A 488,651-nucleotide genomic window follows, 5' to 3' on the forward strand; every position below is an offset into this window, starting at 1 on the left:
ACCCCAAATGGATGTGACTTAATGTGTGTGGGCAAGTCTTCAAAAATCAATTATCATGTCTGGTTTTTCACACCGACAGACCTCTATGGCTGCGCTCTCAATCACTTCTAACTGCTCCCGGCCATACTTCAGGTTTTAATAGCCTCCAATTAGAGGTGAAGAAACGTTGAAGACATCTGGTGTCTGACAAGATACACAGAATTATAAGATGACGTACAATCCGAGTGCACAGGATCCTTAATCGTGAATAACAGACACGCTCAAATACAAAAAAGAAACGCAAAACACCAAATCAGACGATTTGAATATTTTATTAATATGTAGAAAATGTATTAAAAAAGGAACTATATAGTACATGTTTAAGTCAAACTAGAGCTTCATTTGACAGTAATATCCAAGGCTATCCATCAATAAATCCTTAGTTTCAGCATAATGAACTTCTCACAGTCAAGATTTTATCAACAGGTATATTTCATGGCAAGATTTGAAATCAATGCAGTTTCAGTGTCTGACTTATATAACAGATATCCCCATGCAGGCTGGTATATCAGTTCATTTACATTTAAAAGTAAACCCATGAAATAAAGCATTTTCACTTTGATATTACAGGAGACCATGTATCGTTAATTGTATTTCCACACAATGATGCATCAGTAGGAGTAATTGGACAATTAATAACGTAGAATAAATTTGATTAACTAGTTTCCTGTAAGGATTTAAAAAGATGGAGGGGATTCTCCTTTCAGACAATCCCTCCATTGAATAATTAAAATTGTCCATAGCAACTTGAACCAAAAAATTTCCCTTAGTGGGTTTCCCATTGATTGACAGAATAAAGTTTATGAACGAGTAAAGAAAAAAAAAAGTAAAACACTTATAATAAGAGTATCTTATAGTTTGCCATGAGATAAATCCCTTACATTACAAACAACATTCTGTTCTTTTTCTGCAAAGCTTCGTGACCTTTGTCTATTGTTACAAAATGCACAGAGGCAAACTTCATCTAAATAGTTAATGAAATAAGTACTGGGAGAATTCCCTATTCTACTATAAATCACTGTGGGAGATGGATTGCATGAGAGGCTCTGAAACAGTCACCATGACAGTAAACCATAAATCAGACCTGGGAAAGGTCACATGTTTAAACCGCTTTCTTATAGATTACATTTTAGGTCATGTTGGTTTTAGTCTACCCATGCGGGCAATTTGACTGTTTGCACAACAGCTATGATGCTTAATGAATCTCTATTATCTACATACGCTACCGTACAAACTATTTCGAGAGAACCTTTTACCCGGATCAGCAAAAAAAAATATGTCACTAAAATGTTCTCATGACTTGTGTTATTCACTATTAGATTCTCGATTTAGTCAACATGCAGTGGGATCGATTCAACCTTCAACATAACAATGGTTAAAAGAAGTTAAAAGGGGAACGTTTCAGAGGGCAGAACGAATTAGTTTGCATCTAAAGGGGTAACACATTAAAAGTCACGTTATCGTCAACTCTATATCTATGTGAGTATATTAGTAGTTCATAGAGGGCAAAGTTAAAAATATACAGAAACAAGCCAGGTTTTCTGACCAAGGCTCCTTAAGAGTAATCTTTCCAACTATTTAAGTCAGATTATTGAACATTTATATGAAACTAAATGTTGCTTGCAGGATTGGTTACATTGATTTTTAAGGGATGTATCAGACGGGACATTTTCTCTGTGTGACAATGTGAACACTGAATGAAAGAAAACGCTTGGTGCGCATGCTGCAGATTGCGCCCACCCCACTAAAAGGGATACTTCCTCTGCCATATTGGTTGTTTTTGTTGTTTCACTGGGGAGCTTCAGTAGCAAAGCAAAGAGTTCACTCCACGGACCGTTCTGCTGTCTTTGTTAAGTTCATTTCAGCAACCAGTGGGGGATACGGCAGGCTAAAGCCGCTGCACTGTGCCCACCCCACTTTCTTTTGCATAGAGGGCAGTGTTCACATTGCATAAACTAACACCAAAGGACATGGACGTCCCTGGAAAGTGAAGATCTATTAAAAGAGGAAAAACTGCTTTAGTGACGTGGATGACAAAGCAGACCAAATTTTGAGTCCTTACTATGCAGATCTTTGGTTAAAGCTGGGGTATCCGAAATATGTGCGGCATCATTGGGGAAAAACTCCATAATAACAGATACAAGATGTATCCTATGGGCTGTATACGGATGTACGTCAATGTCCCTACGGGGAAATCGTAAAGTGGCCCCTCCTCCAGCAACAGGTGCTCTTCGGACACTGGCAACAACCTACACTCCATAGCAACCCCCCAAAAAGGGAAGATGGACATTTAAAAAAAAAAGAGACGATATTGGTGAAGCAGTTCAGAGATGTAGACACTGTTTCTCTAGCTTTGCAGCTCCAGTAAATTAAAAAAGCAGAAGCTACAGCTGCGGTTAGCAGAAGGCTTTATTATCAGCAGCATCGCCTCTTTATTCTCTGAAACGCTTCGCCGGTATTGACACATTCTAGAGCCGCGAATCACATAAAAAAGATCCAGCGGAATTCGTGCAGAGTTTCTGCTATTGAACAGCTTAAGATCTGCAAGGTGAGCATGGTTTGATGAGCATTTCAAATCATTGTGTTTTTTGGCCTTTTGCAGAAAAAGCCTCAAAGAACTACTTGAATCCCAAAGTATGCTGAAAGGTTATCGTGGAATCTTTTCCCTGTAATGCCGAAATTAAATGGCCTTCCTCAGCTTCAAATGTTCCATCTATCTGCATCATCTCTGCAGGCATCGCAGCATCTAAAAAGTAGGGGCCAAAGATAATAAAGTCAAGGAAATAATATCTTAATGCCCAAGAACAAAAAGAAAAAACGCAAACAACTTTGCTGTGTTCCCACTTGTAGTGCAAATTCTCTCAGTGTTGGTACCAATAATAATAACAGTTTAATATAAAAAAAATCCTTTTGCATTATTAACACAAAGGATACTGTATTCAACAGTAACACAGACAGAGATGAATAAAATAGACTAAATACATGGTAATGAAGCTGTTGCTGGTGCACTGCAAGCTGAATAATAATAATCCTGGAGGTTCAGTTTAGTTTTCGATATTATTTTGATCTCTTATGTCCAGTGTTATCATGTTTTACGATTAGGTTAACTTAATAGAGGCTCAAACACCGATGCATCAAATTATATTAAATAGATGAAGTTTTCACAATATCAGCTATAAAAATATATATATATCTTACACTTAAGGGTTTTAAGGGCATTTACAGTATCTTTTTGTTAAAAGTGTTGTTGTTTTTTCAAAAGGGTTAAAATAATAGCTCTCTCAGTATTAAGGGCATTTCCTTGCATTCCAGGAAAGGCAAAAATCACAGACTTAAAGAAAAGCAAAAGCTTCTTGCTTTGCCTTTCCTATTTTTTTTCTCTCTTTTTTTTACGGCAAATAGAACCATTGTCATTCAAAGTATTTCATAAATTACATACATTGTCCTCTATCATCAGGGTAGAAGTACAGCAGGAAAAGACAGCTAAAGCCTGGCTGAGGCGGCGATAAACAGAGTTCGGACACGGTTTCGCCCTCTCTCATATTTCATGATCACGTCAAGGGTTATAACGGTTTCTGCGTGTTGGTAGTACATCAATAGTTATAGAGATTTCCTTTTTTCTTTCCAACCGAATATTAATAAAATATTAGTAGCTTTTTCTTATGACCTCACGTTTTCTTCCACCAAAAGGCATCAAAGAGCACTTCAGTGGTGCACACAGTGAGCAGAGACATCAGTAAACACAGTCCGAACTCCATTTATCCAAGAGTCTGGGGTGGGAGGAGGCCGTTTGTTTACACAGGGGCGGACCGCCTCCTCTTGCTGCTGATGCTACGGAAGTTGAATGGCCTCATCTTCATCTCCACAAAAGGAATAGAGAATTCGTGGCCTTTCCAGTGGTACCAGTTGATACCCTGTGAGAGTGAAACGTGTCATGTCAGAAGCTGTCTTCTAAGGCAAGGAAAGGGCATCAAAGACAGACAATATAAAGGCAATGAAGAGACTGATAATAGAAATGTTGTTATTCAGCTAAGCACGTTTTAATTACAACCGAGGGAATCGTGAGGGACAAATACCTGACTTGAGAGCGAGCACAATCATGAATTTAGTGTCATTATAGTCTCACTCCATCCCTGCTAATCCCGGTCACTGCCAAAATTCCTCCCATTTGCAGCTTTAAACTGAGAGGCAATTTCTCCCAGCGTGTCATTATGCCTCCATCTCTGCTCGCGCCCGTTCTCATTTCATGTCGTCAAACAACAAAGGAGTGAAGCTCCCAGGCCTGTGCCGAGCCGCCTAATCACGGCTCCGCACAACACCTCGCTTTCTCAATCGGGCCGTTGCAGCAGCGGAGAAGCCGCGAGAGAGGCTGGGAGAGAGCAGGGGAAAAGGGGCCGGACAAGCCCTCAGCACTCCTCGCTCCCACCTTTACGTGGGGTGTGCAAAAAGAAACACACCCGTCAGCGCGAGCGTGGCACAGCAGGATGGTTTATGGTGGGACACGAGTGCACCTGTCTGTCAAATGGGTGCGAGTACGAGTGTGCTTGGATCGGAGTGTCATTAACAACAGATGATAGAGGCACTTTTTATCAGTCAAGACTGAGATGCATCGTCTCTTCAAGTTTGATTAAAAGTGATGAAGTGGTGCCCTTATTTTCAACCTTTCAGGCTAATCAGTGTAACGAGCACGGAGCTGGATGTCTGAGGCATGTTTCAGGCAGTTTAATTCATAGTTGATTAACCTTTCAGAGGAGCATTAATAAACTTTAATTACGCTGCCAAAAATCATAATGTGTTTGAGTTTTAGTAAATGCCAAAATGCCACCGTTCAATTGACAGCACAGAGTCAAAGGCCACGCCTTTGCATTATAACATCTAAAAAAATTGAACTCAATGTGTCTTTTTTCAAAAAGAGCTGCTGTGCCGGAATAATCCGCAGAAATAGTTGTCAGCAATTTTCATTGCAACTACTTTCTATCAATGAATTCATTCCTGTGAAAGATTCAGCGTGAGGTGACTTGACAACACCGTTTTTGGAAAAACACATTGCTGTTGAATAATGTGAAAACCAAAGATTAATTTTTCTGAAGGGGTGGTGGCTGGAATTTAAGATGACAATATATCACAACCGTGACAAATGAAACCAAATATATCGGCTTGGCCTGTAGACTGGGAGACCTATTGATCCTCCTTCCTTCCTTCCACTTTATGTGCCTTGTTTACAGTAAAAAAAACGTTTTTTTGACACAGGAACTTTGTAGTTTTGAAGTTTAGGTCCCAGATTCAGGGCCACAAGAAGTTGGTTATAATGATATTGTGTAATTAGATAAACAAACGCCTTCATACTTTTGGGTTATCAACCCGTCCACTCCTTTCTTTTGAACGAGCTAATCCCGACAATTGATAAAATTAAAATGATTAAGTGATGACTTTATACCACGGAGTTATTTTACTTTCTAGCTAGCACCCCAAATGACCAGTACGGTCCTATCCTGACGTCTGGTGTGTCCATCCGGTGACTGACCTGACTGTGTCTGGACTCTCCGTATTTGCCGTTGAGGTTGGCCCTGTGGCAGTTCTTGTACCACCACGCTCCTTTGTAAGACGAGGCGCAGTTGGTGACGGCGATGTCGTTGTCTCTGTCTTTGGTGGAGAAGGGCCGGCCCTGGTGGTAGCTCAGAGAGTCACCTGCAATCAAGAGGGCAGACAGATGCAGGGCCTTAAACGTCGGCATATGCAGGGGGTTGGGGCGTCCACATATGGTGAATAACGGCGTGACGAGGGGACATAAACGGCCATGCAGGCGGGAGGGTAATGGGAAAGATATCACAGGGGGCAGGGGGAGAGGGAAGGACTCCTGCTACAGGCTCTCTGGATTTATTTGGACGGAGAAAATTACAATTACAAACATGAGGGGATGACAGGTGATTCTGGCATATGGTCATGTTGACAGACGGAGGGGACAGAAGTGGACACGTGGAGGAGTGATGAGGCAGGCTTCAGACGCCAGAGAAAGTAAAAGATGGAGGAGATGGGAGAGGACACCCTTTGCCATATTAAATCATATAGTGCAATATGTATTGTCTTTTTCAGAAAAAAATTAATTTATATTGCGAAAGGCTTTTAACGTTGATGTCCTTGGGTTTATCACAAGGACATCGTCCCCAAAGCGAAATACAAAACACAAAGTATGTTACCTCAAAATTCAACCCAATGCATTCACACACGTACCTGCGGTGCCGTTGTACTCTCCGAGTCGGAGCTTGTAGTGATTTTTCGCATCTCCAATGGAGAATTTGTCATAATTGGCGTAGACCGACTCTTGTCCGTCCTTCATGTCGATTCTCAGCTCATAACGGCCCTGAGCAGCAATCCTCTGGATGTTGTCCAGACCTGGGGAGATAAAAACACACTTTGATTTGCTGCTGTTTCAAAGAACCAAGTATATTAAATATGAAATATGAAAGACTTTACACTCCTTGACGAGTCTCAAACTTGACCAATTCCACACTGAGAGACAGTGTCCCCCCCCCCCCCCCCCGGGTTCTTTGTAGGTTAAAGGTTTGTATCCTGATAAGCTCTTGGTTGGACGTCTTTGTCAGCCAGTTGTTGTGGATGACCATGACTGAAATCGTCAAGAGCAGTGGCCGCTGTCACCACCGGCCCTTCTGCAAATGCCACATGTTTCAATTTTCCGAGATACGCGGCTTTGCTCTCTATCTCCAAGGTAGCAGATGTGAGGCCGGTTTGAACAACGGCAGGCGATAAGACCCCACGCCGACCTGAGAGATTGGAACTGCCGTCGCTATCAGATTGCAACGAGCCCCCGTTTGGAAAAAGAGTCTCTCTCCCTGCTTGACCCCCAACAGAAGCCTCACATGTACAAAACAGAAGAAAAAAAAAAACAACTAAATCCTCCTCCGCACTGATAAGGAGTAGGAAGTGAAATCCGAGGGAGCGGGGAAGCTTCAAGTCGGCTGAAATACGTCAATGGATAATACATCAAATCTACCTAACAACCTAAAGGCACTTAAGGTGACAGAGGAAAAGCAATGCTTGTAATAAAATGGTGTTTCACACTCAGTCTTCTCTAATTACTGTTGTATAATATCGCGGTTTTATCAGCACATAATGTTGCACTCGTCTGTTTCATTTTTTTTTCCCCACCAACAGTTTTATGGGACCAGACTGCTCTATTCCAAACTGCAGCGATTAAAAATGCATTTCGACACACTATTGCACTCTTTTACTATTAACAACCATCTCATCACATTTTATAACTAGCCTTTCTCTCTCACCTACACAGAAGCAAAAATCAAAAAAAAGTATTGGCCGATGAGCGCATATTCCCACACAGACACCCTGGTTTCTCTCTGTTATTACATCATCAAACTGACATTGTGTTCAGCCGGAAAACTGGCCGAGGTCAGTGAGTATAGAGAATAGATTGCCCTTGAGCTGCAATAAAAACGTCCGTTTTCAAACTATAACACATAATAATGAAAGCTTAATTTCCATATTCTTTAGTGCTGACCAGTCAAGTGCCTCTTCTTTTCAGTTTGAGTGGATTTAATGTCCGTGTTTATGGTTCCACACTCCAATATACTGCCGTTATGTGTGTGCAGGCAGTGATTAGCTGAATGTTCACTCTAATAGTTCTCCATGGGCTATGACCTAATCCATGGGAAGAGGATTGAAGGACAAATGGCCTCAAACTGCAGCAACCATCTGATGCCACGATAACTGGATTTACTTTATTTTGGAAAAATACATTCTTAAAATGCAGAGAAAATATTATTGGTGACAGGACAAAACTCAAATAAAAACTGTACTGAAAGAGTCTGAGAGCCATTTGAAGTGACGACACATTCAAAACAGTGATAGTATTATATTTAAGATTTACAAACTGTTCAGGGGTCTGCCAGTAACATGTCATTATACAGATGTAATGTCCGGGGATAATACATTTTTGGGGGATTGTGCATGCCAGTGTACTGAAAGTTGCAGTGATGCTGCTGCTTTCTTTACCAACAATGCTTCTGTGGCACATTTTGCAGAGCATAGTAATCTGTTCCAAATCTGCTCTCCTGAAACAAAACCACTTAAAGGAGGAAAGACCTGCAGTTATTTTTCTTTTTTTAGATGAAATATTTTCTGTTGCAAGCAACTACAAACTAAAAAAAGAATGGGTGCAGGATAATAATAGTGACATGTTCCGTTATCCTAAACCTTTTTTCATGGTCGACCATAAATATTCTTTGTTTCATGATGTGCTCGAAACTGGTTTCTTTGTATCAGTGATTCCGGTGATCATAAACTTGTCATCACAGGATGTCATGACATTACATGACATTACATGTCATTTAGCTGACGCTTTTATCCAAAGCATCTCAACCATAAGGATACAAACAAGAAACAAGAAAGTGCAATTTCATTAAATAAGCCGATTTACAACTTGCTATAAAAATGAGACATTATAAGTACAATTTAAGTGCTACAATGTGTACGTGTTTTTAGTCAAGGTCCGACTGTGCTGAGTGGAAATAGAACTGCAGTGTTAAAATGAGGGAAGCGATTGTATTAGTTGTCTTGCACAACCTCCTCTTCCCTTCGGCTACTGTTGAACCAGAAGGATGTGCCTGTGTGAATGACCTCTTAACATCACCTTTTTTTGTGTGAAAAAGACACATAATTAAATATGCTTCTGCCACACTCCGATGAAATCAGGCAATTAATGGAAAGTATTTTTAACAGAAGACATTTTGACACGTAATCGCAAAAGCACAGGCGTAAATAATAAAATGAAACTCCATTTAGCTGCTTCAGCTTCGTGGAATTAGCGGGCTACAACCTCAGAGGTAATGTAGCAGTTGTTAATGTCATAAGTAACTTCCTGCTCCGTGAAAAGCAGCTCTATGTACAAGCACTAGACCCCACGGACTGACATGTCAGTTTGCTACACGTTGTGCCGTACTCTGAGACTACCGTGGACCCCGTTGGCGTGTCATCTATGATCTGGCATCACGGCGAGAGGCTTTCACAGAGGCAGAGAGCAGCTTGTGATGCTCCATACCCTGAGGTCACATTAACCTGCTTTCATGCACTGAGAGGACAGAGTACTGTACAGGATAGAAGAAAGACGAGGTGGTGAGTGCACCCTAGGAGACCCTGAATAGTAAAGAAAGACCCTAGAGACAGAAGGAGGGGCCCCCGACTGGTACGCATCGAGGACAGTGAGGGGGCAGATTATCGCTGATTCAGCTGCGATGGAAATGGGTCAGATGAAAAGTCGTACTCGCTGAACCAGATATGCTTCGAAACAGAAATATAAATCTACAACGCATGGAGCAAATCGGTGTCAAGATGCTGACCCATGTGCCTCACTAAAATACTGCTGTCAATGTATAGCTCACTATATACAGAATATACTTTCTCCTGTATGATCTGTGTAGTGTTATCACACATAGAGCTGCCCTGTGGTGATGAACACAAGTAAACAAACAGATGACATTCTCATTTATTCCATGAGTCTGAAGAATGGCAGGCTTTAGTTTCCGGTTTCTTCATATTGGAACTTTGGCTTCGTAAGGTGTTGGATCTAAAATCTCTTTAAGCTTTTACTTATTACTGTGAGCTTATTCACTAATGGACGAGAGCGTGCACAGCGATCTTGTGTTATGATCTAATATGTGTCAGATGCAAAGTAAGAGCCTTGGCTCTGTTATGATGTGGTGATAATACAATGCCATAAAATCCCCCCCCCTGTGTTGTTCTTTAATTTCTCTAATCAAAATGTTGAAAAATCAGTCTTCTCAAGGTCCTGATGCACTTAATGAAATATTCATGTCATGGTTTCCTTGATTCATCTGCGCCGACACATTAACTCCGAAACTGGCCCATGAAGAAACATGACTCATTTGCACATTTTCTAATGAATATAATTATTTTTTCATAATGAGATTTTGGAGAGGGGAAACAGATATCAAAACAGTGAGATTGTTATGTTCTTTTGTCTTTGAATCAGAGCGACACAAGAAACAATTACCAAGTCATTCCAGGGAGAGATGATCTTTCACAGAATACCGCAATAAATCGGATAGCCTATTTGAAGTCTGGGGTTGAAAGGAGAAATGAGTGAAAATAGAGAAATAGAGACCCAGTAGCACGCTTCTCTGTCCTCATAAAGAGTACAAGAAAGGCTCTGCTGCTCATATTGGAAACATCTTGTCTCTCCATAAAAAAAAGATATACCAATTGAAACCAAGTGAAAGCTATGACCCTCTATCGAATGTGACTACTAAATCCTCTTCAGTCGTGGTGAAGGTGCGAGGGTAAAAAGGGAGAAACAGCCTTCACAAAACGCAACAAATTGGGTACCAGGTTGAGGCTTAATATCAGCCTGCAGCCCATGAAATGCAGCTGAAACAAACAGATTAATAAGCATCATATTTGGATCAGAAGAGAAACAACCTTCATAACAGTAGTATCTTAATTAACTGATTCATTCGTCCTTACCGAGCCAGAATTCATCCTCCAGGTTTCCAAAGCCGACCCGATAGTCACTCCACTTCCTGGAAAAGTCTGTGAGGCCGTTCTGACGACGCTGAAATACCTGGGCACCAAAACGATGGCTCAAGATCATGAAAATGCAACACAGATATGGACTAAATCCGCTCAGAAAATCCAGTACAGTGATTAAAAGAACATTTGGTACGGTTTGAAGTTTGAACAGACAAAGTTGCAAGGACTTACAATCCAGCCTCCTTCGTCCGTGGTCATGTCACAATACACCTGCACGCCCTGGCTCGGGTCTCTGTTGATGTAAACGGTGTAGACGCCGCTCAGCGTCTCTCCGTTCAGCAGGTGCTGGGCACAATTCTGAGGTGTTGCAAACAGACGACTCCCTGGTGGAGGTGGGAGAAGGACCAGTCGTGAGTTATTTTTATTCTTTTGTTTTTGACGCAAACGGGGAGATTTCTGTCAAATGTGTGGATACAGTTGGAATTTAAATGGTGTCAATTGTAACATATTTTTTTTATATTTACACATAAAGATGTGTTTCCGGTGTTGGGCAAAAGTGTTGAAGTGCAGAGTTGAAATCACACGCAAAAGATTCAACTCTTAGAGAGTCAACTGTACGAAAGAGCTGGAGTCATTTTCCAGTGTCAAGATCAGATCAAATGTAAACACCATGTGTTAAAGATGCAACGTAAGTTGCTTTTGATAAACGCATCAGCTAAATGACGTCGTATTCAACACTGAGCGGATATATTTTGACACTTATTCAGAGTTAAATTGTTAACACTTCGTTGAGTGTTGATTTAACACTGATATGATTGGGACAATATAAACACCAGCTTAAAATGTGAATCTCACAGAGTCAATTTAACTCTCTGAAATTTGCTGTGTATGTGTGATGTAAAATGGGGTCCATGTAGCAGTGGACACGCAGCTTTCAATTATAGAAGATATAAACTACTTCAAATCTTGAATCAAGTTCAACTCAGCATTTCATCAGCGGAAGGGGGGGGCAGAGAGAAGGGACGGAGTATCTCGGTCTGCTTTGGACAATACACAGCTTGGGAATCCAAGACAACATTGAAAAGTGTCTTCTAATAGAATTCAGAGGGAAGCAGCCACCTCCCCCCACAAGCCCCTTGATTGTCAGAAAATTCCTTTTCTTGATCTCCCTCTCAGGAGTTTCCCCTCGTAAAGAACCATTGATCCGCAGGCTCATTTCCTGCATCCACGCTAGTGAGCTGCTGTGCTTTGGCCGCGTAATGTGGGCTTGAGACTGATCCATGTGGGCACATCTCTTTTTTGTATTTATACAATCCTTTGCGATGTTTTATAGATGAGACCCCAGGTGATTAGCATCTTCCCGACGCCCCCTAACCCTGGTGTGAGTGACGTATCCCGCATCTAATTACACACTTGGCTCACTGGAGATTGGAGCAGCCTGTGGACGGCCACGCCGCAGGTACTGCTTAATGAGAAGTCTCCCTCAATACGCTACAGGGAAGGGAGATGAAAATTGTGCTCGGCTTTGGGGACCCATTATTGTGCACCTTTTGTTGTGTTGTCAGTAATGTGAAACTGGGTAGGAGAAGGGTGGAGGGGGGCCGAGGCTGAGGAAACTGACCCAGTAAGAATCTCTCCGGACATAAATGAAAGGATACAAATGTGGTGTGTGTTTGAATGGGAGTGCATGTCTTTGTACTGTACCTGTGGTGAAGGTGGTGGAGACCACAGCGCTGGTGTCAAGGCCTCTCGCAGCCTGTAGGTTGACAGTGAACTCCGCGGTCTCTGCCAGTCCCTCCAGGCGAATCCATGTGTCCTCCGCATCCAGGATCAGCTCCTTGGTGCACACGCACATCGACAACTTCACACCCATACCTCTCACAAGATCGCTCTTATAAAATGTCATTTTTTTTAAATTGAATTTAATGTGTAACCAGCAGGAACCTCAGGAGAGAAAAAAGTAATTATATTCTAGTCCCCACCAGTCGCTGATAAAACATAGTGAGCTGGTGAGTTTTCAAAAGACCTGCGGCAACAAAGCAACCTTCAAGCTACTGTTGCTCAGGAAATCCACGACAGCTGGCTTTGTGTTCCCGTAGCACAACGTCCTATCAGGCTGAGGTGGATGTAGAGGGGCTGGGAAAATGACTTAAATTCATCTTAAAACTGTATTGATGCATTTGTGGAGTATAAAATATACCTCTACACATTAAATATATATGTGAACAAAAGTAACACATCTAAATGCCGCACAGTTCATTCATTTCAAATAAACCAGACTAAAGGTTTCTTTACTAATACGAATTAAATACATCTTCAGTTCAGTTAAAAACATTTACAACACAATCATTTTAAGTATTAGACATTATTAATTATTTAATTCTAATTCCTTTTAATCAATGTATCTGTTGTGCAAAGACTTAATGAGGAACTTCTCGGTGTATTCTGTGGATCCGATGTGCGTTCGTGCCGTTTGAATCGTGGTGTCTTCTGCTGCTGTGTGTTTGGCACAGAGAGAGAAATAAAAAGAGTTTCTCTTCCGAGGTCTGCAGAGCAAGTCTGGGGCCTACGTTTTCACATCCGACAGCCAAGCCGAGACGCTGCTAAGCAAAAAGGAAACAAACATTTCTATTTGTGGTTCTTAAGTCACAGATACCCTCCTTTTTCTAATGTCCCGTTCTCTGACCCTGTCTTGGGAAGCCGAGACGTTGGACCGAGTATTTCCTGTGACCTCAGTTTTTAGATGAGACATGAATCCACAGAAGATAAACGCACAAATAGGAACTTGCCCATTTGTGTGTTTTAGTGCACGTGCATTACTCCTTAAATTGGAAAGACATTCAAATGTAAAAAGTAAATATTCAGCCAGTGAAAACTACACATTTCTAGGCAATGTATTTATGTGAATTAAGCGTGGCAGCAGCTGGTAACTTGTGTCTCTCTGCCTCAGAGGATCTTACATATTCCCACCAGATTTTTAGGGTCAAGACAGGGTCCATATTGCAAAAGTGAAAGGACCGTGTTTTATAATGCATATCTTTATGCGCTTTCCGGTGATTGGGTATTTGAGGGTGAGTGGTTGGATGTTTGCTGGATGTGCATTCATCCTTGTGAGTATTGGGATGGAGACATCTTTATTGCTCCAGGCGCAGACATAACTAACAGTGATACATGCATTTACGAACTGGTAAGTAAATGTTGCTCAGTCAGGAAATTAATCTCGCAGCTAATGTGTGTAATTTACAAAAGTCTATTATCTCTGTAAGAGGCGAAGCTGGCTGAACATCTGTGAAGATCACCCGTATGTGGATAGATTAGAGCAGAGTTAACTCTGCATATTGTCGCCGACGACAGACCTCAAATGAGGAAAACCAGCGGAAAATGAGCACCTCAATCTTCCACTGAAGCAATCATGTTTGCTCTGAGCAATAATGAGGAATATGACTAATTACTTCTGCAGCAACATTATTCAAATATGAGGCAGCTCACAGTAATGAGATTTGGAGATTGAAATGCAAAAGAACATGATCAAAGAGAAATTATTGTGTTTCCAATTCCAACTGGATTTGCGAGATCTTCCCTGATTTCCAGGCATTCATTCATTAGAAGCACTGAAATGGAATCTCAATCAATTTAGTATTAAAAAATGTTTGAAACTCTTAGTTCATATTTCTAGTATATAAATTATAAATTGAAAACGTATCTTAGAAGATGTACCCAAAGGCCCAGATGCAGGGTGAACACACAGCTGTGAGCTAACAGCACTTTATGTTTGCAGGACTGATATCATATTTCTGGTGAACTCTTCATGCGGCTCAATGTGCTTCACTTGTTGCAGTTTGTTGGTCGCTCAGTAACCAAAGACCTCCGTCCTTGTTTGTTTGAAGTTGGATAACAAGGATATGTGACCAACACAAGCTAATGAGTGTGGATGTGTAGAGCCTGTGGCTCTTCTTTGTGTCTGCACTATTAGTCAGTATGACAACCACCCAATGATGGAAAAGTGGAGTTACTGCTCATATGGTTTGAAATGAAGCCTTTGGATTAGCTGTATGAAGACAACATGTTGTTGTAATTGCTAAAAAGGGCCAAATGAAACCAAACAGTATCAAATGCAAATTATTATTATATTAAATTCTGCATCTACATGAGTTTTGCAGATATGTCTGCTGAAGGAGAGAAAAAACATTTCTGTTTCACTTAAGTCCTAGAAATGATACATAAAAGGCTGATTGAATATTACTCTTAGATAAAGGCCATATTACTTTTAGACAACTGTTTCTTCAGAAAATAAACTATTTTTTTTATTTTGGAAAAAGTCATAACCTGGAATGAACACAGAGACAGTGGATATTTAAGAACCGTGTTGATGGCAGTGTGTTTGCACTTGGATCACTTGAAATGAAAAAGGGACGATCAGACACGTAACTGCAGTATTCTCTGTGCATGAGTGACACCCAATGGTCAACCACACAGCCGTTTGTGTGCGTGGGGCACAGCATGTAGATAGATTATTACATCGTGACTCAACATTTAAGGAAACAGTATGTGTGCATCGATAAAGAGTCTTTTGCAATGGCTCATGGGAAATGGTGACCGTCAACTTGTTCAAAAGGCATGATGCGGGCCTCATTGCTGAGTCACATCAAACAGTAGAGTCTCTTCTGAGACACATTAAGTAATACCTCTATCACACGGGCTGTTTCGCTGCGCAGTTCCCTTATATGTGTGTGTGTGTGTATTTAAATCTGTGGGTTTGTGTGTCCAAAACTGCTTGTGCCCTCCACATTAACTGATCACTTGACGAAATGAGAACACATTGAGTGTTTGTCATGAATTTGTGTTTCCGTATTAATGTTCTTTTCTTGAATTCAACTCAACTAAAAAGTTGATTACATTATGAACATTTATTTTTTTTGGCAGAAATCAAGAAGAGGTTTCAGTATGTGCCTCAGGTCTGCGGAAAAGTGCATCTTATCTCCCTGACTCACATTGTTAGCCCGAGTTTTCAACAAGATCTGGAGAGATAGCTAGAGTAGATGGGGAAACACATCATCATGGAATTACCGCACACACACACACACACACACACACGTATACATATAGGACAGAGTTGAGACACAGGCCTTTGTGGGCTGCATACCTTCCGGCTGCCGTCAGTGGACCTGTAGGTCAGCATGTAGTTGTCGATTTCGGCGATGGGCGGTTGCCAGGAAATGAGAGCACTGCGGTGATTCACTTCACTGGCCGTCAGGTTGAGGGGCGAGTCCATGGCTGCCACCAAGAGAGACAAATACAAACTTACTTTAAAACAAGCTGTGTTCCCGACACAAAGAGGGAACCTTAGTTCTCAAATAACAACGAAGGTGCTGAATGGCAACAGGATCATTGTTATTTATAGCCTTTTTACATTAATATGGTAGTTTTTAAATCCCCACACCAGTAATCCTTAAGGACTGAGTGAGAGGAGCAGTGGGACACTTATCCATGTTTAGTCACAGTGAATCACAGCCTCCAAAGCGTTCAAGCCCTTGATCAGCAAGACCACCCAGGTTTTGCTGCACATTACATCACACCATCCAAGTCCTGCACAGCGTTAAACAAGGCTTGATTATAGTTCCTGCCTTGATACAGCAGCACAAGGAGACTCACACAAATTTCCACACCTTTCATCACCCTTTTTTGAGTCAATATCTGATCCTCTGACATGGTAGCAGAAGCATTGACACGATGTAACCTCATTTCAGTGCATAATAGAAAATAGATGACCTTCTATTCGGAAAATCAGTTTCCTTGAGTTACATCATGACTCGGGGGCACGTCGTCAGGTAGTCACCCACAGTCCGCTGAAGGAGATATCTACTCCACTTTCTGTCGTTTCCGCCTCTGGACTCGTTTTCTCTTTCGTTTGTGGGGAAACTAACACTTTTACCTTCTCACCATGACTTCTCTTTAACTTTTAGCTGAACATCCAAACCCAAAACTGAACCAAGACCTTACAGGTGGCTGCCGCATGCACATAAACCACACACACACACACACACTCCTTTAAATCATTATCTCTGAGCACATATTAGATCATTGACAGCTCAGTAATTAAGCATTTACCCTCCTTGATAACCTCCTGATAAAAAGAGGTGGGCCTTATCTTGTAGAAAGGTCCACAGCGTGCGACGGGGATTTGGAGAGAAAGTTGCAGTGCGAGCCGGAGGGAAAAAAGAGGGGGCCAAAGAGAATTGTACCTTGAGATGAACGTGCCAATATCCTCCTTTCCTGCACCTTCACGTCTTTGTTGACCACGTGTGCGTCTCATTTCTGCTTTTCCCCTTCCTCTTCCTTTCGTCTGTTTCCCTCATCAACCTGCCATCTTCCTCTCATGAACTCTCCTTCTTATCTCTTACTGGTGCTTGTGTTTTCGCTCTCTCTGTGACTCTGGCCTACCCATTCTTTGTCCACAACCTTCTTCCTTCTTATCTGACAGGCCGCCATTTTTAACTCAATGTGCCAGAGAATGAGCCGAGTTTATCTTTTTGTTCTCGTCTTCCCTTTTGATGAACGCTGTTTCCGCATTATGTGTGCGACAGGGGGGGGGGGGGTAGATGAGAGAAGAAGGAGGCGTCATTCTCTACATTCACCAATTAAAACATCTGTCTCCTCGTCGTGTTCTCAATCGCGCACTCCCACCAATTAAACCTTTGCATGAAGAGTGACCAAGTAGGTGAGCAGGTGTCCGCTGAGTTCCTGGCAGCTCAGAAGCTCCGTCTTCAGACGTTGGGCTTTGAACAACAGGATTGAGATGAATAGGTTTGGCTTCATCTCGTGTCTCATTAACACACAGTGCAAACAAACAATACAAAAGGAAAACACACACACACACACACACACAGTGCAGCAGATGGGAAGGGCAGCATGGCCAGCAGTAATTTGTTGCAGGAGGATAAGAAAGAGGGACATTTAATTATTTTTCTTCTTACTTTTGACATATGCTGTTTGTGAGTGAATGATTCTGCCTGAATGATGTGTGGGTGACTTCTCTTAAAATGCAAATATACATTTACGTTTACTGAATCAAAACATATGGATCTTGAAATACTTTTACAAATGATGTTATACATTTACTTGTTCATAGTTAAAATACTACTTTTACCAGAAGCACAGTTCTAAAGTACTCCAAGGTACTTAAAGGTACATTAAACAGCCAAACCAATATGTCCGTAATAGTGTCCCTCTCAGTACTAGATGAACAGCTATTTGCTATCCCTCAGTGACGCTGCCCGCAGCGAGGATCTCTGCCGATTGCCGAGCACTTTCTAGCAAGTGGGCTCAGCAGCATCTGAGGGGAGAGAAGCTCCGGTGCTGCAGCCTACAGGCTCATTGGGACACCCGTAGCAAAATCCCCTATTTTCCGGTCTTATAGATTGAATATGAACTGATGGGGAGCCAAGCTGTTTTACTCCCTGTTGAACTCTCGAGGCATTGAGGCCAGACAACACAACAACTTTCAGCTGTGGTTAAGAGGCTCGGAAATCTAAAAAGGAACTCCACCCTAAAAAAAAAAAGCAATCTCGGCCACATTTTGCTTTTCCATTTTCCTTCCCTCTTTGTGCCGTCAGCAGTGAACGTGTGGATTGAACATCCTGACAGCGAAGCACACGGCGAGCTCTTTTAACGTTACATCAGCACGATGTAATAGCATATCATATATTGACCATTGTATTTAAGTCATCTCCAATCACTCTCTTATAGTTACAATTCTGTGTAAATGTAAGTTACAATTGCAATCAATAATAGAATAAGTAATAAATGGAATGTTGATATGAAGAAATTAAAAATAAATGTTTTGATAACTACAATTTCTTTAAGTGCTAATTCAAAGTGCCTGCTATTAAAAGAACCTTCACTGACCCTTCACCTCTTTTACATCACCCCTTTGCATCTGCACTGCTGTTATACTCAAAACATGGAGACATTTTCCTCTAACTAACAACTAACGATTGAGAGAACTAAAAGCTTATCTTAAAATCCCTATCCTCGATTCAAATGTTGAATTCCATGTGTAACTGTGTTTGAGTCCCCTTATTTATTAATGACCATTTGATTCAATTTTTCATCAATTTAAATCATAAAATAATTTAATTTCCCAGGCTAGATTTTTTTGGTGTCATTTTTATTATTTTGTCTAGTGTAGCTTCTACACTTGACTTAACTATCAGTCAGAAGTGAGTTCCTCCCCCCCCTGCATGCTCTGCAGTGCAGGCCAGTAATCCTTCAGCGGGAGCCTCAGTAGACGGACTGAGACCTCAGAGCGACGGGCCGATGACAGCAGACAGAAGCAGAGCACCAGACGTGGGGAGACGCTAACAGAGCCACAGCTGAGACACTTGACCAAACCAATCAATGGTCTCATCTTCATTTACGGACTGTTCACAATGGGGCGTTTTCCACTGGAGTGAAACAGCTTGAGGACACAAGCTGTGGGAGCGGAGCTGGAACCGGCTTTACAGTTTCAATTAGGAGGTTTAATTAACCACACTAGAAGCTCCCTGTGATGTTGGGGTGAACTAAGACGTCCCTTGGGGAGACATGTCCTCATCATTCCTGCAAAAAGAAAAAAGACTCCACTGGTCGTCTTTATATCTGTAGACTCAATGAAAGTGGCACTTTCAATCAGAACAGAGTTATTAATTTTAATATTTGACCGAGAGTAGTATTGTGGCCTTATTGATTTTCATTTCAATTCAATTATGCCAAAGAGCAGTTTTGAATTTTACAACATGAATGCCATCCTTCTACAGGTGTGGACTGAAAAGTATCAAAGAAAGCACCCATTCCTTCGGTGACATGGTATTAACACTCTGAATGAGCTCTTCTTGAAGCTACTTGTCTCTTCTCTACCCATCATATTTCCCCCGTAATGGTGGGGCAACAATGAATTGAGGAGGAGAGCGAAAAGTCAAAGACTCGACTGCTTTCTTTCAGAAGTCCATCCAGGGTAGAAACGCATGTTGCTTGTGTTCTCTGCAGAAGCCACCAGGCGGAGCGGCTGTTTCCCGAATTTGTTCATGCACGAGTCACTATATGCATGTGGAGCACTGACACTGTTGTGGGTACACACAACTTTTCCGAGCCCCAATTATGTTTCGGAGTCTCTGCAGCCCTGCCCCTGTGCTGTGTGTTGTCAGAGTTTGTTTCTGTTTGGAGCGCTTCGTCTCGGCTGCAGTGCAGGACAGGCGGCTCTGGTACTCCTCGGGGGAGATCAACTCCTCTGCCGCCTGAAACGCCTTTTATTTCTCCTGCAAGAACTCTAAAACAAAGTTTGCCGAGCTGCAACTCAGCAAACCTGGGTGGAGCAGCGGATGGAGGTGAAGAGCATCGTAGAGGTGGGTCACCCCAAGGTGAAGCCGGCAAAGGTTTAACGCAGAGTTCCCAAATCTAATCCTCACGGCTCGTGCCTTTGACTGTGTCAAAGTCTCTTGCGCGGTTCTCCTGACCCCTCTGCAGCAAGTGTTAAGCTCACAGGATCAAAACCTACCGCGAAAACGACCCCGGATATGAATAATACTGTAGCTCCTTTTTAATCACTTGGTTTTTTTTGGTCTCCTTTCTGGAGAAACAGATCCATCTTTGTTGTGTGTGTGCAGAGAGCAGCTGGATGAAAGGTGCACATACGCGTCTGGATGTTGGTGATGACGGTGCCGCTGGTGAGGGGTCCTTTGGTGGCGTAGAGGGCTACAGAGTAGGTGGTGCTTGGCTTGAGGTTGGACAGCTGGTGCTCCTGCCGGTTTCCCTCCACAAGGAAAGTGTCAGCTGTCACTGAAAAACACACACGGTTTGTGTAGTCATCAAACGTGTTGTGTAGGTAGACTACATTCTGTTGTAACTGTTAGAGAGAAAACTGGCAAAATAAAAAAGTCAGATGTAAAGCCTGGACTTTTTGGCCACCCTTGTGATCTATTTCAAGTCGAAGGATTTCAAACCTAGTTATGCTTTTGGTGAAATATGCCTTTAGGGACAACTGCAAAAATGCTGGACACTTTCCTTATGTCGTAAATAATCTAGTTCAAGATTTCAAATTTTCACAGAAAAACATTACCTATAACTGCTGTTGTGTTGGTGGCTCCTTGACAGGATTTTGATCCGTTAAAAGGTTTTAATTAAATTACCACTATACCCTTACAATGGATTTCTTTTGCTTTCACTGTGTGAAGTGTGTAATATTTACAGTGATGTTGCTGAACAACCCCTATTATGTCCGAGCTACACTATAAATCAAGTGTTATATGATGTTTGACTGATGTCACTAATGGTTCGAAGTGTGTGTGGGTGTTCCTGGTTGTCAAATAAAATCTATTTCCTAATACCTTAAAGTACTCGATCGAAATATGAGATGCAATGACCTTGAGTTGATACACCGACACTCCTGGTATTTGTCCACAACTTTATAACCGCTTCTGTAAAACCTGTGTGGGGCTGCTTTGCGAATATGTGTCCAGCATATAGATACGATCTGTGTATCTGATCGGGCTGTCACATGCACATTGACTCTGGGAGCCGAGTGATACAGATTCCCCTTGTTGACTCCAGGCATGAATTCGGCAGAGAAATATTCTTTCCATAACATTTTCTCCAGCAGAGTTATAAAGTCAGGAGAGGAAAAAAAAGTCTTGGGTTACACATTTGACTGAGCTTAAACATATATACTGTATGTATAATATGCAAAGGCTGATGACTGAGTGCACACAGCGTTTAATAACAATACTTGTTTTAGTTTAATATTTCCTCCCTCTCGTTGTGTTTGTATCTTCGTCTGTGGCCGGCCAACACACTGCAGGCTTGGCCGTCATCCACATGGTTCAGGGAGCAAATTATAAACTCACTCTCAGGGGCCAAGCAATAAGGCTTTCTGTTACTTATCTGGATATTGCTGTCAGACGGTGAATACATGGGCTGCATCAGGAACATACGCTGTGTGAAAACGACACTGCTTGTTTCAAGGCTCAGTAGTTCAAGGGAGCCTAATGGACATCTCTAAAAGCAAGACGAATGGATGGACATTTGCTCTAAGCATCACGTTGATCTCACTTCTTGTTGGAAAAACCTTGATGGAACCTGACAAAAAAAATGACGCTCAGCACACTCCCGTCACTTTAAGATTCAAGTGACTCCATTGTCCCGGGAGTTCTTCATAACAGCAAGTTAGTAAGTAAACATGGACTTAAAACAGTGACTTCCCAATCAAGGTCACAAAGAGGCTTGGCTAAACACGCATGACGCATATAGAGAACATCATCAATAAAAAAGAAAAACTGATGTGTGAAAATGTGATTCATGTCTCTGTAACATTTGCTGGTAACTACTGGTGATGTGAGACAAAAATAAATAAATGGAGAAATTAAAAAACGGTTGTTGATGATTCAAACCAAATCCTTTAATTAGTGCCATTATTGCCTTTTGTTGGTGCTCCAATTACTCCTCCATTCATTACCCAATGAACAGCAAACCCCTCTGAATGACTCACCCTGGTTGTATGTGAGGGTCAGCACGTAGTTGTCCACACTGGAAACAGGTGGATTCCACCTCAGCAAGGTTCCTCGAGGGGTGATGTTGAGTGCTGTCAATTCAGATGGCATGTCCATTGCTGCAACAGAGTAGAACAATACGAGCCCTTTTTATTCACAAAAACAAACATGCTCATTCCAAGAGAAGAGACAAATTACCGTCCACACATTACCGCTAATAGGAGCATTGGGTCAACCATAAAGGTCCATTCAGTGCAGGACGTTCATTAAGTCAACATGCATGCTTTTTCTTAACAGAATCATTTTTGCTCAATAATAATGAATCAATCACCCATCATCTCATGGTGATGGACTAAAATATTGATAAACCGATCGATTGAGCTCAAATGCTGATATTCATTAAAGGAGTAAATCTTATTACAATACTCTTGACTTGCCTTTAGTGGCCACAGCATCTCCTTTCCAAGGTATTTTTCAAAACTACTCTGAAATTAATTTGCATGCAAACAATGAAGCTGTGTTGTAGTTGCTTTCCTATGCAAATATTTCAGATTTGTTTTTTGACCCAGTGTGTCGTGAGAGAATTGCAAAGATAAATATACTATCAATTACACCCTGAACATTTTGAATGGACTACTAATTAAATTGAAAAACCGTGATTCAATCCACAGCTCAGTTGTATTTATTGAAGCCCGGACAGAGGAGGGCTTTGCATTCAGATTGATTAATAATGACTCTCATTGCCTTTTTGGATCACTGTTTCCTCAATTCTAACACACATCAAAGAGAAATTATGCAGTCAAAAAGGCTGCAGAGAGCCTCAGATGTCCTCCTGAGTCTCCTGCTACCCCGCCCTCTCCCTGATTTCATCCTCACACTGCTGGACATGCCACAATTGAGTTTGAATGTAATTATACCTTTAACCTCAGTGTTTCCACCCCAATTTCTCCTCAGGCGCGTTATTGCAGCGCGGAGGAGAGCGTGGCAGGAGAACACAGAACGCGGCATGGGCTCCGAAGCTCGGCCCCCGACGAGGTAATTAATGTTGCCCTGCCCTCTTCAGAAGGAAAAGAAGAACTGTGCTCATTAGCACAAGCAAGTGAGTTTGGGTCTTTCTTATCTCTACACTAGATGGACAAACCTGATTAAAATCATTACTTTAATTGCAAAAAGGTTTAAGTGAATTTAATGGAGGTTTGCCAAATCAATTAGACTGGCAATGGAGATGGAGTAGCAAAGTCCGATAAAGCAAAAAAATAAATAAACAGGTCATCCACTCTCATCAGTCGCAGTGATAATCCAATCATCACTCTCCATCTCCTGATTGCACCGGTGAATACTACATCACGCTCACCCTCGGATCCGTGGCTGCGAGTCACGCCCCCCGTGTGCGCCACATTCAGGGCGAGAGGAAAGGATTCGAAAGAAGAAACAAAGCCGCTGCAGTCACATGCTGTTCTCTGCAGTTCTGGTACTTCTACAGGTCCAATTTCCATGCCTGAGGGAATACACTTCCTACTAACTGAGGCTAAAAATGTGACATTGATGTTCTGCGGCGCAATCAGCTATAATTCATACTAATACACAATGAAGGTTATCCAGTCCAAACAATTCATAATATTTTCAGAAGTCTTTTTTTCTCTTTAGAGAATTTGCTATTTGAGGTATTCATCTTATCTCTCAGACTGTCAACCTTTTCAATAAAGGGATCGTTGTGGTTAGCAATTTCAATCTAATGAATCCACCATTTGATTTTATATAGCAAGGATTTTTTCCTTTTACTTGAAGTATTTCAATAACATCACAACGCTTCACTTGAACGGTTTACTTGATGAATCTTGTTTGGATCACAGCGCAATGTTTGATTTAAATCTACACTTTTTTGAGATCTTGTTAATTATTTCCACCGCCTTGATTCTATTGAATAAAGTCTCTTGATCATGAGCCGCTGCACGTGTGGTGGCAGACAGTAACTTTTCTTAGCATGTTCCATATGCACACCTTTGTCTTTCATTGAACACACAATCATTGCCACGCAATCCTTTGCCCAGCCTTTGGTACTCTTAGTTTTCCTGGCTGAATTATGTTAACACAAAACCGACAGTGATGGATAGCGGCCCGCAGAAGAGAACATGGTCAATGCATGAGGCGGCTATTGGTGGGCTGGGGCATCATCGGAGTCAAATACATACATTGATCACAACGAGTAATCTCTTTTTCTTTTTGAGCGCGGGTCAAAGAAAGATATTCAATGCATAGATCCATTTAAAAGTGTGTCTCCATCAGCATGAGTGACTTGCTGAAGCACGGCACATACATCATCACAGCATTGTATATTAACGCCTCAGGGTCTACAGCAAGGACGAATAAATACCAATTTGATGTGGTGTAGGTGAATTTAAAGCTGAAGGGCTTTTATAACTGGATTCATCAGATTTATGATCTTAGCTGGAATGTGGCAGCTATGGCTAAAGCAGAGTCATTACCAGTTTCTGAAATATCAATCACATTATATAATCATTTCTGACTAGAGTTCCCCCACTGTGTGCATTACACTACACATATTTGAGTGTGCAGTAACTATACAATATACATATAGACATTGTAATTGTGTCCAGTTTCTTTGAGGTTCAGCTGACGGGGAGTAAAAGTGTTTTTTTCAAAGCACTACAATCCTGACTCAGGGTAAACGTAAGTATATTTAGTTTAAAAATAGATGTACTGTATTGAAAAATCTGTGTTAGTTTGTTCTCTGCTCTTAGCTTCCCTGGATCCGTTTCTGGCTCAATCCTCATACGGATGAGCCAGATTCTATCTGGAGCTCTACACAACTTTTCAATGCGGACTTTAATTTGTGAATGTACAGTACCGTAATTGCTGAATAAATTGGTTAAAAGTTATTCAGGAAGGATTTGTTGAATTAGAAAAGGTTTTTGTTGAGCAATATGTTTACGTAAATTGATTCATGAGGAGGATCTTAACACAGTAAAATAAAGCATTCTTTCCTTTATCTTTAAATAGCCTGTAGGAAAAAAATCTTGGGACAGGTAACACTTTATTGGTTGTCCTGATACTTTATTAATGAACACCATTATTACCCCTCCATTAAATTGACCTTCGCATAGTCTATTTATTGTCAACCCTCCGAAATTCATCTTGGATTACCAGCACCTGCTGTTCAAGCACGATAAAATATGGCTCCCTGTTTTTTTTTTTTTTATCCCCTCTGACAATAATTGATTACGTCAAGTAAGTAGCAATTGCGGCATTATTCAAGTCATTGTATACTTGGCCAAGCAGCGCTGGATTACTCTCCCAAATCCCCTGTTCATGTATTGTTGTTGAAAGCGGCATTAAAAAGTCCCGGTTGGGCAATGTGCAATGTGAGAAAAATGTTATGTTGCATTCCTAACAAGCTTGACTTTGGAGTTAATGTTCTTTTCAGACTCTAACTGCCCCAATGGCTCTGCTCATTGTATGGAAACAGGGATTGTTAAAAAAAAAAAAAAAGAAGCCAACAATCAAGAATTGGGAAAGAGCGAGACAAACGTGCAAAGGTGAGACACTGTTTGGATGCTTTCATTTCTCACCGTATTGCCGGTGAATTGGGTCTCATTGGCATGCGAACACACCTCTTGCTCTTCTCCCTCGTATCGTGGGCTCGCCTTAGCATTTTTTGGCTTTTGTCACACGCAACGGAGATTACTATGCGTAGCACCGGGAGAGTGTGTTCATCTTTAGTTAGCGGAAGGACGGCATCCCATTCCAAACGGTGTTTACATGCATAACTTGTGATTTAGTGCTAGATAATGAGTCTGGAGGGAATGCAGCTTAAGGTTTCTTATGTATAATGACAAATTGTGAAGTGAGTATAAGTGAGGAGTGACCACCCCGACAGAGAGGAGATCAAAGAAAAGACGGGATGAAGATGAGAAGAAATGGAATAAAGGGGCAGAAAGAAGGAGGATAGAGATGAGAAGGTGTAACGATGCAGTGGGATGGAGGTGAGGCTTGAGTATAAAGAGATAGGAAGGGGAGGAAAGTAGAGAGATAGAGGAGAGTGAGATGGAGCTCGGAGTAAGTTACCAATTACTGGCTCCTGGAGTGGACAGTTTCATCTATTGCAGCAGTAAGGATTGCGCCTCCTGCACTGTCAGCTTCGCTCTTTAGATTACGTCTGTATCTGTGTGTGTGTTGCTCTTTCTAGACATACAGTGACTCCCAGCGTACAGCTATTCTCGTTGTGAGAAGATTGTTGGTCTAAAAGTCAAAACAGATCAAAGGAGGATTCTTCATCCTTTTTGAATAAACATTTTCTCGCTCTCACAGCGTGACGTTATTAAGGTGCAGCGCATTACATAAGCACATCGAAAGCAGATCCCAGGGTTTAGCTTGAGAATAAAACAAAATATACAAAAAGTTAAGGAGTCAATTTCGACAGTAATTACTTAGAGCCCTCATGGAGATCATCTGTGACTATATATAGTTTTTTTCTCCCTGCTCTGTGGTCCACGCTAGTCGACATTAGGCGGCATCCTCCGGTACGGACGAGTGAAGCGCCCGTATACTTGCGTTCTCTCTAGTTGGCAGCCGGGGGCAACTCCACTGGTTGCAAACATAAATCAGATTGTTTGGAAGTCCATGAGACACGAGCCTACTTTCACACACAATCTGTTCACTCACTACACATTGCAAATATGATTTCATGGTCTTAGCATGGTCGCTACTTTAAAGTCGTCTTCAAAGAAACACGTTCATTTTGTCATGGCGCCATTTAGAGCAACCATCGGGCGACATTACAACCACTGCATCCACTTCTTACATTCTACCTGTATACATAATATATAGAACCTTTAAATGAACAATTCTTTGGTCTTCGTAAAAATCAAAGACGATAAAAGTTAACGTCTGCTGCAGCTTTGACTGAACACTGAGGCGGCGAAACAAAAGGCGTAGTTGGTTAGGTCCCGAGGCCGCTGCGTTCTCCTCTATCCTACTCCATGTGGCCCGAGCATGTTTCCTTCCTACCTGTGAAGACGGAGGTGCTGACCACTTTGCTCTCCTGACTCGCCCGGACGGCGTTGAGGCTGATCTCGTACTCTGTGGCAGGGAACAAGCTGGACAAGGTGTAGTTGTTCACATCGCTGTCAATCACCACGCTGTCCACGCGGCCTGCAGGAGACATCACACCTGCTGCCATCACTCAGATAGTACATGTTCTTCAGCTAAAAAGGTACACAGTGCTGGTGAAGGGTTTGCATCACAACGTTTCCGTCAAATGTGTGTTTGTTATTGTTAAAATACAATTATATTTCCCAGATGTGTTATCAATTAATGAGGTTCAACATTGTGTGCAAAGTGGTTCCCCTCTAAAAAAATATGTTACATTAGACTACAGCGTGCTGGCGTATGTTAATGTAATGAAGACCATGTTATCGTAATGCAAAAAAGACAGGCGTCAAAAATCCATTTAAAAAAATGGCAACGCTACCTCTGGCCGATTGGTAGGACAGCTTATAATATTCAAATGGAGCCAGCGGTTTGATCCAAGAAATAGTCACCGCATCTTCCGTCACATCTGACACGGTCATCTCTTTTGGCGGGTCCATGCCTGCAGGAGAGATGACGCGTTAGCGTTGAATCAAAAGGGCCCACGACGGAAAACATGGGAGAATTTATTCGGATTCTAGGAGCACAACACGAAGCAAGTTCAGGAATTTACATACAAATCTGTGCTCTTGAATACCAAAATATCTATAAGCAACGCATTTATAAATAAATAAACACCATCAAATGACACTCCAGTAGAAATATAGCTTGCAAACAGCGTTATCATTGAGACTGAGGCTTACTTAGAGGAGATCTACCCCCTAGCAGACAATTTGTGTCTCCTGAGACTATCGAGCGACCACGGAAAAGGTTAGGCCCAAAACAATGTGAGCAAACAATTAAATTGGTGACAGGTCTTTTAGCAGAGAGAGAGATAAATAACAGGAAACAAGGTAATAGAAAAAGGCAAAAAAGGGTGATCAAAAGATTCCTTCCATCTTTCGTTGTGGACAAGAGGTGAAACAGGCAGCGCTTGTACACAAACTGCGTTGCTCTTTTTGGAAAAAAATACCTTGACCTCTTATTCACAAGCTGAGGGGGCTTTTTATAACAAATTCAACCTGTTTACATACAGCAGTAGCATTTATATTCCGGGGTGATTAGTTATGCATACATATCTAATAATGATTGGCTTGGCCAAAATAGCAATAAACATTTTCTTATTTCTCACACCAGTTCAGTCCAACAACCCAACTCAATTAGCACTTTGTGAGCTAATGAACAAACGTGAAACCCCTCGGGCTGAGCGACACGGCGGAGCGGTGGTGGAGCAACAAAACCACCTGACCTACCCGGCAAAACAAAAAAACTTGAGCCGCATAGTATTTCAAAGGCAGGAAATGCAACGGTAAAAGCACGCCTAATTACACACAGAGAGGCAGAGTGGGGTCTCTCCTCTGCGCTCGCATTCAAACATGCGAGATCAAAGCACCGGCGCAGTCTAGAGACGTACATCTGTTTTTTATAATCCCCGTCCAAATCCGCCCCTCGAAATCTGCTCATCACCGCGTGGGTGCATGTAAAGAGAGAGAGAGAGAGAGAGAGAGAGAGAGAGAGAGAGAGAGAGATAGAGAGTGCTCAAAGCTGCCCCGGTGTTACGTGAACCCAGCAGGCAGGTGTCTCTGTGCGCAGACGCAAAGCTCATATCTCTGCTTTTGTCCCTCCTCTGCACTTGTCTTCAGTCCCGGCTCTGTTTCTCTCTTGATGATTTTACTCGTTTCTCATTCCTTTTCCTTTTTCCAAACGTGATTGACACGCTCAGAATCCCCCAAAGCTATTTGTGAGAGCTTCTTCTGACAAGAAGCCAATTAGCAGAATAAAAATATTAATATGTTAACAAAAAAAGAGGAAGGTGTAAAGGATTATTTCAGCACAGTTGGAGGAAAGTATTCTAATCAAAAGGCATTAAGAGAAACAAGAAACTGTGACCGAGCGAGAGGAGAATAAAGCCCAACTCAAAAAGGAAAATAATAAATTCAAAGCAAAAAACAAATTGCATTTTTAAAATCACTTTGTGTATTCCAATTTATATCTTTTTAGTTTCCTACTTTACCACACACTCCCAGTGTTTCCCCACCCTCTTTTTCTCCTCCATCCTAAATAGGATTCAAGGACACCCCAGTTACTTCTGTCTCAATTAAGCCCCCAAAAATACAGCAACTCATTTATACATGCGCTGAACACGATTACAGCACAAACAGTTACCAAAATGTAATTAATTCATTGTTGTACCTTAAAAGAAAAAAAATAACCTTGTGCAGTTAAAGTGTCTCGATTTGCTGCATCTCTAGTCATGTGTAAAACTAAATCGATTATTTTGGCTTCAAGTGCTTGTGATGGACACATTTGGACTATTGTCGGACATTTTTTTGACCAAATATTTGTACATCAATTGATGAGGGAGAGTGACTATTAGTTGCGGCCTTAAAGGAGTTAATTAAGTTCAGAAGTACAGAAAAGGTCAGCCCTGCAGAGCCAAACAGTACGATGCAGTGCTGCACAACTACTAAACCAGATCTAATGAACAAAGCCGTGGACCAGTACAGGGGACGCCGGGGAAATCCATCACCACCCGCCCCCACTGATACCATGACGTTCAGACCACACTGTTCTCTCTCTGCTGACATTCATCCCTTAAGGCTGTTCATCTAGCAAACTATACCTACCTTGGAGTGTTACAATAGCCAGTACCATGTGTCCATCCAGGCGAATTCGGTGGATCCACAAGAAACATAAATGGTATTGTATGATGTGATTTCTTTGGAATCATCCCAAAATAACTTTAGGTGTATTGGTCATTCTCCACGATGTATTGAATGGGCCCGTCTGACAGTAACCGGGCGACAGTCCGACCCCGCTTGTGCGTCTTCCCCGAGTTACCTCTAAAAGCGCTCACACGTGAAATGAGGCAGCTCACCTGTGGTGAGCGATGCTGTAATGGGCTCAGAGGTAACATCCCCCTGTATCGTGATTAGACTGACGGTGTACTGGGTGGAGGGAAGCAGCCCCAGGACCTGTGACCTCATCTTGGAGCCGTCCAGCGTCACCTTAGAGGTGTCGGTCCCATCTGCGGAGCTGTAGCTCAGGATGAAGAGGTCAGCGGGCGGTGCCGGAGCGCTCCACGCCACTAACACTGAGTCTGAGGTCACCTCTGACAAGTAGAGGTGGGTTACAGGCCTGATTCCTGGAGAAAAAGGGGGGGGGGGGGGGGGTTTAAAGGTCACCGGAGAGTTTTCAAGGACAGGTAAGAGGGCCGGCCACGAGCAAGAGGCGGCAAAGGAAAAAAAAAAAAGGAAAAGACAGCTGCATAACATCTGCCATCATTACGGAGATGACAGACATGTCAGTGATGGATGGGAGCAGTCCTGGTTGATGTAATAGATATAATGAAGATGATAAAATTAGCCATGGGCTTAATCTTTATGAAGCAGGTGAGAGTCACAGAAGACCACATTCAGGTATAAGTGATGATTTAATTGGTTGGAGAAAAAAAGAGAAAAAAATGAGGTTATCCGCCGTAAAGATGAAGATATGATGGGACTGTTTACAATAAAAAAAAAAGGAGAAATGAGGATGATAGCAGATGCCGTTGTCAGAATGTATGATCTGTGCAGGAGATGATGTAATGAATACGCACCAGCGTAGCAGCTGACGAGGCAACACATGCAACATGTTTTGAATTGAATTAGCCATGTGAAAGTATAAATAGTAAGTGAGTGACATTGATTTGGCCAGATTAAACTGGAGTTTTTTTTGTAATTAATAATCGTTTAAAACAAGTGCTCTTAAAACTGGTTCGCATTTAAGTTTGTTCAATTTTATTGGTGAATAAACACATTATCTTGGTGCATTCCCTTCAGCAACCGTCGACACCCTTTACAGCAGTCAGCAGAGAATGTGTACTCATTGTGGTGATGTGCCACCCTGTGTGGAAGCAAGTAGAAGATGTGGTACGAGTAATCCAAGAAAACCTCATCATCCAAACAAGGCTTCATGGCAACGAAGGCGACCACAAGGAAACATTGATTGGCTTTGATCATCATGTGATGGCCGCGCCGGTGGTGGTTATGATCAAGATGTGATTGATCGAGATGACAGTGGGTTATTCGTTCCAGAGGCAAGGAAGAGGAGGTAACGTATTGATCAGAGCTCAAGAATAAACTCTCCTCCCCCTGGGGAAGGGCTCACCTGAGCGCAGGCGGACAGATGTTGCAACTATGGCCAAGTGAACAGTGGATGAGTAGATGACAGGTGATTCATTATTTTGCCTCTGCTCTCCAGATGGTTAGAGAGGTGTTACTTAAGAAACGACAGCGATCCGATAATGATGAAGACAATGGCGGTTACGACGTTCACAGTGGAGATGAGAGGTGAAGTAAAGCATGACGGATCTGCCACCAGGTGAGCCCGTGCCTATCAATCTGACATCGTCCTTTGAGCAACTGCTAATCACATCGACCTCTCTGTGGAAATAACAACGAACCAACAGCAGTGGGTGGATTGACAGCTACACACAAGTTGTTGTGATGGATATTGTCAGGGAAACATCAGGCTGAGAGGAGAAGAAGCCAACAGCATCGAGTGTGACTGAGAGAATGAGGTGTTTGAAAGAAATCAGAACAAACGGAGACACAAACACATTCGGAGGCAAAACATAGGCGCAGTTGGGTAACACTTGTAAAAGCTCATTAGCTGACGTGAATACTTTACCTCTCCTAATTGTATTGCTTGTATTTTTTTTTTCCGTTTGTGTGACTCACCTTACCTCCTGCCACACTTTAGTTCATTATCGTCAATGTTGAACTTCATCACGCGCCAGGCGTTAAAACTGTTCCCCAGCGTTGTGCGCTAAGATGCAGATCTTTAATGTCTCCATGTGAGAAAAGGGCCCTTTGATAATTGAGTGGATTGCCACGGCGGCTGTACCGCAACCCCAGAGCCTCCAGAAAGGTTCACACAGAGCCCGGTGACACAGACGGGGGAGACAGAAATAACAGCGCGTACCTGTTTTTTTTAGTGCGTAACACGCCACTAGACTCTACCTGTGAACGCGTCTATGGTAGCTGCAGTGCTCTGCTGCCTTCCTCTCCTCGCTGCCACGGTGACGGTGTACTCAGTCCCGGGCTCAAGGTCAATCAGAGTGGTGGTGGTAACATCTTTAGGCACATTCAGCTGGAAAAAGGAAGACACAGTTGAAGGAAAAGGGAAACGGGGTCGTTGTGACCTCTGAGAACGAAATCAGAAATTCAATAATCTGGACACGACCTTATAATAAAAAGTCATAGCCTTGATTAGATGAGTATTGGGCGTCTGTGTACAGGACGAGAATCAATTGGTTCCATTCTTTACCTCAGCAGTGATGCCGGAGGAGGATGTGTAGGTGACCTTGTAATGGTCGATGGGGCCCTGCACCACGCCCCACACCAGAGTGATGGTGTTGTCTGTCGAAGCCATCACAGTCAGATCCATGGGCACATCCAGGCCTGATTCAAAGGAGACAACCTTTAAGTGTTGCACACACCCTTCAGTTTTTTTAGCACACTGACACATTAGTAGTGTTACTTACCAACCTGTTTCAGAGTGCAGCAACACGGGGAGGTGTTTCAGTAACCTTCCAAATCATCCATAACAAATGACTAATTTCAGTGTAGACAGTGGATGAGATCTTTCCTTCTGATATTACACGGGACAATACTGTGTGTATATATATGTGTGTATATAATAGTAAACGCTTGTTCTGATTTCCAACTTTTCCAGTTGCAAAGAAAACCACTTCGCCAAAAAGGATTATTTTAATTATTAATTCATTTAATTATTTTAATTCAATTTAAGCTTTAATTTGTTATTTACTTTGAAGATGTATCATGTCCTCCCTGTCATTGGTCTACCCCAAATGTTCAGAAAGCTTTTCCTTTATCTTTAACTAAAGTAATAATCTCATGTTTTGTTTCGGTATGATTTCTGCTTGCAGTTATATTGGCTGTCTTATAGATTGGCTATATTGTAAACTGGGTCAATGGAAACATTTTAGTTTATTGAAATGTCAGAGATCTGATCGAGCATTGTGCCCATTTTAGCAGAAAATATACATTCTTCTGTATATCGGCTGTATAGCCTCGTCTTTCATGGCGCAGTGACATCAAAAGCAGAAACGCCACTGAAATTAAGAGTCAGCTTCTTCCTCGGTATTTACATAATGATCCAACATCCTCTGCTTATTCTTTTTGAATTAGTTTTGTTCTCATGATTCTGTTTTTCTTTCCTGCAGCAATGACCCAACTTGCCTCAGCAGCATCATCCATGTTTAATTCACATTTGGTCCTCTACTGCAACCCTCAGTGCTCGCAGAGATTCTTGTCAAACAGACTTTTGGGCTGAAAAGTTAGACCGAAAGAAGTTCAGTTGAAATTAAGCTTTCAGAAACTCACCCTTAGCACCCTTAGAGGAGATGATGTCATGTTTAAGCTATTTGAGAATGATGTTTTCGCTGTTTTGCATTTTTAAAAGTCTAAAGAGAGTGTGAAAAATAGTGGGACAGAAAGCGCTTAAACGAATAGAGCCATAATTTGGTGCAAAATACTCTCAGCCAATTAAAATGATTGCAACAGGAGGAAGGATGCACTTGACAGTCAACATTACGGGAAAGATTAACACCTCCAGCACTAACATTTTAAACAGAAGGTTAAATCGGATTTTCTTTCTACCTCCGCCAAATTACAATCCAAATGAAAATGGCCGATGAAGTGCTAAGAGGTAAGGAGAGGACCATTAGCAATTAATAGTATTCATTATCAGCTGTAAATTAGAAATGAAAACAGCTGTGAAGCGGCTGTGATTCACTTGGGGGGGGGGGCGGTACGGTGGAGTCTAAACAGTAATCCACTCACCCGTCCTGGCGTTCATGGTTGCCGGTGCGCTCTGGTTGCTCCCCTTCATGGCAGAAATGCCGATGCCGTATTCCGTGGCGGGCAGCAGGTCTGAGGCACAAAGACGCAGTGATTTAACAGTGATTTAACACCTGGTATAGCAAAGAAAGAGAACATGGCACCGACTCGTTTCACACCGGCCTTCTGAAGCAGAGTGCATGTCAATAACAGCTCAAATTACCACTACATCGCGGATGAGGTCCAGGCAAATTTACATGTACGTGACTGTGATTTCTGAAGAAACATTTGCCAACAGCATAATTGATCAGTTTCCAATAACTTCAGCAAATCTCCGGACAATCTCAAGCTACAGAAACGAGGTAATGAGGGATAGAAATGAGCGAAGGGGTGCCCGAGATTATTAGTAGAGAGAAAGTGAGAGTGACAGAGAAGGAATGAGGGTGGTGACAGCATTGATTGCCGAGGCCCAACAGAATAACACCAGGACCTTTTGCTTCTATTCTTTTGCCGGCCGTGCCCTTTTCCAGCACCGTGGCCTTTCAGGAAAAAAATAAATAAAAAAACCTCCCAGCTGACCCCTCCTTTCTGACAGGCTTTCAATACGCCCGCAGGACAACAAGCATTTAAATAGATACAATCAGTAGCCCCGTCAGCCAATTGTTAGCTACCATGTAAAACACAAGTACACATTCAATGCACTATACTGAAGGCAAAGGCAAAAAAAAAGTAAAATCCCCTTATTTAATAAAAATAACACCCATTACTTCTCCTTGATTACCTGTGAGAGAGGTCTTTGTGGTGGTTCCCTCGTTGCGTGGCACAATGACTTTATCGTACAGGTCTCCTGCTAAAGTGCTGTACACCACCTGGTAGCCCTCCACCTACATTTAAACATATACATATAAACGCTTATTAAAAGCGAATGACCAGTTGAACCGAGTCCATTCTCTGTATTTGCATTTACCAAGCTGACCAAATGCAGACTGACCCGTGTATGATGATGAAGCGCTAAAAAAGACTGGACAAGAGTTTAAATAATTGATAGTAATAAAACCCACATAGGTGATTCAGGAAGGGTCATGGAGGACTGGAGAATGTCCTTGGATGTAGGGCAACTCAGATGTTATTTGTACAAAAGAGACATAATTATGATATTCTCCGTGATAAAAAGGGCACACAAAGTTGTGCTGGGATACCGTGGAGGCTTTGAAGTATTTTAGGATACTCCACTGAATGTATTAGAATAATAAACACAGTAACCTTCTGTGTGCCACAATATAAAAAAAAGCTTCATTAGTCCTGCAATAAAAATGTACTTTGTCAAAAATATTATGGCCTATTTAGCAATTTCACTTAAAAGAACAAAAAGTTGAAGTACTAATTTTGCACAATATTTCATATGTCCTTCAAATGCTCTTCATGTAAAACTAATTTATAAAATAATTCAAATTGTCAGTAGAATTTAAAATGCATATGAGTACAAAACTGTACATGCATATAAATCTACTCTTCACCATCAATGTAGTTATCTTGAAATCTTATTTTCGCCAGATAGAGATCATAAACTGCATCAGAAAAAGCAGTTTCACAAAGGATGTATCTAAAGACGACACAAAAAACCTCGTGTTCCCACCATTCTTACCAGAAGTGTTCATTACTCTAATGGGTTAAAACAACGGGTCGGATTACCTCGGCCTCGCTGTTGTCCCATTCGATCTCCAGGCTGGTCGAGGTCTTGGACACGAGTCTCAGATTCTTGGGGGCATCGATCTCTGAGAAGAACGATAAAGCTGACAATGTTGGGGAAACTGAGACCAATTCTCAGGGATTGCAAACAAGCAATAGTTCATCTGTATGCACAATGATATCATTTGCTGTACATTGCATTACAGTTGCTAAACTTTGACATCATTTGCATACATACTGCAAATTGTTTACTCAAGATGTAGCTGGAAGAGTGTCGTTTTGATGACGTTCACTTGTTGTTGACACAAAATTACCATCAGGATTCCAGTGTGTAATTACCTTGAACAGATGCTCACCTCCATATATTTTTCCCAATATAAAAGACCCTAAAACCGTTGCAATATTATTTCATCCAGTTACAGTGGATTCTTGTTACTTTTTATTACTGCTTATGTATGATAGCTTTTGATCTTGTTTGGAGCTATATGTCTATGTTTGCCCTTTAACCTTTGCCGGTGTAATCCTGTGAATTTCCCCGCTGAGGGACTAATAAACGAGTATCTTCCTTTATCTTATGAATGGACTCTTGGCCTGCTCTCTGTCGGACCTCACCGGTAGTAAATTCAGTGGAAATAGAGCCGCTCTCGTTTCCCTTCCTCACTCCACTCACGGACACCTCGTAACGGGAGCCGGGGCGCAGAACCTGTGGAACAAAAGGACAACCACAACACCGTTTACACACACACACACACACACATCATATTTACAATGTAAAAACTCCTAACGGTTTAAGTTTCCTGTCCCCACGGAGGTACGGGTGAGTCCACACATTTGTGTCCGTACGATCCGACCTGCTTAATTGCACCCGTGCCACCACCCACCTGCAGGGAGTACTGGCTGAGTGTGGGCTGGAGGCGGAAGGTGGTCCGCGGGCCCTCTCCTCCCACCAGGCCGTAACGTAGCACAATCTGATCAATCTTTGCTTTCGGCGGTGTCCACTCAACAAACGCTACGGTGTCGGACACGTCGCGCACAATCAGCAGAGTAGGGCCATCAATCACTGCGGCAAAAAAAAATAAGGAAAGAGGAGAAGACTTATCTAGAGTCCTGTTGCGATGTGTTTTTAGCCTCCCCTTCTTTTGCTGTGTTTAACTGGTATAGACATGTCTGTACACAGTCTAACACTAGATTTCTGATTGGATAATAAGTGGTAAGTTTATCAAACAATTTTGGATAATAATCGTTTTGTCCAACACTCCAAAACCTTGATATATTCCATTTAATGTCACATGAGACAGTGTTTCGCATCTTTCTGGTTTGTGATCGCTTAAAACAATGTTTCCTTGTGACCCTTCCAACCAAAAAAACTAAAAGTTTGACGTCTAATCTTATGAGATATATTTTTCTGATATTTTACAAGGCACTAAGATTCATACAGACAATTCAGGTAATCCAGATATCTTTTGTGACCAATTGCATTGACAATTAAAAGCCTCTCTCAAAAAATGCTCTTATTTCAACAACAGAAGCAAAACTATTACATTTTTATCTCACTATAACATTATAGCTCTATACTATAACAGCGTGGCAGGAATAAAATACAGCCCAGGAAAAATTGTGATAGAAATGAAACAACATCTAAAGAATACGTTACAATATTGCTCATGTGACAGAACGCTTGGTGCATACTTTGGGTTCGGACACATCATTTCAGTCCGTGTGACATTTTAGAGGGAAGCTAAAATGAAAAGCTTCAAGCGGGCGCAGTGGTAGACTAGTTATCTGAAAAATCTGTCCACTGACAGCCAAGCATGTAAAAGCTTATCAGACCTCCTACACACAGAGACAACACACCTTATCAGTGAAAAATATGAAAGCCCCTCTTTACAGATTGCTGAAAAACAACATTCTTTAGTCCTGAAGACCTGAAAGCATCGCACGTGATCCGTGACATCACAGCTCCGGGGTCAACCACAGGACCGAGTCGCCGCGGGGTTAAAGGAGTAAATGCAGTGCGCGATCCGCAGGCCGATTGGAGCGGCTGTAACGGGCCATTGTGTTCTCTATAAATCAGGACTTTTCTTGATGTTTTTACTGGAGTTTAATGGGGCTCAAAGCTATTTTGAAAGCACAGCTCATGATGATGCATCAGCTTTTGAATAACCCAAATATGTTTTTAAAAAGCTGACGATCATCATTTGGTGTTGAAGAACATTCGTTTTAAATGTTAAAAAGCGGCGTAGTAGGGCAGGATAGCATAACTGTCCTCTACTGATGGCTCAATGGGGAACATGTGTAAATGATGTATTTCACACACTGAGCAAACAAAAACCAGCAAAGTCTTTCTTAAAGCTTTCAAAGATCTAAATAAGTCCCATACTAAGTCTTGACATATTGCCGGTCCACCCCATTCCTTGATGTATTAGAAATTGGTCCCTTGGGTGTCGTCCTAGAAAACATCCTGCGGAAGACAGTGGCGAGAAGCCGCTCCCCCATCGGCTGTCCTCTCCCTGAGGTTTTCCTCCCACTCCTCATCGCTCCGTCTCCGAGGAAGGCTAAATCTCTGTCATGAATAATTGAGTGACTTTAAATTTGTGATTTCCTCTTCCTTTATCCAATAAGGTGTCCTGCAGTGGGCCGCCGTGAAAGATTAATGACAGAGTGCCATAAATAATTAATCAATACTTAATTACAACCGGCAAAATGAACACAGATTTGACAGGGAATTGATGGTGTTTTGACTGTAGACCTCAGAGTATGAACTGTTACGTACAAAGTTTGGATTGGGTCTATTACAGCTGTCTAGTAATAGTGACACAGGGTGAGGAGTGGGGGCAATATCTCAGTGAGCTTCATATCAGGGACATAAACGGTGACAGACCAACAAATATGTCACCATGACTCTCACTGTTTTATGCCCAATGTTATTTAGCTGTCTGTGTGTGTGTCTGTCTGTGTGTGTGAGAAGAAGCAGATAATCAGTTTGGTACTGAAATGTTAATTAATTTACCGATTGACAGAAAATTAATTGCTAATTGTGTTGAATAATTTTAGCTTGTCAACAATGATGACGTTCTCTCGTTTTCACATGGTTTTTTGGACAAAGCGATCAACTAACAGATTCACGACATGAGAAACATGAGTTGCAGCGTGTGTGAGGCACCTTTATGTGGTAACACAATTGGGATTTTATATAGGCAAAACATGTTATTATAATAGTTGAAAGCATTCATGAGAATCGCAGATTTTATTGTGTTGTACAGCATTGATTGGGGGGGGGAACCAGGTAAAGCGGAACCAAAGTGCGAGTGGCGTTGCATCGCGCCGCCTAGAGTGACGGACGCCTTACTTTTCTCTCATATTGAGATTGAGATCTAAAGATGGCGGTTCGTTCATTCTCTCGCTAACAAAGGGATTCTGTTTTCCAGGCGGACATCGAGGTGAGAGTAACGAACCCCATAACGAATCTTTTTGTTACTGCCGTTACTTCCCATTTGAAACCGGTAACACGTGCTCACACACATTACCTTTGTTTGTTATTAAAACTTGGTTTAAAATCTGAGGTTTGCTATATTACATTCAAGATGTTTGACTAAATGATCAACAATGAGTTGTTTGGGAATTCACAGAAGGGTGTATTTCCAGAGGGAAAATGTGACTGTTTTTTGCTTTCATCAGCGACATGCACGACGTCCTGCTGTGACATACGTGTTATGACAGTAGCAGTGACCGGCTGGCTTCGACCCTGGTCTCGGAGCGCCACTAGGTTGACGGTATACTCCTCCCCTGGTCTCAAACCAGTCTGAACAAAGGAAGTGATGGTGCTGGGCAGCTGTGCAGTCATCCCCCCATCATTGTCCTGGGAAAAAAAACACAGAGAGAGACGGAACAGTGTAGAGTGAAATGCCAGATACTGAGGGCTTAAACTTCTCTCAGTAGCGATGAGGGATAACAAACAATCCCCATCAGCATGAATAAAACAGTGTATTATTACAGATTTGAAAATGTTTTGGTTGGTTCAACACATCAAACTCCTGATCTTTTTAGCATACTGTGTACATACAGGGAAATTTTTCAGGCCATATACTGCAGAGGCAGCCTCTTTTTTTTTTTTTAAAGGCCTGTCACTCATCCATATGGAGCGCCTGCTATTCCCAGCTGTTCTCGGGGAGCCGGTGTTGCACATGCACTCCCTGCCAACAGACAAATGTTACACCTACTGCTCTTCCAAGATCCACAGTAGCCTGCGCTTAAAAAAGATCACATGACAGCTTGCTGCTTCAAATGAATCAAAACTCTAATTACAGATGTAATCCATTTAATCACCTCAGCTGAATTACCAGGGTGGGCAGTAACATACGGCGGTAATGTTACAATAAAAATGGGTCTTCAATCTTGATAATAATAGGGATGAGTGCAAAATTATACAACAACAATACATCTACTGCCATCTCGGGTGTCTGTTGATGGGCATTAGCGAGCGGTAACCTCCGGGTCCTATAAGTGAAGACAATGCACAAATGCCCCTAAACTTGCATTCTTTCTAATAGCCATCAGTGACTGTGACTCCTTTGGTTGCGTAAATAAGTAATTAAGAAAAAAGAAAGTCTTAAGAGAAGATGACATGAAAATATAATGAACATAAGTTCATATTCTCAATCTCTAGTGCAAGGTCTTCCTCAATACAGCATGCTGTTCTTTGAATGATTTATGGTCCCATTCAGAGTAAAATGGATGATGAAGCCGGGTATGCTTTAGGGCGTGGTTACCTTGTGATTGACAGGTCATTACCAAAGCTGTGTGGAGTGGGGGTTCACCTGTGTTTCATCGCACATCTTTAAACACTTCAAAGTGGGTATTCAATATAATACGTTGTTTGGAATGCAAGTTATGTCCGTCCCACTTCATCACTTGATTTCTTCAACAAGCTGCAGCATCACAGGCTCAAGTAAGCCATAAAGATTGATTTTTCAGTTAGTCTTCCCAGGAGTCAAGGAGCCCTGAACACTGTTGAAGGGTTTTAACGGCAGGTGGAGTCCATGTAGACATTATGTGAGCACATGCTTCATGTAAAGAGAATACTGCATACTTACTGACCTGTTAGCTTTGCACAGTTGCTTGGCTATTTGAAAACTATAAAAGCTCCTGAGTCACACATGTGATATAAATCATAATATAGAATATTTACTAATGCCAAAATATGGCTCTATATACTACTGGTGTACCACAAGGAGAGTGAATTACATTTCAGCTATAAATTCATTGCAAAAAGTGTAAAATATAACAATAAATGGTGTGGTATAGAGTTGTGCTCGCAGCATGCTTTTTTATTGGAGCGTCAGCTATATAATGGAGCTGTTTCTAACCGTGTTAAGAGCAGGCCCTGCCTCACTCAGCCCCCCCTCCGTCTCCCTTTAACAGAGGAGGGGGGTACGTCTTTGTTTGCATAGACCAATGCTTTCATGCCCACTTCCATTACAAGATTGTCAAAATTCACAATCCCCATTGTTGGATTTAATCCACAGGCGGTGGGAGTGCCAACTCCTAATATGATTTCCGCCACGGCGAGCGAACGGAGGCGTGGAGCGAACAGGGAGGAACATTAACAGATGAGGATGGAGAGGGGAAGGAGAAAGAAAAGGACAGAGGGCACCTCTGGGGTCGGAGACAAAAAAAAAGGTTGGAGATTTGGACCGAGATGTGGAGGATGGAAAGTAGAAACAAGAGATTAGGAGAGGAAAGGTGGAGGGATGGAAAGAGCTATAAGCCAATAGACACAAAAGATTGGGAAGAAAGAGAAAGGAAGGGTAAAAGCACACTGTTTATTTCGTACTTTTTCAGACAGGCTCTATCCTTCAAAAGGATTGAAATAACACAAAAAAACATCTTAACATCAGATTTGAGGTGGGACCAAAGGATATCTCCCCCGAGAACACCTTAAAGGAGAAAACCAATTACTGTGAGAGGGCATGAGATTAGAGTGCCGTGAGTACCTGAGTTTACACGGGGAATTAGAAAGAAAAGGCTTTTCATTGTCTGGCTCTGGACCTGCGATAGTATTACCAACAGTAGTTCTTCAAAATGGTTTAATGGCTCATCCATCTAATAGCCAATAAGCTTAAGACAATCCGCTTGTCTAATTTGGTATGGGCTTCAAGGGGAGCAAAATCCCCAAGAAAACCGGAATCATCCAGTTATTTTTCTTTCTATTTATAGATTGTAACGAGTGAGATTTGAAAAAAAAAAATGCTCGGGATCGTCTCGCACACGAAGCCCGGGCATCTTTCAGCCTGCTGTGGTGAGCTGTCTTACATCGGGACTCACAGCAAACACATACACTGACGGGCAAATGCACAAAGGAGTGGACTTGCAGCAGGCCACGTGTCTGTCCAAAGGTCCACACGCCGTACTCTACCTTGGGGATGAAGCTGATCTCCCATCCATCGAAGGAATAGTAGAAGGGTAACCACTGGACCTCCACTGACGTCTCTGTGATGTATTTGAAGACTAACCCATCCGGATTGGAGAGATCTGGAGAGGCAGCCAGAGACATACTATTGTTCTTGAGTGACCCACACAGACCATAAATCACCACTCTCTACATTTATTTCCCTCTGTCTTCATTCATTTTCCAGGTTTCAATCACACTGAAGTTGCACAAAATGAGTTTTTTGATAACAAGTGTGTTTTTTTTTGTAGAAAATGCTGAACATCTGCATGAACAAAACAAATAATCAACAAGCTGTCATTGTCTGCCTGCTGAGAGAGGGCATGGTACTGATGATAGTTATATGTAAAACTCTTGCAACATTAGTTCATTAGTTCGAAACAAATGAGACACATTGAACAAAATGCTAAAATGAGTTTTTTCTAACCAGCAGCCACATCCTCATAAATCTTCCGAGAAAATTAAATGCTCCATTTCATAATCAAGTTTAGCAAAGACAACCCAACAAATCATAGCGCATTTGAAAAATAGTTGCATCAAACCTAATTGCCCTGAATTGACTTTATAACTCCAAACTCCGGTATCACTGAAATGAAAATCACTTCTTTGTGAAATAGGGAATAATCCAGAAAAGACTAAAGCATCAGCAGTAGTATGTAGCCAGCTGAAGAAGAGTGGATAAAATATTCTGTACAGCATTAAAAATAGGCGTTTATTTATTCAGAGGATGGGTCAGTTTTCCTACCCCTGATGGAGTAGCATGTTTTACCAGCAGATCCAATGACCTGCCATCAACACCAGCCAGAGGGTACACATGCACAAGGTGTTCATATTTGTGTGAGAGTGTTATTTTTGTGACATCAAGCAGGTGTTACAGTTGGCAACGAGGAGCAGGTGCTATTCTCACTCTATTGACAGAGAAACATCTCTGAGAGGATTTAACCAAAAAAAAAAAAGAAAAAAGGTGAGAGACTGGAAGGGGGGGGGGGGAATGCGTGCGCAGCACACATTCGAGTTATTACATTCGTGTACGGTCCGTCATGAACCAAACATGGCCCCGGTGTGGAATACGCTTCAGGCATTTCGTCAAAACGAGCCGAAGGGCTGTACTCACAGGTGGAAACGGTGATGCTGGCAGGGACGCTGATACTGTTGTTAATGACGGCAAACACGTTGATGTTGTACTCCATGCCGGCCTCCAGGCCCGAGATAGTGTAGGCGGTGGTATTGCCTGGAATCCTTATCTCCAGTTGCACACCTGACAGAGAGACAGGTTTAAAAAGATAAAACCGCTAACTTGAAAAAAAAAAAAAAAAAAAAAAGAAGACGCTGCGGATGCTTTCGGGACATTTTGAATTAACCGAAACTTAAATTACTACCTTCCCCGCCTCAAAAGGCCAGTGTGGCTGCGCACGTACCTCCGGGGCTGCTTGGTGTGTAGGTCACTAAGAAGTCTGTCAGCACAACAGACCCCTCCCACTCCACGTCCACCGAGCAATCCGTCACGCCTCGTATCTTCACATTCATGGCCGGAGCCACTGGTGAGACAAAAAGACACAACTCATGACCAAACTCCTGCTGGTTTGTGTGGGTGTGATTTTAAAATGATATTCTAAACTGAAACCACTATATCAGCCTAATGAAGACTTGCTAGTGTATCGCATGCTTCACAGGATTGCACTTAGCAATTGAGATTTTTCATAAATGTTATTCATTATTTCAGTGTATGGTGGGACATTTGAGTCTAGTTATTGGACACATGATCGGTCCATATCACACATCATATCATGTACATATTCCAATTTCCTGCTAAACCAAAGTGAAAGGAACAAATACCCATTGTGATATTGAACCAGAGTAAGCAAAAGTCACCCAGCTCTAGTCTATGGGAATGACTTCACTACACTACAGAAGTAGCAGAGAGATCTGTAATAAAACTGGTTCATTTCCCTACTACTACTGTTCAAGCTAAGTGGGACACAGCAAAAGACTTCAAGTCATTTTCATAAGAAGCCAGTGACAAACTAACAGGCTTGAAATGAGAGCCACGCCGTCACAACACTCCCTTGTGCCGCTGATATGAGCTCAACCTTCTGAAATATCTGTGTTCTGTAAGGCAAGGCCATTTTATTTGTATAGCGCATTTCAACAAGAAGGCAATTCAAAGTGCTTCACATAAAACCATTAAAACAAACATAAAGCAAGAGATTTACAAACAGTTAGTTTCAACATTTGCTTGAAACATACAAGAAAAACAGTCATTAAAAATATTTTTTTTGAAACAAATTAGAATAAAATCTACAGTGTAGTTTAAGCATTTCAATTAAATGCAGCAGCAAACAGAAGTCTTTAATCTGGATTTAAAGGAGCCGAGGGACTCAGCAGACCTTCAGCTTTCTGGGACTTTGTTCCAGATGTGTGGAGCAGAAAAACTGCTTCTCCATGTTTAGTTCTGACTCTGGGAACAGAAAGTAGACCCGTCCCAGACGACCTCAGGGTTCGTGGCGGCACCACCAGATCAGAAAAGTACTTTGGCTCTAAACCATTCGAGGCTTGTAAAAACCCAAAGCAGGATTTTGAAGTCATTGCTTTGTTTGACAGGAAGTCAGTGTGAAGACCTGAGAACTGGAGGGTAGCAAACTCGAAAGTAGCAAACCATATCAAAGCTGGCTGACATCACTCACATTACTCAAAACTAAACAGATGCAGTCCTCTCCTACATAGACACCCCTTTGTGTGAGATGAGGCATCCTTTTCCTACACAGCATCAGGACCGGTAGGAGCCTCATTGTGGAGAGACCACTTTAACGGCGTCATCAGTGTGGGCGGAAAAAGGGCCGACACACCGATGGATATACACGGAGATTAAGTGCCAAATTTCCGTTATGAGTGCCTCTTGTTGTTGGCGGTCAGGCGTGTCCGGCTCTTTGCTGCGTGATTGTGTCGTGCAGAGTCAATCAAACGTGAACCATCAGCACCACAATCAAAGTACTTAAAACTATAGCCAATGCACACAGTTTTTTTTTGCCACATTTGCTTACTAAACAAAAAGCCTGCGCATCAACAATCTGTATAAAGCAACAGCGCGATGAAAGACTCCATTGTGTGGCCGAGTGTTTGCAGGGGAGGGAGAAGCGCTGTCAATCACTCAGGCACGAGTGGAGATCGTCAAGCCATGAGCTCGAGAGGCGGTGATGAATGTCAATGAGGATGCGCAGACAAGAGTGTTTGCAGCCACCGCTGCCAAAAACAACAAGAAGAAGGGGGTGGGGGGGAGGGGTGAAGGACATGAAGGGGAAGACGAGACAGGAAGTGCAAAACAGTTTGCGTCGGAGACAGGGCGAGACGGAGGAGAGAAGAGACAAAGACCAGACAAGTTGAGCCCCGAACCGCTGACGCGGAAAGACGGTGAGTGAGGGTGATGCGGTTAACGAGGAAGGGCGAGCGGAGTAAAAGCGAGTGTGATAGTGTGATGAACAACCCTTCATCCTCCTGTGAGGCCGGATTCTGCAGCACAGCACCGAGATCTTCTCTAGTAGCCGTCCAGGCGGGTTCCTCACACGCTCGACAGATGGGCGAAAGCTGCACCGCGCTTCGCTCATCTCACAAACCGTCAACCGCACTGCACCGGGGACTAATCCTGCAGCATTCAATTAGCTGGGTTTGTTGCGTCAATGGGTGAAGGGAATAACAAATCAAATGAAAGGAACAATAACCTATGGCATCCAAGAAGAGTGATTGAATGAGGTCCGGCGAGGAGGCTGGAAGAAGACGAGCTGCCTGAAAGACTTAAAGACTCCGGTAGAAGGAGAAGGACAAGCAGACCTGACACGCGTCTTTCTGGGCTTCTCTGCAAAGTTAGTCAGAGGAGCCCTAAGAAGCCTGCGGAGAGGAGAGGGAGGCATTGAGCGTCTCACCTTGTTGCTGCTACATAAAAAGGTCGAGCAGTTCTTTTTGAATGCAAATATGCTGTTTACTTTATTGTCGCCTGGGAGCGGTTCAACCTGACGTCCTGTCGGCATTTCTCATCTGCACAGCGTCAACACAGTTTCTGACCTTTGGGAGGGGGACAGTGTCCGACTTCAGCAGCAGGTGTTTAAACAAATCCCCTCAGTTAGAATATGAAAGAAAAGCATGGTGAACAGACCATGTGACGCGTGTATACATGTAGAAGATAAGCAGCCGCTACAGAAACGTGATCGTAGGAATATGCAGGCTCTATTATTTGCAAACTAATTCATGTGCTGAGGGCATGCACCTTTCTCAAGGGTTGTTTCAGGTCAGTGGAGGGGCTAACTTACCTCCTGGCTAATTCCTGTGAATTATCTTGTTCATTTGCTCGTGACTAACTTGCAGTGTGAGGTGTAATATTTTGGCAAGTGAGTGTAGTAGAAAACATCTGAATAACGCAGATGTTTTTTCATCTGGACTGTGCCGTGTGACTTTTTTTCCTTTGATCTACACAGTATTTTGTTTGGGTTAACACAGAAAACAGTCTGTTTCTGCTAATTAAGCATTTACCAAACTGGCTACACGCTTCATTATGTGAAGGCAGTGGTCAAAAACAATGCTTATGCATTTTAGAAGCTAAATTGTGTAAATGTGGGCTTAAGGTATTATTGAACAGTAGACAATAGGAAGTACAGGTTGTGTTGTTTATATCAATGTCCAGTCATCACTTCATCAGTTTATTCTATTCGAGATTCCAAAAACTTGACCAAAAACACTTATTAAATTGAAGAAGTTGCCTCAATGTGTTCCTGAGATATCTTGTGCCCAAGTTTGGGTGAGATGGATGTTCATCTGTACGTGTGGATCGACAACTCGAAGAGTCGGGGCATGCAGAGGCATAACAGATGAAAGAATACCATGAGCAAACATTACAAGAGGTATTCCTATAAAGCATTATCAAAAAATGTAAAAACAAGATTTTAGCTACAATTTTGTGTCTCTTCTGGTATAAAAATCAGTTGTCATGCACTAACCGCCAAGTCACATTCCATGTATGTCTGACATATTATGGCAATAAACGATTCCTGATTCCTGATTGCCTCAAAAGGTCCTTTGTCATACATGGGGGGGGGGGGGGGGAGGAAAAAGAAAATCGATTTCTATTCAGTGGCAGAGAATGGCTCTAGGTATTGACCCACTTTTGTCACAATCTACAACACAATTTCGGGTCAAACCATGATAACAGTGTGTGTTCCTCAAGCTGAAGAGGCAGACTGAATGGCAGAAAGAGAATTCAGCCGCCTTTCGCCTGTAAGTGAAGTTATTCTGTGAGCCTGTGATAAGGCGGACTGTCACATGTCTGTCAAAGCCCTATTCATATCACGGTTACAGAATAGAAGAACACAGCCGACGGACACAAAGCCACGCTGTCAAATATGATTGATGCAATACATCCAAACATTTAAATAGAATAAGGACAACGGGAAGAACTTCTTTGTAGTTTGCATACACAAACCCTGCAGAACATTAAAGCTGCAGCGCCGCTCCGAGACCCGCAGCTAAATGTCAGTTGTCTCGACCGCCGCACTCAGAGGATGTCAACAACCGGAGAATGTCACTGCTACTTTTCACGCGGCGCATCCAAACTCATTAGAGCGATTGGTGAATTCCTCTAGCCTCCGAGATGAAATGCCACTCCTGAGCACCAGTTGATCTCTGCTTTGTGGGTGGATACATTTTTATAGAGAGATTAACTGTATACAACCCTTTACGCCTTGAACATCCCGTATAAATTCAACAGCCTCCATTATTTGTCACGGTGCGGCAATATTGGCCACCGTAATGGAGCAAAAAATACATCCCGCTTTTGATAACGTGGAACACTTACGCCTGTCGCCCTGCAGGTCTCGGGTAATTGAGCGGCTTCGTTTTGTATTCAGCAAACTACCCCCCCGACCAGCGTTGGCTATTTTAGCCTCTGATTGCAAAGACAGAAGCAATTGGTACTCTCTCACTTTTCATACGGTAGCCAAATGCACACTTCCCCGCGTGAGAACGCGTGTCCAAACTTTTGATTGGTGCTGTGGACATTTGATGGGACGGCAGCTCACCTGTCCGTCTTCATCCTTCACCTTGTGGGTGCTAAAAATGACGGGCACCCGCGTGTGAAGTCACGCTCATCTTGGGAGAGAGCGGCTGCTGAGACGAGTCTTGCTCGCCTTTTGTCACAGCGAGCGCTTCAGGCCGAAACATCACATGCAGCCCTGCCGTTTGAGGCAGATGAGGAGAGACAGTCGATGTCGATTCATGTTTAAAACCAGCGTCGATAGTAGATATCGATTCATATTTTAACCAGCGAGCAATAAATGTAATTTCGGCCTTTATTAGCTTTTATTCATGTATTGAAATCCTGACTGTATGTGTTATTGAGACACGCCACGAAGACAGATGAGGCAGCCTCTGTCCATGCAAATGAATTCAAGTCTTAATCTATTTTGTCATCAATTATTTTGCTAATATCTGATGACTCCATCCTTTCTACTCGGGCAGCACACAGCCCCTCGTCACGCTCGCATTGTTCTGAATTGGAGGCTGGTGGCTGTAATGTATAAATGCATGGCAGATCGCAGCTTGTTGATCATAGCTATTTTGTGACAATCAAAATGTAATATGATAAAGTTGATGGATCGACCTTGGTGCCGGGCCGTTAGGACGGCAGCTGGCGCCGATGTCGGGTGGCCTCGTCACTCACAATGAACAACACAGAGCAGCGGGGGACTGGTTTATTAGAAGATAAATAATAATCAGATCTCGATTCACCCAAACAGATGTGTAAAGGGCTGCATTTTGCAGACAATCAAGTTGTTTACATTCTATGAAGCAGGTATCCTGAGTTCTTTGACTGGAGGTCAGGTCATTTAAAGCAGTGCTTCCCGTGCCATTACACATGAAGAAAATCTGGAAATACAATAAAATAAATATATGTATATTTTTTTTCGTGCACAGCCGTTCTGCCCCGACACGTGCATATGTCTGTGTATGCGCGCGCACGTGTCGCTTCCCCCCTCTCGGCCAATCCGTTCGCCTGGATTTCTGCTCTGAGTTACTAGATTCTGAACCACGGTGACGGCGAGTTTGTTCCCCGGGGGGGGCGGATTTGAACCACAAATGTCTAAGAGACGACTTTTAGTGTCAGACAACAGTCAAGAGGTTGAAACCGAGGCGAAAAAAGGCTCAAGAGTAACAGCCTACCGGAATTGCAGTCGTCCCCTGCGAAGCCGTCCTGGCAGACACAGAATCCCTCCCTGCAGACTCCCTTCTTGCTGCAGTTGTTGGCGCAGTAGACCAGCGAGCAGTCCTCCCCCACGTAGCCGGGCCTGCACTGGCACGTCCCGTTGGCGCACAGGCCCTGGTCCGAGCAGTCGTTCAGACACCTCCCGACCGCGCAGTCTTCGCCGGTGAAGGACTCTTCGCACACGCACTCCCCGTCGACGCAGAGCCCGCGGCCCGAGCAGTCCGCCGGGCACCGCGGCTCCGAGCAGTTGTCGCCGCCGAAGTCGCGGTCGCAGATGCACTCGCCTTCCACGCACACACCCTGGCCGGAGCAGTCGTCCACGCAGCGGGCCTCCGAGCAGTTTTTGCCGCCCCAGCCTTCCTCGCAGATGCAGCCGCAAAGGTCGAAGCTGAAGCTGCCGTGGCCGCTGCAGCCTGGGACAAAGTCTAAATGACCTTGGTTTTTTTTTTTTTTGAAAAGGAGAAGATGTATACATCGTTATGTGATGTTTGACCCAAAAGAATGAATGAATCAAACGGGAAGGCGTGGTTTGGATTTAGAGGATTATTACTTCCTTTAAATTAGTATGCACTTGACTTGACACGAACACACACCCAATTCTCTTCACGTTCACATTAAACTCATATTTTTTGCATTTCCATCTAGACACCTTGCTCAAAAGCTGATCACTTCATCCTCATTCTGATTCATGTTGCAACTGTCGGAGATAATCATATCCGAACTGAAGAGATGGACCATTTTCAGAACACATTTGAATGAAATGATGGTGTCAATGGAGCAGATCCTTTAACCATAATGTAGCCATAATGCTATCCGTTTTTGTCTCCTTGTACTGTAACAAAAGTGTTACCAGTGGCAAAGGGTTCTCCACACCTTTAAGCCTGGGACTGCGTGTAAAAAAAACTACTCCGGCATTATCATTCTGCTGCCGTCTGGTTTCTCTTCATTCGCAGTGCAAACAGTTTTTTCTCCATCATTTACGTACAACACCTGTTTTTTCTTTTCTTCTTTTTCCCACCGATGACACTGTTGAATGAATTTCTTGCAGCTTTGTGTATCTTTCCTTTCAGAAGCCTAATAGTTGACTCCAGAGGTACCTCCCGTACAAACATTGGTATTAAAACGGCTTGAATAGACATAAAAACAACATCCTTAAGCCGTATTCGTATACTGTATGCTGTCATTGTTAAACAGCACTCACCCATGGCGGAGCTCTCCCCACAGCATCCAGACCCACACTGAGCTCTGAGGAGGGAAACTTCTCTCTCCAGCATCTCCACCCTGGTGGCAAGTTGCTGGATTGTGGTTGTTGTCGGACAGCCGCATGCAGCTTTTGGGATGTTGATGCGGTGAGTGAATGTTACCTGAAGAAGAACGAGAAGAAGAGAAGAAAAAAAGAAGAAGAAGAAATAGAATTGCATGTTGAAACATAAAGGCACTATTTAAGCTTATAAGGCAATTCTTTCCAATCTGATTGTGTTATACTGTTTAGCTGTATATTGGAAAACTGGGGGGGAAAAGGTTCTAGTTTAGTCCATCACGGTGAACTGAGGCCAGCGACACCATAAAAATATACAAATGTCCAAAGTTCTTCCATCATCCCCCTCTACACTAAAGTAAGAGCAAAGGGTGGCCGCTGTAATGACTGTAAACCCATGTAGGCACCTACAAACAAGCTCAATAGGGTCACGTGTCGGATCTCAGACAGAGGGGATACACCTCAAAAAATCTTTTTTTACGCTTTCATTATTTCTGCGCTCAAGTAGGCGACAAAGTAGGCGTCGGCCTTTAGATGACGCTTTTGTTCTCACGTCCATGCAGCATGAGGTAGTCTGCCTAACTCACTCCCAAAACGCCTCTTCAAACCTCACTCTGGTAGCACCCTAAGAATAGCTTTAGTACAGTTGGTGCCAAATACAAGGCCGACCTGGCTGTCTGCATCCAGCGTCTGCTCCGTGTATTCGGTCGGTCCCCTGTGATCCACTGGCCCCTCCGCCGAGGCTCTTGACCCCAACTCAGTGCGAGCACCTTTTGGGTAAAAAAGAAAAGGTCTTAAAGAGCGTCTAAAAACATGGCATTAGATAAGATGTTGCGGGTTTAAACCCCAAAGACGCGATGGATGAGAAGCCCTCACCGTCCCCCGGGGCAGGTGGCGCGGAGGCGTCCAGGTCCACGGAGCACAGGGACTCCAAGGGGACATTGATGTTGTAGACGTGGTTGAAGACCAGAGGTTGCTCCTGCAGGCTCTCGTTGGCTGAGGGAGCGGAGGGGGGCTGATTCCCCCCCGGGGCCTGACGCCTCACTCTGGTGGTACGAACCAGCTTGTTGTCTCCTGACGGAGCAGCGTGAGCGGCGCCCTGGAGAGAGAGACGTGATCGGAGATATGAGTGAAAGGGAAAAACGCCGCACCGCACATGGTTTGTCATTTATATATTTTCTCTTTACAGAATAGGATCGAGTGAAAACTAAGGTTAAAACCCAGGGAGGACAAAAAACGAGATGACACTGATACACAGCACACAATGGATTTATTTACATAAAGATATTGGTTATTGGCTAAAGAACTGGTGAGTAAGAATTTAAAAATTAGGGTTTATTTTTCTCTTTTGACAACATTAACGGTATCAGCTTCAGATGAAGAACCTGCAGGAACTATTCTGTACTGAGGGTTTTCTAACATTCATTAATGGACAGCTTGAGAGACGGCAACAGCAACTATAAAAAAAAGTGGTGCTTAACAATCAACTATAACAATTGCTTTTTCCCTTATAACAAACAAGCGTACTTTTTAGAGCAATGTACAGGAAAATAACAACAGAAAATCATCACTTCTCTCAGACATTTTACACCGGTCGAATGATTAACATGGCTGCCAAAAACAGAAGATTGAAAATAAATCATTTAGATGGTTAAAAAAAAGGCCTGGGCAGCACAGGGAAAAGTGGGCAAGGTTACTTTACCTGTAGAGCAATAAACAGAGCAAAAGCAAGGATCCAGACTGCTGTGGGCGCAGTGGCCCGGTGATGCTGGCGCGCCAGTGGCATGCTGGGAAGAGACCTCACCTCTCCTGTGAACTCACACCTGCGGACAAATGAGAGGAAGGAGGAGAGAATAAGCAGTCAGAGGTGTTATTTGTGTTGCATTAGTAATACATAATGTAGCCTTTGCAGTGTAGTCAAGATGTGTGATCCCACGGCAACATATCTGTGTATGTGTGTGTGTGTGTGTGTGTGTGTGTTCAGTCCCGATACCACCAGCTTATCCTCTGTAAAATGTAAATAAATGTCTTTGATCTGATGTGAAATAATTGGCTTTAGAAGAAGAAAAAAATGAAACTTCTCAAGGGATTGTGCAACTGGCTTAGAACGTTTGAACGTATTTCCCTGTGCAATACCCAATATTTGATCTTTCCACTTGGGAGGAATAGAGAAATTCTTCTCAGGGAGAGGGTTAATGGAGGGATTTCAGCCGAGAATATGTCGCTGTAATCTGCTCTCCAGTGAGAACAGGGACACCGCTGAAATAAAAGCCGCTCAGAGGAAAAACCGCTGTGGATCCTTCCAGCCGACAGTGACACGTCAGCGCAGATGAAACGGTGCCGAGCGGAGGTTTGACTTCAATGTGGCTACTTCCCTTCCTCAAATCTTGAGCCATCTTCAGGAGCTCAATCAAACATCTCAATCGAGCAGCTGAGATCTACCTTGGAACGTGTGGGGACAGCTTGTGTCCTGAATGTATTTGATTTGATTGAAGCATTATTCCCTAGACTTTTGGCATGATTGTGTGCATGTGGGGGAGAAAACGCACCTCCCAAACGAGCCTGTGTGCTCTGTACTCAACGCATCTCACGTTGCTGAGACTGGCTACTGCTCTCTGCTGGTGCCCGTTGTGACGGCCAGATGGAGGACTTCTCATCACCCACAACCGGCTCTGCCTCCTCATTTCATCGCCGAGGGTGGAAAGGTATGTACACATGACTGAGGAAAGGGGCGGATCCCCGGTGTTCACTTTAGATATATCTGGCGAACCACCTGACGCTCAAAACAAAGTGAAACAAATGTGTTTCGGGTGGTTGTGTTTGCGGGGGAACAGAACCACTCGGATGAAGAATGTTGACACATAGAGAAACATCATGAAAGACAACCGCTGACATGTAACAATCGACGGCACGCAGCGCTTCAGACAGCGACACTGATGCTTCTATTACTGGCTTTGTCCTTGATAGAATAGACTCCCAACCAATGGCGTCACACGGAATAGATGGAACACGCTATATACTTTAAAACCCTCCCCTCAAGCATGTCCGACACGACACGAGCCGTTTAACTGGTGCATTCGCCAAACCAATGAGAAGCGTGCAAATGGCGACGCGGTGAGATGGACAAAGCCAACGGGAAAACATCAACGCGGATGTTGATGGAAAACAGCTATCCTGATCCACCCATGTGAGGTCACCCTTCTTCTCATTGAAAGGGGCTGTTCCAAAAATAACTGTCGTAGTCATTCAGCCCTTTATTACAGTATCTTTGAATGAGCACAAATCCAATCACATAAAGCAATGAAAAAAAGAAAAAAGTAATATAACCTTCTTCCATGAGAAAGAAGTATAACTGTTTTTACCTGAGCAATTCTTTGGAAGAAAAATAATCACACAGTGGCACCACCTCCCTTGAATATGAATGATATTGGAAAGAAAAAGAAAAAAAAACATTGGTAGCCTACTAAGTAAGATGCTCAATAAGCATCACTATCAACCAGCATTATTGTGAGCCAATACAATTCACTCACAATATATCAGTCGACTTGTTTGTCCTCTATACATATTATTTTCAGAAGTTTCAAGCAATATTGATAAATCGTTCAAACCATTAGGTGACATTAACAATTCAAAGCATAACAGGCACTTGGTTCAGCTCACCTTAAGTGAGCCTGAGCCAAAAGCCTGGCTAGCCTGGTGCTAACTATAATCAACAATCAGCAGGTAGTAAGCAAAAATACACACATGGTAGAAACCCAGCTGACAACGCCGAGCTCAACTAGGAGACTTACTGGGAAAGTGTCTGAATGTATCTACTGCTGTGATGCTGCTCAGAAGGCCAAACTTTTTCTCCGTTAATTGTAAATGAAGGTTAAGTGTTAAAGTGTTGGCTTTCGGTCGGAAAAATATAAAAAACAGCATCCGAAGGAGCAAAGAGAGAGAGAGAGAGAGAGGGGGAAAATGAATAAATACATTTGTATAGAAAAGCTCTGTAGCTCGAGTCTGAGAAACAGAGCTAAACATAGAGATACAAGTGTACAACACTCTTAACTCACGCTTTAAGGCATAATGCTTGTGAACGCCTACCAAATATTGACCCACGCAGAACCTTGAGACGACCCTGTGCACAGTTTCACACCGGCAATGACTCGAGTTTGAAGGCGTTTCAAAGTCGCAGGGTTACACTTTGGTCGACGGGTCATTGGTGCAGGCCGATGCCCACCAGCATCCCATCGCTTAACGAGAGAAGGTTCTTCACGGAGGCTCAATTAAGAGAGAGTCCACACGCTGCAGGCGCTCAAAGCGAAACATAATTTAACACAAAACCTGCACTGAAAGTTACGCCTTGCAATCTACAGGACTGCTGCATTCCCTGTCGCATTCAGAGACACACACACACACACGTAGAAGTGCATGCTCCCATTGCCATGTATTAAGTGTTTTGAGCCTTTGACTTTTACACCTCAACCTGTCTTGATGCTAATTAAGTCTGCCAGCAATCAGCCTCTCAATCTGGAGATGGAGGAAAAATGGGGAGCTGCACACAGGGAAACTACAGCGTGGGTGTGTATGCGTATTGCTGCTTATTCAAAGCTGAATGTTGTGTGTGTGTGTGTGTGTGTATTTCAATGACTCCGCTTGAGACTGCTCAAAAACAAAACTGTCCCTTCGTGTATGTTCTGGAGATGAACACAGGGGGTTCAAAAATAATTTAGAAAAAAAACATCAGGACAATTAATTCTGCGTCACAAAGGAGAAGTTAAAATGTTACTTCTATACAAAAAAAGGCCACTCTGTGAAACATCTCAACCGTAAAATGAACCACAGAAACCAGCATGTTTAAAAATTGACGGTAAAAAAAAAGCCACTTTGATCTTGTCTGTAACTTTTTTCATCTTTGTTAGATTACATTTCTCTTTGGGGGGGAGCTTTTGATAATTTCGTCTTGAATCTTCAACGATATCTTTCTCTTTCATCCCAAGGGGCGGGAGTCGATTTCAAAAGAGAATTGAATTTAAAATTCCCAGAGCAATGACAGTGTTATAGTAACCCAATCTTAGTCATGTCTCATGACACGCTTTGGATACAGATGTGCTGCTGGATAGTGCTTCGAGCAAAATGACAATGACGTGTATGTTGGCTGCTATTGTAAAGAATGCTAATGATAAAGAGAAATAAAACAGAAAATGTCAGAATAATTTCTCTATATTCTTCTCAAAATAGTATTACGATCATTTTAATGTAGAATTCTTAGAGTTGTCCGAACACATAGTTCGTAAAGAACAAAGTCAATGCAATGATATTAAAAGAAACATCTTGATGTGAACATTAACAGAGGGAGTAAAATAAACATTTATAGACAAATACCGTCACATTAGCGTCTGATCTTTCACAAATAGCCCCCAGAGGTACACGAACAGGCATTAGTGCCTACGCACTTAAAACGAAAGGCTGCATCAAGCACCCGGACCCTGAGCGCTCTCCCCACGGCCCTTCCCCCTCTCCACCAACAGCTGCACCTCAGGAGACACATCTGTTACACTCCGGAAGATTGCACACGGCCCGGCGGTCATCGGCCTCATCGGCACGGTGATGAGTCTCCGTTCAGAACAGCTGGTCCTGCAGTTTGAGCAACCTGCAGCTGAATAAGCTGTAAGGATTCAGGGGGATGTATCCATATCTAGATATATGATTATAATAATATATATGTGTAGATATATATATATATATAACTTTGAATAAATATTTAGCAATGGATGTATATATCTGAATATTAATGAATATATCTGATACAGAATAAGGTTTGAGTTAGAGATCTGATTTCGATATTTATTATTCTGTATGATCATTGATTTTAGTTTTTCAGGCACACATTCACTTCGCTTCAGTCCTTCAAATCCCAAGTCATGTCTCTGGATGGCTTCATCCAGTGAAGAATCGCGGAGGCCTCACCCGTCGCTAGCTACTCCCCCCTCCTCGGGTTTTCTTTTGACCTCTCTCAGTGACAGCTTTGTTTCTCAACCCACTGCACGCTTTTTGTTTATTAAACATCCGCTTTTGAGTCCGCGTCAGTTACAGCAACTCTGCAAACATCACATGTACTGTATATACTATATATATTCTGAATATATATCAACTGGCACAATAGTTTCAAATTCAATACAATGGTTTCACTTTCAAATTCCTCCCATGCCCCACCATTCAACAACTGAAACATACATTAAGAATCCTTTAATATCTCTATGAACCATTTACCATTTGCTGATTTGAAGCTTTATTCTAGCGACCCCGCCTGCTTACATCATCATCATTGTTTAGGTTTTAGAGGAGATGGTTTGAATTGACTCGTGAGTTTATGTTATAAAGCAGCCACCCACTGTACGTCCCTCAAGCAGAAGAAACGGTTCATTTGCTTTGTTATTTTAACCGTACCAATGTGACTGTGATTCAATAAAGTGTGGGTGCAAAGTGACAGGCGCAGAAGACAAAGTTTTGGTGTTTTTCAATAACGTGGTGATGCACGATTGCAATTCTCCGGTTTCTCATGTTCGGCAAAATGGAGGAATGCGTCCCCCCCGGTGCAACGATGACTGTACGGCTGTATTCATGTTTCGGAGGAAACGGTTGTAATTAAGTCGCACTGACGTTGTTGAGGGAAAAACAGAAACTGCAGCAGGCGGCATGGCGCCGTACAGCTTGATCTTAGCTTTCACTGGAAGTGTCAAGCGTTGGCTTCCGCGGCTCCTCGGCAGGAAGCAACAAAAGGATGACATCTTGTTACTGCCACAACGTTAACATTAACAGCTGCGATGAGCACTGCTCCCTCTTTTGTTCCTAATGATCCTCTCGCTGCGGGTGAGTGAGAGGATCCACGACTTGGGGGGAGTCCATTGTGCCCGCAGCTCTTCAGCGGGGTGGGGGGGCCAAGCGGATGACGCGAGTCACCGGGGGGGCAGAGGGGCGGGGGGGAGGGAATCCGGACGAGCGCCCGCGGGGCTCACTCCCAACACGCAGACTAGCAGCGCATCTTTGAAACAGCCGCATCAGCATGTTTTTTCTTATCCGCTTATGCTTTGTACATATGTATACTAAGTTATCAATAAACAGACCAAAGCTAAGCGGGAAATGACTTGCAAAAGTTTGGCCTACAAAAGACGAACAGGCTAAAGTGCTGAGAGAGAAAATGAAGGGAAATAAAATGATAAGAGGGATTGAGGGATGTACAAAACGGGACAAATGGCGAGAGGCTTCAGGAGAAACAGGAAAGCAGAAAAAAAAGAGCAAACCACTAAATCTGCCCGTCATTTGTTGCTGGTCCATCCATTCCCACCACAGATCCATTGGCCGATCAGCAGGGAAAGCTGTGATTGTGGATTCCTTGTGTGACACCATCATCCGTTTGTCCATCATCATCACTTCAATCCCCGACACCCAATCGGTCTCAAATGTCCCCCCTCACCGACTGCTGCACTATTCCTGCATGTTACAGAGCGGCTGCCACTGATGGACCAAAGGCAAAGTCTTGATTGCAAGTTTCTCAACATGGTCGCCAACGGCAACCTGGTAACCCTCATCATCTGGACTTGCTCAACCATCCAGGCGCTGAATGACCCCCCCCCCCCCCCCCCCCCCTACGCAGTGACCTCTCATCAGTCTTCTTAAATGCGTGTGTAGGTGTGTGTGTCTGTGTGTTTCAGTAGTTAGGGGCTCACAGGAGATTAACATCCCCATTGGATACAGGAAGGGATATGCACTGAAAAGCTTCATTAACTCTCACTGTATGTGTGTGTGTGTGTTTGTGGCCACAAGGATTTTTATACCGCTGCCTCTCCACTAAGTGCTTGCCGTCTGCCCGGGGGACATATGTCTCAATCTGTGTGTGTGTGGTTTCGTCCCTCTCTGCGGCCCCCCCCGGGGGGGGGGGGGGGGGGGGGGGGGGATGAGGAGCGAGAGACGATAAGTCAGCCTTGGGAGCGGCTCATTGTAACTTAGAGGAGGAGGACAGTGGAAACGTTTAATTAGGCAATCGCCTTCTGTAATCCAGCTGCGATGGCAATCTCCGGCTGGGGGGGGGGGGGGGGTGGTTGTGGTGGCACTGGTCTGCAGCGTCATATAACACCACGCAGCTCCATTTCTCCGCCGTAGCCACACTTTGGCTCACCCATGATTTGATTCAGCTCTTTCATAAAACGACCTTCTGTCTTATCTTATTTGCTGCTCTCATTTTTCATCGTCTCTAGTTGTCGTTTCCACCATCTTCTTTTATGTCTCTGAGAGGCTTTTCATTTTCTTTCTTTTCTTTCTTTCGGGGATTTGCTTAATCCCAGAAATGGATTTATTCCCTCTGCAGTGTGAACCTGTCCTCCCACAGATGTGCTGCATAATGTGCTGATTTAACAGTTAAAGCAAACTGTCAATAACCAAGAAGCTTAAGAAGTCAACTGCCTCGATTATTCAAATTTTGAGGTTTTTAAAGCTGAAATTTTGAAAATATACAGTACATATACACAGTCAATCCTATAAACTGTACATATATTATATAAACAGTCAAGTTTGTATTTTGGTGACGTGTTGGTCATTTTATATATATATATATATATATATTATTGATAAAACAAAGCTCCATAATATTTTGCCTGTAATTTATTCCATAGGAACACAGCACAGTTGTAGATATAATTTAAGCCAAACTTATTTAATCACGTTCATACTATGTGAAGAATGAGATGCTTCGGACTTCTGCGATACAAACAATAAACACAGCTTTTCAAAAGCCCAAATATATAGAAAACGCTACACTTACACCGCGGTCAAAAGGCGGCTTCTCGCTCCGGACGGACGGACGGCGCTTTTTTTAACGATTATCGGGCTGAGAACCACCCGTTTCCTCTCCACTACGTTCCACGCTGTCCCTCACTCGCGTTCTGTGGCAGCAGAACCTCGTTACCGGCTCCTTGCTCGACCTCTGGAAGTAAAGCCACAACCTCCATTTGCACAGGTTAATGTGCAGCCACCTCTACATGAACACAAAGCCAATAGCAGGCCTTGTTGCGTGGCTGATCACTCCCCCCCCTCCGCTCTTTCATTCCGCCTCCCGTTTAGCTCCCTCCGTCGCCCTTTCTTTCTCCACCCTGTAAATTGGACTCTGGCACCATTACACTGCTTTTCTCATTATTCCCATCACTCGGACCAAATTGCCTTGTCTTTCAGGACCATTGGGCGCTTTTCATTGGCTGCTCCCACAAACCGGAGGGCTGCACATGTCTTTTTTTCTTCTTTTTTTTTCCTCGTTCAGAGCAAAGATGGGACCATGAAATGGATTCCAGTCTACAGCGGATAGTACAACCTCAGGCCACTGATGACTTGCTGCTCCATGCTGCACACGCAGATCCATTCATCAGGGAAGATGTATACAAATGATCACAGGCAGCACTGAGATAACATGCAGTGAACAAGTGCTCGACACTGTTCAATCTCCTAAAAGCATTTCTGTCTTCAGTTACTTACGGAAATTACAGCATTTCTGCCTTTTTCTAATTAAAGGACTATTGTTTTTACTTCTTTCTGCTGATTAAAAACCTAAATCCCAGCATGGGAGAAAAAGTACACTGAAATACTTCTATTAATGCATTGTCTAGCTAGGGAATTTATTTCATATACACACAATAGTTTGGGTGGAGTAAAATGACATTTTGGTTTTTTTGTTCAACTCATCTTCGATTCGCTCCATTAAATAATCTGTTCCATGGATCTGTTCATAGAAAACATCCTACTTTGAATGGGATTTCATCGTTGTTTTTTATTTGAGGAAATCCTACATTGTCAAAGCCAAGATTAATATTTAGAGCTTCTGCCTATTGTAGTAAATTGTTGAAAAATGAGAATACGTATTTAAAAAATAAAGGTTCATGTGGTTTGTTAATTCCCATTTTGCTTTTTCCCCCCTCAGGTAAGGCTGAAGTTAGGTAATCTGAGCCGTAGACAACTCTGTGTCTGCTGATTTACTATATGCACGCTACTTTTTACTGATGCTGCATGATCAAGTTTAACTATTAACAAAGTTTGTGTTGCAGATACCATTCATCACTCATACAACAATATCATTTAACCACTTTTGGTTACACTGCAGCTCAAGTTCGGTCCAGGGAAGAGAACGATTCGGACTTGTCTTGAGCTCTTTCCTTCATCTAATGGTTTGGCCTGAGCTGAAAGACTTTCCCCCTCATTACACATTTAAAACAAAAGGTATTAAAAGAGACAGAGCAAAGGAAGCATTCGGACGGACACACGGATGAAAGGAAGAAAAGCACCAGAAAGTGGACAAGAGAGACCAGACAAAGGGAGAGACCAGACTAAGGGAGAGGACATACGTAGAGGGTGAAGGTAAATTATCACATCTTTTCGAAGTTCAACCAGCTACGAGTTAGGAAGTGAAAAGATTTATTTTACCTCTCTCTCTCTCTCTCTGTCTCTCTCTCTCATTTCTGCTGCTGAATACCCACTGCTCTTCTATTCTGTCCTGACACAATACATGGCTTTTAGCAAACTCATTTTCCATTTCAGAGCTGCCCGCTGGTTATTTTAGAATAGGCAGAAAGGATAAAATAAAAATATAAAAAGCTAGAAAGTGCTTGCAAACTAAATCAAAGGTCGCTTCGCAACTCAAGCATGAGATTCAAGCAAATGACAACGAATGCAGAACGCATGAAAGAAAAAAAATGTCTTTCTTCCTATTTTCATATTTATATGTATGTGCATATGTGCTGGTTGAGCTCAGCCGTCTTTATGGAACCTGCATAACACACCTGTCCCTGCCCGAGTTTCACAAGCGCTTGTAAGTCCTCCACCTCTCTTGACCTTTTTTTTTACTTCTTCTATCTTCTTGCTCAGGCATGACCTAAACAAAACAAAAAAAAAATGGACCGAGAACCTGAGAATCCTCCTGATTGTCACCTTGTGAGCTGTTGTTGTGTCTTTTCTGTGTCCTTTCATCTTCCCCTTTCAAAGGCTTCTGTTTCCTGCAGCACGCCGATGATCCTCCTGTACCTTTCATATACATGGAAAAGGTGGGGAAAAAAAGTCCCCCCCCCCTCCCTCCCACCCGAGCTATCTGCTTTCTCTCTCTCTCTCTCTTATGATTCGAAGGTGTGCAGCAAGGATCCCATCCCGTAAGCTGTGCGGAGACGATAAAGCAGCCGCGTGGCATCGAGGGCTTTGACGCGTTCTTCTGCCGTCTGCTCCACGCCACGACATCGAGGGGAGAAGAAGAAGTCGGGATTGTATTCAATTACCAAATAAACAGCTCAGTGGCAAAGCCGCTTTAAAGCCGCCGGCGCATCGTGTCTTAGTGACATAATCGCGTCGGCCCGTTTGTGGGTGACGTTGTCCCCTTTGCTTAATGTCGCTTTCTCTTTGGAGGGAAACAAACAAATAAAACACTATGCCAAATGCTAAAAAGGGCTTTTCAATGACTTTGACTAGTTTGTTATTTGTTCATCACATTGAGTTTTCTGAGTTCGCTGTTTTTTGTGGAACGTAAAAGAATACATCTACCTTATTCCTAATAAAACTGAACATCTATACAGACAGATGCATGAATAAATATTTATATCATACGTATATATCGATCAAATCAAGTTTCATTAGGGAAATGTTCATTTCGTTCATTATTTCTTACAAAAACAGATTGCTCCCTAAGTGTTGGATTCATTGGACATCCATTCTGGACTGAGCTCAGCTTGAGAAGTCTCTGCTAAAGTTGAATTGCATTACTAATCAAGCTAAAGAGAGAATGGTCAGACTTCACTGAAGCGTTAGTAAGAGTGTCAGCTATGAAATGTAACACTAACGATGTGGTTGTTCGAGTCCCTTGCCATTCATGTTCACAGGGCACAAACATACAGGTACAGTAAGTGCTCTACTCAGGCATCACGGTCATGATTTAAAGAAAAGGTTTTAAGGAGGTGGGCTCTGCCTGTTAAGACATTCAGTATTGATCGCACTAACACAGGGTCAAATTGGAGGGTGTTTGAGTCCGGTTGAACGGGTTATCTCGGTTCCACTACATCAGACTGTGGGGCCATCGGGTCCAGGAATAGCCTGGTGAGGAGGAGATGCAAAGGTCCAGTTCATTAGCAGAGAGCCTGTCAGAGTAACGGACTGCTCTGGCTGGGTGCAGCAGCATGGTCATAACAGGGCAGAGGTAGGAAAAGAATGAAATCTCAGCAGTGCGGGTAGAGCTATAAATATAAAGAAAGAATCATGTAAGGGACAGCTTCCGTTTCCCAAACGTTAATTAGCCAAGCGTTTATTATTCATTTGCCATGAAACTAGGGCCACAAAATAAGTGAAAAAGTGGATCACGTGGTTTGGTTGTATGTTATTCTTTTTCATTTCCACCAGGTTACTCCTTCATGTTGGTACTTGGGGTAGTAGAATTAAGAAACCTTTTAAACATTCACCCAACCCAAAAAAAACGCTGCTGAACAGATTTGGTCATTGGATCTATTCAGTGTAGCTTTATGTATAATAATCTATATTTTGAGAGTATGCATCTGTTTTTGTGCTACCAGCTGCTGGGCCACTTTCTCTGGGTGGAATCAGTGAAAGTCATCTTGATTCAAAGCAACGTGGAACATGATGAGCAGGACTCAAGTCAAGCGGATTTCAACTAGATCCTTGAGTACAGTATATTTACAGTATACAATATGACCTAGACTTCTAATTGAATGAGATTTTGGATGATTAGAGAGAAAAACTTAAATTGTTTATCATATCAATTCAGAATTTTAGGATTCAGCTAAACTACTGTGATATTGTTTTTGTTCCTAAAAATAAAAAGGTTGGCCACGGTGTGTAATATTACCAAAAATCAGCAACAGAAAAAGCTGATACGTTGCCTTCTTAACTCCCTCGATGTAAAAGCTGAAAACCTGTCAGTGGCAGTTTGAAAGAATTTGCCTTCCTTCAAAGATTTGAAAGTGGTTCTCCAGGATGCGTCTCGCCTTGCGTTGCAGTTCATAGTCTTGTGTTTCATATGATTTCCTGCGTCAGGGTTTGCTGCGATGGCACTCCCACACTGCCAGCACGCAGTCAAAATGGAACACTTTGGCTGACTATGTGTGACAGCTCAGTCTCTGCAGGCCATACATGGCGCAGGTGCGTGACGGAGATCTACATTTACAAACTCCTGATCCGTCTGCGCGCGAATGAACGGGGCTCGGATTGTGTGATCCGATGCGTTCAGGCTCGCGCAGAACCCCTCCCTCTGTCGGCAGCCTCCTAGCGCTGCAGCCGTAATGAGGACTGACACACGGACCATAATCCCCATTGATTAGGAACCTAAAAATCAAAGGCTTCCACCGCTGTCACTGTCACCTCTTGCCTCTGCGCTCTGCTTAAGCTGCTTCCTTCTTTTTCCCCTCTCTTGATCCTCGCCCACTTCTGAACGTCTGTCAGTGTGCACGTGTCTCCAGTGGATTGAAGTTAACTTGTTCTGAGTCCCCGTCCTGCCATCCACATCTGGCGTCTCAGCCTTTGCACTTTTTTTTTTTCCCCCATAGAGACCGCGTGTTGTGAGGAGAGCTGTCTGCCCGCTAATGACCAGGAGCTAAGCTTAATCATACTGAGTGAATCCAAACAGACAGATTTCCTTCTGCATGCTTGACCTCACGGCGCTCAGTAGGATTAGCAGAATCTAAATGGCTGGTGCTAAGGGCGACTCGCCCTCCGCTGCTTAATGGCTCCAGGTGTAATAAAACTGAAATCTGGCGGTCCCCATTTTACTTTCTCAGTTTTGCTTCTTGTCCGTCTCCATCTTCCTCCAATGTGCAATTTACCTTTCACGGAGGTAGTCCATTCAGATAATGAATATGATATATCACCAAACAGCTTACCTTGTTCGTTTCTGCGGGAAACAAATGCAGACACACTGCTGCACGACGATGTGCTCTTCAGCGTTAACCTGATATATCTAAGATCAAGCCACTGACAAGGTGAATCTCTGACCCTCCAGTGCACACACACAGCATTACAGGTAACTACAGAGCTCCAGCTATTGGACTCACATGTAATGATTGGAAATCCCAGTAGCTGCTGTGTTGGTTGCAGTGGGATAATGCATTCAAAAATGAATAAAGAAGAGCCATTAGACCCCAGCTGCATAGACAATAACAGACTATGTGCGACGCAGTGGTCATGGAGCATGAACTTGATCCGTCTCATTATCCAGAGAAAACGGTGATGAGGTTGAGATTTGGAGCTCGGTACGCACCCCGAGTGGAGGGCACATAATCCATGTTCCAAAATGTAAATCTGTGCAGAATATTTAACCAGTCCTGGGTGTAAATAAACAAGCTATAGGTCATGTACCTATTTACTCAAATCCCATGGCTGGAAATTTAATTAAGTGATAAAGATACCCTAGTTGTTTAGACTTGTTGTGCATGATTAGGCAGTGTAGCGTACTCCCAAATCAGCGAGTGCATATTAAATGCACGTGTCATTGTGAAGGCTGTTACATTTTCCAATTGGAATCCAACCGAGTTAAGTGACTTAAAGGTTTATTTGCAATGTTGTTAAAAGAGAAATTATAGACACAAACAGACAAGTCAGAGATGATCTCTAGCGGATCTTGGGTAGCTAATTGATTACATGCTTTCTAATCATGTTTCCAAGGAGGGAAGATGTCAGTTAACTGAAGAAGTCTTTTTCAGTCATGTCCACATTCCTGCATTTAAACTGTACAGCATTGGTTGGCTTATAGTCAGCTGTGTTCGACTTGGTTTGATGCTGAGCTTTAATCCCGCTATCAATAGATCAAGGTGTGTGTGTGAGACAATCCATTTGTGTTCCTATTAGACGAGCAGTTATGGTGACGAGAACATCCATGGAAATGAGCTCAAGATGAGGGCTAATTGTCTGATTAGATGTGCTTCAGGTTGATAGATGCACAATGAGGCCCGTGCACATGAAGCAGTCATTAAGGGACATCAGACCATTAAATTGAACATTACACCATAGCTAGAGGGAAAATATTGATGTTCGTTTATGCGCCTTGTGTGTCTGTAGTGTGTGTGTGTGTGTGTGTGTGTGTGTGTGTGTGTGTGTGTGTGTGTGTGTGTGTGTGTGTGTGTGTGTGTGTGTGTGTGTGTGTGTGTGTGTGTGCGTGCGTGTGTGCGTGCGCCTTTCCGGTGACTTTGTTCTCTCTCTGACTCTGCACCTGTTCTGGAGAGGGGACGGATCAAATTAGCACAACAGCAATTACACATTTGAACTGCTTTCTCACTGACTTAACGATGGCATTCCCTGGGTAAGATTTGACATGCAAATTTAATTGCAATTCCATTCTATTCAATTCAATTCTACTTTATTATTCCAGGCAGGCAATCTGATTTTGGGGAGTCAAAAATGTGGTGGGGTGGTAAAGATACACATAGTGTAACACGGTGTAACAAGTGTTTATTAATTACGCACACAAAACACTACACACTAGCACCAAGATGTTCTTGATAATTAAATTATGTCAGCATTTATAATCGCGGTGACGAAAAAAAGACTCCAATGAATTTCTTATAACCGCAGAGGGACAATGAGGCATCGTAGGGAAGCACACACACACACACACACACACACACACGCTCAGAGTAGGCTAGTCCAGACACATGCCCTGCTGAGAAGGAAAAGAAACACATTGTGGCTCTTCTATCAACATGGAAAGAGGAAAAAGTTCTCATTTGCTCTCCCCCGGGTGTGCTGCAGAGGTAGAGGGGGGGGTTATGTTGTTGCAGAACACCTCCTAAGGCGCGCTCACTCAAACACACACACACACACACACACACACACACACGCAAGCCCTGTTTGCTGTTGAGGGTGTCTCGCTCACCTTCCGAGAGTAAATGACATGCTTTGGTGGCCAGAGGATCAGCTCAGAGAAATTGCAAATCCTCTAAAATGGTGGCTTTCCTCCAGTGAAAAAGGTTGATTGAATAAACAAAGGAACGCGGCTCAACTGTTCGCCTTTTGAACACCGTAGGAGGGAAAGATGCGTATCGCTGTCCTCCTCTTCAGGGAAATCAACATGCAAATTCAAATGTTGTAATTTCCTTCCCAAAAAGTGCATATTACACTGCATGTCAGGAGGCTGCTGGTGCGGGTTGAAGGGAGGACTCGAACGCAGAGTTTTAAAACTGGTGCTCTTTATTCTAACACAAAAACCGAGACGTGCCCCAACACCGGGTAGACTTAGACAATGACGCGACAGGGGCCAACAGACACACAGGGCTTAAACACACTAGGGAGGTGCAGGTGATTGGACACAGGTGGAAACAATCAGGCAATCACAGGACAAGGCAGGAAGTGAAGTTACCCAGGACCACAAGAGACATGACACTACAAAATAAAACAGGAAGGAGAGCCAAACCGTGACGCTGTATTCATTAAACGTTGGTGCACCTCAAAAATCATCAGCTGCACACTTCTGCCGCCACCTCGGACCTACGAGACCCTGTAATCAGTGGAAAGGTGTGCAAGCACAGCGGGACTGGGCACCCTCCCAAACCCGAACCGTATGTCTCTCGCCTCGGGAGAAGGGACCAAGATAACTCAATGGCTCCTCAAGTATTTGCCAAGGTTTCAGAGAAGCAAAGCGCCAACACTGTCTCAAAGCAGCTGACCCTCAATATCAAACACCCACAGAGGTAAACGTTTACACGCGACCGGACTGGCTCGTTGGTCCACCGTATTTTTGTATTTATAGTCGCGCCTATTTTTCCAGTAATTGAATACGTAACAGTCCTGTGTCTTCTGTCCCTTCATCTGTCTAGCTTCGTTGTCCTTGCCCCCTGATGTTATTTCGTGTGAAATAAAACCGATGATTTGATCTATTTGTGGTTATGCCTATGCCAACCAAAACAGGGACATCATACTGTATGAATGTTTTCTCATCTAGAATAGTAGATAGTTGGCTAAAATAAATCCTGGGTTTGGTTAAAAAAAATTGTCTAAACCTGCTTTTTCTACATTCTACCTTTGTGACCTAATGTTCTAACCAACCTGACATGAGCCTTATGGACACCCACATTTCCATCATGCATTAAGCATTTGAATAAATAAAACCACACATTTTTTTGTCCAAACTCTCTGCAAAATAAACACTTTTGCAAGACTCTATAGGGTGAATGCATAAGAACTACTGACTCCGATATGGAGATACAGAGAAATGGATTCACAAATCCATATTCACAGTAACTCCTTCAAAGAAAAATGATTTGCATTAGTATGCGCATATACACAGTTGTTTTTGTGTGTTGCTCATTTGTGCGGCCCCACCAGGGGGGGGAGAAAGGTACCGATGATCCCGTTTCCTTCCTCAGACAAGGCTTGGTGGCCGTGAGAACAACACAGGTATTATGTTCCCGCAGATAATTTGCCAGCCCAGCAGCCACTGAAAAATGCTGACACTGAAAAAAAAACATCGAAGCGTACATAAAAACAGACAACCGAAATGAACGTGCATAAGAAATGATTTGCATACCCCCATGTTGGTTTGAGCCTAACCCAACACCAGCAGTAAGTGTTATAGAGAGTGTAAGAGAAGTCATCATTTTTCTGAAGTCTATTGTTATAGAACAGAGCAGGAATGAAAAGGAGGGATTTAAAGATGCCTTTTTCAGTGCTGATGCCCCCGATACCTCGGCTCTGGACACACAATAACTAATAAATACATAGATATATGTGTATTTATTATGAATATCAATCTTATTAAAATGATACATAAATACCAATAAACATTCGATTATTCAAGATTTTCACAGTAGTTATTATCCCAATGGATAATGTATAAAGTAATACATTATAGAATTGAATAGATCCTTTTTCCTTAAAACCCCACCAGCTATCTAAGTCGGTGTCGGCCTGCTCTTGGATATCAGTAGTGGTCCATCCCCAGTGGAAATGGTATTTTTGGCAAACAGATCAAGTGAAGTGTTTGGATTCTTACAGTTCACACAGTCTGGTGTGCAGGCGGAGGCTGGAGGGATTCAGTGTCCTCGGCATCTCGGCTGGTTTCACAGCTCTCGTATGTTGCACGCAACGGGTTTAGTACGTCGGCCGATTGAAAAAGCTGACGATTAAGGCAATAAAATAAATGCATTTTTGTAATGCAGCTCGCCAAGATTAGTGCAGGCAGTATTGCATTGAGTTTAAGCAGCCGTGGCTTAACATGGCAAACTTACATTTTCCATCCGCCGCCCTAAAATGGAGCCCTTTATTCACTCAGCAATTACATGTTGAAGAAAATAATTTAGTACTGTGCGTACAGACTTTATCTGATAAAGCACAACGTCTCCTACTTTAGAGAAAAGACCTTTATGCGTGGAGTCCAATGTTCGTGTTAATCTCACAGAAGGGGCCTTCTACTGTCAAAATCTGCACACACATCATTTTGCACGTAATTGCGCATAATGGGATTGAATCTCTGAAAGCTAAAAAAAAATCCAAACAGAAAGCGCTTAATGCACATTATTGTCCGTACCCCTGAACCTCATCTTCATTCTACAACAAAGCAGCCCAGGTCACTTCATGAATCACCAGGGCTTATTGAATTGAGAAAGTATGAAATAGCTCAGATGATAGATAGTTGGTATTTAGTCCAGACGGCCCACAGCCATGAGTGGATTCGGGTGTATCCCTGTGTGTGTGTGTGTGTGTGTGTTTATGTGAGAGAGAGAGAGAGAGAAAGAGAGAGAGAGGGGAGAAAAAGGAATTGAGAGACAGAAACAGATTCAAAGGCATCCTCTCTCTTTTTCTCTTCTTCTCTTCTCACAAACACTAGTTTTGGGTTGTGTGGGAATTATGTTTGTCTCTAAATGACCATTCATCACCCGACACACCAACCACTGCCTTGGCCTTGTAGGAAAATAGGCTTTGACAATATTTTTTCTCAAGAAAATAAAAGTCGGTTACTGTGTCATCAAACAGCTCGCATCCCATGGCTGCTTCGGGAGCTTTGGAGCGGCGATAGATATTTTTTTTATTTGGCAAAGCTTTTAATTGTATTCTAGTTTCTTGAAACCAAAATGTGAAAGGGCAACGAGAAACTTAAGAGTTGTGATCATCAACGAGGAAACATTCAAGAGTGGAGAGAAAACGTCTTCATTTTAAAGTTACCTTTGCACATTCAAACCTGCCAGATCAATTATAAGGGATCAAATTAGTCAAATGTTAACCCTAAACTACTTAATTAAATGTGTATAGTAGTCCTACAGAAATACATGTTGTGTATATGTGTTTAGCTTTGCATATTTTTTCTTTAAAGAACACAGAGTCCCCAAATAACCTTTCAACTAAGATGGAGAGGCTCTGCAACATTTGGTTTTCGGCACCATTTCAAAACTTTTGCTGCCCGTTAAATTCCGATGACAACATACTTCAACGTGATCAAAGCGAAGTCATTTGTGGATTTTTTTTTTTTTAACAAATCCTACTTTCTTTCACTGTGGCTCCAATACACCGAGGCCCTCATGTACGCCCACGATGCCTGAAATAAGCATGTGAACACGCACTTGAACACGGCTCCTTCTCTCTTTCTATCACGGATCTGCCCAAGTCAAGGCAACGGAAAAAAACAAAAATTCCCTGACAGCCAAGTTGTTGTGTTATTTGGGCGTATTGACCAGTGCGCCGTAGCAAAGCGTTAAGTACTTGTGCTGCGATATTGCCACTGCTGCTGCTATGACTCATTGAAACGACCCCGATGCCAATAGTTGTAACGCGGCGAGGAGTTTAACTGCTGGAATGGGATGCCAACGCGGGGTCGGAGATGCAATGTCATCTGTGCTTTCTTCCAGTACCTGTAATACCGCATGGCTGCTTCGAATGCCTAATTAGGTGCATTTCACACAGCCCCCTCCCCATCTCTTTATGGGAAACACCCACGTTCCCCTCGACCCTCTCGTGAATGCATGTGCACAACACAAAGATGGGCCATGGGCACACAGATCGTTAGTGCATGAGGTCCTGTAGGTCTTGTGTTTGGTGTTAATCCGTAAATAGTCACTTATATTTTTCTAAACGAGGAAAACAATATTTACAACTTGTGTCAAAAAAAGATGAGGGCAAAAGGACAAACCTATATTCACTACCAAGGTTGTTAGTCCATAGTCGAATGTACGTACCTGTGCATCAAATGCTAGGCTTAATTCATTCATTCATTCATTCAATGGCTCCACCGTTCCAGTAAAATAATGAAGGCGATGCTTTTAGTGACACTGTCAGTTCAATGAGCTCATTTAATGGAGGGAGGGCGGCTAAAAATGAGACGTTTGTCTTCTTTGCAGAGCATGAAATGAAATTGTGAGTTAACTACCGTTATAAGAGGGCTACTGCTGCTGCTCAATGCCTGCGTGGATTAAAAATGTAGGGCTGTGCTGCAAAAACTTGTTTTAACTTCTACCAAGTTCTATTCTATATTTCTACCATTTGAATGCTACAATACAAACTCTGGCTGACAAATAGCAATAAACTAAAAGATCTTAAGATATGAAGACTAATGTGGGGAAAATAACTTAACAGTAAAAGTTGTGCAATTATCATGAAAGAAATGTATGCGCTGCGTCAAATTCATTCTATAAAAATTGTAATTTAAACTGAATATGATCCAATCGAGTGTGTATGTGAGCGTGTACTCGAAGGTTTTCCACAGCACACTTTATGCATGAGTAAAGGAGGCCGGGGAGAAAGGACACCTGGAGAATGGGCGGAACAAGTAAATGATTGGGAGACTTGGCAGTGGCGACCCAAATTCTATCTGATGAATCAGCACGTAAAATAAAAGGACAAATTAAAAGCTCAGGAATCAATCCTTTATCATCTGGGGTTTCAAAGTGGAGCAGAGTGGAGATCAATACAATAAAGCACACAGGTACTGAAGGACTAAGAGATCCATATTAATCGGAATAGTTTAACTATTTTGAAATTCAGATTTAATTTATTTACTGTGTCATGATAAATAACGTTACACAATTAATCAGAATAAACATCAATCATCCGAAAGGATCTAAAACAATTCTCATAAGAATCCCTCAACTGTGACTTGTGTTTAAAAATACTTACTGAGGCTATAGTCAGCATCGTACAGAAAATATCATGACCAATTGGACTGCTGAAGAGTGCTTAGATACGACGCCTCCCATTCAAGTGACATCAAGTCCCTTAACGCTGAATATTCCTCTCGGAGTCCACAAGGGCTACATGAATGAACAACGCATCAAAGGTAATGATGCTGTCGGGCAAAGTGTACAACAGAGAGACCGAGCCTCTGTGAACGGACTTTCTGGATTTCTGTTGGCTCTCTTTTGGTTTCTTACCAGGCTCCGTCATGTCCAGGAAAACGGTGTTAGTCAGGTTGTCTTGTGTCTATGTGTCCCGTGATTTCCTGTTTTATTTTGAAAATGAACCTCCCTCTCGTTTCAGGCAACTTGCTCCATCCCCCTGTGTGCGGATCTGATTGTCTGCCCCTCAGTGTTTCCACCTGTGCCCGAGTCTCCCTTTGTCTTGTGCCAGTTTGTCTTCCATCGCCTTAGTGTTACCACGTTGTTGTTTGATTTCTTTTCTCAGCCTAGTGTTTATGTTCTAGATTCCTTTTCTTGTTCTTAGAGTTAGTGTCGGGTTTTTTTTTTTCCCTCGACCACGGGGGAATTTCACTTCAGCGGCATTGGCCCTTTTGTTAATAAACCTTCATTTTTTGGAACACCATCTGAGGAGTGGTGCACTTGGGTTCAGGGCCATTGTCCGGTCCCGACGGGCTCTTTCCGCTGCTTTTATATCACTCGGAGACAGTAAACCACTTATTCAAGTCGTCCCACCACTCGTAGCCTCACCTTGTGCAGGTAAACACGTCGGATGAAATGACGCATTCACCCTCTCACTGCCACGACAGCAAGAACAGAAGTGTAATGAAAGTAGGTGACATTTGAAGTAGTTTGTGGTTTCTCGGGGCTTTTAAGTTTAGAACTACGACTCCGAGCTGTGTTTCTCCTTCAATGCTTTGCACAACAAGGTCATTAAATAGAATCAACAGCGGAAGTATGACGGCTTAACGCCTCGCATTGAAATATGCCGTTACAATCCCCAATCCGTCTAGTTGGTATCAGCAACCTATCATTCAATGCTGGATCATTTTAACTCACTTAAAAGTGAAGTCCGAGGATGAATATATAACATCAGGACTACGTGTAGGCTGTAACCTCAACCCTTTATATAGTTAAGTGGTAATACATTTACCACTGTTTATCTCCATGGGTCAAACTCCATAACAGTGAAGTTTAGGAAATTAGCATTAGTAAAATGTCCTCTTGTGAGGTCCCACCCACTTGTTTTAACAATGCTATGGCCATTTTTTTACTGCGCACCGAAGGAAACTTCTAACCACCACTTAAATAAAAGAGAGCAGAGAAAAAACAGAATTTGAACAACCGGTCCTAAAATAAAAACACACTCTCTCTCCACACATCTATCCCTCTAGTGGTAACCACCCCCTCCCTCCGCGCACACACACACACACACACACCAGACAGCACGGTGCTAGTCGGGCAGGTTAGTGCCGCGGATATCCCGGAGGATGACTGGGATCGTGGAGGGAGCGTGAGAGAGATGGAGAGAGCGCCGCTCAATCAATTTCTATTGAATCTCTCTCCGGTGGGAACATGAGAGGTGATATGGACGTATGGGATGAAATAAGCCTGTGCATTTCTTCAGATCTGTGGGAAAACAGCCAACTGGGCTCACACTGAATGGAAAAATAGCTTCAGAGTAGTCCTGAATGTGAAGGTTGGGAGCCTCGGCTGAACAAACGCTTCACAGACGCCGATGGAAGCAAACATTTCCCCATGTTGAGATGGTTCGCCCAATTTTCCTAGCCAAAGAGCACTTAGGAGTGGAAGGAGGAACACACGGTGAATTAAGGGCTTCTTTGGTAGTAAAATTGCAGAGGAAAAATTCCTTTTGGTTGATAATGAAACAAGAAGACCCAAAGAGGCTGAGGAGGGAAGGTAGCCCGTATGTAAATGCAGACTCAACCACGGATGCACGCTGCATGCTGAGCAGATACAAATGTAAAAACCCACAGCAATACTTGCATGAAATTAGCGATTCGGGTCCTAGGGAGGTTAATCATATTCTGAATGTTGCACAATTTGAAAAATGTTAGTGTAGCAGAGCAGCATAATAATACTAAACAAAAGCCTTTTTTTAATAATGTGCAAGTGGTAGTTATTCGTGCTTCAGTGATCACATTTAAAATACAGATAAAAAATAAGCTTTAGGGGATATCCAAATTGAAATAAGATTTGATCAAATCAGGTCTCCAGGACAACCAAACCAGATAATTAAATATTTATTTTGATGCATTTATATTTCACATTTTGTTCAGCCAGGTGTATCATTACCATGAAACATGGTTCCATCACTGAGGGGCCTGTTTTAATGAACAAAGAAATGCATATATTTTACACAAAATGTTGGGTAAAGAAAAAGACTGGATTTAAGTGAACTCTTTGTCGAGTACATCAAAGCCTAGAAAACCTAGCGTCAAATGATTGAACACCGATCAAAAATCTAGCAAACAATTAGATAATAATTTGCATCCTTCATGAAGCAGAAATCCCCCTTTAAGGTTTTCTTCTCGTTGCCTTATATGATCGTCAAACACATTTTATGTTTTGGAAGCTTGGCCACTCAAAATAGAAGACGACATCTAAGGCTGCAGGAAGGAAGCTGTAATGAGCACATTTCGTTTTATAGACAAAAATGATGAATTGATTAAGAATCGACTGTCGACTGACAGTGAAAGATGGGACGACTTGTTGGATGTTTCCATAGACCTAAGCCTGAGATCTTTGAAATATATCAATAATCAAGAAGGAATTTGAACATTAGAAATTCATCCAAAGGAAATAATAATAGTAATAGTAATCATAGTTTCTGTTGGTTGTACAGTGAGATCGGTGCCGTTTACTGATGAGGTCGGAAGCAGCACTTATAGCACGGAGGTACCACTTGAATATTTCCTTCCATAGATTGATTGTAAGATACTACAGAAAGAAAAGTGCAGGTGAGAGTTGCTCCTTTTAAATAATCTCAGGAGATGGCTCTGCTTGACAATGAGCATGATTACCCTTGGAGTAAAAAGGAGCTTAGCTAGAAGTTTTTCTATTACCTCACTCATTCGAGCACAGCCGGTAAATCAACATTTCCTGTTTCAATGATTCCCGGAAACCTTTCCCGTTCGTTTAAAAGTCATCCGCTTGAATGAAGATCGTATTTTCAGCCTGAAAAAAAAGTGTGTGTGTCCCACCGCCCTGCTTTGTTCATAGAACAGATTAGAAGAGATTGTGGTCAATATTGATAAAAAATAAAGAGACACAACAACACTGATATTATCGCCTTTAAAATAGGGGGTGTTCACATTTGACTTGCAATGGCGAACAATGCTGCAATGAATCGACCCAACGATTAGGCAATCAACCCAGATCAGATGAAAATACACAAATAATATCCTCCAAAAACTGATATAAATCTGGACTGGCTTCTCTTTTGTCTTTGTTTTCTTTTCTTCTTCTTTTTTTTTTTTTTTAAATCTCTACCTCCCGAGTTGCCTATTTCTGTGCTGTCATCTTGCTTCAGCTGTGTTTGTTATACAGAGAACAGAGATCAAGAGTTCTTCTGCACTGATTCTTCTGCTTTGTTATGACACTAAATTCTGCCTCAGTGCTCGCCGTTAAATGAACAAGCTCCACAAAGGCACACACACACACACACACACACACACACACACACACACACACACACACACAAATGACAGATGGCTGTGAGCACATAACTTGATGCGAGATCATTTGTTATTTTGAGACTATTGATTGGTGAGTAATGCAACGAAACCATTTTCTTTCAGACGCATCCCCTCGGCAATCAATTTTAACATGCTCGCCCATTTATTGCGCTGTAATGATTCAATCTATACATCTTGGAAGATGCTGACTGCACAAAAATACGCACAAAAATATGACAAGAACACTACTCTGAGATGACATAGTTTTATATGGGAGGTTCCTGGGACGGAGAGTGGGGGAGCACGCAGCTTCACTGACTATCATCCATCATCTCAGAAACAGACAAATACCTTCTATTTTTAGGGGAGGTAACAAAAAAAAATGTTCCAGTTGATGCGTAAGGCGGTGGGTTATTTTCTCAGCGGGGAACGTCACACACAGATGAGGTCTGAAGTAATGGAGAGTCGTTTTCACCAGGGGCTGTTTTCCATGTCGGGTAGCTACGCCGCCGCCAGCTATACTGGGACAAATGGCAGCCTCTTACCCAAGGAATTACGTAACCGAAACCCAGTCGCTAAGTAGTCCCAACTCAGGGCTTTGGATGCCTGCACGTTGCCCTCAGCCTGCAGCATGGACAACCTGCACAGGGAAGGTGAACTATTGAAAGAAGCGCGTGGAGCATTTAGTGATGTCATCTTCCTGTGATGAAGCACTGCTCAACCCTTAAATCTGAGGCGACCTCAACGTGCTCCTTCTAATTTGAAATCCACCTTCATGTGAAGAGTGCTGCCCTGGCTTGGCCAATGCACACACCGAATACAATGAGGTCATTATAGTTATTCATTTCATTTATTTCTTTACATCTGCAGTCTGGTCTTCAATGTGATTGGTGTGAAAAAATAGAAGAAAAGGATGCCCGCAAACGATGAGGAATAAATAAAAAGAAACACCCACAAATCACAATTAAGCCGCCCTTTAAAGTAAACCTCTAGAAGCATTAGCAACTGAGTGTTTCATTAAAAGTCATTTAATTGGTTCGAACCAAACAATAAAACTTTATTTTATTGAAATTTATTGAAGACAGATAAATGGTAGCTTTGTTAGAGTAACAAGTTTGAAGAATTTGCAAGTGATGGGAGTGTCATGACTTTACTTCTAACAGAACAATGGTCATGAAGGTGGGGACTGGTGATGCTTTTTGCCCTACTGGGCAGGATAATTAGATACAAGAATGAAATGACTAACCTGAATTCTTTAGACCACAACGTTCATATATACATATATATAAATAAATTCAACATAAAAGCCTAAATTCAAACATATAAATAGAGCAGAAATGATTATTGAGTATTGATCATTTCAGTCTCATATGTCAAAAAGTGTTTCCTCTGCTGCATCCTTTCAATACTTGTGAGACAGAATGAACTCACAGGCAGTAAATAAAGAAAATTAAAGCCTCCTTGGAATGAAATTTTTTAAATGGTTTTAACTAGATAATGGGAGCCTCTTAACAGTTAAGCAGTAAAGCAAGTAATTGCTTTTTCATGGACGTAAGATTTTGAATTTCTATCATGTGGTGAGACTAACAGAATTCAATCACACGGAGAGCAATTAAACTCTTCAGTGAACTTCTGACATGGTTCAGTTCCAAGGTAATCACATAACTTACTGTGATACATACTTAATTTCCTCCCAGGATGTCAACGATGTTTTCTATGTAGCGTTTTGTTCAAGCAATGTGCTTCTGGCATTCACGGCATCAGAGCTTCTAACAAAGCAGCTGGTGGTTTCTGAGACTTCTCCACGGTGCAATAGGAACGCAGAAGCTCGACATCTTCAGGAAAACCATTACTCATATCTAACCTATTCGTCATGTACTCTTGGGAGATCTGTGTGGATTCTAGCTAAGATGATGACAGCTAAATGTGATGTTATTTCATTCTGTTGCTCTTAAACTTAAAAGTTTCGGAATGGGACAATTGTTCATTTAATATATTGTGGCGTTTAGCTTGACCATAACATTTAACATACGTCACGTAATTATCGGAGGAATGTTAAAAGCAACAAATGTTCACATGATGACCGCGTTGTTAAGGCACCGTGTGTCGTATTGTTGTAAATCCCGACCTCAGAGGCACTGCCAGGAAGGACGTGCTGCCTTAACGGGGGCCGAGGAAATGATTGGTTCGTCCCCATTGTGTGACACCACAGCTCAGCTAAATACAGGAGGGATCCCAGCATTGCTTTCTTCCCATTATTCAGAGCGATCCCACATGGTGACGGGTCCAACATCAACAACAGATTGCATGCCTGGACCTGGTCACAGAGCGTGGTTTCTGCTAACAAGTCGCTGCTCCTCTCCCACCCCCGCTTGTGAGTGTGCGTGCGTGCGTGCGTGCGTGTGTGTGTGTTTATCCGCGTGTCGACGCCTGCATGTGCTCGTGTGCGGCGACCCCGAGTGACTTGATTCCCGAGGAGGAAACAAAATCCATTGTGGGATTTCTTTTTACCCACCAGCGAACCATTTTCCTTTTAGTACTTCACCTGCACTTCCTTGAGCCACTCGGTGTGCCCCCACCGCCCCCCCCCCCCCCCCCCACCACCCCCCCACCGCAACCAGCTCCCCGACGAGCATCGGCAGCATCTGTCTTGTGGACAGAAGTGCTGAGTGGCTATTACTTCTCAGCAGACCACATGAAAACCACAGCAATTAAACGCTATTGGGCCATTCGACTTTGTCCTCTTAGAGGAATAAAAGAGGGAATGAGTGAACGAGAGAGTGAAAAAAATGCAGAGAAGAAAGTGGGGCTGAATGGCAGAAAAAGACTGATCTAACTGATTTTTAATGTCAGTCGGCTGAAATGGAGTCGGAGAAATTCAATAGGGCGAAGGCAGCTGTGGAATCCCAGATGATGAAATGCAGTACCTATTCTCAATGAGACGTAAGAGACTCTTTAACTAAGGTACAATGGCAAGAAAAAGCAGAGTGCAGCATGGGAGTTACAGTAAGGTCCCCACTTTTAACTAGATTTACAGTGTAAGTGATTCTGCTGGAGCTCCTTTGTTTTTCTGCCCTCCGGAAGGAAACTTAAATCCTATGCTGTGCTCAGCCGAGAAGCGCTTTGTGAATTATGTCTTTTTAAAATCTACTCTGCAAAACTGATTGAAATTGTTGAGACAGGCGGGAGCCGGCGCTGTGGTGCAAAGTGTACAACGTACTCCTGGCCATCTGTCTGTTGTGAATGCTTCCCGTTGGTGGCACATGTAAAGGAACCGTGAGACTTTGAACCAGGCAAAAAGAAAGTTATACTGGATTTCAACTTAGACTAGAAATGATATTAGACAGTAAAATGAAGGTATGGGGGTCTTTTAATTGAAAAGCAACAACAAAATGTTTGGAAAAACTTTTTTTAAACTAATTAGACCCAGAAACCCAGTACGGGTGTGGAGCTGAGTCAGCATTAATCCTGTGAGCAGTTATTGGCAAAGTGTACGGTAAACACACGGACCAGACAGGATTCAGATATCTGTGTAAACGTCATGTGTCCAACGCAGGCAGCGAGCACCCGAGGCTTGGCCAGTAGAAGAGAAAGGTGCTGCACCTCGAGGTCTCCATCTGCTCCCCTGCGGGCGTCCTACCGCCACAAGTCCACCAGGAGCTAACGTGTCGTGGAAAAATGAGATACAGCATGCCGGAACAGGTCGCCAAATGTGGCTCGGTGGCCAGCCTCGGTGAAGTCCATGTGTGGGAACACCGATTGCGTGCTGTTGCAATTACAAAAATAGAAAACTAGACTAAAAAAGCTCTCCGTTTACAGGGGACGACTACAGCGTGTCCGCCAACACCATAAGCATCAGTAACGGGGATTATTCTACAATACAGATGAATTCATGGACTGAAATGGAAAAGAAATGACACTTTAAAGAGCTAGTAGGCCATTGGTATCTTCTAATTAAAGCCACTTTCACAAAGGATGCCATAGACAGACTGCTCTGTCCATGGAGAGAAGAATAAAGACCTCCCACATTCACACTGAAATAGCAGAAAACGGATTTTGGCTTCGTCTGTTATAATGAATCAAATAGGTTTTTACATTGGAATGCATGTTATTTAGCTTGAGCTCATATTTCACACATGTAGTGTAGAAGAACTAAAGCAGTATAATCATTTCAAGGATAAATAGTGTGCCAAATCTGTGAGAATGTACTCGTGACGAAGGGTTTTTACTTTCCTAAAAGAAGGGATTCCTCCAGTTGGTTTAACACCACTTTCGAAAACTTGTGATTTTCCTGCCAACATTTGGCCAACTGAGCTCATCACGAGCAAACTCAGCGAATCCCCACCGAACTCTGAGCGAACAAAGCTCTGTTCTCCCCCGTGTGATGTAGCGTGGCAGCATCATTGCCGACACTACAGTCAATCTTGGGCCCGTTGTTGCTTCCACAATGGAGGAGCGTCCCCATTCATCACCGTCTGTCGGCCTACTAAAAATAAACCGTCTCCAACCGCTCGCCGGTCGGGACGGGGATGGAGGGGCGCGGTGCAAAGGAAGCACGAGGAGAAGCGAACAAAACCCACGAAAATTACAAATGGCTGCCTGTCTTCTTGCCCATGCATATCACATTTGGGAAGCCTAATATATATATGCTGCACTGTCCTGCCCTCTCCCTCACCATCAGTCTTCCTATCCATCTTTCCCTCTGCCTCTTGATACGTCGCCCACTCTCCTCCCCTCTCAAACTTCCTCGGGTATCGCCTTGCTTTCACTTTTTGTCCCTTTGCCTTTCTCTACTTTTGTCTGCGTCTGAGCCGCTGTGTCTTTGTCACTTTCCCTCTCTGCTGACCAGACAGATATATTCAAATGGCTGCTAAGGGCAGAGTGTTGCATTATTCAAACCCCTCACAGGAACAATGACAGGGGAAAGTCCCATTAAAGCGAGGCCATTTGCTGAGACAACGCATCCTAAGGCCAGGCCACAGCCGGGTTCCAGGCAGCGAGGAATGAACACATCCACACGTGGGACGCCATTGTCATCCCTTTAACTCTCAAACATACCGAAGACATGGTGATAAAAACCAGCACGGCACCAGAAAGCATCACTGTGACTCGCTGGGCCGGTCGAGGGGACGAGATTGACGCTAACGCGCGGGCCGCGGAGTTCAGAGGGCGCCACCGAGGAGCGCCAAAGCATGCCGTGCACCTCTGGAAATACCTGTCACGTCGCAAACTTAATGTGGGAAATCAAGGGAGTGGAACCAATATCCTGGATACAGCCAAGCTGGCTCCCAACACTCTGATGGAGCCCTCGGGGTCACATCCAACCCTGTTTGGGATTCACATAATCAGGTTCCTGCTGGCGCCAATGTCATACTCGGGTGCTCCGGAGAAAGGTAGTGAGCAGCTGGCTGCGTGTTCAAATGTCCTCACTCCATTTAAACTGCCAGGACCATTTCTATATTAAAGATAAGCAAAATAAGGTGTGGCTGGATGATGTACATTAAGCATCTGCTTCAGGGAGCAGTTTTCTGCACAGCACAGCGCTTTAACAGAAAGTGGAGAGACCCTCAGACTTTAATGATTGCACTGTTTTGTCCTGGCTCACAACTTTGCAGGCAGCTCAATGTTAAACATATCAGAGCAAATAAAAGCACTGATAGTATTTGCATTTAATTTCTGTAAGGTTGGATGGGTTGGTTTGTTTACCACAATGCTTTAACACTGTGATTCTACTTAAAATGTTCCTTTTTTAGCCCATCAGAAAATGATTTCCGCTTGCTCTTGATGTGGCGATAAACCAGCAAATCACACTCTGCATTCAATTGAACTTGACATTGCATCATCTCGACAAGCACAACTTAAGCATTCCATTCATAAATAAATACAGTCTGACGACATCATATAACATCTTGCGGCTGATTAATTGTGCCACTCTTTCCGACCTTGTGACACAGTGATGTGTTTAGAGCACAGCGAGGGAAGTCTTGTGATTCCACCCAATGAGAACAAACATTTTGCCAATAGCCTTCGGCTGTCCCCGATGTGCAAGTAAGCACACAGCCAGCCCCCCCCCCCCCCCCCCCCCCTCACCCTCCCCCCTCCCGGCCAGATCAATGCTGCTCGATCCGGCTGCGCGGGCCAAAACGAATGCAGCAACTTTCCCCATTTGTCAGCTGCCCCCCCGGCCCATTTTCATTTAACACGTGCACACATAAATATGCACAAAGACACACATGCGCGCACACACACCTCTGACACAAAAAGACAAAGTGATGTCAGAGACGTCTTGACATGCGGACGCCGTTTGTCTTGTGGCATTTAGCACGAACGTCGAAAAATGTAGAGCCCTGCGAAAAATCGATGGGCCTTTGCAACAATCAATGGTCGGGTTCCACTGAGGACTAATTAGAAAGGCCAATGTGCAGCGTTGCCTCCTTCCTCTTCTCCGCCCGTCACTGTGAAAACTAAACTCAGAGTTTAACACAACAGGGGTATTTGGAAGTAAAGATCTAATAGATTAATATGACGTGTAGTGTTACTACATCGTTGGTGATGAAAATGTGAAAATGGAGTAGAAAAAGAAAAATCGGTCGCACTGGGTCGATCAATAAAACGAGTGACTGTGTTTTCATACATTCTGACCAAACGGAGACGTATGCACGGTGGATGATCTCGTGGAGACTCAGTTGTCTAGTTTTCCATACAATTAGTCCGAATTAATGTACATCTTTCCTTGTCAGACACTGTGAATTAGACAATTTTTTTCAATATTATGAAGTGGATTCATTGGTTTTTTTTTGACGTGCTGGAGAATTACTCAAAATGCGAATAAGACAAAACTTTTTAATTGTCTTGAGAGGAATTTTCCCTCTATCTGGATTCCTCCCGTATCTTTTGACCTATCGGCCTCGTTATTAAATCCTTTTCTCTACGACACACTTGAATCAAATCCCTGAAGACGAGGCCAATCACGCCGGGTGCCGCCGTCACTTCATTCTTTGGTCGCAGGGCTCCTCATTCTGAGGGGTAGGAAAACAATATCACCCTTTGCTTTAAACAGTCACTACCGAATCCCAACAAAATTACCCCAATAAAAACTGAGAGGCACTTGGCATAAAAGTCAGGATATTAGACTTTATTAGGTTACTGTACTGGGGTAAAAGAACTGCACCTCGTGGCCCGCTGAGACACACAAACCTGGTACGGATACTGCTGCGGGAGTCGGGCGTTAATACATTACCTCAATGGAGTCGGCTGCACTGTAAACCGATTGCAAGAGGAGCAATGGAGTCTCTAGATCACTGAGATATGTAGCGCACGGTGATTGGAGCAGGCTCCCAAACTATGCGCCCCAATGCTAATGTGGCTAAAGGGGGTAACCAGGGAAACAGACAGATAGCAAATGGGCCTCGGCTTATCCGGGGGGGAAAAATGCCTATCTGAGCTTCACGCGGGAACCTCGAGCGCCACTAATGTAGACGAGTTTCAGGAGACATTAAAGATCACCAGGGAGAAGGCACGACGCTGCCTCGGTCAAAGGGCCGCCACGAAAGCAAAGCAACTCTTTTCTTGTCTTTTCCCTGTCGTGTGTGGATACATTCTTTTGCAGATTTTGCCTTGCATACACTCTCATACATTGAGGGAAGGAGAGTGCCTTTTAAATTGAGCAAGGAAGTGATCATTATCCTCAGGTACACACACACACACAAACACACACACACGTATGCACAAAGGTGTGCTGAGGCATGCATCTGAATATGCAACAAACCTTGAGGGCTCCAACCGCAGTTGATCCTTTTAGTGTTGGTCTTCTGAGCTGCGGCTGTCAACATAAAGGAGAGAGGGTGTAGATGTTTAAAACATGGCACGGCTTTGATTCGCTACTCCAGATAGTTCCTGGAGACAACAGAGAAACAGGCGTCCTAAATAATCAAATAAAACTACATTTCTGTAAATGTGACAAGAAAAAAAGAAAAAAAGTTTCAAAACTGGGCGTCATCTCTCAGTCCTACAGTGAGCCCGCCCACATGTGCACACTACATGTGTGTGATGACACATTTAGTATCACACGGGATGGATGGTGGATCAAGAGTATTCAACATAAAGCAGCAGGAAGTCTTGATTGGTCCAGAGTGGCTCAGCTCAATCTTAATAAGCTGTGCATTTTACTTGAAGTCCTTGCTAAATTGTGGCCCTGACGCCTGTTCAATTCCAATAATCTAACTCATTGGTACTGAGTAAAAAGACTCAAGGACATTATGATCCACTTTAAGCATATTTAACTCGGAGAAGCAATGCAGTTCTTTGTGACAACACCGCAAGCAAACATGGCTTCGTTAGTATTCTCCGTGGCTTTGAAGGACAACAGAAATGACTCATTTTATACTTGAGACATGAGCCACCACTTGATTAAGATTTTTGATAGAGTCAGTGGATGCAAGCGCATGTGTGTGTGTGTGTGTGTGTGGCAGAATTTTCCTGTGCATAAAGCACTTGTGTTATGAGCTCCTCTCATCATCCTAATTAGGCAGCCATATTGTTGCAGCACTTAGACTTAATATCAGTGTTTGGTCGAGTTCAAGCATTTATTGAACATTGTTTTAAAACGCCTGTGTCACATACTGCATGTGGGCTTTTATATATATACACACACACCGTTATTAATCTCTCTGAGTGGTTTCAACTGAGCCTGAGGTCAAACTGTGTAAAGCTCCACTCTCATGTTCACTCCGTGCCTCCATGTTTCAGAGTGAGATAAAAAAAGCCGTCGTATCCTGGTTCTTTTCAGCCTGGAACGAGAAGCGGCTTGGTTTACTTTGTTAATAACTGTATGCCATTGCTTCAGAATCTCGGCCAGATTCAATTCTGAATTAAACGTTTATCTCTTATCGCCTGTAAAACACAGCTCGCACCAAACACATAAAAGATAAGCTGAAACTGAAGTATTCACAAGGGTAGAGAGTAATGAAATGACTGCAGGGCAAAAGTTTCATTTTTACATTAAAGCAAGAATAATCACCTCGTCTAGCGCAGCGTTTAATGGTTTTCCAACATTCAGAGTGTCTTTAAGGAAGGAACACAGGCATCTTACATCTGCAGGTAACCGGCTACAAATAGGACAAACAAAGACAATTCCACATTGGCCACACCGTCACACCCCAAGGGTGTGAGGCGACGGGTCGATGTCCTCGCCGCGCTACGGCGTCCGATGGAGCGACGGCTCACATTCCAAGAGCCGAGGTGCTGGAAAACAACCGAGGCCGACTCAATCCGTGAGATGAAACCACGGCCAATGGGAAGCAGGGAGGATACGTTGTCGGAAGAATACCTCTCTTCCTCCAAGGTGCTCGGCCTTCTGCTTGCTTGTTTTTTTTTTAAAGATTTCTCAGGCTAAACGCCATCTATTCTTCTGCACTCATTGTGTCACTGCATGCCGAGCAAATCTGTTATTCAATGTCCTTGTCTTTGTTTTGTTGACTTACAAACCGATAAAGAAGAGCCTCTGAAATGACTCTGGGATACAAAATAAATACGGGGAATTTACAGATGGTGAAAATTAATTATAACACAAAGAGATGGAATAAGTGACACTGACGACATGCGTTCAGACACCGCATCTGCTACCCAAGCAGACAGGGCCTTTGGTGAGAGAGAGAGAGGGTGTGTGTGTGTGTGTGTGTGTGAGATGGGGGGCACCATTATTTTCACAGCTATCAATACATTCCCCCAGTTCACTCCCGGGGACATCGGAGAGTTTGAATGAGACGGTGACAGAACGAGAGACGCCGAAGGGAGACACGGCAGCGTGGGAGGTGAGACCACGTCAAAACTCAAAGCTCAAAAGAAGACGGCCGGTCGATTTTCACACCGTACCAAAGGCGAGAATAGGGAAAAGCAGAGCGACGCGTCCCCACCCACAGTCATACGACGGCCCACCAGTTGGCTCCCCACCACCTCTCCAATCTGGCATCGGACGCGGAGAGCAGCTGCCGCATGTGCGGCACTTTACGAGTGTACTCCGGGCCTTTGATGGCTAGCTCACCCACACAAACATGCTCCAAAGCCCGAGCCGGGATTTGTCACCACAGCGAGCGCTCGGAGGAATAGATATGAAGCTAATGAATGACACGATGGGAGACATCTTCAGCAAACATGAATACAGGAGGGGAGGATTCGTCACTTTTGGGTCCTTGCAAAAATCTATTACGCAATGATGATAAAATGAAAGAGCTAATTTGATTATTTTAAATGACCACCATGAGTCAAGCGTATGAAGGGAACCCGTCATTATGGCATTGTATCTATAAAATTGTCAAGTAAACCGTATTTGTCATAGCTACATTTTAAATAATCAAACTATCAAATTTGCCTTCATTTACATTCAATTAATTTTATCATAATTAGACATCATCTTCTCAGGGAAGACGTGGGCTCACACTGTATTAGTTTGAATGAGAAATGGATGGATGGGATCATTACCTCGATCTTTCTCAGAGAAGTGCACTGGCACATACCTTTAATTGCCAATTTTGAAAGGGAGCCAATTGCAAATGATACAAACTTTTGAAATGGAATGTCAAGTATACTTGTCAGAGGTAACACCAACTGTGAGGTTAAGGAATGTATTCCAGGTGAGGAACTATTGCGGAGAAAAAAACCTGTTTCTTCCCACTATAAGTTTAAACTGGATTATCAAAAGGATTTTATATGCAAAGGGCGTATTAGAGCCAATGCAGGTTTACACGGGAGCAGCAAACGAAGCAGGGTATTGAAGATATCCCGAACGACGTTACGAGCACTTTCTGTGATGTCTTCCCTCACCACTGACACACTGACAGTTCTCAGCTGACCTCGAGCTTCGGTGTGTAACCATGGAGACGCATAGCTTCCTCAACGGTTGGTTTTCAGCCAAGCCCTGTGACTTCGACAATAATCAACGGAATCGTGCTCATTAAATATGAAATAAAACATTTATTTTTTGGTGTCGTCATCTCACCCCCTAGCCTCCCCCCTCTCCTAGAGGTGGCATGGTGAAGCTGAAATGTCCCAGGGCCTGAAAGTATGGCACTATGCATATGTCCCTAGCGATTTGTCCTCATTACGGGACAGCCTCCGACTGCCTGCCTTAATTTCCCTCCCTTCTCTCCTTTTGAACCCTGACTGGCACGAGTCATATAAACGGCCGATGCCCCCGTCGGCCTCTGCTTCAAACCCAGCTGGGCGAGGAAATCTGCCAGCAATAATTAAAATAGCTTCTTTTGCAGCCCTCTCTCTGGCGCCGTCCTCTTGTCCCCGGATGACACAATGGTGCGGAGTTAGAAGTGGGAAGTTCCCTCTGTGGAGCTGACTCCAAGAAGATCTGACCCTTTGAAAAATGTGTGTTGCACTATTTTATGATGAGTTAGCAGGAAATACGCCACGTCTCATCTGCTCATCGCCTTTATTCAACCTGGTTTTGGGAGCGAGAAGATAATTGTGAAGGTCGCCGGTGGTCTACTTGAAACAAATTCTGAAATACGCGCCAAAAATCAATGAGCAGAAAACTTCTATCGTGGTTTAATTGTGTGTGGAGTGACAAATATCAACCTCGCCGTCTTTCAAGGTCGGCCTTTCTAGGCGAAAAAACGATTCGTGAGGCTGAATCGATGGAGCTCATTGAAGCCGTTTTCCTACAATATTGTGAGGGGACCAACTTTGGTGCCATTGATTAGCTGATTTATAGCCTGCATCTGTTCTGGGCTCACGGTGAATGTAGAGCAACTCATTATAGGAGAACGGCGGAAAAGACAAGAGTTGAGAAATAGAGCACAAGCAGAGAGAAGTCCAGTGTGAAAACAGAAAGAAGGTCATTTAAGTTATTGAACAGCGCTGGATTATGAGTTGTTGGTGGTGGCAACAGTTGGAATTGCAGGTGGCGCGATGGACAAAATGATGTATCAACACAACGTGATTCATTTAGTCCAAAAAAAGGAAATGAGCTCTGGAACCATAGCATTCATGCGTGAAGGGAGCCGCTGTGTGTGTGAGCTCTATGGCCCAAAACACAGAAGCCTGAGAAACTTGTTTTAACAAACGGCCCACAATGGAAAGAATGAGGCGCCACACAGTCCCTTTCATACCCCCCTGTCAGTCAAGTAGAAATATTAGCCTTTATTTCTTTACATAATCTTTGACTCCCTACTCTCAAGCACAACCGGCCTTCGTTCTAGTCATCGCTCTCCTCTCTTACTCCTTTCTTCTTTCCTATTTTGCCCTCTCTCTTCTTTCTTCCGCTCATAAAACACGGATTAGCTACACCAATACACCCCCCTCCCTCTTCCTTCTTCCCTCTCTCTTACTTCCTCTCCGTTCTTATCGGCACCCCTGAAGCGGTTGTCTGTCTCCTAACCAGCCGAAGCTCGGCTTCCGCTGGTCTGCGCCTGGCCCCTATTATCAGAGCATGACAAGGAGCTGCAGTGTCAACTTGTCAGCCTAATAAACACCCTTTATGGCACCGCCTGGGTGTGTATTGAGGGGAGTAAGCCAACCACCGCGCAGTGGACCATTGATTTCATGGATGGAACAGAGTGCTTACACTTCCACCCGTCTATTATGCAGTGGACAGGCTGCAATTGTTTTTGCATGCACAGCCGTCATTATGAAACTCATACTACTAGAGTCTGTCCATTCAGTTTCAGACGTGGTTGTTGAGAATAAAGGCGGAAAAAGAAAGAGAACAAAAGACGTCTCCAACACAAGTTAGGTACGGCTGAACTCGGGGCCAGCAGTGCATTTAATCATAGACTATTTCAGACCTGAACATGACCTTTTGTAACCTCAGCCTTTGCATGTCAAGGTCATTAAGGCTTTTATATTTTAGTTCTCTCGCTTGCCAAAGCCCTTCTGAATTTTAATGCTTTGAAGGTGACGGGGGTCACACAGAGGTTGGACAATCAATAGTAGCCAAACATTTCTTTTCCTGCAGCACTTTATCTGTGGCTGGTGTAGTTGGAAATGTGAAAGGAGGGAGGAAGAAGAGTGAAGCAGGGAGACAGAGAGAGTCCACCACCGTTGAGATCTGACTGGATCACCAGTTCAGCACCAAGGACAGCGACGTACCTCGACTACCAATCAAAGGGGAGCCAGTGAGAACAAATCCAAATTTGCCTCTTCAACCGTTGTTTAGCAGAAAGATGACGTCTTAGCCAGCAAGCAGGTCGGGAAAATAAAGAAAAATGCATCTAATACTGTAGCCAAAACAAGGCATCAAGCTATGAATCACCCACTGAATGTTTCCAGTGTTCGTAATAAATAAGACAGCCGTTGTACAGCATTTAGTCTTTTTACTGTTATTGCTTCTGACAGCAATAAAAAAAAAAAAGAAGAATATTTGGGCTAAAAGCATTATAAGGCCAGAGCCGGAATCCATCAAACGTTCACAGGGCCTGTGTGCATCGATCTATGATCAGTGGGTCACCTTGGTAATATCCGTTATGGCTAAATGACAAAAGTAATTCTTAATAGACGTCCATCTCCAAGACACTTTGATGAATACACGGGTTGCGTTAGAGAGGCTGTGAGGAGCAGCCTAAGCTTTTTGGACTTATCAGGAGCCAGCGAGCGGGAGGTCACATTCGGTCTAATGCGGCTTTGATTGTATTTGCTATCTTTTGAACTGGCCGTCTGGCACGATACAATACGATCAGCAATGCTGGAATAACGGCATTAAAGAGCTCTGTGAAGCAATGGAAGCGGGGCCAGGCGGCGCTGCCAACCCGTAAAACTGTCAGAGCGACCTTCACTTACCCTCAATATTGATGGTCCAATCATATAGAGAATATGAATTAGTAGCTTTGGTGATTTCTGAAAACGGCGTATAATTCTTGGATATGTCTAAAGAAGGAGGGATAGATCATATTGTGACTTTATGGCGTCGCCCACAGAGCCTGAGAAAATAAATTTAAAAAACGTGTTTCCCTTCACTCCTCTCGATTGTAAAAGATGTCGTGGTCAGAATAGTGATTGTAAAAATCGACTGGACCGACTACAAACAGTCCAGGAATGAAAAACAAATAATCCACTGGGAACAACATTTCAGAATATCGTTTTTGATATTGATGTCAAATCGCTGGGGAGCATCTCAAACATTCATCTAAAAAAAAAAAAAAGGGAAACGCGCAATGTCTCGCAGTCCCCCTTTCAGCTCTTCCCCAACGGCACCAAGCAGAGCTTTGATGTAGTCTCAACGTTTTTGTTGTCCTTCCCAGATCTGCCCAACTGGTAAAATATGTTATGCTTAAAATGTATTCTCAATTAACTGATGGAGATCCTTCGAATTTTTGGAATTTTAGCCAGTTTGGTGGATTTCTCGAAGGTAAAACAGACAGAGGATCTAAGAATTTGAAGATAAAAATGTGAAGGCAATAACAGTGCAATTTATTTGCAGTAGATGTAGATCTGTGTGCTAAAAAGTTTGAAAGCGTTATAAAAACTTTGCCAGTGGCTCTTTGCTCTCTTCCCCTTTGTTCAGCTCTCTATTCACCGTCTGTAGCTGTTCTCTAAATGACCCGCTCGTACTGTCCAAGCTCCCTGTGCCCATCGTTATCTCTGCTTTCAGACACGTGAGGGACTCCAATGTGTTTTATTCCAAATGGGTTCCAAAAGAGGGGCAGCTGGATATGGGTACATTTAAGTTATGTTGTATAAGGAGTACTGTCTAGGGAGGTTTTTTCAAACAAAAAAACAGATATTTCAATCTTGTATCGGTTATAATTATATGTATTTATATTTTGTGGGTGGAATGATTACTGTCTTTTTCGCTATTTGCCATTACAGCATTATAAAAAGAACAGCAAGAAACGAGCCCGCATGCAAAACAATTAGGTTCATCTCCTCCACAAAGGGGATGTCTTCTCACTCATATAATGAGCTTTGAATCCCAACGTAAAAGAAAAGCTCAGGCCAATTGAAATGAAAAAGAGAAAGTAGGACGGCTGAAAAAAATCCGAAAGGCTGCAGTGCACATTTCTCCTGTAATTGAATGATTCTGAATGTGTTGATGCATCATCAATGATCATAGGGTTGAATACAAAAGGGTTGGATACAAAAGACAGAAACTAGTTGCATGCATTGCTTGTGCCAACACAAATGGTCGGTACCTGGGAACAGAACATAGCACGCGCACAAACAAGCATGACGCCAATGTTTTGTGTACAGTAAATGTGTGCTTTGACATTGTCAGAGATACATTTGAGTGTGACAGTTGGGTAATCGCAGGGACGGCCGCAGCATATTGGGTTCAACTGAAATGCATCATTCATGACATACTCATTTATTCAGTGTGCTAGTCTTACTACTCATGCCTTGAATGCATGTGTGACATAGACACACACACACACACTTACATGAACACACGCACATGCACTGCCACGAGGTGCTTTCTGTCAAGAATGAGCACAACACATCTGGATCCTTACATCACTTCTTCATCTTCATCTCAGCCAGTCTTCTGTCGGACCGGCCTCAGGTGTTTGCTCTCATTCCTGATCAAGGCCTTTTCTCGCCTCCTCAGATGTACTTTTACTTTTTATGAAAGTTTTAGTGTTCTTCTGAAATACTTTCGCTTCGCTAACAATTCACAGGTTGTTTTCGTTCTTTTTGGCTTCTTGGTGTAGTTTAAGCTCTGGATCAAATAGATGTTGTATGGAACTATATTTGTGAGTTTTCTGTATTGTATCGTCATGACCTGACTATGATCAAAGGGTAAACAAGTCCAGGAAAATCACCCCATTGGCTCTACGATTATTCTTTTCATGATTCTATATGGACATTTGGACTAAAATAAAGTCTGTTAATTGGGTTCCATGTTTCTTAAAGGATTTTATGAGATTTCTTTGGAGGAAACTGAAGGAGGAAAGTGTTGAAGTTAAAGACAGTGATCGATGCTTAACACTAGATCTATGATGATATTGTGATCTTGAAAACTATGTTGTGCTTTTGTTCTATCACTGGTGGGTGAAAACATAAACTGTAATCATGCACTTAACCCGACTATTTCCAATTAGTGAAACGTTTAACGCTACGCTAGGACATGTATATATTTAATTCTCCTAAATGTACTTGACTGTATCAGTTGGTAGTTGAGTATTAGTTAGGGTCATTTGCAGATTGAGATTGTTAATGCAAAATAGAAATCGACAAATGCACTAAAACCTATTACTAAGTTGAGTATTGCCTAATAAAAAAGTATATAAAGTAACTCAAATTAGCTCCACCTTTGACTGCTGCAACATTAAAAACATTCTGCTTTAACAATAATGATCTAATGACTGTGGCCTAGCAACTTATACTTTATACTAAATTAAAGTATAATTCTACCTTTGGTGCTTTAGGTTTAACTTGATGCCAATCATTATGTGCTTCCACTCAGGTAACATTTAAAATCCAGGATTTTTCCAAGGTTCTCCATGAGTAAATACATTGGATTTGTAAATGACAGCCACAGTGGGAATATCATGGTGAATGACAATATTTGCAGATCACTCTAAAGCAGTGGCAGCCAAAAAAAACTATTTTCCTGATGTGATTTGTGAGAGACTGCATGACAAATGTTTGAGTCATTTCTTTAAAGTTTAGTTCAGCACAAAGTTATTTGGGCACTTTTATGTTTTATTGATCTGAACTATTTATTGATTGATTGACTTTACGACTAACGAACCTCAAGTTTTAATCAAGTTGAAGATTCCTTTCAGCATTTGTTGATGACAATTATACAAATCATGAGATATTTTCCCAAATCGTTTCTCTATTGCTCTTATTTCTAAGCAGAAAATGTGCACACAACCTGAACTTAGCAGATACCGTGGCTTGTTTTGAGTCTGTGCAAGGCATCGCTCTGTGGCGAGATGCCACTTTAATCAAAGCTTGGATATATGAGCCATAAGCTTCATATCCTGAACCCTCTCAGGGCCAAGCATTACATGACTAAACCCTGAAGCTGTTCAATTGGCAGCGATTAAGGGGCCCTCTCTGTGGACATGCGGACAGGGACGTCCATTTTATGGCCAGTGAGCAAATATTCTGTTCGGATTTTAAGTGCTTTGTTTTCAATTCACCGACAAAGAGCAGGCTGAGGGTTTTGGATCACGCCGGTCCGATCCAATTTACCGAATACGAGGCCGATGCTGCCTCAAACTGTGCGGTTCATCCAAACATCGATTCATTCAATTCTATGTTTCTATACTACAAACGTTATATATTACACTTGCAGTTTGGACTATTTTGTAGCTGCATTAAATGGAAACATTGCAGAGCCACATGGCTCGTGTCCTCTGAGAGCAGCACAGGATCAATGGTGGTGTTGTTCAGCCACGGGAAGAAGTGATCTATGTAGATCTCATTACCATTACCATGATGACGGACGTACGACCACATGATTAATGGCCAGCTGGTGAAAGCGGAAGATTATTGACGTGACCTTTAGGGAAGCCTGGCTTTCAGGAGCAAACGAACCGACACGTCTTCAACAGAAATGATCGAGTTTGACATTTCCATCTTTCCATCTCTCTGCCTCCGTCTCTCCCTGCCTCTACATGTCCCCCTCTCTCCCTCCCTCTACATGTCCCCCTCTCTCCCTCCCTCTACATGTCCCTCTCTCTCCCTCCCTCTACATGTCCCTCTCTCTATCTCCCTCCTTCTACATGTCCCTCTCTCTATCTCCATCCTTTTACATGTCCCTCTCTCTATCTCCCTCCCTCTACATGTCCCTCTCTCTATCTCCCTCCCTCTACATGTCCCTCTCTCTATCTCCCTCCCTCTACATGTCCCTCTCTCTATCTCCCTCCTTCTCTTTACCTCTATTGCAGGGTATTGACATTCTGCAGTAAGTAATGACATTATTCGGCCTGTATTACAGTATTTTGTCCGTTGTTTCTTTGTGTTCATAATGTCCACGAAAGGGTTACATTCACCTCTAATGAAATTGCAGTTAAGCGGTCAGCTGCCAATTGGATTTCATACGCACAGCCCGCGTGGGACGAGAAAAGGTGAAAGTCAATAATGGCAGACAGTGTCATCTCAGATGATGAGGATTTAATGACGGGGAGCCATCCAGCCACCTTTACACAACCCTCAGAGATAAAGGACCACCAACGGTGAGCAGGAATTAATTCAACATGTTGTGTGTGCGCATGCATTTGAGTGATTATGGAATGTGAGGAGGAAACGAGGGAAAAAGGGGAAGACACAAGAAGATGATCTATGAACAATCTAATCTGTGCATTTCTGTTATGTACAAGAAATAAATGGTGTGATAATGAAAGAGACATAGAGGTGCAGAGGGTACGAAGGAGTGGACGGGGGAACAGAAAGGGGAACAGGAGGAAGACGGCCTGCTCGGAGGGGAGGAAAGAGACAGATGACGGGTGGAAGGGCCAAAGACCAGCAAAGACGACGATGAAAAAAGATCCCCTGCAGCATTAATGATGGAGGAGTGGAGTGTGGGAAGCCCTCGCAGTTAATTGGTCTGAACAAACACAGATGTTTGCATTTTGCCTCCGGGCCCACGCTTCCCACCGCGCTTTCTTCGCCTGCTCTGACGGTCCACAATCGTGATCGATCGGGAGAGATGCTGCCCGATTAATCTGGCTCACTCAGAAGATCCTGACACAGCCTCACAAGGAGGAATCCAGAGCACCAGGGGCATTCATCCAAATTCTCCTTAGGAGGGTTATAAAGTATTAGAAAGTCAGTGGGCAAAATTCACACTGGAAAACAAATCTTATTTTGTTTTTCAATGCAAAAATATACCTATTCTTTATATTACATATTGTCTTTGTATCGTACTTAATGTTGATATTGACATTTTTCCTCCCCCCCATTCATTGCAAAACCAGTAAAAAGGGTAAACGAAAGCATAGTATAAAGTTCAAAAATATAGTCTCCCCACCTCAGCAGGACAATTCCACCTGTTGATCCCGAGAGGGTCGCCCCGAAGGCCACAGAACCGAGGCTAGACCCGGCGATTCTGCCACTAAAGAGCCGCCCGCAGAAGAGATGCACTCTTACGGAAATCATAAATATTCTTCACCTTTGCAGGTTTAACTTTATTTTTTGTGTGTAATTAAAAACGTTGAGCAGCCATCTTGTCTGACTCACAGAGCTTCTTGATGCTTTTGAGTGACGTTAGAAGGGTTAAGGGGTTGATTTTGATGTGGAATTGAATCCAGCACCTAAAAAAAAACAACTTGCATATATTGGTTAAAGAAGCCTAAATCCATCTCAGCACACATCTTTCCTTTAGTTTTGTTACCATTGGCAACTACGAGTAAGGACAATCATGCGAATAGTTCCATCACATATTGAAAGCCTCGAGTTCAAAGGACTCATTTAATTAAATAAAGCATGAGCCCACTCAAAAGAGCTGTAGATGAATGAGATGCTTACCTGCGTAAGGTATGTATGTAAGTTATCAAGGTAATCTTTAAGAGGCAAAAACAAAGCTTGCAGATCTAAGCATTTCTCTTGGTGTTTTACGGTGATTTATCACAAGGCCGTAAACTTTAGCTGAAGTGCAATCTTTATTGAACAATTCTCCTGTCCGGTCTCCCGGCGACCATCGTCTTTATTGACAAGCCACCCGGGAGTGGTGTGTCTCGCCCCTTCAGAGTAACGCGAGGCCTGGGGCCCACTGGTGCGCTCCGCCGGCTCGGACACGCAGCGTCATAATTCCTGCTGTCGTGAAATTGAGTGTTGGTCCCAGCTGTGCCGAATCAACATCTCTGTCGTTCCATCCATCTTTTTTCCTCCTCTTTTTGTTGGGCTTTCAGCAGACGTGCGTCTGAAGCGGCACTAGGGCAAAGCATGCGGCGCTGTGCTTCTTATGCACAGGCCTCTCTCTTTCAAAAAGGGGGCTCTGAGAGCAAGCCGTTACTGAAAGGAGCAAAGGCAAATTCAGCCGCGCTAGTTAGTCGTGTGCTGTCAGCGGTCCTTTAATCAAAAGCCTCCCTGTATGCCAATGCCTCTTGGAGATGTTGTCTCTTAGATGTCTTTCATCCTTTGGTTTACATTTGTTATGATTCACAAACAGCACAGTGCCTCTGGGGGTTAAGAGCTTCATGAAAGGAAATTATGTTGTTTTACCAACCTGGAATAAAGTCATATGAAAAGGATGGAAGGTGCAAGTGAAAGATCCCTCCTCCACAGACCCAGCGACCAGGGAGAGAAAAAGCAAGACAAACCAGAACAGGCCGGCTCGACCAATGCTTATACGCCCACTTTGAAAGAGAAATACTCAACTTGATGTCCACCTCAGATTTCTATGGTAAGCAGGTTTTTGTTCAAAAATAACAAACACATCAAAAGATTTGTCGAGGCCGTATTATTGGCGCCTTATTCAGCAATATCTTGAAAATCTAATGTTTTTAAGCTGCAGAGTTGTTGAGTTCCCGTGTTCTTATAATTGCCCCCTTAAATCCAAGGGGTGTGTCGATTGATCTTTATTAGCATACGTAAACACCCTGTCAATCGCTATTAAAGGCCATGAGACTGAAGGGGCTTGTGCACACAAAAAAGAGTCTGTCCACATTGCACCTTTTTCCAACGAGGAAGGAGCGTATGTGGAATTATTTATACATTGAAAAAAGTATAGAAAACATGATTGCACTTGGAATCTAGATGTTACACATATGCAGAGCTGAATCCTCTAATGTGTGCAGACTGTAGTTTTACCTCAGAATAAATCATGAATGAGAAAAAATAATTTTTGGAAAAGTGGGTTTAAAGAGAATATTTCTTCTGAATGAACGGTTGTTGAATGTTATTTTGATTTATAACAATTGTAAGTGAGCACTTCTACTGCTAACCATGCATGTTCAACCGTTTTGACAAATACATCACATGCTTACTTTACATTAAAAGGTTTTAAAATACTTTAAAAAGGAAGCAACATCACAAAAAACACATTCAAAACTATGACCAAAATCTTATATAATCTACAGGAGTGGGTATTGGGTTCATGGAGCTAATAAATCCTGCTACTGTGAAAGGTCAAAGCTCTTATTTACGACATGGGGTCTTTGTCATGGCTCAGTGACACTGACCTTGCTCGCGCCCCCACGTCCCACCGTCTGTCTGTTGCTGTGAGTGTATGGCTCTTCATTTCCACTACGCGCTCACCTGCTGCAGCTCCACAACACATGCACAGACACAGACACACACTCATACCGAGCGGGGTAAGCGCAGATGCGGGGGGGGGGGGGGAAAGCATGAAGCCTGTCAATACAGATGATAAAGCAGGGTATGTTTTTGTTTTATGGTCTGGAAGTTATCCTTTTTTTTCATCTTCTAACTTAAACCCTATCAAAGTCCCATCAAAACCCAAGATGGCAACGACCAATTGGTCGATCACCATTGAATAAATAACCACGTCGGGTCGACTCACTGAACACCCGGTTGCTGATTAGCGATTATGCTTACAGACGCAATCTATATAAAAACAACGGGCATTCAAACACAAAAGTAAGAGAGAATGTTATGAATCAAACATGATATTTTAATTTGCTATTAGTGGAAATGGTTTGTTTGTCTGCCTTTAACCAACCTCTAGTCCAAGTTCTATCCAAGTGTTTTAACTTGCATTCTGTCAATGGCCAGCAGGGGCCGACTCTAGGCCTCTCACTTCATTCACGTTGAACATTGTAAACTAAAGGTCATGGTCCTCATAGATAGGATTCATAAACCATGAAGCATGTCAATACAGATGATAAAGCAGGGTATGTTTTTGTTTTATGGTCTGGAAGTTATCCTTTTTTTTCATCTTCTAACTTAAACCCTATCAAAGTCCCATCAAAACCCAAGATGGCAACGGCCATTACAACAAAATCGAGGCTTTCGAGGCGGCTGTCCAGAAAGCAATGGGTGACGTTTAGGTGACTCAGTCCACTTCTCATGAACATTCGGTTCAGCCTCACTTTCACCACGCAATCCTGTCTACCACCTGGTAAAAGCTCCCAACAAAATGAAGGCTCGATCGTGTCACTTTCACTAAAATCAATGTTAAACCAGCAAAGCACGGTACGAATGGTAACGACCCGGTAACAATGCATTACAAGCTTCCTTGCTTGAGGACATGTGAATGTTAATAATAGTTAAGCAACGTGTCTAGTTTATGGAAAGAATTCCACAGATTTTTTAAGCTATAAAACACATCTTATATCTGCAAAGGTTTGGCTCCATTCCCAGTGTACAAATGAGCTGTCAGACAGTTGCTCTCAGAGTATTATGTAAGTGTTTTTTTAAAGGAATTATTCCAGCAAGGATTCCATGTAAGCATTTGTTTATTTAGAATGAAAAAACATAATGTCCGTTATACTCTCCTGTGCTGAATGAACACACCTAATGTGAGACTTCTTTCTTTCTTCTGAACACTTTGTATTTGAAAGAAGGTTTTGGCACTTATTGTGGGACCAAGTACCAAGTTGAAAAGGTCAACTGGAGGATAAACAACACCATATTCTTTCTGACAATTCCCAAGAACAGAGAGGCTTGTATCTATAATTCAATATTGTGCTCAATGACATTGAAGGAAGGCATACTGCAAAGATGAAAAGATGCATTCGACTTGTCGGGTAAAACACTTTAAAACATCCATCAAAACCTATTTTCAGTGAAGTTAAACACCACATATAATTGCCTTTCACTCCGGATACGTTTATTTCCGGGAAAAATAATGGTAGTAATATAGAGATGGTGCAACCTTTACTGGATTCTTCAGGTTCTTTATAAATACAAGGTATCAATCATCCCCGCTGTCCCGGTTTTATGTGCCAGCGCTGACTGCTGCTGATGATTCGAGATAATTTGGGGATTTGTCTAATGATACTGCTGAGACAAGCAATCTCAGCAGACTGATGTTGCACCCTGTCATTACGTACACAAGGCCAGTGCAGTTCGAAAAGCGGCTGAGCCTTCAATGTCAAACCCCTGGGTGGTGTTTTGATTTGGGACAAGACCCGTCGTCGATGAGTTACTGCCCGGCCTGCAGAGGAGCCCTTTTGGATTCATGGGTCGTGTCCAGCTGTCGGTAACACTGAAAAATGGCAAATCAGCATATAAACGACTGCTTTATTGAGAGGGCTAAGAAAACCATCAACCCACAAGTCCATTATATTAATTGGAATCGTCCTCAGAGGGGCAGGCAATGGCTTCGGTTTGGAACGGGGGGGGTCGAGTGGTGACAAATGAAAGGTCGGAGCATGAATACATCCACGGCCAATGATATCGCATCACAATAGAACGACCTTTGTTTATACTGACCTTCTTATTAATCAGAGGGAGGCGGGGCTAGAGGGACATGTGTGGGAGTCAGGAGGAGAGGGACTTAAGCCCCTTAAGGAAAGAAATCCAGAGCAAACCCCAGAATGGTGCTCAGTGATCCCAAAGGATCTCGCTAAAGAGATGGAATATGACGAGGATCGAGTGTTTTGAACTTTAAACCGAGGGTGCCAAGCGACCAGGGAGCTCTGTTTGTGTTTGTTTGTACCCACAGATGGGTGACTGTGTATCTCCAGCTCAGCGCTTAAAGGCCGAGGTGTCAGGCTCCCGGATGTTGCCGAGCAACAGCTGAAAAGTAAAGAGACGTCTTCACCGTTTTCACTGTCAATTTCAGGCATAGAGGACTGAGAGAAAGGTTATTCGGGACCACTTTGATATTCACGGTTTCCATATTTGTAAAGTTCAGGATTTTGTCACTGTTTTCTTAGCTTTAATAGAGCAAACATTTATTGAGTTTAACAAGAGAACAATCGTCTGATCATAAAGTCTCGTCTTTGGTATTTTGGCCTTGTTGGAGTTCAGGACTGAAGAGAACACGTCGGGGTGTTACTGGTACACAGTGTTCATGGGGCCCGATCACAGATGGACACTGTGAAAACCTGCCCAGGAATACGGTTTCAAAAGATAAACACCAGGTTGAAATGGACCCGAGGTCAGAAGAATCCAGCAGAATAAACCCTGCTATGATCACTTGGCAGTAAGGCGATATTCTTTCCTCCTTCATTCTAACGACTATTTATACAGATTACAGCGGCTTTATGGCATTTCAAAATGTCCTTCTCTGAAACACTGAGGTTTTTAATTGTTCTCCAGGCTACCACTTCCATTTTTATCATTTGGTGCTCCAGAGACCGAGGCCGCTGCACCTTCTGCTAAAATATATTATTATATATGAAGAGAATGTTTTTGTTCTGTAATTTCATCCTTTTTAGTCTGCCCACTATCTCACAGAAGGGAGAGTGTTATGACAAAGCTCCAATACTGCCTAGAGGAAATGAAATCTAAAAACATATGTATTTATACAGTGTTTAGCTCTGTGTATTGGAGACATAACTATTCAGGATTGTGAATAAACAGAAAAGCAAGCTTCTGATATATGCACACGAACCCTGAGGCTTGTTTATTTTTACTCCAGCATCGCCAAAAGTCATTAACTTACAAGGTTAAACATGAAAACATAGCTGCTGATCATTTGCATTTGAAACAATTTGATTTACTTTTGCAATTATAAAAATTAATGAGATGTTACGGTGTGACCTGCAGAATAGCAAATGGCCTTAGAAAACCAACAAATGAAAAATAAACAAGTAAAATAATAAAAAATAACTAACTTCAGCTTTACTTTATGCAAACCAATTGTATGGCTGCTTTTTTTTTTTTTAAGGGGGGGGACTGTGCGGAAGGACGGACACAGGTTCATTTAGCAAATACAGGACACATTTATTACAGCGCCACAAACAAACTGAAATATGGCGGTGAATATATTCACGCACAATCTGATGCATTACAGGAATTTATAATCATCCGTGCTGCGCTTTCCATTGATGAATACGCAGCTCTCTGGTTTGCATTTCAACACAGCGTGATGCTCGTGAAGATGAGTAATTGCGCCGGGCGTCACAGCACGCCGTCCTCTGATCGAGAGAGCGTCCGACATCGATGTCATTCTCCAGAGCAAATGATCCCACTTTGACTGCGCTCACTCCTCCATTCTTCAACGCATTTATACATTCATCTCTGGCACACAAGTCAGAAACTTATTAAAGGAACTAATAAATTAGGGGGTGGCGGAGGTGACAGCTGGTAGCTAAGGTTTCCATGGAAACATGCTTGAGATTAACTGTAAATCTGTTTCACCCCTTTAATATTTCAATGTTAGAGAGTTCTTCCATTCTTAAAGAATGTAGAAAGAAAACATGTGCGCAACAATTATGAAACTATAATGTATGTAACACATTGAGACCAAAGGCACTATTGTATGTTTAGTTTTCATCTAGAAGAAACACTATTAATCCCAAATTCCTAATAGCAGGGCCAAAAGTGACCACTCAAAAATAAGCTTTTTTCCCCAGACTGTTTTATGAAACAAACCACCACAATAACACAACTCTTGTCCTGGGGGTTGAAGTCTCCTAACAAGGTGAACTGCTTACATGGGAAACTCCACATATTGACAAGCTGTCAAGGTCCTCGCTGAGACCAGGCTGCTTACCGCTCACTGGCTCTGTGGGTCGGACCCTTCCGTCCACACAGGTCAAACAGTCTCAGTTTGTGTCAGGGACGTGCACAGCTTGGAGGATGGAAGGAAGCCATGACAGAAAAGTATTAGTCCAACCTAATGAGCGCATGCTTTTATTTAGTATTTGTGGCCCCTTCTGAGCTACAAACCCCCCAAAGCACCTGAATATGCTGTGGCAGGAATTCACATTAATTAAACTGCTGCTCGCCTGGAATAAGCAAAGCCTGCCCTAAGAGATCCACACAGGTGTGTGTGTGTGTGTGTGTGTGTGTGTGTGTACCCGAGTGACTTCCACTCCAGCCAGCCAGATTAATGGAGCAACCCCATCTGGACTTCGCACATGGGCCGGACGGCTCAGCCTGTCAGGGGATGGATGTGCTCCTGAGATGGCGTCCGTGTGTGTGTGTGTGTGTGTGTGTGTGTGTGTGTGTGTGTGTGTGTTGCCGGTCCAGCCAGCAGGAGAGGCTGAAACCCTGCGGCTGTTCCTGCGTCCGAGATGGCGCAGAGGGGGGGAGATTGCAGCGAAAAGAGGTGGTGGGCGCGATAAAAACGGGGTCAAAGGTGAACAGAGCTAAACGAAGCGATGCGGGGAGCGAGGGGAGCAGGGAGGAGGGGTGCGCATCGCTGTACTCGCCCCTATCTCTCCGCAGGGCGCTTTGTGGATCGCGACAACGTGATCAAGGCCTGACTTTATTACGGCGGCAGCTTTTGGCCGGCGTTGAAACAGACCGATCCATTTGGCCTCTGCCTCCGACGGCGCCCCGTCCGTCCAAGACCCATGACTCGGCAAAACGGCCTGCTGCCCGGCAGCACGGGGCCGGGCCGGGCCGGGGCTGGCGGGCTCCAAAAGGAATCCACTGTGGCTCCGGGGAAACGAGGCCTCTTCGCTGGCCCGGTGAATGAGCTCATTTTCTGCCCCCTCGCACAGACCTCATTCTGCTTTGGCACAACTGGGCCATAATCCAAATAAATAAATAATCCAAACCGCTCTCCGATGACGATGATTTAAATGTCTGTTCCCAGAATAGGTTTCCTCTGCATTCTTTCGGAGAGCGAGGGCACAAAGCCCGATGGAGAGAGAATATTCGGCCCATTTATCACATTAAGAGCGCGGCTGACAAAGGAAAAAAAAAACATGTGGCACCACCAGCTTGATAGACTTTACAGCCATTAAAATGGTCTCTCGTTAAACGCTGCGAGCACACCAGAGCGATTCAGTCGGCCTTTCCGAATTGAATCATATACACTTTGTCATCTGCAAAAGAGACAACAGCAAGGTAACCGAGTGTCACAGAGCTCCAGGCTCTCTGCTACAAACAATCAAACACACAAATACTTAAACGTATTAAGCCAAAGCCGTTTTCCATTCCTCTCGTCAAACAGCCATCGTGGAGCAGCTCAGGGGGGACGATGAACAGCTGGACAAGAGGACGCACTCATGGAAATAAAAACCTCTTTGGATCTGCATGACTCGAGAGGATGAAACATTTCAAAAAGCAACTAGTTTGCCGGTGTAGATTGGTATTGAGCTCGTTAGCATTAAACGGTGGCCAGTGAACTCAACAAAGACATTTTTCATGCGTTTAATATTTCATCTCAAACGTAGTAGCTTCCCTCAACTTTGAGCAGGGCGCTGATTCCTGACTGCAGCCTCGGCCTCTGAGCTGCACTCAAGTCTCTCACTGGGCTCCACTTAACCCTCCTCTGGTGCTCGGCTTTCTGACCACTGGGCAGCCAAAATGGTCTCTCCTCTGACCCTGCAGTCACAGCACCAGAAGGCTGGGGGAGGGGAGGGGGGGGGGGGGGGGTTCTTGCCCTGCTCCGGTCCCAGAGAGAGAGAGAGAGAGAGAGAGAGAGAGAGAGAGAGAGAGAGAGAGATCTGGGGTCACAGAGCTGAGCTTTAGGAAGGGGCCAGTTGGACTTGTTGAGATGACTTGGCAGTGTCTCAGTTGGGATCTGGCCTCCACGGCTGTAACACAGACTCATTTAAATTCATGTATTTTGGGGGTTTATTTTTTTATCCTTCTTCCCTGTGTGGAGATCACAGAGTGGTTGTGAGTCAGTTCATGGATGCCTCCACACACTGGACTAGTCCTTTTGTAAATACAAATGATCCGATGAATTCATATTCAACGTATACAGAGGTGTACTCTTTAGATATTAGATGTAATTTCCAGTTTGTGTTGCCCATTACCTATTCTACTCATTAGCAGAAACCTCTGACATACGATTCATTAGCTCAACGGCTGGCTGTTTAATGGAAGAAGATATTAAAGCACTTCGCTCGCTACTTTCCAGGGAACAATACGATTTGCTCTTTGACACACGCTGGGGACCATAATGTTGTTTATCTCTAATGTTCCCACTAAGCCCACGAAGCAGAAAAAGAGGTTCAGACCAGACCATCCCCTGGATTTGATAAGATACTGGAGACACTTACTATACTTCCTCTTAGCGATGGAAGAGCTACCAGGACGTTAGCCGGTGCTCTACGGGTGTGTTCGGACAGACGAGGCACAAAGTAAGATATCTCTCTCTCTCTCTCTCTCTCTCTCCAAACGCCCTCCATCTAGGCTGCAACACCTGTTCCCATGGCAACACGACCGGGGTCAGCAAGTCGACCCTCTCCTGTTTGCACCGGTCCCGGCATTCGGAGGTCTTTTTCTCGGCGTACCTGCTCATGTCCTGGTTCTATAATTTCTCATTCTATTGATTTCTCTTTCTCATCCTCTCAGAAAATAATCACACACTAACATAAAAATATGTATTAACTTATTCAAGCTGACATCTTATTGACCAACAGCTCTCTGTAAAAGGGTGGTGTAGCATAGTACAAATTAAGGCTTTAATGTAGAAAACAAAAACAACTTTGAGAAATTAAAATAAGCATTCTCCTGCTTTTTATCGACACAGACCCCATAAATTAAAATGTGCTGTTTCGTAATAGTATTAATCCATACTCATATACCATGAATTCAGTAAATGTCAGCGGAGACATGAGTAATGAATTAAGAGAAACATTCAGGGATTTATTCAACTGGAGCTGGAGCTCGACTGAGCGCATTAGCGGAGATGGGAATAATTATGAAATGAATGCAACAGCATAATGGGCTTTGGCATCGTGGACAATACATGTCTCCTCAATACAGTGCTTTAAATAAAAATAAAGTATGAGACAATAATGGAATGCACTGCCCGTGTTTCTGTATCAATGTGGCGGTACTTTTCCATTGAAATTTTTCAATTAATATTGTAATTGCAAGATGCGTATTTTTGAGCACAAACTGCTGCTAAAAGCTGATGAGGAGTTGCAACAGTTTCCGTTTTGGGAGGAAAGGATTACATGAACTTTAATTTCATGCAAAAATGCACATAGACAATGTCATTACAGAGTAGTTTGCCACAACAAGTGCAGAGTAAATCAATCCTCCTCCACCAGTGACAACCAGCCGAGCACAGCCAGCTTCGCCTCTTTGACATCATTTGACACTCTTTTTAGTTTTTAAGGAATAGGAAAAGGACTTTTTTGGGTTGGCAAAGGAAAAACTCCTCTTTTTCAGACATAATGTGTCGCCTCATATACATTAAGCCCGTTATTCCCAAAGACCGAGTGGGGACCCCCAGGCCAGTGGCAGGAGGTTTTATTTGAGTCAAATAACTTTCTCCCGTAGTATATTTAACATTTACCCCTGCAGTACACGTATGAGCCACACGAGGGAGCCTAGATGTTCACATTGTTCTAATAGGTGTAGCCTACTGATACCAATGGATCCAATGTAAAAGGCTAGTGTACATCGTGTTGGCTTTACTGAAAGAGAAACAACAAGAGCCTGATTTAAACTTCGTAACAAAGAAGTTTACATAAAACAATGGGAGGCTGTGTGGTAACTTCACCTAAATGTATTCGGTCTCATTAATAAAGAATTTAACATGTTTCAAATAAATCCAGAAAACAAAGTGGTGATTCAACAAACGGATATCGCTTCCAAATAGATGGTATACCCATTCAATATCTTATATGGGGATGAGAGATGGCAGTAATAATTGTGAAAAATATTCATTTGTGTAGAAATAAATTGCCATGAAATATATAAATTATCTATTATCAGTTCATGAATAGCAAAACGAGACAACATCACACACAGAGACAGTTGTTTAAAATGTCAAAAAGGGGAAATTAGTTTTCTCAATCTCACAATTGCTATCTAGAATTTGTTGTTAATAACCCTATCTTGAGCCTGTTTTTGTAATTGCATACAAATTAAGTAAAAAGAAGAATGATATCTGGAACCCCTGAAATCTGACAAGTGACGAGGAGCCCCAGGTAGACACAAGAAGGTTGGTGTTTTCTAAGCTCCTGACATCTCAAAAGTAACTACATCTGTCAAGTAGACACAATGGGGCGAAAAATAAAATATTAGTATACTCAAGAAAATAGTGAGCAGATTAATTATATTGTTACAATAGATGCAAGGAGATCAGACGGCATCCAAAACATAAAACGTGACTGAAAAATATGCAAATGAGACATCAGATCAGACGACAGGGGCTTGAATAAAGCTCTTAATAATAAGGGTGCGCTAATTACTGATGCCTGGTGCCTGCAAGGCTCTCCCTGGCAGCAGCCAAGACACCTGTCATGTAATGTCATGCTATGTGTGCCGCTCTGCAGTACATGTTTATTCTCCATCAGTGTGAAGACACAGTTGTTTCATTGACACGGCCGCCCCGCCGCCTGACGTCTGCCAAATGAAAGCAGAACAGTGCCATCCCCGGAGGAGCTTAATGATCCGCAAACACACACATGCAAACACAGAGGGACACACACACACACACGCACGCAGACACACAACAGCTTATTGATCCCAGTCAGATGCGTCTGTGGACTGGAAACAAGCCTCGTAGCAACACAAAAACTAGGACACTGATGATTTGTCGGTTAACACAGTCGGGGCTGACGCCCACCCACACCCCCACAAAACACAATTACCACACAGCCCCACATTTTGGCACACTTGCACACGTTCAGAGAGAATCGCCAACACCCCCCAATCACCCTCTCACACACACACACCAAAGCAGACACAGTAATTGACTGATATGGAACAATGAACAAGGCGTTTTTTGTCCGTTTTATGAACCATGTCTGGCACCGGACAGTCCTGGACGCGTCCCCGACAGAGAGAGACAGTGTGGGCGTCGGAGGGGACAAGGGGAAGAGACAATCAGAAGCATGGCAACGAGAGAAAACATCCAGGCTGAGCGGAGTGAACCGCGTGAACCTCCCCCCCCCACACACACACACACACACACACACACAAACACACCCGCCCCCGCCAGCCTTCCACCGGGCCGCGGGCGAGAGCCGCCACGATGGTCGGACGAAGCCATAAAACAGGAACGCGCGGGGACAGAAGGAGGCGTTTGGTCTCCAAACGACTGGGCAGAGAACGGACCGTGACACTCGGTGTCAAAGAAAAGAGGGAGAGAGAGAGAGGGAGGGGGAGAGAGGGAGAGGGAGGGAGAGACGCGGAGGCCAGGCGTTAAAAGACTCACTGACTATCAGAGAGAGGACAGATGCTGTCGCTGTGACTAACACCGGTTGGAAGTAACTGCCAAATGGCAGAGAGGAGAACAGGAGAATTAGTGTCCACAGTATTAACAGGTTGCGTTGGTTACGTGCAGGAGCAGCGAGCGCCGTTACAGCGAGACATGCAGCAACTACCTCCATGGATCCAACCACACGCAGCTGCAACAAAAACAAACAAAAAAAGCCTTTTTAAAAAGGCGCTGGCTCTACATTAATGTTGTCTCTGGAGCTTTTGCAGCTCGCGGTCATCTTTTTCCACTGTAGCGTTTTCTCCTTCTTGCTTTTAACGTCAGAAGGTGCGCGGTGATGGGAGGACAGAAATATCAGCCGAACACCAACTACACCTCACCAGGCATTGTTTGTGTGCAGACTGTACGCCGAGTCCTTTCTCTTCCACTGTTTTACAATTCCATCCAATCACAATTCACTGCAGTCTCGACACAAAAACATACATTATTGATTCATAGTGAATTCCAGATTAGGATTCTGTAAATCGAAACGATCCCCAATTTAAAATCAACTCCTGATTCAGTACAAAGGCACAGGATGGCGGGGGCTCGCTTAATGCACGATGTGCTTCATACCGCTGCACAGTAAAAGCAGAGTGGCAAATTATGCCGTTACGGCAGAGTTCTCTGTGTTCAACATTATGTTTCAATGTGTGTAAAAAACATTTCCATTCCAAAGATTTTTCTCAATTGCTCAGGTGAATATCAATTTTCATTTCAACGATTTGAATTATTGATGATACCATTTTTGAAAATTTTGAGACATTTTCCCTCCATGCGTGATGTAACGATTTCAAAGGTGAGCCCCAGGCCGAGAGCAGGGATGCACAGGGGTCGCGGCGGGCAGCGAGGAGTGAAACATATCAGAATAAAACAATGACCCTGAAGCTCTGACTCAAACTTCTGATCAGAGAGAATGGAGAAGAAGCACCGACGTCCAAGTCAAAAATGGTTCTTACCGAGAACTGTCCTACTGTGACTCCAGATAACCTCACAGGACCTGGAGATAAATACAAAATGCTCCCAATAAGACGGCGTCAAAAACTAATGCACCAATGCTTTTGATTGCCAAAGTATTATGAAATAGAAATGAATGGGACGTTAGTGAACTAATTCGTTCTTCTTTTCAATTCAACATCTTTCAATCCGGTACTGAAGTCATGCTGAGCCTCTTAGCTTACCCCTTTATTTAAATATGAAAGAAAAATCAAATTGTCCTCACCTGGGCTACAAACTTGAATGAGCTCTTCTCTTTGCAAAGAACTGCGTGGGAGACAATGGCGGGACGGCCCACAGTTGACAAAAGATGAATGCAAAATCTCCCATTTTCCGTTAATGTCTGATTTCACCCAATTTCAAGCATGGCCGCCCCAATAAGATTCCTGCATCCCATTTAATAGTTCCTCCAGAAATAACATTTATCCAATTTGTTTCGTGGCTTCCCGCTCCCGTGCTCTCGTCTCACACATGCCTGTGGCGGCCGACTGGAGGAGTGCGGCTTGTGGAGAGCAAAGCCCGGCTCTGAGGGAAGGGAGTATTTGGTCCACTTTGGGAGTCGTATTTGTGGGTTAATCCAGCATGACACGGTTGGATAATGTAGGAAATGTGTTATCTGTGCAATGTACAGACGGCCTACTGTCCACATGTTGTGTGTAGATGTGCTTCACGCTCACGTGTTCAGCCCCCCCCCCCCCCAAGAACAACAGCACCTGGGCCAAAAAACCCATTCACGCAGCGCTTTGTGGGTCTGCCCGCTGCACCCCTACGAGTGACCTGCTGGATGCACAAGCGGGCGCCGTTTCCAGGCACGGGGCCTATCTCAGAGACAGCACACGGCACAGAGCACGGAGCCCATCCAGCCTGCATCCCGCGCTGCGCTCGCGCCGCTAATTAGGAACAAACCGGGTAATTAACCACCTTGTCTCATTGTTGGAGATGGAATATTTCTGACTCCCACCACGCGACGCTTTTGTTCTCGACTTACAATGACAGCATTTGTGTGCGTGCGCGTGCATCCCTCACTGCAATTAGAATTAGCGACAACTCAAAAGAGTCTACATTCGAAACGCGTCTCAGAGCGTGGATGGATGGAGATGAGGCTGAGGGGGGGAAAAAGAAATAAGGAAAAAGGCAAAGCTCGTTGTGTGTGATGGTTCTGTCTTATCGCAGAGCGCAGCTATCTCTTTTCACGTGACAACTAATCTCTGGTTGCTGCAGCATTTTTCACTTAAATCAAGAAGAAAACAGCCACAGAGTCAGTGTATTGAACCAAATGTAGTGTTCTCCATTTTGCCTGTATTTGGTATTTGTGGGATAACAAGTATAAGCGATTGTTTAGTCACACCCCGAGCCATCGCCTCAGGTTCAGTTTCATGTTAATAAGACAATGCTGTTTGCTTCTTTTGTGTGTTTTAAAAGGATATGAGCAAAGCATGAGTGGGAGTTAAAGAAATCCAATTACCTTCGGGTTCAAAGGACCCAGAGGTAATAAGAGGGATCAACTGCATTAAAGAACATCAACTTAAAAAATAAATACATACTTTTTACATCACCTCCAAGAGATCGAGGCCAAATGTTTTTACTGAAGACCAAATCGGAAAAAAGTTTTATCACGTGGAAAGTAATTATCACAGTCATTTTCCTTCATTTAATGTTTAAAGAAAAGTCTGCAGTGACAATGAGGAGGAATGTCTCTCGATTAAAGGTGTGAAAGCTCGGCTTTGAAATGACTGTGTAGTTTCAAGCCGGATGATCTCTAGAAGGCTTTGACACAATCGGGCGATTTGGATAAGTATGGAAAATACAATACAATAATAATAAAATATAATATCATGTATTGCCAAGAAATATTTTAAATAAACAATGTTGCCACAAAGATGAAAATGCAAGAAGATGCTTTTGAAAGAATTAACTGAAGACATTCCAATGTCTTTAAATGTCTTTAGACATCTTGGAATTGGACGGTAAAAATAAATACTACAATATCTAAAAAAAAAAAATAATGATCAAATTAACAAGATAAACAAAACAATAAATAAAATTGCACAAGAAAAAAAACTATTTACTTGTAGCTAGTTAGCCTCGCTGGATCTTAAATATAATATAATAACAAGAATCAGATTTATAAATGAGGAAGGAAATACTTGTCATAACCTGAAGGAAACACACTGCTTATCTGATTTGCCTTTTGGTGAAAAACTGTATAAACATGAGGTTGAAGGACATGTTGGTTTAGGGACTCATTTCCTCACTCGTATTGGAAAACTGGCTTAATTAAACTGTCTATTTAAATATTCATTTCTATATTCTAGAAATGTTATTGATGAAATCACCCAGACGAAATAAGTTTCATAATGAGAGAAAAGAAAGAAAACAAAACATTGCAGCTTTGCTTTTTAATCAGATTTCTAAGCCTGAGGAAGATCTTTCAATGAGCTCCTCTGCTCGGTGTCCAATAAGCCTGATTGCAAAAATGTTCTTTGCCCATTTTGGGCCGCAGAATAAAAGCCTCAAAAAGTGACTGTAAAGTGTGACAAATAAAGAGAAGCGGGGGGGAATATGTGGGACAGAGAAGAAGAAGCTCATTGTGTGCGCTCTCTCTGGGTGGACGGCCTTGTGTAATGAGAAACATTAACGTTGCCAGAATCAGACTGGGTCTACTTTCTTAAAAAAGAAAACGAGAAAAATCACACACACGCTAAAAGCCACCCGAGCACTGAACGGCCTCCACAAGGAAGCCAGTGCAATGGGGGGGGGGGCACATCAGGTGATCCCATTGAAATGGAATCATTTGACCTGAAACACACACGAGTACAACTAGGCATCCTCCCAAAACAAGAAAGTACTGACACATGTTCTTTTCTAGAACTTCATCCTTCATCAAAGCATTCCGTTACACATGTTTGGGTTGTATAGTGTTGACATAAAGGTGATTTTCTTTAATTTATCTAACTGAGTTAGTGTTGAAAAGTTGACCATGGCTGCACAAAGGTCAAGGCGATGGTTTTAATCGATTCCATTTGTTGTTTGCGACCCCATCAGATAAAAGTAGATACGGACTGATCCATGAAGAACTATTTTACTTCTTGTCAAGTTTGTGAAAAGCCTCCCTGACGCGTTTGGGAAGTTCTTTCTTGGTATTTGACGGATATCCGTATACACGTGACGTGCGTCAGAGCGAGTGTGACAGCTGCAACCCTCGAGGTCGAAAAACTCGGGCAGCGCCCCGAAGACTTTGTTAAATTTCTATTATAATGAGTTAAAAAGGCATTCGCCTCAAAAAGAGCACATCGCCTACTAGGATGGCTATTTTCAGCATCAAAGCTAAAGAAGTGGAGGGACGAAACGCTTCCAATAAAGCGCGCTGCAGTAGTGGCGAGGACGAGGTCTCTCCTCGCAATGCAGCGGAAGTAGAATCTGAGCAAGAGGGTTGAATCCTCTGTGACATGACGCCACAACCCCTCTTCTTCAATAACAAGGATCTGAAAGAGATTAGCTAGCCCCAGAGAAGACAATAATAAAGACAAAAGACATAATACACCTTAAAAGCAAGGTTCTGAAGGCTTGCTTCGGAACCAAAAAATGAAGTGTTTATCAACCTTTAATGTGTCTACAACGTCCAACGCCCCCGTCCTCTGTTACTGACTCATTCAAACTCAATCTCCCCAGGATGAATCATTGAACAATGGAAAGCACTGAAAAAGAGGTTCGGCTGTGAGCGATGAAAACTAAGCGATGATCCATGATGGTTTGATGAAAACCTGTATAGTGAAACATCCAGTTGAACTGTTTAAGTGCAGATTGTGGTTCTCTGCAGGAATATTCTGGCGCCTCAATGGGACATTTTATCAGCGTAGAGGGTACTTCTGAATGATGGACAATGAACACATAAATGAAAATATCATAGGTTATGGTCATTTTTTAAGGTTTTAATTGTTTCAATGTTTTTTCCTTTTGATTTGGCACATCTGCTCCTGCAGAAAACGCAGCTCATTCAAACACATTTGCCAAATTTTAGTTGAGACATTAATACGTAATTACGCTGCTGAATGTTTTCTTTGATTTTAGTGTAATCGTCCACTTCCAGTCCCCAAACACTGGCATATGCGAGAGAATTGTAAGGCCACTGGTTGGATGTTTCCAAACCAGTGCCCCCCCCGGTCAAAGCTCATTTGCTCTTTCTATTGATAGTGATGTGTAATATATCCTCGTTAACTCTCATGAAGTCTCTCCCGACCGAACCGCTGATGTATTGACCCGCCCCTACTTCACTGCATGTAGACTGTGGGTACGAGCCCTCCGTTGGCCACTATTCCAGCCAGCTTTCTCCTGGGCCCCCGCTATCGGTTGACCAAAGGGCGAAGTCCCAGGATCCACTCAGCGCCGCCCGAGGCCAAAGTTATTGATTTAAAGAAATAGTACAGGGTTTCTTTTTTTTCTTCTTTTTCCTCTTCCCCTATGGCCTAGCAGAGATTATAATGGGTTTAGCTCCGTGGAGATCCGTCTATGCAAGACTAACTAACCACGAACTGCACACACGTATCTGTGGGCACCTCGTGTGGAATCGATTCTTTCTGAATCAATACATCTTATCATACGTAATACGTCCAAAGACGCTGATCCCTTTTCATACGCACTGACGCCCTCGCGTGTCCTACACGCGTCCTAAACTTCTCACGCGGTGCGTGACACACACACACACACACACACACACACACACACACACACACACACACACACACACACACACACACACACACACACACACACACACACACACACACACACACACACACACACACACACACACACACACACACACACACACACACACACACACACACACACACACACATTCTCATCCGCTTCGATCGCGCTGCCAATTCCACAGAGGAAGTCAGAGAGGGGGAAAATGAAGGGAGTCAACAACGCGTGGAACATCAATGTGTCCAACCAGCGCAGTCTGTTTAAGTGGAATTGACTTCTGCTCATTTCCTAAATTACGCATATCTGACTGGCCCACCGCTGCAGGGGCCACAGGAAGCACAGGGACACTGGGGGAGTCTCTCGCACACATACTCTCTATTTCTCCATTTCTCAGTGGGAAATCAATGATGTCTGCTTAATTATTGGGTGAATCTAATCAGTGGCACAGCAGTACTTACTGCCTTGTGACCCGGTAGCTGCCAGGAAGTTATTTCAGTTTCCAGCCATTAGTGTTCGAATGGTACCCCAATAACTAAAGTATAAGCATTGCATTGTTCCACACGTGTAGAGGTACATACAGATTGGACTACTGTGGCGGACCACATCGGACTATAGCTGGCTTAGGTTAGGGCTAGTCCAACTCTCTCAAAAGTCAGAAAAGTGAGAAAAAAAAAAACTATAAAAAGCACCTGTCTAGCTCTCGAATTACCACATTGTAGTTTATTTGATCTAAATACACATAGTAAACATTTGCAAAACTACGGCTCGAGACCCCAAAGCAAGAAGGGGCGGCATGCCAAAATGTGTATTAGTTTAATTCTTACAAAGCTATTGTTATGCAACAGTATCTGTACATCCCATACCACACACTCAGACGACATCCTGGATTTATTTATAGCCCGCCATTTAAATTCTCATCCAGAAGAAAAATAATACAATTAACTTCAGCAACTCAATGTTTTCCATCAGGATTTAGATTTTGCTTTCATGAAGCTCCAGTTCCTCAGATCAGATGACAAAACATGGCTAAACTGTGTACAAAGAAAAAAATACTGCATCCAAATCGTGTGTCATGCTGTAACAGTTCTACAGGCCCCACGGCACCTTATTGGATTTCAGATGGTAGCTCTGTCCTACAAAAGTAGGTTGAAAAATGTCTCATCCCTCTCCAAAAGGGATGGGTATTGATTGGGAGGGATCAATGGAAAGTTTGGAGAATATGTGTAATTTCATCTTGGTTTTGGAACCAAACAACAAACAGAATACAGACAAAGTGTGTGTTCTGCGTACTGCATTGACTACTGGCACGGCATTGCAGGTCTCACGATGTGGGGTGTGAACACCTCCACTGCAGCATCGGCAACTGCACATTGGCTAAAATCCATTGGAGACCCCTTGGCAGTGGCAAGGGGGGAGACCCCTCGGCAGTGAACCTCTTGGATTCAAAACGGGTTAAAACTCTACTAGTTGACCAGAGATTAAACCAAAAGGAACAAAATTCCCTTTTTTTCTAAATATATTAAATACCAGCAAAGCAAATATAAATTCAAACTAAAACGTTTTGACTACAACTTCAAACTGCAATATTTGACGGAACGAGTTTGACAGTTATTTCTACTTTGAATATTACACACATCCTCCATCACAGCCGTAACTGCACTCTGCACAGTCCAAGCGTTGTGACGCCATGTGGCCTTTACCTGGAATGACCATGAGGTGCTTTTAGAAATGCTTGCTTCTCGTTGGTCGGCATCCTCTTGCAGCTACGTAACCTGATGATAGAGGAGGAAATGTGACGACAGGACAACGCTGAGACTTTTTGGATAGAAATATATCGGTTTCCACGGCAAAATACGTTTTACTCAGCCAAGCAATTCATTATTAATTATATCTTGAGCAAAGCAAACTATAAACAGCTCCATTTTGCATATTAAGTGGGAAATCTAATCTGTCATAATGCATAGTCTATGGAACTATGCAAATGGGATGACTGGAGCCGTTATAATTACTCAGTGTGTGCTACGAATGAAAATGACTTTTTATATGAGCTAAAGACAAATTAAGTTAATGACACCATTCCAGTAAATGGCAGACAGATGGAAAGTTCACAGGGGCAAAACGCTTTCTTAGTTCTTAACCACATGTGCAATTACCTGGCATATGAAAGTGCTGGTCTGATTGGTTTGTTGCATGCATTTTTTTTTTTTAAAGAGGTCTTTTATTTGGATTTTGGATTAAAATTACAAATGAGTATCCTGGAGCGAGAGAGGTACTGAGAGGAGGCCTCTTCCATCACCAAAATGGAACTGGAAACTGTTGACAGCATGGGGTCAAATGCGCTGATGTGCACTGCAATACTGGGGGAGACTTAGAAGAGGATGGCGTACCAGCTAAGATTAAGAAAACATACAGATCAGTGTGATGCAGTATTTAAATACACAAAGCTCATAGTTAGACGAGAGAATCTGCAACTCTGTCAGGATGCGCATACCATTCATTAGGGTCATGTAGGGGGAAGGCTGTCAAAAATCTGAGAGTAATATATTGTATTTTCCTCAATTGTTCCCAATCAGGAGGGAGCGTATGCAAGCGGCTCCTTTGGAGAAGGCGCTTCACGCAGGGACCTTTTTTTATCCTTTGAATCCCTCCTCTTTGTGCCGTATGCACCTGTTCTCTGGTGTAACGGCATCATACAAAAACACTGTAGCCTGAGTAGATAATACAAATTCATACAATTAGTCTGTTTTAAGGTTGCCAGTCTGTTTTGTGTATTCAAAAGAAGAGTTTGAACCCTCTCAAGTCAAAATGAATGTTTGTATTTTGTGTTAATATAAGATACGGTATACTAATTAATGGGCCAATCTGATCATTTGATTGTTGAAGTAAATACGCAATTATTTTACCTTTGTCCACCATTTATTTTTGACAGAGAAAAGATGGAAAGCTAGATGGAAGGGATTTATTTTATTCTCTTAATATGATTTTTATGGCTAATACTACAGTAATGAGTGGAGTGCTTTCATACAACATTTGTTCCAAAAAGCCCAAATGTCAAGAGTTTTACAGGCAACCAAATTCAGACAACTTCTCTTACTACATTTTCAGGAGAATTATAATGGTTTTAACCTTTTCTGCCATCATTGAGACTTTGCAATTAAAAACTCAAAAAAATTGCAAATGCGACACATTTAACCAGGACACAATGACCCGGTACTTTGAGATAACGTGTGCATTGAGGCCACATTTGGGGAGACCTTTTTTTTTTTCTCCCCCCCTCAGCGTGCAGCCTGACTTCCTTTCCTAAGTAAAGGTTACATGAAGAGAACATTTAGATAAGTATCGAAAGAGGCTCGGCGGCAGCAGAGCGGCCTGTACCGCTCCAGATAATCCCCAGAGAGCCAGGTATCAAACATGGTCGGCCTCTACCTGCTGCATAGCTGTTGTATAAACAGAGCCAGAGCATATTTACCCTTCACCTAAAAGGTGTCTCCTCAGCAGACACGTTAGTACATCTGAACATCCTTGACGGGCTGCCCTCAGGGGCCTCAAGCCTAAACTTTTGACACCACAGCAGGGTGTAAAAAAACAACAAGTGTCGGGGGGGGGGGAACACTTCTTTTTCACAACAAATACATGGAGCAATTGTAAACACACGGGTACACACGGGTACCCAGGGACCTCCACAGTGCAGTAGGTACCTCAGAAACAAAATCAGAGGCCTTTAAAGACTCTTTCCCAGTACGGACACTCAGGTGGGAGAAGGAGAAGAGAGCGAAAGTGAAATTCCTGTTTGGATGCAAGCTCCCTGGATCATCAGGATCGTTAGCATGATCGGGGGGGGGGACGATACAAATAAAACATCTTAGGCACATCATTCATAAGGCTTGTAAAAGAAGATACAGCACGTGGCGGCTGCAGGAGGTGACCCTCAAGGCGTCGCCACGGACGAAGGGGAATACTTACCCAACAAGAAGGCTCGCTTGAGCCGCCAACTCTTTGGATTGCGTTTAAGGCGCGGTGGTCGAAAGACCTACGAAGGTGAATATGTCCCTGCGGCGCTCTACGGTGGGTATAAATCTGATGCGCCGATCAGTCCAACTGCGCCGTCCCATTTGGGAAATTTGCCTTGGTAGGTACGAGATGGAAAGGAGAAGAAATGACTGAAAAGCTCCAATATCTCAGAGACATTTTCTCCATTATTGAAAGCGGGCAGCTCACATTTTATGAGCCCCAGAGCTTCATCATTTCCAATTTCTGCACTGGCTGTTTCACACACGGTAAAAGCAAAGCTCCCAGGAGGCTCGAAAACCACTCCAAGCTCCTGTCCTGCTCCTCTAAATCATTTGTGATATTCAGTACACATCTTTTCTTTGAGCCTTCCGACCGCTGCCTACGACATGATCAACTGAGTGGTTTAACTAGACCGCAGCAAAAAAAAAAGCTTTACAACTGCAATGTCCTTCGCCAATGGTCCAGAACAGAGAAACCTTGCTCTCAGCACCGGGATGGAGGGGGAACTTTGCTGCATCCGTTACTGTACCAATGCTTTTCTTCTTCAGTTACACAAAAAGACTGAAATTGGCACACGCATCAGTCTTTCCTTGTCGATACAGAAAACTTTGTGGGTAGGAGATCAACAGTGCTGTGGTGTCACCTGTTGGCAACTAACAGTGCCTTCATTAGTGTAAGAGTCAAATGACTCAAAAACAAGAAAGTTAACCCAACTAAGCTTCAGTAAATTGTAAACCCAGCATGAAAATGCTGTTGGGAAACCAGACCGGATTACAGTTTTATACCGTGGTCAAACATAATGATGATGATGATCTCACACGCTTTCCTAAATGTCGATCCGGGCTCGACATTGAGCTTTGTCCGCCTCCAGGCAGGAAGCCTCCATGTTTTACTTGCCAAATGGTCTCGCATTTTTTACATGAAAAGTGCAGAACTAGAAGATGAGTACGTAACATTCATGTATCAACAATCTAAAATAACCCCATTGACTGCAGTGTTTTTTATTGTTTTTTTTATCCCAGACATTCTTGGGGATGGGACCCTTGTTCAATAGAAGGTGAAACACTGGACTGAAACTGTCCCCGTCATTGCTGATCAAAAGCATAACACATTTAAACTCGACGGAAAGAACAAAACTCCTTGACGGTGGGTTGGCTCGACGTTCTATTGTCTTCCATGACACCGACCGACTGTGGTTGCCTTCTGCAGAAGTTGTGCATCAGGAGTTTTAATTAATGATGCATCATAAGCTGCTTAGAGCTAGTGCTGGAAAGTTAAACGGCCCATTATTGCTTCTCTAATATCTCTTTCATGTTGCCGGCGGCAACTTCCAAGTTGTTTGACTGCAGCCAAGGCTTAAACCTTGAGTTCTCACTAGCACAATTGACAGATTAGTGCTGATACAATAGCCATTTTTGTTCATTCATTGCTACAACAAAAAACTAGCTAGCGATGTCCTTATCCAAGATGGCAGCAGCAAAATCACCAAAAATACAGGCCGTACACCTGCTGAGTGACATCACGATGACTACATCCTCCTAAAATATGCACCCAATAAAAATGATCACTTGATAGAGTTTGAAATCTAACTCAATAAATCTCCATCAATTCACTTTAATGCTCTGGGAATCAGCCGAGTGGGCTGTTGACACCTGGTGTTAAGCAGCTCTCCCACTGTTGATTGTTGACAACAGATTTGTTGTTCACATTATCCGAAAAACGGACACTAGAAAACCTTGCAGTCGCTCTCCAGACCGCACATTTTTACTGTGACTTATTCATCTCTATAGATTACATTTATTTCTCCCTTGCCCATCAAGACAGCTGCATTTGGAATTCCACTTTCTCACCCCGGCTGATTGCGTCGGGTCAGTTGAAGGGGTCGCTTTCTCCCACTTAAACTTCCATATATTCCATGTATCCGCTTAGTTTTGCATCAGACCCTTCCATACTGTGAATAAGACAGACTAAAAATTGGCATTGGCAGACACCCAATATCAAATGGACTCAGATTGCAATCAGGGCAAAAAAAAACAGTTGGCAGAACAACCGCAGCATGGTGATTAGATGGAGAAAACAGTGGCCATGACTTGTTCAGGTGGAATTAGCTAGTCCACTTAATGGTGACAACGTTTAGGGTGTTTCTGTATAATTGTGCATAGTTTATCCAAAGCTTTTGCAGTGTCTACCAGAGATGCACCATCGGCTTGCGATGCTACAATGACATTTATGGGCACAATAACACTTTGGCACATATCCACACGTCCCAAATACGATATGCCCAAACGTTTGTGTATCATTCATCTAAAAGGAGCGAGGACAGTGGAAATACAAAAAGGGTGGACGGCATAACATGAAGCAGCAGAGGAAGGTAACAGTTCACACATCTGGACAGAAAAATGTCTGGCTCCTATACCTCAAAGACACAAAGCAAAGGAGTCCACTCAGGATTTATCAGACAGACTGATCTGATAGCACAGGAGGCCACTGAGTAGCTTCTTGAAAGAGAAACGCTTTGTTTTCTGGTCTTTCTGAAGCTTTTCAAAGGCCTTGGCAGGCATCCGTAATGAATGAGCAGAGGAAGAAATGTATACACAAAACCACTGAGAGAAATATTTTCACATTAATACAAGTGTGCCCGTAATCTGATCAGCAAACAAGGAAAGAAGGCTCGCCTGTGTGATGGAGAGTAGTGTTTGAACAAAAGAACAACAAACATTAGGATTTTGGTCCTTTTCCTGCAGTTTCTTATCTGCTTCAGAGTTTAAATCTGTGCAGCATCTGATGGATCATGCCGTCGCTAATGAGAGCTGGATATGTCCACATTTACTTGTCGCCCTAACGATAAGTAATGACCGTAGCTTAGCTAACACAATTAACTTCGGCGGCGCGGGGAAAAATAAAATTCCCCTAGAATGAGGTATTATGTAAATTATTAATTACCACATTAGATGATTGCAATCTTGTTCAGCCGCCCATTGGCGGCGAAATAAATGTGAATGATTGCGAAACAGAGAAAGGAAAATAGCGGGGAGATAATCCTGACACAGTGGGAATTAGGGGAAGATTCAGAACTAATACCGCCGGCACCTTAAGCAATTCATAGAAAACATTTGCGTTCGCAGCTCAACCACTAAAACACTGAAACACAAGACGACACAACAAATGCAAACCGGAAACAATGAGAGCTAACGGTCAAATCATTTTTGCATTTCTTCTAGTGCGACAAATGTCATAACACTATTACATTTCCATTTATCCATAAAAACATGATGGTTAGAATATAATATAAAAGAGCCACAGTAAAGCGATCTGTATTCAATTTGAATTTCAATCCCATGAGTTCTGAACACAATCATCCGCATTCAACGGGGGATGCATGCTTTATGAGCTATAGTTCCCACAAATGCAGTGACGCGTACGTGTGCGCGTGCACGTGCGCGACTGGAAGATAGTGAGTAATGAACAGGTAAAAAAATATATATAAATGGGGCGCGAGGGGTAAAGACAGCGAGGCGGAGAGAGTCAGACGTATCCAGGAGCAGGAAGGAGAGTCACAGAGAGAAAGTGATCTCTCAGGTTCGGCGTCCCGGCTTAATGGCACGGCGTCCACGTGGGAGAGAGGGAAAGCCGGGCTGTGTGCGAGATATGATGAATCCAAAGACCGATCACCTCAAGCCTCCCGACACACACACACACACACACAGTCATTAAAAAAAACTCAAATTAACTGCACAGCTTCTCGGTTTACAAGGCAACTGAGCTGGTGGTTTTCTCTCTGCCTCCGATTCAGTAGTTCTGCTTTTTCCTGTCACTCGGTCGCTCTCTCTCTCGGGATATAATCAGCACAACTTCCAATATAATGTCAATGCTTAACACGGAAATCCTCCCCCCTCCCCTCGGCCCCCCAAACTGTTCCCCCTGCTGTGGCCATGAACAATACGTCTGGCTGACTTTGACAAATGAAAGCAACTCGATATATGGAAATAACCTTCAGCGGATGACATGGAGGGAAAGAGGGAGCCGTGGGGGGGTGGGAGGGGGAGGGTTGCTCTGGGAAAGGGAGAGGACCAGAGGATGAAAGAGGGGCAGAAACACATAGATGGATGATGGGATACGTCGAGCGTGGAACGGTATTTCCACACCGTGTACAGCATGAGAATAGATGGAGGGAAAATAGGCCTACTTTTTCAAATGTCAACACAGATAATAATAAGTTGCTACAGCTGAAACACATTTTATAATCTGTGTCGGAAAGACAGTTTATCGGGCTTGAAAAACGCATTGGTCCAGCAGAAGAATAAATATGTTACCATTCTTCCATGTATATGTTGATCCATTAGATTGCATCAACTTTTACAACTGATCTTACCATGTTTTAAATGTCACATCGTCGTCATACTCGACGACGACTATTTGATTTTCCTTCAGCGAGAAGTTTGTTCCTCTCAAACTAGTTAAATATTTGCTTAGAATCCATTCCCTGGATGTTAATTAAGACTAAACAGCAACATGCCAAGAAGAAGAAAATCCCACGGACCCAATACGTTTTCTATTAAAGACGTGCAAGAATTGGAAGACAAATTCCCATGACAGTTTGTCCCATGACGAATTGTCCTATAGCTCACGTATGCACTTTACCTACCAAAGGCACCCGCACACATGCGCACGCACAAACACACAAACCGGCAAGAGCAGGTCGTTAAGCTGCATTGTTGCGTTCCTCTCTGCTCAGCAGGATAACGGCTTGATTGATACCGAGGTTCCCCATTAAATCACCCGGCTACGACTAGAGATGCGTCATGCAAGCGATGTACAAAGTAAAAGATAAAAAAAAGGAGATGAGCCCCGAAAAAATAAAGTAAGCAAAGATACGGGACACACGTGCACACACTTGTCACAAGCAGTAGGCACCTGCCGTCCATCCGTCAGCGTGCCACACGGACACAAGTTTACTCACCGGCTCCAAGTGACCAGATGAAAGCTTTAGAATTGGACCGCGAGGAATCTTCTTCCCTCTCTCCCCCTCGGTGTGTGTGTGTGTGTGTGGCAGCACACGGACGTCCTCCGGGCCAGTCACCCGTCCTGTGAGGCTCGCTGTCGATGTCTCGGCCAAGTGGTATGTGGTCCTGCTGTTTGCACGGGACTCAGATGTGCTCTCACCTCCCTCTCCTCCGCTCACTCTGCCTCACACGGCTGCAGGAGGATCTAAGAGGACCGGCAACGTGGTTGAGCTCCCTTCTCCGTCTCCCTCCCTCCCTGGTTGTTCTATCTCTTCACTCTGCCACTCTGTCTTGCAGGAAACAATGGCATGCAATCTCACCATCTCCTTTTTGCTGTTTTTCCATTGATTCTCTCTCTCTCTCTCGCTCTCTCTCTCTTTTTCGCTCTCTCTCCATTGATCTGGGTGTTTGAGTCTCTGCTAGTGCGGCCTCTAGTGGCTGCTTTCTGTTGTGCTGCTTATTGAGATCGAATCAAAGTTTAATTGCAATGAAAATGAGGCTGTGGTGTAAATTTGCTGGATCGTTGGTTAACTCAAAGTGACGTCTAAAAGTATGTTTGCGTGGTATGAAAAACAGAAAAAAACGAAAAGCTTTATTTGTTGTACTTGATAATCATATGAATAGCTAAAGATGGTATGTTGAGTTGCAAAAACCATTTGACTTCAAATGTTCTGTAGAGAATAGGAAATGTTCATTAATTTCTGAAATACCTCTTTTAACTATCAGTAATATAAATAAAACAGCATCATTCAAAGGACTTGTCTAATGAGGAAAAGTACATCTCAAGCAGAATTACTACGAGACACAGAAGGAATCCTATGAAGCAATACTAATGGAGATTTAAAGGACCAGTGGACACAATTCAAGTTTGAGAGTTAATATTAACCAACGTCACTGATAATGTGCTAAAATTGAACATCACGTATCAAATAATCATTATTGTGACGCTAACTATGATATTTGATCGTCTCGGTTGACAGGCGGCTGCAGGCTAGCTCCGTTAGCCGCAGGTTAGCTAACGCTAGCTAATGTTGGCTTAGTAAAGCTTTTTTTTAATGGACAAAGTTCGGCTTAATAATCAACGTTGGAAAAAATAGGACACATGATACAATTAGATAACTTACAAGTGTTGCAAGGTAATGTTTAGTAACATTAACTTAGTTTGACTAGACACGATGTAGCCGACGCCCTCTAAACTCAGCGCGCAAACAGCGATTCACGTTACTTCCTGGTGGAAGGAATTGAAGGGAAGTCAACTCACCAGAGTCAAAGAAGACAATCTCAGCCAAACGACAAAAAAACGCATCATTCAAATACTGTACGAGTCAGTTGCTTGAACTTCCAAGTTAGGAGTGCGGGGCCCCCCGGCTGCACGATGTGCCCCCTCCCCGGTCACACCTCCAGCTCCTGTAGAGCATAGGAATACGTGAGGATTTTAATATGCCATATTTGGTAATGAACATCAGCTATGAATGGACTCGTGTGGTATATGCATCAAGAACAGAAAGATGGGACTAAGGCACAATAGTTGTATTGTATGATTAGTTGTGTCCCTTACGCCCCTAAAACGTAAACACTATGGTGTTTATTGAATTCTTAACTAATGATTTGTATATTCAGCGCTTGGATACACTTCCACTGGAGCTCTGAGTAGTTTAGGAACTCAAGCATTGTAACCATTTCTGTTTTATTGATATGTAATTTATTAGATAGTGTGTTATATTATTTGTTTAATCAGATCCCCTTTTTAGTAAGCACCTAGTGAATGGTTGCATTAATGGAATTAATCGATTATGACCAAACATATATTTAATTTACTCATTTGTTTTACTGTTTGCGTTCGGATCTGTACACATATAATATTTTCCTGTTCAGGTAGGGAAAGGTTGGTATTATATGCAACACAGGTGCCTGAGTAGTTTAAACACATAGGTATGTTAGTACAACAAACTACTACGCCAATGGTCTTTAGTATTGCAATATGAAATATCAACATTGCACTGTTTCACTAAAAAAAATAACTACGTGTTCCCTTTTTCTTAACTGACCCTTTCCTAATCTGCCTTGCCGAGATGAAGCCTTTTGTGGCGACCCTGGCGGAGGAGGAGTGCGTCCCCTCATGGGTAAAGTGTTTTTTATGCTATGTGAAAACCACAGCAGCTGAAGTGTAGGAGGTGAATCCAGCACGAGGTCATCAGCTGTTGATCATCTAATAGACTATACAAGAAAAACATGTTTTGATGGCCGTTTAAAGAGCAGAAAGGCCATGTCATATTAGTGAAAGAATGTATACTTTGCAGGAAATTGCCCCAAGGAATGAATGTCACAAACTACAACAGATTCAAATTAAATTTAGTTATTTTAATTTTTTTTCTTTCTGAAACACATTAATCGTGGCTAGCAGTTTGTGACATTAAATCATGGCACATTGGACCACCGTCTCATTTAATCAGAGAGATGTTTGCAGAGCTGAAAGGGAATCTTTGTTTGTAAGTGGTCCGTAGAACTTTGGTAAATATTTCAGAATATCACAGAAACATAAAAGACATAGACCTTAGCAACAGCACTCAACAATACTCGACACCATCCTGTGCTCATCTTCACATCACAATATTATGAAACAGTGAAAAACAGGTGATGAGCCTTCAGGAATTTCCCATGAAATAAATATTCACATAAACACGTGATTTGCTGGGGCACTGTAAAATAAATTGACATACATTGTAGTACATTGCTTCTTTTTCCCCTGCTGCAAATAACGGTGATGATTTCTAAACAGCAACAGCAATGTTGATTATTTGAAACAGTCATTTCCATGCAAAACGCAATAAAACAAGCTGTTCTGTTCAGAGCTCAGCACTCGCTGCAGCTCTGGTGAGCTTCCGATTTATTTACCTCTTACAGAAAAAACATTCACGGGGGAATAAATGTGATGCCGACAACATTTCCCATATTGTACTGACGTTCATTGTATCATTGTCATTTATGGGACTGAGAAAGAAAGCAATTTCCCTGACAATTGTATGGTAAAAAAAAAATAGATAACCTCTCCTGGCCTCAGCTGCTCCCAATATGTTTCTTGTCAAACAAGGCTAAACAAGCCTTATTCTTTATTTATACCACTGCAATATCTTCAAGAGCAAAGCCCCAGGCCATGCTGTCTGTATTTACTTGAGATTGGATGAGATGCTGAAATATACAGTGTGAGGCTGTTAATCCTTTTTCTTTTCTTTTTTAAATCAGCAACATGGTCGTCGTTAGCACTGTAAACATTGTTTTGCTTTGCTGTGGGAAAGTGTCTGTCGAGTGAGAAAGTCTGCAAGCAGCATTTGTGGAGAAAGAATGATCATAATACGTCGCTACTGTAAAGCTCGGGAAGCTAATTCCAATCGATCCACAATATGATCCAAGACAGATCAGATTTTTTCCTTTTGGGAAACACAGCGAAAGCAGTAAGCCTGTACTGAGTAGAGACCTTGGGTTGTGGTCAAATATCGGCTCATCTCAAAGGAAAAAGGGTCCAGAATTCCTTCTCCGTTTAGAAACGTCCTGTGTACAAGTTGCTTTTGAGACGATGAGATGTGCACAGTGGCCATGATGTCTTTCACTCTTTCAATGAGGCTTTCCCCGTTGTTTAACGCCCGACTGTGTCAACAAACCAGTTAAGAAATGACGAGTTTATATAAATATTAACGGTGAAAAGGGTGACGATTTAATCAAACTGGCTTCTTTGGTGGGTACATTTTTGTAGGGATGTACGTTTTTGGTTATATTCAGGCATAAAGCCATCGACTCACATGTTTAATTATTCACAACAATGAAAAAAGAACCCCCCCGAAAAGATGGCCATGTAAAACACATTTTTTTAAATTTGCAAAATGAAAGTAAACTTAGGGCTTATATCTTAAATTGAAGCGTGTCACCACAGGATAGAAAGATAAAAGTCTACAACCATTTTAACTGCAATGTGAAGCTGGACTTGAAGCACTGCTTTGAGCTCAATGCTAATATCAGCACACTAACACGCTCACAATGGTAATGCCACAAATCTTTAATAACATGCTCAGCATCTTAGTTTGGCATGTATAATGGGTAATTAGCCCTATACACAAAATGAGATCAGCAAACAGTCATTAGTTTTGACAGTTGTCTGGCCTTGATGGAATGTAACTAAGTACTTTTACTCAAGTATTGTACATTTCAGGACAGACTAATGACCAGGTCTGTCGTCTGAGGGGGCATCAGTTTGTGTTTAAAAAGCGGAGTGCTGAGGATAATAGCGCTTTCAGAGCATTTTTTTCAGAAAAAAGAGCAGTGTCTGAACATCTGTCACCGGGAGTTTAATTGCCGAGGGAAACTATCTTGTCTTTTCTAGACGACAGGATAAGTTCATTTCTATACTTAATTAAACATGAAAACGTTCTTTCTTCTAATTAAAGATTCACGGAGCCGGCTGACTAAAGTAATCTCAGGTGTCTCCACACTTCATTTCACTTCTTTGTAGCACCACGCCAGCACCAGGAGAGGGGTCTGTCACTGACTCTTTATCAAAGCAAAACAAACAGTGGGGGACAACCTCACCAGGGCCCTTGGATGCTGTACATCAAATTCGTCAAATTGAATTCATTTATTTCTGGTCGAGAAAGAAGGTAGAAAAGGGTAGAAAAAAGGAGTACAGATGGGCAGGTGTGGAGATAACAGGAAATGTTCAAAATGAGCTCAGAGGGTGAGACTCAATTTATTTATCAGTTAGAATGACAGCTGACAATAAATGAATGGATCAATTATGTGAAAGGCTGACATTTCCTCTGCATATTAACACCCAGCAGGGTACATTTGAGTGGTAACACTGCAAAAGAGGTCAAAACCTAATATAGTTGACATCAATTTTTAGTTTTACTATATTCACAAAGCTGCCCATTAAGCATTTATGTAGCCACAAATGCATTGTTTGTGAGACACTATAATTTAGTTCTAAATTATTTATTTTGTAAGTGTTTATTAATGCATTGTTGTCCTTCCTGAAACCACAAATGTCGGGGCCGTTAAGTCGAATTTTACAGTGTTTCATAACACATTTATTAATTATCTTGAGCTCACAATTGTTGAGGAATACATTCATCAAATACTATATAGTGTGTTGTTAACATGTATGAAGGCGCTAAAGTAACACATGTTGTTAACATCTGGGATCTGAGGCACGAGGTGTGATCAGAATATAAATCACCACTGATGAAGCAGATTAGGCAGGGAGATTAAGATTTAAAAATAACGACACAGTGGCATGATGATGGAACTCATTTGCATGTTAAATGAATAAATTGAATGCAACCTCAGGAACAGTAATGCTACATTAACAACACATCATGTTCCTCTCTCACTCTCTCTCCTACACATCTACAATCACACGTAGGATGCCATAAATATAAACAGTAATTCAAAACATGAAATCTGTCGGCTGCCTATAGCTCACTCTGGCTACATTGATCGGATGCATACTTTACTGTTCAGAATCACTGCATCATCAAACCTGTTGTTGGTCACAATGTTGGTTATAGAATGAAAGGAAGTAACACAGATAGACAAATAGATGTGGACAAAAAGTGGAAAGAGATACAAACTTGTCACGGCTTGTCTGTTATTGGTTCAGGATGCCAGCGGCAATATAACATTTGATTTTTTACCAAAAAAAGAAACATCTGTGTTCCTTGAAGATCCATTTATTGAAGAGGAATGAGAGCATCAGATTGACAATGAAAGTACAAATGCTTTGTCTGTGTTAAATAGTCTTGGCTCAATACAGCCTCCTCGTGAGCTCTTCAAGTGGTGGCCTTCAACTCCACCTCTATTTTCAACCAACAAAAAGACTGTACGGGTCGCTTCTCATGCTTTTAGTTTGTTCGTGCACGTAACATTTTTGTGTTTTACTAAAACTATGGATACGTTTTATCTGGGATCATAATTTACTTTCTGTTCTGTCAACATCTAATAACTACCAAATACCTGTTGAACCTGTTGCAGTTAATTTGCATCAAAACTGCCGGCGCTGTGTCTCAGAGGAGGATTCAGTCAAATCCAAATGTCATCATCAGACAAGATATTCTTGATAACAGTGTTAAGCAAACTCAATTAATGGTGAGTCATTAGCGTGAAGAATCAAGTATCACCTGTGAAGAAGTAAAAAATATTTCAGATTAGTCTTGTGACATCATCAGCATAGTTCGGATGGCATTATAATACAAATTGGATGCACAGTATTGCACAATGCAACGTGTGAATCGGATCAAACGATGCATTTCCAAGAACAAATTCTTGAAAATACACACCTACTCGCGGTTTTGTCCCTGGTCTGCAAAATGCTCGTGTGAATAGTTTATCTGATCTTTGCTACTTTCCACCTGTTTTGCCATAAGCGGGATGTTAACTAGTCTAGCTCTATTAACAGTATTTTTCAGATATTATACGGTGCATCTTTGAATGAGTGTGCACCTCTAAGTCTGTCCACTACCCAGCTGTTGTAGTTGTGCACTCTATTGTGATCACACTGACCACATTAAAATAAATGAAAAAGTAATCTGGAAATAAAACCCTACTTTATTTATTATAGAAGTCAGACTCACCAGCAGAGTGTAGATAATACAGGTTCAGAGGGTGAAGCAGGGAGCAGAGGAACACTCAGGAGACTCCTAGTGGACTCCTTGTGACCTGTGTCACAATGAAATCAAGTTAAAATCCTGGAAAGTATTCTTTATGCAAAGGACTGCATCTGCAGAAAAAAACATCTTGGCAAAGATTAACTCATTGTCCCCAGGTCAGATGTGTTGGGGATGTGTCTTTTTTTTTTTTTTACTGCCATCATCTAGTGGTAATCACAACTTTCTAATTAGAAATTTTCCGGAAGCTCTGCTGCCTTTTCAAAAGTCGTGGGAGTACATTAAAGGTGGACAGGTTCATAAATTAATTTAAATTTTCTTTATAATATATCCAAGAAAGTTTCTATTACTGAAGGTGTCATCTTCAATTGTGTGCAATTTTTGCTAACAATTAATATCAATATCAAAAGCTCAGGAGAAACACTGTCAATGTCAACATGCCCCCATAGAACAACACTGACTTACATGACATACAGTACAAAGCCATCCATTGAACGTATTTTCAACCTCTATTTCATAGAGCTTCTTGTATTGCTTTTATGTAGCATCAGCATTTACTCATTTTCCTGTTCTCTTATGTGCTTTCCTTTTGACATTCTCAGCGTTGCTTACATAGCTTTTTTCTTTTACTACTACTGTTATTCATTGTGTTCATTTCCTCTTCTACAGAGCACTTCATAACTGTCCTCTGAAAAGTGCTAGCTAAATAAAAAAGATAAATACTCTCAATATTGAAAAAGTCTTGGAGCGGAGGGAATGAAATTGAATCCGACCGTCCTCAGCCAGGACAGTGCACCCGTTATCAGCTCTTCTGAGCTGGCAGCGACTGTCACTGATGGCCTGGCAGCACGGCCCACTCCTGAATGTTTTATCTGGCAGCTGGTTTGATACTCGGAGGCGTGACATTTCCTTTTGTGGCCTTTTTATCAGCTATTGGTTCCCTCTCTCTCTCTCTCTCTCTCTCTAATCTGACATTAATAAATGCTGCAAACGGTCACACTGAGCACCTCAGACTGCATTTATGACGCTGTTCCCTTAAGGTCCTTTTAGCCTAATTCAGAGCAAATCCATTGCATCCACATTGGATCGCAAGTGGGCACACACACACACACACTTTGACTCACGTGCACAAAAAGCATGCCTGGCTATGCTATGTCAAAAAGCAAGGAGAAGCACATAGAGCACCATTACCGGTAAATGATGTTAAAAGATGTTTAGACAGACATTTGAGTTTAAACAACTGGAATATTGCTGAAATTAGCTCAATGGTGGTAAACCTATTGGCCGTGCACACTCAACGTCTGACAAGAGAAAATCCAACGCACTCCATCAGATCCGAGACAAAACAAATTGCAACACTGAAACAGAGGTGAAATTAATATTTTGATCTGGAGCTCTACTCAGAAAACGAGATGATCAATCAGCTCTATTGAAGTGACAGGATTCAGCCTGTAAGTCGGCGTGTGTTTGCCTGACTGCATGTTGGTGTGTGTGTGTGTGTGTGTGTGTGTGTGTACCTGCCTGCAAAGGTTTCCATGCAAATAACTACAGTTTCAGACTGTGTCCAATTAAAGTGATTCCACTGTGCTCCCCTGCTGTGTTTCCCTTGAAGCCCGCTGCGTTGACAGCAGCAGCAGCAGAGAGAGAGTTTTTTCTCAAACAATGACTTTCACAGTCGTTGAGTTTTTGAGAAGATGCCTTTTGAAGTTTCCTTTTTGTCAAGTTTTGTCAACTTTTTCTGCACAGCCACATAAGTACACAAAGCAACCACAGATAGAGCAACGCAATTATTGGAGCAAACGCGTAAAGCACAAAAAGAGGCCCCTTTTCCAGTTGTGTTTTGTGCGCAGGAGAAAGAGAGAAAGAGAGAACGGCAAACGCCTGTGTACTTGAGGAAGGAGGGTGGAGTGACTTCTTCCCTGTCATCTCTCGGTCTGAGGCGGCACAGGACTGTTCCGTCTGAGGAGCAGTGAACTGCACTCAGCGCTGATGGCAAACAGTAGGCAGGCGGCTCGGGGGGAGAAGATGAAATCGCTGACCTTTGAATCCGAGGGTGCAAAATCTCGGCGCCAATAACATGAGATCTTCCGCCTCGCTCACAAGTCGCTGCAGAAGGTTTTACAGCTTGACATGGAACATTCTCAGGAGAGGGCTTGATCCTTGATAACAATCCTGCAAAGTTTTCTCATTTAAGTTCTGCAACCTGTCATGTTGATTCAAAGTTCATAAGACCTTCAAATCAATGTCATCTTTGTAATCGGGCTCCTTTTATGGGCATGTGTAAAACAAGATCTTTGACAGACGCCTCTCGTAGATACAAAATGGCAACGAAAATGAGAAATTGTACAATTAATCATACTTCATCTATCCTTTTAGCAACATTTTCACCTTGTTGCTGTCATATGACGTGAGGGACAGACAGAGGATGTGGTCTTTACAGCACTGACTTATATACAAAGTATTTCTAAATGATCAGGTAGTTGTTTGTGTTTCAAGATAAGCTACTCTGTATATCTCTAATATATATTTGATATATTCGAATAACAAAATAATAGCCGACTAGATCCCTCTTGCGTTACAATATTTTATTAGCAATGTTTTTTTCCTACCAAGATTGTGAGTTCATTAAGTTATGCTGATCAAACCTATAATTTGGCTAAACAAATCCACAGTGAATAGATGGCCTTATGGGTAAATGCCTGACTTTTCTCTATTGACAACCCAAAAGTGAAGATGGCCATCAAACCAAAAAACACGACATTTCCAGTTTCTGCACATCCAACCAAAAAGAGCATATTTATGATTTATTTATTGGCACAATAAATGCCAAAATAAAATGATTGCTATTGCGCTATGAAAAAACAAAAGGTACTCCATGAAGTTGGAGTTACAGTATAACGTAGAAATGTTGGATTACGCAGTTTATTTAAACTGCCCTGTTTAGTACTCAGTTGTGTTGGTCCTTATATGTGAAACAGACTCTCTCTATTCAGCCGACAGGTGAATAAATGAAAACCTTATCAAAGGTAAGTTATTGTCTCTAAACATAATGTTATGCATTTCATCTTATTATTTTCAGTGGGCATTTTATTGTATTTGCTCAAGTCCAAAGCACACGTAGCTTTACTGTAACTTCTAACTAACTATCAGTCCAGCAAACAGAGCTAAATTATGAATGCAACAAAGAGCGGCAGATAAGAATCAAAGTTAAAGTGCATACAATCAAAGTAGAGAGAGAGGAGATGAGAAAACCAAAAAGAAAGGCAAAAAAAGAGAAAAAAGTGAGAATAGCGTAATAGCAGCATAGAGAGGTAGAAGACTACTAGAGGTAGAGGGGAGAAATCAAAGGAGAAGACTGAAAACGCTCGATGAGGGAAAGAGGAGATCATTTGAAGGAAAATAATATAATGAGGAATTATATGAGAGTAAATAATATTTTTTGCAAACACACCAAAACAATCTCAAGAAAATCAAGTCACCGTCGCTGTAGATGAGCCAGAGGGAGAGAGGATATCAGAAGGATGTTTGAAGGGGAAAAGACTGGCGAGCAACATGAATGCCTTTCTCAGCAGCTTAAAGCCATGTGCCAGAGGAGAGGGCTCACAAAAATAATTGGATTTTAGTTTGGCCCGCTGAAGAAAAAAAACGAATCCCCAAAACAGATGCATGCTGTGGCCTCGGCGCTATCATAAAGGCCGAGAAGCTCGCCGAGGAAATCACAATGTACAGGAAGCCCAACCAGAGGAACGGAACAACACTTTCTTTGGATAACAAATGAAATCCCACAGTGCTTCATAATGTGTAGAATCTACTGTCCCAAGGAAGTTTGTGGATGTTTTTTTTGGATGCCTCCATGATCATACGCACGTTGGCACTGGTGATGTAGATACGCCACCGACAATGAGTGAAAGTGAAGTAACTTCTTTATGGTCAGATCCAGCAAACCTCAGCTCTGGTCCCTGATTCATCAGAATAATCTGATATTTGCTCAGTGGCACTTGTTGTTTACTTGGAGAGCAGGACGCGTGCTCGTGTAAAAGATTATTATGCATTGAGAATTGCTGTATTAGCTGGAGCAAGATAATGAGGCCAGTAATGACCACAAGTACAGCATCAGGAGACATTTCCTTTCAAAGCATGCATATTGAGTAATAATTTATTTTGACTCATAAAAAACAGTAAAAAAAAGGATCAGAATTGATGAGGAACTAGAGATTTTTTTATCAATGCATTTTTCTTACGGTTGCCTTTCACTCAGCCAACCATCTGCTAGCTTGTATGTGGTTGCAAATTCAAAAGAGTATTATTTGATTCATTGATAATACCAACATGGATTTATGTACACAGGAGCCTTTATTTGAACCTCAGCTTTTTTCAAGTATTAATCTTCCAAATTCCACTTTTCTGGTAGATAGCACTGGCACAGCATCAATATTATGGTAAATGTCTAATAAACATTAGAGAAAATTCTGCAGAAAAAAATGCCAACAATCTCACAGAGGGTATTTTCCAGTGCAGCTATGAATAAAAATAGCTATTTAGAGTTATAGGACATAAAATGGCCTCCTAGGGACACACACCTTTTTTACAGTCTATTAAACTATGAATAATTAAAGGCTCTCGGTAACCTCACAGGAGAATACCACACTTTGTCTTTCAATACAGTAACCTTTCTATTGCCAGAAGGTTCTGAGCAAAACAATAAATACTTGCAATAAATGTTACAAACAAGCAGAACAAAATAGGTCAAAAAAGAGGCAGCGAAACCCCTCATTTCCGTCTCGTTTAATTGGAAGCGACAAAAAAAATGCAACATCCAACTTCCTCGAACTTGTTATTTGTATTCCAAAGTGACAAGAGATCACCTTCTCTGCGGAAGATTTATGCCTTCATCACTTTTACACAGGACAGTGTCAACATCGTTTGCCTTTTTTCTGTCACCGCCCTAATGCAGCAGGATTGATGAGCCTTTTGAGCAGAGAAGAGAAGTCCAAACAGCAGCTCTCATGGCGGCTTTGCTTGCTTTGAGATTTCCAATGCTCGCTGGTGACAGTAAACAAATGCGTCTGCGTGCAGATGATGGAAACAAATAGTTTGCTATCTCATCAAAGGGCAGGCAAACAGATACGGATACCAAGCTGAGCTCCTGCCAGCGTCAAGTGCTTTGAAAATAAAAGCATTTCTGCATGTTCTCAACATTAATAGGTGTAGATTTAAATCCGCTGGTTCAAATATGGGTTATGGATGATGACGTGGGCTGTAATGATGGTGATAATGATTTTGTTAGTGAAAACAAAACACATTACACTGAATAAAAAAGCAGCATGATAACAAAGAAGGAATGGAATTAAAACCATTAAAACAGACCTGATTAAACCAAAAGAAAAAAGGGACCGATAGATGCTCAGGAAGAAAAAACATGATATACAGCGGCTTGAAAGTTACCCAAAGTCATTTTCAACACATTTTTCAAATTGGGAGACAGTGAAGATGGGAAACTGTGGGTGCAATAACTTCCCTGTCTTCTATACTTATATATAAAGCCTAACGGCAGCTACACATTGCTGCTAGAGGAGGGTGACTGACTCAGGATAAAAGGGATTGTAGTTTCCCAAATGAGATCATAGAAGCCCTTCTAAAAATAAATCACATTGGTTTCTGACGAAAGGGCTTCAGAATGATGACTTATATCATAATGTACTCTGCACATAACCTGACCTCCCCCCCCCCCCCCCACCCCCGCCCCCCCCTCCCCCGGTGGTTTGTCACAAGCACCTGAATATACGCGATCCCCTGAGATCTTGGACATCTGACTGAGGAATCCAGCCGACTACCAAGGTAACTGTAAGGCAGTAGGAATAAAGCATTATAAACTCGTAAATCCTTCTGATGTTAGATAACTGCAGGCAACGTCAAAGGTTCTTTACCGGGGCTTTTGTGTGCACAAATGTGATCAACAAGTTATGTTTAGAGCCACAAAGTGATGAAGAGCCTGCTCATATTCGAAAGAGAGGCTTTTGAGGACAAACTGGATAAAATGTAGGACTACCTTGATGAAAGCGAAGAGGGAGAGAAGCAATTCGGGGACAAAACGTTATAGAAGGCAGACCCTGAGCTGAGGCTTTGAATTATCCAAGAAAGAAGAAGATGACTCTTTTCACTCAGCCAATATCAGTGAGCCAGCAGGAACAATAACAGAGGCCAACTACTGGCACCTACCAACAAAATGGGACAATGGCAATCGATTTGAAATGTCAAAAGTGAGAAAGGTTTATGAAGTGAGAGCTTTCTAACGACATGATCACCATTGACATGAGAAAAATGCTCAGACTGACCGCCTCGTGGAACAAAAGAGATGTATTTAAATTCTTAAAAACATTATCATTTTTTTTAGTATTTGATAATAATTTGACTTTCTGTAATACAAGAATACACTTTGATATAGATATGTACTGTGTATCAGTAGTTGACATCTCCTTTTATAAAGCATTAATGAAATTTTGTCCGGCAGAATACAAGTACCTGTTCATGCATAGTGTATATAAAAAATGACCTCATTTATATTTTGCCATCTTTATCAAATATGCAAAATCACTTTGTTGCAAATTGTGGCATTCAACCCTTCCATGTTCATGAAAAGCTGTGCAGGGAAACACTGTCACAAAGTTACTACTGAGACTTGCATTTCTCTTCACTATTATCGGTCAATTATCGCCTTCCATTCGTCACGCTAGCCCGGCTGTGCAGACACTATCGGAAACAAACACTGTCTCTCACACGTACTACACACACGCCCTCCGATCCCATGCATGCAGGACATTGCGGAGGCACATGCACGTGGTGGTGTGATTGTGGAGGCACATGCACGTGCCTCAGTTCCAAAAGGATTAGCAAGTCTCATAACAGACTAAAGCGGAGACACTGAACGAGAGGAAGACACGTTCCTGTGAATACTTGAGGATCGAAGTATCCTGATGTAACCGTGTGTTAAGAGCTGTCTTTGGAATTAAAATGTTTGCCATCGGTTCACCACTTAAATGGGGGAGGACAATCTCTTGCGGAAAGACTAGTGCCTTCACAGAAGAAGTTTGCTGATTTCACGGAGTGAAGTGAAGTGAGGTGTTGCGGAAGGGGCTTAATGTGATCCCAGCTGCCCATTCTGTGTACCTGCGATTACAGCTGGTTGAGCATGAGCACCGAGGTCGGACCAGCTCCTGCTTATTATGAAACAATAGGAGCCCCAGCAGCAAATGCACACCGACTGCATCATCTATTGAAAATGATTTAGTGTGAAAGGATGGTGGTCCTCAGCTTACACCATAAGACACCATTTGTACAATTAACGGAATTCATAAAAGATTAAATTAAGGACACCACCCAGTTTGAATAATAATTTGCCAGTTTCTTTTTCTGAATACTTGCTGGAACAAATCGTCGGCACGCAGGTGCAGCACATGGGACTTTGGACGGAACATAATGTCCGTAGCCAACGAATCAGAAACACCAGGCCAGAGAAGAGCGTATACCCGCCATGAGCTGCCAGGGGGACAAAGTAACCCAAATGCAAACACAACCAGTGGGATCTTGGTCCCCAAGAAAAAAAGCACTTCATGCAAAGCACAAATTGTAGTTTTTACTTACAAACAACATCCTGAGAGATGATGATAGTTGGATGTATTTCTGGACAGAGCCGTTTCCAGCAGTTTCCACATGAAAGTGTTGTGGATCTTCTGATCAAACTCTTGGCAGGAACATAAATAAAATCCCCAAAACGTTTAACAGTTCTTTTAGGCCTGTCCAGAATCAGTGTGTCCATGTCAGCAATGTAATGCGGCAATGCTTTTGATGAAGGGAAACATATTTTGGAAAAGGCATCATTTCTGAGCAACGTGAGAAGAAAAACTAATTCACTCTTCACATCACAGTATGCAAATAATGGAAAAAATCTGAAAACTCTTCGGCAGGAATGCAAATGGTATCAAGCTGGCACAGTTCTGCTGGAGTGCTGACTAATGAATAATCATCTTCAACGCGGCCATTTATCTGCATGTGTAGACGCTGGAGATCAACAAACGGATGTGCAGCCTAGACAGGAAATCTGCTTGTATTGCTGGTGAGGAATCACGTAAGCAAACAGGAGTCAATGCAGCTTTAATGCAACTGACTACTTTGCATTTATGCAGATGAGCCCCCGACCTGTCGAACGGTATGCTGAGCCGCAGCGAGGTGGATGCCCTTTTTACTGATAATATAATAATAACACAAATCTCACATTCATGCATCGTGGTCTTTAAAAGGTCTCGACAGATCGAAACGTTTTGACTACCCCGGAGCAGGCAGTCTGACTGCTGTCGTGTTGCCTCTCGGTGCATACAGCAGGGATTTCTGCCCCCATCGAGTCATGCCGGTGGCGTTTTCCACTGAGCAATGGCTGACCGCGTGGATGTGTGGGCTGTCTTTGGCCTTGGGTAGCCTTTTTCTAAAAGTGTACACTCCAGACCGGACAAGCTGAACTAGATTCATTTCTACAGACAGGGGCTTGAACACTCAAAAGCTTTCTCTCGCTGCTTTTATTTCATTTTTTCGAATCGTCAACCATAAAGGTGGAGTTGTACATTTCCGAAAATACTAAAAAATAAATGTACTTTTAGTTTTTACTTGCCAGCACCTGGAAGTCACTCACTGTCTAAAACATGAAGGATTCACTCCTTCCGTGGCATTTTCGGTCCAGCAGAGGTGAATAAGTGATTAAAAGCGAGTGTTCACCCCTTTTTCCGCCTGCAAGTGAAGTGTTCAGCGGGCAGTGAGGGAGAATAGAGAAAGAGTTGAGTGGAGGGGAGGAGCGGCAGTCAAGGCCTCTGCCAGCCGCTCTGCTCTCACGTGGGATGACTGTAATTAATTTGGACACTCGGCTGCTGGGTGGCATCAGCAATAATGCGCGTGTGTGCGCGCACGGGCCTTTTATCTGTGATGACATCCATCCGCCCTCCTACTGTATGCTGCTGCCCTTGAGGTGGCTATTTGCATTAGTGTCAGAGCGGGACACGTAAGCTAGCTGACACACAGACTCACACCATCAGTCACACGCACACACACAAGAATTTGAAGTATTCAAGAAAGAGTAAAGAAAGAGTGTTACAAATTTAAAACAAATTCCAACATCATATTTTACCATGGCATTCAGCAGGATTAATGTATCGATGTAGGATTGAAATGGGATTGTTAAAGTATTCATTGATCTGCTAACTCTCCGGACGTACAGTTTGAATTTTAAATCTCAATTATTCAAAATATATTCATTCCTTTTCAGGGCCATAGGGGGCTGTAGGCCCGCAATATGTTACGAAACATCATATTCCTGTAAGACAGAGCTAAAAGGAATAAACAGTTATGAGTGAGAGTGCCTGATGGACTCCTAGAGAGAGAGAACAGAGCAAGGCAATGTTGCTGAAAATGTTATTCAAAGTAACGTCTCTGTCAGGGTCAGGCAAAAAGGACAACATAAATATTCAGTCACAGTAGTTGAAGCAATATTACTGTAGAACGCCATAAAGTCTGTGACCTCCCAGCAGAGAAACCTTGATGTGTATCCGGTGTGTGTGTGTGTGTGTGTGTGTGTTATCTCAACTAGACGGAGACGCACACACATTGGAGAAGCCTTGCTGAATGTCTCCCATGAACATGTCTTACATTCAGAGACTGTGATGTAGATCTTCGGCAGTGAAGCATAACTTGTGCACGTGTCATCTGGATCTCGCAGACCGCCGAGCAGCAACTCGAAGCATGACTTGTTTGAGCTGTCAACTCTGTCTCCTACTTGCAGGATGTATCATTACTTAATTAGTGTCCTGTTTAATAACTTTACACCGGTGTCCAGTTACATTATTGTTCTGTATCCAGTTAATGGAGAAGGATGGAAGTACCCATGACGAGAACAACATTTAATAAGAATATCATTACATAAAAACGATTTGCACAAATGAAATGCCCCGGCGTGTAAAGGCGTTAACTCCTTTAGTAAAACATGTTGTTTGATCCTTTGTTCAAATGAAATTCAAATCAGAGCAGCTTCCACTTCTGCAGGGATTGATGGTGCAGAGCAGACAATCTCTACTGACACGTCATGTAGTATTGATGGCAATCGCTACACCTATACATATGTATATATATACTGTTGTTAAGGAATATGTGCAGCCTCACTGTGAACCACTTAATAATTTTGTAATTATAATACAGCGAGCAGCCACATGGACCCAGTAATTTAAATTCAAATGTCTCTCTAATGCTTAGCTGAGTACAACGTACACTCGCTTCCTTCCGGTGGCATTTTCCTACTGTTGTAAGCAGCGATTGACGCGTCAGCAGCTGGAGGAGTCTTCCCACCAACTATGCAAGTGCAAATAAGAATTTAACACTCGTGACCTCAGTTACTTGAAATCTGAAGTTACTTCTTGCATCAGGCCATCAAAGAGCAGAAAAGTCATTCAGAGCATCTCACGTCTGCCAACACATGGGGAGCGCTGCTTTGAAAGTCATTTTGATGTTCAAAAATGATTTCAACCCGGTCCATTGTGTGAAAAAGTCTTGGCTTCGCTCCCTCGGACAAAATTCTTGACACCACTTATGAACTAGAAAGAAAAGTCCAGTGACAAAACTTCCTGTTCCTGCAGCTACTGAATGTACAATTTCACCCTCCGAACCAAAGGTTTTTTTGTTGCAGAGCAATTTAGTATTACACGTCCTCAAGGGAATCACAAGGTACAGAGGAAAACAGAAATCCAGAAACAGCTGAGGCCAAGATATCCTGACCTCTATCCGCTAGTGGGTCAAGCATCAAAAACACCAAATTGTGTATTTCCCATGAAGCAATTCCAAAACATCTTTGCATTGCCACGTGGACTTGGTTTAAAAAGAAATACCCCTCATTGATTCCCCATAGCCATAATCTTTTGCTAACTTTAACCACAATTCCAAGTGCGGATATTGACAAAAGCAAAATCGTATTCTGTGTTCGGCAGAATTATCCAATATGGAGGTTCTTTACAATCACTGTAAAAAGACTTCTAAATGTCACCTCGACCGTTAACCATGGGGATGCCTTTTTCTCTGCTGTGAAGATAATTTGAAAGAAATGTGCGCCGCGTGGGAAAATGTGAGCGTTCACATGCATATTATGTGGTAATTAAACTGAAAATGTACCCTTATAACACCAATTTCGTTGTGATATGTCTGGCTCTGTCTATTCAGAGTGCGCCCTAATGATCCAGATGGGTTTGACCTGAGCTGCAACTGACTCTGAGTGCTGTCATTTTACAGAATATCATATCCTTAAACAATTGAACATCACAAAAGTAAAAAAAACATAATGGGAATAAAAGCGGTATATAAGCGATATTTAGAAATAAAGATGAATAAAGGAGAGGAAATGTGCCACAGTCCTAATTAGTCAACCTCGGGCTGTCGGATGAAGGTCATCCAATCGACAGAGGGGGCGTTTGTGCCTGCAGGCAGACAGAAAGGGGGACACACAAACACACACGGCCCCCCGTACACACACACACACACACACACAGCTTTAATTAAATTTACAGATGTCAAAGCTCTGATCACGAAAGCACGCCGCCCTCTCGTCTCCTGTCATTCATCCGTCCATCCCGTCTCGCACCCGCCCCCCCCATCCCGGGCCCGTGGGTGACCTGAGGCCACGAGGACAGCGTTAAGGGCGTGACAGGTGACAAAGCGATGCTCATTCTTGTTACCTCTCCCTCCTTCTCACACGCTGGCACACATGCCAGAAAAAGACTCCAGGCGGCTATTGATCCGTCGTGTAGTTGATAGGAAAGTTGATCATGAACTTCCTGTAGAACACAAAAGCAGATCCAAATGTCCTGATTACATCAAGGTATTCTGACTGATGTTTTTTATAGCCTGTGTCTCATTTTGCAGCGCACAACACTGTCAAACAAGGACACACGAGATGGTAGAAATGTTTGAAATGAGATGCCTCTTTCTTGCCTCTGTTTCCCCTAAATGATGGTTGGCTTGTCGAGGCCCCTGAGCATAAACAATAGGTGATAATGAGCTGTGCTTTGCTCTATATCAGTGATTCCAAATTAAAGTTATGAGGACCCCAGGAGGATTGCAGGTGTGTGAAAGGATTTAGAAATATATCAGTGGACTCAGCTGATGTAAAAAGGCATGAATTATGCTTTGTTTTATTCATGAAGATCCACATACTTGGGTTTGGTAGGAAACCCCCCCCCCACACACACACACACACAAATGGGAGTACAAATTAGAAAGGTGTTTTTTTTACACCAACCTAATTCAGCTGTTGAATTTGAAGGACAACTTTGGTTAATGAATTATTTGATATGTTTACAATAACTCTATAGAAACTTAATATTTTATGTACTGTAGTTATCAGCATTTCTCATCTACTCTGTTTGTATGAAAGGATCCTGTTAACTGAAGAAACCAGAAAAACAGGCAACATGTTTTTCACGAGGATCATAGACATTCCTCACAGTGTATCTTCAGTTATTGACTCCCTTATAGAAAAGACTGTCCCATATTAACAGTCTACATTGAGGTCTGCTTGATTCCTTTCTAATCATCCTGATTAAATAATCTCACATTCAGTGGTAACATCAGGTACATGCTGCGACCGAGAGTAAAAGGTTGTTAGTAAGAGAGCAGAGAAATACAAATACAGCTGAAAATAATTTATATTTGAAAGGATGCGTTTTTGTCAAGTGATCCCAAACAATCCAACAATCAAATAGCCCTGAAAAACAGGTAGTATATGTTGATATAATAATACTGATAATGCAATAGTTTGGGCCGATTCAGGAGCTACTGATCAATTTATTAACATCTGCTAAATGAGGACATTCAAATAATTTAGGTGCCTTAAAGCCCTCCAAAAAAAACAAAAGATTAGTATATTAAAATACTGAAATATTGAAACTCACCAACAACAGCATTCATAATGAAATAGTAATAATGTTGACATTCATGTCTACAAGGTTTGTCCCACACTAAAAAGGTCATCCTCATACAGCAGAAGTGTAACTACAGTAAGAAATGATGAAATGACGAGACTCCCGAGTTGCAGTTAAACTCTACTCAGCTTCAGCTTCAAGTTAGCTTCAAGAAGGCACTTAGAAAGATGACCCGGGTGTCGATGAGCTCCATTACGCTCTCTGAAAGAACCCAAGTGATCATGAAACAACATAAGGACCGACCTTGCTTCTCCTCTTTTCGCTGTGCCGAGCCCTTTGTCCGTCACCTCACCCTATTGTCTCCCCTCCTCGGAGCTGTTTCACCATTAAGGTAATGGAGCAGAGTCTTGAGTGTGCATGTGGCAGAGGTACCGAGAGTACGGCCCAGTACCTCCTCTGAATACAGAAAGGAGTCCATCCATCTTAATGTCCAGCCGCAATGACCCCGGAGTACGGTTTCTGTATTTTTGGGGGGTAAGTTTATACTGACAATCTTCCAAAAAGGCTGGCTAATAGGATGCTTGCCTCCCTTTCTTTTATTCTGTCTTCATCCATCCTTCATCCTCACACTTTCTTCACAGCCTCTCCCTACAGGCAGGCTTGCACTGTTTCATTCTCTGACTGACAGACCACTTGCTTCCCAGTTAATGCTGCACCGTGGGCAGCAGCTCAACGGAAATCTTGGATATTCCTGCAGGATGTGCCGCAGCCCGAAGACCGGCTTTAGCGGGACTGCACTTTATTTTCCAGGCCGACGTCATGGGAAAACTGAAGTTGGATTTTAAAATGTATTCATTTTGCCCGTCTGCGCTCTCTTCCTTGACGATGGCAAGCTCTTAATCCACTTAGCGGGTTTATTTCTTGTCAGTTAAAAAAAACAAAAAAAAAACACCGGTAGTTTGAACTTGTCAGAGCTCCTTCACTCCCCCTTCAACAAGATACTTAAAATAAAATGTGAAAAATGTCTACCCTCTGGTGATAGAGAGGAGAAAACAAGCCATGCAGACCGACTCAGATGATGTTGGTTCACAGAAACACACAAGGATGGATCATAAACGAGAATCTATAAATGCAATGTACACGCAGGGTTTCACAGAGAGCTTTAGAGGCTGGTTTAATAGACAGGGGTTTACCTTGGGGATTTATACTAAGAGCCCTGTAATAAGAGAGACGGAGCAGCATTGAGCTCCAGGCGAGAGGAGGCGATGTGCGGGGAGAACTAAATTATCATTTTAAAGCATTGCTTCCATTTCTTGCTCCCTTCTTCCTCCTTCCTTCTCCCTCCTTTCCTCCTCTGCAGGTATCCTCAAACACCACCCCTTCTCTGCTCTGCTCTCAGCTCTCCGGCCTGAAGTGGAATCTGTCATTTTGAGTCGCAAGAATGAGATCTGAGGCTGAGGTTGAGTCGAGCACTCATGTGCCAAATGGGACAGCCGCCTTAGCGTGCCGTCAATTACTGGAGGCGGGATTGTAACTGTGCATGTGTTGTGCGCGCATTGGGCCTTTCAGATTGCAACACAAAGAGTCAAAACAAGGAGCAGGTTTTCTCTTTAAACTAGTTTGCTTGACAAACGGCTCTCAGGGGGAGTAATGGAATATGTAAGTGTATTTAAAAAAAGATTTGCAATCTCAACGTCAGCCATTCGATCCCGATTTGTTTCAAATTGTATTGTATTCCATATACAGGCAACAATTCAAGCAAATGACCATATTTTGACTCTTACATATTTAGATCTTTAGTCAGATTTCACAAGAGAATATTACAATTCATTATGAGGGCGGAGTGAATCTCTAGTAGTTATGGTTCTTCGAATAGTTCAAAATGATCCATTTTACGGTGATGGTGAAAGGAAATGTCAGGGGATCAGTAACAACTGTATGATATTTATCCTTGAAAACCATGAGTACCTGTAAAGAAATGTGAGCCAATTTAGATGTTTTTGTCAGGTTGGGACATGGCTGGACCCAAATGCAGAACGGACAGACACAGCCGTCAGGAGGTGAGTGAATACTTTATTAATCAACACGACTGGAGGTGCAGCAGGAGCGGGCGTGAGGGGTGCAGGTGAAGGAGGGGGTCCCGGGTGATGATCTCCTTGACAGTGCGCGGTGCCCGGTGGTCCTCCCACGTGCAGGAACAGACAGGTGTAACTGAAACCAAGGAGGTGAGACAAGAGGTGAGTAACAGGATTTAAACTGAATGACAAGAGAACTACTTTCGGCTCTCGGCTCGACTGGGTGCTGGTCACTGAGACTCGCGAAGACTGAGGTCGACATACGTGACGTGAGTAACGATCCGACGTCGGCCGGTTGTCAGGCTCTCCCTCTTATCCCCTGGTGATTGTGGCTCCGGTGCAGGTGTGCGATTGCAGAGCTGAGACAGGTGCGTGCGAAGCCAACCTCTCCCAGATCCACCAGAGGGAGACCTAAACCAGCCTTTACCTGGGTCCAGAGGGAGGGACTCTGACAGTACCCCTCCCCCCACGACCGCCACCAGGCGGTCCACCTGGAGCCCCCGGCTTCCGCCGATAAAACTCCCGGATCATGCTGGGGTCCAGGATCAGGCGCCGGGAAACCCAACACCTCTCTTCCGGCCCATAACCCTCCCAGTCTACCAAAAACTGGTAGCCCCTTCCTCGGCGTCGGGAGTCCATAACCCTCTTTACTGTATAGGCTGGGGCCCCGTCAATAATTCGGGGAGGCGGCAGAGGAGGTGGGGGGGGAAGGAGGTGACAAACCGATACCGGTTTAACGCAGGACACATGGAACGCTGGGTGTACCCGAAGGGACCGAGGGAGCTTGAGACGGACCACCGTGGGGTTGATGATGCGTTCGATGGGGAAGGGGCCGATGAACCTTTGCAATAGTTTCCTGGAGTCCGTGCGGAGGGGAAGGTCTTTGGTTGACAGCCATACCTTGTCTCCAACAGAGTATGAGGGTGCCGGGGTGCGTCGGCGGTTAGCCTGTTGCTGGTACTGCTCAGAGGCTCTCAGCAAGGATGCCCGGGCGCGGTGCCAGGTCCGATGGCATCGGCGAAACTGCTGCTGTATCGAAGGTACGGCCAGCTCCTTCTCCTGGGACGGGAACAAGGGAGGTTGATAGCCGTAAACACACTGGAATGGGGACATACCTGTCGCTGTGGTGGGAAGCGTGTTGTGGGCGTACTCCGCCCAAGGGATCTGCTCAGACCAGGTGGAGGGTTCAGAGGAAGCCAGGCATCGTAGGGTAGACTCCATCTTCTGGTTGGCCCTCTCTGCCTGGCCGTTAGTCTGAGGATGGAACCCGGAAGAGAGGCTGGCAGTAGCTCCCACTGCCGTGCAAAAGGCCCTCCACACTGCTGATGCAAACTGAGGGCCGCGGTCCGAAACAATGTCGGTAGGCAGGCCATGAATACGGAATACCTCCCTCACCATAATGTCCGCTGTCTCTTTGGCCGTTGGGAGCTTGGGCAAGGGCAGGAAATGAGCAAATTTACTGAACCTGTCCACGATCGTTAACACCACCGTGTTACCCCTGGACGTGGGAAGTCCAGTGACAAAGTCCATGGCTAGGTGGGACCAGGGACGATGAGGGATGGGCAATGGCCTCAATAGCCCCATGCTTGGCCGGTTAGAGCCCTTGTTCCGTGCGCACACCGGACAAGCCGCCACGTACATCCGAACATCCTCCCCCATAGCAGGCCACCAGAACCGTCGTCGCAGAAAGGACATGGTACGTGCGACGCCCGGGTGACAGGTCAGCTTGGAGGCATGGCCCCACTCCAACACTGCCGGTCGCGTCCCCTCGGGGACAAACAGCCTCCCCGGAGGTCCCTTACCCGGGCCCGGGTCCTTCCTAAGGGCTGCCCGAACCGTTCCTTCAATGCCCCATTGGAGGGCTCCCACTACCCGCCTCAATGGCAGGATGGTCTCTGGTGGCGTCCTCGTCTCCTCCTCCTTTGAGAAGACCCTGGACAGGGCGTCAGGCTTCCCATTCTGGGATCCGGGTCTGTAAGACAGAACAAAATCAAAGCGTCCAAAGAATAGCGCCCACCTAGCCTGTCGGGCATTTAGTCGTTTGGCACTCCGGATATATTCAAGGTTTTTGTGGTCCGTCCACACCACAAACGGTTGGTCCGCCCCCTCCAGCCAATGCCTCCACTCCTCCAGGGCCAGTTTCACCGCGAGCAACTCCCTATTGCCGATGTCATAGTTCCTCTCCGCCGGTGACAGCCGATGGGAGAGGAATGCGCAGGGATGGAGCTTGTTGTCCTCCTTGGCTCTCTGGGAGAGTACTGCCCCAGCTCCGACCTCCGATGCGTCGACCTCTACCACGAACTGTAGAGACGGGTCCGGTTGGGCGAGAATGGGTGCCGACGTGAAACGCTCCCTGAGCTCCTGGAAGGCGGACTCTGCCCCAGGAGACCACCGGAACGCTCTAAGATTGGAGGTAAGGTCTGTTAGGGGGGCTGCAATCTGGCTGTAGTTGCGGATGAACCGCCTATAAAAGTTAGAGAACCCTAGAAACCTCTGTAACTCCTTGCGGGAGTTGGGTCTGGGCCACTCCAGGACGGCCTGCACCTTCTGGGGGTCCATTCTTACCTCTCCCTCGGCGATGACATAACCCAGGAAGCTTGTGCACCTGGTGTTAAATTCACACTTCTCCGCTTTCACAAAGAGTCTGTTCTCCAGCAGCCGCTGAAGAACCTGGCGGACGTGCCTCTGGTGTTCCTCCTGATTCTGTGAAAAGACAAGTATGTCGTCCAGGTATACAAAAACAAAGCGACCCAGCATGTCACGTAGGACGTCATTAACTAGGCATTGGAAAACGGCTGGCGCATTAGTTAACCCGAATGGCATAACTAAGTATTCGAAGTGGCCCAGGGGGGTGTTGAACCCTGTGAGCCACTCATCCCCCTCTTGAATGCGGATCAGGTGGTAGGCGTTGCGGAGGTCGAGTTTGGTGAACACAGTGGCACCCTGTAAAGAATCGAACGCAGTGTTCATCAGAGGTAACGGGTACTTGTTTTTGACAGACACGTTATTCAACCCCCGATAGTCTATGCACGGCCTGAGAGTGCCGTCCTTCTTCTTAACAAAGAAGAACCCTGCGCCCAGCGGAGAGGAAGAGGGGCGAATGATTCCAGCTGCCAATGAGTCCCTGATGTAATTCTCCATGGCCTCTCGCTCTGGTCTGGAGATATTGTAGAGTCTGCCTTTGGGTAGGGAGGCCCCGGGCAGCAGTTCAATGTGACAATCGTAAGGCCGATGAGGAGGTAGTGATAGGGCCCGTTGTTTACTAAATACTTCGCCCAGGTCGTGATAAGCGGGTGGTACCAGAGTGAGGTCGGGACCAGGCGTCGAACTCCCCCGCTGGGCACCCTGGGGACGGGCAGACTGTAAACAATTAGCCAGACAGAAATCACTCCAACTCAGAATACAGCTGGTGGACCAGTCAACTGAAGGATTGTGCTTTGCTAACCAGGGGTAGCCCAGCACAACCGGTACCAGAGGGGACTTAAAAACAAGAAAACTGATCTGCTCAAAATGGTTACCTGAGATTTGCAGCTGGACCGGCTCCGTCCTGTCCGTGATTCTGGCCAGTAGTCTGCCATCTAGGGAGTTAGCCTCAATAACCTCCTCTAACGGAATTCTACGGAGTCCTAATTGGTCTACAAGTTTATGGTCCATAAAATTGTCATCGGCCCCGGAGTCTATGAGTCCCTCCACTGCCATTGCTGCAGTGCCGTTGCTGACTGAAATCTTCAGCGGAGTCCGTGATGTGTGGGGGGAGGGGCATAGACTCTCGCTCGCTAGAATCCTCCTTACTTCTAGTGAGCGGGGCCGTTTCCCCCCTTTAATGGGCAACGAGAGCGAAAGTGACCCGACCTGCCACAATATAGACAGCTGTTAGTTGTTCGTCTGCGCAGAAGCTCCGCCTCCGAAATCTGGTAACGGCCCAGTTGCATGGGTTCGGGGTCTGTAACCGTCTCAGGAGTGTCGACTCTGACGCACGGCGCTCCCCTTGGTGCCGAGCCGTGCTCACGCCTCCGCTCCCTATTACGGTTATTAATCCGTGTGGTGAGACAGATCAGCTCCTCCAGTCCCTGTGGCTCCGGGTAGGAGAGCAGACTGTCCTTAATGCCCTCATTTAATCCGTTGTAGAACACCCCCTGTAGTGCCTCCTCATCCCAACCACTCTCCGCAGCTAGGATACGGAACTCTATGCTGTAATCGGCGACACTGCGTGTCCCTTGCCGCAGTGATAATAATCGCTTTGAAGCGTCTTTTCCCCGAACGGGGTGATCGAATATCTTCCGCATCTCCGCGGTAAATAACTCACATGACTGGGCGAGTGCGCCCTGCTTCTCCCACACGGCAGATGCCCATTCCAAAGCCTCCCCGCGCAATAATCCGATGATGTAGGAGATCTTGGCTCGCTCGCTCCGGTAGGAGCGGGGCTGTTGCTCGAACACAAGTCCTACCTGTATCAGAAACGAGCGGCACCGGCCGCTGTGTCCGTCATATCTCTCCGGCGTGGGGACCTGGGGCTCGTGGTCTGGCATGGACATGACCACAGAAACGGGTTCAGGCGGGCTCTGAACCGGAGGCTGGGGTGGTGCGCTGAGGTGCGCCTGGATCGCGGCGATACTGTTAGACAGGGAGTCCAGGCTGGCCATTATTCCCTGCAGGGAGGACTGGTGCTGCCCCAACATGGCTCCTTGGGACGAGATCGCCTGACGTACCGTGTCGAGGTTTGCTGGGTCCATTGATGGTCGGATCGTTCTGTCAGGTTGGGACATGGCTGGACCCAAATGCAGAACGGACAGACACAGCCGTCAGGAGGTGAGTGAATACTTTATTAATCAACACGACTGGAGGTGCAGCAGGAGCGGGCGTGAGGGGTGCAGGTGAAGGAGGGGGTCCCGGGTGATGATCTCCTTGACAGTGCGCGGTGCCCGGTGGTCCTCCCACGTGCAGGAACAGACAGGTGTAACTGAAACCAAGGAGGTGAGACAAGAGGTGAGTAACAGGATTTAAACTGAATGACAAGAGAACTACTTTCGGCTCTCGGCTCGACTGGGTGCTGGTCACTGAGACTCGCGAAGACTGAGGTCGACATACGTGACGTGAGTAACGATCCGACGTCGGCCGGTTGTCAGGCTCTCCCTCTTATCCCCTGGTGATTGTGGCTCCGGTGCAGGTGTGCGATTGCAGAGCTGAGACAGGTGCGTGCGAAGCCAACCTCTCCCAGATCCACCAGAGGGAGACCTAAACCAGCCTTTACCTGGGTCCAGAGGGAGGGACTCTGACAGTACCCCTCCCCCCACGACCGCCACCAGGCGGTCCACCTGGAGCCCCCGGCTTCCGCCGATAAAACTCCCGGATCATGCTGGGGTCCAGGATCAGGCGCCGGGAAACCCAACACCTCTCTTCCGGCCCATAACCCTCCCAGTCTACCAAAAACTGGTAGCCCCTTCCTCGGCGTCGGGAGTCCATAACCCTCTTTACTGTATAGGCTGGGGCCCCGTCAATAATTCGGGGAGGCGGCAGAGGAGGTGGGGGGGGAAGGAGGTGACAAACCGATACCGGTTTAACGCAGGACACATGGAACGCTGGGTGTACCCGAAGGGACCGAGGGAGCTTGAGACGGACCACCGTGGGGTTGATGATGCGTTCGATGGGGAAGGGGCCGATGAACCTTTGCAATAGTTTCCTGGAGTCCGTGCGGAGGGGAAGGTCTTTGGTTGACAGCCATACCTTGTCTCCAACAGAGTATGAGGGTGCCGGGGTGCGTCGGCGGTTAGCCTGTTGCTGGTACTGCTCAGAGGCTCTCAGCAAGGATGCCCGGGCGCGGTGCCAGGTCCGATGGCATCGGCGAAACTGCTGCTGTATCGAAGGTACGGCCAGCTCCTTCTCCTGGGACGGGAACAAGGGAGGTTGATAGCCGTAAACACACTGGAATGGGGACATACCTGTCGCTGTGGTGGGAAGCGTGTTGTGGGCGTACTCCGCCCAAGGGATCTGCTCAGACCAGGTGGAGGGTTCAGAGGAAGCCAGGCATCGTAGGGTAGACTCCATCTTCTGGTTGGCCCTCTCTGCCTGGCCGTTAGTCTGAGGATGGAACCCGGAAGAGAGGCTGGCAGTAGCTCCCACTGCCGTGCAAAAGGCCCTCCACACTGCTGATGCAAACTGAGGGCCGCGGTCCGAAACAATGTCGGTAGGCAGGCCATGAATACGGAATACCTCCCTCACCATAATGTCCGCTGTCTCTTTGGCCGTTGGGAGCTTGGGCAAGGGCAGGAAATGAGCAAATTTACTGAACCTGTCCACGATCGTTAACACCACCGTGTTACCCCTGGACGTGGGAAGTCCAGTGACAAAGTCCATGGCTAGGTGGGACCAGGGACGATGAGGGATGGGCAATGGCCTCAATAGCCCCATGCTTGGCCGGTTAGAGCCCTTGTTCCGTGCGCACACCGGACAAGCCGCCACGTACATCCGAACATCCTCCCCCATAGCAGGCCACCAGAACCGTCGTCGCAGAAAGGACATGGTACGTGCGACGCCCGGGTGACAGGTCAGCTTGGAGGCATGGCCCCACTCCAACACTGCCGGTCGCGTCCCCTCGGGGACAAACAGCCTCCCCGGAGGTCCCTTACCCGGGCCCGGGTCCTTCCTAAGGGCTGCCCGAACCGTTCCTTCAATGCCCCATTGGAGGGCTCCCACTACCCGCCTCAATGGCAGGATGGTCTCTGGTGGCGTCCTCGTCTCCTCCTCCTTTGAGAAGACCCTGGACAGGGCGTCAGGCTTCCCATTCTGGGATCCGGGTCTGTAAGACAGAACAAAATCAAAGCGTCCAAAGAATAGCGCCCACCTAGCCTGTCGGGCATTTAGTCGTTTGGCACTCCGGATATATTCAAGGTTTTTGTGGTCCGTCCACACCACAAACGGTTGGTCCGCCCCCTCCAGCCAATGCCTCCACTCCTCCAGGGCCAGTTTCACCGCGAGCAACTCCCTATTGCCGATGTCATAGTTCCTCTCCGCCGGTGACAGCCGATGGGAGAGGAATGCGCAGGGATGGAGCTTGTTGTCCTCCTTGGCTCTCTGGGAGAGTACTGCCCCAGCTCCGACCTCCGATGCGTCGACCTCTACCACGAACTGTAGAGACGGGTCCGGTTGGGCGAGAATGGGTGCCGACGTGAAACGCTCCCTGAGCTCCTGGAAGGCGGACTCTGCCCCAGGAGACCACCGGAACGCTCTAAGATTGGAGGTAAGGTCTGTTAGGGGGGCTGCAATCTGGCTGTAGTTGCGGATGAACCGCCTATAAAAGTTAGAGAACCCTAGAAACCTCTGTAACTCCTTGCGGGAGTTGGGTCTGGGCCACTCCAGGACGGCCTGCACCTTCTGGGGGTCCATTCTTACCTCTCCCTCGGCGATGACATAACCCAGGAAGCTTGTGCACCTGGTGTTAAATTCACACTTCTCCGCTTTCACAAAGAGTCTGTTCTCCAGCAGCCGCTGAAGAACCTGGCGGACGTGCCTCTGGTGTTCCTCCTGATTCTGTGAAAAGACAAGTATGTCGTCCAGGTATACAAAAACAAAGCGACCCAGCATGTCACGTAGGACGTCATTAACTAGGCATTGGAAAACGGCTGGCGCATTAGTTAACCCGAATGGCATAACTAAGTATTCGAAGTGGCCCAGGGGGGTGTTGAACCCTGTGAGCCACTCATCCCCCTCTTGAATGCGGATCAGGTGGTAGGCGTTGCGGAGGTCGAGTTTGGTGAACACAGTGGCACCCTGTAAAGAATCGAACGCAGTGTTCATCAGAGGTAACGGGTACTTGTTTTTGACAGACACGTTATTCAACCCCCGATAGTCTATGCACGGCCTGAGAGTGCCGTCCTTCTTCTTAACAAAGAAGAACCCTGCGCCCAGCGGAGAGGAAGAGGGGCGAATGATTCCAGCTGCCAATGAGTCCCTGATGTAATTCTCCATGGCCTCTCGCTCTGGTCTGGAGATATTGTAGAGTCTGCCTTTGGGTAGGGAGGCCCCGGGCAGCAGTTCAATGTGACAATCGTAAGGCCGATGAGGAGGTAGTGATAGGGCCCGTTGTTTACTAAATACTTCGCCCAGGTCGTGATAAGCGGGTGGTACCAGAGTGAGGTCGGGACCAGGCGTCGAACTCCCCCGCTGGGCACCCTGGGGACGGGCAGACTGTAAACAATTAGCCAGACAGAAATCACTCCAACTCAGAATACAGCTGGTGGACCAGTCAACTGAAGGATTGTGCTTTGCTAACCAGGGGTAGCCCAGCACAACCGGTACCAGAGGGGACTTAAAAACAAGAAAACTGATCTGCTCAAAATGGTTACCTGAGATTTGCAGCTGGACCGGCTCCGTCCTGTCCGTGATTCTGGCCAGTAGTCTGCCATCTAGGGAGTTAGCCTCAATAACCTCCTCTAACGGAATTCTACGGAGTCCTAATTGGTCTACAAGTTTATGGTCCATAAAATTGTCATCGGCCCCGGAGTCTATGAGTCCCTCCACTGCCATTGCTGCAGTGCCGTTGCTGACTGAAATCTTCAGCGGAGTCCGTGATGTGTGGGGGGAGGGGCATAGACTCTCGCTCGCTAGAATCCTCCTTACTTCTAGTGAGCGGGGCCGTTTCCCCCCTTTAATGGGCAACGAGAGCGAAAGTGACCCGACCTGCCACAATATAGACAGCTGTTAGTTGTTCGTCTGCGCAGAAGCTCCGCCTCCGAAATCTGGTAACGGCCCAGTTGCATGGGTTCGGGGTCTGTAACCGTCTCAGGAGTGTCGACTCTGACGCACGGCGCTCCCCTTGGTGCCGAGCCGTGCTCACGCCTCCGCTCCCTATTACGGTTATTAATCCGTGTGGTGAGACAGATCAGCTCCTCCAGTCCCTGTGGCTCCGGGTAGGAGAGCAGACTGTCCTTAATGCCCTCATTTAATCCGTTGTAGAACACCCCCTGTAGTGCCTCCTCATCCCAACCACTCTCCGCAGCTAGGATACGGAACTCTATGCTGTAATCGGCGACACTGCGTGTCCCTTGCCGCAGTGATAATAATCGCTTTGAAGCGTCTTTTCCCCGAACGGGGTGATCGAATATCTTCCGCATCTCCGCGGTAAATAACTCACATGACTGGGCGAGTGCGCCCTGCTTCTCCCACACGGCAGATGCCCATTCCAAAGCCTCCCCGCGCAATAATCCGATGATGTAGGAGATCTTGGCTCGCTCGCTCCGGTAGGAGCGGGGCTGTTGCTCGAACACAAGTCCTACCTGTATCAGAAACGAGCGGCACCGGCCGCTGTGTCCGTCATATCTCTCCGGCGTGGGGACCTGGGGCTCGTGGTCTGGCATGGACATGACCACAGAAACGGGTTCAGGCGGGCTCTGAACCGGAGGCTGGGGTGGTGCGCTGAGGTGCGCCTGGATCGCGGCGATACTGTTAGACAGGGAGTCCAGGCTGGCCATTATTCCCTGCAGGGAGGACTGGTGCTGCCCCAACATGGCTCCTTGGGACGAGATCGCCTGACGTACCGTGTCGAGGTTTGCTGGGTCCATTGATGGTCGGATCGTTCTGTCAGGTTGGGACATGGCTGGACCCAAATGCAGAACGGACAGACACAGCCGTCAGGAGGTGAGTGAATACTTTATTAATCAACACGACTGGAGGTGCAGCAGGAGCGGGCGTGAGGGGTGCAGGTGAAGGAGGGGGTCCCGGGTGATGATCTCCTTGACAGTGCGCGGTGCCCGGTGGTCCTCCCACGTGCAGGAACAGACAGGTGTAACTGAAACCAAGGAGGTGAGACAAGAGGTGAGTAACAGGATTTAAACTGAATGACAAGAGAACTACTTTCGGCTCTCGGCTCGACTGGGTGCTGGTCACTGAGACTCGCGAAGACTGAGGTCGACATACGTGACGTGAGTAACGATCCGACGTCGGCCGGTTGTCAGGCTCTCCCTCTTATCCCCTGGTGATTGTGGCTCCGGTGCAGGTGTGCGATTGCAGAGCTGAGACAGGTGCGTGCGAAGCCAACCTCTCCCAGATCCACCAGAGGGAGACCTAAACCAGCCTTTACCTGGGTCCAGAGGGAGGGACTCTGACAGTACCCCTCCCCCCACGACCGCCACCAGGCGGTCCACCTGGAGCCCCCGGCTTCCGCCGATAAAACTCCCGGATCATGCTGGGGTCCAGGATCAGGCGCCGGGAAACCCAACACCTCTCTTCCGGCCCATAACCCTCCCAGTCTACCAAAAACTGGTAGCCCCTTCCTCGGCGTCGGGAGTCCATAACCCTCTTTACTGTATAGGCTGGGGCCCCGTCAATAATTCGGGGAGGCGGCAGAGGAGGTGGGGGGGGAAGGAGGTGACAAACCGATACCGGTTTAACGCAGGACACATGGAACGCTGGGTGTACCCGAAGGGACCGAGGGAGCTTGAGACGGACCACCGTGGGGTTGATGATGCGTTCGATGGGGAAGGGGCCGATGAACCTTTGCAATAGTTTCCTGGAGTCCGTGCGGAGGGGAAGGTCTTTGGTTGACAGCCATACCTTGTCTCCAACAGAGTATGAGGGTGCCGGGGTGCGTCGGCGGTTAGCCTGTTGCTGGTACTGCTCAGAGGCTCTCAGCAAGGATGCCCGGGCGCGGTGCCAGGTCCGATGGCATCGGCGAAACTGCTGCTGTATCGAAGGTACGGCCAGCTCCTTCTCCTGGGACGGGAACAAGGGAGGTTGATAGCCGTAAACACACTGGAATGGGGACATACCTGTCGCTGTGGTGGGAAGCGTGTTGTGGGCGTACTCCGCCCAAGGGATCTGCTCAGACCAGGTGGAGGGTTCAGAGGAAGCCAGGCATCGTAGGGTAGACTCCATCTTCTGGTTGGCCCTCTCTGCCTGGCCGTTAGTCTGAGGATGGAACCCGGAAGAGAGGCTGGCAGTAGCTCCCACTGCCGTGCAAAAGGCCCTCCACACTGCTGATGCAAACTGAGGGCCGCGGTCCGAAACAATGTCGGTAGGCAGGCCATGAATACGGAATACCTCCCTCACCATAATGTCCGCTGTCTCTTTGGCCGTTGGGAGCTTGGGCAAGGGCAGGAAATGAGCAAATTTACTGAACCTGTCCACGATCGTTAACACCACCGTGTTACCCCTGGACGTGGGAAGTCCAGTGACAAAGTCCATGGCTAGGTGGGACCAGGGACGATGAGGGATGGGCAATGGCCTCAATAGCCCCATGCTTGGCCGGTTAGAGCCCTTGTTCCGTGCGCACACCGGACAAGCCGCCACGTACATCCGAACATCCTCCCCCATAGCAGGCCACCAGAACCGTCGTCGCAGAAAGGACATGGTACGTGCGACGCCCGGGTGACAGGTCAGCTTGGAGGCATGGCCCCACTCCAACACTGCCGGTCGCGTCCCCTCGGGGACAAACAGCCTCCCCGGAGGTCCCTTACCCGGGCCCGGGTCCTTCCTAAGGGCTGCCCGAACCGTTCCTTCAATGCCCCATTGGAGGGCTCCCACTACCCGCCTCAATGGCAGGATGGTCTCTGGTGGCGTCCTCGTCTCCTCCTCCTTTGAGAAGACCCTGGACAGGGCGTCAGGCTTCCCATTCTGGGATCCGGGTCTGTAAGACAGAACAAAATCAAAGCGTCCAAAGAATAGCGCCCACCTAGCCTGTCGGGCATTTAGTCGTTTGGCACTCCGGATATATTCAAGGTTTTTGTGGTCCGTCCACACCACAAACGGTTGGTCCGCCCCCTCCAGCCAATGCCTCCACTCCTCCAGGGCCAGTTTCACCGCGAGCAACTCCCTATTGCCGATGTCATAGTTCCTCTCCGCCGGTGACAGCCGATGGGAGAGGAATGCGCAGGGATGGAGCTTGTTGTCCTCCTTGGCTCTCTGGGAGAGTACTGCCCCAGCTCCGACCTCCGATGCGTCGACCTCTACCACGAACTGTAGAGACGGGTCCGGTTGGGCGAGAATGGGTGCCGACGTGAAACGCTCCCTGAGCTCCTGGAAGGCGGACTCTGCCCCAGGAGACCACCGGAACGCTCTAAGATTGGAGGTAAGGTCTGTTAGGGGGGCTGCAATCTGGCTGTAGTTGCGGATGAACCGCCTATAAAAGTTAGAGAACCCTAGAAACCTCTGTAACTCCTTGCGGGAGTTGGGTCTGGGCCACTCCAGGACGGCCTGCACCTTCTGGGGGTCCATTCTTACCTCTCCCTCGGCGATGACATAACCCAGGAAGCTTGTGCACCTGGTGTTAAATTCACACTTCTCCGCTTTCACAAAGAGTCTGTTCTCCAGCAGCCGCTGAAGAACCTGGCGGACGTGCCTCTGGTGTTCCTCCTGATTCTGTGAAAAGACAAGTATGTCGTCCAGGTATACAAAAACAAAGCGACCCAGCATGTCACGTAGGACGTCATTAACTAGGCATTGGAAAACGGCTGGCGCATTAGTTAACCCGAATGGCATAACTAAGTATTCGAAGTGGCCCAGGGGGGTGTTGAACCCTGTGAGCCACTCATCCCCCTCTTGAATGCGGATCAGGTGGTAGGCGTTGCGGAGGTCGAGTTTGGTGAACACAGTGGCACCCTGTAAAGAATCGAACGCAGTGTTCATCAGAGGTAACGGGTACTTGTTTTTGACAGACACGTTATTCAACCCCCGATAGTCTATGCACGGCCTGAGAGTGCCGTCCTTCTTCTTAACAAAGAAGAACCCTGCGCCCAGCGGAGAGGAAGAGGGGCGAATGATTCCAGCTGCCAATGAGTCCCTGATGTAATTCTCCATGGCCTCTCGCTCTGGTCTGGAGATATTGTAGAGTCTGCCTTTGGGTAGGGAGGCCCCGGGCAGCAGTTCAATGTGACAATCGTAAGGCCGATGAGGAGGTAGTGATAGGGCCCGTTGTTTACTAAATACTTCGCCCAGGTCGTGATAAGCGGGTGGTACCAGAGTGAGGTCGGGACCAGGCGTCGAACTCCCCCGCTGGGCACCCTGGGGACGGGCAGACTGTAAACAATTAGCCAGACAGAAATCACTCCAACTCAGAATACAGCTGGTGGACCAGTCAACTGAAGGATTGTGCTTTGCTAACCAGGGGTAGCCCAGCACAACCGGTACCAGAGGGGACTTAAAAACAAGAAAACTGATCTGCTCAAAATGGTTACCTGAGATTTGCAGCTGGACCGGCTCCGTCCTGTCCGTGATTCTGGCCAGTAGTCTGCCATCTAGGGAGTTAGCCTCAATAACCTCCTCTAACGGAATTCTACGGAGTCCTAATTGGTCTACAAGTTTATGGTCCATAAAATTGTCATCGGCCCCGGAGTCTATGAGTCCCTCCACTGCCATTGCTGCAGTGCCGTTGCTGACTGAAATCTTCAGCGGAGTCCGTGATGTGTGGGGGGAGGGGCATAGACTCTCGCTCGCTAGAATCCTCCTTACTTCTAGTGAGCGGGGCCGTTTCCCCCCTTTAATGGGCAACGAGAGCGAAAGTGACCCGACCTGCCACAATATAGACAGCTGTTAGTTGTTCGTCTGCGCAGAAGCTCCGCCTCCGAAATCTGGTAACGGCCCAGTTGCATGGGTTCGGGGTCTGTAACCGTCTCAGGAGTGTCGACTCTGACGCACGGCGCTCCCCTTGGTGCCGAGCCGTGCTCACGCCTCCGCTCCCTATTACGGTTATTAATCCGTGTGGTGAGACAGATCAGCTCCTCCAGTCCCTGTGGCTCCGGGTAGGAGAGCAGACTGTCCTTAATGCCCTCATTTAATCCGTTGTAGAACACCCCCTGTAGTGCCTCCTCATCCCAACCACTCTCCGCAGCTAGGATACGGAACTCTATGCTGTAATCGGCGACACTGCGTGTCCCTTGCCGCAGTGATAATAATCGCTTTGAAGCGTCTTTTCCCCGAACGGGGTGATCGAATATCTTCCGCATCTCCGCGGTAAATAACTCACATGACTGGGCGAGTGCGCCCTGCTTCTCCCACACGGCAGATGCCCATTCCAAAGCCTCCCCGCGCAATAATCCGATGATGTAGGAGATCTTGGCTCGCTCGCTCCGGTAGGAGCGGGGCTGTTGCTCGAACACAAGTCCTACCTGTATCAGAAACGAGCGGCACCGGCCGCTGTGTCCGTCATATCTCTCCGGCGTGGGGACCTGGGGCTCGTGGTCTGGCATGGACATGACCACAGAAACGGGTTCAGGCGGGCTCTGAACCGGAGGCTGGGGTGGTGCGCTGAGGTGCGCCTGGATCGCGGCGATACTGTTAGACAGGGAGTCCAGGCTGGCCATTATTCCCTGCAGGGAGGACTGGTGCTGCCCCAACATGGCTCCTTGGGACGAGATCGCCTGACGTACCGTGTCGAGGTTTGCTGGGTCCATTGATGGTCGGATCGTTCTGTCAGGTTGGGACATGGCTGGACCCAAATGCAGAACGGACAGACACAGCCGTCAGGAGGTGAGTGAATACTTTATTAATCAACACGACTGGAGGTGCAGCAGGAGCGGGCGTGAGGGGTGCAGGTGAAGGAGGGGGTCCCGGGTGATGATCTCCTTGACAGTGCGCGGTGCCCGGTGGTCCTCCCACGTGCAGGAACAGACAGGTGTAACTGAAACCAAGGAGGTGAGACAAGAGGTGAGTAACAGGATTTAAACTGAATGACAAGAGAACTACTTTCGGCTCTCGGCTCGACTGGGTGCTGGTCACTGAGACTCGCGAAGACTGAGGTCGACATACGTGACGTGAGTAACGATCCGACGTCGGCCGGTTGTCAGGCTCTCCCTCTTATCCCCTGGTGATTGTGGCTCCGGTGCAGGTGTGCGATTGCAGAGCTGAGACAGGTGCGTGCGAAGCCAACCTCTCCCAGATCCACCAGAGGGAGACCTAAACCAGCCTTTACCTGGGTCCAGAGGGAGGGACTCTGACAGTTTTAGTAACTAGGCACGTTAACGTATGGCTAAAAAGCACTCATCAGGCATTCTGTGGACATCACCTGCAACAAAAAACAGACGGCTGTGTCATAAATAAATATGACTTGTATTGAGCCTTCAATCTTAACCTTGCTGTCTTTCAACCAAGTCTCTGGGTCTTAAACACTAGTAAATTGACCTTGGCTGAGAATTAGTTGCCTATATTTTAAATAAACAAACTTTCAGTGGAACAGATGCTGTTTTAAGTGCATTTTATGCCACCGGGAGCTGTGTGCTGTTTATGCAGCACACTTAAGCAAAACATTGCATGTGAGGGAATAAAGATGGAGGACAAACCTGAGATTCCTGTGTGATGCCTTATCCTGATATTAACTGTGTAGAGTATACAGAAAAATATGTTCCTGCTTAACCTCTGAACTTTTGTCCGTCAAACATTTCTTTTTAAGGGGACAGTGTTTGTACAAATGTACATTTTGTCATCTCGATACCTATCAACTCACAAACTTGTAAACAAGAAAGGTCAGTTTGTTAGCGGGCAACTTGGATCCGAAAACATGTGATTCAACAAGCCATTTTAATTTTGCTCCCCTCGCTACAGTATGTCTCAGGCAGGCTACTTAGAACACACTATACCGCCCACAGCTTGAGAACTACCTGCACAATAATGTGCACAATATCTTTATAGCGAGCCAATCAGGGCACACGGAGGCTTTTGAGGAGGATGCGCGACATGGCGACGCCCATAATCAGTGATGCAGACCAACGACTTTATAATCGAAGATGTAAATGTGTTGTGTTGTAAAAGGACCCCAAAAAACAAGTCTGAAATGTTAAAAGAGCATGACATGGTCACTTTAAACCAACGTTTGGCGTTCATCCTTCAGCTCAACAATACATGAAAAGCAGTGTTATCCTAACAAGGTCAGGCTGGCTAAATGATAATCGTGTTAGAATGCTTATTAAATGCCATTGCACCCACCATACATCCTTTTATATGATCTGTGAATGGACCTCACTGAGGAGGATGTCCTTTTCGTCCTTGGTTTAATAGCTCTGCAAGTTGATAGAGTCGTTGCCAAAGACACCGTAATATGCCTGATGTCTCCCATTTCTCCCACTTGTTCTCCACACAGTTGAGCAGCACCATGTGTGCTGTAAGCCGTCACCCTCATTGCAAGGGAACGACCCAGGGACCTCAAAGAGGTGTCGCTTGAGAGTAAATAATATTCAAACTCTTCACTCTTAACTTGTACCAACCTTCGGGGACACGGCAAGAAACATTCAAAAGAAAAGGGCAATTTTTACAATAGAATTGCCAACAATTCTTTTACCAGGCCTCAGCCTTACTTATACTGTGGGTAATAGTTTTGAGCAGTGAGATTGCCTCCTTTATACTGTAGACCTTTATTATGAGAATAGGAACGAAAGGGTAGCAGCAGCTCCAGCAGTTAGCATGCACAACATGTATTTGACTCTATAGAGATAACAGGGATACTCTCTTCACTGTTATCTGTACTCAGTGGTGGTATTTAGCCCGGCAACCCCGCTTTTGAAAGCCATTGATATTTTTATACATATTCATTAGTCCCATGGTGTATCCTTCTTCTCATGACCTTGGAATCACTACAGCGGGTATGGTCTCATGCAAGCGCACACAGACACACACACACACAGAGGGCCTTGATGTGAAGAAAAAGTGCAGCCTCAGAGTAGTGCAGCCATCAAATGTCTATTTCTTGAGTCAAATCCAATTACTTCTTGTGTGGCTTTTACAACATGGAGGGGTGACAGTGAGCAGAGATGCGTGAGACAAGGAACGGCGGATGGATAAAAAGATGAAACCATCTCCAGAGAGAGATAATTAGACCATGAATGTTGCAATGGGGAAACTGGAAATGTGTAAAAAGCAGGGAAAATGTGAGATCAAAGGGGATACAGACCATTATACAATGATCACAGAAAGAAATAAAGCAGGGATATATAGTTTCAGTGCTTCAAAGCTGGTCAAAGCACTACTCAAATTGCATTTAGTTATGAGACAAAGATACATGGCAAAAATAAGTAATTCACAACGAGTAACATGACACCTTTTCTGAGGCAGGTAGATTGTTGTGTTGGCTGCCTGTTTTGATCTTTTAAGGTCAGGGCAAACCAGTGAAGTAGGGCAGTGCAGCGTGTCACCAAACGGTAGCTGACTAGGAGGGAAGGGCCCCCCCTGAACAGCATTTTGAGAGATTTGTTTCCGTCAATCATTCATTTTTAAAATCCTCCATTTTCGCATTGACCTTACAAAAAATGGAATTCAAATCACGAATAACTGCAGTTAATACTGAGGTGGGAGTGAAAGGGTGACAAGGGTAGATGTACAGCCAGGTTAGCAGCTCTTTGAGGCTGGAGTAAGACAAAGCGATGCCTTGACCTACACGCTAGTGGCAGCACGCGAACACGCCCACGTTGACAGTGGAGTGATGCAGGAATGAATCCGAAATCGTAGCATTTTGCACTACAATGCAAATTTGATAAAAGTGGTGTTCAAATGTAAAGATAATCATGCTGAACAAGTATCACTAACAAAAATCGTGTGAAAAAAATCCTTTGGGCAATGATAACTTTCTGGGGTTGGCCTTACAAAAACATCCCTGCAGCACTGAGCCAGAAACCTGCTGATTTACAATGTTTGAAATATTAATCTGGCGTGATAGCAGAATTCTAACATTAGGTAATTAGCACTATACACAAAATGCAGCTGAGGCTGATTGGAATGTTGTAAGATTTTTCCAGGTATTCATTCTTGAAATGAAATCATTTTACTCTGATAATTGTGGCAGCTGAGAAGCCACGAGACCACCAAGTGTGTCGCACTCATCCTCGAGTGGGACGCGAGTGTCAGAAACAAGCCGTTAAGATATTTCAGTCTGGACCAAAGTGGTGGAACGACAGACTCACTGCCCTCGTGTCGTGTCGCCCTCGTGGCTAAAACACGCAAATCAACAAGTGACAATAGGCAGCTTCCTCCGAAGTTGCACACAGAGAAGTGGCAGTGTGTCTGTAATGTATATTGCTCCTTGAGGGACAAATTCATTTGCGGCGCGGCGGTGAGTGGAAATGTAACACGCCTGTTTAGATTGGGAGCAACGCGACAGTCTTGCACAGAAACTGCAGCCGTCTCTGTCTCAGGCCGGCAGTGACACGGCCACCCGGGGGTTTGTGTCACCTCGGATTTTATGCCGACTGCCTTTTCGCATGCGTGTACTTGTGATTAAAATCGAAGGGCTCGATTGAAGACCGTGGATCCAGATGACTAACTCGGGGAAAGGAAGGGGAACAGCAAGCAAATGTCAGGTTTTGCAAATATCAACAACCCTCCCTCTCTCTCTTTGCGTGTCTACCTTCCAAATATTCAGACGAGCTTCCCTCTGGTGGGAACACATTGTTTAGCTGCTAACTTGTCACATTTTGTTGCACAGCAAAAAAGGCAACAGTTATTTCAGGTACTTATCTAGTGACAGCATGCCTGTTAAAATATCTCAGACACCTAATAATATTACAAGGAAAAATGCGGTTTAAAATGAGAAATATATAATATATACATGACTCAAAATGCTTGTTTCTCTTACTCTGCGTTTCTCGCCGTCATTAGCATGCAGCCAAAGACCGACAAATCTTATCGCATTATGAAAATTTCCATTCCTGGATTTCTTGTGTCTGCTGTAGTGTCGGAGGGTTTTTATCCCTGCTGAGGAGAGCAACAGAATGCCGAATGAATGCAATACGCTGGAGATCCTGTACGTTGGTATTATCCTTCAGGTGGAAGTCCTTTAACGCTGGAAGCTGGTGGACAACGCTGCCGTGCACGCAGACTTCAAAGACGCAACATACCTTTATCGTGTGTTTAATCTGTGTGCTCTTGGCTAGAAAAAAAAACCTAAATTAACGTTGAATGGGGACGTTCCCATCACTGCAAATTCAAAACCGCTTCCTCGAGTTTGACTTTATTGAATTGCGAGGGAGCTGAATGAACGTTTGAGCTTTCCCACGTGGATTTATATTCAGAACCGATACCGATATGGATTTCTCAGCCCGTCTCCCATCAAACAAATGCTCGGCTCCGACTGACATCCAACACGTACCTCGACCTCAAGGAGAAGACTCGCAGACATCCCCGGCACAGCACTCCAGTCCCTGCTGTTTTGGATTGACGATGCCGCACTGTGACAGAGAGAGCAAACTAGTACTTGCCAGTCAACCGGGCGCGTTGGCAGGAGACAAGTGATTGCACAGTTAGACGCAGGTAATTCTGCACAGGTAGGGGTTGGAAAGTGAGGCGGGTTGGGATACACGTACAGGAGGAAAATGCCGCGTGATTGACGAATGGCCCATGACAGCATCCTGGCTTGCGGTATAAAAAAAAAAAAGATGCCATTCTGAATCCACGAATGACAATGAAAAGCACTGCGGTGAGATTTACAGAGGAATATCTTTGCGAAACAGGAGACGGATAGCACAGCTTCGTCAAAAGGTCACAGATAGATGCCTTCTGTTACATCAAACTATGGGAAGAGGATCCAAGTGATCTGTCTATGAATGCCATGGTAACAAAAATATTGTTGTTTTTCTTCTTCTGTACAGGTATTGGACATAAAACATGTAGGTTGGTGCGTCCTAAGGTGTGCTGTTTGGGTGGATCTGGCACTTTTGGTGGAACCCATAGCCGTTTCTCCCTCTTTCAAATATTGATGCTGGGATAAGCTAACGCGCTGCTGCTGTCTTTACTTTGATATTTAGTTTACGGACATTAAAAATGACACTTTGTTAGATATCAGTTTGGAATCGGTCAAAAAATGTATCACCAAACAAAAAGATCCAAATCATGGACCTTAAAACATGCAGAGCACACGACAGAAAAGGATAACAGTACACCGGTGCTGAGTGAACCTTCCGAACAAACAACCAAGCAGTGTTGTGAGAAAATGGCATTCGGTCCGGGTGGATTCCTATCTGCTGGGCTCATGACATTCAGCAGGCACCCGAGCTCCCATGTGAGAAACACATCCCACAATCTGATTTCTTAAGCTAATACAGACACCGTACAATAGGTTCTAGTGGCTCTAGCTGCTTGTGGATGTACCTCTTACTTTGTAATCTCAGCTCATGTTATTGTAGCGCTCTTCTTTCTACCGATGTTGCCTTCTCTTTGACTCACACTGTGGCAGAAATGAACACGGGTGCGATCTGCACCGCCTCTTAGTAAATTTGATGCTGCCAAACAAATATCATCCTCAGACTAATGGCCCAACAGCAGTTATCTCCCTCCACGATGCACTCTTCAACTCCAGGCTTCTTAAAGCATCGACCTAATCTTCTGTCAACAGCTAGCAGCTCAGATTATCTAACTGACATCTACAAAAGACCAGCTTCAAATCATCAAAGGATCACAGGGAGACTTATGCCAGCGGAAAGAGGTTGGACCAGGTAGAGGAGGGAAATAATATGTATACAGCCACGACCCAATAAAAAAACAAATAGAGGAAATAGATGCCGTTGTGACTGTAGTGAACAACACATCTTTTATAAGCCCCAGCAAGCGGGCTGCGGCATCTTAGCCCCTCTTTAATAAATACCCCTGGAGCGTTGCTTTAGGATACCTGCGACACTGGGTGGCCTTCAGGGTAAAATAAATGGAGAGGGAGAGACGCCGCACTGAAAAAACGGCTTTTCTCCGGGAGAATACACAGACGGGTTCCCAGGCAACAAGAGGACGGAGGGAGGGGGGGGAGTGCGACAAATAGGCAAAGATGTGAGAAGGGAGGGACAGCACATCCCTGACTTGTTCCACAGGCCCGTTCAGACACTGCAGCAGAAATAACATGTTGGAGGGACAGCCATGGTCTCATTTATTTATTTATTTGAAATGATTCAGTAGGTGTGGCACAAGGAGGACATCTAGCGGTGATCCTGAAACCAACAGGACGGCAATCTATTGAATGTTATCATTAGACATTTCTGAATAAAAATATATATAACCACCTAAATAAGCCAAGTTTGGACCAATGTGTGATGATTTCAGGGGTCTGTCTTTTGCATATTTAACTGTGCCGTCTTAAAAAAGATGTAAATCATGACAAAACAGTCTAAAAAAGTTCAAAACCTCTGGGATGGAAAAGGAATCGAGGATGAAATGCAATTAAAGTCTTACATTTCCCAACACATGATAGAGTGATGAGACCAATCAGGGACCTGGCTGTGCATTTGGTCTTGGTATTTTGACCAGCTGGATCAAGAATCTGATTCTTCTGAGAGGCTTTAAAGCAATCTACACCCTGTGCCCATATCCTCATTTGTCGCTCTGAAAATCATCAGTAGAACAAAAAAGAAGCAAACTTTGTAGCTCGTTAGAGCCCAAAAGAAGTCCCTTTGATTTCAGTTCCCCTCGCTTGGAGATGCAAACCATCGGCTCGTCTAATCCCTCATGCACCCTCGGGTTTTCCAGATGAAGATGAAGAAGTTTCAACAACACTGCAAAGAAATGGATGGGCCTTGAAGGTAGCTTAAGCACCGTCTCCCCGCAGAGAAGAGAGGATAAACATGTGAGCAGGGGGGGGGGGGCTTCATTCGGGGCTTTTGGAGCCAAGCGGACACGCAGACATTTGAATTCAAGAAATGGAATGTGGGGGGGGGGGGGGGGGGGGGGAAGTCATCTGTTCAGTCCCTGTTTCTCTTTTGTCACAATACTGAAGCAGCAGCAGAGAGCGGTTTGTCTGGATAAAGTAATCGCTCTACAGCACACTGAAGCTTAATTCCTCTCACAGAACTTTGTGCTGGTTGGTTTCTGTTGCAAAAGACGTTCAGGGACTTGGAACTTACTTAAAGGTATTTAATTTCATGCGTTTTACTTCCCTTTACGCTTGTTTTCCAACATTGCATGGGGGCCCATTGCCAAAGCACGCCTCAGTGGTTCATTGAGGAGAACTCAGAGGTCCTTGAACATGCCACGAGGATGAGTCCATCTGAATATAGGCATCATCGAGTCATGACCGTAACATAACCAACTCCTCTTAGCACTCGATCTCAAATTCCGTGCCTTTCTTATTTGATTTATTTTGTGCTCGCATGTGTGACGCTTCAGAAAAATGAAAAAAAAAAAAAAATCTCCCTCACTCGGTGCACAGCTCGGTAACTTTGAGCCTCTCCAGGGGAATCAAAATCTTCCTCCTCTTCGCCTCCATCTATTGTGTCCTCGTCGGACTCCTTTGTGAGCTCTTGGGCCAATAGAAAATCCTCCGTTGGATTCCAGTCCCCATCTGAGCTTACTTCACCATCATCAACATCCTCTCTTTCATCCAACGGATCGCTCTCTCCCTCACTAAAAGTAACAATCTCAGAGAAAGCTGAGCTGCTGGGGGTTGTCATCCGTAGTGAACAAAACTAATTTAAAAGACTGAGCATGGGCACAACTTTTATAAGTCTACACAGCACACCTTATTGTGGCCAGATTAACAAAAAGAAGGCATGCAGCATAAACACGATGATTTATCTGCAAAAGGTCCAGGCAGTGTGCTAAATGTGAGATAATAATAATAATACAGCTCAAACTTTCTCTATCGGTTTGAGTTTGCAAAACCTAATGCAAAATAATGTCCTTGTTGGAGGGTTGAGTAGGTTATGGCGTCGCTGCCCTACGGTCGGAATGTCTGAGTACGTTGTAGCGCGTCTGACTTGAAGTCCTCCCTGTTGGGTCTTTAGGGGTTTTCTTCTACTACTGCTAGCAGGTATTGATCTTATGCTGCTGGGACTCTGGCATCCACTTGGCTTTTCAATGGCTCCCGTAATCGCACTGAAGGCACCGCTGGTTTAAGATGATGAGCAACCCACAGGTGACCTCCTCCATCTGACGTTTACACCCACACGACGGGCACTTACAAGCTCTAGAAATAGGTTCAAATAAAGATATCTCAGGCCCCACAAATGACAACCCAACAACATATAAGCATAAGAACGGAAAAGTGTAAGTCACTTGAACAATATGAACAATATTCATGTATATAATGTTGCACCTTGTCGGATGAGAACATTACAGCATTTAAAGCACCTAAGCCTGAAATATATAAACATAGTAAATGCTGTGTTAAATTAGGTGTAATTTGGGCATGCAGTGTTTAGTTCAATGAATTGAAAACTTGAACCAGTGAGCAGCAGCGAGGCGTCAGGTCTGTGCAGACTGAGTCCAGCATGGCGTCTGCAGCTGGGCCTTTACAGATTGTGGCTTTTCTTTTGGATGCTTTGTAACAGAAAGTGCTCATTGCATATTTATCTAATGTAGTTTGGAGAGATTATTGTGTTAAAAATGTGTAAATGAACAAGGATAGTTACCGTAGTTTTAACTCTTGTGTATTAAATATGAACCTCTGATGAAATTCAGTTAATTATATGGAATAAAGAGGTATGGTTGGTCTAAACACATGTTTATCCTCAGTGTCATTCAGAAAAGCAAACCGTGCCAAACTCATTTAACCCCTAATGTCCCTACTATGAAAAAAAAGCTCGAGGTGAAATAACAATCCAACACACCAAGTTGTCTGTCTAAAAATCTGGATTTACTATAGCTTTGTTCTGTGGCTCTGGTATGACGTGTGACGATGACGTATCCAAGCCTCTCCCGACACGACTCAAGTGGGTCTGGTTCTGACGCACAAATGTCTGGACCGGCTCTTTTATTAAATTGTTTCGTCCAAATGGTCGTATCAGTACAAGACGATTCTTGAAATTGTATCCCGTTGATTTTAAGAAGCAACTGAACCCACTCGAGCCTCCTCTCCGGTAACACGCGACCTACGCGAGTCAGTCAGAAGCGAGCGGCTAGCCCTCCGCTGGCGGATGGAATGGGCGGGGTTTGATGGTGGGGTTCGCGTGGTTTGATGTCAGGAGTTGCCCGGCTTGTTTCCCATGCTATAGAGAGCGAGTTACTCTCACACATATGCAGTATATCTATGGTTACTCTGACATAGGAAGTGTTTCGCTTGGCCGCGGGAGCACGCGGGATTGGGGAACGTGCACCCACATTACTACGCACCGACTTTACCTGAATAAATGTTCAATGGTAGCATGTGAAATTTTTGATGTATTGTTTTAGTTATATTCTGTTGCCAACAAGACGTTGAACAGTAAAACGTGGCTCATTCTGTGTGACAAAAACATATAATCAACAATGATTACTACTACTTAAGTTCAATTATGTCGCAAATCATCACAAAATACGACCTGTTGGACATCGATTTAATTTAATTCTCCTCTACACAGCATGTGAGCCTGACTTTCAAACTGTTATTAGATCAATCATTATTACATATGACTGTATTTTAAGTATTGGAAGTTTAATATGCTTTTATCCACTGTGACCAGGTAAGTTCTTTAGGCTTTTTAAAGGTAAATAAGCGATAGCTTCTCTAAAAAATAATGGTACAACGTGTAGAATTTATGGGATCAATTTTAAAAATGGGAGTACAATTTTAGTTTTTTATTTTGAGTGCAAAGTACCCTGAGATGTTATGTGTGTATTATCTTATAGGAGCTGTTTGTACATACATAGCGTGTCCTCTTCTTGGCCACCATGTTTCTACAGTAGCCCAGATGGACAAAACCAGAGACATTATTGGTTAGCTTTTTTTTCTGCATTGCAGTAAGTACGTAAGTAAGTACATACGTTGCATGTAGTAAAATGTTGTTTTACTGCATGCTTGCCACATGGAAGAAGTGTCAGTTGTTCGGCATTTCTGCCCCTTTTAACACTAGAAGGTGATCATACTCTAGCCTAGGTGTACATACCGTGGCTTCATGAAATCAGTCTAATATCCACCGGATGTGGCTCCTTCTTTGCATTGTCCTTTAAAACAAATTCATGCATTCACTCAGTTTGTTCTAAGAGTCCTCTTTAAGTTTTTTTTCGTTTCACTGTGCTTTTACCACAGCTGTGACTGCCGCACCGCTTTTTCTTTCTTTTGTCAAAATCACAGTCAATCTCAGATTTGTTTGGCCTTCCCTTTGACTTTGCTGTGTTCTTCATCGCTGCCTTGCTGCTCTCCTCTTTCTCCTCCTCCTCCTCCTCCCCCGCTGCCGAATCACAAGACGTGCCACTGTCAGTAGGCTTGGACTCACTTTCCTCATCTCTGCACCGTGTTCTCTTTGACTCCTGCGCTTGGCGTTTTCCGGACTTGGAGCTTGAACGCCGGCCTTCCACCAAGTCGCCCGATTCATGGCGCTTAGGCCTTCCGATGGGTCTACCCGTGCTTTTCTTCTTAGGTCTACCGGTCATCTCCCTGTGCGCCTCCTCCTCCGTGTCTTGCTCGTCCTCCCCATTGTCGGGCCCCGATTCTGCACCTCTTTTGTTTCCGTTATCCCGAGCGTCACTGGTGTCACTCTCCCTTTGGTTCCCCTTTCCTTTCGTCTGCAGCCGCCCGGAACCTGGCGGGTGGTACCGCTGGACGTGACTCTTCAAGCTCACGTTGTGGTTGAAGCATTTCTCACAATGCGGACACTTAAACGGCCTCTCCCCTGTGTGCAGGCGCATGTGTGACTTGAGGTGGCCTGCCTGCTTGAAGCCCCGTTGGCACACCGAGCACTCGAACGGCCTCTCTCCCGTGTGCACGGACAAGTGTCTCTGGAGGGAAAGCGGCCACAGGAAGTCGAGCCCACAGATGTGACACCTTAACCGTTGGGGGCCTCTGTGATCCTCCAGGTGGATTCTACGTTCCTTATTTGTGGCAAAGGTTTCTGGGCAGTCGGGACATTTATAGGGTTTCCCTTGAATCACGTGGACGTGCTCGTGGGTGATTTTGTCCACCTTTGTTTTGAATGTAAGCTGACAGTATTTGCACTGATACTCATAGTTTTCGTCGTGGATTCTGCTGTGGGTGATCAAGGCTTTCCCGCTAACACATCTCTTCCCACAGATGTTGCAAGGATAGGGTTTAACCTTGTGCTCACACGTGTGAGGCCTCCGTTTGTTGTAAAGCACCCCGCAGTCTGTGCAGAGCCGACTGTGTTTGACCGGAAGTGGAGGATAATCACCATATTCTTCATCATCTTCGTCTTCCTCGTCGTTGTCGTCGTCTTCTTCGTCTTCATCGCCATCTTCGGGTTGCTCTTCAGGTTTGGTTACCAGCCCTCTTGCATGAGCAGAGCCATTGACAGGCTTCCAATCCTCGTCCCCCTGATCACTTGATTCGTCGACTGGCTCACTCTGCTCATCAACAGCAACAACCTCATGGGGCCATGTGACTCCAGAGGGCACGGCCTGTGACACGATGACAGGGAGGGGATCAGGAACATGTCAAGCACATGCATTGTAGCACTTCAATTGTACTTGTAATGCCTCTTATTTATAGCAAATTGTAAATCGGCTTATTTGATGAAATTGCACTTTCTTGTTCTTCTGGGTTTGTTTCCTTATGGTTGAAATGCACTTATTTTAAGTCGCTTTGGATAAAAGCGTTCAGATAAATGACATAATACTTATATAAGACAGAATACTGTCACAGATATCATAGTTAAAGCAAGAGGAAGGTGTTAACAGAGGATGTATTATGATTAAGGATTCAAGTCAAAGCTGGATTAAAAATATTTAGTTGCTCGCATTGCTGACGTCACGCTCTCGACGGATAGTTCCCCACCGGAGAGTCATATCCGGCATGGGTGAGACAGTCGCGCACGTTTAGTGTTGCGACAGCCGATGTACACAGCGAATGCCTCGACAAAGTCATTGAACTTCGCCAGAGCTTCAACAGCAACGCTCTCAACGTTTTGGGGTCACCAAATCGTACCAAACCCTCTCATTGCTAAGAAACCCCATGAGATTCTCAGGCCGTTTGATACGACGTATCTTTGCAAGCAATACTTTTCAAAGATGGTAGACATAAAAACTGCTGCACAAATGATTTTCGAGTGGCACTTGCTAAGGTGAAGCTGTGCATTTCTGAACTTGTATCTGAAAAGCAACAGTAAAAGTTACATTGATTTGCAGTAAAGCTGGAGTTGCTTCTGGCAGGTGTTGATCTTCAGCTGCTGGGACACTGGCATTAACTTGGCTTCTCCACTGGCTCCTGTAATCACACTGAAGGCACCGCTGGTTCAAGACAATGAGCAACCCACAGGTGACCTTCTCCATCTTCACTTGGGACCCACATGACGGGCACGTGTGGCAAAACAACTGGAGGAGACGCGCTTCATTCACCACATACTTCCCTTTCATTTGCAGGAGAGCAGCTCTAAAAATCAACGAAAATGAGTGAGACCTCAACCTGACGTAAAAAAAAAAGGAGCCAAAGTAAGCGGAAAGTTAAGAAACTTACTTTTCTCGGATCAAATCAAAGTCCATATGTTCTGGTTGCATCTGGCTGGATGGAGATGCAGACGTGTTGGAACAGGAGACGCCTCTTGGGGTCGGGCTTATCTGGAAGGCTGCAAATTAAGTTTAAAGTGTTAAAAGAAACCCTTCGCTGCACTTAACTTTCTATGAACACCTTTCTTATAAAGCAAACACGTTTACCCATTGACTCTTCAGAAAAGGCAGTAGGGCCATCACATGTTTTAAGTTGATCACGGAGACAAGCAACTTCTGTGGTTTCCTCAGGCTCCTACACAGAGTAACAAAAGTAGAGCTTGTTGTTGTAACCAAAAGCAACAAAGAAGACATAAAAAAATAGATTTGGAGCATGTTAAAGTGCCATGTGGTTTAAATGACTTTACTTCCACATGGGGAATTACGTTTTTTCTTTTATCGATCACCTGACCGATCAGGCACGAGAGTTGCTTTTACCCGCCTGGTACTTAAGCCTCATTATTGAACTGTGGGAGCACTTTAGGGCTAAATCATTAAGGGCATACAATGCATCCGACATCGGAGGCAACACGCTGGAACCCTAGATGTGCATCAGCACTAACAGTCAGTCTGTCTGCTGTGTCACAGTATATACGGTCAAGGCGTGACACATCTGTTGATATGTGTGATAACGGGGTTGTTACAGTTCCTCAAGTGTTGCAGGACATCATCGCCTGCTGTGCTTTTACCCACTTTACTCAAATGTGAGTCCCTGAGGGAATAAGCCAGATGTGCAAAAAAAACACACTAAGCCACTACAAAGCAAAATGTTTACATTTAAATGACTAACCTGTAAATATCCATGATTTACACTGTCATAAAAAAAGGTATAAAGTATAAACAAGTAAACACCTCCTTCTATCTGGGGGAGGGGGGGGGGTATGTGAACCGTAGGACGCAGAAGTGGGTGACGATCATCCAGATGTTGAAGGATGACAGCTGCCGTGTTTACAGCTGTCAAAGCGGACTCACCGCACATGCAGGGCTCTGCGGATCCGTCTCAGTGTCTCCGGACCGGAGGCACCGGGACGGCACCGCACTGGGGTTCATCACACCTGGCTGCGTCGCGGTCCGGTGGTCAAAGCAGTCCTCTCTAAAGTGTTCGCTACAAATAGTGATGTCCGTCCAGGACGCTTCTTTGAATCGCTGCTTATTGACTGCAGCGAGAAACTGGACCCACAAGAGTCTCATTTCCGGGTCCTCCGGTAACTTGAACCGCGGAGCACCGCGAGGCCCCGAGTCACACCCAAAGACAGAGCACATCCCGGGGGACAAGTTCGCGTTCCGTGCGGCGTTTCCCGGCGGTCGGGACGAGATTTAAATAGTCATAAGGAGACGGGGCGGATTCACTTCCGACTTTGGCCAAAGCGCTTAGCTAGCGTTGTTGCGACTGTAGCGATGGCCACTGGATGGGCGGGGTTTATGGATAGGTGCGCCCGGTTTGATGCGAGGCGTACACCGGCCAAGGTAGTTCCGCTCAACTATGGGAGTTCAAATGTTTTCTCTAAAAACCCTGCAGACCCAAGGTGAAAGTGGCCCAGTTACAGAAATAAAAGTAATTTACACTTTTTGTTAAGTTGTGGGTACAAATTCCCGTGTCACAGGCGACGTACTGGCAGATGGCATTAAATTAACTCCATCTACAGACTAATTAATGACATAAAAGCCATGTAGCAGTTGAATAGAAAAGATGCGGGAAAAAATAAATGTGGTCCTCTAAAAGTTTCTGAATAGGCTGATAAGGAAAAAGTGGCAAGGCCTCCTGTGGGTCTTGACGTGTTCCGGTAGGTGGTGCTGTTGTGCTTTAAACTGTTGCGAGTTTATGATTGTTGTGATATTTAACATTGTTTCAGAATTTTCTTGTAGCTATCTGGAGTTTCTACATGATGTAAAACTGAACATGTTCATTTTGATCAATAAAAATAGATCATTAAACCAGTTTCAAAACACATATTTTACTTAGTTTCAGTCGTATGTCCCCAAAAAGATGACCTGTGTGGGTTTATGTGTGTGTGTGGGTGCATGTGTGTGTGTGTGTGTGTGTGTGTGTGTGTGTGTGTGTGTGTGTGTAGAGAGAGAGATTTGTAAAACAGTTACCAGATCTAATACCCCCCAAGACAACAAACGAAGAACACATGTTTCCCGGGAGGTGGAGCATTCAGTGCTTGCCTCATGTTCGGTGTCTTACAGGATCTGTATGTGTGAATAATCCACAAGAAGTATTGAATCTTTTACTATGTCATGTCTCTAGGGGGCATTTGTCAGTTCAAAACAAATGCACTGCAACACTGTGTATCATGTACATATCCAGTCATATGAGTTTGTCAAATGTTTTCGATGCAGATGCTTTTTCAAGGGATGAACAACTTAAGTATTCTAAAATGTATCATTAGTCCACATATGAATATAGAATAGCACGGCCTTATTTTTTTCTTTCTTTCAGTAGTTATCCTGGCACTAGCGTAACATCTTATCAAACTGACTTTTCAAGGAGGCCCGAAGCAGCAACTTGTGGCTGAAACATGCACTCGGGTTCATGTCTGTGGTTTTAAACATAAGGCCCATTAACAAACAGGAATGCCAACTTCTGTAGCTCGTGGTGACAAGTTACTCTCCTGTGCCTTTCTAGACGTAACACACGTGTAAATAATATCCAAAAGCATACATGGCCTTCTGACCGGAGGGCGAAATGATTGGGCTGAAGGGGATTGACACTCTGAGGTTGTCAAGTTGTTCCAAGTGTCCATTGATCGGTATGTCTGCCCCGAGGAGGCCCGATGATCAATGCCTCATCACACTGACTCTACGTTCATCATTATCCTTGTGTCCGTTAGTGTGTGCGTTCATACTACGGTGTTGGGTATGCAGTGGCTTTTATTTAGTCCACAGAAATCTAAATCCAAGTCTTTGTCCTAAACGAGCGTTTGGCCTCATTCAGAAATGGAAATATTCATTTCCATTTCAACGCGAGTCGCGGAAAGTCCGCATTCCAGTTTGCCTACTTTACTCGCTTTGATATCATCATTCGCGGGCGGCACCCTTGCTCACCGTGGGCAAAACTTCAAAGGCTGATGCTCGCTAGGAATGTGCTGTTAAACTGTAAACATTAGGACCGGGCAATATACCAGTCAGCGCACACAAACAGCCAGTGTGAGAAGACCCTTTACGCGGTTTACACGGCAACAAACCCGTCCCTTTCATGGTGATCACTGTCAACAAGAAGCTTTCCATGTGACGGAGCCCGTGGAGGGAGGGGAATACCGTTCCAAGTGTGGAGAATTGCATATTCTTGGATGCTGGAGCGCAACAGGAATTTGACCGCTGACTCCCAATTACGTTCTATCCTCCTTCATCATATGAATTCTGGGAAAAGGAGCGAGAGCTGCAGTCGAAACATGTTAGCCGCCATTCACATTCACACAGGAATGTTGGCAACTCTTCACAATGTTGTCACTTTTCTTTTCCCAAGATTGATGGCATCCCGCATAGCACCAGTTTCTCTGTCAGGAGATAAACCTGTCACGTTTTAGTGTGTAAACACAATATAAAAAGATCCGTCACGCTGCATCTAAAAGCTCCCTACTGGCAATGTGTCAACCCAACACAGTGTGTTTGTTGAGTTGTGTTGGGTGGAAACATCACCAATGAGGTTCAATTCCAGCATGCAGATAGTGCTGTTGTTGTTTTGCTCTTGTTTAACTGTGTTGCAACGGGTGTAACACAAAGAAATTGTGTAATGTTGACATAGACATTCAGTGTTTGACCTCCTCGCTCCACGGGGGGGGGGTCCCGGCACCGAATCAGCGCCTGCGGAGGTGTTGACGTTCAGTGTCTTGCTCAAGGACACTTAAGCATCAAGGGTGCTTGGCTAAGTTAGTGGATTGTGAAAACACCATTGATGGAAATAAGTGTTTTATTGTTGTGATATGTTTTTTTTACACGGACTCATCAAGGCTGTATTGCTTGAGATGATCCTTAATCCTACAAACATATTCAACATACATGGACTACAGCCTGAGAGGAATAAAGTCATGTAAGTAATGCAATGGAATGGAATGTTCTTCTTAAAACAAGAACAGTTGTGAAAGATAAACATTATTTTAGGGAAAATACAGTTCATTGGTGTATTAAAAGAACAATTGATAGAGCAAATCTGAGGAAATCATGAGGAAATCTGCATCTTTTAAAATGACTGACAGTGTGCCGTACTTTAAAATAGGACCCATTGTCTATACTATATTGTACCTATTGCTCCGTTTGACTTGTTTTCCCAGGACCCCTAATACACTTGTATATTTATACTAATTACAAAATCAATAATTAATCAGCTAATCTGGTTCAAGCATTAATAAGAGTGAATTTGGGTTGAACATTGTAAAAAAAAAAAAGCCATTTCTACTTTCCAATACTTGGCAAGCCAACGTTTCTTTATATTTTTGACTTATAAATAATCTATTTGACATTTGTTTAAGCTAAAGATGCTACTCTGTTACTGATGCATTTTATAAAGCAATTAAACCAAAACCACCGAGAGGTAAGAATCCATTTGAGGACCAAAGCGAGCCAATACTATAAAGTATAGTGAGTCATTTATACATCACAATGTGTGAAACCTTCTCCACCACAGCCAGAGCTTTCACACACCGAGGGACAACTGCTGAATCATTCCAGAGGACCCCGATGACACTAAAGCTTTCATGGTCATTGTCCTTCTGCATTGTGAAGTCTCATTGTCAGCGCTGCACAAACCGCCCCAAACTGGAACAAGTTGACATCTGTGGCGCTTTGTGTGTGTGAGGGAGAAAGATCCATCCTGAAACGGACACCAACAACGGAGCTCTCCATTCTCTCATCCTGGCGCCCCGTGGAACATCCTGAAATAGTTGATAACTGCCTCTGGGCGCGAGTTCGATGGGAGGCGATTAAAAGGGTTTAGGATCCCAGCACATGTTGCGGCAAAGTGTTGATGGAGGCTCAGGGGAATGTCAAAAGGCATTAGCGGGCTAATCTGGGAGAAACCTGTCTTTGTCACTTGCAGGGTTACGTGTCCCCGCGGGAATGTGATCTGTCGAGCGCGCTGTTCGTGGAATGAGAACAAGAGAGCGGGCCACGACCGAGAAAGTTGAGCCCAAAAGAATGCGGCTCTGGCATTCATTAATGAAGAGAGCTCTTCTCTGTGGTGGACCGAGAGCACAAGGATGAGGAGGTGTGGGGACAATGTGAGGGGAAACGTTCACCACAGTCTCTTGAACAACCACCAGCGCATTTGAAAGGGTCAAGAGAAAATAAACATAGACAGTCAACCAACCGGTTCATTTATATTAGAATATTTTATTGCTTTATGAAATGTTGCATGAATTCAACTGTAAGAAACCTTCATATTGTTTGAAGTTCACAGAAATGTCCGTTTTAAGTCAACACTCGGTTGGATGTGTACAGCTTGACATGACCGTGATTGTCGGGCACATAACTTACAACAGACACACATAAAACTCTTTGGCAGTCGGCTCAAAGCACTCGCATCATATCTACAACAAACACAAACATCTGTATAAAATATAATAATAATAATAATGATAATTAAATTTGTTAGTTCAAAGCTCACAGTACACAAACAAACAACAACACGGTGTAGTTTTCAACTTGTAACCCCTGTGGTGACCGGGCCAGCAGAACCACCACAGCAGGGAACACACTCACATACTGTAATCACACATGCAAACATACATGAAGAAGGAAAAAGTCATCAGGAAAACAGTTGATGAAATCATCACCGTGATGCAACACCCTTCCAAAAATGACAAACAGCGGTGCGTCTGCATCTTTTGTCATTTATATATTATGCAGCTCACCATTCCCACGCCTCTGAGCCTTAGCAGAGCCAGCTCCTCCGGCTCAGGGGACTTGGACAGTGAGAGCGTTCGAATCAGCAGTGTTACATGAGTTATAAGCTTAAATTATCGAACAAATAAGTCTTCCGAACAGATAAGATCCATTTGATGGGAATGAGATTCCTCAGATTGAATGTTTTTCGGGAGCGGAGGGGAATTATTGAAGAGCATGGCGCTTAAGATTATATTTGGGGAATGTGGACACCAGGTAGGATGAATATGAAGCTTCTTAATTCACTGGGTTGGGGGACCAAGATGAAGGGGGGAATAAAATGGGGGAGCAGCAATTGTATGTAGCAATTGTTTATATATATATATATATATATATATATAAACATCTACATCTAAAATTATAGAAATAATTTGGCATACACTCTTGGTTGCCCTACTACAATCCACAATAATGTCCAGTACCTCAGAAGATTTGTCTTTCCTCTTCCAGCTGGGCGGACCGCCTGCAGCTGTCCAGCTTGGTGAGAGGGAGTGAGTCGGAGCACAGCTCTTTCTCTAAACATGTGAACACATGTTTTCATTTTCTTTCGTGCTTTGGTCTCTTCCACAATACTCGTGCATCCAATATTTAATCCACTCTCAATTCAAAGACTTGCACTCTTCACAGATTCTCACAATTGTTCTGTTCTTCCCCTCATTTGAAATACACCTCTAGGTTCTTTAAATGAAGATTTCCACTGCCTCGGACTCCAGCTCATCCAGGCCTCTGAAGGGGTTTACGGGCAACTTCTTGGCCACTGCTTTGTCTAGTGGGGAAAAGGAGAGAATGAATTAATCTAGTGTATAAATGCTCTGAGGCCAAACCAGTGGAAGAATGTCCTAGATAGAGCTCAGCTATCAATGACTAAAGGTCAACAGAGATTTCCCTCGCTCAAAGAGAATCGGCCTGGTAAATATGCTCAGTCCACAGATCCACAGTATTTCCTAACCCTGAACATTCCTCAAAGCCCACATTATGACCCATGACCTGCACGGATCTGATTGGCTGGTTAAGAGGAGGCTTGGTTAATCAATCCGGGCATCCGTGAAGCCGAGTGCTCAAACTCCCTTTAGAAAGAAAGAGAGTACCTTTTCTTATCTTTTGAAGGCTTACTCGTGATAATTATTTAGCAATCAAGATTCATACTCATAGCATTATTACATGAATTATTATAGTATCGGCCCTCGTTGACAAACACACTGTATGTTTGATAGATCCCTCACCACTGTTGAGCTTAGTTGTGCTGGCAGCCTCCTCGGCTTTCGTTCCCACCTTCCGCCGCTGCAGAGTTCCAGGTTCAGACGGAGTGGAGAACTGAGCGGTCTGATCATCGGAAAGACGCTTACCTAAAAAGACAACAGCACCTGTCAGCATTGATTTCATCGATAAAGGCAATTCAACTATGGAGTATCTCTATACTAGAATGCTACCAGTAATGTAAGAAGCACAGTGGGCCGCTTAGCTTTAGAGCGCCGAAACGAATTATTCATAGAAAGGCAACGTTATGATCCTCACCGCTACTCCTTGCGTTGGCGCTGACGCTGACGGTGCTGATGGCGGGGTTGGAAGAAGCTGGTCGCAGGTGGCCCACCGCTGTATTCAGGAGGTTTGTGCGGGGACTTTGCTCGTCCTTGCCGCCCTGGTCCTGATGCAGCCGCTGGTTGAGGATCTTAATCACGGCGTCCTTTTCCAAGATCTGAGCGTAGAGAGCCCGAATCCTACTCTCCATCTCCTGATTCCTGTAGTCAGCAGCTGGCAGGTCCTCGTTGAAGCTGTTGTTAGAGGAGTGGCAAGGCGAGTGGTTAATGATTGTGGTGTCCCTGCAAAGGAAAAGACAAGGTCCTGGGCTCAGTTTTCGAAAAAAGGTGGAACAGAAACACGCGTACGTGGGACGTCCTTTCCAGTGTAAAGCAAAAGTCTCTTTTCGCTTACCTCTGTGCGGCGGCTGTGGCAGCTGCCTCCATCGCAAACTGCCTCATGGTGCGCTCTTCCAGGTGCTTCTGCTCCCAGCGCACCATGTCGGCCTCGAGGGCCAGGATTCTCTCCTCGCGCTCACGCAGGCGCTCTTGGAGGGAGCCCATGGTCACTCCGGGCGGCTGGGACTGCCTCTGAGGTGGAGGGAGGGAGGACATTAAACTAAGCCGTTTAAAAATGATACAAAAACCAAAACAGTTCTGGCCGTTTGATAGTCTCCTAGGACAGAATATTTACCTGTTGTGCCCTCAGACTCCTTAGCTCCTGCTCCAGTCGTGTCCTCAGCTTCATCTCCAGGGTCTCCCTCTTCTCACAGGTGGACTGCAGCTGAGCCAATGCACTCTGAAGTCTCTCCACTTTCTCCACGTAAGCCCTCTTCCTCCTTAGCTCCTCCTCAAGCTGGCGACCTCGTCCGCGAGCGGCGTCCAGGGCCTCCTCGAGTCGCTTCGACCTCAGGCTCTGCTCCTCCACTGTGGATCGAAGTCGATCCAGCTCCCGCTCCACGCGCTCCCGTTCAGAGTTCTGCTCTTCGTCTGATGCAAAAGGACAAGTGGAGGTTAGCGGCACGCTTGACCAGTGTGGTCGTGACCATGTGCTATGAGGTGAAATCCTTTTCAAATCTGCCTGAGGTTCACGTGAGCTTTGAGCCCTAATTTCTCCCTCCTGAGTCCAACCACAGTAATAAGCACCAAAGTTCCTACATGGTGGCCAGTGTTCTTCATTTAGCAAAGCACTCCTGGAATGCTGAGAGGAAGGAGGAGGAGGAGGAGGAGGAGGAGGAAGGGGGGAGAAAGCCGCCCTATCCCTTTGACCCACATAGCACAGGCCATTCCTCATCAAGGCCATGCAAACACCAGCACTCTGCTTGAGTCCAGTTGCTTAAACAGACAGCGTAAATTACACCAACAACAGGTGGGGAAACCTCATTTCTATCACTTCCACTGCTGCTGTGTGATTTACAGGCTACTCGTTTCCCTTTGCAAAGCTGTGCGTGGATTGAATTCCCTCTTTTTAAGTCTTCTCACCAAATAAGCTGAGGTTATGCAAGAGAAATTCCTGCATGCAGGACTTCCCTTAGCTACGGAACGGGCCCCATGCTGCGATACGATCCGGTCCAATGAAGCATGTTGATTACAAAGGAGGATGCAGGGGAGGGGAGAGCCAAACAGAGCGAAACACTCACTTTGTTCAAGGAGTTTTGCCATGATATGCTGGTTATGGTCGGCCGCTTCGACTTCTTTTGCGACGTGCGTTCTGGCATTCTCCAAGTTTTCTGTAACGCAGCAAAGAGATTTTTCAGAATAAGACTCCGCTATGAAATACGTTTGGATGTGGTACTATGCTGGGAATACTTGGTTTTATGCCCGTCTGTGTGGGAGGAGCTTATACCTCTAAGGTCTCTGTTGAAGTCCTGCAGCCTCCTGATCTCAGCCACTAGCCTCCCCCTCAGTGTCTTCTCCAGGTTTTCCCTCTTACAGCTGCCCTGCATCAGTGTCTCATAAGCCTCCGAAATACGCTGGATCTCCTGCTCCAACTAAAAAGAAGGGAAGAAAAGAAGAAGAGGGGGACGGGGGAAGGTTTGGAGTGCGGGAGGAGCACAGAAAGGGAGATGGTGGAGAAGAGGATTTTTTGGTTAACCTACTTCACATGCCAGGGAGGAGCTGGAATGTGGATTCATGTTGTTACAGCGCATAAATACGTTATGTACGACAGGGTACATATGCCACTGTGTGTATACAGTACACCCAGCAAATGTGGTGTGTGTGTGTGTGTGTGTGTTATAATTCTGAGAAGGAATTCAAGCCCGCACCACTCCCTGTGAGACTGATTTATATCTAGATTCCTGAGGGCTGATAGCTCTAGTTCCAGGTGTATGAGCGCACAGGAGAGTGCACGTACACAACACACCGCAAAGAACAAGCCTAAATGCACACATCTACTCTCTCACACACACACACACACACACACACACACACAGAGACGTCTGGGATGGCTGCCAGCAGAGGGAAGGTGTGCGTGCCTGTGCCTGGGTTGTGGAAACGGCAAAGAGAAACCCGCCATTATAGCAGTCACACAGGCATGTTTACTCAGGGCTGCGGCCTGACAGGGAAAAACTTTCCAAACCCGGCAATTATAATTCTTTAAGGCTGAGACAAGGCAGTGGCCATGTGACATAACTGCAGAAGAGAGGGCGGTCAAGCTTTTTCGCAAAAGATCGGCTGAGGGGTCAAATGCCTCTGAAGCCGCGTCGGGTCGAGAAGAGACGCTTATCTAAGGCCCGCTGGGTCCCCGAGCAAAGAGGGCAGGAAACCAGAAGGGAGAAGCTGGAAACGTCGCTTGGTGGCAAAAACAAAAGTGACCTTTCCCTTTTCACGCAGCAGCCCACCACCTGCCACGGACCCCCACCCCCATCAGCTGTGTGTGCGGGTCAACTGCTGTCAGACAAGCCCTAGATTAGGGAAAAAATCTATGGCCTCACTGGAACTAAAACACACACACACACACACACACACTCCGGCCTCCACAAGGTCAGCTCCACAATGAAGGGAGTGTGTAAACACAGTAGCGGGCTGTGACCTCTGTTTGTGCCTCTGTGGCATAGAAGGTAGCAGCTGCTGATCTCATCTGTCCCGTCCAGATGAGGGAGCGGGCCCGGAGTTGGACCTCGGTGAGACAACTGTTAACCGGGGTTGGGTTTCGTAGACAGGTGCGGGGGTGGAGGATGACGTCTGGCAGATGAGCGGCTAAATAACTGTATAATTACGTCCCTCTGAAATTTAGGTGCGGATGCTGTGACGACCCCTCCTTTTTGTAATGAGCTTAATGCGTCCAATGAAACTCCCCAGAATGAAATGTGAAGCCAGCTGTTCAACAAAGACGCGTGAGCCGCAACAGACAGCGTTCACACTGTTGGTCATGGACAGCCTCTGCTCACCTTCTGAATACGGCCGGTCTTCTCCCGGTGTGCTTCCAGCTCCTGCCTCAGCCTCTCGTTCTCCATCAGCAGCAGCTCCACCTGGTTGGGCTCCTCCAAGCCGGCGGGTGAAAGGCTGTTGAACGTGCCGTAGCAGGGGACTTCAGCTGGCTGACCCGACTGGACGTACCTACGAGACCATACCGTCGCTGAGTCAAAACAAACTCATCTTAACCGTGCATCGGAATTTGGGGCCGATTCAAAAGGTTTGGGGCGGCTCGCTGGAGCTATTTACACATCTGAAATATCCCTCTATTCCCGTCTGTGAAGGAGTGGACAAGCCGACTCTGGTGGCTGTGAAGAATGTTAAAGCCTATATGAGGAACATACTTTAGTGGAGGCATCTAAAGCAACACAAGCATGTGGACCTATCCTGTTCCACTATGCCAGGCATTACAAAACACCTGCAAGGCTGGACCTGTTCGAAGTATACCAAGAAGCAAATCGGTGACTCGCATTGATAAGTATGTGTTTACGCATGTGAAGCACAATGACGAGTCCCTGGAGGTGAATGCAAGGCGCTGGTACAAAAACTACACCAAGGAATATGATGTCATGTGCACACACACCATCGCACACACACACACACACACACCCTCTCAAGTTGTTTTTGTACCTGAGCTGCTGTGCCTGCGTCGGCTCCTGGACCTGGTGAGGGATAAATCCGTGGCCCTGGATGGGGGCCGAGTACTCTGGAGGCGGGGTGCGCTTGTCCTGGCCCGAGCTCTGGGGGCCTTGCGGCGCGTAGTAAGCGAGCTCTGGGTAGCTGTGAGAGGTGCTCTTGATGGCCTCTGCTTTAGCAGCGAGATCGTTCCTCTCCAGAGATATCTGCATGCAATGCTCACTGAGTGACCGCACGTGACTGCACTTCAGCTCCATCAGATCTGCCTCCTCGTGGAAGGCCCCCTCGTGCAGGGGCCCATCGTGGAGCTGCCTTGTGGGGCTTACTGGGGCCCATTGGGAGGCCAGATACTGAGAGTGCACCTTGGCCTGCTCATACGTGGGCAGCTCCTCCCCGTGCAGCTGGTAGAGCTGGTAGCCGCTTTCCGAATGCTGGTAGTCGCCCTGGTGCTCCTGGCCCTGGGGCTCCTGCCTGGCAGAGAGCTGAGGGAACGGAGGGTCCTCCTGGGTGAGGCTCTCCAAAGAGGACTGTGGGCTCCTGCCCAGGTCGCCTCCGCTGCTGGGTCCACTTCCACTGCCTCCACGCAGGGCCTGCTGCTGGATGGCTAATAAGGTGCGGGTGTCCGTGGGGTTTCCGTAGCGAAGCTGCTCCTGGATGAGCCGGTGCAGGACCGTGCCAGACGGCTCCTCAGTTGACGACATCATGCTTTGTGTACGTTGGTATCTTCTCTACGGAACAGTCCAACTCTTTCTTATTTTTTGAATTTTTTTGTTATCTAAAATCGGAACAGAGCAGAATGCGAGATTAAGTACATGTTTAACGGGAGAAAATTGAATATTGATGAAGTCTCATTTAGATGAGAGGCTATAAAACAACAACAACAACACACTCTATTCTGATTGGAACACAATGCAAGTTTACATGTATTATTTTATTAAGTATGATAGAAAGGTTAAAACATTGTAGCCGTTTGGCTCGCTCACCAACAGCGACAAGACAGAGATGTGGAGACATTTTTTTCCACAGCGAGCAGAAGAAAAAAAATTGCATGCGCCAAGAATTCCGATCTCACGGGGGAGCAAAAGCGCACAAAACCGCAAAATAACTTCATCTCTGGTCTTATGGCGCAAATGGTCGCGATATAAAAAAAACACCGTACATCGCGTTTAATCCCTTAACAGCACACTTGAAGCAGAAGTTACAACGGAGCTACTTTTTTTCGCGTTTGTGCTCCTTTTTTTTTCCTTTTGTGGCGAAAGAAAAAAAAAGAGTCTTTTCTTACCAGCTCACGTTCTCATCGTAACGAAACGTCCCCGGTATCAACGTGAATGGAAAACAAAAAAAGTCAGAATAATCCCTCTATTTCCATGAGTTGTTTTGTGCCCCCCCCCCTCTCTCTCTCTCTCTTTCCTCGCGAGTCCAACGTGTCTCCGTAGTGTGTCCTCGCGGACGGGCTGCGCGCTCCTCTCTCTCGCGGGGAAATGACTGTGGAGAGAAAGGGAGCAGGAGGCGATAATAAGTAACCGAGGAGGGACTCGGGCCGGAATGCCAGGAATGTAAAACGCGAGGTCCCTCTGGGATCAAACGCGTAAAACCACACGGGAGGGAGGGAGGGAGCGAGGGAGGGAGGGAGGCTGCAGTGAAGAGTTAAAACGAGGTTTAAGACGGAGCACATGAGCTTTCTGTCTCGTGTTGTTGCACGCGCGCTGTGCGTCCACTGCTTTCTCGGATGCTCGTTGATGAGTGACTGGAGAAGCATCCAGGAAACGTGCGCGAGAGATCAACGCTTTAGCCTTTCACATGGGACCTTTTCAGCCAAAACAAGAGCTGAATGGAGAGTTGTCTCCTAAATCACAAACACACATTTCATCAAGGTTGATTGCTTTTCGTGTGAGTTGCCCAGGTGTGGAGTTAGAAAGATGCCTCCTATATCTCCATTAAATTAACACTGTGTGGCACTGATCAAATCCCTCAGATGTACATTTGAAAATTGCTCAACGGCGATGTCTCTTGTCCAAGAATTCAATGAAAACGTAACCCAAGATAATCCAACTCTATGATTTAGAGATGAACGATCCCTTAAACGTAAATGTGCCAAATGCACCTGTCAAAGCTATATGATCATATTGCATTGGATATTATTGATACATCTATGATTATCATATAATCATCTAAGTTATCAGCTGACACTGTTCGTTTGAAACGTAGAACGTTCATCTCAAAGTATTTTTAACTATTGAATAAGTTAATTGCACATACAAATGCTGTTGCTGATAATGTTGAAATTAAAGCACATGTTCAATTCAATAAACTGAATAGATATATCATTTTTAATTTATCTCTGAAATGTATTTGTCGTAGTATAAAATAGAATAAAATTGAACTCAAGTAAAGTATTTGAGCAAACTGAGTGTCCCTTTGTTGTCTCCTCTATTGTGTGTTGTTTGTGACTCGTTATGTGACAGATAGAGGAAGGAAAAGCTCCTCAACGCTGACCTTTGAACTTCTAGAATTAGTTTGCTTGAATTTTTGTTGTCTCAGTGGAATTCAAGCTCCTTGCCTTCACTGCAGCACACTATGAGTAGAACTCTTCTCGTTTATGAAACTATATGTTGCTGTGTGTGCCTTGATTGTGTGAGTGTGTGTTTGTGCGTGTGTGTGTGTGTGTGTGTGTGGGTGGGTTTGTTAGTGTGCTTGTGTGTCCTTGTGTGGTGTGTGGCAGCTGTCCTCTGAAATCGGAGGTCTGCGTGTGCCCCATTACTACACACAGTGGCCCTTTGTACCCAACATCACACCACAGGCCCGGCCTGCAGAATGCTACAGATGGGAAGAGATCTCAAACACAGGGCTTGTCCTCCTGCTGCGACGGGGTCACACACGGAGTCACGACATGTAGAGCTAGTAGTTAACCCCTCCTTCATTCTCATATTAAGTCATTTAATTGGGCATTCAATTTATTTCTGTGTCCTCTCCAGCATGGACAACATCAATTTAAGTTTTCTTGAAGAAAAAAAAAACGCCTCAAGGAAGAACCAAATCTTTATGGCAGGCTTTATTTCTGTCGGAGCCAAAAGACAAGACTGAACTATTTATTACCCGCTTGAAGTTGAATGCTGTATGGAGGACTTTAGACGGGAACTCTGACTTTTACTGTGGGCCGTTTTAGTGGCAGAGATTTCAGTCATGTCTGGGACGGGGGGGACAGAAAGTGCCAAACAAATAGGCAGGTTTGAAGAATCCTGCTTCTTCAATAACCACCTTTCCCCTCCAGAAACTTCCATCAGCAAACACATGCAATCAAACGGTCATCGATCGCTTCTACAGGATGTGCCCACTGGCCTCAGGCTGATTATCTCATTAAAATTCAAATCTATAGTCACAATGAGGCCGTATTGAACAGCCGATAGTATGTGTCTACATCCTCTGCCTGGCTCTTTACGCCTTAATTAAACACACACACGCACACACAGACACACCTACACACACACACACACACACATTCCCGTCATGTTTCAGATGCTGCATACTAAAATGGGCCCTTTTTAAAAAAAACACGCAGACACTGCGTCTCTGTGGGCGGCGCTCACACGGAGGCGACTGGTCAGCGAAATAGAAACATGTTTGCATTTCCTCTTCAGATCCAAACCGAGTGGAGAAGCTCAGTCTCCACCTTTTTTTTAAAGGTCTGGTCGTGTCATTTAACACCACCCCACCACTTCCTCTAGCCCTCTGTGTGTGAGTGGGTGTGTGTGTGTGTGTGTGTGTCTCTGCTGGAGGACAACGCCTCTGGCCATTTTGCACTCCATTGTGTGACACTTCCTGTGAACTTCTGTAGGAATGCAAGGCTGACCCGTTTGGAAATTATGGACGCGTTCAAAAAGTCATTACACAGGAGATGAAAATTTAAAATGGCCACAAAATTCCTCAGTGATTGTCTGTCGACGACTCCAGAGCAGACACAAATGACATTTTGTGAGTTAATCCGTGTTGGTGCTGAGAAGAGTGCCTTTGAGGAAAGCGAAACACAATTATCGTGTTGCTTTCCACAGTAAAATCCAATTGCTCTTGAGGTTTTGGTGGAAACAAGAGCACAAATGAGACAACAGTGAGAGTAGTTAAACTACCAGTTACTTCAATTAGAAACAGTCTCACTCTAAATTTACTCATCTGAGCCCTGTGTTGAAGTCACAATAAAAATGTCTTTGAGAAAGGGAGGTAAGGCAGCGTGTGTGTGTGTGTGTGTGTGTGTGTGTGTGTGTCCATGTTGAGCTATTGTTGTGTGTTATTGTGAAAAGGCTCTTTGATCAAACTAACGTTATTGATTTTAATGTGCTTTGAGTACAAATTACTGTGACAATAATGATATGATCACATTACACACAAATAGAAACATCTGTACAGTTGTCCGCTAATTGTAGAAAATAGTTTGCCTGCAATTCTGTGAAAGTTCCACTTTCAGTTTAATATTAAGTACGTTTAAAATTCTGTGACAGTTTTCCACAGGATTACCGGTTCAGCTGTGTGAAAACAGCTAAATTAATGAATTACTCATGTTTGGACTTGCATGAACCGGATTTTCTTCTTTCTCACTTTCCACATGGATCTGTCAGGCCGACCGAACGAGCATGAGCACATCCTGTCTTCACACACAAACTGTCTCCCCTCACATATGAATAAACGGCTTCATAAATGAATTACACTGGCCTTATTAACATACAACTGGTAATAGACATTGCTTTGTTTTACGAAGTCACGAGCCAAAAGTAAGTAGCGCACCCACTGCCTTTATACCTCACAGACTGATCCAGAGAATGAAGGAACGGAAGAGCGACAACGTTCCATTGACTCACCGTGGAACAAAGCCTCTTTGAATATATCAACAATTCAAACACTCTCTCTCTCTCTATTCGACCCATATGTGGTACATAGAAAATAAGCCTCATACTTACAACTCTACCATGAATCAATTCTGTTTGACTTCAACCTAAAGGTGATTTGTGCCTGTCTGCATATATAGACATGAATAGCTCATGAAGAAGAGCTTGATTCATCTGTTTGCCCACATCCAGAAATAAAGAAAAACATCTACCAAACAGTTGAGACAACTCAACAGGCGTGTGGTAACTCACAGCCCATTGTAATTAGGATCTATTATACTGAACCTGTCCTCAGAGCCAAAGGGACAGGATGCAGTGTCGGGCCGTGTGGGAAAGAATGACACAGAGTAGCAGACAAGGTCATCTGATAGCGCAGGATTGGCGAAGAATGCAACTGATAGCGTTGGAAGGAGTGGGATGGATTGCTCTTCTTGGCTCTCACATCCATGGACGGCTTCCTCATTCACGCACACAATAGACGAGGAAGAGGAGCGCTTTGCTCCAGTGGCATCCTGTTCTCGGGGACCCGCTGACAACGAGCTTCCCGATGGCTTCGCGTTTCGCAGCAGCTCGCGCCGCGATTCCACGGTGAAAATGTGTCGAGGGAAGCATAATCTGACCTAATTCTTTTGTCAAGACACCTGTGAAGACGATCATTATTACATTCGTAACATGTTTGTCTAAAGGAAAGAGTTTTTTTTTTTTTTTTACATGTAGCAACAAGTCACGCTGCGTAAAGAGGGAATTTCCAGACGTTCATAGCAAACAGACTTCAGGCGTGACTCACAGGAGATGAATCTGTCCACTGTGCAAAGATGACAAAACAGATGTGTTTGTCAACTTGTTAGTGTTGATGTCGAGTTGTGTAGATTAGTTAAACGAGAAATAAAGCTAAAATTCAGGAGTGCCGGCTGACAGATGTTGTTACGTTTGGACTGAGTCATGGCAGCAGTTTCACCCTCGTTTGCGGCCTTTCATCCGAAATGACCCACCTATACAGACAGGACTGCCTCGTCGATAATGGAAACCATGTTTTCTCCCGGGTTTACATTTGTATTCCCGTTTCAGGTCCACCGAGTCCTGATAGAAAGGAGGACAAGGTGCAGCCGAAAGCACATAGAAAAGTTCAGGTGGACAGGAAGCATCATTTTTACCGGGTTGGGATATTTACACACAGAGAGTGATTTCTACTCATGTAACCCAGCAATAAAGCAAACCAGCTCGTTATCCTAAAACATCAAACCATTCCTTTAACATGACTGAATATATCTTATTTCTGTATTAGATGATACAACAAAATGAATATCTCTTGTCTTTTTATTGCTGCCAAACTGGTATTTTCTGGTGTGTTTTCAAAGAGGCCGAATGCACCAGCACCAGCCCGCGGAACCAGAAAATCAACATATTTCTCCTTGATATCCGAGACGTCTTGCTGCTTGGAAGTCAGTGTTTCCAGCAGAAGAAAACTCAAATAAGATCCAATTGACTAGAACTTCACCAAACAAAGATAAAAGTCTTGTATAACAGCGATAGCTAGCGAGCCAGTTCGATTTTCAGCAGATATTTCAGATGCTACACGATGACAACACTACTTTAACTTCTGCTTTTCAATTGCCTTGTGAAACTGGCTGCACACTCATTGTCCCTTTTGTTGGGGGTTTGTAAATATGACATTTGTTGATGATGTTGTTTTAATGAAAGTAAAGAACACAGATTGTGAGTTTCAAAGCAAGAAATGTTCCCTTGCCTTGATTCATCGACAACCCGGTTCAAAGAGGATATTATTAAGTTGTGTGCTAGCGGGTAATAAAACACTTAGATGTGGCACCTTCACACGTTCTCAGACATAAAAGTCATTACAAACAGCCCTGAAGGCAAATGAGTGTCAATGTAATTATAATTCCTTTTCCATTTTCTCTCCATGCCCTTATTTCTCTCTGCTTCATTTGTGTCAGTTCTCTTTGAGTTAACACAGCGTAGCTTTGCCCAAGTTAATTGTACTTCTGTCATGTATCAGGAATCTTGTCAGGTCAAGTGTCAAGATGGAAAACTACCAACGTTGAACAACAAAAGCTCTCAGCCACAGGGTTAACAGCCAGATGTTTGTTCATTTCACTTATCTAGATCTACGGTAAGTCCCAGTCATCCCACCCTTTGAGAAAAACCCCCACCAAACTGTGCTCTCTTACTCTGAGGCATAGCTTGGAGGCCGATTACGAATACCAGTCCCAAGCTGGCCTTTAGTGAAGTGAAAACATTTAGCAGCCTTTGGCCCCGAAGACAACATGTCTACTGCAGACAAATGACACAGCAACAAGCCGCGACACCCCGTCCTAAAACAGCACTTAGCTCCGTCCCAGCGGTCGGCCGCCGTCCTGGGAGGTCACCAGAATGCCAGTCATTCATTTGGGCCCCAGCATGTGTGCCCCCAGCAAATAGCTGTGCTCCTATGCTGCTGAGGCTGCACATAGCATGTGATCTGATGGCTGGCTTTGCCCAGAGGCACAGTGGAAAGAGAGAGAGAGAGAGAGAGAGAGAGAGAAGAATGTACCAGGGACTTTCCAAGGCCCAGAAACAGTAAATGTGGCCAGTATTGAGTGGGGGGGGGGGGGCTTTCAACAGGTAAGGGATGGATGTGGTAGGCTGGAGGGGGGGGGGGTCCAGATGTGATTGGAGGTTGATTTGAGGCCTCATCTCTACAATAAGCAAGGGATGTGAATTTGATTGATCAGTTTACAGCTGAGTAGTGACTAGAGGTTGAAAGGCATAATATAAAACAGTTCAATGTTTCACCTACGACTTTAAATGTAATGTCATTACAATATAGTTACTCTTGTGACATGTCATTGAGAACATTCCCTGCTGCTGGCAACACAGCTCTAATACATACCAGACTGTGCACTCCTATAACTGTCATTCTGATGTTGTGCAATTCTCCATGGTTACATTGCACAATGTTACACACTAATCCATCAAGTCACTTGTTATACTCTTCATACTTTTAGCCCAACTGAACACATCTGGGAGATCTGGGACCGTAAACCATCATCAAAACAGAAAATCTGGAAAAGGATTTTTGGATGACTTGTCTTTACGTTTTTTTTCTTCTTTCTTTTTGCTTATTTTATTCTTTAATTCTCTTAATTTTAACATTGAGTGTTACTCTATATAGTTAATTTATGTGTCTATACATTTTAAAAACTTTTGAAAATACAGTTGATTATAGATATGATGTGAATTAACGTTACTACTCGATCAGTTGCTGTGTCAAGAATATTATACTGCTTGTATCTTCCTGCGCTATGTGGATAGAAATCACTAAGTATACGCAGATTGTTGATTTCCTCTCAGCATAATACTATTGATTTTTTTTTACTTGTATATTTCTTACTTGTATATTTCAATTTTAGTATTAATTATAGAACAAAACAAAACTACAGCCCGAACAATTCATTGGCATGGACCACATGATCAACTTGTGTTGATTTAGGAGGCGGGACCTCTAATCCATTTAAGAAACCTTTTAAGCTGATTTGTTGTCATAAGATTCTATGTGTCAATATTAGTTTTGATTAGGTATTAGTGCGACTCTTCTTTCATACCTCCTCACATACAATATTTATTGATTTAGGAACGTCAAATCATTATTATCGTTACTATTTTGTATTTTCTATGAAGTCACAAATCTCCACTCGGTCGATGGACACCAGGGAGTAGTTTGTATCTATTATCTTATGGATGACTTCTAGCTTTGGTGTGACTGCCAGTAACTTATGATGATTCAGCTGTGAGATATGTTAGTGGTTGCCACTAAAGGGCTGCATGTTTCTGCTGACACACAGAGACACTATTGTGTCCACTCAAAGAAGGTCATTGTCTTATCATACAGAGACTGTCTATTTTTAATGCTGTGGGGGAACTAGTGGAAAATATCTATTCTGAGACTAATTCAAATAGCCACTAATACCAAATGAGAAAATATAACTGTCTTGCTGTAAAGTTAATGAAAAGTCACATTGTTTAGTGATTCAGAAAGATAAAGCCGCCTGTGGATCAGCTCTCCCTTCTGTATTATCTTCTTGAATAACAGAATATCATTGAATCGTTCTCTCTCTCTACATGTTTACATTCTCTCTCTCTCTGAATTGGCATCATTTAACCCAAACCCTTTCTTTATTTCATCCAAACATAATTCAACCAATTTCCTCAATAATACAATTTTAACTAAAAAAGCAACAGCAGACTAACAGCTGTGATTATTATTCTCGATGACACAGGAGAGGATTTTTTACTCTTCTGAGTTATCTCATCTATTTCTTTAAATGCCCCGCAGCTTCAGCTACTGTTGCAGTAGCTTGAATCTATTTAGAACAAATCCATTCAATGTGCATATAATAACTATGACTTTGCACAGTTTCCAAACACACCATATGACACTGAGGTCAGTTATGTACTAAGATGACCTTCTTTTAACTGAAAAGCAGGGTTTGTGCGATTGGAGTCATTGGATGCAAAAATTAAAAATCAACAGCCATGAAGGAAAATGTAGAAGTTAAACATGTCGCCCAAGTTGTAATTGTGATTCCCCGTCACTTGTCAAATTAACTGGTTAAGCCCCTGAGAACAAATAGTTACTGCTTGTAGTGACAAGTAAGTAATGTATCCAATACAAACATGTAAATAATGTATCCAATACAAACAGGATTGTGCAGGTTTAATGTACGTGGTCATTAGAGATGACCTCCGATCTCCCACTAAACGCAATAATGTTGGAAAGGCCAGGTAACATACTGGGCAACAGGAAAACCACAGTGTCTGCTGGTTTAGATTCACCCTAACTATTTGTTGTTAAGAAAATCTGATTGCTGCAGCTCTACTTTACATTACATGTCATTTAGCTGACGCTTTTATCCTAAGCGACTTACAGTAAGTTGCCAGTACTTGATCTGGCATCCCCAGCAGCTCATGCTGGCTGGTGTTAGCTAACATTAGCTAATTTGAGCTAAATTAAGCAATTTCCATATTGCTCTATAACTCACATCAGTGGGACACTTTGCTGACTTTACGACTCTTCTCCCCTCCTGCTACCAAGGACCAAGGCCTAGCATGTTAGCATAATGCTACAATATGGTTTAGCTGCTGTCCAGTAAAAGTTCATAGTTTTACATAAAAGCTTTGTTTGAGGATTTTACTGTCAAATGTATGAAAATGAATGACTAACATCTGCTCTACTGACATATCTACATGCCGTATCTGCGTCACCACTGTCCAGTCCAGAGGTTGCAGAGGGGCGTTCGACATCTGTTCCTCCCCATATAATTCTTAGCCGGGACAGGGCAGTGATCACAGGAGACGATGTTAGCGCTGCTGTCCCAAAGGAAGAATCCAAACACAGAGAAGCTGTTCCAAGAATTCCCTGTTGAGGACATTTCTGGAATGTCCTAACGAGGTTTCTCCGCTGTGTTTACAGTTCCTGCCCAACGGCAACCCTGCAATCTGGCCTGCCTGCGTATCATTATCTGGCCTCCTCACGGGACAAAGAGAGAGTTAGAGGAGTTTTCTTCTCCCTGAGCAAAGGTTCAGACGTTTGTGTTCAGAGCCGAGCGTGTTGCTCTGAACACGAGGGTAAAGGGAGAGACAAGAGGCAGCCACAGACAGCGACTCCATGAGTTTTAATAAATTGCCTTAAATTACATCAAATTAGTGATGTCTAGACATCACAAATAAATAGATGCTCGGTGGCTCTTGTCATGGGGGATTAATCTGGCTAAATTGCTGTAACTCAGTGTCTTAGTGCTACGCAGGGAAATAGAAAAGCAAAAGGCTGAGAAAAGTTAAGCAAAGTGATCATTGTATTTGACTAATACATCATGTAAGGACACATATTGGGCATGGCAGAATAAGAAAAGCATGTGACACGGCTATGTTGGTGGTTTGTGTGTGTGAGTGTGTGTGCAGCAGTATGAAAGTGTTGACAGTGGGTTCACCCCCAGCTAACATTATGTTCTGATCTAAGTGAGATCAGAAACACAAATAAGAACTCAAGAGAAGCCTCTTATGTAACATGAGTATTTGGGACCTGAACCGTCTCACCAGATCAAAACATTACAAAGGAAACGAGGTAACAACCTCAGTTATATTATGGGGTCACTTCCCAGATGTGAGGAAGGAAAAAAACTTGTATAGTGATAATTTTAGGCGTTTGGTTAACCCGTTGGGTAATAAATAATGTAGTAGTTTAATAACTTTAAAGCTCTTTATTCAACACAATATAGCTGTATGTAATATTATCACATTCGATCAAGCAATTTAACCAGCTCTAAAAGTGGTTTAGACCTTTTAGATCTTTTCAAGCTAATACAAGTGCTATATTCTCTACAAATTGGAGTGTTTTGGATGTTGTATTTTAATAATGAGCACGTGTTGTAAATGTTGAACATATTGGGCAAAAGTAATTACACAGTTGAACTGTGTGGGGCGTGCAAATTTTGATGTAATCAAACTTTGAATATTGCCAAAGAAAATAAACTCTTGAATAAATCCAAATAAAACTAAAATGTCCAAAGTTTGTTTTGGTACCATGTGCTCCTCTTACTCAGAGAGGTTACACATTGTGTTGAGAAACCCGTCGGGGACAATGGAGGGCCTCTGGCAGTTTCCTGCCCACAACAATGATATGAACAAAGAGTTGAGGGCCCTGACTGGAAGGGGAGTGGGCTTCACCTCACTAAGAACCCTCAGCCCATCCGTGGCCCAGCTGGAACACCAACTGGACGGCAGCCTACGCTTATGGGATGCCAAGAAATGTGAGGAGAGGATGCCCAAAGCGTGGGAATTTCACCTATCATAGTTTTCCAAAGAATTCCAGGCCTGTGACCAACAGAGTCGTAACAGGATATGTGTGTGTGTGTGTGTGTGTGTGTTTGCGTTTCAGTGGGTGTGTGCGAGGAATGTAACCTTCACTCTAACACAGAGAAGTGTCCATAAACATCTTAGTTATTTTGTGCTCTTGCTTTCTCATTTCCTGTGATCTGAGAAACACTCACATATGAATTCATCCGCCGGATGAAACAGTGACAAATACACATATTAAGGAATTTTTTTTTTTTATTTCCATGCCAAAATCTACATATAAACCTTTACAATCTTTGCACCTTTTTTTTTCTTGGACCAGTTAATTTCTGAGTATGAAGTGACTGGGCTCGCTTTTGCTATTCCCCCATCCCAGTCTTTATGTAACTGCTGCTAATACAAGTTCATCTCACTCCTGACTCTAGGAAAGAAATCAATAAGCCATATCTCCCAAAATGTCAACCTATGCTTCCTAAGCACAGCCTCAGGCGAGAGGGTGTGCGCATGATCGCTGAGGCCTCGGACAAGACATTACTAATGCTCTTGATAACCTCTATGCCATGTCAGCCTCATTAGACATCATATGGGAATGCAGCACAGCGGGAAATAAGATATGGGAGATAAGAGAGAAGATATGCTGCAACGAATCGAGCAAGAATCAGGCCTACAGCAAACTTTGTAGTTACACCAAATTCCTGTGTGATTACACACAAGATTGTTTGCACTCAGACATCAAAATGTTGGATGAGCTTCGTTTGTGTGTGTAAATGGATGGATGGAGTGACCATGTTACATTTCGGTTTTTTAATCATAGTTTTCAAAAGATTGAATCAAAACCGTCATTTGCTATATTGCAGGTAAAGTCCATGTGAAGACCTTTTACTTAAATTGGTAATATGAGAATGAAATACTCAACTGTAAGTTCCTGCATTCATGATTGTTAAAAAAAAGTACTTGCGCTAAGACAGCAGCAAAGGCCCATTTCAGAGTGTTATTTCTGAACTTTATTACTTTCCGGCACTATTCTGTAAAGATAAGACAAAATATGAGTAATTCCTTCTCCAAGTGTTGTTCGGCAGGAAATACTTCCTCTTATACTATTGTGTGGGTATACTAGAATAAAGGAGTGTTTTGCTAAAACCGTCACACATGGTTTCCATCTAGTGGTGAGAAGATGTTTGCTCAATTCGGACACAATATCAAGACTGTCAGCAATGTTAATTTCCTGATAATTATACACACTTTTATACCAAATAAGGTGATTCAAAATAACATCAGCTTTTTTTTCTCATTGCATCTTCCTTTTGTCTTTGCATAGTCTCTCTGTCAGTGTTGTCGCTTTCCCGTGTGTAGAGAGAGTTCTCAAGTATGCAGGATGTTTCATGAACCATTTTGAACCAAGTGACAACAACACACTTGCATAGAAACACACACAACACACACACACACACACACACACACACACACTGGAACATGTTTCTCATCCTCTGTTTTGTGCTTGCAGGAGCTGAGAGCCATGGCAACCAAATACAGAGGGGAGAAAAATCTGCCTGGCCGAGCTCCATCCCTCTGGCAGTCATGCTAAAACTCTTGAATCCCATGACAAAAACAACATTCCACATCTAAGTGATAGTCTTCAAGGAATTCCTGTTAAACAGAGGCATTTCTCAGTATGCATACCTCATTGTATTACAACCATCTGGTGTAACTGTTATGAATGCAAATTCTTCTGCAGATCCACACAGTCAGTGGGACCATTTTTCTTTGTGCACATGTGGAAGTTTGCATTGTCTCTCCATTACCGGGATGAGACACTGATGTCCTCTGACAGGGTGCAACAGCTTGCGTCCTGATCGCAAACTGTTATTCGGTGAGTATAGCATCGCCCCCAAAAGTTAATAACAGTTAAAAAGAGATGTCCCAGGCTCTCTGCCAGCATCAGTGCTGAGTCCACCTCCTACACAATTAGGTATGATGTTATGCCTCACAGAGCGATAGGACGTGTGGATGCCTTGTGAAATACAAAGGGGAAATTAAAGTTGCTGCACATTCACAATGGCTTTTGGTATAAGTAGTGCAGCCATGGTGGTGAGCCAAAGTTTGACCTGCGTTAGACTATGCAAGACAGGGGGTGTCAAACTCATTTCAGGTTCGGCCAGATACTGCCCAGTTCGACCGAACGTGTGGGCCACTGGTACAGGGGGGGAGGGGGGGGTGCGCGCTGCCACATCTGGCCCGCGGGGCTTGAGTTGGACACATGTGATAAAAGCAGTGAACTCGGCGGACGTGATGTCACCCGGTTGTTTGTGAACTGCTGTTTCAAAGCCTAGGGGTTTGGTATTTTTGGGTGGGGCTGATTGAGTTTGACACCACTGCTCTAGACTACTCAACACTCGCGTCACTCGCTCGCAGATGACGTGAATCCTTTAAAGGTGGAACTAAAAAGCTTTAGGGAGACAAAGAAGAGATGACAGGAGGTTGGAGAATCAAAGTATTTCAAAACTCATTTGGAAAACCACCGACTGGTGACCCAACTTATTGTTTTGTTATGCACCTTCTACACTCCTCCCTACACACACAAACACACACACAATCACACACCCCGCAAGTTAAGACATTACTCAAGGTCTCAGAAGAAGAGCAGCAGACGTTGGTTGTACCGTCTGGTATTTTACTTCATCTTATTTTATTCTTGTATTGCACCAACGCACCAAGTCAAATTCCTCTATGTGTAACATTTGTGCAATAAGTGGCTTCTTGTTTGTATATTAGAAAAAAAAACAATTCAGCCAAAGTGTTATGCCCCACAATTGTATATTTCAGTTGGTTTTAATGTTTTTTGTTACTAATTGAACTCACATTCATTCGAGCACACTTTTAATTCCTAGTTTTTAAAGATTCAATGTAGAATGTTCTCTCTAAAATAAACCACTGCCAGACCTTCCACTTCAGGCAAGGAAGAACACAAGCCAATAATATTTACTATACTCAGTAATCTCTATTTAATTGGCTATGATGCTGTCATGTTTGATACTTTGCAGGGAGATCATTCTTGAGTGCAGATTGTGTGTCTGTCACTTGAAGCATCCTTGAGAGTCTGGATGAGGCCGAGAGATGTTGTGGAAAGCCCACTGCAAGATGTCAATGGAGCACTGGAAACAAACACAGAAACAAACACAGAAGGATCCGTTGTGGAAGATAAAATTGAAACCTGATGACATCATTCGACCTCTGTCGAAATTCAAACCAGACCACAGCTCAAACCCAACCACGACACATCGCTGATCCCCTGTGCATGTGATCTAAGAATGCAGCCCGCCTTTGGTCCGACATGTCATACCCATATCATGTCTACATCAGTGTCATCGACGTGTTACTGAGCCTCACTCACGTCTCCCAGGATGGAGTCCAGTTCATCTTTATGGAGGACGGCCTCAGGGGCAGAAGACTGCTGCTCATGAAGGAGCTGGAGACACACACACACACACATACGAGAGATTACGTGGATTCCACGCCATTGTATTTAGACCATAAAGACAGTGAATACCATCCTTACATGAGCACACACACATGTGCCGATATACCTGTAAGCTCCTGGATGTTTCCGCCTCCCTCTCCGCAAAGCTGCCCCAGGACGAGCAGATGGATCTGCCTCTAAAAACAAGCACACGCACTGTGAGGGAGTCCGGCTGTTTTCATTTGTCATCCGTGTCTCTGGGAGCAATTTGAAGAAACGTACATTTGTGTTTATATTATGCACATGATACCTTAGACAATGCTGCAGCTTTTACAATCCATTAGTCGCCATTAGGCAATCATCACACCCTTAATGCAGATTGTTGATCCATACCAACACAAACAGGAATCCAGAGGAAGGTCTTAGCCAGGACGGACGTATGTGTGTACAAACTGATGCACAATCCCACCGAGCTTGTTGCACAGGACGTCTCATTATGGGAAATAGAACAGCGATAGAGGGAGTGAGGAGTGGATGTCTTACTTGGAGAAGTGGCAGTGAACGTGGAAGCGCTGCAAACACTGGAGGCAGTGAGTCAGCTCTCCGCCTTCTATGCAACAAACACCACACACCTCCCTCGCACCGAGCAGCTCTCCACCCGGGCCCTGGATACACATTTCACTTATGTTGGCAAACAGGACCGTATTTGCAGGTAGCCGTGCAATATGCGCACAGGCGGTAAAAATCAGGGTGTTAGGTGCAACAAAGGAAAAACCACCAGCTGAGGGATTACCTGGCTTCTGAGCTCATTGATAGAGGCTGTGACACAGGTGAGCGGCGAGGATGGAAGCGAGGAGAAGAAGGACACATCCACGATGGAGTCGCTCGAGCTCGTGTTTTTTTGCTGGGCATCGAGCGGCTGTGACATGAAATATGAAGAGGAAATGCAGTGCAAAAGAATAAAAAAACGTTCGTGATCGTGAAGATTTATGGAGGAGAGACGTCCAACATCAAAAGCATGTAGGAAACAAATGAATAACCATTAACGTAAATTAAATAACAGTCCATGTAGACTTCCTTCACACGCTTACTTGAAAAGATACTGGCGCATTCTCCGTTTTCACTGTGTTTCCACAGCAGCGTTCACAACGCCAAGTGCCACTGCACATAACAAATATTCCACATTACAGAGCAAGGGTTAGAAAAAAAGGCAGGCCTCGGTAACGCATTTACACACGTGTTGTGGTTTACATCTTTTGCTTTTTACCTGGGTATGGATGTGAGCGGAGGGTCCAAGCAGGTCAAGTGAAAGGCTCGAGGACAGCCATCGCAGCAGATGAGCTCCCCTCCGTCCTTACACACTGCACACTCATCATCATTACAGTGGACCTAAGCTCTCAGAAATGCACAGCACACAGTCGTGACAATACACACCTTGGAAAGGAAAGACGGAGTGACAGACTTTGAACGAGTGGATGCTCGGCGGGGGCCTGTACCGTGCCTGTGGTGGTCGCCCCCTTGCGGGGAAGCTTGTTGTCAACAGCTTTGGACTCGGGTGGCGGTTTCATCTCCTCTGAGTCAAACTCCCCAACAACTTTTCTGGCACTTCCTGTTGATTAGCAAAGCTTTACAATCCTTCCTTGCAGCGGTAACATGTTATTCAGTGCTCACACTGACGAATGTGACTGTGGTCGCAATCAGGCGTCCATCTTCGTCCATCTAATCAATGTTTGTGCCCAAACGAGACAGTGGCCTACCATCTGAGTCCAGCATCTGTTTGATATGGGTCTTCTCTGTGGCTACGTGGCTGACTGGCGGCTCAGTTAATGAGGAACACAGCGTGACTGGTCTCTGGGCGGAAGACGAAGCCTCCAGAACATCTGTGCCAGAGCGAGGGTTAAATATGTTGGAACATTATATGTTCATGTACATATTTGACTGTATTAATACGTGGAAAATTTGACTTGTAATTACTGTTTGCAGATGTCAGCTTTGGGGCAGCAGCTTCACTTTTCACTCTGTACAGCCTCACTTTGCCGCCTGGGCATATAACATGTATCATGAGGAGCTTCATCATTTTGTTCAGTTTTTTGTAAGAAGGCAGAGTCAGAAGAGATTTATCATCGGAAATAACCTGGTCTATCACTCGTCTCGGCGTGATACTGTGGGTGCAGATTGTTTGTCTCTCTCTCTCTGTGGTTCCTCTTCTTACTGTGAGGAGTTTTGAGGCTTCCGGAGGAGCTTCTCTCTGCTCTGGAACTTGCAGCGTCCTGTCCTGTCAACAAAAGATATTACAGTGTAATAAAGCCTTAGCTTAGTAAAAGAAAATCATTTTTTATTCATAATTGACAAACTCTGTTCTGAGTGGATTAGGACAGGAAATGTACACTTCTACGTCCTACCAAATTACTTTCTGAAAATCTACAAACTCTTAACTTTTCAGAAAATGTAACATGTAAAATATGTGTAGATCTTAATACCAAGTATCAATACGTTTTAATGATCATCAATTAATGAGGAATTTTGTACCGACAAATGAGGAACTTGGGGACAGGAAAAGTGAGTCACAGAATATACGATCACATTTAAATTGTTAAACAGACACACTATATATACTTGACAAATATCATGAATACACACTGGATTGCAGTTTAGTGAGCAACGTCTGCAGCTTGGGGTAGCTGTCCAGGTTGTAGTCTTTGGACAAGTTGCTCCAGAAAGCCTGAATGGTGGATCTTCTCTGTTCCAGGACCCAGGAGAGGAGGGAGTACATGGCCTTATGGATCCCTTCTCTACCTTCCTTCTCCAGCGTGTCCTTTAAAACAACAAGAGGTATGTGACCTCTGCACTCTGAACAAAACCACGTCGTGCTGTGTATCAAGTAGGCGTTTTTAAGGATTATTGTATAAAGAACAACCGGAAAATGTGATTAAAGGTCCTATTCATTAGCCATTACATTGCTTTTGTTGTTCCAGTGTTTGAATAATGAAGAAATACAAAATAGTGAAAACTGCAAACATTCCTCTAAAAAGGAAAATGGACCGAATCAATGTCTTCATATTTGTTCTTACCTTAAATAGTTGGTCAGTGAGGATGTTTTTGTCCACCAAACCGTAAAGGAGAGGGAAAGGGTCATCTACAGCCATGGCAATATCAGTCCGCAGCTCCCTCAGCAGGGAGCGCAGGTTTGTGTCCCGAAAAGCTCCCGTTCTGGACATGATGCGCTTTGTGTGCCAATGAAACTCAAGTTGTTCCCGACGGCACAGGACCCCAGATCATTCAAGAGGTACTGTCAAGTTATTTTTTTGTATTCAATCATGTTTATCGGGCCTAACTGTCTCAGTCCTCCTGATGATCCTCAGGGTGATCGAATGACAGGCCGTCAGTCCAGGGGAATACCTGTCCTCTTACATAAGGAGGGCTGAGTGTGAACCACCTGAAAACGTCACACTGACAGTTTCCTTCTTAAAAGGTTCTTTCCAACACTGCTTCCCCTTAACTATCAGGTTTTCAGACGCTGTCTCACCTCATGACTGTCTCAGCTCAGAATTGGTGCAGTAGTTATTGCAGGAGAAAAGTAACTCTGTAAACAACGAACTGATTGAAAGTTGGATTTTAGGGTTGGTTGAATGCTTCTTTTATCGGCCGATTTGCCTCTGCTGCTGTCGCTCTAAGTGAAGAGAACAAACTAAATAGAAATCAATTCTTCAGCACACACATAGCTTGACTTAAAGTTGTCTCGGGGCGAACGGGAGTGTGAATGGTTGTCCGTCGTTATCTGTCAACCTGTTTAGGGTGAACGCTCCTTTTTGCCCAGTTCCAGCGCGGCCTTGGACAGTACAAGCAGTTCTAAGGGAATGAATGGATGGCTACATATAGACAGTGCTATTGCTAAATGCTAGCACACTCCTAACCCAGTGAGTAATTAGCATAAGTGATTCTCAGGCCAATAGAAAGAGTAAGTGATATCATTAAGGACAATTAGAAACAGTTAAGTCAAATGTTGAATTAAGTCCAGTAGTTTACCCGCTACTTGTTAACAGTTATTAGTTGGACCTATTGACAAAGTTTTGTTTGGGAGAGTGAAGCCCTTTAATCTGTAATTTATTAATCATTTAACATTTTACATTATTCATACTGGTGAACAAGGACCACTTCTACAGAGGGACGTTCACAACATACATATTACATCATTATATACAGTGCAGTGCATTACAGTGGATCGTTATATGTGTGTTACCGGGAGGAAGGGAGGGAGATACTGGGAAGGAGAGAGGGTCTGAAGGGAAACGGGAAAGAGAGAGGAGTGGTTTGGAGGGAGCGGGAGTTGTGATTGCAAGTTGTATTTTATTACTTCCTTTCTTTTTTTAAACCACAGTACAGTTTGTTCTAAAAAAGTTAAACCCATAGAGAGAAAGAGTGCCACATTTTTACAGCTACTGTTAGGTGAACCTACGGAAAGTCGACTCATGTGGGTATATCAAATGAGATACATTTTGTCATGAGATGCTATAGAGAGATGCTATAAAACATTCTAAGATAGTCAACCTCCCTCCAGAGTGCATAGACCCTGAAGGGCAGGCCAAAGGTCAAAGATCAACGTGCATGCGTGCTGCAGACATTCAGACTTGTTCGGCCATCAGGAAAAATGGCCGACCCCCCCACTACTTCTTCCTTCTATGTTTAGGCATCATTTTTGGTGCTTTCCCTTTTTATATATAAAAAATACAAAACATAACAGCGAAAAGAATTACGGCGGTTGTCCCGTTTCCTCCTTTTTCATTCTTCCAAAACAGTTTTTTAGCTCGTTTTCATTTTGACATTTGGTTGTTTTTTTTACCCACCTTTCCTCCTCCAGTCACTTACATATTGACAAAGTATACAATATTGTACAACTGAACAAGAATGAAAGATAACATTTGATTTGTCAAATCAGATACAAGCCTTGCATCCTATATCCAATCAGAGAAGTCAACTGGAAGCTAGCCGGTAGTAAGCAGCACAACAAGCCTATGGTGTGAAGGGAGCTGTCCGATTTCCACTCTGCATTAACATGAGCACCCGGCCTCGGGGACAGTGGCCTCTACTGGTTTGTCCAGCTTGATGTCGATCACTGGGAATTGTCCAGTTAAGGAAAAGGAAAGAGAAAATCAAATATTATAAAATTACACGGGTAATGCATTGAATTATTAGTTACAGTGTAAATGGTTTGTTTTTTCTCTTTTCTTAGTAAAAAGAGAAAACACACGTTACATGGGATCCCTAAACTACATTACTGTTTCACACTATTTCATCATCATTTTAAAGTCATACACAGTCATAGCCTAATGTTTTGTTACTAAGAGTAAAAAAAACCTCACAATATTAATTATATCAACACTGCACTGTATTTCTTTGCAATAACAACGCCGCAATAAGACTGCATTAAGCAGTCTTGTTAAAGGGTAATAATATTCCTGTAATGCGTAACTATTTAATAGATATTTAGTAATGCAAAACATCCCGTACTATAGAGTGGATATTACTTCTGATCGCCAACACCGTAATTGTCTAATGTAATAACTTTTCCATCAGCTATTCATCCTTTATCACACATGGAAATGCCACATCCGAGACACGCAGTACGTGGTGCTCTCCTACGCCTCCCCACCACCTTCCTGGCTCTGTGCATCCTCACTACCAAGCAAAAAGGTTTTAATGGCTGATGCCTCGGTAGACAGTAGGCTGAGCGAGCTGTTTGTTCTCGAGCCAACAACCACTAAGAGATTAAAAATAAGCTGTCTATTTGTTGTCTGCATGGCTCTCTGCGCAGTGAGTCACAGTGGCTGGAAAAGGATACTGCCTTCAGGATTTGCATCGTCCAGGCTTTCCATTCCAGGTAGAGCTGCTGCAACACGACGAAACAGCTAGGAGGAGAGAAAAGGGAGGAGGAGAGGCAGGGTAAGGCATCAGAAAAGATTTAAGAGAAGTAGGGAAATAGGAAATATGGAGGGAGGCATGCGAGAGTATTAGCTAGTAGTAGTAGTTGCAGTGTTCAGCCTTGAGTTCTCTTCTTCCTTTCTTTGCTACGTTTGCCCTGATTCCCATTAGGGTTATATGTAAACACTATTTTATATATGCATGTTGGTGACTTGATCACTTACACACAGCAATGGCAGAAAAGCTGTGAGCAACTGATGCCCAAAAGGCTGTGAAATATGGCGAAAAAGCAAAGATCACCTGTTTGACATTGCAGCCCGTCTTGGCACTGGTCTCGATAAACATGACGTTCAGCTCTTTGGCTCTCTGCTCTCCTTCCTCAATCATGATTTGCCTGCAGGGACATTTTTTCGCTCACATGTTGCTGGAATGATGGCCCTTCTGCAATCTTCTATCTTAGTGTCAAACAGTGCATGAAGTGAAGCTCACCTCTTCTCTTCGAGATCTGTTTTGTTGCCGACTAGCATGATGATGACATCACTTCCTCTCTCTGTCCTGACGTCGTCAATCCATTTGCAGGTCTGCTGGAATGAGTTCACATCTGTGGGGACAAGACTTTAATATTTAATACTATCTTTTTTTTGTGCTAGCTGTGTTGCTGCAAAATGAACCAAATGACCACATGGAGCTTCTTTACTGTGTCAGAAAACATGTAATGTCTACATACGCTCCGGAAAATGAGCACTCTCTTACTTGTAATGTCATAGACAACCACAGCTACTGTAGAGTCCCGAATGTAGCTGGGGATGAGACTCCTGAAACGCTCCTGTCCAGCAGTATCCCACAGCTGCAGCCTTACCTGCATTTACACACACACACACACACTTTAAGAAGCTGCTTCCACATACACACAGACTATACTGATGTAAGGCCTCATAAGTACACATTCGAAGGGTGGGATAAGCCAGTATTAGCGTGTGAGCAGGCTGCCACTCTGCTGACAAAGAAATACTATTACTATTAGCTAAAGAAGATGGTCCATAAGAAAGGCTTTGACTTTTTAGGGCTGGAAAAGATATTTCCAGCAGAAATAACCTTAGGATAATCTTGTTAGTCATGGAAGAGAGAAGTAATTAAGCAAATCAAATCAAAGATTAGTAAAACCAGAATGGAAATTGGGACATTTCTAACGTTGGATGTTGACTGGCTAAAATAAGACAGTAAACAAGCACAAATAAATGAATTAAACATGGAGATACATGTAAATAGTAAATGAGAATCAAGGCTTCCTACTGTTCGGTCTTCGAGGTACATTGTCTTCGATAGGAAGTCTATTCCAATGGTGGCCTGGAGGGGAGGAGGAACAAAAGAAGGGAAGGGAGAGTGTGGGGTAATCGTTATGAACCAGACTTTAAAAGCTCAATGTCCTCGGCCCCATCTGTTGTTCCCTCACAGATTAAACTTTGTTTCATAGAAGAAAAACACGAAAAGCTGTTGAAAAAAGTGGAAAAAAAGGCCAATAAGCACCGAAATTCAATTAGACTAAAAAACTAATTTCGTTTGTATTGCCCACAGGGCTCAATCATCCAAACTCGTTAGGTAGCAAGACTTCTAGGAAAAGCAACAGACAGAACCTTGTGTGTCACTTCTAAGAGCGTAATATTGCCATTATAACATTTCCGTTTTGATAATTGCATGGATAGCATTCATACCTGGTGTCATAGAACCTGGCTTTGAATTGATATCAAGCAGGGATCTTGGGCGACAAACATATATCATTGTAACATTGTTCAGTTGGTAACCTATTATACCACACCAGGCGTTTCACATTGTAGTTCCATTTATTCAAATCTAAAATCAGAGAAGGATTTGTGAAAATCGTTGGAATATTTAGGCAAGAAATATTGAACTAGGGTTGATGCAAAGTTAGCTGCCCCACCATCCCTTCTTCAGTAGAGATATTCACCATTGCAAGTCATCAATTCATGCATTAACTTATGCTCAATAAGTGTATCCGTTTTTTGGGTTCTGTATCCGGTCAAAGTCTCACCTGATACGTGTTGTCGAAACTGTCATACATGAATCTAGTGATGAGGGATGTTTTCCCCACTAGAAGAGAGAAAAGAGGTTGGTTTTCAGAATAGGTGCAGAACAGCTTAAGTCATAAAGAATAAGTCATAAAAAATCATGACTAATAATTCAAAAGTTTTGTATAAAAATAGATGTTGTGTTCCTTGGTGTGACAAATAATTGACCACTGTAATAAGGAGATAAACAACATCAATAATGTAAAATTAACTGATTTGAATGGTGATGTATCCAGAAATAATTTTTTAAAAGTCTGATAAAAACGGTCAAAAAGTATTCTTCGGCCTGATCATATAAAGATTTAAAGAGATGAAACAGACCACCGTGGATAAACCGTGCACTGCAGAAGCGTGACCCAATTTGACTTTAATTACCATTATATTGTATGATTGTTTGTGTTTTGTGTTGTTTTAAATGTATTTTGTTTTGTGCATGTGTATCAAGGCCTCTGTATACAGAGGGGTGTAGAACCTATTTTCTGTTGGGCAACTGATCAGTATACTGGATTAAGTTATTTTTTCAGTTCTTATTGCATTTATTCTCTCTCCTTTGTTTTATTGTGGCGAGGGTAAAATATTAGAGAAAAAAATAGGAAGTGCTGTACCCAAAAATGAACGAGGCCATCCTGAAGCACATAGATCCAAAACACGTACATTTAGCAGCACAAAAGCTGGGACTTCTGAAGATGATCAAGGTGAGTCTGGTTAGCTGGATTCTTATGTTTTATTCTTATGTTTTCTAAAACATCGTTTTACTGCACATAAGTGAGGACTGTAGTTTTCCAGCAGGCCCCAGGCTTTCACGCAGGGTTTGGAGCCAGCGATGGACGGTGGCCACGCAGGGCCTCCACGCACCACCGTGGACAGTAACGTTGCAGCGCAGGCCACACAAACACACAACGACACTACTTCACATGCACAAGACACACACACACACACACACACACACACACTGGAGCACCACAGACACAAACAGCAATCGAGCTGTTGTCATCTCAGGTCTTATTGTCTGTGTGCTGCTGTTGTCATTTATAGGATGTGCGCTCCTCTGGATGTCTGAACACGTACACAGCTTTACGCCGATGAACCATTATCGATCCGCACCTCCCGAATATGTGCCGTCACATGAAATGTCTCTCTCTCACACACACACAGTCATTCCCACCCTGAAAATATGCTTTTTTTTAAACAGAAGGCATACTCTTGTGGCGTTGTTACAAATTGGTTATTTGTGTGACCGAGCCGGAGACTGCGAGGCGGAGAGATGCCACAGACATCGGGAGCCTTGGGTGTGTCCCGGACGGACACATGGGGGGACCGTTTGTTATCAGCTCCGAACAAGACACACAATACAACACCCGAGCTGCAAGTACATGTTACACTCGCCATGTACTGGAATAAAGGATTGTTCGTATTGTAGGACAAATTAAGCAGTTTTGTGAAAACAGGCATTTGTCGGTCACTGCAGCACACATCAAAACATCCCGATTCACATCGCCTGCTCTGATGGAAAATGTGGCGATTTGCGACAACCCGACGAGGGTGTTCAGTGCAATCAGCAATTGTAGTGATCATGATCGATATACTTATTCAAAGAAGAGAACGATTCATATGCATGCGGGGTTTTTCCCCCCGTCTTGTTCGATTAATAAGATCCTCTGCTGGCACAGATTGTGCCTAAAGGTGCATGGGCGTCACGTTGACCAAAAACAAGCCGGCCACATCCTCGAGATTCAGCAAAAACAACTTTCTAAATCCACAAAGATGACATACATGGCCTCCTACGTTTGCGCATGTTTAGCATAAGGGGAGGATAACAGCGAACCTCCCGGAGGTTTAACTCACCGCTCTGCTCCCCCAAAAAGACCAGTTTAAATTTCCTCAGGGGGTTCCCCAAATCTCCTCCAGCGGACATGGCGGCAGATAAAGGGCTCAACTCGGATTATTTGAAATGTTTTTTTATCGCTCGGCGTCTCCTAAGGCTGCGGGTGCGCAAGGGGATCCTCCTCTCCTCACAGAATGATGGGAATGCAGCTCAGCATCCTCCTGTCAGTTCAGGCCGCCAGTGCGCCTGCGCGACCTCACCTATTTCAATCCGTCACCTCTCTATAGGCAACGGAACGACGCGGTGCTTTTATGCAGCTAGAGGACAACTTGTGGTACCTACATGGGGACAGGGCAGAACATATAGAGGCACACCAGTGATCAAATATACTTTTCATTCCACTATATTTGAATTGACAGTATAGTGACTTTACAGATTGAAGAGGTGATGATAAAACATTGCATCATCTTTTAAAACATGAAGCATTGTTAAAGTAGAGTATTTCAATTCAAACCCAAATGATTCCTTTTTAATGGATATGTTGATCTACAGAAACAACTCCTAAATGTTTAGTTATTTCTAAATAAAAACATGTACAAATGTTTCATTAAACACTACAATACATTTTTTTATCATAGCTCATTTAAGAATTCCAGCCCCTGTAGAATAATCTAATGAGGAAGAATTAAATAACGTTAGGTAGAAATGTTAGTCCACAGTTCATTTCTGCACAACACCATGGTACCAAAAACTGAGTGAGGGTCTCAAGGGGTAATCAGGCATTCATTTAGGGGCCATACGGGAGGAATGCAAACCAAGAAAGGTCAAAACTAAAGAAATGGAAATAGACAATGGATGGGAAGGAGAGGCATCAATGGGAAGCATTTTTTTTTTACAGTAACTGCGATGTAAACCACTAATAAATATTTATCACTAAAAGATTCAACAGAATTGTATTTGACTCTCGCAAAAATAAACCCCAACACGTCATTGTTTTGTGAAAAAAATGTCAAATTCAACCTGAAATGCTAGTTTTCAAAATCAAACAGCTCTGCCTCCTTCTCTTTCCAGAAAGCAAAACTGCGGTCAATGTATTTACAAATGTCTGTGTCCCTGCCACGCTCGCCTGGAGGCGCAGTCGGATCCGTCACTACTTTGGGTAAGAGTCTGGAGTCTGACAACATTGACGAGGATGGCGGTAACGGTGATGGACAGCGACACGGCCCGGAGTCCCCGAAGAAGGCCACTTTGATGTCCTCGAAGCCGTCGCTCCATCTCCGCTTGCCGGCACGGATCTCCTGGAGAACGGCCTTGTGGAAGTCCCTCACCACCTCCCAGGAGAAGCTGCCGACGTGATCAAACACCTCGAAGCAGAGCAGATGCCTCATCTTCCTCTCCTCGGGCGACAGCTCTTGCTCAAGGATGTTAAAATATCCCAACATGAAGAGGTCAAGGGTCAAAGTGTCGTGGGTCACTGCAGCACCATCCACGTCGGGAAGGAATTGCTCCGGGGAGAAGGTCACTTGAGGTCGGGGATTTGGGGAGGAGTCGGAGGTCGACAAACAGGACTTCCGTGCACTTTTGAGTTGTAGCTTGTTCCTCCAGCAGCTCAGCATCTTGTCCACAGCCCCTCGTTGTTTGCAGAATTGAAACATGGAGGCGGCTCTCTGTTGGGGCGGTTCTCCTGTCGCTCTCCCCGGCAGTGCTTCTTGTCTGTTTCTCACTGAAATAGCGTACGCAGATTTCTTCCAGTGGCTCAGGAACAGCACCACTATACGCTCTTTCCTTAAGCTTGTGGTCTCCATCACAGGTTGTTTAGGAGGATCACCGTTGCTCACCTTAAAACTCAGGACCGTGTTGTCCTCCTGGTTATTTACTCCGGACGCTCCAAACGCTCCCTGGACTGGACCTCCTTTCCGAACCCCAGCGAAGGGATAAATACCACCAATCTGACCTTCAAAGTTGGATCTCAAGTTTCTCACTGACACCCCGGACTGTTGGATCTCCCTCTCCACCCTTTCCCTCCGTGCTCTGCTGTAGCTGTTGGTCTCCAGACGATGGCTAAAAGCGGACGCCATCCCTATATGAGGAATCCGACATGCGTTGGAGGTCTCCCCGTGTGTCTGCGTGGCCTCGTGGCCCATAGCTCTTATCCCCTGCAAACCCTTCATCTCATCCATCATCCCTTCCACTATCCTCCTCTCCCCCCCGTCCCCTGTGGTTTGAGTCAAATTAGCGACCAGCAGTGACATACTCTTGACGATCTCTGAGACACGACTGCACCACCCGGGCAAGGTCAGGTGCATTTCCCCCTCGGCATCCATCTTTTGTAGGACCTCCCTGTTAATGGAGATGCTTACGATGGGATCAGGTAAGATGGCCCGCAGCTCCTCCGTCAGCCTGGTCAGCTCCAGCTCATAGGCCTGGCAGCGTTTCTGCAGGGAGACAGTCTCGATCTGCTGCTGCAGGTACGCCAGGTCGTCCTCTGTCAGGAGCTCCCCAAAGGGACCCAGGACTGCATTGTGGGCTTGGGAGAACTTCCAACCATCCACTGGTGCGTAGTCATCACTCAAGTCCTGTTAGAGGGATGAAGTGGTTATATACCACATTTCTTTTGTGCATAGTCAAGCACATACTTTAACCCTTGGTTGATTTGCACAGCTGAAAACAATAGTAACAAAATGGTGAGATGCACTTTTTGTCTTGATGTTTTATCATTTGGCTCAGTTGTGCTCATGTGTTTAATCGTTTTGTGGCTTCTCCGCAATTTTTGCTGAATAACAGACACCTGTTTGTTCATGGAAAGTCTGTGCAAACTTGTACTTTACATGTTTTTCTAAATATCCAACACGGAGTATAAAAATAAGTGCACGTGTACCTGTCTCCTCTGGTCCTCCTCATCCTGCAGTCTGACCCGAAGCTGCCGCACCATCACCTGACGTTTCCACTCCGCTATGGGGCGGCCGGCTTCATCGTGAGTCGGCACCAGGGAGTCGATGTCAGCCAGGATCACATCGACAATCGGTATCTCCTCCAACAGCTGCTCTCCGTCAAGCTTCTGTCAGCGTTCAACGATGTAAGACAGTCACAGTGTCAGTGCTAAAGCTGCATTTGTGAAAATAATACGCAATACGTCTATTTTCTCCTGCAGTTCTATTTATCTGTTGGTGTACCATTATCAAGTGTGCACCAGTGGGTCTTAGAGGTCATATAGTAAGTCTGTGCCGTATACTGAAAATAAAAAAGAATTCCTTTAGTTTAGGTGTTTGGCCTCACGCAGAATTAACATTAATAAGCCAGCTTAGGTGACGTAGCATGGGGCCTTTAAAATGGGAGATCGCTAGGATTGTTTTTTTGCTTCATGCCACATCCATGTACAAGACACTTTGTTTTTGTATAACAAATTGTTAATTATTAAAAAACAAATTCCCTAAAGAAAATATCAACACACACTTTTTTGGAAGGTTTTGTTGTCACTGGCTCACCGTTTGTCCCGTGAAGACCGCAGTGAGGCCCGCCTTCCTCAGAGACTTAATAGACTTCATGTGGGACATCAGGGACAGATCCCTGTCTGGAGGCTTTAGATAGCTGAACGATGTAACCACTGAAAACAAACATAACAAAGGCCAAATTGCAGTTTGATTAAAAAATGAAGAAAAAAAATGTTTTTATTAAAAACACTATTTGCTAGATAGTTTGTCAATTGTACAAAATGAAATCCCAACGTGTTCTGAATCTGACCTGAAGAGGCCACTTGTACATTCTGCATGGAGCCGGTGTTCTGTTTCTTTAAGGGGGCAGCAGGGATCAGAGAGGAAGAGGTCACAGGAAGTGGTGAAGGGTGGCGAGGCAGAGGAAGCACCTCCTTCACTGGCTGCTAGGGACACCAACACACTCAAAGGGGTGAGCAATGATTGAAATGGAAGATCATCTCTGTTTTGTTTTTATTCATCCTCAGGATATACCTTTAGAATATAAGTTGTTTTTTTTAAGAGATCAAGTATTTCTTTCACGACTGCATTGCCCATCCTCGGTTATACTATCAGCTCTTTGATGAATGAAAACACAGATCTATCCCACATGTATTTTTATGATATTTACAACACTTTTGTGCAGCAGATGCTTTTGTGTGCACATGAGTGCATGTGTGAGGCATGTGTGCATACATATACATCTCCCACCTTCTCAAAGCACCTTTTACTGCCTGTTTTGCCGCCCGCCATAAAGTGAAGCTGTATTTGACATTCAGAGCAGGACAATAGCATCAAACAACAGTTGGGAAAGGCCAATTGAGTGGTCGATGGTTGTATGTCGGATTTAATCACACAATATGGCTGTGGTCCTTTCAGACATATCAGTGAAACTCTCATGTTACAGTGTGTAACACTGTCCTACTGTTATTTCAGTTCCTGCACTGTTGATTGGTCACCTTGTTGCTCTCCATGTAGGCACTGCTCATTCACAGTCCATACTTTCACAGCAGCAGGAGCTCCTCTTTCTGAAACTGATAACAAGAAGAAAATACAGAAAGAACATCCGCATAAAATGAGAAAAAGAGGACCCCACCTGTAGAGAAATTTGACACAGAGCAGTGAGTATAAAGGATTTCGAAGGAATCATCTAAGAGAATGAGGGCCAATTTATGCTGCACACGCTCAATTCAACAGCTTGTAGTAATTGGAACAAAAACAAAAAGTGGTGAAACGGGACCCCAATCAGTGAAGGTAGCGTAGCCCACACGGAGTGCATGAGAAAGTGTGTTAGACCTGGGAGAGACATGATATCCTGCTTCAGGTAACCTTATTGATTCAAAGGACTTTCTAACAAGCTCCACGCCACTGAATAGAATAAATAGGTTATTGCGTTTATATTGTTTCTCCCAAATAAATGCACAAAGCATTATAAGAAGTCACCTTCCTTGTTATCGGTAGCTTTTTAAATGTTTCATCTTCAAAATATATTAATAGAATTTTGAAATGTTTTGTGTTAAGTAAATTTAACATTTAATATTTTCATTACACCTGTGATTGAGGAAAGCTTGAAATACATTTCATTTAGTGTATTTACCAAACTAATGCTTTTCATTCTGATGGATGGCAATAATTTGCAATATACATAAAACTAAAACATCATGTTATTTGTGTGCATCATACTTAATTTACTATTTTTTTTTAAAGAAAGGCAGAAATAACAAAGGAGGTTCAATCTGAGCTTTAAATTTCTCAATATATTACTTTATTCCCCTGAAGTTTCCGATGTCCACACATTTATGATCTGATTCATGTAATATATAATAATAACACATATCAATATTTAAACATATATCTATCTAGATATATATATATACACATGATATCCTGATAAACATTAGTATGCACGCAGTACTTACAATATGGTGCAGAAACTGCGGAATCACCAACAATGTGACAGCGGATGAATGCTGTAGGTTTCAAAAAACTATGAAAAAATGGAATCAGAAAGTAACAAGGCTTGAATTCCAGAGATTGTTGTCTCTTAACTCTGGAGTAGCCAATGAACAGTCAGACCAAGCGGCAGCATCACCTGGACCCAAACCTCAGACAGGGGGCCTTCTTAGTGTACATAATTAAAGAAGTGGGATAGGATAACCCGCACCTGGAAGTATAGAACAATAGCTCCGTGAATGTATGCAAGAGACAACATACCGTTGGCTGATGGAGCAGGTGCGTGTGCGCACTTCTGGTTGAACACCTTTTCACAGGCTCAGGCGCACGCGTGTGTGTGTGTGTTCACATCAGGTTCACGCTTATGATACAAGATGACTCAACGCTACTTCCACATTTATATTACTAAACCAACCATTTTAGCTACTTTAAGTGTATCATTATTCTGATACCAGCGCTTGGATTCAGTTGCACATTTCGTTACCAACTCCCACTGCCATAGTTTACTGCCCAAGGAAACAACACCATGACAAACAAATATTTACACTCAAACGTGTTTTGTTGCTGACAACACGATGCTGCAGCCACGGCCGTGGACAAGGGCCGTGGCTGCAGCGCGTCATCCGCTCTGCAGGGAGGGCTATCGGCTGCAATCCGCCGTCCCTTTGGGACTTTTAGGGGGGCAGGAAAGGTTGTAGCCGACCCCCCCTCACATAGACCCTTTGAGCCCCTTCCCTCTGGCAGGAAGCTGCGGTCCATCGGGACCAAGACCTCCAGCCACAGAAGCAGCATCTTCCCCTCATCAGTTGGTCTCATGAACCAAGTCCGAGCACTCCATTGACCCACATGCTCCATCCCCGGAACATCTGCACAGTGGTTTCTCTCACCACGGGAACATATGGACATACATACGTGTTTCAATGTACTTATCTTTTTATATTGTTTTAATTTTTCTTGTATAATTTTATCTTATTTTACTCTTGTTTTATTCTATTTAATTCTTAAATCGCACCAATGGTCAAGACACATTCCTCTATGTGTAACATATGTGGCAATAAATGGCTTCTGATTCTGATGCTATCCTGATTCAATGGGCTGACTGCTCTGTAGACCTTTACTGTGCTTTAATCTTTTTTACTTGTGTCGTGGTGGACAATGTATATAATTGCTTAAAAAGAATCAATGCGTCTAATCAAATGTTGGGATTTAATCTTGATCGTTCAGTTGCAATACTTTTCTTTGTTTCTCTTCACGCACATTTTATGTTATGATAATATAATACATTTTTACCAAGTTGACAATTACCAAACCAAAATTTTTGTAAAACAAGTTACCTTGATTAGATAAATGTACCTTTAAAAGGTTTGGATCAACTACCTCATCATATTTTCTTATAATTTCTCACTTTCTACTCTCAACTACTTTTTCCGCAGTTTTTAATGTTGGCTGCTTACTTTCAGACTTTACGTCAGGGTTTAGCTCTCTGCATAGCTGTGTATAGTCCAAACATAGAGAAGGCAGATATATGGATACAGAAGACATGATTAAATATTCAACGTTCAATACATACTGTATAAACTTACCAAGAGTATTGTTCAGCAGTTAGGTGCTGTAACCTCAGTATGTATTGGGAGGCAGGTGACCCTTACTCAGCCTTGGGCCTTTGTGTTGACTCCAGTATTTCTGCCTCTGTTATTAGGAGATTAGTCTGAATGACCCCGCTGCAGCTGAGCACACGGTGAGTAGAACATAATCAATAATGGAAGGCTGCACAAACGCAGAAGAACAGACTCACACAGGCGATCACATGGGTTCCCCCTGAGCACAGTACAGAGACTGTTCTGCAACAGACCTGAGAACAGCAGGATGATATTTTCTCCAATTATTGAGTTTCTCGTGTTCAGGGTCAGGTTTTTGTTTTTTTATTACTCTTACATATCGTACATATTAAACCTGTTGATAATCTCGATCAACATATTACCAGGATCATCTGTGTCTGATGATGAATGTTTTTTTAAAGGAATTCAGAACGCATGGCACTTTAAAAAATAACTTTGAACTTTGAATCTGGTACATCGGCCGTTACATAAAAATAAAAAAAGAAACATTATTAGAATCAGGTTGAAGAATGGAGATGTTCTGGTGGTTGGATTTTGTTAAATTGTTTTGCAGAGCTCATATCCTGTCTTTCTGAAAAGCTAACCAGCTGCCTGTGGCTCCACATTGAATTGACAGAGATGAATGTGATATCAATCTTCTCATCTAACTCTCAGCAGCAAAGCGAATAAGCATATTTCCCTCAAAAGATCCAATTCAGAAGGGTGCAGAGCTAGATAACGTAGGTTGCAGGTTTTTTCATATTTCATGGCCTTTAACAGTCATGTTTTCTCATTGAAAAGGTGGGATGACTGCATGGTCAAGAATGGATTTTCATAATTCTGCCATAGAAGAAGTCAGCCCATTCCTCATATTAAACAAATGCAAAAGGGAAATCTTGCAATTTGGTATTTAAACTACTGGAAAATATTATACTGCAGTTCTTTAAGCAATACCAAAAAGGTATATCCGCAGTTTGGTGGCTCATATGGACAACATCATTCTAAGATTATTTGAATTCCGCTGCAGACTTAATTAGTACTTCAATGCAAACATCTTCTCATCCACCTCCCAGCTATAATGTGCACAATATTGTGTGCTCATACTACAATAAAAAAACGACAACAATCAAACACATAACACTAAGAAGTTGCATCATTTTCAACACTCATTTATTTATTCGCCGTATTTTTTCTTGACAATTTTTGTTACGTGTCCACAGACATGATAAAGAACTCCGGAACACTCAAAAGATAAACGTGAGCACTGAGATTAAGACTTCATCACAGACGTACAGCTGCTTCTGCTTCTGTCAAGCAGCGCAAAGCAAGAGTGGCAGACCTGGGACCATCAACCCGGTCCTCCACGGCCACCTCACCCACACTGAGCGGAAATGTGCAAAACTGATCCCGGATCAGCACTCTTTACTCTGGGGCGAGCCTTGACAAAGCAGCAGGCCAGCTATTCTTATTGATGTTGGTATAGAGGAAGAGAGAGTTAATATCATCTGTGTGACGAGACCCAACACAGAAAATCATTTATATACAAGACAGAGCCGAGAGGAAGGTTTCCAGTTTGTCCAAACAAGGGTCATGGATGACAATACTTTACAAGCAGCACTTCAGGGGAGGGGCGTGAGAGGGAAGGGGGGGGGGGTGTGGTCATTAGCAAGCGGTAAGGCCGGAGAGAGGGACCGGGGACAGCGGAAGATAAGTGGACCTGCATGCTAAGACCCAAAAAGCAGCCAAATGCAAACGCATCAACTCATTTCTCCTTCAACAATTATTGGCCAGTGCATCAAAACTGTCTCACAAAGAGTATTTTTCAAATATTACACTGTCAAACAATAAGGGCTGGAAGCATTGGGAGTCATCTGCACACAAAACCAAACAAAAACCAATGCAGTTTGGTGCAGCGTTGTTGGTTTTTTGATTGCTAAAGCAAAAAAAAACAGAGATTCGTCATTTAATCTTCTTCCTTCAGGACAGGGTTGTATTAAACTCAAATCCAGTACTTTCCATACATTCTTAAACCATCATCATACAAAATCATAATAAATAAGGATGCCTTGTGCATGGGTGCAATATACTTTATGAACATGATCAATCCATTCTTCTAAACTTTATAAATAAAACTCTCCATTTGTCTTCTGTTTCAGCAGACAACATACAGAAAATATATGTGTATATATATATAAGCATAAAAGTTGATTATACCAAAATGACCCAGAAAGGAAAAACGTAATCCCAGTTCATATTTTGCTAACAGACTATATACACATAATGAAAGAAGCCTGATGTAACATCAAAGTTAAATATGAAATGTGACTTTTCTTTTTGTCCGACTTTGATACTCGGCTGCTTTGCTCATCAGGTTGTTTGGCCTGTGGTGTACAGTCCTGAATACGTTCAGTCATCTCATTATAAATCAGGTTTTGCAAAAAGATGTCCGTAACCAAGAGGAAAAGGGGAGAGACAAAATGGTTGGCTGACCATGTCTTTGAGTTACAAAAAAACAGTGTGAAAAACAGATGCAATAGAAAAAAATAATGATGTCCACAGTAAAACTATTTCTTGTTGACCTTTTCCACTAATACTAAAAATCTCAAGCCAACATTTGGGGTCATTTTGGTATAATGTAAAATAACACAGAGCATGTAAAAGCATCTAGAAACCATCCCTGGAGATTGAAGTCATAACAACACCAAGCTAATCATACTGTACCGGTTTCTGACACAAGCATCAAGCTTAAATATCTACATTAGCAGCAACAGTACAACAGCTAAGAGGGGGATTTCTCTTTTAATGCAACATTTACAGGGGATGATTATGAGACACACACTGTACTGTTACAGGCTACACCAACATACTCTAGAGCATCATCGATAATATTCACTCTCCAAAACATTGATCATCAATATAAAAAAAGATTCACAGCATCTACTTTTATTCTACATAAAAGCTTAATTTTGGACAGTGTCGCTAATTTCAGTGTTGATGTTAAAGACAACAATAATAAAGGAGGGAGAGAAGAAAAAGAGGTGAAGAAAGGGAGGCACTATCTGGTGCATGGACAACGCTCCTGCCCACTCAAAGCAACCTTCAACAGGTCCATGTTTGATCACAACTTTCCATGAAGCTACTAGATGAGACCGCGGCGCTCTGCTGGCCCATAACAGACAGAATAAGTGCTTATTTGATTAAGGTTGAAGGGCCAGTGGGTGGGTTTTGGCGGCATCTAGCGGTGAGGTTGCAGATTTCAACCAACTGAAACGTCCCCCGTGTGCCCAGCGTGTGTAACTATGGTAACCACGGCAAAAAAACGCAGAAGACGCTACCTAAAGCCAGTGTTTGGCCCGTCCGCTCCAGGCTACTGTCGAAACGTGGCGGCCCAACAGACTCTATGAAGAGGACCGTCTCTGTATGTGGACATAAATGGCTGACTCTAAGGTAACAAAAACCCAACAGCTCCTATTTTCACTAAAGGAAACCTACTTTTTTATATTATTTGTTGATATCTGACAGCTCCCCCTCATCATTTTGAACTAGCATATAACAGTTGTGCTTCTGGAGAAGCCTATTTACCATGTAAAAAGTCTTGGGTCAACTTAGGTATAACTGACACGTTTTTAGTGCCATAGATATAGGAAATATATTTATTCACTGTCTTGCCAAAAGTTGCAATTGGACATAGCGCTGGCCGATGTGGAGAAATTAAAATACTTTGATCAGGCTACCAGCACCTCTAAAGCTCCCTAATTTGTATCTTTGTTTGTCCTGGAGGTCGCCAAGCACATGATTTCATGTTAAATCTGAGACTGTCATTTTTAGGTGTGGGGTTTGTGTACAGATCAAACAAACGTAATATAACCTGTTATTGGGGGGATTTACTTTTAGACAGGGCCAGCTGTCTACTTCTACCTCCAGTCTCTGCGCTAAGCTAACTGCAAAAACACTACCTGCCTCATTCTGCTGTATCAATCTTCTTATCTGACTCTCGGCAAGAAAATAAACAAGTGTTTTTCCCTATAGCAAACTATATCTTAAATATTTGCTAACACAGTAGGCCATTGGAAAATGATTTACAACAAACAACAAAAAGAAAACGCTTTGGTCAAAATAACTGAGTAAATGATAAAATGCATAAACTCAATACAGACGATAAAGTGCCATGCAACAAAACGGATCAGTGGTCCTGTCACAAATAAATAGCAGTGCAGGAAACTTATAATATCACAATAAATTAACTTTACATCATAGTTCTATGCACAGGGGATTATACATTATTAAAAAAGGCGGTAACAAGAAGGACATGAGTTTTCTCTCCTGGTAATGAATTGTTTCGCCTTAATCTGGCCAACAAACACTTCCAATCCCAATCCCAATCCCTCGTGCTACTTCAATGTGAAAATAACTCATCTGTTTGCTATCTGAAACCTACGCGGAGAAACAAATACTTGATGCTGCAGAGCACCAAGCCAATCCAAACTGAGGTAATGTGCTATATATGATGGTTGTATGGAGCAATCATCCCTGCACTCTACAACACAACTCTACAAAGCAAAACATCCCATTGGATGATGGGAATTTCCCCCTCTCCTGATGGCGTTAATTAAAAAGAAATGAGTGGCTGATTTAAAACTGGGAATTACTTTCAGTTATTATGAATAAAGGAGAGATGGATCACATACTAACTCTCTACAGGGGTCTGGTAGCCTTACAGATTTGTACATGAAAGCTGATAAAAAAACAGGTCTCAACGCTGAGCAGGAGTAAGTTTGTTAACAGGTTTGGGTGCTTAGTTTGTCTTGTGTACCTGCTAAAGGTGAGGAGGGAGCACGCCATGCAGGGGGTCAAGGTGGCGACTTACAAGAGAGAGAAAAGACAGTTTGGTTGCTTTCAGGGACAAGCGATATAGTGATGTTTGCGAGTGGGACAGTTGTCCCAGAGAGGGGTTTTATTTCATGTGGTTTGAGTATAAGTTGTTTATGGGTTGTCTATGTTCATTAGAGCCAGGTTCTGAGTTGAGCCTTTAGATTGTATTGTTTTGTATGTTTGTTTGTTGTTTTCCACCAGGCCTGTTCACCTCTCACATCCTCATGGCAGACGGCACCGACTGGACCGACTGGACCGACTTTCTCCGGGAGAGCTTTGACCTGAGGACAGAGGGGGGGGGGGGGGGTAATTTCCCATGAAGTTTTCAGAAAAGGCAAAATCACTGCAGCATTTGTAGAAAATAATAGATACAATATTCTGTGTTATGAGCTGAACTGTGTGTATTTTTTCTCTCTTTATTTTGTTTTTGTTGATCCAGGTTATGTTGATTAATTGTCATTTACACAGTAATCAGTACCAAACTACATGAATCAGTTCTAAAATATCAACAATGACATCTTGATTTCTTTTTAGGACAATTTAATAAAACCCATTGGAAAGTTTTAGTGCAGTTGAATTGCGTCAGATTGACTGAATAATCTGTGCTAGTGTTTTAGGGGGATTAGGGCTCTCCACCCCTCACCTGATGGTGCCAGCTAGCAGAGGGTTAAAGGCGTACAGCCAGTCGTGCATCTCTTTGTCGTTGGTGGCCTGCAGCAGTATCCCACGATGCTCAGTGCACACAGCAAACGTGTTGGGTGTCTGCAGACATGAGGTTACTTCAGTTCATTCAGCGGCTCACTATTCACTCATTTGTCTACAACTCCGAAGACGAGGCCGTACCCGCAGTAAGGTCTGTTTGTCCTCGCTGTACTCCACCTTCGCAGACGACAGGTTGATGACAGCTCGCTCCACGCTGTCCCTCTCGCTGCGGTACAGGTAGACGTAGGGCCTGCGCACCACCACGAAGCGCTTCACCCAGCCGCTGGTGTGGGGCTCCAGGAAGTGCAGGTAACCCTTTTTTGAAACAATGGGGCTGCACACGACGGAATTAATATTAATATTAAGACAAAATCAATAAAAGTCTTAACTTCTCGAATGATGCTTGTTCACCAAACAGAAACAGTAGTAAGTGATCTACTAATAAAAGGTAAACGTCCTCCACAGAGACTCAGAATCAAGCATTGTGTGTGTGTGTGTGTGTGTGTGTGTGGTCTGACCTGACACGGATCTCCTGTATGTCAGGAACAAAGGTGCATCCTCTGAGGGCTTTCTTTCTGTCCACAGGGCTGTACGGGTCCAGATCAGGTGTGGAAGCACCAGAACTGGGTTCAGTGTGTCTACACCAACATAAACAACATGTTCTTAATGTGACAAAGGAACATCATTTCACTCATTCGGAATGTCTCTATTGTCTTTAAAAAAACACATATTTTAAAATATGACAATTTCTCAGCAATGACTGACTACTTTAGTATTTACACTTATTTTCACGCTCCATTTCAATATTTTCCCTCCACTACCTTTAGTGTACATCTACGTTTGACAGCTATTCTGCTTGAATGACTACTGATAATTCCATGTACATTCGGCTAATCATTCTTTCACTTTAAGTAAGATTTTGAGTGTAGGACCTCAAACCAGGTCTTTATATTTTTAATGAAGTAAATTGTTTGATTACTTCTACCACTAAAATCTTTGTTGCATAATGATATCACCCACTGCAACATTTATCATATGTTTTTAGTTTTGAGAAATTGAAGCTAAATTGCTAAAAGTATTTTGGTGCACAGCAATAAAGAATCACTGGTAACTGGTGAACTACAGCCCCAAAAAAGTCACTGCAATTAAAAGGATCATCTGTCATCACTTGATTATGACTGCAGCTAAATGTTCTTGAAACCCAACCACAGTCTATCAAAGTAGCAACAGGTCAGGGGACTAAAAGTAGTCAAAATTATACTGGGATGAGCCACTTCACGCAGTCACGTACCTGATGTCATAATTTCCTTCAACCAAGGAGGGGCAGGTAGAGGACGGAGTTAGCGTGCTCAGTCCAGACGAGGAGTCGCTCATTAGCGACGCAGACATCTCAGAAAGCTAAAACACACACAGCCACGCACACACACACGCACACACACACACACACACAAACACACACAGCAACACGTTCACAAAAAATCATGCATGGAGAAGCACACATACGCACAAGACAAAAGAGACACACACACAGGTACAGACAAAACATACAAGCAAACAATTAAGCACAAACGACATAGACGAGCATTGAGAAAAAGACTCAATCAGAATATTTGTCACTTTCTTGCAGTGTAATTCATCTCTTTACTATTGCAATCCTCATTATGAAAGAGCCCCTTTGCTGGTTAACATGTTAAAGACGACATGCAGGAGAAACATCAGGTTAGTGGAAGCCTTGCAGCGTCTCGGGGGGGGGGGGGGGGGAGGGGGGCAGCGAGGTATGAGTCCGAGTCGAGAAGGTTGAATCACACGTTGAATCACATGAGAGGCATGGACACATGGCTTTAAATCTGCAGTAAACCTGAGTCCCTTTTTATTTGCTTGTTATTGTGTCCTATCGAAGCTGGAGAAAGTCCTATTGGTAAATCATAGTTGACCCCGGTCTACTAATTGATTTTAAAGACATGAGACACAAGGTTGTGACGACAGATGGAACGAGGAAGAAAGAAAGTCATACACAGGCATCTGCACGGAGAAATGTCCGAAGAATGGACGAATGCAATGGCAGAGGGTGGTTGGAGTGCGGGGCTTGCATATTTCGGTTCGCGCCGAAGGTTCAGAAGGATTAACGGGCCGGGTTAGAGGGCCTAGGCTGGGGCTCACCTTGCTCTCACTGGCACTGCTGCTCACCTGGCTGTACTCCCTGTTGAAGGTGTGCATTAGCAGACGCAGACACTGGAAAGGAACAAGCGAAGGACAGACGGTGTTGAATAAAAAACTGTCACTGGTTGCAAAGAAACACCACAAAGTTGCAGCAGCAGTCACCTTGGCAGCCAGCTCCCTCTGCCTCTGGTTGGGGCTGTCGAAGGCCGGGCTGCTGCCGGGACTGGGGGCCAGGACGGGACTCTTGGCAAAGTCGCTGATGTCGCTGCTTTTGTAAAGCGCATCCTGTCCCGCCAGCAGAGTGGCCTCCAGCTTCTCCCTCAGCAGCAGGTAGTGCCTGGTCTTCTCCACCTAAAGCCACGGGGCACAGACACACTTCAATGGCTGTGGTACGAAAAAAATGGCTCGCGGGGGGTTTGACGGGGGCTGTTGAGAATTCAAGTACTGGAGGTTAATTAAAAGGTCGCGTCACAATGCTCGGAAAGTTTCCACCTAGGAAATGTATGTAGTATATTTGAGATTGGGTGTGCTGCTGCAGAGACATTTTTGGGGTTCAATTAACCTTTAAAGAGACCTTTAGTTCAACTTTGTGAGGCTCAATCTAAATATTAAACTGCACTTGACTGCGAGAGCAGTGCCAAAATACTTTCTTACTTCACTGGGCGTCGTCTTACCAGCAAATCTATTAGCAAACTGACCTCCTGCAGCAAACTAAGTTTCTCCAGCTCCCACTGGTGGTCCAAGATGAGGCTGTCACTGCGAGGCCTCCATCCAGCCAGGTTCTCCTCCCCTCGGACGTACGCCACCGAGGTATCCAGCACGCGCCTGCGACGGCGCTGCATGCCTGAAGAAATAGATTTTTAAACCAAAAGGTTTTGAAAAGGAAATCGCAATCAGAATTCTTCCTGATTATGATTTTTTTTTTTTTTGATTTTGGTCTCACCTGGACTCCCATTGTCCGCCACGTGGCAAAGTGTGACTTCATAGACTCCAGTGACACGGTTACTAAGAAGGAGAAAGATGACGTTAATTCAACTGGAAAATTCACCGAACCGCGTTTTTAGACTGAGGGATGGCGCAGAATGAGATTCCGACTGTACGACTCCATGAAGCGGTACCTCTCCAAGGGCCGGAGGCAGCCGGTGCTGAAGAGGTTCCTGATGGAGCGAGAGGCCGGCAGCTTCGCATCACGGGAATAAAACACCATGCAGAAATCTTTGGTGATCACTGTCGGCTGAGTGCAGTTTTCCATCTTAAAATAAGACAGTCGCACGTTACAATGCAGAATGGTCCCGTTATAATTTGGCTAAATTGTTTTGGGTTCTAAACAAGTATTAATGCTCATCATTGACTGAATGTTTACGGTCTTAGTACCTCCAGATAAGCAGACAGGGTGATGTAGATCTTCTCCCCGTAGGGAGTGACTCTGTTCAGAAGCAGAGAGTTGTGCATGGAGCTGTCCCATGCCGCCTCGAATCGGTAGAAAGTTCTGCAATGTGGAAAACATACAGCTCATACAGATCTAACTGCATTTCTATTTGAAAGAAACGTGTCAATCTCATGAAAAGCCAGTGAGCAATTGACCGTTTTGATATTAGACACAATAATTGATTAATAATATGTTTTAAATGATTGTCATTTATACCTATGGTCAACTCCCAAGGAGACGCTGGCGTTAGCAAAGGATAAAGAGAAACAGGACACGAGTAAGAAACTTTTAACTGCAGCTGTTAAAAGTTTAAACTCAGCAAACCATACTGATCCATGCAAAAAAAAAATGCATCACTGCGTTTGATTATAAAAGGGCACATTGAAGCAACGTTACCAAAAGCTAACAACCAAAGCAACTGATCTGGCTTCATTGTATAGGCTTGTTAAATAATGAATATATGTAACTGTTGTGAAATAGTAGCACAAGACAAAAGAAACATTAAATCATAAATTTAAGATCACTCTAAAAGATATACTTGTCGTTGTGTTTTGGCCAGAAGTATCCAGAAGACAGGAGGTTGAGGGAAAGGATGTTGGGGTCTATGATGGTCTCATCGGCCTCGGGTGTGTTTCGAATACGGCCTGAAGTCAAACAAGTCATGATGGTATCAATCCAGTGTGAACCTATAACGATTTGCACTAGAATCCAACCAACAAGTCCAGTGATGTTTTTGAATTGTCACTCACCAATAACCAGCTCCTTCACCTCTTTCCACTCTATATCATTTCCTGTTTCATGAGCGATGGTGACTGTGATCCTCCTCTGGATGCCCTGTGGAGTCCGGGGAAAAAATACCAGTTTGGTTCTTTGCCATTAAAACAATTTCTCTTCCAGATGTTTGGATGACAGATTCAGGACCAACACAGTCTGGAAAGGGATTTATCCAAAACTAGAGATAACAGCTAATGTCATTAATCCCTCTGTAGAGCGAAGCTGACCTGATGTAAGAGGAACGTGCCGTGGCAGGGCATCCCTCCTCTGTGGTCAACAACAGCTGGGATGTAGCTAAAGAAAAAGAAGTAATCAACGTGCTCAATTTTTTTTTTTTACAGAGATGATACTCATTGCTTAATCCGAAAACAAGTGTTTCTCTTGCATACAACCAGATCTACTATGTTCCAGCTTTACGGTATTGACGTGGAAGCCATGAAGATGCAACTCACTCTCCGTTAGCTTCCAGCTCACAGATCTCAAAGAAGGCCATCAGGTCGTATTTGGCGTGACACGGTCCTGCGGTGGAGCGAGTCAGAGTGCTGAGCTTTGTTGCCGGCACTGCAGGATTGAAGAGGGAAGAGGGCAGAGTAAACCAGCCCGTAACAAAAACCGGACTGCTTTGAGCATCGCTGCATCATATCTGTATCAGCTAGAGGTCAAAATATAGACCATATTGTTAGTAAATAAAAACGTAATAAACCCTGAGGCAGAGCAAATGTCACCGCTAACCTGGTTTGGATAAGGGCATCACCCTGGGGAACTGCCTCCTGGAAGGTCGCAGCGGACTAAAAAGACGAGTCAAAGAAACCAAACATGAAGAAACTTTCTTTCCATCTAAAAATACATTGCCTGTGATGGGTGGAAATGAAACGTTCCTGACCTAATCAGGTCTTTGCAGAGCGGCGGGAAAGGCTGTTTCTGATAATGACCAAACACCTCGAAGACGATGGGCTGAGTCTTGATGTACTCCACGAAGGACTTTGTCACCTCCACTGTGATCTGATTAGAGAAGAGAGAAAGTACAAGTCAGACACAGCCTTCGGAAAACTGCAATCTGAATTGTAATCTGAAAAACTTTGTGATAACAGGCGCGTATGTTAAGTTGACTGTTTACGTTTTGCACATGGTAGAAGCCCAGCGGAGGTCCCCTGCCCGTGTTCTTCAGTGGCTCAGTGGAAAAAGCCTCGTCATGGCGATGGATGAAGCTGAAACAAGTACAAGCCATTATACGAGACTGACTTTCCTTTGCTTTCCCTGCACATTATATTAACCAATCACATACTGGCCATATTGGTAAAAGCCACAAACCACGAATCAATTCTTGAGCATCATTTTTAACTGCAACGTGGTAATTCAAAGATGAAGTGCTGAAGCTGCTTCTTTTTGAGATACTTTTTCTGCAGATTAGTGAGTGCCTGAACAATATAATATTAGCTTTGAAAACAATGTTTGCAAGAGGTGCACATGTACGTGCATTAACATTCTATTGATTGTTTAATGAAGAGACAGAGGAATCCAACAGGAACAGGATGCATGAAGGCGTGTCACAGAAAGACAATGTTAGTGACACACTTTGGTGGAGACGTTCTTCAAACTCACTTGAACTGGCAGAAGATGTCGGCGTACTCGGCTGAAATGCTGGAGGCCTGTAAGACGGTGACTCTGAAGGTGAAGGTGCTGCCGATCTTCAGGTGTGACAGAGCTTTCTCCGGGGAAAGGTCCAAAGGAAGATCCAGACCCAGACCTGAAGTCTTCACCGGGCTGCGGGGAGTCTCTGTGATGGCCACATGAAAACACACGCGTCTGGTGTTGGAACATTTTTCAGACTCGTGTCCCTTTTAAATGAACGTCAGTGGGGTGAACTTCACCTGGACAGGTGTTGTTGTTGACTTCATCAGCAGAGATCCCTATCTCTGCGTTCTGTCCCTCGCCCTCCACAAATCGCAGCTCCTCCTGGGAGGTGTTGGAGTGGGGGAGGCCGCCAGGACACGACTCAGTCTGGAACTGGAACAAGATAGAAGACAACGAGATTGAATTTCAACACTTATAAACATTATAGTTGACTTGACTGAGCAAGGAAGGAGGAAGGAAGGAAGACCAATACCATCACCAGACAACAAGTACCTTCTCAAACTGTTTGTCTTCAAAGGAGATCTTGGCAGTGCCTGACTGCCTCACACCAGAGCCGTAATCAGGGGCCTCTTCATCAGCTGAATGGGAACAAAACAGAGAGATTATATGCTTTATTACAATTTCTTGGGACAAAAAGAACAGCTACGGTTCAACGGCATGCAACTGTGACAAGACAGTGTGATATTCGACCTGTGTTTGTACCTGAGATGGCCTGCACGGCCACTCTGAGGAAGCCTTTCACCTCCCCTTTCTCACTGACGATAGCCACGCGGTGTACCAGGGGCACCGGGTACAGCAGGTTACTCAGGTACACAAAAGCCCTGAGGAAAGGGTACGACGTGACGACTTGTTGTGCAAATTGAGACATGTTTTGACTCAACGCGGCGGGCGGGAGGGAGGGAGGGGGACGTACCTGCCAACCAGACGGAACCAGGGGAAGCGGTCGTAGAAGGGGTCGCCCCCGCTCAGAGCGTGGTCACAGTCCTCCACACCACTGCTGGGGAGCTCCGCGGCACGATCGTACATTTCCCTCATCAGGTCCAGCCTCTGTCTGCAGTGCGAAGCATGAAAAGAAAGGATGTGATGTTGGGGTTGAGATTAGATGGTAGATCAAAGCCACCGATGGAGAGTTGTTGGTATTCTTGTGGTTCTATCAAAGCTTTAATATAATATGCGTGTTATATTCTATGAGTTATATTAGCATGAAGTGAATGATCCAACGTTTCCAATGTAGTGTGGGTGAATAAAAAGAACCAACGAGCTTTTAACCCTGTATTTACTTTTTCTCTAATGACAAAGACACTGCACCTGAGCTTCTCCAGAGTCCAGTAATGTGTGGCTCCGTTCTTCTGATCTTGCACTTCAACAGCAACAATGGTTTGGGGGAAAGGTCGCCTCTCCCTCTCTTTGGCTATGCTCGGGGGCAGCAGGTCGGGGGGCAAGGGAGAGTACAGAGTGTCCGTCAACAAGACAAACTGGAACTGAACCTGTGGACGACACGGGACATGAAACGTGAGACACTGATTTTTGGACTGCGGTTTAGAAGCTCCTGAGTCATATCATTGCGTCATTACGCTTGTAAAATAAATTTCCGATGCATTGTCGTTGCAGCGTCTAGAGCAGTTCCATTATTTTGTCATTACCCTTCAGCTCGGGGCCCTTGGCTATCGCCTGGGTTGCCTGCCCCGTTGCGGCGTCTCTGCTAGTATAATCAGCTGTGGTACCAATACTATTAGTCATAGTAGTATTTGTAGTAACATCACTAGTAGTTATATATATATACATGTTGGTTTAGTGGGATTCATGGATCCTTTACCTGAATAAGGTTTGTGCAGGTTAAATTCCATGGCCCCGAGCTTGGCTCTGAAATATCAGTAGCCCAAATGTGCTGAGATAAATCAATAGTGCTGTCCGTGGTGTTGAAGTAGAAGACGGATTTTTAATGGCAATTTGGTTTCACGCCCTTCTGTCGGTTTCGTCTTGGATCTGTTATATACTCTAAACCATAAAGAAGTTGGCTATCGTCTCCAAGCAGCACGAATTAAAGTGAGGAACTACAGCTGCAAAACGTCTGAAGGGCTTTATTAGCAAAAAAGAGTTTGTTTTCTGGTAATTGACTCGAAGCTGCCATTTCATTTGTGCCAAATGAAAATGCTTTGTCATTGGCACCTTTTAATGGATGGATGACTGGACAGAGTCCCAGATATGCAGCACAGTGTGCCACATTGAGATGATTCACTAGGATGAAGCGCCATCAGACACTTAATAACATGCTGTCTAACTCTAGTCTGGACTGAAGAGCAAACTCTTCATACACCAGCATCACATTAAAGTTATGCAATATTTGCACTTTGACTTGGACAAGAATGATTACTCTCTTTCATGAAAATAAATTGTATATAGAAGATTTGGTAATATAATAGGACAATGGCATGTGACACTTCGTATCTCAGAGTGAGGAATAATGACAATGATTTACAGATAAAAACAACCCACCTTTTTCTTTAGCTCCACACTGATGGCATTGGCCTCTTTAAGGAAGATAGCGTTGCCCCAGAGCAAATCCCGGAGAGAAGTGAACTGGTAAAAACGCCACTTCCGGAAAGCCCACAAAGCCAACTCAGTCTCACGAGGCGTCCACGGCACTGAGGGGGAAAGACGGATGAATAAGGTGTGAACATTCTGTGATCAAATAAAAGACAGATTTAGAGATGGTCAGTTAAAGAGTGACAGTATCACCTTCCTCTTCAGGTTCCTCTTCTTCCTCAGGAGACTCCAGGTACCGAGAGTTCACTTGTTTCTGAAGGGCCTCCAGTTTACTCTCATAGTCCTTGAAAGAAACATGATCCAGTTCAAAAGCAGTCGGAGCCTTTAATGATGAATGTAGAATAACATGTAAACTGAGTGTCAGTTTTTATTATTTCTATTCACTTACCAGTCTCTGTTGTTCCAGCAGGTTGCTGGCTTCTTCTCTTTCTTTACGGTACTGATCTTCAAGCTCTTGAAGTCTGAAAGAGATTTTAAAAAGCTGTACGCTAGAAAAGTGAAATATTTCAATTCAATGCAATCTGTGAGATGTGCTCTCCACATACCTCTGCTCCATCTCCTGCTTCATGTCGATGCCCTGTTTCTCCAGCAACTCTCTCTGAGCGAAGGCCCAGTCGACGGGCTCGACCGGCGTCTCGGCGCACGGCGTCTTCTCTCGCTCCAGGCGAGCTTGCTCCGGGTCGTTGAAGCGGAACACGTGGCTCTTTCCCATGATGATGCGGTTCCCTAAAGAGGGCACACGACACACATAAGTGTTGTGCTCAAGGAGGCGGTGAGTCTGTTGCGTCACTTCCTGTCGACAGCGTGTTTGATGTCTTGAACTTTTTCAGAGCTCTAGCGATACCAAGTTGATTCTGTCGTGATATTGTCAGTACAAGCGGCGAATTATCTACGTGAGACGTTGTTAAACGCCTCGCCGTCCAGCACTTTGTCGTTTAAACGAATAGTTGCTTAGACGTTGTTTAGCGTTAGCGCTACCTCTTTTAGCATTAGCTTAGCAGCTAACATTGTGATGTCTTCCCTCCCTACCTCCCCTGCTCTCTCTTGCTCGGTGTGTCACATGTTTAGCTATTCCTCTGCCTCCCTTACGGATAATGGTACATGTAAGAAGTGCAGTATATTTGATCGCTTGGAGGCGAGGCTTAGTGAGTTAGAAGCACGGCTCCGCACCATGGAGGTAGCCGCTGTTAACCAGCCATCTCCTATAGTCGGTGCGGACCACATAGACGTATCGTTTGCTCCTGCTAACCGTCCCCCGGCAACCCCCGAGCGGCCGGGAGGCTGGGTGACTGTCCGGAATAAGCATAAGTCTAAGTCGAAGCACACGGTTAACCACCAACCACTTCACGTTTCAAACCGCTTCTCCCCACTCAGCGACACACCCGCTGAGAAGCCAACTCTGGTTATAGGTAGCTCCATTCTGAGGAACGTGAAGTTAGCGAAACCAGGGGCCATAGTCACTTGTATCCCCGGGGCCAGAGCGGGCGACATTGAGTCTTATCTTAAACTGCTGGCTAAGGATAAACGTAAATACAGTAAGATTGTAATACATGTCGGCGGTAATGACTCCCGGTTACGCCACTCGGAAGTCACAAAAGTTAACGTGGAATCGGTGTGTACATACGCTAAAACAATGTCGGACACCGTAGTTTTCTCTGGCCCCCTCCCAAACTTGATCAGTGACGACATGTATAGCCGCATGTCGTCATTCCGCCGCTGGTTGTCGAGGTGGTGCCCAGTAAATAATGTGGGCTTCGTTGATCACTGGAAAACGTTTTGGGGAGTGCCTGGTCTGATTAGGAGGGACGGCATCCATCCAACTTTGGATGGAGCTCAACTCATTTCTAAGAACCTGACCCAGTTTCTTAATGGACTTAATCCATGACCCAGAGTTCAGACCAGGAAGCAGAGTCGCAGTCTTACACACTTCTCTGCGCTTCATTCCGAGCAGTCACTCAGCGTAATTAACTCTATAGAAACTGTTTCTGCCCCACGGACACCGTTATTTAAGTTAAAGGTAAACAACCGAGGAGTTATATTTAATAACTTAATCAAAGTTAAATGTAACAATACAACTGTGCAACAAACTAGGAGAATTAAAGGGGGTCTTTTGAATATTAGATCTCTGTGCTCTAGAGCTGTTTTAGTAAATGAACTAATATCTGACAACCATGTTGATATTTTCTGTCTTACTGAAACATGGCTATCGGATGGGGAGTACTTTAGCTTAAATGAAGCGACTCCTCCAAGTCATGTTAATACTCATATCCCCCGAGGCACAGGCCGAGGGGGTGGAGTGGCAGCTATTTATGACTCCTGCCTTTTAATAAACCTTAAACCTAAACTGGATTATAACTCATTTGAAAGTCTGACTTTCAGTCTTTCACAACCAACCTGGAAAATAATCCAGCCGGTTCTCTTTGTAATAGTGTACAGGGCCCCAGGTCCTTATTCTGAATTTTTATGTGAATTTTCACAGTTCTTAACGAGTTTGGTCCTTAAAACGGACAAGGTAATTATAGTGGGTGACTTTAACATTCATGTGGATGTCGATAACGACAGCCTTGGTACTTCATTTCTCTCTTTGCTGGAATCAATTGGTTTCTGTCAGACTGTAAACAAACCAACTCATTGTTTTAACCACACCCTCGACTTGGTTCTTGTGTATGGTATTGTGATAGAACACTTAACAATCTTTCCACAGAACCCTCTCCTGTCCGACCATTGTCTGATAACCTTTGAATTTCTACTGCCAGAATCTCCTCCTCCTGCCAAGGGTTTCTACAGTCGATGTTTATCGGACACCGCTGTAGCCTCATTTAAAGAAACCATTCCCTCTGCTCTAAGTTCAGTGTCCTGTCTCAAGATATCAGAAGACTCCTGTGAAAACTTCAGTCCGTCACAAATCGACCATCTTGTCGATACTGCCACAGGCTCTTTGAGAATGGCGCTGGACGGTATTGCTCCCCTCAAAAGAAGAATGGCAACAAGAAGGAAGTTTGCGCCTTGGTATAACTCTCAAACCCGGAACCTAAAGCAAACTGTGCGGAAACTTGAGCGGTTATGGCGTTCCACCAAATCAGAAGGATCTAGGCTAACTTGGCAAGACAGCGTTAAAACATATAAGAAGGCTCTCCGTAACGCAAGAGCATCTTATTACTCATCATTAATCGAGAAAAATAAAAACAACTCCAGGTTTCTCTTCAGCACTGTAGCCAGACTGACAGAGAGTCACAGCGCTGTCGAGCCGTGTATTCCTGTGGACCTCAGTAGTAACGACTTTATGAACTTCTTCAATAATAAGATTCTGACTATCAAAGAGAAAATTGATGGTCTACTACCCCCAACCGGAGCCAACCCGTCCGCGGATGTAGGATCCTTGGACGCAGCCGTGGGCCCTGATACCTACTTGGATGGTTTCTCTTCCATCAACCTTGATCAACTGACTTCTACAATTTTGAAATCCAACTCTTCCACTTGTCTCCTGGATCCGATTCCAACTAAGCTGCTTAAGGAAGTTTTTCCGTTAATTAGCACATCCCTACTGGATATTATGAATCTGTCTTTGTTGACAGGACATGTACCACAGTCCTTCAAGGTAGCTGTAATTAAACCTCTTCTGAAGAAACCTACCCTAGCTCCAGAGGTGTTGGCTAACTACAGACCCATCTCTAATCTTCCCTTCCTCGCTAAGATCCTGGAGAAATCTGTCGCGAATCAATTATGTGACTTTCTACAAAACAATGCTTTGTTCGAGGATTTCCAGTCAGGATTTCGAATGCATCACAGCACAGAAACGGCACTGGTGAAAATTACAAATGATCTTCTACTTGCATCGGACCAAGGACTTGTATCTTTTCTTGTATTGCTGGACCTCAGTGCTGCATTTGACACCATCGATCACCGTATCCTGCTGCAGAGACTGGAACACTTGATTGGCATCAAAGGAACTGCACTCAGCTGGTTTAAATCTTATTTATCGGATCGATCCCAGTTTGTGTTTGTGAACGGTGAATCATCGAGGACCACGAATGTTGGTCACGGAGTCCCACAAGGTTCTGTGCTTGGACCGATTCTATTTACCCTGTACATGCTTCCTTTGGGCGACGTTATCAGAAAACACCGCATAAACTTCCATTGTTATGCAGACGATACTCAACTGTATCTATCGATCAAGCCAGAAGACACCAACCAACTTGTTAGACTTCAGGACTGTCTTGGAGACATCAAAACCTGGATGACCTGCAACTTCCTGATGTTAAACTCGGAAAAAACGGAAGTTATCATGATAGGCCCAGAGCGCCTTCGAAGTCAGCTGTCACGTGATACAGTCTCTATGGATGGAATTGCTCTGGTATCCAACAGCACCGTCAGAAATCTTGGAGTTCTCTTCGACCAGGATATGTCCTTCAACTCTCATATAAAGAAGACTTCAAGGACTGCCTTTTTTCATCTACGGAATATATCAAAAATCAGGAACTTCCTGTCTCAAAGTGATGCAGAAAAACTAGTTCATGCATTTGTTACTTCTAGACTGGATTACTGTAATTCTTTGTTATCAGGCTGCTCTTGTAAATCGCTTAAACCTCTCCAACTGATTCAGAATGCTGCAGCACGTGTATTAACAAGAACTAAGAAATGGGATCATATAACTCCTGTATTAACTTCTCTGCACTGGCTTCCTGTTAAATCAAGAATAGAATTTAAGGTACTTCTCCTCACCTACAAGGCACTTGCTGGTGAGGCACCGTCTTATCTTAAAGAGCTTGTTACACCGTATTGTCCTACAAGGCATCTACGCTCCATAGATGCTGGGCTACTTGTGGTTCCTAGAGTTTTAAAAAGTAGGATGGGGGCCAGAGCCTTCAGTTATCAAGCTCCTCTTTTGTGGAACCAGCTTCCACTTTCAGTCCGGAGGGCAGACTCGGTCAGTTCATTTAAGATAAAGCTTAAAACGTTCCTCTTTGATATTGCTTATAGTTAGGGCTGGCTCAGGTTAGCCTGGACCAGCCCTTAGTTAAGCTGCTCTAGGCTTAGACTGCCGGGGGACTTCTTAGGACACACCGAGCCCCTCTCTCACTCTCACTCTCTCCTCCCACAATCATCCATGCTTTATTAATGTACATCACTAATTAAGCTTCTTTCCGGGAGTTTTTTGTGCTTTCTCGCCTAGCAGGTCTCCGTGGATCATAGTTTCGTGCGGACCCCGGTTCTAACTCCTGGCTCATGGCTCTGCTGACACCTGCTGCTGCCATCATCATTACTTTAAATATGATTCATATTACTGTCATCAAAAACCAACATCTTTCTGCTCTCCCTCCCCACAGAAGCCTCTGTGGATGGTGGTTCGATCTGATGGAGGTTGTCCCTGCAGTGGTCCTGCCGTACACCTCTTCTGCTACTTGCAATTACTTGTATCATTTCAGTTAGAGAAATTGAATGTATTGTACATCTTTTACATTGTTGATTCTGTACACATGACATCCATTGCAGTCTGTCCATCCCGGGAGAGGGATCCCTCCTCTGACGTTCTCCCTAAGGTTTCTTCCCTTTTTTCCCCATTGAAGGGTTTTTTTTCATATTTTGGGGAGTTTTTCCTGTGCCGATGTGAGGGTTTCGGGACAGAGGATGTTGCATGTGTACAGACTGTAAAGCCCTCTGAGGCAAATTTGTAATTTGCGATTTTGGGCTATACAAAATAAAATGAATTGAATTGAATTGAATAAGTTACGGATTAAAACTCTTCCCTGATTTGCACACACGGACTAATTGATTCCTCCTGATACATTTCCCTGTCTACTCTCCTGGTAAAGTTGACTGTACATCTTATGTAACCAAATCATATGACGCTTCTCGCGTACCAGATCGGAGAACTGTGGGAGAGCTAACTCGCTTCCCGTTGACGTACGTCTCCGACCCCTCACATGGCTCCAGGAGGACACATTCTGTTCAAGAAAAGATTATGGAACGATTACAACAAAGACTTTAAAACATACACAACATGGATGTCTTCATTTTCAATGTGTGTTCTTATCTTACAACATGTATTTAACATTGCAAGCGGAAGAGGGAGCAGCCAGCCTTTACCTTCTCCCAGAGGACCAGTGGTGCTGCTGAAGGTGCAGTGTTCATCTCTGATAAAATGGCCGCTGAGAACAATGTCCTGCCGAGACTTGGCATCTTCGCGGCCAACCCTGAGGGAAGATAAAGTGAAGAATTACGACAAATCCACAGAAACAGCACAGAATCTAGATTAAATATTTAAAAAACCTACTTGGTGAGGCCGTCTTTAATATAATACAGCAGACACTCTGACATCAGTGGGTCCTCGTTCAGGTTCACCAGATGAGGCGTCTACAGAGAAATAATGTCACACAGGTTTTAGTTGGTGTGTGTTTGGACAGATACTGTAAATACATCAAACTGTTCTGTAACAGTGATGAGCCGCGTACCTTTTTTGGGGAGAAAACGCCCAAAGTTCCTCCATCTTCTCTCATGGCAACACCCATTTCAGCTAGCAGGGCCTCCCTACAGGAAGCAATCACACATGCTGCTAAACACATGGCCTGTTCTTATTTTTGTACACAATAATCCTTTTAGGTCATAGGGCCTAAGATATTCAGCCCAATGTTCCATCCATAAAAAGGTCAAAATGGACCATCAGGAATCTCTAAAGCACAATTTGATGAAGCATTAAAAGGCTCCACACTCTTGTATAGTTAAACTTGGATGTAATGTCTGTGTTATGCTGATGAAGGATGGTGTTATTTTGAATGGATGGTAAAGTAGATTTAAAGAAAAGGAACATTTGCATTCAGTCTGTCATTTTAGGGGTTACTGTGTTTCAGAAGCTAAAGCTTTTTTTAGATTACATTAATGATGGAAAAAGGTTTACCATGGAAGAGCGTACATTTATTTAACATCCTTTATAGTTGAGATATACAGTATGTGATATGTTTTTTTTTTAATCAAATAAGGACGTCCTTTCCATTACTTTTAAATATAAGTGCATGTATTAATTATATTTTACGTACCTTTTTCAAACAAGCTTGTATTATTTTAAGCTTAAGTTTTTGTTCATGTGATGACTAGTAAAAAACTTAAATACAAATTTAAATGACAATAAATGGCGGTTTAATTTAAGTTGAATTCAGTGACGAACCTCTCCATGCGGATGGCCTCAGTACGTCGCAGCTTCTCTTCCCAAGTCTCATTGAGCTCTGCGATGATTTTCTCAGTTTCCTGTTGGAAAAATTAAGACATTGATCTAAAAATTACGCAAAACAGAACTATTCCATACTAAGTCAATATTTAACAGGCCATTTCCTGAGCCATTTCAGCATCGTCCTTCTTACCTTGAGCCTCTCGATGGCCTCCTCGCTGGCCGGGCTGAAGATGCGGTCATGGAGGTTGTTGATGGACCCGACGCGACTGGACAGCGCCGAGAGTGAGGGGGAGGGGCTCATTCCTGTCATGGCATTGGACACTGCGGAGAGATCACCCCTTTGATTGACAGCCTGGCGATTATTCACAAAGTTCTTGTAATCGCACAGGTCTGTCAGAGAGAGAGGCGTTGCATGGAAGTGAGCAAGGAAGGAGGAAGGAAGGAAGGAAGGACGGAAAGACGGACGGACGGACGGAAGGACGGAGCATACGCCGGGTAATCACGGAGAGACATCAGGGATTGAGAGGAACACGCAGGTAAAAAGGAAATGAAAAGGGGGAAAAACGGGAAGGAGTACAAAAAAAGAAGAGAAAGCTCAAATAATGAATCAAAGAAGCAGAAGTAATTTCCCCGTAGCCATCGCAGACAAAGAGGAAGGAGAAACTTAAACTGATAGAGCATAAAATGCCAAATCAACTGAAAGTTAGAGACCACAAGCTTATTTTTTTTTTGTCTCTGACACACTCAACAAGCTCGCAAGCATGAGAATGTCATGATAAACCAGAAATATGTACATCACTACGATGGAATAGAATCCAGGCCGAGCTGTTTTCATGTTGTGCATGTCCGAGCTCTCGGAGATGCAGGCCTCTGAGCACCTGACTCGTAGCTTCAATAAGAAAACAGGATCGCAACAAGGAAGTTTGTCAGCAATCTAAAATGGCGTCCTCCCAGGCAGTGCTTTTTTCCATCATCTCTGATCTGGTAAAACAGAATACTTGGTCTCTGCCTGCTTTTCTTTGTTATGTTTTTGCAGAAGCAAAGAGTCCGGCTATTCAGATTCTTATCTAACGGCAACAGGATCACAGAGCAAAGCTTCTCAGTGAAATAGAAAATCCTGGCCGATTTAAAGTTGTACTTTGAAGAATCCCATATCGCCGTGGGGACTACGACAAATGGAAAGAAAAAAGGAGGCCATTTTGCTGAATTCCTGAGAACAGACAAACATCATTTTTGTGTTGCTCCAAACCCCAAGAAGGATTTGAATGTATCTGACTTGATTCATGTTGCATCTGGCTCAACATAAAGTCCCCTGGCCTTATCGGTTGGGTCTCTTGTGTGTGGAGGAGGCTCGGGATTCATTTCTATTAGTCGCAAAGCGCAGGCTCGCTCGAGTTATACACACATTTCAAACCAGCGATGACCGGGCCGTTGCAGTGATATGCTGATAGGGGAGAGAAGAAAACGAGTGGGAGAGACACCCGCACTCCAAGTTTAATTGTCACCCTCGCTCTTGCAAGTACAGTCTGAAAAAAGCTGCACTATTGGTCTAAATTCAAGGTTGCGTGTGCGTGTGTGGGCCTATTTCAGTGCATTTTGAGGGTGGCGACACTCACTCTCTATGATGTCCCCCAGGCCTTGTGAAAACAGCAGGTCTCTGAGGCGGGCCACCTCCTCCTTCAGCTCACGCACCAGACGGTTGTTGGGGTCCTCGTTGATCACGGCATTACAGCGAATCTGTTTGGCACGATCAGCGTACCTAGAGAGGCGTCCACGTCGAGAAGCCATTAAGCCACCAGGTCCACAGGCGCTCGGCACCGAGTTGCAACGATCGCATCAAAACAACTTGTTTCCAGCAAACGCCCTTGAATACGTACCCATCTCATTTGGACATTTTTAGCGGGCGGTGCTAACAGTGCTAATCTACAGGTTTGAACGTGTTGAATAATTGTGGCGTTATATTCCAAAGCAATTTCCAGGAGTGAAAAGAGGAGATGTTGTTCAAACAGAGAGGTGGTGGACATTTTACTCACCTGAGGGTACTGAGAGTCTCGTCGTAGTTGATGTCCGCAGGGCTGAGGGCAGCCACCATGGCTGTACGAGAGTTTCCTCCTGCGAGACACAACGTAAGGAAATATATAAACTGACGGATGAATATGTGTTGGATTTGGGTAGAAAGTAAGGTTGATGATTAACATGAAAATGTACCCAAGTTCTCCCTCAGAAGCCAAGTCAGAACCGAGTCTCTGTAGGGAATGAAATTCTCCACTTTCTTCTTTTTCTTGTTCTGTTCAACAGAAGCACATTAAATCTCTAAAGAACCTTTCAATATGGTGGGCTAAATATTTAAGTTGAAGTTTCCAATGTGTTAGTATTACTGACCTTGTTTGGTACGGAGTCCTAAAGGTTTGAAGAAAAATAAAAGCGTTAAATAATTTTAATAGTATATTCCTATTTGTAGAATTTTTAATGACAAGTTGGGAAAAATCGTACTTGTTCAGCCAGAGCAGAAATAACTTTTCCCAGTGTAGTCAGAGATTTGTTGATGTTTGCTCCTTCCTGCAAAGAAGTCAGTGATGTTATTGAGTATTCTTTCTTCACACAGTGAGTATAAAATTGAAAACAACCTCAAACAGTATCCTCCTCTAACCTTAAGTCTGGTTCCTTTGGCTCCGGTTGAGTCGGCTCTCTCGCTGCCAGCCAAGTCCACCAGGCTGATCTTGCTGACCTGTGAGGATGCAAAAGATCAAACCTCCCCCTCAGCAAACCTATTTTGCCTGAAGGTGCACCGGGAGAACTGGCTATAAAGTGTTATTGATCAATTCCACAACACATTCCTCGGGTCATAAAAGGTAATCAAATATGTTCCGCGTCTCCTCTGGTGCTTCGGTGGTGAAACGCGAATAATAAACTATTCTGCTTGTTGATTTGTTTGTCTGAGAAGCAGAAACAACATCAGTCGGACTGGGTGATTCCTAAATCGAGGGCCCACTGCCCGAACCTTTTCTGAGGTGTTCTCCGAATCCATGTCGTGCTTCTTCTGTGTGAAGATGATGTTGAAGACGGCGTGGGAGCGGCTGCTGGTTTCGTTCATGTTGGTAGCAGCTACAGTCCTGAAAAGAGAGCGAAAAGGGCCGTGTCAGGTGCCCATTGCCGACTCAAACGGGATGCGCTCGATCCATCAGTCGCATTATCTACTAAAACGTGAGAATGCCTCATCAGCACGTCGTCTCCATCTCGTCCCGCTCTGCTTACCTGGCCTTGTTTCCAGACTCCATCAGGTCCTGGATGTCGTTGAACGAGGTGACGGCCAGTTTGGACAGGTCTTCGACGTAGGGTCCCATCAGAGGGTGCTCTCGGACACGCAGGTTTCCTTTGTTCTTGGGATTGAGTAGGTCACGCACGCGCTCACAGTAGATCTCCATGTAACTCACCTGGAGCGGAGACAGAGACGATTGTGTTATGAAATGGTTTTAGTTGTTCAATTCAAATTGAAGATGAAAGAGAAGTAGCCTCAAAATAAAATACCAGCTGCCCCATGGTTGAATTCTTTTCCCTTTAATTTACCTGAAACATTAAAATGAATGTCCCAGACCTTTGCCACTAAGTAGATGTGGGGAAAGTAGTTTTGACGCCACTCACCTCCACTGAGTAAGACATGTTGTTGTCGGTATTGGTGCCATGGATTTTGGTGAAAAGGTCCTCGCACAGCTAAAAAGAAAAAGAGCAGTTTATGTCGTTAATAATGCATTGTTGATCATTTGTATTGTGATAAACAATAATTGGATATGGATCAGAACGTTCTGTTTTACCAGAGGTATAATTCCTTGCTGGTCCTGCTCCTGTCTTCCCATCATAGTGTAGCTTTTGCCCGCTCCCGTTTGCCCGTATGCAAATATGCACACGTTGTAGCCCTCAAAGGCGTGAAGCAGCATCTCCTCCCCAATGTCCCTGTACACCTGCTTCTGAGAAGCAAAGCTGAGGTCCTCGGGCTGCAGAGAGGGAGGGAGGGAGGGCAACAGGGATGAAGAAAAAGGGCCGACACATGACAGAAACTCTTTTTCACAGTTTGGAAATGCTTGACATCAAAAATACAAACACAATTGTTCCACCTTAAGGGTAAATACTAACATTTAGATAGATATCGTATTTTATATAAATGATTACTGACTGGATCTCAGGTAAATTCCATTTTCATTTTTTAACTTGGTTTTCTTATTCATTTTAATTATTAATAAGTGATGCAGTGAAACTCACCGTGGTGTGTGACCAGTAAGAATAGTCAAAGTTGAAACTCTTGTTCTCTTTGGGCTGCTTGGGGTTCAGGATTGCTAAAACAGAGTCAAATAGAGGAATCACAAACGGAGTCCCACCAGTTACCTGCTTCATTCATTTCATTCTACTGTCGGTTTCATAAATGCTGCAGGAGGCCAACTCCATGTGTCATGCTCCCAAAACCAGAATTCATTAAGAGTTAAGTTGGGATCCTTTCGGCGTGCTTTTGGTAGTAATCAAACGTATGCATAGTATGCATCTTAAGACCTCAGCATTAAACCAATATGGCATTGAAATAATGTAATAATACTAAACTTCACCTCTAACTCGAGAGAAGAGAACACGGAGAGGACATATTATGTTACAGTTATGAACAGAGTCAGAGGAGTTGATGAGAAATGTTTCAAATGATTCAAGTTTGAATCTTTGGCTCAAATGAGGTCATAATAAACAGGGAGGGGCACAGCAGTTGGACGGAGTCCTTGTTCCTCTTTCACAAACACACACTCGCATCAGCTGACCCGGCGTCTGGGCCCAGCCAGAACAAGGAGGTCTTTTTGGTCCCTGCAGCGACTGTCGCTAAATGCTACGCACACTGGCAGGCTTCAGGCCTGACAGGCTCTTTTGTTTCCTCCTCTGGCGGCCATGAGCCCCCCACCCCCCCCCCACCCCTTGTTGCTGCAGGGCAAAGCTGACTGACACACAAACAACTGAGCTGAAAGGCCAAATCTAGTCCAACGCCTGTGGCAGGAATGTGCGGCGCTACACACTAACGCCTTTAGAAGATACAGCAACGTACAGCTTCTTAATCGCCCTAATTATTTATGTGCACATGCTGTGATTGAGGTTAGCGAATTTTTCTTTTTTAAGATCTCTGTCAGTAACATAGTGGGTTTGATGTTTCTGGAATCTGTTTTCGGTGTGTTATTGATCTTTTACATTATAAATCAGAAGAAGAAGAATTCCTCCATAAGAACCTTTGTGGTATATTTTGATATATTATAACGTTTTATTTCATTTAAACTTGCTGAATAATCTGCACATTATATTAATAGTGTCAGAGAAACTTTTCCCTTCAGTAGACAAATGTAAAAACAGCCTTTTCGTGTGCATATCTGGACATGTGCCATTCTGCACCACAGCCAGGAGAACCATAACAATAAGCAATACTCTTTTGGGTGTACTTACAGCTCTAGGATGAGTACAAAAAGTCTGAATGATGTTCAAGTGCACAACTTTTAAGATTTAATATAACTTTCAACTCCAAACACACAACGACTTGAGTTCATACTCACTTGTGGTGTTTCCCGACATCTGAATGATGCACTTGCTGTCCTTCCCAATCTCTCTGGAGTTAAAGGGCCGGACCCTTACGGCCACCTTCACCGAAGCCACCGCCATGTCGAAAGGAGGGTGTGCGAGTGAGGAGGGGGGCTGTAGATCTGTGTGGCTGCACACACACACACACCTGGCACCTGCACAGGTAGAAGAAAAGAGGGCTTCGGTCACGCCGGCCGCAGAGAGCATATACGCACGCACAGGTGAGATGGAAACATGGCGTTGTTTCCCGCCATGATACATTGCATTATATTTATGATAAGGATAGATATAAAAAAAAAATAGATTCAAAATGATGATTTGAATCACCAATGTCTTGCTGTTGTTATTATAATTCAATAGCAAACAGTTGTCAAACCCTTTAAGATTGACAGCTCTAGAAACACGCTGACTAAAGAGCCAGGAAATGATTTGGCAGGAGGATCATCAGCATCAGCATCAGTGCTATTCTACAGTAAAATGGCTGCTATATAGTTCTCCGGGCATCATCCCTGTGCCTCAAGTTTCAGGCCGAAGGTCCTGTGATGAAATTGAATCTGCTCACTGCTTCTGCGCGAGGAAAAACAACACACAATCCTGAATGGGTACAACTCGGTGAAGTGTTTCTTATACAGCAAATATACAACAGTAAGCATCACGCTACTCCTGTTTAAAGCATTTAAAGGTGGCGTTCATCTTTTTCTCCCTTCTTGACCAGATGAAAAGGGGGATTATAACAATAGTCTGTCGTGCCTCCAGGGCCACGAGAAAGACAATTCCTCCTTTATGTCTCCTCAGTGAGCCATTCGATGGCTAAAAGATTTAATGCGAGGGTGACGCATGCTCCTGAGACATTTCAGGAGACATTTTACGGTTCAGACGTATCACCCATGTAAATAGTGTCTCCTCCATCTTGCTTTGCCTGCCGCGCCTCAAATACAGTCCGCGTAAACATAAGCGGCACAAACACCCAAATCATCCAACGCTGCGTCACACACCGGGACAGCTTCAAGGGCGTTCACACAACTGACGACAGCATTTATGTAACTGGGTCTGGGTGTCGTGTTGTTTTGTTTTGTCTGGATTTAAGACAATCCGCGGAATCAAGCACCCTGACGCAGCGTCCTGAAGGCCCGAAAACACACACACACACACACACATGTTCACACTGAGACACGACACTCGTCGGCACAGATGATGCGCTGTGGAAAACATCTCCGTCTTACCTCAACTCAGAACTCAACGATCGCAGGGGTTGGATCCTCCGCCCATTCAAAGCAGCGCCAGGATCCTCCGGTGCTTCTTTCTTGAATCCCCTCAGTAGCTTTATTATTACGTGTCTCTCTCTCCGTCGTTGGTCAGCTTACAGCATCCCTTTCCTCGGCGCATCCATACATGGAGAATCCGCTGGGGAGGGGGTATGGGGGGGTGGGGGGGGGGGGGGGCGGAGAGACTGCCTCAGCTTCAGCAGCGGCGGCGGCGGCGCACCGGTGGGGGGGAGGGGGGGTCTGCTGGGGAGTGATGGACGCAGCGGTGCGTCAATTACTAGAGACTGACGAGGGAGACAAGGAGGAGCGGGGGAGCGAGGAGCCGGGTGGATATCAGGAGGATGGGTGAGGGATGCTCCGTCCGTCCGTCAGTCTGAAACTAGGAGAAAATGGCGGCGCTGGCGTTGCATCAGGGATGCTGGTGGGCGGTGATGACATCAGCATCATCAGCGATGCAGCACAGACGCGGGCCACTGTGACCCGGAGAGGCAAATGCGATGGGAAATGCATTCGGGGACTTTGAGGAAATAGTCCATCCTTCTCTGTTTTCTGTGCAAATCATATCGAGGCGTCAGTATTTAATTGAGACTGTTTCATAACTAACTTTAAATATCATTATAATCCAGAATAATCTTCCATACAGACTGCAGCATTTATATATAGTGACCACTTGTCAATGTGAAAACTATTGGAAAGTATTTTGCATTTAATACAATAAAGCCTTAGATCTGTAAAAACTGGACATTATGGATATATTTAAATTTGTCCAATGTATTTTTTATTTACATTTGAGAAAACCAGGATTTGAATCATAAATAAAAGCATTGTTCTCTCATTTAAATAAGAATGACATTAGTTCATCTAGCCTTTGGCTTTGTACATAACATCCCGTTGTGATGTTTGGACTGAATGTTTATGGCGTAACTATTGACACATTGCCTCTATGACGCTCTCTGGTTAATGTGAACATGCAGGGCGGCACCAGCTCCTCCTCCCGTTCTGTTTGGGTAGATTTTGAGTATTCAGTCCGGTGCAAAGGCCAGTAAACACCATGTCCATTTATCTGACTTTGGTGTAATTATTTACAGAGCCAGACTCAGAGAGGGGAACCTTCATCCTGCTGTTATGGGAGATATTCTAATCAGTAAATGACAAATAGCAAATAGTAAAAAGGATATCTTCAAACTTGGCTTTAGTTTCCCGGTCAGATTGTAAAGGTTTTTCCAAATACAAAATAATCCTTGATCAGTATACCTCTTTGTAAATGTAAATGACCTGGCTGGATTCATTTTGACCTCTTTCAATCTGTAACATCTCTAAAAACATGAATTCAATGATTCTGTCTGTACTTTCAATCAATAACTTTTCCTACATTCACAGCACAATCGGATGATAACTTTTGCCTCGACGGTACGTGCATCGTTAGTTTAAGTATGAAATATAGGAAAATAAATTGAATGATTTGGTCACCCAAAATATTTTGCACCTCCAGCAGAAGTCTCCATTGAGAGCGTGACATTCCTTCTCTTCCGTGCTATATTTTGTTTTGAGTTACAAGACACAACAGCATCAACGATATGACATCTCTGCAAAGACATAAAAATACATCTGGAGTGATTTCATCTTGGCAGAGTAGATCAAAATAAAGATGTGTGTCACCCACAACTGAAAGAGGATACCTTGATTTGATCATTTAGATGTTAGAGATTGACAACATGGTGTGTTTTTGACAACACAGCAAACCATGGAAAATAATTTCTTTCACACTTTACACAAATAAAAGTGGAATTTGAGACCGAGTGTGAGCAGTTTGACTCAGCTGCAGCTCAACACAATCTTTCTAAACAATCAATAGGGTAAAAACCATTAAAGAAATACATTTGAAAAATCAATGAGCAAATAGAACAAATAGAAAAGAGCAATATGGACCAAAACTCTACTAAATGCTACTTTACGCTTATGCACACTAGAAAATAAAAAAGTGTGCCTTGATAAGTATTGGTATTAATAAATGCATTGGTGCGTGTGTGTGAGTGTTTGTGCCAACTCCCCTTCCTCCTCTCAGAGAGCAGATTGGCTCTCTGAGAGGAGACTCCTCTTGACAAACGCAATGCTGATGTGTCTGAAGGGAGAGACAAAACCAACAAGCCCCCTGCAAACTGACCTCAACCGGTTCTAAGCTGCCAAGTGTCCTCACTTTTACACAAGAGTCCAGATGTATCCAAACCTTGGATAGCAGGCTCCAAACTGCAACCAAACTAACGACTCTTGGTGTTAGTGATCGTTTTCTTGAGTGTTAAAGATTTTTAGAAATATACCCACACGTGCGGCATTTGAAGGCACTTTTTGGACACTTTTCGCTGGACAATAAAATGATGAACCATAATTTCCATCAAGGCCTGTATGCTCAGAGTGTTTAACTGTTTTTATTTGGAAATGTAGATGTTATCACCATACGTTAACCATTCTAGGTCACAGTTTTGTTATTTCCCATATGATTGGTCATTGTGTCCCATATTTCCAACCCCTGAAGTCAAGGGCGGGTTGGCTGTCAGGCACACCGCCCCGTGGCCAACAGGTCAAAGACCTGTTTGTTTTTAAATAGTCACCAAAAAACTTAGAGGCAGGCTCTCAGGCTGTCGGTGGCGATCCCACCCGGTGCAGGCTTCTCAGGGACTACGAGACCAGGAGTGATGCAGCGGGCTTTGTTCCGCCGGAGCGCGCCGCTCGCCCAGCAGGCAGCAGCGGCCTTCGACAACCAGCTGGCCGCGAGGAGCGCGCCTCTTCTGCAGCGCGTGGACCGCTCGATGTCCTCCCTCACCATCCCGCCGCCAGCATGTATGCTCCGGCCGCTGGAAGCTCCATTGCGTTACCTGTTCGGACCGGGACCCTCAAACGTTCCTCCGCGTATTTTAGCGGCTCAGGGAAGACCGATAATCGGCCACCTGCATCCAGAAATGTACACGGTAAACGTTTCGTTGGATCCTCAGACTACAAACGTTAGATTATGTATGAAATTCCAATTAGGCCTAATTAAAATTGAAAAAAAGCATACAAACTGGAATAAAGAACTTTGAAGTGGCGTGCAACTTTTAGAAATCTCCGAAAGTTTACGCAACAAATATACTTGGCTGGGTATCTGTGAAGACGTGGTTTGGGTGGTTAGTACTGGGAAATACGAGTTATTAGGCTACTTTTGTTACATACGTAATAATTAATACATAATAATACATTTGGTTAAATATTGTTTTCACCACTGAAATGTCAGTATTATCCTATTAAATTCCATCCAAAAATTGGTATTATTAATAATTATTAATGTTTGAGTCAATTGTTTTTCCAGATCCCTTTCAGGATAAACCACATCATGAATCAGAGAACAATATTTTGTGCGTAATTGCGCATACTGTAGTGTACACACTTATTGAAACCACTGAGTGTAATTTTTGACAGCAACCGTTTAACCTTAACATTTTGTTTCTTAGATCATGAATGACATCCAACGAGGAATCCAGTACATCTTCCAGACAGAGAACAACATGACTATAGCTATGAGTGGCTCCGGGCACGCGGCCATGGAATGTGCAGTGTTCAACACGGTGGAGCCCGGAGAGAGCGTGCTCGTTGCCATTAACGGAATCTGGGGAGAGCGCGTAGCAGAAATTGCGGAAAGAATGGGTACGGCCTTACGCAGAGTTTTACGCACGCAAGCATTGGGTCTCCATAGAAGATGCGCGACTATATTTACATTGAACAACAATATCTGCCTGTAGGTGCCAATGTACACAGAATGGTCAAAGCACCTGGAGGATATTTCAGCAATAAGGAAATTGAACAGGTATACACGGCAGAAGCACATAATTTACTGAATCTATTAAACATTCTATCAGCGCATATATGTGATTGAACTCCTTTTTTCAACCTTTTTTTCTAGGCCGTCAAAAAACACAAGCCTGTCCTGTTTTTCCTCACACATGGGGAGTCCTCGGCTGGCCTCTGTCACCCAGTAGATGGCATTGGAGACATATGCAGAAAGTGAGCCTCAAGTGTTTGCCTAGAACGATCGGTGCAAAACCGGATGTGACCAGATATCATGTCACATCTGTCCTTATCTCCTGCAGACATAACTGCCTGTTCCTGGTTGACACGGTCGCATCTCTTGGTGCAGCCCCAATTTTTATGGACAAGCAAAGTAAGGCAATGCGTGACAATGGATTCATTTCTATGTGTTTGTTTGTCTGACATCAATGTCTTTTACTGTCCTCTCAGATATCGACATCTTGTACAGTGGTTCTCAGAAGGCTCTGAACGCGCCTCCCGGCACGGCACCGATCTCCTTCAATGAGAGAGCATGGTGGGGAGGACCTTCTGCATGCCTGTTTCCATATACGAGTCCTGAAGTGTCACAACAAGCATCTCTTTGTTTCCCCTCACAGCCACAAGATGTTTAACAGGAAAACAAAGCCGGTGTCCTACCTCTTTGATATGACACATTTGTCCAACTACTGGGGTTGTGATGGCCAACCGGCCAGACTGTAAGTTCAATGCAGCCAATTGATTACATCATTATTTTCTTTACATCACATAGAATGTGCTCTAACTAGTATGTGAGACCACACGTTTAGATTCATAATCATTATGTTTTAGTTATAGCTTTGGAACTTTTGGGGTGTCATTGTTGGTTAGGTACCACCACACTGGTCCAGTGTCTGGATTCTTTGCCCTGAGAGAGAGTCTGGCAATAATTGCTGAGAAGGTAAAAGTTCATTTCAACACTTGCATATACTTAAATACACGGTAAACTATAATATAACTATAACTGTAACTATATAGAAAAACGATAATATACAAATCATGGGCCGTGCAGAATTGGGATTTTTTACTTCAGTTATGCATATAGCTTTTATTGGCAGTAGATATAAACAATTGTCCAACATATTATTACACCTTTAGACAGGCAGTGTTTTATTTTCTTTGAAAATTGACCCAGCTCTTTGAATTAGCCTTCAATGGTGCTGTAGTTTGGACTTGGTACTGTTGGCAAAGTCCCCTCTTAACTTCTTGTCTGCTTCTCACATAACTCTGTCAACCGTTGTCTCCCTCAAGGGGCTGGAGGAGTCCTGGAGGAAACACAAGGAGGTGGCCGACTACCTGTACAGAGGCCTGGAGGACTTGGGCCTCAAGCTGTTCATTCCTGAAGCGGTACGGTAGATTTAAAACTGCAGACCGGGCTTTTTGTGCTGCAGTACAGGACACTGAAAAATTATTGACATAAAGCAAACAAATAATCACTTTACTGTCTTTAGCCCCGTATACAATATCTGTTATGAACAAAAGTGCTTCTGTTGCACTAGACGTGATCAGGGTTGCTATGGCAGCACTGTGTCGCCTTGTTAACAACAGTCCTTTTGAAATATTCTGCAGGAGTTGAGACTTCCCTCCGTCACCACCATCGCCATTCCCGACGGCTACAACTGGAGGGAGTTGCTGGCCTACATCATGAAACACCACCAGATGGAGATGACTGGAGGCCTGGGCCCTTCCATCGGCATGGTGGGTTGCAGCTAGTCCTCTTTGTACAGAAGAAAAACCAGGGCATTATTATTATTATGGTCAGGGTCGTCAGATGATCTTCAGCTAGATCAGAGCGTCACTCTCAGTATCTTCACACTAAAACTTAAATGAAACACTTGGGATAGAGCAAAGTGTTAACATAAGAAATGTAATCCTCATGTTCATTCCCATATATTATCATACTAATTCACATCTCTCCTTAAATTAACTAACCAATCCAAAGACATTTTAAAATAGATACAATCAAGGGCCATGACGTTGGCGTGGCGTCTTAACAGCTTTCTGCATCTGGCTGCCGAGTCTCTGACGCACTGCACTCTGCGCCTCTCTTTTCATTAGGTGATAAGGATCGGATTGATGGGATACAACTGCGAGAAGTCTAATGTCGACATGGCACTGAACGCCCTGGCAGACGCTCTCACGAACTGCAAAAAGAGCAAGGTTTAAGAAACCAGATTCCCTGGCCTCTCACCACTGCACTCATTCATTTGGGGACACAAAGTAAATATGCAGTGTCCCAATAGGATGGTTTTAAAATCAAAGCAGATATTAAATGTGTTGTATGCTAAAGTATGTCAATAAAGTGTGCCTTGATTTATCAAATACTCCTCTTGCCTCTTTCTGCTTGATAACAGTAAAAAGGGATATCAGAAATGGGTTAAAATGCCTCAACTACATTTCCCAAGATACTCTACTCTTAACAAAGCTACGTCACATCCGCTCAACGCAGACGCAGAAGCAGTGTTCGCTTCCTGTCATTTCATCTCCTGTTTGATTTGATTTGTTCATCCTCGCTCGCCTGCACCTTGGTTTATTAATGGCGTGTCCTTCCAATAACACAGGTAGGATGATGGTTACATTTGACATTACATGTGATTACATACGGTGCATATGTAATCAATGTCAACGGCCGGGGGTTACAACGTCAGTGACCACAGCTCACTGAAATCAGCGTTAAACATCATGTAACATCATTTAATAACTTGTAGCTTTTGGCTAAATAATTTACGGATCGAGAATGCAAATGTGTCCTTAAGTGTGTTCTCACTGTACGGCCATGGTTTCACATCCAACTGAAGCGAAGCCAAGCTCAGTCTGAACATCATCATTCAAATATTTAAAGAATTAGTCGTGTGACCTGTGAGCATTTCAGCTCGCGCGTGAATGAACAAATATCAACCACCAGACATTGATCCGTGTCGATGGCTTTTTTTCATGTCAATGAATGCTGCGTACAATGTTTGTGAGTAATCGATACTGCAGATTGTTCGCACAGCTTCTAACCCTTGTACCCGCGAGGAGGAGCAGTAACCTTCCTATTTACACGCGCAGTCGTCTACTTCCGGTTTCTGACAAATGTCTGACCAAAATGAACATTACCGCCCCCTCCCTGTTCGGAGGGGTGAGGATCGGTAGCGCTCACTGCCATTTCTCCGGTCACCATTGTCCTCCCTCCCTCCGTGTGGACATAGTAGATATAGGAATATATTTAAAAGTATAAACTCTAACTATGCATCACAAAGTGATTTACTTGCTTTAAAAGGAGAGATTAAAATAATACAATATGACATTAAAAAAGGAAGACACATCCATGTTATTAGAAAGGGAATCCGACCCCCACTCCCTCCCAAAAAACAAAAAAAAACAAAGGGAAGTCTAAATTACTTTTTGATTAATTGATTTTGAATTGTTCACCATTGCCCACGTTTAAAAATTAGTTAGAAATTGTTCTGTAAAATTATTCAAGATATATGAATATTTTTTTACCAATATTTATTTCAAATGCTACAAAATGATTTGTTCTTGAACAGTACATTCACACTTGCTATTAATGAGTGATACCAGGATATTTGAACCAAATTATTATCACCCATCATCAGCTCATCAAATTAGTTTCCATATGAACTGTTTGTGTGTTTCAGCGGACCTGAACCCAGCCCTCCTCCCTCTGGACTGGCTGCTGGGTACCTGGGAGTCGGATGAACCCGGGGAGGGCTGTTTTACGACCATCAAACCTTTCCGCTACACAGAGACACTGACCTTCAGCCACGTGGGACAACCAGTCATCAACTTTACGTAAGTTGTTTTGTGAACAATCAGACGTTGAAGAACACCTGGCTTTAAAACAGCCCTCCCTGATTTGAAAATGCCACACCTGTTTTACTGCTGCCGTCCACCGAGCGTCAAAATAACTGGTTGAACCGCCCGTCAATCAGTTGATGCCCCCGCTGTGTTTTACAGGTTCAATGCCTTCCATGCAGAGAACAAGAAGCCTCTGCACAGGGAGTGTGGCTTCATTCGAATGCAGCCGGGATCCAACAGAGTGGCCTTCATGATCGCACAGAACTCGGGTACCTACATACACGTATGCCGGGGGTCTCCTCGTTTCTGTCCACCAGGCTGCTGCTCGGATTTTATCATGAAAAAAAAGGATTTCGGGAAGCAGGGTTAAACGGTTTTTATTTGAATATTCCAAATAGAGTGTGCAGGGTAATTTTGCATTAATTATATCAGACGTTATTCAGGGCCACACTGAAAGTCCAGGCCGGATGCAGAAAAACATGACGGTGTGTGTCCGTGTGCAGGTCTGGTGGAGATCGAGGAGGGGGAGCTGACAGGGCAGCAGCTGAATCTGCAGAGCCAGGCGCTGGCCAGAGTCTCCTTTGCCAGAGAGCCGCATGTACAAAAGGTAAAACTGTAATCTGATAATGCATCAGGGGTACACTGTTGATATTAGCTAGTGCATTCATTTGCTAAAGGTGAATAAGTGTAACAACACTGCCCACCCAGTCCCACCGAGCACAAACCTTTTAGGAATCCACAAAGTGTTGTTTCCTCCTTGTGGTTTCGGTGACCTCGCCTGCTCTCTTTTCCATCTTTCAGGTTTCTAGAGTGATTCAGCTCCGACCAGATGGGAGGCTGGAGCAGACAGTTTCCATGGCAACAGATAACGAGCCACTGATGCAGCACTTGCACATCACCTACCGTCGGCAGGCTTCCTTTACTTAGAATTACGTTCCTCAAAGAAAGGGGACATGATGGATGATCAGGGTTTAGGCAGTTCATCAGTTACACAGTTTGAGTTCTGGCGTACATTAATACAATAGATCCAAAACGGGAAGTTGTATAAGGCACTTCATAGATTTAATGTTAGTGACAGTTTAAAGGGTCCTGTGGGTTTTTTCTTGTAATCAAACAAAAGTTATGTTCACATTAAGCTTTATTTTCCAAAACATGATTATCCACATTTACTAGAAAAATGTCCACCACCTGCAGGTCAAAGGAACGCGCTTTAGTATGGGTACTTGCCTTATCTTAATATGTATTGCCTGGATAGTAAAGCTCATAAAGCACTGATTAATTCGTGTTAAAGTTTCCTCTTATCTTTAACTTTGATTGCACTATTTCAAGGCTGGAAGCTCAAGTAACTACTGGTCGATGAACCCCAAAAACAATAGTGGGTTTTAAAATCCTTTCATCATGTCACAGGATATCCAAGATTATTGTATGTCTTTCAGCAGAGTGGTTCATATACATGTAAGTCCATTGGCAGCAATAAGAGATATTAAAGTTATTTAACCTATGATTCTTATTTTGTCTTCATGAATTGTAATCTTAAATGATTAAGTATGCAGGTTGAAACATGAATGCTCTTTTGCATCAGGTCTATGATTCTGAATGAGGGGGATAGTGTGACATGCAAATGAGTCGGCACTTTAGATCAGTGGGATTGAGTGTAATAAGAATCAAGAGTGCATGTGAAGATTTAAGGTTTATTGAGGATGTAAAAAAAAAAATGTTCAGACACATTTATAAATTAACAATTTTAAAGTGAAAACCATCACACATACCACACAATCATCCTGTAAAGCTGTTGTCTGTATACTGAAGGGGCTTCAATCGTTACTCCTAATCAAAAATATATATACATACCAGAAAAACAATTTCACTAAACCAATGTGGACGCAATAAGTACCGTCTTTGGCCAAAGATGGGACCAAACATTTCTTGGTCAATGGTTTCTCAAAGTGTGGCAGAAAGTTGAATTCTGGTAGAGACGCTGCTTGTGCAGTCATGGTGAAGAACTTGAGCGTAAACCACCATGTGACAGACGTCTTTTCCACACGTAGAATACTCTCGAGCCTCAGCCAGCTGAGGATCCATTTTCATCTCCGATGTGGCTCACACTTTCATTTCTCCTTCAGGCATATTTACTGAGACGAACATCGAATCAAAGCGTAAAAAGAGTTTCTCTCACGGGTGCAACCTGAAAACCGCCACGCACAAAACAGCTACAAAGCCAGCTTCTCTGCAGCAGAGGGAAACACGCCTTTTCCTGGCTCTTGATGCTCTTAAATACCACAGTGACTACTCTTTGGATTTAGGTAATCGCTTATTCAAAACCGAGAGGACGCAAACATACGATGCTGATGAAACATTTGTTGATGGCTATTCAGCGCCGGGCGGCGACCATCTCGACTCCATCCATTGTTAGAAATAAGTCTGAGATACGATATGGTGAGCTCTTTCACGACTCCTTCATGATGTAGACGTACACTGTAGTGAGGAAGTATTTCAGGGAGTCCACTGCAGACGACAGCCAGTGGTGCTCAGGGGTAAGTTCCTTCTTCAACACACATTTCGAGATCTCCACCTGATACAAGGAAATATGGCAAACTGAAATCTTCAACTCTGAGGGGGAATGAATGTATCAATCTTAATGGCAAGTTATTCTTCGCCCACCTTTCTTGGTAAATCAAGTGGTGCACATGAACTGAAAAAGCATTTTTTTTGCACAGAGAGGCCCACGGAAACAAATGTTACTGCTGCAAATATTTGCATCCGATCAGCCAACAGGAAGCGACAGTATTTGAGCTACATATTTCACGCAACTCCCCCCAAACTGACCCGCAGAGCTCAAGAATGAAAAATGACCTCTTATCCATGAAAGCTCTAACCTAAAACAATGTAAACAACAGAAAAATATAGTATAGTAATAGTATGTGGGGAAAGTTCTCTAAAATATAATCACTACATACCCATCCTCCCCGTCTCTTCAGCCAGGGAACCAGAAACTTGCGGACAAACTGTCCCAGACTGTCCACCAAGATGTGAACGGTGGCTGGATGGCCCTGACGGACACAATCCACCGCCAGGGCTCCGGCTACTGCATACATGGAAACCACCTTTCCCCATGTGATACCTACAGCGATGGGGGAAAAAAAAAAAAGTTATCTTTAATCATCTTATCCCACGTCTATCGATAGATCCGTCACAGAGCAGTGGTTACGAAACTCCAACTTTTGATCCTACTTTGTGCAGAAGACCTGACCTACAGAGGTAGGATTTTCTCGACCACAATCAAGAAACAAAGACTTTTTACTCCCACGCCATTTCTCCATTTCACAATCAATGATTCAGTCAGTGGACCTTGGACTGAAATAAACTGTAAATACCAGGTTCAAGTCAGCGAACCAGTGCGTTTGCGTTATTGGAGTTGATAAGAGACCAGTTCTAAACCAAGAAGTGTGAGATCACGGTTGCCTGCAGGTGGGTGGACACGCAGAACCAATCCAGTCTGTTAATTGATCGCATCCAGCCATTTCTAGGTTTAGTTTCCACGGCAGCAGGGACTGTTCTTACAGTCATCAGTGATGCAGCAGGGTCTAATGGCATTAGCCTCTTTAGGCCAGCTCACATTGTTACAGCTGGCATGCATACGTCTGACTGTGGCTATAAGGGGATAGAGAGAGAGAGAGAGAGCGAGAGCTCTGGGCAAGCTTAAACGAGATGAATGTCCGTGGAAGCTGTCAGAACACATCACATCTCACTTCCTGCTGAGAAGCAGGCCGAGAATAGAGACGAGATTGTCAGGGATAAAGCTGGAGAGGAGGAGGGTGTAGAGAGGAGGAACAGAAGTGGGAGGTAGGCAAAGATAGATGGAGGAGAGACAAGTCATGTTGATTGTTTACTGAGCGGTACAGAGGGCTGCTTCAAAAGAAAAGAAAAAAGAAATGCATAGATCCACTGGACTCGTCATCCCTTTTTGGTCATGGAACTTGTGGGCATGATTACAAAAAGCTAAATAGGTTGCGATAGAACAAATTCCGGGCCGAGGGCGAAAACAAACATTTTTGCCTTGTTTTCGCTATTTATACCCAGGTTTCAAAAGGCCCCAGAAGGCCGGGGCAGCCTGGGTTCACCACTTTGTTATTTTTCAGCAGGAATCCCACGCAGTTTCCCCAAATACAGCTTGTGACGTCTAAACCAGCACAAGTTTATTCAGGAAGCAGGCAGGAAAATTACATTAAGCTAATCTATTATTGATCTTCCCTGGAAACATGAAGAGTTTGAGCTCAAATTGTGTACCAACTAGATCTGTCATGGCAACTTTAAAAAGTGCAAGTGGCAACGCAAATAATGCATCTACTTTAATTAGATTGAGAATTACATTATCTTGACACTATTCAGTCAGGACAATAGTGTAAATTAAATAACATTAAAGTTTGGTAAGAAGACATTATAGTTACCTCACTACCATAGAGCCTGATATCAGGACAAATACCATTAGAAATGATTGCTGATCATAGAATTTGCTGCACTTTCTGTCACATTTCACAGGCTGCGGGGATGAATCTTTTACATGCTCACATCTTTATGATGGGATTTTAATCTGCACAACAACAACAAAACAGTGCACCAAGTGACCCAATGTCCCAAGAGTGACAGGCCATCAATGAGGGCCTGACAAAGATTTTAAAGAAACCTACAAGACGCCGTTGAGAAGAACACCTGTTCAATAAAGGCCTCCATCAGAAGACACCGTGAAAGCATGACTCACTTCCTGTGCCGGCCGAAGAAAACAGGTCTACTTATCAGGCAGCAGCAGCGACTGCGTACCTGTTGAGAAGATCTCCGTTGCCACGCCGATGAAGGCATCCGAAACCATGTCAATAGAGATGTTGAGCTGCCGTGCCACGTTCCTGTACAAACTGGGTCGTATGCACTCCAGCTCGTCGCCTAGGTAATAGAGGGAGAGCCCAGCACAGGAACGAAAGAGACAAGATTTAGGTCTGTTCAGAGGACCGCAGTTTAAACTAAAGAATCCAGGTAACACAAACTGTTACACTGTACAATACAACCACTCAACTGGCTCGGTTTACTCTGTTCGGCTAGTAGAAGTCCCTCAGATGTTAAAACTAGAAACACACACACAATGTGAGGATCCGGGTTTTTTTATTATTTATACAATCAAATCTCTCTTTGGGCTGCGTTGAGTCATCTCAGCTTTCAGCACACTAACCCGTAGAAGGAGATTAGCAAATTTGTTTATTTTTTAGAATCAATCAGCGTTCCTTTCCAGAGTGCAGAACTGCTAATTATTTCATTCTGGAGCCTTTATTAACACTGATTGATTTTAATTGATCCTTCGTCCTGATCGTCTAATTTTATTCTATATTATTACATCCACCAATGAGGTATCTTTTCAGTCCCACCTATTTTCATTTATCAAAATATTACAATTATATTATTATAATATTATTATTAAAATAATATTTCAATTTTCTCAAAAAGTTTTGATCTGGCACACATAATCCATCATTTTCCGATTTTAGACGTTCGATCTTAGTCTTTAGTCAGGCGTCCTCTGACTGACAGCTTTACTGTATCCTCTGTCTATACGAGAGATACAAAAATCAAAACATGCATAAAAAATACCCCCAAAATATTTGCATATAAAGTCTGAGGAAGCTGCAGCGTTTGCTGGGGCGTGCCCTTCTGCTCTAGTTAAAATGAAAATGAATGTTGCCTCTTCATCTTATTCGAGCAATCCTTCGACATGTCTCGACAAGCTATAACTTTGTCCCTTGAAGCCAATTGCTCATTAATTTGCCAAGACTGCAGTTCTTTGGTTTTCTCTTACCAAGGCACAGAAGCACCAAAGACACCTCGGCGAGCGCTGCGCCTGAGGGAGACAGGTGGAGCTCGGTCCTGGACCATCCCTGTCCATTCTGGTGGAGTCTAGACAGTATGTAGTCCCTGCACAAGGCTTTAGACTGGGACACCAGCTCCTTCTCCGTCAACGATCGATCGAACACATCCAGGACCTCCGCGGCCAATGCTGAGGGCCGCCGCGGGCCCTCCATGTCCGCCTGCATGGAGCTCAGGGTCAGAGAGCGTCTGGCCTCCTGGGATCAGCTGTGTCACAGGGTGTCCTCTCCTAATTAATCCCACAGGAACAAAGTTTAACGCCGAGGACAATATGGCAGCTGTGGAGGACAGAAAAGCCTTATTCAGAGGCAGCGAGATGGACGTGGTCCAAATCTTTTGGTCTTTAAGTTAAATGTTTCGTTCAGACGGGGCGAGGTATAGAAACTCCTTTAAATCAACCAGCTGGTGAGAACAGGTTTAACATTTTAAAAAGGGCTCTGGGTGAACACGGACACTGATAACCTAAAACACAGCACAGACTTACATAAGAATATGATGGAGGCGTTATAGGCTGAGTCACATGGTGGGATAGTCAAGATATTGCTACACTTCTTGGGTTATGCAACAACAAGCTGATACCACAAGATGGCAAGACAAATGTCATATCCTGATTTGAGATTATTTTTTTTAATGTAAAAAGCAGACTATAATAACCTGGGAAAGAGTAGAACATGTAAGATACATTTATAATCTGAGCGGTTGCACTCAAAGAAACCACCACGCTTACCTTCCACATTGAGATGCCCCCGATGTGATTTAACTAAAAAATAATTCCAAACGACAAGTCAAGAAACGGTCTCTCGGCCAAAAGAAACCGAACCCCACGGGAAACTCAACCCGACGCCTCCCGCAAGGAAACTCACCCAAACGCACCATTGGAAAGTCGGGTCTCAGGTGTCATTCATAAGGGAGCTCCTGCCGTGCGTGGTCCTCATGTTTGCCCGGAAAACAGCCACTAGCCGGAGGGACGCGATTAGAGGACGCCTACCTGTTGTTCCACCTTCCCATTGGCGTTCCGTGGGTGCGTTGGTTTCACACAGAGGCAACGCCCGGAGGGGGAGTTTGACGCCCAACGGAACCGGACAAGCCTCACTACGGGAAACGGAGGGAGGAAAATACGTCGCATCCTCACTTTCATTCAAAAATCAAAAATCTGGACACCTTAACATGGCCCCGTGCCCTGAAAGGATCTCGCCAAGTGTTTATTTTATTCATTAATTTACGTGAAAGTCACACTTATCCCAGAACAGGTGCGAGCTACCTTTAGTCATTTCCGGAGCAGATATTTATACACACGAGTTTACGAACCCACGAATGGCACAATGTCATTGTTCTGTTTCTTTTATTGTCAAGAAAGATCAAATGACAATAAACGTAATGCCACGGGGGCGTCATTTATGTTCACATTTTCAAAGTAAAAGTCAATACGCTCGTGATGTTTGGAAAGATGATGGCGTCAAAATATATTATTATGTGTAAAACAACATTAAACAACAAAAACAAGTTCAGTGAGGGGAGAGACGCTGGTTTCAGGTAACCAATCCAACACTTATTCATTTCTCTTCACCTCATGTTTGTGTAATTGTGTGTTACCTGTCACATAAAGGCAGGCGGATGAAATCATGTTCTTACACTAAACCGATGTACGCACAGCCTTCGGCCGCTCGGTGTCGCTGTTACTCTCTATTGAGGTCAAAGGTAATTCCAGCAATGCTTTCTAAACCGATCAGTTCATTTTTTCAGGACGACTTTGTCTTCTGCTAATTATTCCGAACATTATCAAAATATGAATTCAACACAATTACAGTTGAAGATAGTGCATTCATTGTTAATATTTTTTCGCAATTGGCCAACATCTCATTTATATAATAAAAGTATAGTATAAAAGTAGTATAAAAGAGCGGTGGTTAAACATACAATTTCTATTTTACAGATGGTTCAACAATTTATAGGTTGGCCCAAAATCCCAAACTGTAGGCCAATGCTTTTTAAAGACCAGAATGAATTCATTCATATTGAACTATTAAAATGTTCTTGAACCCGTTCTCTCACCAATTAGCATGTCAATCGGTGAGTTTCTACTGTCAGTGATTCTGTCTAATGAAAAGAGTTTCTAGAAAAGAAAACCTCGCCCCCATTCATTCCATTTGGTAAATCGAGAAAACCTGATCTTTCAAATATGAACCCAATTGACCTTGTGTATTTCAGGTTGAATACAATATAATGAGTAAGTATGAGTTACAGTTTTTGTTTAATGTTTTTGGTGAAGCTTGGTGGAAGTACATCTTAGTTGCAAACCAAACTGCTGAATCATAAACTCAATTCTCGGCACATGGAGGCTTCCCCACATGGTATGTAGGACACAACGAGTGTAACTCTCCTATTTCAAGAATGTCAGCATCACTTGGAATGGAATTTACAAGACTTGGGGTTGGCCACGTTTGCAGCTATTGCATAAATTACCACATTGAATATTTCATTTTAAAACAATCCGTTAACAGAGGACATCCGGTATTCCTGAGGAGGCCGTCTATTCTCTGCTTATACCGTTGGGCAGAATAGCATGGGGCCAATGTTAGGCTGTTTGATGTGATGAACTGCATTACATTACATGAACATACCTCTTACTTAAGTCAATGTGAAATGGTCACTAAACCAAGAAGAACAGGGTCTTTGTGATAGTTTGTACTTATATGGCCGCTACAGAAAACAACTGACTGTGACGTTAGAGACAATAACCCCAAGTCTCACATTCAGTCGGAGTTAAGACATTAAGTGAGCTGAACATATTTCAGTCTTTCTTTCATGTACAGCACATCTCTTGGTGGATAGGCCTAAGGGGATATTTGTAATTATTGGTTTAAACTTCTTCTAAACTTCTAAACTACTGATGAAGTGTCATTGTGGCCACCTGGTTGGACTGACAGTTTCTGTTTAGATCGCCCCAGCCCCCCCCTCTTTTAGGGTGAATGAGTGAAACTATACTGTTGAATAAGTTAACACACTCTTTTCTCTTTCAGGGCTTCTCGGACACAATGTCGGAACACAAAAATCTAAACTGCATGCCACGGATGCATCACGTGCCTTTGAAGATGTTTTCTTTCCCCTGGAAATTCCTTTTGTGACAAAACCCGTCACACGCAGGAATTTGTTTTAGCAGTGAACATGTTAAAAATCACGTCGCTGTGTCATGTTGGACTTTGTCACACGTTAAACCAGTTTTTCACGCCTTCACTTCATTGAGGAACCCCGATGTGCTGGCCAGACGCTAAAAGATCAAAAAGATTCACGCCTCCTACTTTCTCTTGTCCTTTTCCGGCCAGCCGACTGTTGGGTGGGTTTGTGATACGTGTTATACTTCCATCCAGGCTACACGCCTATCGTCCCCGGTGATCAGGAAACAGGTTGGACCAGCAGCACAGGAGAGCTCGTCATGGCAGCAAGGGTTGGACGAGAACCCAGCCTCTGAGCGACAACATGAGAAGGGAAGGGCAGCTCCTAAAGCAACATTATGTTCCTGAACTCAACAACAGCTCATTTCACCTTTAGCCCAAATCATGGTTGATGGACACTCGTGAAGTGGCCTTAAGGAAATAGTTTGCTGAGTGAATCGAAGTCAAATCTTGACCTTTAAACTTTTCAGGTATTTTAAAAACTTCTAACCTGTTAAGTTTGTTTTTTATCTTCATGTGCGTAATTAACTGGTTTTTCGTTGCCCAACAACTGGGCCTCCACCCCTCGCTCTGAGTTTCTTGGACACAGGCATGTCACCCCATGGCCTCATCCCCTTCCTTCACTACCATTGATGAGACAGTCCAATCACAATCAGGCTATGTGGGGATAGGAAGGTGGAGCTAAGCAATGAAACAGGGTGTGGTCCTGAAACCAGCAAGCTCTGTAGTAGTGGCCCGGGGTTTAAATTGACTTGAATGATCCCAGTCCCATAGTTACCACAGCTGGCCTCTCAACTTTTATTCATCTCACTCCTTCTTCCTCTCCTCGTCTCTGAGCTGTGAAACTTCCAGGTCTAGTTTGGTAGCTCACGTTAAAAAAAAGGAATCAAGGCCGCCACCCCCCCCTCCCTCCTGCTCCCCCCCCTCCCCAGGAAAGCCGTGCATGTATGTGGCTCACCTCTCGCTGATTGAGCTGTTTCTCTGGATTGAGCGCTGCCTGCCGTGGCCCTGCAGCTGCTTTCCCCTCACACAGGAGTGAGTGCCGAGGACCTGCGGACTGCCGGTGAGTCGCTTCTTACTTGTGCTTCAGCATGTATATCAGAACCCTTTTCAGTGATCTGAGAAAAAGACAAACACCCCCCCCACCCCAAAAAAAAGTTAATTGTGTTTTTGTTTTGTTTTTAATGTAAGGAGTTTTCTATATTTATTCCGAACAGTGGTACATACACCCTCCGTTTTAAAGCTGAATTGGATTAGGTCATCAAATCAGTACTTTTGAATGAAGTGTGCTCGGCTGGTATCTCTGTGGCTGAGGTTGGCTACGCTGGCTGAAAGGGCCTGGTTCTCTGCCTCACCTGTTTGACTTGCTCTGTTAGTCAGCCGTGTAGTATTTCATTGTTTCTAGACTGCCGTCAGACATCTGATGTTTCACAATCCACCATGAAACATTCAGATTTCTTTTTCATTCACTAAATAAAATGAAGCATTTTCTTTCTTTTTAGAGGAAGTACATTTAGCACAAAAAGGATTTGTTGCTCACATGCTATATTTTTGGATCAGGCAGTGAGATTTTCTTTTTTTTTTTTTATGTTAAAGGTTGTACATGAGGCTACTAGTTTGTTTGAGCCCATGCAGCTGTCCCCTGTTTGTTCAGGCAGCCGGTGGACCGCTTGTCTTGTTGCTCACCGGCCCGATCTCTCACCCTCTCACTCACTCACTCACTCAGATTCGGGTTCATCTCTTTGACTCTTTTGTCATTTCTCTTTCCCCCCCCCCCCCCAGTGGTTTAATAGATAGAAGTAACCAGGAGTCACCATGTTGAGAGACGCTGCATCCATCTATACAAGATTCCAAAAGAATTTGGACTCATGGGTTGGTAAGTGACTGATACAGACTTGCTCTGCTGAATATGAACGAACAGGTTTTGATCTAAGGAATTATTGATAACAAGCTTTGCTGATAGTTTGAGAGGGGCCTTGTCTCTCTTCAATCTAGATTCCAGGGATCTGCCCCAAACTGTGTATGAAGTGAATTTAGTGACGACAGATGTGTCTCTGTATCTGAGCCAACATAATGACAAACGTGTGTTTTCGTCCTCCCCCAAGATGTCCGAGTCAAGGACTACCCACTGATGCAGGGCCCTTTAAAAATGACAGTCCTCCTAATAGCCTACGTCGTCTTCTCAAAGTACATCGGCCCTCGCCTTATGGCGAACCGTAAGCCCTTCCATCTCAACAAGGCCATGATCGTCTACAACCTCAGCATGGTTTTATTGAACGCCTACGTGGTGTACGAGGTAAACAAAATCCGTCACAAATAAGGTTGTAAAAGCCCACGTTCTTCACGTGGCAGCTGCTGATGTGATGTGTGTTTGACGTCTACAGTTCCTGGTGTCTGGATGGGGCACCACTTACACGTGGAGATGTGACCTTGTGGACACGTCGACCAGCCCAGAGACTTTTCGGGTAAGCCAGTGAATTGTTGTCTTTGCGTTCCTGCGAGTGCTCACTAACTGGAGTGTCCTAAAAAGAAACCATGTGCTGACTGATCTTATTCTGAAAGTACTTTTCTTTTCTCACCCCCGCAGATGATTCGAGTGTGTTGGTTGTTTTATTTTTCAAAATTTATCGAACTCCTCGACACAGTAAGGACCCTTCTTTTTCTCTCTTTAATTGTCTGACCTCTTTGCAACGTGAGTATATTTGCATGGATGCTGACTTGAGCTTGTTCCACTCTTTTTTGAGGTGTTCTTTGTGCTGAGGAAAAAGCAAAGCCAGATCACATTCCTCCACGTGTTCCATCACTCCTTCATGCCCTGGACGTGGTGGTGGGGCCTCACTCTGACTCCTGGTGAGGTTTACATGGCATAACCACAATGTAAAATGCATGGCTTAAAATCTCCCCAAAATGTATAGTTTAACCTTACTTTGTATCCAGTGCAATGCCAAGACGATAAATGTGGGTGATCCCTGGACACTTGTCTGATTTTTCATTTATTTTTCCCTTGAAGCTGCAGGAATGGGCTCCCTTCATGCCCTGGTGAATGCAGCCGTCCACGTCGTCATGTACTTCTACTACTTACTATCTGCTGCTGGACCTCGCTTTCAGAAATACCTGTGGTGGAAAAAATACATGACCGCCATTCAGCTTGTAGGTCCTTTTTTATTTTCTGTTTTTATGACATAACAGAATTTCTTTTTAAGTAGATCTATTTGAGCTTTAAAATGACATCCTTTCTTTTCTCTGCTGCTTCACAGGCCCAGTTTATTGTGGTTTCCATTCACATCAGCCAGTACTACTTCATGGAAAGGTGTGACTACCAGATTCCAATGTGGATCCATCTGATTTGGATGTATGGCATCTTCTTCTTCCTCCTCTTCTCCAACTTTTGGATCCAGGCCTACATAAAAGGAAAGCGGCTTCCCGTCGTGGAGCACAAACCCAAACAGAACGGCTCAACCAGCGACGCCATCGCTGTGGTGGCCAACGGGAAACACCTGGAGAACGGGAATGGCCACCACCATACCAACGGCAAAATCCTCCTGGGCAAAGTAAAGGAAATCTGACTCTGTAGAGCTGCCTTGGAAACGTCATTCGTATCTAGCAACATAATGAAACGTCACTGATTTCGCTGTGTCTTCCAAACTAGATAATTTCTCTATAAATATACTTTTTTCTTACGCACACTTGTTTGGGATATGTGTTTTGGTGGTGATCTCCACTGGCCAAATTGTGTTTCTTCAGTCGTTGTGAAAACTGTTAACTGTGATGAACACTTTATGGAAATTGGTGCTCATTTTGTCACGTATAGTATTCCTCAACTCCGGCTTGACCCACATAAGCCCAATACACACTGTTTGTCTGGCATGACCCTTGTTGCACCGTTTCAACTGAAGACCGGCACATATAAACCACTTCTACAGACTTTGTCCAAACAAAGCTTTCATTGTAAATGTCAAATATTTAGTTTTTTTTTTTTTTTTTTTTTTTTAATTTATCTTTTGAAATAAAACTTTTTTTTTTTAGATAAAGGTCTGTCATTTTGAAAGTAGCTATGTGCACTTTCTAAGAAACATACACCTCAATGTTAAAACTTGTGGCGAAAAATGTTATACTGTATATTACAGTATTGATTTTTTTGGTTTGCTAAATTAGGTAGTGATACTGTTATGAGTTCTGCAACACGATGGTCAAATCCCAGCTCACTGGGCGTGAATAGCAAGTCCTTTTTTGAATTCAAATTGAATGAGAAGTGTACTGTTTCTGAATATCACTGCGGTTCATTACAAATGTGCACCGATGACTGTTGAAGGACTGCTTTTAAAACTTGTATTTGCCACAATGAAATAGGAGTGGATGTGTAACCAGGAGCTGTTTTATACATTGCAATTAACTCATTTTTAGATTATTTGGTTTCTGACTTGTGCAGAAATAAAATCTAAATGTTTCACCAAAGTGAAGTCATTGATCGGTTAAATGTTTGACACAAATGTATTGAAAGTTAATGTTTTTAGCCTAGCCACAACTTAAGTTGGAGGAAAAGCAGCACATAAATTGTATTTATATGGCTTGAAGCTATGTAAACACACTGAAATAAGTACCATAAACCGAGACCGTATATTCGCCCTTTACCTAAAAAAATGGTCACGGAGAAACTCTGGCAAACTATCAGTGAGGATAAGTAATGTAGCATGATTTGCTTTATGAAACAATGATTGTGGTTTTTTCACTCAACCCTTACTTTCAATAAATTGACCTGGTTTATAGATCAGTAAGCAGGTTCCTTGTGTTTTTAAAAATTGAGGCACTAGTTTAGTTACTTAAATTTAATCAGGGAAAAATTTCCATTTTAGACTATTCCTAAAGACATGGCAGCTTCAAGGAACAAGGGTTTAAATAATGACGTTCTATTGAGACAGAAACGTGACCTGAAGCTTTGGTAGAGCAAAAGGCCACATTTTTTTTTTTTTTTATAATAGTTTGGAAAGTTGGTGAAATTGCCATCAGTGTGTCAATTGTTATCAAAGAACGCATACACATTACAACATAGCACATTAGGTAATCAAACCATTTATTTATAACCCAGTCCACTGTATACAATGCATCCAAATTATAACAAAAGCTAAGCGAAGGCCATAAATATATTGGCTAAAAAACCCAACACTTTACTTTTGGCAACTCTGTTTAATAAAAATAAGAAAACATTACAGCGCCTATAGGAGCAGTAAATTTCCAGTCACAGCCAAAGAACTGGGCAGACTTCTTTATTGTAGATTAAATAAAACATTTGCACATAAGCATAGACTAAAAGAATTTAAAAAAGGAACGCCTTAGAAAGCACAACAACGCAAGTTATCGGATTGACTGATGGATGACGCCGCTGGTGGATTTGACCAGCCTCTCTTTGGCCTTCTTTACAGGATCTATCTCGAAGCTCTTCCACAGGCGGATAGTCTCATCTCCGGCAACGGTTGCAACAGTAGAGCCGTCGGGGCTCAGAATCAAACTGAGAACTCTGTCCTCGTGGCCTAAAACAAACATTGCACAGTTTAGACAGTCAGCTTCCAGTTTAGACGTTTCCTTAAAAATATATACACACTACAGAGAAACAAACCATTGAGCTCTGCGACCCTGGAGAGCGCCGGATACTTCCAGATGACTACATTGTTGTGGGCATATCCGTGGGCAGAGACCAGCTCCTTATAGTTTGGCGCAAACACAAGGGACGAGATCTGAAAAGAAAGTTGGCACGTGTGATTTGAGCGTATGGTCCAATCGTTGTTTAACTAAACCATTAGAAACCAAGGATCCATTAGCGCGAGGGTACCTGGGATTGGGTGTCAAGCGAACTGATGCAGGAGCCACTGTTTACATTCCAGATGCGGATGTGGCGGTCACTGGTTCCACCTCCAGATGCGAGGATGTTTGGCTGCCATGGACACCAGGCCAGAGCCTAGAGTGGCAAGCACATCAAAAAAAAAGGTAATTATAGTTAATAGTAAAGAAAATGTATTTGCTTCAGACTTCAACCAGCAAAAACATACCCCCTTACCTTAACAGCTCCTTGGTGTTCACTCCAGGCGCGGAGCGACTGGCTGTCGGTGCCCTCCTGCACACGGGGCCACACATACACCATGTTGTCGTTGCCTCCGCTGGCGAGGTATCGCCCATCAGGGGACCACTGCAGCCCACACACCTCTTGTGAGTGACCGAAGATCGTGTGGATGTGGTGGTTTGCCACCCTCACATCGTGATGGTGAATGTGTCCCGATCTTGAGCCGCTGGGAAGGCGAGAAACCGTCCAGTTGAGTAAAAAATGGACACTACAGGAAAGTTTTTGTTCTGATCAGAAAAGAACTTTACCTGGAGAGAACATGGTCATTCCAGCTGAGGCTTGCAACTCGAGACGTATGACTGGCCATGCTGCGGAGACGCTTCTGGTTGTAAACATCCCACAACTAGGAATACAAAAATGTGCCATTAAAACTAAAAACGAAGACAGAAAGCAGTTCTTTAGACCTGAAAGGTGGAACATCAGTTAACAGACCTGGATTTTGCAGTCGCTGGTGCCGATGGCGAGGTACGTTCCCTCTTTGGTCCAGGACAGTGAGGAGATGTAATCCTCCTCGCGCTCCAATGACATGAGAAAAGTGACGTCTCCTTGCGTGGCATCCAACAGGTAAACGCTGTTATGAAGTGCAACAGCAAGAACATTTCGACTGCTCCAGTCAAGCAGATTCAAATCTGGGGGGAAATAAGCAGCCCAAATGAATGCTTCCCATCTGTACATAGGTGCAGTTTAGCATAAAGAGAAAATATGTATATTTAGTATAGCAACTAATGTAGTGACCGATGTCCACCGTGCGTAGTTTGCGGTGAACCCAAAATGTGAAGGGTTATGCATGCATTGCAGTCACAGTAGTAAATGTCACATGCATGAATAATTATAATAAGGCACCCGCCGGCTTTTAGACTCACAGAAATCATTTCGAAGCTCAGGAGCGTCCAAAATCCTGTCCGGAGAGGATGATATGTATCTTGTCTTTTTGACAGAGGCCGGAGTCGCGCCCTGACTGTAGAGCACTTTCAAGTTGTTTTGATAACCTATAAATCAGAAAGTAAAATAGTACCTTCTGCACTCCTGCAATGTGGTGAGTGCCAAGGTCGATACAAACGTCCTTACCTTCTGGAGCATTAAGTGGTTTCCCTCCAAGGTGCAGGATCTTTGCGTCCTCAATGTTGTATCCATTTAGTGACATGGACCAGGCTTTCTGGCTTTCCTGTGACAGACACACGCAACCTTCATTAATTAAAAAAGCCACCATGAAGCAAAGTGTGAGAAAATTGATTGAAACGGTCTCTTACTGATGTGCTCGTTGCATTGTTGGCGTCCACGGGCTCGTTCTCCTTTGACAGAAGGAAACTTGCCACATCCATTTGTTTGCTGTTTCTTGTGGGGATGAAGCGGTCGCCCCCCATCTTCGACGGTGTTACCTTTTTGTTTTTTCCTGTGACACGAAAGCAAAGCCGGGTGGGTTATCGTCGCAGGGATGGAAGGACCGAGAAAGTCACTTGGCATGAATTCAGTGGCCCAGTTACCTGGGGTTTTGCTCGGAGTTTTCGATGAGCTGAGGGACGCGTTGGCAGATTTGCCGGGCGACAGCCCGCTCAAGGCCGATGCGTTGGATGAGCTGGCCTTTCGCTGCCACCTCGCCATGGGAGCGTTTGTGATGGGCATATCCAGCTTCAGGATACTGTGGATGTCGTTCTCAAATCCAAACTGCGCCATTTTTTGCCAGATTTTAACACTACCGGGAGTAGATAAAGGTCAAGGAATGAATAAAGCGCTCGTTTGACGGGCAAAGCTGTGCTAATATTAGCTAGTTTGGAGTCTGCTGGTTTGGTAGAGGACGCACGCAATGCTAACGCTAGCCTCGGAGAGGTAACGTTAACGTAACACTAACGTTTCTTTAGCGATTGGTACGACGAAGGAAACAGCATTTCACTAGAGTGAAGATTATCGTACGCTGTCGTCGTTTAACAGCAGCTGACGTTAAACACGCTTGAATCAACCGAATGGGGGTTATTAATTAAACACACCGTTAACTAATTTAGCTAGCTAGTAAAAATGTTAGCATTCATTTTAATGAATTTAATGTTTTCAAAAATAATGTGACGTCAAAAGGGGGACTTTTACAACCTCATAATAAACCCAATCATCTCACCTCTTTGGGAAAACGTGGAATACTCTCGTTCGACACGGGTCTTTCCCTGATGTCTCTTTCCAGATTTTGAATTTCGTGACGCTGACGCTACACGGTTTAAATCCCAGAATGCGCTGCTGCTATTGGTTCATTCGAGGAGCAGCCGTTGTCGTCAACCATAGCTATGGTAACGCTTTCCAATGCGTTTCTGTGATTGGTGGAGGAAACGTCCTGACAGAAAAACCACCTCCCTAGAAAAAATATATCGCCATCTATTGGCCAAAACATGATATTGGAGTTGTTATTTAGTTGTGTGATATGAAAACAGTAAAAACAGAAAGAAATCCCTTAAATCTAATTTTTTTTAAGAAGGGTTGATTTACTTAACATGTCAGTTATCAAGTGTCTTTTATTTTATTATTCTAAGGTTAGAAAGTTGAAGGAAGATCAGACTAATGTTTGAATTCCAAAGGTTGCTGCAATACAGTTTATCTGTATATCTATACAAGATTATTCATTTCACACAATATCTTTATCTGCAATACAACATTGTTAGACATATTTCAAGAGTTGAAGTAACCTCCCTTAAGGGATAAACTGTCATATTTTGATTGTAAAGTTTTATGATTGGATTAAAAACAATCGCTTCTTGCAATCTTCAGGAGAGCGCCTAACAAATCACGGTCACAATCAAGTCACAGCTAGATTGGTGAATAAAAAAACAATTTTCTAATTCAGATTCTGTTAATACACCTGCATGTTTTTTTTACCATATTCAATTATCACAATATAAATTGATTTGTTGCGTCAAATAGTTGAATGTAGTTAAAACGATGTTATTGAAACTTACATGCAGTACGTTTATTCATGTTTGACTGTATTTTCTGGAGTTTGGGAACAAAAATGATGGAAATGATTACCAAATGTTGAACAATTATTACACCACCAAACTGACTTGTTAGTCAAAGTCTGATCATTGATGAGGTGTAAAGTAAATATTCTACTCTAGAAGTCAAAAGGGCCATTTGAGAATTTACATACCCATACGGCCTTTGGGCCAATGTTCAGGTTTTTGTCACAATGCATAAAAATATTTACACTTGTACAAAAGTTTGTGTATAGGTGATGTAAAAGATGAGTCAGCCAAGCAGATTTTTGTTTGACAGTTGACCAAGTCAAAGAAACAGCCACCCCACCTTCTCAAAAGTACTATATGAGGCAGAAAATAATGTTACCGTTTTTATTAAGGGATTCATTTTTAACATTAATAGTAATTAGATGTGTGCGAGAATGAGGCCCAAACTATTCCATAATCATTTGCAAATAAAAGTGGGAAAAAGTTCACTCAGGATTAAATCAGCATAAGGGTCACCCAACAGTCAAAAGCTGTATCTGACAGTATAAATTAAGCAACAATAAAAGGATCTTTAATCATACATATTAAAATGACACATGCGTAAAACATCTGGACAGTACCACATAGATATATATATACGAGAGTCCTAAGGATGGCATCTCAAACCAAAAAACAGTGCAGTCCAACTCTTTGGATAACTGGACACTGTCGTGTGATCGGTGTCCAGCAGAGTTTAGAGTAATTTGTCCATCTGTGAAGTGGAAGAAAAAGAAACCCCTACTTTCAGCAGGTCTTTATCTACAGACTGTAAGATACATGTGACTTTTTTCATCTCAATGTGCATAGATACTGTACACTCTGGAAATAGAACATTTTATTTATGTTTCCACACACGTTTGTTGGAATAATCCAAGAAAATATTATCCAAGTGCCCTTTAGGTTATTAGTTGTGCAATAAAAATCTTTTACAATGCTGCAGGCACTGAACATTTATTGGTTAAAATTACCTAATTAAAAGTAATGCAATGTGATATATGCATTAAAGTGCATAACAAAATGCAATCTGGAATCCAGACCCAACATGGTACATACGGTGGCTGTTGGTGCTGCAGCAAAAGTTTGGTTACACTCATGGAGAAACACTGCCAATAGGACGTGCTGGTGCTTATCAGTAAGTTGACAGGAGAAAAGGAATAGGAAGCTCAAACGGGACACCGTTTATCAGCTTTGAACTCCAAGCTCCTGTAACCGTTGATTTCTGCAGCTGTTTCAGTCATGTCTTTGGGGTAGTGTATAATGGAGCCAATAACACCTGCAAGGAAATCAGAGGGCACAATTTAGCCTGACACTCACAACTAACAAAATGAAAAGCTACCGAAACATAATGAGCTCGGCACTGTTTCATCCGTGTGACATCCGGTGGTCAAACAATGTCAATCTTCCAAGTGTGTTAAATGAGACTTGTACAGTAACTAATGATTGTTGTTTTCTTACCTCCGGGGTGCCCGGAACCTATGCAGAGTGAGAGGAAAAAAGAAAATCAAAGCACATGACACAGCTTTATATGTCCCTGTGAGCATGAGACCATACCAAAATTCTTGTGACAGGAGTCACAATGTAGCAGTTTATGAGCGTATTCATGAGGTGAATGAGATTTACATTTCAAGCAGAGATTTAACAGCTCCAGCTGTTGATGTTTAACACCCAAGGGCCCCCATTGTACTAAATTCTGTTGTACCATGAATGTTGCTTTTAAGGCTGTAGCCATGTTAAAATCTATGCAACTTGTTTTAATTTGATCCAAATAGACCTCAAACAGACACGCACCTTTCTTTTTGGTGAGGATAAGGGTGATTATGAGCAGTCCTGTAAATGCCAAGAATGCCGAGATTGGGATCAGAAACTGAGGCGAAGAAATCCCTGGAACTAGAAAAAGAAACGCAATTGTAACATTGTAACCTGACTGCAAGCCAGCTAACTGGCCTCTGGATATTGTGACTGTAAATAGGGGTGGACTTTGTTTAGCTTAGTTTTTTCTTTTTAACCACATGGACTAACAACAATTTCCCTTTGTATAACCCTTTCATATTGTAGCATAGAAAGGGCCTCTGGCAGAAATTCCTGTTATTTTTGTTCGTAACCATTGGTTTCTAAAAACTCAATGTTTCCCTCTTTTGCTTTTTTCTTAAGAAATGTAAGAACATTTTACTTTTACAAACGTATGAAAACACATTCTTGTCTTCAGTTTTTTTGTCCAACACATGGTTGGAATTTGAGAACCAATAAATAAAAACGTCAATATCATGTGATCAAATGTAGGTTATCTCATGTTTAAGAGGTATTAACATGATTACTGACTTGGTCCACTTGATCTCCATTAAGTCAAGACCAAAAACGTGGGTTCAGCTACTGAGCGGCTTACACACCGCTCTGATGCTGTCGCCATCCGGACCTCAATTTTCCTGTGAGGTCAGGAAAATCCACTCATTCAATCTATGATCCCAGTGAATTAATGATGTATAACGGGTCCTTTCTGACAACATGATGCTATACTTTTGCACTTGATGAAAAGGTTTTCCCCATAAGGGGGAATCAAATAAGTGTTTGCATCAAAATGCCACTAGGAAACACTGTAGAATATTGTTATTGATAGAATGCATTATCTTCCAGAACACCAGGATAAGTATTGTCAAGTTAAAAAAGGTACAGTTCAAATGTGGCTCATAACACAACTCTACAAAATCCACTTAAAAAAATAAATAATAAATTAAAAGAATATATATATATATATACATATATATATATACATATATATATATATACATATATATATATATATATATATATATATATATATACATACATATATATATATATATACATATATATATACATATATACATATATACATATATACATATACATATATATATATATATATATATACATATATATATATATATATATATACATATATATATATATATATATATACATATATATATATATATATATATACATATATATATATACATATATACATATATATATATATATATATATACATATATATATATACATATATACATATATATATATACATATATATATATATATATATATACATATATATATATATATATATATACATATATATATATATATATATATACATATATATACATATATATATATACATATATATATATATATATATATACATATATATATATACATATATACATATATATATATACATATATATATATATATATATATATATATATATATATATATATATATATATATATATATATATATATATATATATATATATATATTTGTGGGTTAGATGTAGTTTGATAAATGTTAATGTTTGATGATAGGTAAAAAAATGTGCCCTTTTAAAAGCAAGAAAGTAAACAAACCCGACTGCTCCTCTGAAAGCATCAGCTCCCTCATTAGCTTGATGCAGCCCTCTTGAAGGTGGGTCCTCTCTCTCTTTGTGCGCTGCTCCTCCTGGTCCCACGCCACTTTGAAAGCCAGCGCTTCTGGTACGTGGGCGATCCACCCGTCGCTGTGGTCCAGAGTCAGATAGACCTCGCCGTCATAGAACACACGGTCGGCCCAGTGCAGCAGAGACCCCTCCAGGATGCATTCACGAGAACGGAGGACAGTGTGATCTCCTGAGGATAAAAGAAAAAAGGCATTGACATGTAGTCGATATTTACATTCATTATATACCATTGCTAGTTTATGAGGAATTTCTTACTCATGACGGAAGTCTGGTTGAATCTAAGAAGAGTTGGAAGGAGTGAATCAGCTGAAATGGTTTGGATTATGTGGCTTTTGCCAGGAAGAGAGACCCCATTGAAAAGCACCTGCTCCACCACCTGCTGAGCACCCACCACTCCCCGCTGCTGGACCTGCACTAGGATAGTATCTAATGAGGGGCAACCAAAACGGACACATTAACAGCAGAACAGTGAAAAAACAAGGTAGACTCCAAATGTCACAGTGGGCTTTAACTCCCTGTGGGAATGTTTTTATGTAACAAAACCGGAGATGGAAAGATTGGTTAAAATGTAACTGAAGTGTTACAAATTAGTCCCTGCAGCAATACAATTTAAATATATTTAGGATCGCTTTTACATTCCAGACAAATATTTTAAAACGGCTCCAAGTGGCACAAGATCTATGTGTGCAATATGGAGTCATTGTATTGTATTAAAAAGTAATGTACACTATGGCGACACCTTTGTTGTTATAAGTACACGAGTTGTCTGAACTGTGAATTAGTGAACAGTGAATATTATTTCGAATAACATGTGTATATTGTTGGGGTAAAATAAACCGTAAACATAATGTGGCCTCATAAATCACCACACAGGGAAACTAGCACTCCTTTCAGTGTCAACAAAAACAGAGCCATACATTTCATAGACAGAATTTATTGGAGTGACCGTGCAGCTGTCATTACCTTACATCCTCTGAAAAGTAAAAGTAAAAGCATTAAACGAATGAATGTACCAAAATGAATGACTCGTCAGAACAACCAGTCCAGTTTAAGTACTGCGGTCATGCGGACCGCATTTCAAAATGAAATGCACCTCCATTTCAGGAGTTACGGTAAAGGGCTTGAACAGCCCAAACAGCACTAAGCTTCCTAGATATTTGTAATTTACCTATATTTGAACTGTCTCATAAATGGTAACACTATTTTCACTCGATCCATGATCCAGTAGCCCTCCTCTATGCTCATTACCATATTCATCATATATTACTGTACAGAAATTTAAAGATGATATCAGCAAAAATGACATGATATTCGTCAATTCCAATAGTTGAACTGTCTTTAAAGCAGATCCAAAAATGGTAACACTATTTTCACTTTAGTTCATTTTGACCTCCCCTATGCCCATGGACAACACCATGAAATAGTACTTTACAGTTTGAGAAAATGGAAGTCAGTAAAAATGACATGATAGTCATTTCCCTCTCCTCCACACCCATGTATATATTCATAAACCTTTACGGTCCAGTTTTAGAGAGAATTAAAGATTAATTCAGCTCAGTGGGTCCATTGTCCCCCTTCAGTGCAGAGGACAGGATGTCGGGTGCAGGGCCCACTGCCGAAATGTGGTTGGACGTGGGACCGCTTGGCCGGTGCCGCTCAAGGGCCTGTGTCCATCCGATCAAGGCTCAGTCCATAAACGGCGCTCAGTCATGTGATCGCAAACAATTACAGAGAAGCTGTGAAATCAAGGTAAGAAAGGGAATTTCTAGGCTGGGCAGCTCCGTCGCCTCCCCTCTCCCCCGCCACCGGAAACGCGGCCTGACATTAATGAGGGTAGGAGCCTCCTGTAAGGGCAAAGGCCACTACTGCGACAGCGACTGTGGATGACAATCCAGGAAAATTCTGATACAACCTTTGACCTCTGCCTTTAATTTCCTCGCAAGCTGTAAACTAATTATCATGAAAATGCACAGGGGCATAGAGGAGGTCAACCTGAACTGGGATCAAATGAAAATAGTGTGTTACCTTTTTTTGATATGATTTGATGACAGTTCAAAGATTGAGAAATGACACTTCCAAAGACTATTGGTGCCTTTTGGGCTGAATAAGCACATTTGCCGTAAGGCCTCAAATAGAGGTGCATTTCATTTTGAAATGCGGTCCACATGACCGCAGTACGTAAATTACGTTAGTCTGCACGTGATCTGCTTGCGATGGCTAACTAGCTACCGTAAATTAACTGTACATTCAACAGATTTCGGTGAACCATCCGGGTTGTTTTTCTGGGTTTGTGCGAGACTATGATTTCCTGGTGTAATCTAGCAACTACACAGAGAAGTAAAGTAATATTATATAATACAAAGATAAAAGCCTCTTACCTACTGGAACAGGAAGCCCCAGTGATAACTCGCATAACATGAGCACCAAAAAGCCAAGGAGATGCATTTCAGGCGTGAACGTACTCGTTGACGACTCAAACCTCAGCTCGTCCCAGCGCCGGGGGAAAGGACACAAGTCTCCGCGGATATAAATAGACACGAGCGTTTTAACCAATTTATGTGTGACCAGCGCACTAATAATGCATCCTAGATAAGAGAGTAAATTATCACAAAAAACTCGTTAACCCCAGTCATGTACATCAGTACTCCACCCTTCTTCCTACCACTGCGCGCGGCCGTTTTGTTTGTTTAAATGGTCCTTGTTCTCGCTCCTGATTGGTTAATGTAGCTGACATGTGGGCTGGAGGGTTCTCTCCCCCTCAGATCCAGTTCAACAAAGTGGGCCACCCTGAGGTGAGTAGAGCACCTGGGGTCAGAGGTCACAGAGGTCAAACTCATCCGATATCTTAACGGGTGTCTCCAGGCGTTAAAAGTTTCAATATAGCACTAGCCGCTTCTTGGAAACCATGGCAACAAGGAGACATTCACTATGGCAACAGTGGGGCCCAATACTACATTTTGGACTAGTGTATCTTCAAAAAAATATGTTGTATGCCTTTCTCTGTTTCTGCCACTAATTGTATCTGACTGTATGGTTGGAGATTAAAAATAAGCTTTAGCTCATCGTCAGCTGCAAATTTAGGCCTAACATACTTATGCTTCACTCGTAATGATCCAAAGGAATACTACTTCATAAAGTAAGACTGTCAAGAGCAATTCGGCTCCATTACTTCAGAAACTTTCTTCCTTTTATTCAAACTTAGTACAGTCCTTTGAAGGTCTCATTTTACTTCCGCATTGCAGTATTGCTTTTATAAAACATCTGAACACTCAAAACCATACAAAAAATCTGGAAGGAAAGAACCCGAATACAAATGTAAAAGGGGAATTGGAAATAAAGCTTCATCTGCTCTGCTGGTTTCATGGCAATGCTCCTTAAGTACATTCCATGCGTGAAATACTGGCCTTGTAGTATTATTTTATAAATAGTGTTGCTTTTATTTTATTATTTATATGCCGGCTGTAGATAAAATAAAAGATGTTTCTAAAGCCTGTTGATTTTCAAATGGCTGCCAGGATTTTCTGTGTCGACCAGTCTGACTGGATAAGAGGTACTTAGTCTTTATCTAGAGGATCTCTCTGGCCACTCACAAAATCTTCTTAAAGAGACACAAAACTTTGGGTTTTTGAAGTAAATCTCACACTGCGCTGCCTGTGTTTGTATTGTACGTTCATGGTAAATGACCAAGTGGCAAAGTGTTCTTAGTTCCATTCACTCTGTAACACAACAAACCAACTTCTAAAAGGTTGCACAGTATTATCTATCTATGCTCAGTTAAATTGTACTTATAATGGCACTTATCTATAACAAGTTGTGAAATGGCTTGTTTGACGAAGTTGCACTGTCTTGTTTCTTGTTCTTCTGAGTTTGTATCTCTATGGTTGAAATGCACTTATTGTAAGTAGCTTTGTATTAAAGCGTCAGCTAAATGACTTGTAATGTAAACTTGTTGTTATCCTGGATGAAACAGCTGCTGTTTTTATTTGTATAATAATAAGGCACTCTGTTCACCTCAGTCTCCCAGTTTAATTTTAGGTCATGAATTCTGTTTTTGCTTTGTTGTCATGTCATATGCTTAACATGAAAAGGTCAGAGAAAAATGACGCAGGAGCTCAATCTAATGACTAGATAAGTGGTTCCAGTATCCACAGTATCTGTTTGTCTTCTATGTGTGTGGGCTCATGTTATGTTCTGTAATGTTATCCTATAATATCTCATCTGGTCTTATCTTATCTTATGTCAGGATGTGTTCTGCTGTTGTATTTTGTGTGTGGTCGCCAGACCTTTAAATGTCCTCTATAATTTGCATGCCGATCATTACTTAAAATGTACAGTATGCAGGGCAGATGGAAAGACAGGGATGTTATCTGTTGTGTGCAGGGAACTATATGGAGAGAGTAACTTTTGAGGAAAAGTAGGCCTTTGTTTGTCTTACACGAACTGCTATTGTTTTGGTACGTTTGCAGTTACCTATGTAGCTAACATGTGGTCTGTGAATGTGTGGCACCAGCGCCATCTAGTGTGTGACCGCGGCACGAGCCTCAACCGGATTGGCTGAGCAGTCGTCAGGACTGTTTACAGGAAACATGGCTTCCAGGTCTGTGGGAGAGCTCCAAGAGATGGAAGGTCAGTAAATGTGTTCAAAACCAGCCGTCTATGATCATATTAGCTGGGTGAACCGGCAAGGATTTTAACAAATGCATCTGTTTTTGAAAGATCACATACGGGGAATTTTTTATTTAGAAACCACACCTTTATCACAGGCTTGCTAATTTAGCTAGCAGGCAAACAACAACCCCTCGTTAGCTGACGTCACACAGTTCACGTCAACTTACAACTATCCTGCTTGTCATCTCATTTCAGTTCCCATGGCACTTATGTCGATTCTAATGATCTGACGATATATTTATGTTTTACGTAGCTTGTCCGCTCAGTCAACACGCATCCACGTTTTCAACCATTACATCTGCACTCTCTGGTCCAAACCAGCTAACGTTAGCTAACGTGTTCGCACTGCGTCTTGACTGTGAACGTAAGGTCGCCTTGTCTTTGTCCCCCTGGGTGCAGTGGACCGACGGGGTGAGTCTGAGGAGTCTGGCGACGATGAGACCAAGAGGAGGAGCATCAATGGCAACGTGGACGCCAACCAGCCCGCTACCACAAGTAAATCATGACATCTTCTCTGCACAAGCCGAGCTCCATCTGGGCAGTGCTGTGTCAAACTCCGGATGCCTCACGTTTAAATAACACAACGGTTGCCTAACTTGTGTCCAGATTTGGTTTGGCTGTAGGACTGCATTAAATACCACAACTTCATGCAAATATCGATGTTAACCAGTTCATTTTTGCTCTTATTAAAGGTAAAGAAGAGTCTCCTGTTGACATGGATACCATAACTTTGGACCCCGAAGAAGAGGTTAGAGGATGGACTAAATCTTAGCAATCATCCCAAAGTATATCTAGTCATGCTTTTAAGTCAAATGTCCTCCATCTTTAATGACTCCATTTGGTTGGGTGATTTATATATTTTTGGAAGGTTACTTTTTGTGGTTCATTTTATTTGTAGCGCTTCAGAGTGGAAGCAGAGCGTTCTTTTTTGTGTTCACGTGTTTTGTGAACACTTCTCCGACAAACGCTTTACCTCTCAAACCGTATCACTGGTGTATCTCGGTCGACGTTATTTCATCCTTAGCTGTCTGTTTTTTTTTCTAGGACGTTGATCTTGTTCATTGTCGTATTGGAAAGATTGAAGGACTGGAGGTGCTAAAGAAAGTTAAAGTAAGTTTCTAGAAATTTAAGATAGCATAGAAGGATTTTAGGGTCTATGGTAAACTATAGTTCCTTTTTCGTAACTTTGCCTAATTGTTTTGTGTTTTCCCTCTCCGTCTCTTTGTGCAGACACTCTCCTTAAGACAGAATCTCATCAAAAAGATTGAAAACCTTGAAAGTTTGAGCTCACTGCGGGAACTAGATCTCTATGACAATCAGATTCGCAAACTGGAGAACCTGCAGAACCTTACAGAGATCGAGTAAGTGAGGAAAACAGAAGGCCTTATCTCTCTATTTTAAAGATTCCAAAATCAGATTTTCACACACCAACAAGTGCTTAGTTGGGGTGTGGGAATTCACTGTATTATATTTCTCATGTAAGTGACTCAAAACAAAGAACAAGCATCTCAAACACATCACTTGTGATGACACACTCTTTGTCTGATCCATAGGCAGCTTGACATGTCCTTCAATATGCTGAGGAAGGTGGAGGGTCTGGAGCAAATGACTAAGCTGAAGAAACTTTTTCTACTTCACAACAAAATTGGCAGTATTGCCAACCTGGAACACCTCACAGGCCTGGACATGCTGGAACTGGGCTCCAATCGCATCCGGGTACGACTCAAAGGGGCTCCTGGCCAGTGAGACATGAGAAATGAATGCTACACATAACCGACATGCGTACATGAATGATGTATTGAAGGAAGTTGTTTATTTGTGTTTACAGATCATAGAGAACCTGGATACTCTTTCATCTTTGCAAAGTTTGTTTCTTGGCACCAACAAAATAGCTACGCTTCAGAATCTGGAGGGTTTACACAACTTGACGGTTTTAAGTATTCAGGTATTTACAAATTCTGTTGTTTTTTTCAGTGTTTAAAAGAATTCACATGAAATGTTCAAATGAAAACATAGGGTTCTTTTATTCGCAGAGCAACCGGATCACTAAAATTGAAGGTCTACAGAATCTTGTCAACCTAAGAGAGCTCTATCTGAGCCACAATGGCATCGAGGTCATCGAGGGCTTGGAAAATAACGTGAGTTATGGGACTTCTGAAAGGAATGATTGCCAAACAGCCTGTTGTGCAGTCTGCTAACTGTACAAACATGTACAATGAAGTTTCCCCCCCCCCTCATTCAAACACTGTTCATTTTCCCTCACAGAAGAAACTTACAACCCTGGACATCGCAGCCAATCGAGTAAAGAAAATTGAGAACATCAGCCATCTGACCGACCTGCAGGAGTTCTGGGTATGGATAGTCGGCAAAGTTCGACCTGAGTGTCAGTCTGATGGTCTTTTATTTTGCAACCTTACTATAGAACCTCTCCAGACGTACCAGTACACCTTTTGACAGCAGACATGTTGACTTGACATCACAGGAAATAGAACTGAATATATTGTATCAATATTAATAAAGTAGCTAAATTCAAAACTAGTAAAATAACAATGTTCCATTAGGAGCTCTAGAGCGAGCAGGCTTCCCCCAAAGGGAGTGCAGCCACCATCACTTTATCATATACGGAATCTGTGCTTGTCCTTTTATGTGCAATACTACTGATTAAATAAATAGTTATAAATAAAAGACGTAAAAAAATATCTAAATATATAAAATTTGAAATTGCTCAATAGATGGCTAAAATAAATCAATTCATGTATTTATTATATTACATAGTAGCTCACTTTCGGTTAAACAGGTCTATTTGTCTTCACAGGGTTTCAAATGGAAATATGAAACCTGAAAGAAGTTTGTGTTTAATCTGTCAAAACCCGGTCTGTCCTTTTTACTGGCCATGTTGTCCTTGGAATCCTCCACAGATGAACGATAATCAGATAGACAACTGGTCCGATCTCGACGAGTTGAAGAACGCCAAGTCTCTGGAGACGGTCTACCTCGAAAGAAACCCTGTACAGAAGGACCCACAGTACCGGCGAAAGATCATGCTGGCGCTGCCCAGTGTGCGGCAGATCGACGCCACCTTCATCCGCTTCTAAACTGCAGTATAAAATTGACCGGTCCAGCTCCGCAGTGTAGTCCCTCACCGCCCTGTGTGTCCTACCTCCCAAAGAAACTTCATTTTGAAAAAACACACTCCTCACTGAATCATCTAGTCGCTCTGTACACAAACGCACATTCCGACGTTCACTCTCACCCACGGCTTACTCAACACGTACGTGTTTGCATGTATGCACTCATTCACACCGTGATCAGTGCTAGGGGGTTAAAGCTTGTTTTTTTTTTTCTTAAGCAGGATTTGAACTGTGAGAACGATTTCAAAATGTATCTCCATTTCCTGATATTTCTGCTCTGATTTTAGTTTTATTGTTTTGCATGCGCAATGAAGTGTGGAGACATATTTCATCAATTGGCCATCAGGAAAATAAGATATCAGTTGTTCATTACATTTCATGAGATTGCACTGCTATCATATGAGAGGAAAGAGGGGCGTTCCTGCTGTTTGAGGGATTTTGTTGCGCGTTTATTCTATTTGGTTTTGCTCGTGTAAAACCTTTGACACAAGTATCACAGTTGAGTTATCAAACAATTAAACAGACCTACATCTAAAAGGGGAAGTCCCTCAGAAAATAGTGTTAACATATTGTAATCTTTAGAATCAAAGAATTGACTGACATCACTGTTACAGGAACATCTAAAATGAGACTTAACGCGTCGCAGTGACACCGTGTAGTTTTAGGCCAGTTCTGCCCCTGCTTAGATCTGTCATTGGAAGGAAAGCAAGAAATGATTTATCATTTTTAATAAACTGGTATCGTTAGTGATGAAAGGAAAATCTGAATGTCTATGCCGTGTTCACATATTTTACATCTCACTGATTGCAGCTCGTCTTTTGGACTTTGGGGAAATTGTTCATATCTGTTCTGATAACTGTAAAATGTAGATTGTATTTTAAGTGAATTTATAATATATAATGGCAGGACTGGCTTCACTTATGTGTTGATAGCTGATGTAGGATCATTTACATATTGCTGTTTTGAGGTTTTCAGGAGTGACCTGTTCTGATAGTCCCATGTAAATATTGCATTAATAGACTTGATATACTTCCAGGTTACAATGAACAGGTGACGCACCTTACATATGTGAAGAATTTCCCACTTCTGGACTAAAAGGTCCCTTTTGGAAAGAGCACACACACATCAGATTACAATGCATTGTTGGGTATACATTAAGAATGCCAAACTAAGTGCTTTCTGGGCAACACAAGATACCGACTTTATCATTCCTTTCATCTGGGTCTGAAGTGGATCTTCAGTGAGAATTTACCTTATTAATATTACTCTCCCTTCGTAGGCAGGAACGTAACAGCACAATATGCTGGATTATATTGTAGGTGACTTAACCATTTGTGGTCTTTCAAAGGATTCAAAATTATGATACAAAATCTAATTTGAATTTAACTCAACTGCAGAAGGTGTATGAGCATCACATTGACATCAATAGTTATACATTAGTGATGTCAATATGATGCCATTTTTATATTTAGCTTCAATTACAATTGGTCAGTAGGGTCACAAAGTGAATTAAGTATAATTTGGACACCTCATGGTGTAAAAAATGACTTCTATCATCACTTTCCCTTTGTGAAATTCTTTTTTCTTTTCAATGGCAGGCAGCTCAGCAGCTTTATTTGAGAGCAGTGATAACTTAACCGTTTGGTTACTGAATAAACAATTACTGGATTTGCTACTAGCTAATCAATCAACTAAGTTTACAGTTTTTGGACTTGGTTTATGCTGTTTTCAAACTGAATGTATTATGCAAATAATAAAATGTCACGACTTAGAGAAAGTCTATGTCAATTTAATTTTAGAGGCATGAGTTTCGTCATGACAGATGCAGTCCAATTTTGAAATGTTGGTGAACGTGAAATATACTAACAATGATTAGCAACTGAAAGATAGGAATTCACTTTATGCCAGTTATCCCGAGAAACAACATCACCTAAATTCAATGTGCTCTAACACAGATTTTGGATAAAAAATACACTTTCTCTCTTCATTCTTTTTTATATTATAATTATAAATATAGTCAAAACAACAATGCAAAATATGTGACACGTCCGATTAGCCTCCTGAATATTGGAAATAAAAAATATAAAAATAATAAAAAAATAAAAATAAAAATTTTACTATATTATTTTCAAACAGAGAAAGAAAAGTAGGGAATCTACAGGGTCAGCATGACAATATATATATATATATATATATATATATATATATATATATATATTACCCCAAATCGTTTTACTTTTTTAAAATAATGGCATAAAAAGTGACCGGACTACATAACCCACAAAGCAGAACAATCGTAGTGACGTAGGGGCCTCGCGCCGCGCCAGGCAGGCATCAAGGACGGCACAGCGCATGCGCGACATTTATGTTGTTGTTTGTGGCGGTAAGATGGCGGCGCTCGGAGACACCTCAGCTCCGGAGGTGAATGGGTTAATACAACAATTCACAGCAATAACAGGTAAAAATAACATTTTATTTAACGTTGAATTTATAAAGTAGGTTTTTATTATGCAACTGGAATAGCTCCATTCTCCAACAATCCACACAATGAGTGCGTAGATAGAAAAACGGACGTTAAGTCTTCCCCTGGCCCCTACGCTGTCAATGCATGCAGAGGGAAAAAAGCACAGCCAGTTATCTGCTAAAACTAAAATTAATACTCCGTTAGGGACCATTAAACCACCCGCTTTGAATGTGATCTGTCACAACCACTTTAAAATGCCCCTTTTCTGTGTCCTGCTCATAAAGGACACTATCTCGCTCGTCTTGAGATGATTTTCTGGTGCTTTTGCCATTGCATGTTGTTTGATAATGTGGAATGGACGTCGGGCTGTTCAGCGTTTCCCTTCTTCATCATCAGCCGGGCTTTACGTTGTTACTCTTCCCTCTGTCTGGGAGGCTAAACCCACTCGCACAAGCTCACCGCTGGTCTCCGACTACTGTTTCAGGGGGATCTCGGTAGTTTGTGTGTGCTTTAAAATACATCGGCAGTGTTTTTATTTGAACGGTATTTTAAAAGAGTTCGGGGGCTGCTGCTGCTGCTCGAGCTGGAAAGTGAAACGGACATGCGCAGTGGACCCGGAGAGATCAGCAGAGCCCAGCGGGGCTGTTCACTTAAGAAAAGAATGAACTTAACCCTCGGATCTAGTGTTTTCTCACATGCAGAGTACTCTCATAGTTTTATTCATTGTGTTTATTTGAGATCTGAAGTTATTTCAATCAAAATCGTGGTGTGTAGCCTTCCGATAACGTAACGTAAAGTTAGCACACGCTTGAGCTAACTTTACATTACTAGTTCACAAAGCATACCGTAGCTTTTGTTAATACCGGATGTATTTCTAATGACGGACTTTGGGGCAGTTGTTTCGCTTTCATTCATTCCTTTCAGTACAGTGTTTATAGTCTACATACGAAGACCTGCTAGTTATCCATCACAGTGAACAGCATCAGTGGTTACACTGTTTCACAGGGAGGTTGACTTTGGCATTTACACAAAAGAAGGACGTAACTCTGACACAAACAATATTAAACAAGAGTGACATTGATATCGTTTTTGGCGGGAGTGTTTTAAAGGGAGTCAAATTAATGAATGAATGAAAGATGATGGCCCTTTGAGAGGCAAGCAGTCAAAGTCAAAACGTGTTAGCATGTATATTTCATATGTAGTACAATTTAAGGTAGGTGAAAATATAAAACATTCATTAGCGAGAGACTTTGAATGGATTATTTTGATTATACACAAGAAGGGGTGTAATCCTGATGCTTTGTATGTGGTATGTCATCATCTTTACTGTTCGGCTCATTTATTTTTTTAATTTTAATAAATACATTGATTTTCTAATGTTGGCAAATTGACAGATCCGTATAGATGTGTGCAGATGAACAATAAGTATTGCGGGACTCAATTCCTGTGTATACTGCCTTTGCTGCCATTTAGAAACAGTGTCCCTATTGCACAGCCCAGGAGCTCTGAAGAGTTCGTCATGTAAACCGTAACTCGTGTCCGACAACGTTTCAGGGGCCACAGAGAGCATCGGACAACATATGTTGGAAGCATGCAACAACAACCTGGAAATGGCCGTGACCATGTTCCTGGACGGAGGCGCAATCGCAGAGGAGCCCAGCACCAGCTCCAGTTCAGCAGCTTCAAGCAGCAGAGCTCCCCCAGCAGAGTAGGCTGATATTTATCCTCACAAACTTGTGTCAGATAACACTAAAGTAGCATCTTTTATTTCTTAAAGATTCAATCTTTGTTTGTGCTCCATAATTACCTTTGCTGTTTTTTGTTAACAATGAACAGAGAGGGTTCAGAGCACTGCTGTGATTTGTGTAGCTAACAAAATAAGAGTGCCTTTTTATAACGTGGTGGGTACCAGATGTTTTACCCTAGATTGGCATAAGACTAATACTCTATGTGTTACCTCATGTCTCAGTGATGTACGGGCACCCATTCCTCAAAAGCAAGACATATTGGTGGAACCTGAACCATTGTTTGGAGGTATTGTACTTTTTTCATTCAAACAAATGTTAAACTCAATGGTTGTTTCTGGCTGTGCTGTGTCAGTTCAGTCTGCTGAACTTGACTTTTGATGTGTCTGTTGTACATGCAGTGCCAAAGCGAAGAAGACCCGCTCGATCTATATTTGATGGTTTCCGGGACTTCCAAACAGAAACAAGTGAGTAAATTCAGTCTTTCCTAGCTTAAAGGATGTGAATGAGTTTAATGCTACATAGCTCCGACCAATAACACAAAATGTCACTACTCTCTGTCTCAACCTTCTGTGTCTTTACTTCCTGTAATGACTAGGAATGTTTTTCTTTTTCTAGTCCGTCAGGAACAGGAGCTGCGTAACGGTGGAACAGTGGATAAGAAACTGAGCACCCTGGCAGACCTTTTCCGTCCTCCCATTGAGCTCATGCACAAAGGCAGCTTTGAGACGGTGAGGAATCAATCACTGGACACTTTAAACCACACGTCTTTATTCGGTTTGTGTGAACTTTCGGTGAAATTTTAGATGGTGAGAGTCTAGATCACAGTTGGGAAACAAGGTGGTCCTTCTATAGAAGGGCAGGAGTATGCGGCTGGGCATTTAAAGCATGGGGTCCCCTCTGGTTCGATTTGCACTCGCAATATTTGTGAAATCAACTGGTATAATGCGATTAAGCCCCAAAGCTGTTGACCCGGAGGAAACACTGGTCATGATTGCTGAAACTCATGTGTTCTTCATCAAGATGCAGGCAAAACTTCAAGTCCCCAGCCATACTTTCCGATTGTCAGATAAATCGCTCTCTAATCCTCTAAATCCAGCTTGATTTCCTGTGTTGTTTGTGCTGACAGGCAAAAGACTGTGGACAACTGGAGAACAAGTGGCTCATGATCAACATTCAAAATGTTCAGGACTTTGCCTGCCAGTGCCTAAACAGAGATGTTTGGAGTAACGATGCAGTGAAGACCATCATCAGAGAACATTTCATATTCTGGCAGGTTTGTACTTTCAAAGCTCTGTGTTGCTTTCGTAATCCCAAAAACAGTAGACTACACATATAGAATGCACAGTAGTGCATTAACAGTGCAAATGTTCATCCTCCAAATATTCACATCTACATAACTAAATTTTAGTATATGTGGGTAGAGGTTCATGTCTGTCTTTTTATTTCATTACAGGTTTATCATGATAGTGAAGAAGGACAAAGATACATCCAGTTCTATAAACTGAACAAGTTTCCCTATATTTCCATCCTCGATCCCCGCACAGGTGAGTTACTAAGTCACAGCATATTCCACAGTCCTGATGCTGGATCTTCAATTAAACCGCATTTAATGACATTGAATTTAAACACCACTCTCCGACTAAAAAAACATTCAATTCGTATAATAATCTTTATTGACCAGTTAACCTTTTGAAAATAGATTAGATCAAATCTAAAGGAGTCATCACAGCACCTTCTGGAACCTCGGTCTGTGCTTTTACAGCAGGAAGGGTAAAAATATCAGTGAATAATAATTCCAAAAGTACGTCCTAATGTAATGTCCTATTATATATTCTGTGCACACATAACCATCAATTTTGTGTTCATTGATGCTCCTATACTAAGGTAGGTAATTGTAATTGAACGGCATCTGTTTAAGTTAAATTTACTTCTTAGTTGTTATTGATGAGGACACCAGACCCATCTTGCAGATTCAAGAGGGGATACTTTTTTTCAGCATTAAAAAAAAGTCCTTTTAATAGCAGAATTATATAACACCCTTTAACAGTGATTGAGCAAGAGGTCCCTGTGTGATTAGGTGATGGAATAAATCACAACCAACAATAGGTTTTTACAATGAATGTCGCCATATAAATAGAACAATACAGTGTGTGTGCAGAGCTCTCACCCTCGCTGTTAACACCTGCAAAGAACGATCAATTCTGATCAATGCAGGTGAGAACATCTGTTTTTGCTGCTTGAATGCTCTGTCATTGATTTATTAAAATATCTTCTTTTCAGGTCAAAAAATGGTGGAGTGGAATCAGCTGGACGTGGCGTCGTTCCTGGAGCAGACGACTGGCTTCCTGGCAGAGCACGGGCAGCTAGACGGGCCGTCCTGTCAAGCACCTCCTGCCAAACGAGCTCGCTCTGTGAGTCTCTCATTTGTTGCCTCTGATTCTCTTTTCTGCTTTAATAAGAGCTCTCTCTCTCTCTCTCTCCACGTGGTCATCAGTCTCTTTGTTGGTTGTGCCATATTTGGTATTGTCTTACTCGGCTCCTTGATTTGTTTTTTACAGCTGCACACTTTGTTTTCTGTTCTAGGAGAGCCTTATTGATGCCAGCGAAGACAGTCAGCTGGAGGCAGCCATCCGAGCCTCCCTACAGGAGACCCACTACGAGTCCTCAAATGCCCCTGAAGAGCCTGATTCCCCCCCATCCGAAGACGAAGAATCAGATGCAGAGCCTTTCTCTGACAGCGAGGGTCCCATCTCTGTTGATGGCTCAGACAGCGAAATGCCAGTACCAGAAGAGAAAAGTTTTACCAGCAAACACACCTTGCTCCCACCGGCCAATGCGGCTCAGCAGCGTCTACATCCCGATAGTTCCACTTCTTCCCATAGAAAGTCTCCATACAAAGAAAACAACCACAGTCACAAGAAGGAGGAAAGCAAAAAGAACCACCTGGAGCCCTCAGCTACCGGTCCTCGCCATCCTCAGCCTGACGCAGAATCTGGAGGAAACCACTGCCCCTCAGTCGCAGAGAGCGCTGGACCTTCCAAGACCAGCACCAGCAAAACCTGTGACGTGGACTGTCCGGACGACAACGGTACGTCAACGCGTCCTTCTAGACCTCAAACCGCTGTGACGACGGTGAAGGGAGACGGGAGATTGAGAAAATGTAACCACCATCTTGTTTTTTGTTGTTGTTTTTTTTTCAACATAGGGCCCAAAGCCAGATTGATGCTGCGTTACCCCGACGGACAGAGAGAACAAATTTCCTTGTCTTCCAAAGCAAAACTTATGGTGAGAACACAACACAATAACTGCACTTTTTTTGCTTTGTTGCAAAGAGTCAGATGAGAAGAGCGATATAACTCATTTCTGTCCAATAAGTATGGGCCTGAAGCCAAGAGGAAGTGCGCTTAGCGTGAGGACTAGAAGCAAACAGCTTAGCTGGTTCTTTCCAAAGCACCTCTATAGCTCATTAATGAACACATTATTGTGGCGTTGGTTTAATCCATTTCAAACAGCTAATAGCTTTGTAAAATCACCATTTAACTGTTTTTGGGCTGCACCCCTGGCCACTCCAGGAAGCTACCGCTTTACCCCACAGCTCTTTTACAGTTAAAACAAGATATAAGTTGTTGGGCTTCAGCAGTGGCGACAGAACGTAAGTTAATTGTCTTCATTTGGTTGTGCTAAACTAACCAGCTGTTGCCTCCAGCTTTATAAATACTGTCAGGACGTGAGAGTGGTATCAGCATTGTCCTCTTAACTCCAGGCCCCACAGCCAACAAGCATATGTCAACTCTTTATTTGAATAGAATGATTAGCCACGTTAGCCCACTTGTCACTTTAAATGTCTAACTTCTGGTATATTACTCCTTCTCCCGTAGGCCCTGGTAAGACACGTCCAGTTCAAAGGTTACCCTAATGAGCGCTTCGAACTCGTCACCAACTTTCCCAGAAGAAAGCTTGCCCACTTGGACTATGACATCACGCTGCAGGAGGCGGGACTTTGTCCACAGGAGACTGTATTTGTTCAGGAGAGGAACTAGCCTTGTCAGACACAATCACTTTTGCCTGTCTGTACCTCTCTGTGACCGACGTCACCCTTTCACCTACGAGCTGGGACGATGTCACCGGCCTTGATCTCATTACCTTCTGTTCTCCCGGAACTAGGCCCAAGACAGATCTCAGTAGATGGACTACTTTCACCGCCACTCCGCTGATCTGAACACTGACATCTCTACTGACAGCCTAATACCTTTGTACTGCTCTTCAATTGGCCAGTCAGTTGTACGGATGCTGGCACGTCGTCATTTTTGAATTGTGATTTATTCTTTTCTGATACAGGATTCATTTTTGTTCTGAGCTCTTGAGACACATCAGGAAACAATAAATATATATAGTTCATATACAAATAAAAAATAATAATAATCATATTGGATTGCTGATTGATGATGAGGCAACAAGGACTTGTACAAAAACATTTTTAACTCCAAGAGAGGATGTTTAATGTCAGAGTTTATTTTCTTGCTCTTGTCATTTTCTGTACCTTTGGACAAGGGAGGCACATTGTTTATTTGACCCAAATTTGGTCTCACGTGGTCCTTGTTTCAACAATTGTAATTATTTGAAAGGCAGGGGCACCAAGAGAAAAGGTCTGTAAACTACAGGTCGGACATCTGTTACACAAATCTGTGTAAATTTGACAGGATTTGGCCGAATCTGCACATTTTTACTCAAGTTTCTATTTGTTAATTAGATAGTTTTTGGATTTCAACTTTTGATACAGAAGGGAATGAATGAAGGGTGGTACATCTGATCAGTCGGACCTATACTGTACAGAGATGGCCAGAGAGAATGATATTTAGCTGTAGTCACTGTTTCCTTTTTTTATATGCTGCCAAGAAAATATGTTGAAATATAACCACCAAAACCAAGGGAAGTTCTGCTTGGTCTTTTGTCTCAAGTTCAATGAAAGGCTGAACGCGATGAGACGAATGTCATAGTATACGGCACAGACTAATATCAACACAAAGAAAATAAACATGTTATGGAAAGGGAAAAGCAGCTACTCTTAAGAATCAACTGAAGCAACAGATATGCATTACTCTGTATTCTGTAACGAGGAATTGTGTCCGTATTCAACAATCCAATCCTGTGTCCCGGCTTATTTTTATTCATTAAATTATGGTTTCTTGTAAGAAACAAAGTAGAGAAAATGACCTCAGAGTTTGAGACCTTATAGACGTGATCTGGAGTGATGGTGGCTCAACTAACAGGACACTGTGAGGGCTCTATGAAGCTTACCGCTGGGCCATAGATGGCAGTAATGGGCCTTAAAGGGCAGCAGTTGTGCAATAAACTAGGCCAGGATTAGGAAGGACACAAGCCAATGTCAATAATGAAAGTTTTAAAAATGGAGGTGATTTGTGCAGCCAAGTCAATTTAATAACATCAAAACTCGTGTGGTACAATGTCAGCTTGAATCACGCGCTAGTTAATGGGCCAATGAAAAGATTCCTGCAAAATGTTATGATGAACACAAACAGGGCCCCTATTAACTATTAGCAGCAGTGATACAAACTACATTACTGGATGAATACGGTTGATCTAGAAAGAAGGAAATATAAGGAAAATGTGACCTGCGCTCCAGTGTTTTCCAAACAACAGTTCCCTTCCCTTTTTTCACAGTGACACTGTGATGCATAGTGTGGATCACATTTGGTGTCAAGTCTGAAAAATCAAATAAACACATTATTAGTTAGTATCTCCAAATCATATTCCCTTTGAGCGAGGGCTCCCAACTGATGATGGTAACTGTGTCTGTGCGGGACACGGACAGAGGTGAAAGAAAGAGGCTCGCAGCTGTACAAACACATGAGGACGCTGCAGTTTGCATACTACAGTATGCAAAGGTACAGTATGCAAAGGCAATTGCTTCCCTTCAGGTTTATGTTGTACAAATATGTTGGCGCAGCACTAAATTAAGTACCAAAGCCTTTACCACAAAAAACACAACATAACTTGAGGTTTTCTTTGCACTGTGACACAATTTTCACGGATCAAAGTGGCATCTTCAAATTAGTGAACATTGCTTTGGAGGGTTTATATGGAACTTGAGTGTTGATGTTTTTATGTTTTTGGAGCTCTTAGGTTGTAAAAACATCTTCAGACCCAGCTGGAAAAACACCAACAAGCTAAAAAAGCAGAGCAGATCTAGGTCCCTGATGAAGTTGAATGTTGACAAAGTTAAATACTTTCACCCAACAGCAGAAACCTGCACTTTGCTCTCTTGCAAGCTGAATTTATTCATCAGTGCTTATTGAGGTAACTAGTACGGGGGTCCCTTGAAACCTGCTGAGGTTGAGGTTTGGTCTGTTGCATAAGGAGGGTGTTGACCCCAGTCATCCAAGGACATGTCAGTTAGTTCTCAGAAAGAAGTCAATTGAAGTTAATGTGTAACGTGTAACGTTTGTGGGTGGCAGATTTGAATCACCCCAATTGCCCAATAATATCTGCAGTCCTTCCCATCCTGGATAAAAACTGGATGTACCTACAGATAAAATGAGATCATTGAAATCTAATGCAATGGGATCAAGCTAGAGGCAAGACCTGATCAAACTAAACAGATTTCACCCTCCTCTTGTGCTTCAATCTAACTACAGGGGCCCACTGCACTTGAGTGCAACATTGAAGTACTTGCACTGACTCAATTCATTCCTTTTTATCCTTTGATACTTTTGCTCCATAACACTTCCGACTGAATCTTTTTTCATAAGCCTGTAGAATACAACACATCACTAAAGAAGAAACCAGTGATTGACTTTTTTTTATCTTGAGATACTTTACAAATGAAGCTGTGTCTGAGTAATTCCACTAAAGGAAGATCCATAAACTTAATTATAATCATGTTTACGGTCAAACGAGGTAAGCGACACACTTTATAAAAGAATCACACTAACCTACTTAACTAGCTCCAACCACAACAGCTAAGGTAGTATGCTAATTGTGTGCAAATGTATTGATAAAATATTGTTTTATTACATATGACATTTTTTGTTATTTTGTCCGTTACACTTTTAGTGAAATTGGCTGATAATGCATCTGCGATTTAACTCAAGTAGGATTGAGTAGCTTTTCACCCAGAACCCGGACGTCAGACTGAAGGTTTGTGAGTAACGTCCAATCTGCCTTATTAAACCCCCCCCCCCCCCCCCCCCCCCCCACCTCACCCGCCCCCTGCATGGAGAACAATCATTAAGCTTATCCGCTCGGTCATTGAGCAAAGTCAGGACGGCCTACAGGACTGTAATCCCTGACAAACACAAGAATCCCAGTTACTTCAGGTAGATGAGTTAGAAGAAATGTAATATGCATACGTTGGAAGTTGTCCTAAATGTGCATCTGGTTTTCTAAGCCTTGAATCCTTAAATCCATATATAATGAGTTACCTCCGGCATACATTCTGCTCACTTGAACAGAAACAGTACGTAAGTGTGGAATAATACTCTGAGCTTGTGGTGTGGATAAAGCAGGAGTTAGACGTCGACTTGTGCTCAACAGCGCAGTAGTGATGCCATTGACGCGCCGGCTGCGTTATCAAGAGGTGTCATCACAGCGAGGCTGCTGAGTGAAGTGTCAGCACAGAATGACAAAGGCTCAGTCATCTGTGAGGGTTCAAGAAATTGTCTCAGGGACAAAGACTGAAAGCCGGATAACCACGAGGCAGATAACGAGTCTTAAATCTATCAGAGTGCAGACAAAGCCTGCGGCTACCGGGGCGGCATCGAGGCAACATCGACAATCTGGCAAAGAGGCTGGTGGAGGAGGATACTTGTATACTATACTGTGTGATATTTCATTTAACGTGAAGGGGGACGGACAGTCCCATGATGAGCTTTGGTGCGAGACACATCTGGAGGCTGTGATTTACTTAACTTTAATTTCTTTAATCTTCATCCAAAAGGATTTACAATAAGTGCATTCAACCCTGAGGGTGCAAACCCAGAACAACAAGTGATAAAAGCATAGAATAGATAAAAAGGTGTCTGTCAGCGTGTGACTTTTTCCTATTCACTGATATATCTTAATTCATTCTGTACAGATTAATCTCAATTACACTTTTGTCTTGGACTGATTTTTTAAAATCCCATCGAATTTAAATAGTATTGTAATAAGACAGTTAGTTACGTATTAGTTCATCTTAAAAAATAAAGTACAAAGAGAGGGAGAGACAAGTATGTGGTGACCATTCTCTTAAAAAAGAAACTTTAAGAACATCTTTTATTAGTTTCGCTCCTCATGGACGTTCTACCCTAAACGCAGGATTATCAGACTGGACTCTGGTCAATCAATCAATTTTTTTGCTTTCCATCTCAGGCTAAGTTAACGTATTTATTAAGTCCCTTTACTCCAGGCATTTCATTGTTTTTTTTACACCCAACACACAAAACTGTCTCCTTAAAGAGAAGGAATAACAGGGTGAGGATACCATTGTTATAATACAGCACCAATGTGGTCACAGTAAAGAATATCATCCACTCGGCCAGTATCACACCTTGGATTTTCCAAAGTGGCGCCACCAAAGGCTTTTCCTGAAACATGCAATCTGCTGTGAAAGTTATCTAGCTTATTTAAATATTTGATTCACAGGAACAAAGAATAAGGCATCTCTGGTTCAATTTAAAAAAAGAAAAAAAAAGAACCTTTGCTCGTATTGGGTAACATTGATTCTGTAAACACAGCTCTATGTGGGTCACTGCTTTTCTGAGTAAAATACTTATAAATGAACGTTTATCCCAAATTGAGGCTTTTTCTCTTAGATGGTCTAAAAGTGGCTGAGTAACTATTGACAAATATACTATGTATCTATACTATACTTAAGTACAATTCTTCTCCACCACATTTCAGAAAGTAATATTGCTATTTTTACTCATGTGTATATTTGGCAGCTGTAGTTACTGTTTATTTTATGAATTTTGTTAATCTACGAAATATGATGCAACTATGATGTAAGGCAATCAATCATATATGAAGTAAGATTATCTCCACTATGAGTGACACACATAATATAATATAATGCATAACAATACAACACTGTTAGAAATAAACAGGTTATATTGAATAGAACTTCTGAATACATTTTTCATTTCTTTATATTACTACTTTTACTAAAGTAAAGTATCTGAACTACATGAAACAACAAAGCCCTTGAACACACATTCAAAACCATACTTAGAAACAATAAAAGGAAATCATTCATACTCATTATTTCGTTGGATGTATAAATGTTATCATGTTCTGTCTTGGTGTTAAACTATGTTAAACTATTCATTCTAGTTCTTTCTAGAGTACAGATTTAAACCATGGTTGGTGTGGTTTCAAAGGGAAGTCTGTGTCCATTATTACCATTATGTGGACATTTCGGATATCTCGCCTAATCTCTCTGTGTCATGCACCAGCGCATAAAAGTACAACGCACGCACAAAATAGGAAACCTGATTTCATCCCCCCCCCCCAGCCTCCCTCTCCACCCCTCTCTCCCCCTCCCTCCAGCTCGGCCCGGGGTTTGCTATAAAAGCCACAGCTGCCCCCTTGACAGCCAGCCCCGCTGACCTGGAGACCCCAACGAACAACATGCAGACTCTCATCCTCGTGGCGTTGCTCGGATGCCTCGGTAATATCCTTTCCCATCTAAGTCTCTACTTTACTAAACTCAACTCTCAGTGAGCCTGAATTTCTATCTTTTTTCACCCATCTGTATTTGCAGCCACCGCGTTCGCGGCCCCCGCTGACACGGTGAAGTGGTGCGTCACGTCGGACAGAGAACATGACAAATGTAGGGCCCTCGCCGCAAGTGCTCCGGCTTTCTCCTGCGTGAAGAGGGAAAGCGTCCTCAGCTGCATCACTGCGATTAAGGTGAGGAGAGGAACATCATCCAGAGCCTGCACTAAGGGAAATAGGCTTATCACTGTTTACTTATTTACTTCTTCACAGCTCTGTCTTTGGCTGTCTTTGTTATTGCCGATGACTAAATCATTGCCATCTTAATAAAAGTATAGACACCAAAATGTAACTCCATCACAAATACAAATTGTAATCAATGTTGTAATGAGTAAGGGTACTGACGTGTGAATGGCGTAATATACTTAAAGTATGAATAATAAGAATATGCACTCCAGAAGGGTTGTCGACATGTTAGATGTGTTATAGCCTTTTATTGATGAAATAAAAGGCTAAATGAAAGTACCGTTATAGTAGTCAATGGCCAATATTTAATGATGTTATACATGTTTTTCGATGCATTCATACGTAATATGCATATCAATGTATTTGCAGGCTGAGGTGGAGGCAATTGCGTCACTTATTAAACCTTCAAAGCTGCATTTCATTTTAGAAATGTATTCTATGTTTTCCTTGTAAAATGTCGTAGATATAAGAAATACCTGTTCACAGCAGCCATCAAACAAATGTAGGACAGAAAAAAACATACAAATATTCCCCGCTTGAATGTTGTGGAATAAGTATAAAGTACCAAATTATGTATTTTTTCCTTTTTTTCTTTAGCTACAATTGTTGGAAAACTTGAGCATCATGTTGCTGGTGGCTGACACTTTGTGTTTTTTTTCCTGCCCCTTCACCAGGCTGGTGAGGCAGATGCCATCACTCTGGATGGAGGGGATATCTACACAGCTGGACAGGTCAATTATGACCTGCAGCCCATTATTGCTGAGGACTATGGCACCAGTACGTTCAATAATAAGCTGTCTTCACCGCTAAATATTTATATGTATTTACTATTTACTCACAATTGTTCTGCTTACAACCAGCTGCGGACACATGTTACTACGCTGTTGCCGTGGTGAAGAAGGGCACTACATTTGGCATTAGAGATCTCCAGGGGAAGAAATCCTGCCACACTGGGTTGGGGAAATCTGCGGGCTGGAACATCCCCATCGGGACCCTTGTGTCAATGGGTTTGATTCAGTGGACAGGCATTGAAGACCAACCCCTCGAGGAGGGTAAGTTACACAAAACAAAAAAAAGTTGTGTTCACCATTGATTTGTTACAGTGTGAAATGGAGCTGTGTCAAAGGATCTAGAGTTTAAAATTAAAAATGTTGTCAATGAGGACACTGTTCTCTTTTCTTTTAGGGATTTTTATTTTCTTTGTTTAGGCTCAGGCACCTGTCGTTCATGTCATGGGATACCTGTCAGTTTGAAGCTACAGCTGGCTGCCAGTTACTTTAGTTTAGCATTAAGACTAGAAACATGGGAAATCTGTTCACAATTGACATAGCAGCACCACTAAAACTCACTGATTAACACAAAGAGTGTGGCACATTCAGCCCCATTTTGTGATTTCATTTTAAAACATTCTTTCCTGTCGCTGCTGGCTTTAGCTGCACATTGCATCATAGAACCTGTATCTGTGGATTCTGGTTCGAGCTGTCTTAATGGTGTAGGTGGTGAACCTGCTCTCCAAGGACTGGACAAACCTTCCTTATGTTGCTGTTTCTAAAAATTTGCCCCTGCATTTCTTTCTCTTTTTTTGCAGCGGTGAGCACTTTCTTCTCGTCCAGCTGTGTTCCCGGGGCCACAAGGAAAAGTCTGTGTAAGCTGTGCAGTGGAGACTGCTCCAAGAGCCACAGTGAGCGTTACTACGACTACAGCGGAGCCTTCCAGTCAGTATTGGTCCTTCTCAGTTCATCGATGCATACACATTTACTTTCCAAATATGACCACATATCCAACCTGTGAATTCTTCTTAAACCCAGTGGAAATACACTGTACCGTTGGTGTTGATATACCTGTCGACTGGTCTTCTTAATAGGTGTCTGAAGGATGGTGCTGGAGACGTGGCTTTTGTGAAGCACCTCACTGTACCAGGTCAGTATCACAGTCTCTGTTCTAGTGTCAGGTATGGACTTATAGTAATGTAAGCAGTTAGACTTGTCAGTTCCCTCAACTCTGCAGTATTAGACCATTATTTATTATATATTATTATATTATTTACAACAGCAACAGATCTTTTCTTGGGCATCAACACATCTCACATTCGCTGGGTATTATGGGGAGCGACTTGGTTTGCCAATGACATGATTCAGAGGCAAATGAAACAAACCAGTCCCCATTTTTAAACTGATTCTATACTGTATATATACCTGTATATATATATATATATATATATATATATATATATATTCATCTTAAAAACAGACCTGTTGTTATACCGGCTTCTACTACTGCCATTATAATACTTAAATAGCACTTTCTCTAACTTAACAGCTATGATTCTCAATTTTGGTTATAATTGTCACAAGTATTACAAAATTTGTGTCAAGATGAATTATTGACTTTGACCCACCCATATGTGAAAGGCCATTTAAACATTTATTAGAAGTATATTCATTCTTCATTGAGCAGTGGAAGATTGTCCGAGCTTTTGTCTTATTGTTGTGGCAAACTTTCAGAGTCGGAGAAGGACGGCTATGAGCTGCTGTGTAAAGATAACACCAGGGCCCCTATTGACCAATACAAAAGCTGCTACCTGGCCAGAGCACCAGCTCACGCTGTTGTCAGCCGTAAGGACCCACAGCTGGCTGAACTCATCTGGAGTAGCCTCGATGCAGTACAGGTATGACACTAAATATCTGATATTAATAAATAAAATCTTTTTTTAACTTTTGATTTTGGTGATTAAACGAAACTATTGTTATTTATAACTCTAACACGCTACATGTGTGCCCCCCCCCCCCCCCGCCTTTCTTTGAATCCTAGAAACGCCCTCAGGACTTCAGGCTCTTCTCCTCCGAAGCCTTTGCACCTTCCAAAAACCTGATGTTCAAAGACTCAACAGAAAAGCTGGTGAAGCTGCCCCCAAGCATGGATTCCTTCTTGTATTTGGGTGCCGGCTACATGAGTAGCATCAGTTCCCTTACGAAAGGTACTTTTAACAGAAGCAGATAGAAACACACATCTTACTCCTTACTGGACTGCGGACCCCGGGTTCATGGTTGCGCTTCCCTCTCCAGAGTCGACTCCCGCTACGTCCTCTGCCATTAAATGGTGCGCTGTGGGTCACGCCGAGACGAGCAAGTGTGACTCGTGGAGCATCAATATTCTCAACGGTGCCACCATTATATGCCAGAATGCCCCTACAGTTGAAGAGTGCCTGACAAAGATCATGGTAAAAAAAAGAAAGTATTTTGTCACAACCTCTGGGTTTCTGTTTGAGGAGTTTTTGGTCACTTGATGATCCTTCTGTTACTCGGTAGCGTAAAGAGGCTGACGCAATGGCAGTTGATGGAGGACAGGTGTACACCGCTGGGAAGTGTGGTCTGGTTCCTGCGATGGTGGAGCAGTACAGCGAAGGTGGGAGCCTCAGAGAGACGACATGCGATTTATTTACCCGTCTTCAACTTCTATTCTTTAATATTTGAATCTTTTCCTCTCTCCACAGAGCTGTGCGGCACCGCAGGAGGTGAGACAGACTAAATCAAAAGATATATCGTACATTAAAACGAAAACAAAAAAATATATTTACTTAAAAAGGGTGTGATCCGGCTATGAAACAGCCTCGATTGAAAAAGATCTCCGAAATTTGGTGATCATCGAATGAAAAATCTAAATTTTCTGGCAAATAGTTTTGTGATTCACACGCTTTTGTGCTTTCAATCCTGTAGCCAAAGCCTCCTCTTACTATGCTGTCGCTGTGGTGAAGAAGGGCTCAGGGGTGACCTGGGACAAGCTGAAGGGCACAAAGTCTTGCCACACAGGCGTCGGCAGAACTGCTGGTTGGAACATCCCCATGGGTCAAATACACAAAAAGACTGGTGACTGCGACTTCAGTAAGTGTCTGCGGGCCGTAAAATGCTTACACATTTAAGTCCATTTGGAGCAACATCTTTATTTCCTGGTTGCAGTATATTTGAGCAACTTAAAGCCAAGTGAGGTAATATTCCTCCTTGAGCGTAGAATTATATTCTTAGGAGACAGGGTTTCCTTTTCCACACACCGAGTGAAGCACCAACACACCGTATCCCGCTCCTCTCCTCAGCCAAGTTCTTCAGCAGTGGCTGCGCCCCCGGAGCAGAGCCCAGCTCTCCATTCTGTACTCAGTGCATCGGCAGCGGGGAAACGGTGGGAGATCAATTCAAGTGCAAAGCCAGCTCCGAGGAGCGGTACTACGGCTACGCTGGAGCCTTGAGGTAAGATGCATCGCTGAAAGGATTCTTCGCACGTCATTTTACACGCGCGTATGCCCGAAGGATGGTTTGGCATTTTGGGAAATAGGGGCCTTTGCTGTCTCTCTGAGAATTAGAAGAGATTGACACCTCTCTCATGTTTGGGAGATAAGCAAAACAGCATTAACCAACAGGCCTAGCGTAGCACAAAAACAACTAGCAAGGCTCTCTCCAAAGTTCTACCAGCGTTTTTTAAAAATGACTATCTATTTCTGATTAGTTTGATGTAAAAATTTGTGCAATTTGTGGTTTTGGGGTAAATTACATGTAATGGTAATGGTGCAATCTTCCCCTTGGACTTTCAAAGAGTTTTTTACAGTAATATTTTACTATATCAAAACATATTCAATTATTTGGGCGATATTTTTGAAGAAAGCCTATTTAGCTGTCATTCTTTATGCTAAGCTAAGCTAACTGCCTTACAATTCCAGCTCTGCACTTACCACTGAGACATAATGGTGGTATCAATATTCTCATCCGACAAAGCAAATATAATATATTTCCAAAGATGGCAAACTATTCCTTTGATTACTCTTATAGTTCACTGTGTAGAGTCCATCTTCATATGGCCTAAGTTATGTTTTTCATATCATTATAGATGTCTGGCTGAGGGTGCCGGTGATGTTGCTTTCATCAAACACACAACCATTCTAGAATTTGGTAAGAGACTGACGCTGACCCGTCCACATCCAAGCTGCAAATTTGCCGTTTGGTAGAAAACCATAAAATTGCAATTCTTCTCGTTAAAGAGCACAAAAGTGATTACCAGCTGATCTGCCCTGGGAAGGAGCCGGTGGAAGTCGAAGACTATGCCTCTTGTCACCTGGCTATTGTGCCAGCCCATGCCGTGGTCACTCGTCCAGAGATCCGCGAAGATGTTGTTCGTATTCTACTGGCAGAGCAGGTCAGTGATGATGCGGATTTTCCCTTTTTTGGGGGGGGTTGCACACTTGTTTTGAGGGTTTATTTTTACCTTGATACAAATGTTTAAATGACTTGATAAAGGAACTAATTCCACTCTTCCTTTCATGTCCCTTTACAGTCTAGATTAGGTTCCAGCAGCGATGGCCCATTTAGCATGTTTAAATCAGAACCAGGAAAGAACCTTCTCTTCAAGGACTCCACCAAGTGTCTCCAGGAAGTTGAAGCTGGAACAAGCTATGAGAGGTTTTTGGGAGCAGAGTACATGGATGCCATGACTTCGCTCAGACAGTGCACTGCCAGTACTCCAGGTTTGTATTACTGCTGGTTAAATCAAGAGAATTGAATCAGTATGAATATTAACTTTACAATTGTTTTTCTTTATCTACGACACATCACATACAGGATAATTATGTGTTTTGTCTTTTTTTGTTACCAACAGATCTGGAGAAATCCTGCACTTTCCATTCCTGCCAGGAAAAAAACTAGGGACAACCACGGAGCATGCGGTGCCTCACTCGGCCCTCAGTGATTCGGGCACTTCAAACACACTGCATACACTCTACCCAAAAATTTTCATATGTATTTTCTTTGTGATCTTGTTGTAGTTGTATTTTTAGAAAAGCAATCGTGAAACTGATACATTGCACTACCATTACTTACAAATCGACCATCCTGTGATCAATCATGCTACTGCTGTTCGTTCAATACATGATATTTCATTACCTGTGTTATGGGATCAATGGTTTGTGAGCACCCTCCTGAATTTGGTCAAATAAAGCTTTTTAATGCTCTTTTGTGGTGACAGTATGTTTTTTTTGTAATGGTGTAATGGAATTCATCACATATCACTAAAAAAGTGCACTGTTGTATTGCAATTGACAGAGTATTGAACAATCTTACCACTTTTGCTTTCAATGTCAAAAAACAGTTAAGAACCAATGCTGTTGCTACTTGGTTGTATTGTAAATGTTAAAACCCTCCTGGTGTGTAAAAAGATTGATACAATAAGTATATATGCTTGATAAACAATATAACGGGTAGTGTTGGAGATGCAGAACAAAATTCACAAAATAACCACTAAAATCCTTACCGTAATGATTGCACCTGTAAGGGAACACATTGTTCCATTCCAGCAGCCATATCCTTCAGTCTGCATTTCCTCAGACTTCAGAAAAGAATAAATAAATAAACATCTTTTTGGGTGAGGACATGTCCTTTGTGATAATAATATAGGCCATTGTGCTCTTGGCTACTCTGAAAGGCCATTCAAAAATGATGCTATATATATATATATATATATATATATATATAATTTATAAGTAAACACCCATAACATGTTTTTTATCCAGTTTCTCAGAGAAGTGTGTTAAATATACTGTTGAACTGTGGGCTTTGAGAAATTCAATATTAGCTATTTTCTTATAATCATATTTTAAAGGAATTCACAAAGGAAAAGATTAGTCGATAAAAAAATTGTCAAATTAATTGTGATGCCATTATTATATCATATATAAGTTATTCAGATAAATGTAGAGTATAAATATATTTATAATATGAGACATTCTATTAGCTACATTACACTAAAGTCGAAATTAAAGTTGAAAAGGACTTAATTCTTAATATTGTATCAGCTGTGTAATGCTGCGTACCAATACATTCATTTCATTATATGAGTGCGTTTGTTTCAGCTAATATTGTACTTTGAAAATCAGATTGCGAGGCAATGGGTTGATGAATCGAGTTCAGCACCTGTATCACATGACCAAGGAAACGGCATCAAAACGTAATTCTCCCGGAAGTTACCCATGCGACTTGGAGGCGAACCGGCTCCATACACCAGAAACATCGCATTATGGCCTCGCTCTGAGCCTACTGTTGCGACAGTTGTGTAAATACCTCACCGGCAATCCGTCACCATCGACGCCTTGATCATGGACCTCCGGTCCAGAGGCTTTTTTCGGGGCCATCGGAGTTGTCATTAGTACTCCCGAAGTACTATATTATTTGATTTTTAGCACTGTCACTTTTGCACGCCCGGGGATTTAAACCGAAGTGACAGCAGTAGCACTTACCCCATCTGCCGGTAAGCTAGCTAGCCCGCTAAGTCAATAGCCAAGAAGGGCATCACTTTTCTTCTGGAGTAAAGGACAAGCTACAACACCACTACTTTCAGTAACAGAAGACTGATCAGAGGCCGATTTCCCAACATACTCAGTATTGATTCCTGGTAAGAATAAAAACAGCTGACGGTGGAAGTAATAGCTTAAAGTTCACCCAAGCCTGGCTTCATTTTGGTCAAAGGCATACAGGTTAGCTAGCTAACGTTAGCTGGTTGAACAGGCCCTATTGGCTGTCAGTCACCAACTCTAGCTTGCTAACCTTGGCAGAAATGTAACAATATATTAAATCAAAAACATTGTAATGTTTGAACGTTTGTGAAAAGGTAGGTTCTTAAAAGTGCCATAATTAGAGATGCGTGGCTAACGTAAGATGAAATGACAATAGAAATGACAGCCGAAAGCTTGCTGTTTTAAAGCGAGGTAGCCTTGCCGCTCAATGTGGTGTGTTTTACAGACCGTTTTAGATCTGGCTTGTTGATTGGAATGGTTTGACAGAAAACCTAATGTCATTTGTTTTGTGGTCATGGTATTTGCAAGTTTGATGTAAGGGTTGATGGTCTAATCTGCTCAAGGATCTTGCTGGGCCTGTAATTAAATACACATCGGATGACAGGACTGGGCTGGGCTGCTAACGTTATCCGACATTAGCTTAACTGTAACCTTATCAGTTATTGCTAGCACCGGCTTATTTGCTTTTCTCGGGTTTTGATTAGTCCACATGGTATCCTTCGGCACAGTTAAACTATCAAACTGAGCTCGATGTAAGGTTACTTGTGAAGTTAAGCGTGGGCTCAGCGTTCAGCCACGTAGCGTAACCGAGTGAAATGTCTGATAGTGGGACACGTAACGTCAGTGTTAGCCGGCTGTTGGCTAACGGATTTAACCTGCTTCGGTCGGTAGTACTGCCTTGTTAGCGGGCCGGTAAAATGTCCTTTCGTCCTTTAACTTAACTGAGAACACGTGAGGACATTTTGCTAGACTAGCTGTCACGTTTACTGACTCTTCGTAAGCCCGGGAGCCATCTCTGCTGACCGAACCATATGGTAGGTTTTTACATTGATGCCCTGTCTAAAAGAAGCATGGCGTAAGCTAGCAGCTAACGACAGCTCATGTGTCAGCAGGTGGATGACACGTCTGCTAGGGGTTTTTCATCGGATTTTATTATTTCTAGTATGTCTGTTATTCCAGTAAACACATACAACTGTATTATTTATTATTATTGTTATTATTCCTTTTAGAGATTCGAAAACTGCGTTTGTTTCCAAACGGATATCGATTTACCGTTATTTGAGTGGACTATGTGCACATGTAGCTAGCACAACCAGGGGGCATGGAAGCCACTGTTAACAGTCAATGAACTTTGACCTAAGGTATCCATTTTCTTAAATTCACACTATCCGGCCCTGTCGAAATTATTTGGCGACAGTCATGATCTATAAGGAATGTTTTTTTTCTTCTTCTGAGCAGCAAAAAAGTCCGTTTTTGCGATGTTTTAAAAATCGGTATCATGAGCATTTTTCGACTAACAGTTTGGGTGGATCTACGACACAGGAGTCCATTGCTATCTGATTGAGCAAGGAATCTGCAGATCATGATTACAATAATTGCTCGTAAGACTGCATGCGTGAGCCATGCAAGTAACCAGCATTTTGGGAGGTGGTGGTGTTATCATAGGCAAAACCACAGACCACACCCTCCCTGTATGTAAAATGATGCCACACTTAAGGTTCACGTTTTACATTTTTGAGCAATATCCAACCTCTATGACTGCATCATATGAAGATAATAATAGTAGAATGTGTTTATAATAGAATTCTCTGCTCAACTGCTTACTTTAATACCTAACTCCCTAATTTGTTAATTTTTTCTGTTCTTCTTGTTCCTCCCATCCTTAGACAGGCTGGCAACACAAAGCCCCCCTAATGCAGAACCATAAAAGAACGTGAAATGAACAAACCACCACAGCCTATAACGGGACCTACGTCTGTCCCAAACCCTTCCCCATCCCCTGGATTGACACAGGTGAGTGTCCCTGACCTTGTGGAATTTCCGTCTTCAGTAGTTTAAGGTTTGGTGACATGTCTTTTATCTGCCATTCTGTCCTTTCAAGGCCGCTTATGGTCCTGGACAGCCCCCCTCTCTCGTTTTCGCCACCCCTCCACCTCCACAAATGAACTCTGCACCGCAGCCCAGACAGGTAAAGGTCAAACAATGTTGTCTTCCCCCCCCCCCCCCCCCATTTCTGCTTAAGTTTTTGCATTAAGTGTCTCAAGTGTGGTATTTCTTGGCTTGTGCTGGTAAACCATCCCTTTCCTACTCCTTCACAAAGACTTCTAACACAGCTTCTTCTCCTCAAGGCTTTGGCTTAATCTTTGTGTGTGTTTCTCTTTGAATGTCAATCTTGACTTTTCTTCTCTTTTGGTGTCCTCTCAGTTTGTTGCAGGCCCTCGTACTTTACACCAACAGGTACTAACACCTCTCACTTTCCTTTACCCACTGTCTCCTTTGTGCTTCCCGTTCCACAATTTGAAAAATTGGATGGGAAGGTTTATTAGATTAATTTTTCTCAGGTCTCCTAACATTTAGATCTATACTATACTATTTTTCTGCCGGAACTTTATATTTCTCTGCCATTTCTTTCTCAAGTTAATGGCACAATGTTTTAATGCCAGAGGACTGGCCTTATTATTTGTTGTTCCTGTACAACTAGAAAATTGATTTAAGTACCTGCAGCATGCTAAGATGGTTAAATTCCCCACTAGCGATTGCGGCCCTTTTGAAGTCATTCTTAAAAAACATATAGATTTGCATGTGGATGTTTGAGCTTACTGTTCGTGGCTGAGATATTTTTCTGCTGCCTCATACTTTTCCTTCTTAAACCTTTGGACCTTAAGCTTCCACATTGTCTCTTGCTTTCATCTTCACGTTAATCTCACTCCCTCTCTTGCTCTCTGCTCATGTGTTGCGCGGCTGAAGGGTGGATACAGAGCATTACAGGTAACGGCTCTTCACTTTGTTGTCTCCCCACCCCCCTCCGCCTTCCATTAACTTGGCCCAACCCCATTGTTTCAGGGACACATGACAGTTTGTACAATTTAGATTCGGTGTAACCGAAGAACTGAACATACTGCTTTCAGCTCAGGTTAAGCGTGTGTGTCTGACAGGACACACACACACACGGTAGACAATGATTGCACACACAGAGCAACAGGTTGTCTTGTGATAAAATATTCATCCTTCTTCCCCCTCATCTGTTTTCTAGAGCTACTATCAGAACCGACCAGCCATGGCCACCAGTGCTCCAAGGGTACAGACGAGTAGTGGTCCACGACCTGTCGGACCGACTCACGTCTACTCGCCCAACTCCCAGATGATGATGATATCCCAGCAGCAGCTGTCTTTTGCTAGCTCCCCTCAGGGCTACTTTATCTCCCCTGGACAGGTTCGTTGACATTAATAATGACCCATTGTTAACAACACACCTACTGGTATTTCCAAAAACGGCCGACATGATACTGATTGTTTGCTCATCATATTGACGTAGTGGCCAAAATGTAACGGGAATTTTGTATTTTTTGTTCAAAGACTATTTGAAACTGTAGATGTTTTGCTTAAATAGGAGATTGTTCTTGCTCCTCCAAAGTGAGCGATGTTATAAATAGTTAAGGAAGCCTCCCTGGATCATCTAGCTGTTTTTTTAATTTAAATTTGGTAAAAATTGAAAAGCATTTAGCAGATTTGGAGCAAAACAATTCTGGCTGCTCGTTGCTTGGGCACAATGAGTCAGTTTCTTATCTTCCAAAATACGTTTTTAGAAAAGGATTTGTCATCTTGTAGTAGATTTCTGACCGGACACACTACCAAATTTCACATCTTTTGTTGTTGTCTCTGACAATTTATTTTGACTCTGCAGTACCGGACCCCATATATGCCTCCTACTCAGCAGTATCCTGTGACCAGTGGGACAGCGGGCTTCTATCCGGGAACTAGCCCTGCTGAATACCCTGCGTATGGTAAGAGTTTTTGACAAAGACCAGCGGCAGCCAAGAGTAACAACAGACATAGACGCTTGTCAGTTAAAAGGGGACAACAGAGATGCCAGGTTGAAGCATGTCTGTTAAGCCCTAGTCCATTTTTACGCCCCATAAGTTATCGCTGGGCTTGTTGTGGATTTGCGTCGCCGGTTGGTGTTGGTGTTTAATGTCTTTCTGGGTCAAAACACTGCTCTACGTGGTCAACAGCTAGTTGCATGTGGTCTGGCTTGATTCTGCTTTTGCCTGTGTTCTTTCTATCTGCAGTCTCACCGGACACTGCCTTGCGGGTTCCATGAAATGAATTTGAGATCAGGGTTTTGTTCTTTTGCTGGATGCATCAAATTAAAATTTTTAATGAAATATCTGGGGCAAAGACTTTAAACTGGAAGGCCACTGCACTCCTGCGAACATACTTCTGACATGTGTTTCTGCTGCAAGTGATAATTTTTTGTATTGGACAAAAGTTCTCAAGATTCTTGACGCGAGGCATTGAGTGGGTAAAACTAACTGGATCAAATGCACGCGCTCTATCAGAGTAAAATGATTCAGTGAAAATAACCTAAATCTTCCGGGGATAAAATTATGTATCTTTTAAAAAAACAACAACATTTGCATAAGACACAAGAACACGATGCAGCCAGGAACACAGGTGGAATACGCTGTTCATTTCATGGGACCTTTTTAACACCCTGCTTCCTCTGGATCCTCTCATTAACTCATTCTGCATCTGTCTCTTCCTGCCCTCTCTCCTTCCTTCCTCCCTCTCCCTTCCTCTCGTTTGCTGCGTTGGTTCAGAGCCCTCTCTTGCTGCGAGGGAGAGGCGGGGTGGTGGGGGGAGAGGGGGCGGGCGAGAGAACGGCCGTCTCTCTCTCCACGGTGCTCCTCTCACCTCCCAGCGCTACCCTGGTGAGTAGTGTGTGTGCTTGTGTGTTGGTCAGCAGGCTGTAGTGGCAGAAATCTGTGGCACTTCCTTTCTCTGATCGCATTGTAAATATGCTTCTCTTTTTGGTAACGTACATCTTTACTTCAAATGAGATACAAAGTGAAGGTTGCTTACATTTACATTACAATATGTATTCTACTATATGCTATCCTACCTTAGCTTTACAGAAATAATTTCTATATGAAAAAAATAAATTCTGTCTGGTGTGCCGCTGCCAGCCCGCAGATTTCTTGTTAGATGAGCCATAATTTCCACTTAGGCAATTTCATATTCATCCCCATTTTTTATTTCAAAGGGTTACTGTGAAAGAAATGTATTGCAAGTATGTATGCTATTTTATACACTGTACTTACACAGGCTGCTTCTGTGGGACCTTCAGTCTTACTGGGAATGTTGTTACTTCAAAAGTCTTTGGTATTAGCAGTTTCATTGTGTGTTTGAGACCAAATAACTTGAACGTCGTACACACTAGCGGCCGGTAACATCCGTGGTTCCCTTTCCTTGTTTTGGTCATTTGTTCACTTCAAAAGTAGGTTGGTGGCACTACACATAAACCAGCTTCCAGATTAGCCTCTATACTTCTAGAAGTATACATTTCAATCTTTATCCGCACACTACACAAAGTGTGTAGCTGCGTCATGGTAAAATGGAAAGTGGTTTTGTTTTGCTATAGGTGTGTTGTGGCCTAAACCCACAAATGGCCTTACGGTGTATCTGAAAAACATGATAAATCCTTTTGGTCACAGCTACAGGATACAGATGCTGTGACTTCCAGATGCGTCTTAAGTATCTTCATGAATGTTTTCTTTTTATTTTACTGTTTTAGCAGGAGCATACTATCCAGCTCAGACGCCGTACAATGCAGCTGTCCAGCCGGCACCAGTAATGATCAACCCCGCCCAGCAACAGCAACAAGCCTTGCCTCCTCAGCAACCACCGGCACAGCCACCAGGGCCACCAAAGAGGGAACGCAAACCGGTAGTGTGTTGCAACAAAAGGGCAGCGCGCCTCTTGTCTGAGGTCAAAAAAAATATTTGAATGGACAGAGAGTATTGTTTTCAGTGTGGAACTTTCCCTTTTACCTGTAAATAACAATAGTATGTATCATGATGGGTGGCAGCTATAGATCCAAAAAGACTGCATCCTTGCATACTGTCTGTACTCTGATGTCGGATGCATGTTTTTCAGAAACCTAACCAATATTTACCTCGTCTTATAGATAAGGATACGAGATCCCAACCAGGGTGGCCGTGATATCACAGAGGAGATCATGTCAGGTGGAAGGTCCACCACCACACCGACTCCCCCACAGGTAGGAAGCCTTAGGCCTTATTTTATTTTGTATTTCTAACAGAGATTCAAAGGGAACATGTTTGTGACCAAGGTTAAAGGCTGAGTTGACTGTCAGTCTTGAAAAGTTATGGATATTTTATTTTCTTACTTTAGAAATCAAAAATGTCTGTAGCTATTCTGCACTGACACAATTTTTGTGGAAAATACTTTGCTTAAGAAATACTAATGGTCTACATTGGAAGTTTGCTTTAATGAATGTCAAGTATATTTTCCAAACGTGGAACCAAATATTTTTTGGAATTCACATAAGAAAAGATTCTATAGCAGTTCAATATTGAACTCTGATTTAGAAGAGAATAAACTGGCTGGTTCGTATGAACAACCGGTTAAGCTCCCAAATGATGAATTATTCATACAGTGGATTGCGTTTTTTCACGTCTGTGTGTGAATATCTTCTATCAACACAGCATGAATCTAGCAAAGAACAAACTGTTGGTTACATTACAGGTAATTTTCAATCTTCTTAAGTGTAGTGACTTGCCTGCTGGGTTGGTTAAAACACTTAGCAAAATGCAACACAAAACAGAAATGACCATATTGCTCAATCAATGCGTCTTTAAAGCAGTCTTGTTTATTTAATTATTGAATGACTACATTAAACCCATGGATTTAATTAAATGTGTTTTGTGACTGTAGACCTGCGCATCAGATGCAAGTCCCGCACAGACTAATGGTGAAGTTACACAGGCTGCCACTACAGTGACGAGAACAGGTGAGTTCAGTTTGGTTTATATCATAAACGATTCCTGTATTATAAATTTCCCTTATCGTGAACATTTAAATTGTTTCATTTACCAGATGAAAACACTGAGCCCTCTGCTAGCGCTGAAACCCCTCCACCTCCTGCCACAGCAAATATAGAGCCTGAAGAGGAGGCCAAACAGGAAACGGACAGCCAGATGACAACGCCGCCACCGGCTGTGTTAGCCCCACAATTTGTAACCCCAACACCCGCTGCTGATGAGGTGCCATCCCCTTTGATTAAGGACCTGGAGTCTCCGTCTTCCCTCCCAGCAGCAGCAGTAGAACCATCACCATCTACTGCTCCTCCTGCTGAGGCAGAAAATACAGTTGATACTAAAGTTGGTGACACGGTTGACGCTCCAGTCGGCCCTTCAGCATCATTAGCAGCACAGGAGGCGGCTGTCAAAATGGAAGAACCACAGGCTTCCCCAGCTCCAGCTGAGAAAGCACCAGAAAAGGAGGAAAAGCAGACAGAGAAAGTGAAGAAATTGGAAAAAGAGGAGCATGTAGCCAGCGCTAAATTGGAGCCCGCGGTTGAGGCTGCCACAATACTTCCCCTGCATAACGAGACAAAAGCAGAGAAGGCTACAAAGACAGAAATTGAAGCCTCTCCAGGTCCGCCCTCTGCGCCGGAACCTGCTGCTCCACAGACCCACAACGTCGCCCTGAGCTCTGAACCTGAACCCACGCCGACTGAAGCGGTGGAGCCTCTTCTCTCCAACGGCCTCCCTCAGGACACAGAGGAACTGTCTGAGAAACTGTCTGAAGAACTGTCTGAGCAACAGACATGGGGAGTCCACGCGTATGGGGACACTACGCCCCTTGACAAGCCTAACGCTTCTCCGTCTCAGGAACCAGCACCTGTGGCTAAAACGTCAATGCCTACCCAGGAAGTGGAAGAAAAGGAGGAAGAACGGGAGGAAGAGGAGGAGATGGAGGATGAGAAGGAGAAAGTTGAGGATGCTCCTCCTGCCTCAGTTAGCTGCCCAACAGAGGAATCTACTATGCAAGGTTGGTGGAACTTATTCTGGATGCATTTGTGATTGTTATGAATTGTGCCTGTCAATGCAGTCTCCTCTTTTGTTTTAAAGCTGCAACTTCTGTGCCAAAGAAGAGGAAGAACATGAAGGAGTTAAACAAGAAGGAGGCCATCGGAGACCTCCTGGATGCCTTCACAGAAGTGTGTAACAGTCTGAAAGAGCATGAAAGATTGAAATCAACACAGGGTTGTGGTGTTCAAGTGTCTGAGCAGTTTCAGCTGTATCAATATCATTCTTTGGTATCAAAACAACATTCTCTGCCGGGTAACTGGGTCATCAAAATACTTCATCACGTTCCCTATTTTGATTCGTTTGGTTTGTTTTTTGGCTGCAGGAGCAAGAAGCCAAGCCTGCCCCTGAGCCCTTGTCCACTCAGGCCGACCCTGTCCCTGATGCTCCACCTGAGCCCCCTGCTGAGGTTCCAGATGAGACCTGGGAGGAGAAAGAGGACAAGCAGAACCCAGTACCTAAAGCCACACCTGAGCCAACTGACCTGAAATACCAGTACAAAGAAGGTATGTTGTGATTAGGAAAAGCCACCATTGAAGTGAATCCTTTTTCTTTTTTTTCTTGAAAGGCAGCACTTTACTCCCTATTTTGAAACACGTCTGTTACATCTCTCAGAGCAATGGAAGCCCATCGACCCCGAAGACAAGAAGCGGTACGACAGGGAGTTCCTCCTGGGCTTCCAGTTCATCAGTGCCAGTATGAACAAACCCGATGGACTGCCCAGCATCAGTGACGTGGTCCTGGACAAGGTAGGGTCTGCGTGACATCATGAGTGCCATAATGGCCTTCTAATGACTAAAAGGTGGATATTGAAATAGAAGCTGCATAGTGAAACCTGACGCTCGTCAGGGTAATTTTGATTTTTGTATGGACAATTTAATTACTTTCCCGCTTTCTTTAACTTCAGGCAAACAAGACTCCAATGCGGCCTCCTGACCCAGCTCGTATGATGAATGTTGGTCCTGATTTTACCCCTTCGTATTTGGGGAACCTTGGGAGCAGATCGGTGGGAGGACCCCGAGGCCCGGTACGGGACATTTTTCTCTTATGTCTTTCTGGACCCTTTTTATAATGGCAATAATGATCTGTCTCTGTACAGTGCCTTGTGTTCACCCATCTTGTCTGTTTTCCTATGTTGTTGCATTTCAATCTGTCATATGAATGTAATGGGTTTACACAAAATAGTGAAAAAGAAGTAGAAGCCTGTACATAAATAAGATCTCAAATTACCTATTGCCCTCAGGTGTCAAATTATTACAAATTTCGAAAATACAATTAAATTCCAGGTTGTAATCCAAGGAAATATTTTATATAAACAAGGAATATAAGTACTAAGTCATTCTGTTTGGATTTTCAGTATGAGATTTGGTTTCTAACCCCTTTTCTATATTTCCCCCAACTTTTAGCCCCCTGGCCCACGTCGCTCACAGCAGGGTCAGAGGAAAGAGCCAAGGAAAATCATCCTCAGCAGCATGTCCCTCGGCGACGACGTGCAGCTCAACAAGGCTGAGAAGGCCTGGAAGCCCACGGCAAAGAAGTCCACTCGAAGCCGTAACGCAGAGGAAGCCGAAGTCGAAGACGATGATCCCGAACAGGCCCAGACTAAGGAGCTGTTCAAGCGTCTGCGCAGCATCCTCAACAAGCTGACTCCTCAGAAGTTTCAGGAGCTGATGAAACAAGTGATGGAACTGACGATAGACACAGAGGAGAGGCTGAAAGGAACCATTGACCTCATCTTTGAGAAGGCCATCTCAGAGCCCAACTTCTCTGTGGCCTATGCCAACATGTGCCGCTGCCTTTTGGGGGTAAGTCATGTCCTTTTCTGTTCTGGCACAATCGCACACTTGCATTTTTTTTAAAGTATTTTTTTATTATTATCCGCAATATGAAAATGGGTATTCTGTAATATCTGTGCTCAATGTTGTCCTTCTGCAGTTGAAAGTCCCCACCTCAGACAAGCCGGGAGTTTTTGTCAACTTCCGCAAACTGCTGCTCAATCGTTGCCAGAAAGAGTTCGAGAAGGACCAGGATGATGACGAAATCTTTGAGAGAAAGCAGAAGGAATTAGAGGCTGCCAAAGAAGTAAGAAATTAGATCTATTCCCGTCTCTGACCGCCACAGTCTTTTTTTTGTTTTTTGACTAAATTGGTCATAGTGCCACCACTAAGCAAAAAGTCTGCCCTTAGGGAGAGGAGCGTGAGCGCTTGAGGGTGGAGCTACAGGACTCCAGAGACCAGGCCCGCCGCCGTTCATTGGGGAATATTAAGTTCATTGGGGAGCTCTTTAAGCTGAAGATGCTAACTGAGGCCATCATGCACGACTGTGTAGTGAAACTACTGAAGAATCACGATGAAGAGTCTGTGGAGTGTCTCTGCAGGCTCCTCTCCACGATTGGCAAAGACCTGGACTTTGAGAAGGCCAAGGTAAGTAAAGCGTGAACACACACTCACAACTAACTCATTCAGCAATTTCCTTTAATTATTTTTTTAACATCATTCATAAAAGCTGCTTTTATGTCCTTCTCCCTCTTAGCCTCGTATGGATCAGTATTTTACGCAGATGGACAAGATAATCAAAGAGAAGAAGACCTCATCCAGGATCCGCTTCATGCTACAAGACGTCATTGACCTAAGAAGGGTAAATATTAAAGATATACTTCAATAACGAGCCTATAACAGGGATTTATGGAGGTGATTAATGCTAACCAATAGTCCTGAAGAAGAACCGTTTCATACCTTGTATGAGGTAATTCACCGGGAATATAAATCTTATTGGGAACAATGAATGTTGACATTAACATTAATGTGCTGGGGGCTGTTTGACTGTTTGATAACCATATTCCATCTGTGATCTACAGTGTAGCTGGGTACCTCGTAGAGGAGACCAGGGTCCTAAAACCATTGACCAGATTCACAAGGAGGCAGAGATGGAGGAGCACAGGGAACACATCAAAGTCCAGCAGCAGCTTCTGAACAAGAAAGAGGGAGGCGGGGGAGGTGGTAGAATGGGGGGTAACATGGGGGGGCGTGGCTCTCACTCACAAGGAGGCGGCCGGAACAGCCAGCCTCAGGATGAGGGCTGGAACACAGTGCCCATCTCCAAGAACAGACCCATCGACACCACCCGCCTCAGCAAGATCACAAAGGTACCCTTTAACAAGGACGTTTTTATCATGTTATTTATTGAAAGAATTGCAAGTCACAACTAAGCTGTCATAAGTTGGACCTAATGATGTGTGGGGCTTGCCTTTTGTATGCAACCTTTTTGTTCATCTGACTTTTGTGTTGCCCTTCAGCCTGGTTCTCTGGACTTCAACAATCAACTGTTGGCTCCAGGAGGAAAAGGCATGTGGGGCAGCTGGGGGAAAGGCAGCAGTGGAGGAACTGGAGCAAAACCAGCAAGCGGAGAGTCAGGTAAACAATTTACTTTAAGAGTTTTTAAGATGTTCTTGTGTTTGGAGAGTTAATTTTTCCTGGTTGTTTTTAGACTCCGGTCGTCCAGCGACCAGCACCCTCAATCGCTTCTCAGCCCTTCAACAGTCCGGTTCGTTGTCGGCAACAACTGACTCTGATCGCAAAGCTCCTCAGAGGTATTTAGTTGCATATTGTCTCATCTGCTAAGATGTCCTGTGCTTTTGCCCATGTTGTCTACTTCGTCTACTATTTATACAGTAAATACCCTGGATTTGGATTTGTTGGAAAGTGTGAACCTTTTGTGTCAAGCTCCAGCCGTGACCGTGGTGGCGACAGAGAAAAGGGCGATCGTGAGGGCCGTGACGGCAGCAGCACCCCAAACCAAATCACCAAGAGGAGCTTCAGCAGAGAGTCTCAAGAGCGCGGAGGGAGGGCCGGCGACCTCCGGGCCGCCACTGAGCCTGTGCGACGCGTGGCCAGCATGACCGACGATAGGGACCGAGGCAGCAGGGACCGAGGCAGCAGGGACCGAGGCAGCAGGGACCGGGCTCCAAGTAAAGATCTGCCAGGTGAAAAACACACTGACCAAAAGTGAATATTTGATATAGATATGATGGAATAAAGATGGAGGACATGCTGTTCACGCGCAGAGATCGGAATACTTCTAACTTCTAACTCTTACTGTGACGTTTTTCTCTGCAGTTAAGCGGGAGAGCGCTCCAACCCTCCCCCCCGCTCTTCCAAAACCTGCCTTGAGTGAAGAGGAGTTGGAGAAGAAGTCGAACGCCATCATTGAAGAATACCTTCACATTAATGACATGAAGGTACAAATACAGCGCCATGGGAACTCTCATTTGACACGTTGAATTTTATTTAAAAGTGTGGACGTAACCATGCTCTGACAGCTGACCATGTGTGCGTCCTCTTTTGCTGCCGCTGCTGTAGGAGGCATTGCAGTGTGTTACAGAACTCAACAGTGCCTCGCTGCTCTTTGTGTTCGTGCGGAGCGTCGTGGAATCGACGCTCGAGCGCAGCACCATTGCTCGAGAGCGTGCCGGCCTGTTGCTGCACCACCTTGTCAAGGCGGAGGTATTGCCCTCAGAGCAATACTACAAAGGGTGAGCGTTAACAGGTTAAAACATCACACTGCAAGTCCGATGATTGAAACTTTTTTTTAACCTTGGGTGCATTTTTAGTTACTCGTTACAGGAAGAGGAGATTGAGTGCTTTTTTTTTTGTGTAGGCTTCAAGATATGCTCGAGGCTGCAGAAGACACAGCCATAGATATACCTCACATCTGGCTCTACCTGGCTGAACTTATCACCCCCATGCTCCGTGAGGGAGGCATCCCTATGGGCCAGATCTTCAGGTGAGCTGGAAGTCAACAAAAAGCATTCTGCTCAAAAACATCTTTTTTAATTTCTCCCAAACACTACAGAGGTGCTGGTAGTCACACGTGTCTGAAATTCCCCTCTCTTCACTTTTCCTTTGACGACACTAAACTTTTTTTTTTGGCATTGATTACAACGATAGCTTCAGTAATATTGGTAAAGAATAAAACAACTGAATGATAGAATAGTTCATCGAAGGTTGAATGCATGATTTGGTGTGTTGTTTCCAGGGAGATCTCCAAGCCTCTCGTGCCTCTGGGGCAGGCTGGTGTGCTGCTGGTGCAGATCCTCAAGTTGCTCTGCAATGAAATGGTATGATGTTCATTAATCCACCCTCTTGATAAAGCGTGTCCATTTTTAAATGCATACTTTTCACAACCGTTTCATAACAATACTCATTGGATTTATTGTTTTTACCACACTTTAGACCCCGAAGAAGGTTGGGGCAATGTGGGCTGAGGGAGGGTTGAATTGGAGTGATTTCTTGCCAGAGGATGAAGACGTCAACAAGTTTGTCACCGAGCAGGTCAGTAAACCTTAAGTAGTCCAAGACAGTGAAACGACCAACTAAAAACACCGGGAGGTAAAAGGGGGAAACTTTTATTTAAAATATATTTTCCACATCTTGTTTGGGGAAATTAAAGAGACCATATTGAAGAGGGTCCTTAATAATATTCCGTCAGAATATATGATATTTGTTAAATAGGCATAAAAATGATTACTTGCAGCAAATGATTGACATAAATACAATCTAGTGGCTTTACAGATCCCTCCTGTGTGTTATAACATCAAGAATTAAACAGGCTGGTGAATCTATCACTGACATGTCTCTTTTCTGTATGACGTGATTCAGAAAGTGGAGTTCACCACAGGAGAAGAGTTGGAGTCGAAGGAAGTTGATGAGAAGAAGGTCCTGACTGGTGAGGAGCTGAGCAAACAGCTGGACAGACTCATCCAGGACAAGGCCAACAACCAGCGCATCATCGACTGGGCCGAGGTGTGTGTGAAACCTGCTCGTGCTGGAGCTCATGAGGAATCATTGAAGTCTCCACTTAATCTGTGTTGTTCTGTCTTTTTCTCAGGCTAACTTGGACGAGCAGCAAACCGTTTCCTACCAGTTTGTACGAGCGTTGATGACCTCAGTGTGTCAGTCTGCCATTATATGTAAGTGTGACTGAATGAAATGATTCTTGCCCAGCGTTATGAGTTCTTAAAGACTGAAATATGTCAGCGTTGCTGCTGTATTGATGTTCCGTGATGAAAGCTTGTTTGTTGTAATCTCTGAATTCACCTCTCCTTGCTCCAGGTGACAGCCCGTATAAGGTGGACGCAGTGCAGATCAAGGAGCGGGCCGATCTGCTGCAGAGGTACCTGTCCGACGAGCAGAAGGAACTGCAGGCCCTCTACGCCCTCCAGGCTCTCATGGTTCACATGGAGCAGCCGGCGAGTGAGTATTGACGGGAGCAATGTATAACCGATACCTCACCACTAAGTGGCCATGTGAAGAATGCTTTTAGGGCAAGTCGGAGGCTCTCATACCATTCAGGCTTTAACTGTTATTGAAGTTAATATAACAGTCAAATCTGGGCATGTTTTCAGTAGTTTGTTATTTGAAAGGACAGAGTTCATCCATTCACATGTTTGGAAATTATTTAATTACATTAAAATAAGAGGAATACACCTGATTTTAATGTAAGTAGCTTTATTTTAGGCTCACCGGTGCCGTCATTTGTGTTTAGCTACAGTCCATTTGACAATGGCAAGTTCAAAGTGATGTGACTATACTTTATTTTGTGATGCTAATGAAAACTGCACCAACCACCGCCTCAAAAGTGATTCTAGTTTCTAGGTTTATTAACGCCAGCAGACGGCACAAACTGGACTGCATGAACTTTCCCTCTTCCTCCTCCCGCTGCAGCAGCAAACTGCTTCTCATTACATTCAATGCCAGATATTTATTGACCTCTGCCACCCGTTTCTGTAGACCTGCTGCGGATGTTCTTTGACGCCTTGTACGACGAGGACGTCATTAAAGAGGAAGCCTTCTACAACTGGGAATCCAGCAAAGACCCTGCAGAGCAAACGGGCAAAGGTGTGGCCTTGAAGTCAGTCACCGCCTTCTTCACCTGGCTCCGCGAGGCCGAGGAGGAGTCTGACAAGGAATAAAAGACTGAATTGAAAGCTGCTCCCCCTCTTCCCCCCAATCCTTTCTTTTGCAAGGCAGGGGGCTCTACAAAAGGCTGAAGAGTCACAGACAATATTGCCTGAGAGGCAGACTCTAATCAATCCTCAATGAGGATAAATCTTTATTTTTTGTTGTTTTTTGTTTTCTTTGAGGGATGGACTCAGAAAACAATAATTTCTCTCCACCCTCCCTCTCTTGCTTCCTCATTATTTCCCCCACCTGCTTGTCACAGCAAGTGTCCTCCTCAAATAGACTTAAAAACTGATACAGCAGGATTGCTTGTTGTAGAGGTTTGAAGTATCCCACGTCACTACAAAACTTTCTCACAAGAATACAAACCCAACAGGCTGCTTTTTTTTTTTTTTAAAGGTTCTAGATAATTCTAATGCCTGACATCTGATCTGCGAGAATAAAACCACGGGGTGTGTGGTGTAGTGGGTTTTCTGATACGTGGGTATCGCCATGCCATAATGTGTGTTCAATCCAATCTCGGCTCCTATGTCTTTGTCCCTTACTGGAGTGTGCAGCATGACTGAAGTGTTTCTATTGATGATACAGTGGACGAAACGTCGATAGGAGAAATGTACATGACCTAATCTTGATTTGATGGATGGCATTTTTAAAGCAAAGGTTGCCTATTTTCTCTTCCTGTTTCCCCATCATGAATTTACGGAGGGCAGAAACATGAAGGATTGGTTTTGACCTTGACTACTTAGGGTTGGTCTTAATGCTTCCTCTAAGCCATCCTCACCCATCCCCAGTAGTGATTCACACTGACTGACTCTTCATCTTTACCTCTTCTATACTTAACCCTGAGCTGTCATAGAGGACACTTAATGACCCCAATCACCGGTGAAACTTGAAATCTACAGAAATTGACTTGACGAAAATATATAAAGTTACAAAAAAAAAACAGAAACGATCCGCAAGCCTTTTCTACTTTAAGTGGAAACTTATTTCAGGAACGTTCTGTAAATATATAATGAAAAAATACTTTTTTTTTTCCAGTTTTATTTTTCAGAAACAAATTGCTGATGTAATTGCAGTGTATACTTTTCCAACAGAAACGGCAGTCCAGATGCAGAGAGGTGCTTTAGATAATCCATCGATTATTAATTGTGGAATTTTGTAAATATTTTTTTGCTTTCTTTATTTAAGAAATTATTGCTTCTTTTGCATCGGGAACTGGAAAGGTGAGGAAATGGAGCATTGCAAATAAAGGACTTATTAAGTTGCTGAGCAGAGTTTTGCTTTGAACGCTGGTTGTGATTTTCATGTTTCTTATATGCAGCGCTTCACATGCAATCATGAGGGGAGCGCCCTACCTTCCCCTCCTCACTAAGGGCAAGTTGAATTTTGTTTGATTTCATCTTGTATTACAGAGCCTGGGGAAACCCTAATATGGTTTATTCAGTGAAGATTCAGATGTCCAAAAGCAGTTATAACAAATACAGAAAAGGTGGAACCAATATCAAGTGTGACTTATTAATCAAGTCACAATTTCAGCATTAATAATTGGCCTTTTGCTCTAAATACAATTAAGGACTATTATGTTGCATATCTGTTGACTTAAAACCAATCTAAAATGATATTTTGTCCCCGATTTAAGAATTGTTTAATGCCCCTTAAAGAGTAAAATGTATAGGTGAAATAGCCTATTTAGCACGTAGACTCCAATAAACGGTTTAAAGTAGTTGCAAACACCCTTTGTCTGCGTGATAACTACACGAGCAACCAAGGGTATACAAATGAGGTCACAGCGAAACAATTTGAATTTAAATACGTAATTTATTTGAAATGGTTTAAGTCGAAATGCCTCAAACCATCGCTGTGAATTATTTCCAAATATTGGTAAACCTTTTAGGGGGACACATTCCGGACGGACAAGGACAAATTGGTAAAGCTGGCTCTTTTATTTTTACATTATTTTGTATGAATCACAAAAACATTTCTGGATCCTTCCAGGGTCTTGGTGTCAGAATGCGGTCTTTTTTTTCACACACAACCCGCACGCGTCCTCCTTGATCAGCTCAATGTGTGCGGTAACAACGCATTTTTAAAAAGTGCTAATCATCCGCAGTGCTTCCCGGGTCCAAACCTGCAGGTTACCGTGCGTCGATCTTGGCCGCGGAGGGGAGGAGGGGAGGAGAGAGAGAGGGGGGGGGGGGTGAGGATGTGACATATCCACGCGTCGATGACGCTCGCCATCGGGAGACATTTGGACAGCCGATGTAACCCACATACCGCGCAACAAATGGTGCGTCCGTGGCGGAGAGCTGTTGCTGGAGTTTTTGGAGATATGTTTCCTCCGACTGAGTGGCGTTAATGATCCGCTGCGGGGGGAACCACGCGCGCGCTATCATCTGTTGATCGGATTGGAGACCATTGAGCGCATTATCATGAACCGCCGCGGTCCGACTTACAGGTAGGTACCGACAGAGGGACGGGAAGGGGGGGGGGGGGGTGCGGCGTCGTTGCGAGCATCATTGGCGCGGTAGAAGGGCAGAATATATCTTGGCATCTCCGCGTTGTTTATCCGATGCGGCTTTGCAGCTATTGGTATGCAGGTGGAGGCTTCAGACGTTGCCAGGAAACTCGCTGCTGCATCCGCGCCTCTCGTGCGTTTTTTCCCCCCCATGATTGTACGCTACGGGCCTGCACCGATCAATGGCGGGGTGATGTGTTATTCGGTAGTCGGGGTGTCGCGAAAAAACATCATCATCATCATCTGCAGCTCCTTCCATTAAGGCCAGATGTTTGGCTGCAGTCAAACTGGCTCGATCCCACTTGTTGGTCAAACCCTCCCCAGTGGCTGATGTCTTAGTCCATGATAATGTTGGAAAGGGCACACAGCAGTCCGCCTCTGCATCCAAACTGCTCATGGAAACAGGATTTCACGCGACTTGATTACAATTGCAAACGCATGGTACACACATGTTGTCAGGAGGAATGCCAATTAGCAGCTGGCAATCAACGGGTTGAAGTGAGAAGCACAATTAAGTGCTCCACAGAGGCTGAATCATGAGCAGGTGTGGCAGTTTTTTTTTTTTTTAAAGGGAAAATATCTAAAGGGATGATGTCTGGGGGACATTTCTGTATAATACAATCCACACTTCTAACAGTTTGAAGGGATTTAAAATGCTTTAGAGTTGTGGAATGTGTGCCTCAGGAGAGCTGCACATGTTTATCAGTGTTGAGCATGGGAGACGTCTGCAGTGCTCACAGGTTTGTGTTGCAGCTGAAAGCAATGTCAATGTTGCTCGGGCTCCATATCGCTGCCTCGCAGCTCTCTACCCGCCTGCGGGCCTCTGACAAACACTTACTGTCAATTTTCAGACTTCAGTGTAAGCCTTTGGTCACCATCGGGAGCCTCCTCTTCCTCAGCTGCTTTTGGATGGCGTTCAATCAGGTTTCCTGCTCGGTGAAAGCTGCACCTGCCCTAAAAACAAGCCGTATTCCAAGCACCTCCAGCCGATTAAGCTGACCCACTGGGGGAAAGCTGCATAAAAATAGATCCAGGATGTGTCTTAAATATAGTCTTTAAGTCAGTTACAGACACTTAAATGTTGAACAAAGCTAATGCAAGATTGACTTGGATGCTTGTTGCCCTTTTCATCAGGCATGAAATACACTTCAGAACGGAAAAAGCAGCACAATCGGCACATGTTCAGATCTCAAGAATTCAAAATGATTTTGAAAAAAAAGTTGCAATAGTAAGTTAAAAGTAATGGATAAATGGCTAAAATAGTTTGCTAAAATAAACTAAACGTAATGGATAAACACATCAAATAGGTAGTACAAAGGTTTGAATATATATGTTGGAAGTCAAATAATTGGCAACCTGACTGACCTTCTAACAATTTGTTGCCATAGCAACAGAGCTCTTATTGCAGGCTAAGCCAGGGGGGAGAGGGGACTAACCTTTGACCCAGATCTACTGCACGCCGTCATGTGGTATTGGTTTTGAGGTGGAGTAATAGGGGTAGCAATATCACTTTTAATAGGGATCAGCAGCTGGAGGGTGGTGCTGGTCACACTCCATATGTTTGCCCGGTCACATTGGAGACTGTCCCCACTACACTCAACTACCCCAACCATTGTAACCGGCTTACTCTGGCTTTAGCATCTGTGCAGTAAATGTAGGGCAATGCTGTTTGCCTGTCTGTGCGGTGGTTTAAACCATAAACCCGAGCTCTGACTTTAGTTGTGCTGGTTTGCTGCACTGTAACAATATCTCTGCATGCCACGATGACGCTAAGATCCAGGAGTACAGAAAAAAGGGAGAGACGGGAAGAGGTAGGAAAAGAAGTTTTTAAATTATTATTTTAAAAGCGATACAGATCTCCGGTCAGGATGAAGTTTTTTGCCCTGTGATTCATATTTGAGTTTGAGCTTTTCCTTGACTTGCTACTAAGTTTCTCACAGGGTAAATGTGGCCAAAGAAAACATTACCGGTTTTGTGGAATACCCCAAAAAAGTGAAGCATTTGACCCCCCCCCCCCCAAAATGTATTTGCTGCATCTCTGCGTTGGTACAAAACAGCTAAATGTAATGGACTAAAATCTTTTGCAGGTGAAATTCGAGGAGAGTGAAATGATTCCAAAGTCAGGAAAATCTCCAGCAGACTCGCGGAAAAGTGTCGGCATCCATGAGTTTGCAGCGCTTGCCAGATCCTCCTTAAATGGTACCCTTTTTACTTATAATTAGTTTTAACTGCGATTAAATGTCCGGAGTTACAAGTTGAGGCCCTGTGCTCTACCTCCCTGTGTCCAGGTATCTCTCAGGCAGTGAGGGACCATGTGACCAAGCCCACCTCCCTGGCTCAGGGCCGGGTCGCCCACCTCATCGAGTGGAAAGGTTGGCCCAAACCTACCGACCCCCCGCCGGCAGCCGCCTTCAGCTCCTACTGCCACCTGACTGAGGGAGAGAAGGAGGCCCGCTTTGCTGCAGGTATCCATGTTCATGGGCCACATGCATCCTCCCACTTGGCTTGGTTTAGCATCGTCTCCTGGACGCCCCCCCCCCCCCCCCCCCCCTTCTGTCATGCTCCTGATCTCCTAGAAGTCCTGTATGTCAGTGGTCCGCTCCACCCATGGTGCCGTCTCCTGGGCGATGGCTTGTCTTGGTAGCAGATGGTGGCTTATTAGAACCCCCCCCCCCCTTCTCCCAGAGCACTGCCCACCAATCGTACAACAAGAAGTGATGTAGTTCAGCTCTGACTCATCCTCCCGCTCGCTGGTGACATCGGCGAGGTTTGATCTAGCGAGAGGGAGAGAGGGGGTGAAGTACATAGTGACGGAAAACCATGTACATCGTGTCATCGGTGTATTTATTTGTCTTTCTTCCCGTCTTTCTGTTTTTCTGTAGATTAATGAAACAGAGCTTGTGACGTGAGCGGAAGGAATTAGTCGAGATTTTATTGTTTACTATCTTGATAATTAATTATTTAAAAGCACCAATGAAAAACGACGCTTCCAAAGACAAGGTTGCAGTATATGAAGGACTCATTTTGCTGTTCCAAGAGTTGGAGCCAAACCTGGAGAAGCAGCGTTCAGTTTTCTGCTCCACAAATCTGCAGCAAACTGTCAGAAAGCTGCAGGTCTGCTGAGACTCAAACACGCCAATTAGAACTGAAGATGTCTGTTCGCTGATGCCTTTAATTAAACCAGATTTAAGTATGTTGCTTTTTCAAAGCTGTTAGTTATTATTTTAATTAGGGCCGGGAATTACGATTAATTAATTACAATGTGAATTAAGATTAATTAATTACACAAAAAATAACACATTAAACATTTTTTATGCATTTTTACACTTATTTTTTGCACCGCGGAACGTTTCTCACTGGATGAGTTTCGGAGGACCGATTATACTGGAGCACCAACTAGCGTTCATGACTTCAGACAACAACAAACCACAGTGAACATGAACGAAGAAGCTGACGAGACTGTGTCGGTTGGCCCCGTGAATGGGACATTTTATTATAAAAAACACACGGATGGAAGCTTCAACTGTTTCAAAGTTTACAGTTTGAAGCCCTGACTGCAACCAAACCCTCCTTCTGAGAGAGCAGGTTTGAACTGAGGATCCTCCACTCTTCAGCCTTCCTTCTATCTCCCTGCACTGTTCCACTACACACCTGTTGATGCTTTTGAATCCAACCTCAATTCTCATAGATTCTCAGGCTGGAATCCACAACCGTTCCATACCGTTATAATAGAATTGCAGGTCAAGTAAAGTCATATAATGGCATTTCTAATAAAGCCCTAGTTGATTTCACTACTTTTATGCTGTGATCCTTATTTCACTTTTTTCGACATGTGTGCTGATGCCCGCGTGTGAATTGAGAGGATCCATACCGACTCCCCTATGGAGCTAAACCAGTCTGAGGGTCCTCCTCAGCTGAGTGGAGAATAAATCCCAGAAGAAATAAACACGTTTGACACACGGCACCTTGAGGAGAGAGAATCAAATCCCAAATGTGGATCAGGAAGGTCAGCTTTGATTCCACTAGAGACACCAGAACTCACGATGATTCACAGTGTCACTGTTTGTTTAATATAAAATTAGGGCCGGGACTTTAGCGCGTTAATTACGATTAAACCAGATGACTGGTTTAAGGACCAGGGTAACTAAGTCCACGTCTGAAAAAATAACCAATGTTCTGAATGTACTTGAAAGTATTGGTCTACTTAAAAAAACATAGTTTACAGAAGGTCTACTTACCTATAGGCTACCTGAATTTCAGAAAGTACTATATTTCTAAATATGCTATTTTTACACTTGTCTGCTGGAATTGGTTGAACAAAAATAAAAATCCATGTGAAAAAAATTACTTCTCACTGTTCTCAGGTCAAATATTTATGCAATTAAAATGCGATTAATTTCAATTAATTTATACAAAGCTTCTAATTAATTAGATTAATATTTTGAATCGAGTCCCGTTTAAATCAATCAATCAACTATTTTCAAATTTTTCCCTCATGTTTAGATGGTTTTAATGTGAAGCACTTTGAATTGCCTTGTTGTTGAAATAAATTGTTCTTGTCTTGGTCTCGCTCTGATTCCCATTTAAAGAAAAATCTGAATTTCAGAGAATTTCTTTTAGACTAAAACGATAATAAAATATAATAATAATACAAGCAAAACCTAAAGAATATTGCGTTTATAATTTTATTAGAAATGTTTACATTTGAATGTCAAGAAAACCACCCTTTGGTTTATCTAGTCACCCTTAACTGCTTCTTTTTTTTGAATGGTTGTACAAATTTGTGTTTTCCCCACTAGGAGTGGCTGAACAGTTTGCCATCGCTGAGGCTAAACTGCGTGCCTGGGCGTCCGTAGATGAGGACGACGAGGAAGACTCCAACGATGAGGACTCCCCCTCCAACGGAGCAACTCACACCGCGTCCAGCCGCAGCTCAGGTACCCACCGACCCCCACCGACCCCCACCGACCCCTACCGACCCCTACCCGCTTGTTCCTTTCATTGCTCAACGCCTTCCTCGCTGCATCTTCCCATGCTCTATCCATTTCCAGGTGTTCTCACTTTTTGCTTATCCCTCAGACGCCGCCCCGTCCAATCAGGTGGACGGAGCGCAGTGCCAGCCTGATGTCGAAGGCCCGGAGGCGTCCCACCGGCCCCTGTGCTCGAGCAGCAGCAGCAGCAGCAGCAGTGGTGGTGGCAGGCCGGCGTCTCACAGTGACCCACATTCATCGAGGACGAATTCTCCAACTTTACCCAGCGACTGCATGAGTCCCTTCTTAGAGGAGGAGGAGGAGGAGAAGCTGGACTGTGGCAGCGAGAAGCCGGCTCATCTGCGGGAGCGCCACGGTGACGTGTTTATCCACCACAAGCCAGAGTGGAGGCCTCGGGCCAGGAGCAGCAGGTTCGACTCCTGCTACTCCACCTCTCGCTCCGAGTCCCCCGGAGAGGAGGACGAGGAAGACGAGGACGAGGAGGGCAGCGTGTTCCATGAGTTTCGAGCGTGGCATTCCAGCCGGAGGAGCTTCTTCTCCGACCGGGCTTCCTCTGGAGTGGCGTCCTTTGACGAAGAGGAGAGGGATGAAGTGGAGGAGAAGAAAGATCATTCGGTGTGATGTGTTGTTCCATCTTTATGTCTCTTTGAGTCTGTGTTGATTTTGGATGTGACATAATTGGTGCAATCCTCTCTCCACCTATGATGATCATCTTCTGTCTGCTTGTTGCGTTCCGTCTCTCATCCTCCAGGCCTTTCATGTACTGATCTTGCTTCACCGTTAATCACTGCTGTAAAAGGTATAAAAGAGAATATTCGGAGAGTTCGGCCAGAATGTAAAGCTGTTGTTCAAACTGAGTTTTGTACATTTTTGTGAAGAGTCATGTGATGCATTAGTTTTCTATGGATATTTTGCTATTTCTTTTAGGTTTTTTTCTGGGTCTTTGTGTCATGTGGGTCAGGCAACGTTTGATACTGAATGTCTGAATGTCCTGATTGGCTATAAATATCATTCGTTTTTGAAAGAAGATATTGTCCCTATTTCCACACAAAATAAAGACAGTGAAACACAACGCATCCTTTTAAAGGTGTTTTTCAAATCATTTTTAATCATTCACTCATGTACAAAAACAATTTCATGTTCTCTAAAAAATAACAATGGCTGTTTGATTTCAAATGCATAATTCTCCTATGTACAATAGCATGTACCTGGATCTGATTGGTGTATTTTCATATGTACAAAGCATATACAGGCCAGTGCCATATAAAGGGAGATACTACAGACTTATTGCTTAACTATATACGCTGCAAATTAGCTTATACACTCTATATTTAATGCCTTATTTGTTATCTTGTATGGCGAGCACTACTTCACATTCTATGTGCAAACAAAAAATCAAGGCGCTAATAAAACGTTGCACACATGGTTAAACAGACAAAAATGAGCCAGAGTTGGTGCGCTGCAACGATATGACATAAGATAGAGAAGAAAATATGGCTCAAAAGTGCAACAGCATGAAGCTGAAATACAAGGACTCGCACACACACACTTTGCTCCACGACATCGCCGTGGGAACCGATGTCACACAGTAGTTACATTTCTCAACATTGAATTCGGAGGCCAGTTAGGATTAAATGTACTTTACATGATGGATGGAAGATATCTACAGGCCGTATCCAAAAGGCTGTATAATTGTGTGTTTTTATGTGTACTCAATACAACACCCAGTATCTTTCTTTCAATCTGAGACCAAGTGCTCTTCCTTTATCGCGCCCGAAAGGCATTAAACACGCATTAAATTCACATAGCAGAAGATGAAGGGGCAGTTCAAGTGACAAGCCTGACGGTCTACATTTACCTTATTGATCAGCCCCTTTAAAGCCGCACAAGGCTGCACGTGCATTAAATCGTAGTCATGGTAATTACAATGTGCTTCACCATCATCTGGAGTCCTGCGCTAAGCTTGGTGGACCTCTGGAAGCTGCTTCTGAACAGTTGATCCCAGTGCACGAGGGGATTTCACTGGCTGAGATCAACACCAACATTTTGTAGTTAAATGAATAATATATAAATACTGGTAATGCTGTGTGTCGTAAACAATGGAGTCAACTAAAGATGACACTGCTGCTTTTAAACTGCTTTTTACTGCGTGCTGCATATCAGCCAGCACATGAATAAATAAATGAATAAGTATTTCTTGCCACTAATTTAGGCTCTCTGAGGTACTAGTAATAGATGGTGGTTTAGTAGTTTGAATTTATACCATCATGTGCTCTTTAGAACAATTGTCTATGTTTTTTCTGTGCTTTCTTTTATTCTTCCCCCGTCCATTCCTTATGTGCGTCATTGTTATCCTTGAAATGTGATTAAAGTCATGTTTACAGGGCGTTTGCCATGAATATTTCAGGAGTCTGGACCAGATGTGAGCATGGCATGGAAAGTAAAAATAATCTCTCTTGAACAAACAAACACACACACACACACACACACACACACACACACACACACACACACACACACACACACACACACACACACACACACACACACACACACACACACACACACACACACACACACACACACACACACACACACACACACACACACACACACACACACACACACACACACACACACACACACACACACACACACACACACACACACACACACACACACACACACACACACACACACACACACACACACACACACACACACACACACACACACACACACACACACACACACACACACACACACACACACACACACACACACACACACACACACACACACACACACACACACACACACACACACACACACACACACACACACACACACACACACACACACACACACACACACACACACACACACACACACACACACACACACACACACACACACACACACACACACACACACACCCCTCCCTTGCTCCTAAAGGGTGGAACGAGCTCTTTGATGACATCTTCTGCCACAATCTAAAACCTCTTCAGATCATAACTTGACTAAAACACTAACGAATTGTAGCACTTAATAAGTACAATTTAAGTGCTACAATTCGTTAGTGTTTTAGTGGCTCTTATCTATAGCAAGTTGTAAATGGGCTGATTTAATGAAATTGCACTTGTTTCTTGTTTTTTTGAGTTTGTATCCTTATGGTTGAAATGCACTTATTGTAAGCTTTGGATAAAAGCGTCAGCTAAATGACATGTAATGTAATAATATCGGCGGCATCTGCCTTTAAAGCACATGAGCACCCATCCAGGTGTTTTCAGATAATGTGGCTAATTAGACCTTTTCTCAGAACCACAATTGATTGATATGAAGTGACTGTCTCCTGTTAGCCTTGTTACACTTGTTGCAAAGGGGGGGGGGGGTTACCTAATTAAAGTCCCATCCAAACTGCGGCTCAACCTGAGCAGAGGGCTAATCAGACAGAATAACTGGAAGCACTTATGAACACATGCCTCTTCAATAGGAATACGAGAGAATGCGGGGAAGCCAGCAGATGTTGTTTTTGATCTTTTCATGGAACTTGTTGACAATAATTCAAATATAGATTACAACCAGTTTTATCCTTTTGAATGAGGTATTTGCACTGTTCGAAACACAATGATGAATGTCACATTTACACCTGCTTGCACGCTCAATCACGCCACAACAACTTTAGAAACACAAGTATCTAGGCTGGACTCAGAGGTGAGAGTAACCTCTACAAATGTAAGAAACGTCAAAATTCATGAGGCGACAGTGAGAGATTTCCCCCCCCCCCCCCCCCTGATCATTTTGAGTTATCCTCAGTGTGTGCAGGGAGGGCCTCTCTCTCAGGTTCTGATTGGTCCTTGATCAGAGACGAACTCCCCTGTTCTTGCTCTGTGCCGTCCTGCTCTGGAGTGTGGGTGAGGGGGCCATAGTCCAAGGCCAGCTCGGATTCCTCGGTGTGGGAGGGGCTGCAGTCGAAAGTAAACTCTGACGGGTCCTCGGTGAAGGAAGGGCTCTCCTGGAGCACCAACTCCGACGACTGACTGGAGACGTCCCCGGGGCCGGTTTCGAACTGCAAGTTCGATTGGTCCGAGAATGTGACGGGGATCTCTTTGTATGGGAGGTCCGGCTGGTCCTCCACGTCTGGGGGGTTGGGTTCCCGCGGCAACGACAGCCCTCTGTGGCGGATGCACAGCTTGTGCAGCTCCGTTACCTCGGATACGTTCGTGTTGTTCCCATTGTCACGGAAACTGGCCAAAGGAGGGCGCACTTTTACTCCAGTCACTGTCACCGAGCCCTCGATGGCCTTACGCAGCTGGAGGCGCAAAGCCACGGGCGGCAGGGCGAAACGCAAGGAAGCAGAAAGAATAAAGACGTGAGGCGTGTACCCATCTATTATCAGAAGCTTTAACAATGAAGGAAATCATATGTGCACCTCTTTGAGGGAGACCACCCCAACCAGACGTCCCATGCTGGTCACATAGGCGTGATCCAGACCCAGCAGGGAGAAGATAGTGTGGGTCTGTGTGGGAGGAGGGATGGGTCATGAATACAGATTCAGAGAGGGGGAATTATTATAGGAGGATATTTTTGCCCTTTGGAGACAGTCACTGATAAGATAAGTCACACATCGTTGCTGTGAGGTACGGCTTTGGACACCAACCATCACTTCTTGTTTCCTGAAGCATACACATGTATCCACACATTTGATTTTGTTGGTATATTGCTACTAACCTAAAGGGTAATAGTCAAATGCTCACAAGTAGAATAAAAATTCAGAAAATAAAATAGTAAATAAAGTCAGTCACTCTTAACCAGCTGAAACAATGACGTGACCCGTATTTGAGTACTTTTACTATTTAATGTATATTTTTATATTAATTGTTTGTATTATATACTTTAGAATGCATGATATCTACTGCTACTTTTACCTGAATATAATATTAAACCAATGCAGACATCATTTTCCCCCACGTCTGTTGGGTTGGGCCATTATCAGTCTGATCTATTAGTGTAGTGAAAGTACTACAGCAGTTAAGAATTGCATTATAATTAAGTGTCATTATCTCTGTTGGCAATGTTCACTGTTCACCTTATTCCACAGAGGTTGTAGGCATGTTAAGCCTTGAAATAACAGAGGATGTTAAAGCCAGAGGTTAAACTCAACATCAGACTGCATTTCGAAAGCATCAGGTTTGTGTTCCAACGAGTTCTCAAATTAGACCACTTAGTGCAGAAAGAAAATGACTAAATATGATGTCAGAAATGAAAAGAAATGGCAAATATGGCTTGCATATTTGCAGGGCATTTCATTTTGAAATATTAAAATAATTCGTTGAAAATAAGCTACGGTGGACGTGATGTTGATATAGTACCTTATGCAAAGATGTTTGTTCTACCAGCTGAAAAGGAGCGGGATCAATCTTGCAGTTCTTAAAATCCACCGGCTCATCAAGCTGCTGCTCCTCCCACTCCGCTACCTGCAACGAGAAAGATGACGGGACGCTAACACACGTAAACTCCAAATATACTAAGATGTATTCTTTGTGTATTTTGTGTGAAGGTCTCACATCTGATGGGGTCATGCCATCTTCCCCTTCGGGAGAGTCCTAATAGACAAGTCACTGTTAATAAAGATCTACAGACAAACAATAAGATCTCTCAGTGTGTGTGTGTGTGTGTGTGTGTGTGTGTGTGTGTGCGCTTGTGCAAAGCCCCTGCAATTCTTTGACTGGTACACCTTAAATATGTTGGTCGCGCACTCACTACGTCTGTGTCGCAAGGCAACGGTTACTAAGCAACAGTCTCTGGGCGGCAGAAAATCTTACCGCCATGGAGATCCTCACGCGTTTGGGCCTGAGCTCCGGAGGGGTCGGACCAGCCGGACTCTTCCAGCCGGGGAGAGAGGGTGTCAACACAACACAACATTAACAGAGTATCACAAAAATTGGACAGGTTTTTCCATTTTCAATCAGATCCCAGTCCGACTTCTACTGGGAGACGACCCAGTTAGTTAGTATGCTAATATTTGCTAATTAGCACCAATCACTCTATCAACATTCTACCTGCTAAACATGAGCATGTTAAAAGAGCATGCAGATGTTAGCCGTTAGGTCAAAGGGCTGCTGTGTCTCAGTCCAACCACAGAGAGCGGCTAGTATGACTAGACTCAAGATGTCCGTCTGAAATGTCACTACTTCATCATTTTTATCCTATTTGACATTGACAGCAAAAACTGTCATTCTTTATTCATTGCTTTTTCTGTCAGATCACAATGACCTGTGACCGCCAAATTCTTATCCGGTGAACCTTAAATGCAGGTTGAAATTTCTGCCCAATTTGATGAAGGTTGCTGAATAGCGTGCCTGAGATATTGCGTTCAAGAAAATTGGTCGGAAGTGAAGTCACGGAGACCTTAACCTTTGACCACAGTTATTTAAAATGTGTGCAAAAATGCCAACATGTCCCATGTCCCAAAACGTTTTGCCCGGCAGGGAAAGTGTGGAGAAGAGGCGATGACTCACAGAAGTGTTACAGCAAAACTCTGCAGCATGAGATCACAAAGGGAAACCCCTACTGCCTGTGGGTGGATGCTGCCCGTCAGCAGGAGGTTGAGGGTGGACGGCATGTGTGTGGACTCACACACACACACACACACGTACATTTATACAGTGCACCCACACATCTCATGCTCACCTCCAGCACGTCGTTGTCTTGTTGGGCACAGGACAGGCTCTGAGAGGCTCAAAGGGAAAACAAACAGAAATCGTCATTTCATTTGGATTTGAAATATCAATCTGTTTGATCTCGGTTTCCAATTATTCATACACCTTTAGTTTTAAACCTGTTTCATTTTTGCAGAGATGTAAAGTACATACTATTTGGCGTCTCCACGTCGCTGATGGCCGACACGGTTTTCAAGGCAGATTTCAGAGGAAGTTGAGCATTAGAAACCACTGGGCTGAAGGAGGCGGACTCCTCTGTAGAGATCTACATGGAAGAAATATTAACAGAGGGAGCCAGACACCGCAGAAAAGAGCAATGCGAGCACATGCACATCAACAAAGAGAACAGCACAGGTAAGGGCACAGACAGAGACCCAAACTTACCAGAACCCTCTGTGCCTTTACCAACTGCTACAGGCCTCACACATGCTGTGCCTGATCCACATTTAGTCTACTTTTACAACCCAGCCCAGCCCTGGCGCCCCTGCATACGCCTCACACCTGTTGGGTGCTCACCAGGAAGCGGACCGCTTGGCGAGCGTTGGCCGAGGGGTTGGCGTGCGAGCAGGGCGAGCTGGGCGTGCTGTCGGTGGTCAGGCTTGGCAGGTGATCGTGGCCGCCGTTGTCCTGGGCCAACTGCCGCAGGTACTCCAGCCTGCGCAGGCGGCTCAGCTGGAGGGAGAGCAGCGACTGCAGCTGCAGACGCTCTATGGAGCCCAGCAGGATCATGGAGTCTGAAGGAGCGGCCGGGGGGGGGGGGGGGGGGTTTGGTGAGGAGAGGTGAATGGGATCAAAGTGGCGATGCAGACCAAACTCAGCGGTAAAAGTGGAGCATAAAAAAAAAGACTAGAAGTTATTGGGAAAGATGTTTGTGATATTTAGACTTCATGCAGATGATTCCAATATATCTCATCATCTCATCCCCCCCATTAGACTGCTTGATAAATGGGGAGAGGCGGGATAAGAACAAGAAGAAGAAGACATTCATTGGGTAAAATTCTTTTAAAATTCCTATCCTAAGTTATTATAATTTGGGAATATGAACTGTTCCACTTCCGATAATAATAATTTATCCCATTAGATGAACACATACCATATCAAATGATAATGGTTCATTTTGTTCATTTTATATTTTTTCAAGAATATGTATGGAAACATGATTGTATTTCTGTAAGTATTAATTAAGTGACGATTGGTGCACTGAAATGCATGAACCATATCATCACTGATGCCATAACAGTAGCAGCTCTAGTCCTGAACTCTGAGTGCATTGCTGCACTAGCATCAAGCTGATTCACTTACCACGAGACTCAACCAGGGCCAGGGTTTTGAGCTGAGCTGTCAGGAGCATCTCCTGCAGGTCCCGATAGCAAGAGGTAAGCGTGATGTAGCGCACATCCCTAACCATGATGTCCTCCACACGGATATTATACTTCCTGAGACATGGAAGAGGGAGGAGACGAAGCGGTGGGCGGGCAGGGAGACGTGGGGAGGGAATCCAATGCAGGGGAGGGAAAGAGAAATAGAATACTCAGTTTGAGCAACAACCCCCCCTCTCGGGCGTTCATTTAGGACAAACGGGTGGGTAGTGGACAAAGACTCACTCGTGATGTCCCATGCCCAGTTCAGGCAGATACGGGAGTTTCTTGATGCGGATGATGGAGTCGTAGAGTGACGGTTGGAGCGACTGTGCCACAGCGTTGGCCAGGATCACAGCGATCATCACGGGCAGAATGTGAGAGATCTGACCAGTCAGCTCGAACACGATGACTGCTGTGGATACAGTGTGGGTGACGGCTCCAGACAGCGCCGCAGCACCTGTGTGGGAGGGCATTAAATGAAACCACAGACAGTTATTAGACCAGGGTTCTGTGTGTGATCAGGCATCTTTTCAAACAGAAAATTAGAAACCAGGCTGTTTAACAAGCAATCAAATATCAGTGTTTATTAATCAGCCAAGAATGTCCTGGAAGACAGCAAATCCAAACCAGATTTTCATTCTCAGTCTTTATAATTCATATCATTTAGCGCCGCCCCGTCACACTCACCAGTGAGCCGCGACCGAGGCGATTCTGAACGATTTTCTATTTTACTTTGTTCCAAATTGCAGCGTTGGACTAAAGTGGAATCTGATTAAATGGGTCACATTTCATCAGCCGGCATGGGAGGGGAAGAAAAAGTTGGAACGTGGAATTAAGTCGAGTGTGTGAAAGAACTCACCAACCACAGCGTAACCACCGGGAACTATGGGATACACGCTGCCGTCGGCATGTATGCCGTCGGGGAACATAGTGGCCATGATCTCTCCAACAAGTCGGCCGAACGCTGCGCCTGTCCGTCACACACAGAAAGCAGGCGCCATTAAAAGGGGTTTCCCCCTCTTCATTGCAGTAAAAGACATGGGTAAAAAAAACACAAAAGAAAACAGACAGTAAGTAAATTGTCTTCACCGATAAGAAAAACTGGCATGAAGGCCCCGCACGGGACGGGCATGGTGGTGGCCACGGCCGACATCCAGAACTGAGACGGAGAAACGAGTTCCGTTGGAAAGTCACCAGATCAAACGCGTTGACGCGGACGCGCGGCGAAGGCCTACCTTCATGACGATAAAGAGGATGAGCGTGACGAAGACGTTGACCTGCGGGTGTTTCCAGGCGTGGTGGTGGCTGATGTAGTCAAACTCCTCGGCCACGCCTTGGCGGCACCACGTGCGGTTATCGAACAGCGCCACCAGGGACTCGTGCTGCGTCAGCTGACGGGCGGACGAGAGAAAGAGGTCAGAGCGGCGCTGAAGGCCTCGGCGAGTTCAGCAGCGAGGACTGCGTTGAGCTTCACGTTTGCTGGAAACTCCTGTAGCCAAAAAAGCTGCGTTTGATGCTACTGGTTGATACGTTTTATTTGTTTAATTGTACATTTTGTTTTTAAAAGCTCCTTGGACTCACAGTGTCACAGTATAATGATACTGAGCAAATTATCCTGATGAAATAAACATTTTGTTTTTGCAATATCTGCACTGCAAAACACCAGGATTTCCCCCACAGGGGATCAATAAAGGAAAATTAATCCACTCTGTAGTGGCCATTTGCAGAACGCTTGATTCTCTAAGCAATGGTCTAATTGGCTTGAGGACCTACAAAGGGTGTCTAAGTTCCAGGCTGATCGATGTATTAAACCCAGAGACTTTGGAGAACCTGTTACAGCACAACTTCACCACTTCTCCGATGCCAGTCAGGTTGGATATGGATCTGTGTCTTATGTGAGATTGGAAAAGGATCATAAAGTACACGTTGCATTTCTAGTGGGAAAGGCCAGAGTTGCTCCACTAAAACAGACTACAATCCCTCGACTGGAGCTCACAGCTGCCGTTCTTGCTGTTCGTGTTGATAAGATGTTGCGGAAGGAGTTGCAACTTAAACTTGAAAAGTCAATCTTCTGGACAGACAGTACAACAGTCCTTAAATATATCTCCAGTGAAACCAGGCGATTCCATACTTTTGTGGCAAACAGAACCTCTTTCATCAGAGATACAGTAGATGTGGAACAATGGAGATATGTGAGTTCCAAGGAGAATCCGGCAGATGAAGCATCAAGAGGCATGGGAGCTGAGGATTTCCTGAAAGGCAGGAGATGGATAAATGGACCTCAGTTTCTACACATGCCAAAGGAGAAGTGGCCTAAACTGGTCGATAACCTTAACGTTATTGCTGCAGATGACCCAGAGGTCAAAAGGGACTTGATAGTGAATACTATTGTTAATGATTTGCAAAATGCCACTAGCCACCTGATCAATTACTTTTCATCTTGGATCAAACTGAATACATCTGTGGCTTGGATTTTGAAGGTCAAGGAAATTCTCAAGTCATTGGGACAGAAGAGAAAGGAATTTTGGGCTTCTACAATACTCCGGAAGGATCATTTGGAGATACAGAAGCAAGAAGTGGAAAGGAGAGTTCAGAACTTTAAAGCCACACTCAAAGGACAAAGCCTAACACCTGAAGATCTTGCCAAGGCGGAAGAGTCAATTATTCAATTTGTACAAAGCCAGCGGTTCAAAGAGGAAATTGCCTCCCTGAAGGGGCACGTAAACGTCCCCAAAGAAAGTTTACTGTACAAACTGGACCCAATAATGGACGCTGAAATCCTCAGAGTTGGTGGTCGGTTGAATAAAGCAGCGCTGACAGCAGAGTCAAAGCATCCAATAATATTGTCCAAAGACCTGCACGTATCCACACTGATTTTACGCCATATCCATCATCAGTTGGGACATGCAGGAAGAAATCACATGTTGTCTAGGTTACAGCAAAAGTACTGGATCATAAATGCAAACTCAGCTGCCCGGAAAGTCATTTCCGATTGTGTTGTTTGTAGACGCAACAGAGGAAAACTTGGTGAGCAGAAGATGGCAGATTTGCCGGAAGAGAGAGTGTTGCCTGACAAAGCTCCTTTTACAAATATTGGAGTTGACTATTTTGGGCCCATCAATGTTAAAAGGGGAAGAAGTCTTCTTAAAAGATATGGAGTGCTTTTCACCTGTCTTACCAGCCGTGCCGTGCACTTGGAAGTAGCCCATACACTGGATACAGACTCCTGTATAAATGCAATAAGGAGATTCATTTGTAGACGAGGTCCAGTCTCCACCATCAAATCTGACAACGGCACAAACTTTGTTGGCACCAACCGAGAGTTAAAGCAAAGTCTTGCTGCACTGAATCATGGTAAAATTCAAAACGCTTTGGTCCAGGATGGTGGCTCCCCGTCAGGGAATCGAACCCTGGTCTTCTGCGTTCTTTTAACTGGATCGAAGGTGTCAGCATGAGGGTTCAACTGGCTGGTTTGCTTTTTTTGCCTTTCAAAATAAGAGTTCATTCCGTCTGAACACTTTGAGCCATACTGAGATGAACTGACTTCCAAAATATGCAGCTTTGCATTTGCCACTGCCAATTCTGCCTCAAGTTCCAATTGTTCCTTTTCTTTCCTCAACTTTTCCTCCTGTGTTTCTATGAGATGTTTCCTTTTCAGAGCAGAAACACGCTCTACCAAAGCCGCCTTGTCAACTTTAGCTTTAATGCGTGCAGACAAGGTTGATGAACTCTGTGATAGTTGAGAGTTCGCCTTTTTAATTGACACATTAGAAGCGCTATCCTCTGGCTCTATTTCATCTACGACACTTTCGCTGTCATGAGTGTCTTTATTTGGCTGCAAATATGGTTGACCCATTTCAGACAGCCAGTCCTTCACCTTTTCAGTAAAATCATTAAACAGTGTCATTTTTTCTTTGAAGTACGGACTTTGTCTTTTGACCTCATCTTCGGGTAAAGGTAAGTTTACAAAAGAGCCATGCATGTCGTTTGCTTCTTGGCAACACTTAATGAACTTAGTAAGCTCAGCATTCACTGATTTAAGATTTTCACTTGATGCCATTAATACACGCAAATTGCCCATACACTCCTTGGCTTGTTTACATCTTTTACTCCTTTTCCGCTGATACATTTCCATGTGGAAGGCCAAGCCTTTAGGAGTTAATTTACTTTCTCTTTTTGCTGCCATCGTCTCAACGTCGTTTGCCGTTCGTACGTCAGACATCTTGAATGTTTGTTCTTGTTTAGCATGCAGGCAGAGTGCAAGAAAAGCATCAAAACGTGGTTATTTTACAGTCAAGTCCATTTCATCAAACAAACGCACACGTTAGGTTTTAATCAATGAAAGTCGCCGTGGCCGATGCGCCCCGTTGCGCAATACTTATGTGCGCCGTATCGTGGCTTCTGAAACTTCAAACATTTTTGGATCGCTGTGAGTACAGACTTTTGAACTCCACTCGTTCGGCCGTTTTCCTTTACAGCAGTCTTATCACATACCCGTTTTACTCGTCGATGTCTCAGCGCCGTTGTTGATTGGTCAACGTAGTTTTCCAGCTGATGATTACTCCAAAAGAGTGATGAATGGAAACAATCCGTGCAGATCAACCATCCGTTTCCAAAACAATCCAACCCGTCCAATGAAGGGGGATCCGTCTTCCTCGTTCAAGGGTGAAGTTTTTACTTTATGTAGTGGCCATTTGTCCTACGTATCCTTGATCAAAGGCCACTGATGCACCTAGTTTGACGTCTTTAACTCAGAAAAAAGAGTGTTGTCCAGGCGGTGTTTTCTTGTTGCTTGTTGTTTATTTTTAACCAAAATATCACCAAAAAAAACATAACATAAAGTGAGCTGCTTTCCTATGCACTGCCTAACTGTTAACTGTTTCACCTGTTTCACTGCTTTACCTGTAACTGTAACTGGTAACTGTTTAACTGGTAACTGGTAAAAACTTATTTGTCACCCTGGTGCATGCTGGTCCCACCTGGCTATGCCCTTAAGTAACCTCCAGGTGCCCACCGCATTACCCAATTAGTGCTCCAATTACTCAATTAGTGATCCCGCTACCCAAACAATCAAGAAAAATATATTTAAAGAATATATAACTAAATAATAGCTCCTACACACTCCATTTTAACCGGCTGCTTTGAATGTTATCAACCCTAAACTGTCAAATCTAGCAACTTTTTATTTTTTTTATGCCAGTTCAGCAACTTGTATTATTCTGTTTTTTAAATAAATGAGCCCCGCTGCCTGTACATCTTCAAAGGACAAATAAAAGGTATTCTCTCAGTTCTCAGCTGTTTTGACAGTCTGAAAGGCTCAAAATGCTTTCTTAATTGCTTGTTGTAAAGGACGTTTGGTTCACAGGTCTCTAAATAAAAGATCAAACCTCAAACTACATTTCACTTTATTGTCTCAAACGTTTCCACTGGCAGTACAATGAGTCTGCATCCCCTTCATCTGAACCAGGGGCTTTTTCCTTTGTTATTGTTTTGTACAAATACTGCAGTGTCAGATCTTTTTTTATTATTGAGAAGCATGAGTAGAAAACCCAGTCCAAAACATGAACTGATGCTACGACTTTGGCAGTAAACAACAGGTTTTCTATTGATTTAGTGAATATGCAGCCATGTGATGTGCTGTCAGTTACGTGCAGCATAGAAAATTACACACAACCACCACAACTCGTTTTAAATGACCATCAATCATCTAACAACAGTGGAGTCTGCAGTGCATGAACGTATTTTCTCACCTGTCCGGCCATGAACTGCCCGAAGCCCGGAGGGAACGTGAGCGTGGAGATCAGCAGGGTGACGAGTGCGGGATACACCAGACGCCTGACAGGAAGAGATGGACTGCAGGGTCATTAATGGGCGTGCTTGTCACAGTGAATGTGCATAATGTATTTCTGGGTGGGGGGGATGGAGAGACTATAAATAGCTCCATGTGATGCGTGAAACTGAAACTTTCCAAACAAGGGATTTATCTACATCTCTGGATTTGTACCTTTTGGGGTTCAGCTGCAGTTTGCATGGTTCAAAAGTGACTTTTCAAGATGCCATGAAAACATGAATATTCACTTAAAAAATTGATACTGCTTAGGTCCAACATTTCTAAATCCTGCTACTAGTACCTCTAATCTCAAATAAGCTCACTAATTAAAACATATCTTGTTTGGTTGTGCCAGGTCCACCTGGTCTATGCTAAGCTAAGCTAACCGTCAGCTACCTTCACTGCACAGAGACACCAGAGTGTATCCATCCGCTCATCTGACTCACCGCAAGAAAGCAAATAAGTACATTTTGTTAAAATGTCAAACCCCAGAAGGGTAAATGTCACATGTGTCATCAGGACGAGATACTCACTTCCTCAGCAAGAACTTGTTAATAGTCTTCTGTTTCCTCATGCACTCTACAATCAGCCGGTTCAGGTAGACGAACAGAGCGCCGCCAAAACCACAAGCAATCCTTCGGACAGACAAAGACAAATCATTTTATTGTGCCTCGTAAAGCCCCTTTACTCAAAAGGAAGCCAATGTTAATATCTTGTTTTTCTACAGTCAAACATATTTCCATCAAACAAATTGAATTTGACACGTGACAATATGGAAACAGTCCCTACTTGTAATCAGCAGAGCAAAAAGTTAATTTCATGCCTCGTTCATTGATTGCAAATCAACCTTCAGGCCGGAATGTGAATGTGACCGGGACGAGCTCTGGGATCAGTGTTATGTGGCGTCAGTCCAGGGAAACATGCTCACCCAAGGATGGCAAACGCCGGCAGCTCCTGAAGGTCGAACGGGAAGTCGAGACGGAAGCGGGTCTTAAACAGAGCAGTGATGGTCTCTGGGGAGGAAGAGGAGACGGATATACTACACAGACAGACACCAAATGTTTGCGATGTTGTCCTGTATCATTCTGTGATGCACAATGGTAAACAAGGGGGCATGGAGGTTAGGAGTAACCTTGCTTCCATTTAAGTGATTAATAATATGTAAAGGATTCAAAATCTGAACGTTTCAATGGTCTCAAGCCGTGTCACATCTTATTTACTATCAATCCATACAATTGAAAAAACAAAACCACACTCAGGTATGCAAAGCAGAAAAATGTTATTCAAAATGTGGAATTTAGTCTTTGATGAACAAATAATTGGTCCCGAACCTTCCTCCTGGTTCCACACCGCCAGCACTCTGAATATGAAGGCACTGAAGGTGGCGGCAAAGAAGCCCCTCCAGTAGTTCCTCACAGCGAAAAACGTAGAAGTGACCTCAATACTGAACAGCACCCCTGCACCACGCAAACACACACACACACACACACACACACACACACACACACACACACACACACACACACACACACACGTGATATTCTGCTCAAGAAATGGTTGAAACAGCGATCTGAGGACATGAGCCACAGGGAACCCTCAAGCATCGCGCACCGTCACCGACGTTTTCCATGTCACTTTGGAAAATAGTTGCTGCGATACGTTAGACAGACGGAATGACAGAAATTGGCCGCCGGTCTCCTCCTCCCGGGGGTAAGTGCATAATTAGCCCCTGTAATTATCTACCATAATGATATATTATTCAATCACAGGCTTGCAGCCGTGTTGTCTCACCTCCAATAGGGGCAGCGAAGCAGCAGCCAACACCCACTGCACAGGCTGCCGACAGCATCTCCGTGTTCCTCAGCTCGTTCTGTCCAACAGAAGTCAGATATGCACACAGGTAGACGGACAAACACTCATACAGAGCCATGCATTCACGCAAAACAAACACACACACACACACACACACTCAGGTGCAAATGACACAAACACGCAATACACGACAGATGCAGTTCTCATGAAAAAACAAATTCACCAACTGTTACAAATGCAAACAGTTTTGCTCTAAGGCTGCTGCTGTATATTTCGTTGCACATACAATTCAATGACAGAACCCTCAATTCAATGACATCATATATATACATATATATATGTATATATGATCCTTGGGACACGCAAGGCCATAATTGAAAACCCAGGCTTGAGTGATGAAATCATGGGAATGACATGTTTGCGCGGAAGCGAGGGCGGCGCAGATCGATGCCTCGCGGTGACAGTTCACTGAACAGAATCAAACAGCGCAGACAAATGGAAAAGCATCAATCTCTCTCTGCTTCTCAAATGGCCAGCGTGGGTTATTAATGCTGATGGAATGGGCAATAAAAGAAACTATCGGTCTCGTGCATTTCGTACCTTGCTTCCCTCAAAGGGCTCTTCCTATTAAGGGGGAAAGTGGGGGGGGGGGACAAAGAGACAGAAATATGCGTGAGTGCGACACAAGCGAGTGTGGAGATTACCTTTTATTTCGGATACTGGAAGACAGCCAACTTATTATCCAAAGCACACACAAAGCAGCGAATGAGCTTCAGAAAACGCCATCTTGATTCGGCAGTGAACTGAATTAACATTTTCCCAGGCTGATTGTGTTTAATGGTTGCACAGTCGAGGCCCAGGACTATTCCAGTCTATTCTAACTGTGCGGACATGAGGTTCTCTTCCTCCTCATCACGTCTATCTTCCTCCGTACTGATGGTGATGATGATGGTGCTGCTGCCCACTGTCCACTGCAGAAATAGGCAGAAGCCGAGCGTGTGGTCTCACATAAGTGGAGGTGGGAGTGAGTCCTGAGGAACGGTAGAGAGTCAAGTAAAACACCCAGACTGGGAAGAATAACGTTCACTTGTGAGTCTTTTTCGTGCAGCTTCACACGTTGGAGGACGACACAGAATCCCCCATGTGGGGGAATGTTACCCATCCTCATATCTTCTCAGCAGATATTTGAGCCTCTGCTTTACAAATTGTGGAAGGATTAAAGCTTAAAATCAACTTTGCAATACTTCAAATCAGCGAAAAAAATATGTATAATGATAAGTGTAACTGGTTTAACGCAGACAAAGGGATCATCATTCTCATTTAGAAATACTTTCAGCGGAATTGATTTTAACTAAGGTTTTTGACTACTTACATCATCAGTGGTAAAAAATGATTTAAGTAAGATATGGGATTGCGCACACACACACACACACACTCTCTCTCTTGAGTGTAGAGAGCACCACCAACGACTAATATATATATATATACATATATAAATCTCCTTTAAGCTTCTCAATGTTTCAAATCAGTGGATATACATGTTTCAGTTAGTGATGTGAGTTATGAGGGTCCTTGAAGGGTCAATAACTCAAACTGGTTGACCTCTGTGCATCACATCGTCTGCATTTCTTTTGTGGCGGCTGTCCTCACCATGTAAATCCCGCCGAACAGAGGAGCCATAAATTTGCTCAGGAGAGCGGCGCACAGGCTGGCAACGTGAACGAAGGGGCCCTGAGGGAGAGGATGGGGAGAGGTCAGGACGCTGGCATACAGGATGTAACCGAAAGCACATTCTAGTTCAGCGGCATCGCTCATAATCAATTTAAACAAATTTATAACCTCCCAAAAGGGGCAAACACAAGTTTTAATAGCGGTGAATAATTTTTTTATTTTCCCACCAGCAACTTAAATGAGACCAAAATAAGCAAAATCATTAAGTCCCGCCTGAAAGGAAGCTTAAGAAAAATGTCAAGCAGTCTGCCACGTGTAATTTAAATAAGCCAGGAGGAAAAAGAAACCCTCTACCTCCTTTCCCAGAGGCATCCCACTGCCCAGAGCGCAGGTCAGGCCGATGACTTTGGCCACAAACGTCTTAAACGTCAGGTACTCCTTCAGGACCACTCCTCTCAGTATCGTCTTCATCTCAGGAATGCCTGAACCTGGGAAATGAAAGGGAAAGAGACGCCAGGTGGGATGATGGATAGGAGGAAAAGAAGATGGGTTGAAAGGAAGCAATTAGAGAGAAAATGGATGAGGGGAAGAAAAGAAGAGCAAGGGTGAAAAGGGAAGAGCTGATTGATATTCATACAGTTTCCTGTATGCACATTTCATGACATCTATACTAAGTGGGTTTTCTGCAAAAGTGACCACTAATGCACGGCCAGCCGATGTCCTGCAGGACCTTATGCTGCATTGATGTTATTCAAAGGGAAATATGACCATGAATTACATGTGTTTGAGCAGAAATAGTTGATATGTATGCAAGTGTGTGTATGTGTGTCTTACCCACAGCCTGAGGCGCCAGTATCTGTGTGAATCCTGCTGAGAAAGTGATGAGCACCACAGGGTAGGTGACCCAAGCGATGTACTGCAGAAGCATGTTACTGTCCAGTCCCCCATACATCCACTTCTGTGCTGCACACACACGGACGCACAAACACACAAAAACACAACTTCATCTCAGTATGACACGGTACCATTTATCGGCCAGCTTCCCCATCTAACATTTCTTATCCCTACCTGGTTCCTCTGCGCTTCATTACTGGCCTCTGACCTCCCTTCTCAGTCTGATTCATGCATTATTCTGCGCATGAAGCCGCTCTGTAGCCTCTGCCTCCTCGTTGGGGATTTAGCTCTATTTCCATTTAATTTACCATTCCATGAAACTTGTAAGAGGAAGCAGTTCCAGCATCGCTTTTGCCCTCCATAATGACGACATTTACCACAACTACGGTTACAGAGGTTTTGGAAAACACAGGCGTAATCCTGCACATATAAATTCAGGGATTTACATTCAGAAGTGAATGTCAAACGTTGCATTAGATGGTTTGTTATTATTAATGCATGGGTAAAAATTGTATTTATTGATTTGTTAAATATTAGTGAAAGACAAAAGCTCTACCTTGATAAACCCATACAGCAATCTGTATTATCATTTCCCATCTACAGTTTTTTGCCCTAAAGCATAGGTCCTCACTACTTGTGAAGGCGAGCCCATCATCCAATGTCCGCCTCCCCTCTCTCTCCGTGTCTCACCTTCTTGGCAGAAGGCGATGGCGTAGTCCATGACCCAGCTGACCAGAGCCATGAGCAGCCCCAGCAGAATGAGGAAGATCCAGTCCTCCCCCACCCGCGAGATCAGGAACTTCTGGCAGCGGGAGGCACACACTGAGGGCACAGAGATGCAGAGATAAAATCTCTGGAATGAATCGAGAAGGTGTGAAAAGAGACTGAAGGAAAAAATGTTGCTTTGAGATTGAAAGGAACCAGCTGTGTCAGAAGGGAAGGAAAAAAAAAATCAAACATGAATATGTAGTGAAGGAGGAGAATGGGATGAATGGAAGAATTTAGACCACGGAAGCACTTTAAACACTTTGAAAATCTAATGAAAAACAAATTAAAATGATACAGATCATAGGTAATTTCAAAAGAAGTACGCAAAAGTTAACAATACAAGTGCAGGGATAAATTAAGGAAAATACCAACTTAGATATAATCTTGTGATAGCTTATCCTTAAAAATCAACATTTCAATTATTCTAATGTTTTATACGACTAATGCATGGCATGATTTTAAGTATATTTGCCACATATTTAATTCAGCAGATTAGACAAAAACATTTAAATTTAATATTTAAACAATTTAAAACATTACATGTGTTATATGAACTATATATTAGGCTGTATTTCACACAAAATTGCATCATTTGTGCTCAAAGATTAAATCTCTTTTGCCCGGTTTAAATGAACTAATTGATGCATGTGGAAAAACTAAATCAGACTAAGTAGTATAAAAACAATAATGGATAACATATCCAATTATTTTCATGTCCATTACCAGATTAGCGCCTCTAGACTGGAGCTGGAGGACAAGGGTTTATCATCAATTGATCAAAAGAATGAATAAAACATTCATACCAGTTTCCCATGACAAATGAATAATGCCATATAATAAAGACAATGAAAATAGTCATATATATATATATATATGAAAGAACAATAACAAACTAAGGAGCATATTATACAGTTTACCTTGACTCTAATCTGACTAATAAAAAAGGAATAGACACAAAACCAAGCAGGTCACGTTTTATAAATTCTGCCATTACAATAATCTAACTCTGAGCTAGGGCAGCTAAAAGAGGCATCACTGGACTCATTTCCTCTATTTTGTCTGCGGACACGGCCAAAGCCTGGAATTTACTTAAAAATCCAGAGCATTCACATATGTGCCCGTCCCGAGTGATGCTCAAATGTGCTATTAACACCATTTAGTCAGATCCATATTTCATAAAAGTGCAACAGTCGAGATGCATAAAGTATTATTTGTTTACTCTCCACTGCTTTAACTCATATAGCGGCCATTGAGAAAAGGGTCCCATCAGGAGAGACGAAAAGAGCAAAAGATGTGATGATGAAAGTGAATCAAAATAACCCAAACACTTCTGGAAAGTTTAAAAAACAAAATAGCTGTGTAATAGCTATAACAATTTGAGACAATAAACACTATTCTAAACAAAAGAGAAATATATTGCAGCCGTCTATCTGGCGCATGATTCAGGTCACAAACCTCCTGCAGGGGGTGAACCAGTCAGGCCACGTGCTGGACAGTAAGTGGCCGATAGAGGACGTACACATATAAACTCAATCATGTGCAGACAAACCCATCACACAATCGACACGGGAAGAAAAAAAACCCAGAAACTCTTCTTGAGATTAATATTGAAAGATGACCATGGACCACTGGATCTATCATTTCGGTCACAGTTCATTGGTCAAAGCTGGGAAAATTCACATTTGAATAGCTTTTCTTTCTTTATTCCTGTGTCTCTCCATCTCTCACACACACACACACACACACACACACACACACACACACACACACACACACACACACACACACACACACACACACACACACACACACACACACACACACACACACACGCACACGCAAAGACAAACAGACATCTCTGGCACCTGCAAAGCCACGGACTTTCGAGAGCCTATTTGCTCTCCCTCTCAGCCGCACGCTGGAGATCGCAGATGTCTTCTCCTGATCTTGTTATAAAACTGTAAGCCAGCCATTCCTCTCCCTACCTCTGCTTGTCCTGCATACCGTCACCTGAAGTCAACACGCTGTAATCAGGGACAATTCTAAAAAGGGCAAGAGATGCTCCACCTTTAAACAGTATGCAAAAAAACACTGAATGCATAACACAGATAACACATAACACACAATGCCTGTAGTAGAGCGCCAGCGCTGAAATATTCCCACTGTGAGTCAGAATAAAAAAAAGTCAGCACATGTCTTTAGCTCTCCATCGTGAACAGGACACAGAGCCCTTGGCTGCATGTGTAGGCCGCCTTGTTCAAAAGCTGCAGCTGCAGTTACTGATCTGAACCATCATCCACAGAGAGCCTGTTCCCACACAAAAAAGAGAAAAACTCCCACTTACAAATGAGAAGGTTCTCGTACACATAAAACGACAGCGGTACTTGTCCAGCCGAAGCGTCTATCTAGAGACAAGTCTAAAAATACAAACACAGCTTGATCTACAAGCACAGACACACGAACACGCTCAGAGTGATTGTTTTCCATTACGGCGCCGGGAGCCATGCTGGGCTGCTGTAGTGTCGCTTTCGCCTATGTATGGAGCTTTCATCAGATCACTAGACACAAGGGCAAAGAGACATAAAAACAGTTCCTGGAAAACAGCCACGCTGGCTGACTTGTGCAAACACGTGTGAAAACAGACCTTTGCATGCTTTTGCATTTTGGGTAACTGTGTTTTAAGATTTTATTTGTTAATTTGTTTCTATAAATGTTAGTTCAAACAAATCTATTTCATTACTTAAACCCCTAAAACGTCAAGTGCATTTAGTTTGTTAAGAAATCCAGCATATTTCAAAACTAGCAGTTAAGATTTAGGAATATTGCTTTAAGGAAATTTCCGCACTAACCACACACTCACAGACACACTTTTCCCTCTGTAGTACGATCTAACCTGATATGTAATTTTGGTTTTATGCCATTTAGTTTAAGTTTCAGAAGATTTAGAACCATATTTGTGGAAAACCGCATTGAGACATTAAATTGCAACGTGCCTTTCCAAAAGCAATGTCCTTGTTACTGCTCCTCACTACTTGCAGACATCAGCGATAATATTTATTATGTGAACTATTTCCACACCCCAAAGTAGTTCACTGGTTTCAATTTGGGTGAACTGACCCTTAAAGAAATGAAGTGCGGCTCGCATTAATTAAAAAAAAAAATAATGATTTCAGCAACTTGCTATGAAGGTTAAATAAGGGTATATATATAATACACTCCGGATCCATCACTCCTTTATTGTGAAATACATCAGCCTAAAGTGGAGCTGTCTTCTGGTGTCATTCCCTTATCTGTAGTCATCTGGGAAGACTAGATATAAAATAATCTGACAGTTCAGATCAGAGCTTTGTTCGCACAAAGAAAATGAGACACATACACACACACACACACACACGCACACACACACAGCCAAGCAGAGGGCGGTGTCTTTGTGTGACGTTGAGACAGCCCTTGTTGGCTGGAGGTCATTGCTCAGATGGGCCTTGTTTAATCGTGTTCACATCCTCCCCTGCTCCCTTGTGTCAGGTAGCCACTCTGCTGTGCTTTAACAAGTCAATGTTTCACACAACTTTCACACATGCCGGGGTGACACAATGTCCCAAACACACACACACACACACACACACACACACACACACACACACACTTTCTGTGCACACTCCTCTGGTCTGACCTTCACAACACGAGTAATGCACAATCAGCACACCTTCCCCCCGCAATCAAACTCTAAAGGAATAGGGCTTGTTGCATGAGCCCCACTTACAATGGCACTTTGCACAGGGGTCCTTCTCGTACTCCAGCAGATCTGCAGCACGACTGCGAACACTGGTGTTTCTCCGCAGTCCTCCGCCGTCCCGCACTCCGCCGTCCCGTAGGCGGGCCGCTTCCTCCTTGGCATACACACCCAGCTCCTGGGTGTACCGCCCATACATCTGTGGGCACGAAAGGCAGAAAGAAAGACATCTTATTATACCGGAAGCAGTAAGAAATACAGTGTTGGGTCAATGTCTGGATAGTCATCTTGTTTGAAAACACACAGTGGTTCATATTCAGAGTTCAGTTCCTCAAACTCACACCCCCCGCCCCCCAAAAGAATTCACTCAGTTTCGACAGTTTCCATTAAGCAGTAGTTTAATGACTTCTTCTCAGACAAGGAGCTCCACCTGTCAGCTCCCAGCTGATTAACTCTGCAGGGCTGCCACACAATTGACTCCTGACGATGAGAGGCGGACTCCTCGGCGAACAGCGCTCCACCAGTCAGGTATAAGGTCTCAGTCAGAGCTACAGGTGACGTTATGCAGCTTTCGCGCAGTGTTTAGCTACTGATACCACAATGGAGTTTTTCAAGTGCCTCTTTGGTGTGATGGTAGTAGTTGCTGTTCTGGCCTGTGATGTTTCTGCTCAGCATTACTGGTCACTGCCTCTGCCGAATCAGAAAGTTCCTCCTCTGCCACAGAAACAGTTGGTGGTGCCTCCACCTGCAGCTCCCTTTGACGAGTGCCAGGTGGCGCAGGAAGACAAGATCCAGTGTGGGACTCCAGACATCACCGCTGAGCACTGTGACAACATAAACTGCTGCTTTGACGGTCACCAGTGCTTCTACGGGAAAGCAGGTAAGCTTTAAAGTACCCCTCAAATTAAGGCTGCATGGTTGAGTGGCTGAAGTTGTGCCTCAACATGACAATGAATCTGATGTAATATCCCCTCATCCAGTGACCGTGCAGTGTACCAGAGATGGCCAGTTTGTGGTGGTTGTGGCTCGAGATGCTACTTTGCCCAACATAGATATGGAGTCCGTCAGCCTGCTGGACACCGACGACCCTGCGTGCGCACCTGTTGATGTCACTTCAGCTTTTGCCATCTTCCAGTTCTCTGCGACTGCATGTGGTACTACATTCAAGGTAGTGTATGCAGGGCTTTCACTTGACTAGTGAAGTTAATGATATCAAATGGGAACGTATTTGCATGACTATTTGTCCCTGCGTCACCATGTCATCGGTTTATTTTGGCAAATGTTTGCTTTTTTTGATGCAGGAGGAAGATGGCCATGTTGTCTACGAGAACCACATGTCTTCCTCATATGAAGTGGGGGTTGGACCCAGGGGGTCGATCACCAGAGATAGCCATTTTGAGTGAGTTAGTAATCCACCAGTATAGTTTGCTTCACTGACGGTTCCTAAAATAAACTTCTTCTGCTTTCTCCCATCAGATTACTGTTTCAGTGTCGGTATTCTGACACCTCAGTAGAGGCTCTTGTCCTGGAGGTCGATGTGGTTCCTCCACCTGTGTCTGTCGCTGCTGCTGGAATCCTCCGAGTGGAGCTGAGACTTGGAAGTGGACAGTGCCAAACAAAGGGATGTGATGAGGGTGAGGCCCAAAACCGCCTAAAGGCAATGCCGGCTACTGCTAAGGAGTTTGACATACTAAGACTTGAGCCTTAATTTCAGAAACTGCAGCGTACAGCACCTTCTACAGCCACTCCGACTACCCAATCACTAAAGTCCTGAGGGAACCAGTCTACGTTGAGGTGACCATCCTAGAGCGCTCTGATCCAAACCTTGTCCTCAACCTGGAGCACTGCTGGGCGACCGCCAACCCCAATCCTCAGAGCATGCCGCAGTGGGATCTTCTCATTGATGGGTATATAGCTATATGAAATGTTCATTAGTCATATGGTTGCCTAAAGTTCAGTATTTAACATGCGCTCTTGTTCCCTTTAGGTGTCCCTACCATGATGACCGTTACCTGACCACCTTGGTGCATATTGATGGCTCCTCTGGCCTACTTTACCCAACACACCACAAGCGCTTCATCATTAAAATGTTCACCTTTGTGGATCAAAGTGACTTTTCGCCCAAGAAAGACACGGTAACCGTTAATTTCCTCACGCTTGAGTCCTTTAAATTGCATCTAGTTTCATTGGCAAGAAACGTGACTTTAAAGATCTTTCAGGCGTTCATTCATTGTTCCACGGCGGTGTGTTATCCGAGCAGCACTCAATCCTGTGACCAGACCTGCCATCGTCAACGTGAGCAACTCAAAAAACAATAGTACATAAGATTTTTCAAAATGCTTTGACCACGAGTTGCTGCATCAACACAGCAAGATTCATTGAACCTTGACAGGCTGCAACATTGTCAGAATGCCCGGCCTTCAGTTCCACTCTGTATGAATCTTAAATATGCTTGAACTTGACACGTGAGGAATCATAATTGTCATGAACTTGTTGTAAAAACGGATGTGCTTCTTCTGCAGGAAGAGCTGTAGCTCCAGCGGTGAGAGCTTCTACGAGTCGGAGGGCTCTGGTCTCCAGCGGGCAGGTGATCCTGACTGACCAGTGATCATCTGCTCTAAATGCAAAATAAAGACATGATTCTGCTGGCTGTGACTGAATAAAAACTCGTGCTTACAATTGGGTCTTCCTGGAGTTACTAAAAGATGGTCAGCCACAATACTGCCTTTTTTTTGCTGAGGTAGATTTTGTGCAGTGACTCTGCAGACGAGCATGTAATGCAACCGCTCTGCTTTCTGCTGAGTAATCAAAATGTTGCATTCATGAGAACTGGAAGTCTAAATATAACAAGTGTATAGAAATACTGAACTAAGCTCTAGATGATTCAAATGTTTTAAAGCGCAAGGTAAATGCATGAAAAAGTTTACTCCACTGAGAAATCCTACATATAATCCAGTGATACTAGACCGGTTTTGTAGCCGTTTGAGGTCTACGTCACAACTGCAGTACACTGTGGGGGGAAAAACCCATAAGACTCAAATGACTGGCTGCCAACCTTGAACATGACATTTTAGGTGTGTGTACACAATTCCCTCTATTGTGTTTCATCTTGATACTACAGGAAAAATCTAAAATGGGTTCTCTATGTAAAAAAAAAAAAGTGACTTTACATGATTTGAATCTAATTTAAGAATGTTAAATAATCTACAGTATTCTGTAAGAAATCTAATTTGGCATACTTTTACAGTTAGACTTAATTTACAGATATTCTCTAGTTTTATAAATTAACTACTGTCAATGTTTTTTTTCTGTTAAATTAGGATCTTTTTTACAGTAACCTTTCTGGCTATAGCTGAGCCCTGTGTTTAAATTGTTCCCCCATTGCCTCCAAACCATTTTAGTTGCCCAACTCTTGCTTGGGGATTATAGTACCCTGGTAAGCTATGTAGATTTGTGTGGCTGCATACTTGTTTTAAAAGTAACACACAGAAGTAATACAGCAGGAGACCATTACTTTCCATAATCTGAGGTGGTGGAAGAATGTAAATGTTGAATCCCCAGAATTGAACTGTGAAACTGGCTATAAAATGTCTGAACTTGCAATTAGTATTCAAACAAGTTTAGGGCTGTGCCAGAGTCTCACTCAGACTTTTAGTCTCTCCGGTATTTCATTGTTCGTGTTAAAGGCAGCACTGGGAGCTAGTAACAATAAGGCTGGATTTGACCGGTCAAAAAATTACTTAAGCACTATTCCTTGACCTCTGTAGAAAATGATGGGGTCAAGGAAAGACTGTTTTTACCACAGCGGTATTAAGGAAATCACACTCCATTGTTACAGTGCTGAGTCATGCAGATGATGTAAACCCACCAAGTTCAAAGCATTACTTTAACAAGGTTGTACTATTGACGTATGCTAACAGTTACTTAATCTGCGTTTCTTGGTCATGATCGTTATTGTTCTTCACTGGCCAAATGATGCGTCAGAATTTAAATGTTGCAGCCGCAAGGAATTGTGGGACAGATTTCCATTTGTAAAGGATGGTCCACTGGTACCTATGCCAAAGGAGCTAAGTAGTGAAGTGTTGAAGCTCCTGTCCTTAGAAGTAGAGAATTCAAACTGTTCTTATCATGGTGGCCATCTACACTACTTCCGAGTCATTTCACTCAGGTACTAAGCAAACTTGAGATTTTGAATCCAGGCTAAGAGTAGTTCTGCTGCTATATAGACTTACCGGCCACTTTATTAGGTACACCTTGCTAGTAATGGGACCCCCTTCTGGCATCAGATCTGCCTTAAATCTTAATGGCATTACTTTCACAAGGTGTTGGAAACATTTCTCAGAAATTTGGGTCGATATTGACATGACAGCATCACGCAGTTCCTGCTGATTTGTCATTTCTATCTATGATGCAAATCTCCAATTCCACCACATCCCAAAGGTGCTCTATTGATGGGTGTACCGCCCATACATCCGTGGGCACAAAAGAAAGACAGACATCTTTTTATTCCAGTTGGTGCAAGTGGGAGGCAGTGAAAGAAATACAGTGTTGGGTCAATGTCTGGATAGTCATCTTGTTTAAAAACACCTGAAACTCACCCCCCACAAGCAAATTCACTCAGTTTCGACTCAGCAGTAGTTTAACGACTTCTTCTCAGACAATGAGCTCCACCTGTCAGCTCCCAGCTGATTAACTCTGCAGGGCTGCCACACAATTGACTCCTGACGATGAGAGGCGGACTCCTCGGTGAACAGCGCTCCACCAGTCAGGTATAAGGTCTCAGTCAGAGCTACAGGTGACGTTATGCAGCTTTGGTGCAGTGTTTAGCTACTGATACCACAATGGAGTTTTTCAAGTGCCTCTTTGGTGTGATGGTAGTAGTTGCTGTTCTGGCCTGTGATGTTTCTGCTCAGCATTACTGGTCACTGCCTCTGCCGAATCAGAAAGCTCCTCTTCTGCCACAGAACCAGTTAGTGGTGCCTCCACCTGCAGCTCCCTTTGACGAGTGCCAGGTGGCGCAGGAAGACAAGATCCAGTGTGGGACTCCAGACATCACCGCTGAGCACTGTGACAACATAAACTGCTGCTTTGACGGTCACCAGTGCTTCTACGGGAAAGCAGGTAAGCTTTAAAGTACCCCTCAAATTAAGGCTGCATGGTTGAGTGGCTGAAGTTGTGCCTCAACATGACAATGAATCTGATGTAATATCCCCTCATCCAGTGACCGTGCAGTGTACCAGAGATGGCCAGTTTGTGGTGGTTGTGGCTTGAGATGCTACTTTGCCCAACATAGATATGGAGTCCGTCAGCCTGCTGGACACCGACGACCCTGCGTGCGCACCTGTTGATGTCACTTCAGCTTTTGCCATCTTCCAGTTCTCTGCGACTGCATGTGGTACTACATTCAAGGTAGTGTATGCAGGGCTTTCACTTGACTAGTGAAGTTAATGATATCAAATGGGAACGTATTTGCATGACTATTTGTCCCTGCGTCACCATGTCATCGGTTTATTTTGGCAAATGTTTGCTTTTTTTGATGCAGGAGGAAGATGGCCATGTTGTCTACGAGAACCACATGTCTTCCTCATATGAAGTGGGGGTTGGACCCAGGGGGTCGATCACCAGAGATAGCCATTTTGAGTGAGTTAGTAATCCACCAGTATAGTTTGCTTCACTGACGGTTCCTAAAATAAACTTCTTCTGCTTTCTCCCATCAGATTACTGTTTCAGTGTCGGTATTCTGACACCTCAGTAGAGGCTCTTGTCCTGGAGGTCGATGTGGTTCCTCCACCTGTGTCTGTCGCTGCTGCTGGAATCCTCCGAGTGGAGCTGAGACTTGGAAGTGGACAGTGCCAAACAAAGGGATGTGATGAGGGTGAGGCCCAAAACCGCCTAAAGGCAATGCCGGCTACTGCTAAGGAGTTTGACATACTAAGACTTGAGCCTTAATTTCAGAAACTGCAGCGTACAGCACCTTCTACAGCCACTCCGACTACCCAATCACTAAAGTCCTGAGGGAACCAGTCTACGTTGAGGTGACCATCCTAGAGCGCTCTGATCCAAACCTTGTCCTCAACCTGGAGCACTGCTGGGCGACCGCCAACCCCAATCCTCAGAGCATGCCGCAGTGGGATCTTCTCATTGATGGGTATATAGCTATATGAAATGTTCATTAGTCATATGGTTGCCTAAAGTTCAGTATTTAACATGCGCTCTTGTTCCCTTTAGGTGTCCCTACCATGATGACCGTTACCTGACCACCTTGGTGCATATTGATGGCTCCTCTGGCCTACTTTACCCAACACACCACAAGCGCTTCATCATTAAAATGTTCACCTTTGTGGATCAAAGTGACTTTTCGCCCAAGAAAGACACGGTAACCGTTAATTTCCTCACGCTTGAGTCCTTTAAATTGCATCTAGTTTCATTGGCAAGAAACGTGACTTTAAAGATCTTTCAGGCGTTCATTCATTGTTCCACGGCGGTGTGTTATCCGAGCAGCACTCAATCCTGTGACCAGACCTGCCATCGTCAACGTGAGCAACTCAAAAAACAATAGTACATAAGATTTTTCAAAATGCTTTGACCACGAGTTGCTGCATCAACACAGCAAGATTCATTGAACCTTGACAGGCTGCAACATTGTCAGAATGCCCGGCCTTCAGTTCCACTCTGTATGAATCTTAAATATGCTTGAACTTGACACGTGAGGAATCATAATTGTCATGAACTTGTTGTAAAAACGGATGTGCTTCTTCTGCAGGAAGAGCTGTAGCTCCAGCGGTGAGAGCTTCTACGAGTCGGAGGGCTCTGGTCTCCAGCGGGCAGGTGATCCTGACTGACCAGTGATCATCTGCTCTAAATGCAAAATAAAGACATGATTCTGCTGGCTGTGACTGAATAAAAACTCGTGCTTACAATTGGGTCTTCCTGGAGTTACTAAAAGATGGTCAGCCACAATACTGCCTTTTTTTTGCTGAGGTAGATTTTGTGCAGTGACTCTGCAGACGAGCATGTAATGCAACCGCTCTGCTTTCTGCTGAGTAATCAAAATGTTGCATTCATGAGAACTGGAAGTCTAAATATAACAAGTGTATAGAAATACTGAACTAAGCTCTAGATGATTCAAATGTTTTAAAGCGCAAGGTAAATGCATGAAAAAGTTTACTCCACTGAGAAATCCTACATATAATCCAGTGATACTAGACCGGTTTTGTAGCCGTTTGAGGTCTACGTCACAACTGCAGTACACTGTGGGGGGAAAAACCCATAAGACTCAAATGACTGGCTGCCAACCTTGAACATGACATTTTAGGTGTGTGTACACAATTCCCTCTATTGTGTTTCATCTTGATACTACAGGAAAAATCTAAAATGGGTTCTCTATGTAAAAAAAAAAAAGTGACTTTACATGATTTGAATCTAATTTAAGAATGTTAAATAATCTACAGTATTCTGTAAGAAATCTAATTTGGCATACTTTTACAGTTAGACTTAATTTACAGATATTCTCTAGTTTTATAAATTAACTACTGTCAATGTTTTTTTTCTGTTAAATTAGGATCTTTTTTACAGTAACCTTTCTGGCTATAGCTGAGCCCTGTGTTTAAATTGTTCCCCCATTGCCTCCAAACCATTTTAGTTGCCCAACTCTTGCTTGGGGATTATAGTACCCTGGTAAGCTATGTAGATTTGTGTGGCTGCATACTTGTTTTAAAAGTAACACACAGAAGTAATACAGCAGGAGACCATTACTTTCCATAATCTGAGGTGGTGGAAGAATGTAAATGTTGAATCCCCAGAATTGAACTGTGAAACTGGCTATAAAATGTCTGAACTTGCAATTAGTATTCAAACAAGTTTAGGGCTGTGCCAGAGTCTCACTCAGACTTTTAGTCTCTCCGGTATTTCATTGTTCGTGTTAAAGGCAGCACTGGGAGCTAGTAACAATAAGGCTGGATTTGACCGGTCAAAAAATTACTTAAGCACTATTCCTTGACCTCTGTAGAAAATGATGGGGTCAAGGAAAGACTGTTTTTACCACAGCGGTATTAAGGAAATCACACTCCATTGTTACAGTGCTGAGTCATGCAGATGATGTAAACCCACCAAGTTCAAAGCATTACTTTAACAAGGTTGTACTATTGACGTATGCTAACAGTTACTTAATCTGCGTTTCTTGGTCATGATCGTTATTGTTCTTCACTGGCCAAATGATGCGTCAGAATTTAAATGTTGCAGCCGCAAGGAATTGTGGGACAGATTTCCATTTGTAAAGGATGGTCCACTGGTACCTATGCCAAAGGAGCTAAGTAGTGAAGTGTTGAAGCTCCTGTCCTTAGAAGTAGAGAATTCAAACTGTTCTTATCATGGTGGCCATCTACACTACTTCCGAGTCATTTCACTCAGGTACTAAGCAAACTTGAGATTTTGAATCCAGGCTAAGAGTAGTTCTGCTGCTATATAGACTTACCGGCCACTTTATTAGGTACACCTTGCTAGTAATGGGACCCCCTTCTGGCATCAGATCTGCCTTAAATCTTAATGGCATTACTTTCACAAGGTGTTGGAAACATTTCTCAGAAATTTGGGTCGATATTGACATGACAGCATCACGCAGTTCCTGCTGATTTGTCATTTCTATCTATGATGCAAATCTCCAATTCCACCACATCCCAAAGGTGCTCTATTGATGGGTGTACCGCCCATACATCCGTGGGCACAAAAGAAAGACAGACATCTTTTTATTCCAGTTGGTGCAAGTGGGAGGCAGTGAAAGAAATACAGTGTTGGGTCAATGTCTGGATAGTCATCTTGTTTAAAAACACCTGAAACTCACCCCCCACAAGCAAATTCACTCAGTTTCGACTCAGCAGTAGTTTAACGACTTCTTCTCAGACAATGAGCTCCACCTGTCAGCTCCCAGCTGATTAACTCTGCAGGGCTGCCACACAATTGACTCCTGACGATGAGAGGCGGACTCCTCGGTGAACAGCGCTCCACCAGTCAGGTATAAGGTCTCAGTCAGAGCTACAGGTGACGTTATGCAGCTTTGGTGCAGTGTTTAGCTACTGATACCACAATGGAGTTTTTCAAGTGCCTCTTTGGTGTGATGGTAGTAGTTGCTGTTCTGGCCTGTGATGTTTCTGCTCAGCATTACTGGTCACTGCCTCTGCCGAATCAGAAAGCTCCTCTTCTGCCACAGAACCAGTTAGTGGTGCCTCCACCTGCAGCTCCCTTTGACGAGTGCCAGGTGGCGCAGGAAGACAAGATCCAGTGTGGGACTCCAGACATCACCGCTGAGCACTGTGACAACATAAACTGCTGCTTTGACGGTCACCAGTGCTTCTACGGGAAAGCAGGTAAGCTTTAAAGTACCCCTCAAATTAAGGCTGCATGGTTGAGTGGCTGAAGTTGTGCCTCAACATGACAATGAATCTGATGTAATATCCCCTCATCCAGTGACCGTGCAGTGTACCAGAGATGGCCAGTTTGTGGTGGTTGTGGCTCGAGATGCTACTTTGCCCAACATAGATATGGAGTCCGTCAGCCTGCTGGACACCGACGACCCTGCGTGCGCACCTGTTGATGTCACTTCAGCTTTTGCCATCTTCCAGTTCTCTGCGACTGCATGTGGTACTACATTCAAGGTAGTGTATGCAGGGCTTTCACTTGACTAGTGAAGTTAATGATATGAAATGGGAACGTATTTGCATGACTATTTGTCCCTGCGTCACCATGTCATCGGTTTATTTTGGCAAATGTTTGCTTTTTTTGATGCAGGAGGAAGATGGCCATGTTGTCTACGAGAACCACATGTCTTCCTCATATGAAGTTGGGGTTGGACCCAGGGGGTCGATCACCAGAGACAGCCATTTTGAGTGAGTTAGTAATCCACCAGTATAGTTTGCGTCACTGACGGTTCCTAAAAATATAAACTTCCTCTGCTTTCTCCCATCAGATTACTGTTTCAGTGTCGGTATTCTGACACCTCAGTAGAGGCTCTTGTCCTGGCGGTCGATGAGGTTCCTCCACCAGTTTCTGTCGCTGCTGCTGGAATCCTCCGAGTGGAGCTGAGACTTGGAAGTGGACAGTGCCAAACAAAGGGATGTGATGAGGGTGAGGCCCAAAACCGCCTAAAGGCAATGCCGGCTACTGCTAAGGAGTTTGACATACTAAGACTTGAGCCTTAATTTCAGAAACTGCAGCGTACAGCACCTTCTACAGCCACTCCGACTACCCAATCACTAAAGTCCTGAGGGAACCAGTCTACGTTGAGGTGACCATCCTAGAGCGCTCTGATCCAAACCTTGTCCTCAACCTGGAGCACTGCTGGGCGACCGCCAACCCCAATCCTCAGAGCATGCCGCAGTGGGATCTTCTCATTGATGGGTATATAGCTATATGAAATGTTCATTAGTCATATGGTTGCCTAAAGTTCAAAATTTAACATGCGCTCTTGTTCCCTTTAGGTGTCCCTACCATGATGACCGTTACCTGACCACCTTGGTGCATATTGATGGCTCCTCTGGCCTACTTTACCCAACACACCACAAGCGCTTCATCATTAAAATGTTCACCTTTGTGGATCAAAGTGACTTTTCGCCCAAGAAAGACACGGTAACCGTTAATTTCCTCACGCTTGAGTCCTTTAAATTGCATCTAGTTTCATTGGCAAGAAACGTGACTTTAAAGATCTTTCAGGTGTTCATCCATTGTTCCACGGCGGTGTGTTATCCGAGCAGCACTCAATCCTGTGACCAGACCTGCCATCGTCAACGTGAGCAACTCAAAAAACAATAGTATATTTAAGAATTTTCAAAATGCTTTGACCACGAGTTGCTGCATCAAAACAGCTAAGATTCATTGAACTTTGACAGGCTGCAACATTGTCAGAATGCCCGGCCTTCAGTTCCACTCTGTATGAATCTTAAATGTGCTTGAACTTGACACGTGAGGAATCATAATTGTCATGAACTTGTTGTAGAAACGCATGTGCTTCTTCTGCAGGAAGAGCTGTAGCTCCAGCGGTGAGAGCTTCTACGAGTCGGAGGGCTCTGGTCTCCAGCGGGCAGGTGATCCTGACTGACCAGTGATCATCTGCTCTAAATGCAAAATTAAGACGTGATTCTGCTGGCTGTGACTGAATAAAAACTTGTGCTTACAATTGGGTCTTCCTGGAGTTACTTTTTTGCTGAGGTAGACTTGGTGCCGCAGCGCTGCCGATGAGCATGTAATGCAACCGCTCTGCTTTCTGCTGAGGAATCAAAATGTTGCATTCATGAGAATTGAAGTCTAAATATAACGGTGAATCAAAATAATACTCTGGTTGCTTCAAATGTTTTCAAGCGCAAGGTAGATGCATGGACAAAGTTTACGCCACTGAGTGAGCCTTTTGCCTAAACCTTTTTTGGTTACCTAAAGCTTGCCTGGGATTGTAGTACTTTTGCAATAAAGTGTGTGTGGCTCCATTAATTTGTTTTTCCATAATCTGAGCTCATGTAAATGTTGACCCACAGAGGCCCAAGCCGGTGACATTGGCTATACTAACACTTTCAGTCCAGCAATTGGTATTCAAACCAGTTTAGGGCTGTGCCACAGTCCCACTCAGACTTTTAGTCTGGCCAGTATTCCATTGTGTTCAATGCCGCACTAAGACCTAGTCCCAGTAAGGCTCGATTTAACTTGTCAACTTTATCTGCGTTTCTCGGTCATGATCGTTATTGCTCTTCACTGGCCAAATGATCCGTCACAATTTAAAATTGCAAGGAATTTTGGGACTGATATCTTTTTTTGGTCCAAGGAGCTAAGTAGTGAAGTATTGCATGATCCTTTCCTTAGCATTAGAGAATTCAAACTTATGTTGGCCACTTACACTTCTGGGTCATTTAACTCAGGAAATAAGCAATTCAAATCCAGTCTAGTTCTGCTGCTATATACACTTACTGGCCACTTTATTAGGTTCACCTTGCTAGTAAAAGGACTGCCTTCAGATCTGCCTTAATTCTTAATGGCATTACTTTCAACAAGGTGTTTGAAATATTCAATACTCTATTGGATTGAGAACCTATTGTCATGTTCAAGAAAGCTTTTTTAGAAACAAGCTTTACCCTACTGGAAGTAGCCATCAGAATATGGTACTGTGGTCATAAAGGGATGGGCATGGTCAGCAACAATCCTCAGGTGGGCTGCAGCATTTGAACCATCCTCAATTGGTACTAAGGGGCCCAAAGTATCTCCGACACCATTACACCACTACCAGCCTGAACCGTTGATACAAGGCAGGATGGATCCTTGCTTTCATTTTTACACCAAATTCTGACCCGACCATCTGAATGTTAAGTTGAAATCAAGTCTCATCAGACTATAGGCAGTAGTTTCCTGTTCTCAGCTGACCGGAGTGGCCCCTGGTGTGGTCTTCTGCTGCTGGAGCCCATCTTCTTCAATGTTCCACATGTTGTGCGTTCCTATGTTGTAACAAGTGCTTATTTGAGTTACTGGTGACTTTCTATGATCTCAAAACCAGTCTGCCCATTCTCCTCTGAACCTTCACATCAAACTAGGCATTTTCGTCCACATAACTGCCGCTCACTGGATATTTTCTCTTTTTCTGACCATTCTCTGCAAACCCCAGAGATTGCTATGGGTGAAAACCCCAGTAGATCAGCAGTTTGTGACCTACTCAGACCAGCCCGTCTGCACCAACAACCACGCCATGTTCAAAGTCAATTACATTCCTCCCCCCCCCCCCCCCCCCCCCGTGCTGATGCTCTGTTTGAACTACACGCCTAAATGCATTGAATTGCAGCCATGTGATTGGCTGATTAGCAATTTTCGTTAACAAGCAATTGAACAGGTGCACCTGATAAAGTGGCTGCTGACTGCTGAGTGTATATAAACTGTGTACATATAGCAATACATCTATTTTTCTTGGTTTCTCTTGTATGCAAAAATGTTCAACATCTCTCCTCTGCTCTCTGCACCTCCTTCCCGCTTTGTCCCACTCACACCCGCCCCCCTCCCCCTCCCGTCATTGAGATGGGCATCACGACGCTCTCTTTCTGCTCGCATGCACAGGCGATGCGGGAGGAAAGCAGAGCGGCAGTACAGCTTCTGACTGACGAGCACAGAAAGGTCCGTGCTAATCTCCATCCACGTTCACCTCCAACCTGCCGGGAAGAATTTAAGCAAAACATAATCATCCAATGGCAACGCCTCATGTATTGGTGTGAAAACCAAAGAGTATCCAGAACATTCGCCTGCTGACAGATACTTACTACTGCTGTGTGGACTTGCATATTATTGTCAGTTGGGTGAAATGTAAATTGTGTTTTCCCACTGATTACAAATGATGTCAATTAAAAGGAAACAGTGGGGTTTGCATGCTAAATACTAGAATTGAGCAAGTTGGTCAGGGAGAACTAATGTTAACCAGGTAAAACTGCTCTTGAGCACATTTTCTTTTGGGCAAAATCCCCCTGCAGAAAAATCCAGAGTTTGTTTAAGTAAAAAGGGTGTAAAAATATGGTATAAAATAATTCGTAAATAATTAACCTTGCTATGCATTACATTATGGTGGATTCGGTTTTAAATTAAACGTTGTATTTCGAGACTGTATATTCAAAAGCACAACCTACACACCACAGTGGTTAGCATAAACGATGAAACTAAATGAGGAGTTGCAGAGGGAGCTGCAGGTGCAATGATATTTCTTGTAATTAGATATTATTTTGCTTTTTTCCTTTCCTGGAGAGCAACAGCCGCCATGCTCACAGAATCTTGTGTGTTTGCAAACAAATGTTTCATGCACCCCCACATGCGCCACAAAGGCACACAAACCCACCACCAACACTAGACAAACCCACACTGGGAGTTTAAACTGGGCCTGTTAGTGATTCTTTCTTTGGCCTGTGTGAAATAAATCACTGGCCATCTGGCGCACGGCCCCCTGGGAGAGCAGCAGGTGGGACCACGTGGGTTAAATAGGCTGTTATCTGTAACCAGTTCACCTCCCACGTGGTCAACTTCTGTATCTACATTAGTCAGTTTACCTCCCACGTCACAACCCTCTACACCAGTTCAACTCCGGCCTCCCACAGGCTGCTATTGACTGGTTTGTCGTAGACATAAATGCAATGAAAAAACAATTTCACAAATAAACTGGTGTATAAATAGCAAAGTTCATCCAACTCACATTCATCTAACAAATTCAATTTGATCGGATGGGGAATCCAGAAACTTCTAAATGTTGACAAAGAAGGAGAGGAAGTCTGAGTGGAGAAGCAGCTATTGTGGTTGAGTCTGTAATTCAAAACAAATGAGAAAAAGCATTGACTTTGCAGCTGGTGAGAAACTGAAACTGAGAATCTTTAACAGGACCTTTGCTACTCATAGGTGCAGTTTTTGCGCAGTTGAGATATTTTGGAAACACAAGGCGATCATTCTCTACTGTATCTAACGATATTGTGAATTTAGCTGATGACGTCTGCGTATGCCATAAAATATCTAGAACAGTGTTTCCCACTAGTGGGTTCCCACTGTGAGGTGACAGTGACCCCGACCACCAAATACTAATCACTTCATACATGAGTCTGGTGGGACATTCATGCCAGACGAAGTGAAATTCCCTCCTGGTATCACACACTTGCAAAGACTCCTACGTACTCACAAGGCCAGCAGCCTCATCACGACCAGCTCTCCCCGAGCAACGACACGCGCCTCTACAGCACCACTCGCAGCCCGACTCCACCTGCTCGATGAGGACCTTCCAGCAAACCCAATCGAAAAAAAGAGAAGTTTGTTGTTTATTTAGCTACTCCCAAGGCACTGTAGAATAATGTATTCATCGTGTGGGGACGGCAAGGACAAATATTTGACACCACTAAGGAAGAAGGTATGAACATCTGAAACTCCTTTTTACTCATGAATATTTATAAGACATTAATCTATTCGTGTTTAGTGAGAGAGTGAGGTGGGACCCACTTTGTAAAGGGCAAGATGTATGAAACACACACTAAACCACATAGTAAGCGAGTGCTGGGTGTGTATTGATGAGATCAGGGGAGTAACAGGATGACTGAAGCACTCTGAATAATCGGAGCCACAAAGCCTCCAAGGACAACGCGCGAAATTGAATTAGAGGAGCAAGTGACACGTTTGACTCATCCCAAAGTCTACATGTACGGCTGCTTCTAGAAGGGTTACCTGAGTCAGTGCTCTCTCTCACACACACACAGCACAGTGGGTAAGGAGGGGGGGGGGGGGTCGGGAGGGTGTGATGTCAGTGAGAATGAATCTTGTCAGACCCGAAGGAGGGGAGATGGTGTTTTTGCCGACATCATGACGGATCCACAAAGATTACGTTGGCAACAGGTTTAAAGCGAGCCTCGGGGGGTATAAACACACTGCCCCCTTCCATCAGGAGAAATGGATTCGATGGCGTCCGGCTCAAGGGCACGGCGACATTAAAACCATCGACTCTGTGATTAAAGGACACCCTGTTGGTGTTTTCCTTTTGTCAGAACGCATCATGAACTTTTTACTCATTTATTTGATAGAATATCTGAACCAAGAAGATAATCAACAGAAAATGAATTTGTTTCAATTTTAAAAATGGACCATTTGTAATGTTATGGTTTATTTAGCAATCACCAGTTTTATTTGTCTTGTATAAATAGCTTTTGGTTTCAGCTATTTTAAACTCTCAGTAGATGTGATAAGCCTTTTTCAATACTACTTTAGTTTTGTATCAGGAATAAATGATAGTTGTGGTCCTTTCTGTCACTTAAGGAGTTACTTTTTAAGATTGAACAGCTTTCCTTCTGCATAATTATTATTTGTAGTACATACCTTCACACTTTTACTCAATTAAGTGACATCTTTTCCACTTTTGTTTATTTCACCATTATACTGATTCATTTCATTCCGTTTCACTAATGTTTGTTATTTCAGATGATTAGTCCCGACACCTTGTGAAGGTTTTTTTTCAGTACATTGTTTTTGTGAGCACAACCTCAACAGAGGTTGTATCTATGTATTTTCCACTTCATATTTTCTCTGCAGTGGATCGTTCCGTGGTCTGCAGGTGACGGCACTTTTCGGTAATGACAGGAGCTGAAATGGATGGAAGCCAGCTTCTGTGTGTGAGCAACAGACAGAATGCTGACAATGAGGAACTAGAGCCTCTTGAGGAGACAGCACTTTAGTGTGTGTTTGTGTGCTTGTGTGTGTATTTCACAGGGACAGACACAGAGAGATATCAGAGAGATGTGTAAGAATTTTCCATTTTATATCCATTCAGTTTCCATCATGAAGCTCCTCATCACGGCTCCACCAAATGGACAGGAGCTGCTCCGTGCCGACGTTCCATTGCGGAAAAAACACCTAAATTCTTAAAATAAAGTAAACCGCAGGCAGGATGCTGATGTTTACCAACCGCTCTGGTCTGTGGCTCACTACACCAAACCATACAAAGCAGAGGAGGGAGGCAACAGATCTCACAGTCCAGGATGCTCGCTCACTGCTGTTCAGGAGACAATCTGTGTCCTCATGCTGCACAGTGCGAACCAGCAGTATGCAAATGTGCAAGCGTGTGTAGTCTTAATGTGGGGTGTGCAACCGTATCTATCCAGTTTTCTTGTAATGGGAGAGATCATAATTGATACGTTTCATTACCCTCAGTTTTATTGTTGTTGGAACGAGATACTAAGAACTGGATCTTTGCTATGGTGTGTCTTGAAAGTCAGAACAGCAGGTTGCTCAAAAAAAAAAGAAGACATACACACACGCAAACATACAGAAAGACCGACACGCTTGGTGCTGTGCATCGTTTGTGCGGTGGTGCAGTGCCCTGTTGAGGGGTGGGCTGAGGGGGGGGGGGGGGGGGGGGGGGGGGGAAGCTGCTTTTCCTCTTCAATCGGATCATGACTTTGATTCCTGCGGCAGCCAAATCCTCGAGCCTCCCGCAGCCGGAAGGACATGAACAGGCCGTCTCTAACATCTGCTCTGACTGAGATTTAACAGGAGAGCATGTCTGTGTGTAGGCAGGTACAGAGTGCGCATACCCGCCTACACACACACGCCCACACACACACACACACACATAAGACCTACGGAGCAACAAACTTGCCCACGTTTTTTGAAGAGAGAAAACGCATGCCCACACACGCAGACCTCCCACACCTCGCACAGGAGCTCCTGAAAAGCATTCACGTGGAAGGCTGCAACACGTTGACACACCCTGCCTGTCTCTTTACTGCGCTTTTTGGTGATCTGATCTGCGTCTTGTCCACTTTACCTGCTCCATCCCACGGGAGGCCAGGGAGGCAGACAGGCACTGCCTGATGTCCCAGCATGGACAGCAGCTGACAGCAGCTGACAGCAGCTGTAGAAGCCATTGACCCATGCACCAGAACCTGGTTGCTGTCAAACTGCTCAAAGGGTCTCTCCTGGATCTCCACGTGGCATCCCTGAAAATGAACACTTGCTGCCTTTTATTTTCACAAATATCGTTGTGGTTATAAATAGCTCGTTTATTCTCGGTTTCACAGTTCCCCTCGTGATAATGAGTTCAGGGAGGTTAGTGGGAATGCTTTCCAAGAAAAATCTTAGCAATCTGTTTGGTGCAGTGGCTGAAGAAACAACACCACTGCTACTGAGCAGAATATATGAATGGATATTAGTTACTTATTTATTGACTGTTTGCTTTAAGGTTGATTTTGCCTGAAGGGAAATGTGGTCATTTGCGATGTCATTATATCAAGCCGCTCAGCTTGTTTGTGTTAGGAGTTTATGATAGTAACCAAATATTCTAATGGATTGTGAGAGCTCGCATCCTTTAAAGCTCCAACACTTACAGCCCTCTTAGATTGAATGGCTATTTTTTGTTCCCTTGAATTTAACACTCAATCAGCAGTTGATCTATAAAAAAACCATTGCCAGAAAAGTACAAAAACTGGAGGAAATTGCCAATTTTATTTTGTGCAATAGCTGTGAACGAAGAGATGACATTTCTATGCCGAGTCTTTGTGGAGAAGTTATCAGACAGATCTCTATTTTTCTCTATCTGCTTCATGTCATCTGCTTAGTCCTGCTACACTGGTGCTTATGCTGCCAAAAATGCAAGCAACCACATGACTGAAAATCCTCTGAATCTTACTGATTGCAAACAATAAAGCACAGGATCCTTTTGTCAACATTCAAATCCAATTTAAGACTGTAGCTACAGCCAACAGACTGTGAGCTGGCACTTATCAGATGATTTGAGCTTGTAGTTCATATCTATCTGTGAATGTCATTCAATTTTCTAGGAGGAGAACACAGGTGCTTTGTTTAGAGGGAAGGTATTTGATGAAAAGCGCTATCACTGTGTACTCTCACTAAAGTACCAGGACACAAGCTGCACAAACGCTTGCCTGTGCAGGAACATCCATGCATCTTTGAATGGACTGTTACCATTAATTGCCATCAAGCCACTGATCTGAGTGATATCAAAGAGAGGAAAAGGGCCAGACGGCATGTTCCAAACTGACTGCCATTTTACTTTACTATTGATCTTTGCACAGAAACACAGAGCACGGTATCAATCTCCACAGAGAGGGAGGAACGAGGAATAAAATGCCCCTGTAAACATGAGCGTGTGTCTAAATGCATTCGTATCTAGAAACACGTTTTGTTCACAAGTAGGAAGGGGCTGCGCTTAATAACACAGGAAAGGGATAAGGGGACGAAGACACGAGGAGGGACGGGATCGGCAGACATGAGGGAGATATGGGGGACACGTGAGGGAAATACATTGAGAGGCTCTAATCTTAAACTGCAAGGATATTAACATTCCTTGCCCATTGTGCCACACGCAGAGTGATCAGAGATAGCCATACATGCGTATCTTAGAGCTGAAACATTTAATCGGACATGGATTTGGTGAAAATCTGAAGTGATTATAATGAATCATTGCAGGCAGAGGTTGAGAGTGATGCATTACCTGGGGATCAAGGTACTTAATGGAGAGCTCAGGAGCCACAAGAGGGAAAGCACAGTACAAACAAAGTAGTAAAAAATATAAGTATATATAAGTATAAACATTATATATATATATGGAGGAGGAGCAATGCATATATATACATATATGCATGCATTGCTTCTCGTGTCCTCACACGGGACATAGCAGAGCGACCGGCATCCGCGACACGTCCCGACAACCACACCGAGGACATCATCCATGACCTCACCCGAAACTCACCAAAGTTTGCTGGTACTGGAGCGTCCGGTTCTCGGCCTTGTCCTTCACCATTGTCGCAATGTCCCCATAACAGACACCCAGTCCGAAAGAGGCGACCCTCGGGAGCAGCGAGTCCGCCCGCTAATTCATGCGCGGAGGAGGACGTAACAGGTCCCTGATCGTGAGGCGTCCCGCACGATGCAAAGCGCCGCTGCGATGCTGATGTGTGCCTGCGTGTGCCTGCGTGTGGGTGCGTGTGTGTGCGTGCGTGTGATGGACGAGAGAGTATCGCCGGCTGCCGACTTCGCCGCAAAGCTCGCACGGTTCGACTGCGAAACGCCGCCTCTCTCCTGCTCTGTCTGCACCGTGCACTGTTTCTCTGGAGTTACCCTGATGCATGATGTGATGTGTGCGCGTGTGTGTGTGTGTGTGTGTGTGTGTGTGTGTGTGTGTGTGTGTGTGTGTGTGTGTGTGTGTGTGTGTGCGCGCGCGTGTCTGTGTGTGCAGAGGCGTGTGCAGTTGCCCGTTTAATAGAAAGCCCAATTTGAATAGATTAGAATGTGTAGGATACGTTGCTCTTTTTTATTGTTTTGTAGATTTTTTTCAAACTGAGCTTTGCAACCCAGTCTCCAAATTTAAGTGTGATGAGTAACTCACAAGGGTGAGACAGTTTTATGGCTCCATCAATGTCGTCAATAATGCATGTTTACAACTGCCCTTTGGAAAGTGAATGAAGAATAGCATTCTCCTTTGCATCATTGTCATGTTACGGAATAGCTTCAAATGAAGTGACTCCAGTATTTTGTACAATGAGTTTACGATGTATGGATTTGATTCCAGGTCATCTTTTTCTGGCAGTCCCTTTTTGTTGTATGAGTTCTCACAAAAAAACACATTTAATAAAGATCGATGAGCAGACGCACAACAAGAAAATGTCCTGTCTGTGAACGGTCAAGCACCAAAAACGCTTTCTCATCATGTGAGCAAATACATTGATTTACACCCTCCCACACGCTTATAAAACGTTGACGTTTTGAGGACAAGTCTTGTTTAAACAGCAGGGAAATGGCCCTTTAAAAGCCCTTGTGATGATACAATCTGAACTGGAATAACAGCAACACTCACACCATGTTTTTTTTACTGTTTTTTTTTAAGCATGGAGAACAATGAGATCACTTAATGATCTATGCAAAGAACAACAAGTCTACAACTGGCTTGCATTTATTACACAATGCAATGTTGGAATATATCCCTTGCCTTATATTCATGTTTTTAAACCAGTCTTACTGCCCCATAAGGAGCATTTTACAGTAACCACGTGTGCTCATGGGCACAACAACAGTTGCATAAACCTTCTTTGTAAGTGCACTTTCAGAAGCACTTACAGCATTTGTTCGCCTGTGCACTTTATTCGTTTGAATTTCATTTTAATCTTTTTAAATTATTATTCTATCATAGTCTTCTATTTTATACTGTAGATTTAAATTGTAAATTTGTAAATTGAACATGTAGTTTTTCTTGCACTATGTTATCTGTCTTGTTGTCCATTGTCTCCTTGTCTACAAATTCTTTCCGTCTAACATACTTTGGCAATAAATGTTCCTGAAAGCTTACACGTGAAGGATTGCTACACTCTTAGATAGCTTCCCTTCCTCAGATGACACATGTATTACAATAAACCGTGAGCTCATCTCTCTGGGCTTTCACTAAAGGCTTTTCAGAGGTGCTACTCACTGGTAGGGAAATCTATCGCACTGAAAGATGATGTGCCAACAAAGACTTGCACCTGAAAGATAACCACTGGGTTCACTGTCGCTTTGTCAGGAGCCAAGCATCCGTTTGCCAATAAGCCCTCAGTTGTTCTGAGAATCAAGGAGGCTCACGTTTTCACGAGTTCAGAACGTTTTCAGGTCCGATGCAATCTGCTTGCCTCAGCCAGTGGAATTCACTTTAGACCACCAAAACCTCATCTCACATTGAATGTATGCCTCAAATGGATGGCCAATTTGCCTTATCAAAGGCCAGCGTTCATTAGAATGATACCGGTTAAAAGATTAGGGAGTCAATGCTTCTGACTCACAGACAGCTGATTGACTGTTGGCAGGGCAACCAGTTCACAGCGCTGTACCACCGGCACCAGGCCGCTGTAGAGTGATGGCAGGGATTATATCCAAAAGCACGGCACTCAACATTATTTCCCAAGATGTATTCACACCAGTTTCACGCACACCTTCTTCATGTCCTCATCATCTCACCCTCCCTTTCAACTGAGGGTAAAGAGTGTCAGCGACTTGGTTTCATCAGAGAGCTCGCAGCCACAGACAGGCGGAGGGCTACCGTGGCCCCGGCAGCAGAGGAACTGGGTGCTCTGCAGCCCAAAGCACCAGCACACTGACCCACATCTTTCCATCTCCACCAGAAATCTTTAGAAACACACACAACTAGAAACACACACACAGCCCAATTCCTAATACAGCACGTGCCCTGCCCTCTGTGACTGAGTTTAAGAGTACAGAGCTCGATGAGAACATCAAAGTTAATTAAAGTATGCCGCATTTATTGTCGTGATGGTTTTGTGTGAATGTAAATGATTTGTGAGTAATGTGTATCAGATCAGACTTATGTCAAATCATATCTTTTCAACATTTCTTAAGATGCACATTATAATGAATCTAAAATACTAACGTCCATTTTTTACAAATACGGTAAACTGCGATACATCAGCGTTACAAGGACCTTGAGACCTTGATGCGCAACATTACGATGTACAACCACCTGTGCTCCCTTTTTGTACGCCAAGTTTCAGTAATTGCTATTAGCCTCGGCTGATAGAACACATTGAACCCATCGCAATTAACCGCAGAATGACACCAGGATACCAGCAAATAGACCGCATCCCAGTCAGACCTCCAGTTACCATTTGCCCTTGAGCCAGATGTGGGCAAAGTTCAGCAGACACGTGCGTATTTTTTAAAAAAGGAGACAGTGATGCATCTTGTCAGGACCCAGCATACTTACGGTTCCCCCCGGGAGTCTGCTTGCCTCCTCTTTTGATTCTCTCCTCTTCGGGCTACGGATTCAAAACCGTCAGCTGCGTCCCTCCATCGCGCCCTGGCGGAAACAATGACTGATGTGAAGGGGCACACAGCTACAGGTTGCAGCGCACGCTCAATCGATGATGTATGTGATTGGGCAGCGGATGACTACCGGAGAATCACACTGTCCTCCGTCAGAGAGAGAAAAAAAATCTCAGTAGCTCCCAGAAACCGGAACGATGCATTCCCCACAGCGCTGGCGCCAAAGTTGTCAACACGGCGCGTAATTACCGGTTGTGCGCCTCTAGACCAGCAGCGCGCGGCGGGACCGGGACCGGGAGCGACACGCGCCAGCCGTTGGAGAGCGGCGGCATGGGGCTGCGAGGCAAAGAAGACAAGACACGATGCTACAATCTGCTCATCGGCTCCAGCTGAGGTGGGAGGGAGACAGCGGGGAACCGGGTGCCGTGTTCGTGATGCATTGCGGGTAGCGTCGGTGCCATTGCCCGCAACGTTCTCTTCGTGTGCAGAAATCGCGGCGCTCTGGGCATCATCTGCGCAGCCGTGGCGCACATTCGTCTCAATTAACGGCGGTCGGGATTCTTTGCAGAGGTAGAAGTACAAGCTTGGAGGGAGAAGAGGAAAAGCATGTGTTAAATGTTCATGCTCCCCCTCTCTCTGTCTCTCTCTGCACCCCCCCTCATCCATATGTGTCAACATGCACTCCTGGTCTCTAATTAGAAGGCATGCGTCTTAATCATGGCACGCATAAACGGTTTGGGGCGCAAATGGAAGATGGCATGGTCTCAGTCGATGTCCAGAAAAAATGAGGGGGGGTTGAGCAGGTGTGTCTAAAATGATGATGGATGGTGCATTCCCTTTATTGTGTCTCTTATCCGTGTCTTTGACAGCTTTTACACCACCTCATCAGCACCGACATGGCAATTGAATTGGAGCGTCGCCACATCTGCAGCTGAGGCCCCCCTGGGCATTACAACCCAACAGATGATTTGTTTGTATCCGGGGGAGATGCCGCTTGATCTTCTGTGTGAAGGCCATCAAAGAGCCCCGAAAGGGCAATCACATTGGCAGTGACTTCAAAGTGTGTGTATGTCAAAAATCTCGGACCCTTGCAAACCTAAATGGGAAAACGGTCTGGCTGGCAGGTACATTACCAACCTTCATGGGAGTGTGGGTGTCCAAAATCACAGAGGCACTTATCTTCATTACAAACAGTTCAATCATCACAAGCATACACATGCTTGCACACCCACAAGTTATATGGGCTGTGAACAGCTCGGACTGACACTCACTTAGTGAATTATCTGAACCAAAGTGGTGCCGGTATTTGCCGGGGCCAACCTTGAGAAAAAGAAAACGGTTACAAATAGTTTCGATGTCTGGCTTGTAAATGGAGTCTCATAAAAATAAATCATTAACTTTTAAGTCAGTGAGCATCAAACTATAATATCAATTAAGCCATTTTCGGTCTGTAACATTTTGTTATGCATGGCGCAGCAGAGAATTGGAGCGCATCCTGCCGTCAGATAACACTCACACTTCCCACTCCTGAATGAGAAAGGTGGCAAATAGAGTGATGAGAAGACAAAAAGGACACAGTGGACACGGGTCATTTTCCACATTTCTGAATGGAACAAATGTTGATTTCCAGCTAGCGGCCTAGCAGGGGAGAGAGCCTGAAAAGATTAACGGGTGACAATTGAATGCACTAATAAGCTTATAGGCTGGTTTCTGGGGCTTCCCCATGTGTGACACGTGGAGTGTGTGTGTAATAAGGCATCCATGGGCTATGAATATTGTGGCTGAGATGGAAAGAGTGCTGGTTGGTGATATACATTTCCAAAAAATGTCTATGTTGGGGTGATGCACCTGACCCTGACCTGATGTAATGTTGTGTCACCCCAAGTTTAAAAATGGGGCGCCAATGCAATTATAGAGCAATAAAACCTACCAGAGGAAAAACTGACTCCTCACCTTTTTCGGTTTTCTGTAGTGTGATGTGTAGACTCTTACTTACTAATGACCAACACTTCTCTGTTGGCCATTAGTAAGGTATTTTAAATTCAATGAATTAAGAGGAACCACAGGAGTAGAGATAGGATTTGATGAGCATCACACACTAAAGAATGTATAAGAATGTATGACGGAAAGGCAGTATTCATTTCTATATTTAATTAATTTTAATTAATTTAATCTCAATGCACTTTAAGATAAACTGTTTAACTGCTGTATATGTGTAACGTTATATGGTTTCTTTTTAGTCCATATATCTGAGATGTCTTAGTATATTTCTACATGTCGCTATCCAGATCCTGCATTTAAGACACAATATATTGATGTGAACATATGAAAAAATATATGACACACTAAACATTTACTTCATTGTATTTAAATACTTATATTTGTATTAATTTCTTGTATTATGCATATATGTGTATGCATGCATTTATTCGTTTACCGTTAAGCATACACATTTGTTTTCACTTACCACTTATTTGCCGGCGTAATCGACAGGAATAAATGACGCAGCCGGTGGATTGATTAAGGAAACTCACTGATTGGATACTTTGTTTTCATTAACGAGCCGGTTGGCGAACCGCAATCAACGCCAGAAGGTGGTGATCCGCGCTGGGTAAGTGATCCGTGAGCAACACGATGGCGACCAGCTGAACTTTGTCGCCGTATCCAGACCCGAGGCACGTGACCTCTGCGAAGCCCGACGCGCCGACACCGAGCATCGAGCACGTGCGGTCGAAGCCAACCGAGCTGCTGTTTTACCTTTTTTTAATTAAGTCACCGCTAACTCCGCCGCCGCCACCACCATGTCGGAAAAGACTCCTCTTCTACACTACCGGCTCACCAGCAGCGACAGTCCGCCCACGAGAGTCGAGTCCACGCACAGCGGGTGCAAGGACAAGGGCGTCCGGAAGCTCGGCGTGGTGTTCGGCGTGGTCGTTCCCACGCTGCTGTCCATGTTCAGCGTCCTTGTGTTTCTACGGATTGGTGAGTGAAACGGAGAAAAGTTGTAAAAAAAAAACCCCTACAAAATAAAATTGGTCAAATGAAAAAAACTTTTTTGGTTTAATTTGAGCCAAGTCGGCTGTTTAGTTGGTGATGACGCGTATGAAATAGGCTGTTTAAAGGATTGCTTAAACCTTTCCTAAATGTACTTCAGTGTCCCAAGACCCTCCTTTTGACATCTGTCCATTACTGTCCAAAATCATTGTCAACTCACAGAACAGCCAACGCCCTACATATTGACGCGTGTTGCTTCTTCTTGCAGGGTTTGTGGTGGGTCAAGCAGGGCTCTACCAGTCCATTGCCATGTTCCTCGTGGCCTACTTCATCGTCACGCTGACCGTGCTTTCCATCTGTGCCATCTCCACCAACGGGGCTTTAGACACTGGAGGGGCCTACTGTATCCTTTACAGCACGGGTCGCCCACCTTTTTGGAACCCGAGGCTCACTAGTGGTGCTTACAAAGAATCCTAAGGGCCGTCGTTCAATACTAATAAGAAAGAAACGACGTGTAAATACACAGTGCTGTGGATGTGTTCTGCACCTGCAGCTGTAATGACCGAAATTAATATTCTGCAAGCACGAGCCTGCCGCTGTCTGTCGTTTTGAATACAAATTGAATGCATTTGAGGTCATATTTCTTCATCAGACGGTTTGGAACGGATTGTCTGCCACATCACTCCTTCATTTTATAAAAGACTGTTTTATAGAAGATCTGTTTTGTGTCTTTTTAATTCAAAGGGGACAACACAACTGTCAATGTCAACTGCTGATGTGTAGTCATTTGTGTCACTGCCCATTGAACATCTGCTTTGGTTAAGTTACAATGTTTTGTTGATGTGTATGTATAGAAATATATAATGTATTGATTTCTACAACAAAAAAATATGTTAATTTAAATCTAATTACATGGGGAGCACCTAATGGTGATCTAAGTCCTGCCAGTGGTTGAGAGTAGCTGTGTTAGGCTGAGATACTTTGAACGCCTCACTCGTCTCTCTGTGGTTAATTACGTCTGACTAATGATTTAGAAATAATGTCCCTGCTCTGTATTCATGATTTTCATCATCTAGCAACGTCACGGGGTCCTTCTTGTTAACGTGACACTTTGTTTCTCTCCCAAACTGCCTTTTATTAATGGTGGGTCTCCACGCTTACTTTTTACTTGTAAATCCCTCACTTGGATTCCAGACATGATCAGCCGGGCCTTGGGTCCGGAGTTCGGCGGCAGCATTGGGATCATGTTCTTCTTTGCCAACGTGTGCGGCAGTGCTCTCTACGTTTTGGGTCTAGTTGAGGCCATCATGTCCACCTTTGGCATCCCAGAGGGTAAGGCACATGAGCTCATTCCATCTAGTGGGTGTGTTGATGCGTGGATCAACGCGTTTCTGCTGTCCCTCAGAGGCTGTTGCAGGTCCCCATCAGGTGCTGCCCTCGGGGTATTGGTGGTCTCTCCTGTACGGCACTGCCTTGCTCTTCCTGTGTTTCATTGTCTGCTTGGTGAGAATTCATTGTTTTTTTTTTTCCTGTCTGCTATATGCTAAACACATAATCATTTAAAATTTTAATTACTGTTCAAGTCCCACCTTGAAGATTGTAAATGGAGATGGATGGATAGACTTATCCAATATCCTTGTTCAAGGACAATTGGATAGGTAGTGGATTGGCTCCATGTCGACATTTCTTGCTTAATGTATAACTGACCGCTGAATGCATTGATAAACATTGAGTGAGCGGTTTTAATACCTTTTTGAAGCAGCAACAAATTAGTTGGCCCAATACTCTGATGCCAATACCATCTAGTTTGGTGTGCCAAGAGAAAAATGCTAGTCTAGATGTTTCTAATTTCCACTGCTTGAATAATGCCAATATTATCCAAATAGTTTAGTCTAACACAGGTCTTTACTTACTAAATATAACTGGCTTGTCATTACAGGTAGGTACCCACATCTACGCCAAAGCCATCTTTATTATCGTCATCATAGTCGCAGCAGTTTTGGCAACCATCTTCATCAACTTTTTCATTGCGAGGCCAATTGTAGTGGTTCTGCCAAATAGTTCTGGTCTCAACAGCAGCAGCATGAGCACAGCCAATTACACTGGCTTCCAGCTGCACACCTTGGAGGGAAACCTAATGCGTAAGTAAGAAAAACGGCCTTCATAATATCCGCTCTGGATTATTTATTCAAGACTTTAATTATTTAAACGGTGCATAACAAACTACTTAACGTGCAGGTCATCCCGGTTGGTTTTACTAATCTCTGCTATGCAGGCATGAACAGGCCTTTGCTCTCTCTTCCAGCCAACTACACAGTGGACTACTCCACTGGTGCCACAATGACATTTACCACAGTGTTTGCTGTCATGTTCAATGGCTGCACTGGAATCATGGCAGGCTCCAACATGTCAGGTACAATGAAATGGTCACTTTAAGGAGGACTGGAATCCAGAGGTTTATCCCACTTCAGGGGCTGTATAGATGGTCCCAAACCACTACGCCTCGCTAGATAGCCAGTGGTCCCCTAAATCCAATGGTCTGTGACGGAAAAGCTGCATGACTCAGTAATATTTTGAGCCTTTTAATAACCAATGCATGCAGGTCTGCTCTAGTAATAAAGACGTTGGTGGATCCAGCCCCTAATTTGGGATGAAGCTCATTTGTACACATTTTATGAAAGGCTGAATATTTCCTTTTTTTATTTCTTTCAGGCGACTTGAAAAACCCCAGCTATTCCATCCCAAGAGGAACACTTGCAGCTGTTCTCACAACGTTCATTACATACAATCTGCTTAGTCTGCTGGCTGCATGGTCCTGTGACCGGTTAGATACATACATACACCTCTCAAACATCAAATAGTAATGGCACAAATAACAAATGCATGAAACAAATGTTTTTCTATTGAATCGCCAGTACTGCTATAGTGACTTAATTATTCAGTAGTGGATTTTTTAATGAGAATAGAAGTTTTTTTTAAATGATTTAGATTTTAGTCTGTTCACCTTTTTTCAGGAATTTGAAAAACCTTTTACAAACTGTCAATCTGTCATGTGATTATCTGTCCTCAGTCACCTCCTCCAAAAAGACTACAGTTTCCTCGGAGACATCAACATTTGGCCGCCACTGGTAACCATTGGGATTTACTCCTCTGCCATGTCTGCTGCGATGAGTAACCTGATAGGAGCCTCCAGGGTCCTGTATGCGCTGTCTAAAGACGGCCTGTTTGGTGAGATTCGTGCCCTGGTGCCCAGTGCCGGTCACTGGTTCTGCATATTGTCCCGGACATTAAGAGTTTCATATGAAAGAGTAGTAAATTATTGTTCATTGGGAGAGTGGGTTTTAATCTAATGTGGCCCCTGTATAGTTGGTAAATTATTACTCTACTTCTTTAAGATATTATCAGGGCTAAATAGCTGATCCAGAGTATATGAAAGAATATCCAACTGGTCTTCTAAAAAGCTGGGTCAACGTTTATTAACCAGCCATCTGTTGTGAGAATTTGACACTTTTTTTCATGACAATTTCATCATGTCTTGTTATCTAAGTTGAAAGCATCGTTTGCCAACAGATGGCTTGCAGTGTTGACTTTCTTTTGAAGAAGAAAAAAAATCATTGTTTGGCTCGATGACAACCTTAGGATGACTCAGTTGTTGATCTGATTTAGTACCATAACGGAGCGCTTTTTGGTAATGTTTTCCATCTCTGCAGGCGGTGTGCTGGCTCTGGCGAAGAAAACGTCTTTGAGTGGTAACCCCTGGGCCTCAGTGCTGGCCTCTTGGCTGCTTGTACAGGTAGGCTGGTAAACAGGTGACAGGTCACTTTTTGCATTGCACTCTCCCGACGGTCAGTCAGTTTTCATATTGATCTTTAGGTATGTGAGATCATTGATCTGATCCACGGCCTTGCTCTGTGAAGCCTCACTCAAAACAGAATATTTACTCGTAATTACACATTTGAATGACCAATGTTTAGATAACTGTAGTTGCAGGCTGATTGGAATTTTAGCAGCACAAGGATCGAAATATTGACAGACCTTTCTGCTAAGTTCATGTTCTTAATTTCTTCCACTAGGTGGTGCTGTTTGCTGGTAAATTGAACACCATTGCCAGTATTGTCACAATCTTCTTCCTGCTGGTCTATGCTGCTGTGAACCTCGCCTGTTTGGCTCTCGAATGGGCTTCTGCACCAAACTTCAGGTACAGGGCAGGATAGTGGCCTTCAGTGTTGGATTTATTTTGCACGATTGCAGTTTAAAAGTATCAGGTTTAATTTACAGTCTATCTTGTCATTTTATTTTAGACCGTCATTCCGATGCTTTACATGGCATACTTGCGCTCTGGGCATTCTCGGTTGCCTGGTCATGATGTTCCTGATAAATGCCATTCATGCATTTGCCAGCATAGCCTTCATGTTGCTGCTGTTGATGCTTATCCACTACCTAGGGCCCATCAGCAACTGGGGCTACATCAGTCAGGCTCTCATCTTCCACCAGGTATCACAAACAAGCACCTGCCTCATTGATGCATTAATGCAATGGAAGTTTCTACAGATTACAACGTCATCGCATCTTGACTCACTCAGGTGCGCAAGTACCTGTTGATGTTGGATGCGCGTAAGGACCATGTGAAGTTCTGGAGGCCCCAGCTGCTGCTGATGGTGGCAAACCCTCGCAGCTGTACAAATCTCATGACTTTCATCAATGACTTGAAGAAGAGTGGCCTTTTAGTACTGGGACATGTGAAGCTGGGTTTGTTGGGTAAGACTTGTTTTACTGTTAACGGTTATAGCTGCTACTATTCTTATTAAGTATAGCTTGAATATTGGTTCCAATGAAATGTATTGGTTTTTTTTTGTGAGGTTAAATGTAGGTCAATGTACAGTACATGGAAACTTCTTAACCTGCTTTTGCAATGTAAACTCATTCTCCAATTATAATCTAGAGCAGGTTCTTCCAAAAATATTCCCAGACACACTGCAATCTTTTGTTTTAACAGAAATTTGCAAATATTGGTAACTTGCAACAGCCTTTACTAAACATTTGACATTTTGTGTGTGCTTCTGTAGATGGGTTGCCATTCGATCCTCTGCCCAGCTGTTACGACTTGTGGCTTTCTCTCGTGGACCATCTGAACATCAAGGCGTTTGTCAACCTTACCCTGTCTGATTCTGTCAGACACGGCGTTCAGAGCCTGCTTTTCATCACTGGTTTTGGTACGCACGTTACTATTGTTGCAGAATGATTATATGGATTTTTCCATCCGTTAAACTGATTGTGTTGCTTACAAACTTTACAGTTCTTATCTGAAACCAGTGTTTCCAATGTTTGCACCTAGGCGGAATGAGGCCAAACACGCTCGTCTTGGGATTCTATGATGACTGCACGCCTCAAGACGAACTCAAAGGTCAAATCCTCCTGTCTGCAGGACATGACTTGGATGCCGCTTCTCCAAACACAGCCCCCCGAGAGCCATGGTCTCCCTTCTTCCCCTATGTGCGTTGTGCTGAGGAACTCAAAGACCTTCCGGATCATGAATATGTGTCCGTGATTGCTGACGCTGTAAAAATGGGCAAAAATGTGATACTGGCTCGCTACTTCAACCAGTTCAACCGTGTGGAGGTGTTGGAGCCGGGAATAAAGATTGGGCGCTACAGAGGCATGAACGGACCGTTCGTTGACGTGTGGCCTCTGAATCTGCTTCAACCAGACAGCCTCGGGTACGTTGATACCTGCTCGCTGTTCCTACTGCAGTTGGCCTGTGTGCTTAAGGAATCCCGGGCCTGGAGCCAGGCAAGACTCCGCCTGTTCCTGTGTGTGGAGTCTGATCGCAGTCTGAAGGGAAAGGAGGAGGAGGCGAAGAAGCTTGGGGTGATGCTGAAGGAGCTAAGAATTTCCGCTCAGGTGCAGATGGTGGAATGGGACCAGGTGGTGGCGTTGCATTGGCAGAGACGAAGAGAGGGTTGTAATCTGGTCGAGTCTGCTCAGAATGTGGAGAGGAGGGAGAGACCAGATGAAGAATGCCAGGAGGACGGGTTCCAGACGTTCCCCAATAACGATGATCTGCTGACCGATGAGTATATCTGCGCCGTCAACGAGCTGATTCGCAGACACGCTCTCCCTCAGCCTGCTGTGCGCTTCCTGTATCTGCCCCGGCCGCCAGCAGACACCAGCCGGTATCGGGCCTACTTGCACCAGGTGGACGTGTTGAGTCGAGACCTGGGCCCAACTTTGCTCATTCATGGGGTCACTCCTGTGGTCACTACTGTCCTCTAAAACGTTCTTAATCACCCACAACCCTAATTTGGTGTTTCTTTATGGAACTGTGCCACTTCCATTAGATTTATTTTGACCTGTTATTTAAGCAGTCACCCACAACATGGGACTGGACCAAACACTTGTCGCACCCACACTCCGCATTTAAACGGTTGCCCATATGTCATGAAGACGAGCAATCAAGGATTCAACCTAAGGTTATTTTTGTTAGGTATTGAAAATCACAAGTAGTTTTAAGATGATTAATAGTCACTTGGAGATCAGACTTGGTGTCATTAGAAATATGTTTTCACAGTATGTATGAATGTTGGGCCCATGCTTTTGGGACTATCGTCACACGGGGAATGCTCTCGAAGATTTTTTGCATATGTAAATTAAAAACATTAATTCAACGCGAGTTCAATTTCTTCGCTTGATTTCTTTTTTTCTTTTTTTTTTTTTAGAAAATGGAGGGACTACGGTTTTTCACTTGCACTTAACAAAGATGTTCTCAAATCTGCGTGTGTGGCAGATCTTTTGAGCCTTTCAGAAACACTTTACTACTAGAGGTATTCCTAAGGTACCCAATGCATTGTGTGCATATACACAGGTTAACTGAGGGATTGCTGGAGGCCTGAAAGAGTAACAACTGCATATTCAGCATGTTCGATTTAGACAAATATTAAATATAGTAAATTAAATCAGGCAAAAGCATATGGTAAACTGCTGTTTTTACTATCGTGGTAAACCAGTGAAAAGATTTGACATTTGCCTTTCATCTCGAGATTCAAGTATTTTGAATCGCTGAGGAAAAACATCCCCACAGTTGTTAATTACATCTTCTGGCTTCACAGTAACGTGAGTACTACCTGAATGACGCAGTGCAACTTCTAGCATGTGTGGTGGGCGATGGGACTACCTTCTGAGGCAGAGCAGACGCCATCTGCGGCGTATGTCACGTTGGTTAGAGAACATTCCACGAGTTTACAGTACTGACACCGCCTCCACGTCACTGACGACCTGCATGTGGGAAGGAGCGTGTTCACAGATGGAGGCAGATTGGGCTCTAGGAGCTATAAACGGAGACCACGTTGAGACAGGAAACGTGGGCATTAAGATGTAAAGGATGACTGATAATGTTTTGAGGACAAACTACATTGGGAAATCACCCATCTGTGCTCCACCTGTAGATGCATTCAAACGTCGACTCAGATTAAGGGTTGTCGGTCTCCTCTGCCTAAAAAAAGAATTTCCCACCAGGGATTGGCTCAAAGAGCGGGAGAGGAAATGCGTAATAAACAGTATATTGAAACCGGGTGGACTATGTGGTCAATGGTGTACATGTATCATTTGCTCTTTCTGAATATTGATTTTGACATTGCAATTAGTTTAGTATGCAATTCATCCACTAATCAACTAATCATGAAACATCCACTAATCAACAGCAGGAATGTGTTAAAGGACAGCAGAGTGGGGCCAGTGAAAAGATTTTATCAAGCCACAAGATGTGTATAATTAGTCTTTCAGATCACTTGAGAAAAAGGCCCTTAATGACTTTTATGGGCAGCTGAAAATGCCCTAAAATATTGGTATTTAAAAGTGGAAACGTTGGAGAGAATATTTTCTTGAATTAAGGGTGTGTTGATTTGGAGTTTGTCTACTTGATTGGCAACGTGTTGACAAGATGGGAACATGTGAGCAGGCCTCATACTTCCACTTTATACGGTTGAATGTATAATCTGAAGAAAAAAAACCTTGCTAATAGATTTAATGCTTAGCAGCCCGGCGTGGTGGCGTTGGGCAGCAGCTCCAACGTTACCTTCTGACGTAGAGACGCCATCTGCCGCTTACGTCACATTTGAAGCAGAATTCCAGGTCTTTTCATAGAGTCCCGACACCCGCCCACATCTCACTGACAGGCTGCATGGGACGGAGCGTGCCCACAGACGGAGGACACACGGGGAGGTTCAGAGCATCCAGCTCAAACATTCTGCACAGATGTCACAGTCTGAGGACCATCGCTCCGTGCCCACAAGATGAAGGAGCCGAATCGGTGCTTGGTGATCGGCAGCTGGATGGAGAGTTGCTGATGGGTGAAAAGTGTGAGGAACTGTTGGTGGATCTTTTGTTAGACTGGCGCTTGCGTTGAGTAGTGAAACACGGGATTGCCAATTATATTTTAGTCAATGTTGGATGCATCCTGTCATAATGTGGCTCATTAGCTTATTAGTGAAAACACACCTGAGACACACTTAAACCCAAATGATAAATATGAGATTGTAATGCTAATGACCTTTGAATTCCTTTTTGAAAGAACAAATAAATACATATACCTCAGTATGGTGACCTTTACTGTTTTTTCTGGAGGGGGAACACTGGTGTGTTTGAGTCACATAGTCATGCCATTATGACCTATAAACGCTTTGTCTTTAGGTGTTAACAGATCGCCTAAAGAGTGTGTCGGACAGTTTATGAACAGATCAACTAAATGAATCTGAACTGTTTAAATGTTAATCTGTGTCTAATGTGGGATCTGTTCATTTCTTGTTCCTTATGTGTCATCATTCAGGCTCTGAAAATAGACACGTAAAGTTACGCTGTCAGGCCTGATTCTCCTCACCACTAAAATGTACAATAGAAAGAGTGGGAGCTTGTTAATGCTTCTATTATCTGTAGCCCGATGTGAAAGTATCCCACATCCTCTGAAATCAGTCTCTGCATTTCTACTCGTGACGTAGTTCAAATGGTTGTTGCTTTGGAAATAGCAGCACTTCGTGTGAGAGTGGGAAGAGAGAGAGGAGAGAGATAGAGAGTTTATCCAGTGGGAGCGTTCGCCTCTTCCTCCCACCGCAAGCTCAACCTCCATGTGGACTTAGATACACAGATTGTTACCACTGACTTTATTAAAAAAAGCCTTTATTGGCCTCCTCTCACTTTGTCACAGTTCACTGAGCGCATGCGGGTTTCGGTAAACATCAAACTCATAGTTATGATCTTCTGGAAAATAGAAAAATGTGTCAAAAATGCCTTGAAAGTAATGCAACTTAATGAAATTGTTTGTCTCTTTACCAGTTAGAAGGCTGGACGCTTTAATACCAAGGTATTTCAATTATTTTCAGCAGAAAGTTCATTAATGGGCCGATAAAAAAAGGTTTCAAGTTTTAAATAATAATTTGAAAATAATAGTACCTGTCCAACTGGTAATGACTGATAACCTTGGTGTATATTTCCCATTCTGTCTGCATTCTGGTTAATCTGTGTTTTTTAATTTGACAATGATATAGCAAATTGTATTGATTTAATTTCTTAACACAAATTGCCACGCCGCTGGATTATCACATGCCTTCGTGGGTCAGTAGCATTCACACGCTGGGCTGCAGAGCACTGAACAGCATGTTCCACACTTTTACACTCTGAAATCAGTTTGATGTGTATTTAATTGAACAGATTCTATGTTGGACACCACCCCCTTACACCGGGGATGCCTTTGTTTTCATCAAGGCAGTGACAAACGGCTGCTGAGCTGACTTGCGTCACATTTTTCTTTCGGGGCAAAGAGAAACACCTGCGCTTCGTCATCGCGTCTCATCGGATTTTCGAGCCCTTATGATTATCAGCAATATTATTATTCAGAGTCCAGTGACATATTATGGTGTCTGCGTCACTGACTGCGCAAGGGAAAATTAAGTTAAATTGAGACTTCTTTCAGTTGCCACTCAAAACACCACATGTTTATATGAAAACGTCTAAATAAGGCACTGGATGCTGTACATTCGCTTCAGCAGATTATAAATATCAGACATCTGTCAATCTATCATCTTGCGTATACTTATCTCAAAGACAGGAAGTCACTCCAGCGTGTGATTTAAAAACAGTACAATTCATTTCCGGAGCAGCCTTCCCTTCATTACAGGACCCTTACTCCACCAGGGTCAGCCCGCAACATCATCAGGGACAGAACACACCAACGTCACCAACTCTACTTGCAATATATCCAACAACGCATGGTGCACTTTGGCCTCATGCCCAATGCATCTGTATATATTTACATGGCAATAAACGTCTTGATTCTTGGATGTGACCGAGGGGAGGGCGGTTCAGGCCGGCGTGCTGCACATGCTCCACACTTCTCACCTTTCCTCTCAGAGCACGGGGCAACGAGTCATAACAGGCAAGCTCGTCCTGCCACCTGGTGCGGGTCTGTTCCTCGTGTGGAAACGTTGATCACGCTGCAGTACCTGTTCCATCCCTAAGAATCCAGACAACAACCATTTTGGTTTGCTTATCAGTTTGTTTTTTGTTTGGGATTTTATACTCTGCAGTTTGCCCACACACACCTTGCACCTCACATTGCCAGGTGTGTGCGAGTGTTATGTAGCTGTTTGTGCACGCCCAATGATGATGGACAGACCATCTGTTCAAGATGTTCCAAACCTCTCACAATGTGAGCCAGAATACAGGTGGTTAGGAATAGGAAGAGGGATCTTTAGTAATATATATTTTAATTTACGGTGCCAGTTATCATTTGCACCATAGAATTATATTTTGCTTAATACTGACAGATGGTCCTCTGAAGTCGTTTATGTTCATGACTCTTAAAATGTACTATTGAACTTTTAATTAAGATTTTTAATATTCTGTAATTCCAAGGGATCAAGCAGATTGCCAAAAAAAGTTGTACGACAGTCATCATTTGGCATTCATGAATTATACAAATAACTGATCACAAAGTACATTAACTATTCTTATGTAAAAAAATCAACTGTGTAATAACAGCAATACATTGTGAGAATGACAATAAATGAGATCACGGCCCCGTTAAAAACCTTAAAGACATCTACTGTTATATCACTGCATTTTATGCACAGTCAGTTGACTTCTAGGGTAATGCGAACGATTACGCATTGCGCAACAACCAGTTCACCCACATTGGCCGGAGAGAAACAAACACACACACACACACACACACACACACACTTGTATAACCGGGCCAACCTCGGACACCGCTCCGTTCATCGGGCAGTGGCGTGGAGGGGCTTTGCCCTGGCCCCTTGAACGAGGCAGCCGTGGGTTTCCACGTGAAACCGGCGACATCCTTATGTAAAAAGACTAGCAGCGCGGAGGCTGCCTATTGGTCCACAGCTCCGCGGAGGAGAGACGGCTCTCTGCACCAATGGACGAAGAGCCGGAGGAGGCGTGGCTCCAAAAGAGGTCACCAGCCTAAGCTGAAGATCCAGGGCAGAAAAGTGCACCAGGGAGGCTGAAGGGGATCCAGTCAGAGCCGCGGTGGAGCAGCAGAGCATCCCAGGTGCTCGTACTCCTCCTCTAGTCGGGACCACGAACACCTCCACTGACGAGACGTCGTCTCCTCGTTTCCCCTCTGGATCGGTAGTGCTTTTGCTTTTTCCCCGTGCGAGGTTAGTGACATGTTATGACACGTAAATGTTGAATTTTCTGCGTGATTGACCTGTTTTTATCCTTTAAAATGCGTCCGATGGCGGTGACGTAAACCTCCGATCTCCTCGCAGTGGACGTGGAAACTGTAAACGTGAACGCGTGAAAGTTGCACATGTGTGTCAGTGGGAGACGCGATCACCGGGCCAGCGACCGTCTGCCCACAGAGCGACAAAGTGGTTACGAGACAGCTGACCTCGGGAAGCAGGTGACGTGATCTCTGTGGCATCGAAACACGCTGCTTACGTGAATAGTTCACGTGCACCTCTCTTCATGATGCTCGAGCTGGTTATGAGGTCAAGTAGCTTACAACGTTCATTCTCACTATATTTTTACAATTACGTTTAAGCTGTGTAGGGTAGAGGTGGTAAGTGTGTAACTCGGCTGCCACAATAGCCTATTTCAACTTTTTGTGAAAGTAAACTTTTATACTTTTTTTCTGCATAGTTACAACACAGGTTTTTACCTGTAACATGCTGGAGTTTAAATCAAAAATCAGTAAAATACTCTTGACAGTATTGATAATTCAATTCGCTCAAGGGGTTACTGCTGATACTTGACTATTAGACTTTTAATTATTTTCTTGAACTTAAGGTGAACGTTTCAATGAGGACTTTTCAATGAGGATAAATTAAGCTTATGCAAGTTTAAACAGAAGGACTGCACTGATGAATGCAATGTCATGGCCTTGATAGAGGCTACTTTACTTAAAGGATTACAAAGCAATCCAAAAAGAGAAGGCGTTTGTGAAGAACTTGTTGGCAGGAAGGGCTGAACAGGACTTTTAAATGAATGTATTTATTTGTTTGTGTTAGTCAGTCAGTTATAAGCAGTATCTGTGATTATTTTAGTGTGAACGACCATCAGGAAGTGCAGCATCATGCAGAAGGTCTCTCCCCTGGTGACTGGAAGGGGAGGAGGGAGGGTGGCGGACCATGTAACACTGGCGAGGGAGAGGTCAATGAGACGGAAACGGTTGCCGCTGTGCGGGCTACACGTTTCTACAGCATAAGACCTACTTTTCTTATTGTGATGTAAACTACTTTTTGAAAGGCTACTGTTACCATCGAAATCATTGTCTTTTCTTACAATGGAAAAATGATTGCCTTTAAAGGAGATTCATAAAGTGAGCAACATGTTTCCAATATGTTATTTATAAACATTTATTAGAGGATCAACCCCATAAGATGCAGCATCTCGTTTTCATGGGGGTCCTCCAGATCATATCCAATCGACAGAACAACCGAGCAACAGATTAGTTACAATGAAAAAAGATAAACATAATAAAAATAAAAATATGGTTTATTCCATCCCTTTCTAGCCCTGAATGTCTTTTTGATTGCATTGAAATGACTGAAATGGCCCAAGGGATGTTTAATATATACCCTTTTGTTAATGTTATGTTTCTTATCTTGGCTTGTTAGCCAACTATTACATTTCAATGTGTGATGTAACCGCTTTCTGGGCCTGTGAGATAACTCAATGTAAAATTGGAATTGCTCGGCATCCACTCAAGCAGCTCAACAGGATGAATATGATTAAGTTAATGACGGAGGAAAGAAAGTTTCCCCAGGTAACTCCTACTGGGGAGGTGGATACAACATTCATGGGCTATTATTTTACTCACCTCTTGGAAAGCTTCAGTTGTTCTCTCACATGTTGCAGGAACCTATGGTGGCATTCAGATCAATGATGTATAGAGGCTCAAGTGAATGATCCTTTGAAAAGGTTGTAGGCTCAGATGGATCAGACCTACTGTTCTTAAAGTCCACTCCGTCTGTACGAGTGAGCATTTTCACTCACCCTCAGGGGACAGGGGTCTAACCCTGCTGGGCTCTGATGTCACACCATTTGAAAATGCCAATGATTTCATATGTAGTTGTGTTGAAAAGCCATGCCAGTGTTGTGGGATATTTGGATGGGTTTCATTCAAACAATGTATATTTAGCATATTGTTCATTTTGTTCAATTTCAAAGGGTTAAAATGAAGTGTTGTTTTCCTGTTGTCCACACAGCTTCTGATCTCAGTTCATGTCAGTTTAGCGTTAAAATGCAAAAATTATTTGGAAGAGGTGATTTCTTTTAGTCTTTTTTTGCTGAACACAAATTATTTGTGGCAGTGATAGGATTCCACAACATTAAACAATATGCGTAAATTGCAATGCACAACTTAACACTAACACGTATAATCTGCTCCAAACAGATCAATCCGTGAACTCTTTCCTTCTCTGACGACACTCTTGGGAAAATGGGGTGATAGTGTTTCTTTCATCATCCAATTACCACCAACCCAGAACCGAGCCAAAGCAACACTTCCCCCGATGTCGCAAGATTTAGACTCCAAGCCCTATGGCTTCGCGGTGCTGGAGGACCAGGATGGAGACTCGCGCCTCTCCATGCCGAGGAGGGCCTCGGCCTGCAGCTCCATGGCACAGCTCCACAGGATGGGCGGCTACGGTCAAGGTGGGGCCGACTTGGGCCTCCCCTCGGAGGGCAGCGACAGCAGCGGTCAGGACCCTCCCGCCGCACCTCACACGCATCGCAAGAACGCGCGCTCCCGCTCGCTCCCCGAAGAGGACGTGGAGATGAAGAGCAGTGGGTCGAGCGGGAGTGGAACCGAATCGCACGGCAACGAGAGCCACGGCCACGAGTCAGTGGGCAGCTCCAATGGCACCAGTAAAGACTCGGCACTGCTGGAGTCCTCAGAGAGCCACAAGAGGTCAGTGGTGGTGGTGTTGTGTCTCTAAAAGAGGGAGAGGGAGGCTGCTGTTATGAACTATGTCACTTGTTTTGTGTGGTGTCTTTTAACTACTGCCTAGATTAATCCACATGAGTATACACGCTGTACAAAGCATACAAAGGAATTACATGCATTGATTGTTACACAGTGCCCACAACTCTAAGTGTGTTTTAGTCGGGCGTCTACCTCTACTTATCTAGGTCAGCAGGGACGATAAAAAACAATAAATCCAAATCGTAAAATAACTGCTCGCAGAATTATTAAGCTACAAGTGTCGTAGCTGTTGAATTTCTCATCCTTTTGCCCTCCGAGCTAACCATGACACACATAGACTGACGTATGAACACAAATGAACACAGAATCCACCTAATTAGTTAGTTGGAATTGTTTAATTAATAAGAAACATATTTTACGAAACAACAATGTATATTTATATTTTTACGAAACAACGATGTACATTTCCATCTTTATATCATATTTTATTAGTATTACACATCATGATCAATTTGTAGCTCTGACCTGCAACTCCGATTCAAATTTGCTGGCCAAACCCCGAATCCACATGGAAGTGAAAGCTAAGGTGGCATAAATTGTGAGGCTGTACCCAGGGGGGGCAATTAGTGTGTAAGGGTGGCACTTAACACCTTAGCAACAGCCGTAAAAATAGGTATGTTGGGTTTTGTGTGTGTGTGTGTGTGTGTGAGTTTTGATTTGATGAAAGGGGCGTTAGAATCAGTAGATTAGTCCCTCCCTCTGTGTCAGTGCCTCTCTTTCAGGGGATTGAAGTGACATCTATATGTCTCTATCTGGCAGCGAAATATCTAATTGTGCTTCCTTTTCCCCGCAGCTCAAACTCTCACAGTCCGTCCCCTCCCAGCAGCTCCAACGCCTTCAGCCTGCTCAGCTCAGAGCAGGACAACCCGTCCACCAGCGGCTGCAGGTTGGTTCACCGAATGGAAACAGGACAAAGGCCCAATGATTAGCGGCTTGAAATAGGGTTCTCATTGTCCCTTTAAAAAAAATCTGTGCTGATGTACGTGTGATTGTGCGTCTTGCAGTAGTCAGGAGTCGGCCAAAGCCAAGAACCAGAAGGAGATGTTTAAAATCCTGAAGGAGCTGAAGCTTCACCTCCCCTCTGAGAAGAGACACAACTCCAAGTCGTCCACGTTGAACACCCTCAAGTATGCACTGCGCTGCGTCAAACAAGTGGAAGGTAAAGTGCAGCCACGTGTTCCTGTTTGTGGCTCCTCTGCTCTGTCCTCTTTGTCGATGGCCCTCACTACACTGGTCCGTCACTTTTTTGTTGAAAATCCACTAGCCAATAGGGATTATATTCATGAGAGGAACTATTGTTAAGCTATAAATAGAATGTATTTTTTCCTTGGAATATCGGGAAGCATACAGCTAAATGAGATCAAAGAATAAGCAAAGACTTTGCGTAGGAGGGAACATTATGCAGCTCTATGGGTAATGGACTGTAAAGCAGTGATTCTCAACTGGTGGGTCGCGTGTGCCAGGTTGGGTCAAAACATTCTGATATGGGGGAGACTTTGGGTTTTTGGGATAATTAAACATCCTGAATATAAAATCTAAAATTCAGCTTATGAACTTGATTTTGAATAAATTTGAGATGTTGAGAATGTTTCTCAATTTGGGTCGCGGCTTGTCATTAAGGGGTGATGGTGGGTCCCGGAGCCAGACCAGTTGAGAACCACTGCTGTAAAGGCTTGGTTGTGCCATGACTTAATGTTTACAGGAAGTGGGCGGGTAGAGGTTCAACAGAACCAAAGGTCTGGTTGTAAAGAATATTTTGCATTTTAGAGTAGCACTGAGACCTTTGTAATCATTCTAAAATGTATTTTGTTGGTTGCTTTGAACCAGATCAAAATATGTGTTTCCATGTACCATCGATTCCGTATTATATATTGTGTTTCGATCTTGTGACTTTAATTAAATCCCCGTCTGTGTGTTGCAGCCAATGAAGAATATTACCAGCTGCTGATGACCAATGACAGTCAACCCTCAGGCCTGGATGCATCCTCTTATACGATAGCGGAGATAGACAGCATCACTTCTGAATACACCCTGAAAAGCAACGTGAGTCGCTGAAGTACCGTCAAACTAAAACAAAAATGTAAATTTGTTTTGCCGCATTTACTGGTGTAACGATTGTGAACAACCAACTTGGATTGATTTGAGCTCCTCTGCCATTTGGATTTCCCCAACAGGACATTTTCGCAGTAGCAGTTTCTCTCATCACAGGAAGGATAGTCTACATTTCTGATCAGGCTGCCTCCATCCTCAACTGCAAAAGAGAAGTGTTCAAGGACAGCAAGTTTGTGGAGTTCTTGACGCCGCAGGATGTTAGCGTGTTCCACAGCTTCACGACGCCATACCGGCTGCCCTCCTGGAGCATGTGCACTGGAGCGGGTAAATGACGCCAAGGCCCCTCTCTGCTGATGCTGTGGCAAAAAAAAAAAAAAACGCTCTAGGCTCACAGGCTGTTAAATTGACCTGAACTTATTATTCATGTGATGTTTGCCCCTTTATAACCAACCAGAATAGAACAGGCTGAGCTGTCTAACATGCTCAAACAAAAGAAGAATGGGAGGGAGACTAATTAAATTCATGTCATTTAAGTGCAGAGCAACACTGCTCTGCGATGTTTTTTGATGGAATAAATCTCTATTAAGACCCCGATTAGCATTCAGCTGGAACATGATGTTTTTGAATTAAAACGTGTATTTTTTCCTTTCAGAGTCATCGCCGCCTGACTGCATGCAGGAGAAGTCCTTCTTCTGCCGTATCAGGTGGGTGTGTGTTGGTTCAAACACAGTGTCGGGCCATCTGCTGCTCAAACCTGTGTGTAGTTTTTATTCATACTTTTCTTCCACGCTAGATGTTTTTCAATTAGTTAGTGACATCATGTGCTTGTGGACTGTGAATGGGATTGTTTTTCCTGGCCAATGTGATGAGACACACACACACACACCATAATGCACTTGTTAGGACTTTCCATTCGCACATTTTCTCCGAACCTTTCCTCAAGCCCCGCCTCCAATCTCATTATCATTCTGTTAAAAAGATTAAACAAATAATAGCATTTAGAAATTAGGACTCAAACAACTTTTAGGACCAACTGCATTTATCACATGTAGACTTCAGCACAAGCATCTTGGGGTCATGTTCTAATAAACCAAACACGAGGCCATAACATCTAAGGTGCAATGGCCGTTTTTCTAGCTGTTTTAATTTAGATTCATCTTCTCATTCATGTCTAGTGGTGGTAAGGAGTACGAGGGCGACCTGCAGTATTATCCATTCCGCATGACACCCTACCGGATGAAGGTCCAGGACACAGTGCACACGGAAGACCAATTCTGCTGCCTCCTGCTGGCTGAGAGAGTTCACTCTGGTTATGATGGTGAGAGAAAGACTTTTGTTTGCTGGTCTTTAAACTGTGTACGTTTTTTGTCCCGCTGACTTTGAAAGCGATTTAAATTTAAATTTCAACAAAAATGGAAATAATTCATTACACGTTACATTTTTTTATTTTTCTCTAAGCTCCCAGAATTCCAACAGACAAACGCATCTTTACCACCACGCACACTCCGAATTGTCTTTTTCAGGATGTAGATGAGAGGTAAGCCATTGTTGGGTGTTTCTACTGTACTCATTTAAATGTTCTGAGCGTTTAAGCAGAAAACAGCCAACTGTCAGAGGACAAAATCATTTATGCAATTGCTCAACAACTAACAGATGTTTTGTTCGTATCAGGGCGGTTCCTCTCCTCGGATACCTTCCCCAGGACCTGATCGGCACACCGATCCTCCTCCACCTTCATCCGAATGACCGACCGATTATGTTGGCCATCCACAGAAAGAGTGAGTCTGCAGAGTCAAATACATTCCAGAATTTACCAGTGTCTGCACGAGGAGTTTAGTCCCCGTCGTGGCTCGGCTCTGATATTTCGACTTCCTCTGCAGTTCTTCAATTCGCGGGACAACCATTTGACCACTCGTCCATCCGGTTCTGTGCACGAAATGGAGAATACATCATTCTTGACACCAGCTGGTCCAGCTTTGTCAACCCTTGGAGTCGCAAAGTCTCCTTTGTTATCGGAAGACACAAAGTGCGCATGTGAGTGCTGCCCCGATGAGCCTCACTTTGGATTTCGTAGAAACACATTCATGAACCAGGGGCTGTTTGATCTTGAACTTTTCGGCTTTTCTGTTCACCAGGGGTCCCGTGAATGAAGACGTTTTTGTCGGCGCGGTGTCAACTGTCCGTGAGATAAAGACGATGGAGTCCGACATCCAGGAGATTACTGAGCAGATCCATCGGCTCCTACTACAGGTATCAGGGACACATAGTACTGATAATAATACATACTGCTGAGGAATGAGAGCAACATCATATTCAAACGAAACGAAAAGCTGTAGGGTAGAAATTGTAAAAGCAAATTCCTTACCTCTCTACTTCTGTGATCAGCCGATCCATAACAGTGGCTCCAGTGGCTACGGTAGTCTGAACAGAAATGATCTTGTGGGCATGAGCTCCTCTGGCAGGAGCCTTGACAACGGCAGCGGGAGCAAGATCCGACCAGAGGAGGAGGAAGTGAGTGGCAAAGCCAGACCGGTGAGTGAAGCCAAAGTAGCAGTGCAACGTATGCAGCGCAAAATGTCACGCAAACATAATTGAACTCTTGAGTCTTGTGTCTATTTCACAGCGAACGTTTCAAGAAATCTGTCAAGGAATACATCTTCAGAAGAGCCAAGAGCATCAATCAACCAAACACAACTTCAAGAAAAGCATTGGCAGTAAGTCCAGCTGACAACTACCTACACATTTAATTGTAAATTGTTGAAAAAAGAGGGAAAATGTCCCACGTGCTGTAGAATTGACCACATCCCGGAGTAGCCCCTGACTCCTCACCCTTCTCCCAGTAGAGTCTGCACAGAAAAGCTCGGCGGTGGTGCGCTCCAAAGACTCAGCGGCTCCGCTCAACTGGAAGGAGCCCGGGGCCCATATGGAGGACAGCAGGTGCTCTTCACATGGAACGGACTTCAACAATCAGACCGCCTACTCCTACCAGCAGATCAGCTGTCTGGACAGTGTCGTCAGGTACACAGATAAGGACGTGGTCCTGGATGCAGTTTTAAAGCCATCCATGTGCATGTTGTTCCACCAAATCTCCCAGAGAAAATATGACGTAATACATGACATTGTGTTTTGATTTCCAGGCAGTGTTTTGGCGCAAAACTTAATAATTAGATCAACTTGTTAATTCTAATGGATGGTGTGTTCTCGTGATTGCCACAGGTACTTGGAGAGCTGTAATGTTCCCAGCACAATGAAGAGGAAGTGCCAGTCTTCCTCCAACACGACGTCCTCTAACTCGGATGAAGACAAACAGAAAGGACCACACAGAACGCAGGTGCCTGAAGGTACGTGTCCACACTACCGAGAAACTACTCACTGTCATCTTATCATACAAGGCTACGGCCTTGCCTTTAAACGTCTCACTCAGATTCTTCAATGCCAGTTCCTTGTCAGTACCTCTTGTTCTCTGGTCTCTTTGGCAGAACCAGCCTTGTTGAAGGATCAGTCTGTTCTCTCCGCTTTGGACGATCGAGTCAAAAAATCCAGTGACCCGGCCACAGCAGTCGTGGGCACTTCGCTGGCCCTACCTGTACCTAACAAACCAGAAAGCGTGGTGTCCATAACCAGCCAGTGTAGCTACAGTAGCACCATAGTGCATGTTGGGGACAAGAAACCTCTACCAGAGTCAGGTACAGTGCGGTAAAAAAGATATTCGCTACCTGACTTCTTCTATTCTTGCATGTTTATCATGCAAAGATATCAGATCTTCTAACATTCTCCAATTGTTTAATTAACATAGAAGCAAATTTATCTGAAAAGCAGATCAGCTATTGGGTAAGGGATTGGCAACATGAAAGACACTTAGCTGTATTAAGTGTTAAATATTTTGAAATGTTTGATTAACTCCTTTGGAGGACTCTTTGTGGAAATGTTCAGCTCAGACAAAGCTGTAGAAAAAGAAAATGAAGATCTGAAATTACTCAGTGTGACAAATATGCAGACACAGAAGAAGTCAGGACGGTGTAAATGTTTTTTCACAGCACTGTAAATCCAACTTCATGTCTTTTATGTGTGTACGTGTATGTGTTTGTTATCATTGGATAATTTGCAGCTTGTATCTCAAACACAGAAAAAAATCAATTCCTCCCGAATCCAAATTTTTAATTTGACCCACAAAACGTTTTCAGAGTTATTGGGTCCTGTCCAAAATAATAACACTTGTGGGGATAAGGTTATTCTTTTCAATTTAATCCTCAAACTGTCCAACTGTTCCACAGTCTATGGAGAAAAATCTGAATAAAAAAGGGATAATAACGCCAATCTAAGAGCTGCATCTCAATGTTAGTGTGGAGTGGAGGTCTTATCAACTGACCAGACCAACAATAGAGCAAAGATACACTGTTATCACAAATGTGATGAAATGGACAGAATTGGCAAATCCGTAAATATTGTTATAAGTTGAACACAAATATAAACTATGACAATTGTCACTGTAATCATTGTAACCAATAAATGAGCCGGCATAAAGGCCAAATGATCTACCCCATGACGGAGGTATGTAAGTGAATATTATCGGTGGGGTGAGGGTTGCCAGGTTGTTGTTTTTTCATATGCCCCTGGTAATGCCACTACAATGCTCGATCAGGACTACTGTTGTTGTCGTCACTACAAATGCTTGTGTTGCCTTATATTCCCTCTTTCATTGCTTTGTCCGCTGTCACCCTCTGACATACAGAGATCATAGAGGACGTCCAAGGAACGGAGGAGCCGGTAGAAGCCAGCCAGAACTCCAGGGCTCCTCTTTCTGTGGTTTCACCTCCTAGTCAAGAGAGGGAGTCCTACAAGAAATTGGGTTTGACGAAGCAGGTTTTGGCAGCTCACACGCAGAAGGAGGAGCAGACCTTTCTGTATCGCGTCAGAGAGCTCCGAGGACTCACGGCCCTCAAAGAAAACTGCTCTCAGTACCTGGAGCGCCAGAGAGGACAGATCGCCAGCGATGGTACCTACGACCACCACACTCACACACATCATATCAGAAGCCTCTATAACATGGTTACAGCTTAGTGCATCGTGGGTGTTCTGTTTGTAGGTGATGATAAATGTCTGTGATGATAAATTAATTACTAGGATCTGTCTGACTGCCTCTGTTTAAATAGTAGTAGTAGTTTGTTTTTTTTCATCCTCTCCAACCTCTAGCTGTGCATGCTGCTCAACCCTCTAAGATGGTGGAGCCCATCGCACGGCGAGGCACGCGGAATCGGAAGACCAAGTCGAAGCGAGCGAAGCGGATGGAGTCCTCAGATAGCACCGTGTCCCATCACAGACAGCATGTGCGGCCTCGCCTTCTAAACCACGGCCTTAACCCGACCTCTTGGTCCCGCTCTGACACCTCACAGTCCACCTTTCCCATGGCCTACCCCTCAGTGATGCCAGGCTTCCCCCTACAGGTTTACCCCAGAGCCAACTCCATAGCTCCCCGCACCGGCACCACTCCGCAGGGCTTTGGGGACAGTCGGGCCAGCCAGGCCCCTCCCTGTGCCCCGGCCATTCACCCTGCTCCTTACACCGCCCCGATGGTGGCCCCCATTATGGCTCTAATGTTGCCCATGCCCTACACCCCGATGGCCCCCGGACTGCCTCCTCCACAGACAGTGTACCACGCAGTGCCTGGTGGCTTCCCCACCCAGTTGCAACCATTTGGTCAGGTTGCCTTTGGACCCTTCACGCCTCCGCCTCCCTTCGCTGCTCAGAACCAGTTCAGCCCACAGAACCACTTCGCCTCGCAAGCAGACTACCCGAACACGCCGTTCTACTTCCCCCCGCACTCGGAGACCTCGAAGGCCCCCGTGATGAAGGGCCTGTCTTGCTCCTCTACGCCCCAGTCGGGGCGGGGCGGAGGCCCGGCATCACCGCCGCTCTTCCAGTCCCGCTGCAGCTCACCCCTCAACCTGCTGGAGCTGGAGCTGTCTGTGGAGCGCCAGGACTGCGCGGCGCTCTCTTCTGGAGGACAAGGGAGTAACGCTGCTGAAAGGGAGATGGGAGCGAACGGCAACCAAGCCATGGAGAGGGAGCAGGTAAGCACGGACACAGACCTCTTTTCTGTGTACTGTTTTGTTTGTTTTTCGCGGTTATGTTGCCATGCCGTGTTTGAAAGTCTGGACTCCTGTGGGGCCCAGGGTGTTAACACATGACGTCCCTTGTGCCCTTTAGCCGTCTGTCAGTCTCCTCGCTCCACCTGGACCCCTGTATTGCGAGGGCTCCCCCCGTGTCTGTGAGCGTTTGTCCTGGGACAAAGTGTGCTCCAGGCTCAGGGCTTGCAGCAAGGAGGTAGGCAAATAATCCGATAAACGCTTCTTAATGACTTGTGATTAGGTTTTTTCTTATCTTGTAGTTCTTATTCTTACCTTTAGCCAAGGGTGACATTGATTTTAACAAAAGCATGCGACTTGAAAGCTTTAAGAAGGTATAATCTGATGTTGTGAAAATGTTACAAATTACACCAAAAACTTGTTTTAAACTACAGATATACAGTATGACTGCACATACTACATACGTGTCAGAACCAAAGTAAGCTTGACTCTTACGATAAATGTTAGCAGTGCAAACCAGTTTTAGGATAAGAAAAACAGTGTTTTTTGTTGTATGTTTTATCTGTAAAATAATGAAATGTGACCAGGACACATATAAAAAAAGTACTTTAATCATGTCTTGTCCAAACGACTAAACATGTATGTTTAATGTTTTACCCTTCTTTAAACTAGCTGCATAAAAAATGCAAAAGCGGGATCTAACAAACAGAATGATAAATACTGCTGCCTGTATCGTAAAGATGCAGGAGATGGAGGACGTTCTCCTGCAGTCGAGCTCCTCTTTAATAGTATCCCTTTGACGCTTTCATTTTCTCAGGCAAGTTCACGTGGCGACGGGAACAACAGTGACGCAAACTCTTTGTCAAGCGACATGTTGGACATTATTCTCCACGAGGACTCCTGCTCAGGCACCGGCTCGCTCACCTCGGGGTCCATTGGCTCAGGGTCCAACGGCTGCGGAACTTCAGCCAGCGGGACGTCTCAAAGCAGGACGTCAGCCAGTGGGACCTCCGGCAGTGGAACAGGTGTGGACCTTTTTCATCTTAGCGATGTGATGAGGTGCGTTTAGCTTCCCACCTTCTCATGGATGAATGGTGAAAACTGAATACGGGCATCAGTGTGTAGAGGAAACACAATTTTGAGTATATACGTTTCAAAAGTATTAACATTGGGTTACTCGGCCGTCTCAGGGAGCAACAACAGCAGTAAATACTTTGGCAGCGTGGACTCCTCCCAGAACAGCAACAAGGTCAATGGTCACCTGAGCGGCAGCGAGGGAAGGCCTGTGGAGATGGACCAGAGAGAACACTTACCACTGCAGGACCCGCTGTGGATGCTCACTGCCAACACAGATGACAAAGTCATGATGACCTATGAGTTACCTTTGCGGTGAGTAGGACGGGGGCGTTGCCTGGGAGGAGTGGGATAGTTGCCCTGTGTGGAACTTCTGTTTGATAGATATCAAACTTCTCTTTGTTATGGATGACAAGTCTATCTGTGGACATTGTTTGCATTTACAAAAATACCACAACTTGATGTGGGTCAGAGGAAAGGTGGAAAGGAACTTAATCCAGCTCTTTTCCTCACAAGTTCCTGTCACAATCTCTGTGAGATGTATTCATGCCTTGGCTCTAACAAGGACAGATTTACTCCTCATTGGACAAAGGAGCTTATGCATCTCTTGAGGTTTGGTTCTTTACAGTAAACGTCCAAAAAGTGAAGCAAGAGTGAGTCAGATTAGATTTAAACAGACGACCGGTTATGGTGCCATTACTGATGATGTCTGTGAAGACTTCTCAGGGATTGGAAAACTCAACAAGTCACTAGATAGATGCAACTCCTCTCCCTGTAACGTAAGATATTCTGCGTGAAGGGTGGTTCACCATGTGATGTTAATCTGTTGGTGTTGACTTGCAGTAACATTGCCTCATTCGTGAAAGACAGCGTATCTTAAATAGAAACAATAATCAGGAAGGCCAAGCAATATTTGTTGCAGGAACCGTTTTTGACCACTAGACGGCACCGTTAGGTTTACACAGTCAGCAGGTAAGAGGTGCCCAACACTCAATTTGACAGTGACCTTGTATCTAGATCAACTAAAGATTTCAGTAACTTTGATAGCTCAAGATGATTCCAACTCTCTCATTTTCACACACAACCCTTTATGAAGCCTTATCATATACATCTGTTGAGAAGAGTATTTAATGTGGCTGTGTTTGCTGTATCTGCAGTGACATCCAGAGGGTGCTCAGAGAAGACCAAGAGCAGTTGAGGCTTCTGCAGAAGAATCAGCCACGCTTTTCTGAAGAGCAGCAGAAGGAGCTGGTGGCAGTCCACCCCTGGATTGAGAAGGGAGGTCTGCCTAAGGCCATAGACATCAAGGTACACGTTCAAATCAGGATTTTAGCTCTTTTCACTTGTAAGTTATTTCAACATGTGTTCTCTGTGGGGGGGTTTTGCTGTGCATTGACATGTTACTTGAAAAACAAGCATAAACGGTACAACCTCATATCTCTTTTGTCGTTTTTTAAAACATGTTTCCACGTCGCATCTCACCTTGTAATTCCGTCTGTGCCGCTCAGGCGTGCTCCTGTTGTGATGGCGCCTTGGGGAAAGTGGCGGCGGCGGGGGATCGGCCGGACGTGGACATCGGTGATACAGAGACGGGGGAGGTGGGCTGCCAGCAGAGGCCCAGAGAGGAACCTTCCAACGTGCTCTCGGACACAACCAGCTAGACATAAAGTGCCCTGCATTTTTACAGTGACATTCCTCACCTTTCAGCCTGTTGTTCTGTACAACTTTGAAGAAGGACCTATTTTTACATGAAGCACCACACTGGCCCTTTGCTCTTCAATAATGTCTCTGCCATGCTATGTGAATATGTGTGAATAATACGAGTGCTGGACTGTGTGACTATGTGCATGTGCTTGTTTCTGTGTAGCACCCATGGGTAGCACATGCGCTGATAAGGAGAGGCTGAGCCCAGTAGGGGGAACACCTGATGTGCGTATTCGTACACCAGGCAGAAGATTAGAGGTCACACGCCAGGAAGTGGCTCTGTTATGTTCTAACTGCTGCAGTTCATGAGAAATTCAGATGTTGTGCCAGCGTGTGGTTAGGACAGGTGGAGTTACGTTTCAGTCACTCCTGTAATACATAGGCATCAAGCAACAAATTGACACACAAGTGCACTTTGTGGGATGCACTGGAAAAGGAGGAGGGGTAGGGGGGGGGGGGGCGTAAGCGAGACTCTTTTACATCAGTATTTTCCCGAATTACTTGCCGATGTTGCATTTAGTGAAAGGAAAGTGCAAAATACAGACTTGCTCCTGTGTGGAGAAGAGAGCCCGGACTAAGCGTCAATGGCTGGAACTTTCTGTATCATCCATCACCAGTAGTAAACAATCTCAGATTCCACACTAAAGTAAAGGTAGGGATGAAAAGAAAACTTTACTAATGATGCAAAAAGTAGAATATTTCCCGCGGAAATGAAGTGAAGTAGAGGTGGACAATTTACATTTGCTACACATGCTACAGATCCTTAGTTAGGATGGAGGGGACAAAATGTTGGAGGGAAGGACTGAGAGTAGGACAGTGAGCTAGCTAGCAGGCTACATTTACCAACCATAAACTTGAATTGTATCTGAGGATTGCATTAAGCCCATTCTATTCCACACATCTAGATTCCACACTAAAGTAAAGGTAGGGATGAAAAGAAAACTTTACTAATGATGCAAAAAGTAGAATATTTCCCGCGGAAATGAAGTGAAGTAGACATTCACACATTCTATCTAATGCAGCTGTAAGTTTTTTTTCTTTATCCATATTTCTGTGCAGCACTTTCTGTACAAATAGAGGCTGGTTTTATCTGTTTTTTTATTTATATGGGGAAAATCTTTAAGTAAGGACCAATATTTTTCGTACTTATATATAAGTAAATATATCTTTTTTTAATTGGATCGCCGGGACAATACTGGAGAGCTTTGACTCCACAGCTTTAAAAGTGCGCCACGGGACACTCGACGTGTCCTGATGCTGCGCCTCATAAATATGTAAAAGAGCCTCCTGAGCATCCTGTGGAAGTGTCTGAAGCTCATTACCGTTTTGTGTGGTCACCTCAGAAGTCGAGGTTTAGGGTTATTGCACTGGCATAAAGCAGCCCGGGCAGATGTCAGGTGTGGAGAGCTTTGAAGCTCAGGTGACGCCATTGGAGACGAAACGTCTTCACGGCACCGTGGAAAGTTCCCGGAAGTTGCCATTCGTCTTTTATTTGAACAGACGCCGACACCAATGCGTTTTATTCTTCTTGTATTGCATTGGCGAGTGATCCGTTTGTTATATTTTCTAAAATAATAATAAAATATTGCCCAATCTACAGCGTTTGGCGTGTTTGTGGTGGTGGATTATTTACCTGTGAACTGAATGAAAACAAAACTTTCAAAGAATTAATGTTTCTATAGGGCTACAAAAAGACGCGTCTTCTCCATTATAAAGTCGTGACTTTCACCTTCCCAGCGGCGTCTGTGTCTGTCCCGACCACTGAAACAACAGCTGAGATGTGACCTGGTGCAGACACTGTGATCCTGGGATCAAAGAGAAACCCTCTCCGCTCCCTCTGCACTTCACACCTGAACCAAATTAACAAACTGCCCTCCTGCGGCGGTCATTTGCACCTCTGCAGATCCGCAAATCCGGTTTGTTTCCCGCAGACTGACGGACTGTATCTCGAGGTCGTCATCCAGTCACGTTGTTTGCGCAGTACTTCCACAGTGGGCTTATTTATTATCCGGAATGTCTCCATTAAAAGAGGACATTTGTCATATTTTATGTTATGGGATATGTATTATTATTGCTGGTGCATTTCCTCTAAGCAGCATTGTGTCACACGGCTGCTTATAGTTTAATACGTTATTAGTAATTAATGACTTATTGCTGTCCAATAAATGTAGTTAATGAAAAATGTCACCTTCAACTGTGGTGAAGTGAAAGAATGCAGGACACACAACGTACCAGTATAGCGATGCTCTCACATGCTCACTGTATTAATCTTTTTTCTTGTCATCTCAGTATGCGCATGACGTGTGAGAGATGACACTTGGAGCCATCTGACTAGAAATGGGAAATATATTGAAAGAAGGTTCAGGAATGCTGTCTTTTCTTATTCATTTGTAGCAGCTGACTGTGGCCCTCACCAGGGCCGAAGAGGTCGCGTCTGAAAGTGGAGACGGAGGCTTTCAAAGAGCCTCCAAATGGGGCAACAGTTAAGGGATGTTGTATACAGAGTTTGACAGAAAATTATTAGTAATTGTATACATTTCCAAAGCCCACCTGTGTGACATTACACTTAATTGGGAAACTGATAACCTTACAGTGGTGGCTTTGCTAGTCAGGAGTGCCAGTGCCATGTATACGTTATTTGTTACTGCGTCATTTTAAATCCAACATCAAAAAAAGCTGAATTCAAGTGGAGTTATAAAACCCATTTGTCAGCTCCTCAACTAGGCCTATATAAGGAGTGGGTGAATTACTCATTTCACACCTCACAAATGCCTACGATGTGCTAAGGGATCTTGGAGAGGGAGTGCACTGAAATGGCCCACAATTGCAGAGTAATAACTAACATCTTGAAAACAGCTGTGGGTGGGTGTAAAGTGGGATCCTTTGTGCGAAATGCAGCAATTCTTTTCTTGAAGAAGGACAAGTACAATTAAAAAGCAAAAAATACATTTATTAAAAAGTTTTAACTTGATGAGGTAGCCTACTAAAAGTCATTGGACACATATAAATATGAAAGTTAAAGACATTCTAAATGAAGAATAATTTACACACATGACTAACAATGCATTGCTAGGGCGACAGCTTTCTTTTATACAGCCGATTCATATTCAACAAGTAAATATTTACATATGCATTTACCCCTTCACTGAAGGCAGGCCCATATAAGGCCAATACCCTTCGAAATGAAGACCCTACAAGTCTTTGACTTCTGATGAACAGATTTCATTACATACTTTATTTATTAAATACATTTAAGCCTTATTGTAGTTCTGCCACAAATTACACTAAGAGCTCAGATGCCTTTCAACGATCAGCAGTATTATTGTCATTGACTGAGGCCTACCCCGCAAAACATCCTAACGACACGCATTAATTCATCTAGTGTAGTTTAAAACATGCTAATTCTCGCGTTGACATGATCTACCACGGCCTCCACATTGACTTGGAGTAAGCTGGTGAAGGCAAACTCAACACATCGTGGCTGTCGGCCTCCTCCTCTGAAGAAACATGACTTTGCTCCGAGTACGTCTCATCCAGGTCGGAGCAGAGGTCATCGGTGGAGGTGGAGGTTGAGGTGGAGGTGGTGGAGGGGGCCGGGGACACTAGAGTCGCGTACATGCTCTCAGACAGGGACCAGGTGCTGTTATTTCCGGGGGAATCTTCCGCCGTGTCCGGCAGCAACGCCCGGAGGCTGTCTTCATCGTTCAGGGGCATGCTTTCTAGGAGGTGGTTCAACAGCTCGGCGGCTACCGTCGGTTCCATTTCCGGGCAGCTGGACACAAATGTGTGCACGTCATGCATGCACTGGATGTAGCCCGCAGCGAAACGCTCACACGCCTCCCGGCTCGCGGCATCCACTTCTGTGGAAAATATGACGTCAAACAACCGTTAGCTCAGGAGTTAGCCAAGCTAAATTCCCAAAGGACAGTTAGAACCGTCGGCCTTCTGATTGGCTTAGCCGCAGTTAGAGATGCACGCACGCACCTTTGGGCGCAGCCGTTAATTAGGAGATCAATGCGCGTAGCCGTCAAAAAATGAACGGCGGAATGGTGCCATTGTCAATTAAGTTTAATTATTATTTTAATATGCTTGTACCAAAAGGAATATAAAATATATAATGCACTGTTTCATGGTGTACTCTCAAGTAAACACAGATACTAAATGTATACCTTGAGCCCGGTTTAGCAGGCAGCTCTCCACACGTTTCACTGTCATCTCCAGCACTTCGGCATTCTCCATCTTTGATTGTGACTGCAGCGGGTGAAAGAAAGCGTAAGTAAAGAGCTCTGGCGACACAAGCTAGCTAAACTTTCAACGGAGTTCGTTTTGAGGAACAACACAAAGCGTTGTCCTAAAGTATATGCATAGTACCCTAACTTACGTCTGCATCCGCCATGAGAACTCGGAGTTCTTGTAAACTTTCATTGATGCGAGCCCTTCTTTTCTTTTCCACCAGAGGTTTCCTCATCTGCCGAAACATTAACGACAATGGAGTAACTTAGTCAGTTATCAGCCAGGTCAAAACAGACATCTTAGTATTTAGTACCCACTGAAGCCCCTCACCTTTCTGTCAGATTTGATGCCACTGCAGTCATCCCCTCCGTCCGTCTCGTGTGTGTTGTTACGGATGGGGGCCATGTTGTAAAAAGTTTAACCCAGGCGCTGCCAGAAACCAACCGGTTTGGAGGTCGGCGTGAGATTCCAAAGAGCCGTTACGGCTTGTCAATGGGACAGATGGCCGGGCGATCCCCGCGGCCAACAAAGCTTTGCAGAAAGACTGGGCCGCTCACTGCTGCTCCGAGGGGGCACGCACTCGGTGTATATGACGGCTCATTTACATATGAATGGGTCAACGGACTACGAGCGAGACAGATCCAGGGCGCGCGAGGCGCGTTCCCGCTAGTCATTAGTGGTCACGTCAGCTTTTGTCCCCAACTTCAGTTTGAATTTTGCGTTGCATGATCGTTCAAGACGTGAACTCTGAAGTCAATCAGAGACGGGCTAGAAAAAAGCAAAAACTAAATAAAAATGGCCATTCAAAAAACATTTATTTTATATCGAAATGCCATTGTAGATCTGCTCTGAAATCAGAGTATCACATGCTCTTCGCATGTAGGTCACCTCAGTGGATCGAGCGCCTTTTTGCAAAACAACTCACACCATTTACCTCTTAATGTTAATACTTTTAAGCACTCGCTATTAATGTGTGACGCCGCTATCTATCTGCTGATTCTCACTTTGCATCATTAGTCAGCAGGGCGTATGTCATGATTGATTGTCAGCCATTAGTGCATTTGAGGACTACTGCCCCGCTCTCTGCGTAGAAAGAAAGAAATAATGTGAATTGGGACAGAATGAGCCATCTGTGAAGTACCCCTGTGTCCCGAAACACTGTAACAAAAAGAAATAATCCCTGTATTTTAATGTTCTCATTGTCGGTTATGGTGTGATTTAACTTACTAATGCTTTTAAACGCCTATTTATGTTGTGAATCATATGACGCACTCTATTAGCTATTCATATATGGCGAGAAGAGCTGTGTGCATAACTACAAAATACCATGTGTCGTACAAGCGTAGCTTTGTCTACTACAGTTTGGTTTGCAGTCATCTGCTGTTACAGCTTTATTGTTGGACTACCCTGCAAGTAGTCCATCACCTGGGTGATATCTGGCCACCCACCGCAAGGTTATAAAGGTATAATGTATGTATCTGATGATGATGACATTTTTATTCGTGAAATGTGTCTTTATTGATTCATTCGAAATACTCTTTAAATAATTAAATACACTTAGGGTACAAATTGTACTATGGCACACTTTGTACAGTACACAGTGTGTTGAAAAAAAATATATATATATATATATATTTCAACACACTGTATTAATGCATGTTCAGTCCATGTTCAGACAGTTATTATTGATATTTCTTTAGTTGTTTGTTAGAAGATAGAATGATCAGTAGTTGTGACATAGAGCTAATTTCATCGCAGTCTCGTTAGCTGGCGGGGAGTTTGGCATCACCCTACATTTCCGGAGGATATCATTGAGAACAGGAGACGCAGCTTTAAATAAAATACGGAAAGCACTACCATATCGGGCACTTGCCTTCAGAATAAGGGCCCAATGCAGTCTAATATCAACAAAAAGGAGATGAGAATAGTTTATTTTAATCTAGAAACATCTTCAAATATTGGATTATATTTCAGGGTTTACCAGAGAGCCCACACATATTGTACTAGGTATTAAATGTAATAGTGTAGACAGATTGAACTCTTATTTTGACAGCGGCGAGGCGGCTTTTCCTGCAAACCCACACAGCTCGTCAGAGAATACGCTCTTCTGAGGTCATCGATCCCCGGGGGCGACACTGGTCCGCCGCTATATAATCTTCTCAGCTCAGTGGATGAAACCAACGGGCTCCATCCGCTAACGAGAAAAAGCTATCAGAATCTAACCATAAAACATGGTGAAGATTAGTTTCCAGGCCGTTACGGCGCAGAAGCCTGAAAAAGAGATCGATGAAGACAAGATCATTATACCCCAGACTCACGTGAGTTGACACTCTTTGTTGATATTTTATTTTCTTTGTTGTGTATTTCTCTTGTGTAGCGTTAGTATACGTAGGTATGTTAGTATAGTGAACGTAAGTATACTAACGCTACATTAGTTTTAAACTAACATTAAATTAAACTGTATTGCTTAATTTGCCTGTCCATGCATCATCATGTCATGTTTTGGAATTTGATTTTCAACTGATAATTAATTACTTATGTTATTATGCATTCAACCTTGTATTGAAAAACCCGGATTTGCGGATCGCATTAGGTTGCAGTTCTGTTTTTAAATGCTACTAAATGGTTGATAATCCCTAGTGCACATGGTTAAATTACTTTTTTTTCTCGTGCAGATACTGCTAGGACATTATTTCTAACAGCTTAATGTATTGTTAGTTTTTAACAACAAATGCAAAGACCATACATAGCAGACCATCCCAGCTTGGGGATGTTGGCATTGCGTCACCTTGTTTGGCCTCCCCGAGGACACACGCTGCAGATGGCTGTGCTGTATGTGTAATTGTGTAATATAAATGGTTCATTCGACCATTTAATATACATCCGAGCATAGACGGTGGCTGGGCAAATAGACTGTAGCAGAATCACTGCACCAGTCCGCCTGATACAAAACAGGAATCTAGGATTAATGCATGTTTTATACTAACAGTGCATATGATCCAGGAATAAAGTTATTACAAAAATATTTACAAATGCCATTTATCCACAGCGATTCATGTATTTTATGAGTAGAATAACGATCTCAGTTTGAAATGAGAAGAACTGAAAATCAAAAAAACACGTTCTTATCTTCATCATGGATTTCCCCAATCCTTTTCCTTCAGGCTCAAATTCTCAAACGTGGCTAAACAGTATAATAACAGTTCATTCATTTCAAATTACAAACTCCTTTTAAGTAGATATGTAAATATTAGTTTATTGTGTATGATAGCTATATTATTTTACAAAGGTATTGAATTACCTGATCGTGTTATAACCTACATGGAATTGGAAAATTAGTTAAACCTACAGTGAAGTCCAGTTTTTGATTGCATCAATTTCTGGAATTTACCCCAGGAGTTAGAAATAATAAGATATCTGCCTCCAAATGGTTACGCCTATCCAAGCATCCATTTTGCACATCACGCTGTACACAATGAATACCACTTGATGACGCATCGCTTCGGCACACTCAATCTTTCACCTGTCTGTTACGTCAACAGACATCATCTAAAGGGCTGTGTGGATTTTGATTGGCTGCGAGAGTAAGCTAGGCGTCAGATCCGATATGTGTAGATCTATTAATGTTTACCGCCTCTGCTGAGGGACTCCTCCACGCAATTCCTCTTGCGTTGCCTCCCACTGACGCGCTAGGAAACCAACAAATATGGAACGTGGAAGTAGGCCTCCAAAAATAGACCCAGACGGCCACGTGCCATTATCTCCGTCAGAGCCTGGCACAATCTGTTCTCTCTACTTCTGCTCTCCATAGCAACAGTAGTAAGGAGAGGCAGCAGGCTGCGAGTGGGCTCCGGTTTGTCTCAATCCACAATGTCCTATATCAATCGGGTCTCTTTTCCTGACCGACAACATTGCAACGACCTCCTGTCAGAAATGACAACAGTTACATTTTCTTCTTTGTCCAGTTTGAGAGGACATTACGTCCACTGATACTCCAACATAGAATTATTATTCATATGATATGAAGTCAACTACCAAGGCACAATTCAATATTTTGCCTTTTTTACAGCCTCCTTGAGTAGATTTAGGGGGAAATTGCCTTGCTTTATTAAAACTCAAATGCGCTCGTACGGAGGATAAAATAAGTTGCAGCGTCGACAAAAAAAAAAGTTCTTTGCATCATTTTGCACCAAATGCTCCTACAAGACACGATGTAGTACCATCCTGTCAAAAGATAAAGGTTACGTTTACACAGAAATCTCTTGGCACAATCTCAGACTTTTCCTTGTGGATCTCTAACCAAACTGCTAATATCTTCACAGGGGCAGCTGGTTCTTCCTGTCGGGCACAAAAAGCCTTTTCCAACCGGCCTCTGCTGCCTCACCTTTGGCCTGGTGGTCTTCATGTCAGGACTGGTGCTGTCCTCCATCTATGTCTATCGCTACTACTTTATACCTCAGGTCAGTTCACGCTGGATCCCTTTTCTTTGATTATATCATGAACCCAGTGCCACAGAATGTTTAATGAACATTCAAAAAAAAGATTCAACATGTAACTGTCACATGCTAATTATAGCTCTATTGTGTCCCATTAGCAGATCCCAGAAGACAGCTTGTTCCACTGCCGGGTTGTCTACGAGGACTCTGTGTACGCTCCTCTGAGGGGCCGACAGGAACTCGAGGAAAATGTTGGCATTTACCTCGACGATAACTACGAGCAAATCAGTGTACCGGTGCCGCACTTTGGAGGCAGTGACCCCGCTGATATCATTCACGACTTTCACAGGGTAGGTCGATGCCTCCATATGTTCCCTAGTTTGCTCTTATTGCATTTGGCTGTTAGTGCTTCATTATAGCCGAGGTTGTAACCTTTCTTTAATTTGATTTCCAGGGCCTGACAGCTTATTATGACATTGCTTTGGACAAATGCTACATCACAGAGCTGAACACAACCTTGGTGATGCCTCCAAGGAACCTGTGGGAGCTGCTCGTCAATGTCAAGGTGAGGCACACATTACATCCTCTGCATTGTGTCGCTAGCAAAGCTGTTATGGAAGCATCTTCTGGAGATTAATGACAGCATATTCCCATCTTCCGATGTGCAGTGATCTTCGCACAGACCGACTCATTGATTCATTTGTGTTTGTTTTCCACAGAGAGGGACATACCTTCCTCAGACCTACATTATCCAGGAGGAGATGATGGTGACAGGGAGGGTGAGGAACATGAGGCAGCTGGGCCCCTTCATCCACAGACTCTGCTATGGCAAAGAAACCTACCGCCTGAGACGCCGCAATCAGCACAGACGTGAGTGCTCGAACACACTTCCTTTCGGTCACATCCGCCAATGTATCCCCCTCTTTCACACCAACACTAGTAAGTGTTGAGTCATGGGACCAAGCATAGAACAAGAACAACCAAATAGGGACATCCTAGAATACATTACAGACATTCATTCTCTAACACCCTGGCAGCCTGATTATCGTGTCAGTGTGTGTGTGTGTGTGTGTGTGTGGGCGCAGACTGGGAACTTCCTGCTAAGTGAGTCACTTGTAGTGCAGTGGACACTTCCACACACCACGGAGGAGGTAGTGATGCGCTTCAGTGATGTCTCTGGCGCTGCTGCCTGGGATTGGTGGGAGAGATGTGATGCAACAAGCTTCCCCTCACTACATATATGGATGGGATTTGTGGGAATCACATGAAGCCTTTGTAGCACTAGAAATGATATGACTACCGCAAAACTCCACCAGTGAGCGGATTTGTAAATGCCTCTTTTTTTCTGTTGCAGGTATCGAGAGGCGTGAGACGAAGAGGTGCCACAGCATTCGTCACTTTGAGAACACTTTTGTGGTTGAAACCGTGATCTGCGACAGGTTCTAAATCTGAGCCGGAAATAGGCGCCAACTTAGAAAACAGACCTCTTGAATTCATTAGGCTTTTTACTGCACTTTAAGAGCAAGTCTTTGTCCAACAGTTTTCCTTTTTCTTTTTTGTCTCAAGTTGGAAATGCTCTGTCATTGTTTGTGTACAATGTTATTGTCTTTTTTTATTCACAGTCTGTATATTTGTAAAATGTTATACATGTGTTTGGATATTTCTGTAGCTTCTCAAGCACTGCATAAGATGTTATTGTCAGTTTGTTACATTTACATCAGATCAAGACTTGATTTGAATTTATTTTAGAAATAGTGCACTGTGGCTGATGGTATGGATATTTTAATGCTGCTTGCATGGTGCACTAATGTCGGTCTTTGTTACTTGGTCGTTTTTTTATATGTCATGAAATTGCAAAACATACCTCATGTACTTTTCTGTACGTTTCTTTGCTGTTTGTATCATTGATGATGTATATAACTTTGATTGTTCCTAAGCAATATATACTGTAAATTGATTTCTTCTAGATTCCATATTGTTACATTCATAGATTTTTTATCTGAAATCGACTTGTTTTGTCTCTTTATTTCTTTCGGTGTCACACTTTACTACTCCTTGGATATAATGACTTTAGACTGTAATTAGTAGCAGTGCTTTGAAGGACAGAAGGAACCAAAGTCTGTGATCAGAGATGCTATGCTTGGCATTAAGGAAATATGAGATACTTAGAAAATGTGCTTTTTTGTTCAGATCACTTACTGTAGATGATATCAGGCTGAAACGTTGTCCTGCTCTTCCTCCTCTTCACCTGTTTTTTGTCTGTTATCTTTAGCTCTTGCCAGTTCCCGATCCGTCCTGTTCTGGCATTACAATCTTTAAAATGTTGATTTGTCCAACTTAAAAAAATTGGGGCGTCTTTCTAATGTAAATGTGGAGCAAATATGCCTCTGTTGAGAGAGACCTGTGATATTTGCTCTTATTTCACTGTCCTCGATACTTTGTTTCAATGTACAGACGATTTTTCTTGTAATATCTTGCAGCTTTAAGAATAAACTATCAAACTTGTATTGTGTTTTGAATGTTCATGATTAACGGTTTTTACAACAACAAAAACTATAGACTATAAATCCCCTAACCGACACTTCTACTGTGGCTACAAAATCACTCTGTTCAACATGAGTGAAATAAGACAGGGAGCAGCTCAATATACTGCAAGTTGGGTTTGATTGATGACATGTCCTCACAAACATACTAGCATCACAACAGTCTCAATACACAAGTCAGGCTATTAATAGATGGCTAGTAACAATTTTAATGATATTATTACATGTTTCAAGTTACATTTTAAAAGATTTAAAATAAATGGTTAAAACTTCTAATTTAAAAGAAATAATTATATAACAACAAAAGATTATAGGCTATCTTCGGAGGAATGAAACTTGAATGTCACTCTTCTCGTCATCAAAAAAAATAATAATTCGTACCCCACATCAGTTCATTAATCTACAGGATCTCACAATCTCCTGCAATTTGTGTCAGAGGCAGGGCTCCCTGAGAGGTGTCTACTGGCGTTCTGTCACTGGACCAAATCATGTATCTGAGCTCTTTGGTCGTCCTACCTGTCAAACCCTGCGGTTAAAATCAGATTGCCATCAGACCCGTGACTCTCTGGGTGCGGGCCACTCTTGCCTATCAGCTACAGAGAACAACACTGTGTCTTTTTCAGTTTCAATGGCCTGCTCATCTCCACGACGCCAGACCTCCAGTCTGAGTACACATATATATATATATATATATATATATATATATATATACATATATGTACTTTACAAAAAATCCAGTGTGTTAGACCTCTGAAGTGCTGAAGGTGGCTCTTCTTTGGCTGATCCTTGATAACCTGGAGGTATGTTTGGGGCTCCTCACCTCATGAGCAATGAAGTAGTAGCACAGAGCGTCCAGACAGCAGGTGATGTTGGACAGGCACATAGCTGTCTGTAAGAACATGCTGATCCTGGTCATGTTGTCGCAGTCTTGAATAATTTTTTGATGTACCTGGAATCATGTGAAGGGTCACACATAGAGGACAGAGAAACATTAGTTGGCCATTCAGCGTGATCTCACAACGACACAGAGGCAAACCAGCTGCAGCAGCTTCTTCATTTAATTCATCTATTTTTTTGTGACTAAAGTTAATGGGTCTAAGAAGATGGCATGCTCAACAGTCAAATGAAATGATGTAGTGCATAAATTGCCTCGCCATTTTTCACCACGATTGCTGTTTATTGCTTGCTTTTCTTCCATGAAAATGTATTAAAGAAATGACTCTCAAAATCGTAGAATAGTATAACTACGTATAGTATAGTATAGTATAGCCTGTTGGTTATTTCATGTCTGTAACCAAAGCGTGCTGTGCTCTTTATTGCATGTTCATGCATGTGAGTGTGCCCTGCTTTAAACCCCATTTGCTGATGAACATGATGTGTTGTGTCGTTTATTGGCTCCCCTCTTCAACCTGCCTCCCTCTTTTCCCGTTAGAGTTCAGTTTGCCTAAAAACGAACATGCAAATCTCTCTCACCAGGAACTGCAGGAGGATGCCCAGGTGGCTGGGGCTGAACGGAAGCACGAAGGCACTCAGACTGCTGAAAATGATCTTCACACAGGCGCGGCTCTGCGGGCTGCGCTGGCCGGACTGCTTGAGTGCCCAGATGGTCTGAACCGAACAGTAGACCACCACCAACGCAGGCCCCAGGAACCCAAAGGCCAGCACGCAGACGATCAACCGAGGGCTCCAGATTTGATCCGCAAAACTGTGGAAGCAGTGGAAGTCCGTCTGCGTGGTCCCCCTGAAGCGGTGGGTGGTTGAGGAGACCACTGCCAGCACCAGCACCCACACCCCGACGCAGCTCCCCAGCGCCGCTCTGGGGGAACGCAGTTGCTTGGCTCTGAACGGGTGGCAGATGGCCACCCATCGGTCCACGGCTATACACACGATGGTGTAGATGCTGCCGTACGTTCCGGCGAAATACAAGCTTTCCAGCACCGAACAGAGTGGCTGCAGGTAGGAAGGCCAAAAGTGATTGGCGGCGTGCATTTTGAAGGGAAGAGGGATCAGCAAGAGCAGGTCCATCAGAGCCAAGCTGGTCATGTAGATGGTTGACTCGGTCCATTTCCGCAGACAGACACAGAACACTAAGAGCGCCGCAACATTGAGAATCGAGCCAAACAGGAAGATGGGGATGTAGATGAACAGCTCCAGATATCTCATCTGGTGGTCCACCTCTTCAAGCGAACAGTTGCTTGGCATGGTGCTGCTGCTGCTGCTACTGCGAAGCAAAGTGTGATCAGAGTTAGCCGCTCTGCGGGGATTTCAAAGTGAATCTGTCTTCCTGTCGCACGCTTTGAGCCCACACAGAAAAAAATAGATACACCGCTGTGTGAGGCCATCATAACACTCACCCACACGTGTGGGTTCAGAAGCTGCCGACTTGCAAACTTTTAAATCTGTTTTTTACAATGTACGCAAAGAAAGTTGCGTTTCAATCACATAGGTTGTACATTATTTTTAATGAAAGTTGACACAAGAAGTAATGTGCCAAGGTTAGTTTGAAATACATCGATAAACTACTTACACCTTTAATCGAGTTTTTGAGACTTTGATACTTTTCTCGTGCATTTGTACCAGAAGGATTTATTGAACTCAGTGTAAAGTAAAAACCCCAAACCCTACTCTGAGAAGTGAACATGTTTTTTAAAGAGGAAAATATACCCGTACTTCTGAAGTTAGTGGGAGTGTACCTAGAGGTACCTAGAGTCACCCACCAGCTCAACATCTATCACTCACATAGATCATATGTGAGTATTCCCACTGATGTGAGAACAAGACTAAGGTCTTTGTTAGTTAGATCACCGTTGTGTCAAATACTCTTAAGTCTAAAATATTTAGCGATTCCTTAATACATTTTGTTTAGTTATAGACAATCCTTTTGGGGATATTTATAATTACATTCCAGCATGTACTTTAGAAATATTTAAACAAAGGTGCTGTTGCACAGACTTGTAAAGGCAATAATAACCTGCCGCTTGCTCGTATTTATTGTGCTGTGGAAAATGTAGTTGCAGTCTTACCTCATCGGTGCCAGTCTTTCGGAGGTACTTTCTGTCTGGCTGTCTGCAAAGTGTCTGTCACACTTCTGCTTTCTCTGCCTTTGTTGTTTCATCACCACTTCCTGAGTCATGCCAACACCATGTTTTTGCTCTGGATTTGAATTTTAGCCATTTCAAATCCAGGCTGAAGTAAAAACAGTCCGGCTACTTTTCTATATGGGCTTTGTGCGCAGAAATGATCACTGCAACTGACTTTAAAAGGAGATTACATGTGTAAGTTTTCACTGCAGTTTCCTACTTGTTGACCCCGTATGAGTCCAATCACAGATCCTTTGGTGACTTTTCCAATGTCCAGGCTCAAAACTTAAGGTGACTCTGCATTTTGCCATCAGGGCTCCTCGGCTTTGGGACGAAGTAACCGTGGAAATGAAGCTCCCAGAACCAGTGGTCTCCTCTTTAAATTGGCTACTTAAAACCCATCTTTACAGACTGATGTTATCTTTTTTACTGATCTCATTTTATTTGTATTATTTGTAATAATGTCTATTGCTTTTATTGCTTTATTTTGATCCATATTTATTGCATTCATTAGATTGTTTCCTCATTCATTGCACAGTTGTATCTGTGTTGAAATTGTACATTGTTTTTGTCTTTGAATGAAGTTCAAAATACAATAACCAGAAGTGACGAGATGAATTGTTGCTTTTTCTCGGTTTCATTTCATCATTTGGTTTGAACTTCTGCTCGGACTAAACACCTCACTTACAAATGTCATCCTGATTTGCAAAGAGTAATTCATTATTTCATGGTGGTGTAACGTCTACCATGTTCACCATGGTTGTGAACGATCGTATTTCCTCAAAGTGTAGATTGCAAGTCATATTGGTTGTCTTGGCATGCATATGAGCACAGTCTCTTGAAGAACAGGCTCTGGGACTTTGTGTCTTAATATTAAGACCTTTTACCTTTTAGGTTTGAAGACTAGTTAGTTTCCATCTCTTCGTATATTAATCTAGCAGTGATCCCCAATAATTGATGTACCACTATTAATACCGCTGGTATAGCTATGTGTGAGTGTTTCTGTAGAAATAGGTACTTCCTGTTTCAAAGGGAGATTCAGACACTGATTGGCTTTGAGGTTATCCTGTTCAAATGACTTAAACGCATTAACTTTGACAATTAAATGAAAAACTTTTGTTCACATCTGAAATGCAAAGCCTGTTGGCAATGATTGATGAATGCTGATTGGTGAGGACATTTTAACCCTTAACCCCCATGAATCGGAGAGGTTTTGAGTAATTAATGTGAGTTTCCATTTAGAATAAAACCATCCCCTTCTTACTGGCAGTCTTTGCCACTCACTGAGGTCAGGTCAGTGATCTCTGTTAGATTAGGGTACATCTCTTTGAACTTTAAAAGTGCACAATGTGCAGATGCAATGGAGTGTTGTCTAGCTGAGGGGAGAATGAACACCTCTCCTGTATGTCGTAACATTCTCTGCACACGCCTCTCAGTGCCGCTAACTTCTAGCTGCCGGCTCAGTTGTGTTAAGAGCTGTGTGCAGGCAAAAGAATGTCCTCCATTTTCTTTCATTCAAAATGTATATCAGCAGCCCACCTTAAATGTAAAATGAAAGGTTAGTGTATATTCTGCTTTTTTAACTGATGAGAATGAAAAATACAAGCGCGTATATTAATTAATTTGGTCTCATCTAAATATATAACAAATATGTTATTATAGTATAAAATCTGCATTGTTTTCAATAATAATGTGGAATTGCAAGAAAAGGGTTAGGAACGTTTTGTACATAGAAATTCTCTCTATTTGGTCAATTAAAATATCTGGGCCATTTGCGTGGCTTACTTATATATTTTTTTTTACTTGGTGAAATGTGAAACACAATACACTACCTAAACTCTAAATGACAAATTAAGAAGAGAAATACTTTCAATATTTAAGTAGTAAAAAAGAAAGAAAGTAAAAAGTAAAAAACTCACACACACACAGTAGTTGGCATCAGATTTATTGACTTTATTTATTCAACCTAATTCACACAAATTAATTGTAGTGTCACATTATCATGTCTGAGGATGCTGAGGTGCAGTGAAATATAAAAAGTGATGTTACTAAAATAATTTTAAATCTCTGGCAAATAAAATGATAAGAAAAAACTAAACACGCAACTAACTGTTAACACAGATTGAGGAAGACTGTCTTTATCCTCATGTCGATTCTACTAATGTCTGTTAAGTGCACGTGTGACACAAAGGAAGATTTTTTTGGGGGAAAAAAAAATTAGTGTGTATCTTTCTTAAAAAATGACAGATGGATTCAAACAAACAAAAGCACACAGTTCTTTGTACAACTAAAGGCCAACACGTACAGAACACTCAGAAAGGAGCATGCAAGACCAAGACAAATACAGAGTGAATGACTAGACATGCTAACGTTTCCACTGGAAGAGCCAGCCAGTTTCTAACATCATGCCTTCAGAAGCAAGTGGACGTGATGAGAAACTACAGCTGTGTCTGCCGGGGTGGGGGCGGAGGGGGGGGGGGCAGAGGGGGTCCTGCCACAATTTTCAGCATCTACAGCGAAGCGAAAGAGACACGACTCAGATTGAAAGAAGGGAAACAATGACATTCAAACACACACACACAAACACACACACGTACGTACACACACACACACACACACACACACAAGCTCCAGCTAGGTGGGATGCATTCACTCTAGGAGGCGGTGAATTTCCTCAGCGTGATGACGATCAGGGCGAGAAGGACAGATGCTCCCAGGAAGACCGCTATAACAATGGCTGTGATGGCCCCCGGCCCCAGCCCCCCTGCAACGCACACAGCGACTCCACTTCAGCCGTTTGAACACACACTACCGACACACATGTGGTGCGCGACGCGTCGGGCCTTACCCTCCTCCCCGTCCAGGGGGTGAGAGTGTGTGGCGTCCTCGTAGTCGAAGGGCTGCTCCGTCCTGCCCTGGAAGGGGTCTCTGGTGGTGAGGTCACCGGGGGGCTCTCCGGACATGGTGTCCTGGTTGTCTCTGGTTGTCGAGTCTGCGGCTGTCTCTGCAAACCGAGAATACGAACAAAAAATAACACACAGAATTCCTACAGTATGGCGACTTTTGCTGTGTTTGACTTTGTTGGTGAAGCCGGAGGCCTCCAGCTGCAGACATGGCCTCTTCTGTAACAGCTTCTCTCTGTCTCGCTGGGTCAGGCATAAGGATGTCTTTGTAGAGGATGGACATTTCGTCCGTCCGTGCCACAGTTAGCCTCTCGATGTGTTTTAAGGTTTCAGTCAACAATTGTCCTTTCACCAAGGTTTGGTAAATTATTTTTAGTAGAGTATCCTGTATACTTTTTTCCCCCCTTTGTGGCTCGTGCGAGACGCAGGGATTTGCAGTCTGTTTTCATTCCATCCGACATCACCATCTGCCATTGACCCCATCTGAGCATGAAGTGACCCCGAGACCTCGACAGCAGCCTGAGAAACATTCCTGCCTGCTGAGGTAGGTAGACTCTTAAAATGCATCATCATTGACATGCTTTATTAACTCAACGGCACAGTGTTCTTTTCAAACTTGTTTTCCAACCCCTTAAACATAAGAACATTTCACGCCCCCCCTCCGCTGTTATCACAGAAGCCTCTCATGGTCGCTCTCGGCGATTGGGAACGCGTCCACCCAGCACACGGAGCCCTGGAGAAGTGTTTCACCCCAGCACGTTCCCTCGGCTGTCTCCTGAATCCCGATGCGAGTATTTCGATGCTGGCGTGTTGACCGAGGTGGTGCGGCAGCTTCCTGTCCCGTAGCTGGCTGGAGGTTCGGAGCCTCCGGGCCTCCGGCCAGCTCACTCATCAATGAGGCCTTCAGCCCAGCGCACAAAAGGCAGCTTGTGCGGTCGAAGGAGGGCGTCGGGCTGCAACCAGCGACAACCGGCCCGGGGCCCAGAGCAGGCAGCGGCCGGGTGCTGGGTGTCAAACAAACTTGTTTATTAAATAGTCAATGTGTGTAAAAGGCTGTGCCCTCTGGACAGCTTGACTTAATTAAGGGGGGGGTGGCTAAATAACAACATGATGTTTCCATGGGTGTTTGTTTTCCATGAGGAAAAGAGTTGACAGTTCAACAGACACTTTTGTTGTAAGGTGGGCGACCGCGTGGGGTGAGCTGAGAGCGTCACACCACACTGGTAAATCCTGCTGCTTTATTTGGGTTGAGGTAAGTTCAGCTTTGCTTGTGTCACAACGGAACGGGATTACGCCTCAGCGCCTGGGCAGCCCCCGGTTGGGAATGACTCCACCACATGACACTTTTTAGAGACATGACTCCATGTGTCAATCAAGAGCCCCCCGTGTCTTTGCACAGGTCCAGACTAATAAAAGCACGGCGGACTGTAGGGGAGAGTTCCGACTCTAGAAAACACAGAAGGCCATTTGTTGGTACCCGAAGTCTCTCTCTATTTCACACCAAGCAGGGAGATGACCAAACGTGTGTGTGTGTGTAAGGAAAACTGCTTCATTTTAAATTGGAAAGTATTCAACAATTGACCAGCGCGGGTTTCAATTCGATATTTAAATGAGGAACGTGGAAATCTGGTAAGACATGAACTCTGTGAAGAAGTCTGAGCCTCTTTCACTTCAGCTGGTGCTGGCTCAGTCACTCACTGGTTACCAGTTGCTTCACTGGGCTGCAGAGTGGAAATCTTTTTTTGGTTCTTTGTTATTTCCTCTTTCACAGAACAGGGAGGACGTTGTCGGCTTGCCTCAGCCCCGTCGTTCCGTTGCCCTCTTGACCTCTGCGGTGGCCTTTGGACCCGAGAGCTTTCACTGCTTTGTCCAAAGCTCCTTTTCAAGTTGATTTGAGAGATGTCGCAAAGAGGAGCAGACAAATACAAAAAGTCGAAGTGAAAGAAATGTGATTGTGAGATTCTGCCGAGATACGGCCCTCATGCAGAGAACTAGGCGATATCGGGCATAAAATGTTCACTGCTGCAGACGTGGAATCAGAGCTTTTTACCACCACCACTCAACTCTCTCCACCTACATGAAATCATTTCCACACCGGAGAATGTTCTATTACCCTAAAACGACTATACACACAACAGCCTGAACTCTATTAAAGCAACAAAAAGTCACAGTCTCAACAACCGCCTCGTTTACATCGGACTACAGAACCACAAGCAGGCCTGTGAACGTGCATCTGTGTGTGTGTGTTTAGGAGGGCAAACAGTACACGTACACTCACGTCTTTGATTTGATGCTTACAGATGAGCTAATAACTATATGCATTTGGAGTCTATTCTGTCATCTTCCAGAGCACTAAACGTTGGGCTAAAAAACTATTAGCAATGATTGAAAATTACAGTTTTTACTTTTTACAAGAGGCCTTCAGAATTTAATTTTTTTTTGTTCCCATATTTGTTTAAGAACATTTCCCCTTACTTATTGTCTATAAATCACTTATCGCAGCACCACTGAAGTGCAATAAGCGTATTGATCACACTCAAAAGGAGGTTTACCTGTGTGTACAAAGGCCACCAAGACGCTTAGGAGCAGCAGGAGGAGGAACCTACAGGCACTGCGGCTGTGAACCATGGTGTCGGCTGGAGCACAAAGCGGTCCCAAAAACTCCTTGGAACTTCAAACGGGTAGCTGACCATGGAAGAGGAGCAGGAAAGGAGTACAGGGGAGCACAGAAGGGGGAGAGGTAGGCTGCTGAGGGGTGAGTGAAGGGGCGGGACTAAGGTGAGCCCAGGACTGTCTGGACAGTGTGGACTTTGTGAGCACATCGTCGTTGGGCCCACCCACTACACAACTCCTACGGCCACAGTCGGGTGCGAGGGGGAAACACTCGGGAAGCCGCTGACCTTGGCGAGGTCGCATCACGAAGGTCTCCTGCTGGACGTTTCACGCCTTTACTCCAGGAAATATGTGACGGCAGAGGAGTTCATCTTAAAAACCAAAGGTGGCCATGCTGCTATGTAAAATCACAAAATGTAATCATCAAATAAAAGTGGTTTATATCATTTATGTAAACTAAAATTTCCCTCAGAGGGCTTTGGTCAAAAGTGTCGTCTCACAGCCATTGGCCATAAAAAGTAAGGTTTTGGGGGCATTGCTCATGTTTGTTTAGTAACGTAAACGGCTGGAGTCAGCGAGGACATCTCAGGGAGGGGTCACACCGGCTCCCACTTCCTCACTTGCTACTCCTTCCCTCCAGCACACAGCGGTCTTCAAACCGCTGTCACGGTGAGAGGACCTGCAGCGGTTCCTATGATGTCTCCCAGTCTCAAAGTGAAAACAATACCAGCCCGGCTGGTGAACGGTGTCAAAAAAGAAAAAAAGGGTTTCCGTTTCAGTCTAGTGACCAAGTGTCTGTGGGTTTCTTTTCCTCTTTGTGGATATCAATTCACAACTCATTTTGTGTCACATATAACTCTCGCACGCAATTTTACTTCCTGATAAGTTGTCACATTGTTTGTGATTGTGATCCAGTGGGCACCACTCATGTGCGCTTCCAGCTCTCCTGTAAATGAGATCAAAGAAACTTTGCATTTCAGTGTTTTCTGATTTGTTTGGACACAGGTGTGGACAGCCCACAGACAGTTTTATTTAATACCGTCAATAAAAAAACTCCAGATCATTTTCATATATTATAATACAGATGCAGAGTTGAAAGTTTATTCTTCAAACAGCCTAGTATTGTACAACAAATAGATAACTACTTGGAACTTTTGTCATGTCCTTAAAACAGGACATAAATGGGCACGAATCCTTGGGCTCTACCTTGTTATCATTATCCATGAACACCCAGGATAAAAAGAGAAGAGGAACGAGGGGGCGGGATTAAAGTGGAACACTGCCTTCACGCCCCCTGCGACACGGCCACATTCTACGAGTCATTTTTGATGGACGCCGGCGTCATGAAGCTACAAACCGAACGCCAACATATGGAGGCAGAGCTGGCGCCAGAATTTTTCTTTTGCTCTCCAATGACGCCATTAAGCATCAAACAACCCTATGTTTTTGTTTTCTACGTCGACAAACACCTGCGCAATGTCAATTTTGGTTGTAATGTGAACACAGCGTTGGGATGGGGGGGGGACTTCCAATAAATAAAAAACAAAAATGGATATAATTTCTGACCCTTTTCCCATAATACTCCAACCATCCCACCCATTTCTGTCCAGTTACAATTAGAGTCCAAATATGAATAATTTGTTGTCACAGAGTTTCAGGACAGTCGATGGTCGGTGGAAATCAGACCCTCTGCAGATCTCTCCGGACTGTTGAGTTGATTTGGCGATGGCTCTCTCGGATGGTCGGATGTTTCACTGGCCAGTTTGCTTCCGTTCATTTCTCCCGAAGGTCTTCGTCAGAACATTGGTCCGTGAGCAAGAAGAAAACACCCTGCCTCAGAGATCGCAGTTTGTTCGCAATCTGGAATTGATGAGATTACCAGCGTTTGTCTGATCATTTTGAAACTGAGAATATACGTGAACGTCGTGGAAGCGGTCGGGGGCGTGGAGGGGGAGGGGGGTTTGGGTAAAACAGCTGCTGTTCAAATTGGATACAGTCAGTGGAGTTGCTTGGCCGCAATCCCTTTATCAGTCGTCCAAAGTCTCTATCTCTCCCATATTCAATCTCTCAGATGACGCATTCACAGAAAAACCTGAAACAAATAAAACAATCCAATTAGCAGGGAAGATGTAAACAGCAGTGACACGTCGATCCAGATTCTTCCGATGGACTGTTACCAAGAAGGCTGGGGTCCGCGCGGACCATCTTCTGCTTCTTTTTCTTCTTCCCGGAGGTGACCGTCTCAAAGCGCTGCTGCTGGAGGCCACTGGTGTGGTTGGACTGATAGAGTGACGGCGATCCCGTTCCGCCCCATACGGAATCCTGCACAGAATGCCCCCAAACGTCAAATGGTACTATCGACCGAATGTGGTCACATGGGAGGGAAAACACTACACTTCTTTTGCTTTTCCTGATGGCGTTAAAACAAGCGCACAGGGCGCCTCACGCTGAGCCGTTCACTCACTGTTACCATTTCAGCCTTGCTCACCTGCTGCTGCTTGAGGGTTTGCTGTTGGTTCTGCGGCGCCGCTTTCGGTTGGTTAGCGTTCTGTTTGGACCGACGCTCCAGGAACTGCTTGGCAAAGTCCTTGGCCTCGGGAGTGTCCCCCAGGTAGGCCCTGACGTAGTCGTGCACCTCGTATGGGGAGTCCACCTCTTTCAGGAAGGATGCAAACGTAGGAACTGCCGGGTAGACGGATGGAGAAGGTTTGTGAGTTTGGCTCGCAGAAACGCCGATCGTTAGCCGTAGGTGGACTGCGAAGCATATTTTTAAAGTCTCACCATCCAGGTTGTTGGCTGTGTTGAGGGTGTGCAGGGTTTTCTCGCACCATTGCATGAAGGTGTCCTGCTTGCCCTTATTGACTCCTTGGAACAGCTTTAGCAGCTTTTCCTCCTCCTCAGCTTTTTTATTGGCCCGCCCACTCCCAGAGTTGCTGTACACGTACAAAACAATACAGAAAGAGGGCGAAAAGAAGGTGTGTGTATTACTCACACACTTCATATGGCAACTCCTGCTCCTTCCGGAGGTTGTGACAGGACATTTTCCTTAATACCTGAGGTTTGCGTTGCCTTTGTTGTTCTTCTGCGTGCTGCCTTTCTTTGTTGGAGGAGGTTGCTGAACGGCTTCTTTCACTGCCTCATCCCAGAAGCCCATGTTAGCGTTGTGGGTGTCACCCCAGATGCTGCTGGAGTCTGAGCCCCAGTTAGGGCACATGGTGGTGTTCACAGACCCCCACACAGAGCTACTCAGAGACGACGTCTGTGAAGAGAGAGATGCTTTCTAACACTGGTTTCCAAGGATGCAAGTCACAACAGTTAATTTCTGATTAATCTGCCTCTTACTAGCTTGACTAGTCTGTTGTTTGGCCAGAAAAGGCCCATTACTATTTCCTAAAACTCAAGTTGATTTCATTTTGAAACTGATTGATTACATTTCAGCCTCCTTTCTTCTTATCAAAATCACCTGGGTTTGTTAGAATGAAAGAGGTGGCCTTGTTTACATTTTGGTCCATATCTTCAGGCAATTATTCCTAAAGTGTATAAACTGCAAAGAGTTTTAGCGCTTACCAATTTAAATAAAAATCTGCATTGTGTAAAATTCTGGGCATTGAATGGGAAGTTCAGCAAATGTCAAAATGTTGCTAATTCTTAATGAAATCCCTGCAGTTCTACATAGACTGATGTTTTTTAGCCAATAAGACACTGTGTGTGTAGGTCACATACAGTTCTGTTTTGAGAGCAGGCCTGTTGGGTGACGATGGAGTGTGGCTGCTGCTGTGGCTGCGACTGCGGCTGCTGCTGCCTAGGCGGCGGTGGTTGCTGTTGTACTACTTGTTGTTGTTGTTGTTGTTGTAATAGTAGTTGCTGCTGCTGTTGTTGCTGTTGTTGTTGTTGTTGCTGCTGCTGCTGTTGCTGCTGCTGCTGCTGCTGCTGCTGCTGCTCCTTCCGCTGTTTCATCTGCTGGGCTTCCTCCCTTTGAATCTCCAGCAAAGATTTGGTAGCAGTTGGCTGTTTGGCCACACTCCCCCAACCAGACAACTTGGACTGGGGCTGCTGAGACAGATGTAAGGCCTGCTGCTGCTGTACTTTGAGGAGTTCTTGTTGCTGACGTCGCTGCTGTGGGGTTGAAATAAAAAGGGGTACACTGTAGCGTAGGAATACACAGAATATATGATTTTTTTAAAGAATTGCCTGAATGAAAAGACTCAGTCAAGGAGCTTGACTTTGCACTGAGTAGAGGCACTAAAACATTGGTGTGACGTGAACTCGAGGCTCGCTGCATTTACCTCCTCCCGCGTCTGTCGCTCTCTCTCCTCCTCCAGCTTCTGGATCTCAGCCAGTGACAGGGCGCTCTGAGCCTGGTTCACAGCGCTGACCGACTGCTGGCCCCACTTTGAAGAGGACGGCAGCTGCAGAGCAGAAAGGCGTTTTAAAAATGCCAAATACCTTTTGTACGTGCTATTTTCACTGACGTATCCTGCACGCTTACCTTCATTTGTGCAAGTTGCTGCTGCTGCTGCTGTTGAAGTCTCCTGAGAGCCTCTTGTTGCTGCTGCCTCTGTCTCTGTAGCTCCTGCTGCTTTTGGACCTCCTGCTCCCTCTTCTTCTGCTCCTCCAGTTGTTGTTGGGCCATAGCAGCAGCAGCTGCCGCAGCAGCAGCAACAGCTGCTGCCGCCTCTTCCTCCGCTCGCTTTTCCTCCTCCCGCCTCCTTAATGCTTCAAGTTCCTCCTGCTGCTTCCTGCGCTCCTCCGCCTGATGAGGTAGAAAACATTGCACTTTAGGGAGACATTTCACAAATCCAGAAAGGAAGTAGAAAGTATATGACATTTCCATAGCTTGCCTGTTTGCGAAGGAACTCTTCCCGTTTATTTCTCTCCTCCTCTTCCCTCCGCCTCTCCTCTAATCGACGGAGAGCTTCCTCTTGTGCCATTCTCTCCTCTTCCTGTCTGCGCTGAGCCTCTTCTTGCTCTTGCTGCCGTCTTAATGCTGCCTCCTGGAATCGTACAACACTGGGTCAGTCCTCAACAGCCATCAGAGAACCGGGTCTCACAATGAAACAGCAGCTCAACGGTTTGGATGCTTCAGATCGATATAATTTGAATGCTCGACCTGTTTTTCCCGTGCCAGCTCCTCTTCTTCCAAGCGTTTGCGTTCCTCCTCCTGTCGAGCCCTCAGGGCCTCCTCCAGATGTTTCCTTTCCTCTTCCTCCCTTTTGGCTCTCATTTCTGCATCACGCCTCTCCAACTCCAACTGTCACAAGAGACAATCCAAAATCCCCCTTCATTGTATTATCCGAAAAGATGAATTGAGAATGCACTTCTACATCTTATCATCATTGATTCATCAGCCTAATAACTACCGTAAATTCCAGACTATAGAGCGCACCTGAATATAAGCCGCACTACTTAAATTTAGAACAAAAAAAAGATGCGTACATATGTAAGCCGCACCGGTCTATAAGCTGCAGGTGAAAAACGACTGCTGACGCACATTCACATTGTGCATCACATTGCCGCCTCCAACGTCTCACCATTGATTTATTAATGGCAAGTTTACGTGCATCTGCGCGGTTTCCTTCTCCGACAGCCAGATTTGTTGCCCGTAACCTGCACCTGTCTGTTTTGCTCTCGCGCGTTCGCTGGTAAAAAAAAAAATGATACATTAGCCACACCGTTGTATAAGCCATAGGGTTCAAAGTGTGGGAAAAAAGTAGTGGCTTATAGTCCGGAATTTACATTTGAATATTTGAATGCAATTTATTTCATCTTACAAATGACAACATTCTTAGGCTTTCAAAAACACTCATACATGTGTCTTTATACAAAGCGATGAGATGCCTTAACTTTACTAGAAACATTTCCATTGTTTACCTTTGCAGACTTTGACTTCTCTACCTGTTGCATCTGCTCGATGGTCGGCGCCTGAGCCACAGAGTCTATAGGCAAATCCCACACGCTGCTGCCATCCCACGCTGTTGTGTGACATAATATGATGCATTAGACCCGTCATAATAAGACCGGGACCCTTTCTGTTCCGCTCTTGTGTTCCAAGAGAAACAAACGCTGTAGAACATTTAAGGTAGAGCTCACTGTTTGGAGCAGCTTGTTGAACGTTTGATGTGCAGGAAGCCTGAGAGGACGCGTTCTGCATTTCCCACACGGAACCGTTGTCTGGTACAGACAGGGATCGGGTTACAGGAGGTAGTGGGCTTTCAGATGCTCTACAAAAAACCCACAACACACACGTAAATATACATGCAACACAAGATTTCGAAACAACAAAGCACGGATGGATTTAGAGGTGGTATAATCAACCTTAGTTTGAGAGCCTGGTATTGCTGCAGAAGCAAATTGATCTGCTGTTGGTGTTGCTGCTGCTGTTGAAGAGGTGCTGAGCTGAGAGCTGCAGCTTTCTGCTGGGCCAGGGCCTGAGCATACTGCTGTCTGAGTGGTGAAAGACGAAGAGATATCGAAATAAGAAACAAACAGGATTTAGCATTGGAATAATATTAGCGGATGATTCATGTGCATCTCATGTTCATTACCAGATGCGACAGTGACGTTAGTAATGTTTGCAGCTTTTGAGAGTGCGTTTCATCATGTAAAAACATGGTCCTGGAGAGACAGACTGTTGTGGGTACCACCACTGAAGGGCTTTTGAGCATGGATGTAATTGAAATTGCCATCCCTACAGTTAGAGTTGGCACCAAAATGAAGGAGCGTAGGAAGCTCCTGGGTGAATTTGGCAAAGCTAGAAGGTTTCTAAATGTTGGAGATTTTCCATTATGTGGTTGAGGGCCATTTTGAGGTGTGCGGGGCATACGTTAGCTCATTAAGCTATTTCTTCATTGAGTTTAGGAAGTAAGGCATATGGTAAATGACTAGATTTAGATATTTTTCTTTGTCTCACACACACGATGCGACTGCGAAAAAAAAAAAAGAATTAAAAAAAGTGATCTGGAGCCTGGCGTACCTGAGGAGGTATTGATATTGGAGCTGCTGTAACTGGTAGAGATTGAGAGCGGTGAGCTCTTGCTGTCTCTTCAACCTCTCCTGATCACCATCCCCCTGCATTAGACAATTGGAATAAATCATGGAGTCCAAGAGCTCAGGCAAAAGGTAGCTACAAACAAACAATCTCAATGGTATGTGTAAAAAATGGGCAAGATGCCTTTTCTATGTTGCTTTAAAAAGAAACTAGGACAGTCAGCGAAAAGGTTCTTCAAACTATTTTATAAATACATGGATTCCTCTAAAAGATCTAAGGATTAAAAGAGTGGCATAGCACACCACCTGTAGGCCACGGCTAGTACAGATTAAAAGAATAAACTTTGGACACGGGGAATAAAACCGCCAATCATCATTCAGCCTACCTGTAAAGGCGGTGGTGCATGGCCTGGAGTAAACGGTACTCTCCCCCATATCTTCATGATCTCTCCAAGAGCTTGAAATACTTCGTCGCATCCTCTTTTGACCAAGAGAGACATCGTGAAGTAACCAGCCTGGAACCATTCAGTCATCTCGTGGTTGTTGAATGGACCTGAGGGGGAACAAAAAGTTTTAGGGGCGCAGTTTTGAAGATAATAGGACAAAATAGATGCAAAGCAGTCAAGTTACATTTTGAGGGCTCAAAAAACCCCTCTCATCTTACCCTGGATCTCCCCTTGGGGGTCTTTGTAGAACCACTTGAGAGCCGCCTCGTGGGTGAGCGACAGGCCTGCAGGTTTGGGCTTCTCTGAAGTCTTTGCTGTAAGTCTGTCATCATCCACCACACTATCCTGTAGGTAAGCCACCATCTTTTCTGCCTCCTGGGGAAAGGTCGGAGCCAAGATACAGCGATAGAATTTTAGAAAGGTACAGCATGACTCATAAGCGTGTTTAAAATCAAGATTGAAAGGCCTCTTGCTTCCGCTTTGGAAATGAGCCATCAAATTGGTTTCTGGGAGTTAGAGGGGTAAGAAATTGTATGATTGGTTTTATTGTCTTTTATGATAAATTCACTTTGAAATCCAAGGGTTCATTAAGAATGGAAGTTATATCACTGCTTTAATATTCATTAAATGCTCACTTTCCTTTTAGATTCCAAGGTTTTTGATGTGCTATGACGGTTTTGGGAATAAAGGGGTCGCCCTAACTCCTACTAACTTACCTGCTCAAAGTGTTTCAGTCCATCTTCATCTGTATCATGTGACACAGCCGTGGGCCTGCCTATAGGTGCCATTATACTTGAAGGGAAAGGATTGTTCATGGCCACAGGAATCTCCAGAGGCTTTTGCGGTAGCTGGATGCTGGGTGATTGAGCAGATACTTCTGTATAAACAGCATAAAGAAAAAGCAGATTTTGGCAGGTTTACTTATAAAAACAACATGCGAAGAAAATGCCACATTTACTACACAATTGAAGACGCATATCCCACCTGTTCTGGTTGTACTATGGTTCATGGGTAGGGAGTCGAGCATGCTGTTTGACATAGGGATGCGCAGGGGCACTTTGCAAAGCTCTGATTGGAGCTCTAGGGGGGGCTGCCGTTCAGCTGGCCTCTCAGCCTCTTCTGTTCTGTTGGGCTGGGCAGGAACCTGGGGCTCTGAGAGAGGGGTAGGAAGAGGTTAAGTCACAGGTAAAAGACTCCTCGGATGTTCAACAACTCTAATAAATATAACAATAATAGCAAGGACATGTGACGGTACCATAACTTATACAACTGCGACCCTCAATTAAAAAAAAAAAAAAGTTTTCATAATAGTTGATTCTAAAATAATTGACAATGAGAACCTCTTCCATGTCAGCCATCTTTCGCGATTTGAAATTGTTGACAGTAAATTCGTATTACACCATTGTGGTTTGTGGATAAGGCAGCCACCATCTGACTAGCAATCAATTGTGTCTTTCTGTGTCCTTAACAACAAATATGGCCTTGTAAATCGTATTCATTAATAAGTGTAGTGTTATACTTACTGCGTGATTTCTAAAATATAACTGGGACAAATTATAGTAACCAAGGCCAACAAAGATCACAAGCAGAATACAATTGAGCTGTAGACAGAAGGGCTGGCTAAACAAAAGCACTACGCGAGTACTGCATACACAGAGATTAATATTGATTTTGTGTTGCATATCAATGCTGAATATTTGAAACTGTTCCGATAAACATTTACTGCATTATAGGTAATCAAGTACCAGCTCTGCATTCTGCTCCCCCCTCAAACGAACAGCACCATACCCTGTCTCCTCCAACTCACTCAGTATTGTCTTGTTGTTACCCTTCTCAATCATTTTGTTGGAGTAGAAAACTTTTGTTTTGGTTATTTTGGCCTTCCTGAACATTTGGTTATTTAGTTTGCCAGTATAATGATGAAATATCTCCTTTATATCACCTTTAGCTGGAAGATTATTGCATGTTCTTGTTTATGCTTCTCATAAAACTTGAAACATGACTACTATTAAATAATAACAAATTAACTATAGAAAAAAAAGATGAGAAAATCAAACCATCTGACCTTCTTGTTCGGATTCCCTTCTGGCCTCAGCTACCATTTCTTTGGTTTCCCTGGGCTGACAGTCATCTTCCTCCAGGCCCTCTTCACACTCTTCCAAGGGTCTGAAGTCCAGCTCTCCCTCCTCCAGGATCGGCTCCTTGGAGGATTTCTGAAAACACAAAGAAAACATCAACACCACTCTGACTTATTCTATTGACTCCGATTCATATAGAATGCCAATCATGTCAAAGGAATTAGTTGCTCCATATTAGAGCCACAAATTAGTGAAGACAAGCAATTTATATATAATCAGTACTGTGCCCGTTAAACACTTGCAGGTCGCAGATTTCTTGAGTTTGTCTCATTCAAACAAACTTCACATCCTAATTAATACACCTGCCATGGTAGTTGCATCCCCTAACAATGCTAGAGCATCTATTTGGGTACAAAACTCTCACACCAACATGGAGGGAGAGTGAGCTTTATCCAGAATGCCTGGAACAGTTAGCAGGGCCCCCAATAGTGAATATGTCTCAACATCTCACGATTTCAAACTCCCCCTCCAAGTCTATCGATGCTTAATTTCAACTACAACCACAGATTGTATTTAAGCAAAACCGTTCTCTCACCTTGAGTGAGAGGAAGGCCCCCGATGAGTCGAAGGTGCCCGCCTCCTCCTCTGCGTCCTCCAGACACCACTCTGGCAGGCTGTCCCTCTCGTCCTCAAAGCTGCCGCTACCCGACCGCGGCCTCCTGTAGCCGCGCTCATCTTCTCTCGCATCAAATGGGAAACGACGACGCTGCTCCGCGAGTTCCCGCCACCCTGCTGACCGAGGACCCTCTGAGGTAAATATTTCACATTGACAGCCAATAATGATCTAATGATCTGCCTGAACCTAATCAATTCCAGTACTAATAACAACAACTTTGAAATGTTATTTTCAGCAATTCCATTAAGATCCAGTCCAGTTCAAAAGCACAGGGAAGTACCAGGTCACCATTGAATTTTTCCCCTTTAATAAAACATGGACCTGTAATTCGTACCCGTCATTTGTCATATGGTTCTGGAAGCAAAGCTGACAAACCAAGCGCTATAGAGAAAGAAAAAGTGGAGCACTACATAGCTCAAGCAGGTGGTGTGAAATAAAAGTATTTTCCTGTTGCTTCTTGAGATACAACCCATACGGCAAACAGCAGTAAACCATAAATACATCATCAAGAATAGACTTATTGGTAATGCAATCAGTGATGTGTTCCCCGCCCCCGGGCTCAGGGGGCCCCACCAGTCACTGTCCCATTGACACCCTTTCAGGTGCCCGCCCCCACCATCAACCTCCTACTTACCATTCTGAGAAGAACGCCAGTTCTCACTCTCTGAGCGTGTGAAATCATGCTTCCTCGGTAGGCCTGGGACAGCATCCTCATAGTTGCTCCGGACTGCAAAGGGTGGAGAGGTGGTTAATTAGGGTAAGAAAAACTATTTTTTTGTCAAAAATCTGAATTCACTGTTTAATTAAGCTAAGAAGTTCACTTACTGTGATTCATCGGAAAATGCCCTGGGGAAACTTCCACTACGGTAAACAAAAACAAGTAAATAAGCCAGTGCATTTGACATTTCAACTTTGACATGTAATGATTACTTGGTTGTGACACCAACCTGGGTCTTTTCGACCTGGCTTTTCAAACCGCCGCTCTCCCCTGGTGAGAAAAAGAAAGAAAGACACATTTAGTTGGGAAAAAATAAGTTTTATTTCTGTCTGGAAAAAAATAAACCCCCTATTGAACATCTATACATTGTCCAAAGAAGAGCAGGCTTCTTACATCAGGTCAACAAAAGGAAATTTTGATACCTTTCTTCCCAGCTTTGGGAACGATGCATCTCCCTCGCTCCACGACCAAAACCTTCCACGTCATCAAAACTTCTTTGGTAAAAACCTCCATCTCCTCTTCCCCGGCCTGAAAACAATCACGCCACAACTCAATATAACTGGAGGAGGTCGAGTTGCCGTTGACTGCGTGAACTACCAATTTTACATTCTAATCACAGATCTGACTGCAGCAGAGGGTTTCATAAAAAAACAACGTTTTATAATAAAGATGATCAGAGTTTATACCCACCCCCACTGTTAAACACGCATAACCAAAACATACAAAGATAATTGAACTACGGCAGAATTTGCTAAATCTTTGTGCTGTACACCCTTCCCTTTTTAAATCCAAGGATGTCCTTTAACCCACTCGTGGTTAATTCATTTGTCACCTCCAATATTCATAGACCATATTTTCTAACAGTGACATAGCAGTTAGACTATGGTATCCTGATGCACAGTACCGGTCTAAACACACTTTCTCATTCATTTGAGTGAGCCTTTGACTGGTACTGTACATATATTCAGTGTCTGTCAGAGGGCAAAACAATATTGAGCACTATCGACATCTTCTCCACTTATCCATTATAACAATATAACAATACTCTCTATATGACATGGACTGACCTTTAAATTTGGCAGTTTAGAAAAAGTTTTATAAATAACGAACAAATAACAAAGTTAATTGGAAGTACATGAAAGCCGACAGAGATTTTAACAGCTGCTGCTACAGATCCAGTTTGAACTACTGATCTGTCTGCACCTAAAGCTGGGAATGCGAACTGAGAGTTAAGCCCAGAGTCCTCAACAGCAAAGAGAAGGCGACCACCTTTCTCAGGAATAAATTTGCACTGGTTTTACAGTTATGAATAATGATGACCTAGCATAAGAAATATATACAATGAAACCCACATTTGATATTAATGTCATCCAGATCATTGCTGGAACTAATACAAAAGGACTTGGACTGACAGAAATCGTTATTAAATGAAGGAACAAATGGCGAAAGACAACCAAGAATTGAATTGAATAAAAATCATACCGATCTAGCCCTGGTAAAAGCCAATAACTTTGCGACATCATTACTTTACTCAGAGTATAAAGAGTATAAACTCCAAAGTGCCAATATAACATTCCCAGTCTCGGTAGGGGGAATTCTTCAAACTATCTGAAGTTGTTGGGGCCTCTGAAACTGTAAAGCTAAATAGCTTAAATAAAAGCTTGTTTAAATAAAGGACAATTCATCATAGGACCACCACAGCATAACACAACAGGCAGCTACTTATCTTTGAAATTAGAAAGGGAACAAGAGGAAATTCTTACCTCTACCCCTTGAGGTACTTCGGCCTCTTGGTGCCCCTACTATCGGACCGCCTCCTCGTCCTGCCAGCCGAAGTACAGCCGCACTGTTTACAGACATGGAAAAATTTCTCTGCAAGCACAAAAGAGGGAGGGGAGCAACAGGGACAAAACACAAGCTGTTAGCTCTCCTCTTTGCACCTGCTCTTTATTTGGTACCCTTATTGCCAAAAGTACAGTAAATGACATTAAGGCACCAACGGCCCTGAGGTCAATGTGACATTTATTTTAACTATATAAATAGTTCAAATCCAGATAGAGGAGTTTCTGATCTCTTTATTTCTCCCCAAAATAAAAGACCTAATACAAGTATTCCTACCTGTTCTTCCTCTGTAAAAGACACGAGTGCCAGAGGCGGCAAGGGCTCCTCTTGCAATATGGGCAGGAACTCCTTATCGTGTAGGTCTATAGGGATCTAAACAATCATAGACACCACTGTCAAGATGCAAGCAGGTTTCAAAGAACATTTCAGTCAGGTTGCCGTCAAGCATGCAAACAGCTAAGATTAGGACATTATGGGCATCAAACCTTGTTATCCTTTACATAAAGTGCTAGCATTTCTTCTCTCCCGTAGCGATAGTCGGCAAGTTTATACTTTGGCAATGCGGGGGAGAGGGGTGGAGACGCAATCCCGCAGCCACCGCCTCCACCAACACTGCCACCTCCGCTACCACCACCACCTCCAGACAAGGCACGGAGCCTGGATGGGGAGAGAGAGAGAGCAAGAGAGGGGAATTATGGTAAACACATGGTAAGGGACAGAGGAAGGGAACGCAACAGATAAGCTGAGGTGGCACTTGACATGTCTGGACATGTGTAGGAAAGCTGCACTTGGTCCCACCACAAAACCAGTTTGGCTACCTACAAATCCCTTCGGTCAGAAAAGTCGTAAAACTCCACGGCAGTTCATTTACCATTCTGGTCCAAAGTTAAGTGTCTGAGTCTCGTCCATTCTTCCTTGAAGTTCTGCAAATATGAAACAGGAGAAAAATACATACCGGTCAGTAAATACTGCTATGGGGTATTCTACAGCTTGACAGAAAAAAACTACTATATCTTCCAATTTGGATAACTAAAATAAAAGCATGTTTGCTATCAATAGAAACAACCATTCCAAAGTTGTTTAAGCATTTTAGTAGAGATAAATGGTTAATTTAACAAGTCATCTGTCTGAAAGTATTTTGAAAATATTTATGATTTTATCACCTGCTTTAATGTTTTACAACTCCCAAGGATATTCAGCCCATCCACTAGCACACAAGCAGTGTTCAATTTCAGTCTGCTAAAGCTATTTTAGGAAGTCTCTCGGTCTGTAAAGAGTGTAGACCACACACACACACACACACACACACCTGTAATTATCGATGGTGGTTGCACTTATAATACAAATATAAAAAACTCAAAACAACAACTTGTTGATGTGTCCCTTGCACTTAGGCCTGAAAGCATAGACGTATTGAGGGGCTCACCCAAATATGAGGCACAAACGCTAACAGTGGCCAGAGAGCACCGATGACCATATGGAAGCCAGGATAAGCCACGTGTAAGTTGTGGTACTTACAGCAATAAAATCAGCGACTTACGTTAGCAGCATTTACGCCTATTCTCCACTGCGTTTCGCACACTTGCCGGTATCAATACACATTTAACAGAAATAACGTTACGTTTGAAATCATTTGAGAGTCAAAGCTCACATACTCCCACATTTCTAGCTAAAACAACTTTTATTCATAGGGTTCTGTCGACTTTCGATTCATTAACTAAAAAGGCAACTGCTGAATTCAGCTGAAGTATAATGAATGACCACGATGTTCTTGCATAACGTTAGTTGTCGCGATTGTTGACTCCACCGTGTAACATTGATGCTAAGCAAATAGCAAAGCTATGATCAGCGGTTAGTCACTCAGACCCACTCCGATGTTGTAAATTGTAGCGTGACAGAAACAAGAGATGGTTAAGTGACTGATTCAAGTTAATGTCAAAAGCTTGCAAGAGTGATCAATCGGAATGGTTTAACGTTAGTGGAAATCATCCGAATAGGTTAACGATACCAACATGACGTTAGCTTGCAACGTGAGCTAACAAGTCAAATAAATGGCCAACAAGGATCATTAAAGTTAAGCAAAGGTTAAAACACATGACGCTAGTAACTGACACAAACCAACAGGGAGTTCACTACAGTATAACCGTGGGTATGTAAGGTATGACCCGAGTTGTAGTGGAAGTGCCACTTGCTACATGCTGGTGCCACACCAGTGTATTTATGCTAGCGGGTTCGCTATCAGCAGTTGGCCAACTGACGTTAGCTACCTAGCAGTGTTATAACCCATCGTTACTAATGTATGCATGTCATACGTACATATCGACATCCGTTTCTGCTACATTCGGTTAATATGGGAGAGCCCATATTGACATAACGTATGTTATAATGTATAACATACGCAACAATGCTCGGACACATTAGTTAATCTCTATCCTCAACACTTGTAGCTAGCACATGCTAACAGGTTGGCTACCTAGCTACACGCGGCCTTCGAACAAACTGGATCCACAACAACAGTTCCTTGACGAAACGTCCGGCCCTTTACACGGCCCGGAGTGGCACACAGAATCACTCGAGCCCGGTGCTTCAAGGCCAAGTAAACATGGTCGTTAAAGAAGAGTCCCAAGAACACCTGCTCGTCAGAATATGACTCACTGACATGGCACTTTACTTAAATGTAAGAATTTTCTTTGCTAGTGTATTAAACTTTGGCTGTCTTACCTCGGCTTGTTCTGACAGCACAAGGTTTGTATGCGAGTTGTGTGGCTCTCTCTCTCTCTCTCTCTCTCTCTCTCTCGTTTTCCACAAGATGGCTGAGTTTGGGTCACATGACAATTGATAAAACCCGTATGCTGTGGACAGATTTGCTGACTGCTGCGTAATGTCAGACGGCCAATATTACCACTCAAGTTATAAATAGTATATATTATTGTTATACGTGCCTAAATGGAGGACGAAAGGTGTTCATTTAGCAATCAATGCAGGCTTAAATAAACGCATATGTAAAATGTATAAAGGGTGTAAAGAAATACATTAATTTATTGAAAATACGTTTTGCGTGGTTACTTAATGTTATGTAATTGCTTTTGTTCGTGTTGTCATTTTGTCGTTTTGTTTATTACCATGTAAAGGGATTTTGAATAAGTAGAAATACAATGCATTATTATTATGAATATATATCTTTATTTCTACATTTTCTTTCACCTACAGTCATTACGAATGTATTTCTGTATCGGTTTATTAGTGAAGTGGAAGGTCTGGTTTACATAGTTTTGTCTTAACAATAAAAAACTGTTTTGCTTTGTATTTTGTTTAACTTACAAACCAGACCGAGTGGCATCCATGGCTCGTTGGTCTAGGGGTATGATTCTCGCTTAGGGTGCGAGAGGTCCCGGGTTCAAATCCCGGACGAGCCCAAAGAATTTTTTTTAAGTTGCCTTCGCATTTCTCGTTCTGTTCTGCAGTATTATGAATATTTAGTGAATTTCCTAAGGTCAGTAGTTTAGTTTGACAATAAAATGTAATACATATATCCATTGAAATCCATGTCATGTTAATTCAAGAATGTCATCTTTAATTTATTTGAGCGTGTTCCTGCATTGATTTCAGCATTCATTGATATTTCTATGTTTCCTTCAGTCCGTGAAGTTGTGTTTTAAACATTAGTAAAATTATTGACCCCGACGTGATTTGAACACGCAACCTTCTGATCTGGAGTCAGACGCGCTACCGTTGCGCCACGAGGTCTCTGCGGTCCTTGTCCCAGAAAGTAGTAATTGATATTGTTTTGCACCAAAATTGCCGGCAGGAATTTATTCTCATGTTGACACATATAATGGCCATCGGCCGGTTAGCTCAGTTGGTTAGAGCGTGGTGCTAATAACGCCAAGGTCGCGGGTTCGATACCCGTACTGGCCATTAGTTTTGACGCTTCCGTCCTTAAGCATCAGTGATAAAACTATAAACATGTTTCAGCACAAGTGTAAAACATGTGATACCTGCAATAAGTTGTACAACTCAATGTCTCCTTCTGTGTCGTCTATGCTTCAAATACATTGTGTCATACTCATTAAAAAAATTAATACAATTCAGAAATACATGTATAAATAGAGAAATAAAAGGTGTAAATTAGATTTTATAACAATACATGTACATTTCTTGCTCTGTTTAGTGTTCAATTACCACATTCATTGCAGCATTGTGCGACAAACTGTTGTGCATCACATGAGGATACTGACATTACATTTTAAAGTTATGCATTTAATTGTTTAAATTATTTTTGTCATATAGTTCGGTGACGCGGTGTGTGTAGGTGCGCGCATGCGTCTAGTTCGAAATGGACCGCAGCCCGGACATCCTCACTATTCTTGAAAATATCTCACTTGGAGATTCAGTGTGCAGCGTTGGTGGTATAGTGGTGAGCATAGCTGCCTTCCAAGCAGTTGACCCGGGTTCGATTCCCGGCCAACGCAAACTTTATTTTTTTTTTCCGAGCATATTATATCTATGCAAAGGTGCGGAATATTTCCGGTAAATTCATAACGGGGAACTTAAATGTAATTGAAAATGCAAAGGATGTGTTTCTTTTGGCAAACCACAGACCCTTGGACCTTCAGAGTGCACAGTGTTATCAGAGAAATGAGATACATCTGTGTCATTACTTACCATTTGTGGTTATGGCCTCACATAAGCGTGCTCAACCCGGACTGAGCTCATGATTTAATGCAGTCATTAAGGGAACATTAGAGACTGCAAGTCATCATTTAATGCTCATCTAATTGTGTTCCCTTCGCGAGAACATCACTGATTTCTTTTTAGTTTCACAGAAATTCTCTGAACTCCAATTATGCTTTAAGATGAAAATGTGTTACATCTTTTACATTTCTGCAACACCATGTCTTTTTCTGGGGTTCACAAATGATTTTATCATTTATTTATGGAAATATTGACTGGAAAAAATTGATTCACTCTTCAAACATTTTGCTATTTTCCTTTGAAATGCTGTATAGCTTTACCTGGAAAAACAAAACGCGTCGACACATAAAGATATATCCTTTGACAATGTGTTGCCTAGTGTCACAAAGTCATGGGCGGCATATGCACACATGCACAGCCACACACACACACAATTTCACCACTTTAATTGATAATAGATTAAAAAAATGAAAAGATATACATGTACAGACTGGCCAGGTAATGTGTTTCTTTTTCCCCCCGAATAAGTTTGATTATTATCCTGTTCACCAGTGTTAATCCTGCTTACCCTCCTTTTCCCTCTGTTGCCATGGATATTCCTATGGCAACTGCAGGCCTTTGTGGATGGCCTCGGGCTCCCACTGTAGAGGACTCTCTGGACCTTTCATTACGCATTCCCTTCAAGCTCACAGACAAATCACACAAGTAGCGCATACTCTGTCTCTCTAAATGTCGCCCCCCTTCTTTCTCCCTCCATCTCCCCTCCCCTCTTTGTCCCACCCTGCCCTCGTACTCGCATTAAGTCCTTGATGATGTTTGCCCCTTTCACGTTCACGTTTACCAAATTTACGCTCAAGAACTTCATTGCGTGTGTGACACTGGATCCGAGTGCTGGTTGGAAGAGGGCTGTGGTCAGATTTGAGGTACACGTATCGCTGTCATAAGAGTAAGTGGCCCGAGCTTTCTCATTTTTCGGCCGCAACGGAAACCAGAGCTCTGCCTTTAAAGATGCATGAGATGTCTTGAGCTTCGGCGAATACAGATGGAGGCTCTGCCTGAGAAGGTGTTTGTCACAGAGAGGAGGGGTGGGGGGGGTAGGCTGCTGCAAGTTGCAGTGAAGGCCTGAAGCGGAGCATCAGGACTGCTCACTGTGTGAGGAGCAGGTGGGGGGCCTCCACCTGCTGAATGAACCCCGTCAGCATTGGAGAGTACCACGGGCTCCGGGTGGGATCCGCCTTGCTCAGCATTGTGGCGGGCTGCATCCTCATTGGGGTGTCCAGGGAGTGTGACGCTGACGCTGTAGGGGGGATCTTCCTGGGAGCAGGAGGCCTCGGTGAGTGTGAGGGAACATTTTGGTCCAGGTTTTTTGTCATTGGTAAGTGATTTGTTGTCTTTAGCGCTTCTTTTGCTTTGAGCCTCTAAACACACACGAGAACCATTTTCTGCCGTGTCCCAAAATGTTGATGGAAGATTTGCTTAAAAAAAACCATAACCTTATTTTATTACCATGGTACTTACTTTTCTTGACTTTTAATAACAGAGCAGCGTTTACATGAACATAATTTGAACCTTTAAAGAGGCCTCTATGGAAAATGTTGCGTTCAGTCTCAGAGTCCCACATGGGACAAAATAATCGTTACTCTGATACCATTACTCACATCCAAACGTTACCCACCAGCGGCAGGTGGATTTTACCTGTCTATGTGGGAAAACCTGCTTTTCATCAATGATGTATATCAAAGTAAAACATCATTCCCCCTGCATACTCTTTAAAAAAAACATGTCCTTACTTGTTGTAATACTATTTTGTCACCATTAATGAACATGCAGGTTTAAGTTGTGTCAAATGGAAAGTAAAGCATCCTCTCATACACAGTGTAATCTGAGAGATCCCATCAATGAGGAAGTGAAACATATTTTCTTTTTTCTCTTAGTAGAGTATTTTCTGGTTTGCAAAGTTAACTTTCATATCCAATCATTCAAATGTTTAACGTTATTGTTTTAATTGAATTTCTAAGATAGTGAAAGTTTTTTGGCCTGTGACATTTTGGCTCTAACCCTGTTGAAAAAGACACCATGTGTTCACTTGATACAACAATGTAATTGGAACCTATTGAGAGCCGCAGGAGTTTCACTGTCACAATACAGGAGTGAGAAAGGGAAAGAGCAAAGGACGGGACTTTTGATCCGAGTACGACAACATCTGCATGCATAGTTAATGGTAAATATATTCTCACGGTCGATCTGATCAGCCTTCAATAATTCATCTGTGCTTTAATGGGCACAAGAGTTTAGCAAATCCAAACTGGGCACAGCTGCTCGGCGGAGACGTTCACTCTGGCAGCACTTGTGCAGCTACGGAGCATCTAATTATGTGTTTTGGGCCCGATGCCCCTTGATGCCTCCTCCGACAGAGGCTGACTAATGAGTGTGAACAGTGTTCTCGACAGAATCTTTTCACTCCTTCTGCAGTTTCATGACATTCTAAGCACATGAATGCTTGCTACAGATGTCCCCGGGGCCCACCAGGGTTTAACGTCCACTCCTGTGGCTTATAAGGGAGATCAATGAGTGTGGAGTCGGAGCGGAGAGCACACTGGTTCAGATATGTACAGGAAGAAACATCCCTCGCTGGTACACTAAGAATAATCTGAAGGCTATTTCATCAAGGACTCTCATTGTTATGGTGATAAGAGATGTTTTACCCTCTGGCGTGACTCACGTGGTATTAGTCATGTATCTTTTTGTACTGAGATTTTTTTTTTGCCAGTGGTACACAATATTTTGTCCTAAAATGAATGTGATTGATCATCATTTTAATGAATCCAAGATTGGAACAACTATTTACAATAACATGGCAAAGAAAACTGTTCTCACTTCCTATTCCACCTACCGATAGTGTTCAGGACACTAAAATACAAGCAGCCTTTATATCTAATTCATTTAGTTGTGCTGTCTGCGTTCCAGGCCTGCTCATATCCATCTACCCCTTCATAAAAGCCTGGCTCAACATCAACCAAATTCTTCCATGTTTTGGTACGTTGTTTGATTTTAACGTTTCATCTAAACCCTTTTTTTTTTAACCTGTTTAAAGTAACCTATGATTTCGTCTCTGTCTTAACAAACCAGGAAACTTCAGAGTGCATCCAACGCCAGCCAATCCTGCTCCTGACCAGCCTGTCGAGACGCTGAGAAGAGAAGGTGAGGGAGTGTGGAGCCGGCCTTTTTGCTCAGTGCTTCAACAGAAAGGCAGCCAACCGTATACATGTAGCCTCCAAACCATATATAGTTCAGTTTGATACGTGCTGTTTGCGTCCTGCATACATCGAGGCCTGCCTGCACACTGTAGAGCTCATGGTTAACACCAGTGCCGGAGGTGTTGGGTGTACGCGGTAATTGCAGAGCATCAATCATCCTTCTCATGGGGCGCAGTGGAAAGTAAAAAGAGAGAGAGAGAGAGAGGGAGAGCAACATGTTTTCTCCTTTCATAACTAATTATTATTGACCAAGATGCAAAACATTATTAGTTTGGGGAAAGATGGTAAAGAATTCACTGCTGAGAGAACATACAGGTTGGGAAGAAGACCTCCGGCTTGTTCTCCAATGGAAATAAGTAGAATACACACACAGTTTGATTATTCAAAGCAAACAGTGGATGATATTTAGTCCTCCTGTGTTATAGAGGTCATTCGTAAGATGTAAGAGATTCTAGAGGTCTGAGAACCATGTAGAGAATCTCTCCATGAATATTTCTAAATTTCTAGAGCCCAATATATACAGTATATGTGTGTGCGTGTGTGTGTGTGTGTGTGTGTGTGTGTGTTTGTGTTTTACACTTCCTCTCACCTGCCAGCCTTCATAACAGCTCTGACACATCCACAGACAGAAATATGAAAATGTTCATCTAATAGTCACAGCTTGTTGATCTGCTCTCCCGGAGCGAGCTCCTGGGGCCTCAGTAAATGAAAGAGTTGGGTCTATGCTCCGTGTGACAAGTGTCATGAATAAGATGGACTCTGGTGCTATCGGCAGGGACGCAGAGTCAGCTGAATGTGGAGCGTTCTAAGAGTCGAATGGGAACCTTTGTGGAGGGCGGAGCCATGGCTGAGATCAACCCAGATGAGGGGTACGTGGATGCCGATGCTACACTTCACTCAACACTAAAGGACATAACTGTCACCTTAACCGAGTGGTTCCTCATCCTCAGATCACCTCACCGGGATATAAACACATATATCATTGATTTACCCATGATTGTTTCAATGTAAGAACAGTTTGACGCACTGCTTTCCATCTGTCCACCAATACTGTGGGATAGTTTTGGATGCATCACAAATACGTGTCTAAATTCTGCATAATCAATTCACTGAGACTTTGAGACTTTTAGTGACTGTTATTGTAGTCCATAAAGTGAGCGCTGAACTGCCCTTCATGAGGTGGAACAATCACTGTAACTTACAGTAAGACCTTATTTTTGGAGGATAATGTATCCAAAAGCAAAGTTTACTTTGACACGGTTATGTTGTTTCGCTAAATCATGGACCAAATGATTAATAAATAAAAATGAAGGGTCACATGAAATGAGTTTAGATAACAACAAGTCTAGTTTTTTTTACTGGTTACTTCAGTTTCAGATACAACGATGGAAGAATCCTTTTCTATCGTCTAACCTACGTGCTCTGGTGTGTGTTGCAGGACGTCTGCAGACCTGCCCGACGTCTTATCCAGACGGAAACTCTAGCAGAAGGCTAATCAAAGGCGGGACTACACGTAATGATTATTTGTAGAATGGTGGCTGAACTTGAAAACCTAATAAACACAACAACAGTTTGAACTGTGATTGCTAAAAGACTATTTCCAAATGTTCTGCCGACGAGTGAAACACATTACGTCCGGTAATCCCGCTTGTACCATCGAGCAATGTTCTCAGCTGCAAATTACAAATCGGTAATGGCTGTATTATGATGATGGGACTTGGTACAATATTTGCTTCCCTTAGTAATTGTCATGAGCAAACCGAATTGGGACACATGTGTGCAGACAGACCGACACACAGGCAGCTACATCCCGTCGCATGCGCACACTCCACTGCGCCCTAGCTGGCAGTGAAACGTAACACATTGATATTCAGGCCCGCACAGGCCGAATGGCCGCTGCCTGGGGAAGGATGCTGCGCTCTGAAAACACACCTGTGGCGTGCCGGCGAGGATGAATTATGTCAGCAACCGTAGGCAAAGGAGTCTACAGTGGCTCAGCGACTGTGTCTGTGTGAGGTGCAGCAGCCGAGGGTCTCGTAACAAACGTCTAATTGGGATGGGATGGAGTGATTGGCAATCAAAACTTGCCAGAATAAAAAATGAAAAAAACGGAAGGTGCAAACAACCTTCAAACTAGAACTGAGAATATTTAATAGGTCAGTTCACCCAAATCATAACATCCCATTCTCTGAATTACCAACAAGGATGTCTCGCCACATGTGTTCTTTTCATTTAGTATTAGTATTGAGTATTTGAGATATTCATGTCTGAGAATGCAATACATGGGAATTTAATTTCAGCGCTCAGGATGCAAACCATAATGCTCCCAGAGGCAATACTTTAGTAACATGGGTTGTGTTAATCCTCCTCCAGCATCATATTTGCCATATCAGATTAAGCTCTTTAAAAACAATTACAAAGACAATTGGAATTCTGAACCTTTTATTAATGATTTATCTGCATTTATTAATCACAGCTTACTGAAACTGTAAGAAGGTGCAACATTTTCCGATTTGATCTACCACCATTTGTAACTGCAAAAGAATGTTGGCCTAATTATTTATTAATGACTTATTCATTTAATTGACCGAAAAGCGGCGAGATTTTTCCCCATGCTATACCTTAAATTAATCCTTAATTGATTTTTTAAATAACGTTGGATTTCCTAAACTTTAACTAAAACGCATGACTCACCTATAACAAGTCCTATCATTTAAAACACAACAAAGACCCCAACTGTAAACTAAATGAATTTGATTTGAGGCAGACACACACACACACACACACACACACACCAGGTCGAGCACAAAACGATGGATGAGAAGACAGGGAAGCCGCATCCAAAGATCCAGAAGAGAGACAGTGAATTAAATATATATATATATATATATATATATATATATATATATATATTTGCAATAATGATATGACGCGCTTACACCCATCACCGCCACGCCCCCCTCCGTCATCGCAGGATGACCTCCCTGGTGCTGCGTGCGTCTCGGTCCACATCAGGAGCAGCGCGCGGTGCTGTTTCCAGAGGAAATGCCATCTTCCTCACGTAGCGGATCTGTGGCGTCTCCTCCTCGCGGCAGACCCCCGGGCGGCTCGCACCGCGCCGCCTCTGCGTTTCCGTGGACACCGATTTGAAAGGTTGGCATGAGTTGTGCCCTCAGCGGGATGAAATACCCTCGTTCGGTTTTTTTTTGCGTCCTTCCAAGCGCTCGGTAATTACCCCCGGTAATTAGACATGGGAATGTACTGTTTTTTAACAATGGAAACATCTGCATCGAGACACAGGGTAAGATGTTTTTTCGACGGGTTAATTGCACAGAAATGTAAAAAAAAAAAAAAAAAAAAAAAACAGTGCTGTGAGCTTACATTTAATTGTGTCCTAAAAGCCGCTCAAAATTAAATGTACTGTTTGTAATGCATTCGTGATCATAGTGTTACATATAAGCATTTAGAAAAACGATTTCCTTTCCCCACACCCCCTTTTCTTTGCATGGATGCAGGTTAATAAAAGGGCTGATTGGATTGGAACTAAATACCGACATGCTGCTCACACCATGGCCTTATAGCTCTAAAGGAAGCAGCTCCAGTGCCATTACACACATTTTACCACAGAGTAACAATTATCAACAAACGTGTTTAATTATCAAGCAGCACGTGTTAATCTTTTGATGGTGGTGCAAGAGTCACAGGGTGCAGGCATCTCGCTGATACTGTGTGATAATGCAACAGGGTAGATGCTTCAACTCCCCACCGATGGCCTCTATTTCAATGCTTTTTTAAAATAATTTACACAACGTGCTGTGTGCACATGGCAATTCAGCAAAACAAGCAAGATCATCGTGAAAACATGGTCCAGTTGATTTAAATGGATTCCCCTAACATATGTGACAGGCTTCTGCTGTATGATACAAAACGTAAGAGCCAATGTTAATCCTCACCGGCATCGTGGCACATTGTGTTTAGCATTCAGCTGATCAGATTTTCCCTATGATATGTGTAATTTATTGGCTGTAGCTGAACTCATTACTGAGAGTCTCCGGGGAGTATCCAACAACGAGTTTCTTCCGCTGTGTGTGACGACAAAAAGATCCTCTAACATCTGTCTTTTTGCTCCATTTACAGACAAAGATGTTTCCCGGCCTGTGAATGCATTCAAACCTTGCCATGGGGAAAAGTCTGGACTGAAACACGGGGAGATTTGATTACACCGTGGAAGAGAGAGAGGGAGAGCCCGCAGGTGGAAACATGGTCATCACTGATAGAAACACTGGCACCCCTGTACCTAAAAAGGAGCCCCAGAAGAAGACGAGGAGGAAGTCCCGCCCTCACGGCCTGCCTTCTCCGGCGCTCTGCTGTGCGTGCGGCCTGTGCATCATGCTGGCTGGACTCAACATCACCCTGGTGGGAGCGTTCGCCTTCAGCACTCTGGTGCCTTCCGCCAATCCCCCGATCATCATCGGCCCGATCCTTCTGCTGGTGGCCTTCTCCTTCTTCGGGGCCTGCTGCGTGTGCAGCCGCCTGCCCCCTCCCAACAGCTCCCGGAGGTCCAAGTTGGGCGGCAGGGGCGCGGGGCTGATGGGACACGGCGGGCTGGCCGGCGGGGCGGCGTTTGAAATCGAGACCAGCGAGCACACGCTGCAGGACACCACGGCGGTGCAGCTCAGCCCCACGTCATCCGCCGGTTCGTCGAGGGCGTCCAGCCCGGAGAAGGAGGCGCCTGACGCCGCCCTACCCGGACACTGCAAGCTCTTCACCATGGAGACCAATGGCCCCCTTTCGGTTTCCGCCACCGCAGTCTACTCGGCCTCCACAGGAGCAGGAGGGGAGGTGAGGCTCAACCTGCCACGTGAAGGAGCGGTCGCCTAGCAAAGCAGAGACTCTGCGAAGGCCGGAGCTGCCAGTGTAAATATCCTTCTGGGCCGATGGCTTGCTGGATGTTGACTGTGTCCTTTAGTCTAGTGCCACATTTCTGGTTGTGTTCAGAATGCTTCTGGTGTTCTTGCTGTGCAGCCAACGGGTAATTTAGCATGCAGAGTTAATGAAACATTAATACAAGTGTTTGTGGATCATACATTTTGAATGTTCTAGTTTTGCTGTCCACTCACCCCCCATACGTTGTGTTTGTTTTTGTTAACATTACGAAACGATTTGCAAACAGCATTTATCTTCATGAATGGGCTTGAATGAAAAATGCGGTTGTTGGTTTGTTCTGAAAACGTTTGAGATGTGAAAGGTCAACTGTGCCGCTACGTCCGTGCTGACATTTGACTTTTTGTGTGCCGTTCTCGGGGCTTAACTGTTTTTGGGGGGCCTACGATATTAGAAGTCAGAGGGGTCCCGAAGCACTATTCTCTCACCGGAGATTAAATTCTCTGCAGTTATAGTTCTTTCCACAAGGAAGAATACACACTTCTTGTCCACAGCCGATATTTCTCAATTATTAAGCGTGTTGGAGTATAATTACATTTAACAGTTGGATTGGCAACATAAAAAAAACCTTTGTCATGGCGCCAACATCAACCCGTCATCACTTTCATTTACCGATTTCGCCAATCCGTTTTTATTGAAGGTGATCACAACCAGCCGTTTTTACAGTAATTCATTAACAATGCAATGCAGTGATGGTCAGGGTCCAAGTGGAAAGGGAAAGGCCTCTCTGTGAGTCAAGCAATTTGTGCCATAATGAGGATTTTGTCGTTGTGAATTTCTAACGACTCCACGTAGGAACGTTTTACAAATGTGAACATGTGAAGTTCACTTCACTGAATTCTTATTCTGAATGTCTGATATGACAAACCTAGAAGTTAACCGCCATCGAACTCTGTACGCACAACAGAGGCAAGCAAAGGAGTCTGACAGAGCGTGGATATTCAGATTGCATAAAAAGAACGTATTCCCCACCACTGTGATGTCGTCTTGTCAGCTGTGAACTCGACCGGTCAAAAGAGACATTCCCTGATTTCCTTTGAAAGGAAAGTTGCCTTACTGAACTATCAGGATTAATCTAATGAGGGCTACAACAAAAGTGCACAATAGCGTTTCTCTTCAGAAAGCTCTGTGTTTTTATTCCATATTAGTAGGGAAGCCTCAGAGCGTTTTGCTTCGTTTTGCGGGCACAATAAGTGCATGCAAACGGCTTAAATATTCCAAAATGAAATGTATCCAGAGCAGCAGAGTATGTGAACACCTTCATACAGACACAGTGCCGGGGACGGAGCATTCCCTTCGGCGGTGTGAAACGTCTCAAAAGCACCAATTTCTTTGACACGTCGAGCTCAGTTTTGCATGTGCAGAGAACTGCCTCGTGGAAATGCACAACGCCCCGTTGTGAACTATTGGTGTTATCTGTGTCATTTGTGTAGCACTTTGAGAACAATTTTGGAAAATGTATGGATAGAATATTTTTGTCAAGATCATCATTTCTTTATTTTCTAAAGTAACGATCCAAATATGAATCCTTCTAAAGATGTAAATAAAAAGAGGCTCTTTCATTCAAACACAGGGCTGCTCGTTATGTATGCGTGGCACAATGCTGTGTTCCTACTTTTGTGTCATAAAAGTAAAAATGAATAAAAATGACCAACTGTATTTTTTTTTCATGTTCCAAAAAAAAAGAAAACGGTTTCTGCGTGGTCTTTGAGGATATCAGACATTCTTTAGGGGACGTTTAAAGGTTTTTTAATAGCAGTTTGTGGAAAACAACCAGACCAGAAGTATAAATGAACACCCAGATGTGTCAGAAGGAAAAGGCGAAAACAGCTGGTGACTTTATGCTTCAGTTCATCCCTCCATGCCGAGCCCACCTCCTGTTCACCTGAAACAAGGCTCCATTCAGTGGCACATCCAGAGATGCAACTAATGATTATTCAGAACTTCAACTCAATAGACACATAGACAGCAACGTATTAAACGGTTTGTCAAATTTGGGCGTTGAAAACTTCTTCTGAAGAAGAAGCGCAGAAGAAAATCTTGTCTTTTAACACATCACATCAAGATGCCCTCGAGAAAGAACTCAACATGAGCTCCATCTGGCATCTTCTACAAGTGTGTAAGTGTGCTTACATTTTTGATCACTGGAGGGCGCCAGGTCCACGTCCATGAGTCTCACCAAAGTTATATAAGAAACCAGCCACGGCTGTTCTTTTATCACCAATGCAGTAGATGTCAGTAGATCATAACAAAACCTGTCACAAGGACAAATGTACAGCAGCCAATTATATCAAAGTGTCGACAACATAATGAATATTGTTTTGCGCAATCATTGCATATTGATTGCTGACGCCTTGTGATCTCGGCAGACAGCAATAAAGACACCAACGTAAAGCTAGTGTGAGTGACAGTGTGCACCATGCTGTTGAAGCTTCCCTTAGTGCTCATTGAACATGATGGCGCCACAGATCCTACTTTCTTTGGCCTACTTTCTGAAGCGGCCCACGGGTGGAAAAAACGGGGGTCTTCTTTCTTGATATCAGCGAGGCAAAAAAACGACAGCACAGATTTTCAATCTCCGTGTTGAGTTTGGGATGCAAGTTTAACAGTGCGAGTGGTGTGCAGTATGGATTTTACATCCACCGGATTTGATTGACAGTACAAAAGATCGCGTTGATTCATGAAGTGTTGATTCATGAGGCGATGTTTTGTCAATGTAAAAATCCAGTTTGCTTTAGTTTTATTAGCTACAGGATACCAGTCAAAAGGTTTGGACACACTTTCTCAACGAATTGAACTTTTGACAACATTGTGCGCGACCCGTTTATCGGTTCTGCTGCTTAATGATGCATTTCAAACACCCTGGAAGCAAAACTGTCACTGGCACAGAGGCTTTCATACAACTGTGACATATCCAAGTACCGTTCCAACACACATTCTCGCCTTCCACTTTTAATGTTGCATTACTACTGTGAAACATGTTTCCTGCCTGTTGGACTACACTGAAGCCTCATGAAACATATTAAACATTTAGCCAGCTGGAGGTTGGACAATTGAAGGCCTTCTGGTGGTGCGCAGGTTTATCGGTAGGCTGCAGCTAGAGGAGAAGATTCATTGTTTATGCTTGTAGAGCAAAGGTCAGTAGACGGGTAGACATGGTGTTCCGCTGCAGTTGAGTTCACTCGCCCCAAAAAAGGGGAATAAATGGAAGTCACCATTTGCCCTTTGAACCTTCCTTTGTGTCCTTAGTCTTTTTTTAGCAGCACTTTAATTGTAAAAAGCTTGGATTTCCACAAATAGTTGTACCCATTCTCTGTGAACTGTCAAAAGACCACTTTCCTTTGGCCTATTCACCCCTTTTTGTATTGGCCAAATAGTGGTTTTACAGTTTCTGAAATGCAGTTATTGCTTCTTATTTTTTGATAGCTTGTTTGCTGTTGCTGACTGTTTCATGCCAAATTATGGGTAAAATTGAACATTTTCAGCAGACCTGGATTTCTCTTTTATAACAGCAGCAATCAAATGCACCTTTTGACTGCTAAACATTTCTGCTACAAGCAGAGCACTGTGTTGGATTTCTGTCAGAAATTCAAAGAGTAAAATATTTAATATTTGTCACTGATGACACCACTGCATGTTGCATCCATATTGATCAATTGATCATATTTGACGTACCAGCAGCTCGTCTGTGGTTTTAGTCCGACCAGCTGCTGATAGGTCAAATTTTAATGTACACTTAATCTTTGTTGACCAATATACTGCAAATTGAGACGTCTGGTTATCAAGTCATCTTTAGGGATGAGTGACAGATGCGTCTGTGATACGATGTAAACAAGACACGGTGTAAACAACTGGAAAGTTCTGGAGATGACAGAGGCAAACTCACATGGGAAACTTCAGATGTCTTCATGACGAGACCCTATCCGCTCTAAACCGGATCCTGACACACTGTTCGTGTGCTCTTAATGTGAATGTGCAACAATCTCAGTTGAATGAGTCGGCGGAGGAGGGGGATGGAGGGTGTAATCAAGCTGAAAAGATTAGGGGAAGACGGGCTGCAGAGGATCTATGGGAGCAGGCACTGGTTATATAACCATAACCCAGTTCACTCCGCTTCCAAAGACGGACTGGGAGGGAGGAGATTGGGGGATTTGCTGAACTAGGGTGAATCCATGTGGTTCTGTGCGCATGCATTGTTGGTGTTGTATTGTTATATAAAAACAGTTTGTGTCCAAATAAAAGCATATACCGAATAAAGATTAGGAGGAAATGCTTAATTGAATCTCGTTGTTTGTGATGGTCTCTCTCCTGGGAGGGGGTGGGGGGGGGAGTTGGAGGCCGACATGGAGAAGAAAGCTGATCGCAGATAGGGCAGTTTTTGATTGAAACCAACGAGAGGTCTAATACTAATGCTCTGCATACCAATGGCCATTGACAATGGCTTCCTTGCCATTCTTAACTCCTCCATTCACCCTCAGTAAATGGCAGGGCTGTTGCGTAACCTCGCTTTTCACAGGTCTATATGTGTAAACGCACACAGTAGTGCACGGAGAGAGGAGCCCAGTGCAGTTTGGGGAAAGTGTCAAAGCACAGGGAAACGTTGCATGTAACAGTTCACCTCCAGGACACGGCGTGATGGGCATTCATGCAGGGAAGGTCCAATCAATTACTCTTCCACATTCCCGGCCATTATCCAAGCCGATCAGCCTTTCAGCTGCTTCAGTGCTGCTTCAACTGCTTCAACAAGGTCAAAGAAATCCAGTATTCGTGACCTGCTTCAACTGTTGAAGCAGTTGAAGCAGGTCACGAATACTGGATTTCTTTGACCTTGTTCTCCAAAAGATAGTATCTATTTGCATGTGGCCGACTGTTTGACCAAGCATAGATCGATAGACTGAAAATAGGTTGGTGTCATGGGAATATTTTAAGGTGAGAGGTGCTGGATAAATTTGTGAGTCCAACAGCTATTGGAGACACATTGAAAACATTACTGAGGGGAGTTCCACGTGATTTTGAGAGCATTGTGAATAGTACATTCCAGGTGAAATGCCAGGTCCGACAACATGTCCGGCGCAGTGTTTTTTATTGGATAATGTTTATTAAGAGAAAATGAGTCCACTGAATGCTCGGTTCCCTGACGTTGTGGTAAACAACATGTGGTACCAGCGGATTCCAGCAGAGGCCCTCATTTTTCAATGAAGTACAAGGACAATGAATGAATAAGCTTCTCTGCAGTGGACTGCCTCAGACTGGTTTTGGTGCTCCACATTTAAGGGAGACTGTCGCACTCGGAAATTCCACGTTAGACTCATCTGTCAGCTCTTTCTTTGCACTATGGTCCCACTATGACGTTGGCAAGGGAAGCATCTCTGAGTGGTTTCAATGCAGCTGTTGCATAAACTCCCAGTATGTGCTTTTGCAGTAAAATACAAATAGCTTCACCTTGTGCCTTCTTTACTTCTGTCTGCCATGTGAGTCATCACATTGGGGAAAAAGAAGAAAGGTGGTTGAGTTCACCACTCATTGCATGGAATATTAATGATATGACCAGTAAGAGGAGACGACAGAGGGATGACCCTTGATTCAATTAAAAGGCTTCAGCCCAGGAGGCCTCTGATGTGTTGCGTATCAGGTATTCACTTACACAAGTCACCTTTAAATGAATAAAGACAGGCTGATCTTTGGTGCAAATGACAGCGTACTCACCCTCACAATACCTCGTACCAAAGGCCACCAGTTTTGAAGAACATGTGGTGGACTTTGGCCACCTGTGGAGGAGGAGAAGCCCCTCTGGCTCTGCCGTCCCACAGGCCAGTTTCATGGCAGAGAAGCGGTTTGCCATGGCAGCGGGCAGCGGCACACACGGCACTGCGGGGGTGTCCGGTCCGTGTCAGCACTCATTACCATTCACCGCCTCGGTGGACGTCTCTTCCAGGAGTCCCTTAGAAATAGATAAAAGAGAGATGCTTTACACTTTAATGACTTTCCCACAGTGGCTCTCCAGAACAACGGTTCCCCTTAAATTGCCTCTGGAGGAGAGTCCCCACTGGGCAACAGAAGAGAGGAAAGACTGAGTCCACTGTCCGTCCACTCTGCAAGACCAGCCAACAAGGGGAGAGGGAGGGGGGATAATCAGGTCTTTATGTGGCATAGGGCCTACAGGGGACAGCCTTGGCATTGTCCCCACGGCTCCCTCTCTTATCCCGGTTCGATTGTTCCTCTGAATCCAACACGCGGTCATGTTGTAAACCCCCCACCCCCCACACACAAGGATCAGGGATCGTGCACCTTCTTCCACCAGCAAACCCTGAACCATCGTCCAGTGGAGGTCCAGTTTAAAGCAAACAGGCGGCCTTTTTCCAGGTATTTGTTCTTGTTTAGATCCCCTAGTTAGAAAGTGAATACCCGGAGCTGTGATTTAAGTGGCAGAGAAAGAACCCATGACCACTGTCAACTAAAAAAAAATACGTTTTGTTGGAGTAGTCTGTTGACAGAAGAACAAATGGATGATTACAAAAGTGTGTCATAGGACACTATATGAAAACAATTTCTCCAAACAAACAACCCACTTGCCAAATGGGTTTCCTTCGTGAACTTGAATCCCCTCAAGTCTTTTATTAAAATGTTTAGCCGAATACAGTATTTTCAAATCTGTAAACAGGTTGAGCCTGTGGACCTTTTTTTCTGCTGGTGTTTATAAAGACGTTACATGTTTTATCTAAATCAGTCTCAGTGTCTCATTCTGCCAACAAATCAGATGCAAGCCAGTGGTCTGCAGCAAGCAGGCAAAGCTTGAAATGTTCTTCAGGTTGCACACGTGCTGAGTCAGCATTCAAATCCCATTCATTGGCATGCTCATAGTTGACCCACGGTTCAAGGTTTTATGAGTGAACAATACTTACTTTAAGCGTGACATTAAATGAAAACCTCTGTCTGTCGGTTTTGAAGTGTTCGTTCTGCAATGTGTCAGCGAACCAGGACTGTTAAAGTGGATTACAGCCAGTGATGGCATGTGTAATAAAACATAATCCCTGCTGTTACTGCAAATCCTCCCTGAGCCTTCTGTGTGCGCATTATAACCAATCATGAGGGCATGTATATATAGTATGTGCTCTGTACTAAGAGTTTAACCTTTCCATTAAAACTCTGGTGTCATAAATGTGACTGTACAGTTGTACTGACCACAGATCAAATATTGTACGTTGCCGTTACGTCCGCCACTTAATCTCGTGTTCTGTTATCAGGAGACCTGTGTGATAGACAGTTGACCTGACATTGTCCTTTTGTTTCTCCAACGCTGCTTTCACCATCATTAAGAAGGAGCAGGACTGACGGACGGTTTGATGAATTAATGAAATATGTTTTACTTCATTTATAAAAAATGTTATCATAGTTTTTCCTTGGTTGGAGTTTATTGTATCTACGCCATTCAATACGTCGCAAAACTTCACAAACGTGTAACTGAGATTAAAATGAAGGTGAGAAGAAGAACCAGACAATGAAGAAATTAGTTTGTATCTGGACTTGTGATCTTCTTATCTTACCTTTTCTTTAGAGCCGCATGATAAACATTTGTGGATTTCCTTTTGGAACAAAATTTGGCATGGCTCCCATGTCATCTTAAAGCAATGAAATGGCTCAGTGTGACCTCACTGACCTGCCAGCATGGTTATAAAATCTTGTCATCACATTAATGAATGACAGTTGCTGATATTGTTAGCGGCACACAGAGCACGTACAACGTCACCTTGAGAGGCTTGATAAGTTAATCTCTTATCAAAAGGCTGTGAAATAAAAGCACTGGCCGAAGCAATTTTCCTGTTCAGGTTTGAGTAGGACCTAGCCCACTTGATAAAGAATAAAACTCAACTCCTCCTCTCTTTCGGATCTGATTACGTTTATTCACCTGCAGGTGAAGAAAGAAGAAAGAAATTCATGAAACTGGAAACCAGACATTAGGAGGTGTAACTGAGACGTTAAAAAATGTCTAATTCCACACAGAAAACTTAAATAGACTATTGTTATAACACCTGGTCATTCAGGGGTCAAACCAAACATCATTTTCATTTTTTCTGTTGCTAAAACGACACACATATGATCTGAGTCCATGACCAGTCCTGAACACTGTATATTAACCATTTACAGATACAGCTTTACAACTGCTTCAAAAGGCTGCCGGGGTTACTCAGTTGAGATAATAAAAAAAGAACTAGGATGCAGTTGTTTCCTCGTCTGTCCCTGAATCATGTCTTTGACAAAGCTGACTCATGAAGAACAACCTCCTTTGCATCATGTTCAAACACTGCTAACTCAGAAGTATTTCACTGTGGAGACATCTGCATGTTTGTAATCGCCATTACTGCACAAACTTGCCCTCCTGAAATGTACTTTTTGAAAGAGATCTTATGGTCCAGGTTAGTTAGTCAGTTATACTCTATGATGTAACCGTTTTTTCTTTGCCACTAGAGGGCAGAAAAAGTCCACAACAAGCTGCTGGACATCGCCTGTTATTGTTACTGATAGCATTAGCTAGCTTATTAGCACATAGCTACTGATGTAGCAGCAGATACAGAGAAACATCATTATTCACTAGTATGTGTCTTAGCCCCCGACAAAGGCACATATCTAATTTCAATGAATGAACGATGCTAGTTTGGATGGTGAGGGAGTGAACGCTAAAAAATGTAGCCAACAGCAACACACACACACTGTGTTTTATGGATAGGTCATGTTTACCACAAGTTGAGTTCATTTGATATGCACACAACACTTTGAGCCAAAGCGAGTGTCTTTATGTCTTCTATCATGATGTTGATTCAAAGAACAGTGAAACATCACCTTCACTGTGCCTGGTGGGTGGTATGGCTCGAGGTCGCCGCGACAAACTGAGCAAACCGTAGTGTGGTTTCTCTCCAAATCTAGTGCACGTTTAACCAAATGATGTGAATATTAGAAGTTGAACAGATGGTGAAGCTAATTCCAGTGTTGGCGGCCAGTAGACTGCTGCACATGAGAACACCTCAGCTGGCAGGTGACGTCTTGCGTAGAGTTTTTGTGTTATGTTGTGATGTAGTTGAGGGTACGTTCCCTCTCAGCTGAGCTCAAGGGCTTTGTGAGAGACCAGGATAGCTCTGCCCGGTGTCAGTGTGCATAAGTTGGCATGAGGCTTGCCATGTGACACAGCCAGCATGATGGTGAGATCAGCGTAATCAAGAGGCCATAAAGAGAGACTGGTTTCACACCCACCAGGCGATGAATGACTGCTGTCATTTCATCTGCAGATGTTCGGCTCCTGTGGAAACTGATACAACATTAGAGAGAAAACAGCTAATTATATGGTATAAAGCACCAGTAATAATCATAGCATACCGGATAACATCAATGATTTCTATGCGTAGGACTATTGAGCAGATCCGTCTACGTACCATTTGCAGCATTTAGCTAAATGTTTCGGGAACATTGTGTCCATTGTTCACAGTAAAGAGGATGAACGTTGTCAAGTAAGTGGAGTTGTGTTCGATAGGTAGAATAATAGTTGCTTGGTGTGCTAACCCTCCACTGGCTTTCATATCAGTGATTCAGTGACAGGTACGGAACATTTTGTACACAGACCAATAAAGCTGAATATTGATCTGGTTTTGTAATGTTGAGATTTAATTTGATTTCTGTGTAGATCTTATTCTTCCTTAAACCAGGATTTGAAATGTTCTGGCTTTACCGTGCAGAGAGTACAGTCATAGAGGCTTACAGCCGTCCCCTCTTAATGAGGCTTTGAAAATTCTGGACCCCCCCCCCCCTGTCAAGAACAATGACCCAGCTGTGTTTGGACCCTTTTCACTTTGCTGTGGTGGAACATATGGTGAGCGGTCAGTGGAAATGTAAAGGGGTCCTCAGCTGTTTGTCTGTACATTTCGTTGTGGCGATATCAATCGCACCAGGGACACAACATGCGCAGGTGGTTCCCAGTACTGCTCTTCAATGAAAAAGAGCCTAGACATAATGAAGTAAAAGGCCTCCAATTTCGCATTCTCCTTCACATTTCTGCGTGTGCAGAGCGATTACGTTTCAGTTTTTGAAGCTCACCGGGCCACTTGGGCGGCCTCTAATGTTTGAAGTTTGAAAGAGGCTTTAACCACTCGCCTAATAATGGAGCCATTGAGGTCCGATGGGGCTGAACTTGATGTGAATAAACAAGCCCCGATTACATAAGCCGCTAGCAAGGCCAAGTCTAATTATCATACAGCCACAGACAATGGGCTTCAGAGTTGAACTTTTTGGTTGCAGAATTGGTTGGAACATTGTTTTATGATTTAGGAAATTCTGTGACAACAGCCTTTGAAAAGTATGCATGTGTTTCATTTTGTGTTGAAAAACAGTAATTGGATTTAGAAGTTATTGATCAGCTTTCAAAGCATTTCAGGGGATTTTAAGCCTACATTCCGCACTGCAACCCTATTCATCCATACTCTTGATACAGGTCAACGTGGTCATTCCTCCTGGTGGTAATGCTCTGTTCAAGTGCAAAGTTATTCTTTAATAGGTTTACAGCTATTGCTACTGTCTCATTCGATATATGTCAACCCCTTGCCTCTCTTTGACCTAATGAATGGCCACCAAGGGTGCACACAGGACAAAAGTACCTCCTGAAATGGACAAAAGTGGAGTGTTGTATTCTGTCACACAGACATGTGACACATCTTTTTAAAAATAACTGTTGTTTGAGATATTTAAATGCAATACAAATTAGGGTTCGAAATATTATGTTATTAATAGACAAGTCAATCAATAGAAAGCGAAACCGCGACCATTTTTTTGTAATTAAAGTAATTCTTCAAAAAAGCCATCAACGGTTCTCTGGTTCAAACTTCTAAGAATTTGAAGTGAGCCTTGTCTCGTTGTGTCCAATTAGCCCACAACCCAAAAGAACATGATGTAATGTAATCCACATTAGTGAGAAGGTTGTCAAACTCCTGCCCCAGAAAACAAGGTGTCAGAGAGTCATAGTGAGCCTGGACCCCACTCTGGATACATAGAAGGGCCATTTGTTGTCTTTGTGTTCACGTTTTAATTAAGATGGCTCAGCTGAATGTGTGTGCATGCCTTGCACTGTATCATGGATGGTGGAATAATAGTTCCTTCAGTCCGTACACACTGTGGCCCCCGAGAGGAATAATCAGATGCTTCTGCTTGGTTGGGGTCAAGTCAGCTGATGTTACACAAACAGCCTTCTGAACGCCATCTAAACGAATTGAGTCCACGCTGAGGACAATTCCTGTTTTATCCCACTGTCCCTCTTGACAGCTCCGGTGCCACAATGCACTTGTCTCCACAGATACGGTTCCCACGGTAAGGTGGGCATCCTGGGACACACTGTGTGGTTGGAGCTGTAAGAGAGCACCATTGAGCTTTTACCTTTGGGTCTGTTTAGCAGCCTAGTATGCAAGGGAACTGATTAAATCACGCCCAGCAAACAGGAGGAATGGGATCTTAGATACAAAGAAGAAGCAAACAATAACATCCTTTTTACCAATGCCACTTTGACTTTTCAAAGGACTGGTAATGATTTTATAGATAGAATGGCAGGGCTATTGTGAAAACCGTCTTCGGGAACCCAAAATGAAAAAGAAGATGTGAAAATGCTGCAGGGGAAGTTGACCCAGACATGCAAAGAAGAGAAAAGAAAACAGAGCATCTGGATGCACCGTGTGCCTTTTTCCAGACACACGCTTCCATACATATGGGTTTTGAACATAATGAACATGAACAGATATCCATTTAAAACCTTTACATGACATTTGATTCGATTTTGAGTTCCCATCTGAGTAACGTTGACGTGCAAAGGCATTTGCTTTCATGTACCACAGAAGACATCCAGATGTATACAGCAAGTTGTACCTCAGTGGGGTTGTTTACAACAGACCAAGGTTCACACATTTACCGAAGGTTTCCTAATTATTTGTGTTTTTCTGCAAGCCACTGCAGATTAAACATATACTCATGGTGATTAGCCATAGTAACCCCATGTTATCTTTTTGATTTGCTTTGTTGCTAATAGCTACGTTCTTTTGTCAAACAAGTGGTTGTTAGGTACATCATCAATATATAAGAATCATGATTAATGCTGCGTTGAGGTCGCCTGCCTTCCCGCTAAATCCCCGCTCCTCTGGCCACTGGAGGGCAATCCTTAGCTTCAGAGATCACAGTGGTTTCACTGGTTAGGAGTCTAAATTTGAGTAAGAATTAGTTCACGTGTTGGAAAAGGAGTTTTGTTAACTAAATGTAATACGTTTCCTAAGCCTCATCTGTTAATTTGATGAGAAAACCCTTAGGTATGATGAGTATATTTATATTTAAGCAGCTCTTCTCTGTAAACGGCATCCCACTAAGCAGTTAAATTCAGTTCCAGTTCATTCCCTGTCTCACTACCTTGTTCCTAATCGTACAAATATCATGCCTGAGCCTGAAATGAATCAAGACACCGTGAAAGTGTTTACAACATGCAGCCAGGCAGCAGAATCTGTGTTCAGTCGCCATGAGGCCTGTGCTTGTACAGCTAGGGAGAAATTAGCAGGTGTGTTAAAACGGAAAGGAACTCCCCTCCATGGAGTCTGACCGTGCCGACTATTGAGGGTTTGCCCTCTTCCGTCTGCTGACGCACTCAAATATTGACATGAATATGTTTCACCTTTGTTTGCCCGGTTGGTGAACCAAAACCTGTGAAGGCAATATAGACCGGTTAAATGAAGAATGTTGTACTGTTCACATAATGACATGGACTTGGATTGGAGCCTGCCCCTTGGTGTGCGTGTGCGGCGAGAAAGACAAACAAATGCACAACATTTCTAACCTGGTTTAGACAAACCAGTCGCGGAAGTGGCAACCAGTCGGGGTTCGCGAGCTGTAGTGGACCAATAGCATTTCCCCGTAGCTATGCAGGACGTAAACATCCCGCCCACCGTGGAAGTCCTCCGCGGCCCGTTAAGGGTTGGTAGTTTTCCACGGGATTTCACGCTGTCCTTTCGCTGTATGTTCAAATACGGCGAAAATACAAATAATTTCCTTTCACGTCGCCTCACTTTGTCTGAAAATAACATTTTTTCAAAGCATGTAATTAATGCAAATCATTTCCAAAAATATGAGTGTTTGTTTCTCAGTATAATGTTGTGGAGCATTTTTCAGACGCCCTGGTGACAGAACATCTAAACAACAGTTGTAACAACACAACGGCCTGTGGGGAGCCTCTGAACAGTAAAACAAATGAATGAAAGTCCTCATTGGCCTTATGAAGTAAACACAAACACGATCTCCGGGACGTTTAACGAGAAATAACTACAAATGAATTCAGACATGAAAATGGGAGATCAATGACTGCACAATAACACAAATGGACTGATAATCCGACAAGTAGGGCTGCGTGTTCCCGTCCGCTTGTTTGCGCTGGTGAAAGGCAAACATCTGCAGGCCGATTGTGAGGCGTCTATCGAGCCAATAATCTCAGCTATTTCACCTTGCCGCTGACGTAGGTCGTCCCGCAGGAACAGCTGCTCAACTGGCTTTTCACAACAATGATAATCGCGGTGATATGTGCTTTATTTACTTTGCAAAAGTCTAGCCCTGAAGTCCCTACAGCACATTCAGAGGAGCCTTCAAGGTTGGTGCTTTACTAAGAGGCACAGTGAGAGGTGTGAGGACGGGCCCTTTCGTTTGAGGTTGGCAGCCACTTCAATGGGATTCCTGCATTTTGAGAAACATTTGCTGTAGTTTAATGTTGTAATGGACGTTTTCTGGCAAGCCAACCCGCTACATAAAGCAACCAGCCGGGTGTGCAAAGCAGAGAAGGTCTGCTGCGTGTGGACTGCATCTCTTTCCTTTTCCATGTACAATTGAGAGCAGCATGCTCTTCCAAATTCTATGCACAAGAACGTTTAACCCGAGCACCGATGAACTCAAGCGTGGTCGCACAACATTTCTCACCAGCTACTGTAGGACCTGTAGAATTCATGTATTTTACTTTATAACAAGATTTTTTTTGTAGCTTGTATCATATGTATGCATATGTATCATCATCTTTGTGATTATGTAGCTTAAAGTGCTTGTGTTTCCGCTCTGAATGCCACATATATGAATCAACACAATGGTAAAAACATTCTGGATATTGCAGGGAGGTTTATTCCACTTTACACTTGATTATTTGTATTATTACTATGGACAATATTATAAATAAGACAAATAAATAGTAAATAATAATAATAAAAACTCTGTCCTGTGTGTGTTGTGTACATTATGTTTGCTTCCCCTGTTAATTGCATAATTGTAACTCACGGTGTTGAAACGTGGCTTCGGATCATGTTTTCCACACTAAGCTCTTGTTCAATCAGCACACGCTTTGACGTCCGTCCAACCGATAACTCGTGCACTGAAACCTCTGCTCTGCACCACGCTGATCCCATTACTCTGAACACGTCGCAGACGGACACAAAGAACACGGCCTTCTGGTAAAATACGTCATTCCAGTCTGCGTCCGTCGTTGGGTTGTCATTACTGCCCCTGGATTAAGAGACAATTGATTCACCATGATGAAAATCTTTCGAGTAACGCCACAGCAGTTTGGAGTCTTTGCTCCTTCTTCACTCATTTAGTTGTTGTTGTGCTTTAGTTAAGGCTGGCAGCAGTGTGTGTGTGTGTGTGTGTGTGTGTGTGTGTGTGTGTGTGTGTTTGATGTACTGAGGAAAATAAAGGCTTTTCTGGGATTAGATCCGTGCAACAGACTAATGGCAGTAGGGAACTTGCTGTGGCACCATCCGATACGTGATCAGCCCTTAATCTTACACAAGCACAAGCTGGTGTGGAGGGTTGAAAGGGCCACTGCTTTCCTGTAATCACTTTTAGATCCCTGGGTTAGAGGCAGGCCATGAATATTTCCAATTGTGATTTATACACTGTTGAAAGCAGATTACAGGAATTCAACAAATCTGTAGAAAGTTGCACCAGTTCCTTAGCATACCAGTGTGTTAGTGTGTGTGTGTGTGTGTGTGTGTGTGGGGGGGGGGGGAATTCTTCTATACCTTTTTGTTTGACAGTCTCAGTTGAATTGTTGTACTGCATTTTTACTACTGCAAACAATACTCGTATTTGCAAACCCGTCATGCAAAATCTAATCTAACTGTAAACAGAACTTTCTAGGACCTAATCGCACAAAAGACAATATAAAAGTAAAGATTATTCCTCTCACACATCTCACTGCAACAAATCAATTTGTTGTGGATGGCAACCCCAAACCTTGAATCGTCAATGTGCAATACAAATGATAATATAAAAATGTAACATAGAGTACAACATTGTATAACACTGGCTCCAGATAGATCCTTTCACGTTTTTGCTTTGAAGTGGCAGCTTGAATTTAGACGCTTCGATTCGGCTGTTTACAATCTGCAAGCTCATTGCTAGACGCCACTAAATCCCACACACTGATCCCTTAGCAAACGTGGGCCAGAGCCACAGAGGACATTACAACTGTTGTCACAGGCTGAGTAATACTCTCTATGACTGGTAAACTGACCTTTTTGTATAATTGTTTAATTGCTCCTTTAACATGAACTTGGGAACTGGAAACTTGAGTTTTGAGAATAAAATACACAGCACACTGGAAATGAAACAGCGGCTCTAATTGAATGTCTCACAATGCGGCCATTATGTGACCGTCAAATTATTACCGTCATGTGAGCTTTGTCTGTTTTCATCGTTTTACACGACTAAACAGATTTCACATTATGTAAACTTAAATGGGGATGTGAATGGGTGCACAACCCAGTAGCTTGAAACACAAATGGTCAATGTGTTTTGAAAGCGTAATCATGCGTGTAAAGCCTGCTTGAGTGTTGAAGCACGTAGACGCCATACATCCAGGACCCAACGCAATCTCACTGCAGCAGAAAATCTGTCAGAATATCTCATTTATCTGACCTCGTTGTGAGGTTTTAGACCCTCAGCTGTTCTTAAGTTACCTGCGTGCGTCTACCTTGTTGAGCTGAATGACACGACAGACCGGACAGGTGTCTTTTGGTAAATCTTTTGTACCAGCATAATTACATGATCACGCGACTCACAGATTAGATTTTAACAGTAAGAAATGCCTCCTTTATCCAAAACAGGGGCGTGTCTCTACAAATAAAGTACAATCACTTAAGTGAGCTGCCTGAGGACAATTTGGCTGATTTGGACGTGTCGCCATATTAACTTTCAACTGGCCATTCAGGGGGGGGGTCCCTTGACCTTTCAGAGTTGTGAATGATTATGTTAGGTCTTTGATGAAATGAGTCAATTCTACCTACGCAGAGCAAGAAGCCTGTCTGCGTTCATTCATTGGTTCACAGTTCATAGCGTCATCCACACCTTTTCTTTGTCGCACTGCTGTGGTTGAGATGTTGTGCTGTTAATATGTTTTTAATTACAAAATGGAATTGCAAAAAAAATAACAGTAGTTTTACTACAGAAAGAAATCGCACCACTTATTCCACCTCTCATCATTTTAAAATGATGAGAACTCTTCACTACCTAAATATAATAAAACAAATTGAATACATGCAGAAATAAATGATGGGAACTAAAGAAAAAGTAAAGTATTAATGACAAGCCAAACCTAACAAGTATATCAATGACTTTCAAAAGGCCCATAATAATTAATTTATTTAGCTACTCACTTACTGAACATTTCCTTCTCTCATTCTCATTCTCCTGCTCTGCCTCACCCAGACATCTTAAGTAACATTAACCTGAACATTTACATCTTTAAGCCCAAATCATTTTAATTAAGTCATTAATTTAAGTCATAACACATAATGTGTAATGTTATTTAGTAATGAAGAAACACTTTGACATTGTGCTTTGTCCATGCAGTTTTCGAATGACTTTAATGAACACCTACTGTGTGATCTTATGTTCGGGGCCCTCATGTTGACAGAGACACGTGCACTGTAGCACCTGCGTAAGCATATGCTTATGTATGCTTAAAGGGCAGTGAAAATCCGGTAAAGATGAATCCAGGAAGAACACACACTGCATGGACTCACAAACAATAGTGGGAGGTGTTGGGAGTGACAAACGGCATCTCCTGTCTCAGCTGGTCAGGACTAGAAGCGAAGGAAGACAGAACTGTTGTGTTTTTACTCCCCTATTCATAACACTGGACTTTACAATGTTGTTTGGCTCATGTGGAGTGAAGTCCTGTCTTAATACGCTCAGGAGAGGCAGTGGGTTGTTTGTGTAGTGAGTGGGAGACGTGGCAGCAGTGTGTGGAAGTCTCCAGAAAACAAACAAAAGCTACTTATTTTACAACCAAACCAACATGTTGGGAGTAAGATGAAGTTGCACGAGAAGGTCTACCAGCTGCACAAAGAAATTTAAATAAAAATCACTAATCGAGAATTATTGTATTACGTTGGCATCACCGTAGGACTCACAGTGGCCATTTTTCAGGAATACTTTCTCTTTTCATATTTTAAGTTCATTTGGGTGATAGTAATTCTGTTTGTTTACTTAAGGTTTTTGACTGCTGTCTTTTACTTGTAGTTGAGTATTTTTTATTCCATGTGTTGGTACTTTTAGTTGAGTAAAGGACCAGGAGTACTGATGATTCATCTTCCTGTTGATTGTTGATGAACTTATTATTTTAATAATCGAAATGACGCACGTCAAGTGCTGGGTATGTCGTTCTGGGTATGTCGCCTAACTGCTGTTGTGACAATGAGGGGTGTGTGCAGGTGTGACTGACAGTGTGGGTGTAAGCGAGAAGGGCTCTGCCTTCTAGAAGTGTATAGTAGGCATGTAAGGAGATTGAAATCAGGTACCGGGCCGATACTGCCTCACATAGCTACCAGGGAAAATATTTTCAAGTACCTATCCGCCCCCATGATGTGTTGTATGACAAGTTTCACCTGTTGAAATACTCATTTATATTATTCATCTTATGCTCATAAATTCATTCTCTTTTTGAATAGACACATTCAGATTTTTTGAATGAAATGAATCAAGCTTGATTTTCTTTAGGTAAATGCTAGATAGATTAGATGGGTGGATTTTTTATAAATTGCGTGATTTGGGTTGTTTGACATACAGTATCTCCACCACCAGATTACCCAATAAAGTTTCATGTTACATCTTTTTGTTGTTGTTGTTTTTAAACAGATTCCTCAGACAGACCAAATGACAAAGCTTTTCTCCTCTGGGGACTCGGATGTGTTTCGTCTGCGGCATCAGCAAACGGAAAAATACACAGAACGTGTACCTTGGGGGGCTGCTGGTCTGCCATTGTGTTGTGTGTTGAAGCAGGGACAACCCCCGCAGATAAATCAGCAGGAGGCTTTTGCCTTTGGGGGAGGGGAGCACCTCTTAGTTTGGCGTTACCCGAGTGCTGGAATCTGGCCATTCACCCTGCCAACTATTCAAATCAAAGAAGTGGGGACCGTTTGAACGTTTGTGAAGCTAAGCAGAACTGCTTTTGAGCTTAGTTAAATACATCCAAACTCATCATCCTCAATACTTTTGATTATAAAAAGCTGAGCACATGCTTTTCTCCACGTCGACATGTATCTGGCCATCCATGCAGGTATTTTCTACCAAAGAACATTCTAAAGAAAACATTGGCCGATAGCTTGTCTGCTTTGCAGCAGTACACCCAAAAGTGTGTCACTGTGTCACGCATAATGGCGTGACCAATCACAACGCAGGTAAGCACTAGGGGCTTGAGGGGGATATAGCATCAGCCCAATCACACTCTAGCGCTCAGCCAATCAAGAGGCCCCGAGTCAGGGCTACGCATCTGTGTGTGTGGAAACACCGAGCCCTGTGAACGTGAGACCGCACATTGGATGTAAACATGGAGCAGCTTGTTATTCTCTGCCCCTGCAGACGGCGGTGCGTCTCTGCACATGCGCTCCGAGGCTTGGGCACGGCACGTGTGGTGTGCTTCCACTGTTGTCTCAATGCACGTGAGCCTGGACACTTTGTTCATGTGTGGCAGAGGACTCTGCGAGAAAGATTGATCCAAAAAACTGGAATTGGTCATTTATCTAGCTTCTGGCAAAGAAATGAGCCAAGAAACAACGTTGTCCTCCTCTGACATTTCCCCTGTATCTCTTGCAGTTTTTTTTCCCAAAACAAAAAGCTGCAATTTTCCTTTCTAACCTGAGCATTTCATCATTCCTTCACCGTGCATGAATCTGAGAAGGAGCAATAAACATGGCTTTAATGTGGAGTCCCCTTCCCTTGTTGCACATGGTAGAAAAACGAGCCAGTACTGGTTTGAACTAGTATAATGTGTTACACAACGACACAGCACAAGTGAATCTGTAGATTCACGCACAGCAACCCTTTCAAACTGAGAGATGCTCCCTTATTCCTGCAGCTCCGTGTACTAATTTTACGCCGGATTACCTAAACGTCTGTCATTATTTTTAATAATATGTAAAACACTACATAGTCGCAGGGTATTTGCACTGCCTGGTGCCATAGTGTGAGTGCATGCTTACTGACTAGCATCTTAACATTGTGTTTGGCCGGCGGGTGGGAGGGGGGGGGTGTATTGTGCAGCTCCATCTATGAGACCCCATTTCATGTTGTTTTCCCCTCCTTACATAACATGCTGGGTTTTTTTCCCACTCCACACAAGAACCACCACAATCCGGCCTGTACATTCCAGTGGTTGTCATAGCAACAGGGCAGCATCCCTCTCCATCCTTTGTCCAGTGTCTCCCCATCGTCGGAGCTTGCCAGCCGGAAGGCGGCTCGGTTTCTGCATGCAGATCGGAGCCCCCTAAGTTGAGCTTCGAAGCGAGGAAGTAGAGTGAATGTCATTAGGTGCTTTTCACAGATTGAGGCCAGGTAGTAAAGTCCCCACACCATGCAACGGAATTTCACAACCAAGTGTTTTAATGAGTCTGACTACGACAGAGCCATGCAGCTTCCTGTTGAATATACATATATTTAAAATAAAATGATTGGGGCCAAGGGCCTTCTGGTTAGGTTTGGAGAATTCTCATGGTCATTTAATTTGAAAAAGGTTCAGGCGGGATGAGGGTCGGTCGAAGGAAAAGAACATTGTGTCCTCGTTTGAGTCTGAGAACAGAGGATCTTACTGGGAATACTGGGTAGTGTGTTGCCCAATGTTTATTCCTCTCTGATTGTGTGTGGCAGAATGTGGATGGAATCTTGCGGATATGGGTCTGTGTTTTGGGTCCCGTCTTTGGTGCATGGTTAACTGCATTTCCTACATTATATGCTATCTCAACTGCATCATGCTTTCTGAATGAAAAGGCAGAAGCGGCAATTTGGAAAAAGAATATTTATGCCACATTGGCCTCGTGCAGATCACTTTGGAATTACCATTTGTATATATAAAGCAAAAACCCACTCACGGTAGTGAGGGGAGAGTAATTTATCAAGAGTCATTTTAAAGATTAAATATCTTTCTTTAAAATCATAGTTTGCTGATATTTTTGAAACTGCTCTCCAAACTTTGTATTCTGTCCCACAGCTCTGTTCATGACGCCCATACACGCATTCTAGGAACCTGCAAAGTCAGACACAAAATACCACAAAAGTTTATGGAGATTGCAAAGAAAAGAAAATTGAGTACATGTGTTGGCTTGAGGCCAGCCACGGTCCTCTGGAACAGCTCTGAACGTGACTTCACTTCTATGATTGGTTAACTCGTACCTGGCTTATCCAATCAGGGAGCGGATTTACTTAGTCTGGCAAAGCCCGTCTGAATGTGGGGGAAAGGTCTCAAAGCAAACCAACGGTGGAGGGAGGGGAGCAAATGTTTACGTCCCATCAAGTGAGGATGTGGGGCCAGCTTCTGAAGATGTATCGTTGATTTAAAAAGAGAAAGCTAAGGATCCAGTAAAGTCTCAATATGAATGTAGCATGTTAGTCTGGTTTGTGAGATGTGTAGCTCTGTGGAGGTCTGACTCATGTTAGGCCTTAGCTGATACTATAAATTGGCACATTTGTTCTGAGCAGGCTGTAAAGCTTGGTGACATGACAGGAGCCAAAACTTTATGCTGAGCTATACAGGAGATTTGACATTAGCTCCACTTGGTACAAATACACCAGTTTGCCACAAATGTTTTGTTGCTTGAACGTAACTGTTGGAAAGGAAATTTAAATCGTGAAAATCACATACAGTTCCCATACAGCAGCCAAGCATACAATTATTTGCTTAGTCAGCCTGTTGGACTGGTCTGTTTTAGTAGATGCACACAACAGTGTAGGTGGGGCAGTTGGTGACGGCGCCTGTGGGGAAATAAGCTTCAGGCTGCATTTCCAAGGGTAGGATTTCCCACCAGTAAACCCACAGGTTTACCAGCAGACAGACAGCTCTACTTCCTCTTGCATTTGTCAAGGTTTATTAGGAGGAAAATGCTGTTGCCAAATGGTTGTTCAATTTGTATGAGTGTCTAGATGGCATTCGCGTGTCAGGCCATGTTTTCAGCAAAGTTAGCGCCACGATTTCATTTTCAGCGCTGCTCTCCAGACGAGCGGCCGCATAGCGTTGCATTCTATTAGCACGGAGCGGTCTGACTTTATCCAACTCAGTTAATCCCTAAACCGTATTAACGTTTCTCCTCGAGTCCAGTACATATGAAAGCCTTCTATTGATCAAATATAACCGCATTAGCCCTGCACTGTTTGGAAGCAGACCAGCATGAATGTTGAAGTCAAGAGCCAGACAACAGTGTTGTGGTAAAATAAAAGTTTTAAATGCATCAATAAAAAACACCACGTCCAGTAAACATGGTGTTGCCAAATCAGATACATTACAATATCGCTGTTAAAAGGATAAAACTCCTTGAGGAAATCTACAAATGGCATAATGACAAATCCACCACAATTGAACGACATACGTCTGGGTTCAGACATCTACAATGTGTACCGTACAAGTTGACCCAGGGTGCCAAAATCTGAGGACAAACATTGCCATTTAAAAATAGACACTTCATAAAGAATTAGTAAGATTGAAGACTGGGTCATTGACAAGGCAGGTCAACACTTTTTTTTTTTTAAACAGTACATCAACTAGTCAGATTTTTATTAAGTTACACATGCTATCCAGCCTTTAGCAGCATTATTCGCCAGGGTCCTGTGCGCTTTAGTTCATTTTAGTCAAACAAAGGGAAACATCTGGGCTATAAAACATTGTTACAAAAGTTGATCCCTTCTAAAGACATACCCTGCAATTACCAGCATACAACTATCAAGGACATCATTACTGTGTCATGTTTAAGTTGACCAGCCAACTTTAAGCCATTAAAATGCAGGTTAAAAGATCATCTCAGTGGGAGAAAGAAAAAAGAAAAAATACAGTACTAGCTTAAAGAAAAGAAAGGTCAGGATGACAGTGGGAGTTTGTAGTGTTGCCGAGTGGTGGATCTAGTAATCCGTGGGTTCATCTCCCTCCTCGCTCAGCAAACAGGTGCGGATCAGGGCCTCCGTCACGCCGTACGGGTCACAGTTGGCCGACGGACGCCGGTCCTCGAAGTAGCCTTTCTTCTCCTGCCCGACGTTGCGGGGAATGCGGATGCTGGCGCCGCGGTTGGCCACGCCCGCCGAGAACTCGTGGATGTTCGAGGTTTCGTGGTGGCCGGTGAGCCGGCGGGCGTTGTCGAGCCCCCCCTTGGGATCGTACGCGCGGATGTGGTAGCTGTGCCTCTTCCCGAGCTTCTCGATGGAATCCTCGATGGCTCTGGGGGGAGAAATGACACTCATCAGACATCAGTCATGGACGGCAAGGGAATCAAGAGTCGTCGGCTCTACTGGGATGCGTTAGTCACTCACTTTAAGCCGCCATCTTCCCTCATCTCTTTAGTGCTAAAGTTTGTATGGCAGCCAGCACCGTTCCAGTTGCCAGTGATGGGCTTGGGGTCAAATGAAGCAACAACGCCAAAATCTTCACAGACGCGATGGAGGATGAAGCGTGCCACCCAGAGATGATCCCCCATGCTGATCCCTTCACACGGTCCGACCTGGAACTCCCACTGAACACACAAGAAAGCAAAGTTACATTTTCCATCTCACTGCGGCGACGGTCCAAAAGGTCGAGTCACTCCATGGTTACCTGGGCCGGCATCACTTCTGCATTTGTGCCACAGATCTCGACTCCAGCGTACAGACAAGCCCTGTAATGGGCCTCCACTATGTCTCTGCCGTAGGCTTTGTCGGCCCCAACGCCACAGTAGTACGGACCTGAGAGTGAATACATCAATGAACAAACCATCCAGACAGGAATCCATGTTTTCCCATGCACACAAACTTAAAACTCTGCTTACCTTGAGGTCCAGGGAAGCCATTGGATGGCCAGCCAAAGGGGTGGCCGTCTGTGCCCAGAATGGTGTACTCCTGCTCCATGCCAAACCAGGGATGTTGGTCCTCCACCATCTCCATTATCTTGCTGCAGGTGATGCGAAGGTTGGTTTCTGCAATAAAGAGTCAGTCCAGTCAAATTTGAGTACGCGTGACATCGTAAGAAAGTTATGGATGAAAACATTATTTAGGGTTTGCATAATATGGGGAGCTTGACTGAGGTGTCCCATCACGTGCAGCCCAAACACTTTTTACAAGCCTCAACCTCCGTGGGAATGAATGCGCACACGCTAGTAAAGCATGTGCGTGCCCGTTCCTTTGAGTGCAACGTAGCCGGGCTCAGTTCCATATTTGCATAGTTGGAGGGGGACTTGTTTAATCCAACATAAGCACCAGGACACACACACACACCTATTTAATTGTCCACTAAGTGTGGCACCCACCTCGCTCACTCCCCCCCCCCCCCCCATATGAAGGAATTCGCTCCCCTCAGCCATTGCCAGTCGGATTCAAGCAAGCATACGCATTTCACATTCTCCTCTTATAGCGGGGCAGATGGTAAAGACCGTGAGCTGCTTTCTTACCTGCAGGCTTGCGGTTGTACTTGAGCACTTCACACAGGACCAGCTTGTTGGGGTCTTTGCGGAACGGATCCCTAAACATGGCACTAGGAATCAGGTACATGTCGCTGTTGGAGCCCTCCGCCTGGTTGGTACTGGAGCCATCGAAGTTCCACTCGGGGAGATCTAGGAGAGGAGGATGTCCAAATTACCACTTTGGGTATCCTTTTTTGGTAGTTTGAAGATTAAAAAAAAGAAAAGAAAAAAAAGCTGCTTACCTTCGATGCTTTTGGGTTCGGATTCCAGCGTCCTGGTTTTGCATCGGAGCCCCTCCCCGGTTCCGTCAATCCAGATGTACATGGCTTGGACTTTCCCCCCCTGGGGGAGCTCCATGTACTGCTGCTTGACGGTTTTACTCAACGTGGCGCTGTCGGACGTGGCCATCTTATATCCCACTATAAATCACCTGGGGACAAGAGCGAGGAATGAGGACACGGCGCGCTATGGGGCTCACGTTGCGTAACGGAGGGGTTTCTGTTTTGGGGGGGGGGGGGCGGGGGGAGGAGCCCCCATACAGTTAAAAAAGAGCTCCATTGTCTCCCCTTCTAGAACGAGGCAGGGGTGAAAAACGCATTGAGGATGGTAAAGAAGTCACATTTCACCCCCCCCCCCCCCCTATTCTGGGAAACAAAGAGAAACGAAACTTGCCCCCACATGTTCCCGGACAACGGACAGAGGTTCGATTTGTCGCCTCACAGAATGAGCCTCGGGCACATTACAAGGACACAAATGGACACAGTCTTAATATTTCCTGATGACTACACGCGGTCTCCCGTACGTGTGTATCCATGGTTACAACACGATGTAACATTACATCATCTTCTTCCTCGGTGTGGTCCACCGCCCAAGCGACAGACAACTTAAGAGCCGACTTAAAAACAACAACAACAACAACAACCGACGGAGCCTAAAGTCGGAGGCAGTGAATGCCCCGGTAAAAAGAGGTGTACAGCTACATCGTGGGGATCAATGAAACGTCAGTGAGAACGAGCAGCGCTCCCGCGCTAACGAGGAGAAGTTAAACTGTGGCGCGCGACAAACCGGAAACAAAGAAGCACATTTACCTGGAGAATCGAGGAAGTGGAAATATAAAGTAACCGACTGACCGGTCCAATGTCTTGTCGTGTGGTGTATCGTGAGTGTGTCTCTCATTCTGCGGTACCGGATCGGTGAGAAGTGGTCATTTATAATAGCAGGAACTGGGAAGCTGCCGCCCCGATTGGTTGGAAGGCGCGCGCAGAGACTCCCCGCCCCCCCCCCCCCCTCCTCCTCCTCCTCCTCCTCCCCGGGGTTACCTCTGCTGCGTGCTAACCGTGTGCCACTCCACCACGTGTGTGCCATCAGCGTAGCATTTAGAGGCGATGGAAGGAATTATAATCGGAATAAAAGTTTTTTTTAAAACGTGTTATCGATGCTGCGCTAAATCGACCAGGGGTTCACGATGTAACGCTTCGAACACCGCGAGCTCTCGTGCAACACGCCACCTGGCGGCGAAAAGCAGGCACGGCCCGTTCAATGTCGTTGGTTAGTTATGTAATCCCAGAAATATGGTCTGGTCCACTCCGGTTCAGTCCTGAATACACTAACACGCGTGAGCAAATGTGTAGAATGGTGTTTTTATGATGCTCAAAGAGGACAAAACAAACCATCTCCGTGGGCATGAATAAAGGATCTATCTATCGATCGATCTCACACTAACAATGCAGTGTTTAACTCGGATCCTTCTGATGTGAGATGTATGTAACATTAGTGGTTATTACAGGGATTATAATGTTTTGGTTTATTGATTGCAGAATCAACACACTTTTTTTCCTATATAATTGCCCAGTTTGTCTAGTGTAAAGAGGACTTTAGCCTCTATCATATGTATTATATTAGTATTATGTTAGGGGTTCATCTTTCAGCAAGACTATCTGCAGAGTGTCTGTACTTTCTTTTTGCCAGGGTGTGATTTAGTTCAACTAATAAATGACTGCCTTAGGTAAATGTATATTTCATCCAGCTTTTGCTGTCCCACCAGCTTGTTCATCTTGACCAATAATGTTATATTTTAAGTTTGTTTTGTAGCTTTAACAATATAAATCTTAAATGTCTGTTTTATCTGAAAGTAAACATGGTCAGACCAATGACTTATGTCTAAATAAGTGGTAACATTTTTTGGTCAAAAGTCTAATTCTAATATCAACCCATTTTGGACTGGATATGTAATTCAAAGCTGCTGGCCTTTGCTGGGCAGTACAGATCGGCCACAGATGAAACACAAAACATGAAATGTCTTAATAAGGTGTTGGGACGCCACGGACCTCAATGACAGTGTAAGCGCTAAAAGGATGAACACTGTTGTCAAATATACTCTCCCTCATTTTGTCCAAAATCTCCCGTAGGTCTGCAGCTGGGTGGAGATCTGCAGATGGGGGAGGCCATGGTTTATGAATCCCATTAAATCCCATTGACACTGTCATCCTGCAGGAGGACATTACCACCTGGGTTTAAGTGTATTTACCGTCTTCAGACAAACAGGATTGCTGAACTCTTTATGGAGTTTTTTTTGCTGAACTGGTCATAGGCTTCTTTTCCCATAACGCCCTTTGACATTGAGGCAATACGCTGGCTTCCATCCCTTAGATGGATGTAATGCCGGTGCGGCGCGTTGGCATGGCGGTACAGGTCGGTTGCTGCGGTTACCCACGACTAAGATGAGGAGACCGTATAGAAAAACCTCCCAGGACACACTGGCTGAGGCTCTTTAAGAGAACCTTCTTAGTCTAAAACGCCATGCTGCGCCATCTGAGCGTGTGGCAGGAGCTGGACGTGTCTTTGGAACTGCTTCTCAAAACGACAGCGCATGTCCCCACTCGAGCTCTGCAGAAGATTCTGGACAAGGATGTTGTTGCAGTGTATTTTCTTGTGTGTGTATGGTATGAGCCTCCGGCAGTGCCCTAGATTCAAACTAGTGTGCCAAGTGAATTCATCGACAACATTTTAGTCATTTCATTACCTCATTGAACTTCTATGCATGAGAGAAATAGCATTAGAGAATTACATTTAATAACTACGGAATCCAGTGTCCTACATCTGATAAGGTGCCCTTTAAACTTTGTTCTAATGTATTTTGGGTATCAGGTTGACAAAGGCGTAACATACTGTAACTGGTGATGGAAACGGCATCAGTTATACACCAAAAACATTGTATTACATCACAAAGCAATCCTCCCGAGCAGCTCTCTGCTGTTGTTTTGTTTCGTAGTTCGGTGGATGGACAGCACCACCTGATGGACCAGTGTCTCCTGAGCAGCAGATGAAGATGAGGAGGAAGAGGAGGAGGAGGAGGAGGATCAGTTTCAGGCTTGCTGAAGCAAAGCTGGACCATCAGACTAAAACCTCTGGAGGACCTGAGAGGAAGGTTGATTGGCCGTATATGAAGAACAAAAAGTATAGTTTTCAGTTTAATCATATTTAAAAAAATGTCTTCTTGGGCCATATGTTTGAAATCAATATCTTGATGTGGACGTCCAGAAACTCTAAATACCTCGTACGACCTCGCATAAAACGTTTTAATTTATTGTAAACTGACAGCTCTCAATAGAAAGAGGAGAAGGTTGTGTTCCCGATGGATGATGAAATCACAGCCCATGTTAAGTGACTTGTCGCTCGCAGACAGAAACATGTTGAGTTTTCACATCTTGGTCCCGTCACATTTGCCTGAAGACACCACGCAAGCTGCTGCAGCAGCCTGTCGTCGGGAGGGACGTGCCTCGCCATCTTATCCGGAAACGTGCACGCAGCTTGTGGAGAGTTTAGGATCCCTGACATCGAGCACGTCCAGAATGAGGTTATTTGGGGGGATACTTGGGTGCTGACAAAAGAACTGTCTGGTGAAGGCTTGCCCGACCCTTTTGTAGGAGTACACAAGAATCTTTAGATTTATTTCTCAAGGGTATATGTCTATCAAATTGTTCTCACTTTCAGCTTCCAGATGTGATGTCAGATATCTTTCTCATCGAACCGCATCTCAAATAAATGACATTTTTTTTCCTATGGCCTAAATCTTCACTTCATCTGCATTCTAAAAGTTAGCAGTGAATTTAAAAAAGTCCCAGTTGTTTGGATAAAAATAACATCACCAGGATAATTAGTGGTTCGTGTTGTTGAGGCCATTCTTTAACATAAAGCTGTGTCGACTCTCTGACACTGTTGACATTCACTTTGATATGAAGACACAAGTGAAGTGACTTGAAGTAGTCTCTGCATCTTGTTAATCTGCCCCCCTTCCCGCCTCATCATCCTCATTACCCGGACGCTGATAAACGTAGGAAAGCAAAGGAGTCCTCCGCCCCGGGGACAGGGCGCAGAGGATTGATTTCAAGTATCATGCAGCTTTTTCCAACACTGAAAAAAAGGACGACTGGACGAGGGAGGGCCCGCCACATCTACGTGGGCGGTGCCTCGTTCAACCTCTTTTCTGCGACACCCTCTGCAAACAGAGACCTTTTGATAGCATGGGCTAATGCAAAAAAAAATAAAAAATCAAGCAATTGCAAACGAGGATATCTGTTAAACCAGATACATCAAGAGAATGAGTAATGGACAATTGAAGCATTACTATTGTGATTTCAGTTGTGGCTTTTGGTTTTGGATGACATGACTTTAATGCAATTGTGCTGCACTTTTACTGTAATGACTTGAAGAATTCAACCATATATGAAATAAACAATTATATTTAATTACCAATTTATTGAAGTCAAGGATTCAATTCAATTCAGTGACTCAATATAGGCCTCATGTAAGGGAGTCTTCAAAAATATGAAAATCAATATTCAGGATCTTAAAACTTGCTAAAGACACTAACAGTAATGGTGAAAAATCAACCTTTTAAGCAACGTTTACTGTTTTGTGCGTTCATGTTCTCATAGAACCAAAAATTTTATTCCGTCCCCTTGTCACTTGTACACTTGTCACTATGTCGTTGCTTTGTCCCAGCAGTGATCTTCTCCACCCGTTCGGTATCAGCACTGAAACTGAACTGATGACGAGGAACGAGAGACCAAGAGGTGTCTCAACCTCTTCAAGTACAGTTTTTTCATTAATGCCATTATGAAATTCCATGGTTACAGTTTTCAGTCATAGCCATTGGTGCCATTAACAAATCCCTGACTCCATGTTCCCCTACAAAGACATCATTTCAGTTTTTACGTTTAGAAACAGAGAGCACCGTTATTGGTTCGGTACTTTATACTGGCAGAAATATTTAAGTTAAGATATTGGAATCTTTATTAAAAGAGTAAAAACATGGATACATTTGGCAACTGACTTACATGACAATGATTTGCAGGACGGTATAAACCACTGGAACTTAAATGGCCTGAAGGTAAAGTAAAAACACAAGGGTTACTTCTCTATTGTGAGCAGTAGATCGAGTAGAGCCGGGTAGATCAATGCATCGTTAAAAACAAAAGGAGTTTTATTAGTTTTTGTGAAGCACTTTTTTCCAGCAGAGGGCAGCAGCTACCAACACAGGACCTCCCCCGGCATGTTTAATAATGCATGTCCTCTCCTGTGCTACAATGCAAACTGGTTCGTCAAAATATATTACAAGGCCTCCATAGAGAGAGGCTACAGTGAGAGTGCACAGCGATGCTGTGTTTAGCAATGATGTCAATATAATATCTTGCAATATAGGAGATATTTAAAGTGGGAGAGGAAAATGAAGGATGTTTTCCACCATGTGATTCTCTCAGTGGATCTACGGTGGATAGCTGTACAAAATAATTGTATAGGAAAGAAGTTCTCCCCACAGTTAAAACCCCTTGGTTCGCAGCTTGGTTGAGCAGTGAAGCCAATGAACAGCCCTGTGCAGATCTTACGCCTTTCACCCGATCAACCTTCTAACAATTAGGCCCTAACACTTATCATATATCATATATCATCCTGTCCTCCACTAAACCACAGGATAAAACTCTACCTTAAAAACGAATAAGGCTGACGACGTACTTGTCGCTATTTCAATGCTCAGCATGTCCTCTGTGACTCATCGGTTCAGCTGTAAATCAGGCCAGGAGGAGCCTCGAGGGAGCGTGTTCCTCCAAAGCTCCTTCAAAACACTTTGTGCGGAGCATCAATAACCCAACACTTTGCAATAACACTTATTGGCATGGCAGCATGAAACACCATCGATTGTTTAAATGAAACTCAGCAGAAGCACTGAACGTTTCCTTGGTGTGACTCTCGCCTCGATCCTGTCTGCGGTATCGGCGAGGACGGAGGCAGAGCAGCGTGAGGCATCCCGGGTTATATTTAATCCAGCCGTGCTCTTCTTTGGGATAATAACTTTTTTGCTCCATTCCGGGACTTGTCTGTCATCTTGACATGGCAATATCTTCCAACTCCACTATTTCATAGTCAGTTTCATTTACTTCCAAATGCCATTTCACACCCTGCTGGCTTTAACTAGGTATTATACAGCGTGTGGGGAGTGTGCTGCAGATTGAATCGTGACAGAGACAACAACGTTTCTGGTGAAAAATAAGTGAATATTGTAAGTGGCAGACTACATAAAATGATTTTTTTGCTTCATTTTCTGGGAATGAATTGTGTGGTTGTCATCTTGTTCTCTCACATTCATCTGGAACGTCTGCAGCCTTTTTTTTGTTTTACAATTAATGCGCCTGTAAACCCTAGATTTTAAACGGAAATCTTTATGTTATGTTTTATTGTAGTAACTGGTTTACTACATGAATTCAATTTGGTTTATGGACTAATTCAACTCATATTTACCCTTAAATGAGCCCAATTTGTTTTCTTATTTAAGCATGAGGTCCAGTAAACCGTTAAAAATAAAAATCGTTCCCTTGTCATTGTATTGAGATTTATATAGGCTGTTGATGAGATATAATGCAAGCTGTCATCAGCTTTACCGTGTAGGCCAGCAGGATGCTGTGTAATCTGTCCCTCATTTCAGCCCCAGCTCCATATTGAATGGATCAATCTTCTCATCTAACTCTTGGCAAAACAGTTAATGGACATCTTTCCATAAGATGTCACTTCCTTTACGACTTTTTCAAAGCGTTGCGGTGGCTAATGTATTGCGTGTTCTCCTAATTTACAAAAAGTATTTTCACTCAATTAGCACTCAAGTGCAACATTCTGCGTGCTTACTCCGCACAGATACAAACCCGACCACGGAAAACTGGATCCGCGGATGTCATTGAACAGTTTATCGAACATCAAGAGACACGAATGTTATGGGCATTTAGTCATTAGTAGGTGGTCCTGCCCGGGGCTCGGTGGGTGAGCATGGCGTAGCTGCTGCTGCCACTGCCGCTGACATATCAGAGCTGTTTATTAAGAGCATGACAACTCTATCAAGCCCCATAAGCGGGCCCTCGTGCACAGGAGTTCTTTTGTTACTTTCGGGGAGGGTGTCATCAATCTTGCTGCCATGCTACTCTCTTGAGCTGCTGATGGCAAACACGATTCCTCCCTTTCTGCCTGGCCTCTTCCGCCTCGCAGTCTGGGATCAGGCGTGGTGAGGGGGATCGGGGAGATAGGAGGACTTTCCCCGAGAGTGCCTTTTCTTGACAGGCGACAGAGCGGACCGTTTGGACACCAGGGGTGGATATATGGGACTGTGTAATGAAAAGACGTTGACAGGACCTGCTTGCTTTGTAATGAAGGTCCTCTGGAGCTGTGAAGGGACACACACACACACACACACACACACACACACACACACACACACACACACACACACAGACACATCTTTCACGCTTTTGTCTCCTTGCCTTTCCCACAGAATCTATCTCAGCCATTCCAACCACAACAAAAAGGAGTAAGAGAAGCATCCCCGACAACAGCTCACAGTGTTAAACATTTACATGCAACAACGTGTGGTGAATTTCTAATGAAAGAGCAACTAAGTTGATTTACACCTGGGATTCGTAGCCAGGTCCTCTCCAGTTGGACGTTGTGCATCTCTCTCCTCTTCCTCGCCCTCTGTCAGTGCTTCTCAAGACTCACGGATATGGACTATGATGTATGTACTCCACTTTAGCATCGGCTGAGGTCACAGACTCCATAAATGTCTTAGACAAGTCTTATATTTTAATCTCTTTTTAGTGAGGGGATGTTGGACCGTTGCCCAATCAATACACAAGGCGACGGCCTTGCCAAGATATCTCGCGGTAGCGTTTCATTGTTCTGTCTGGGAGCTGGAATGTCAGGCGGAGCAGCGCCGCTCAAACTGCAGCTTAAATAGATCATTTTTTACGATCTAGACGCTTCTGACAATAATGAACGCTGCGAGCTCAGTCTGAAGAAGACTCTTGTCTGAGGAAGAGGGGGCCGACTGGCACCTGCAATCTCGTTTTTTCAACCCTCTCGAATCAAGTTCAATCTGTTTAATTCATCAGTCAACAATAGCACAAGAAAAAGGCGCAGAGAGAGAGGGGGAGCCGTGCTGCAGCCTTTTGTAAGCACACACAGCCAAAAATATCAAGACACTCTCTCACATTAACATTGCTAATTTGTTTGCCAATGGTCTCCAAGGCGCTGAATAACTGGCTGTGAGATATTGTTTGTTCAGGTGTTCCACATAATTGAATTCTGTATTCAAAATACTCTGTGTGAATGTTGAAAGAAAACCGAAAAGAGTCATGTACTCTGTGCTACATTTTCTTTGAAATGGAGCTATTGGTGTAGATTAATTCTGGTCCCCATTGCGCCTGGTGATGATTGCGGCACATTAATTATCTGGCTAATGTATAAAGCAAACGCGTTTGGAATTTCAAAACAAACCCGCTCGTGTTCACCCGTTTCCAATTAATGTCCTGTTGTTGAATTTCTCTTTGCGGACCCTGTTGGAAATGATATGGTTTCTATGCACATTGTAACCTTTTGAAACTCACAGATTGATTTCGGGGAGCCATTATTCTGTCGAAACGCTGCTTTTGTCAGCGCTCTACTTGGCGCTGCGTGCTGATAAGGCGGCTAATGTGTGTTGCGGCGTAGCTCGGCCCATGTGCACATGTGGAAGTGATATAGCGCCCAGCTAGATGCATGTGTTGACGGAGCCGGATGATGTGTTTGATTGTGGTTAGTTGTGAGGAGGCTCTCGCTCGGGTTTGATTCAGCTGCCCGGCGCTGACCTAATGCCTCGGCTCAATCCGTCACCTTGTCCTCCCCTTGACTCCTCACCCCGTGATCCTTCCCTCCCGCCCCAAAGGACTCAAGAAAAACAAACCAAGTGCTTAAAACCCTCCCTTTGCTCAAAGCCCTGTCTGCACGGAAATAACTTTTATTTGGACTGAATGCTGGTTGTTGTTTTAAAGGACTTAAAAAAAAAATATATATATATATCGGCTATATATAATAAACGGTTCAACGGAAATCTCTGCAGGTTAAATTAGCTGCTTGTGAAAAACGGTGTCACTCAACTCCATCTCAAGTTGCTAATCTGACTGTAAACAATGAGCACCACATGGAAAGTGAATAATAATAATAACAACTTTCGTTCTATATATCGCTTTATAGGTACCCAAAGGCGCTTTACAATGACAGACAAGAACAAAACCAGGCCAAAAAGAAAGAGAAACAAGCAGACAAAAAGAAACAGACTGAACACCAAGATAATAAAATAAACAAATAAAAAAGAACTGGAGAAAACTGCGTGGAGTGAACCTTGGCACGGATACCCACGTCCTACATCTGAACCTCAGAGGTGCAGCTCATTGACTCCGGCTGCTTCTCTGTTGCCGGTTTCCAGGCTTCGTCCAGCATGGTCCCACACGAGCACCTGGCAAAGAAGCGCTGAAGTGGTTTTCTCAGTGTCCACGATTTTATAAGGCTCCTCGTTCTATGTTTTTAATCTTCAAATTAATGTCACCCAGTTCCTTTAGTGATGAAGACCCTCACGTGTTTATCACCCTGAGATTGTGTGTGTGTGTGTGTGTGTGTGTGGGTTCAGCTCTCCGGTCTGATAATCAGTGACAGAGATGTTATAGGAGTGTGACAGAGTTCTATTTGCCATAACGGACATCTTCATCCAATCACTCTCCTTGTTTTTTTTTTTTTTTTTTTTTTTTTGCAACTTAGGGCTGGCATCTGTGGTGTTTCCGGGCGGATACACTGCAGCGGAGTGGGAATTCAGAGAATTCAGACAAGGCCACAGCAGCCCAGGCAGGTGGAAAGAACGAAGAGCTGTGCACAGAGGCAGCACAGGAAGAGAGGAGAGGGAAAGGAGGAGAACAAGAGAACAGAAAAGGGAGTCTGTTATTCGAAGTGTCTAGCAGACATGCTGTCGGATCCAGAGGTCAGAGGGCACGATTGTATCGACCGGTTTTATTTGCCAGTTATGAGTAAAAAAGAGACTGAAAGCAGGTTTGAACGGCAAAAATCTTGTGACGAGGAAAGCATTTCTAGTCACTAAATACAGTTTGCGCTAAAAGGAAAAAAAAATCAAGGCGAGAAACTCAATATGGTAAATATCTCAGTAAGAAGCAGATCACTATATAGATAAAATACACTAAACAGGTATGTCTTTAGTTGGCAGGTTTTGTTATTCAGCAGGAATCAACAGCTAATAAAGGCAAAAAGCTCTTCTCCACAGTCCATGCAACACGCTGAACTGCACTCCAGGTGAAAACAAAAAAAACAGCTCCTGTTAACAGATTTATTGAATGATTGAGTAACGTATTCTCGCTGTCCAATGGAAGCCATGCATTTCCATAATGTCAACTTTCCATGAATTCAGAAAAACAGGCTTGTTTTAAACCCTTTTTTTGCCAATCCACTTCATTCTATTTTTGGAGGGGGATTTAAGTCTCAAGAAGAAGAGAGAATCAAATCTGTGTGTTCACCTACACGCAAACAATGAATTGACTGTCTAAGCTTTTCATTATGTCCTCAATCAAAGCACAACCGTCACGCTCTGATAAAGGTCTCCCTGACCCAAAACTAAACATTAATTTGCTGTTTTATTTGCATCCTGAGCTTTTTGATTTTTTGTATTGATGCGTGACAGTCGAAAAAAATAGGAACAATATAATACAAATGTGATGTTGAAATGGGAATTTTTGGTTTTCTCTGACAAGAAATGAAGAATGTGACAGCAACTGTGTTGAGTTGTTGAATGATACATACATTACTTTCCTAAAAATACAGCGGCTCTGCTGCGAAGCGTGACGTGTTTTCAATCAGCACAAGAATATAATGCAGTGTTTTTTAGAGCATTCAGCTTAGGTCGAGTTACTTCAAGCTGGAAACTGCACATATGTTTCTGTCAATTTTGGAGAAGCACTATTTTCCCGAACAAACACTTATCGCTGGATACCGTGCTCCTGTATGCAAGTGACTTGTTAATAACATTCTTTAAATGTAACTGGAAGTGTTTGTGACACAGAGCACAAAGGGTGTCATGTGTTTCGCAGGCCTTTCAGTGGCCACTGGCCCACGACGCCTGACCCCTCCCTTTCTTTGTCACCGCCGGCGTTGCACTCCGTTCTCCCCCCCCCCTCCCCCATCTCCGTGGCAACCGGTGCTGCATGCTATTGTGTTGATGTTTGTCCACAGCTAAGGTGTCGCCCGTGTGTTTAATGGACCTCCCAGTCCGCTTCAGTGTCCGCTTGGGAGTCCCCCCCCGGCATGGAGCTGAGCGGCCGGGCCCTGCCACTGTTTGTCCCCGGGTGTCAGTGAGCGGAGGCGGGGTGGGGATGAGATAGGGCTGATAATGGCCGCTTTGTTCCTTTGCTAGATGTGTTGAGCCTTCGCTCGTGTGGACCAGGAGACGCCTGGTCAAACAGAGGCACACAAAGGCTCTGCAAACGGCCCGGCCGCGGCCCATTCTGCCAGCCCACCCCACCTTCTGCGGCCGCGCTGAGTTACTGCCCTCCCAACCTTTCACACATATAAAAGCACTCTCTCACTCAGTGGGGACACTGACATTTGCCTTTTGTTAGATACAAAGGATTTTTTTTAATTCTAGGATTTTTTTTTTATTCCTTCAGGTGATCACTGCGACGCCATACACACCATTAGAATCAGCATGGGGCCGCTCTTTTGAAGGGCACTCAATTTATTAACTCGTAAAAAGAAAAAGAAGCCACACGGGCATTACTCGATTCAGTCGAGCTTAAGTCACGATTGATGCTTTCCCTGCTGCCTTTGATGTTTAAGTATTGCATTTTGCTTTTAAGTTATTATTTCCCCTTGATGGATTGACAAAGTAGGCACAAAGCGTCCCTGATAGCCTCACCGGTGTTAGACAATGAGGGGAATTACTCTACATTATGGAGCTTTTAACATTTGCAGAAAAGACACATTGCTGCACGGAGAGCAGTCATGTTTTGTAGTTCCGAGGAGATAATGGGGGGAATTTAACAATCAATAACAGTAGGAACCTTTGGAATGCCAAGAATGAATCTCGAGAGCTAATGCGCCACATATTCTCATCTGCCGGCTGGTGTTTTAACCTCTTTAGCATAGCCCCTGGAGGAAATGGGGGATATGATTAGGAATTCGTTAGAGGGCTTCTATTTTTATGCTGATGACACACTTTCCTCTCCCGGGCTCCGCGATGTTGCTGGCTCTTGACTTTCTCGCTGTCTTTTCTAAAGTAGATCAGCTGTTTACCACCGTGTAGGAACGTGACATGAAGTTCACTGACTAAAGCAGCTGCAAGCAGAAGAGGTCTGATACCAGGAAACTCTGCTGTCATCTAAAAGCCATTCGCAGGCTTTTTCATCCCCGAAGACTGGCTTTTTTTTTTTTTTTTGTCATTCTTGCTCAATTTTCGTTTCACCAGTTGGACCTGCAGTCGTGCCACCTGCCTCCACTATTGACTGTGAGATACAGAAAAGGATGCAAAAAAACCCCCAAACGGCACAGTGGTGCCATACAATTTTTGTTGAAATCCGCCTTTTTTTTGTTGGTGGCATCATGTTTGGAGCAGATTACAGTGTGTCCACACATCCGCGCTCCCCAGGGTGCCTCTTCCACGGGTTCAGGTATTGTGACCAGGCTGGCGGGCTGGTGGCCCTGGGCCCTTGGCGCTTTCGGTTAGAAGAGAGGACACTGGCTGCGTTTGTTCCCCCCCTGAAAAGGGATTACAGGTCCTGACGGCCGTGATTAATCACCCGGAGGCAGACATCTGAATACGGCCGGGGAAAGGTTCAACTTTTTAATTCATCCCACACACAATCTATTCAAACCAGCTGTTGGCGCTCCTTTTTCCCTCATCTCCCTGCTCTTTCTTCTCAGTGACCATTGCTTTCCACTGTCTTTTTTTGCCCCATTTATGGCACACACAATTATCTGGGGAGAGTACTTATAATTGTGGGGGGCGCTTGGACGACGCTCGGTGCTCTATTTTTGTTGGAGATGGGCTCCTTTCTTCCTTGCGGGAGAATAGTTAATTGACTTTGTTAATGCTTTTGGGGATCAGTGATTTCTCAACAACAAATGACCTTTATGGAGCTCTGCGTCACACACTGTTTGTGTGTGTCCGTGTGTGTGTGTGTGTCAAAGCAAGTATGTAAGCCAACGTGCATTGCTTCAGTGCATGCGTGTGTGTGTGTGTGTGTGTGTGTTGATCCACTGTGACCTTTTCTTGTGTCAGGTGTGTTTGTGCAGTGGCAGAGAGATATTTCCCTCAAAGCCTCTTTTTCAAAACACTTCAAATTCATAAACATTTCCATGCCGCTAGTACGCTGACAGACAGCTGAATTCCTGTGTTTTGAATAAATTTCACATCTCACCATGTTCATATCCACTCATATGAGCAGGCCTTCTCATTAAGACTCAGCAGGTTATATGATGGTATTGCCGGAATCCCTGGAGCAAAATGAACAGGGACAGCTACACTGCTTAATGCAAGGTAACCTAGCAACAGATAGTGGGATGGCGGTGGAAACATACCCTCATATTTATGTTTACATGAGAGAATGATTTGTCTGTCAGGCTGATGGATCCTAATGTTCTTCTCTCCCCGGGGCTTTTCTTGTGCCGCACGCGGGCCTGACACTTACCCTGAAGGACAGGCACCACCTTCCCCAACACGCATGAATACTTAATACTGTTAGACTGCATTTATGCAAAGAATGGAAGCGGCACAAGACAAAAGAGAGGGGGGCTAAGATGCATCAAGAGCATGACACTGTATGCATCACGGACATGCGTGTGTGTGTGTGTGTGGGGGGGGGGGGGGGGAACGGGGAATCACAGAAGACATGAGGAAAGACACTTTGGCACGTTGTTTGATTTCTGCAGGTTATTCCTCATAATTACATGCAAGTTATCAGATTTTAGTTTAATGGACATCGTGACTGTTGACAACTGTGAAAATATAAACACAAGTCACTTCCAGTAAGTACGCTACATGGGCTGTGTGACTCGAAAGTGCGTCTTTACTGTATGTCCAGCTCCTCCAGGGACAGACTACGTCAACTCAATTAGCCTGGAACAGCCCGAGTAGCAGCACTACGGATTAGATTTCACTCTGCCTTGTTTACAAGGGAGAGCGACCCGCCGAATAATATCTATACGATTTGTGCTTTCAGAAATATGATGATGGTATCATAACGCGGAGCAGCAGATGTAAGCATCTCCCGTGTTGTGGTGTGGGGCAGCTGGCTGGGAGAGATATAAAAAAGCTGTTTTGTCAGTAGATAGGCATAATCCTGTTCATCCTGGGAACTTGTTTCCATAGTTACATCAATGTTGTAAAAGTGAGAAGATCAGGTATTCCAGCGAGTGATCCTTAACACGAGCTTTGCTCCTCTTACATTGATTTTCCTCCCACGTTGAAAGAAACAACAGACCCCTGCACACTGTGGAAGCAATGAAAGCGCAAAATGCATCAGATACGTATATAAAGAAAGGTAAAGGCGGTCTCGGCCGAACCCCCCCCCCCCTCCCCTGATCCTCTGTGGGTCAGGGAATGCTGTCAAAACTACAAACCACAAAGCATGACAGCAGCCGGGCTAAAAACTAATGGCTGTCTCTTAACGGTCGATGATCGTCGCGTTGTTAGCCACATTCTTATGTGTTCAAATGAAACGTCCTCAACAGCGCGCTGCTCGCCGTAATGCTAATGGCTCTGAGAAGAGAGTTAATCACTGCTGCGCTGTTAACCACATGCTCGCCTCTTGCTGCATGCTTGGTGTGTTCCAGGGGTTAGCAAAACACTGGCGTAACACATCATCGCTCTTTATGAGGCTGGGGCCTGCAAGAGAGAGAGGGGGCCCGCAGACGATGCTAAAAAGACGGTAATGACAGCCATTCACCGCAATCCAATTATGCAAAAGGGAGTCTAAACAATTCCATCATCCCCTAAATTAGATTGTCCTAACGAGATAAAGGCACCAATTAATCCTGAATTAATTTCTACAGCTCATTTTCCCCAGAAAACACTCTAATATGCAAATGCCAATGCAAGACAGAGAGGCATCATTCTGCAGCGGTTTACACCACCTCTGCATGTAGCCTTTTCTTTTTCAGTGAACTAATGGACTCAAGGCATATACTGTGAGGTCAAAATGACATATGTAACAGCACAGGTGCAGCACTGAAGAAAGCTTGTTGAAGAATATAGGTGAATTTGGTGTTTAGAGTTTTATTGACCTGATGGAGCACTTCAATAGATTCTTTATTGTGCCGCTAAAGTCAATGCATCTCATTTTAGGCATTTAGGTTTAATTGATTAAATGTAACAAGCTAAAAGGATCTAATTATTTCTGCGTGACTGGATAATTGTGATGGTGTCACAATGGCATATGGAATAAAAATGTGTTTGCTGCAAACTACACAAACCAGTAATACTCCAGATTGAAGAAAAAACTGCACTATTCTCAGCTTTGTCACAAATATATTACAGGCTTAGTTTGTGTTTTTAGAGTATTCATTTCTTTGTCCATTTTTCATCTCTTAGCGGTATTTTTACATCTCCTTGTGGTCATTCCATGTTTCTTTGTGTTCATCTTACATATCTGTCTAGGTGTTTTGCATAATTTGTAGTTGATTTGCATAGATACATGGTTGATTTTGTGACTATTTGAGTCCGTCTTACATTTGAATTTTGACTTTTTTTCTTGTTTATTTGTGTCTTTCATCTTTCTCTGTGTTGTGCGTTTCGTCCTAGCCATTTGGACTCCCTCTGTGGTTCTAAATCCATAAAAGAACAACTAATCTTTGACTTCATCTGAACGATTAGGGGTTTAAAACCTCAGAATTTGGAAAACAATGTTTTGATCATTTCAAAGTTGTTGAAGTTACCGAGAAATTCATGTGGACCACAGACAGACTAGAGGTTGCAAATTAGCCTGTAAACATGTCATTGCTTTGAAAACAAAGCAATTAAAATTTTTGTTCATCATAATCATCATTATCATTTTCGCACTCCTAATTGTCATGCTGCCAGCTGTCTCGAGTTGTTATAATTGAGTGATTTGACACATTTTCATAGTGCCTGAGAAGCAGCATCCACCTCTGGAGCAAACTGTTTAAAGTTGAAGCAGGACTTCTACTGAGTCATTATATGTGATCCATAATAGAATTTCTTTTTTTCTCCATTTTCAAACCATCTTTTAGTACCAAAATGATCCAAACATGCTGAAAAGGCCTCCTGGATCTATAAATTATCGTGGAAAATGTCCCTCTGAACGAGGGCTGGACCTTGAAGCGCAGCATTTCATCGATCGGCAGTGAGCTACTACCACCTGTGCACCCCCCAGTGATGATGACAGAAACAACCAGGCTGTCAGTTGCCAGGCAATATTCACAACCGCTGGCCCACATCAGCTAATTACCAGCAGAAATCACGTATTGACAGACGGGCCCATGCATATCGATCGGCCAGGGCTGCCACCTTCTAAATAACCAAACGCTAATGAATCATTTCCCTTTTGGGAGAGAGAGGGGGGGGGGGGGGGGGAGGGGGAGCATCAGCCTCCTGCTAGACATCATACCTGTATGTTCCCACAGCACATGAGGGGAGTGTACACACAAATCACAGCAAACTCTCCCCAGAACTCGGCTCCAACCTCTCTCTCCCCCTCTCTCTCCCTCCCTTTCTGTCTTATCTGTCTCCCTCCCCATCTTTCCCACCCCAGCCGTCCCTCTCTCTGTGCTGAGTGGCAGTTATTTTTCATCACGGCGAGCTGGTCTGGGCAGTAAATACCCCGCTCCTCAGACTGCGGACCCACGGTGACCCTGCAACCTCCGTGCCTCTGATGCCTCTCCCAAGGTCTCTCGTTCCAAGGCCCCCATGATGCAGCGCTCTGGTTGCAGCGCAGACCCTGTAATTCACCAGCCTGCTAGATCGCCTGCCAGGAGCTATTGATTTTTGTTTCCCCAATCTCCAGGAGAGAGGGAAAGAAAAGATTAAAAACACTTTGTCAGTTTGGTAGGGAATAAGAATTCTGCGCAGGGGGATACCTAGGAGGGCATGAGGTCAGGGCTGAGGTACTGTACGTCTTTATGACTTTAACTGTTTCCGCGCCACGGACGTCTCTGTCGGTGCACCTCGCCGACTCTTCGTCTCTCTGTGTGTGAAGGGGAGATTCGAGAGGGGAAGTGGAGACTTCGCGGGTGTGGTTGCCCGAGGATGAGCTCTCCTGCCTCCGTTGGTGCGCGCGATGCAGTACGACATGAGCAGCAGTGACCGGGGCCGGATTTCTTAAAAACACTCGCAAAAAGTATGATGTGGCTTTGATGTGGTTACCGAGTTAGAGTATATTACTTTAGAGGGTGAACTTTAGCTGGATCCTAATTCAGTGTGTCTTTCTTTTTTTTACCCCTCCGTCAAAATCAAATACTGTAATTTTCCTCCACCTGTCTTCTTTGAATGTGTTTCTGAGTCCCTGTTCTTCTACTTTTACGAAACAACTTTACAATCCAGGGGGGATAGAGTACCCCAACATGTCCTGGTAGCCCACAGTATCGCTACCATGACCCCCCCCCCCACCTTATTAAGAATTAACTTTGATGGTATACTAAGTTCAGTAAGCAAGACTCTACAAGTTGTTTATAAATATATTGTCTAAGTCTCCCATCAGCTGATGTTGGGGGGTTGTCCACGTTCAAGCAACCAACCAACCAAGCAGATGCGGCACTGTGTCTCCAACCAATCATAACGTAAGCAAACTTTTAAAGTGGTTCTCTCCGCTGTTGCTGTCAGGTGTCATTCGAATGCTTTTTTGTATTTTAATAACTATATTTCATGAGGTATCTCCAGCAGGAATCAAACTTTTCCAAATAAAATAAAAAACGACCTCTTTTACTAAAATTGAATCATTACCTAAAAGAGCAGCTTATTTCCCTTCATATTAATGTACTGACCTCTGTGTGAGCTGAGCTTTGAACATTTTTTGATTATTGTTGATAATTGAAAACCTGTTTGACAGTTTCTTATCGGAATCATTTGGAAAAACCTGCACACACACACACACACACACACACACACACACACACACACACACACACACACACACACACACACACACACACACACACACACACACACACGTATGCTGCCATGCAGTAAGATACAGTCACACTAATATTATACCAATGCACAGCCCCATCTGATTGTGCTATGCATGGATGGCTCTTATCATTTCACCCTAACTTCCAGCTAAATGTGGAGAATGTGACGTTTAGGTTTGTTAATGGTGCCTTTCAGGGCCACTCTATTTTCTGAAATGAAATATTCATTCATTGGCGAGGACAGTCGTAGAGGAAGTCTGTCTGAAATAGGAATTCGTGGTTCCAGCAGACATTTCTTCAATATTTGATGGGTCATCAGAGCTCTGTCTAATACTGCACATGTCTTTCAAATATGCATTCTCTCTTCTTTTCTATTTTTTCTTTTTAAAGTCAACTGCCTTGAGATATAAATATGCATAAAAACACCCCGGAGGACATCTCTGGTACATATATTGGTCAAATAAAAAAAATAAACGTTGCTTTTTCTTCGTGACAGTTTTTTCATAACAGGTTAAAATGTCTTTAGTCAAATCCATTATATGAAACCATTAACCATTGCAAACTAAATCCACTTAAATGCATGCGCGTGAGAAGATAAAAGGCTCAGAGGTGGGCACTGTAATCCAAAGAGAGCGGGTGGTCTGCTTGAAGGCATATCGTTTTATTCTCTCATGCATATTCACTTCTATCCTCTGAGTATGCAGATTAGTCTCGTCTGAACAGCAGACTCTCCACTCGCATCCTACTTTTCCTTTTTCCTATTTCCTTCGCTCAAACCTCAAACTGCACCCCGCTGTGCGCAAGTGCTGAAACAATGAATGTACCATGCACGTATGTGTGTAATTGTTAGTACGTGTGTAATGGGGGGGGGGGGGGGGGGAGTGGGGGGGAGGGGTTGCGTGTTTGCAAGTTAAGGGACAGGCGGCTTTGAGTGTGCATGCATGAATGAATGTTTGTGTCTGCATGCGGCTTGTGTGTAGTTCAGTGTTTGCCAGACACATGGCTTTGTCTCATCCTGGCACCGTGCTCGCCTCACCAGATGTTCTCCTTTTTTATCATCCTCCACTTGTGCCACGTTCTTTGAGGTTTAGTGAATCTGTGTCGCTCGCATTCAACTCATTCAAAACACAAGCTTTCAAAGCCTTGAGTAGCTTCTTTTTTTTATTTTTTGGAATTAAAGAATCAGGTTAGAAATACGTGTTTGAGGTCCTCCAGTAGTAGCAGCTAAGTGCACAGCAGTTGTTTGTCTTTTTTGAAGAAGAGAATGATAAAGGGCCCCAAAATTCCTTGTATGGGTCCTTCCTTTCTTCGACATGAGGTCACAGTGCAGGGTTGCATTCAGAACGTCTTCTCCAATGGTGCAGTGGAGCAGCATTTAGCCCATGGACACTTTAGCAGCAGATACCTGAGGGGGATTTGTTAATGAAAAGGATCTAATTGCATGTTTAGGCTCACCTGCTGTTCCGCGTGCGCATCGGCGCTCGATTACAAAGCTAAGAAAAGTCCGAATGGAAAACCACTGCACCACACTGCAGTCACTCCCATGTGGAATTAAATCAAGCTGTCACCTGGTCAGCGCCGCCACCCACACACCACACACACACACACACACACACACACACACACACACACACACACACACACATCAACAGACACAGTCCCATCCACAAACACAGAGAGCTGTCAAATAAAGCAACACTTGTAATTATGGGAGGGGTTGAAATTCAGATTTATTTATTTCAAAATGAAGCCTAGCGATCGACGGAGGGACAGCCCTCCTCCATCTGTCATCGTTGAAGGCACACTCGTCTGACACAGGGATTCATTCATCTTGTCGTCTTTGACAGTCGGATTTTCCCGGCGCACTCCCACCAGGAGTCACACAGGATTTTTGGAGGCGGACTAAAAAAGAAAACACTCTGTGACAAGGAGTAGGCTCTTTATGAATGCAAATGAGTCTGGGAAAATTCACGGAGCAGCTAGCGGGCTCCGAGGCGCCGGCATCCGTCACATCTCCCTCCACCAGGCACAGCCCACGCTTTGCCAAGAGGTCTAAGGGCTTACAGGGGCCCTACAGCAAGAACAGACACACTCGGGGAAAAGGGCATGGAATTCCTGTGGCTGACACAAACTGCGAGCGCCACCGGTGACTATTATTTTCACGGAAATCATAAGCTTACTGTTTTTACATGCCATCCACAGAATGGCTGGTGGGTTTCTGGGTTTTATTATTAAACATTCATCTCCTCAACCCTATGTGTGTGTGTGTGTGTGTGTGTGTGTGTGTGTGTGTGTGTGTGTGTGTGTGAGGATGCATCACTTGTATCACTTGACATTTGGCTCCCCTTTTATCCTGTTCCAAGGATAGTAAGTCAAATGCTATGTGACAGGTCAAGCCCTTCATATCAGTCATCCTTCACCCTGACCCAGCCTCAGCTGCACAAAGGCACATCCAGCTTATCCACGGTAAAAATGATCATTGGCAACTGGATACAGGAAAATCCTGTTGGGCTTAAGGCAGAAATGTGTTTACTCCAACTAACAAGGAAATGCATTTTAAATCTTCCGTCTTAACCCGCCATGTGATTTCCATAAATGAAGACACAGGCGGAGGCGAAATTAGTTCACCTGTTCACCTGCCCAAAAATGTATTTAAAAAAAGATGAAGAAATAATCTCCAGGTTACTCCAGTTACTGGAAAAACCGGCATCATATTTGTGGCCAGAGCTAAATTACAGGGGCTCTACGCCAACTTAACACATGAATAGATCCGACTGTGGAAAATGGTGCAATATGTAGTTTTCTCCTGTTTATAGAAAACATGCCTGATGCTGTGGCGGCTTCATATTTGAAAATACACATTTGTATCAAAAAAGCCTGAAATAATAAATGGTAGATTTAGACTCGCCGGACAATAAAAGAGGCGGTAGACCTTTTTGACAGTCAACATTTTCAGTTGCCACAGTAGGAAAAGCGTTTTACAACATAATAAATAAAAGGTCAAATCTCTTCAAGTGTGCCATGAAGAATAGGTTTTCTTAGCTTCACGAATGATCTTAACTGACCCTCTTCATTATCAGCACTCAATGTCTAAAAGGATCCATCCGTTATTCCATCCATTATCTTCTGCTCATCCCTGCAGCATGCTCCGGGTCCTTTCAATTTCCACTGGGACGTGCTACTGAAGGAAAACGTTCATTTGGCTTCTGGATTAGATGCCTGAACCACCTCAGGTGGCACCTTTCTCCCTCTGAATGTCTGTGGCCCTCACCCTCCCTCTGGGCCTGAGCCCAGACACCTGATGGGAGGGAGCTCATTTTGGTCTCATTGTTTCAGTCACCACTGGAAGGCACTGACCGTCGGTGCGTGTCTATCTCCTGTTCCTCTCTTCTTGTGAACGAGAACCTAACACACTTGAACTCCCTCACTTGGGGCAGTGACTCACTCCCCCGACCGAAGGCTGCAATCTACCATTTACTGGCAGAGAACCATTGCCTCGCACTCGGAGGCCCTGACTCTCATCCACTCCGCTTCCCACTGGTTTGCCGGTCTCCTCACTGCTCGCGGTCAGGGTCTGATGAGTTCAACAGAACCTCATCGTCTGCAAAGAGTGGAGGTACGAGTCCCGAGTCATTGTCCACCCTAGGAGGGAACCTAGGTTTGTTTTTGTTTTGCTATGTGCCAAGTATAGAGACACAAAGGTACTCACTCAGACACCCAATGGCTCTTGGCAACGAGCTCGGCACCTCATTTTCCCGCTGTACCCCTAACAGGACTCCCTGTTGGGCACGTCGTAAGCCTTCTTCAAGTCCTCTGAGACAAACTCCATTGACCACTCAAACAGCCTGGTAAGGGTGAAGAGCCGGTCCACTGTGCCAAGACCAGTAAGGCCCCCACATGCTCCTGAACCCTGAAACTCAAGCATCCGAATGGAATTCAGCCATCTTGGCTTTACTAGTAACTGCCTGTATCCAGCATGTTTATCTGCGACTTACACCAAGGTATAAAAGTATAAAGCATCTCACACTAAAAGGATACG

At 43.7% G+C, this 488,651-nt stretch overlaps 31 protein-coding genes, 2 long non-coding RNA genes, 4 other non-coding genes and 1 pseudogene across 78 annotated transcripts; 19 read left to right on the forward strand and 19 right to left on the reverse strand.

Annotated features, from left to right (window-relative positions):
* Positions 1–295: 295 nt before the first annotated feature.
* Positions 296–122,000, reverse strand: tnr (tenascin R (restrictin, janusin)). 3 transcript variants are annotated; one of them, XM_037458201.2, is made up of 30 exons: positions 121,364–122,000; positions 83,308–83,361; positions 52,416–52,536; positions 51,590–51,812; positions 51,383–51,483; positions 50,657–50,819; positions 49,413–49,880; positions 43,628–43,747; positions 43,324–43,467; positions 42,177–42,292; positions 39,470–39,620; positions 36,643–36,821; positions 36,374–36,464; positions 35,765–35,865; positions 34,854–34,956; positions 34,076–34,165; positions 32,538–32,671; positions 32,231–32,360; positions 30,106–30,372; positions 27,571–27,690; positions 27,108–27,251; positions 22,079–22,198; positions 20,230–20,373; positions 15,704–15,834; positions 12,265–12,397; positions 10,792–10,943; positions 10,555–10,651; positions 6,271–6,432; positions 5,564–5,727; positions 296–3,953 (listed from the first exon to the last, which is right to left on the reverse strand). In XM_037458201.2, exons 3-30 carry the CDS (start codon positions 52,497–52,499, stop codon positions 3,834–3,836), a joined length of 4,152 nt encoding a protein of 1,383 aa, XP_037314098.2. In that variant the 5' UTR covers positions 52,500–52,536; positions 83,308–83,361; positions 121,364–122,000; the 3' UTR covers positions 296–3,833. The 3 variants fall into 3 exon arrangements, with proteins under 3 accessions (XP_037314098.2, XP_037314099.2, XP_037314096.2); XM_037458202.2 differs by having other exon boundaries at positions 35,765–35,847; positions 49,413–49,889; positions 121,364–121,999; XM_037458199.2 differs by having other exon boundaries at positions 49,413–49,889; positions 121,364–121,999.
* Positions 122,001–143,059: 21,059 nt separating this feature from the next.
* Positions 143,060–143,652, reverse strand: LOC134105342 (uncharacterized). Its single transcript, XR_009942493.1, has 2 exons — positions 143,343–143,652; positions 143,060–143,214 (listed from the first exon to the last, which is right to left on the reverse strand). It is a non-coding gene; the product is annotated as an uncharacterized LOC134105342 (long non-coding RNA).
* A 13,879-nt stretch (positions 143,653–157,531) lies between these two features.
* On the reverse strand, positions 157,532–157,998 carry LOC134105250 (uncharacterized). The gene is made up of 2 exons (XR_009942478.1): positions 157,815–157,998; positions 157,532–157,686 (listed from the first exon to the last, which is right to left on the reverse strand). It is a non-coding gene; the product is annotated as an uncharacterized LOC134105250 (long non-coding RNA).
* A 6,897-nt stretch (positions 157,999–164,895) lies between these two features.
* LOC119209807 (zinc finger protein 345-like) lies at positions 164,896–171,796 on the reverse strand. Of its 2 annotated transcripts, XM_037459386.2 has the most exons (5): positions 171,354–171,796; positions 170,550–170,637; positions 170,353–170,461; positions 170,013–170,268; positions 164,896–169,298 (listed from the first exon to the last, which is right to left on the reverse strand). In XM_037459386.2, the coding sequence occupies exons 1-5, from the start codon at positions 171,642–171,644 to the stop codon at positions 167,937–167,939; spliced, it is 2,106 nt and encodes a 701-aa protein (XP_037315283.2). In that variant the 5' UTR covers positions 171,645–171,796; the 3' UTR covers positions 164,896–167,936. The 2 variants fall into 2 exon arrangements, with proteins under 2 accessions (XP_037315283.2, XP_037315284.2); XM_037459387.2 differs by lacking the exon at positions 170,550–170,637 and having other exon boundaries at positions 171,354–171,488.
* A 3,896-nt stretch (positions 171,797–175,692) lies between these two features.
* LOC119209500 (angiomotin-like 2a) lies at positions 175,693–183,556 on the reverse strand. Of its 2 annotated transcripts, none has more exons than XM_037458902.2 (10): positions 183,117–183,556; positions 181,829–182,609; positions 181,174–181,342; positions 179,628–179,772; positions 179,422–179,511; positions 178,476–178,771; positions 178,197–178,372; positions 177,780–178,036; positions 177,488–177,610; positions 175,693–177,030 (listed from the first exon to the last, which is right to left on the reverse strand). In XM_037458902.2, exons 2-10 carry the CDS (start codon positions 182,536–182,538, stop codon positions 176,945–176,947), a joined length of 2,052 nt encoding a protein of 683 aa, XP_037314799.2. In that variant the 5' UTR covers positions 182,539–182,609; positions 183,117–183,556; the 3' UTR covers positions 175,693–176,944. The 2 variants fall into 2 exon arrangements, with proteins under 2 accessions (XP_037314799.2, XP_037314797.2); XM_037458900.2 differs by having other exon boundaries at positions 177,780–178,084.
* An 11,479-nt stretch (positions 183,557–195,035) lies between these two features.
* Positions 195,036–200,324, reverse strand: aire (autoimmune regulator). The gene is made up of 13 exons (XM_062557863.1): positions 200,092–200,324; positions 199,661–199,835; positions 199,155–199,295; positions 198,995–199,060; positions 198,778–198,900; positions 198,517–198,629; positions 198,288–198,409; positions 198,103–198,181; positions 197,814–198,053; positions 197,584–197,685; positions 197,148–197,252; positions 196,955–197,029; positions 195,036–196,715 (listed from the first exon to the last, which is right to left on the reverse strand). Exons 1-13 carry the CDS (start codon positions 200,236–200,238, stop codon positions 196,638–196,640), a joined length of 1,566 nt encoding a protein of 521 aa, XP_062413847.1. The 5' UTR covers positions 200,239–200,324; the 3' UTR covers positions 195,036–196,637.
* Positions 200,325–201,107: 783 nt separating this feature from the next.
* rab6bb (RAB6B, member RAS oncogene family b) lies at positions 201,108–207,094 on the reverse strand. Its single transcript, XM_037459126.2, has 8 exons — positions 206,872–207,094; positions 204,990–205,048; positions 204,233–204,286; positions 203,693–203,798; positions 203,429–203,540; positions 203,240–203,333; positions 202,860–202,926; positions 201,108–202,133 (listed from the first exon to the last, which is right to left on the reverse strand). The coding sequence occupies exons 1-8, from the start codon at positions 206,939–206,941 to the stop codon at positions 202,069–202,071; spliced, it is 627 nt and encodes a 208-aa protein (XP_037315023.1). The 5' UTR covers positions 206,942–207,094; the 3' UTR covers positions 201,108–202,068.
* Positions 207,095–207,570: 476 nt separating this feature from the next.
* Positions 207,571–211,337, reverse strand: espnlb (espin like b). The gene is made up of 6 exons (XM_062557790.1): positions 211,281–211,337; positions 210,593–210,728; positions 210,337–210,455; positions 209,730–209,909; positions 209,044–209,427; positions 207,571–208,962 (listed from the first exon to the last, which is right to left on the reverse strand). Exons 1-6 carry the CDS (start codon positions 211,308–211,310, stop codon positions 207,880–207,882), a joined length of 1,932 nt encoding a protein of 643 aa, XP_062413774.1. The 5' UTR covers positions 211,311–211,337; the 3' UTR covers positions 207,571–207,879.
* A 3,688-nt stretch (positions 211,338–215,025) lies between these two features.
* Positions 215,026–242,157, reverse strand: kif1ab (kinesin family member 1Ab). 7 transcript variants are annotated; one of them, XM_037457739.2, is made up of 49 exons: positions 241,975–242,157; positions 240,727–240,906; positions 239,414–239,487; positions 238,969–239,148; positions 238,799–238,867; positions 238,412–238,590; positions 238,158–238,269; positions 237,807–237,884; positions 237,650–237,715; positions 237,539–237,556; positions 237,365–237,443; positions 237,190–237,268; positions 236,773–236,915; positions 236,562–236,600; positions 235,347–235,546; positions 235,154–235,233; positions 234,444–234,519; positions 234,266–234,345; positions 234,079–234,185; positions 233,853–233,936; positions 228,537–228,717; positions 228,380–228,452; positions 228,184–228,274; positions 227,941–228,089; positions 226,753–226,931; positions 226,358–226,495; positions 226,147–226,265; positions 225,937–226,022; positions 225,681–225,816; positions 225,412–225,586; positions 224,927–225,017; positions 224,693–224,811; positions 224,542–224,597; positions 224,262–224,370; positions 224,037–224,103; positions 223,785–223,869; positions 223,574–223,679; positions 223,252–223,275; positions 222,981–223,095; positions 222,725–222,858; positions 222,550–222,611; positions 222,305–222,450; positions 221,769–221,957; positions 221,607–221,678; positions 220,738–220,844; positions 219,965–220,084; positions 219,588–219,780; positions 219,388–219,506; positions 215,026–219,025 (listed from the first exon to the last, which is right to left on the reverse strand). In XM_037457739.2, exons 2-49 carry the CDS (start codon positions 240,830–240,832, stop codon positions 218,959–218,961), a joined length of 5,157 nt encoding a protein of 1,718 aa, XP_037313636.2. In that variant the 5' UTR covers positions 240,833–240,906; positions 241,975–242,157; the 3' UTR covers positions 215,026–218,958. The 7 variants fall into 7 exon arrangements, with proteins under 7 accessions (XP_037313636.2, XP_062413898.1, XP_037313638.2 ...); XM_062557914.1 differs by having other exon boundaries at positions 226,135–226,265; XM_037457741.2 differs by having other exon boundaries at positions 235,347–235,477; positions 241,975–242,156.
* Positions 242,158–244,608: 2,451 nt separating this feature from the next.
* Positions 244,609–248,195, forward strand: agxtb (alanine--glyoxylate and serine--pyruvate aminotransferase b). Its single transcript, XM_037458368.2, has 11 exons — positions 244,609–244,982; positions 245,502–245,694; positions 245,790–245,854; positions 245,951–246,051; positions 246,138–246,208; positions 246,286–246,370; positions 246,453–246,551; positions 246,703–246,772; positions 247,123–247,218; positions 247,441–247,569; positions 247,930–248,195. The coding sequence occupies exons 1-11, from the start codon at positions 244,710–244,712 to the stop codon at positions 248,035–248,037; spliced, it is 1,290 nt and encodes a 429-aa protein (XP_037314265.1). The 5' UTR covers positions 244,609–244,709; the 3' UTR covers positions 248,038–248,195.
* Positions 248,196–248,287: 92 nt separating this feature from the next.
* On the forward strand, positions 248,288–251,176 carry thap4 (THAP domain containing 4). The gene is made up of 5 exons (XM_037458376.2): positions 248,288–248,432; positions 249,513–249,666; positions 249,832–249,941; positions 250,176–250,279; positions 250,474–251,176. Exons 1-5 carry the CDS (start codon positions 248,408–248,410, stop codon positions 250,597–250,599), a joined length of 519 nt encoding a protein of 172 aa, XP_037314273.1. The 5' UTR covers positions 248,288–248,407; the 3' UTR covers positions 250,600–251,176.
* Positions 251,177–251,349: 173 nt separating this feature from the next.
* On the reverse strand, positions 251,350–256,716 carry bokb (BCL2 family apoptosis regulator BOK b). 6 transcript variants are annotated; one of them, XM_037458375.2, is made up of 5 exons: positions 256,456–256,716; positions 255,515–255,811; positions 254,491–254,610; positions 252,630–252,793; positions 251,350–252,244 (listed from the first exon to the last, which is right to left on the reverse strand). In XM_037458375.2, the coding sequence occupies exons 2-5, from the start codon at positions 255,747–255,749 to the stop codon at positions 252,119–252,121; spliced, it is 645 nt and encodes a 214-aa protein (XP_037314272.2). In that variant the 5' UTR covers positions 255,750–255,811; positions 256,456–256,716; the 3' UTR covers positions 251,350–252,118. The 6 variants fall into 6 exon arrangements, with proteins under 6 accessions (XP_037314272.2, XP_037314271.2, XP_037314269.2 ...); XM_037458374.2 differs by having other exon boundaries at positions 256,446–256,716; XM_037458372.2 differs by having other exon boundaries at positions 255,515–255,860; positions 256,456–256,715.
* Positions 256,717–259,461: 2,745 nt separating this feature from the next.
* Positions 259,462–263,478, forward strand: elovl1a (ELOVL fatty acid elongase 1a). The gene is made up of 8 exons (XM_037458369.2): positions 259,462–259,818; positions 260,538–260,631; positions 260,861–261,051; positions 261,140–261,220; positions 261,343–261,399; positions 261,500–261,605; positions 261,766–261,905; positions 262,013–263,478. The coding sequence occupies exons 2-8, from the start codon at positions 260,571–260,573 to the stop codon at positions 262,319–262,321; spliced, it is 945 nt and encodes a 314-aa protein (XP_037314266.1). The 5' UTR covers positions 259,462–259,818; positions 260,538–260,570; the 3' UTR covers positions 262,322–263,478.
* A 229-nt stretch (positions 263,479–263,707) lies between these two features.
* On the reverse strand, positions 263,708–267,097 carry cdc20 (cell division cycle 20 homolog). Its single transcript, XM_037459579.2, has 11 exons — positions 266,981–267,097; positions 266,355–266,563; positions 266,121–266,263; positions 265,939–266,035; positions 265,734–265,859; positions 265,303–265,499; positions 265,119–265,213; positions 264,808–265,036; positions 264,583–264,708; positions 264,370–264,487; positions 263,708–264,283 (listed from the first exon to the last, which is right to left on the reverse strand). Exons 2-11 carry the CDS (start codon positions 266,542–266,544, stop codon positions 264,108–264,110), a joined length of 1,497 nt encoding a protein of 498 aa, XP_037315476.1. The 5' UTR covers positions 266,545–266,563; positions 266,981–267,097; the 3' UTR covers positions 263,708–264,107.
* A 685-nt stretch (positions 267,098–267,782) lies between these two features.
* LOC119209516 (uncharacterized) lies at positions 267,783–274,066 on the reverse strand. 2 transcript variants are annotated; one of them, XM_037458930.2, is made up of 6 exons: positions 273,711–274,066; positions 271,588–271,758; positions 271,244–271,501; positions 269,643–269,741; positions 269,310–269,327; positions 267,783–269,127 (listed from the first exon to the last, which is right to left on the reverse strand). In XM_037458930.2, exons 1-6 carry the CDS (start codon positions 273,775–273,777, stop codon positions 269,018–269,020), a joined length of 723 nt encoding a protein of 240 aa, XP_037314827.2. In that variant the 5' UTR covers positions 273,778–274,066; the 3' UTR covers positions 267,783–269,017. The 2 variants fall into 2 exon arrangements, with proteins under 2 accessions (XP_037314827.2, XP_062413704.1); XM_062557720.1 differs by having other exon boundaries at positions 271,588–271,638; positions 273,711–274,061.
* A 1,776-nt stretch (positions 274,067–275,842) lies between these two features.
* Positions 275,843–280,331, forward strand: ppp1r7 (protein phosphatase 1, regulatory (inhibitor) subunit 7). Its single transcript, XM_037458929.2, has 10 exons — positions 275,843–275,958; positions 276,400–276,495; positions 276,693–276,748; positions 277,045–277,110; positions 277,231–277,361; positions 277,554–277,716; positions 277,829–277,945; positions 278,034–278,138; positions 278,266–278,352; positions 278,919–280,331. The coding sequence occupies exons 1-10, from the start codon at positions 275,919–275,921 to the stop codon at positions 279,093–279,095; spliced, it is 1,038 nt and encodes a 345-aa protein (XP_037314826.1). The 5' UTR covers positions 275,843–275,918; the 3' UTR covers positions 279,096–280,331.
* A 1,130-nt stretch (positions 280,332–281,461) lies between these two features.
* Positions 281,462–288,619, forward strand: ubxn7 (UBX domain protein 7). The gene is made up of 11 exons (XM_037459150.2): positions 281,462–281,589; positions 283,150–283,303; positions 283,565–283,629; positions 283,742–283,807; positions 283,959–284,071; positions 284,470–284,616; positions 284,797–284,887; positions 285,624–285,754; positions 285,927–286,431; positions 286,549–286,628; positions 287,222–288,619. Exons 1-11 carry the CDS (start codon positions 281,484–281,486, stop codon positions 287,381–287,383), a joined length of 1,620 nt encoding a protein of 539 aa, XP_037315047.2. The 5' UTR covers positions 281,462–281,483; the 3' UTR covers positions 287,384–288,619.
* A 1,608-nt stretch (positions 288,620–290,227) lies between these two features.
* On the forward strand, positions 290,228–299,295 carry tfa (transferrin-a). Its single transcript, XM_037457779.2, has 18 exons — positions 290,228–290,261; positions 292,855–293,010; positions 293,104–293,252; positions 293,978–294,080; positions 294,164–294,355; positions 294,892–295,018; positions 295,168–295,223; positions 295,808–295,971; positions 296,115–296,280; positions 296,369–296,523; positions 296,612–296,708; positions 296,797–296,817; positions 297,020–297,184; positions 297,394–297,544; positions 298,179–298,240; positions 298,330–298,484; positions 298,623–298,812; positions 298,944–299,295. Exons 1-18 carry the CDS (start codon positions 290,243–290,245, stop codon positions 298,988–298,990), a joined length of 2,175 nt encoding a protein of 724 aa, XP_037313676.2. The 5' UTR covers positions 290,228–290,242; the 3' UTR covers positions 298,991–299,295.
* A 997-nt stretch (positions 299,296–300,292) lies between these two features.
* eif4g1a (eukaryotic translation initiation factor 4 gamma, 1a) lies at positions 300,293–316,655 on the forward strand. Of its 10 annotated transcripts, none has more exons than XM_037458615.2 (32): positions 300,293–300,731; positions 302,520–302,646; positions 302,735–302,821; positions 303,058–303,090; positions 303,601–303,621; positions 303,887–304,066; positions 304,538–304,637; positions 306,428–306,621; positions 306,821–306,913; positions 307,591–307,666; positions 307,753–308,709; positions 308,790–308,878; positions 309,073–309,253; positions 309,363–309,496; positions 309,655–309,774; positions 310,154–310,552; positions 310,683–310,829; positions 310,934–311,170; positions 311,280–311,384; positions 311,605–311,892; positions 312,043–312,160; positions 312,234–312,336; positions 312,470–312,729; positions 312,863–312,984; positions 313,106–313,278; positions 313,404–313,529; positions 313,782–313,863; positions 313,979–314,077; positions 314,405–314,548; positions 314,634–314,715; positions 314,858–314,998; positions 315,536–316,655. In XM_037458615.2, exons 2-32 carry the CDS (start codon positions 302,572–302,574, stop codon positions 315,715–315,717), a joined length of 5,148 nt encoding a protein of 1,715 aa, XP_037314512.2. In that variant the 5' UTR covers positions 300,293–300,731; positions 302,520–302,571; the 3' UTR covers positions 315,718–316,655. The 10 variants fall into 10 exon arrangements, with proteins under 10 accessions (XP_037314512.2, XP_037314518.2, XP_037314516.2 ...); XM_037458621.2 differs by having other exon boundaries at positions 306,428–306,579; XM_037458619.2 differs by having other exon boundaries at positions 306,431–306,621.
* Positions 316,656–317,631: 976 nt separating this feature from the next.
* fam131aa (family with sequence similarity 131 member Aa) lies at positions 317,632–324,516 on the forward strand. The gene is made up of 5 exons (XM_037458638.2): positions 317,632–318,161; positions 320,309–320,420; positions 320,510–320,686; positions 323,021–323,158; positions 323,301–324,516. Exons 2-5 carry the CDS (start codon positions 320,330–320,332, stop codon positions 323,831–323,833), a joined length of 939 nt encoding a protein of 312 aa, XP_037314535.2. The 5' UTR covers positions 317,632–318,161; positions 320,309–320,329; the 3' UTR covers positions 323,834–324,516.
* Positions 324,517–326,306: 1,790 nt separating this feature from the next.
* On the reverse strand, positions 326,307–370,865 carry LOC119209353 (chloride channel protein 2-like). Of its 6 annotated transcripts, XM_062557649.1 has the most exons (26): positions 370,767–370,865; positions 368,241–368,333; positions 346,034–346,202; positions 342,193–342,324; positions 341,443–341,571; positions 340,963–341,096; positions 340,588–340,668; positions 339,538–339,561; positions 338,917–338,995; positions 338,457–338,582; positions 338,054–338,138; positions 337,659–337,760; positions 337,046–337,148; positions 332,531–332,686; positions 332,385–332,454; positions 332,155–332,265; positions 331,539–331,752; positions 331,237–331,370; positions 330,436–330,668; positions 330,088–330,199; positions 329,906–329,952; positions 329,038–329,097; positions 328,780–328,818; positions 328,585–328,689; positions 327,645–327,731; positions 326,307–327,524 (listed from the first exon to the last, which is right to left on the reverse strand). In XM_062557649.1, exons 3-26 carry the CDS (start codon positions 346,200–346,202, stop codon positions 327,009–327,011), a joined length of 3,048 nt encoding a protein of 1,015 aa, XP_062413633.1. In that variant the 5' UTR covers positions 368,241–368,333; positions 370,767–370,865; the 3' UTR covers positions 326,307–327,008. The 6 variants fall into 6 exon arrangements, with proteins under 6 accessions (XP_062413633.1, XP_037314528.2, XP_037314526.2 ...); XM_037458631.2 differs by lacking the exon at positions 368,241–368,333 and having other exon boundaries at positions 370,767–370,840; XM_037458629.2 differs by lacking the exons at positions 368,241–368,333; positions 370,767–370,865 and adding an exon at positions 365,244–365,548 and having other exon boundaries at positions 330,451–330,668; positions 337,046–337,130.
* On the forward strand, positions 346,589–348,682 carry LOC119209355 (zona pellucida sperm-binding protein 4-like). The gene is made up of 8 exons (XM_037458636.2): positions 346,589–346,883; positions 346,984–347,171; positions 347,305–347,402; positions 347,480–347,637; positions 347,718–347,910; positions 347,991–348,138; positions 348,223–348,298; positions 348,526–348,682. Exons 1-8 carry the CDS (start codon positions 346,604–346,606, stop codon positions 348,609–348,611), a joined length of 1,227 nt encoding a protein of 408 aa, XP_037314533.2. The 5' UTR covers positions 346,589–346,603; the 3' UTR covers positions 348,612–348,682.
* LOC134105347 (zona pellucida sperm-binding protein 4-like) lies at positions 350,786–352,923 on the forward strand (annotated as a pseudogene).
* Positions 355,030–357,189, forward strand: LOC119209356 (zona pellucida sperm-binding protein 4-like). The gene is made up of 8 exons (XM_037458637.2): positions 355,030–355,365; positions 355,466–355,653; positions 355,787–355,884; positions 355,965–356,122; positions 356,203–356,395; positions 356,476–356,623; positions 356,708–356,783; positions 357,014–357,189. The coding sequence occupies exons 1-8, from the start codon at positions 355,086–355,088 to the stop codon at positions 357,097–357,099; spliced, it is 1,227 nt and encodes a 408-aa protein (XP_037314534.2). The 5' UTR covers positions 355,030–355,085; the 3' UTR covers positions 357,100–357,189.
* A 9-nt stretch (positions 370,866–370,874) lies between the features above and the next one.
* Positions 370,875–377,959, forward strand: LOC119209354 (solute carrier family 12 member 9-like). The gene is made up of 14 exons (XM_037458635.2): positions 370,875–371,281; positions 371,562–371,696; positions 372,488–372,625; positions 372,699–372,796; positions 373,233–373,434; positions 373,599–373,706; positions 374,006–374,117; positions 374,364–374,521; positions 375,004–375,086; positions 375,367–375,491; positions 375,595–375,787; positions 375,877–376,051; positions 376,360–376,506; positions 376,629–377,959. Exons 1-14 carry the CDS (start codon positions 371,101–371,103, stop codon positions 377,564–377,566), a joined length of 2,793 nt encoding a protein of 930 aa, XP_037314532.2. The 5' UTR covers positions 370,875–371,100; the 3' UTR covers positions 377,567–377,959.
* Positions 377,960–382,748: 4,789 nt separating this feature from the next.
* per2 (period circadian clock 2) lies at positions 382,749–397,595 on the forward strand. 2 transcript variants are annotated; one of them, XM_037459188.2, is made up of 24 exons: positions 382,749–382,962; positions 385,203–385,718; positions 386,587–386,679; positions 386,798–386,952; positions 387,715–387,836; positions 387,968–388,169; positions 388,498–388,549; positions 389,021–389,163; positions 389,304–389,382; positions 389,517–389,623; positions 389,726–389,879; positions 389,981–390,095; positions 390,231–390,377; positions 390,469–390,559; positions 390,686–390,863; positions 391,062–391,186; positions 391,325–391,531; positions 392,578–392,841; positions 393,039–393,916; positions 394,053–394,169; positions 394,749–394,956; positions 395,122–395,320; positions 396,163–396,313; positions 396,514–397,595. In XM_037459188.2, the coding sequence occupies exons 2-24, from the start codon at positions 385,321–385,323 to the stop codon at positions 396,664–396,666; spliced, it is 4,338 nt and encodes a 1,445-aa protein (XP_037315085.2). In that variant the 5' UTR covers positions 382,749–382,962; positions 385,203–385,320; the 3' UTR covers positions 396,667–397,595. The 2 variants fall into 2 exon arrangements, with proteins under 2 accessions (XP_037315085.2, XP_037315086.2); XM_037459189.2 differs by having other exon boundaries at positions 390,689–390,863.
* Positions 397,596–399,684: 2,089 nt separating this feature from the next.
* Positions 399,685–401,598, reverse strand: hes6 (hes family bHLH transcription factor 6). Its single transcript, XM_037459085.2, has 4 exons — positions 401,273–401,598; positions 401,091–401,177; positions 400,879–400,960; positions 399,685–400,569 (listed from the first exon to the last, which is right to left on the reverse strand). Exons 1-4 carry the CDS (start codon positions 401,345–401,347, stop codon positions 400,130–400,132), a joined length of 684 nt encoding a protein of 227 aa, XP_037314982.2. The 5' UTR covers positions 401,348–401,598; the 3' UTR covers positions 399,685–400,129.
* A 1,272-nt stretch (positions 401,599–402,870) lies between these two features.
* On the forward strand, positions 402,871–407,883 carry itm2cb (integral membrane protein 2Cb). Of its 2 annotated transcripts, none has more exons than XM_037459084.2 (6): positions 402,871–403,260; positions 405,265–405,402; positions 405,540–405,728; positions 405,833–405,943; positions 406,098–406,248; positions 406,733–407,883. In XM_037459084.2, the coding sequence occupies exons 1-6, from the start codon at positions 403,174–403,176 to the stop codon at positions 406,822–406,824; spliced, it is 768 nt and encodes a 255-aa protein (XP_037314981.1). In that variant the 5' UTR covers positions 402,871–403,173; the 3' UTR covers positions 406,825–407,883. The 2 variants fall into 2 exon arrangements, with proteins under 2 accessions (XP_037314981.1, XP_037314980.1); XM_037459083.2 differs by having other exon boundaries at positions 402,883–403,260; positions 405,537–405,728.
* Positions 407,884–408,634: 751 nt separating this feature from the next.
* Positions 408,635–411,407, reverse strand: LOC119203192 (G-protein coupled receptor 55). 3 transcript variants are annotated; one of them, XM_062557763.1, is made up of 3 exons: positions 410,945–411,407; positions 409,395–410,136; positions 408,635–408,870 (listed from the first exon to the last, which is right to left on the reverse strand). In XM_062557763.1, the coding sequence occupies exons 1-3, from the start codon at positions 411,052–411,054 to the stop codon at positions 408,664–408,666; spliced, it is 1,059 nt and encodes a 352-aa protein (XP_062413747.1). In that variant the 5' UTR covers positions 411,055–411,407; the 3' UTR covers positions 408,635–408,663. The 3 variants fall into 3 exon arrangements, with proteins under 3 accessions (XP_062413747.1, XP_062413746.1, XP_037313043.2); XM_062557762.1 differs by having other exon boundaries at positions 409,395–410,139; XM_037457146.2 differs by having other exon boundaries at positions 409,395–410,142.
* A 2,153-nt stretch (positions 411,408–413,560) lies between these two features.
* Positions 413,561–416,705, reverse strand: snorc (secondary ossification center associated regulator of chondrocyte maturation). The gene is made up of 3 exons (XM_037459159.2): positions 416,457–416,705; positions 413,850–414,005; positions 413,561–413,765 (listed from the first exon to the last, which is right to left on the reverse strand). Exons 1-3 carry the CDS (start codon positions 416,530–416,532, stop codon positions 413,656–413,658), a joined length of 342 nt encoding a protein of 113 aa, XP_037315056.1. The 5' UTR covers positions 416,533–416,705; the 3' UTR covers positions 413,561–413,655.
* Positions 416,706–417,525: 820 nt separating this feature from the next.
* On the reverse strand, positions 417,526–432,112 carry gigyf2 (GRB10 interacting GYF protein 2). 5 transcript variants are annotated; one of them, XM_037458666.2, is made up of 31 exons: positions 431,986–432,112; positions 430,428–430,531; positions 430,136–430,187; positions 429,750–429,921; positions 429,541–429,636; positions 429,186–429,294; positions 427,845–427,950; positions 427,652–427,692; positions 427,530–427,565; positions 427,339–427,431; positions 426,624–426,817; positions 426,016–426,163; positions 424,935–425,102; positions 424,667–424,827; positions 424,169–424,325; positions 423,891–424,057; positions 423,491–423,585; positions 422,833–422,961; positions 422,608–422,738; positions 422,389–422,489; positions 422,049–422,156; positions 421,628–421,768; positions 421,359–421,511; positions 421,007–421,270; positions 420,804–420,926; positions 420,241–420,633; positions 419,571–419,776; positions 419,299–419,450; positions 419,006–419,199; positions 418,695–418,839; positions 417,526–418,609 (listed from the first exon to the last, which is right to left on the reverse strand). In XM_037458666.2, exons 3-31 carry the CDS (start codon positions 430,171–430,173, stop codon positions 418,545–418,547), a joined length of 4,086 nt encoding a protein of 1,361 aa, XP_037314563.2. In that variant the 5' UTR covers positions 430,174–430,187; positions 430,428–430,531; positions 431,986–432,112; the 3' UTR covers positions 417,526–418,544. The 5 variants fall into 5 exon arrangements, with proteins under 5 accessions (XP_037314563.2, XP_037314562.2, XP_037314560.2 ...); XM_037458665.2 differs by having other exon boundaries at positions 426,624–426,820; XM_037458663.2 differs by having other exon boundaries at positions 426,624–426,835.
* Positions 432,113–432,608: 496 nt separating this feature from the next.
* trnap-agg (transfer RNA proline (anticodon AGG)) lies at positions 432,609–432,680 on the forward strand. Its single transcript has one exon. It is a non-coding gene; the product is annotated as a tRNA-Pro (tRNA).
* A 259-nt stretch (positions 432,681–432,939) lies between these two features.
* Positions 432,940–433,011, reverse strand: trnaw-cca (transfer RNA tryptophan (anticodon CCA)). Its single transcript has one exon. It is a non-coding gene; the product is annotated as a tRNA-Trp (tRNA).
* Positions 433,012–433,108: 97 nt separating this feature from the next.
* On the forward strand, positions 433,109–433,182 carry trnai-aau (transfer RNA isoleucine (anticodon AAU)). The gene has a single exon. It is a non-coding gene; the product is annotated as a tRNA-Ile (tRNA).
* A 482-nt stretch (positions 433,183–433,664) lies between these two features.
* On the forward strand, positions 433,665–433,736 carry trnag-ucc (transfer RNA glycine (anticodon UCC)). Its single transcript has one exon. It is a non-coding gene; the product is annotated as a tRNA-Gly (tRNA).
* A 1,327-nt stretch (positions 433,737–435,063) lies between these two features.
* Positions 435,064–438,871, forward strand: kncn (kinocilin). Of its 2 annotated transcripts, XM_037458995.2 has the most exons (5): positions 435,064–435,292; positions 436,927–436,995; positions 437,089–437,160; positions 437,992–438,085; positions 438,655–438,871. In XM_037458995.2, exons 1-5 carry the CDS (start codon positions 435,145–435,147, stop codon positions 438,698–438,700), a joined length of 429 nt encoding a protein of 142 aa, XP_037314892.2. In that variant the 5' UTR covers positions 435,064–435,144; the 3' UTR covers positions 438,701–438,871. The 2 variants fall into 2 exon arrangements, with proteins under 2 accessions (XP_037314892.2, XP_037314895.2); XM_037458998.2 differs by lacking the exon at positions 436,927–436,995.
* Positions 438,872–440,164: 1,293 nt separating this feature from the next.
* tmem275a (transmembrane protein 275a) lies at positions 440,165–442,113 on the forward strand. Of its 2 annotated transcripts, none has more exons than XM_062557904.1 (2): positions 440,165–440,517; positions 441,354–442,113. In XM_062557904.1, the coding sequence occupies exon 2, from the start codon at positions 441,477–441,479 to the stop codon at positions 442,095–442,097; it is 621 nt and encodes a 206-aa protein (XP_062413888.1). In that variant the 5' UTR covers positions 440,165–440,517; positions 441,354–441,476; the 3' UTR covers positions 442,098–442,113. The 2 variants fall into 2 exon arrangements, with proteins under 2 accessions (XP_062413888.1, XP_062413889.1); XM_062557905.1 differs by having other exon boundaries at positions 440,165–440,369.
* A 21,783-nt stretch (positions 442,114–463,896) lies between these two features.
* Positions 463,897–467,361, reverse strand: glula (glutamate-ammonia ligase (glutamine synthase) a). 2 transcript variants are annotated; one of them, XM_037458681.2, is made up of 7 exons: positions 467,203–467,361; positions 466,357–466,544; positions 466,103–466,264; positions 465,485–465,631; positions 465,274–465,401; positions 464,994–465,193; positions 463,897–464,901 (listed from the first exon to the last, which is right to left on the reverse strand). In XM_037458681.2, exons 2-7 carry the CDS (start codon positions 466,520–466,522, stop codon positions 464,589–464,591), a joined length of 1,116 nt encoding a protein of 371 aa, XP_037314578.1. In that variant the 5' UTR covers positions 466,523–466,544; positions 467,203–467,361; the 3' UTR covers positions 463,897–464,588. The 2 variants fall into 2 exon arrangements, with proteins under 2 accessions (XP_037314578.1, XP_037314580.1); XM_037458683.2 differs by having other exon boundaries at positions 467,245–467,359.
* Between the last annotated feature and the right edge of the window lie 21,290 nt (positions 467,362–488,651).

Source organism: Pungitius pungitius, chromosome 15 (genome assembly GCF_949316345.1).
Source record: "Pungitius pungitius chromosome 15, fPunPun2.1, whole genome shotgun sequence".
Classification (NCBI taxonomy): domain Eukaryota; kingdom Metazoa; phylum Chordata; class Actinopteri; order Perciformes; family Gasterosteidae; genus Pungitius; species Pungitius pungitius.

Bases quoted from the DNA above. Each gene is read 5' to 3' on its own strand.
- tnr (XM_037458199.2), bottom strand. From the start codon at position 52,499: ATGCCACTGGCGCGCCAGCATCACCGGGCCACTGCGCCCACAGCAGTC. The intron at 36,822-39,469 runs GTATGTCACAGC...TTTTTGCCGCAG, and splicing joins CACTGCTACTGTCATAACAC to TGATTGATGGCCCTACTCTG. The intron at 36,465-36,642 runs GTGGGTGGTGGC...TTTGTTCCACAG, and splicing joins TCAGCCAGTACTCCCTGCAG to GTTCTGCGCCCCGGCTCCCG.
- LOC119209807 (XM_037459386.2), bottom strand. From the start codon at position 171,644: ATGTGCTCTGTCTTTGGGTGTGACTCGGGGCCTCGCGGTGCTCCGCGG. The intron at 170,462-170,549 runs GTAAACGTGTTT...CTTAATTTGCAG, and splicing joins CTTTTCTGAAGAGTCAATGG to CCTTCCAGATAAGCCCGACC. The intron at 169,299-170,012 runs GTAACTTTTACT...ATCGTGTCACAG, and splicing joins CAGCTTTACTGCAAATCAAT to GCCGTGCCCTCTGGAGTCAC.
- LOC119209500 (XM_037458900.2), bottom strand. From the start codon at position 182,538: ATGATGTCGTCAACTGAGGAGCCGTCTGGCACGGTCCTGCACCGGCTC. The intron at 178,373-178,475 runs GTAAATATTCTG...CCTCCACCTCAG, and splicing joins GGAGTCTGAGGGCACAACAG to AGGCAGTCCCAGCCGCCCGG. The intron at 178,085-178,196 runs GTAAGCGAAAAG...TTTCCTTTGCAG, and splicing joins GCCACAGCCGCCGCACAGAG to GGACACCACAATCATTAACC.
- aire (XM_062557863.1), bottom strand. From the start codon at position 200,238: ATGTCCAGAACGGGAGCTTTTCGGGACACAAACCTGCGCTCCCTGCTG. The intron at 199,836-200,091 runs GTAAGAACAAAT...GTTGTTTTAAAG, and splicing joins TCACTGACCAACTATTTAAG to GACACGCTGGAGAAGGAAGG. The intron at 197,686-197,813 runs GTAATCCCTCAG...ATGTGTATCCAG, and splicing joins TCAATGAGCTCAGAAGCCAG to GGCCCGGGTGGAGAGCTGCT.
- rab6bb (XM_037459126.2), bottom strand. From the start codon at position 206,941: ATGTCCGCTGGAGGAGATTTGGGGAACCCCCTGAGGAAATTTAAACTG. The intron at 205,049-206,871 runs GTGAGTTAAACC...TCTCTCTTCTAG, and splicing joins CTTTTTGGGGGAGCAGAGCG to TGGGGAAAACATCCCTCATC. The intron at 203,541-203,692 runs GTAAGAGAGTGC...TTGTCCCCACAG, and splicing joins GGTTGTCTATGACATTACAA to ATGTGAACTCATTCCAGCAG.
- espnlb (XM_062557790.1), bottom strand. From the start codon at position 211,310: ATGAGCAGTGCCTACATGGAGAGCAACAAG. The intron at 210,729-211,280 runs GTGACCAATCAA...TGGTGTCCCTAG, and splicing joins CCTACATGGAGAGCAACAAG to CAGCCAGTGAAGGAGGTGCT. The intron at 209,910-210,336 runs GTGAGCCAGTGA...GAACGCTGACAG, and splicing joins CGGTCTTCACGGGACAAACG to AAGCTTGACGGAGAGCAGCT.
- kif1ab (XM_062557914.1), bottom strand. From the start codon at position 240,832: ATGGCGGTGGCTTCGGTGAAGGTGGCCGTAAGGGTCCGGCCCTTTAAC. The intron at 224,812-224,926 runs GTAAACAGTCAA...TTCTCTAATCAG, and splicing joins GCTTCTACCATGTGCAAAAC to ATCACAGTGGAGGTGACAAA. The intron at 223,096-223,251 runs GTATAAATGACA...TCCACATTGCAG, and splicing joins TCCTTGGGAGTTGACCATAG to AACTTTCTACCGATTCGAGG.
- agxtb (XM_037458368.2), top strand. From the start codon at position 244,710: ATGCAGCGGGCTTTGTTCCGCCGGAGCGCGCCGCTCGCCCAGCAGGCA. The intron at 246,371-246,452 runs GTGGGGAGGACC...TTCCCCTCACAG, and splicing joins TCCTTCAATGAGAGAGCATG to CCACAAGATGTTTAACAGGA. The intron at 247,219-247,440 runs GTACGGTAGATT...AATATTCTGCAG, and splicing joins AGCTGTTCATTCCTGAAGCG to GAGTTGAGACTTCCCTCCGT.
- thap4 (XM_037458376.2), top strand. From the start codon at position 248,408: ATGGCGTGTCCTTCCAATAACACAG. The intron at 249,942-250,175 runs GTACCTACATAC...GTCCGTGTGCAG, and splicing joins CATGATCGCACAGAACTCGG to GTCTGGTGGAGATCGAGGAG. The intron at 250,280-250,473 runs GTAAAACTGTAA...TCCATCTTTCAG, and splicing joins GAGAGCCGCATGTACAAAAG to GTTTCTAGAGTGATTCAGCT.
- bokb (XM_037458375.2), bottom strand. From the start codon at position 255,749: ATGCAGGCGGACATGGAGGGCCCGCGGCGGCCCTCAGCATTGGCCGCG. The intron at 252,794-254,490 runs GTACGCAGTCGC...CCATCGCTGTAG, and splicing joins AACGGAGATCTTCTCAACAG to GTATCACATGGGGAAAGGTG. The intron at 252,245-252,629 runs GTATGTAGTGAT...TCCTTGTATCAG, and splicing joins TGAAGAGACGGGGAGGATGG to GTGGAGATCTCGAAATGTGT.
- elovl1a (XM_037458369.2), top strand. From the start codon at position 260,571: ATGTTGAGAGACGCTGCATCCATCTATACAAGATTCCAAAAGAATTTG. The intron at 260,632-260,860 runs GTAAGTGACTGA...TCCTCCCCCAAG, and splicing joins GAATTTGGACTCATGGGTTG to ATGTCCGAGTCAAGGACTAC. The intron at 261,052-261,139 runs GTAAACAAAATC...TGACGTCTACAG, and splicing joins ACGCCTACGTGGTGTACGAG to TTCCTGGTGTCTGGATGGGG.
- cdc20 (XM_037459579.2), bottom strand. From the start codon at position 266,544: ATGGCGCAGTTTGGATTTGAGAACGACATCCACAGTATCCTGAAGCTG. The intron at 266,036-266,120 runs GTAAGAGACCGT...TGTCTGTCACAG, and splicing joins ACAATGCAACGAGCACATCA to GAAAGCCAGAAAGCCTGGTC. The intron at 265,500-265,733 runs GTGAGTCTAAAA...ATTTCCCCCCAG, and splicing joins TGAGCTTCGAAATGATTTCT to ATTTGAATCTGCTTGACTGG.
- LOC119209516 (XM_037458930.2), bottom strand. From the start codon at position 273,777: ATGCATCTCCTTGGCTTTTTGGTGCTCATGTTATGCGAGTTATCACTG. The intron at 271,759-273,710 runs GTAAGAGGCTTT...GCCCCTCATTAG, and splicing joins GGGGCTTCCTGTTCCAGTAG to ATACTATCCTAGTGCAGGTC. The intron at 269,742-271,243 runs GTTTGTTTACTT...TTCTTTTTCTAG, and splicing joins GCTTTCAGAGGAGCAGTCGG to TTCCAGGGATTTCTTCGCCT.
- ppp1r7 (XM_037458929.2), top strand. From the start codon at position 275,919: ATGGCTTCCAGGTCTGTGGGAGAGCTCCAAGAGATGGAAG. The intron at 277,946-278,033 runs GTATTTACAAAT...TTTTATTCGCAG, and splicing joins TGACGGTTTTAAGTATTCAG to AGCAACCGGATCACTAAAAT. The intron at 278,139-278,265 runs GTGAGTTATGGG...TTTCCCTCACAG, and splicing joins TCGAGGGCTTGGAAAATAAC to AAGAAACTTACAACCCTGGA.
- ubxn7 (XM_037459150.2), top strand. From the start codon at position 281,484: ATGCGCGACATTTATGTTGTTGTTTGTGGCGGTAAGATGGCGGCGCTC. The intron at 284,072-284,469 runs GTGAGGAATCAA...TTGTGCTGACAG, and splicing joins ACAAAGGCAGCTTTGAGACG to GCAAAAGACTGTGGACAACT. The intron at 284,888-285,623 runs GTGAGTTACTAA...TCTTCTTTTCAG, and splicing joins CATCCTCGATCCCCGCACAG to GTCAAAAAATGGTGGAGTGG.
- tfa (XM_037457779.2), top strand. The intron at 295,224-295,807 runs GTCAGTATCACA...GCAAACTTTCAG, and splicing joins GAAGCACCTCACTGTACCAG to AGTCGGAGAAGGACGGCTAT. The intron at 297,545-298,178 runs GTAAGATGCATC...ATATCATTATAG, and splicing joins GGCTACGCTGGAGCCTTGAG to ATGTCTGGCTGAGGGTGCCG.
- eif4g1a (XM_037458615.2), top strand. From the start codon at position 302,572: ATGAACAAACCACCACAGCCTATAACGGGACCTACGTCTGTCCCAAAC. The intron at 306,914-307,590 runs GTAGGAAGCCTT...TTGTGACTGTAG, and splicing joins CCACACCGACTCCCCCACAG to ACCTGCGCATCAGATGCAAG. The intron at 312,730-312,862 runs GTGAAAAACACA...TTTTCTCTGCAG, and splicing joins TCCAAGTAAAGATCTGCCAG to TTAAGCGGGAGAGCGCTCCA.
- fam131aa (XM_037458638.2), top strand. From the start codon at position 320,330: ATGATTCCAAAGTCAGGAAAATCTCCAGCAGACTCGCGGAAAAGTGTC. The intron at 320,421-320,509 runs GTACCCTTTTTA...CCCTGTGTCCAG, and splicing joins TGCCAGATCCTCCTTAAATG to GTATCTCTCAGGCAGTGAGG. The intron at 320,687-323,020 runs GTATCCATGTTC...TTTCCCCACTAG, and splicing joins GGAGGCCCGCTTTGCTGCAG to GAGTGGCTGAACAGTTTGCC.
- LOC119209355 (XM_037458636.2), top strand. From the start codon at position 346,604: ATGGAGTTTTTCAAGTGCCTCTTTGGTGTGATGGTAGTAGTTGCTGTT. The intron at 347,172-347,304 runs GTAGTGTATGCA...TTTTTGATGCAG, and splicing joins CATGTGGTACTACATTCAAG to GAGGAAGATGGCCATGTTGT. The intron at 348,299-348,525 runs GTGAGCAACTCA...CTTCTTCTGCAG, and splicing joins CCAGACCTGCCATCGTCAAC to GAAGAGCTGTAGCTCCAGCG.
- LOC119209356 (XM_037458637.2), top strand. From the start codon at position 355,086: ATGGAGTTTTTCAAGTGCCTCTTTGGTGTGATGGTAGTAGTTGCTGTT. The intron at 355,885-355,964 runs GTGAGTTAGTAA...TTCTCCCATCAG, and splicing joins ACCAGAGACAGCCATTTTGA to ATTACTGTTTCAGTGTCGGT. The intron at 356,123-356,202 runs GTGAGGCCCAAA...CCTTAATTTCAG, and splicing joins AACAAAGGGATGTGATGAGG to AAACTGCAGCGTACAGCACC.
- LOC119209353 (XM_037458626.2), bottom strand. From the start codon at position 365,294: ATGGTGAAGGACAAGGCCGAGAACCGGACGCTCCAGTACCAGCAAACT. The intron at 337,761-338,053 runs GTGAGCATGTTT...GTCTGTCCGAAG, and splicing joins CCGGCGTTTGCCATCCTTGG to GATTGCTTGTGGTTTTGGCG. The intron at 330,200-330,435 runs GTGTGAGGCGTA...TCTTCCATGTAG, and splicing joins TCCTGGTGAGCACCCAACAG to ATCTCTACAGAGGAGTCCGC.
- LOC119209354 (XM_037458635.2), top strand. From the start codon at position 371,101: ATGTCGGAAAAGACTCCTCTTCTACACTACCGGCTCACCAGCAGCGAC. The intron at 372,797-373,232 runs GTGAGAATTCAT...TTGTCATTACAG, and splicing joins TGTGTTTCATTGTCTGCTTG to GTAGGTACCCACATCTACGC. The intron at 374,522-375,003 runs GTGAGATTCGTG...CCATCTCTGCAG, and splicing joins GTCTAAAGACGGCCTGTTTG to GCGGTGTGCTGGCTCTGGCG.
- per2 (XM_037459188.2), top strand. From the start codon at position 385,321: ATGTCGCAAGATTTAGACTCCAAGCCCTATGGCTTCGCGGTGCTGGAG. The intron at 388,550-389,020 runs GTGGGTGTGTGT...ATTCATGTCTAG, and splicing joins TCCTTCTTCTGCCGTATCAG to TGGTGGTAAGGAGTACGAGG. The intron at 392,842-393,038 runs GTACCTACGACC...TCCAACCTCTAG, and splicing joins AGGACAGATCGCCAGCGATG to CTGTGCATGCTGCTCAACCC.
- hes6 (XM_037459085.2), bottom strand. From the start codon at position 401,347: ATGGCCCCCATCCGTAACAACACACACGAGACGGACGGAGGGGATGAC. The intron at 401,178-401,272 runs GTGAGGGGCTTC...ATGTTTCGGCAG, and splicing joins GCATCAAATCTGACAGAAAG to ATGAGGAAACCTCTGGTGGA. The intron at 400,570-400,878 runs GTATACATTTAG...TATTTTCCACAG, and splicing joins CCTGCTAAACCGGGCTCAAG to AAGTGGATGCCGCGAGCCGG.
- itm2cb (XM_037459083.2), top strand. From the start codon at position 403,174: ATGGTGAAGATTAGTTTCCAGGCCGTTACGGCGCAGAAGCCTGAAAAA. The intron at 403,261-405,264 runs GTGAGTTGACAC...ATATCTTCACAG, and splicing joins TCATTATACCCCAGACTCAC to GGGCAGCTGGTTCTTCCTGT. The intron at 406,249-406,732 runs GTGAGTGCTCGA...TTTCTGTTGCAG, and splicing joins ACGCCGCAATCAGCACAGAC to GTATCGAGAGGCGTGAGACG.
- LOC119203192 (XM_037457146.2), bottom strand. From the start codon at position 411,054: ATGACTCAGGAAGTGGTGATGAAACAACAAAGGCAGAGAAAGCAGAAG. The intron at 410,143-410,944 runs GTAAGACTGCAA...TTTGCTTCGCAG, and splicing joins GAAAGACTGGCACCGATGAG to TAGCAGCAGCAGCAGCACCA. The intron at 408,871-409,394 runs GTGAGAGAGATT...ACATGATTCCAG, and splicing joins GCATCCTCCTGCAGTTCCTG to GTACATCAAAAAATTATTCA.
- snorc (XM_037459159.2), bottom strand. From the start codon at position 416,532: ATGGTTCACAGCCGCAGTGCCTGTAGGTTCCTCCTCCTGCTGCTCCTA. The intron at 414,006-416,456 runs GTAAACCTCCTT...CTCGGTTTGCAG, and splicing joins GGTGGCCTTTGTACACACAG to AGACAGCCGCAGACTCGACA. The intron at 413,766-413,849 runs GTAAGGCCCGAC...TGTGCGTTGCAG, and splicing joins CCCCCTGGACGGGGAGGAGG to GGGGGCTGGGGCCGGGGGCC.
- gigyf2 (XM_037458663.2), bottom strand. From the start codon at position 430,173: ATGGACGAGACTCAGACACTTAACTTTGGACCAGAATG. The intron at 426,836-427,338 runs GTAAGTAGGAGG...TATTTACCTCAG, and splicing joins CTGGCGTTCTTCTCAGAATG to AGGGTCCTCGGTCAGCAGGG. The intron at 421,271-421,358 runs GCAAGCTATGGA...CTACCTCATCAG, and splicing joins AAGAGTTCCTTCGCAAACAG to GCGGAGGAGCGCAGGAAGCA.
- kncn (XM_037458995.2), top strand. From the start codon at position 435,145: ATGAACCCCGTCAGCATTGGAGAGTACCACGGGCTCCGGGTGGGATCC. The intron at 435,293-436,926 runs GTGAGTGTGAGG...TCTGCGTTCCAG, and splicing joins CCTGGGAGCAGGAGGCCTCG to GCCTGCTCATATCCATCTAC. The intron at 436,996-437,088 runs GTACGTTGTTTG...TTAACAAACCAG, and splicing joins CCAAATTCTTCCATGTTTTG to GAAACTTCAGAGTGCATCCA.
- tmem275a (XM_062557904.1), top strand. From the start codon at position 441,477: ATGGTCATCACTGATAGAAACACTGGCACCCCTGTACCTAAAAAGGAG.
- glula (XM_037458681.2), bottom strand. From the start codon at position 466,522: ATGGCCACGTCCGACAGCGCCACGTTGAGTAAAACCGTCAAGCAGCAG. The intron at 466,265-466,356 runs GTAAGCAGCTTT...CTCCTCTCCTAG, and splicing joins CGAACCCAAAAGCATCGAAG to ATCTCCCCGAGTGGAACTTC. The intron at 465,632-466,102 runs GTAAGAAAGCAG...TCTTTATTGCAG, and splicing joins GTACAACCGCAAGCCTGCAG to AAACCAACCTTCGCATCACC.